Source organism: Ovis canadensis, chromosome 2 (assembly GCF_042477335.2).
Source record: "Ovis canadensis isolate MfBH-ARS-UI-01 breed Bighorn chromosome 2, ARS-UI_OviCan_v2, whole genome shotgun sequence".
NCBI classification, from domain to species: domain Eukaryota; kingdom Metazoa; phylum Chordata; class Mammalia; order Artiodactyla; family Bovidae; genus Ovis; species Ovis canadensis.
This window is the reverse complement of record NC_091246.1, coordinates 96,363,822-96,940,537: the sequence shown is the minus strand read 5'-3', so window position 1 is coordinate 96,940,537 and position 576,716 is coordinate 96,363,822. Positions and strand designations below refer to the sequence as shown.

Below are 576,716 nucleotides of genomic sequence, written 5' to 3'. Positions count from 1 at the left end.
CAATATACAGCCTTGACGTACTCCTTTTCCTATTTGGAACCAGTCTGTTGTTCCATGTCCAGTTCTAACTGCTGCTTCCTGACCTGCATATAGGTTTCTCAAGAGGCAGGTCAGGTGGTCTGGTATTCCCATCTCTCTAGATTTCTATTATTTCTGACACTTCAGTTTTGCCTCATGTGTGCTAAATCGCTTCAGGCTGACTCTCTCTGACCCCACTAACCATAGCTCACCAGGCTCCTCTGTCCATGGGATTCTCAGGCAAGAATACTAGAGGGGGTTGCAAGCCCTCCTCAACCCAGGGATCAAACCCACTTCTCTGTAAGTCTATGCGCATTGGCAGGCGGGTTCTGCGCCACTGGTGCTACCTATGAAGCCCGAAGTTTTGCCTCTAATGATACATTTCAGGATCACAAGCTCTGAGACTAGGCAGGGTTTAAAGTCAGGTGGTTATGACAACTACTATATCCATGTTCTACTGCTACAATTAAAATGTGCAGCAGCCACAAAACTTCAGGGCCATAAAACAATAAATGTTTTGTTCACATTCTCGAGGGCCAGCTGGGCATCACTCTAGTGATCTTGGCAGAGAGAATTTACATATCTGGGGTCAGCTGGTTATTGTCTGATATGGGTTGGCCTCAACTGGGGTGACTGGAACATTCCCCTCTAGCCCACATGTTACCCTCCCTCCTCCTGGGATCTCCAGGCTGACCTGGGCATGTTCACACGGCATTAGCAGCACAGTCACCAACACAGTTTTCAAGGCTCTGCTTCCATCATATCTGCTCATGTTCTACGGGCCAAAGCAAGTCACAAGACTACACCTGGAGTCAGGGCAAAGGATGGATGTAAAGAGACATGAAAAATCAAAGTCAAGGCATGCTGTTTACCACATCTAGGATTCTGTCTATCGAGAACGCCTGGGCAGGGCTGAAGCACTCACTGGCCTGGGCACTAGCAAAATGATGAATGAACTTAAAATGGGGACCAGGTCAGAAGAGAAAAACAAATATCATATATCAATGCCTATACGTAGAATCCAGAAAACAAACTGGTATAGATGATTTTATCTACAAAGCAGAAACCCAGACCTAAGAACAAACATATGGATACCAAGAGGGGACAGGGGGGATGAATTGGGAGAATGGGATTGACATATACACACTATTGATACTCTGTATAAAACAGATAAGTAATGAGAATCTGCTGTATAGCACAGGGAACTCTGCTCTGCGGTAACCTAAATAGGAAAGAAATTCAAAACGGAGGGTATATGTGTGGAGGTATAGCTGATTCACTTTGCTGTACAGTAAAAACTAACACAACACTGTAAAGCAGTTATACTCCAGTAAGATTTCATTTTCTTTTTAAATAAAAATAAAGATGAGGTAACTGTGAAAAAGAAAAGTGAGGACCAGGTCCTGAGTCCTCAACAAGAAAGACTGAAAGGTAGAAATGGCCCAGAGATGTATGAGGAGAAACAGGGATTCAAAATCCTATAATTGTATTTAGAAATTACAAGACATATTAAGCAAGATTGAGAATGACCAGAGTACGCACAGTAATTCCTGTCCCTATTTTGCCTGCAAAGGCAGTACCTGCTATGTTACAGAAAGTGAAAGCGAAAGTCGCTCGGTCGTGTCCAACTCTTTGTGACTGTATAGTCCATGGAATTCTCCAGGCCAGAATACTGGAGTGGGTAGCCTTTCCCTTCTCCAGGGGATCTTCCCAGTCCAGGAATCGAACCGGGATCTCCTGCATTGCACGTGGATTCTTTACCAGCTGAGCTACGAGGGAAGCCCCAGTGTTACAGAGGGCTGTGTAATTCACAGTGTTTCACATTGTTCATCTCAACTGATGCTATCAGTTGTCCCTGGGCAGTGCACGGCGGGCACTGCTACTCCATTTTAAATGCAGGGCTATCCTGCAGGACTGAAGAAGAAAAGTGAGGTGCCCAGTGGAACAAGGCTAGTGAGTGATCCAGCTGAGACTCAAACCCAAGTCTAGTTTTTTTTTTCCCAGTATATAATGAAAACTTTTGAAAAGTGAGCCTTGAAACAATAACATCAAAAACATCTTCCCCATAAGACTCTAGAATAAAGGCCAAAGAGTTCAGTGTCTCCTAGTTTAGAAAAGGATAAGCAAAATGGTGATGGCTATGGAGGCACTTACGCACTTACTTGCTTGTGAAGGCAGGGGTGATGCTGAAAGCTATTAAAAGTTAAAGGCAATCATGAGCCAGCACTTACACGTTTTCTGAGTAGTGACAAAAACTTAACACAATTCACATCAAAGTGGGGGAAATAAATGATTCCAAATGCTATTAGAAAAGGTAGAGGAGAGGAAATTCAACGGGAGAATCAGACTCAATCAGCCTTATGATGGGAAAAGATCACTTTGAAAAATGGGATAAAATAAAACCTAAAAATCATGAGTATAACACTTGTTAACAAGGAGGAAAATCAGAGATGACAAAACACAGGTACAAGAACTACAAGATTAAAAATAATGCAAAGGTTTAGATTATTACCAATCACAAAGAAGATTAAAAAAATGCAGTATAACAACTGAAGAAAAAGCAAAAGCCATTGATCATTTTTCTTCCAGAAATGAAAACACGTATACTTGAAGGATATCCTGCTGTCTTCAGATGCAGACAATACTGCAAATTTGTTGGAAGATAAACAGGAAGACTTGAGTCTGTCCTAAACTTAATGACAGAGTTCTGTAGGGGTTGTTTTTGTTTTTTTTTTTTTCCCTTAATAACTTGAAAACTTGCAGGGAAAAATTGGGGCTGATTTCATTTCTGTGACCTGATACTACACAGAAGTGTGGTTTCTGAGAAATGGCTGGGGGACTCATGTGAAGTGAAGTGAAGTGAAGTGGCTCAGTCGTGTCTGACTCTTTGCGACCCCGTGGACTGTAGCCTACCAGGCTCCTCCGTCCATGGGATTCTCCAGGCAAGAATACTGGAGCAGGTTGCCATTTCCTTCTCCAGGGGATCTTCCCGATCCAGGGATCGAACCCGGGTCTCCTGCATTGCGGGCAGACACTTTAACCTCTGAGCCACCAGGGAAGCATGAGGAGATGGGATATACTTCCAAAGAGTTACAAGAAGACACTGCTGAAGCTATGCATAAACAGATAAGCAATGAGACCCTGCTGTATAGCTCAGGGAACTCTGTTTAGTGCACTGTGCTAAATGGGAAGGGAAGTCAAAAAGGGAGGGGGGTTATGTATATGTATGCCTGATTCATTTTTCTGGACAGAAGAAAAAAAACAACATTGTAAAGCAGCTATACTCCAATAAAAAATAATTTTTTAAAAAAGGTACAAGAAGAAAACAACTCTCAGTTAATCATCAGGCCTTTGATGGCAGGGCCTGTGGAACACACCACACTGTGAGACAGAGCCTCGTGTACGAAACATGGTGAGTGTACTCTCAGAAATCTAGAATTAGAGACACAGCAAGGCTACCACTTGTTGAGAACAACAGATTATCTAGACTAACTCTTGAACTCCCAGGGAGCAATCTGAGGAGAAAAATAAACACAAAAGATTTTCATAGCCATTAACCCTCCCCTGGGTCAGCCCTCATTTCAGCAATGATTTCAACAAAGATAAAGAGACAGCGCTCAACAGATCATTCTTTTTAAATATCAAATATGTTAACAGGGGTGCGCTAGTGAAAAGAAACGACCTTGTGACAGATGGAACTACTAAGAGGCAATTCAGCTGAGATAAGCAAATAATGCTAAAGGTAAACCCAGGAAACTGGTTACACAGGTTAAGGGGAGAAAACTAAGAGTGCTTTGTGCTTAGTCGCTCAGTCATGCCTGACTCTTTGCATCCCCATGAACCAGGCTCCTCTGTCCATGGGGATTCTCCAGGCAAGAATACTGGAGCGGGGAGCCTATCCCTCCTCCAGGGGATCTCTCCAACCCAGGAATCGTACTGGGGTCTCCTGCATTGCAGGTGGATTCTTTACCAGCTGAGCTACCAAGGAAGCCCCTTAAGAGTGGTAGATAGCCTAGGAAAATGAACTTGGTGTTTGAATTGGCTACAAGCTCCATGTCAGTCTACCTTTATTTATCACAATGGTTCATAACTTCTTTGGGAGTCAAGGATTCCTTTGAGGGCATGATAAAAATTAAGTACCTCAGCCTGGAAACAAGTACCCTTTACACTGAGTCGAGAAGCTCACAGAGAGCCCACAGGGCATCAGTGCTTTAGAACATGGGACTTACTTTGTGTGAGTCCAGTCAGTCCAGGACTCAAGTCTGTCCCCACCACTCACTTTCAAAAAGTAACACTACCCTCTCTTCACTCTGAGTGTCCTCATCTGTCAAGCGGTGATAACAGCAGTACCTACCCCCACTCCAGGTTTACTGTAAGTAACTCACAAGGTGAAGCACCAGGAGCCTTTTGGTATTTTTGTTACATTTTCATTACTTTGAAAATATGGGGATACATGTTGCTGCATGTATGTTTTATTATATGTATTGCATTGGCAAAGTCAGTTGCTACTCTATGCAACTTCTCAGTAACTTTTAAGTTTAGAGTACAAGGCAGAAGAGGGGATTGCTCCTCTGGGGTCGGGTGCCACTTGGAATAATTGCTGGAATCTTCAGTTCTGATCTGGGCATCTCATCTTAAGAGGAAGGCCAGGTAGGGTGGTAAGGAAATGTGAAATCTGGAACAGGGAGACATATGAAAGAATTAATCATATTCAGCTCAGGAGGAAGAACTAAGGATATTTAGCCCAAAGAACAGAGGGTTTAGCCAAATTCAAATACTGAAAAATCTGTATTGTTGTGGAAGAAAAGGAATTATTCTGAATAATTCCAGGGGTCAAAATTTAGGCCAAGAGACAAAGAACTTTCAGGTGGTTAAAAGGAAGAATGCCTTAGCAATTAAAAGCTGATATTTTCTTATCAATGAAAGGTCAATCTATTCCTTTATTCAGTAAACATCTATTGAGCATGTACTGTGCACCAGAGACCATGCAAGGTACTGGGAATACAAAATGAGGAAGACACAGACCTTGTTTGGAGGGAGAAACCAAGAAAACATGTCATTGCAAGATAAACAGAGGCAATAGTATTGCCTCGAGGACAAGGCAGGTCCACTCCTCAGCCTGAAAGAAGGGGCCTGATGGAGATGGCACTAGAGCTGAGACATCATGGATGAAGAGGAACAAGCCAGGTGGCCAGGCATGCTGGCAGATGGCACAGACACAAGTGACGAAGACTACAGTGTGTCCAAGGAGTGCTGGGTGCGAGGACAAGGCAGAGTAGAGAGGGAGAAGAGAACTTCGATGTGATCCTTTGGACAAAGCCATTAAAGGATCGGAAGCACATACGTGACCTGGTCAGATCTGTGCTTTAGATGAAGACATGGTCATCACCAAAATGTTTGAGATGAGAGCTGGTGGTCCTATATTCCATACTTGTGATAGTTTCATATCTCCCCCGAGTAAGTGAAGAGCTTCATGATAGTTCAACATTTTTTAATGGGTTATTTCATCTTGTATAACACAAGAATGTCTCAAATAAGATACTTGTTAGGAGTGGGGAAGCAAGACTGGAAATCTAAAGAAAACCAAGAGACTGGGGTAAGAATCCAAGCAATGAGAGGGCCTGCGTTGGGTATGGGAGATGGAACTGGGGCACTCAAGGGCATTTCCAAAGTTCAGACTCTATGCAGTTTGGCCTTGAAACTATCACGGAATTCTACGACTGTAAAGGACATGGAGACCATCTCATGCAGCCCTTTCATTATAGAAAGTAAACCCCAGGAAGAGACAGTAGTTTCATGACCTCCCCAAATAACTAGCTGATGAAAGAGTTAAGGATAGGATACAGAATCCTGAAAAACACCACATTTCAACCTTGATCCAGTGGGTGACCTTTCATTCCACTGTACCACTTAAATTTTATTAAACCATTTTTTGCAGCAAATACACTTTTTTATGAAATACGGTTCCAAGACATAAGCTGTTTATCAAAAGGAAATGAGCATAGAATTTATATATTGCCATGTATCACAGATACCTTATGGAACAAAAAGGGTCTCCTATTTAAACCTTCCAAGGTGGAAGGAAGAGGCCAGGCTGATCCAAAGCCAGGTTCCATACTTGCCAACAGAGTGACATTGAGAAAGTTGCTTATCATCTGCAGTCTGGTTTCCTCATCTGTCCAGCACAGAAATAACACTTCAGGAGTTTTAGGCATACAAAGTGCCTTCATGGTACTGGGAGCTCAACACATGTTGAGAGTGAAAGTGAAAGTCGCTCAGTCGTGTTCGACTCTTTGTGACCCCACGGACTATACAGTCCATGGAATTCTCCAGGCCAGAATACTGGAGTGGGTAGCCTTTCCCTTCTCCAGGGGATCTTCCCAACCCAGGGATCAAACCCAGGTCTCCCATAGTGCAGGCAGATTCTTTACCAGCTGAGCCACAAGGGAAGCCCAAGAATACTGGAGTGGCTACACTATCCCTCCTCCAGCAGATCTTCACGACCCAGGAATCAAACTGGGGTCTCCTGCATTAAGGCAGATTCTTTACCAACCGAGCTTGGTATCAGGGAAGCCACATGTTAGGCAAGTCCTTTCTCTTTCTGTTCGCTTTCCTGTCCCCTCCCCATTAAAACCCACAAGGAGAAGTTACCCTCCATCTTCTCCAGCCTACCAGAGACAGTAAGAGGTTAGAATTTGTTCACCGGTGTCAGGCCAACTAACTGGTAATTCTTGGCCTTGTGTGAACTTGTACACATTATTTAATCTCTCTGAGATCACTTATAAAACTGTAATAATCCAAAGAAAACTATTCCTACCCTGTGGAGTTGTTGTGAGGATTAAAAGAAGTGAAAGTGTCAGTTGCTCAGTCATATCTGACTCTTTGCGACCCTATGGACTGTAGTTCCCCAGGCTCCTCTGTCCAAGGCATTTCCCAGGCAAGATACTGGAGTGGGCTGCCATTTCCATAAGTGAAATACATGAAAAGTATTTAGAGCTGTGCCTGACATATAGTAAACACTCAAGCAACTGCTGCGATTATGTTGATTTTACATGCAGAGAACCAGATTACACTGATTGCCATTTCCTTTGTTTCCTTAACCTCCTTGTTAATGATCTCCTCATTCGTGCACAACTTCATCTTTTCAAGAAAATAGCTGCAGGCATTTCTCCTCAGACATGGAAGAAACTGAAACGCTTTCTCCCAAAAGCCATGAAGTTAAACATGACCAGTGGATCCAAATGACCATCAGAAATGGAGTAGTGGAAACTCAGTATCACCAGTTCAAGCTACTGGACACCCATCCACTGATTTGTTCCCTGTCTTTAATTACAAGTCAATATCTCCCTATCACTCATCCTGCAGGCCAGAGGGACTCTGAAGCACTTCCTAGGGATTGTGTGCTATGATAAGCTCCTAGGAAGATAGCCAGGTGAGGGTTAGAATTGGCCTTTGAATCATCCTCAATGCCAAGCACAGTATAGTTACTCAAAACATCCACTGACAAACCAGGCATTCAGACTCCCTTCGTTAAGTGCTGGGACCTACAGGATTCATGCTAGGGACCACCTCACACTGCATTTGAGGACAATACTGAAGTAGGTGGCAGATGCATTGAGTAAGAGATTGGGCTCCAGAGTGAGAATATTTGAATCCTGGAGCCAGCATCTTTGTCAGTTCAGTTCAGTTCAGTCGCTCAGTCCTGTCTGACTCTTTGCAACCCCATGAATTGCAGCACGCCAGGCCTCCCTGTCCATCACCAACTCCCGGAGTTCACTCAGACTCACGTCCATCGAGTCTGTGATGCCATCCAGCCATCTCATCCTCGGTCGTCCCCTTCTCCTCCTGCCCCCAATCCCTCCCAGCATCAGAGTCTTTTCCAATGAGTCAACTCTTCACATGAAGTGGCCAAACTACTGGAGCTTCAGCTTTAGCATCATTCCTTCCAAAGAAATCTCAGGGTTGATCTCCTTCAGAATGGACTGGTTGGATCTCCTTGCAGTCCAAGGGACTCTCAAGAGTCTTCTCCAACACCACAGTTCAAAAGCATCAATTCTTCGGTGCTCAGCCTTCTTCACAGTCCAACTCTCACATCCATACATGACTACTGGAAAAATCATAGCCTTGACTAGACGGACCTTAGTCAGCAAAGTAATGTCTCTGCTTTTGAATATACTATCTAGGTTGGTCATAACTTTTCTTCCAAGGAGTAAGCATCTTTTAATTTCATGGCTGCAGTCACCATCTGCAGTGATTTTGGAGCCCAAAAAAATAAAGTCTGACACTGTTCCACTGTTTCCCCATCTATTTCCCATGAAGTGATAGGACTGGATGCCATGATCTTCGTTTTCTGAATGTTGAGCTTTAAGCCAACTTTTCGCTCTCTTCTTTCACTTTCATCAAGAGGCTTTTTAGCTCCTCTTCACTTTCTGCCATAAGGGTGGTGTCATCTGCATATCTGAGGTTATTGATATTTCTCCTGGCAATCTTGATTCCAGCTTGTGCTTCTTCCAGTCCAGCGTTTCTCATGATGTACTCTGCATAGCAGTTAAATAAGCAGGGTGACAATATACAGCCTTGACAGACAACTTTTCCTATTTGAAACCAGTCTGTTGTTCCTTGTCCAGTTCTAACTGTTGCTTCCTGACCTGCATACAGATTTCTCAAGAGGCAGGTCAGGTGGTCTGGTATTCCCATCTATCTCAGAATTTTCCACAGTTTATTGTGATCCACACAGTCAAAGGCTTTGGCATAGTCAAGAAAGCAGAAATAGATGTTTTTCCGGAACTCTCTTGCTTTTTCCACGATCCAGCGGATGTTGGCAATTTGATTTCTGGTTCACCTGCCTTTTCTAAAACCAGCTTGAACATCAGGAAGTTCATGGTTCACGTATTGCTGAAGCCTGGCTTGGAGAATTTTGAGCATTGCTTTACTAGCAGGTGAGATGAGTGCAATTGTGTGGTAGTTTGAGCATTCTTTGGCATTGCCTGTCTTTGGAATTGGAATGAAAACTGACCTTTTCCAGTCCTGTGGTCACTGCTGAGTTTTCCAAATTTGCTGGCATATTGAGTGCAGCACTTTCACAGCATCATCTTTCAGGATTTGAAATAGCTCAACTGGAATCCATCACCTCCACTAGCTTTGTTCGCAGTGATGGTTTCTAAGGCCCACTTGACTTCACATTCCAAGATGTCTGGCTCTAGATTATTAATCACATCATCATGATTATCTGGGTCGTGAAGGTCTTTTTTGTACAGTTCTTCCATGTATTCTTGCCACCTCTTCTTAATATCTTCTGCTTCCGTTAGGTCCATACCATTTCTGTCCTTTATCAAGCCCATCTTTGCGTGAAATATTCCCTTGGTATCTCTAATTTTCTTAAACAGATCTCTAGTCTTTCCCATTCTGTTGTTTTCCTCTATTTCTTTGCATTGATCGCTGAAGAAGACTTTCTTATCTCGTCTTGCTATTCTTTGGAACTCTGCATTCAGATGCTTATATCTTTCCTTTTCTCTTTTGCTTTTCACCTGTCTTCTTTTCACAGCTATTTGTAAGGCCTCCCCAGACAGCCGTTTTGCTTTTTTGCATTTCTTTTCCTTGGGGATGGTCTCGATCCCTGTCTCCTGTACAATGTCACAAACCTCAGTCCATAGTTCATCAGACACTCTATCTATCAGATCTAGGTCCTTAAATCTATTTCTCACTTCCACTGTATAATCATAAGGGATTTGATTTAGGTCATATCTGAATGGTCTAGCGGTTTTCCCTATTTTCTTCAATTTAAGTCTGAATTTGGTAATAAGGAGTTCATGATCTCAGCCACAGTCAGCTCCTGGTCTTGTTTTTGTTTGGTCTTGACTATATAGAGCTTCTCCATCTTTGGCTGTGAAGAATAGAATCAATCTGATTTCGGTGTTGACCATCTGGTGATATCCATCTGTAGAGTCTTCTCTTGTGTTATTGGAAGAGGGTGTTTGCTATCACTTAACCTCACTACATTTCAGTTTCTTCCCTATAAAATGGAGATCATGATAGATGAACCTAACCAGTAAGGTTCTCATGAGATAAACTGAGATAATGCTTATAAACAGTTTAGCACAAGCAAGGGTTCAATAAATGAGATGATGATTACTATTTCAGTTTAAAATACGACTAAGTGCTATTCAATGTTATACTGTTTATAATGCGCAAATAAGAATTCATAAAAGGAGAGGGCCATGTGACACTAGACAGAGTATTCATCATCACTAGCGAAGCTGTGTCTTGGTTCTGAGCCTAACCTTAGAGAAAGAATTGCTTTAGATCTGCAAAGGGCATTTCCTACGGGCAAACAGCCAGAAGGCTGTGGATGCCTGAATTCACAGAAGACACAGGAACAAATCAACTGCCTGAATCTGGAGTAACCGACTAAGGAGGCAGAAAAGGGAACATTTCTATGTCCCGTATGGAAGTGGCAGGTGATTTCAGAAAAGATGAGCTACCTGATCAAAAGTCATGCTCTGGGAGGTGAATGTAGATTTTAGAGGCAGAAAGACCTAGGTGTGAATCCTTAGACAAATTACCTAACATGTTTAAGCCTCACTAGTCTTATCTTTGCAAAGATAAGAAAGTCTTATCTTTCACCTTCCTTGTAGAATCAGGAGAAGAATCAAGTGAGTTATTAAAGTTAAAACAGTCATCTCAGCATCTGACTCTTAGCTAGTATGATTATCTGGTGATATTTCAAGAAAAACAAATACTAACAGGAGTGATATAAATTTATCTGGACAAATACCTAACTTTAGGTGAGTGAGAAAGAGCTTACTTTCCTTTAGTGTCCTACACCTCATTTTTCTGTAGGAAATTTAATACCTACAACAAATGTCAGATATTATCATTATCATGGCATAACAGATACAGAGCTATCATGATCTCATTTAATGCTCATACAACTCTGGGACAAGGATCATTTTATTTGTTCATTTTACAAAAAAACTTTTTAAAAAGAGGTTTAGACATTCAACCATGTGAAAACATACATTCTATACTCCCAATTTTCCCTACCTTTTCTGTGATTCAGGTGATTCCAAGTCTTATAACTAATGATTATATAAGTCTTGTAATTTAAAAACTCAAATAAAAAGAGGTTTAGAGAGATTAGCCACTTGTCCAGGCTCACCTACCGAAAGTGATGGAACCAAGATTTGGCCAGGGCAGTCTGGCTCCAAAGGCAGTGTGCTTTGTACACCTCTACGGAATGCTAGCAGACCTCCCTGAGACCTGAAGACTTGTTCCCCTTGACCCAGACCTTCCAAGACAGCATGGGCCTGCCACCTGCATTCAAGAAAGAAAAACAGCCCTACAGGGAAAAGTGGATATGACTAAGTACAGAGCTGGATCAAGTAGGCTCATGCAATTTTCATTTATTTTACTCTTTCTCTGTAATTTAATTCTCATTTTAATTCATAGCAAACAACCCCTTAGACTGAAGTATGCTGCAGATCTGGCCTCTGCTGTCAGAAGTGCTTTTTGGCACTATTGTTCTAAAACTGTAGAAACACAGAACACCTTCAAAAACCAGCATCCTTCTGAGACAGGTCTGGTCGTGCCGGATGACGTTAACTGCACAACCCAGACAAGCTCTATCAATGGCCATCTTGTCTGCGAAAAGAGCTTGCTCCCACAGGTCATGCTTAGAAACAATTTGCTTCTTCTCTAGGCCAAAATAATTGAAAATCAAAGTTGAGAATGTTACAGAAAATCTGAAGAGGATTCAGTGAAGAGTGAGAAGGAGATTAAAATATTAAGCTATTGGTTCTCAATTTTGTTTTTCTTGTCAAGTATCTCCACTCATTCTCCCCAGGTCTCCTATCATAACCAATCTAACCTTCTGGTCCCTAATTTCTCAAAGGGAGGACAAGAAGAGAGAGGGAGTGAGAAAGAGGTAAAAGGATAAGAGTGGGAACAGCAGGAAGGTGCAGGAAGAACGGGAAGGAGAATCAGGGAGTAGGGGCCTGCAGATTGGAGGTCTTCGTGAGGTCAAAGGAGAGATGCAGCTGGGATAACCAAGGGAACACGAAATAAAGGCCTCAGGATTTTATCAGAGGAACATCCATGTATACTGACAAGGCCTGGGAGAGTGAGTAGGTTTCAAGTGGGTTCAAGAGTAATTAGAAACAAAGAAGTGAAGAAATGTGGAGACGAAATCACCCACTCTGTTAGTAACTAGGCATTTCCCAAGAAATCCTGTCCAATCCCAGCAGGCACAAAGGACATCCTGTGCTCTAGGCTCTTCAGCTGTTTGCAACGGTGTCATGCAAGGGGAACGCAGATCCACACAGTACTGACCACAGTGAAGTGGGTATTTGTTTAGATGCTGGACTGAACGCCTTCAGAGCAGAGACTATCTTCTATTCAGGTTGCATGTAGCTGGTACCTGGGCTTCCCCGGTGGATTAGCAGTAAAGAAGTTGCCTGCAATGCAGGAGATGCGGGTTTGATCCCTGGGTTAGGGCGATCCCCTGGGGGAGGGCATGACAAGCCACTCCAGTAATCTTGCCTGGAGGATCCCATGGACTAAGGAGCCTGGCGGGCTACAGTCCATAGGGTCACAAAGAGCCAGACATGGCTAAAGTGACTGAGCATGCATGCTGCTGCTAAGGCACTTCAGCCGTGACCGACTCTGTGCAACCCCATAGACAGCATCCCATCAGGCTCCACCGTCCTGGGATTCTCCAGGCAAGAACACTGGAGTGGGTTGCCATTTCCTTCTCCAATGTATGAAAGTGAAAAGTGAAAGGGAAGTGGCTCAGTGTGTCTGACTCTTCACGACCCCATGGACTGCAGCCCACCAGGCTCCTCCGTCCATGGGACTTTCCAGGCAAGAGTAATGGAGTGGGGTGCCATTGCCTTCTCTGAGTGTGCATAGCTGGTGTCTAATAAATGTCTGCTGGAAAGGAAGGAAGAAAACTAGAAGGAAGGGAGGGAAAAGAAGGAAGAAAGACAAGCAAACAGACATACGGGAGGCAAGTCCTCTTCATCTCAATCAGGTGGAGTCAGATGGTAGTTCTGGTCTCAACTCAGTCATTTCATCCTTTCACATGCAGCACAGACTTGCCCTGACAATTTGGAAGAAAGACAAAACGCAGAGTGATTCACGTTGGACCTCTTCACTAGAAAGTTTAAAAAACACCAGAAGCCAAAATTGTGAATAACTAAAACTCAGCAGTGAATATTATGAACTTAATAAACCATAATCTCTACAATAATTGTTCTGAATGAGCTTTTAAGAATGGTTTAATGCCTTTTACACCCCCATATGGCCCATACTAAAGTATCCTCAACTCTTACATTGTGCCACTGAAAGATGAAAATATTCAGATGAATTAATAAAAAACAGAAACTGCAGTAGTTAAGAAACACCTTATATTTTAGCCAGGTTCTTTCTTTTTCAAACTACTTACCTTTGGTCTCCTTTGATCATACAGTATGACAAAGGTTGGTAGGACAAGTATTAATATATCGTCCCAGTCCATAAATGTGAAAACTGAGCAAAGGATCAGCACACAGGAGGTTCACGTCTGATCAAAACTGCAAACCTAGGGCTCTTGAGTCCATGCTCAGCTCTCTCCCTGCAGCAATACTTAGACTTAGGCCAGTGTAGACTGTTCTTTGGGTGTGTCATTTGAAGGAGAGAAACAAGTAAAAGACTTCTCAGTTTTTTACATATCAAACATATTCTTACATGCACTATCTTTATTTTATAAGGTTGGTTTTTGCTTCTGTCGTGCAGCTGTGGCCTTTAAACTTCTTTCAGCGGAAGTTTTTTTTTTTTACCCAAAATGTTGATAAGTGTCATGCCAAAGCTCTCTATACCAAACAAATAAAAGTCTGAGAGGATGGGGAGAACCCTCCTACACTGTTGGTGGGAATGTAAGTTGGTACAGCCACTGTAGAGAACGGTCTGCAGTTTCCTAAAAAACTAAAAACAGAGCCATCATATGATCCAGCAATCCCACTCCTGGGCATGTATCCGGACAAAACTAATTTGAAAACATACACACATGCCTATGTTCACAGCAACACTATTCGCAACAGCGAAGACATGGAAATAACTTAAATATCTATCTACAGATGAATGGATGAGGATGTGGTACACATATAAGATGGAATATTACTCAGCTGTAAAATGAATGGAATGATGTCATTCGCAGCAACACGGATGGACTGCAAGATTATCACACTAAGCAGAGCAAGTCAGAGAAAGACAAATATGATATCACTTTTATGTGGTTAAAAAAACTGATACAGACGAACTTATTTACCAAACAGAAATAGACTCACAGACATGGAAAACAAACTTATAGTGACCAAAGGCAAAAGGCAGAGTGCAGGGTAAATTAGGGATCTGGGTTTAACAGATACACACGACTATTACATAAACTTATATAACCAACAAGGACCTACTGTATAACATAAGGAATTATACTTAACATCTTATGTATTAAGGTCAGTGTGAATCCAGCCCCTGGGAGCTTGTAATCTGCATCTACTTCAGTTGTGTCCAGCTCTTTTGCAACCCCATGGACTGTAGCCCACCAGGGCTGCTCTGTCTGTGGGATTCTCCAGGCAAGAATACTGGAGTGGGTTGCCATGCCCTCCTCCAGGGGATCTTACCAACCCAGGGATTGAACCCATGTCTCTTATGCCTCTTGCATTGGCAGGTGGGTTAACATTTTATAGTAACCTGTAATAGAATCTGAAAGAAAAAAAATTATATATATATATATATAACACAAATCACTTTGCAGTATACCTGAAACAGTGTAATCAACTATACTTCAATTAAAAACTCATAAAATAGATCAAAGTAGAGCTGCACTGGTTGAAGCAGAGCTGAGAGAGCTGCTAGGTTTGGGGACAGGGGCCACTGGCCTTATTCTCAAAGCCAAACGTGAAAAGTATCAGGATGCCACTGACTGAAGACCCTATCACAGATCACGTCTGACTTAGTGTGGAGTGAGCAGGGCAAGCACTTCACAGTCCAACCGATTCTAATTTCAAGTCCTTCAGTTGCTCACTGCGTGCACTGGGGATATTATAAACATTTCTGCGCCTCAGTTGCTTGACCTGTGCAAGGGTGATCGAACACCTGCCAGGTGAGTCAGGCACAATCTGGAATCTTAGGACACCATGCTCAGCACCCAGTAGGTACTCAAGCAGCTTCCTTCCGAAGGCCCTTGCCAGACCTACATGCTTTTCTGATCAGAGACGTGTTCTTTTCTCCAAGGGTACGAATTCCATTTGTTTCCTGAAGTCCAGCTCATGCCTTTAGCACTGCTTGAGCTGCTCCCTCAAACATTTAGCATTTTCTATTCAGTTAGCACAGCACTGAGACTTTAAAAGCAGCTTGAAAATAAACTTGATTCCAAATATGATTTATAACATCCCAAGCAACAGCTCACTTACCCAAGAAAGCTCCATCAACTATTGACAGATGTACCCTCAGAGGAGAAGTAGCATGAGGATTAGAAATGGAGGGAAAAGTATGTTCCAACCCCTTAAGCCAATTATCCAAGGTGATTTTGAGCATTTAGTCTTTAGATATGCTTAATTTACTGTCCTTGCCTGCAAGCACAGAAAAGAGTGTAAAGAGCAGAAAAAAGCGTTAAGCAATTTAGGACTGCTTTTAAAAACAAAGAGAAAGAATAAGCATAGATGGGAAAAACACATAGGAGGCAGCATGTGGGTGTTGGACGCGTGTGGGCTTTATCCACGGAGCATCCCCAGCCCTCACCCACTTTGCCCTCTCATGGGAAAGCCAGCCACAGCCCCACCTGTCTTTGTTCAGTACAGAAATAATTGCACTTAACTGCCTCTGACCTAATAATTATAGCAGTGCCTGATTTTATTCTCAGCATGTTCACTGTGGTTGAACTTCCTCGGTTTTCAGTGCAAAGGCCTTACTAAGGATGCTAGCGTTATTTGCTTGAACATCAAGCCAGTGACAAGGTTATGTAAGGTTCTGTAAAAAAGCCAAGAGGCCAGTGTGAATCCAGCCCCTGGGGGCTTGTAATCTGCATCTGACATGCGCATAGTAGAAAACCTTGGCAAGATTAGGAGGCTTACAGGTGAGGGAAGAAAGAGAATGCATGAGGCCAGTAAATTTGAGGATGTTAAATGATTTCTCTTTAGTTTTCTCCGAAGGAGAAAAATAGAAGAGAGAGAGTTTTTTTACAAATCCAAATCCTAAAGTAAATGGTGACCAATCATACCTGCTTGCCTTGGTGGCTCAGTTGGTAAAGAATCCTCCTGCAATGCGGGAGAGCCGAGTTTGATCCCTGGGTAGGGACAATCCCCTGGAGAAGGAAAAGGCAACCCACTCCAGCGTTCTTGCCTGGAGAATTCCATGAACAAAGGAGCCTGCTGGGCTACAGTCCATTGGGTTGCAAAGAGTCAGACATGACTGAGCAACCAACACTTCAGGTTGAGTTTGCACGTGCTCTGTGTGTGTGTGTGTGTGTGTGTGTGTGTGTGTGTTCCCACATGCCCGCACACGTGTATGAACAGGCATGCACAAGTGCACTGCATGTATGCTATGGATGAACACGGGGAGATGGAAGCAAGGAATCCTGGGGGCATGGAAAACAGGCCTAACATACACACACATTTTTGCATGATGAATTAAACATTTCTATACTGAGAAAATAAACCCTGCCACAGGAGACCTGAAAAATTACTACTCTGACTTAACGCAATCTAGGGTTTAAAGTACAATTATACAATATTCTAAAATTACTTCCTTACACCTCATAACCTGGCAGAGTAATTATAGGCTAGATTCATTCATCTTTTTACACTTTTTACATTAAGAATTAAGAGATCCACTGTATTGCATTATTAAAATTATCTCATTATGAAATTGTGTATATAAGATATAGTAAGTTTTGACTTTTATAGCTTTTACTGTTAACTTTCAGATTTGTAAATCAACATCTGAGGACCAACTGGGTACCAAATATTGCACAAGTGCTTTGAAAGGCACCCCTCGTTAGATCAACCACCAGTTTCCTAACCAGGTCTTCTGGTTCTGACCTAGTAAGCATCCCATGGGCCACAACCTTGTCATCGAGTCTCTGAGGATCAGATGGAAACAGAGGGGCAGTGGCAGGCTCACTGGTGATGCACGATGGCCTGACGCTGGCCTGCTGCTAGAGGCATGTGGTGTTCTTTTGGGGCATCTCATCTCCCTAAATGTGAAACTGAACAGAAACAGAGGATCTTCAATCAACTCACAAAAATGTGCACGCTGCAACCTTTTGAAAAACAAAACCATCAGTGAATGTGTATCATAGGAGAAAGGATGAGCTTTTAATGACTAGTGATTTTAACAAAGCTGCAACTGCTTCAAATTTTGTGTTAGGGGAGAGGGGCAGTCTGGGGCCAGGGGAGTCCTCTTCGGGATTATCATCATTCTTAACATCCCTAAAGGTTTATTTTGTCAGGGGTGGAAATTTTTTATCTTTAAAAGAACACCTGAAATAACCAAAACTTATTCAGAGCCAAGGATGATAAGTAAAGTGAAGGGTCAAACTGGATAATGCCATTTACTATCAACATATAAGATAGCACTATGAAGTAGCTTATTACATTGAGTAACTTGTAAGCTGTTTATGAACACAATGGCGAAGGAGAATTCCAAAATATTTCAGGCAACTGTACACACACATTTAAAGGTTCCTCAGAATGTATAGATGTTTAAAACACAGACCAAATTTTAAAAACAAATTTCTCCCATTAAACAGATGCAGAAACTGATTTGCAAAATAGGCCGTTGGCCTGGACTACATGTGTGCCCACATGTCTGTGAGTGCACACGTGTGTGCCTGCACATGTGTGCATTTGAGTGGACATGTATGCTTGCCACCCACAAAGAGAAACTGCCTTCCTTCTGTTAGAGCTGCGAGTTACCCAGTCTGTTCATCTGGGCCCCTGAATCTTGGGTACAGTTGTCATGCTTCCCTAGGGAAGCATGTTTACAGCTACGCATACTGGGAAGGATGCTATTCCTGACTAAAAACACCACCAACAACAAATATACCTCAAGGAATTAAGTGACAACCTCAACTTTTTAATTAGAACTAACATAAACTTGGAGAAGGCAATGGCACCCCACACCAGTACTCTTGCCTGGAAAATCCCATGGACGGAGGAGCCTGGTGGGCTGCAGTCCATGGGGTCACAAAGAGTCCGACATGACTGAGCAACTTCACTTTCACTTTTCACTTTCATGCATTGGAGAAGGAAATGGCAACCCACTCCAGTGTTCTTGCCTGGAGAATCCCAGGGACGGGGGAGCCTGGTGGGCTGCCATCTATGGGGTCGCACAGAGTCGGACACGACTGGTGCGACTTAGCAGCAGCAGCAGCAGCAACATAAACTTTCTAAAACAGTGAAGTATGAACATACGTAAAAATCTATTTAAACTATTCATTCAATACAATCTTTCCAAACTTAATTTCCAAACAAACTTGCTGGATAAAAAGAGTATTTTTGAAGTTTTGAGGAAATGTAATAAACAAGGTGAAGCAGCCTCTAGTTTGTGTGGGAATACTTTTTGCAAGTTTTCCTCCCTTGGAAAAAAAATAAAAGCTAAAATACAAGAGCAGTGATCACAATTCAGATACTGATTTAACACAAAATATATTATGGGTTTTTCAAATTGTGAACTAATACTGTACTTGAGTCAGTAAATTTGTTTCTCAGAGATATGAGCTATCAATTCTGAAACTACTTTATCTTCCACTAGAGTTGAACAAAATAAGTGACTACATCGTAGATAATAAGGACCAAGTTTCTCATGTTCAGAAAAGACGTTACAAATAAGGAGAAAAGGAAGAAAATGATACCCTGGTGGCAATGAGCACACTCATTATTCACATTTTAGTTTCTAAAGGCCATTCTCTAATGAAGGAAACCAGAGGGTTTCTTTGAAGAAGTGGCAGATTCCAAAGCTGAGGCAGGAAAAATACTGAATGAGTCTGGAGCATCTTTTAATTCATAAAAGTAAACAAGTGGTCAAGAAAGGATGGGGAGGGGGATGTGGAAAGGACACAGGAGCCGACACAAAAGAGCTCACAATGGCCAAAATATGAAACAATTTGAGCAAGAAAATAATGACAGCATTGTATTATGACCCACAGAATAAAGTAATTTAATATACATGCATTTGTACTGATATAAATACCTGCTTGAATAAACAAGCAAATGAAAGAGAAAAAATAACTTTTTTTCAGATGAATTCCAATTCATAAATGGGGGGGGGGGTGCAGAATGAGGAAATAAAAAGTCACTCAAATTGCTGTAGGTCAGATCCACAGATGAATGCTAATACTAGCAGATGAAAGTATGAGGGCTATCCACCCAACAGGGTGGATGGGACAGAGAAAAGAACTTACTCTCTGATGGAGACATACCCCACAGGAAGAAAGGTGAGGACATTATTAACTGCCCAGAAGAAAAGGGTGGAAAGGATGATGCATTGTTGAATACCAGCTTCCTCTGCTTCAGAGAGAACCATGGCAGGAAGCTGAGACTGCATTAAGAACGGAAAGATTTAGATGTAGCTATCATCGCTGCCTGTGCCACAGAGATCTCGCTGAGGATACGAACGTGAAGAATAACCATGACACAGAGTCAGGTTAGCCATAATCCTTATTCTTGTACTTCCTGTATTGCTGTTTCTTGCTAGTAATTTTCACATCATTATACAGCAGCTTGAGAAAGCTACCCTACACTGGGACAGACTGTATTCTAAAATGTTGCTAACCTGTAAGTTCTAAGATGTCTTCTCTACCTCGATACAGGTAACTCATTAAGAATATACGTAGTTTGGATTTGAATGACTTGAATATACTTTAGTTCCACTTTTCGATTCGACCAAAAGAAGCCCAACAGGTCTCAAGGACTGCCTGTTTTAGAAGCTTGAGGTCAGGAAGATGAAACTCAATATCAAGAATTTGAAGCTAATAAACTTGTGTAGACGGAATGTAAAAAAGACAATGGGTAGCTTGACCAGAGCATAATTAGAATAGCACATATGAACTACAGTCTCTGGTTTTCAAAAATCTGAACTGTAATAAAACTTTTGATGTGCTATTTCAATTTTCAGTTGGGCTTCCCTCATAGCTCAGTCAGTAAAAAATCTGCCTGCAATGCAGGAAACCTGGGTTTGATTCCTGGGTCGGAAAGGTCCCCTGGAAAAGGAAATGGCAACCCACTCCAGTATTCTTGCCTAGAGAATCCCATGGACTGAGAAGCCTGGCAGGCTATAGTCCACAGGGTCGCAAGAGTCAGACACAACTAAGTGGCTACACCACAACCATATTTCAATTTTCAGGAGCAAAGAAATTTGTGTACAGAGAACCTAAAGTTTAAGACATATCTAAGTATCTTTTAAAAAGAAAGAAAAAATACTAGCATGCCTTCTTTATCACCCATATTCTAGTCAACTTATAGAAGAAAATATGTTAAGGAAAAAATATCTGCCTTTGGCCTGGAGGAACCCTCTCTTGCTGGACTAGTCCACACTTAGAAAATGAGTAATTACTGGTTGTCAAGCTGCATGTTCCTTCATTTCCTGGGAGAATGAAAGGTGGCAGGTATCTTCCCAGGTTCCTCTATGTCTGTTCCAGTTGTGATAACAACCATGCTTCACATTGTATAGAGCTTCTGCTTTATAAACTTGACTCACATACTGTACCCGATCTTCAAAAATCACCCTTAGAGATTGGTTCATATGTCAGGACTTATGAGGAACCTGCTCTGTGTCAGGCCCTAGGAAAGAAATGGCAAATAGGACAAATGATCTTTGCCTCCCACTTGAAGTCAAAATTATAGTGGGAAGGAAATACAACCAAAAAAAAAACCAGAGTAAACAAAGACCTTATGGTAAGTACAGAGTACCATATAAAGAGGAAAAACCAAGAATACTATCAGTTCAGTTCAGTTCAGTTCAGTTCAGTCGCTCAGTCGTGTCCGATTCTTTGCGACCCCATGAATTGCAGCACGCCAGGCCTCCCTGTCTATCACCAATTCCCAGAGTTCACCCAAACTCATGTCCATCATGTCGGTAAGAATACTATAAAGCAAAGCAAATAAGCAGACATGTACAGAGAGCCCTACTCTAGAGAGGGGATGAGTCAAGGCCCCTCTGAGGAGGTGCTGTTTGATGAGAAACAGACAACCCAGCAGAGGCTGGGGTAGCACCTCCCATTCAGAGAAGTCAGCAAGAATAAAGGTGGTGTGTGCAAGGGGGCCGTGTGGGGTGGACAAACAGCTTGGCATACTCTGGAAACTTTCAGAAGATAAATTCCTCTGAAAAAACTGGGAAGGAAGCAGATAGAGGTCTGAAATGAGGTCGCAGAGGGCAGATGGTGTTTAAAGCTGGGACTAACAGGCCATGGATGAAAGGTTTTAAATTCAATGAAGGGGTGATAACATTACTGTCACTTTACAGGTGAGTAAAACTAAGCTCAGAGACATCACATGCCTTCTCAGAATTCTTATAGCTGGCAAGCATCCAGTTCCATCCAGATCTTTCCTTTCCTTCCTCCTTTCCACAAACGTAATAAGTGCACGCTAGACGCCAAGCACATTGCTACTTGCCAGATAAGATGCAGTTTTAATCTCAATTAGATTAAGCCCAGAACTGGGAAATGGTCACTTGAAACAAACGCAAAACCATATGGTGGGCACTGTGTCCAGAGGTCTCTACAGAATATAGAGGGGACTTGAAGTAGGGGGAAGTCAGGTCTATGCGGGCGGGGCAGGGAGAGTCACAGAGTGAGCACTGACTCAGTCTCGAGGATGCAGGTTTATAAGGAAAATCGGGGTATGGGGGATCCGTCAAAAGAGATAGAGCCAAGATACAGAGAATGAAACAGTCAGATAGATGCTGGAAATAGCAAGTTGGAGGTGGGGTGCAGGGCTTGAGGATGGGGTCAAAAAAAGACAAATGGCCAAAGGCCAGACCATGAGCTCCTGACACAGCAAAGCAATAAATTTGGTCTTCATTCTCTAAGCAATAGAAATTGGTCAGCAGTCAAGTAGGCGAGCAACCTGATCTGATTCATTTCAGATAGATCACATTAACAGAACTACAGAGATGAACTACGGTGGTGGTAGGAGGGGCGGCAGTAATACTGAAAACAGGGAAACCAGTTAGAAGACCTGCAAAGTCTAGGCAGGAGGAAAGGGAGGAAGTGGAGTTGCAGAGATGAAAAAGACTAAATAGACAGGAAGAAGATGTAGAACTTTATGATGCTGAGTGTGTGGGGTGAGCAAGATAGGGGATTGAGGGTGAATTCCGGATTTTTAAGGCTTCCCTGGTGGCTCATACGGTAAAGATTCTGCCTGCAATGCAGGAGACCTGGGTTCTGTCCATGGGTTGGGAAGATCCCCTGAATGAGGGCATGGCAAACCACTCCAGTATCCTTGCCTGGAGAATCTCCATGGACAGAGGAACCTAACAGGCCACAGTCCATGGGGTTGCAAAGACTCGGACACAACTGAATGACTTTCATTCTGGGCTTTTATGACTTTCGACTCTGGGGTCAGTACTTCTGACATGGAAAGGCTTTCCACCTCATACCGAAGAATGTCTTTTATTTATTGCAAACAGTTTAACATATCCTTTCTGCCAGCTAAGAAAAACTCACCTGAGATTCATATTTTAAGTTAAAGAGAAAAACTACCTTTTTTCTGTTTTTTCTGTTTCTTTTATTGTTTAAAAGCCTGTTTTTATTTCTTCTTTACCTAAAATGATCATCATAACATCCTCCACTAAGATAAAGAACAAATCCCCTCATGGCTCTAGCTGGATGGACATCTAAACAGAAAAGGAAGGTTGGTTTTAATACACAGCATTTTTTACAATGTAACTTTCTATCATAGGAAAAAGATTAGCATTCTATTTAAGAAGACAGTTCTCTGAGATTCTCAGAAAAGGTGAAACAATAATTTCTTTTATGTTCAGACCTGTCTTGACATGCCCTACTACCACCATAAACACAGCACATTAGAAGCTCAATTTCTATTCTCAAATGCACAAGAAATAACTTCAGATTCAAGACTGACATTTGACTTGAAAGATATGATGTTAACATGTCATAGACAGTGCCTGGAAAAAAAAAACATTTTAAAAATATATTTAAAGACTTTTCAGAGTAATTTGGCTCTAGGGGACAAACGACAGTGATATTTAAATGTCAGTGATATTTAAACGTCAATGATATAAGTTTCGAGAGCTTATACAGGATAGTTTCCATGTACAACCTGTCCTCGTCATGCTCCTTTCCTCTGTACATCCCTTCTCTCTTGGCTGTTTTATTTTGTCATCCTTTTTCTTTTGGGGAGGTATAGAAAACTTTTAACCGTGCTTAACCATGCTTGCTACTGCCGCTGCTGACGCTAAGTCACTTCAGTCACGTCCGACTCTGTGCAACCCCATAGACGGCAGCCCACCAGGCTCCCCCGTCCCTGGGCTTCTCCAGGCAAGAACACTGGAGTGGGTTGCCATTTCCTTCTCCAGTGCATGAAAGTGAAAAGTGAAAGTGAAGTCGCTCAGTCGTGTCTGAACCTCTGCGACCCCATGGACTGCAGCCTTCCAGACTCCTCTGTCCATGGGATTTTCCAGGCAAGAGTACTGGAGTGGGATGCCATTGCCTTCTCCTAACCATGCTTAGGGGGAGAAATGAGCTGAGATTTCTATCTACTTAAAATTTTACATAGAACGTGCTATGTGTAGAGAACTAACAAAGAACTTTGAATTGTCTTGATTGAAAGCACCACTATTGAGGGTCATTTGGGAGAACTGTGCCAAGTACTTTAAAGATTCAAGGTATGTGACATTATCTCCATGGCAAAGATGAGAAAACTGAAGATCAGAGAAGCTAAGTAAGTCACTCAACCTCACAAAGTCAGTAAATGATGGAACCGGGATTCAAGCCCAGCTCTGTGACTTCAAAGATAAGGAAATGTGTGTGTGTGTGTGTGTGTGTGTGTGTGTTAGTCGCTCAGTCGTGTCCGACTTTTTGCGACCCCACGAACTGTAGCCCACCAGGCTCCTTTGTACACGAGATTCTCCAAGCAAGAATACTGGAGTGGGAAATGAGTAGCCAGTCTTAATCCAGTGAACCTCCCAACCCTACCCATTTTGTGAGAAATTTTACAAATGCCCTCTATATCATTTTTCTTCCCACAAGCACAAATGTTGAAAAAAAATTTGATTCATATGCATGTATCCTTAATTGGCTGTCCTGCTTATTTATTTCAGAATGCAAAGGCACATTCCACTTATTAAACCTTTGGGTGTTTTCAAAAATTGGCAAAGGAAATGAAGTAATGGCTATAACACGCTTCCTGCAAGAGCCAGCAATTAATGGAAAGGGCTCTCATAGCTGTAGTTAACTCAGCTGTAAACTCATATTCTTCCCATCTAACTCCAGAAGCAAATTTCTGAGAAAACAAATGAGTTAATTTGCTCTCTGAGCTAGAGTGGACCAAGGAGAGGCAATTCTCTGTCGAGCAAGTAATGTTTGAGTTTGTTAATGACAACCTTGAAGTAACCTAACATTATGGTCTCATATGACAAATTTCCGTTTTCTAAATCTAAATTGCATACCACTAAAAATCAATTGCTCAGAGGGAGGGAGGCTGTCAGCAGAAAGTATGAAGGTAGGAAAGAGATACTTCGCATGTTTTAAAAATAGATTTTGATATAATTTCATCATTTTCTAGAGATACAGGTTACTTGGATTAGATAAGCGGCTTCCCCAACTACACTTTCTACCTGTGCAGACTCCTTTTGTGTGAATCAAAGAAATTATAGGCTATTACAGGTGTTACAAGAATCTTGTATGTATCCTAGAAGTTACAGGACACTAACAGATGTTATACCAAATCACAGGATGGGCCAGGAGTGACAAGAGCTGAATTTAAATGGCAAGGAATACATCACCAGGGAAGTATTAATAGATGAAATCTGACCCAGTGGAAATGCTGCCAAGTCCAAGCTTGCTCTGCTTGCCTCACTACAGGCCAATAAATCTGAGAGACGAGGCGTTGAAGAAAGGAATACACAGACAAGATGGCAGACTAACGTCTCAAAATAACCAACTTATCAAGGTCTCGATGCCAGGCTCTTTCATAGAACAGAGCTGGAGAGGGTGAGGAAACAAAGTATTATAAAAAGGCCATTACTCTTGCAAATATCTCCTAGAACCACCAGCCATGGGCAGGGGATGTGTTAAGTTCTTCCTTCCTGCCCTCCACAGGTAGGCAGGGTCCTGAATAAAGGCACTTTACTTTAACGTTCAGGCAGAGGGGCAGGATTCTCTGAAGCAGACCATTAGGTATGACTATAATAACAAAAGTAACAGAAAGCAAGTCAAAGAAACAGTTTCACCATGGAGTCAGAATTGGCTTTTCCCTGCAACAGAAATACCAGACCTATATCTGGGGATCTCTCAGGGATGGACATTGTATTAGTTTCCCATTAAGGCAATCACAATTTATCACAGACTTAATGACCTAAACAATGAAAATATATCATTTCATAGCTTCTAAAGGTCAAAGGTCTAGATGGACTGGGCTGCATCCTCTCCTGAGGGTCTCACAGTACCAAAATCAATGTGTTGGTAGAGTTGCTCCTTAGTCAAAGTGCTGGGAAAGAGTCTGCTCCCAAGCACACTCACACTGGCCAAATTCAGTTTCTTGCAGTTGCAGGACTGAGGTTCCCATTTCTTTGCTGCTGTAATCCTGGGGACACAAGGAAGGGGGATAGCTTCTGCCCCTAACAGCTGCCCATATCCTTTCTCTAGCTCTCCATGTGGTCTCCTCCAGCAACAGCAGTAGTCCTCGTGATGCTTTAAATGGGTCAGATTTCTTCTTATGCCATCTCTTTCACTGACTCCAGCAAGTTTTCCAGAAAGTTATCTACTTTTCAAGCCTTGTTAGATTAGACTGAACCTGCCTGGACAATTGAGGATAACCTTCCTATCTTAAGATCTTAATTTGAACTACATCAACAAAGCCCCTTTTGCCATTTAATGTAGCATGGCAACCCACTCCACTGTTCTTACCTGGAGAATCCCGGGGATGGTGAAGCCTGGTGGGCTGCCGTCTATGGGGTCGCACAGGGTCGGACACGACTGAAGCGACTTAGCAGCAGTAGCAGCAGCAGCAACCCAGAGCAGTCCATCAGAGGGTAGGGTTCACAGGAGGACAGGGGCAAAATTCTGCCTTCCATCAGCATTACTGTTTCCTGGGGGACTCAGGCTCACAAAGGTTCTTGAAAGAATGTGGCTTCCAAAACCAGCAGGCTATCTTCCAAACTATGAGCACACACACACACAAAAAAAAAACCCCTATGCAGCAATGCCTCTTTCCTCAAAAGGTAACCAAATCAATTTGGTTTACACCCAACTGTTTTGAACCATTAAAGACAGAGAACTTCATAGTGCACTAGTCAACAGAAAACACATGCTATTTTTCAGACAAAGTCATCAAAAAACATTGACAGTAGGTTCAGTAATAATAATAGCTACTGTTTTGTGCCCAGCAGTAAACAGTTTTGGGCAGTGGTAAAATCCCCTTTCTCAGTCCTTTGATGGAATGGGATACAAGTGCTCCTTCTGGACAATGGATAAAAACATTTCAGTGCCAACAGGACTGTAATGAAATGTGCAGAGCCAACACATTAATCCTTGTTAATATTTCCTGTGTTCATGAAAGCTCTCCATACATGACTACGTAAACGAAACTTATGTGTGCAAAACGTGGAATGAGATTGCATGGTTCATTGCTGCCACAGAAGTGCAGAGCAGTGCAATCCCCAACTGTTGTCACAAATCTCAACTCTGCTTTGACATCACAGTCTGAAATTATAGTCTATCAGTGGACACAGCTCACTGGTCTCTGCACATTCATTTTCTTATGTAATAAAAATCATTTCCCAGCAAGAATACAATTTCATGAGAGTGGCTTCACAGTGAGAATCATCCAGCATGGTAGTTAAATGCCAGGAGGTTATAAAAATACAAATAAAGAAAGAATGTTTAAAATCCTTTGAGTTGATATTATAAGAACAAGGGTGTTTAATATCTCTGGACAATCAAAATAGTAACTTGATAGGTACAGGAGTTCTTTAATCCTAAGGGCATTTAATACTAATCTTAATGACAATGATTTGTACTTTAGACCTAGATCAATCCTGACAACAATAATTCTAATCATTCAGTTCAGTTCAGCCGCTCAGTCATTTCTGACTCTTTGCAACTCCATGGACTGCAGCATGCCAGGCCTGCCTGTCCATGACCAACTCCTGGAGTTTACACACACTCATGTCCATTGAGTCAGTGATGCCATCCAACCATCTCATCCTCTGTCATCCCCTTCTCCTCCTGTCCTCAATCCCTCCCAGTATCAGGGTCTTTTCCAATTAGTCAGCTCTTTACATCAGGTGGCCAAAGGATTGGAGTTTCAGCTTCAACATCAGTCCTACCAATGAACACTCAGGACTGATCTCCTCTAGGATGGACTGGTTGGATCTCCTTGCAGTCAAAGGGACTCTCAAGAATCTTCTCCAACAACACAACTCAAAAGCATCAATTCTTCGGCGCTCAGCTTTCTTTATAGTTCAACTCTCACATCCATACATGACCCCTGGAAAAACCATAGCCTTGACTAGAGGGACCTTAGCTGGCAAAGTAATGCCTCTCCCTTTTTAATATGCTGTCTAGGTTGGTCATAACTTTCCTTCCAAGGAGTAAGTGTCTCTAATTTCATGGCTACAATCACCATCTGCAGTGATTTTGGAGTCCAAAATATAAAGCCAGCCACTGTTTCCACTGTTTCTCCCCCATCTATTTGCCATGAAGTGACAGGACCAGATGCCACGATCTTCGTTTTCTGAATGTTGAGCTTTAAGCCAAATTTTTCACTCTTCTTTCACTGTCATCAACAGGTTCTTTAGGTCTTCACTTTCTGCCATAAGGGTGGTGTCATCTGCATATCTGAGGTGATTGAGATTTCTCCTGGCAATCTTGATTCCAGCTTGTATTTCTTCCAGTCCAGAGTTTCTCATGATGTACTCTGCATATAAGTTAAATAAGCAGGGTGACAATATACAGCCTTGATGTACTGCTTTTCCTATTTGGAACCAGTCTGTTGTTCCATCTCCAGTTCTAACTGTTGCTTCCTGACCTGCATCCAGATTTCTCAAGAGGCAGGTCAGGTGGTCTGGCATTCCCATCTCTTTCAGAATTTTCCACAGTTTCTTGTGATCCACACAGTCAAAGGCTTTGGCATAGTCAATAAAGCAGAAATAGATGTTTTTCTGGAACTCTCTTGCTTTTTCGATGATCCAGTGGGTGTTGGCAATTTGATCTCTGGTTCCTCTGCCTTTTCTAAAACCAGCTTAGACACCTGGAATTTCATGGTTCAAATATTGCTGAAGCCTGACTTGGAGAATTTTGAGCATTACTTTACTAGCATGTGAGATGAGTGCAATTGTGTGGTAGTTTGAGCATTCTTTGGCATTGCCTTTCTTTGGGATTGGGATGAAAACTGACCTTTTCCAGTCCTGTGGCCACTGCTGAGTTTTCCAAAGTTGCAGGTATATTGAGTGTAGCACTTTCACAGCATCATCTTTCAGGATTTGAAATAGCTCAACTGGAATTCCATCGCCTCCACTAGGTTTGTGATGCTTTCTAAGGCCCACTTGACTTCACATTCCAGGATGTCTGGCTCTAGATGAGTGATCACACCATCGTGATTATCTGGGTCGTGAAGATATTTTTTGTACAGTTCTTCTGTGTATTCTTGCCACCTCTTTTTCATATCTTCCGCTTCTGTTAGGTCCATACCATTTCTGTCTTTTATTGAAATGTCTTTGCATGAAATGTTCCCTTGGTAGCTCTCATTTTCCTGAAGAGATCTCTAGTCTTTTCTATTCTATTGTTTTCCTCTATTTCTTTGCATTGATCACCGAGGAAGGCTTTCTGATCTTTCCTTGCTATTTTTTGGAACTCTGCATTCAGGTGGGTATATCTTTCCTTTTCTCCTTGGCTTTTCGCTTCTCTTCTTTTCACAGCTATTTGTAGGGCCTCCTCAGACAATCATTTTGGTTTTGCATTTCTTTTTCTTGGGGATGGTCTTGATCCCTGTCTCCTGTACAATGTCATGAACTTCCGTCCATAGTTCATCAGGCACTCTATCAGATCTAGTCCCTTGAATCTATTTCTCACTTCCACTGTATAATCATAAAGGATTTGATTTAGGTCATACCTGAATGGTCTAGTTATTAACAAATATATTTATCCCCCTTTGGAAATGAATTCAAAGCATACTGAATTAAAACCAGTTGCAACTAAAAAACATCAAGTTGTGTGGTCTGAAGTTACTAGTTAACTTTGGTATAGACACTGCCTCTGACAATATTCCACCTTCCATTTAACTAAATTGTTAGAGAAGGGAAAATGGTAGTTATAATAAGCCATTCGGTACTTTTCATGCTTTCTATTGTGTTCCTTGTACTTTTGGAGACTAATACCCATTGAATTTTTAATGAATTTTGAACATCTGTAACTTTTATTACCAGTGGCTCAGAGGTAAAGGATCTGCCTGCAATGCAGGAGACCTGGGTTTGATCCCTGGGTTGGGAAGACCCCCTGTAGAAGGAAATGGCAACCCTTTCCAGTATTCTTGCCTGGGAAATCCCATGGAGAGAGGAGCCTGGTGGGCCATGGCCCAGGGGGTCACAAAGACATGACTTAACGACTAAATAACAACTTTCACTAACATCCTTCAGACCATTTCCCTGTGCTACTGCTGCTGCTGCTGCTGCTGCTAAGTCGCTTCAGTTGCATCCAACTCTGTGTGACCCCATAGACGGCAGCCCACCAGGCTCCCCGTCCCTGGGATTCTCCAGGCAAGAACACTGGAGTGGGTTGTCATTTCCTTCTCCAACCCATAAAAGTGAAAAGTGAAAGTAAAGACGCTCAGTCATGTCTGACTCTCAGCGACCCATAGACCACAGCCTACCAGGCTCCTCCATCCATGGGATTGTCCAGGCAAGAGTACTGGAGTGGGTTGCCATTGCCTTTTCCTGCTACACTGTTCCTTAAAAAAGAAATAATTGATTAGAAGATTTAGGAGATCAAATACTAACACAGCTTTCACACTGATCAAAATTAAGAAAAGAATAAAGATTTCATGATTTTTTCATCTGCCTACAGAGAGAAATATGAGACAAGCTTATTGACTAATAAACTTAGCTTTAAATAATAGATAAAGCATGTCATTTTCATATTAAAAAACCAAAGAGTTGTAATCACTTTAAATTTAAGGCACTTTACTATTTAAGTAAAAAATGAATTCAGTAAAATACAATCAAATTTTATATAAAATCTGCCAAATAGAAGCTCTTTACTGTGTGACCTTTAGCATCATTTGACAACCTCCAATAAAATCTTATTTTCACCTTCTGTTCTATACATTACTTCATGCATTATCAGCCCCAGAAAATTTTCAGTGACAATAATTTAATTGAAAGTGTCTTAATATAACCTATATTCAAATTCACTGAATGTCATGTATCATTTGTACAGCCTATTTCTTGACATTATTTTCAAAATATTGCTTGCATCCAATTCTTCTTGTCTGCAAATACTCAAATTCATACTACGGCTGTTATAGAAACAGCTAATTTACATATAGATTAAAAATTACCTTGAAGCCCATTTACACTCTGATGAGTTAAAGACAAAGTAACCCAAAGCTGATAGCTGGCTTCCATTAAATCCAAGTATTATGACACATTAGACTAGTCAAAATACAGGCTCCAGGTTCATGGCTTGGATCCTAAAATGCTGGATGGGATGATGGCAATGTAGCAGACATGGCCAAACTCAGATATTTTCTTCAATACTATGCAGATTCTGAGACACTATCCCTTAAATTGACTCACCTCTGCACTTACTCTTCATGCTTTATCCAATACGCATTAATGGTAGCTGTTTTAAGTCAAATCAGTTAGCAGGCCATTGGCAATCTAGCCAATTTTAATTAGACTTGAGGAAAGAATGTTCTTTCAAAATAACTACAAAGTTTGTAGTGTGACTAACTGCATAGTCTGATACTGCTGGTCTACTGGCCTGCCTGCTTTTCTATCTACTGGAAGCATTAGATGACTGCTGCCTACTATGACAGGTTTTCTACCACTTTCAGTAAGTAGATGCTTATTCATACTGGACATATCATTCTGTTGTGCCAGCCATGCCCAAGTTTTCTTTAAGTTCCCATACTCCTGGTCCTTATTTAAAGGGGAAGGGCTAAGTGACCAGCTTAGAACTCTATGAGCTATTGGACAAAAGATGGAGAGCTTTCTCTATGCCTGTTAACCTATTGGCCTCTCTGTTACCAATGGGATTCTCTCTCTTTCTCTCTTGAGAATTTAAACTCTTAGACACATAGATTATTGTCAGGAAAAGCTGAAAGACTATGTAGAGTTGAAATCAGAATTGGTATCAAAGAAAGCCTCATTAATAAGGAGTAGAGGGAGTTTACTGATGGTCCAGTGGCTAAAATGTTGCCTTCCAGTCCAGGGGGGTGTAGGTTTGACCCCTGGCCAGGGAGTTAAGATTCCACATGCCTCACCACCAAAAAAGCAGAACAGCGCAATACTGTAATAAGTGCAATAAAGCCTTTAAAAATGGTCCACATCAAAAAATATTAATAAAAAAAGAAAAGGAGTTGAGGCTATGGATCAGATGCTCATACCATCCAGTAGAGGAGAGAATGAAGGAGACTTGCAGAGAATGAGAGTTGAAAGAACTTACTGTACTGTAACAGAGACACAGTGAAGGAGACACAGACACAGAGTATGATTCAGAGAATGGCAGCGTCAGAGACAGAACTCCTGCGTTCCCACTGGCTTTCCACCTCCTGGCCCAGTGCCCATGAAAACTGGCCATACTTCCTACCATTAGTTTAGTGATACAGCCTTATATTTTCTCCATGTACATTTCTGCTTGAACTGATATGAGGAACTGTGCCTTTTAGGCAAACAAATGCTGATTACAAAATCACATTAAAAGATGCTTTCAAGCAGTAGATGGAACGAGCTTATATCTGGATTTAAGAGAAAGAAAGAAAACAAAATCTGTTTTGTAGAAAAAAGAACAATCCTTCTGATGTGGCAGGATTCTCTAACATCCAACATTATGTGCTTTTAAGAAACAAATGTACTGGGACTTCCCTAGTAGCCCAGTGGTAAAGAATCTGCCTCCCAGTTGTAGGGGACATGGGTTCAATCCCTGGTCTGGGAAGATCCCATACACCCTGGAACAACGAACCTGTGCACCACAACTACTGAAGCCCAGGCTCTAGAACTCACGCTCTGCAACAAGAGAAGACACCGCAGTGAGAAGCCTGCACACCACAAGCAGAGAGCAACCCCCTGACTGCTGCATCTAGAGACAGCCTGCACAAAGCAACGAAGACCCAGCACAGCCATACAGAAAGAAAAGGAACCTACGTCTGCTTTCTTTTCATGAGAAAGTATTATATTCCTAAAAGTTATCATCTCGGAGAATTTCTAAAGAACCCAGGGTAAAGTGACATGTTGGTATTTTGTCACTTTCCGTATTTGAAAGATGGAAAGGTCTTGCAGATGCATGACTATGAAGTCTGTTCTGTGCTCAGCATTTACCCTTTGGTATTTATTCAAGAGACTTAAGTCTCCTGCCTCTGTGCTCATCTTAATCCTTTTGCCGACCAAGTCTTTCCGGCCAACTCATTTGCTGATGATTCGGACACTCAACTGTCCCTCTGTCTCTAGTTCTTGTCTTCCTAAATTTTACCGCAGAGAGTATTTCTTCTTTTCCCCTTATAAACTAAGACATGCTTTCAGTTTCCTGAAATAGAGGCAACACTACAAAAGAAATTGCCGTGGATCTGGACTGCTTCCAGAGCCCAGCCAGTTAAACATCAACTAAAAAGAAAACCAGACAATGGCTCTTTTCCATCAGAATAACTTTGATCAAATGATTATACTACAAACACAGAGGTATTTATTGGAGGCTAAAATAGACCAAATCACAAAAGATGCAAGCAAAATAAATAAAGACATTTTTAAACAGAATGTTTAGCCAGCAATTCCACTCCATATATTTATTCAAAAGAAATAAAAACATATGTCCATACAATGACTCGCAGAAATGGTCGTGAAAGCTTTATCCATGATAGCCAAAAGCTGGAAACAACCCAGAATTCCATCCATAACTAAATATAGAAACCCACACAATACCACACATACCCACACAATAGATAATACTCAAGCAGTGAAAAGGAATGAAGTTCTGATCTGAGTAACAACAAATGAACATCAATATTATTATGCTGAAGAAAGAAGCCAGACACAAAAGAAAGTGTAAGATTCAGCCTGTATGAAATTCTAGGAAAGAAAAACTAATCTACAGGAACAGAAAGCAGACCAGTAGTTGACTGAGACAGGGGTAGTAGAGAGAGCTGACTACACGGAGGCATGAGGCAGCTTCTTGGAATAATGAGAAGGTCTTTATTGAGATGGCAGAACGCAGCTGTGTACATTTGCAAAAGGTCATTGAACTGAACACTTTCAAAACTGGTGCATTTTATTGCATATTAATTATACTGCAATAATGTTAATTTTAAAACAATAAGTTTATCATAAAGCTGAGCCCCTCCTAACCCTTATCATTATAGAGACATCACTGGCACTCAGAGAAATCACTATTTACCTAAATGTTCAAATTATTTTTTATTTAGTATTATTTAACATAGATTTTTCATGCAGCTACCTGAATTCACTTAGTCATCATTTAATAAATTCCAGTAATTTATTATACTCATATACCATAGTTAGTTGTATTAGGAAAACATTTCCCAATCTAAAATTGATCACTTTTACAGTTCTCAAGCAAGAAGGATAAAAGTGTGAGAGATCCTCAAGAGAGGGGGAAAAAGGCATAACTCGCTTGTTATTTTTCTTCTCTAATTTAAACTATTAAGCATTTCATAGGTGTACACACACTTTAGATACATTTTATTATTTACAACTTTTTGGGTGCTTAGTTATCTCTACTTGAAAGCCAATGACTCGTTTTCAACAAGTAAAAGAATGCCCTTGAGGCCCCATCAGCACATTCTCTCTACCAGATAAAAATCACTGATGTACATAATAGTGGAAGCAATCCCACATTCCATGACAAGAATCTCTTCCTGGCCTCCAGGAAACCTCCAAGAAACCATGATGGCTCAAAGATTCAATTCACCTATGGATGCCCAACCCCACCATCCACACCACCTAATAAATTAATGAATCCACCAGGACAAAATGGTGGCTCTCATGAAAGAAGCTCTTATTTGTGTCAAAGAGCTGCATTCTCCCAAAGGCAAAAGCTTTGGGTCCTTTCTATTCTGATGCAAACTTTCTGTCCTTCTCATGATCTCTCTTACAGCACAAGGATTTTTCTCTATATTTTATAAGTATGTTATTTGTCATCACCCCCAGGTAATTGTTTCAACTGATGTTAATAATTACTTTGCCAACAAAGGTCTGTCTAGTCAAAGCTATGGTAGTCACATATGGATGTGAGAGTTGGAAAGAAAGTTGGATGTGAGGGTTGGAAAGAAAGCTGAGCGCCAAAAAAGTGATGCTTTTGAACTGTGGTGGTGAAGACTCTTGAGAGTCCTTTGGACTACAAGGAGATCCAACCAGTCCATCCTAAAGGAGATCAGTCCTGAGTGTTGATTGGAAGGACTGATGCTGAAGCTGAAACTCCAATACTTTGGCTACCTGACATGAAGAACTGACTCACTGGAAAAGATCCTGATGCTGGGCAAGACTGAAGGCAGGAGGAGAAGGGGACAACAGAGGATGAGATGGTTGGATGGCATCACCGACTCAATGGACATAGGTTTGAGTGAACTCCAGGAGTTGGTGATGGACAGGGAGGCCTGGCATGCTGCTGTCCATGGGGTCGCAGAGTTGGACATAACTGAGTGACTGAACTGAACTGAAGTTAATAAAATACTTCAGGAACACAGTATAATTACTGAATTTTTGTAGCTGGAATAAAGAATTCCTGCAGACCACCCACAGCCAGGACACTTTTGGCTTCTGAATGGCTGAATTCACCAATGGGCCAAGGACTGGCAGTATCTGTCACTCACGCACCTCCTCAGGAGTTCAGATATGAAAAAGGTTCCTGCAGTGAAATAACACGGCTCTGTTTTATACAGTACCCAACAGTTTTTAATTGTCCTCAGTGAACATCCAACAATATCCATCTAACAACATCAGTGAGTGATGCTCCTTCAGGACAATGACTTCCCCTAAGATAGATTTTTTAAAAACCAGGGTGCATAAAATGCAAGGCCCAAGTATCTTCTGCCTTAATAGATCTGGCTAAAATAATGTGAAGAACTTAGCCTGGCCCTCAAGCTGTCCCATTATTATTTCTGAGATATAGAAGAAGTTCCTCAAAGAAGGACTCCAGAGAAGTCCTTCAAATGTGTTCCAAGTTAGGATAGTCGCCACTCAGGGCCCAGACTCTCCTTTTCCTGGTCCACTCCCCATCACCCATATCACATTTCCAGAGTCAGCCAGAAAGACCTGACCCCTTGCCTTAGCCATCCTGAGAACAGCACTGTCCACACAAATGATCATGTCTCTGGATATTCCCAGAGATTCCTATGAAAGAAGGCCAGAGTGCAGAAGAGACCACTGTCTTCCTCACTGGTGGTGCATGTGGTCGCTGAATTCTGAGGGCTCACTGTGCTCAGAATGTCATGAAGCGAGGTGACATTACTACCTTCATTCAGGGTGTTTCAAAACCAGTTCAAGGAGCCTGATCCTGGAAAGGTGCCATCTGATCACAAGATTCTCCTAACCCTTCCACCCACCACTACCCAGAGTGACGTCTGAATGGTGGCAGGAATGAGGGTTTCTGCATTTAGCAACAAATCCTCTTATACCAATGTGAATGTTAATAGGCACAGAATCAAGGGAGACCCCCGGACTGTTCTTCTCAGTGTCTGGCCCCTGAAGACCTGCAAATGATGTAGGAGATAGGTGGGCTCCAGGTTAGACATTTACAACTGGCCACCTGTTTGCATTTCACGGGACATGAAGAAGTGGGCTTCAGGCTGGATACTTTAAACTGTTAGCATTTCCTGAGACAAAAGATAGATGGACTCAAGTTAAGGCACTTACAATCAGCCTCCCGTTTGCCCTCTGAAATGGAACTAACAGCAGAAACAGGGTAATAGCCAGTGTTTGTCTCTTGTAAACACCTTAAGGCAATAGTCATGGCAATAGTCAAGGTAACAGTCATGGCAATAGTCAAGGTAACAGTCATGGCTAGAACAAAGATGGGCAAAACTCTGACTGAGTAAAGAATTAAGGCATCTCTGCTCCCAGTTTTTTGGGGACAAGGGAGATATTACACACGCATAGAAAGGCTCTCTGTGGGTCAACAGTCAAGGGATAACACGAGGCCACCATGAGTCCTGCTTCTCCCAGAAGCCTTCACTTCGAGATCCATCTTGGCTAAGGGGTATGTGTGCACCCAGAGGGTTCAAAGGTAGGTCAGGTGTGGAAAAAGAAGCCAGATAATTGGCCTAAAGGAAGACAAAGACCCGGAAGAACTGCCCTGTATAAGTGACTTAACCACCTCTTTACTGCGCTCGTCCTCACCAGAAGCACACCCCTTTCTTTCCGGGTGTGCATCTCTGCCTTGCTTCTGTCTTAACTAAACAAACCATTTCTCCATATGCTCTCCCACTTGTTGTTGTGCTACGTCTCTAATAATAAACTCTGTACCTGCATTCACAGTTTCTGCCTCTGTGTCAAACACATTTTTCACTGGGGGCAACTTTCCAGGGAAAATAGCTTCTAGCCTCTAGCCCTTGCTGCTCCGGTGATGAGGATTTCTGGGTCTCATCCAAGCTACCCAGGTCCAATTCCTGGGCAGGGAATGAAGATCTTGCTTCACACCGCTGCTCACTACTACCTCACTGAGATCACAAAGCACACCTGCATGCTTATCCATGATCTATATTCTTCCTCTAGATTTCAGTCCCCAAACGCTAAATCAATAATCTGAAGAGATGAACAGATTCTGAATTTTTAAACAAGAGTATGAGATGATTTTACATAGATCTAGTACTGAGAACCATTGCTAGGTAGGCTAAGGTAAACACTAGCACAAAAGCCTCTTGATGAAAGTGAAAGAGGAGAGTGAAAAAGTTGGCTTAAGGCTCAACATTAGGAAAACGAAGATCATGGCATCTGGTCCCATCACTTCATGGGAAATAGATGGGGAAACAGTGGAAACAGTGTCAGGCTTTATTTTGAGGGGCTCCAAAATCACTGCAGATGGTGACTAAAGCCATGAAATTAAAAGACACTTACTCCTTGGAAGAAAAGTTATGACCAACCTAGATAGTATATTCAAAAGCAGAGACATTATTTTGCCAACTAAGGTCCGTCTAGTCAAGGCTATGGTTTTTCCTGTGGTCATGTATGGATGTGCGAGTTGGACTGTTAAGAAGGCTGAGCGCTGAAGAATTGATGCTTTTGAACTGTGGTGTTGGAGAAGACTCGAGAGTCCCTTGGACTGCAAGGAGATCCAACCAGTCCATTCTGAAGGAGATCAACCCTGGGATTTCTTCGGAAGGAATGATGCTAAAGCTGAAACTCCAGTACTTTGGCCACCTCATGTGAAGAGTTGACTCACTGGAAAAGACTCTGATGCTGGGAGGGATTGGGGGCAGGAGGAAAAGGGGACGACAGAGGATGAGATGGCTGGATGGCATCACGGACTCGATGGACGCGAGTCTGAGTGAACTCCGGGAGTTGGTGATGGACAGGGAGGCCTGGAGTGCTGCAATTCATGGGGTCGCAAAGAGTCAGACACGACTGAGCGACTGAACTGCACTGAACTGATAAGCAAAATGTGGGTATTCTCATATATCCTGCAGGTCTTTCCTTAGAATAGATATGTGCCATAGCAGCAGTACTGACATTTATCTGAAATGTGGGTTGTCAAAGGATGCAGGGCCTACAATAATGGAGACCATGAGGAACACTGTCTAGACATCCAGTTTTCATGTGGATACTTGCACACATGTGAAAATGAAAGTGCTAAAAATTTCTGAAAGGATGAGAAGGACAACAGGTCTTTAATTTTTGCTTTTAAGGGGAAAATATAGAAATTTCAGGAAAAAATAAGATGTATGTTTAATCCTAATTTTAAAAGTACTCTATTGATATAAAGACATCGGTTTGTTCAGGAAGATAAAGAATATGTTTAATTTGCTTTGCTTTGCAGTTAGAATTGCCATATTTGAAACACTGAATTGAAGAGTACAATTCATGTAAAGAATAATTATCCATTTACTCATTGAAATTACCGTTAGATCATTTAGAAGTACCAGTATCTTATCTCCATCTCTTTCGGTTAATGAATAGCAGGCCAATATCTAAGAGACAAGAGAAGAAGAACTAGTATTTACCATCATTACTACCCACCAGTTCTTGTATTAAGCAGCATACAGGTCACATATGGGAAAAGAGTGTGAAAAGTATTTGTTTAAACACACAAGAAAAAGTTATGTTTTCAAAACTTAGCCTCCATGGCGTTAAGTGGGCTTCCTTGGCAGCTCAGACAGTAAAGAACCTGTCTGCAGTGCAGGAGACCCAGGTTCCTTCCCTGAGTCAGGAAGATCCCCTGGAGAAGGGAATGGCAACCCACTCCAGTGTTCCTGCCTGGAGACTTCCATGGACAGAGGAGCCTGGTGGGCTACAGTTCATAGCGTTGCAGAGTCAGACACACCTGAGTGATTAACACTTTCACTACTTTTCACGCTGTTAAGAGTTACAGAAACTATTCATGTTCTGAAAAGAAAATGTGAGAGGTGGAGACAGTCTACTGAATTCAACATTTGTCAACTGTAGCTTAATCTAACACAGTGGTTTAAAAACCAGATATGACTTCTGGCCCCCTTCCCTGGAGTTCCTGATTTTGAAGGTCTGAGGTGAGGCTAGAGTACTTTCATTTCTTAATTTCCAAGTGATACAGACGCACGATTGGAGAACAGCTGGTCTAAACAGTTTCATTTTCCAGCTGTGGCAGCTTCTGTACCCCTGTCCCAGTGTTGCGGGAGGTCTGTAATGGGCACACCGTCAGATGCAACCTGGACCTAAGCCCAAATGTCTTTCTGTTTCTGGAACTGTTTTTATCTGGTTTTGACAAGAAAGGGAAAGGATTTCTGGTTTCAAAAGTATATTTTGTGCATGTTAGAAATCTTGGAGGAAAACAAAAAGAAAACGATCTTGTAAAAACTGGAAGTACCTTTCCAAAACCGTCTTTAATGTGCACTGGAATCCACTCAAATGGCTTTGGGCTTTGAATCCAATTAAGTGCAGAGCCTGCTTTGCTCATATTTCTGCTGTTGAAACTTGGCTACAAAGATTAGCAAAATCATAAAAATTGCTGACAATCAAATTTGCCTTGTTTCTTCATTTTGTTTTGCACTTTTCCATGAAAGATGCACCCTGAATCTCAAATATATCTTTCCCCTGGGCTATCTGGTTAAAAAAAATTATCTTATTCAGCTGCAGTATCCCTTGAAGAAAGTGGCATCACAACCCACAATGAGTTCTACAGGATTCACCACCCTCAAGTATCAGCCCTTACACTTCTGGAGACGTAAAGATTCCCAATTAGTAATGCTGTTAGAAAGTTTCACGGTTTTCTAGTAAAAAGGCTATTACCAATTCACAAACAAAGAATTTCAATCCAAACTTTATGTCAGTGTATTGTTTCTTGCATCCTTTCTTTCTGGAAGGCAGCTGCTCTAAGAGAAAGATTCTTTGTCTTTCCTAAATCCTGCTCTCGTCTCTAGGTATTTTCAAGAGGGATTAGCACCATGACATCAGGAAGTAAAAGTGAGCCTTGGAGTGCACAACTCATTAGAGTCATAAAATAGGTGGGTCATGACTTCTCTTGTTGCATACATTTTATTTACACAATTAATCAACAAATAAACATAGCTGACCCTTAATATTCAAGGGATGTTATACTAATATTGGCGGCTGCTTTCATAAAGAAAAAAAGCTGTCACTTTGTGTTAGAGAATTGTAACAATTAATAGAAACAAAAGCTTCCCTTCCCCTCCAGGCAGTGTCCTTTTTTCATTTTTGTTTTTTCCTTTTTATTGGAGTATAGCTGATTCACAAAGTTGCGTTAGTTACAGGTGTACAGCAAAGTGATTCAGTTACACATATACTATATCCACTTTTTTAAAAAGAGTGTTTTCCCATATAGGCCATCAGAGTATTGAGTAGCATTCCCTGTGCTATACAGCATGTTCCTATTAGTTATCTATTTAATATATATCGGAGAAGGCAATGGCAGCCCACTCCAGTGCTCTTGCCTGGAAAATCCCACGGGCGGAGGAGCCTGGTGGGCTGCAGTCCATGGGGTCGCTAAGAGTCGGACACGACTGAGCGACTTCACTTTCACTTTTCACTTTCATGCATTGGAGAAGGAACTGGCAACCCACTCCAGTGTTCTTGCCTGGAGAATCCCAGGGACAGGGAGCCTGGTGGGCTGCCATCTATGGGGTCGCACAGAGTCGGACATGACTGAAGCGACTTAGCAGCAGCAGCAGCAGCAGCAGCAGCAGTGTATATATGTCAGTCCCAACCTCCCAATTTATCCCTACTTTTTCCTTATCCCCTGGTAACCATAAATTTGTTTTCTACATGTGTGACTCTACTTCTGTTCTGTAAATAAGTTCACTTGTATCCTTTTTCTTAGATTCCACATATAAGTGATATCATAAACGTGTCTTTCTGTGTCTGACTTATTCCACTCAGTATGACAATCTCTAGTCGCTGCAAATGGCATCACTTGCCTTTTTATGGCTGAGTAATATTCCATTGTATGTACATACCACATCTTCCTTATCCGTTCCTCTGCCGATGGACATTTAGGTTGCGTTTATATCCTGACTATTGTAAATAGTGGTGCAATGAAAATTGGGGTGCACGTGTCCCTTTTAATTATGGTTTTCTCCAGGTATATGCCCAGGAATGGGATTGCTGGACCATATGGTAGTTCTATTTTTAGATTTTTAAGGACCCTCCATATTGTTCTCCATAATGGCTATACCAATCTACATTCCCATCAACATTTTCTCCACACCCTCTCCAACATTTACTGTTTGTAGATTTTTTTATGATGTCCTCTGCAAACAGTAACAATTTCACTTCTTAACCAACTTGTATTCCTTTTATTTTTCCTTGCCAACTGCCATGGCTAGGGTTTCCAAAACTGTTGAATAATAGTGGTGAGAGTGGACATCTCATCTTATTCCTGATCTTTAGAGGAGATGTTTTCCATTTGTCACCATTAAGAATGATGTTTACTGTGGGTTTGTTATGACCTTTATTATGCTGAGGTAAGTTCCCTCTCTGCCCACTTTCTGGGGAGTTTTTATCATAAATGGGTGTTGAATTTTGTCAAAAACTTTTTATGCATCTATTGAGATTATATAGTTTTCATTCTTCAATTGGGCTTCCCTGATACCTCAGTTGGTAAAGAATCCTCCTGCAGGAGATCACTGGTTCAATTCCTGCGTCGGGAAGATCCCCTGGAGAAGGAATACGCTACCCACTCCAGTATTCTTCAGCTTCCCTGTGGCTCAGCTGGTAAAGAATCCACCTGTTGTGTTTTTTTTTTTTTAATTCTACAGTTTGTTGATGCAGCGTATCACACTGATTTTCAGATATTGAAAAATCCTTGTACCCCTGGGATAAATTCCACTAGATCATAGTTTATGGTCCTTTTTATGTATTGTTAGATTCGGTTTGCTAGTATTTTGTTGAGGATTTTTGTGTTCACGTTTATCAGTGATACTGGCCTGTAATTTTTTGTTGTTGTTGTGATAAACTCGTCTGGTTTTGGTATCAGGATGATGGTGGCCTCGTAGAATGAGTTTGACGGTGTTTCTTCCTCCACAGTTTTTTGAAAGAGTTTCCAAAGGATAGCTGCTAACTCTTCTCTAAATGTTTGATAGAATTCACCTGTGAAGCCATCTGGTCCTGGACTTCTGTTTGCTGGAGGAGTTTTAATCATGGTTTCAGTTTCATTACTTGTGTTTGGTCTGTTCCTATTTTCTATTTCTTCCTGGCTCAGTCTTGGAAGACTGCATCTTTATAAGAATTTGTCCATTTCTTCCAGGTTGTCCATTTTATTGGCATATAGTTGCTTGTAGTAGTCTCTTACGATCCTTGGAACAAAAGCTTGATTAAAACAAACACTTAATTTGAGGTGTCAGAGCCCAAGCAGAGTGAGGACAATCAGATGTGACTCAGGCTGGATTGTTGAAGCATGAGGAAGTTGATGGGGATACCATGGTTTGGGAGGGGGAGTGTTGAGGTGGATAACAGCAGCCCAGCTAGGGATGTCAAAGCCTGTGTTGGGTAAGATGGGTATCTTTGTGTGCCAGTGTAGCAACAATGTGAGATTGGTCACATATAGGATAACTGATCAGACAATATAGAAGGCTAATGGGAGCCAAGTTACTCACTGTTGAAGAAAGGAGTTACAAATATGTAATGGGGGAAAAAAAAACCTGGAATATACTTTGTGGTAGTGGATTGAAATTGGAGGTAGAGGTGAAAAGTCATGACTCTGATACAGATAAGGAAATGCAAATATACATATGAGGAAAGATAGCTAGAAAGGTAAATATTCCCTAACTCTGACCACTCAGAGGGCCTCAGAACAACACTTCACTCTCAATGAGAACAACTAGGTTGCAGAATTCAGCTTTTATGTATCTTTCTCTGTTAGTCCAGGGCTCCTTGGAGTAATAGGTGATCTCAGCATTGGGGCAATAAAAGTACATGAGCCACAGAAACTCACTGTTCCCAAAAGTAAGGAAGCACTCAAAGAATGACAGAGATATGAGAAGACAAAAGCCATTCTGAAGGGATTTTCAGTGACTAAATATGGGGAAATTTCAGCATCAAAATAAATAATTATAGTAGCGGATTATAACTCATTGAATTTAATCAAAACCTCTAAGTCCATACTAAATAAATTGATTGATTGATTTTAAGTGAGAAGAGAAATGGGAGAGTTAAATAGTTTTAAAGTAACTTTCCACAAAACACTTATTAATTTCAAAAGGGCAAAGAGTAACTTTACAGTGGAGAAGCTCTAGCACAGACTTAACCCAAATAATCAAAAAAATCAAGATTGCCGGGAAAAATATCAATAACCTCAGATAAGCAGATGACACCACCCTTATGGCAGAAAGTGAAGAGGAACTAAAAAGCCTCTTGATGAAAGTGAAACAGAGTGAAAAAGTTGGCGTAAAGCTCAACATTCAGAAAACGAAGATCATGGCATCTGGTCCCATCACTTCGTTGCATCCCTTGGACTGCAAGGAGATCCAACCAGTCCATTCTGAAGGAGATCAGCCCTGGGTGTTCTTTGGAAGGAATGATGCTAAAGCTGAAACTCCAGTACTTTGGCCACCTCGTGCGAAGAGTTGACTCATTGGAAAAGACCCTGATGCTGGGAGGGATTGGGGGCAGGAAGAGAAGGGGACAACAGAGGATGAGATGGCTGGATGGCATCACCAACTCAATGGACATGAGTTTGAGTGAACTCTGGGAGTTGGTGATGGACAGGGAGGCCTGGCGTGCTGCAATTCATGGGGTCGCAAAGAATCGGACTTGACTGAGCCACTGAACTGAACTGAACTGAATCAAAAAAGAAAAGAAAAGTCTCCCAGTTGTGTCCGACTCTTTGTGACTTCATGAACTGTACAGTTCATGGAATTCTCCAGGCCAGAATACTGGAGTGGATAGCCTTTCCCTTTTCCAGGGGATCTTCCCAACCCAGGGATCAAACCCAGGTCTCCTGCGCTACAGGCGGGTTCTTTACCAGCTGAGCCACAAAGTGAACATAAATAAAGAGGCAAACTGAAATCATGAGCCACCGACACAATGAGAACAATTCAAAATCATATCTGTAATATTCTGGAAAAAGATCAACTGGATTATAAACATGATGGAATATCAAACAAACCCAAACTGAGGAGTAGTCTATGAAGTAATCCTTAAAAACATCAAGGTCATTGTGCCAGACAGACCCTAAAATGAATATCAATAATCTCAGCTTCTTGGTGTTAATGTCTTTGTGCAATCCTATCTCTTGAGTTTGGGCAGAACCAAGAGGACACAGCAAAGGTTGATGGGATGTCCCTATCATGATTACATTACAGTATGTATAAGGCTCCATCACACCCACAGAGTCTCGGCTTCTGTCCTTGAAGGAGGATTCTCCCATGAAGTGGTCTTGTTGGAAAAAACCCACATGGTAAGAAACTGCAGAAGCTAATGTAGTCTTTGGCAACAAAACAGAAGTCCTGCAGCAGCAAGGAAATGAATCCTTCCAGCAATCTGAAGGAGTTATGAAGCAGACCTTTCTGCATTCAAGCCTCTGATGAGGCCACAGCACTGGCTAACATGTGAACTGCAGCCTGCTGAAACCCTGAAGCTAAGTCCTGTCTGGACTCCTGACTTCCAGAAACTGAGATAATAAATATGCACTGTTTAAAGCTGCTAAATTTATGTTATTTTTTTATATGCAGCACAGAAAACAGGGACAGTCATTAAAGTCAATAAAAGACTGAGAAACTCTTACAGACTAAAGGAGACCAAAGAAATATAAGAACGAAATGCAATGCAAGATTCTGAACTGGATCCTTCTGGGCATTACTGAGACAACTGTAAAGACTTGAAGGTGGTTTGCGAATCAGATGGTAGAAGTATATCAATGTTATTTTCCTAATTTTGATGAAGGTTTTACAGTTATTTAGGAGACCATCCTTGTTAGTAGAAATACTAATAATAAACAAACACATGGAGTATAAATATTTGAATACTTTGATTACTAAATACTCTGGACACTAAAGTATACAAAATATTTAAAGGTGATGATGGGGCATTAAATTGGCAACTTACAAATGGTTCAGGGGGACAAGTTACTTATATTCACAACCATTTTGTAAACTGAAGACTGTTAATGTATTTAAAAAAAAAAACTAAAAAACCTGTTCCTACCTACTCTTTTCTATCTCAACAAATACCATTTCTATTTTCCCAGGTGCTTGGGTCAAGAACAACATATATTGCCTGTTCTATTTCAATAGATTCCTAACTGTTCTTCCCCTTGCTCTATAACACCCTCTCATCCCCCACCACCACATCAATTCTATACACAGTAGCCAGAGTGATGTTTTAAAATTTAACTCAGATCCTATCAAGCCCCTGCTCAAAATCTCCAATGGCTGTGCTCGGCGTTCCTTTACACAAACTACACCTCCTCGTGAGCTGGCCCCTGCTCACCTCTCTAGCTCACCTCTAACCATTCTCCTTCATCATTCCATTTCAGTCCTTAACACCCTTCTTGCTGCTTCCTGAGTTCAAGTTTCTGCCCTTCCTATTCTGTCTGTTTAGGTTCCCCCAGGCAGCAACATGGCTTACTTCTTTCCATCAATACGGTTTCCATAAAATGCCACATCCTTAGAGAACTCTTCTTTGAGCATTATATTAAAACTGCGCCCTCTTCCCCCCCCCCTTTTTTTTTGGCTGGGAAAGACTGAGTGCAGGATGAGAAGAGGGAGACAGAGGATGGGTTGGATGGCATCATAGACTCAATGGACATGAGTTTCAGCAAACTCTGGGAGATAGTGAAAGACAGGGAAGCCTGGCATGCTGCAGTCCATGGGGTCACAAAGAGTCAGACACGACTTAGCGACTGAACAACAACTTTCCCACCATAATGTACAATTATCCCTCGCCCCACTTTATTTTTCTTAATGGTACTTACTACAGCATGCATGCTAAGTCGCTTCAGTCGTATCTGACTCTGTGAGATGCTATGGACTGTAGCCCGCCAGGCTCCTCTGTCCATGGACTTTTCCAGGCAAGAACACAGGAGTGGTTTGCCATTTCCTCCTCCAGGGGATCTTCCCAATCTGGGAATTGTACCCTGTCTCCTGTGTCTCCTGCACTGGAGGCAGATTCTTTACCACTGAGCCACCTGGGAAGTCCTGTGCACTACAAAATACTTAGCAGCAGTCCTGACTTCTACTCACTAGATGCCAATAGCACCCTCCCAGTTGTGACAACCAAAAATGTCTCCAGACATTGCCAAATGTCCCCAGGAGGGCAAAAGTCGCCCTTAATTGAGAGCAACTAATGGAACCCAAAATCACTGCAGACGGTGACTGCAGCCATGAAATTAAAAGACGCTTACTCCTTGCAAGAAAAGTTATGACCATTCGAGGTTTTTTGTATTTCCATACAAATTGGGAAATTATTTGTTCTAGTTCTCTGAAAAATACCGTTGGTAGCTTGACCCTGGAAGATGGGATGGGGAGGGAGGTGGGAGGGGGGTTCTGGATGGGGAACACATGTGCACCCATGGCTGATTCATGTCAATGTTTGGCAAAAACCACTACAATATTGTAAAATAATTAGCCCCCAATTAAGATAAATAAATTGATTTTAAAAAAGGAAAAATTATGACCAACCTAGACAGCATATTAAAAAGCAGAGATATTACTTTGCCGAAAAATGTCCACATAGTCAAGGCTATGGTTTTTCCAGTAGTCATGTATGGATGTGAGAGGTGGACTATAAAGAAAGCTAAGCACCAAAGAATTGATGCTTTTGAACTGTGGTGTTGGAGAAGACTCTTGAGAGTCCCTTGCACTGGAAGGAGATCCAACCAATCCATCCTAAAGGAGATCAGTCCTGGGTGTTCATTGGAAGGGCTGATGTTGAAGCTGAAACTCCAATCCTTTGGCCACCTGATGAGAAGAGCTGACTCATTTGAAAAGACCCTGATGCTAGGAAAGATTGAGGGCAGGAGGAGAAGGGGACAACAGAGGATGAGATGGTTGGATAGCATCAGCGACTCAATGGACATGAATTTGGGTAGACTCCGGGAGCTGCTGATGGACAGGGAGGCCTGGCATGCTGTAGTCCATGGGGTCGCAAAGAGTCAGACACGACTGAGTGACTGAACTGAACTGAACTGAACTGATGGAGCCCTGGATGGAACTCAGGAACAGAACCTGAGTCTTTTGTTTATCTGACTGCATTGGATCTTAGTTGCAGCACACAGGAATCTTCTGTTGCAGGGCACAGGCTCAGCAGTTGCACTTCGTGAGATTAGTTGCTCTGCGTCATGTCGGATCTTGGCTCCCTGAGAGATAGAACCCATTTCCCCTGCATTGCAAAGCAGATTTTCAACCACTGGACCACTAGAGAAGTCCTTGTATGTTCTCAGTTGCTCAGCGGTCTGTGACTCTGTGACTCCATGGACTGGAGCCTGCCAGGTTCTTCTGTCCATGGGATTTCCAAGCAAGAACACTAGAGCTGATTGCCATTGCCTTTTCCAGGGGACCTTCTTGACCCAGGAATTGAACCCTAGTTTCCTGCGTCTCATACACTGGCAAGAGGATTCTTTACCACTGCACCACCTGGGAAGTCTGGAGCTTAGGCACTAGTATTTTATAAAGGTTTTTTTCCTGTTTTTCATAAGCAACTAAGGCTGAGAACCACTGAGCCAGACTTTTCTTGCAGGGGAACAAATACCATATTTAAAAGAATCACTGTTAAAACCTGGGGCAGGGCTCAGAGCTCAGTCTACAGAGGTGGATGAAATCTCTTCAACTGTTGAAAAGCCTAGGCAACTAGGCTTGGTAGATCTTATTCACTCTCTCCAGTTGAATGTGTTTAACTGCATTTTTTAGCAGTCTTAGGATTTTATGCTATGGTTATATTAAGTTTGCAAGACAAGAAAAGGAACAGAAAAAAAGAACTGACAAATCGCAGAACTCCTGTTTTTTTTTTTTAACTTTTCTTTCATTAAAAAAAAAGAGGAAGTTTCTATTAGTTGGTTCCTTTTTCACTGTTTAAAAGCCTTCTATTAATATTATGCTGTCTTTTGAGATTGGCAGTTATCACCTGGGAACATTAGCAGTTAGAGGGAGGACCTTTGTGGAGGTCCTGCATATATCTGAAAACAGTACCATGCTTGCCTTTCCTAAATCCTATACAGAGTGGGCAGTAAAGAGTTACAGGTCAGCCTGCTGCCCTGCTCTGGAGTTCCCAGGCAGGCAAGCCTCTGCTTCTGCAAGCTCTTCTGAAAGAGAACCTAGAAGTATTCTAGAGCAGGGATCCCCAGCCTTTGAGACCTAATGCCTGATGATACAAGGTGGAGCTGATGTAATAATAATAGACATAAAGTACACAATAAATGTAATGCGCTTGAATCATCCCGAAAGCATCACCTCAACCCTAGTCTGTGGAAAAATTGTCCCTCCACAAAACCAGACCCTGGTGCCAAAAAGGTTGGGTACCACTGGTCTAGAGAAAGGTTTTTCTTGGCTTACTGGGCCTGATCTTCCCAAAAAGGTTTTACATCCATAAAACATCCCTCTGACTGTGCAAAGACTATGTACGCTCAGAGTACTCAGAGTGCACACACAGATGGTACCGAGAGGGCCTTTAGCATTAGTGATGCTTACTAATGGCTGAGCTGCAGCCACGTTGATATCTGTCCTACAATATCCAAACAATCCTCATTTTTGTTATAATGTCACTACGTCCTGTTGAAATAAATGTTAGATAATGAAGTGTGACTTCATAATGAGTGATAGGCGCACATTATTAGGCTCACTGGTGTTCAAACTGGTCATCAGCCCTGCTGGACTGCTTACACGAGAGCTCTCAGGTGGACACTTGTATATGAACAATACCTCCCTTCCTCTTCTGCTCTCGAAACCTACAACATACACCTTCATTCCGCCACTGCGAAGAGTTATCAGACGAACACTTAGATTGCCAGGATCTTCTTGGGACTCCCTTGCTTTTCAATGAAATAAAAACAAGCACAACAGAATAAGGAAGTGAATGCTGTGAGGTAGGAGCTGGCTGGCACGGAATGAGGGCAGCCCAGGGCACAGGGAGGTGTCCTGAGGCAAGCCAGGAGAGCAGAGATGCCAAGGGCCACTGCAAATGCCTGGTGTGCAGTCACACAAGAGTGCGGCAGGGGAGAGAAACTACGGAGAACGAAGAATGAGTGTGTTATGAAAGTCAGGGGACAAATTCAATCATAAGGATTTGGAGTCAATGGGGCAAAGCCCAAGTAATAAAATACTGGAGATAAGCAGTAAGTGAGTCATATTCACTAGTATGAGGAAATGGGTTTCCTTAAATGCCTCCTCTCACTCTTTCTGGAACCCAGCACCTCCGTTACTAAGAGAATTAAGTGGGGACCATTTGTAATATAACTCAACCCTGAAGAAAACACTCCGTTAGTACAATGAGCTGGAGATTACTCTTCATGGTCTAGAGAACTGGCGGTGTGTTAGATATTTCAATATCGCCCTGAAGCCTACAAGCGGTGTCACTCCTGTGTGCTTTACACAGCCTGCCATATAGCAGACGAACAAATCAACTTATCAAGGGCATGCATGCGCCTCTGCCACTTGAGACCCGATGCTCAGCACCGGCACAGCACGACCAACAACCACGAAATCTGTTTACACAACTCACGCCCTTCAAGCCCCAGGGAGAGGATTCTCCACATATCTGGCCCTCTGACTTCAAACCCAAAGGCAAATACATGTGAATTCTGTGAATTTTGTGGGTGGAAATCAGATACAAAAACCGATTTAGATGAGGGAACGTTTGAATGGCAGAAGCACTTAGGTAAGAGAAAAGGCAAATTAATTATCTTGTCAACTTCCTCTCAGATAAAGTGAACGCAATAGATTCCTGCATAATGAAATAGAGCTCCCCAAGTGTCATGCATCTATCTTTTTTTGCTTCTCTTCATGTTTCAATTCATAGTTCCAGAGAAAATTAAACATGGTTGCTTAAGAACATTTTGCAATATTGAATATTTTATAACAGCCTTAAATCTGTGTATATATAGGCTTAGATGTAATGAGGTTTAAGTACTAGCAATTATGTGGAAACTGAACATGAGAAGTGCAAAAACTTTTATGGTTATGAAAATACTTAAGATTTGGTCAAATTTATAAAAATTAAACTAAAATAATTCAAAACTTTAAATAATTTTATTTAAAATTTTTATATTACAGTTTGTTTTCTTTCAATTATATTGTAAAATTATGATAGTATTGTCAAATATTTAATAACTATTACTAGAAAGGTTTTTAAAAGTAAAATTTTAAAAATTGTCCATTTATTTTAACTTAAATTTTAGATGAAAATGTTTCTAAATTCTGTACACTTCAAATGAAGTTAACTGTGTTGGAGTGTTTGATCCTTTAGCATTAGTTTTCTATCACTCCTATAACAAAGTACCACAGTTCAGTGATTTAAAACAATACAGATTTATTATAGGCCAGAAATTCAACAATGGTGCTTTGATCCCTGGACTGGGAAGGTCCCACATGCCGCAGAACAACTAAGACCACGTGCCACACTGAGCCCACGTGCTCTAGAGCCCGCACGCCACAAGGGAGGCCGCAGCAATAAGAGGCCTGTACTTCTATGCAGAGTACATCATGAGAAACACTGGGCTGGAAGAAGCACAAGCTGGAATCAAGATTGCTGGGAGAAATATCAGTAACTTCAGACATGCAGATGACACCACCCTTATGGCAAAAAGTGAAGGGGAGCTGAAAAGCCTCTTGATGAAAGTGAAAGAGGAGAGTGAAAAAGTTGGCTTAAGGCTCAACATTCAGAAAACGAAGATCATGGCATCTGGTCCCATCACTTCATGGGAAATAGATGGGGAAACAGTGGCAACAGTGGCTGACTTTATTTTGGGGGGGGCTCCAGAATCACTGCAGATGGTGACTGCAGCCATGAAATTAAAAGACGCTTACTCCTTGGAAGAAAAGTTATGACCAACCCAGACAGCATATTCAAAAGCAGAGACATTACTTTGCCGACTAAGATCCGGCTAGTCAAGGCTATGGTTTTTCCTGTGGTCAAGTATGGGTGTGAGAGTTGGACTGTGAAGAAGGCTAAGCACTGAAGAATTGATGCTTTTGAACTGTGGTGTTGGAGAAGACTCTTGAGAGTCCCTTGGACTGCAAGGAGATCCAACCAGTCCATTCTGAAGGAGATCAGCCCTGGGATTTCTTTGGAAGGAATGATGCTAAAGCTGAAACTCCAGTACTTTGGCCACCTCATGCGAAGAGTTGACTCATTGGAAAAGACTCTGATGCTGGGAGGGATTGGGGGCAGGAGGAGAAGGGGAGGACAGAGGATGGGATGGCTGGATGGCATCACTGACTCGATGGACGTGAGTCTGAGTGAACTCTGGGAGATGGTGATGGGCAGGGAGGCCTGGCGTGCTGTGATTCATGGGGTCGCAAAGATACGGACACGACTGAGCGACTAAACTGAACTGAACTGAACTGAACACCGCAACTAGAGAGCACACCCTGCTCACCGCAACTGCAGGAAAGCCCGTGCGGCAGCAGAGGCCCAGGACACCCAAAACAAAACGCAGACTGACTCCTCACGGCACAGCTTTCCGCCATGAAAAAGGGTCCAAGGTGTAGACACGGAGATCTTAACGGCACAATTATCTTAACAGTCAGTGCAAATGAGTACAAGACTAGAATAGCAAGAGAATATATGATCATGAAACTCGAAAGGAAAACAGGTGAAGAGAAAACTGGAACTCTTGAAGGAGACACCTGCTTATACTTTTAAAAACTGAAAACAATGGGAGTGAACAGACATCTGTTGAGCGTGACACACTTAACAGCTGTGAAACTACAAATTTTTTTTATAATGGAGAGTTACTTACTGATCAAAACATTCCAAATAAGCAAGTGAATTATTCACATTAAATTCATAGCATGAAAAGGTCAGACAAAATTCCAACAACTTCATATTCTTAACTAAATGAAGACCAATTATCAATCCAAACAGTGAGACTACAGGGGAGTCCCCATTTGCACTTTTGCCTGGAATCTAACAATATCAGGGATAGGCTGGCTTCACCTTGAGACCAGACCACAGAGTCAGCTCCATACCTCTCCTCTCCTTCACCCATAGGTCTGGGGCCTCATCAGAATTGGATTTGAGGAACACAATACCTAGCGGAGAGAGCAAACAGTTTGAAAAGGAGCTGATAGGGAGAGAAAAATAGAGAGGATGCAATAGAGAGGGTATTGAGGATAATTCTGCTCTTAATACCAGAGGCTGTGTGGTCCCTAAGAGTCAGGAACAAGCTGAAGAGACCAGAGAATCCACACCCAAATCGATGCTACTCTGGTTCTGGGTTGGTTAAGAAATCTCACCCACTCAAACTCCTCTAGAATATTCTCTCTGATTCCACATAGGTGCCTAACCACTGAATGGCAAAGCCACTTTGTTTTAGACTGTACAACCTCCTGCTCCAAAACAAAGGGAGAAATGATGAGTTTATACTATAAATTTACTACTTTATTAAACATGGGGAAGAGCAAATCTAAGCAAAGAGCTGAGATGATGACTTAATCATCCTTGTCCACAGAATGGTGACCAATTCCTTGTCAAGGGATGAATGACAAAGTTAGCTCGCACTTCATATAGGATGGGTCTACTCAGTTACACTTTTAAACACAGTGTTTATTAATTCGGATAATTATATACTTGTAGTAAAAAATGAGCCATTCTCAGGCAAATCACTTACTACAAATTTTAAATAAGAATCATAAAAGGACAGTATAGCAAAAGTAGCTACATCTGCACTGAAACTCTAATCACCAGCTACTGTCTAATCAATGCCTAGAAAAGAACAGTTCATCTTTCATTTTCATCAACATTAAAAGAAGCAGATGAAGTGCCTATTCAAATCTTTAGACCATTTTCTATTCAGTTGTTTTCTTTTTGTTAAGTTGTGAAAACTCTTTATATAATCTGAATGCAAGGGCTTCCCAGGTATTAGTGGTAAAGAACCTGCCTGCCAAATCAGGAGACACAGGAGACCTGGGTTCTATCCCTGGATTGGGAGGATCCCCTGGAGTAGGAAATAACAATCCACCAGTATTCTTACCTGGCGAATGCCATGGACAGAGAAGCCTGGCAGGCCATGGTCAGTGGGGTCCCAGAGTTAGACACGATTAAAGTGATTTAGCAACATGCATTCTGAATACAAAGCCTTTATCAGATAAGCATTTTTGCAAGTATTTTTCTCTAAGTCTATGACTTATCTTTTTGTTTTCTTGATGCTCTATTTCAGAGAAACTCTGTAATTCTTATGAAGTCCAATCTAACAATTTTTTTCTTACACGGCTTTGAAGGGGTTTTTTATCCCCCAAAAATTTTTACTTAGCTTTGCGTATTAGCTCAGGTCAAAGCTAAGCAAACTGATCAAAAAGATTCTTATATTTACATCTAGCAATTTTATACTTTTAGGTTTTGATTTTAGGTCTCTGATCCATTTCAGATGGCAAATTAGCACATAAAAATATGTCCTCATCATCAGGCATTAGGAAAATGCTTATCAAAACCACAAAGAAATACTACTATACACTAAAATGAAGAAACAGAACAAAAAAGAACCCTGACCATACCAAATGCTGAAAAAGGAAGGGCTACTGAAATTCCCATATAGTGATGGTGAAAATGCAAAATGACATTACCACGTTGGAAAACATTTTGAAAGCAGCTACACTGACATGGTTTGCCTTGGAAACAAACAGAGATCATTCTGTTGTATTTGAATTGGATCCAAGTACAGCATTTTGGAATCTTTTGTTGACCATGATGGCTACTCCATTTCTTCTGAGGGATTCCTGCCCACAGTGGTAGATATAATGGTCATCTGAGTTAAATTCACCCATTCCAGTCCATTTTATTTCGCTGATTCCCAGAATGTCGATGTTGACTCTTGCAATCTCCGGTTTGAACACTTCCAATTAGCCTTGATTCATGGACCTAACATTGAAGATTGCTATGCAATAGTGCTCTTTACGGCATTGGACCAGTCACATCCACAACTGGGTATTGTTTTTGCTTTGGATCCATCCTTCGTTCTTTCTGGAGTTATTTCTCCACTGATCTCCTGTAGGATACTGGGCACCTACTGACCCGAGGAGTTCCTCTTTCAGTATCCTATCATTTGCTTTTCATACTGCTCATCGAAAAAGCAAGAGAGTTCCATAAAAACATCTATTTCTACTTTATTGACTATGCCAAAGCCTTTGACTCTGTAGATCACAATGAACTGGAAAATTCTGAAAGAGATGGGAATACCAGACCACTTGAACTGCCTCTTGGGAAACCTATATGCAGGTCAGGAAGCAACAGTTAGAACTGGACATGGAACAGACTGGTTCCAAATAGGAAAAGGAGTACGTCAAGGCTGTATATTGTCACCCTGCTTATTTAACTTATATGCAGAGTACATCATGAGAAATGCTTGGCTGGAGGAAGCACAAGCTGAAATCAAGATTGCCGGGAGAAATATCAATAACCTCAGATACGCAGATGACACCACCCTTATGGAAGAAAGTGAAAAGGAACTAAAAAGTCTCTTGATGAAAGTGAAAGAGGAGATTGAAAAAGTTGGTTTAAAGCTCAACATTCAGAAAACGAAGATCATGGCATTTGGTCCCATCACTTCATGGCAAATAGATGGGGAAACAGTGGAAACAGTGTCAGACTTTATTTTGGGGGGCTCCAAAATCACTGCAGATGGTCATTGCAGCCATGAAATTAAAAGACGCTTACTCATTAGGAGGAAAGTTATAACCAACCTAGACAGCATATTAAAAAGCAGAGACATTACTTTGTCAACAAAGGTTCATCTACTCAAGGCTATGCTTTTTCCAGTGGTCATGTATGGATGTGAGAGTTGGACTCTAAAGAAAGCTGAGTGCCAAAGAATTGATGATTTTGAACTGTGGTGTTGGAGAAGACTCTTGTGAGTCCCTTGGACTGCACGGAGATCCAACCAGTCCATTCTGAAGGAGATCAGTCCTGGCTGTTCATTGAAAGGACTGATGCTGAGGCTGATATTCCAATACTTTGGCCATCTCATGTGAAGAGGTGACTCATTGGAAAAGGCCATGATGCTGGGAGGGATCGGGGGCAGGAGGAGAAGGGGACGACAGAGGATGCGATGGCTAGATGGCATCACCGACTCAATGCACATGAGTTTGGGTGAACTCCGGGAGTTGGTGATAGACAGCAAGGCCTGGCATGCTGCGATTCATGGGGTCACAAAGAGTTGGACACGACTGAGTGACTGAACTGAACTGAACTGATACTGACATGGAATTTTCAGTTGGAAAAATCTTAGGAAAAAATGTATTTTATCCCCTCACCATCTCTCCACCCTGAGGAATTTTGAGATAAGGAAAATGCGGCTCAAGGAGGAACTTGTCTGTTTCCTCTTGGAACTTTCCCATGACAATCACCTTGGTATCATACCCATGACCTTAATTATCATCTGTCTAGTATGGGCAATTTTCTCCCTTTATTTCTTTCTATAGGTGGCTCAAATGGTAAAGAATCTGCCTGCAATGCGGGAGACCTGGGTTTAATTCCTGGGTCAAGAAGATCCACTGGAAGGGAATGGCAACCCACTCCACTATTTTTGCCAGGAGAATTCCATGGAGAGAGAAGTCTGGTGGGCTAGAGTCCATAGGGTCACAAGAGTTGGACATGACTGAGCAACTAACACACATTATAAAATTATACATATACATATATTCAGTTCAGTTCAGTCCAGTCGCTCAGTCGTGTCCAACTCTTTGCAACCCCATGAACCGCAGTACGCCAGGCCTCCCTGTCCATCACCAACTGCCGGAGTTTACCCAAACCTATGTCCATCGAGTCAGTGATGCCATCCAACCATCTCATCCTCTGTCATCCCCTTCTCCTCTTGCCCATAATCTTTCCCAGCATCCGGGTCTTTTCAAATGAGTCAGCTCGTCTCATCAGGTGACCAAAGTATTGGAGTTTCAGCTTCAACATCAGTCATTCCAAAGAACACCCAGGACTGATCTCCTTCAGAATGGACTGGTTGGATCTCCTTGCAGTCCAAGGGACTCTCAAGAGTCTTCTCCAACACCACAGTCAAAAGCATCAATTCTTCAGCACTCAGCTTTCCTTATAGACCAACTCTCACATCCATACATGACCACTGGAAAAACCATAGCCTTGACTAGACGAACCTTTGTTGACAAAGTAATGTCTCTGCTTCTTAACATGCTGCCTAGGTTGGTTATAAATTTCCTTCCAAGGAGCAAGTGTTTTTTAATTTCATGGTTGCAATCATCATCTGCTGTGATTTTGGAGCCCCCCAAAATAAAGTCAGCCACTGTTTCCACTGTTTCCCCATCTATTTGCCATGAAGTGATGGGACCAAATGTCATGATGTTAGCTTTCTGAATGTTGAGCTTTAAACCAACTTTTTCACTCTCCTCTTTTACTTTCATCAAGAGGCTCTTTAGTTCTTCTTCACTTTCTGCCATAAGGGTGGTGTCATCTGCATATCTGTGGTTATTGATATTTCTCCTGGCAATCTTGATTCCAGCTTGTGTTTCACCCAGCCCAGCCTTTTCTGATGTACTCTGTATAAGTTAAATAAGCAGGGTGACAATCTACAGCCTTGACATATCTTTTCCAATTTGACCAGTCTGTTGTTTCATATCCAGTTCTAACTGTTGCTTCCTGACATGCATACAGATTTCTCAAGAGGCAGGTCAGGTGGTCTGATATTCCCATCTCTTTCAGAATTTTCTACAAATTATTGTGACCTACACAGTCAAAGGCTTTGGCATAGTCAATAAAGTAGAAATAGATGTTTTTCTGGAACTCTCTTGCTTTTTGCATGATCCAGCAGATGTTGGCAATGTGATCTCTGATTCCTTTGCCTTTTCTAAAACCAGCTTGAACATCTGGAAGTTCACAGTTCATGTATTCCTGAAACCTGGTATGGAGAATTGTAGGGAACTAGGTTTAAAGAAGGTTGAGAAGTGCTTGCAAACGAGACTCTCAACCAGGGCTGGACATTCTTGCAAACGAGATGTTCTGCCCAGTGTAGGGAACTAGGTTTAAGGAAGGTTGAGAAGTGCTTGCAAACGAGACTGTCAACCAGGGCTGAGCATTCTTGCAAACGAGATGTTCAGCTAAAAATCCCGTTTGTTCCCATGGGAAAAGAACATTGCTTGCACACAAGGATGTTTCTCTGATTCCTCAAAAGGAACAGACCTTGGGACAAAACGGATTCTAAGTTGATAAAGGAAGTTCCCCAAAACAAAGTCTTAGCTGCAGTAAATAAGCCAAGGTAAAGGTTATCTCGCCCTGCGCCTGTGCACAGTATAGTCTCTGAATCGCAGTGCTTGGCAGCTTGCCCTGTAGGTTGTTGTGCAAGGGATATAAAATTAAGCAGCTGTAAGAAGCAAGGGTTAAAATATAAAGATTTAAACCACTCTGCAGTGTTGGTGTGTCATTCCGTCGCCGGCATCTGGCACCCAACGTGCGGCTCGACGGAACCGAAAGGGTAAACACCCCGGAGCAAAAGGCTGAAAGGGGGACTTTCGAGAAAAAGAGAAAAGAATAAAAATCCGAAAGGGTAAACACCCCGGAGCAAAAGGCTGAAAGGGGGACTTTCGAGAAAAAGAGAAAAGAATAAAAATCCGAAAGGGTAAACACCCCGGAGCAAAAGGCTGAAAGGGGGACTTTCGAGAAAAAGAGAAAAAATAAAAATAAAAATCCGAAAGGGAGAGCACCCCGGAGCAAAACGCTGAAAGGGGGACTTTCGAGAAAATAAGAAAAATAAGAGAAAAAGAACAGAAAAAAGAAAAAGAAAAAACTATGGGGAATTCCCCGTCTTTAAAGGCACAATATATGGAGCTGGTTAAGGGGCTCCTGCATTCTATAGGAATTAAAACGTCTACTCGCCACTTGAGTGAGTTGTTGTGTCTTATAGAGCAGCATTGTTATTGGTTTCAATATCAAACAGAAGTACAGCTGAATTTGAAGGAATGGAAAGTGGTGCAAAAAGAGTTAAGAAGGCAGCATCAAAAAGGAAATGTGATTCCTTTAAGGCTGTGGACTCTATGTAGCGCTATAACGCAGGCTTTAAAATTAATGGCTGCTAATAGTGAGGCCGTCTCATGTTATCTTGAGGAGGGGGCTTCACCTCGGCCTCCGCCCAAACCTCCGGATGATAGTACAGATTCATCCACTGAGCCAGATAGAGATGTGAGTTCTGGGGAGGATTCAGATTCTGTAGAGGCAATGACTGCTGCCTTTTGAAAGGTTTTATTAAATAAAAAATGAACTTCCAAGGCTGTTAACCCTTCTGCACCACTTTACGCATCCCTATTTCTAGTAGCTGCCGACAAGGCTGAGGTAGGGAGAGAGAGTCAATGGTTTTGGAAGTACGGGAAAAAGTATATTTTGGGAAATGCTTATTAATGACTCTCGTCCTTTAATGTCACTGATTATTGAAGGTATACAGTTTGAAAGATTAGTAGATACAGGAGCAGATGTTTCAGTTATTTCTCTCCAGCAGTGGCCTAATGACTGGAAAAAAGAAAAAATTCCTCTTGTTTTAACAGGCTTAGGATCAATAGCAGATGTGTGGAGAAGCACTCAACCTTTGTCATGCCAATTGTCTAATGGAAAGAAAGTATCTATTTCTTTTTACATTGTTAATATACCTATTAATATCTGGGGAAGAGATCTTTTATTTTCTTTAGGAACAACATTCACCATCTCGTGGGAAATCTTGTAGCCACTGCTCAGATTCCTCGAGCTCTCCCATTGAAATGGTTAACTGATATCCCTAAATGGGTTGAGCAGTGGCCGCTTCCAAAAGTGAAGCTCGAGGCTTTAGAACAATTAGTAAAAGAACAGCTTCAATCTGGCCATATTGAACCTTCTACATCTCCTTGGAATTCTCCTGTTTTTGTCATTAAGAAAAAATCTGGTAAATGGAGAATGTTGACTGATTTAAGGGCAGTTAACAAATGTATAGAACCTATGGGAGCTTTGCAATTAGGTCTCCCTTCTCCTGCTTTGATTCCACAGGATTGGTCTTTGATGGTTTTAGATTTGAAGGATTGTTTTTTTAATATTCTTTTGCAAATAAAAGATAAAAATAAATTTGCTTTTACTATTCCAGTGTATAATCATGGGCAGCCCGTAAAACGTTATCAATGGACAGTGTTGCCTCAAGGAATGATTAATAGCCCTACACTTTGTCAGGAGTTTGTTAATCGTGCTCTTATTACTGTGAGACAACAATTTTCTAATTGTCTTCTCTATCATTATATGGATGATCTTCTATTGGCAGCTCCTAGTAAAGAGGAACGAGATACATTTTTTATTCATGTAAAGAAAGCTTTAAGTGATTTTAATCTTCAAATTGCTCCTGAAAAAATTCGAACTGAATTTCCTATTTCATATTTAGGTGCTATTTTGGAACGACAAAGAATAAAACCTCAAAAGGTCCAAATTAGACGAGATAATTTGAAAACTCTTAATGATTTTCAGAAGCTTTTGGGTGATATTAACTGGTTACGTCCCATGTTAGGGATTCCTACACATCAATTGCGTCATTTATTTTCTACTTTAGAGGGTGATACTGCTCTTAACAGTCCTCGATCTCTTACTTCTCAAGCAAAAGAGGAATTACACTTTGTAGAGCAACGGTTGAATGAAGGGTTTCTTACTTATCTACAACAGGATCAACCTATATATTTCATAGTGTTCCATACTCCCTATTCTCCTACTGGAGTTATTGCTCAATCTGCAGGGTTGATTGAGTGGGTATTTTTACCCAATAACTATACAAAAAAGCTTACTACTTATACGGATAGAATTGCTTTCCTTATTTTGAAAGGTCGAGGCCGTATTACTCAGTTAATTGGAAGTGACCCTCAAACAATTATTACTCAACTTACTTCCACCCAAATTTCTAATTGCTTACAGTTTAATGAAAATTGGCAGATAGCTCTTGCATCTTATTCAGGGACTTTTTCTAATCAATATCCTCAATCTAAAATGATAGATTTCCTTCGACATACATCAATGGTTTGTAAATCTCCTATATCTAATATTCCAGTTGAAGGAAAAACTATTTTTACAGATGCCAATAAAAATACTGCTGGCTACTGGACTGATACTACTTCTAAAGTTGTTCCACATTCCTTTTCTTCTGTGCAGCCTGCTGAACTTTGGGCCATTTGTTTGGCATTACAGGATTTTTTTGATATTCCTATTAATATTGTTTCTGATTCTAAATATGCAGTCTTTTCATGTATTTATCTTCCTGAAGCCACTTTACCGGTAACTTTAAAAACTAATATTGATAAATTATTTTTTCAGGTTCAACAATTATTGATTAGGCGAACTAACCCTGTCTTTTTTACTCATATTCGAGCTCATTCTTCTCTCCCCGGACCGTTATCTCAAGGAAATAAAACTGTAAAATGGCAACATTTTACATTGGTTCCACCTCAATTACAAATAGATGGGCACCCTCAATTACAAGGAGATATATGGAAATTATGGGCAGTGTCAGGTGACCTTACTATATGGACGGAAAACTTTACTTTAAATATTAATGATCCTAAGGGGCCATTTCAAGTTCATTTGCATATTAATAAACCTTACTCTGCTATAGCATGTGTAAAATTTCCTTATTCTTTACTGTATGGGCAATGGATTTGGAATGAAATTCTGGGAGTTATATCATGTTCTGATTGTAACTTGACTCAATGTATAAATCGTTCCTGGTGGGAAAATGTTGAAAACAAGATGGTCCATTCCAGTAATTATTCTTTGGTCATTGTGAAAGCACAGACTGAACTTTGGTTGCCTGTTAATCTTACTCGACCTTGGTCGGACTCTTTTGCTGTCACTCATCTTGTGAATGCTGTACAAACTCTTCTCCATCGATCTCGAAGAATGCTTGGCATTGTCATCGCATCAATTCTCGCCGTGGCTTCAGTAACAGCAACAGCAACTGTAGCAGGTCTTGCTTTACATCAGGGCATACAGACTGCTGATTTTGTCAGGGAATGGCATAAAGATGCTCATTTATTGTGGCAACAACAGCATGATTTGGACGCTCAATTGGCTACTGATGTATTGAATTTACAACACACAGTTTCCTGGTTAGGAGATCAAGTGACTGTGTTAGCTACAAAGAGTGTGTTAAAATGTGATTAGAACTCATCTCACCTATGTGTAACCCCTGTTCCCTTTAATATGAGTGAGGGTTGGGAAAAGGTGAAAAGGTCTTTAGTGGGACACCAGAATTTAACTGCTGAAATTATGGAATTGGAACAAACTATATTATCAACTTTTAGTAAGACGCTGCCTGATATTCTTGGTTCTGATATACTGAAAAGTCTTCAAGAAGGATTAGACAACCTTAATCCTTTAGGGCATGTATCTACATTGTTAACAACATCCTTTGTGAATACTTTGTTAATTGTTGCTTTATGTTTTATTGCTTTTATAGTCTACCGGCGCTGGCGAAAAGGGAAACAATTGAAAGAAGAAGCTTTGCGTATTCAAGCGCTTATTCAGCATCTACAAGAAAAGAAAGGGGGAGATGTAGGGAACTAGGTTTAAAGAAGGTTGAGAAGTGCTTGCAAACGAGACTCTCAACCAGGGCTGAACATTCTTGCAAACGAGATGTTCTGCCCAGTGTAGGGAACTAGGTTTAAGGAAGATTGAGAAGTGCTTGCAAACGAGACTGTCAACCAGGGCTGAGCATTCTTGCAAACGAGATGTTCAGCTAAAAATCCTGTTTGTTCCCATGGGAACATTGCACACAAGGATGTTTCTCTGATTCCTCAAAAGGAACAGACCTTGGGACAAAACGGATTCTAAGTTGATAAGGAAGTTCCCCAAAACAAAGTCTTAGCTGCAGTAAATAAGCCAAGGTAAAGGTTATCTCGCCCTGCGCCTGCGCACTGTATAGTCTCTGAATCGTAGTGCTTGGCAGCTTGCCCTGTAGGTTGTTGTGCAAGGGATATAAAATTAAGCAGCTGTAAGAAGCAAGTGTTAAAAATATAAAGATTTAAACCACTCTGCAGTGTTGGTGTTTCATTCCGTCGCCGGCAAGAATTTTGAGCATTACTTTACTAGCGTGTGAGATGAGTGCAACTGTGCAGTAGTTTGAGCATTCTTTGGCATTGCCTTTCTTTGGGATTGGAATGAAAACTGACCTTTTCCAGTCCTGTGGCCACTGCTGAGTTTTCCAAATTTGTTGGCATATTGACTGCAACATTTTCACAGCATCCTCTTCCAGGATTTGAAATAGCTCAACTGGAATTCCATCACCTCCACTAGCTTTGTTCGTAGTGATGCTTTCTAAGGCCCACTTGACTTCACATTCCAGGATGTCTGGCTCTAGGTGAGTGATCATACCATTGCGATTATCAGGTCGTGAAGATCTTTCTTGTATAGTTCTTCTGTGTATTCTTGCCACCTCTTCTTAATATCTTCTGCTTCTGTTAGGTCCATACTATTTCTGTCTTTTATTGAGCCCATTTTGCATGAAATGTTCCCTTGGTATCTTTCATTTTCTTAAAGAGATCTCAAGTCTTTCCCATTCTGTTGCTTTCCTCTATTTCTTTGCACTGATAGTTGAGGAAGGCTTTCTTATCACTCCTTGCTATTCTTTGGAACTCTACATTCAGATGGGTCTATCTTTTCTTTTCTCCTTCGTTTTTCACTTCTCTTCTTTTCACATCTATTTGTAAGGCCTCCTCAGACAGCCATTTTGCTTTTTTGCATTTCTTTTTTTGTGGGATGGTGTTGATCCTTGTCTCTTGTACAATGTCATGAACCTCCGTCCATAGTTCATCAGGCACTCTGTCTATCAGATCTAGTCCCTTTAATCTATTTTGCACTTCCACAGTATAAACATAAGGGATTTGATTTAGGTCATACCTGAATGGTCTAGTAGTTCTCTCTACTTTTGTCAATTTAAGTCTGAATTTGGCAATAAGGAGTTCATGATCTGAGGCACAGTTAGCTCCCAGTCTTATTTTTGTTGACTGTTTAGAGCTTCTCCATCTTTGGCTGCAAAGAATAGAATCAATCTGATTTCAGTGTTGACCATCTGGTGATGTCCATGTGTAGAGTCTTCTCTTGTGTTGTCAGAAGAGGGTGTTTGCTATGACCAGTGCGTTTTCTTGGCAGAACTCTATTAGCCTTTGCCCTGCTTCATTCTGTACTTCAAGGCCAAATTTGCCTGTGACTCCAGGTGTTTCTTGACTTCCAACTTTTGCATTCCAGTCCCTTGTAATGAAAAAGACACCTTTTTTGGGTGTCAGTTCTAAAATGTCTCGTGGGTCTTCATAGAACCGTTCAATCTCAGTTTCTTTAGCATTACTGGTCGAGCATAGACTTGGATTACCATGATATTGAATAGTTTGCCTTGGAAACGAACAGAGATCATTTTGTGGTTTCCGAGATTCTGTCCAAGTACTGCATTTCAGACTCATTTGTTGACCATCATGGCTACTCCATTTCTTCTAAGGGATTCCTGCCCACAGTAGTAGATATAATGGTCATCTGAGTTGAATTCATTCATTCCAGTCCATTTTAGTTCTCTGATTCCTAGAATGTTGACGTTGACTCTTGCCATCTCCTGTTTGACCACTTCCAATTTGCCTTGATTCATGGACCTAACATTCCAGGTTCCTATGTAATATTGCTCTTTACAGCATCAGACCTTGCTTCTATCACCAGTCACATTCACAACTGGGTGTTGTTTTTGGTTTGGCTCCATCCCTTAATTCTTTCTGGAGTTATTTCTCCACTGATCTCCAGTGGCATACGGGGCACTTACTGACCTGCGGAGTTCCTCCTTCAGTGTCCTTTCTTTTTGCCTATCTTTTTGTCTTGTCTTTTGTCAGTTTTCATCCCAAGCCCTAAGAACGGCAGTGCCAAAGAATGCTCCAACTACTGCACAATTGCATTCATCTCACACGCTAGTAAAGTAATGCTCAACATTCTCCAAGCCAGGCTTCAACAATACATGAACTGTGAACTGCCAGATGTTCAGGTTGGTTTTAGAAAAGGCAGCAGAACCAGTGATCAAATTACCAACATTTGCTGAATCATTGAAAAAGCAAGAGAGTTCCAGAAAAACATCTATTTCTGCTTTATTGACTATGCCAAAACCTTTGACTGTGCGGATCACGATAATCTGTGGAAAATTCTGAAAGAGATGGGAATACCAGACCACCTGACCTGCCTCTTGAGAAACCTGTATGCAGGTCAGGAAGCAACAGTTAGAACTGGAATGGAACAACAGACTGGTTCCAAATAGGAAAAGAGTATATCAAGGCTGTATATGGTCACCCTGCTTATTTAACTTATTCACAGAGCACATCATGAGAAACACTGGGCTTGAGGAGGGCTCGAGGAAGCACAACTGGAATCAAGATTGCCGGGAGAAATATCAATAACCACAGATGCATAGATGACACCACCCTTATGGCAGAAAGTGAAGAAGAACTAAAGAGCCTCTTGATGAAAGCGAAAGAGGAGAGTGAAAAAGTTGGCTTAAAGCTCAACTTTCAGAAAACTAAGATCATGGCATCTGGTCACATCACTTCATGGCAAACAGATGGGGAAACAGTGGAAACAGGGGCTGACTTTATTTTGGGGGGCTCCAAAATCACTGCAGGTGGTGACTTCAGCCATGAAATTAAAAGATGCTTACTCCTTGGAAGGAAAGTTATGACCAACCTAGACAGCATATTAAAAAGCAGAGACATTATTTTGTCAACAAAGGTTCGTCTAGTCAAGGCTATGGTTTTTCCATTGGTCATGTATGGATGTGAGAGTTGGACTCTAAAGAAAGCTGAGCACCAAAGAATTGATGCTTTTGAACAGTGGTGTTGGAGAAGACTCTTGAAAGTCCCTTGGACTGCAAGGAGATCCAACCAGTCCATCCTAAAGGAGATCAGTCCTGGGTGTTCACTGGAAGGGCTGATCTTGAAGCTGAAACTCCAATCAACTGGCCACCTAATGAGAAAAACTGACTCATTTGAAAAGACCCTGATGCTGGGAAAGATCGAGGGCTGGAAGAGAAAGGAAAAAGAGAGGATGAGATGGTTGGATGGTATCACTGACTCAATGGTTGTGAGTTTGAGTAAACTCCGGGAGTTGGTGATGGACCAGAGAGGCCTGACATGCTGTAGTCCATGGGGTCGCAAGGAGTTGGACACGACTGAGAGACTGAACTGAACTTATATGAACTGAATTTCACTATAAATATTATTCTATGATTTGCTTTTTCAATCAAATTACATGTCTTGGAGAAATATATATATATACACATGAGTATATAAAATGATGCCTAAGGAGGAATATAATCTCTAGTACATCTTCCTCTCTCTCTCTCTCTCTCTCTCTCTCTCTCTCTTTCTCTCTCTCTCTCTCTCTCTCTATATATATATATATAAATTCATTCTTTATAAAAGTTGCAGAGTATATGAAAACATCGATGGGCCATAACTTATTTACTTATTCCCCTATTCACATGCATTTAGGCTTATTCTAATTTTTCATAATTAAAAAGTATACTTCAACTAACATACATACATCTTTGTTCATCTTTGCACAATATATATATATTTTTAGTATGGGTTCCTTGAAGTTCTTCTGCAAAGAGGTCAAGTGATTTTAATATTTTTATATGTACAGTTTTAATTTAATAACTTATACAAAGGCTGTAACAGTTTACATTCACATCAACAGTATAACAGCCTATTTTACTGCTTCTTTGTCCTTGCTGGTTATGAGCAATACTTTTCTTATTGAAGTAGAAGTGATTTATAATATATTAATTTCACGTGCGCAACATAGTGATTCAATATTTTTATAGATTATACTACATTTAAACTTATAAAATGTTGACTATATTTCCTGTGCTGTACAATATGTACTTATAGCTTATTTAATACACAGTAGTTTGTACCTCTTAACCCCCTGCCTGTATGCTGTCTCACCCTCCCCTCTCCCCACTGGTAACCACTAGTTAGTTCTCTATACCTGTGAATCTGTTTCTATTTTCTTATATTCATAAATTTGTTGTGTTATTTTCCATTCCCTATATAAGTGATAATATAAAATATTTATCTTTCTCTGTCTGACTTATTTCACCATGCATAATATCCTCCAAGTCAATCCATGTTGTTGCAAATTGCAAAATTTTCATTCTTTTTTACGACTGAGTAATTTCTACCGCATGTATAACTATCACTTCTTTAATCATTAGTCTGTTGCTGGACACAACTTTCTTCTCTATCTTGGCTATGGAGAATAACACTGTTATAAACACTATCTTTTTCAATTAGTGCTTTTGTTTTCTTCAGACATATACCCAGGAGAGGAATTGCTGGAACATGTCATAGTTCTATTTTTAGTTTTCTGAGGAACCTCCATACTGTCTTCTACAGTGGCTGTGGAATTTTATCTTGTAAATTATTTTCAACAGTGTATAAAGATTTCCTTTTCTCCACATCCTTGCCAACATTTTTTATTTACTGTCTTTTGGATGATACCATTCTGACAGGTGTTAGGTGATATCTCATTGTTGTTTTTATTTCTATTTCTCTGATGATTCACAACGTTGAGATTCTTTTCATGTGCCTAATGGCCATCTGTCTTTCTTTGGAGAAATGTCTATTCAGATCTTCTGCCCATTTTTTGATTAGTTTCTTTGTTTGAGAGTTTTTTCACTATTGAGTTGTATTGACTGTTAATGTATTTTGGACATAAGCCCCTATTGGTTATATCATTTGAAAATATTTCCTTCCATTCAGTAGGTTGTCTTTTCATTTTTTCAATGATTTCCTTTGCTGCGCAAAAGCTTTTAAATATAATTATGTCCCATTTGTTTATTTTTGCTCATATTTCTTTTGCCTGAGGAGATAGATCCAAAAAATGTTGCTACAATTTATGTCAGAATGTTCTGCCAATGTTCTCTTCTAGGAGACTTTTAATCACAAATTCATGATGATCTGTTTGTTACAAAACAGATTATTTCTTATTCAGTCTTGGCAGGCTGTATGTTTCTAGAAACTTGTCCAGTTCTTCTAGATTGTTCAATTTGTTGGCATGTAACTGTTCATAGCATTCTCTTTTCTGTAACTCGGTAGTATGGCTTGTTATTTCTCCCCTTTCATTTCTTATTTTATTTGAGTCCTCTCTCTTCTCTTCTTGGTGAGCCAGGCTAAAGGTTTATTTTTTTTAATCTTTTAAAAAAACAGCTCTTGGTTTCATTGATCTTTTCCATTGTTTTTCATATTTGCTTATTTCCTCTCTTCTGCTGACTTTGGGCATCATTTATTCTTCTAATTTTTTTATGTGGTAGGTCAGGCTGTTTATTTAAGATTTTTCTTGAAGAAGGGCTGTATTGCTGTAAACTTCCCTCTTAGACTGCTTTTGCCACAGCCCATAGATTTTGGAATGCCGTGTTTCCATTTTTCACTTAAGGTATATTATGATTTCCTCTTTAATTTCTTCATTGATCCATTGGCTTTTCAGTAGCATGTAATTTATCCTCCACACGTTTGTTCTTTTCTCATTTTTCTTTCTGTAACTGATTTCTAGTTTCATACCACTAGTTTCTAGTACTCAGAAAAAAATACTTGATATAATTTCTATCCTCTTAAATATGTTGAGAGGCCCACCACATTATCTCTCGTGGAAAACATTCTATATGCACTTGAAAAGAATGAATATTCTGCTGTTTGGGGATGGAATGCCCTGTAGATATCTATTAAGGCCCATTGATCTATTTTGCCTTTTAAAAGCACTGCTGCCTTTTTAATTTTCTGTCTAGATGATCTATCCATTGATGTAAATGGGGTGTTAAAGCCCCTAGTATTAGTGTATTATTGTCGATTTTTCCTTTTATGTCTGTTAGTATTTGCTTTATGTGTTTAGGTGCTCCTATGTTGGGTGCATATATGCTAACAGGTACATTATCCTCTTTTTGCATTGATCCCTTTATCGTTGTATAATGTCTCTGTCTTTGGTTTAAAGTCTTTCCTGTCTTACGTGAGTGTTGCTGCCCCCATTTTCTTGCTGTTTCTGTTTTCATTAATATCTTTTTCCATCCCCTCACTCTCAGTCTTTGTGTGTGCTCACAGTCTTAGCTCTGAAGTGAGTCTTTTTTAGACAGCACATAGGACTCTGTTTAATCCTTTTTAGGTGATACTTAATCACTGGATAATCTCAAAAAATCATTTTTAGGGAATTCCCTGGTGGTCCAGTGGTTAGAAGTTTGTGCTTTTAACTTCCAAGGATCCACGTTCAAGCCTGGTTGGGAAACTAAGATCATGCAAGTTGTGTGGCGAAGCCAGAAAAAGAATCATGTTTAAAAGAATTCTTCAGGTTAATATCTAGTTTAAAGATGTTTCCTGGGTGAGAGAATGAGGTGGTTAACATTATTCAGGAACAGTGGACTGGGTAGATAGGCACTGGGTGAATGCAGAGCTCCACACACTGGAAGAGATTCCAGTTGGATATACTAGTAGTTCCTGAAAGTCATCAAAGCAGACAACTGAAGACAAACTAGGGGAAACACTATCTGAGACAAGGTGGCAAAATACTGAAAGAGCTGAGCCCAATGTGGTGATGGCCAATTTGTGAGTAGGTAGTCCTAAGAACGGACAAGCAGTGAATTGGCAGCCACCATGAGGTGGGTGTGTACCCCGGAGGGGTTTAAGGCTACAAGCAGCCACTAGGATGGAAAGAAAGGGAAATGCATTTACACAAGTGCTCCTCAACCATTAATGTATATAGGAGTCACCTGGAAATCTTGCCAAAACGCAGGTTTTGATTCAGTGAGTCCAAGGGGGGTACTTTAAGATTTTACACTTCCCAACAAAATCCCAGCTGATGCTGACATGACTGGTCCCTGAACCGTTCTAAGTGTTAGTTGCTCAGTCCTGTCCAACTCTTGCGACTCCGTGGACTGCAGGTCCACCAGGTTCCTCTGTCTCTGGGATTCTCCAGGCAAGAGTACTAAAGTGAGTTGCTATTTCCTCTACCAGGGTATCTTCCAGACCCAAGGACAGAACTCATGTCTCTTGCATTACAGGTGGATTCCTTAGCATTTGAACCACTAGGGAAGCCCTGAACCGTTCTAGAAGGCTTGTATCACTAGGCACAGAGAAGCTCCACTTTTCCGATGTGACAAAACGGGTTAAGAATTTGAAGAGTAAAGTAACGCAGATGTCAGAGTATGTGGCAGCCACTTATGTCCCTCCTGGCTATATTCAAGATGGCTTTCTAAGATGAGGGGGGAGCTGATCCTGCCTCTGGGAATCAGGAGGCTTAGGTTATGCAAAGGGTAGGATTAGTGAGGCTGGGACATGAGCGAGAACTGGGCAGTGACATCCTGTTGATTTTGAATTTGCACAAAACAAAGCAATAAACTGCTACACAGTATCTGTGATCTCAGCATCTAGAAGCTCTTTCACATATCACGACTTCCATTAATAGGGCCCTTCACTATTTCTACGTTTCCCTCCAGCTATCCACATTTTGGTTTTTCATACCTCCATCAGAAGGTGGCCACAGAGGAAATAAAATGTACTGGAATGAAAACATGCTCATTTGTCTACTTGTACAGACAAGTGCTAGCTGCCAAAAGTAGACAGGAAAGAAATTGAATGTATTTTTATGGAGAAGATTTTCAAACATTTTTTCCTTGCAGCTCATTTGGGTAAACTAAGAGACCTAAGACCCACCTACAATTTGGGCTTCTTCTACTTTTCAACAGGAAAAGAACTCAGTTTTTGTTTGGGGGGAAGGGGGGAGTTTATAATTTAATATAAAAACAAAAAAAAGCAAAAACAATGAAGAGGGTACACAGTACCGAATTTTGTATCCTATAATAACCGGGATAGATCATGATTAAGTAGCTTTCAGCCACATACTGGTGGCACTAGTGGTAAAAAGTCCGCCTGTCAATTCAGGAGATGCAGATTTGATCCCTGGGTCGGGAAGATCCCCTGGAGAAGGAAATGACAACCCACTCCAGCACTCTCGCCTGGGAAATCCCATGGACAGAGGAGCCTGGTGGGCGACAGTCCACGGGGTCGCAAAGAGTTGGACATGACTGAGAGCGCACACACAGCATCATACAGGGAAGAGGAAAATCCACAGAGATGTGTATCATGTTCTTACGAAAACGATCACTTCACAGCCCACCAGGAGGAAGCCTGTGGCCCACAGGAGCCTATGGATCACACACTTCGAGGACCCCTGGTCCCCACACTTCAAGGACCCCTGGTCTGTAGTGGAGGCTTCAGAACTCTGAGGAGACTTGAGGCTCCTTGGAGGTTCCCTGCAGAGAAGTAGGTATGTCCAGCTTCCAACCTCATTTTAGAGCAAAGCATCTCCCCTTTCATCAGGCTAATGCACAACATCGTGCTTCAAAACACTTCCCAGGACTGGTGCAGTTTGAGAATCACTGACTCAGAGTTACATTTGTATATTTTCTCTGGGTTTGACTTATTCACGATATCCCATCACTTATAAATACAGAAATCCAGAGTTAACTATTTAAGTTTACATTGGGGATAGTCTCAAATTCCTTGATGAGATAAACTTCTGCAGCAAATTACTTGGATCAAAAACTAATACATTATCGCTGTGAGCTGTGTAATTGGGAATAAATACCCACTAATGAAGCATCTTGAAAGGGAAGAGCCTCAGGTATTCTGAGAAGTGAAGCACTGAAGTGTATCGCTCCTGGCTTTGATCATTATTTTTAAATACAGTTTCTTTGCTGTGCATCCATAAATCAGCATCCAGGAACCTGAACTGGTGCTATAATAAGAAGGAGATGCTACAGATAATGGGATTAAATGGAACACTATAGATAATGGCATAGACGTTCACATATTATCATTCACGGGGAGAGACCAATAACACACTGTGTAATACACTAGAGAAATGAGAATTATTGAATGTTTTCCAGACTTACATAATCAGCCACAATGTCAAACAAAGGACAGCTTCCAATGATAAAATGATCAAAGTACAGTCATAACAAAGGTGAACCTTGAAGGGCTTTTTCTCCCCTTTTCTCTGCAGTAGAACCGCCTGAATAGTCACTTTTGGCAGAAAGCTAGTGCTTAGGAGGCTCTCTTAAAGTATCATTTTCCAATTAGAACTTATCTCACAAAAGCCCTACCTCCCCACTAGCCTTCCGGTAGAACAGCTGATGCAGTCTCTGCTCCGCTGGCAACAAGAAGTGGGTTCTCACTCTCAGAATCAGCTGAGCCCTACTGAGATAACTTTTGGGGGTCTCTACTTGCTGATCATTTGTTTCAGGCCTAGCTCCTCTTCACTGTGAGTGTGAAGAGTAATGTACCCAATCAGTCTTCACCATTAAACACTCATTACCAACACAGGGCCTGGCACATGTCATTGAATCAGTATTAGTATTTGTTGAGAGAATGAATGTCCTTACCAGGAGAACATTTGACATATAAGGCCAAGCTCAAGGTCCCTAATAACCTCAGCTGCTTCTCCTTTCAGTCCTCTCTCATACACTTCTTTGGTTCATGTTATCTGTGTTTCCTCTCCAACCTCAAGTTTGTTTGAGGCAAGGACCGCTTTTTTGTGGTACATAAGGTTTAAAGTACCTAAGATGGTACTTGTATATTAATAGCATGATATGTATATGAACTTGATAGGTTTTTTTTAATTGGAGTATAACTGCTTTACGGTGTTGTGTTAGTTTCTGCTGTACAATGAAGTGAATCAGCTCTATGCATACATATATCCCCTCCTTCCTGGACCTCTCTTCCACCCCCCACCACATCCCATCCCTCTAGGTCATCACAGAGCCCTGAGATAGGCTTCCTGTGCTTTCCAGCAGCTTCCTGCTAGCTATCTTCAATAGATATTTATTAAATAAGCAAATGAGATTACTAGGTTTTCTAGGCTGTTCTGAAGACGTTTGACACATTATTTGATGATAAAACTACACTTAATTACGGAGTCCTGTGCAGAAACAGTTGTAGCTTCATTTTTATTCAGATAATAAGCATCTGTGTGTATTATCAGAGTGCTCAATTTATGGTATGAGGCTGTTTTGCTTCCCTGAACATAGACCACAGAAATCCCGAAAAATTAACTGCTACCCCAGAGCCAGTGCCTAACACAGGCATTTTTAATCCTTGAGGCTTTTGCAATAACTGAGAAACATTTTTTCAAATGTAGTAACACCAATATGCAGACATATTTATTGTCCATTCATGAAGCCATCCCTCAATATGATTACAATATGCCTCCCTGGATGTCATTAAAAACCAGGGTCTTATTTTTCTAGGATGAGTTAGCTGAGGTTCTGCATGAAAGAAGATAATGGGAAATATGATTTCTTGAGTCCCCTTTGGCCTTTTGCTTCTGTGCTACAACCTTGCAGTCCACTTCCAAAGTCAGGGTATGCTTCTTGCAAAACCACATCTTTGGAGTAACTTGTTTTGTTCTTAATACATGCTCCCAGGAGCTTAATAAATATTATTTCTGTAACTTGCTTAGTGGCAAAATAATGAGTCCTTGGGGTATGCTTAGCCTCAGCTTTGCTACTAGAGTAGACAGATTCAGACTGTTTTAATGGAAACTCAATTCAAGGGCAGAAATTAGTTCTAAGAACTATTAAAATTCAAATATTTGGTAACTGTATGTGCAGCATGTGTGTTCTAGAAAATGCTATCATTTTTAACAGATAAGTTTTACCTTGTCGATAAATTTCAAATATCAACTGACTATATTAGTAACTGAAATGCTCCCAAGTAAACAAAGAGTTCTCAAAGAAATCGTGACCTTGTACAGACAAGTATCCATGGAGGAACAATTTTAAAACCATCTCTCTCTTTATTTCCTCACGATATCTACAACAATGTGGGTGCATTGAAGTTGATGAATGGATAACGCTGCAACCTTTCCAGCCTCTCTTGCCTTTCATTTGTCCATATTTCAAGCTTCACAGATATAGGAGATTTTAAATGGCAACCCACTCCAGTACTCTTGCCTGGAAAATCCCATGGACAGAGGAGCCTGGTTGGCTATTGCCCATGGGGTCACAAAGAGTCAGACACAACTGAGCGACTTCACTTAAGCGACTCACTTATGGTTTACCTCATCATTGTCTGATTGCTTCCCATGGTTCCTCCCTCTCCTAGCAAATTTTGGTTTACTAGGTGGGAAAACCCACATCTTTGTATCCTGATATTTTAATCTCACATCATGTTACAGACTTTACTTCAAGTTGCTATAAAGTCATCAATTATCTTTTCAACAATTACCTTATAATCGATCATTTGAGTGCATCATCAATCATTTAACCATTCATCTCTTTTTGGACACTGGGTCATTTAAAAAGTGTTGCCATTTTGAATAATGGCTCAATGAACAATGCTCTAGGTGTAACTTTTTTTCTGTCAAATTATATTTCCTAGGGATACATCCCAGGAGTGTAATTACTTCAAAAGGTAATTGCTCAGAAGGGCAATTATTATTCATGCACAATCCTAATAAGTGAAAACGATTTTAAGTGGCCAATCTTCTTAACCCAATAAGATGTTTACATGTGGATTTAGAGATCACTTGGTGGTTCTAACTGCATGTAACTTTTTAACTAGCTAAGTGACTGCTTCAATCACCTATTTCACTGAGCTTTACGCTCCTTTATAGTGGACAAGACTGCACTGTGTGTGCCAGTTCTTCAGACTCAGATACCAATCAACACACTAGAAAAGTGAACTCACAAGTGTCCTCCTGTATGCAGTGAGCAGAGACCAACCTTGATGAACTGATGGGAAAGGAACAATGCATGTACATCGTATGCTGGAAGAGCCAGTGAAAGACCAGGGTCATCTAGCACCAGACAAGAGGACTAATGGGGAAAAAAAAGTTTACTGAAAGAACATATTTCAACACCCAGTACCCGGTGTCTGCTCAAATAAGGAGTCAGTTAACAGTCAATATTTGTAAAGGAGACGACGGCCCTGGTAGGGGCTAACCTTCTAGACTTTTCAATGGCTGGAAGCAAGTGGACTCAAGAAAGAACCCTTCAGTAAGATGCAGCTAGAATTCAGATTTTTGGCCCCAAAGTAAATAACAACTCAAGAATAAGTAAGAAAAAAATGAGAAAGTACCGGTGAGAACTTACATTTCACAAGTCTGAGGAAAACGAATATTAGAGAAGCCTTACAGAAAACCAATATTTATATCAACTCAAGGGCATTGTACTAGAAGGCAAGGCACTCTGGTCCTGGCCACTTCACCTGTTTTGGTGCTAGGTCTACGAGGTTCCATGTTAATCTTGAAATAAGAAGTGAGACTTCCCTGGCAGTCCAGTGGTTTAGAGCCTGCCTGCCAATGCCAGGGACACAGGTTCAATCCCTGGTCCAAGAAGACTGCCATGGGCCGACCAAGCACATGTGCCACAACTGCAGAAGCCCACGCTCTAGAGCCCCTGTTCCGCAGGAGAAGCCGCCGCAGATACGAAGCCGGTGCACTGCAACTAGGGAGAAGCCCCGACTCGAAGCAAACAGAGAAAGCCCACACACCGCAACAAAGACCCAGCACGGCCAAAAAGTAAACAAATAAATACTAAATTAATTAAAACTTTCTAAAATGTGGGGTACCTGGAAAACAGGAATAACTGAAGTTGGTGGCTTAGTCACTAAGTGGTGTCCTACTCTTTGCAACCCCACGGACTGTAGCCCACCAGGCTCCTCTGTCCCTGGAATTTCCCAGGCAAGAATACTGGAGTGGATTGCCATTTCCTGGTCCAGGGGATCTTCCCGAGCCAGAGATCAAATCTGCGTCTTCTGTTTGGCAAGCAAATTCTTTATAACTGAACCACCTGGAAAGCCCCATAATTTGAATATACTGGCAGTACGGTTCATTATGGAATATAATATAAAAATAAACATTCCTACCCTCCCCCAGCCAAACTTTCCTGAGGCCCTTACTATAGGGGACGGAATGGAATGGCAGTGAGAAAGGATAGACCTTGAGGAGACGGGAAGATAATCTGTGAGATCACCTGGAAAGTGAGACTTAAGATCTAGCCTGCTTCTGTACTGTCACCAGCCATCATAAAGTCAATAAAATCTCCCAAGACCATTCAAGCCTGACTGACCTCTGTCTTCTCTATGTTATCATGGGATTGTAAGCTCTTGCATTTTTCATACTAGTATTTACCATCTACAATATGATATACTTAGTATTTCAAAAATGATGACTCATCTCCCAAAGATACTGCAAATTCATGAATTCAGGTTTGCATATTTTATTATCTGACTGAATCAGATTTTACACAGTTAGACTCCTTGATTTCTCTAACAGTACTGCTTATCTTTGCATATATCAAAGAATCTTTCTCTATCAAAGACCATATGAGGTAGATCAAAAGAGAACTTGACTTCAAAATATCTAGAATGCAGAATGGCAACATCAGTGTTTGAAAACTCCACAGGAGGTGGCCAATACACACCTGTTATTAAAGGTATGATGCTATAATTTACAATACAAAATCAAATGCCTCAGGACTTCGCTGGCGATCCACTGGTTTAGAATCCACCTGCCAAGGCAGGGGACATGGATTCGATCCCTACTCAGGGAACTAAGATCCCGCACGCCGAGGGGCAACCAAGGCTGTGGGCCACAACGACTGAGCCCATGCACTGGAGCCCACGAGCCACAATTACTGAGCCCCCATGCTTCACCTACTGAAACCCACATACCTTGGAGCCTGTGCTCCGCAACAAGAGAAGCCTCCAGAATGAGAAGCCCACATATAGCAAGAGTCAGCAAGGCCAAAAATACAGTAAAAAAAAAAAAAAATCAAAAGCCTCCATTACCACTTACTATTTGGAAGGTCGAATTAAGAGCAGAACACTCTCTGTCGGTCTCTTCACAGAAACTACCAAGATTTGTATTTGCTTAAACTAGATCTCTTCAGTGGTTTTTCCTACTACCTTGGAAGAAATAAAATTGCTTAAAGACTACACTTCATACTTCTGCAGCACAGACAATACTTACATAGTAACCAAAACGTCTTCTATGCTGCCTGGATACTTACGAAGATCTGATTTCCCTGCTCCCCTTCATTTAATGGAGCTGTTATGACAACATCTAGACAGGCAATGTGAGCAGAAGGAATCCATGCCACTTGCAGGCCTGGCTTAAAAGAAAAAAAAAAAATCACCCCCTCAGGCATGATTCTCCTCTTTTTCCCCTTCATGAGCAAGCTAGAGGCCATGTGGTAAGGATGGCTGGGTACCAACTTTAAAAACCCTCTATTTCTGATTTACCATTTTAAGAAGCACTCACCAGGAGAACAGCCTGACCAGGAATGTCTGCACAGGATACTACAAGAGCAAAAAATAAAGTTCTATTCTACTGAGCCATTGAGATGTCCATGTTCTGGTTATAGAATTTAGCATTAACCTTCCTGGTTAGTACAACTTCTTTGTAGCCACCAGGTGAGAGAATAAAATATTAAATAAATGCACTTTGAGTTTGTTACATTTTTCATATTCCAGTAGTTGCTAATCCCACTTGACCTCATTTCAATGGATGACCAAGGGCTAAAGCCACTCCACCCAAGCCAAGCACCAAAATCACCTTTTGAAGATACAGCTTCAGAGATGTCACCCACTGAGATGTAGACTCAGTGGGTTTTCAGATGGAGCCCTGGAACTTAACATTGTTTATAAAGCTTCCCATGCAATTCTGACGTATAGCCACCAAGTTTGGAGGAACCACTGACTTGGAGCTTTAGCAAGAGGAAAAGGCACCACCAAGGACAATGCCTTCAATATAGAAAACATTACACGCTCAGTAAGAGCTTGTAGGATGGTAGATCTATTAACAGATTCAGGAGCAAGCCTCAGGCAAAACATGAGGGCGCCATTTTTTCACTGAAACAATAGCCTATCTCCTTTACTCCTTTTGGTCTCCAGGGCTCTGTGGTTCCTTTTTCCTGCCCATATCAAAATCTACTCTAAGGCCAAAAAAAATAAATAAATAAACCCTCATGTCACCTCTATACGCTAATGAATAAAACTAGTGTTTCTCAAATATCTATGACAAAGGACCCACTGAAGACCAGTACTTTCGTAAAATGCAATAAAAACAAATTACTAGAAAATGAAATTTAACAATCAAAGACGTACAAAATACAAATCCTATTTTTTTTTATTATTAGCTTTAAGAAACTTAAAATTACATTTCAAGTAATCGAATCAAGGCATACGTAATGCAGGAAAAGATAATCATCACAGGGTTCATCAGCACACTATGCTTTACCAAACACCAGCATACAGAAGCAAGATCTTTCATCTGCGGGCAGGTCCACTGCCATCGACAAAAGACATGAATGAAAGGAGGGCTGCCCTTGGCTCAGAGTGCCAGGCATTAGCTGGCTGGTCCAGGGTGTTTTCCAGGCCCCTCAGAGTCAGTATGTACACGTCCAGGCCTGTGCTCTGGATCAGAGAGTGGGCCAGGCCATGGACAGCATGCACTGTCCTGAGAGAAAAAAAGTCAGCAGCAGAAGCTTGACAGAATTTTCACACTCTGGTCACAGCAAGCTCCCAAGCCCTTCATCTGAAGCCATGTGGGTCCTGACTTGTACCTTTGCTTCCATTGAATTAGCTGTGATACTAAGACCATGGGGCTTACTTGTAGCTACTTGGGGCTTCCCTAGTAGCTCAGCTGGTGAAGAATCCGCCTGCAATGGAGAAGACCCTGGTTCAATTCCTGGGTCGGGAAGATCCGCTGGAGAAGGGATAGGCTACCCACTCAAGTCCTCTTGGGCATCCCTGATGGCTCAGCTGGTAAAGAATCTACCTGCAATGCAGGAGACCTGGGTTATATCCTGGGGTTGGGAAGACCCGCTGGAGAAGAGAATGGCTACCCACTCCAGTATTCTGGCCTGGAGAATTCCATGGACTGCATAGTCCATGGGTCGCAAAGAGCTGGACACAACTGAGCGACTTTCACTTTCACTAAGGCCTTATTGTCAAAATTCTACTCACCTGTGAAGGTACCAAAGGTTTGGAATGCGGACATTTTTTAAAATGTAAACTTAAGCCCAGATAAGCAATTCTGCTCGGTAGCAGATATATTTGCTATCATGTGGGGAGAAAAAGTAAACAGGGAACTAAGATTGATCTTACCAATAAGAAACAGAAACAAGACTTTAGAGTTAAATAAGTGGGTCATTTAGGAACCTACTGACAGATTCTTAATAAAGATTGTAAGATGTGCTCAACATTTGTAACTTTAATATGACAATTTTATGTGATGAGAAAAATCATGGACTTTGACTTACTGCTTATTAGCACAGTTCTAGAGTTATAACTCCAGCATTCTGTCTTTGAGACCTTTGCCTTCAATTAAACTGATGAGAGGGCTAGAAATAACACACAACTGTCCATTGCTCATGGAACTGCGGAACAGGAAAGGGGTGTCATCTCCTGCTGCTCCCCCCATCTGAGCACCCCTGTCAGAGTCTGGAAGCATCCTCTACTTCAGGACCCCATCTGCTCCCTGGTCCTCCCTAGGGCTTCCTTCCCTTCCCCACAACCTTCCCTCCCTGCAGTTTTACAAGCTATTTCCATGCCCGTTTTGGTTTCAGCTTGTAAAACTGTATCCTTGCCATTATGGAACCAAACTGGAAGAGCCTCTGGGTCACGGCTGGGTCCTGTGACCAGGAGACTCTTGTGAGTCTTTGGCTAGTCTCCACTAGGAAAGTGAAAACACCATGGGGACAATTATTCCACTGACTTCAGCTATAAATCCTATTTTGCCTGAGTTGCTGGAATGATGAGTATTCTGTGAAAATGCTGCTCTCTAGTGCAATGCAACTGCAAATAATGCATATCTATTTCTTATAATTCCATTCGACACAGACCCCCTAAGTTTCAACTGTAACAAAACAGAGGTGATATGGTGATTGAATCATACTAGACGTACAGGAAAGAGGAGGGAAATTTTAAGCACGAGGACACTATAGTGGAAGTAAGTTTTACTTAAATTGGGAGTCACAGATAAGAATGATATTACCAATCCATCAACAGGCAATTATTAGCAGCTTACAGTCCACTCAGGAATGAACTACGAAGACAGAGGAAGTATAAAGTATAGCCTCCAATTCTAAGGACTGAACTACGAAGACAGAGGAAGTATAAAGTATAGCCTCCAATTCTAAGGACTGGTTTGCAGTTTGGTTCAAGTGAAAAGGTATGAAATAAGAAAGAGCAGGTTTGAGAGCTGGAGAATGTGGTGCCTGAGTGCTAAGTCGTTTCAGTCATGTCCGACTCTTTGCAACTCCTCTGTCCGTGGGATTCTTCAGACAAGAACACTGGAGTGGGCTGCCATTCCCTCCTCCAGGAGATCTTCCTAGCCCAGGGATCGAACCCACACCTCTTATGACTCCTGCATAGGCACACGGGTTCTTCACCTCTAGTGCCACCTGTAGAATGGGGCACCAACTCTTACCCTGCCTGGTTCAATACAGCAGTCACTCACCACACTGAGCACCTGAAATGTAGTAGTCCAAACTGAGATGTGTTATAAGAATAAAATATAAATCAGACTTGTAAGACTTAGGAAAAAATTAAGCTATCTCATTAATAATCTTAATTACAGACAGAAATGAAAATATTTTGGAAATATTACATTGAATAAAATATATTATTGAAATTCATTTTAGTTATTTCCAGAAAGTATAAAATTACATATAGGGTCTGCGTTTCATTTCTAGTCGATAACATGGCTTTAAAAACTACTTCGGAGGAATGAGAACTTACAGAGAATGGAATAATCTGACACCCTTGGCAGAAATGGACCTGAAGGAGGCGTGCTGAATTTGAAGAGGCAGAGAGAGTAAAAGGAAAGTCAAGTCTGGGAAACGGATTTCTGGAGTGAAAGTTCAGAGAGAAGGGAGACAAGGTACAGGAGGAGAAGAACACGCAGTCTGGGAGAGATGACAGAGAAAGCCTGATGAGGATGGAGAAGGAGGAAGACAGAGGGGATACAAAGGGATTCAGTCTTTAAATCCAGGCAGAGGTTTTGTGTTCCTCAGAAACAAGGCAGCCCCTTGGAAGAGTTAGAGTAAAGAAGACTGTGGATGAAAACTGAAATTAAGGAAGAAAATTCCAACAGTGAGTCACTCAAACCTCTCATCATATTAGAAATTTCTCATATAATCATCAAATTCAGATTCCCAAACAATGCCACAAAACTATAAAAGCTCAGCCACAAAATTCAATTAAAAAAATAATAATAGCACATTCTCACACATCCACTTAATCTTGGCCTTTGTGCGGTGCTTAGTCACTCGGTCATGTCCGATTCATTGTGACCCCAAAAACAGTAGCCCACCAGGCTCCTCTTTCCATGGGATTCTCCAGGCAAGAATACTGGAGTGGATTGCCATTTCCTTCTCCAAACCTTGGCCTTTAGTCAAAGTTTCTTTGGTCATTTTCAAATGCAATCGCACAGAGGTGCTGTGATTTCTAACAAGGAGGAGAAAAAGAAAGTGGAAAGTGAAGTAAGCAGGGGGCGTGGAGAGTTTTCGGGTGATGCCATCTGAACTAAAAGGAGATGTCTTTTCTTAAAGCCCTCTGAAATGATAAGGTGCTCGTCGATAAACATCGATTCCTTCTAAATCATAAAGTTGGCCAGTTTGTCTTCCTCTATCTCACCCTTTACATCTTCTCCAGAAAGTGACTGTCACAAATATTTGGGTGAACAAGATGGTGAAATGTGGTCATAAAACAAGCTACTATTTCTAAACTCATCTTTGTCACATTGTAACACTCCACAAAACACCTTTCCCCGGGCTATGATTCACATTAATTGATCCCATCAGCACCATAGCTGTATCCTGAGTGACTTCACAACACCCTCTATTTCAGGAAAAGCCAATCAGGTTATGGGTTTGCTAGTAAGAAAAATTACCAGGGAGCAGTTTGTGGATGTAAAAGCAATGCAAATTCTAAAGAGAAGTAATCAGCAAATAACGAGCATCTTTTCACTTCTTAGTAGTGAACAGTCCAAGCTCCCAGAAGCAACACTTAACCTGTCATATTAAACGGTAATGGACAAGTACTAGAAATGTCTATGTCAGCTCTGAGAATCTGTCAGCATCCAAATGTCATTTGAAAGTTCAATTCTTCTAAGTATTCTTCAAGCTTCTTTCTGCAGTGCTCTTCTCCTACTAGGACAAAGCAGCCCTTCAATCCCAGAAGAATAATTTTGCTCTTGTTTTCAGGATTTGTTTACTGGTGCGTTTCAGAGGGCAAGCCAGCAGAAGGGGAAGTGTCCTAAGGAGTCTTTGATGTCTCATGATTTTCTACTGTGTCACTCCTGGTAGGGCTGCCCTCTGCCAAACTATTTGAGGAGCCCAGTAAATTTGAGGAGCTCATTGGGCAAGCTGCTGAGGAGACCCCAGCACTAACTGGGGCACAGGCTACACACCCGTCCCCTTTACCCCAGCAAGGAGCCCCTGCAAGTACCTGCTAAACCTTCACCATACATCACAGAGCGAGGAAAGTGGCAGAACAATCACAGTTACATCAGCAGCTCTTCTCTCTCAACAAGAATCAGCTGGCCTGGAGGGTGAGTTCTTTTGGGAAAGAGGTGACGGAATCTGAAGAACGCAAGAGGGCTTTGCTCTAGCAGACCGTCTCCAGAGGAAAGGGCTTCCCTGGTGGCTCAGACAGTAAAGAATCTGCCTGCAATGCAGGAGACCCAGGTTCAATCCCTGGGTCGGGAAGATCCCATAGAGAGGGTAACGGCCACACACTCCAATATTCTTGCCTGGAGAATCCCATGGACAGAGGAGCCTGGTGGGCTACAATCCATGGGATTGCAAAGAGTAGGACACAACTGAGCAACTAACACTTTCATTTTTAGGACGGGAAATAGACTTAATGAGTATGATTTACTCGAAGGGACCTTGGGGCCTCTTTTAAGGAAGCAGTTAAGGCTGAAATAGAGGTATCCTGCAAGATACAGATTCTGGCGAGCTGTGAGGGCTTGGTGCGCAGGAGGCAGGAGTTAAGGGCTGTCAAATAGGCAGTATCAGCCTCTCGCGTCCCACGCTTGGAGCAGCCAGCCAGCCTTAATCAGAGCCTGTTATCACAACCCTTTTCCAAAAAGTGATCCAGGCACCACTGCCTATGAAAAGGCATTTGCACTTGAGAAGAATTCCATCTGCCATACTCCCTTGAATTTAGGCTTAAAAATAAGTCACCTGTTTTCCTCTGTAGCTTGATTTAGCCAATGTTGCTTAGAGAAAGAAAGAAGGCAAAAAAAAAAAATTTTTTTAATAAATTAAAATTAAAATAAAAAAAAAGAAAGAAGGCAAAGTTTCAGAAGAGAGGAGGAAGAACAAGTTCACAGACTAATACTAAGGACATAATTATAAAACTAGTTGTCAACTTCTGGGTCCCTACACTTAAAATGTGCCACTTATTATGTGTTATTTCTAATCCTCATAACTCTTGCAGTGGGCATTAGTATCATTTCCCCTGCTTTTTTTTTTTTTCCTTTTGAGGAGACTGGTACTCAAAGAAGTTAGTGATTTTTCCTAAACCAAAGAACTTGTAAGTAACCAAGCCAAGGTCCTTTGATTCGCAAATCCCAAATTCACTCTTCTGAGCCATCTCCCAAAGCGGGAGATGGATATAAAGAAATGCCTTTATTTTTATATGTGACTTTCATTTATGAGAGGTGTCATGTTCTTCTATTTATAGAAGTGAAATAAAATCTTCCTTGAAAACAAACTATATCTCAAAAACTAACACTGATTTAAAGAAAAATATTGAGAGTAATAGTCCAGATATTTACGAGAGTACAGCAAATGACAACTATTAAGAGAGTCAAAGTGAAACAGCTTGAAATAAGTGATTTGTACTGACTTCTCCTCAAAGCTCAGGAAAAAGAGGTAGTACTCAAAGTTAGATGCAGGGAAACAACAAACTGGGCCTGTGGCTTCCTCTTCTGTGTTCTTCAAAACTCCCTCTACATTAATTGAGCACGCACAGGCCTTGGAGGGAGATTTCCGTTCTCAGAAAACTGAGACTGCAGTCAGTAAATTAAGAGGTGTCTATGCTACACTTCCAGGGAAGGCGATGGCACCCCACTCCAGTACTCTTGCCTGGAAAATCCTATGGACGGAGGAGCCTGGTGGGCTGCAGTCCATGGGGTCGCTAAGAGTTGGACATGACTGAGCGACTTCCCTTTCACTTTTCACTTTCATGCATTGGAGAAGGAAATAGCAACCCACTCCAGCGTTCTTGCCTGGAGAATCCCAGGGACGGGAAAGCCTGGTGGGCTGCCGTCTATGGGGTCGCACAGAGTCGGACACGACGAGAGCGACTTAGCAGCAGCAGTAGCATGCTGCACTTCATTCCCTTCAAGGTCAGGATCTGTGCTATCAACAGTGACAGTAAGCTAACACATAAGATCATGTTGTGCCAATGAACTAAGAGAAAGCTACGGAAGAAACCAAGGAGCCCATTTCCCTTCCCAGACATCTTACATAAACTTACTCAAGACAGACTCAAAATATGGGTGGTTCTTAAGCTGGCAGCAAGGCAGGGGAGACAAGACAAATGTTTGAGGGCAAGCGGTGTTTGTATGGGGCTTTCCAGGTAGTGCTAGTGGTAAAGAATCCACCTGCCAATGAAGGAGCCACAAGAGATGCATGTCCTATCCCTGGGTCAGGAAGATCCCCTGGAGGAGGAAATGGCTACCCACTCCAGTATTCTTGCCTGGAGAATCCTGTGGACAGAGGAACCTGGTGGGCTACAGCCCATGGGGTCACAAAGAATTGGAAGCGACTGAGCGTGCACACATAGTGTTTCTACAGAAATCCGGGGATGGCACTTTGCACAAATGTCCCCATTACATCTAAATGGTGACTCATCTCTACCCTCAGTGGCAGCTGATGGGCAGCAATATAAATTTCTAGAGTGACCTCGACTTTTTTTCCCCTACTGTTTTGATTTTTAGAGAAAACCCTATCAACGTCGAACCACCTCTGGCCAGTATCATCTGTTGACAGCATCAGCAGATGGCACTACTATAATTCCTGAATTCCAAGATGCACTTTTCCCACCAACACACACACGCTTCAGCACTGCTGACACTGAATGATACCTTCTACCCAACTGGTACATTCCATGTGGCCACTCTTTTTCCTTCTTCATTGCACCTCACACCTGATTTTCCCTTGCAATTGAGAAAACAGAATGTTCACATGGGTTCCCAGGAATTAGGGTCAGTCTTCATTTCAGAAGTGTGTCACCAAACAGAAACCTCTCTACATATTATTGGGTTTTAAAAAAATATTTATTTATTTGGCTGTGCCAAGTTGTAGTTGCAGCGCTTGAGATCTTCAGTCTTCAGAGCAGCATTTGGGATCTTTCAGTTGCCAGCATGCAAACTCTTAGTTGTGACATGTGGGATCTAGTTTCCTGACTAGGGATTGAACCCAGGCCCCATGCAATGACACTGTGGAGTCTTAGTCACTGGACCACCAGGAGAGCCCCATATTATTGGTTTTGAAGTCATTTCTTTTTTAAACTATGAAATATTAAGATATTTTGTTATGGAAAATTCATTTGAACAAAGTTGGTAGAAAGAAAAAAAAATGTAAATGATCAAAAGGAAGCTACTATGTCCCTAAGGTTAGAGTCACCTTACTATCAAGATAGAAAGTCTAGAGCAAGGAGAACCAGCTAATTCACAAATGGAAAATTTCAGTGTCCATTTATCTTTGTTTTTAATAATTCCATTTGTGTTCACACGTTAGATCACAAGGTTGTGATGTTATTCTTCATGCTGATTTCTCATGTAAATTACAAATACATCTCTCTGATGATGATTTACGGAGTAAGCTATTCATCTTCCCGACAGAGCTACCTACAAAGAAACAATTATTCTACCTCTGAGGTGGCATATCATGGAAGGAACGGTTTCCAGATGCTTTGATTTAAAAACGCTTCAAGAATATATGCAACGTAAAATTCCAAAGCAGGCAAAACTAATCCTGTTAGCAGTCAATGCAGAAGGTGAAGGGAGGGGGTTAGTGACAGAGAACAAGCTCACAAGTCCCTCCTGGGGTAGTGGAGGCTGGTAATATTCTTTTCCTTGACCTGGGCGGTGACTACACAGGTGTGTTTACTTTGTGATAATTCACTGACCTGTGCACCCATGAACTATGCATATTTCTGAATATATGTTACATTCTTCCTTTTAAAAAGAAGTTTACAAAATAAACTCAAAAGACACAGGACTTCCTATATTATTTTATTAACAACAACAATAAAAAAATGAGGGGGAGCAGGAATTGATTCTCCTTTCATGTAAACTGTACTAGTGGCTTTAACATTACATTGACTAGAGAGGGGTAAATATTGACCCTAGAACCATGAATCTTGATGTTCTTCCAAGTCATTCTCTGTTCTCTAGCATTATCCAAACAGAACACCACAGTATATAAATGACAATTTCTGGTCATTCTCAAAGAATATCACTAAGCCTGAAAATCGGAAATACTGATATTTCTATTCATGTGCAATAGTTTCTGTAAAATCATAGACATGCTGTCCTAACACACATAACTGGCCCTGGTAGGGCTGAGAAGACAGCCACAACTGGGAATGACTTTCCTCAGTAATCAGGTCCCAACAGGACAGAGCAGGGGCGTGGACGCTGGAGTCCTCTGTCTCAGCTTACCCTGGTTACTGGGGACCAGGAAAGGCTCGACCAGGGGGACCCTCTTCCTGGGCTCCCCACAGAACAGGGAGCACATGGCGAATGGGTGGGGCTTTGGGCACAGGTGATGAGAAAGGGATGGAGAGCAGAAAGACGCATGTCCCTGGGAACCAGGCAGCATGGGAGCACCGATGACATCTGTTGGAAATTCCAGCACCCATCAGCATGTGTGCGGGACACTGAACTGACTCAGGTGTTAAATTTGCTTGTACCACCACTGACTTTAGGTGATGTCTGTTAAAGACTCAAACATAGGCACACAGGCCCCTCTGGATCTCCCCACTGCCAGAGCAAGTACATTTATGTCAGCGGGTAAGGGCTATTATTCCCCAAAAAGGCTCTGTACTCCTGTCTGTTCCCCACATCTGCTGGGGACATGGAACAGTTCAGCCTTTCTCTCTCCCCTCTCCCTGCCCAACCGGGCCCTTGTCTCTTCCACCCCTTCTGCAGCACCAGCTGAGACCCATCATCTCCCTTACCCTAGATCACAACATAGAGCCTTCTGAAATAAGATAGGTGATCATCAGGAAAATACCAAAAACACAGTGAGGCACCACCTCACACCCATTAGGATGGCTACTACTCAAACAACACAAGGCAAAGCAGAAAATAAGACATGCTGGTGAAGATGTGGAGAAATTGAAAGCGCCGTGCTCTACATGTGGGAATATAAAATGATGCAGCCACTGTGGGAAACAGTATGGCATTCCCTCAAAAAGACTGAAAACAGAATTACGATACGATCCAGCAACTACACTTTTTGGTATTGAAAGCAAGGCCTCCAAGAGACATTTAGTACACCTATTCTCCTAAGGGGATTTTTGTAATCGCCAAAATGTTAAAGCAACCCAAGTGTCTGTCAATGGATAGATGGACAAACAAAATGTGATTTATACATACAAGGGAATATTACTCAGCCTTGAAAAGAAAGGCAGCTCTGATACGTGCAACAACATGCATGAACCTTGCACCCATTATGCTAAGTGAAACAAGTCAGTTAGAAAAAGACAAATACTGTATACTCCATTTATATGAGGTATATAGAGCAAACAGATTAGCAGGAACAATTCACACTTATATGTGCAATTAGTCTACAACATGGCAGGCAAGAACATACATTGAGAAGGTATCTTCAATAAATGATGTTGGAAAACTGGATAGCTACATGCAGATGAATCAGTATGGACTACTTTCTCATACCACGCACACAAATAAATTCAAACTGGATTAAAGATATAAATGTAAGACCCAAAACGATGAAACTTCTAGAGGAAAACACAGGCAGTACTCTCTTTGACATCATCTTAGTAATCTTGTTTGGAAATGTCTCCTCAAGCAAGAGAAACAAAAGCAAAATTTGGAAATATGTCCTCAGGCAAGGGAAACAAGAACAAAAATAAACAAATGAGACCACATCAAATTAAAAAGCTTTTGCACAGCAAAGGAAACTATTAGCAAAATGAAAAGGCCATTTACTGAAAGAAGACAGTAACATCTGCAAACAATATTTCTGATAAAGGGTAAGTATCCCAGATATACAAGGAAATCATACAATGCAACTTCAAAAACATAGAGAACCTGATTTTTAAATGGGCAGAGGATTTGAACAGACATTTTTCCAAAGATTAAAAAATAGCAAACAGGCACATGAAAAGATACTCACCATCACTAATCACTAAGGAAATGCAAATCAAACCTCAGTGAGATAACATCTCACTCCTGACAGAATGGCTATTATTAAAAAGACAAAAAATAACACATGTTGGCATGGATGTGGAGAAAAGGGAACCCTCCTGCACTATTAGTGAGAATATAAATTGGTGTAGACACTATGGAAAATGTATGGAGATTCCTCAAAAAAATTAAAGCTACCATATGATCCAGAAATTCCAGTCTTGGATATTTATCTAAAGAAAACAAAAACACTAATTAGAAAAGATATATGCACCCCAATGTTCACTGCATCATTATTTGCAATAGCCAAGATATGGAAGCAACCTATGTGTCTATCAACAGATGAACGGATAAGGAAGATATAGTACACATATACAATGGAATACTACTTGGCCATAAAAAAGAATGAAATCTTGCTATTTGCAACAACATGGATGGACCTAGAGGGTATTATGCTATGTGAAATAAGTCAGACCAAAAAAAGACAAATGCTGTATGATTTCAATTATATGCGGAATCTAAAAAAATAGAACAAATGAACAAACACAACAAAACAGAAAGTTAGAGATACAGAGAACAAACAGGTGGTTACCAGAGGGAAATAGGCGAGGATGATTAAGAGGTACAGACCGCCAGCTGCAAAATAAATGAGTCATGAGTATAAAATAAACCAAGTGTGGGGAATCACGTCAATAAATAATACCTTTGTGATATAGCATAACTAAACATTGCAGTTATCATTTTGAAATGTATGGGGAAAAAAATCACTATGTTGTGTAACAGTAATTAACATATTGTTGTAAGTCAAACATACTTCAAAAACAAACAGGGACTTCCCTGGTGGTCCATTTCTAAGACTCTAAGCTTTCATTGCAGGCGGCATGGGTTTGATCCCTGGTCAGGGAACTAAGATCCTGCATGCCTCATGCCACAGTGAATTTTTTTTTTTAATTAAAAAAGAAAAAACCTATAAACAAACTCAAAGGAAAAAGAGATGAGATTTGTAGATACAGAGGTAGGGCAGTGGGAGGAAGGGGAATTGGATGAAGGCAGTCAAAAGATACAAACTACCAGCTTATAAGATAAGTAAGTACTAGGGATATAATGTACAACATGATAAATTAACACTGCTATATGGACAGAGGAGCCTGACAGGGGATCGCAAAGAGTCAGACACAACTAAAGTGACTTAACATGTTACATATAAAAATTAAGAAAGTAAATCCTAGGAGTTCTTACCGCAAAGAAAATTTGTTTCTCCTTTTCCATTTCTTTAATTTTGTATCTAAATGAGATGATGGATGCTCCCTAAACTTACTGTGATAATCGTTTCATGATGTATGTAAATCACATCATTGCGCTGTACACGTTAAGCCTACACAGTGCTGTATATTAGCAATGCCTCAATAAAACTGGAAGAAAACGACTAATAGGAACAGACAGCAGAATGGTGGTTGCCAGGAGCCTGGGAAGGGAAGGGAAACTTGTGGGTTAATGGGCACAGTTTCAGCTTTGCAGGATGAAAAAGTTCTGGAGATGCGGGGCACAAGGACGTGGACATACTTAATACCACACTGGACACTGCACGGTTAAAATGGTAAGTTTATATTATGTGCATTTTACCACAATTAAAAGTAAAAATTTCCAAATATATAAAATACATAGGAAAGTGCAGAGACTAAAACAACCACTTGCCCAGACTGAAAGCTCCTCTCCCACCCTCTGCCTTCCTGTCCCCTCCATCTTCCAGAGCCAGGTATGTACCTGGGTCGTGCTTTATTCTCCTGCTTTTACTTTCCTTCTCTCCATCCCCAAACAATACGTATTATCCTAACATATCACAAAAATATATCTTGAGACAGGAAAAAAGCAAATTGCAATAACAACAACAAAAAATGCTACTAATTATTGCTGGGAGACAGCATGAGGAACCCCGCCTGTGGCAAAGGTCGTGAGGAAGGAGGCTCGGCATACGCAAGGGCGGGATCGAGCCTCAGGGGTCCCTCTGGAAATTCTCGAGCATCTACCCCCAAAACCAGAGTCTGCCTGCTTTACTGTGTTATGCTTTCCACCTACTCTTCTGACATTAACAGGGAGCTGTCCCCCTACCACCTTTTTCTGGAAAAAGTTAATTTAGAGCTTTTAGATGATAAGTCTCCTGGGCATAATAAGAGTGTTTCAATCCAAAAACCCCTCTGATGGCTTTCTAGCCTGCCTGCCGGACTCTTACAGCTGCCAATGTGACTGTTTGCGGCCTCCCGGCCTCGAGACACAGGAAGCTTAAAACATCCTAGGAATGTAGGGGCTTCCGAGGAGTCAAAATCATTAGAATAGGGCTGATTAAGGGTTTCATTTGTTGAGCCAATACTTGCTGCCAAATTTTTCATATCTTTTATTTGTAGATATAGTTGGCATGTAGAAAAAACAGGTAGTAGACCTGGTATTAGCAACATTAGATCTTTGAGTTAAGTACTTTCTTTGTTATAACCCACTGCACATTTGTTCTACAGGAATGTAACTTTATTTAGTATGTTGAGGGTGATGCAGATTAAAGAAAAGACACTTCAAGGGAAGAAGAGTTTTCTGGTTGATAGACATTTATCTAGGAAAAGAGCCATGAAAATGTTAACAGGCCCCCTGGCCAGAAGATGATGTAACCTGGGACCTTTTGTATATGGGAAGGTATGCAAGAGGAAAGCCTGGTCTCAGTAAGGGTTAGGACTGCTGCCCCTGCATAACTCTGCACATTCCATTGTTTCTTTATGTACAACTTGGGGTATATAAGCTGCTTTTGAAAATAAAGTTGTGGGTCTGGCACCAATGCTTGGCTCCCCCATGTCATTCATTCTTTTCTCCCTTTTCTGGCTGAATTCCCATCTGGAGCAAGGAGGCTCACTGTGTCTACTTATTTGCCCTGGCTTCTAAGACCCACGCTAGAGGGAGCCCAAGGAGGGGCACCCTCCGCTATTCAAGCAGGCGCTGGTGGCCTACGTAGACGGTGCAAGTTCCTTGTCTTGGAACTTTATTGGTTTTCCACGTAAACCAAGTTATTCAGCCTCTTTTCTCCACTAATTTTCCTACTACACTGTCCTTTCCTAATCTCTCTTTATATCTCTGAGTAAATAAGTCTTTCCTCGCCAACTCCGTCCCCGCTTCGAATTCCCTGGATCTACCGGGGCTGGACCCCAGCAAATTATCATTTCAATTTTAAAGGCATACAATCCCACAGAAGCTTCAAGCAGAAGTGAGTGTGTCCACATTTATAAGCTAGACTCCGCTAAAGCATACCGGTCTCAGATTGAACTTGCTAAAACACTGAAAACAATCTGCCTGCCGTTTTGGTGAGCAGTGACCTATACTTCAAAGTCCTAGTTTTGTTTTCACTCGATGCCCCTCTCGTTCAGCATGGCTAAGACCTTAGTCCTCCTCCCAGTTCAGGCATCACCTCCTGGCCTGACCAATACAGTCACAGTAAACACCTTCTCACAGATTCAGCAGCCAGCCCCACGATGCTCCTGCCTGTGCGTTTCCACCACAGATGCCCCAATTCCTGGCCCACTGCAGCCTGACAGGTGTGCCCCAGAGACTTAGGGGATTAACAGATAATTGTGCAAATACACGGTTTTATTTTTAGGCTCATGCTAAAACATAACCTTCTGCATCATGGAAATACATAAACAATTGAACTTTCAAAGAAAGAATCAAATAAAACACTGAAACAGAGACACAAAGCTGAGAATTTGAGTCTTTCTCATGTTAGGAAACTCCACAACAAAATTCCAATAAATGCCATTCTTTGAACTTAAGTTTCTGAAAGCTATATTATATATAATGAGAATTTTACATATAATTCCCTTCATACCTCTTTGCACTTCAAGCATAACATAAGTTATCTGGTCAGTATCAACATTATTTTACTTTTTATATTCACCCTCAAGTCAGCATCACTTGGGTCACCCACTTCTAATAGAAAATTTATTTCATTTCTGCATAGGTTAGATCTTCAGTTTTAATAGAGGCAATCATAATCAAGTAATCTGACCTAAAAGCAGAGTAGAAAGCCCAAAAGATGTGACATGGTTACATGGTTTTCTCTTTACTTTTCTGCATAAATGAAGTTAATTTTTCTTGAGCTAATCACTTCCCTTCTGAGGCTGAGTTTCTCACGGACATGATGAGGATAATAAAAACCACCTGACATGAAACTGGATGGACCAGAGGTAAACAGATCAGAGGTGAAACACGCGGTGCCTAGGACAGTGCCAGGCACCTCACTGTTAGGAACTAGGCTTAACAGAACTCTTTTTAAACTGTTTCATGAAGATCAAATGCAGGTTAAGGGGAAACACAAAGAAATCTGTTGATTTGTTTTTTGTTGGTTATATGTTTGTTCATTGGCTTGCTTCTGGTTTTGCTAATCTGATCAGTTGTTTCTCTGAATTAAACAAATCAATATACTGGTTTAACTATAAACAGGTCACAGCTGTTTATAATCAATCTATATTTCTGGATTACTACTGGGTGATTTTCTGGGAAGGAAAGATGAAGCTACATCCCCACATCACACTATACACATGGATAAACTGCAAACAAATCAAAGACTGTACATGAAACATAACTACAAGAAATGGAAAAATTTGACGATCTTGGAGAAAGGAAGGCAATTCCAAATATGACTCATAATTCAGAAGTCATAAAAAAAGATCAACTGATTCATTATATAAAAATACTAAACTAAAATTCCATGACAAACTCAAGACAATAAAACACTAGAAATTTGATTTCAACACATGCTACAAAGGGCTTCTCTCTATAATATATAGTAAATTGCTGGAAATAAAAAACACAGACCAACAATCCAATAGAAAAAATTGGCACGTACGAATGATCCTTAAATATATGAAAAGATTTCAACTGCAGTCACAGTAAAAGCAGTGCAAAAAAATACTACACTAAGTTACAATTTCCCACCTGTCAAATGTGCAAACATCCACAAGCTTGATTAAACATTTGGTTGGCAAAGTTGTGAAGAAATATGGACTCTTCGTGTACTATTGGAGGCAGTGAAAATCATTTAACACCAATGAACGTAAATTCAGTAACAACTATAATTATAAGTGCCTTTATACTAGCAAGTCTATTTCTAGGGGGTTGCCTTAAAGATTACCTACACACTTAGAAAATAACATATATTTATTACTGGTAATTCATAATAAAATTCTTTGTAATAGCAATAACCTGGAAGCAACTCACAAATCCATCTAAAGGGAACCAGTTCTCTAACTATGATTCAGCCACAAAGTGGAATATTCTATAGCCCAGAAAAAGAATGAAGAAGCCTTCTGTGTGTGTGTGTGTGTGTGTGTGTGTGTGTGTGTGTGTGGTGTGTATTAGTCACTCAGTCGTGTCCGACTCTTTGTGACCTCATGGACTGTAGCCCACCAGGCTCCTCTGTCCATGGAATTCTCCAGACAAGAATACTAGAGTGGGTTGCCATTCCCTTCTCCAAGGGATCTTCCTGACCCAGGGATCAAAGCCAGGTCTCCCACACAGTGGGCAGATTCTTCACTGTCTGAGTCACCAGGGAAGCCCAAGGAAGCTCTCTACACACTTACAAAGAAGGACGGCAGATGGCTGAATGAAAACAGTATAAAACTGGCCACAGAGTCGGAGACGTTTTAATCAAAGAAAGGAAGGCAAAATGAACAGATATTTACATTTGCTTGCATTAACATAAAGAGGTGCTAGACACAAAACTGGAAGAGAATAAAGTGGTTTCCTACCAAAGTAGGAAGAGCAGAGTGAATGAGGATGAAGGTGGGAACTAGATTTCCTAGCGTATTCATTTTAAGATCATTTTGATTTTTTAACAGATGACTGTGTTATCTATCCATAAAATTATACTTAAGATGTACTTACTGTTTACCTGCTAGGTAGAAAGCCTTGTGTTCAGTACTATAGTAACACTTTTAAACCAGCTACAATGATTAATATGAGCATCAGTGTGCTTGACACAGTGTCTGAGCTGGTTGATGGGGGTTGAGGGAGGAAGGGAACTCATGGTGTATAAGTCATACTGGAGTAAAATTTCCATCTTTGACTTGTACTTCTCTGCCTCAGGGCCCAGCATGAATATGACCTTAGAGGAGACAAGACACGCCTGGATAAAAAGATACCTATCAATGGTGTACAATAGAGCTAAATAAATACTAAAGGAAATATACTTCTAGATCAGAAGAGAGAAAAGTCCTACTGCTGAACTCATCCAGGAAGGCTTCAGAGAAGGTAAAACTTGAGCTCGGTCGTGGGTATCATATAAATTAAACCTTTTTCACAAAAAGTTCTTCCACAGGAAAAAAGTAAACTTTTTCTGTACAAATGCTTTTGTTTTTTCCCCCAGAACCGCCGTGATTATGCTGATTTTTCTGAATGGGGGTTGAGGCTAAGGGGATGTAACGGGAAGGCAGGAAGGAGATACTTCATCGTTTCTACTCAATTATCAAAAAGTGAATAATGTCACAAAATTAGGTTTTCCTGGTCATCTCAGTCCTTCCTTAAAATAAAAATAGTATACAGAAATCAGAGTCTGCACTGAAAAAAATTGAAAAAGTTATACTACTGTATTTTATTGCTTTCTCACTTAAAATTTCACATCACCTCGGGAAGTTTTTCTCTCTGTCAGCTTTCATAGACAGTTCCTCTGCATGGGTAGGCCAGAATCAGGAGAGGAACAGCAAGTTTCTGTTCCTGTCCTACACTTACAAAGAGATTTTGCTTTGTCAGTGCTTACACCAATGCAGGAGATGCGAGAGACATGGGTTTGATCTCTGGGTCAGGAAGATACTCTGGACAATCTACCCACTCTAGCATTCTTGCCTGTGAAACTCCATGGACAGGGGAGCAAAGAGTTGGGCAGGACTGAAGAGCAACTGAACACACACAATAGGGCTATAGCGATGGAAAGACGGAACTCACCCTGGGAGGAGTCATTGCTCTGATGCTCAGGATTGGAACTGCCCACCTAATACCTGAATGGCCTCCTTGGCACAGGGGGGGCCACCTTTGAACACTTCCTGTGATGGGAACTCACTACCACCATCATCTGGATGCAAGCTCTTACGATGAGATGGAAAATCTCTTATCTTCAAGCCCCTGGTTCTGATGCTAACCACAAATTTGCAGACAAGGCAAATTCATCTCACATGAGTTAAATTCATCACACTAGAAGAACTGCTCTATGGCTTTCGTTAGTTAATGGAGTCAGGATGCAGGAGTGGGAAGGGGAAAGAGAATGAATGTTTTTGCTGGTTTTGGATTCTTTTTTTGAAACACTTATTTATTTACTTGACAGTGCTGGGTCTTAGTTATGGCACGCAGGATCTTTAGTTGGAGGATGCACACTCTTACTTGCTGACCACGGATGGAACCCAGGCCCCCTGCATTGGAGGCTCAGTGTCTTAGCCACTGGACCACCAGGGAAGTCCCTGTTGTTGGGTTCTAAGCAAACATTGGTTACCTTTGCATTGAAAATAATTAGGTAACAGTGTTTAGATTAATTGCAAAATAGAAGCATACTATATTCAGTGTACCCTTTAATCCTCTAATGGACCAAATTCACCTGAAAAATAATGTTTTTCGGGAGTGCATATTAAACATATAAAATGACAAATAGAGTGCTAACTATCTTCTAAGCATGCACTCTGAAGTATCCGAGGAGCCCCTATCACTGTAGGACCCAGGTGCTCAAAGCAACAAAATTCAATGGTGACAAACAGGAGACAAGCCTACTTAGCTTCCACCAAAGTTATGGCCACCCAGAAATAAGGTGTTTGGAAAGCTTTTCCTGGAGAATAAGAATTATTTCAAATAAAGTGCTGTCACCTAAGTCAGTAATACCCCAAGCAAGTTTTATGGCTCTGTAAGGAAAGAATTAGCCTACTCATTTGGGAATTTAGTGGTGTTTGGAATGCAGAAAAGTGACAATGAGGTCGGAAATGGATTGGCTTTGGGGCTTGTTCTGCTTTATAAATAATAATGAAGCTTTTCCAACAAGAACTAACGTGAAATGAGAAAAAAAAAAAAAAAAGAAAATCTGTCCCTAGAGTATAAAATTACCTCATCACCCAATTTGCATTTCCCCACTCCAAGCACATTTTCTGTGAGTTCCACTTAGAGCGAGGAAGCTGCTGTATGATAATTAATTTTAACAAGCACTTGGCAGCCTGAGCTGGCCTGTAGATGAGCTGCCCTAGACCAACTATGAATTCCAAGTGCACTTTTTATGGTGTTTTTTCCACAATGACATTATTTAGGCATTTAAAAATCATCTGGACTGCAACTTTACTTTGTTCTTTTTTTCTTCTTCACTGGGGTTTTTTTCATGTACTTGAATACACAAGCAGTTTGTAAAAACTGTTAAGAAATGTAGGAGATAATTGGATCTTGCTGTAGCAAAACTAGAAGGGTATTAGGTATATGCTATTCACCAAAAGGGCCACTTGTTTTTCTTTTCTTTTTCCCCTGTGTTCAGAAAAGAAATGTGCACATCACCTGACTTATAATGTATAGTTCATTAGAGGAAAAATTGCTTTAGAATTAGATCCTTACGCCATTTCCCATGCAGCATTTTCATTCTTTTTTTAAAGCACTATTATAAAAGCAGGTGATAGTCTTGAGATGTGATGAACAATGTTTGAGCACTATTTCTCTTTTATGTTGCTGTACATGGAATATGGGCAAGCAAATAATGAGTCATTTCTGAGCAGGAAAATAAATCTAGAGAGAACTAATACTTGATTTCATACTAATAACCTACCTCTCATCTATCCATCGAGTTTATTGTTCTATACTAAATGATTTACGCATGTCTGTATGTTTATGTATGGAGAAGGGAACGGCACCCCACTCCAGTACTCTTGCCTGGAAAATCCCATGGACAGAGGAGCCTGGCAGGCTGTAGTCCATGGGGTCACTGAGGGTCGGACACGACTGAGCGACTTCACTTTCACTTTTGATTTTCATGCACTGGAGAAGGAAACGGCAACCCACTCCGGTGTTCTTGCCTGGAGAATCCCAGGGACGGCGGAGCCTGGTGGGCTGCCGTCTATGGGGCTGCACAGAGTCGGACACGACTGAAGTGACTTAGCAGCAGCAGCAGTATGTTTATAATTTATATGAAAAGTTGCAAAATCTTAATTACGGCAAAAAAAAAAAAAGACATTCTGTAATTTCCCAGGCAAGCTACTAAAAAGATGAGTATCTCTCTACATTTTTTAAGATGGAAAGCAATGACATGATAATTCATTCCTTTTTATGTTTTTAAAAACAGACTTACTGCCTGCGACTCAGTTACTTGCTCTCACAAAGAGTCCAAATTAACCTTCATGATAACAACTTGTCAAATTCTATTACTTTCATAAAGACAATTCTTTCTTATCTTTCATAACAAAAGTTTAAACTGATGATTAACACTACGGGTACAACTGCCAGTTAAAAATAACATGCCGAATTTATGAGAAAAGGAATTTCTCATCCTTTTCACTTAGTAGTGTATGAAATGTTTATCTAGAAATCTTGATGAAAGTGGCCTGTGTCACCTAACAATGCAATAACATTTCAAGTAAAGCTTTTCTTTATTAGGATCATCTGTACTATATTTGGAGCTAAGCAAAAATCTCCATAGTCAAATCTATGCACTGATTGGAGAAATTTGCTTAATTTATCCTCATTCCTGGTGGGAATTTTCTTAGGTTAAACTACATTAACCATTTACTGAGAAGGTAAGGCACCTCTCACCTGGGCAAGGCACTGAGCTTAGAGGCAAAGGGGCAGGCAAAGGTGAATCAGAGAAGCCCCCTGTTCTCAGAAATCTTAGTCTAGTGAGGAAATAAAACTTACATTCACCTGATGCTGATAATGCGGAAAGAGCTCACACCTCGTTGTCAGCACACAAAGGTGCAGAATGTTCTGTATATATTTGTTCTAACATGTCATTTAAGGCTAATGTTTCCTTATTGATTTTCTGTGTGCTGATCTATCTGTTGACGTAAATGGGGTGTTATAATCTGCGGCTATTATTGTGTTGCTATCCATTTCTCATCTGCTTTAAATATTTAAGTGCTCCCATGTTCAGTGTATAAAAATTGTAAAATATTACATCCTCTTCTTGGATTGAGCCCTTTATCATCATGTAATGTCAGCTTTGTCTCTTATTAGTATTTATTATAACTAATAAATTCAGTAAAGCTGCAGGATACTAAATCAATACATAAAATCTGCTGCATTTCTATACACCAATAACTATCATAAAGAGAATAAAGAAAACAATCCCATTTATAATTGCATTACAAAGAATAAAATATCTAGGAATAAATTTAACCAAAAAGGTGAAAAAACTGTATACTGAAAACTATAAGATAGTAATGAAGGAAATTCAAGACATAAATAAATATTCTGTGCTCATTAATCAGAATAGCCAATACTGTTCAATGTCCACGCTACCAAAGCAAGTTACAGATTCAATGTAATCCCCATCAAAATTCTAATGGCATTTTTCAAAGAAACAGGACAAATAATCTTAAAATGTGTGTGGAATCGCAAAAAAAGCCTGAATAGCCAAAGTAATTTGGATAAAGAAGAACGAACCTGGAGGTATCATGTTCTTTGATTTCAAACTATTCCAAAACTATAGTAATTAAAATAGTATGATATTGACCTAAAAACAGAGCAACTGAACAGAACAGAGAGCTCAGAAATAAATATACACATATATGGTCATTTAATTTACAACAAAGGAGCCAAGAAAACACAATGGGTAAAGAACAGTCTCTAATAAACGGTGTTGAGAAAACTGAAAAAGAATGAAACTTGACCACTATCCTATACCATACACAAAAATTAACTCAAAATGCATTAAAGACTTGATCACAGGAGCTGAAACCATAAAACTCCTACGAGACAACACAAGTGGTAAGCTCCTTGACACAAGTCTTGGTGATGATTTTTGTTTAATCAGAAAATGCAAAAGCAACAAAAGCAAAAATAAGTATGTGGAACCACATTATACTAAAAAGCCTTTGCATAGCAAAGGAAACCATGAACAGAAAAGGCAATCTAGTGAATGGAAGAAAATATTTGTAAATCATACATCTTAAAAGGGGCTAAAACATTCAAAAAATATAAAGAACTCATATAACTCAACAGCAAAAATAAAACCTGATTTTAAAAAATGGGCAGAAGATCTGAATAAACATTTTTTCAAATAATATATACAGATGGCCAACAGGTAGATGAAAGATGCTCAGAGTAATTAACCATTAGGAAATGCAAATCAAAACCACAGTGGGATACCACCTCACAACTGTTTTGAATGGCTGTTATCAAAAAGGACATGAAATAAATGTTGGTGAGGATATGGAGAAAATGTACCCTCCTATGCTATTGGTGGGAATGTTGACTGTTATAGCCACTATGGAAAACAGTATGGAGGTTCCTCAAAAAAACCAAAACAGAATCATCACATGATCCAATAATTCCACTTCTAGGTATTCATCCAAAGAAAATGAAAATACTAAAGGACATCTGCACTCCCATGTTCACTGCAATATTATTTACAATAGCCAAAATACGGAAATAACCTGTGTCCATCAGTGGATGAATGGACAAAGAAATTGTGGCTCTATACAATGAAATAATTTAACTATAAAAAAGAGGAAATCTTGCCATCTGCAACAACATGGGTGGACTTTGGGGCTTCCCTGGCAGCTCATCAGTAAAGAATCCGCCTGAAATGCAAGAGCCACAGGAGACGCAGGTTCAATCTCTGGGGCAGGAAGATCCCCTGGAGGAGGGCATGGCAACCCACTCCAGTATTCTTGCCTGGAGAATCCCATGGACAGAGGAGCCTAGCAGGCTACAGCCGATAGGGTCACAAAGAGTCAGACACAACTGAAGCAACCTAGCATGCACACACGCACGGATGGTCTTTGAGGGAGTCACACTAAATGAAATAAGACAGACAGAGCCGATTCATTGGAGAAGACCCTGATGCCGGGCAAGATTGAAGGCAGGAGGAGAAGGGGATGACAGAGGATGAGATGGTGGGATGGCATCACCAACTCAATGGACGTGGGTTTGGGTGGACTCTGGGAGGTGGTGATGGACAGGGAGGCCTGGCGTGTTGTGGTTCATGGGGTCACAAAGAGTCGGACACGACTGAGTGACTGAACAATAAGACAGAGACAAATACTGTATGATTTCTCTTACATGTGAAATGTGGGAAAAAACAAGTTCATGTAGATGCGGAGAAGAGATATGTGATTGCCAGAGGTAGTGAGTGGGGGAGGGTGGGAGAAATGCGTGAAGTGGATCAAAGGTTAAAAATAATTTAAATAAATACAGTGCATTACTAACAAACATCAGAAAACAGAGTACTATTACGTAGTAATCTGTTACCATCTCCTACAACAAATAAACAAGCACACAATTTGCGTGTGTGTTGCTATATAAACTGGAGAGATCTGTAAAAAGGATGATGTCATTATCCTTGCTCTAGCATCAAGTTCCACTTTTACAACCCAGGCAACCTACTCTTCTCCATACACACACAAAATTACCATCACTTAAGATGTCGTTGTCGTTGCTGTTCAGTCACTAAGTCCTGTCCGACTCTTTGCAACCCCATGGACTGCAGCACGCCACAAGGGAGTTGGCTCATCTCCCAGAGTTTGCTCAAATTCAGGTCCATTGAGTGGGTGACGCTACCTAACCATCTCATCACTTAAAATAGGTGTACTTTAACAACGAAAATGCATCTGTGTCAAACTAAATATTATATTGAAATATTTCACACATTTCCACATAAGGGACGGGAAGAATGACATTGAATTTACTCGCTTCTCTGTGGCATAGTCAGTGCACACATTAAGACTGGATGGTAGGACTTCTCTGATGGTCCAGTGGTTAAGAATTCACCTTCCAATGCAAGGGACTCAGGGACTTGGGTTTGATCCCTGGTCAGGGAACTAAGATCCCACATGTTACAGGGCAATTAAGAGATACGGCTTTGTCAACAGGTATAGGTTTTTCCAACAATATTTTCACAAAAAATCTATACCTGCTGACAAAGCCATAACATGCCGTGGGGCAATTAAACCCATGCACCACACTAGAGAATCTGATTGCCTCAACAAGAGAAAGCCCACCTGCCACAACAAAGACCCAGAACAGCCAGAATTTTAAAAATTAAAAAAAAAATGCTATAAAAATTTTTTTAAAAAAAGATTGGATGGCATACCATTGCTTTAGGAGATAGACTGAAAAAGAAATTATAATTTTTTTGGAAACATTGTTGGAAAAACCTATACCTGTTGACAGAACCATAATATTTTATTTAGTAACTTACTTAATAAGATCTAATAAATATAATGGAAAATTTACTTAAGTCTTTCTGGATCTTAAGAATTCTAAGCATTTTAATGGTCCTTCATTTCGGTTTGCTGATATTTACCAACATTCTGATTTATATTTATTTGTTGTTGTTTAGTTGCTCAGTCGTGTCCAACTCTTTGTGACCCCATGGACTGCAGCACGCTGGGCTTCCCTGTCCTTCACCATCTCCTGGAGCTTGCTCAAACTCATTTCCATTGAGTAGGGGATGCTATCCAACTCATTATCTCAAAATGACCTATTTTCTCAAAAATAATTCTCTACCATCTCATTCTTTGTCCAAATCTCTCCCTCTCTCTCTCTCTCTCTCTCTCTCTCTCTCTCTCTCTCTCTCTCTCTCTCTCTCTTCTTTTTGTCACACACACAGACACACAGCCCTATACGTAGGAACAGTCTATTTTGCAGGAACATAACTGGATTCTGTCTCTCTCACTCTGCCTCAAAGTGGTAATGCAGTTACGAGTTGCTCAAGATGGGAAGATGGTCTTCATGTTCACCTCAGCTTGTCTAAACTGCAGACTGGTTTCTCCCTGACTCTAGTCCCTATCACTCTTGCTTTAGAGTTTTTACCTTAGAAAGCTTGTCAAGGTAAATTCCTTATCTTCCCTACAGAGATGTGAAATTTTTAAAAGCCCCTTGCAAGTTTTACAACCCAGGGATGTCTTTCTTGAGGCCCTAGGATCATACCTTTGAAATATATGCATCAAGGGAGAGAGTAACCCCTCTCCAATCTCCATGAGAGAGAAGGAGCCTATCTCCAGGATGCAGACAGCCTTGCTCCAGGTTGTAAAGCTATCTCCTATTGTGAAGACAAAGACTGCCTATCCTTTTCAGTTCAGCTCAGTTCAGTAGTTCAGTCATGTCCAATTCTTTGCGACCCCATGGACTACAAAACGCCAGGCCTCCCTGTCTACCACCAACTCCAGGAGTCCACCCAAACTCACGTCCATTGAGTCAGTGATGTCATCCAACCATCTCACCCTCTGTCGTCCCCTTCTCCTCCTGCCCTCAATCTTTCCCAGCATCAGGGTCTTTTCCAATGAGTCAGCTCTTCACATCAGGTGACCAACGTATTAGAGTTTCAGCTTCAACATCAGTCCTTTCAATGAACATTCAGGACTGATTTCCTTTAGGATGGACTGGCTGGATCTCCTTGTAGTCTAAGGGACTCTCAAGAGTCTTCTCCACCACCTCAGTTCAAAAGCATCAATTCTTCGGTGCTCAGCTTTCTTTATAGTCCAACTCTCACAGCCATACATGACTACTGAAAAAACCATAGCCTTGACTGGACGAACCTTTGCTGACAAAGTGATGTCTCTGCTTTTTAATATGCTCTCTAGGTGGTCATAACTTTCCTTCCAAGGAGTAAGTGTCTTTTAATTTCATGGCTGCAATCACCATCTACGGTGATTTTGGAGCCAAAAAAAATAAAGTCTGACACTGTTGCCACTGCTTCTCCATCTATTTGCCATGAAGTGACGGGACCAGATGCCATGATCTTAGTTTTCTGAAAGTTGAGCTTTAAGCCAACTTTTTCACTCTCCTCTTTCGCTTTCATCAAGAGGCTCTTTAGTTCTTCTTCACTTTCTGCCATAAGGGTGGTATCATCTGTGTATTTGAGGTTATTGATATTTCTCCCACCAATCTTGATTCCAGTTTGTGCTTTATAAGCAGGCTGACAATACTCCTTGACATACTCCTTTCCCAATTTGGCACCAGTCTGTTGTTCCATGTCCAGTTCTAACTGTTGCTTCCTGACCTGCATACAGGTTTCTCAAGAGGCAGGTCAGGTGGTCTGGTATTCCCATCTCTTTCAGAATTTTCCACAGATTATTGTGATCCACACAGTCAAAGGCTTTGGCATAGTCAAGAAAGCAGAAATAGATGTTTTTCTGGAACTCTCTTGCTTTTTCAATGATCTATCAGATGTTGGCAATTTGATCTCTGGTTCCTCTGCCTTTTCTAAAACCAACTTGAACATCTGGAATTTCATGGTTCGTGTACTGCTGAAGCCTGTTTTGGAGAATTTTGAGCTTATCCTTTTGGCAATTAATAAATATAGATAACCTAAGATTCTCCCTCAGGGCTTAAAGATCTTAGCTCTCAAAAACTTTTCCAACTATTATTTCAGTGGAGTTTTCTGTCTCTCTTCCCTATCACAGTAGCTATAGAAAGTCCTCCTTGCCTGTTTAACTTTGGCCAGTTTGATGTTTCCTGGGACAGGGCCAAATTCATGATGCCAGGAAAAGATGCTTTTTTTGTGTTGTGGAATGATAAGACAATCTCTTTTTCCGATTCTTAGTCTGTAAAGCTCTTTCTGAAACCCTTTATCAAAAAACAAAAGCAAAAAAAAGTATGTTACACAACTTACCCAGGGTTACAAAGTGGTTGGTCCAGGATTCAAGCCTCAGTTGATTCAAGTCTAAAAGCTGATGCCTTTAAACCCTACACAGTGTTCCTGCAACCATCTCCAAAGGCTTCCCAGGGGGCTCAGTGGTAAAGAATCCACCTGCCAATGCAGGAGACTCAAGAAACATGGGTTCGATCCCTGGGTCAGAAGATCCCCCGGAAGAGAAAATGACAACCCACTGCAGTATTCTTGCCTGGAGAATCCCATGGACGGAGGAGCCTGGCAGGTCCACGGGGTAGCAAAGAGTCGGACACAACTGAGTGACTGAGCACACACGCAATCCTCTCAGTATTATTAAAACAAGACCATTATTTGCCCTAAAAATGTAGAGTATATATGACGAAGAGTTTGGCTTTTATATTAACAGTTGAGATTAACGGTACACAAGACACATTAATTCCTTCCTGCAGCTGACACCATGTGGCTGCAGTTAACAAGATTTCTTCCCACAGAACCAGAAGGTAAGGGCATTCCAGGGTGAGAAAACCGAACGGTTACAGAGCAGTGAACGCTGTATCAGAAAGCAAGGGGGAAAAGGCAAGAAGAAGGACGTCTTGCAAAGTCGACTGGAAGCAGATGAGGGAGAGCCTTGAGAGCCATTCTAAGGACTCTGGACACTATGGAAAACATAAGCAGCTACTGCAAGTTAAGGGACATGAAAGTAAAATGATTAGTACCTTCTTGTCTGGGGCTTATTTCCTTGTTTTGCTGCTTTAATTATTTATGTAAAAAAAAAAGAGAGATGAACATACAAAACGAGTATAACCGAATACTAGCAACAAATAATTTAAAATGTCATTTTTAGAAGAAATAATTTCAGTGGCAACCTAATTAAAACATAACTCGGGGGAGACTCCCAAAAGATGGAAAGTGTCTTTTCTGAGAAAACTATAAAATCTAATTAATGAGCACAAGAGAAGTTGTTAAGTAGAGAGACAGACCATGCTCATAAATGGAAAGATAAGAAGCTGATCTATAAATTCAATGCAAAACCGATAAAAATCTAAAAGGGTTATTTGTGGAAGTTCACAGGCCAGTTGGTCCTCATGTTCACAGAAGAAAAAGGGCCAAGTTGGTCAAGATGATTTTGAAGAAGAAGGAGATGTCAAAACTCCCCAGGTGTTAAAACATTTTAAAACTAAGTGACCTGAGAGAGGCAGATACAGAGAACAAACTAGTGGTTACCAGGAGGGAGAGTGAAGAGGGGAGGGGCAAGATAGGCATAGAGGATTATGAGGTGTAAGCCATGATGTACAAAATAAGCCACAAGCATACACTGTACAACACGGGGATGCAGCTAATAGTTTATAATAACTGTGATGATGTGATGAGCATGCTCAGTCGTGTCTGACTCTTTGCAACCCCATGTACTGTAGCTCGCCAGGCTCCTCTGTCCATGGAATTTTCCAGGCAAGAACACTGGAGCAGGTTGCCATTTCCTCCTCCAAGGGATCTACCGGGCCCAGGGAGTGTCTTGCACCTACTGCATTGGCAGGCAGATTCTTTACCACTGTGCCACCTGGGAAGCCCCTATAATGACTACGAATGAATTATAAGCTTTAAAAACTGTGAATCACTATATTGTACACCTGTAACTTATTTTATTTTAAGAAGAATACTATTGTTTAAAAAAAATTTTTCTTAAGTGACCCAAGATTGGTCCAGAGTCATCAGTTGTGCTTTTATATTTCTTTGTTGGGTTAAAGAAACGAAGAAGGGAGACAGAAAAGATGACATGGATGACAAAAAGAGGTGGTCTCCTTCACAGCTCCTCATCCACTTTTTTTTTTTTTAACTTTATTTTACTTTACAATACTGTATTGGTTTTGCCATACATTGACATGAATCCACCACGGGTGTACATGTGATCCCAAACATGAACCCCCCTCCCACCTCCCTCCCCACAACATCCCTCTGGGTCATCCTCGTGCACCAGCCCCAAGCATGCTGTATCCTGCATCGGACATAGACTGGTGATTCGATTCTTACATGACAGTATACATGTTTCAATGCCATTCTCCCAAATCATCCCACCCTCTCCCTCTCCCTCTGAGTCCAAAAGTCCACTATATACATCTGTGTCTTTTTTGCTGTCTTGCATACAGGGTCATCATTGCCATCTTTCTAAATTCCATATATATGTGTTAGTATACTGTATTGGTGTTTTTCTTTCTGGCTTACTTCACTCTGTATAATCAGCTCCAGTTTCATCCATCTCAACAGAACTGATTCAAATGAATTCTTTTTAACGGCTGAGTAATACTCCATTGTGTATATGTACCACAGCTTTCTTATCCATTCATCTGCTGATGGAGGGACCCTGATACTCAAACAGAGCAACCCTGACTCTTAAATAAAGACAAAAACTATTTTCAAAAGAAGCACTTACACCACAGGTGTCTGGTCTAAGGATAATGATAGTTGGAGTGAAATAGTTCAATCATCCACCTGGCATTTGCCAATCCAAACAAAGGAGTCAGAAGACGAAACTGTAAGTACTCTGCCCTAGGTCTCAAATAGCCTGGGACAAAGTTAAGAGGCAGAAGACACGCAGGAAATGAGGAACCTGCTTACAAAGCAACATTCTATTAAGTACAATAAAGTACGAATATAAACACAAAAGTGCTGAGAGTTGTGAGCAGAGGGGTAACCGTGGGCAGATGTGCTCAGGGAGGCGGGTCTGGAAAGCATAGGGTCAGTAAGGGAGTCACTGCCTTTTACCTGTCACTGTCAGTAAGGGAGCTTGCTGCCTGTCACCTGTTTCTGGTCCACTGTGACTCAGACATCCAGTAGGGCAGCACCAGACCCATCCCTGTGCACTGTTGATTGCACCTAAATTCCATCAAAGTAGGATAAACTTTTTAAGCTAAAACTTCATAATCTGTCTTCTGTAAGAAATTAATCAATGATCTTGTCTAGGAATTTAGAAAATGGGGGGCTTCCCTGGTGGTCCAGTGGTTAAGACTCCACACTCCAAATGCAGGGGGCATGGGTTCAATCCCTGGTCAGGGAACTAGGATCTCACATGCCGCACAGCATGCCAAGAACAGAAAAGGGTATGCCTGTCATCCTACTCTTTCTGCCCTTCTTGTTGCGGGTTACATGAGACTGTAGTGAACTGGGAGTTTTTCATCTGGAGCTTTAGATCATTCACAACTTGTTTTCAGATCACCAATATGGAAGGAACGGAGGTTAATATCTGGCCAATGGTGTGATTCCTCCCACTAGAAGCTTACTGACTTGCCTATAGAATGACGAGTCCTACGGAGGATCCAGAAAGAAATATATATTGGATCCTAATGATGTTCTCCTGCAGGGTCACTGCCTACATTGAGCATCATTAGAACTAGAGACTGTGAGCTCCAAACATGGACCCACTAGAGCTTTCTCAACCATGTATACACCACACTAACTCACAGAAATAACTTTGATACATCCAGGAATCAAGATTCCAACTGCAAGTACCTCATTTGGGGGTTGGCTCACGCCTATTCCCACCAAACAGTAAACTAAACTACATATTGTTAAGTCTGCAATGGTTAAGGCAGCCACATAAAATCTTTTTACTTGAAAGAAATTAAACTCACTGTGGTTTATTCAGCAATATTCCTCATCCATGTCCAACACTGGAGTGCCCGCACCAGTCACAGCTGAATCTAATTTGCTGTAATCTTGGTAAATGGGAGGCAGTCAACAAGTCCCCAGCTCCAGCCCAGAAGCAGCACATAACACATTTCTGAAATAAAGTAATAAAGAGAAGATGGGGAAAAGGTTCCCTGACCATAACTGACATTTGTGATATAGCAGGAAGGTCCCCTGGGTCCTGATTGCCTATTTATTGGAATTATAAATATTTACATTGTTGAAGAGATTGATGAGTCATTTGTTATTGCTTCTGTTACTGAGATTAGAGTCCCCATCTCTTAGGTGTGCTACTCTAAATTCTTAGCTTGCTTGATCCTGGGCAAGCCTCACAGAACCCTTTGAGAACTTACTCTGCTTGCTATTTTGCAGCTAAGGAAACTGAGGCAAGAAAGTGAAGTAGTGTTCAAAATCTAATAATTAGCCAAAGGCAGAGATAATACACCAGCTCTGATGCCAGAGCCCAAACTCTTAGCCAGGTGCTTCATGGCTTCCTTAGTTGCAAAGCCTTTTTGTATAATTGCTCATTAATTATATGTGGACTGCTGGTGCACTCACGCATTTCTAAATAAGATTTTAGGGCTATCATTCTGGTTGGAAATGAGGAATAGGGCTCTTGCTTGAAGATGTGTTTCAATAACAAAACCTACTTGCCCTTAAACAGTATAGTTATTAATATTTGGGGTGGTTTATTTGGGTTAACAGAACTTGGAGGGATTAAGGATTAAATACTCCCAAGCCACCCTTTCCAGCTGCTAATACGGATCACATTACCGGAGAAGGCATGGTAACCCACTGCAGTATTCTTGCCTGGAGAATACCATGGACAGAGGAGCCTGGCAGGCTATAGTCCATGGGGTCACAAAGAGTCGGACCCAACCTATCAACTAACACTTTTACTACATAGTTAACTCCATTTTCTCTTTGGTTTGCTGAAGAAATCAATGTGTGAGGATACCTGTCTTCCTATTTTACACGTTGGAGCATGCAAATACCAAAAACCACAATACTGTCACAACTGTTTTGTCCCTCCAACTGGATTTTTTGTTGTTCTGATTCACTGAAAGACATATAAGCTGCTGCTACTGCTGCTAAGTCGCTTCAGTCGTGTCCGACTCTGTGCGACCCCATAGACAGCAGCCCACCAGGCTCTGCCATCCCTGGGATTCTCCAGGCAAGAACGCTGGAGTGTTGCACAATACCTACAGAAATTGTTCAATGAGATGTGAGGGGGGGAAACTCACATTTACTAACTATAAAGCATCCTGCATACAGAGCCACTTTCATTATGTATCTTATTTCTCATGGCCATGCAGAATTTAGGCCTTGGTGTTTGATTATATCTCTCACAGGAAGCACAGTTGTTCTAGGGTTGATGTTGCACAAAGCCAGAAACAATTTCCATTGTCTCCAAGAGGAATTGGAGACAAGGAAAGTTACCTTGTCCTGAGGCAGAATGCTGAAGTAGGAAAAACTGCTCTTAGCACTGTATTCCTCTCTCAAGCACTTACTCTGAGTCCGAATCGTACTCTAAACTGCAAGTGTTGGTATTATCCCCCCTAGGTGTTATCTGAGAAAGACTGTCATCAACTCAGTATCAGCCTGGTATCCTCAGAACTCAGTGGGTGCTTAGAATTGCACAAAACTGACCTGAATCCGCTGGCTGGATGGTTTTGGGTAATCTGTCTGAACCTTAGTCAAATCCTCTGTAAAACAAGGATGACAATATCTATATCCTAAACATGTTAGGAGGATTGGGCGTTAATTCTTTATGTAGGCTGAGAAGCACACCACCAAAGACACAGTCGTAACTAGACAAATGATAGCTTTTCTGGTGTTTGATACAAGCATAAAACACAAAGGGGTCTGTTTCCGCAGAGAGTATAGGTGTGAGAGAATCATTTTGTGTATTTCTTCCTCTGAACGATAAAGATATTTATAAAGATTTAAAATGTTAGTGCTACTCATCTGCAGCAAATAACCTGAATATACACATGTGCAGACCAAAAGGCTGATTTAACTCGAGGTTTAAATAAAAAAAAAAATCTGACAACACATCAGAGAATAATAAAATATATTTTGAAAGGTTAGTAAAACCCCAACTCACTCACATTGTGCAACTGGCTAATAGGATCTTTAAAGATGTGAAAATCATGCCTGAGAAAATGCTTGTATGTACAGAAGACAAAGCTGCGGTGACTATATATTGTGGGAAAGGAAATTGCCTAAGGACACTTGGGGCGAAGTTACAGTACACTGAATTGTGTCATAAATAAAAGAAATCCACTCATTCATCAAGTATTTGTTGAACGCCCACTACCTGCCAAACACAAACAAAACAATTCACAGCCATCAATTCGACTTTACTTTCTGGGGGCCCGGCAGCCCACCCGGTAAACTATAAAATCTTCGCGGCTAACTCCTTACGCTAAGTTTACAAAGCCCGTCTTTGAGCAAGGGGATAGAGCAAGAAGGCCCCGCCCCTCCTCTCGCCGGCCTCGTGCGTTTACGTAATCGTATTTCGAAAACGCCAAGACGTACCTACGGTGTCCCACGAGGAGATGGTAGTGCTGCAACTTGTTCCGCCCTCGTGGAAGATGGCGCTTAATGCGTCAACCATCCCTGCTGCCCGGTTCCTTCCTTACGGGGGCGGGGCCCAGAAAGGACGGGTGTTTAGGAAGTGTGTGTTTTTGTTTTTCCCGCCCTTTCTCTCCTCCCTTTGCTCTCACTATATTCGCGGAGGGTGAACGAGCAAAGATGGGAAAAAATTTAACCAGGAGAAAAGCACGAGGCGAGAAATGACCGTGGCGTGAAGCCAGTTCGGGGACGCGACGCTCACGGGGGCGGGGCAGGGGGCGGGGCCAGAGCTGGGGGCGGGGCTGCAGTTGCGGTCCATTTGCCCGCGGCGGCGACGGCGAAGCAGCAGGCGGTGGCGAGTGGGTGAGTGAGAATTCGGCGTGTAGGTGGCTGTTTGGGCTTCGGTTGCTGGGATCGGACAAGGGCGGAGGCGGAGGCTCTCCCCAGGGCTCGGCTCCGCGGGTCTTCCCTTTCCCCCCTGACCGACAGCGGGCATCGGGTTTTCCAGCCCGGCGACTAGTGGAGTTGCCTGCATCCGGGCCCCGGACTTTCCGGCAGCGGCGGCGCAGAGATAGGGGCATAGGGTTTCGTCTCCTTTTCTGCTTTCCCGCCCGCAGTCCCCGAGCTGGCTCTTTCCCGGGGTCCTGGCGTGAGATCCGAAGAGATCGATCCGTCGGATCCCTGTGCCGCGCGAGCTCGAGGGGAAGGAGCCTCGGGCACCAAGAGGCCTGGCCCGGGGAAGGCCAGAGAGCTGGCGGCGCGCGGCTGCTCCAGACCGAGTCGGGGTCCGAGAGAGGATGAAGCGGGTTGGGGTGGGCTGGGATCAAACTACTGGCTTACAGAATTGTCTCGGTTTCGAGGTTTCTAAGGATTGCTGATGTCTTGGAATTTGGTGCAGCATTTCTAGACTGGGTTTTGCTCCTGTTCTGTGGTTCATGACCTGTTTACTTCTCTTCTCCGAGATTGCACAGACTTAAAGGAAGTGACCATTATGATTTGGGTGTCACTTGACTGATGGCATCGGTTGCAGAAAGAAGTGCCGTGATTACGCATCTGCTTTAACCACACAGGGTCTGACTGGCCCTGGTGATCTCCACCAGGCTTCTGTATTCAGGAGACTGGGAGGTCATGCACTTGCCCTAGAGAGGTGGCCCTTTCCGAAACAATGGGAGATTGTTAGGATTTAGTGAAAACAGTCTGACCGTGGCCAGTGGATAAATTCCGATTCAGACTGTTCTCATCTTGTGATCCAAAGCAAGGAGGGGTCAATCCATCTGGCATTTTAATTTGTACAAAGAGCTTGGAAAATACTGTTATATCTTACTGATGATCTGAGACGTTGGAAAAGTCACAGAAGCAGGAATATAATGTATGGGAAATTAATAGCCTGGAGTCAGAATACTTGAAATACGATGGTGTTATGTGACACAGATGGTATTGCCGGCACCTTGTCCGTCTAGGAAAGCCCTGAATCAGTTGGAAACTAACATCATGATGAATGTACTCTATGAAAGGAAAACAAGAGAAGTGATAGATTGTGCACTAGGCTAGCAGTAACCTGCCCCAGGAAACAATTACATAGGAGCTAAAGGGTTTTTTCCTCCCACCTTATAAAGTTAATAAAACAATGTCATTTTTTGTTGTTGTTTTTTTTCTGGCTCTGTTAGCAATCCAAATTAATTTTCAGAGAAAGAAAAAACCAAAGACTCCTGTTTTTCTGTTTTAATTAAGTAATTCTAAGGAGTAGTATGTTAGCCTGCCTATTTGAGAAACTGGAGCTGTGAGAGATGGGTGTGTGTGTGTGCACCCTCCATGGAATTTACCAGACTAGAATACTGGAGTGGGTTGCCATTTCTCCCTCCAGGGAGTCTTCCCAACCCAGGGATTGGACCCAAGTCTGTTGAGTCTCCTGCATTGCCAAACAGATTCTTTACCACCTCGCCATCTGGGAAGCCCTCTCTTAGGATTGTGAAGTCACTCAGTCATGTCTGACTTTTTGTGACCCCGTGGACTATAGCCTACTAGTCTCTTCCATCCATGGGATTTTCCTGGCAAGGGTATTGGAGTGGGTTGCCATTTCCTTCTCCAGAGGATCTTCCCGCCCCAGGGATCGAACCCAGGTCTCCCGCATTGCAGGCAGATGCTTTACAGTCTGAACGACCAGGGAAGCCCCCTCTTTTAGGATTGGGAGGTAATAAACAGAAAGCATGGTTATGAGAAATGTGGGCCTAATGATGGTTGAGTTCTTATTTACAACAGCAGTAAAGGCCAACCAACTTTCTAAATAGCAACCAGAGAAGAGACGACTGATTTTTAGCAGAGGTTTAAAAAAAGCAAAACTTTAAAACTACCCCTGTGCTAACAGTTTTAACATGTGGTAATTAAGCTTTATGTCTGTATGTGTTGAATTATTTTCAGCAAGTATATTGGGTATACCCTCATGAACCCTGTTCTTTGTTTACAGGAGTGTGGCAAGCCACTGTGTCACCCAGTTTGGATCCTGACTTACCTCAAAACTCTTGTTTCATAACTGTCTGGTGTAGCCAGCACTACATGTAAAAAGATATATGGATGAAAGACTGTTGATTTCAAGCCATTTCTGTATATATGAATTTTCTTTGCCAAAGATGATGACTTTAACTGTTAGCAAATTCATTTTACTGCTCTCTTAACTATACTTCTCTGTAACTCTAATTTCTTAAGTTATTTCTTCTAGTAAGATTTAAAGCTAAACAATTCGACATAATCTTCATCCTTTATTTTCTTTCTGATGTTACTAGCAGTAGGATTGAACGTACTTGCTGCTGCCGCTGCTGCTGCTAAGTCGCGTCAGTCGTGTCCGACTCTGTGCGACCCCATAGACGGCAGCCCACCAGGCTTCCCTGTCCCTGGGATTCTCCAGGCAAGAACACTGGAGTGGGTTGCCATTTCCTTCTCCAGTGCATGAAAGTGAAAAGTGAAAGTGAAGTCGCTCAGTCGTGTCCGACTCTTAGCGACCCCATGGACTCCAGCCCACTAGGCTCCTCTGTCCATGGGATTTTCCAGGCAAGAGTACTGGAGTGGGCTGCCATTGCCTTTTCCGTTGAACGTAGTTAGTGGCCTATAATAGAACAGTTTTCACAATTAGGTAAAAGGTTGTGCTATAATCTAACCAGATTTTGTTCCAGGGCTCAATTCCACTTAAGAAGTGTTTTTTATTTTCAATACAATGATGAAATGTTTGAATGGCAGTATTACCTTTATGATTATTCACCTTTTTTAATCCAAAAAGGAAGAACAAAAGAGCATGTTACAGTATCCTGGTATGGGTATGTGGTTACTTAATGCATCTCCTTGGCCTCTAAAGTTTGCTGTTATTAATTATCTTAGCATCATTACAGTTTCTATTCAAATTATATCCCTATATTCTGTCATGGTAAAGTATTTAAATCGTGTCTGTAACAGTGGATTTTTTTTTTTCCCCCGACTGAGTCATGTGTGCTGCAGGATCCTAGTTCCCTGACCAGGGATTGAACCCACGCTCCCGGCATTGGGAACGTGGCATCCTAACCCCTGGACCACCAGGGAAGTCCCAACAGTGAATATTTTAAGCAAGCTATACAACTTATACTGAGTGTAATCTCTAAAGTCTATTAAATTGAGACAGCACATTTAAAACTGTGAATATTCCCTAAATGAGTTTCTAAAATAAAAAATACACAAGGATTGTCTTTGTGTTAAACGATTTCTGCACATACTTACAGTTAGGCATTTTGCGAAACGCTGTATATCCATTTTGACATCATGATAAAAGTGCTCATACAACACTCTAAAATTAGAGTATTTTATTTTTTGCTTTTCATCAGTCTCTGAGCCCTCCTGACAAGGTGTCGATAAAGTTCTTTATTTTAAGTAAAATGGTTTACTTTGACATGACCTTAGTTATAGATCAAATGTTATTTCTAAAGCAATCATACAGGCAAAGATAGATGTATCATAGCTCACCTATTAACTACTATCCTTTACCATTATAATGAATAGAATCCACAATTTTAGACTTGCCTAAATGAAATTGGCACTGAATACGCATAGGTATTCAATTTTAATATCAGGCAGGAATGATTCATTTTGCATTCATACCTCATTGAATGTACAATTTTAGAGTGATTCATTGGAGTGGGTTAAGATGTCAAAATGGCACCCTGCTCCAGTACTCTTGCCAGGAGAAGCCCATGGATGGAGGAGCCTAGTGGTCTACAGTCCATGGGGTCGCTAAGAGTCGGACACGACTGAGCGACTTCACTTTCACTTTTCACTTTCATGCACTGGAGAAGGAAATGGCAACCCACTCCAGTGTTCTTGCTGGAGAATCCCAGGGACGAGGGCACCTGGTGGGCTGCCGTCTATGGGGTCACACAGTCGGACACGACTGAAGCGACTTAGCAGCAGCAGCAAGATGTCGAAGAGACCTGGATTCTTGTGTGGCTCAGTGACCTTGGGCAGTTCACTCTTCTCTATTTTCTCAGTAGATTGAAAGGGCCCATCCAACCATTTAGTCCTCTGCATGTTTTAAATAATTAAAGCTTTTTTACTTCAGCCATTTAGTGTAGAAGCTTCTTTGTAATGATAAAATGCCACACTGCTTTCTTGAATAGCATATTAAATATATTTCCTATTTCTTGAACAGCATATTAAATATACTTACCTCATTTTAAACACCTGTATTTGGCTTTAATACCCTTGATGCCCAAAGAGTATGTTGAGAATAATCCTGTGCATCCTGTTTCCTCATTTTCTCATATGGTTCCAGATTGTTGTGGTCTTATAATCTTTTGTCTTTCTTTTCTCTCCCCACCGCCACCTGCCCCCACCCCCCATCCCCCCCCTCCTTCTTAGCAGTTTTTAAGGTTTTCTACTGCCAGGTATGGACTGCCATAACAAAGTACCACAAACTGGGTGATGTAAAAATGTATCCTGTCTCAATTCTGAAAGCTAGAAGCCCAAAATAAGTGGTTGGCAGAGGCATGCTCCTCTAAATACTCCAGGGAAGAATCTCTCTTTGCCTCTGTTTAGCTTCTGGTAGTACCAGCACACATACCTTGGCCTGGAGCCACATACTCCAGTTTATCTTCATCTCCACACAGCCCTGTCTCTGTCTGCTTGCCTCCGCAGCTTTCTCTCCTTGTCAGGACACCAGCCATTGTGTTAGGACCATCCTGATCCAGTATCACCTCATCCTAGCTTCATTACACTTATTTCTAAATAAGATCTCAGGGGATTAGGACTTGCACATGTGTTTGGGGTGGGGAAGGGCACAGTTCGGCCCACAACAGGGGCCATGGTCTCTAGGTGAGCCCTCCCTTTCCCAGTTGGCTTCTCTTTAATTCCTATGGTTCAGGAACCAAATAGCCAATCACATTAGAATTGCAAATAGGCTGGCCATTTAGAAACAGTGAGGATCTATTCGATGAGCTTTAGTATATAATATTTCATATTAATGTTCAAAGGCTTTTTTAAGGTCATCAGTTTGGATTTCTAAGTGTGTATCCTGATTATAAGTGGTAATTTACTACTGTGTATCATGAAATTATCATCATATCAGCAAACACTTAATGTGCCCCTGCCATGCATAGTTGGAGACATGCTTTCACATCTTTTTGACTGGAGAGGAGAAAACCACATATGTCTAAATCATTTAAGATTTTTTTTTTACCTTAGAGTGCGCTTGTTTTTTTTTTTTTAATTTTTATTGAAGTATAGTTAGTTTACAGTGTTGTGTTTCTGTTGTACAGCACGTGCATATATCCACTCTTCATGTTATTTTCCCAGATAGGTCATTGCAGAGTATTGAGAAGAGTTTTCCATGTTATACAGCAGGTCTTTATTAGTTATCCATTTTAAACGGAGGCGTGTTGTATATATCAGTGGGCTTCCCAGGTGGCTCAAAGGTAAAGAATCTGCCTACCAACGCAGGAGATGTGAGTTTGATCCGTGGGTTGGGAAAATCCCCTGGAGGAGGAAATGGCAACCCGCTCCAGTATTCTTCCCTGGAGAATCCCATGGACAGAGGAGCCTGGCGGGCTGCAGTCCATGTGATCGCAAATAGACAGACTTGGCTGAGTGTGCGCACGCGTGTAGATATCAATACCAACAATTGCGTTTTTGATGGATGACTTTTAAAATCACTGAACTTGATTACTGGTTTTGTATGTCATTGTCCAGATACCCCTGGAGCTTGCAGATAATGTGACAAATGGGATGCAGTGATGTCGACCCTCTGTCCACCACCATCTCCAGCTGTTGCAAAGACAGAGATTGCTTTAAGTGGTGAATCCCCTTTATTAGCAGCGACCTTCGCTTACTGGGACAATATTCTTGGTCCCAGAGTAAGGCACATCTGGGCTCCAAAGACAGAACAGGTACTTCTCAGCGACGGAGAAATAACTTTTCTTGCCAACCATACCCTCAACGGAGAAATCCTTCGAAATGCAGAGAGTGGGGCAATAGACGTGAAGTTCTTTGTCTTATCTGAGAAAGGAGTAATTATTGTTTCGTTAATCTTCGACGGAAACTGGAATGGGGATAGAAGCACCTATGGACTATCGATTATACTTCCCCAGACAGAGCTGAGCTTCTACCTCCCACTTCACAGAGTGTGTGTGGATAGACTAACTCACATTATCCGGAAAGGGAGGATATGGATGCATAAGGTGAGTGGGTTTGGAACTTATTAAGCATGCTAACCTAGCCACTGACGGTTTACCTGCCAATACATTTATATCTGGCTTCCCAGGTGGCTCAGTGGTAAGAATCCGCCTGCCAACGCACGAGACTGGATTCAATCCCTGGATGGGGAGGATCTCCTGGAGAAGGAAATGGCAACCCACTCCAGTATTCCTGGCAAATTCCATGTTCAGAGGAGCCTCTCAGGCTACAGTCCATGAGGTCACAAAGAATCAGATGCAACTGAGTGGGCACGCATGCACATTTATATCTAATTTTTAGAAATTATATACAGTTAACTTCAAACAGGAGATGTTATTTGTTTCTACCATATTAGGTACAGATCCATCTAGGCTAGTGTTGGTGGTCTTTTAACCCTGGAAGGTAGAAGATGATGGCTGCACATTGTAAACAGAAAACCAAAGCTTAGAGAAATTAAGAAACAAGCTTCAGAGTCTGGATTTGTCTTGCGAAGTGTTTGACTCTGAAAGCTTATTTTTGCATTGCATGACCCTGTCTTTCACTTACTGTGTAGAGTGTAAGCAGTTTAGGACAATTGTTTCATAAGCCTTTGCCCATATAACCTTTGGTCCCTTTAAATTCTTTGCCAAGTTCCCAAATTTTTAAAATGAAGAAGTTGGACCAAATGGTATTCAGAAGATATTCCTTTCGATTTTGTGACTTGAGCTAGAGGAAATTATTGTTATCACTTAAATCCTATAGTTTAATAAATAGTGATATTTATATTTCCATAAACTGTCATTCTGGCACATGAGAAGAACAAATTTCATTCTTTCTGCTTTGCAGTTTAATACTAACATGGAAATCCACTAAAGCATTACTGATTATTGTAAGGCTTTTACCAGATAGTAGGGGAAAGTAATAATCTTTTAAAAGAAGAGTTTTTTTAAAAAAAAAAAATACTATGTTTGCAGGTATAGCTCCTTAATTCGCACGTTTATAAAAATCATTTAAAATCTAGCTCGATATTCCCTAGATTCATCTTGATCTTATCCAGTTTGAAAAGTACAAATCATTAGTTTCTTTTGTGAAATTTTGCAGATGTTACATTGACTGTCTTTCTGTCAAATTCTATTTTTAACTGCTGACCAAAAGGGTGTTACTTTATTTCATATTGTCTATGAAAGCATGGATTTGTTGGGTGCTTCCCACCCACCCCTCTTTTTTTTTTTTACCCTAAAGTGGAAAGTATTTTTCCCCATGAATTAAATTACCCAGGAAGATGTCTGCCATTTAACTGTATTGTGGAAAATAAACAAGTATCTAACAGTTATGGTTTATTAATTTTAATGAATTTCTCTCGCTCAGGAGAGGCAAGAAAATGTCCAGAAAATCGTCTTGGAAGGCACAGAGAGAATGGAAGATCAGGTAAGGCCCAGATTTCTCATCGCCGGACACGGCCAGATCCACCACTAAGGGCTGCGGAAAGCTAAGGGGTGCTTCTGTTAAACTGCCCAGCTGGCTCAGATGGCAAAGAGTCTGCCTGCAATGCAGGAGACCTGGGTTGAGAGGATTCCCTGCAGACATTATTAGTTTGACAGAGTGAGCCTGAATGCGAATAGAACCTTTATGGAGATAAATGGAATAAATTGGAAGAACATTTCCATATCTTAGACCTGAAGAGTTAAATAAATAAACGATAATAAGAACTGCATCTACAAATTAATATTTTGCTACCTTTTTTCCATTTGCATAGGATAAGTTTTGGACAAGTTGCACATAGTAAAAATTTTAAGTGCTATATATTATTTTTTTTAAGGTATTGCTTCTTAAGCATTTCCACAGAAGTAGTTATAGTGGGAGAGTGAGTACCCCTAAGATATCTGGGAGTACACACACAGGTCTAGGCATAATATTTCTTTGACGTCTCATTTGTATCTTTAAAACTCTTGCAAATTATTTTTTTTTTGGAGGATAATTGCTTTACAGTCTTGTGGCAGTCTCCGCTGAACAACATGAATCAGGCATAAGTTTACATATATATATATATATCCCATCCCCACCCCAGTGCATCCTTCTAGATTGTCACAGCACCAGGGTAGGCTCCCTGTGTTACACAGCAGCTTCCCACTACTTATCTATTTTACACATGATAGTGTATGTCTATATCAATGCTCCTTTCTCAACTTAAACCTCATGCAGTTTACACTTTATTCCGTGATATATCTGTTTGTTTTAACATTACAGTTTGCCACTAGTATTCCTTACCTTCTTACCATCCTGGCTTCTGGTGGTATCAAGTCTCCAAGAAAACATGCCATGTTTATCCCATGGCTTTGAACATCCTTAGGGAACAGGCACCAAACAGGGTTTGAGAAGCATGATTGCAAGGGTATGGCTTCCCTCATGGAAATTAATTACAAAGCATTTCAACCCAGGGCAGAGATTCTCTGAAGGGAGATCTCCCCACAGAGAAAGTGTTCTCTGCATTTACTCTCATCGCCTCTGGCCACCCTCATTGCTCCTCTGAAAACTCCAGTGTAAACAAGCCTTCTCTCTGGTTCTCTTTGGGATGCCTGAGACAAATAGTATTTTAAACAATAACTTTTTCTAGAAATTTGTCAGGATATAGGAACATAAACAAGGCAAATACAAAATGCTATAAAGTGATCTTTACAAAATTTATATGTTTGTACTTTTGTAAATAACATTTACAGAAGTCAGAAGGAGGCAGATATGGAGAAAGGTCTAAGACTTAACAAGAAAATATTTCCCTTTACTCACAGAAGCCCGGCTTTCCTTGCTAGGCAGTAAGAAGTGTGCCCAGGAACGGGGTGATTTTCACCAACCTCTAGATGTACCTTCTAGTTATGGAGGAACTAGTAGCGTTATGTCAACAGAATGAAATTTAGAACCCAGTAAAATTCTACGTTTGCTGGGAGTTTTTCAAACCAGAAATCTGTGCTTATAAAGGTGACAGCGATTGACGTTAAGGTTTATTTCTCTTTTAAGCCCTCTTCTTAAAAATGTTATCCTCCCCTTTCTGTGTCAGGAGGAAATTATACTTGGGCTTCCCTGGTGGCTCAGACAGTAAAGAATCCACCTGCAATACAAGAAAACTGGGTTCGATCCCAGGGTTGGGAAGACCCCTGGAGGAGGGCATAGCACCTCACTCCAAAATTCTTGCCTAGAGAATCCCCATGGACAGAGGAGCCTGGCAGGCTACAGTCCATGGGGTCACAGAGTGGGACATGACTGAGCGACTAACCACACACATACTTGAACAAACAGGAGGTTTTTAAAGGGGAACCGCTTTCCTGCTGAGAAATTCAAGACATTTTAGAGCCTCTTCTGTGTTCAGCCATCTAGTATTTGTTGTTGTTAAGCTTCAGTGAGGATCTCCATTTGCTTATAATGATAAATGTCTGAGATGCTGTGTATAAATAGTATATATGCCTACATCATGGGGTCGAAAAGAGTCGGACACAACTGAGCAACTGGACTGAACTGAAAGGGAAGGTGTGTGCTTAGTTGCTCAGTCGTGTCCCACTCTTTGCGACCCCATGGACTGTAGCCTGCCAGGCTCCTCTGTCCATGGGGATTCTCCAGGCAGGAATACTAGAGTGGGTTGCCTTGCTCTCCTACAGGAGATCTTCCCAACCCAGGGATCAAACCCAGGTCTCCCGCATTGCAGGCGAATTCTTTACCATCTGAACCACAAGGGAAGCCCAAGAAGACTAGAGTGGGTAGCCTACCCCTTCTCCAGGGCATCTTCCCAACCCAGGAATCCAGCCGGGGTCTCCTGCATTGCAGGTGGATTCTCTACCAGATCAACTACCAGGGAAGGCCCAAAGGGATGGTATTCTCCCATAATTATCCTTTCTGAAAATGAGTTGCCTGATAATTGAGTTCTTGCAAATCTCAGATCATGAGGTTGCGGTGACTTTATTTTGAGCAATAAATACTGTTTGACGATGATATATAGTCTAAAACAAGTTTAGTCATGCTAGTTTTAGTTGCTTGTAGCTGTCATATGGTAAAATTGTTTTACAAGTAAGCAAATTTAACACAACTTCAATCATTAGTCTTTTTTAATTGCATGTGTTGATTGTTGTAATTATAAACTGACATTTAAAAAATTAAAAAGCAAAAACAAACGAAGGTTTATATTCATGGGTTACTACAGGATCAAATTTTTTTTATAATAAAACATCCTGAGAGATACAAGGGGGCCTATGACTTAGGATACCATTTCCAGAGGCAGCATCACATTTAAATTCTAAAGCAACTTAACATGATATGGGGCTCTGAAAACTAGGTTAAGTCACTGAAAAAAAGGACTGGTCCTAGGAATGCAGAGTTTCTACTTCAAATAGGCATGTAAAGAGTTTGAGTTCAGTTCAGTCGCTCAGTCATGTCTGACTCTTTGCAACCCCGTGGACTGCAGCACGCCAAGCCTCCTTGTCCAGCACTAACTCCCAGAGCTTGCTCAGACTCATGTCCATTGAGTCGATGATGCCATCCAACCATCTCATCCTCTGTCATCCCCTTCTCCTCCTGCCTTCAATCTTTCCCAGCATCAGGATATTTTCCACTGAGTCAGTTCTTCACATCAGGGGGCCAAAGTATTGGAGTTTCAGCTTCAACATGAGTCCAGTGAATATTCAGGACTGATTTCCTTTAGGATGGACTGGTTGGATCTCCTTGTAGTCCAGCGGACTCTCAAGAGTCTTCTCCAGCACCACAGTTCAAAAGCATCAGTTCTTTGGCGCTCAGCTTTCTTTATAGTCTAATTCTCACATCCATACATGACTGCTGGAAAAACAATAGCTTTGACTAAACCGACCTTTGTCTGCAAAGTGATGTCTCTGCTTTTTAATATGTTGTCTAGGTTGGTCATAACTTTTCTTCCAAGGAGCAAGCATCTTTTAATTTCATGGCTGCAGTCACCATCTGCAGTGATTTGGAAGCCCAAGAAAATAAAGTCTGTCACTGTTTCCATTGTTTCCCTGTCTGTTTGCCATGAAGTAATGGGACCAGATGCCATGATCTTAGTTTTCTGAATGTTGAGTTTTAAGCCAACTTTTTCACTCTCCTCTTTCATCAAGAGGCTCTTTTGTTCTTCTTCGCTTTCTGCCATAAGGGTGGTGTTATCTGCATATCTGAAGTTACTGATATTTCCTCCAGCAATCTTGATTCAACCTTGTGCTTCATCTAGCCCATCCAGAGCATTATGTACTCTGCATATAAGTTAAATAAGCAGGGTGACAATATACAGCCTTGATGTACTCCTTTCCTGATTTGGAACCAGTCTGTTGTTCCATGTCCAGTTCTAACTGTTGCTTCTTGACCCACATACAAATCTCTCAGGAGGCAGGTCAGGTGGTCTGATATTCCCATCTCTTTAAGACTTTTCCACAGTTTGTTGTGGTCCAGAGTCAGAGGCTTTGGCATAGTCATTGAAGCAGAAATAGATGTTTTTCTGGAACTCTCTTGCTTTTTCTATGATCCAACAGATGGTGGCCATTTGATCTCTGGTTCCTCTGCCTTTTCTAAATCCACCTTGAACATCTGGAAGTTGACGGTTCATGTACTGTTGAAGCCTGGCTTGGAGAATGTTGAGCATTGCTTTGCTAGCGTGTGAGAGGCGTAATTGTGCAACAGTTTGAGCATTCTTTGGCATTGCGTTTCTTTGGGATTGGAATGAAAACTGACCTTTTCCAGTCCTGTGGCCACTGCTGAGTTTTCCAAAGTTGCTGGCATATCAAGTGCTGCACTTTCACAGCATCATCTTCTAGGATTTGAAATAGCCCAACTGGAATTTCATCACCTCTACTAGCTTTGTTCATAGTGATGCTTCCCTAAAACCCACTTAACTTAGAATTCCAGGATGTCTGGCTCTAGATTAGTGATCACACCATCATGATTATCTGGGTCATGAAGATCTTTTTTATACAGTTCTTCTGTGTATTCTTGCCACTTTTTCTCAATATCTTCTGCTTCTGTTAGGTCCATACCATTTCTGTCCTTTATTGAGTCCATCTTTGCGTGAAATGTTCCCGTGGTAGCTCTAATTTTCCTGAAGAGGTATCTAATCTTTCCCATTCTGTTGTTTTCCTCTGTTTCTTTGCATTGATCACTTAGGAAAGTCTTCTTATCTCTCCTTGCTATTCTTTGGAAGGCTGCATTCAAATAGGTATATCTTTCCTTTTCTCCATTGCCTTTAGCTCCTCTTCTTATCTCAGCTATTTGTAAGGCCTCGTCAGACAACCATTTTGCCTTTTTTGCATTTCTTTTTCTTGGGGATGGTCTTGATCACTGCCTCCTGTACAATGTCACGAACCTCCGTCCATAGTTCTTCAGGCACTCTGTCTATCAGATCTAATCCCTTGAATCTATTTGTCACTTCCCCTGTATAATCGTAAGGGATTTGATTTAGGTCATATCTGAATAGTCTAGTGGTTTTCCCTACTTTCTTCAATTTAATGTAAAGAGTTTAAATATAATCATTTCCTAAAATGTGAATGAGGGGATAAGTTTTGTTCTTAGATTGATCTTAATATGTGATTTTAAAAACATGTTTAGCTAAAAATTGATAGACATATGACAGTTTCATCTGCCTCTTTTAAAAGTTTGTGATTTTAGCATGGGCAAAACATTTTGGTACTTTGCCAACTAAGGTCCGTCTAATCAAGGCTATGGTTTTTCCTGTGGTCATGTATGGATGTGAGAGTTGAACTGTGAAGAAGGCTGAGTGCCGAAGAATTGATGCTTTTGAACTGTGGTGTTGGAGAAGACTCTCGAGAGTCCCCTGGACTGCAAGGAGACCCAGCCAGTCCATTCTGAAGGAGATCAACCCTGGTATTTCTTTGGAAGGAATTATGCTAAAGCTGAAACTCCAGTACTTTGGCCACCTCATGCGAAGAGTTGACTCATTGAAAAAGACTCTGATGCTGGGAGGGATTGGGGGCAGGAGGAGAAGGGGACGACAGAGGATGAGATGTCTGGATGGCATCGCGGACTCAATGGACGTGGGTCTGGGTGAACTCCGGGAGATGGTGATGGACAGGGAGGCCTGGCGTGCTGCGATTCATGGGGTCGCAAAGAGTCGGACACGACTGAGCAACTGAACTGAACTGAACTGAACTGAACAGTGGCCGTGAATGCATGCGGGAGCTACCCATGCTTGAAGCACTTCACACGCGTGGTGTTCTCTGTTGAGTTTTCAGCTTCCTTCTATAAACTGCAGATTTTAAAGTTACATTTTTGAGATGTAAGCCGTTGTAGTATTGCCTTGAAAGAACACTAAAGGAAACTTGTCTTCTTTATTGATTCTTAAAAATACATGCTATGACTTTGATTTGGGTAGATTATACCTTATTATGAATATAGAAATTGAGTATTGACTCAAGCTTTATTACTGAGATTTCTACTGAGAATTTTAAAGCCTTTTTACGCTTGTCTTTCCCCATTTTTAATATAAAATACATCGATCACCTTTGATTAGCAAGAGTTCACAAAATTGCAAAGGAGATTTTTTCTAAATTTGGTGTGGTGATTTAATTATTGCGTGTAAATGATAAACCAATGATTCCATTCTGACTAAAGAAAATTATTCCTGGAAGAATGAAAAGGAGTTTTAAATAGCATATAAATCGTTTAGAAATAGAAAGGTTTTGGAGTAGACACTGTTTTGAGGCTGTGTTTGAATGTGTGTGCTCAGTTGCTCAGTCATGTCCAATTCTTTGCGACCCCATGGACTGTAGCCCACCAAGCTCCTCTGTCCATGGAATTTTCCAGGCAGGAATACCAGAAGGGGTTGTTATTTCCTCCTCCAGTGTTTGAATAAGTTATCAAGTATTTCTGTTAAAGGGTGTTATTCTTTGCTTTTGGTTTTTGATTTGTTATTGCCAACTTCATCCTATATTTTGTGATTTTCTTCACCTCATTTTACTTTTTTGTGCAGGGTCAGAGTATTATTCCAATGCTTACTGGAGAAGTCATTCCTGTAATGGAATTGCTTTCATCTATGAAATCGCACAGTGTTCCTGAAGAAATCGATGTAAGTTCTCAGTTGTCATGTTAAATCGGAGCAATGGTACCGTTTATTAATTCCCCTAAGTTATATTACTATTATGTATATTAGTAATGTTCTAATTTCAGTAGTACAAATTTTTATCATACATATCATTCATATGAATTATGAGCCACTTTAACAAGCACATTTGAAATCCTGAATTTAATGGCCAAGCAGAGACCTTTTGGTTAGTAATAGCAGTTATGATTAATTTGTTTAGTTAAATTCTCCACTTTTGTATTTCCTGGAAGTAGGAGAATTTCAGACCTTAGAGAGTCAATCAGTGTTTAGTGCAGTACTTTTTGTAACAAAGTAGCGTACAGATCACTAGCTGCTAATGGAGGTTCCCTTCTCTTCACTAGTGTGATTTCCTTAATCACTCATTTGTTGAGGACATTAGGAATTACACACTATAGATGCGAAGAGAAATCTTCAGGCAGCTAGATTAGCAGCTTCCTGACTTTGTAATTAAGATTTGTCTCCTGATTGTAGCAGCTCAGAAGAGGAAGTAGTTCTTGTAAAAATGGTTGCTTAACCTGTCTCACCAGCTTTTGCGTCATTTATTCTGCAAGTTTATATTGGTGACACAGATTATTTTATGGGGATTTGTGATGCTCAGAAATGAGGGCAGTGTGTCATACTGAACCTAGACTTCAGGAAACTTATGTATTAAAATTGTTACTTCAGCGTTTTGTTAACAGCCAGAATATTCTCTTTTTTCCTTTTGGTGCATTTTAGATAGCTGATACAGTTCTCAATGATGATGATATTGGTGACAGTTGCCATGAAGGCTTTCTTCTCAAGTAAGAATTTTGTTTCTTTTCATAAAAGCTGGATGAAGCAGATGCAGATCTTATGCTCACCTGTGACAAGATTGGGAAGGAAGAAAATAAGAGAATGCCTAACTAGATTATTCTAGGGTCAGGATGCATGACTGAATTATTGCTTAGCTTTGTGTTGCTTCTTTACTTGTTACATACCTATGATATAGTTGATGTGACTCTTTTTAATATTCAAAGAAGCTGAGTTTCCCATAGTATTTAGATAAGAGTTCTTGGACCCTTGTCTGGTTCTGGTTTCTTGTTTTTCTTCTCATTAAAACTGAAACAAAGAACCCTTTCTAATTAAGTTGTGTTATAGATGGACGTATTTAGGCCTAGAAAAGAAAATTTTCATATTTGTACTGATCCTTTCCTTGTTACAGTAGATATTAGAATGTGAGCTCTAAAATCAGGCATCCTGGCTTACTGCTGTGTAACCTGAGCAAGCTACAGGAGCTCTCCATGCCTGCATTTCCTCATCTATAAAATGGGATAATATTACCTACTTCATAGGAGTGTTGTAAGATTGGGTGAGATGAGTCGTGTTAGGCATTTAAAACAGTGCATGGCACATATGGGCACATAATAATAGCAAATAGCTAACATTTTCTATGTATTTATTCTAAGAAAAATGATAATAACAATGATAATGGCCAGTGTTTATTGAGTGCCTCCACATTAGCCCCCTAAGTGCTCGGCCTACATTTATAATCTCATCTTCTACTTGTCTGTTTCTTTACAATTATAGATTATCATGAAATTTTGTTTTAAAAAATGAGGAATGAAAGGATAAAATATTATGTCTGCAGTCTTCTCCTTTAGGTTCATGATGGGGTCTTAAAGGTATATGTTTAACCTCAAAGCCTTTACATGGCTTGAATCAGAAACTCTTCAGTCCTGATTCTGCTCAGTGTCAGCCATCCATGAGGTTATTTTTAGCCCCATTTGACTTTAAACAAACCACTTTAACCTCTTTATACCTCAGTTTCTTCCACTATAAAACTGTGATATGTTACTAACTGCATTGTTTTAAGGTTCAGATAGAATCTGTGAAAGGCATGTGGTGGAAAATGCAGAGTACTATAGAAATAAAAGATGGCATTACAGTCAAAACTTTGGTGTTCATCATTTAAAGCTATTCAGAGTTTTTTGAAGTTCACTTGTCTTTTTTTTTCTTTTTTAGTTTGTGAAATTATTTTACAGTCAACATGTTTTTAATCTTTTTTTTTTTTTTTTTCAATTCACAGTGCTATCAGCTCACACTTGCAAACTTGTGGCTGCTCTGTTGTAGTAGGTAGCAGTGCAGAGAAAGTAAATAAGGTAATTTATTTTGTAATCCAGCAAATAATCTGATTTTTTAATGCTGCTAGCGTATGTAGATTGTAATTTAAAGGTTAGGTTGCAGTCAAGATGATCTTATAATATTAGGAAGCAGTGTAATCTGACCAAGTTACTGGGACACCCTATGGCCAAAATAAACTATCTGAATGGTTTTGATAATATTTTAAAATCAGATGTTTTTAAAAATATTTGTCTTCTATTTCCTGATGTTATCTTTAATGTATATGAAGATAGCCATGTTCTTTTGGTACTAATTTCAAGGAAATGGTATCTCATCATTCATCTTGATTTCATTACCTTGCTTTTCCCTCTAAATCTTTTCCTTTTAGGAACCTATTGCTAATAAGTGGTCATTGGAGGTTGTATGGCAACATTTGTGACCACCTCCTTTAGTGCTCTGTGAGTTAAAAAAGAATTCATGAACCTTTCCAAGCATTAGGTAGTAAACTAAGGGATTCTGTACTTTTCTTCACTGATCAATAATTAGAAAGAGATAAGTATATGTATCTTATCAATTTAAGCAAACCTAATTTTTCAGGTTTTACACAAGAAGTATGTTAGGAATGATTATTTGCTTGACAAATAATTTCATTATTTTTTTTTCTGTGATAAGCTTCCCTGTAGACTTATCCAACCCTTGATTTACCAAGATTATATTTCTGGTATAACCATTTATGACAGATTAACTTACCTGTTATTATATCTAGTGGCTTCTTATTATTTCTGCTGCCCAAAAAGGTAGCTTTCGGTTCATGTCCTACAAAGCTTTTAGGTTCCATAGGACCTTCCCAGTTGCTTCTTGGGGAGAAAAAGCCTCGATGGTTGGGGTTCTGTATTTTGCCAACATTTTTTCTTATCTACCATCCTCTTTTAGCTTAATAGTTTCTTTTTTATCTTTTTAATTTGAGGGAAAAAAGGTTGCCACCACTATTTTAAAAACCACTATTTTAACATAAAAATTCTGAATATAACCTGAATTCTGAGATAGTTACATGACTTTTTATTTTTTCCTAATAGATCTATGATCAAATCTCGTCAGAATGATAGGTTTCTAAACCCCAACCGAATAGATTGCTTATTTCAAATTAAGTTTGATAGAATTAATTCTATTCAAGGATTTAGAAACTCTTCTATACTCATTGTGATGAGATTTCACATATAGAACTTTTAAACAGAAGATATAATTCTGCCTAATTTAACTGCATTTAGGTTTCTCATCCAAATTATTACCAGGTGGATATATAATCAATAATTATATTAGGTCATTATTTCCTCATATAAGATTAGGAATAAGGTTTCCATGGTAAAATAAGTTTGAGAAAGTCTGCATATTGTATCAGTCACCTAGAGAGTCACAGTGTGTATTCAAATGGTAATGGTTGTGAGATACCATACAGTTAACTTTACTAACATTTTCCAAGCTTATTTGGCCACAGAATACTTAGATTAAGCAATAGCTGTTATAATCCCATAGACTATTCCAGGTTACTGAGATCAGTACTTATTTTTCAGAATAGGTTTTATTGAAAGTAACACCTGAAATTTCTATTCAGGTCTCTTTCCTAAGCAAACTAGTGGCCTTTTTATCCATATTTTAATGCTAAAATATTTTCATTTTACAGATAGTAAGAACATTATGCCTTTTTCTGACTCCAGCAGAGAGAAAATGCTCCAGATTGTGTGAAGCAGAATCATCATTTAAATACGAGTCAGGGCTCTTTGTACAAGGCCTACTAAAGGTACAGTTTCCATTTATCACAAGTGAAACCAACTTTTTTAAAATCATTTTTGAGATTCTTTATATGTTGAACATTAGCATTTAACGTGTCTCATGTTTGTATGGTAAGGAGCTTGACTTCCTTTTCACAGGTCTGAGGATGGAGTGTATATCTTATAAATTTATAGTTTGTATCAGTGAAACATCACAGAATAGCTTTCTTTGTGTTTCTGTTTGGTTTCCCACACCTGTCTGTTCTCAGGATTTTTTTTTTTTTTTTTGATATGTGCTTGAATCAGTTCACACAACTAAAATGGGAATATATCTTATTTACTGAACAGATTTGAATTTTTGTGTTACCATTTTATGTTTTATGTACCACATTCATTTACTGAAAAGAAAATGTTAAGCTGCTTCCTATGTTGAAAAAGTATATAGGATTTGACCAGTTTCTGTATATCAGTGTATATGTATATATAAGAAAAAATTTATTTTATATTTTTTCTTTATTTACTTGAGTCTGCTTTTCAAGGAGCAAAACGGATAAATATAAATTAACAATTATTTTCACTAATTATGGGGAATCCTTATTCGCTTTATTGAATCTATTACTGATGTTTCAATTGTCGTCAGAGATATGAAGAAGTAGATTTCCTAATGATTGTCTGAGTCTCTCAGAGTGATTGCTTTCTTGAGGATGTAGGCATAGTAAAATGAAAGAAAAAATACTAAAAACTGTTGCAAGTAAAAATTATATTCAGCTTTTACATTTTCAATAATATGCTTGCTCTGAGCTCAGAATAATATTGTTTAAATACAGAAACTACTTAAGAGAAACTCATTTTTTATTTGATATGTACAGATCTGAAAATTAGAACTTCTCCTATAAAGGCATAATGAGGTACTTAGTACTTTTATTTCCTCAGTGAGGTACTTAGTACTTTTATTTCCTCAGCATCATCTCACTTATTGTATAATTTTATCCCTTAAAGGGACCTATACCAAATGCATAGCAGAGAATTTGAAACTATAATTTAATAAAAACATGTTTGTTAAGAATTTTCCATGCAAGTTTAAATTGTATAGCCTTTTAGAGCATACTTTGATATTATAACAGTAGGTACTTGTTATATGGCAACTGACTACCCAACTGACTGTACCTGGAAAGTATACTTATTATAGGCTTCCCTGCTGGCTCAGAGGTTAAAGTGTCTACCTGCAATGCGGGAGACCCAGGTTCGATCCCTGGGTCGGGAAGATCCTCTGGAGAAGGAAATGGCAGCCCACTCCAATATTCTTGCCTGGAGAATCCCATGGATGGAGGAGCCTAGTAGGCTACAGTCCACAGGGTCGCGAAGAGTTGGACACAACTGAGCGACTTCACCTTCACTTCACTTTCATACTTACTATAAAAATGCATATTCAACTGATACTTAACAGAACATGTAAATAACCAAGAATATTAAAAGTCACTTGTAATCTCATAATCCATTGAATAACCCCTAGTAATATTTGGTATATATCTTTCTGGTCTTTTTCTTCTGTAATTTTTTTCATATCTTCCCCTTTCCCCAGCCCAGGAAATTAGATTATACTCTTCATGTTGTAAGCTCCTTTTTTCACAATATATTATGAACATCTTTCAGTATCAACACATAAACACTGGCAACTTAATTTTTAGCAGCTAAACAATAAATTACTTTCATTTATTTAAGATGAATGAATATTTATTTCTCTTTTTGGATGCTCAGGGTGTTTCTGGTGTTTTACTGTTTAATCCAATGCTGTAGCACACACGTCACTCAAACTTGACACACAAACATGATTCATTTTCTGGGATAAATTTCTAGAGCTGAGTTTGCTAAGTTAAAGCCAATTTTTTAAATTAAAAGATAATCTTCATATCTTTCGGTGTAAAAGACAGTTTTCTTTGCATTCTGACAGGATTCAACGGGAAGCTTTGTACTTCCCTTCCGGCAAGTCATGTATGCGCCCTACCCCACCACACACATAGACGTGGACGTCAATACCGTCAAGCAGATGCCACCCTGTCACGAGCACATTTATAATCAGCGTCGGTACATGCGATCAGAGCTGGCAGCGTTCTGGCGAGCCACTTCAGAGGAGGACGTAGCTCAGGACACCTTCATCTACACAGATGAGAGCTTTACTCCCGACTTGTACGTCACGCCCTGCTTTCTAATGTTGTCATTCAGCAGTATTAGGAAACTGTCTTTTATGAGTAGAAACAAACAATTCAGTGTTTAAAAGGGGAAGACATGTTAATTATGCTAGAAGGAATCTTTAGTGAATCAAGCATTGTTTTTCTTAAATGTCTGTTTTTCTTAGTATGATTGTGATTGCCATAAGTTAGATTAGTCCTTAAAAATAAGTACTTAAGTACTTAATTAACATATACATTGAGCCCCTAGTTACAAGGTGCTAAGGTTTGTTGTTGTTCAGTCGCCAATTCGTGTCCGACTCTTTGCCACCCCGTTGCAGCACACCAGGCCTCCCCTGTCCCTCACCATCTCCTGGAGTTCACCCAAGTTAATGTCCATTGAATCAGTGATGTTAAGGTTAATAGTGGCCAAGCAGACAGCCCCAGACGCAGGTCCTTCCAATGCTTATAGACTAGTGTGTAAAGGTCATTAAGAAGCTTATTTACTAACTAAACCAAAGAGGGAATGCTAAGTCTTTTTTTCCCCTTGATATATAAATATAAAATACAGCAAAACTGTGAAAATACATTAATAGAGCATTCTTTTATATTCTCTTGTATTGTATTATTCATTTCTTACCATAAGGTACGATCAGTAAATTAACAGAAAAAGTAATGACAATAAAATGTTGAATGTGGACCCAATTAAGAAAAAAAAGAAATCTGAACTGTAAAACATTTAAACAGTGTTCTGAAATCAGGAAAATAAATTATCGTATTCTCTCATGGTTCTCTGTACCCGGCATATAGAGTGTGCTCGGTAAATGCTGACTAGTAAATAATCCAGGTTTGAGTGGATAAGGCAGCAGTACAATTGGAGCAAGCAACCCTATCCTGTGTCTTACAGGAAAATTTTGAGCTGAGGCAACAGACTTGTGATGCATCAGTAGTCAGACAGCAGGTGTTGCCCGCAGGCATAGCAGAGGAACACCATGTCCTAGGAATCCCCAGCCTCATGTGTCTCTAGATACGGAAAGATGGCTTCATTAGGAACCAGCTTTTCCTGGCTGTCCATTTTTTCTGTTTTTTTGGTAGGTAGCTGGAGAGCTCTTTGGTGGAAACTTAGTGAACTTTATCTAAAGTTCTGGAATTTTTTTTTAGAGGCGATACATCTGTGGTTTTAATATGTCTTACTCATTTTAGCCAGTTACGTTGGCTTTGCTGATTTGACAAACTGTGATGAGCCACCTGTTCTTGTTTTGCTGATCATAACAAATAATGTCATGAACTTTTAAAATTTGTTTCCAGCTGTTAAGTAAATTTTCTAAACATAAAATTATCAGCAAATAATATTTTCAAACTCTAGATTGATGTATTATTAACTTTTATGTTTTATGGACATGTTTTACTTTTTAGTCTATGTTAAGCAATATTACTTATTTTTAAGATATTTTTAATTTTAGCTCTTTAAAAATAATTCCACTCACTGCCTAAACATGAAAAATCAGTCACTGAAAATACTCTTCTTATGACACTTTGCTTCATCTAATTCCCTTTTGACCAAGACAATCAAATTATAAAGCAGATATGTTCAGAACACTAGACTTAAATAGCTAAATTCTCTCTCCAAAGCCAGAAAGTAGGTGTTGTCAGTACCCACACTGGCCACCAGTTGAACAGCCAGTAATTGTGAAATGCTGATTTTTTTTTTTCCCCTTCTCTGAGTTTCCTTCTTCTGCAGTAGGGAACACCCATTCCCTAAAACTAGGAAGTTTTAGGTACTTTGCTATTCACATCTGCACACACATCTCTTGCCTTGCTACTTCGATCAGGTATATGATGATCCCTACTATTTTCTTTCTTTTCAGTTAAAAATTGCATACCTTAGTAAATGTTATGTTACCCCTCTGACTTGATTATAGCCTAGTATCCCAGTAAATCCCTTAGGAAAGTAGAAGGCAAGGAGAGGGAAGGAAGAAGAGAAAGATCAAAAGGGGTTGGGACCTGGGAAATAGACAGTCTTTTTAAAATGCCTACAATATCTTAAGTTGTATGGTAGATGAACATTATCTCAAGTGTGAATTAGAACTTAATTTCTGACTCTGCTCATTGCCGATGTAGCTAACATTTTCTTAGGTAGCTGATTCATGTTACTCACCAGATGATGGACTTGTGGATGCAAACCCAGTGGGTAAGACGTTGGAGATAATCATCTGTGTGTGTTCCTTATTCCCACTTGAATGTTTCCTAACATTCATCCTCTTGCTCTTTTTTTCTTCCAAGACTGCTTATTAGGAGTTATTAGTACATGAAGTTAACCTTTTGTTTTGGTTTTTGATAGTAGTGGCGTATATTTATTTTTGTTGCTGTTTTATGTTTTCGAGATGGCAGGAATTGGTAGTTGCATTTACCAATTGCCTAAGGCTCTCAATATTCTTTATAAGGTGAGGTATTAAAATACATTGATAGATACGTATGTACCTTTCCTGGGACTGCTTACACTATTAAAAAGAAAATAATTACATTATGGCTTGACAGACTCCAGTAATAGATAAATGTATCCTTGAGTTAAAATGAGTGTATTAATCTATTTTATTGTATTTCCAAAACTATTTATTGTAGTTTATTGTATTTATTTATGTAATTCTTATAAATATGTTTATAATCCCATTTTGAATAATTCAGTTTGGCTGGCGTGAGAGGTTGTGGAAAACAGCATTGTATAGCCATGTTAACATTTGGTCTGTTTCCTTCGTAGGAATATTTTTCAAGATGTCTTACATAGAGACACTCTTGTGAAAGCCTTCCTGGATCAGGTAAGTGTTAAACCTGAGATTGTCAGAGTGAACGATAGGATATGTGTTCTGTTTCAATCCCACAATGCCTGCAGAATTAGCTCCTTTTGTAGTTTTATCTCTGATTTTTCTAAAGTGTCAGAATTATTTTTCTGCTGAATTATTTGTAGAAAGTAGTTTGTATGTTAACAATTAAAGATGCAGTATCTCCCAGTTCAGATAATAACTTCTAAGCACTAACTTATAACCCAAGGATGTTTTCTTTTAGTGAAGGGAGGTTTTGTACAAATGTTGTGTATTTGCCTTAATTAAGCAAAAAATGTCTTTAAGACTTACTTAAATGATAGCATCCTTACTGTCTCATTTCTTTGTAAAAGATCTAGATTTTAAAGAAAATTTTAGATTATATGGGTCTTATTTCTTAAAATAGAGGGACTTTGTTATGATGTCACTCTAGGGATCAGGCCAGGAAACCGTTGTCATAGATGTAGCTTTGAAATAATATAATCCTGAGATTAACTAGAAATTTTGGATCCAGGTCTATGTGATCTGTGACATATTGCAAAGTTCAGGATAAGTCAGAGTCATGTGATTCCATGCTTCCCAAGCAGAAATAAAATTGTTCTACCACTACGCATGCACTCCCACCCCTCAAAATAGAAAAATATGAATATCTCAAAACCATAGTGTAAGCACAGCTCAACCTCTAGGAGCTCTAGTTTTAATTGCAGATGTGGGCAGAGAAAAGCTAAGTAACACAACCAGAAGTAACCTACATCATGATTTTTAATAACAAAATAAATATGATTGTAGTCTAAGGTAGAAGGACAATTTTGAGTCCATTCTTAAAGAGGAAGCAGAACTGTCAGACCGCTCCAGTATGCCCATCCCCTCCTGTCCACCAGGATGTATCCATCTGTGGAGACGATTAGGGAGAGCTGCTCAAACGTGGGCTACCTGCCAGGCACTATCAGCAGAAACATGCTGTGGATAAGCAGAACGGGAGCAAATTATTTATGAGCATGCTTCATTTTCCTGCAGGTCTTTCATTTGAAACCCGGTCTGTCTCTCAGGAGTACTTTCCTTGCACAGTTTCTGCTCGTCCTTCACAGAAAAGCCTTGACGCTAATAAAATATATAGAAGATGATACGTAAGTCAGACTCCTCCACGGAAGACAAACCTTCATTAATTGCTTTCATTTTGTCCCCTTTGGACCTCTTCTATCTTATAATTTCTCTTGTATCATTGTTTGTAGGCAGAAGGGGAAAAAGCCCTTTAAATCGCTTCGGAACCTGAAGATAGACCTTGATTTAACAGCAGAGGGCGATCTTAACATAATAATGGCTCTGGCTGAGAAAATCAAGCCAGGCCTCCACTCCTTTATCTTTGGAAGACCTTTCTATACCAGTGTCCAAGAACGGGATGTTCTAATGACGTTTTAAATGTGTAACCTGTTAAGAATGTTTCGTCACAGTCATAATTGCTGCTAACGTAGGTCGGTGATGTTGGGAAAGGTGACTCCCTCCTATCATGCTCTAGGGTTCTACTTAGCAACGGCAGTTAGTTACACTACAGTTGTCACAAAAAGTCTGTAAGGGGATGTCAGGTTACAATAAATGCACCTTTGCCTGGATGTGCTGTCTTTGGAGACAGACTTATTATGTTTACAATTATAATAAATAGTATTGCTGTCTTTTAAAGATGTAGGATATAAACTTGACCACAACTGCTGTTTTTTGAAACTTACGATTCATGGTTTACAAGTATCAAAGTGATATCTGAGTTAGCTTTCACAGGCATAAGACTAGTTGACTTTCCATCTCTTGACGTTCCTTGGTATGTGGGGTTACTGTAATACTTTTACAATCAGCTACTAACCAGAGCATTTAGATTCTTTCAGCTCCACGGAAGGAAGGTAGCTTGAATACAGATTAAGTTTTAGAAGGAAAATATTGATCAAGCATGCGTGTTGTTGAAGTCAGTTATAAGATCCTGCTTCGCAGACGCACTCCTCGGGATTCAGTCTGGGTAGAAGCGTCAGGCACTGTGTATAGTCCTGATGATGGTGAACCACGGTCAGGGTGTTTTTCTCTGTTTGTTTGTTGAGCTCTGTCACAGAAAATACAGAGAATTGGATTTTAATGTTTCCATAGTTATTGCCAACTTTTCCAGTTCCTTTTCATTATTTTTGAGCCAAACTGAAATGTGTACCTCCTGTGCCTTTTTTTCCCCTTGGAAAATATAATCACTTGGAAGAAGGTCAGATTTCCTTAGTCATTCACTTTTATCTTGTTTTCCTCTTGTATAGTCTTGCTCTGATTTAGTAATCATTATAACTCAGATTATTAAATGGAATAGAAAAATACTCACTAGCAAGATTCCTTTTCAAGAACGAGAATAATATCATCTTCCTTAAATTTCTGCCCATGTTTTTGGAGTTGTTGCCATGTCTCTTTGCCTTCATCATACAAGGACTAGCAGGAGAAACTCTACTGACCTGCTGTTTTTACTAGGTGCTACTTTGGCAGAACTAAGTGGTCAATTTCTTTGTTTCCTTCCTGTATTTGGACCATTGTGCTAGCTATAAAATACCCAATTAACCTAATTCTGTGCTGAAACAGTATTGACAAAACAATATATACAATCATAAAATACATTTTTTATTTAAAACTGTGAAAGTAACATAAAAGGGAAAGACATGTATAAGAAAGGGAGAAAAGTAGTAGAGCCCCTCCACCCTTGCCCACCGAATTTAACCAGAACCAACATAGGTCCTACCAGCCTTTCACATCACTAATAGGAAAAGCGTAGACATCTCAATTTTTAGACACACACTCAACCAGATGAGGGATGCTATGGCTCAGTCATGAAACAGTGTACAGATACCACCTTGTTGAACCCCATATTCAGTGCTATTTACTTGCTAGATTATTTAAGTGCTAATTATTTTCTTTTGCTCATTTATTGTACCGTTGTTTGGGATGCAAGTTGTACAGTGAAATAAGTTATTAAAGCATGTGTGCACATTGTTATATGTCTTTGCTCCTAGATGGAGAATTTTGAATAAAATGTCGGAAATTTTGTCTCTTTCAGTTATTTGCTCAGAAAAGCAGTGCTATGTTGAACGAGTGATTGGCTTCCTTCTTAGCTGACAATCATGGTGTGTCTAAACAACTTTTATTTTACCGATATTCTCTTTTGAAAGAAAATATATTTACAGGTTCTGTATGATACTGGAATCATATGTGGTTGGGTTTTTTTGTTCATTTGTTTATTTGGTTGGTTTTGCCTATTAATTCCCAAGAGCACATTCTGATTTTTTAATTTACATATTAAAATAGCAGATATAAGATAATGCTTGGGCAAATTCTTTTTTCTTAGTTACTATTATAATAATACAACCTAAGCTGAAGTTACTCCTTCCAGGTTACCAATATAGGTATACAATGTGAAAGTGTAAGAAATCTAAACCCTTCCATCTAGAAAACAAACAAGATTGACATTTTTACTCCAAGGAAAAAAAATTAATTCATAAATATAACAGTTGAGTTGAAAGGTTTCTCTAGAAGACAGCTGATTCATTACATTGCTAAATTCTCAAAGAGGAAACCTGAACTCCATATAATGCTGAAAATTAGGAATGAGACAGTTACCACTAGAATCTGTTTCTGTAATGTTGCAGGTCAAAGAGGAAGATAGTGAACATTACATTTCTATAGCACTGTTTTGGTATTGACATGGAATTGTACAAATTGATATTTCTTGTGTGATCTTCAGGGTACAGCTAAAAGTAACAAAAACATTTGTTACACCCCCATTTAACACACACTACCCACTAGACTTTCTGAATCCATCATCACAACAACACTATGAGGCAGGTATTAGTTCCATTTTACAGATGAGGAAGCTAGAGATTAAGTAAGTGTATATAATACACAGACCATGGTCACTCAGATGGTTAAACTGGATTTCATCTCAAGCAGTTATAGAAGTTGTCATGTGGCACAGCTCCATGAAACAGGTACTCAGTGCTGCTGAAATGGAGGGAGGGGAATGAAGCAAGTGTCGCATGCTCATCAGCACTCTGCAGTGCCCTGCCATGCTACTTGCAGAAGTTCCTTAACCTCTCTGAGGCTCATTTTTCAAATATTTGAAATGAAGGCACGATGATAACATCATGCTTGTTAAAGAGGATTTCATGAGACTGTGTAAGGTACTTAGCTCAGGACCTGATGAGTGGTTTTATACCTGCTTTTACCCAATCTGACAATCATTACCTTTTAATCAGAGTGTTTGGAGCTTTTGCATTTAATGTGATTGTTGATATATTTATGTTAAATATATCATCTTGCTGTTTCCATTTTTTCTTTGTTCTCTTTTTCTTCCTTTTCTGTTTTCTTTTGGATTATTTTTTATGATTGCATTTTATCTCTTTTGTTGGTTTATTAGTTACAACTCTGTTTTATTTCAGTGATTACTTCAGCGTTATAGTATGTCCATCTTTTACATACCTGTCTACATTCAAGTGATACACCACTTGACATATAGTTTAAGAAGCTCATAATGAAAAATGTTCATTTGTCTCTTCTTGGCTTTGTGCTGTTGTGGCCTCATGTTTTACTTCTGCATATAGTATAAGCTGCACACTTTGTTATTATTTTTGCTTAAACAGTCAATTATCTTTTGGAAAGAGTTAAATATAAATATTCTAAAGACCCCAATTAAAAGGCAGAGATTGTCTAGATTGGATAAAAAAACAAGATCCAACTATATGCTACCAACAAAAAGCATATGTTGAAAATAAAGGGCAAACAGATTAAAAAGGTAGAAAAAGATACACCATACTAACACTAATCAAAAGAAAGCAGGAGTGGCTATATTAATATAGACCAAGTAGGTTTCCCAGCAAAGAATATTACCAAAGATAAAGAATATTTCATAATGCCAAATAAAGGGTCAATTCAGCAAGAAGACACAAAAATCCTAAATACTTGTTTACATAACAGCTTCAAAATTCTTGAAGTAAAAACTGATAAAACTATAAGGAGAAATTAACAAATCTGTAATTATAATTGGAGATTTGAAAACTTCTTTCAATGTTAGAACAAGAAGACAAATTCTAGAGCTAGATTATGCATAGGCTCAATTTTAATGAACGACTTAACAGAAAAAAAAAATCTAAACAGTGAGGATATAGAAGACTTGAGCAAAAACTATCAGCCAGTTTGATGCATGTGACATAGAATGCAGCGATGCCCAACAATGGTAGAATACACATTCTTTCCAAGAGCACATGGGACGTGTACTAAGATGATCGTATTCTGGGCCATAAAGCAAGTCTCCATAACAATAAAAGGATTCAAGTCATGCAGAGTAAATGGAAATAAAAGTCAGTAACAGGTATCTGGGAAAACCTAAAATACTTGGAAAGTAAATAGCATTTTAAAGATTATAAATCTTACGTCTGTGGGACAAGAGGAAGTGAATTAGAGAGCAGCCAGGGAGGTATCAGAATGCTCTGGAATGATTTTTATGAAGATTGGAGCTGATCCTGCCTTTGATCTCCCCACTGCAACCCAGTCTTCACACTGACAACAGCATGATCCTTCTAAAATCAAATCTGATCATCACTTCTGTTTAATGGCTCTGCATCACTCCCAAATTTAAGGCCAGAATCTTGAGACACAGTTCCTGTTCCTCCCTATATCCTCACTTCTCAGTGTCTCACTTCTAATTTCCTGGTACATTCTTTTGCTGTGTCTGTTAACACCATTTCTTTGCTTCTCTTTCTCCACTGCTAAAGTCTGGACAAGATGCCTTTTTCATTTTTGTATCTGTGTCTAGCATGGTGTCAGGTCAAAGGGCATTGCTTCCAAATAAGTTAGTTCAGTGAATATGAGTTTATTAAACATCATTTTCTTTGTCCTCTCCAAAAAAAATTAGTTGCTGCAAAATAAGGAAATTACTTTCTTTATGTAATTGGAAGCATTCTTCCTCCAAGAAAGTCCAATTAAACTGAGCCTATGCACAGCCTAGCTCTAAAATTTCAAAGATCTTAATGCAGTGATTTTCAGTCCCTTTAAAGTAGTAAGACCCTGTCATTTTCTATTTCTGCATTTGTGTCTCACTACCTCATCTCTTGCTGAAACGTCTTTTTTACATTAGTACCTTGATAAATTGCTAAGCAGTTTTCATCAGACCCATTAGAACAATGGTGAGCATCCATTTGTGGAGCATGGACATTGAAGAAATCTGATCTAGTACTGAGAAAATCATTCCTGAGCTCAGCATTGGCTCAAACTGGCACCTTCTGGCATTTGCTTGTGGGTGGGGAGTGTGGAATGCTTTGAAAGCTAAATAGATTTGTCAAGTTTTTAAACTCCCTTATGGCCAAAGGAAAACAGCATTCATTGTTCAAAAACACCGTTGTTTGTTTTTTCTGCTTTTCTGGTTTTTGGGAATTGAATCTGCAAAAACCTTCACACCCAGCATTTTGCTTCATGCACCTCACTTATTTGGAGGAGGAACTGGCACCCCCTCCGGTATTCTTGCCTGGAGAATCCTATGGACAGAATAGCCTGGTGGGCTACAGTCCATGGGGTCGCAATGAGTCAGACGCAACTGAAGCAACTTAGCACGTCACTTACTACCTTTCTGGAGGATGTGAGTGGCATGGAAACTTTTTTATTGTGGCTACAACGTTCACTTCATGGGAAATAGATGGGGAAACAGTGGAAATAGTATCAAACTTTATTTTGGGGGGGCTCCAAAATCACCACAGATTTTCACCACAGATGGTGACTGCAGCCATGAAATTAAAAGACACTTACTCCTTGAAAGAAAAGTTATGACCAATCTTGAGAACATATTGAAAAGCAGAGACATTACTTTGCCAACAAAGGTCCATCTAGTCAAGGCTATGGTTTTTCCAGTGGTCATGTATGGATGTGAGAGTTAGACTGTGAAGAAAGCTGAGCACCGAAGAATTAATGCTTTTGAGCTGTGGTGTTGGAGAAGACTCTTGAGAGTCCCTTGGACTGCAAGGAAATCCAACCAGTCCATCCTAAAGGAGATAAGTCCTGGGATTTCTTAGGAGGGAATGATGCTGAAGCTGAAACTCCAGTACTTTGGCCACCTCATGCGAAGAGTTGACTCATTGGAAAAGAGTCTGATGCTAGGAGGGATTGGGGGCAGGAAGAGAAGGGGATGACAGAGGATGGGATGGCTGGATGGCATCACTGACTTGATGGACGTGAGTCTGAGTGAACTCCGGGAGTTGGTGATGGACAGGGAGGCCTGGCGTGCTACGATTCATGGAGTCGCAAAGAGTCAGACACGACTGAGCAACTGAACTAACTTACCAATTGAACTACAATGTTCAGAACAAATTGAAAATCCCCACTTTAGTGCTCATACAGAATTTTATAGGAAAAGACACTATATCTGTCATTGTAGGAAAAGAGCAGTTTTGATAGGAGTGTGGAATGAGACTTCAAATCTGTTTTTCTACTTCTTGGCTGTGTGAGCTTGGACAAGGTATTGAACTTATCTGTGGTATCTCAATATCCTCATCTATTCCACAGGAATAATAGAACTTACATCATAAAGTCATTAAAAAAATAGGTTGATACATGCAGAATACGTGAAAGGGTAACGGGCACAAGTAAGTGAACAAGATTCAGTTACCACTGTTGTCAATGGTATCGGTGTCATTATCAGCATCATTAAGCAACTGAATGTAGAGTTTCCACATCTGATTATTAAGCCACAGCCGTTCTGCAGCCATGATTCTAAAGGATACCACCTCAGTAGCAAGGTTGCTTTATTAGCGTGAATCCATCACAACCTGAGAGGTACTATCCAGAGGCTTCACCCTGTTTTTCAAATCTCTGCTCCAGCAGAGACGTCATCATCTAGGTGCTAGGACGTCATCATCGCTCACCCACACTAACTCAACAGACTCCCCTCTCTGGTCTTTTCACCTACTAGGCACCATGCCCCTCCACCACTCCAATCCATTTTCTCCACAGAAAGCAGAGCAATCTTTCTAATATCATCTCCTCTTCAACTTCACTCACTTACTTTAGGAAAAAAAAAAAAACCCTCAGTGACAACCTTTGACACAGTATAAAACCCACCGTCCTTGGGTGAAGCACAGGGACCTGCGGGATCCGACCCAGCAGACCTCTCCACTCTGCCCTCACCACTCATCCCCATGTAGAGATGGACTGTTTGTGTTTCCCCACCCACCTTGCTCTCATCACTGCTCTCACTGCCTGGGATACTCACTCCCTTCACCTGGCTGGACTTACTTGTCCATCAGGGTTTACCTGTGGCTGGTATCCTGCTCTTCCAGTCCCCTCCCTCAACTTTGGATTTAGAGCATCCAAACTTTAAGCTCCTTGAGGCAAGGACAATGCGTACTAGCTTATACCTAATTATCTAACACATAATATGTTTATCAAATATGTGTTGAATTAATTACCCTTCATTCAGAGTTCTTGGAGGTTTCCATACTCACAGGCCTAGCATAACACTTAACTCATTATAATCACAATTCTTCTAGGTTTGTCTCCATTAAACTGCAGCCTTCACCCTCGAGGCTGGATCCTTGTCTTATGCACCAGTGTGTCCCCATCTTCCAGTATAGTTCCTGCCATGAAACAGGAACTCAACAAGTTCCAAAAGAATGAATAGTATCCACATACCATTAATCTCAATTTTGAAGTTTCCCCAAATTCTGAAGCAATGGGATTTATGCCCCCCATTCCCACCTTGGGAGTTCTTGGATGTTATCCCAACAATACCACTGACAAATGTTTGTATGTACATATACTTTTCTGAGTGGTGGAGCCATAGCTTTTGTCAGATTCTCAGAGGAGTTTCTGATTCCCCCAAAGGTAAGAATCTAAGTCCTAAAGAGTTATATTTAAAAACCAGTTGTGAAATAAAATGTTGGCAAGGAATCAAAACTACTATGTAGATACTACCTCTCACCAGTTAGAATCGCTATCTTTAGAAAGTCTACAAATAACAAATGATGGAGAGAGTGTGGTGGAGAAGGAACTCTTCAGCACTTGGTGGGAATGTAAAGTGGTGCAGCCACAATGGAGAACAGTGTGGAAATTCCTTAAAAATCTAAAACTAGAGTTGACATATGGTCCTTCAATCCCACTACTGGCCATATATCTGGACAAAACTATAATTTAAAAAGTTATATGCAGCCCTATGTCCACAGCAGGGCTGTTCACAGTAGCCAAGACATAGAAGCAACCTAAATGTCCACCAACAGATGCATGGATAAGAAGATGTGGTGCTTATATTCAATGGAATACTGCTCTGCCATTTAAAAAAAAAAAGAATGACATAATGCCATTTCCAGCAACATGAATGGACCTAGAGCTTATCATACTAAGTGAAAAAGAGAGAGAAAGACAAGCACCTTACGATGTCACTTATTCGTGGGATCTTAAAATGCCACAAACAAACTTAACTACAAAAGAGAAATAGACTCACAGACACAGGTCAGACTTGAGGGTGCCAAGGGGGACAGATGGACCGAGAGTTTGGGATTAGCAGATGCAAACAATTATATATAGGATGGATAAACAACAAGGTCCTACTGTACAGCACAGGGAAATATATTCAATACCCTGTGATAAACCATGATGGAAAAGAACATGAAAAAGAATATATGTATCACTTTGCTATACAGCAGAAATTAACGCAACACTAAATCAATTATATTTCAATAAAATCTTTTTTTTAAAAAAAGGATATAAAAGCACACTCACTCACACAAAAAAATTGTTTGCAAGGTAGTTTGGTGAATCAGCCCATTTGGCCCCGAGGAGGTAGTGGGTGTGCGGCCCTACAGCCTCCAGTCATCTCCCTGCTGGACTGTGGAGGCGCCAACTGGCTGCAGAAGGTACTTTTTTCTCGGTGACCATTCTGAAAGCCTCCTCCAGCATACCTGCAGGAGCAGTCTATGAGACTCATTTGCAGGGCCTTCCTGGTTCTGGAAGCGTCAAGGATTTCAGTCCTGGGACTAGCACCACTGAGTGTGTTAAGTCAGCATTCAGGGAGGAGAGACTTTTCTGTTCAAAGCCGAGAACCTCCTTTGATCCACGTTGGCTAGACGTTTTTCCTGGCTTCCATCAATAGACTTGGCGTTTTTATTTTGTTTTGTTTTGTTTTTCTGGCCTAGACCCACACAAACAAGAGACTAGAGCTTCTCTAAAAAGCTAAGAAAAACCACATTTTAAAAATAACTTGAGCAAATGAATTCATTCTGGCAAAAGCAGTCCAACTACGTAAAATAAACTAGGGTTTCGCAATAGCAAGCCCTAAAAAACGTAAACAGCCCCAGGGTCCTCGTGAGCCAAGCCATTTACTGAACACAAAGTCCCTGACCTAAATTCTGCCAGAATAAAGAACACCTTATAAAACTAGGAGTTGATGGCCATCATGTGAAAAGATGATGGGGAACGAGGAGGAGGGGTGGGATCAACCCAAGAAAAATGAGAAAGTCTCCTGACGAGATTCTCAAAGTGCTAGCTTTCCGAGCCAAAAGCTAGGCTGATGAGGGACTAGGAGGCAGCTGTGGGTACAGGCTATGCCTCAGGCCCTTGCTCAGACCCCACCAGGCTTCCGCTTTCCCCAGGGAAAGTCAGCATCCACTCTCTCTCATGGAGTCACAGGGAGCTCCTGCAGGTTTTACCTCGTGTTTTCTTGACAGGATAATGGTTCCACTGAAATTATAATAACACACTTGGCCAAGGAAGCCCGTGCTGTTCTAGGAACTTCATACCCAGACTGAGTTTTCTGAGCATCATAGTAATGTATTCTTTCTAATGAGGCCCATACTGTTCTGATGAACTTCTGCACTGCTTCATCTCTATACCAGAACAATACTCGCTATAAATACTAAATATCACGATCATCATTTTATATTCAAATAGTCGCCCTTCCAAAAAAAATAGAGTACTCTCTTATCTCTTAGTAGTAGTGAGGGCCTTTCTAGACTGAGAACACTGCTAGAATCCACATCTCAGAACAGACAGAAGTTGGAGAAATTCAGAGAAAGTGCACAGGAATCATTTTTAAAGACAGGGCAATTTATAGAAAAGGGTTGAAGAGCTTGCTATTGTTTATAGTAAGCCTTAATACTATATTTCAGGCATACAAATAAGCCACATTTATGGAATAATGGTTATGTGCCATTTCCCATTTAACCCTCACAACAACCTCAGAAATTGAATACCCCCATGGTACACAGTACTCTCGCCTGGAGAATCCCATGGACTGAGGAGCCTGGTGGGCTGCAGTCCATGGGGTCACTAAGAGTCGGACACGACTGAGCACCTTCACTTTCACTTTTCACTTTCATGCACTGGAGAAGGAAATGGCAACCCACTCCAATGTTCTTGCCTAGAGAATCCCAGGGACGGGGGAGCCTGGTGGGCTGCCGTCTATGGGGTCGCACAGAGTCAGACACGACTGAAGTGACTTAGCAGCAGCAGCATGGTACACCACAAAGACACTGAAACTCAGGTGGAAAGATTGTCCAAACAGACATTTTTCACAAGTGTCTTGCTTTTCGATCTCTCTCTTTTCTCTTACCTAAAAGTTGGATAGTACTTTACCTTCACCTTGAGCAAGAGACATGGGTCGCTTAGAATGAACAAAATCAGTGTGAACTCTACCTCTTTCACTCTGTCACAGCGACCATCAGCATTCTGGAAAGTGGCTGCTCCACAGCCTGAGTTCTGCTGTAGGAGCCTCAGAAGCACAACCTCCCCCACCCCCATCCACCAAATCCAAGCACGTCACGTGAGCAAGACATTAGCCTTAGGGTTTTCGGCTGCTGAATCTGGGAGATCGTTTCTGCAGAAAACCGGTAAGACTTAGTCACCCAGCTGACTGGAACATGACCTGCCTCTATGGTCCACAACTTATTTCAGCCAACACTCTGTGCTGCCTTCCAGGTAGATGTCTTGTACCTTGCGTGAGCAGCAGAGGGAAAGGTCACTATCTCCAATGGCAGGAATTGAGATTCCCCAGGGTGCACTTAAGACTGATGGTCAGGGTTTCTTCTTGGTGGCTCAGTGGTAAAAACTCTGCTTACCAATGCAGGAGGCACGGGCTTGATCCCCTGGGCCAGGAGGATCCCACATGCAGTGGGACAACCAAGCGCATGCGCCACAGCTCTTGCGCCTGTGCACTAGCGCCCGGGAGCCGCGGCTCCTGAGTCCGCCGTGCCACAGCTTCCGAAGCCCGAATACTGTAGAGCCTGCGCTCCACAACGAGAGAAGCCGCCACATTGAGAGAAATCGCCGCAATGAGAAGCCCCTACTTGCCACAGCTAGAGAAAAACACCTGAGAGCAGTAATGAAGAGGCAGCACAGCCCAAGAAGTAATTTTTAAAAATAGACTGACAGATAAAGAGAAGGGAGGATGACCAGGGGACTTCTGTTGAAGATTTATTCAGAAGAGAAAAACGGTGACTGTTTAGATGTATTGTCTGCCACGCATGTTGAGTGAACACTTTGCATATATTTTCTCAAAGAACGCTCTACTTAAGGCAAATTTTCTTAATAGAGTTCCTGGCTTGGAATTGTCTCCTCTGCTTCAGGGTTTCTCTCTGGTTTAGTCTATTTTCTTGCAGAACTCAGGACAAAAACCTTCTCCTTTACTAATCAGCATGCAAGACGGTTTTCATTTCCAGTCCAGCAGGAACCCAAGGATTTTGGTTTGGATTCCTCTCAAATAAGAGCCTAAGATAAGGACTCCAGGACAGTGAGTTTATTTGGGAGGTGATTATAAGAAGCTGGAGTTAGAGAGCAGGCTGACTAAAAGGAAAAAGAGGAAAAGCCACTATGAGGATGAAGCATACCTACCATCCAAGGTCATTGTGAAGATAAGAGGCGCTAACAGAAGTGAAAATGCCCAACACAGCTCCTAGCACATACCAGGCACTCAATAAACATGAATCCTCTGCCCTCCGTCGCCTGAAAAATTCTGGAGCTGTACTAGACGCTGAAGCAAATCAACTCTAAAGTCCTTCCAGTTCTTCACTTGTGCTTTCTTTTGGGGTTTCTGGTGAAGACTCTGCCCCAACTTGAGTAGCAATGAGAAACCACTTCAAGTGAAAACCTGATTTAGCATCTGCTGAGACAAACAAAAAAGAACCCAGGAAAGCAAAAAAGCCATGGAAAAGGAATGGAAGTGTAATTCTATTTTTATAAAAAAGGAGATTTCTCCTTCTGGAATGCTGGGTGGAAATCTTGATGAGGGACCTAGCTGTCGTAAATCCTCTCTGGAACAAAGTAACAGAGGAAGGAAAGGAGAGAAAGAAAGGAGGAAGGGAAGAGAGAGGGATAATGGAAGGGAAGAGGCGAGAATAAATAAAAGAAAGAAGGAAGGGAATAATCCAACAGGGACTCTGCTGAGCAGACCAGAAGACATAGGGACAGTTTAAAATGACACTCCCCTGAAAACCTTTCAGAGAGCTGTGCTTCTTCAGAAAAGCATCATCAGGGCTGCTCAATGCCCAGGGCAAAGTCTTTTTCATATTACTGGACATGAAACAATATCACATTTGAAGTTGGCTGGAGGCCATTCAGAAATTCAATAATTATTCAACCCAAGGGGCTTTCCAAATGGTGATGTAGCTTCTTAGGAGGAAATTAATATTGAGCAGTATATCAAATCTAATTGGAATCTTGAGGAATGAGGGTCCTGAGTAGGTGAAACAGCTGGAGGCTAATGTAGAACAGAGTAAGTGATGTCCTCGCTTTTGTGTCTTGCCTTAATTATGATAGGAAAAGGAAAATCTTGTTTATTTTTTATGCTGGGAAGGCAGGGGTTGCTTGGGAGAAGTTCTTCCACAGCACCTTGAGTCTGACAGTAGTTTCTTTTGTTTCTTTGCACAGATATTCAAGGAGAACTGTATCTGCACAACTTCTTGGTTGGCCCTACAAGGTAGGCAGGGGTTCATGACTGACTTATTAGCCACCCAGTGGGTAGACACTGATCACAAATGTATGGTGGTATTTTCTCCTCTTGAAGAGAAAGTCTATTTGATACCCATGTTATGTTCCTATTTGGAAGAAGGAAGGAGATGTAAGCAAATTCGAAGCATCCATGACATACCAGCCTCTTCTCTATCTTCCTATGCCTTTCTGTATGAACTACTCTGAGAGCATGACTTCCCAAATCCATGAGCATACAATGGTCTGATTTTCCCACTTGAGAGAGGTGCTCAAGACTCACTCTTAAATTGATTTGGGGGAACTAGAATACCCAGTCCTTATTGCCTGGAGAATCCCAGGGACGGGGCAGCCTGGTGGGCTGCTGTCTATGGGGTCGCACAGAGTCGGACACGACTGAAGCAACTTAGCAGCAGCAGCAGCAAAGAAGACTACGTTAGTTGCTGGTCCTCCTGGTAACCGTCCCTCCTTGGATCATATCTAAGTTGACCCGTTTAATGGTGAGACAATTTCTCTCCGTTATTCAAGTGCTGAGGCCAACCACAAGTGTACCACATTCAGCTCGTGTCAGGCCCGAGCAAAAACATCAGGCTTATCTTCTGATGAGAAGAAGAGTCACCCATTAAAGATTCAAATTATATTAAAAACCCTAAATCTAGTCTAGTAGGGGAGAACTGGAAGAACATTGGGTCACTATGAAGAGTGCAAACAGATCTTAAAAACAGAAAGAAGGCTCACAGTCTCCTTTCAATAAACAGCTTAGGAAAGAATATTCATTCTATGCCTATAGAATTGAAGGCAGGTAATTATCCATTGTGATTCTAAATTGCAGGGTTTTTTTTTTGTTTTTTGTTTTTTTAGCTGCTGCTAGAACTTTGAACAGTATCATAGAGTCTCATTTTAGCAGAAATTACTATGGACATTCAGTTTCATTTTAAAAACAACATGGATAACATGGAGTTTTGTCCTGGCTTGAAATTGCTTGATATATATATATATATATATATATATATATATATATATATATATATACACACACACATACACACACACACCCACATATACACTTTTCTTTGAATTGCCATTATTTCAGTGCTTAGGGGGAACTATGTACACTTATTTCCAGAACCCAGAATTCACTAACATAAATGCTAGTATCATAGATCCCATAAAGCACTGAGACAATCCCTCCAAACTTGTGACCAGTCAGAATTTTGTAAACAAAATCCAAGTGGGTAAGCCCTTACTTTTGATTTGTTATGTAGACACTTAGGCTTGCAAATCATCATTGCTTGGGATCAAAGGAGAGACTCTGAGAACATCTACTGTTTGTTAGCAAGCCGCCTATAGTAATCAGGTTAGCACACAATAACTCAGCCAAAATGAACAGAATTTTCACCAAATCTCACCGCTCACCAAACTGAACTGGAGTAGCCCTTGAACTCTGAGCACTGCTCTCCAAGGCAACGTAAGTGTGAGCCTATGTTCATCAATGACAAGGCATACACGCTCTCTCCACTTTTACTCTGTTTCAATTTGACTGTTATGATGTTGCTATGGTGATACCCTTCTGACATTCCTTTGCTCTTTTGGTGCCCTCTCAGAGGAATCTGTAATGAAGAGGTCTGGCCACAGAATCTTTCTGGGACTTTTCCCATAACACCACTGAAGACCAGCATGACTTTCCTCTTCTAGGAAATGCATGTATAAAGCATGAACTGAAAATGATGAAAAGTAAGCTGCACTGACTGGTCAAGAAACATGAATGTTATTCATTCTGTATCGACCTCACCAGAAACATTCTCTTTTTGTTCCCAGTCCCAGGAGATGTCACCCCAAGGGACAGTGGGTCTTCTGGATTCAGTGTGGAGTGTAACACCCGCTGAGTGCTTGGACAGCTTACTCTCCTGGGGGAGGGGCTGTGTGAGGGTGGCGTGAGAATGACTGGAAGGAAGAGGACAGAGGTTTTAGAGCACTTACCTGTCAGCACTTAAAGTGACAGGTACTCTGCTAAGCATGTTACATGCAGCCCTACATTGAGTTCGTACAATTACGTGTGTCATTTACCTCATTTTATAAAATGAAGAAAGCTGATTCAGAGAGACTAGACACAGCTAAGCTCAGTCTTTCAGACTTCGAAGCCCATTCTCTTAATTACTATGAACCTTGTCTGTCTATACTTCATCTTTCAGATAATTCTGGCTTCTCTCTTTTCCCTAGAAGAGCTTGGAAGTGAGATTCATGAGTGGCCACATCCAAATTCCTCAGACTTATCCCATAGGAACCTGGGATGCGAAAGAGCCTAAAAGCTGACAACCTCCTCACCGGGGACTGATACACCCTGTGGCCTTTTCCGCTTATGTATCAGGATACACAGAACACTGATGGTCATGAGATCCAGATTCAGTGTCTCAATTTTAGTGGTTGTGTCGTCGTGGATGAATCACTTAATCCTTCCAGCCTTAGTTCCTTTATCTGTGAAGTGGAAGTGTTGAGAACCATACTTGTCCAAAGGTTGGCAGTGGCCAGTTGTTCTCATTGTCCATTTCTGCCCTCTTTTAGAAACTTTTGAGCCTCCTGTATTTGAGGCTGTGCCCTAAACTCAGATTTGTAGGTCGAGGATTGCCCTGCAAACAGTTAGCAGTTTCTGAACACAGTTTCCTCTACAAGATGTTCATTTTTCTCTACTGCTTGTTGCCTTTTGAGTTACAGCTTCAGACATTACTTTGGAAGCTTCTTGAGGTCATTTTTCTCCATTAAGAACTGTTAACAAAATCATTAAATCCCCCTGATCTCTAGCCTAGCTTTTGGGATCCCAGCCCTCATCCTCTAACTGTATGCATAGTCCCCATACCAACAAGATGAATCTTGGTTTCCGGAACACATCTAGCATTTTTCTCCTTTCGGGTATCCTTATTCCTGTGGCTCCTTCTGTCTGAAACAGCCTTTCCATCCGACTCCACCAATGTCCACCATCTTGAGTGCAGCCCAAATGCCACATCCTCCCTAAAGTTGCCTACAATCAGCTCCAACCAGAATTAATCTATCCCATCTCTATGTTCCACAAAAACATGCTGGCCTCTTCTACACTACACTGCATAGTCTTTGTGTGTGTGTGTGTTGCTGCTTATGTTTCTCTTATCGTTTTTACTAGATTGGAAGAATACTGAGGGCAAGATACAGGTTTGCCCATTGCCATGTGATAGGGGCAGTGGAGTGTGAGGGTTAAGGCCGTGGGCTTAAGTCATACTGTCCAGTCTAAAACCCACCTACATGGTGTTCTAGCTACATGACCTTAGGCAAGTTAATTCAACTTTCTAGTCTGTAGTGTCTTCACCTGTACCTACCACGTGGGGATCTTCTGAGAATTAAATGGGATACTTCATGTAAAGTACTTGGCGTGTGTGTGTGTGTGTTAGTCACTCAGTAGTGTCCAACTCTTTGCAACCCCATGGACTGCAGTCCACCAGGCTCCTCTGCCCATGGAATTCTCCAGGCAAGAATACTGGAGGGGTTGCCATGCCCTCCTCCAGGAGATCTTCCTGACCCAGGGATCGAATTCTCCTCTCTTTCGTCTCCTGCATTGGCTGGCAGGTTCTTTATCCACTGAGCCACCTGGGGAGCAACCCCCACCCCCATGCCCATTCAGCTTATCTAACACTAATTACCTCCCAAAGGCCACATCTTCAAATACTATCACGTTGGGGATTAGGGTTTCAATATGTGAATTGCAGCAGGGGAGGGGGCATGAAGTAGGGAATAAAAATTCAGTCCATAGCAAGTATCTACACATTTCCTATACTTTTACTGAGGTAGTCTAGGGACAGAGCAATAAACTGAACAGATAAAAATCCTTGTCTCATGGAGTTATACTCTAGTGGGAAGAGTAACTAGGCAGTGTGTAGATGAAATAACTGCTTCTCTAGGCCTCCACATGTTATCTCCCCAACGTGTGAATATGTTGCACTACAAAGGGGATTAGGTTGCAGATGGCATTAGCATGGCTAATCAGCTGACTTTAACATAAGGAGATAATCCTGGATTTTCTGGTTGGCTTCAATGTCATTTCCCCATAAATAGAAGAGAGAAGCAGAAAAGGCCAGAGTGATGCAATACGAGAAAGATTTGACCTACCCTTGCTGATTTTGAAGATGGAGAAGGGAGACTATGAGCCAAGGAATGTGAGTGGCCTCCAGAAGCTAGTAAAAACAAGGAAACTGATTTTCCCTATTGATTTAAAACAGGAATGCAGCCCTGATGACATCTTTATTTTAGCCCAGTGAAACTTGTGTAGGACATCTAAGCTCCAGAACCATAAGATAATAATTTTGTATCACTTTAAGCCACTAAGTTTTGGGTAATTTGTTATAGCATCCATAGAGAATGAATATAGGCCTTGCTGCTGCTGCTAAGTCGCTTCAGTCGTGTCCGACTCTGTGCGACCCCAGAGACGGCAGCCCACCAGGCTCCCCCATCCCTGGGATTCTCCAGGCAAGAACACTGGAGTGGGTTGCCATTTCCTTCTCCAATGCATGAAAGTGAAAAGTGAAAGTGAAGTCACTCATACAGGCATTAGACATGTGCTATTTTGTGCTAAGTTGCTTCAGTCATGTCCAACTCTTTGCGATCCCATGTACTGTAGCCTGCCAGGCTCCACTTTCCATGAAATTCTCCAGGCAAGAATACTGGAGTGGGTTGCCGTTCCCTTCTCATGGGATCTTTCTGGCCCATGGATTGAACCCAGGTCTCCTGCACTGTAGGCAAATTCTTTACTGTCTGAGCCACCAGGGAAGTTTTACAGGCCGTATATCTAATGTGGTGACCCAAGGACAAAAGAGCAGAAAAAGCCAAGGACTGTCTTGGAATGCAAGAATGGAAAAACCATACCCTTATCATCCTTCCTTCCCCTATGTTGTAACTATTAACAGATTTCAGGTCCTCCTGAGCAGTATAACTGTCTCCCCTCCTACCCCATCGGGAGAAGATATTTACCTTACTCCCCCCTCCCCCACCCAGTATATGTGCCTCATCCAAGCAGCAAACGACCTGCAAGACCCCATCCCTCTCCTTGTACCCTGCGTATACAAGTGGACTAAGGACCCCTGTTCAATGTCAGTTCTCCCTTGAGCTGGCCTGCTGTTCTAACAGTGTCTCCCACTCTGATAAACTTTATTTCCCTTTCATTCTGTCTTACTTCTGGAAATTCTTGTCCAACCTGCGCCCAGACCATGACATTTTTGGTGGCCCATATGGGGAACTTGGGGTCTCTTCCCCCACCTCCTCGCTTCTCCTTTCTCACCCTCCGTGAACAGGTAAGTGCTATGGAAGCCACTGAGGGAACCCTGGCCAGGGTTACCCTCTGGTGTGTTCCAAACACCGCACTGCTCACGGAGCCCCAGTAGTTGCTGCCCAAACAGGTGTGGGTCTCTCCTTTTTCTTCTTTCCTGAGGACTAGGCCAACCAATATTGTGTGGGCACGGGTCAAGCACTTAAAAACCATTAGGGCGCCTGCCACATGACGACTCCTGTGTGAGGATAAGGCAGACACAGAACGGGTCAGGCCACGAGGGCATCTGCCCCCAGCAAGACAACATCTGTGTACCGTGTCAGGCGCATAGTGGTTGAAGCAAAACAGAGATCATTGTCCCCTGGCCACTGCCTCCTGAATAGGATTGTAAGGCTGATTCCTCAGCCTTCTTCCCTGTCACTTTCACTTCTTTCCCTTTTGGTCCAGATTGATTTACAGGAGCTTAGGTGTTGCCTCTGAGCCATCTCAGAGAAGGCAATGGCACCCCACTCCAGTACTCATGCCTGGAAAATCCCATGGACGGAGGAGCCTGGTGGGCTGCAGTTCATGGGGTCTCTACGAGTCGGGCACTTTTCACTTTCATGCATTGGAGAAGGAAATGGTAACCCACTCCAGCGTTCTTGCCTTGAGAATCCCAGGGACGGGGGAGCCTGTGGGCTGCCGTCTCTGGGGTCGCACCGAGTCGGACACGACTGAAGCGACTTAGCAGCAGCAGCAGGTGTTGCCTCTGAGCCATCCCACGGGCGCCTTCTGCATTTCAGGGGATTGCCAAATGGTGACTCATCCGGTTGCTCCAGGTGAGAAATCTCTTTCCCTGCCTGGGTCGCATCGTGCCTTAGCCGCATGGTTCTCAGAAATCACCTCTCACTGTCAGATGTGGCTGTTGGGATGGTCGGCCATTTTTGTGCCATGAGTCGCACGGAGACATCACTGAGACAAAAAGGGACACCTTTTTGCCAGCCGGTGACTCTCAGTACCCCCTCATCCCGTGGCATATAGGCTAAGGATGGGTTCTGGTATGTCTCAGGAGCCTCTCTCAGACTCACCTCTTGGCTATGTTCTCAGAAATTGGACAATTTTGACCCTGCAAAAGGCCTGGCCTCAATACAAACTGGGGGACCCAAAAATGACTGCATGGCACACCAGCTTTTGCCAAAAGCAGGGAAAGGGCTCAGAATTTCCATATGTCAGTCCTTCATGGCCCTCAGTCAGTATCCGGGTTTCAGGGACTCATGCCACATGTGTCTTTCTGTTGCCCCCCCATCTCCTATCCCCCTCTGTCTCTCTCCTCAGACTTCCTAGATGACCCCTACTTGACCTTTCATATCCACATGAGCTCTAGCAAAGAATTCTGAGGTTCCTTTGGTTCAGGTCTTTCTCCTATTTTCAAAAGCCTGAGGGGTCAAAACTCTCCTAACATTCTAAAGAATTTCCTTCTAACTACTCCTGTTTCTCCGGGTGGAGAAAGACCAAGCTTTCCCCACTCCTGCAAATTCCCTTAACCCTTCAGATTCTTCTGATGGGACAAAGACCTCACTTCTCACCAGAGGGACAATCCAAGATTTTTATCAGCTGATCTGCCCCTGATATCAGAGTCAATTTGAGCACTATTTGCTCTATATTTTTTTTAGCGGTAAAACTATGACTACAGAAAAGAAAGATTACTTTTTGACACAGGATGGCCGTGATATTCTTTAGACTCCGGAGAAAACTGGTTAAAATGAAATTTTTTTTTTTCTTGGAAACTGCAAAACCGGTTTCTTTTGCATATGCAATTACAAACAACTAGCTCTTTAAAAGGCCTGCCTAGGGAAAAGCTGGAAGTTAACCCTTTCCATGTCCTTGACATACATGGTCTACTTTGCCTGAGACCTCAGCCTTGGGCAAATTAGAACTTCAAGCACAATAAAAAGAAAAAAGGGATGTGTCAAAAAGACATTTTAAATCTCAAGCAGAAAACTATGAGATCTCTGTCTCTCTGGATTTATGTATGTCTCAGTGTGTGTCTTTTCTTTTTTTAAATAATATTACTGAAGTTGTAAATGAGTTCTAATTTAATAGGCTTAAAGAAAAGTAAGCACTTACAAATCAGGCAATTCTAAATACAAGAGAAATTAACCTAAATAAATTTCAGATTCACGTGAACTGGGAAATTTTCAATATTATGTATCTAGTGTTGATGTTTGTTTGCTAATCTAATATACACATGTCTAAGCCTCTTGATGAAAGTGAAAGTGGAGAGTGAAAAAGTTGGCTTAAAGCTCAACATTCAGAAAACTAACATCATGGCGTCTGGTCCCATCACTTCATGGGAAATAGATGGGGAAACAGTGGCAACAGTGGCTGACTTTATTTTTGGGGGCTCCAAAATCACTGCCGATGGTGACTGCAGCCATGAAATTAAAAGACACTTACTCCTTGAAAGAAAAGTTATGACCAACCTAGATAGCATATTGAAGAACAGAGACATTACTTTGCCAACTAAGGTCCGTCTAGTCAAGGCTATGGTTTTTCCAGTGGTCATGTATGGATATGAAAGTTGGACCGTGAAGAAAGCTGAGCGCCAAAGAATTAATGCTTTTGAACTGTGGTGTTGGAGAAGACTCTTGAGAGTCCCTTGGACTGCAAGGAGATCCAACCAGTCCATTCTAAAGGAGATCAACCCTGGGATTTCTTTGGAAGGAATGATGCTGAAGCTGAAACTCCAGTACTTTGGCCACCTCATGCGAAGAGTTGACTCATTGGAAAAGACTCTGATGCTGGGAGGGATTGGGGGCAGGAGGAGAAAGGAACGACCGAGGATGAGATGGCTGGGTGGCATCACTGACTACATGGACATAAGTCTGAGTGAACTCTGGGAGTTGGTGATGGACAGGGAGGCCTGGCGTGCTGCAATTCATGGGGTCACAAAGAGTTGGACACAACTGAGCGACTGAACTGAACTGAAGCTTCATTAACATTAAGCATAATATTTTCATTGTGCCTAGGTTTCAGTTCAGTTCATTTGCTCAGTCCTGTCTGAGTCTTTGCGACCCCATAAACCGCAGCACGCCAGGCTGCCCTGTCCATCGCCAACTCCCGGAGTTCACTCAGACTCATGTCCATCAAGTCGGTGATGCCATCCAGCCATCTCATCCTCTGTCGTCCCCTTCTCCTCCTGCCCTCAATCTTTCCAGCATCAGGGTCTTTTCCAATGAGTCAGCTCTTCGCATCAGGCAGCCAAAGGATTGGAGTTTCAGCTTCAACATCAGCCTTTCCAATGAACATCCAGGACTGATCTCCTTTAGGATGGACTGGTTGGATCTCCTTGCAGTCCAAGGGACTCTCAAGAGTCTTCTCCAACACCACAGTTCAAAAGCATCAATTCTTCTGCACTCAGCTTTCTTTATAGTCCAACTCTCACATCCATACATGACCACTGGAAAAACCATAGCCTTGACTAGACAGACCTTTGTTGGCAAAGAAATGTCTCTGCTTTTGAATATGCTGTCTAGGTTGGTCATAACTTTCCTTCCAAGGAGTAAGTGTCTTTTAATTTCATGGCTGCAGTAACCATCGGCAGTGATTTTAGAGTCCAGAAAAATAAAGTCAGCCACTGTTGCCACTGTTTCCCCATCTATTGCCCATGAAGTGATGGGACCAGATGCCATGATGTTAGTTTTCTGAATGTTGAGCTTTAAGCCAACTTTTTCAGTCTCCTGTTTCACTGTCTTCTTTCATGTCCAAGGTAAGGAGCAGCGGCTGCACTTTGCTGGAGCAGTCGTGAAGAGATACCCCACATCCAAGGTAAGAGAAAACCAAGTAAGATGGTAAGCACTGAGAGAGGGCATCGGAGGGCAGACAGACTGAAACTATAATCACAGACCTCAGGCCAATCTGATCACATGGACCACAACCTTGTCTAACTCAAGGAAACTAAGCCATGCCGTGTGGGGCCACCCAAGATGACAGGTCATGGTGGAGAGCGCTGACACAATGTGGTCCACTGGAGAAGGGAATGGCAAGCCACTTCAGTATGGTTTACCACTTCAGTATTCTTGCCTTGGGAACCCCATGAACAGTATGAAAAGGCCTAGGTTTATTATAGTTAAATATTGTTATATACAAGTTTGTCAGCAAGGAAAGTACCTCAAATGAAGAAACTTCAAAAAAAAATGTAAATGAGATATGAGCTTTTAGACAAACTCTATTAAGAATAATTATAATTTAGAAATGTCTGTCTAAAACAGTCTCTCCAGATTTTGGTAACCTGAGTTTCTAGGGTTGTGCTAAACTAAGTGACAGAAGTTTATTGAATAGCTAGGTAATTTCCAAATAAAATAAGATTCTGAAACTTTCATTACTGAACACTAATTTCCTCTTATAGAGAAACTAGAGATTTTGGTCTATTAATGAATAATGTTTGATACCATCCTGAGATGTTCTCTAGAATTTTTTTTTAAAGAAGTTATCACTGATATTTATGTTCACCAATCTATAGAATATTAATATAAAGGTCATTTCTTGGTTGCTTAAGGAAAGTATGATGTGTGTTTTCAGTAAAGAAGGTTTGAGGAATGAAATTACATTTTATGAAGGAAAAAGGAAGTGGGTCTGACTTACAGGGGGCTGTTTCAGGATGGGAGAACAAAGTAATGGGTACAGAAAGTGATAAGAAGGTTTAATGGAAAGTGGACCCCATAGGGAAGAGTTTTATGCATAAATACAAGTTTTCTTGTGATGTTGAACTACCTTTGATAATGGATTTTAAGTTTCTTTACCTCTGAAGTGATCTGTTCTATGTTTCCCTTTGAAATCTTTTGTTAGCTTTGGCTAAGTGAATAACTATTGTTTCACAGTGACTTATATGATCCTATCTGACTGGGTGTTATAAACCCTTTTGATATTTATTGAAAACACTTCCTAAATCATTTGACTTCTAGCTAACTTTGGGATGTTCCACAGGGCCCCTGAAATATCCCAAAGAGAGATGTTAAACTATCTGAGTTCATTTGACATGTTAAATTACATGGGAAGTGTTGTTGGAGGAGTGATGAATCTTCTCAGGTTATATGGTTGATGTCACTTATACAGATATCCTAGAAATTACAAAAAAAAAACAACAAAAAACCCCTCACAGTGAGACTTTTGCTATCCTGGTGTCCTTCCAAACATGGCAACAGTCTACTCCTAAGTCAGGAAATTAAAAACGGGTGAACAATAGCTGCAAATCAAAGAGTAAGGGCTATGAGAAATCCAAGATGGCCACTTGGCTTTTCCCGGCTCCCTGACAAACCTCATTTTTATTTGATGGGCTAAAGCCTTCCCTGGCTACAGGGTTAATGCCCTCATAATGAAAAAAATCATGTTTCACTGAATATTAAGTTTTGTTAATTGTTAAACTGAGTTTCTAGTTTCATTAATTAAGGTTTAGTGTTTACTAAGACTCACTTCTGAGATAGTTCCTTGTTCTTATGTTATATCACTAAAAGATTTAACTAAGTTATTAAAAAGGACACTCTAAGTTTGTTTCTAAAGCTTATCTGAGTAACCAATCATCAGATGAAGATCAGATGCTCCGTGATGTACAATCTGGAGATTAACACCAGGCTATAGTCATTTAACAAATGAAGTCGGGTGACCTGGGGTATACTGGGCTCTACCTAATGAAAGTTCTTGACTTATAATTCTTACTTATGACCTTACTAATAACTGCTAGCTATAACTATATTATTTTCTATGTCACTTGTTTCAGAAGATTGTTTCTTACGTTACCAAATGTGTGCCTGAGCCTGTGATAAAATGCTGATGTGCAGTTCCATATGAGATCAATGATTGTAATAATGTAACTCTAGATACAGGAAGAAGCAACAAGAGGGAATATTTTCCTGGACCAAGAGGCTAGTAAAACAGGTACGGTCCAGAGACTTTAGCTACTCGCAAGGCCTGGTCCAACAACAGCACACTGAGTGGCCTGTCAATGGAATCTCCCCTAGATCTGGGAAGGAGCCTTCCCAGCACAGCAGGACACAGTGGCCATGAAATGCCCCAAAGCATGGTCAAATATGTGGCTTTGAAGGGACCCTGCTGACTGGAAGTTGGCACTTGCCAGCTGCCTCTACAAAGATTACATTATAACCACTGCAAGCTGCTGACCTTCAACGTCCCCTGAAAGGAGTTCACGATGGAGACCAGAAATAAGGCACTCTGTGCTCTGGGAAAAACCCAGAACCTGCCTTCAGATAGTCAGATGTTTTCAGGTAAAGATTTTATAAGCCCAAATTGCATCTTCTCATACCTAGAGAAACACTAATGACATGAACCAATGTCTGATCCTGGTTCTCCTGGCTAGGTCCTCAGAAGCTTTTCTACTTCTATTCATCTTTGGGCCACGTACTTTTAACTTTCTTGTTACGTTTGTTTCTTCTAGAATACAACAAATCTCTAAGTGATAGTATGACAAGAATATTCCCTGGCCAACACCCAGACATTGCTGAAACAAGCTGCCTTATCATTCCATGGATTCCCATCTCCCTCTGTAAATCGTAAATGCACCCTGGCAGAGAGCAGACAAAGGGAACCCAGAGCCTCACGATGACCCTGTATAGCCTGAAGAAGGCATAGTGGTCATCGCCCCTTTTCCTTTGAGACTGGGTTTCCAAATGTCTGAGAAGGGAAATAGGTAGATAGTTAGACACGAGCAGGGTATCCAAAAGGCAAAGAGAGGGAAGAATGTGGTGACCCAAGGGCGAGAGAGCAAATAAAACCAAGGAGCATCTTGGAATGCAGGAACAGAAAAACCATACCCTTATCATTCTTCCTTCCCCCGTGTTGTAACTATTAACAGATTTCAAGTCCTCCTGAGCAGTATAACCTTTCTCCTCTCCTACCCCATAGAAAGAAGATATTTACCTTACTCTCCCCCGCCCCCAACTCCCCCCAGTCTATGTGCCTCATCCAAGTAGCAAATGACCTGCAAGGCCCCCATCCCACTCCTTGTATCCTGGGTATACAAGTGGACTAAGGACCCCTGTTCAACACCAGTTCTCCCTTGAGCTGGCCCCTGTTCTAACAGTGTCTCCCACTCTAATAAACTTTATTTCCCTCTCATTCTGCCTCATGTCTGGAAATTCTTTTCCAACCTGCACCCGGACCACGACATGTAATGTATATCACATGGCAACAAATCCAATGGAGAACATTGGAGAGGGGGGTGGGAGTTGGTTGTAATTTTAAACACACTTGAAAGAGGAGGCTCCAGTGACCTTTGAGTAAGTGCTGAAGGAACTGAGGTAGTTAACCATAAAGAGTGTTCCTGGCAGAGGGCGCAGCAAGTGTCGAGGTAGAAGTTTACCTGGTATTCGGGGGAATCAAAGAGGGCAGTGTGGATGGAGCGGAATTTGTGATGGGGAAAGTAAGAGGAGACAAAGTCAGAGATAAAGGAAAGCTGATTTGTGTTGGGTTTGCTCTGAATAAGACAGGAAGGCCCAGGAGGATTTTTGAGTAGCAGAGTGACAAAATGCAACATACATTTTAAAGGAATGATGGTGACAGACTGACAGTAAAGCAGATGCAGGGTAGGCAGTAAGCAGAGGAACCAGTTCGTTCCAGGCTGCCTGTATCTGTGGCTGGACCACGGTGGTAACTGTGGAGGTGGCGGGCTGAGATCTGCTTCTGGATATCTCTTGAAGATAAAATCAGTGAGATTTTCAGATAGTGTAGAGGTGGAATAGAAAAGGAGAAAAGTCAAAGATGATTCCACAGGGCCTTACGCAACTGACAGGTTGGAGCAGCCCTTCCCAGAGATGGGGAAGACAGCAGTGTGAGTGAGTCTGATGGGGAGGGTCCAATCAGTGTGTGTGAACTTTGGGTATCTGAATCCTTCCCACTCCCCCATTCTTTGCATTTAGCTTACTTTTCCGAACAACCTAAGACACATATGCATAAGGAATAATAAATAGTCAGTGGGAAACAATATCTACTTCAATTTATGATGGGATTGGTTTTCTGTACAAAAAGGGTTTGGACAAAACCTGGATTGGAGAAGAGATGGAGCCCAAGATGCTCTACAGTGAATGCTTGCGTTGCCCCAAAACACAATTCATACGTTTGAATTACAACCCACAAGGTGATGGTGTTGAGGAGTGGGGCCTTTAGGAGATGATTAGGTCACAAGGTTCTCAAGGAAAGAATACTGAAGTGGTTTGCCATTCCCTTCTTCAGTGGACCACATTCTGTCAGACCTCTCCACCATGATCCGCACATCTTGGGTGACCCCACATGGCTGGCTTAATTTCATTGAGTTAGACAAGGCTGTGGTCTGTGTGATTAGATGGACTAGTTTTCTGTGAGTATGGTTTCAGTGTGTCTGCCCTCTGATATCCTCTCGCAACACCTACCGTCTTACTTGGGTTTCTCTTACCTTGGATGAAGGGTATCTCCTCACCGCTGCCCCTCCTGAGCTTGAATGTGGAGTAGCTCCTCTCGGCTCTCCTGCACCCGTGCAGCCACCGCTGCTTGGACCTCCCCCCCGCCCCACCCCATGAACAGTATGAAAAGGAAAAATGATAGGATACTGAAAGAGGAACTCCCCAGGTCAGTAGGTACCCAATATGCTACTGGAGATCAGTGGAGAAATAACTCCAGAAAGAATGAAGGGATGGAGCCAAAGCAAAAACAATACCCAGTTGTGGATGTGACTGGTGATAGAAGCAAGATTCGATGCTGTAAAGAGCAATATTGCATAGGAACCTGGAATGTTAGGTCCATGAATCAAGGCAAATTGGAAGTGGTCAAACAGGAGATGGCAAGAGTGAATGTCAACATTCTAGGAATCAGTGAACTAAAATGGACTGGAATGGGTGAATTTAACTCAGATGACCATTATATCTACTACTGCAAGCAGGAATCCCTCAGAAGAAATGGAGTAGCCATCATGGTCAACAAGAGTCCGAAATGCAGTACTTGGATGCAATCTCAAAAAATCTCTGTTCATTTCCGAAGCAAACCATTCAATATCACAGTAATCCAAGTCTATGCTCCAACCAGCAACACTGAAGAAGCTGAAGTTGAATGGTTCTATGAAGACCTACAAGACCTTTTAGAACTAACACCCAAAAAAGATGTCCTTTTCATTATAGGGGACTGGAATGTAAAAGTAGGAAGTCAAGAAACACCTGAAGTAACAGGCAAATTTGGCCTTGGAATACGGAATGAAGCAGGGCAAAGGCTAATAGAGTCTTGCCAAGTGAACGCACTGGTCATAGCAAACACTCTCTTCCAACAACACAAGAGAAGACTCTACACATGGACATCACCAGATGGTCAACACTGAAATCAGACTGATTATATTCTTTGCAGCCAAAGATGGAGAAGCTCTATACAGTCAGCCAAAACAAGACTGAGAGCTGACTGTGGCTCAGATCATGAACTCCGCATTACCAAATTCAGACTTAAACAGAAGAAAGTAGGGAAAACCACTAGACCATTCAGGTATGACCTAAATCAAACCCCTTATGATTATACCGTGGAAGTGAGAAATAGATTTAAGGGATTAGATCTGATAGAGTGCCTGATGAACTATGGACGGAGGTTCATGACATTGTACAGGAGACAGGGATCAAGACCATCCCCATGGAAAATGGCTGTCTGAGACAAACAGCTGTGAAAAGAGAAGTGAAAAGTAAAGAAGAAAAGGAAAGATAGACCCATCTGAATGCAGAGTTCCAAAGAATAGCAAGGAGAGATAAGAAAGCCTTCTTCAGCGATCAATGCAAATAAATAGAGGAAAACAACAGAATGGGAAAGACTAGAGATCTCTTCAAGAAAATTAGAGATACCAAGGGAATATTTCATGCAAAGATGGCCTTGATAAAGGACAGTAATGGTATGGACCTAACAGAAGCAGAAGATATTAAGAAGAGGTAGCAAGAATACATAGAAGAACTGTACAAAAAAGATCTTCATGACCCAGATAATCACGAAGGTATGATCACTCACCTAGAGCCAGACATCCTGGAATGTGAAGTCAAGTGGGCCTTAGGAAGCATCACTATGAACAAAGCTCGTGGAGGTGATGGAATTCCAGTTGAGCTATTTCAAATCCTGGAAGATGATGCTGCGAAAGTGCTGAACTCAATATGCCAACAAATTTGGAAAACTCAGCAGTGACCACAGGACTGGAAAAGGTCAGTTTTCATTCCAATCCCAAAGAAAAGGCAATGCCAAAGAATGCTCAAACTACCACACAATTGCACTCATCTCACACATTAGTAAAATAATGCTCAAAATTCTCCAAGCCAGGCTTCAGCTGTACATGAACCATGAACTTCCAGATGTTCAAGCTGGTTTTAGAAAAGGCAGAGGAACCAGAGATCAAATTGCCAGCACCCACTGGATCATCGAAAAAGCAAGAGGGTTCCAGAAAAACATCTATTTCTGTTTTATTGACTATGCCAAAGCCTTTGATTGTGTGGATCACAATAAACTGCGGAAAATTCTGAAAGAGATGGGAATACCAGACCACTTGACCTGCCTCTTGAGAAACCTATATGCAGGTCAGGAAGCAACAATTAGAATTGGACATGGAACAGACTGGTTCCAAATAGGAAAAGGAGTATGTCAAGGCTGTATATTGTCACCCCGCTTATTTAACTTCTATGCAGAGTACATCATGAGAAACGCTGGGCTGGAAGAAGCACAAGCTGGAATCAAGATAGCTGGGAGAAATATCAATAACCTCAGATATGCAGATGACACCACCCTTATGGCAGAAAGTGAAGAGGAACTAAAAAGCCTCTTGATGAAAGTGAAAGAGGACAGTGAAAAAGTTGGCTTAAAGCTCAGTTTTCAGAAAACGAAGATCATGGCGTCTGGTCCCATCACTTCATGGGAAATAGATGGGGAAACAGTGGAAACAGTGTCAGACTTTATTTTTGGGGCTCCAAAATCACTGCAGATGGTGACTGCAGCCATGAAATTCAGTTTAGTTCAGTTCAGTTCAGTCGCTCAGTCGTGTCCAACTCTTTACGACCCTATGAATCACAGCACTCCAGGCCTCCCTGTCCATCACTAACTCCTGGAGTTCACTCAGACTCACATCCATCGAGTCAATGATGCCATCCAGCCATCTCATCCTCGGTCGTCCCCTTCTCCTCCTGCCTCCAATCCTTCCCAGCATCGAAGTCTTCTCCAATGAGTCAACTCTTTGCATGAGGTGGACACAGTACTGGAGCTTCAGCTTTAGCATAATTCCTTCCAAAGAAATCCCAGGGTTGATCTCCTCGGCAAATTGTCTCTACTTTTGAATATGCTATCTAGGTTGGTCATAACTTTTCTTCCAAGGAGTAAGCGTCTTTTAATTTCATGGCTGCAACCACCATCTGCAGTGATTTTGGAGCCCTCAAAAATAAAGTCTGACACTGTTTCCACTGTTTCCCCATCTATTTCTCATGGAGAGATGGGACCAGACGCCATGATCTTCGTTTTCTGAATGTTGAGCTTTAAGCCAACTTTTTCATTCTCCTCTTTCACTTTCATCAAGAGGCTTTTTAGTTCCTCCTCTTCGCTTTCTGCCATAAGGGTGGTGTCATCTGCATATCTGAGGTTATTGATATTTCTTCCGGCAATCTTGATTCCAGCTTGTGTTTCTTCCAGCCCAGCGTTTCTCATGATGTACTCTGCATAGAAGTTAAATAAGCAGGGTGACAATATACAGCCTTGACATACTCCTTTTCCTATTTGGAACCAGTCTGTTGTTCCATGTCCAGTTCTAATTAAAAGACACTTATTCCTTGGAAGGAAAGTTATGACCAACCTTGATAGCATATTCAAAAGCAGAGACATTACTTTGCCAACAAAGGTCTGTCTAGTCAAGGCTATGGTTTTTCCAGTGGTCATGTATGGATGTGAGAGTTGGACTGTGAAGAAAGCTGAGCACCAAAGAATTGATGCTTTTGAACTGTGGTGTTGGAGAAGACTCTTGAGAGTCCCTTGGACTGCAAGGAGATCCAACCAGTCCATTCTGAAGGAGATCAGCCCTGGGATTTCTTTGGAAGGAATGATGCTGAAGCTGAAACTCCAGTACTTTGGCCACCTCATGTGAAGAGTTGACTCATTGGAAAAGACTCTGATGCTGGGAGGGATTGGGGGCAGAAGGAGAAGGGGACAACAGAGGATGAGATGGCTGGATGGCATCACTGACTTGATGGATGTGAGTCTGAGTGAACTCCGGGAGTTGGTGATGGACATGGAGGCCTGGTGTGCTGCGATTCATGGGGTTACAAAGAGTCGGACACAACTGAGTGACTGAACTGAACTGAACTAGGTCACAAGGGCAGGGACCCTTGTGAATAGAATTAGTGCCCTTATCAAAGAGGCCTGAGAGGACTTCCATGGTGGTTCAGTGGATAAGAATCTGCCTGCCAGTGTAGGAAACATAGGTTCAATTCCTAAGATTCCACATACCTCAGAGCATGCACCACAACTACTGAACCTGTGCTCTAGAGCCTAGGGGTTGCAACTGCTGAGCCCATGTGCCATAACTACTGAAGTCTGGAGCCTTAGGCCTGAGTTCTGCAACAAGAGAGACCACCAAATAAGAAGTCTGTGCACGATAACGAAAAGTAGCCCCCCACTTGCCACAACTAGAGAAAGCCTGTGTGCAGCAAAAACTAAATTATTTATGAAAACAACAACCAAAAACAGCAAAGAGGCCTGAGAAAGCTTCCTTGCCTCCTTCTGCCATGTGAGGACACAGAGAAAAGATGTCAGTGAGGAAATGGGCCATCATCAAACACCAAATCTGCCAGTGCGCTCCTCTTGGGCATCCCAGCCTCTAGAACTGTGAGAAGTCGTTTCTGTTTATCAGCCACCCAGTCTACAGTATTTCCTTTCAGTTGCCTGAATAGACTAAGAAACTGGACCAAGGAGGGCTTGGATTTAAAATGCTGGCCTTTCAGAGCAGATTCTGAAGTTTGCGCCATCCTCTTCCAGTCACCAGCTCACAGGCAGGGAAGCTGGATCAGGAAGATTCATCATACTGACCCCACTCACTGGTGAAAGTTAGCCAGGAAATAATGAAGGTTCCTCCCACCCCCACCAGCTTCACTGTTGCTCCCCATTGAAGGGGCCACTAAGGGGAGGAAGTGGGATGAGGCAAGGCTGAAACCCAAGCAGAGAGGCAGAGACAGTTCCATCAGTGCTTATTGATTAGAATCCAATGTTTTCTTTGCCCTACACATACTCTGCCCGTCTGTGCCCTGGAGCTTGAGCCCTTTGTTCGAGAGCAGAAGTTGGCTCTTGATGTTCTTCTTTAGTTTCTGAGACAGAAAAACTTATTTTTCCTCTCTTCTTGACAGAACAGAAAAACTCTGTAACGAGAATTCTAGGGCAGGCAACAGGCTTTTCCCAATTTGGGAAAAGGAGTGAAACAGAAGGACTAGGAAAGGTAAACTAGGGTAATTAAGAGACACTTTCACCCTAACTGTTCTGGATGGGGAAGAAGAGTTGATTGCCTTGAGGCCAAAGGACAAAAGGAGCTTTAAAGAAGTGAATGAGGGTTGAGACAGCTTAGAAATGAGATTGCATGAGTCAACAGTGACTCAAAACATTCTTAGTTGGATGGGTTTTAGTGTCTGACCATTTTTTCTTCTCGAGTTTGAGTTTTATATTCACAGTCTTCAATATCTTTGCATTGCCAAATGACACAAAATTCAGTGGAATCCTTTAATTCAGGGTTGATATCATTAGACCATGACTATTAAATATTTCTTATAGTATCAGACTTGATATTGCAAAGGATGAGTGTGGGTTTAGAGGTTCTCACTTGGTGGTTGTGGAAATAGCTTTTGGGGGAGAGATGTTTCTCTGTAGTCTAGTTTCTACTTAATATCTTTCCATACTTCTTTAAAGCGTGTACTGAGAATTATAAAATGTAATACCTAGTCATTTGGTATTCTTCGCAGTCAATGTGGACGAAGATGCTATTATACGAGGAATAAAAAGATATGGAAGACATTTTTTTTCTGCCTCAGGAGGCTTATATATCATGACTCCTACTATGAACAAAGAATACTTCTATGTTTAGTTTATCCTTTAGTACCACCCTTGCAGGTAGACGCTGCTCTTCCCAATTTACAGAGAATACTGAGGTTTAGAGGTCATAGACCAGTATCACACAAAGATAAAGGGGCAGGCTGTGGGTTGGGATTCAAGGTCCGTGCTCATTTCATTACTCTCAGCTTATTCTAGTGAATTTGCTAGAATCTCGAAGTAGTTTCCAATGATTACTGCTATTCTCTGTCCGGCAGTCCATAGCATTTTTCAAGTCAAAAAACCCTGGAGAAAGTAAGCAATTTCCCCCTCTCTAGGTGCTTTGGATGTGACCGTGGTGGATCCAGAACGCATCCTTTCTGATCTGATAGCTTCCTCCTCGCCCTGGCCAAAGGGTCAATGTTTTTCCCAGGAGGCTGGGAGCCCCGCTCAGACGGTCCATTCCCCACCTCTTTCCGGAGGGAAGATGACCCTAAGGCGACCTGACGTCCCTTCCCAAGGGAGCTGCCGTTCCGAAGGCGGCCGCCAGGGGGTCCCCGCTCCGCTCGCGCCCTCGCAAGGGAGCCGCGCTCCGGGTGCCGGTGGGGGCTGCTCTGGAGCGGCGGCGGCGGCGGCAGCTGGAGCCGGGTGCTCGCTCGCCCGCGCGCTTGCTGAGACCGCGCGCGCTGGCCTGGGAGCCCCTCACTGGATCCGCGAGCGTCGCCCCTCCTGCCCCGAGTTCACCGTCTTCCTCTCGCGCCGCCTGCAGCTGTCCCGGCGCGGGCAGCCGACAGGGCCCCGGGGCTGAAGGTAAAACCCCACGGTGAGTGAGAACTCGCTCCGAGCGCGGGGAGGTGGCGCAGCTCGCAGCCGCTCGCGCCGGGTCGCGCCCGGGCGGTTTAGAGGTGCGGGGCACACCTGGGGCGAGTGCAACAGGAGGGCGGGAGGCGGCGGACCCTGTTTCCCCGCCCGCCCTCCGCCTGCTTCCGGGGCTGGAATCGGCCTCAGACCCCTGCCCGCGTCTTGGCTTCTGGCAGCCTCCTCCCGCTCCCTTCCCGGGTTGGAACGAGAGTCCTCCCGGGCTCCGGGGCCTTGAATGTTAAAGGTCTATCAGTGAAATCGTTCTTCTCTTGGGGAGGAGGGGGCGGTACGACTCTGTCCCCGAATCCATCCCGAATCGCAGATGATTGCAGAGTGCATGCTGGACTGTGGGTGGCGGGAAGACAAACTTTTACCAAAGTGCGCCCGGGCAGGGGGACCACGTTTAGGGCGTCTTGGTATTGAAGGCGGAGGCTCGGCTCGGGACTGCTAAGGGGAACTCCGCTGCGTCGGCCGGGTCGCCCCGGGGACTGCTGCTGCTTCGCGGAGGGAGAGGGTGTGTAAAGGGCGTACAAATCCTTCGGAACCCCTGGGCCAACAACTGTCAAACATCTGGAATCCCAGCCCCTCCCTTTCCCTGCACTCAGGAAGGTGAAAGCCCTTCAACTTTCCTGATTGCTCCTCCCTGCCTTTGGACCCCTCTGGAAGGGTACAGGGCCGACCCCCGGGGCCTGGCAAGTAAGTACCAAACCGACACCCCAGACTTCTCAAGATCCCCCCCTTACCCACCTCCCTGACCCCTCCCAGACGACCGCCTCGCAGGGACCACGCGACAGAGCCGATGGAGATCCAGGCGAATGGCCTTTTGTTTCTCGGCGTTTCCCCTATTGTTCGCCTTTCTAACATCTGGCGGGGCTCTGGAGACAAGGAAGCCCCTCTCGTCCTCCTCCCCCGCCCCCCTACGCCAGCCTCCCGGCCAGCTTGCGCCCGGGAGCCCGCCTGGGGAAGGCGAGGAGCCCGACTCCTGTGGGGCCGCCCCTCCCGGGCCTTGCGGTGAGAGGGCGGAGGGAAAGTTGTGCTTTCCCCGCCTCCTCCGCTGCCTGTGGCCCCGGGCGCATTTCTCAGATCTTATCCCTAGCGCGCGGCGGAGCACAGATCCAGAAGGTGCCGCTCGCGGGAGAGAGTGGAAGCGAGGTGCTGCCCCAATCCCGGGTGCCCCTTTCCTGTGAGTTCCAGTGGATTCCAATCTCCGCTTAAAGGCGTGTGGTTGGCCCGTTGCCAGGCGGTGGGACGGGATCAGGGCAAGTCTGATAGGCAAACAGTTAAGTCCAAGGCTCTGAGACTAAGGCTCTGAGTTTCCAGGCGCCGAAGGGCAGGCGAGTCTAAGCAGGGCGTGTGTGCAGTGCTGTGCTCAGTTGTGTCCGACTCTTTTGCGACCCCGTGGACTGTAGTCCGCCAGGCTCCTCTGTCCATGGACTTTCCCAGGCAAGAACACTGGAATGGGTTGACATTTCCTTCTTCAGAGGATCTTCCCCATCCATGTCGGGAAGGGTCCCCTTCTGTAACTCGGGTCTTCTGAGTCTCCTGCATTGCAGGCGGATTCTGTATCGCCGAGCCACTCACGAATGGAGATGTAGAAATAACCTAGGAAGCCTCGAGACTTTGCTTAGAAATAGGAGTGAAGTGGCTCCCTCCAGAATGAACCTGGGGTCCTGACTTCTCACAGCGCTCCAGTTTAAAGCCCGGGAACCCTCTCAACATTTGGTAAGAGCAGACATGGAGGACTCAGCACTGACTGTGTAGACGTTTCCCAGTCCCTGCGAATCTGTGTCTGGGGACCGAATTCCCCCGTGAGCGCGCCAGTGAGATTATAACGACCCTATTATTACTCTGCCTTTCCTATCAAGTTGTGTGCTTACACGTGGTGCTTATTCTTAGTGACCGAGGATTATTAAAGACCTAGGACTTACACCTGAAACTAATATAATATTGTAAATCGACTATGCCTCGGAGGATAGGGGGAATAGAATTTGGGCAAAAACGTAGTAGCCACTCTCAGAGGGCAGGGTCCGCAGATGGTGCTCCCAGAGTTGCTTAGCTGGTGCTCCCAGAGTTGCTTAGCTGGTGCTCCCAGAGTTGCTTAGCTGGTGAGGGGAGACTGTTGGAATGTATACCTGCACATAGCCTTACATATACTAGTGTTAGCTTTTTCTGTCTGACATACAGTCAGTGCCTGTCCCAGGATGGCTTAGGGAGGCTCTTTTTTTTTTTTTTAATCCTTCACTTTTTGATCTGTGCCCCAAGCCAGGGGAGGGAGGAAGCTTCTGTATGGGACCTTGTGCCCACTGGAAGGTTTTAAGTAGACACTGTGCCTGTGTACAGCTACAGGAGTTTGCTTTACCAGAGTGGGAACTTTGGAGCTTCCATTTAATAAAGAAGAACAAAGGAGACTAAGTCGGCAGAGAGGACACACAGAACACATTCTCCAGTAATTTCTGGATGTTACCAGTGGGACCCACAGAAGAAAGAAAGCAAAATGTTAGAAGCACCAGAAGGCACTTTACAAATAGTACATTATGAAAATGATCCCCAAGGAAGGATTCCTTTGAAATTTAGCAGCAGCAACACTAGAAAAGCAAGAAGCGCCTGAGTTGCTGGAGAAGTATCTAAAAGCATCATTAACAAAGTGAAAGGGCAATGTCTGTCCCAGTCTACTCCAGTAAAGAAAACAGGGTAATTATAGTGAGAGATAAGCTTGTATGACTTCTTTAATTTTAGAATTAGAAGAAGACCCTCCCCAGCATTGAAAAAACAAAAAAATACAGAGGTGAAAATTAAAACAGAAGGGGGGGGGGGATATTATAAATAAGGCTCCATCGAACGATCTTATCCAATTGCTTACATGGATTTCTGGAGATAGGATAACTAGGTCTAAGGGGTTAATGTACTTTTTTTTAAATGACATTTAAGATTGCTATATTGTTCTGTAGGAAACTTGTGCCAGTTACCATTTCCCTATCAATACATGGGATTTTTTTCTTCTGTACCCTGCACCCCACTGATACTCTACGTTATCACTTTTTTAAAAAAATCTCTACCAGACTGATGAGAGGGCAGTATCTTATTACCTTCTTTTACATTTCTCTAATCACAAATGAGAATAAACATTTTTCATATTGTCTGTTAGTATTTCTTGTGATGTTACCAGTTTGTGTCCTTACCTATTTTTCAGTGAGAATATTCTCCTTTTTCTGACTAGTGGTGCTCTTAATAAAAGCATCCCATTGTGACTTCTGCCCCTGCTGGTACAATCAGACAAGCTTTATTGACTAGAAGTGCTGATTTTCTTTCCTTTTGCATTATTGCAAACATTTGACAAGACTGCAACCATCAGTTGCTAAAGTAACTGACATGGTCCCAGGAGAATCATTAAGGAGATCATGCAAAGGCATTATTAGAGAAATTCATGGAAAACATCAAATGTATACTTTCTGCTTTGTAGCTTGCATGTCCCAATTCCTTTATAGCTTGTAATGCTTTTTAAAAATTTACAACACTTACTGATGAGTTATTGTTACTCAGTGGATGATATGAACTTGTTTTATTGTCTGATCCTTCTACTGGTAACCAGTATACTGTGATCCACAACTAGTTCTTGTTCTTTTAAACGTTTCTTCTAACTTTTGAACTGAGTTTTATTTTAATACTTTCTCAGTACAGCTATGTTGGAGTTTAACTATTCAACTACGGATGAATCTTGAGTCTAAACCGTTTAGCAGCATGCTATGAAAACAATAGCAAGTAAAGGCCTTCCAAGAGTTGAACTGGATACTCTCTGTGATGCATTTGGGTAGTCACAATCTCTCTGTAAATTCTTGCTTGAAGGTAGATGATTCTGAAATGGAGTAGAAGGGAGAGAGAAAGGTAGAGAAAATTCATTTCAACTGGAAGGTGAATTAATACAGATGAAGGACCACACAAGGAAATTTAAGGAAATAATCTGCATAATCTAGGTACAAAATAACTTTCAAAAAGATAAAGTATATTAAAATGTCGTGTATGAGTAAGAAGATTAGTTTATTTAACAAGCAGAAAGTGGCCTTCTAGTTGGAAAGAATCCAGTGTGAAATTCTTTCATAGTCTAACCATAGGTATTTCATTTCAGGTACAAAACAAACCAAAAAAAAGACAGATATTAAACTTCTCTGCAGCATTTTCCATGCTTTTAAGTGTCAAAATCACATAATATGTATTGGGAATGAACAATGCTCTTTGTATTAGAATCATAAGCTCTTAAAGGTTGAATGAGACTTTAATGGTCATCTCATTCAACCATCTAATATCATTACGGATCTTCACTCTCTTACAGTAATAAAATACCAACCCGCAAACTTTCTATCATTTTAACCAAACCAGGCTGAGAAGCAAATGGGTCCAAAATTTCCATTTTCTTTTTTTTTTAAGAGTAGGGAGACAGGAAAGGTTTTAACTCTATGGGATCTTGTACAGGCTCTTGTAACGTGCTGAACTTTCCTAGAATAAACAAGCTTGGCAGCAAGAGAGCTAAGTCATTGAGGTGTTAGATTTTGCAGTATTCTCTGAGCCATGTCCTCTGGCCATTGGTTTGAGGAGTTCAAAAGCAACAAAGCTAAGCAAGTACAAAAGAGCAAAAGGGAAGAGGAACAGAGAATAACAGATGGGAGGGCAAGTCCTCCTCTAAAACTGTCTTCAGGACTTCCTAACAAGACTCTTGATCACCCAGGGGGTGGTAGGCATCACCTTGTTTAGAGAGGTGAATGTGGCCGATGCTGCAAGGCCAAACTTCAGAAAAAAATGACCATTACCCAAATCACCAATAATCCAGTCGAGGGGAGCCATGGGACGGCACAACAAGCCTTAAAAAGAAGATGAAGGAGGACGAGAAGGAAAACAAGATTCTGGGAGAAACAGGATTTTAATTCTTAGAATACATCGATACCTTATCTCCTCCTGAGTAGTGCTGTGAGTTTCTGAAAGAAGTAGAAGCATCTTCTGATTTCCACTCGGACAATCTCCCAGGCACAGTGACTGTGTTTCTTATCTTTGAGGAACCTGTCTATCCTGTTGAAATATCTCCTCAGTTCTAGGTTGCTCGGCTGGAAGACCGGAGCTCCTGAGGGTCTCCTGAGAGTCTCCTCTCTGGCTGAGAGAGGCTCTTCCCTCTCTCTTGCGTCTTCATTTTCCTCCTCCTCTTCTTCCAAGCATTGCTCCAGGTACTGCAGCTGGTGATCAAGTCCGATCTGGATTTGTCTCAGCTGTTTCCCTTCCCAAGTGGATTGGAAGGTGTCTTGAGTGAAGATGTGGAAGGCCTGTCTGGTCATTTCATAGAAGGCCTCCTTGATGTTCCTCATCAGAGGCTGGGTGTATGAGAGGATCTCTTGGGGCAACTCAAAAGCTTTTCTTTCTTGTAGACACTCTATAGGAAATGAATTGCTCATCCTGCTCAGAAGTCGCAGATTCTGCCAGGTGACTCTCCTCAGGTGAACATTCAGCGAGTTACAGTCCAGAGAGAGGATGCCAGTGATGAACAGACCCATGAGGCACGCCAGCCTCACATACTTTCGAATCCCATCAGGCTTGGTGATCATTTTTTCCCCCTCACCCATGGAGGTGAAAAATCCACAAGACTCAGAGGTTGACAATGAGGTTTTAGGTCTGAAGTATTCCTTCGTGTGCCTTTTATACACCTGGGTATCTTCAGTGGGGAGGAGTTTTTGCATTAATCATTTTATGATACTCAGCGTTTCAGCTTCTTTGCCTGTGAGGCTTTTTAGATTTGGGGTGACTACGCTGACTTTGGAAGTGCTGTCTTTTTTTTTTTTTTTTTTTGAGAAAAGTGAGCAGAGCATTATGATTGTGTTATCATCAATGGCTGGATGACCCATCCCAGTATGATACAATCCTCAGCACGAGACAGATGCAGACTGTTTCAGAAAGCCCCGAAAGCTATGATTCTATACACTTGCTCACCCAATGCTGTTACATAAGAGAGAGCGATCCTCTAAGAAAATATTTTTTTGTACCTGGCCCTATAACCAAACCTCTTTTCTCACGGAGTTAATCGTAGACGTTGACCAAATGACTGTGATTATTTGATTGCAAGGCCACTAGAACATAACATGGTTGAGGGTTTTTTCCAGTCTTGTTAAACTTCTATATTTGGATATTTTCTCTTTTATTTGAGTTTTTTGTGTCTCAAGAAAGATGAAAAACAGTGTGGATCATTGAGCATGGCACTTATCGCATAGAAGACTAGACCAGCTTAGTTTTGTATTGCCACTAGAAAATGTTGGAACTCTCCAACTGTCCTTTCCTGTAGTGAAACCTGAACCAGCACTTACCATCCCCACCTAGCATTTTGTATGCCTCTGATCTCTTTCTCAGAAATCCTCCAGGGGCTTGTATACTGGGGAATATTTTTCTGCCTCATTAACTTCTCTCTTATAGTATCTAAACTTTTAGATGTGGTTTAGCAGTATTTTAAAACTTTAGTTTTATTTTCTTGCTTGCTGAGAAGCTCTGTGTGCTGTAAAGATCTTTTGTTCTTATTTGTTTTTGAGGAGGTATGTGAGTAGGTGATCACCCACTTTAGCCAAACTAATTCACACCTGGACGAATATTCCTGGGTTAATGATGGCTATCCACCATGTATGATTTTCCCTTTCTTTTACCAGGTAAGCTTCTTCTGGTATGGTCAAAGAAAATGGATTTTTTCCCTCTAGGACCCTGAAATGGGATGCCATTAAAGAAGGCTAGTTTTAATTACCACCTTAAAAAATGCATTAATTTTTAATAAAGTCATTTGAGAATGGTGAGCAACCACAGTTCCTCAAGCATGGCAGCCTTTGACTGGAAATTTGGCTTAAAATGTTCATGTCTAAATTAATTGGCTGCACCAAGGACTAATTGTAGACAAGTGAGATTTGTTAAAATCCTGGCTTTTTGGACTGATTTATTTTGAGAAGAAAACCTACTACATATGTTACTTTATATGCTCTCTTTGTATAAACTCTGATTTTGCAGAGATATTTTGTGGGATGACTAACTTAGAAAAATAATCGGGAAAATGAGACCTTTTATATAGGATTATAAACTGACACAGACTTCTTGGAGAGCAAAATGGTGATATATATCAAAAGCCTTAAAAATGTACATGATCTTTGACTCAGAATTCTCCCTCTAGGAGTTTGTCTCTAAGAAATAATGATGGATGTCTCTAAGGACTTACCTGTCAGGAAGTTCATCACATCAAAAAACTGAAAACAATTAAAATGTTCAGCAGTAGGTACTTGGTTAAGTAAATCATCAGTAGAAAATGTCTGTGCAAGCAGTCAAAATTATGCTGTGGGATTATACTTGGTTACTTGGATGGGCAAGCTTTGCAACTTAAAAGCAAGTTTACATGGTAGTATATAGAGTCTGTTAAATATAAACACATGCATATATGTACAGAAAAAAAAATCCAGATATATGTATGCTGCAAACATTAAGAAAAATAAGTATGAACTATGCATTTATAAACTCTGTGTGTATGTATGCATAACAACAAATATATGTTTATAAAATGCCAATGTCTTTTGAAGGCCAGACCTCCTCCCATTCCTCACACTACTTCTTATTCCTAAAGCTGTTTGAATTGTCTCAGTCAGAACTGCTTGTTTCTCTTTGGGGCTTTTACAGTGCTTTGTCCTCCTTAATTTTGGCTTTTTAAAGTAAATAATTGTATGCGTGCTGAACTCCCAATTTTGTGTCCCTCTGGCTCTACTCACTCAGGGAACTTAGCATAGTTCCTGCTGCTTTGAGACAGTTTCATTGTACTAACCAAGCTAAGAGTTTGTTCAGTTGAACTGTGCTAGTAGGTTCTGCCAGTGGGTGATGGAGATGGCTGGCAATTTGGCTATTGTCCACCACCTTGAAGGTCCCTGTATTTTCTGTCAGGGACAGTTTTGTCATCTTATCCACCTTAACTCAAATTTCTTCCCTTTATTGTCATTCCACATTTTATCCTCATTTATTCAAAACCGTATTTTTAGCATCTGCTGCATGCCAGTCACTGGGCTAGCTCTTGAAGAAGGATGGGTAAGATAAGTCCATGATCTCAAGGAGTCCGTGGCTGAAGAAGCAAGCATGTTCTGAGTCTTTTGGGTACCGGAAGTCTTTATTATAGCATGCTCCTCATTCCTCATGTGCTGATGATGTTGACAATATTCACGACAAGAAAGGAAAGATGATTGACATGCATGTCGTCTACCTCTTCCACCATTAGAATTGCCTGATTTAACAAATAAAAGTACAGAAGACCCATGCAATATTTGGGATGTACCTGTACTAAAAATCCTTCATTATTTATCTAAAATTTAAATTTAACTGGGTGTCCTATATTTTATCTGGCAAGCCTATATTCCATGCCAGCCCCACTGACCTCTTAGAGCAGAAGTAAAGTGAAGTGGCTCAGTCATGTCCAACTCTTTGTGACCACATGGGCTGTAGCCTGCCAGGCTCCTCTGTCCATAGGATTTTCCAGGCAAGAATACTGGAGTGGGTTGCCATTTCCTTCTTCAGGGAATCTTCCTGACCCAGGGATTGAACCAGGGTCTCCCATGCTGCAGGCAATCTCTTTACCATCTAAGCCACCAGAGAAGCCCAACTTGGTCACGAAGGCCTCTGCAGGAAACTTTTCCTCTGCTAGCTGTCCACCTCATGCACAGGGGCATTCGATTGTGTTTCTCTACACTGGTTTTACTTGTGCACCCCTCCCTGACACCTGTGCACACTCTGAAGAGGGTACCTGCCATACAAAGACAAAATAGTACACACACACAGTCACACATACTTGTCATGATCAGAAGCATTATTGGATGATCAGTGTTGGTGATGCCTCTCTTCTGTAAAAGCAATGCCATCTGACTCCATCTCAAAGTACAAAGAGAAAGTCAGAAAGAACGATGGTGTAAGGAAATGTTTTTATTCCATGATTTGTGAGCCACAACTGCCCAGTCTGTCACTGTGGGCTACATGTTCGCATGCTAACATTGTTCCATAGGGCTTTCTAGTTTGGAGCTAGTGGTAAAGAACCCACCTGCCAAAGCAGAAGACATAAGAAATGCACATTTGATTCCTGGGTGGGGAAGATCCCCTGGAGGAGGGCATGGCAACCCACTCCAGTGTTCTTGGTTGGAGAATCTCATGGACAGAGGAACCTGGTGGACTGCACTCCATGGGGTCTCAAAGAGTTGGACAGATCTGAAGTGACTTAGCACGCATCATTCCATGATATCTGCTCTCATTTCTCTAGATCGGGGGAAAGGTGATTATCAGGGCTGTCCTGTTTTCAGGGGAACTGGGTGAATTTGACATGGGGATGACATGGTTACTGGTAATGGGTGAGACACAATTTGACAAAGTGAAGATGAGACACCTTGGTCTAGACGAGATAGCCATGACTCATTCACGGGCATTTGGCATCGTACGGTAAGATTGATAGCGCTCCAGGAAAAGGCAAGTTTTGAACCAGAGTGAGCCTAACATGTTGATCATACACGTTACGTTACTCAGTGCGTGTAAGTTTGTCATTGCGTTTGTGGGGTCACTAGGTGATTGAGCCCAGTAGGGAGCTCGAAGATGGGAAGCCTTGCTGTATCCATGCCTAGCACTGCTTTCCACGTGGCATGCAGACCATGGCTACCACAAAGTCATGTGGAACTGTTTTAGCCCAGACCAACCCTGACGCTGTGACGACTTGGTGTTTCCCCCATCTCCATTGCCTCCCACGCGGGGGGCCGCCTCTTGCCTAGTCCTTTCTTCCTTGTTCTTCTCTTGATGATGTACCTGATATAGAAACTTACAGTGACTCCACAAGTAATAGGTGGATGTGCTCATATGGTAAACATTTAAACACTTCAGATAAAGTGAAAGCTGGCTTGCCAGCTCCACTCCCCATCGTGTCTCTCTCCCCTGCAGCAACCACAGTTATCAGTGTGGTAGGTCCTTGCTTGATATCTTGTCTCCCCACCAAACACTAAGTTCTGTGAGCACACGTCCAACAGCTGGCTTGTCCGCGGCTCATTCTTGAATGCCTGCAGGGCCCACAGACACGCAGAGACACCTGGACCACTTCCTTGCAGATCTATAGCATGGGAGTAGGGAGACTTGCACTTGTGTTTTGAAAATTACCAGAACAGGATTATAAAGATTGTGATATGCCTTGAAATTTAAGCCTGGAACTTGTATCTCTGTGACTGTATATATGATATCATTTGGATATGATATGAGTTTTTAAATCTGTGTTATTATAAATCCTTAGTGAATATGAAGCTCAGGGTAAAATGGCTCACCAGACCTGGATCAGACAGGCTCAGTGCCTTTCGCAGCACCCTGCCCATACTAAGTACTCAGTAATTATTTGTTGGATGACCGAGGGAAGATAATGAAGCCGTGTCTCTCAGTGACAGGGAAGTTATTTGTTGGTTTTAGTTCTGGTGTAGAGACATGGAGCGGGCAAAGTCAGGTGCTGGGGAGTTTTGAGAAGTTCACAGAATGGTAGATGGCAGCTGAAGCGTTCATTCAGCATCCCCTCCTTCCATTGCTTTGTCTTTGGGATTCCCCAGGGCTGGTTAGGTCATGAACACCAACATACCTCCATGCAGGTAGTATCACATAGTTCTGTGTTATTTGGTTGACTCATACATCTTTGCCTCCAGGCAAGACATATCTCTTACTCAGTTTTGTAAGCATAGTACTTCTTCAATAAAGACATCGATGTTTGTTGAATAGAAGCCTGCCAGGTGATGTTTTTATGCTTCTTAAGTTTGGGTGTTAACTTGTGCTGAAGAAACTGCTAAGTGGTTCCAAAATCAGGACTTCCCCCTCCCCTGCATGTTGTCACATCTCTGTATCATGTGCGGTACATCACCCTTAGGGAGGCTGAGCAGACAGACTTCCCGCTGTCTCTTTTTCACAGCCCAAATGATGCATAGAGTAACTTCCTCCACAGGGCTACTTGGAGCTTTTAGAAAAGGATCCCTGATGAAAAGAGACTTCATCTGGTGAAATAAGTATGTACATAAATAAATATGCACCATTGGTAAAACCTACCCAGTTTGGGGTTCATCAGAACAGCTTCCATCCGAATCCTTGTTCTACTCTTGTTGCTCTTGGTTCATTTTAACACTAATGGGGCTTTCACTTTTGAGATGGTGGTAAGCATTTCAGATGAGAAGAGGTAACCTCCCAGAATAACCCTCTCTTTTACCCACTGAATAGATGTGGATTTCACCCCAGACCATATCCAAATGTGCCTGTAGTTTGGAAAATCAGCGAGAGTGGAGTGAGAGATAGACAGAGATGTCCTTTTGTCTTGGATAAAAATTTTGAAAGGAATTGCCATGGCAGAGAGAAGGGTAGTATCTTTTTAAAATTCCTGTCAGCTTGCATGTGGTCATAAGATTTCCTAACATTTATAAAGAACAAAGAAAGGCATTATTATGGAAAAATTTAAGTGGACTTTTCTTTGACAGAAAATTCACATGCTCCAAATTTTAGGCTTTTTTTTTTAGTATCTGAGCAATGCCTGGTTTTGGGGATGTTGTCTAGAATAATCTAGTAGAGCCATGGGGTGCCATGCTGAGGGGGCTCTTTTCTTCCTGACAACTCTCCTGCCTCTAGCTAACCTGTGAAGTACAGACTCTAAATCCTAGAATTTAGGGTTGGAAGGGCACTGAGAGACAGACTTGGGGTTAGAGGGATAAAGTGACTTGCCCAAGGTCACAGTGGTACTTGGGGGTAGAGTCAGAGAGGGCAGTTAATTCATTTAAGCCTAAAATCAAAGCCTCTCCTTCCTCTTTTTCCTCCTTTGTGATCTTCCAGCATATGCCCCTCATGAAACAAGCCAGATATGTATCCGTGAGTTCTTGGCAGATGTCAATGGGACTGAAAGTTGGCTTGGTTATTTCACTTCTGCCAGTTGGGGCTACAAGTGTTGGAGAATGTAGTATTGATAGTTTCCCAGGACTGCGGTAGTAAATTTCCATGAACAATGTGGCTTACAACAATATAAATTTATTCCTTAATAGTTCCAGAGTCTAGAAGTCCAAAATGAAAATGTCATTAGGGCCGTGTTCCCACCAAACCTTCAAGGGAAGACTCTTGCCTCTTCTCGCTTCTGGTTAGTGCTGGAAATCCTCGGTGTTCCTTGCCTTGTAGACATATCATTCCAGTCCCTGCTTCCATAGTCAGATGAAGTTGTCCATGTTTTCATGTGTCGTCATGTCTTCCAGACATTGCCTTTGGTATTCTTTGGTGACAATCTGCACAGTTACTAATTACAGTAAAGATACTGTTTACATAGTAGATAGTAAGTACCAACTCTTTATGTAAATTATCTTTAATTCTCATAGCCACTACACAATATATTAATCGATGTTATTCAGTTTGGTTGAGTTGCTCAGTTGTGTCTGACTCTGCAACCCCATGGACTGCAGCATGCCAGGCCTCCTTGTCCCTCACCAACTCCCAGAGCTTGCTCAAACTCATGTGCATCAAGTCAGTGATGCCATCCAACCATCTCATCCTCTGTTGTTACCTTCTCTTCCTGCCTTCAATCTTTCCCAGCATCAGGGTCTTTTGCAGTGAGTCAGTTCTTTGCATCAGGTGGCCAAAGTATGGGAATTTCAGCTTCAACATCAGTCCTTCCAATGAACACCCAGGACTGAGCTCCTTTAGGATGGATTGGTTGGATCTCCTTGCAGTCCACCGGACTCTCCAGAGTCTTCTCCAACACCAAAGTTCAAAAGCATCAATTCTTCGGTTCTTGGCTTTCCTTGTGGCTCAACTCTTACATCCATACATGACCACTGGAAAAACCATAGCTTTGACTATACGGACCTTTGTTGGCAAAGTAATGTCTCTGCTTTCTAATATGCTGTCTAGGTTGGTCATAGTTAATAGATGTTATTACCCTCAGTTTAAAGAGAAGGAAATGGAAACTTGGAAGTATTAGGTAACTTGCCTGATATCACGTATCTGGAAATCCACAGAATTAGGTTTCAAACCCAGGTCTATCTGAGCCCAAGTTGTATATTTGCAAGATGTAGAGGTTCTAAAGGTTTGGTATAAAATCCACTGTGTGTGTATTTCATTCCCAAAAGGATCTGAAGAAGCTTATAAGTATATTTATGGGTTTCTCAGGTAACTCAGTGGTAAAGAATCTGCCTGCCAATGCAGGAGATGTGTGTTCTGTCCCTGGGTTGGGAAGATCCCCTGGAGGAGGAGATGGCAACCTGCTCCAGTTTTCTTGCCTGGGAAATCCCATGGACACGGGAGCCTGGCATGCTACGGTCCATGGGGTCACAAAAGAGTCAGATGCAGCTGAGCCACTGAGCATACACACATACATATATATAACACAGGAGAATAAAAACAGTTCAAGAAATTAGAGTTGAGAGAAAACAAGAGCAAGAAAACAAGATGAAGACAGGTGCAGTCTGAACATAAGTGTGCTTGTCATAATGTCTAGTGTCGTTGTGGAAGAAAGATTGCAAATCTGTCTCTAGGCTTTCTAGAAGCAAGGCGGAACTATGCCTTGCTTCCCGAGTATCTCAGATGGTAAAGCATCTGCCTGCAATGCAGGAGACCCGAGTTTGAACCCTGGGTCAGGAAGATCCCCTGGAGAAGGAAATGACAACCCACTCCAGTATTCTTGCCTGGAGAATTTCTCGGACAGAGGAGTCTGGCAGGCTACAGTCAGTGAGGTTGCAAACAGTCAGACACGACTCAGTGACTAATACACACACACAGTAACCACGGTATCCAAGAGATAAAACAAACTAGCAGCAAAGCTGAATCCTCAGTAGAGGCAAAGCTCTTCTTTTTTTTTTGTATGTGGCCATATCACATGGCATGGGGGATCTTAGTTCCCTGACTAGGGATCAAACCCAGATCCCCTGCATTGGGAGCTCATAATCTTAACCACTAGACTACCACGGAAGTCCCAAAGCAAAGCTCTTCTTGGTGCTGAGTCCTGGGGGAAGTTTTTCCTGCAGTCTTTCTGAAAGAGAGTGCAGTAGGATTTTCAGGACAAAGACCCAGCAACTTCCTTACAGAAGTAACTGCCACCACCATCACCACCACATGTATTGCAAGGCTGAATTTTTTTTTTCAAAAATTAATAATTAATTTTGGCTGTGCTGGGTCTTCGTTGCTGTGTGTGGGCTTTCTTTAGTTGCAGCGAGCCAGGGCTACTCTGTAGTTGCGGTACTCTGGTTTCTCCTTGTCATGGCTTCTCTTGAACTGGAGCACAGACTCAGTAGTTGTGATGCATGGGCTTAGTTGCCCCATGGCATGTCGAATCTTCCTGGACCAGGGATCTAACCCATGTCCCCTGCATTCTCAGGTGGATTCTTAGCCACTGGACCACCAGGGAAGTCCCAAGGCTGAATCTTGTAACCTCCCTCGGTGCAGGTGGATGTTACATGGCCAGTGCAAAGTTTCTTGAAGCTTTCTGCAGCAGCTTGTTGAGTTTTCTCCTGTCGAGCTGTGAGACAGGGTTCATGAGTTCTGGATTGGGATAGCCTTTCTTCACCAGGGCTCCAAGTGTGGAAAAGTGTAGTCACATATGTTGGCATTCCCAGGACACTCAGTGTAGAGAAACTGCCCAGACATTTCCAGAGTCCCTGCCCAGATCCATTTCTGTGTTTCCTATTATACGTACAGAGGAACTTAGGGGAAAACTGTCTGTAGGCATGACTCTCTTCCATTTAGCCAAAGCTGGGAATACAGACTATTTTGTCATATTGATCCAGTGCCATCAGCAAAAGTGAAGTGTGTGTTGGACTTCTATGAAGTTGTGGGCTTGCTTTGCCATACTCGTCTAAGGGTGATAGTTCTGGATGTGGGAACTCAAGCAGGCAGCCTGTGGTTTGACTTGGCATCAAGGGGACTTTTTTCTCTTCTGAGAAGGCTTTTTTGTAACTTGGAGAGCTTAAAATTCAAAGTGAAGATAGCCTTGTGCCCCAAATGTTGTAGATAATTAAATGTTAAGACATCCTCTTGGAACTATTAATTTTGTAAACTCAAACATTTTTTATATAAGAACAGAACCCATACATTTAAGGCCTCAATGCTAAAACTTTATATTTCCAGGAATAGTGCACTTAAGGGAGCAGAAATTGGCGTTACCCTATAACCTTCCCCACTGGTAGATGGCAGTAATACTCACTGCTAAATGTGATAACACTGTTTCTCATGGAAGATCCATTGGACAATGAGGGCTAAAATGATCTGTTCCCTATAATTTCATCCATCCATCCATTTATTCTTCTTTGAGGATATGATGCCTGAAACAAGATAGTGTAAAAGATAAAGAGGTGAAGATTTGTGTCTTCATACAGTGTCCAGATTTTCAGACAGTAAAGAAGACAATTTCAGTAAATCTTTTATCCAAATTTCTGTTGATGGGTGGGGCTGTGTTCCCTCCCTGTTGTTTGCCCTGAGGCCAAACTATGGTGGAGATAATGAAGATAATGGTGACCTCCTTCAAAAGGTCCCATGCACACACCCTGTACTTAGTGCCCCAACCCATGCCTCTGCCAGAGACTCTTGGATTAAAGATTTACTGAACATGGCCCTGCCCATCAGAACAAGACCCAGTTTCCCCTTCAGTCAGTCTCTCCCATCAGGAAGCTTCCATAACCATCAGAGGGCAGAGAGAATGAAAACCATAATCACAGAAAGCTAAACAAACTGATCGCATGGATCAGCCTTATCTAACTCAATGAAACTATGAGCCGTGCTGTGTAGGGCCACCCAAGATGGACAGGTCATGGTGGAGAGTTCTGACAAAATGTGGTCCACTGGAGAAGGGAATGGCAAACCGCTTCAGTATTCTTGCCTTGAGAACCCCATGAACACTAAGAAAAGGCAAAGAGACAGGACACTGAAAGATGAACTCCCCAGGTCAGTAGGTGCCCAATATGCTACTGGAGATCAGTGGAGAAATAACTCCAGAAAGAATGAAGAGATGGAGCCAAAGCAAAACCAACACCCAATTGTGGATATGACTGGTAATGGAAGTAAACTCCAGTGCTGTAAAGAGCAATATTGCATAGGAACCTGGAATGTTAGGTCCATGAATCAAGGCAAATTAGAAGTGGACAAACAGGAAATGGTAAGAGTAAACGTGAACATTTGAGGAAGCAAGGAACTAAAATGGACAGGAATGGGTGAATTTAACTCAGATGACCATCATATCTACTACTGTGGACAAGAATCCCTTAGAAGAAATGGAGTAGCCTTCATAGTCAGCAAGAGTTTGAAATGTAGTACTTGGATGCAGTCTCAAAAATGACAGAATGATCTCTGTTCATTTCCAAGGCAACCATTCAGTATCACAGTAATCCAAGTCTATGCCCCAACCAGTAATGCTGAAGAAGCTGAAGTTGAATGGTTCTATGAAGACAAGACCTTCTAGAACTAACACCCAAAAAAGATGTCCGTTTCATTATAGAGGACTGGGATGCAAAAGTAGGAAGTCAAGAAACACCTGTAGTAACAGGCAAATTTGGCCTTCGAGTACAAAATGAAGCAGGTCAAAGTCTAACAGAGTTTTGCCAAGAGAACGCATTGGTTATAGCAAACACCCTCTTCCAGCAACACAAGAGAAGACTCTACACATGGACATCACCAGATGGTCAATACCAAAATCAGATTGATTATATTCTTTGCAGGTGAAGATGGAGAAGCTCTATACAGTCAGCAAAAATAAGACTGGGAGCTGACTGTGGCTCAGATCATGAATTCCTTATTGCCAAATTCAGACTTAAATTGAAGAAAGGGGAAAACACTAGATCATTCAGGTATGACCTAAATCAAATCCCTTACGATTATACAGTAGAAGTGAGGAATAGACTCAAGGGATTAGATCTGATAGACAGAGTGCCTGAAGAACTATGGACAGAGGTTTGTGACTTTGTACAGGAGGCAGTGATCAAGAACATCCCCAAGAAAAAGAAATGCAAAAGGCAAAAAGGCAAACTGGTTTTCTGAGGAGGCCTTACCAATAGCTGAGAAAAGAAGAGAAGCAAAAGGCAAAGGAGAAAAGGAAAGATATACCCATCTGAATGCAGAGTTCCAAAGAATAGGTGAGATAAGAAAGCCTTCCTCAGTGATCAATGCAAAGAAATAGAGGAAAACAATAGAATGGGAAAGACTTGAGATCTCTTCAAGAAAATTAGAGATACCAAGGGAATGTTTCATGCAAAGATGAGCACAATAAAGAACAGAAATGGTATGGACCTAACAGAAGCAGAAGAAATTAAGAAGAGGTGGCAAGAATACACAGTAAAACTATACAAAAAAAGAACTTCACGACCTAGATAACCACGATGGTGTGATCACTCACCTAGAGCCAGACATTCTGGAATTTGAAGTCAAGTGGGCCTTAGGAAGCATCACTATGAACAAAGCTAGTGGAGGTGATAGAATTCCAATTCAGCTATTTCAAATCCTAAAAGATGATGCTGTGAAAGTGCTGTACTCAATATGCCAGCAAATTTGGAAAACTCAGCAGTGGCCACAGGACTGGAAAAGGTCAGTTTTCTTTCCAATCCCAAAGAAAAGGTAATGCCAAAGAATGTTCAAAGTACTGCACAATTGCACTCATCTCACACACTAGCAAAGTAATGCTCACATTCTCCAAGCCAGACTTCAACAGTATGTGAACCATGAACTTTCAGATGTTCAAGCTGCATTTAGAAAAGGCAGAGAAACCAGAAATCAAATTGCCAACATCCTCTGGATCATCGAAAAAGCAAGAGAGTTCCAGAAAAACATCAACTTCTACTTTATTGACTATGCCAAAGCTTTTGACTGTGTGGATCACAACAAACTGTGAAAATTCTGAAAGAGATGGGAATGCCAGACCACCTGACCTGCCTCTTGAGAAATCTGTATGCACGTCAAGAAGCAACAGTTAGAACTGGGCATGGAACAACAGACTTGTTCCAAATCGGGAAATGAGTACATCAAGGCTGTATATTGTCACCCTGCTTATTTAACTTCCATGCAGAGTACATCATGAGAAATACTGGGTTGGATGAAGCACAAGCTGGAATCAAGATTGCTGGGAGAGATATCAATAACCTCAGATATGCAGATGATACCACCCTTATGGCAGAAAGTGAAGAGGAACTAAAGAGCCTCTTGATGAAAGTGAAAGAGGATTCTGAAAGAGTTGGCTTAAAGCTCAACATTCAGAAAACTAAGATCATGGCATCCGGTCCCATCACTTCATGGCAAACAGATGGGGAAACAATGGAAACAGTGACAGACTTTATTTTCTTGGGCTCCAAAATCATTGAAGATGGTGACTGCAGGCATGAAATTAAAAGACGCTTGCTCCTTGGAAGAAAAGCTATGACCAACCTAGATAGCATAAAAAGCAGAGACATTATTTTGCAGACAAAGGTCCATATAGTCAAAGCTATAGTTTTTCCAGTAGTCATGTATGGATGCTAGAGTTGGACTATAAAGAAAGCTGAGCACCAAAGAACTGATGCTTTTGAACTGTGGTGTTGGAGAATACTCTTGAGAGTCCCTTGGACTGCAAGGAGACCAAACCAGTCAATCCTAAAGGAAATTAGTCCTGAATATCCATTGGAAGGACTGATGCTGAAGTGGAAACTCTAATACTTGGGCCACCTGATGCAAAGTTCTGAGTCATTTGAAAAGACCCTGATACTGGGAAAGATTGAAGATAGTAGGAGAAGTGGATGATAGATGATGAGATGGTTGAATGGCATCACTGACTCAATGGACATAAGTTTGAGTAAGTTCTGGGAGTTGGTGATGGACAGGGAAGGCTGGCATGCTGTAGTCCATGGGATCGCAAAGAGTCGGACACAACTGAGGGACTGAACTGAACTGAACTGAAAGAATAGAGGGTGTTACAGGTGTTATGAAGGAAGTTAACAGGATAAGAGGATAATTGCAGAGGTGATGGCTGAATTGAGACTTGAAGGATGAGGAAAAATCTGCAGTGTTAAGATCTGGAGGGTAGGCATTTCAGGCAATGAGAACAGTAGGTTCAAAAACTGTTATGGGAAAGAGTTTGGAATATTCAAGAAACAAAGGAGATTGGTTGTGTTGGACTGAGGGAGTGGGGTAATTGGTTCTAGAATACGTTGGGGTTGGATAGGGCATGGTAGGCCGTGACAGATTTCCAATTTTATTCTAAGATTAGATACATGAAAGAATTTTAAGCAAGAGAGTGGCATCATGTGACTCGTGCTTTGAAGAGATCACTTTGGGGACCCCTTGCTGGGAGCTGTTTGGAGAAGGGGGAAGAATGGAAGCAGAGGGCCTAGGATGAGAGCAGATATTTCAGCAGGCTGGGTTAGAGTTATGGAGGCCTAGATAAAGGCGGAAGCATTGGCAATAGAGGGAATACGATGATTTGAGAAAAGCTGTTTATGATGTATTTGGGTTCAGGCTAACACCTGTGATCACCAAAGGCAGTGTTCCAGAAACACCGTCCATATCCATTTGATTATAAGGTCATTTTTTGATAGCCAGTAAGTAATCTCATTTGGCATTACATCTTTAACTGGATGGCCTTCAACTAGGATAGGTCCCTTATACTTCAGACAACAAAATAAATAATTTACTTCATTAGACCTGGGTTGAGATTGAAGCTTGAATTTCCCAGGTTTAGCTTGAGGCTTAAGTTTCTGAGTGTCCCCTGATACACAGAAATAATGCATACCCCTGTATGCTTCAGCCTTTGTAAAGAAAACCATGTGTCTCATGATCAATTTAAATCATGGATTGCTATCTATAGTCAAATCATAATGGAATATATAATCATATAGTTCTGAAGTTAAGAAAGAGATTGTAATCTGTTAATTACAAAATATAGATGAAAGCCTGTATATAGCCAACAACTCCAGTTTCTCCAGTTTGGTTTTTCTAAAAAGTCTCAGAAATGTCTAATTGTCAGAAGTGTCCGTCTATACTCTGACACAAACTATACTACCACGAAACACAGGTATTTGACAGGTTGGGTCAAGATGTTCTTGTCACTAAAGTCAAGCAATGACAAACTTTTCTTGTGTTACAGAAACATTTTTAAATGAAATGATTATTTTTCATTTCAGGATTTTCAGGAATGTTTTCCTTAAACTTTTGGCACTTCTGAGGGCTTACCTGGAGTAGAAGCCAGGCTGCAACCTTATCTTAGTTCCAGATTACCAGCTACTTTTAAAATAGTTGCTTTTTGGATTTTCGTCTGCACTAGGTCTCCATTGCTGCACAAAGGCTTTCTCTGGTTGCAGCAAGTGGGGTCTTCTCTCTAACGGCAGAGCTCGGGCTTCCCATTGCGCTGGCTTTTCTTGTTGCAGACCTTGGGTCCTAGGGTGCTTGGGGTTCAGTAGGTGAGGTGTGTGGGATGAGCAGTTATGATGCACAAGCTTCATTGCCACTTGGCATGTGGAAGCTTCCCAGACCAGGGATTGACCATGTGTCCCCTGCATTGCCAGGTTGCTTCTTAACTACTGGGCCACCAGGGAGGTTCCTAGGCTAGCTAACTTAATAAGGACATCCAAGAACATAGAATGGCTCAAACTTGATTGGAGGATTTCACACTCATATGTAGTTTGGAACTTGCAAGAAATCTATTTTTGTGGAAAGATAGTTTCAAATTCTACTTGAATGAGAAATACTCATGCGCTGTGGTGGCTTTTTTCCTCAAGAAGTGATCAGGCATCAGACATTTTCCATTTTGTGGTTCTGCTATCTCCCTTGTGGCTTCCAAGGTTTCCGAGCTTATCTTTATCAAGCTGGGGCAAATGGCAAGAGCTGGAGGGATGTGCATGGGAGTATTGTATGGGTGAGACTTGAAGGGGCACACATCACTTCCAGTCACATCCCATTGGCAGGGACTTAGTCACATAGTCAGAGCTAAGAGTGAGGGCTGCCAGGAAATTCAATCTGGCCATGTGCCCAGGAAGATGAGGGACTGCCTTGGTGAATAGCTAGCCCATCTCTGCCATGCTTCTGATCCATTTGGAGAAAGTCTAGCCATTGGGATATGTTGGCACTGGTTTGAGTTGGCTTGGAGATTGGGCTGGCATGAGGGGACACATTGTAGAGACCCAATAAAGTTTTTTTTTTTTTAATACACTTGAAGATAATTGAAGTTGTCACCCACAGGTAGCTTTCTAGTAAGGTTACTTATTTATTTTCTGAAGAGTAGAACAAGAGGTGTTGTTGAAATAGAGGATTCTTATTTTTTTTCCCCAAGGGCAATACAAATAAGAAGAGAAATGATTAATATGTGTCTTTTTTTTAAAGTATATTTTCCTTGCAAGAAATCTATTTTTGTGGAAAGATATTGTCATTTGCTTTTTTAAAACAACAACAAAAAAAACCAGAACCCATGGACCTTATTTCCCAGGGGGACCAACATGGAGAAGACAATCCTTCAGTGCCATCCACAGCTAATACCGCATTGTGTGTTAACCATTCATCAAGCATAGTAAGACCAGGTTTGCAAACATTATTTCACTTTAACACCAAAAGAATCTGGCAAGATCCCATTTTATAGTTTTGAGGAACCAAGGCTGCAAAAAGTTATATATTTGGCAAAGGCTGCACAAAACTAAGGTCTGCTTGATTTTCTGTTAAACTGTACTTAAGTGAAAATAAGTGTCTTGAGTATACCATGTTTTTCCTTCTTTCTTTTTTAAAATGGAGAAGAAAATCTGTCACCTAATAACTTCATAGCCATAACTTTTCAGAAGCCTGACTTCTCATAAAATAGGTTGAACGTACTTGGATCCTTTTTCCTGTCTGAACAGCAAGACGATTTCTCTCTCCCTGTAGTCAGTTTAGATGCTGGAAGCTGTTTATTCCAGCTTTGACTGGACATGGGGCCCCAGACATGGAGGACCAGACAGACATAGGGACCAGACAAATTCCAGGGTGTGGCTGAAATTCATTTCTGGCTTCTGTGGCAGAGGGAAGCAAAAGCACTGCTGGCTCTGTGAGAAGGGGCGAGAGTGGGGGCCTGCCAGGGCCTCTGCACCGGAGCATCTCAGGGCTACTCCAAGTGAGCTAGCTCAGGTCAGCTTGGGGGATCCTGATGCAGAGATGGGCTGTGTGTCAGACCAGAGCATCCTGCAGTTAGAAATGGGGCAATGTCAGCAGAGCATCTTCAGGTGCAGGAAGTACTCAGATCTGTCTTCCCTAAGTTGGTTTCATGAAACACTAATTTTGCAAGAAGTTCCATGAAAAAAGCTTTTTGTGATTCAAGAAATTTAGAAAACTTTATATGTTCAGTGTAGACTCATGGTGTGTATTAGCATATTATAAACCTCTGAAAGCTTACAGCAAGACACCTGTTAAGCTTGTTTAAACCATGATATGACAAGTTTATTGGACTATGTACTTTAAAATTATTTATTTATTTATTTTACTGGCGATTCTTAACCACTGGACCACCAGGGAAGTCCAACCATATATTTTTTTAAAAAAAAATCACACTTAGGAATATCCTGAGGAGCCGGTGTTTAGGGGAATGAGGAGTCAGAGCCTTTGTGAAAAACTGGTCTAAATGGGACATAAAATGCAACTTAAGACCCCCCCCATGCCACAACAAAGATCAAAGAACCCACATGCCACAGCTAAGACCCAGCCCAGCCAAATAAACAGTTATTTTTAAAATAAAACCCACTTAATTATCAATTATTAAAATTATCAATAAAAGTTTGATTAATAGTTAATTAAAATAATTTTATAAATAAAAGAAAACAACATTAGAAAATACATAAATCTAAGGCCCAAATATCAGTGCAACTTCATATCAGTGGAGGATTATGAAATTACTTTCTTATTAGGGTAACAGAGGCTGTGACAGTGATGGAATTATAACACCAGTGGGTTTTTGTGTTTTTTTTGGTTTTAAACAGAAGAGGGATATGAAAAGCCGACACCTTTTATATTGTAAAATGCCTTTTGCTCCTCTTCCTCTTGTTTTGTATTCTTCTCCATTTTCTTTTTCCAATACCACATAAGCTTCTTGCTGCCATCAAGTCACTTGAAATTGTCATGTTTATTCTTTTCAGAAGATATGTTGAAATTCCACTGAAAGGAAGATAAAGATATTAGTAAAGTATGTATTGTACAAAAGCCTCTTGATGAAAGTGAAAGTGGAGAGTGAAAAGTTGGCTTAAAGTACATATTGTACAAAAGCCACTTGATGAAAGTGAAAGTGGAGAGTGAAAAAGTTGGCTTAAAGCTCAACATTCAGAAAACTAAGATTATGGCATCTGGTCCCATCACTTCATGGCAAATAGATGGGGAAACAGTGGAAACAGTGTCAGACTTTATTTTGGGGGGCTCCAAAATCACTGCAGGTGGTGACTGCAGCCATGAAATTAAAAGACACTTACTCCTTGGAAGAAAAGTTATGACCAACCTAGATAGCATATGCAAAAGCAGAGACATTACTTTGCCAACAAAGGTCCATCTAGTCAAGGCTATGGTTTTTCCAGTGGTCATGTATGGATGTGAGAGTTGGACTGTGAAGAAAGCTGAGCACCGAAGAATTGATGCTTTTGCACTCTGGTGTTGGAGAAGACTCTTGAGAATCCCTTGGACTGCAAGGAGATCCAACCAGTCCATTCTGAAGGAGATCAGCCCTGGGATTTCTTTGGAAGGAATGATGCTAAAGCTGAAACTCCAGTACTTTGGCCACCTCATGTGAAGAGTTGACTCATTGGAAAAGACTCTGATGCTGGGAGGGATTGGGGGCAGGAGGAGAAGGGGAAGACAGAGGATGAGATGGCTGGATGGCATCACGGACTCAATGGACATGAGTCTGAGTGAACTCCGGGAGATGGTGATGGACAGGGAGGCCTGGCGTGCTGCGATTCATGGGGTCGCAAAGAGTCGGACACGACTGAGTGACTGAACTGAACTGAAGCCAATGACCACCCTTTTCTCTGCTTTCATGATGACAACCCATTTGCCAAAAGGAAAAATGTTTTAGTTTTCATGTGGCCATCTGCCCAAGTCTTTGATTTGACAAGTAAGAGAGGAAAGCAAAGAACATGAGTGTATTTGGTGAAATGTTATTTCCTGATCCTTTTTTTCTTTTTCTTTTTTTAAATATAGATGGCCTCGAGAACCACTGGTTTATTATTATTATTATTTAATTACTCAGCCATTAAAAGGAATGAAATTGGGTCATTGGTAGAGAGGAGTCTGTCATACAGAGTGAAGTAAGTCAGAAAGAGAAAAATATCATACTTATTTTTTCCCTTTAGTTTTAAGAGCCAAAGTCAAGGACAGTGGAAAGAGAAAAGCAACAAAAGACAGAACTAGAGATTGTGTCCAATCACATGCATTGCGTGTTGAATCAGTAGACAGGTTCTGGGTTTGCCGACAAGCGCCTGAGGGCTTCTGCAAGAGAAGAGCCTCTCCTGCACTGCCTCTCACAGCCTGAGGGCTCCAGAGTGAGGTTCCTGAGGGGAGCTGGAGAGAAGGGCAGACTCCCTGCAGAGCTGTTTCCATGGCATTGACAGGGACCAGAGGATTATCTAGTGCCTCATCCCCAAAGTGTTCCATGCAGTGTTATGTAAAAAATAAATGGATAAAACTCGTGGTTAAAACAAGTTAAAATTGTTTCCGGGCTTCTCAAGACCTCTGATTATGCCAGTGTGAACTGTGAGCATCCAAGGAGGGAGAGCGTGAATGCAGTTCTTTCCAGACTCCCTAGAAAGTGATACCTAGGGCCTAGTGTCTTGAGCAGCTCTTCGAGCAAAGCTGATTCAGGACCAAAACACCAGGCTAAGTCATTTCTTTGTTCTTGCCCTCTCCCAGGGGGTCCAGCTCCAGACACAGATGTTTGCAGGCAGCTGGTGGCTCAGATGGTAAAGAATCTGCCTACAGTATGGGAAACCTGGGTTTGATCCCTGGATTGGGAAGATGCCTGGGAGGAGGGCATGGCAACCTACTCCAGTATTCTTGCCTGGAGAAGTCCATGGACAGAGGAGCCTGGTGGGCTATAGCCCATGTGATTGCAAAGAGTCAGACCCTACTGAGCAACTAACACTTTGCCTTTCCAGCAGCCAAACGGGGGTCACTGATCAGGAGAGCATCCATCATTTGGAAAAGCCTGATGGGGTGTGGTAGGCCAAATAATGGCCCGCTAAGAACATCCACATTCTAATCTCTACAGCCAGTGAATATGTTACCTTACATGTGAAAGGGGCCTTTGCACATGTGGTTAAATTAAAGATAATGAGAAAGGGCATTATCCTGGATTATCAGGATGGGCCCAAGGTAATCACAGGAGGCTTTATAAGAAGAGGCTGAGAGCTGGCAGCCTCCATCACAACCTGCCACAGCAGAAATGACTGCTCCAGCCCTAAGGGGATGTGGCAGCACATTAGAGAGTCCACTAAATGATTAGGCTGTGATTCTGGTGCGGCTGGACAGCCAAGCTTTGGAGGAGGCTGATCACTATTTCTGGCCATGCTGAGATAGAAATCAGGGGCAAGGTAATCAGGAGGAAGAGACCAAAGCATGGGAGAGCTCTCATGATGCTAAACCAAGGTCTGGACCACTGGAGAGAGAGGGCTGGGCCCCTTCTAAACTAGAAACCCCCCTCCCAGAGCTGGCAGGGCCTGAATTGCCTCCACTAGCATTTTCATTTATGGTCACTTGCTAATTTGAGAGACACTGAAGGTCTTGTTACTTAGTCTTGTTTTGGCCTTGTAGGGCACTTGGACTCAGAATTGGAGCAGATGGAGAAAATGACAAAAACATGAAATAAAAAGTTGGTAGGTCTGACATTTTGTGGTCAGTTTTTCCTCTAGTAAAATATAGGTACCTTGTAAAGAAAAGATGAAATCTGTTCTACCCCCTGCACCCCCCCTGCCCCCAGCCTCCTCCCGTATCCCCCCTCCCCTCCTTTTTCCTTTTGATTCTTAGGCCCCACATAGACACATTTTGTCTCTCCTGTTTAGTCACCCCTAACTCTTTATTCTTAAACAATTGGATGCCTGGAGTCTGGCTCTTACTTCCTTGGATTAGGAAACAATGGGGTCAACACCTCTCATTCTCTGAAATAAGTGATCAGCTCACACCTAAATAAGTGATCAGCTCACACTTACGGCTTTGAGACCCACCCCTTTCCAAAAAAAAAAAAAAAAAAAGTCATCAGATCTCTGAGGGAGGCTGCTTAGAAACCAGCAGAGATGAGCAGGATAATAGAGGACTTTGTCACAAAGGGCTGTCAGCATGTTTTCCAGTTGCTGATCTTGATGCTTAGGCTTAAGTACAAGATTTTAAAAAACAATTTGTGTCTACCTCCTTGTGATGTTTTCTTTAGAAAGACTGAAGATGTTCTTACCTGTAATAAGAATTTAGTTTTTGCATTCCGGTAGACTGAGGGTTTCATGGCCACCAGACCAAGGCTTTTCATCTGGAGAACCAAGTCTGAGCCATTGGGACTGGTGGTCTGGAGATGCTGAGTTAGAGAAGAGTCTGAAGGAGCCTCCGTCTGATTGGCTGCTGGCTGCCCTGGCTGTGCATCTGGGGAGGTGTGTGTTTGGCCATCTCTGGACTAGAGTTTCCACCAACAGTGTCCTCAGTTGGCTGAAGAGTGGTTATTCTGCTTGTTTTTTTGTTTTTAATGATACTCAATAGTTACCTTTAATCTGGTGGGATGTACTCTAGTTTTTGAGTTATTCAGAGGTGAAATGCTGAATGTCGCGTGATGAGTTAAAGAGGCCATTGTCTAGACTTTGGGGAAAAAGTGGAGGACAGTTAAATTCCCACACAAGCATATTCTTGAATGAGAAAGAGACAGTGGAAGTAGAATATGTAAATATTCTTCTGTTTTGGTGTTGTGTAGGAGACACAGACCAGTAACTCCACTGAGACAGGTCTGGGTCCTATATGGCTAGACCTGCTGATAAAAAGGTTGATTGGGGTTTAAAGTGGAACATTCTCTCATTACCTCCTTTGACCTGATGGCAAGTAGCGAAGTATGAAAGGAGAAAGCCTGTGTATTACAACCCAATGCTTAGCAAAGGATGATGGGAAACCAGAGATCTGACTTGGGGAGGGATGGTGTGTGTTTGGAAGAGATGAGAGAGCTGAACTGGTGGCAGAAGAGTGGAAGACAAACAGGGTTAGATGCCGGACTTTGTCCTTTTGGTTGAGGGTGTGTTTTCCCTGAAAGAGCCTTAGGGACTAGAGGTAAAACTTTAATTGCAATTTTACAATTTTCTTTTGTCTGGCAACATCTCTTTTTATCAAAAAAAAAAAAAGGCTGTCCTAGAATAGTCAATTCTCTGACACTTTCCCATGCTGGAAGTACATTACTTTGCTCCACGTGGAGTCCTCTTTTCGTAATAGTGTCTTTTTAATAAAAACATCCTACTGCTGCAATTGGAGTTTTAAATGAGGACTCTTTTAAAGTGTCAGTAAGAGACTTTTACTGTCTTGTGTTCAGTAAGACACCTGTTTGCACTTTCTGTTACTTGGATTGCATAAAAAGGTAGCTGTGCAAAGGAACTTGGCTTTCCTTGCAAGATACCTTATAGGTAAAGAGTCACAATTTTGTTCACAGGGCAGGGAATTTGAGACACAGAATGGAAGAAACTAAAGACGGTGGACCAGACTCAATTAAAGTGAACTGGCAGCTCACTTCTGGACTTCTGGTACACTCACCGGGTGATTTTTCAATCATTGGAGGTTCTCCACAATACTGAGGTCAGGGCAATATGCCACAGCAATTTAGAACAAGATGAAGTTAAGTTAGGTGTAAGAAAGCAGAAATCCAACATGAGACTGTCTTAAAAGCTTGATTTCCAGTGAAAAATTCATCATGTTATAAATCATTTCAACAGCAAACTTAATGGCAAAATTAAAATCCTTTCCAAGCTAACAAGGTTCTGAAAGTTGCAAACAGTATTTCATAAAAACTGAAGCCTCCACGTTGAGATAGTTGAGTATTAGGCTACGGTTTTCCTGTACTGACACCAACACACACACAAAGAGCCAATCGTTTCCTGCTTCAGCTTGTCCCTCGGAAGGTGGGATGGTGGCCCAGGATGACTCATTTCCCTCACAGACCGGACGTCGCCTTTCTAACGAGAAATGGCATGAGTGGAAAGCAAATTTCTAAATATTAAAGTGTTTGTCCTAGGAAGCTGAGGATGTTTATTAATATTCACTTTGGATTAGATATGATTAATATTCCAGTTATTAAAGACAGATAAAGATGTCTTAACCTGACACATTTCCTTTCCATGTGTTTTCAGTGAGGACCTGAGTTTGTCTTGCCAGGACAATTAGAAGAGTAATTTGATGACATGATGACTTGCTTCATGAACCTAGAGGGTTCGTAGGCTGGCTTTCTTACTTGCCCCTTTAGAGAAGGATCTTAATTGATTGTTGAATTGTGAGGAGACAGGACTCCAGTCTTATCCCTTCATTTCTATGTGATTTCCGCTCCCCCCCCCCCCGCCCCATTTAGAAAAAATATCGGCCACATCACACAGCATGTGGGCTCTTAGTTTGCTGACCAGGAACCCCTGCATCGGAAAGCAGTCTTAACCCCTGGACTGCCATCCTTCCCCCCGGCCCCCCGCCGCCAATACCTAAAAGAAAGAAGTCATTAGTAACTCTGAGGTATAAAAATAAATGCATTTGCTCTCATAAGTTCTCCAGTAAAAAACATAAACTGTGAAACCCTAGTACATTATTCCAATTTTAATAAAAGGAGGAAAACAGACCCCAGAGGAATTTAGGAACTTGATTAGGGTAAGTTGGTCCAGCAGTTTAGACTTTAAATTCATGATTCTTTTCTAGTCTTGACTGATCACTTATGCCTATACAGAGAAATTTAGTCAACACGCGTCTTAAAAATCCTATTTTAAGACCTTGTTCTTTGGAATCAGAGGTTGCACGCTGGCAGTCCACAGGCCTATTTTGGTCCTCAGAGATGTTTTGTTTGTGCATAGAAAGCATTGATTTTTCTTTTTAGTTGTCAATCTGGAAAAAAAAAATACTCAGATTTCACATAAAATTTTGAATTTCCAGCTACTCTTAGAAAGTCAAAATACCCAGCATTTCTAGGTCTTTCTCCCCACATTATCCACTGCTGCTGGAGCGGAGTCCCTGGCCCTTTTTAAACGGTGCCTGTGTCCTGACACTTTGTGTCCTTGATCTACCCGATGGCTAAAAGCATTTGAGTATGAGACCCTGATTCTACAAATGACACTTTATTCTGTTGGCCTTGATGGAAAATTTTCTAGCATTGAGAATAAAGAATTTAAGCATATTAAGTAGTATTTGTATTCAAAGTGATTGGATACCAGAACAAAAATTTAGTGTCCTACTTAGGGTTTAAAAAAAGAACTTGAGTTTTTTGTCTTTAGCAAGAAGTGAATTCTCCTATCTTCCTACTTTCTCTTAAGTTTGTCCCAAGGTGCACTTGCAAATGGTTTCCCAAGACCATGGCCGAACCAGCCCTCCCCTCCCCAACGCACACATCACACACTTCTTCCAACAACTCTAATTAATGGTCTAGCAAAGCTCTTAAGATTCCCGAAGCTAATTAAACAGGGCTCACCCTTGTACCTCCCAGTAGGTTGGGGAGTAGCTTGGCAAATGCTGTGATTGATATGAAAAGTAGCAAGGTATTCTTAAGCACTTTTAGCAGTGTTGTTGCTCTATGAAGCACAAGCATTCAACACAGTGGCCTTTTATCCTCTGTGCTTTTGGAGTGTGAGAACACCGTGGAGGCTACATGCACCGCGGCTTGCTTGTGGGCTGAGAATCAAGACTGGGAGTAGAGGGCAGGCAGCAGGGGGGTGACTAGCGGGGAGAGGGGCCTGGCAGCTGTCATCTGAATAGCTTCTCCCCCTCCCATTAGCCTGTTGTCCTAAGCTCCATCCATTCATATTCATGGTTTCCAACCCTCTGCATGCTGCCAAGGCCAGTTTTCTTTGCATATTTTATTTCCTTGATCATCTTGGATTTTCATTTGAATTTACGAAGAATCATTGAACTGCTTCAGATAAAGGATGAGCTATGAGAAACTGGAGCTAGTTCATAGAGAATCTACTGGGAGAAATTTACTTAAATATAAGAATTGAAGGCCAAATCTATAGTATAATGCATTAACTTTATGTTCACTGACTTTTATTATTTCTATTTCCTCCTAGGGATTAATTTATTCCATATGTATTAGTAATTTATTCCATACGTATGATGAGAGAACAAATGAGGAAAACATTTTATATTCTACTTACAATAGTAATATTTATTTGGTATAAATGTTAAACTACAAAAAAATTATGAAAATACAAAGAAATTTAAAATCACTCTGCTGCTGCTGCTAAGTCACTTCAGTCGTGTCCGACTCTGTGCAACCCCATAGACGGCAGCCCACCAGGCTCCGCCGTCCCTAGGATTCTCCAGGCAAGAACACTGGAGTGGGTTGCCATTTCCTTCTCCAATGCATGAAAGTGAAAAGTCAAAGTGAAGTTGCTCAGTCGTGTCCGACTCTTCGAGACCCCAGGAACTGCAGCCTACCAGGCTCCTCTGTCCATGGGATTTTCCAGGCAAGAGTACTGGAGTGGGGTGCCATTGCCTTCTCCGAAAATCACTCTATCCTACTGTAATTAATATTAACTTTTGGGTTTATTTTCAGTCATATATGTATGTATATTAAGAAATTGAGATAATTCTAGACATGTTATTTCATTATCTGCTTGTTTATGTGTAATACTAAATCATACATATTTTTCACATCATATATTAAAGCTTTTAAAAAGTCTTTATAGAATTCCATTGTATGTGCCATGCAACTGTATGCTCCTAGGTTTTTGTCTCATCACAACAAAGATTTGGAGTGACAGACATTAAAGCCCCCTCAGCGTGTCACAGCTCTGGGGTCTTGGACAGACTGTGTTATAGCTCTCAGGTCTTGAACGGACCGTGTTACAGCTCTTAGACAAATCAGTGTTACAGCTCACTGTTACAGCTCTATTTTATTTAGAAGATAGCAGGAAAATCCATCTTCAAGGCGTGAGGGCACATGGATCCAAAGACACGGAGAGAAGAGCACCCCAGGGTGCGGGGGGTGGGGGGAGAGAGAGAGAGAGAGAGAGAGCCCTTTGGCTCCTCTTTTTATGTTTTTTCCTTCCCCCTGGGCCTGCCCTATGCAAATTGGTCTTGGTCAGGAGTGCTCTTCTACCTGAAGTCCCCACTCCGGTCCTCGGAACTTCCTTTGACCTTCCTCTCTTCTATTTTCACGGGCTTTTCCCTTCCTTGTCTTTCAGCCACCACCATTTTGGACGCCATTTTCCCTACTCTATCTACCTAACCTATGGCTATCCTATGATCTATTTTTAGAAAGATAGGTTTTTCCCAGATTTGACACTATTGACAAACAGTGACATTCAGAAGCTTTCACAGCCCAACTGTCTGCACATCTATAACTTTCTCCTCTGGAAAATTACCCAGAAGTGACTTGTGAGTCAGAGCATAGCTGGGCTAATTGTGACCTCCAGAAACGCTGTAGGAGTTGAACCTCCTCTTGGCATATTTTTTTCTAAAGATGAATTTATTTACTTATTTTTGACTGTGCTGGGTCTTTGTTCCTGCGGGCAGGTTTCTCTGGTTGCTGCCGGCACGGGCTACTCTCTAGCTGTGGTGTTCGGGCTTCTCACTGCCGTGGCTTTGCTTGCTGGAGAGCACCGGCTGCTCTAGGTGCCGGGCTCAATAGTAGTGGCCCGCAGCCTTCGTTGCCCCGAGGCACGTGGGATCTTCCCAGGCCAGGGATGGAACCGATGTCCCCTGCATTGGCAGGCAGATTCTTAACCACTCCTCATGGCATTCTTAACCACTCCTCATGGCATTCTATGAGAGTCCTAAATAGGGAGCTTTTCTCAGGATACCTTTTGGCTAAGCCACTCTGAATATTCTTTGACTGCTTTTACCTAGATATCTCTACCCCAAGAAGAAAAATAACCACTTAGGTTTCTCGGCTTACAGGAAGAGGAAAGTGGAATGCTGCCAACTATGAAAATGTTTGGAAAGAGTCTGGGCCATCTTAACCATCATCCTAATTAACATTTGCTTTATATCATGCATAGGAAGCCAACTCTTCTGTCAGAAAATATAAATGTCTGCTGGGAAACATGTATTTGCTCTGAGGAACCCTTGGGACCAAGAAAATAAAATGCTTAATAACAAACAGCATAATGAGGTCACAGGGGTGCTGAAAACATTAATTAAAGAATGATTTTAGAGTTCTCCAGAAGCTTACAGAGAGATGTGCTGTAGCCTCCCCAGGAGAAAGATTCGGTTCAGAATATGTGGATTCCTGTACTGACAGAAACTACGTCTGACTACCTGGGGTGACTTGATTAAATCAGAGCTAAATCTTAAAAGCACACCTAATTACAGCTTTTCCTATTGTAAATTCAATGTGCCATATATATTGGAATCCTATTATTCTATTGAGAAGATGAATCACAGCTCACCACACCCAACTGTTTGAACATTTAGGTTGTAGAACTAAAATTTTAAACATATCTGTAAAGGTTTAGAAGTAGATATTGTACTGACTTTAGATAGATAGATAGATATAGATATAGATATATGCACAATATCCTGATTTTGCAGCCAAAGAGCCATTAGAAGACAGGCCTGAACTGACCAATTGAATTAGAATTTGAGGCTCTGATCAGAAAAAAAAAAAGCCGTGTTATATAAATACATCAAATTTGGACAAGTGCTTCCTAGTATTGTCTAATGAAGCTTAAATTTTCAGTTGTCCTTCTGGTTTAATGAGGTTTCTAACTCCTAGCAAGAAAACCAGATTTTGCTATAGTAGCTTCCTTGGCAAATCTAACCTCTAATTGTCCGTGCAGTAAACTAATCCATGCAAAGACTGCATGACTTGACTGTACAAGCTGATGCTGATACGAAGCCCCAGTTGGAAGACTTATATTTTGTGAGCAAAGCAATGCAAGGTGTTTTTTTTTTTGCTCTTAGTGCTCCTTAATTACTTGGAAAACCTATAACCTGGTGTGAATGCTTAGTTGCTCAGTTGTGTCCGACTCTGTGACCCCACAGAGTAGCCCACCGGGCTCCTCTATCCATGGGATTCTCCAGGCAAGAATATTGGAACGAATAACCATTCCCTTCTCCAGGGGATCTTCCCAACCCAGAGATTGAATCTGGGTCTCCTACACTGCAAGCAGATGCTTTACCACTTGATCCACCAGGGAAGCCCATACCTGGTGTAGTGGGGATATAGAGCTATGACATGCCTTGAAAGAGAATCTATGTTCATTATAATAATGTGTTTCCAGCCTGATTGTTTTGTGAGAGATACTATTGTTCCATTGAGGTACCTGGAATTATAGTCCCTGTTCTCTGAGGACAGAAGGCCTCCCTTGAGAGAGAGGAGTTCTAGACTTTTCTTTTTTACTCTTTCAACATTACATTTCTAGAGTGAATGTCCAGGATTAATTTTTCCTAGTGGTTCTTTTGCCTGACTATCAAGCTGGATAAAGTATTTAATTCCCACAAAATTAATAATGGTAGGCCAGCAGTTGAGAAGTATGAACTTTGAACTCATTTAGACTTTTATATATTAACCAACTGTGATTTCCTTGAATTTCATTCATTCACCACATTCATGGACCCGTTCCCTTATTGACTCATAACTGAACTGAGTATCTGAGTTGAGTTTAGCAACACTTGGTGCTTGCTATAAGGATGGGCGCTCTTAGCTGATAGAGTGGACAGAAGAATTGCAATACTGTGTTCAGTGTTACTGTGGAAGTGTGCTCAATGTGTGCAGGCACACGTTGAAAGTAGCTGACACTGCCTGGGCTTAATTTATTTGAGCTTAGTTTACAACTGCTTTACCCTGGGCCTTGCTACTCCAGTTGTGGCCCCCAGACCAGCAGCATTCATATCACTCACAGTGTGTTAGAAACGTGGCGCCTCAGACCCCGTCCAGACCTACTGAATAGTATTTTACATTTTAACAAGATCTCCAGGAGCTCCTCCAGGACTTCTCTGGTGGCTCAGAGGTTCAAGCGTCTGCCTGGAATGCAGGAGACCCAGGTTCGATCCCTGGGTTGGGAAGATCCCCTGGAGAAGGAAATGGCAACCCACTCCAGTACTCTTGCCTGGAGAATCCCATGGAGGGAGGAGCCTGGTAGGCTACAGCCCATGGGGTCGCAAAGAGTCGAACACAACTGAGCAACTTCACTTTCACTTCCAGGAGCCAAATCTTGTCACATGCTTAAATTCGTATGTGGCTAGGGAAGGAGCACCTTTACAAACGTATGTTCTTAAAGGATTCAGCTGAGAGAGTCCACTCTTGATCAATTTTCAATGAGTGATGGAATAATTCAGTAGTGTAGCTCCCTTTCTTGTGTGTCTATGGCTTGCCAGTGTGACCATTAAGTGACTTAAATATACAGTCTTTCTTGTTTCTCTCTGGGGCTTCCCTGGTGGCTCAGATGGTAAAGAATCTGCCTGCAATGCAGGAGACCCAGATTCGATCCGTGGGTCAGGAAGATCCTCTGGAGAAGGGAATGGCTGCCCACTCCAGTATTCTTACCTGGAGAACTCCATGGACAGAGGAGCCTGACAGGCTATAATCCATAGGTTCACAAAGAGTCAGGCACGACTGAGCAACTAACACGAACACTCACTTCTCTCTACAATCCACGAGAAAGGAATACTTACCCCATTTTGCACATTAGTAAACAGATGTTCACTGAGGTCAAGAGATGTGTCCAAGGCCACACAGCAGGTAATAGCTGAGCCAGCAGGTAAACCCAGGACTGCTTGGCTCCAAAGGCTTGTTCCTTCCCACCATCACCCACACAGATTCCTTGGTACTATAGACACCTCCCTCAGAGTTTGCTTTACACTTAGCTTTTCCAATCTGTCAGTTCAGTTTCATTATAGAAATTTGGTATGCTTACCCAAACAGTTTAAAACTGGTGATAATAATCTTCTATCCCAAGTACAGTGAATAATTGATCTAAACTTGTTAGTCTGGTGCCTGGTGGCTTCTGGTTCCCAAAGGTAGTTTGGATCAGTGGTTGCTTATTTATGGGGCTAGAAAATAGATGAATCATTTCTCTGAAAATCATCTGGTAGACTCCACCTTGGAGATCATTTAGGTGGTGTTTGGGGCAAATTACCTGTCAGATACCTGGGCCTTAAGAGACTATTTGCTATGGGATACATTTTACTCAAAGAATGCTTATTGAATCAATTTTTAAAAGATTTTTTTTTAAATTCATAGGATCTATTTTTCTTTCCAGTTTGTTCTATTCAATTAAAAGAAAACTGGGACATTTATGATCATGGTAATAAGCGTGAGCATTATGAGGATGCAAGAAGAAAAGTTAACAATCTCTCTCCTAATTTTCTTTCCCATTTCCTTCCTCCCATTTCCTCTCTGGACTGGCCTGAGTTATTCCACATCTTTCTCCTTCCTCATGCAAATATGTACAGACAGATAAGTGCATATACCAGGTTTTCAGTTTTACATGAAAGTAGCCTACAATTCGGAGAAGGCAATGGCACCCCACTCTAGTACTCTTGCCTGGAAAATTCCATGGACGGAGGAGCCTAGTAGGCTGCAGTCCTGGGGTCGCTAAGAGTCGGACACGACTGAGCGACTTCACTTTGACTTTTCACTTTCATGCATTGGAGAAGGAAATGGCAACCCACTCCAGTGTTCTTGCCTGGAGAATCCCAGGGACGGGGGAGCCTGGTGGGCTGCTGTCCATGGGGTCGCACAGAGTCGGACACGATTGCAGCGACTTAGCAGCAGCAGCAGCAGCAGCAGCAGCCTACAATTTGACTTTGCTCTCATGGGCTTCTCTTCCTCTACTCTCTATCTCCTTTGCAAAGCTCTTTTTTTTTTTTTCCTTCCCTACAAGGATTCTCAATTTGAGCTGGGCCAGAGGTGGGCAAAGCAATGAGAAGGCTGTTTTCAGCTTAGGTATCTCAAGAGTTCAAGGACATATGCCTATAAAGGTGGTAATGCAAAATCAAAGGTACTTATAAAGTATAAAAATGCTTATCTTGATCTTTAAGGAATTACCTTTCTAAGCTGGCATAAAGAAAAAGAATGGTTGATCTCGAGATATGTCTTCCTCCCAAAAAAACTAAGTGGCTTGATGGACAGTGACTATTTTTAGAAAGAAAATATGTCTTATTCCAGCAGAATTATGTGGGGTCTAAAATGTCCTATAAGTGCTGTAAGAAAGGGGACCCCTTCCAGGGCCCGAAACCGGGCTTTTGTCTAACACTTGGAAATGAATTGTCCAAGGAGACACATGTGTTTTCAAAGCAAGAGATTTTATTGGGAAAGGGCACCCTGGTGGAGCGCAGTAGGGTAAGGGAACCCAGAACAGCTCTGCCACATGGCTTGCAGTCTTGGGTTTTATGGTGATGGAATTAGTTTCTGGGTTGTCCTTAGCCAATCATTCTGACTCAGAGTCCTTCCTGGTGGTGCACACCTTGTGCAGCCAAGACGGATGCCAGAGAGAAGGATTCTGGGAGGTGGTCAGACAGGTGGTGTCTCCTTTTGACCTTTCCGGAACTCTTCCGGTTGGTGGAGGCTTATTAGTTCCCTGTTCCTTACCAGGATCTCCTGTCGTAAAACAACTCATGCAAATGGTTACTATGGTGCCTGGCCAGGGTGGGCAGTTTCAGTCAGTGTGCTTCCCCTAACAAAAGGATGCTGCCATCGTTTTTCTGAGCCTGTTGCTGTGCTCTCTTGCACAGCTTCATCATTTGAGAAGAAAACATTCTTTTCCTTGATAAACAGCATAAATGCACTTCTATTTCCAGTTTTTCTAACTTTCTGGATTAGAGTTGGCACCAAATCTCTCAGCCTGAAGGCATCTGTTTTATATATTTGACAGCAGCAACAGCCTCAGATGAACAGTTATAAATAGTATATCTTAGTTTTAAAATTATGGACCACTTGTAAATCTTGTCCATACTGTATAATGATCTTATTCTTGTGATGAGATAATATACAGATATATATGAAGATTTTAGGAGTGTAAAGGACAAAGAATATTTGTTGCAGGTATTATTACTATAATTATCATTTTCCTCTGCCCAAGTATTCTTTATTATCTGAATGTAACAGGGGCTGACTATATGAAATACATTTTTCCTTATCTGATGTGGGGAGGTTCCCTTTCCAGGGCCTGTTCCCAGCTAGAGAAATCTGTGCTTTTACTTGCAACTCTGGTATCCTGCAAACAACCCCCCAACCCCCACCCCACCCACACACGCAGTTTGCATTTTTCTGCTGATTAGGGAAATCCATGCCTAGCCATCTCCAACATAAGCAGAGGTCTGTACCAGCAACATAGTCGCTCTCTCTTCCCATGGTGAGCGAAGTGTGGTGCTTTTGGAAAGTTTCAAGGTCAGAGTGGCTTGAGCTCAAGATAAGAGAGTTAACCCGCAACACACTTGGTTTTCATGTAAGTCCATTTTACTGCTTTTTAAAACAGAGTGAGAACTCAGGATTAGCAGCTGCTGGTGTAGGTCTAAGGTCCAAACCAAGGCTTTGCTGGGGCACCTGCTGCTTTCAGAACTGCCTGGGAGAGAGAGAATCCCCTACACAAAAGGCTTCTGTTTGATTTCTGTGCATAGCTGAGAAAGCTTAAATGAGAAGGGAAGAAAACCACAAGTGAAAGAGGAGGACAAAAAAAAAAAAAAAAAAAGAGGAGGACAGACCAGGAGCAGTAAAAGGGAATACTGTTGACAAAAGGCTGTGCCAGGGCAAAAAGATACATGTGAGTGTGAAACAGCAGAGGAAAACTGAAAACCTCGCCCAGAATGGCTGAAGAGAAAACCTGGTGGCAGCATCTAGATTTTTGAAAAGGAAGATGGGAATCAAAATTATCTAAACCCCCCACAAGACAGCTGAAACATCATCGTTTGCCTTTTAGTCTGGCAGGTTACCATTTTCTTTTTTTTTTCCAGAATAAGTAGGAATGATTGAGTCCCTGCTACGGGATGGTTGTAACCCTAGGCCAGTCCTTCTCCCAACCCTGGCATGAGATAAGCGGACACAGGCAGCCTGGAAATGTACATTCTGGAAGCCAGACTTCCCTCGGAGCGCTCATCATGATGGCATGCAGTTTTGTTGGGTATGCAAAGAGCACCCTGTGTGATTAGGTCAACACATGAACCCTCTGTAGGTGTGACATACCCTGCTATTGGCTGGGCTAAATGCTGAGCTGAGTTCGGTGGGATGGTTAGAGTTCTGAATCACCCTGCTCTCGTGGCTGTTACCGCAGCTGCCTCCCAGTAAGATCTACATTCTTACAGGAGGATTGTGTCTTTGTTCCACCTGATGCTTTCCTTCCTCTGCCTCCCATGTTTACAACATAATAGGAGACCAGTTGGTGACTGAGTTTGGGAGAGTCGTTTGCAGGCTTCCAGCCCCAGGGGCGACACAGAGCAGAGCGTAGGAGGGCAGGTGTGAGGGGAGAGACAGCAGACCAATAATCATCACCTGACTCAAGGGGAGCCAGTCTGCTACTAACAGACCTGTGGACTTGCCTGGTTTGAAAATAAATCTCTATCCCATCAGAGACAGGTTGTCACAATAGACTATTTTTTCTCAGAAATTTGATATTGGGAGTGAAGATTATCAGACAGCAGTGGAAACTGAAAGGGTATGCCTAAAAGCCCATAAGTAAACCAAGTTTGAGATGGCAGAAACATGACTGGGCAAAAACCATAATAAGGCAGGGAAAAGATGGATAGCATCGAGGTGTGAAAGATGCACACGGAGAACCTGTGGAAATAGCTGAGTTATTCATGGCAAGTGCAAGAGTGGAGATCTTCCAACTCGTGCTCAGAAGGGTCAAGCTGTCCCTAAGTAGCAACCTAGAGAGAGAGGGAACTTGCCAGATCATAAGAACTTAGGTACTCACGGTTCAGCAGACAGCATGAACTTCCTGTTCACATCAGTCCCCGCTTTCCTCTCAAGTCCCATGGGGGTGTTGTGGATGTGGGCCTGGGTGGGTGCTGTGCCCACAGGGGCCTGTTCCCAGCTCAGCAACACTGAGCTTAGGTACACTCCATCATCCCCAACCCCAACATCTTACAGGAGGACCCACCCATCCTCCCTTCCAGACAGTCCCATTATCTTTATTACCCTGGAGTGTAGACAGATTTTCTCTGGGCTGGAGTTGGAGTTGTTCCCTGTCTTTACTCTGCTGATCAGGAATCAAATGTGCCCTCTGGAGGGGGATACTGTCTCTCACTTCCTACTCTGTTTGTTAAAAGGAAACTTTCCTGAAAAGACAGTCTGGGAATCAGACTTGCAGAAACAACATGGAGAATTATCTCCCCACACTGAGGACGCTCGGGCTCCCTTGGCTCTCCTTCCAATTTAAACAGAGCAAGTCCTACGTATTTGTCTTATTGCTCTTACGTTCTTAAAAGCACCTCTTTTCCCTTTCACTCGCCTGGATGGCTTTCTGCTACTTAACTTTAAAGCTGCGGAATTGGCACAAAACTGTAAAACCTAGGCTGTGATCAGAATGTGGGGACTTGAAAGTTATAATCAAACATGAAACCCTGATACTTGGATGCCATGGTGTGTGCGAGCGTGTGTGCTTCGTTGCTTCCGCCATGTCCGACTTTTTGCAACTCTGTGGACCGCAGCTCACCAGGCTCCTCTGTCCAAGGGATTCTCTGGATAAGAATACTGGAGTGGGTTGCCATGCCCTCCTCCAGGAGATCTTCCCAACCCAGGGATCGAACCCATGTCTCTTTACATCTCCTGCCACGGCACTTGACCAATTATGCTTGGCCAAGTACCATTATACTTGGTTCAGTTATGCTTCTGTTCATCTGGGGCATGACTACCCAAGATATGGGAAATTATTTCTCTGCATTGCCTCCAGGATACTTAGTGAAGCATTGACTTGGAAACCAGAGTTCGGGGACCAGCATCTAAACTAGCCCTTGTCCCACTGTCCTCTCTTGTAACACTTGCTGTGTTATTCTTAGCACACAGCACAGTTTGTCCTTGTGTATTGTGTGTGTGTGTGTGTTTGATGACTTTTCCCTTACTGTAAGCTCCATTAAGAATTATTTCTGTTTTGTTCACCACAGCAAACCTAGCCTGACCTAGCCGGTGCTTAAGAAATATTGATTGGACAAATTAAATATAGGTTTTGGACTCTTATTGTAAAGAGGCTTGAATAACATCTCGAGGAGTTTGTATTTTTGTGGCTAACAATAGTTAATAACATAGAGTAAAGTGTTAGTCACTCTGTTGTTTCCAACTCCTTGTGACCGCATGGACTGTAGTCAGCCAGGCTCATCTGTCCATGGAGTTCTCCAGGCAAGAATACAGAAGTGGGTAGCCATTCCCTTCTCCAGGGGATTTCCCTGACCCAGGGATAGAACTCAGGTCTCCTGCGTTGCAGGCAGATTCTTTACCGTCTGAATCAGGAAAGTCCATCTACCGTAGAATTTTTACTGATTACTAAACTATCTTTCTTATTTTCTTGTACATGGGCTATCACCTAGCTGGAGGTCATAGATGTGCATATGCCTTGGGAAAACATCTTAGTGTGTGCACAAGCAGCATTCTGAACTTAGGCTGACCTGGCGTTCCAAGGTCCACACTATGTTTTTCCTTAGCTTAGAAGGTGATGGCACCCCAATCCAGTACTCTTGCCTGGAAAATCCCATGGACAGAGGAGCCTGGTAGGCTGCGGTCCATGGGATCGCGAAGAGTCGGACACGACTGAGTGACTTCCCTTTCACTTTTCACTTTCATGCATTGGAGAAGGAAGTGGCAACCCGCTCCAGTGTTCTTGCCTGGAGAATCCCAGGGACAGGGGAGTCTGATGGGCTGCCATCTATGGGGTCACACAGAGTCGGACACGACTGAAGTGACTTAGCAGCAGCAGCAGCAAGGAATGCTGACCCCAACTAATCAACCTGATGTACTTTCATTTGGGTTATGCCGTATTGCTCTATTTTGTTTTTATTCTTTTCCCATGGTGATTTTCTCATGGCTTAGCCAGAGCAATAGGCGGCTGACTATTAACCCCTGCAGATGCCAATGAGACATCCCACAGAAACTGTCCACCTGGCAATGGAAAATGCTGATCTGGAGCTTGGCCGAGTGGTCTGTTTAAAAACAGTGGTAGGGTCAATTTTCCAGGGTGGTTCATGTGTTGTTAAAGGCTGATTAAGTTTTCATGAACTGAGGTGTATGGTCCTTGTCATTGTATGTCTCAGAGTCCCAGGCTAGCCTCTCGCTAAGGTGTGGATGTAGTTTACTGGCTGGTCCCCTGATGAGCCCATTGCCTGGATGTGAGTGCCTGCAGACAAAGCCCCAGGTGTGTGGGATCCTGAGTTCTGAGAGAGTGAAAGGATGTGTTCGGAGGGGCCAGAGGGTTGCTTTGTGCAGGCATCAAGCCCACAGGGCAGGGACAGGGCTCAGGAGATGGGCAGGCCTGAAATGCAGCAAGAACAACCCTCCTGGAATTCCTGCAGGGGAGCCTTCGCGTGCACGTTAAGTTGCTTCAGTCAGTTCAGTTGCTCAGTCGTGTCCAACTCTTTGCAAACCCATGGACTGCAGCACACCAGGCTTTCCTGTCCATCACCAATTCATGTCCATTGAGTCGGCAATGCCATCCAACCATCTCATCCTCTGTTGTCCCCTTCTCCTACCTTCAGTTTTTCCCAGCATCAGAGTCTTCTAGTGAGTCAGTTCTTCTCATCAAGTGGTCAAAGTATTGGAATTTCAGCTTCAGCATCAGTCCTTCCAGTGAATATTCAGGACTGATTTCCTCTGGGATTGACTGGCTTGATCTCCTTGCAGTCCAAGGGACTCTCAAGAGTCTTCTCCAACACCACAGTTCAAGAGCATCAATTCTTCAGCACTCAGCTTTCTTTGTAGTCCAACTCTCACATCCATACATGACTACTGGAAAAATCATAGCTTTGACTAGATGGACCGTTGTCAGCAAAATAATGGTCTCTGCTTTTTAATTTGCTGTCTAGGTTGGTCATAGCTTTTCTTCCAAGGAGCAAGCATCTTTTAATTTCATGACTAGTCACCATGCAGTGATTTTGGAGCCCAAGAAAATAAAGCCTGTCACTATTTTCATTATTTCTCCATCTATTTGCCACAAAGTGATGGGACCAGATGCCATGATCTTCATTTTTGAAAGTTGAGTTTTAAGCCAACATTTTCACTCCCCTCTTTCACTTTCATCAAGAGGCTCTTTAGTTCCTCTTCACTTTCTGCCATAAGGATGCTGTCATCTGTGTATCTGAGGTTATTGATATTTCTCCTGGCAGTCTTTTGTTGTTTTTAAATATTTATTTATTTATTTGGCTGTGCCAGGAACCAGTTGTGGCATATGAACTCTTGGTTGCAGCATGCGAACCCTTGGTTGCAGCATACAAACTCTTGGTTGCAGCATGTGGGATCTAGCTCCCCAACCAGGGATTGAACTCAGGGCCTCTGCATTGGGAGCTCAGAATCCTAACCATTGGACCACCAGTGAAGTCCCTCTCCTGGCAGTCTTGATTCCAGCTTGTGCTTCATCCAGCCTGGCATTTCGCATGATGTACTCTGCATAGAAGTTAAATAAGCAGGGTGACAAGATACAGCCTTGACGTACTCCTTTCCCAACTTGGAGCCAGTCTGTTGTTCCATGTCCGGTTCTAACTGTCGTGTCCAACTCTTTGTGACTCTGTAGACTTTAGCCTGCCAGGCTCCTCTGTCCATGGGATTCTCCAGACTAGAATACTGGGTTGGGTTGCCATGCCCTCCTCCAGGGATCTTCCTGACTCAGGGATTGAACCCACATCTCTTATGTTTCCTGCATTAGCAGGCGGGTTCTTTATCACCAGTGCCATCTGGGAAGCCTTTAGGGTGGCGCTGTCACGTGGATGGGTTAGAGCAGGGGTCCCCAGGTTACAGCACTGGTCCGTGGCCTCTTAGGAACCAGACCACACAGCAGGAGGTGAGTGGCAGGCAAGTGAGCGAAGCTTCGTCTGTATTTAGTCTCTCCCCATGACTTGTATTACCACCCGAACTCAGGAGAACAAGCTGAGGGCTCCCACTGCTTCTGCATTACGGTGGTATAATTATTTCATTATATATCACAATGTAATAATAATAGAAATAAAGTACACAATAAATGTAATGTGCTTGAATCATCCCCAGACCATCCCCCCACTGCTTGTTGGTCCATGGGAAAATTGTCTTCTGTCTTCTGTGGAACTGGTCTCTGGTGCCGAAAAAAGGTGGGGACTCCTGGGTTAGAATGACTTCGAAATTGGAGGCTAACAGCAAATGGTTTTCAAGTTCTTTATGTTTTTTATTTAAAGTAAAAATAAGCTCACAATAATGGCCTTTACTCCGTTTTCTGCTTCCCACCCATCAGATTTGCACAGGGAGAAACGTGCACTTCCTATGGTTTCCTGCCCCACCCACGTTTTTGTTTTGTTCTGTGCTGGGTCTGATGTTGGTCCATTCTAACTGGAAGCGTGGAGGGCGCCTGCTCACCCCCCACCTGGTAGGCAGCAGGGGCCATGGGAAACCTGGGAGACCTTGTGCGATCCAGGGCTGCTGTGACAGCACTTGGCTCACCCCTTCCCCTTCTCTCCTCATTAACCTGAGTCTCTGAGGCGGAGCCCATATGAAGAACACCCAGTCACTTCTGTTTTCAACCTGTCCTTAGCACCAGATGATCTTGACAAGTTGCCCTTCTTCAGAAGAACATCCCTCATGAAATGCAGGTAGCAAGTCTCATTGAGGGCTCTCCTGCCCCACAAAGGCTTAGGGAGAACTTGACCTGAAACCCAGTTCCTGACACTGTGAGTTCAACATGACCCCTCATCCCTGCTCTGGCCCCCTTCTCTGCCCCCCTCAGCCCTGCTCTGGCCCCCTTCTCCTTTGCCCCCTCACCCCTGCTCCAGCTCCCTTCTCTGCCCCCCTCACCTCTGCTCTGGCCCCCTTCTCTGCCCCCTCACCCCTGCTCTGGCCCCCTTCTCCTCTGCCGCCCTCACCCCTGCTCCGGCCCCCTTCTCCTCTGCCCCCCTCACCCCTGGTCTGACCCCCTTCTCCTTCTCTGTCCCTGCTGCTGAGTCATGCAGCCTCCTCACTTTTATTCAAAATCCAACCTGGACTCTGAGTCTTGTCCTTGTTCCATTTCTACAAGAAATGCAGTGGAAATCAGCATTTTCCTGGGCCTCTAGTTTTATTAATGATTTAGTAAAACTAGAGGTGGCGGGCAGAGCAGGTGCCACTTCAGCCATAATCGGCCCTCTGCCATGCCCCCAGCACCTCTTCATGTCCCACCAGCCCTGGGTCCTGCCCCTCCTGCCCCTCATCTCCTGCTGTGCATGGGATGAGGCCTTTGTGACTTTCCAAGGCCCTTTGACCTCTTCTGCCCACACACATGCCAAGCATGTCAACGTGTGCCCACACCCCACATTAAATGTAGTTTCTGCTGCAAGAAATGAAAAGTGTTCTTATAATTTCGCTTTTGAGATTGACTGTAAGTAGCTCATTCAATTCATGATTGCTCTGATTTCCCAGGAGTTATTCATTCACCTGTTTTTAAAAAGTGAGACAATGTATTAATAATTTACCATATAGAGTAAAGTATCTTTGAATATTGGGCTTCCTGGGTGGTTCATTGGTAAAGAATCTACCTGCTAAAGATCCCCTGGAGGAGGAAATGGCAACCTGCTTCAGTATTCTTGCCTGGAAAATTCCATGGACAGAGGAGCCTGGCGGGCTGTAATCCATGGTGTCGCAAACAGTTGGATATGACTGAGTGAGCACATCTCTGAATATTAGATTTGAAAGTTATCAAGTCAGCATTATATATTTATAAACATTTACTTATACATTTGTTCATTTTAAACCTTAGAGTATTTAGGTACAGAAATGTAAGTCTTAGAATATTTAGCTACAATAGGCATTGTAGCTATGCTTTCCAGTGGATGAGATAGCTTTGGCAGGAGGCATGTCTACAAATAAGAACCTTTAGGAATAGAATCCAGTCCCAACCATGGCTCATCCCTTGCCAGGAGCAGCCCCATCAAGCCAATCCATTTATGCTTATGTCTTCTGGAATGATGATGAACACAATTATGTTTGTCTAATTGCGCATATTTTTGCAAAGCCTATGCATGCGTGCTAAGTCGCTTCAGTCATGTCCAACTCTTTGTGACCCTGTGAACCATAGCCCACCAGGCTCCTCTGTCCATGGGATTCTCCAGGCAAGAATACTGGAGTGGGTTGCCATGCCTTCCTCCAGGGGATCCCAACTAAGTTTTAAAATAGCCATGAAGTGCATTCCTCCTACAGGGATTTCATCAGGCACCTTAAGCAGCCTTTAGAGAATATTTCACTTGAGGGTGGGCTTGGTTTCAAGTGTGGAAGAGGAGACGATGGGCGTCCTGGCAGGGGCAGTAGCCTGGGCAGAGGTGTGGAGGCAGGGGCTGCAATGAGCTAAGTCTGACGGCCGTGGAAGCCACGCTGAACACTTGGGACCTTACTGCACAGGTCATGGGGAAGAAGTGACATTCCAGGAACTGGCTCAGTTAACAGACAGAGTCGCATAGAGTGAACACCCTTAATTCTTCTTTTCTCAGCCTCCTCCCCTCCATCTTTTTGGGCTTTTTTTCTTTTTTGTAAGGAGAAACTTTATTCAAAAGGATTATTGCAATTCGGGGAAGGGGCTTATTGCACTATTGGGAGGAGAGATCATTATGGAGAGTGCTCCATTTGTACGATCTGCAAGTTTTTGAAAGGTCAGGCAGAAAGGGCCTTTTTGTCATGGAAGGAGTCTGCAAGGCTAGAAAGAGAGATGAGCGGCTGGCTTGACTCGACAATTGACCAGGAAAAGTTTTCCTTGAGGTCAGTTGGAAAGGGACTCCTCCCCACCCCACCCCCATGCCAGGCTGCCTGCAGGATTTTAGCTCCCCAACCAGGGATGGAACCCATGCCCCTGTAATGGAAGTGTGGAGTACTAATCTCCGGACCACCAGGGAAGTTGCAGGAAGGGGCTTCTTGGTAGGAGCTCAAGCGTCTTTTAACATCACTGTTTTTATTAACAGGTAGAGATGAGTGCAGGTACCCAGTAAGCCCCAGAGGAGACTTGGTGTAAGCAGAACTGATGGAATAAGCACCAGACATTATTCGGAGTTTTCAGTGACCACTGGTGCTCCATGTACTTTATGTTTGGATTATTCAGTGTTTTTCCCATCCTTTAATGTTAGGTCTCTTCAGCCAAATGATAAGGTTGAACAGGGTGGAAATTACAGGGTGTGGATCACAGTGGGTGTTTAGTAGAAGCCGTCACTTCCATTTGTGCGGCAAGGTCTCCCAGAGGTGGCTCTTTTTTCCTTTCGTTTTATGGGTTTTTTCCCCCTGCATTTTGTTTATCATGCTTTTTCTTTGCTTGCATGTTTCATTTTTGTCTCCTTTCTTCCATCCATGGAGTTGATAGATTTTTTCCCCAGTGATTGTTTTTTTAGAAAAGTGGTAGCCTATGTTTCAAACTCAGATTTCTCATAAAACTCAGAATTCCCAGCTTTGTTTGAAAGTTGACACACAGGACCCTGGACAGTGTCCCCATGGCAAAAGTCCACGAGAAGTGCCTTCTGTAGAGAGTTATTCTCTCACCAGTTTACCCCAGGCCCCACTATGCTCTATGGTCTTTCCTACTCTGTGGAAGTATCAGCTATCCTTTCATTTGAGCTATTGCTTTCCTATATCTGCTGTTTACTCACGTGTATGACTTTGCCGGCCCCAGGAGGTGTTTAAATTTGTTACCATTTTTTAACTGGAAAATTAAGTGGACTTACATTTGTTATCATTACTGATATATTTTAATTCCTGTCTGCCAGAGTCTTTGGTGCTCTCTCTTTGTCCCACAAGATTGGTTTTTTCTCTCTTTTCTTGTCTTCTTTTGGGTTGATTGAGTGTTGTCTCACTCCACTTTTTTCTTCCTGTACCACTCTGAAAATTATACTGTTTTTTATCAGTCTAAAAAACTGATCGTGGTTAACGATCAGTTTTTTATACTTTAAAAACTTTAGTGGTTAACCTAGTAATTGTGACTTTAACTCACCGAATTCTAAGGTGATCAATATCTTTATTCTGAACAACACCCTTCCCTTTTCTGCCCTGCCCCCGCTTGTATGTTAGCGGTTTTATATATTTTAAGTCTATATATTTCTTTTCTTTTAGAATCTCATAAAGCATTACTTCTTTTATGCTTCTGTAGAGTCAATGCTCGTACTGATTTATCATTTTCAGAAAATATTCGCCATTTTCTGTCTTCTTCATTCTCTCTTATAGTTTGGGATCTTATATCTTTTATCTTCTTGTATCCTCTCAATTCCTTCTTCTAGCTCCTTTTATATGTCTTACATCTCTGATCAATTTCCTTGACTTGAACTATAGTCTTTAAATTTCCTTTAATGAATATCTGCCCAAGGTAATTTTTTTTTCTGATTTTATTTATCTTTTCGCCTCTCATCTGAGTGTTCTTTTTCCCTTCTCCTCCCTGCTTTTACTTTGGAAAGTATACATTACATTTCTTCTTCCCATCCCCACTCTTATTTCCCTTAAAGTTATAATTAAAATTATCATATGCATGCTTAGCTTTAAAAAACTTTTTAAAAAAGTTTGTTTGTTTATTGCACTGGGTCCTCGTTGCTGCATGCAGCCTTTCTCTAATTGCAGAGTGGAGGCCTCTCTCTGGCTGTGGTGTGTGGGCTCCTCGGGTTGCGGTGTGTGGGCCTTGCGTTGTGGTGGCTTCTCTTGTTGCGGAGCTTGGGCTTTAGGCTTCACGGGCTTCAGCAGTTGCTGCATGTGGGTTCAGTAATTGTGGTGCACAGGCTTAGTTGCCCTAAAGCACGTGGGATCTTCCTAAACCAGGGATAGAATCAATGTCCTCTGCATTGCAAGGCAGATTCTTAACCACTGGACCACCAGGGAAGCCCCTAAAATCTCTTTAGAAATTCTTCAAAATAGATATTCTACCAAACAACACAAGGACATTAAACTCCTTTAAGATAATCATATTATCGCTATCCAATATTTTAGTTCCGAGTCATTTAAAATGTCCCCCCTCCATTAATCTTAAAAAAATTTAGACATCATGGTTATCTACAGATTGACTATCGTCTCTATTATCGTCTTTGCTCATCACTGTTTATCTTACTTTTTTCTGTGTTTATTTTACTTTACATTGAAATATATTATTGTTATTTAATATTTTCTTTCAGGGAGCCTTGAATTGGGTATTCTTTTCTCTGTATAGATATGTCTATATTTTACTCCCATTTTTAAATACTCGTGTTTATCTTTGTGCCGGGTCTTCTTTGCTGCGTGGACTTCTCTCCAGTTGTGGAGAGTGAGGGCTGCTCTGGCTGCAGTGTGTGGGCTGCTCACTGTGGTGACTTCTCTTGTTGTGCAGCACAGGCTGTGGGGTGCGTGGGCTCAGTGGTTACGGCTCCCGGGCTCTAGAGCACAGGCTCAGTAGTTGTGGTACGTGGGCTTAGCAGCTCCACAGCATGTGGGATCTTCTTGGATCAGGTTTGAACTCATGTATTCTGCATTGATAGATTCTTTACCACTGAGCCACCAGGGAAGCCCTCAACCACGTTTCTGAGCAATAATTTAGTTAGATGTAGAATATTAGTTTGACACATTAATTTTTTTACCACCTGAGTATGTTATTCCATTATCTTCTTGCTTCTGCGTCACTGATGAAAATTCTGGTCCTGATCTAATTGCCATTATTAGGTTGGTAACCTCTTTTTTCTATCTGATTGCTTCGTGATTTTCTCTTTGGCTCTTGGGTGTGTGTTGTTCTTTTGAATCCTGCTTGGAACTTGTGATGATTGAAATAAACATCACAAGTAGCACTTTAATTCTGTCAAATTCTTAGTAATTGTCTTTTTAATGTTTCCTCGTCTACATCTTTCTCCTGGAACTCCAATTAAAAGTATATCTTATTTTGTCAACATGCTTTCCATGTCTTGTAACCTCTCTTTTACATTTTTCTATTTCCTTTTTTCTTTCTTTACTATATTATGAGTACTTTCTTTCCATCTTCCATGATACGGATTCTCTTTTTAGCTATATCTAATATTTAACGTAACACTGTATTTTTCATTTTAAAATTTCTACTTAGTTCTTTTTTCTTTCCAAAGCTGTCATTTCTTTTCTCATAGAGGCTTGTTCTTTTATTATAGTTTTTATTTCTTCTTTTATGTTAAAAATACCTTTAAACATACTTAGTTTATAGTTCCATCAAATTATTCTTTTTTTTTTTTTTTTTTTTGCTGTGCTGGGTCTTCATTGCTTTGGGCAAACTTTCACTAGTTGTGGTGAGCAAGGGGCTACTCTTGGTTGTGGTCCATCAGATTATTCTATTACCATCAGTTCTTGAGGTGCTAATTCTTCTGCTTCCTATGCATGTGGCCTCTCTGACTGGTTTGTTTCTTTGTCTGGTTTGTTCAGCAGGACTTGTTTGTTCTGAGATAGCCTTATATGAGTCTGGACTATGAAAATATTTCTCGGGGGCATTTTTGTCCTGGCTATATTTTTATGGTAATTTATCAGCTCTGGATTCTTGCACAGTTTAAACAGTGTAAATCTGGGTCACACACTTGTACATGTCACAGGCTTGATGTTTTATTTTTTCATGAGATATATATAATCTTTTCACCTTGAGACTAGGACAGAATATACTCTGAGTTACTAGGGAGTGGTAATAGTGTGTCTGGTCCTACACTCATGTGGAGGGAGGTTTTCAAGAATTTTGACTGTATGTAGTTATGTTGGTTCCAGTCCCCTATCTTGCTTGGGTCTAGGCTACATCACTTCTCCTCACCTGAACATTAACATCCCAGCCCTGGGCCCCCATGCAGCAGAATACAGATGCAGCCCTCCTCTGGGTAGTTTTGCAGCATTTGCTCTCATGCCTCCTGCTTTGGGCTTTCTCTCTTCATTTGTGGCCTGTATTTTTAAAAAGTTATATTTTATAGGTCTGTGAGGTATATTCTCAAGATGATCACATTGCTGCTGCTGCTGCTGCTGCTGCTAAGTCGCTTCAGTTGTGTCCGACTCTGTGCGACCCCATAGATGGCAGCCCACCAGGCTCCCCTGTCCCTGGGATTCTCCAGGCAAGAACACTGGAGTGGGTTGCCATTTCCTTCTCCAATGCATGAAAGTGAAGAGTGAAAGTGAGGTCGCTCAGTCGTGTGCGACTCTTCGTGACCCCATGGACTGCAGCCTACCAGGCTCCTCCATCCATGGGATTTTCCAGGCAAGAGTACTGGAGTGGGGTGCCATTGCCTTCTCTCATGATCACATTAGATTATATTTTTATGTATGTTTGGAACTGAAAGAAGACCTAGGTGATTTTTATATGATGTTTTAAAATATATTAATTTATTTATAAACCTTTTATTGGCTACCTATTATGGGCTTTTTCTTTAAAATTAGAGGATAATCGCTTTACAATGTTGTGTTGGTCTCTGCTGTACAACAATGGGAATCAGCCATAAGTATACATATGTCCCCTCCCTCTTGAACCTTCCTCCCACTACCTACCCCATCCCCCCACTCTAGGTTGTCGCAGAGTCCTGGGTCGACCTCCCTGTGCTCCACAGTAGCTTCCCATTAGCTATCTGTTTTACATAAGTTAATGTATATGTCTCGATATATGTCCCTCCCTCTTCTTCCCCTGGTGCTGGGGCACAGTACTAAACAAAACAGGGTCTTTGTCCCTATACAGTTTACATTCTCAAGAGGAAGACAAAACAAAGAATAAATAAAAGTATAATGTCAGAGGGGGCTATGAGGAAAGTCAAAGCAGGCTAATGAGAGAGGGACTGGGTCGGTAGGGTGTGCTACATTTAGGACAGCAGAGGAAGCCTCTGTGAGGAGGTGATGTTAGAGCCGAGGTTCACATGAAGTGATGCAGAGCCATGCTGACATCTGAGGTGTCAGTCTGGGTCCTCCAAGAAGCAGACACCAATGCAGGATTAGCCACACAAGAGATTTATTAAGGCAACGCCTGTGAACAAGACAAGTATCCAGTACAAAATGCAGGTGTGGGTCTCCTTTAGCAAAAATGACATATTACAAATTTCAAGTCAGGTACAGCAAAGCCTTCAGTCAAGTGCAGGGCCTTTCTGAGTGTTCTGCTCTGACTAGGAAGGGAAACAGGGAGGGAGCTGGTCAGAGCCTGGGAGAGCTGTCAGACTGTGACTTGAGTCTGAGCCCAGGTGAAGAGGAGAGGGGAGGGCAGAGGCTGAGGGGAAGCATCCTGGAATTCTGTGCTGCTCTAAGAGAGTTTGGAAATGTTGTTGAAAGGCCCTTGAGCCAAAGGCCCCTGTTAGGTGAATTTTTCATCTCCCAGGAATAGGCTTGTCTTGGTCCTCTTGCCCCGCCCAGTCACTGACCAGGAGTAGCTTATGGAGGGTGTGGCTTTATCACACATGCAGGGATGGATTTCAGAGCACGGTACCCATGATTCCCAGTCACTTATGGGTCTTTGTTGTGGCACTGGGGCTTTCTCTGGTTGCAGCGTGCAGGAGCTTTTCTAGTTGTGGAACGCAGGCTCTAGGGTGCCTGGGCTCAGTAGTTGCAGTGTGCAGGTTTAGTTGCCCTGTGGCATGTGGGGTCTCAGTTCCTTGACCAGGGATCAAACCTGCGTCCCCTGCATTGGAAGGCAGATTCTTAACCACTGGACCCACTAGGGAAGTCCCCGTATTCTTTAAGCATCACTCTGGCTGTGGTCTGGAAATAGATTGCAGAACAGAAGTGGAAGCAGGGTCACGAATTAGGTCCATTGTAACTCCCCAAGAAAGAGGGGCTGGCGGCTTGGCTGCGAGTAGTCACGGTGGAGGTGGTGAGAAGTGGGGGATGTGGTAATTTGAAGGTAAACTGTATAGTTTACTGACGGACTGGGTGAGCAGTTAGAGGAAAAGAGGAGAGTCAAGAATGATCTCTCTTTTCTGTCTTTTTTGTTTGTCTATATCAACTAGATAACTACAGTTGTTATTTGCTGAGATGGGAACACTGTGTGAGGAGCTTGTCTGGAGATTACAGAAATGAAAATCTATTGTAGACCTCTGCTGTGTTTTAGAAGTCTCATGTCATTTTGTAACTTGCTTTTTCATTTTTGTGGGCTTCTTTCCATTTCAATACGGATATATTGCCTCATTATATTTTGAGGGCTGCCCAGTATTTCTTGTCTGGATGAGTCTTTCTTGATTGAACTAGCTCCCTCAGGATGGACTTTTGGGTTATTTCCATTTTTTATTTTTTATTTTTGGTGTGATTGTAAACCATGATGCTTAAAAATGATATTCTTTATCCCTTGCCACATAACAAGACACCCCAAAACTTAGTGGCTTAAACACAACAATATGTAACATGTCTCCGTATCTCTGGGTCAGGAGTCAAGAGCACAGCCTAGCTGAGCTCTCCAGTTCAAAATCTCTCTCCAGGCTGAAACCAAGGTGCAGGCTGGGGATACTGTGTGGAGGATTCTGCTTCTGAGTTGACTCAGCGGTTATGGGCTGGATTCAGTTGCTGATGGACTGTTGGCCCGAGAGCCTTCATTCCTCACTGGCTGTTGACTCTCAGAGGGAGAACTCACAGTATGGCAGTTGACTTCATCAAAATGGACAGATGAGAGGGTGGAAGAATTTGTAAGCACGACAAAAATCACAGTCTTTAAAATTTCAGAAACGCACCCCATCCCTTTTGCTGTATTCTGTTCACTAGAAGTCAATCACTAGGTCCCTCACTCAGGCAGAGAGGATTACTCAAGTGCCATGGATACCTGAGGGCTTCCCAGGTAGCGCTAGTGGTAAAGAAGCTGCCTGCCAATGCAGGAGCATGAGATGCGGGTTCTATCCCTGGGTCAGGAAGATCCCCTGGAGGGGGGCAGGAGACTGAGATCACTGAAGGCCATCTTAGAGGTGTGCCTATCACTATAGCCTTGTATAGTTGTCTTTTGATAGGTTATTAAAGGTGGATTTGCTGAAGGAAAGCATTAGTCACTGAGTTGTGTCCGACTCTTTGCAACCCCATGGACTGTACTTGTTTGCTGGCTTGAGTGAGCTTTTTGCAGCCAGCTTTGGTGAGAGAGGTGAAAAAGCAATTCATGGGGAGGGTAGATCGGGCAGATGAGAAATAGGAAACACCACTTGAATCAGTTCTAAGTCCTCTGTCCTCAGGAGTTTCTGGTGGAGGAATGATGAGGTGTAGGTTTATTTCATCATTAGAAAGACTCTTTACTTAAAAGGACCCTCTTGTTTATTTGGATAGGGTTGGAGGAAATGATAATTGCTTTATCTCCTTCCCACACACTTTTGGTGGTTTTATAAAATTATCCACAAGTACATCCTAAACCTAGATTATTATCAAGACGAAGCAAGAGTGTTCCAGGTATATGGCTGCCCTCAGGTTGGGTGCCCCAGTGGAAAGCTTAGGCTCTCTCTGCAGCTTAGGTCCCTTCCTAAGGGAAAATGCACACCGAGGTCCCTTCCTCCTGTGAGCAAGGTGGAGAGGGCTGCAGAGCTGCAGAGCAGGGCAGAGTGCGCGACCCCTGATGGTGCTGAGGGAACATATTGATGGGGTTCCTGTTTGTGGATAGCTCCTTGGGTGGAGGAGGGACTGGAATTCCCCATGCTCTGTCCCGACTTTCCACTTTCAGGTCCCTGCGTGGCCCCCACGAGCCCCGAGGCCCTTCTTGAATGTAGATCAGTTTAGCGTGCTAGCTCTCAGGGCAGCAGCTCCGTCTCTGCTTGTGATGCTAGCTTGGAAAACTTCTTGAACTGGGCATCTCCAGGGCCAAGGCCAGGCCTCCTCAATGTCTGGGCCCTAGTGTGAGCCCGATGCTGCAGGAGCCAATCTGGAGCGGCTTCACTTGCCAGAGACACCGGCCCCCCCATCGGCAAAGCGCCCCACCCAGACCCTCCCCCATCAGCTCTCACCCAGGGGCCTGTGCAGGTCGTGCTCACATTTCACAAGATGATTCTGCTAGATGAGAAAAACATGTGCTTGAATCCGGACGGTGAGCCCAGCCGTGTGGATTGCACTCCCTGCAGAAATGAGAACTGAGTGCAATGACCTTTCAAACGGAAATAAATTAGGGCTCCTTGGCCATCCTTGCCCTGCTCTGTCAGGTTTTGTCTTTTTCTAGAAACCAAGCTGGGTTAGGGCAAATTAAGGGAGAGGAAATAAGGCCCAGCTCATTGCATAATCACCCTCAACTTCTAGGATGTGGGGCCAGCCATCTTGTGATTTCAAGTATAAATATTTGCAAACGGTTTCTGTCTTGATCAGTTATGTAAAAATCTGCATTTAAGATATGCTGATGGCTGTTAGATGTGTTTCCTCTTTTAATGGGGTCGTCTTCTTTCTATGGAACTTTGTTTTTCAGTTGTCATCTATATTAAAGCTTTTTTTTTTTTTTTAATTGACTGACAATTGGTGGGAGAAATGTTTGTGGTTATGCTTATCGGAGTTTTTATAGATTCCTATATCATTTTCTTCCAAAAGGAATCTGAGTCATTTAAACTGTTTAAACTCATGTAGTTGCTTTTGGCTTTTTTTTCTCCTTAAGAATAAAATGTAGTTTAAAGAAAACAAAATGCAGTTTAGATAGTATTAAACACCTGCTTTGGTCTCTTGAGTGGTAGGTGGTTGCTGTTTTTCTAGGAGTGGTGACTATGTTTCTGCTTTTCCTCTTTTTTCTTCGAACAAATAGAGGAAATCTCTAATGGAGGCTTTCTCAACAAGACATACTGATGAATGTAGAATCTTAAATGAAAAAGAAGTCAGTGGATGTGGCTTCTTGGCCTCTGTGCTTGGACCAAAAATAAAGCGAGCCCTCACCACAGGCGTTTGGCACAAGGCTGTTGTTTTCCACCAGTTTGCTTGAGCAGCACACTTCTCCAGGCAAAAATTCCCCAGCCTTTGGAGATTTTTCAGGGCCTCCCACCAACTTTGTTTCATTGTTTTTGAGAAAAGTGGTGTCACCCTCATTTGTCATTAAAGAATAGTGTGGGAAAAATAAATAAACCGACCCAAAGAATAAAACAGGAAAACAAAAACCACCCCCCCTAAATGAATGAAAAAATTTACACCCATCACCCTTTTGTGGAGTAGCTCTTTCCATGCAAGTTGGTTTAGAAACTACAAGAAGATTTTTTTTTTCTTTTGTTTTTTTTGGGGGGAGTGGGTGATTGTCTTCTATTTTTAACATTATTGGCAAGTCTGCCCATTGTGCTTACATAAGAAAATAAAAATTAAGATTTTGGTATTAAAACAGCACCTCTGGACTCAGGATGAGTTTTTCTGGCACTGCCCTGAGAGAGCTTGATTTCCTGTCATAAGATAGTAGGCATAAATGTCCAATCAACACAGGCTTTCTGGCTGGCTTCTCTGAAGAAGCCTCCCAAACTGGGCTATTGCCCTCCTGAAAGACTCCTCTGCCTAGTGGCAGGAGGGAGGTGTCAGAGCACCGGACTTGACCAGAAATTTCCTGCTGTTCCTCACTCCCAGGACTGGCCAAGGTGGGTCAGACTCTTGAAGAACCACTGCCTTACTGAGTGCCTACTGTGTGCCAGACCTGCTGTGGACCTCATCTCCTGTCTTATTCCATCACTTTTTTATATTTTTCTATAATTTGATCCTGTATAAGACGTCATTTAGGGGAAAAAAAGACTATGTTGCTTTAAAGAAAAAAAAATAACCACAGGGGAATTAAGGAAAAATTGTAATATATAATATACATGTATATATATATATATATGATTATACATAAAATATACGCATGTGTGTATATATATTGTTGTTTGTTGTTTAGTCACTAAGTCACGTCTGACTCTTTTGAGACCCCAGGGACTACAGCCTGCCAGGCTCCTCTGTCCATGGGATTTCCAAGCGAGAATACTGGAGTGGGTCGCCATTTCCTTCTCCAGGGGATCTTCCCAACCCAGGGATCACATCTGTGTCTTCTGCATTGTCAGGTGGATTTTTTACCTCTGAGCCACCAGGGAAGCCCCAATATGCATATATATAGATGGATAGATAGATTATATTATAGATTATGTAATATTTATATTATATAAATAGAAAAGGAATACGTGTGTATATATATATATATATATATGCATATATATATAGGCCTCCCAGGAGATATAAGAGACAAAGGTTCAATCCCTGGGTCAGGAAGATCCCCTGGAGAAGAAAATAGCAACACACTCCAGTATTCTCGCCTAGAGAATCCAATGGACAGCGGAGCCTGGTGGGCTAAAAGAGTCAGACGTAACTGAAGCAACTTAGCATACACGCACACTGCGAAGTTAGGAACAGTGACCTGTCTCCTGCACTGGCAAGTGGATTCTTTACTGCTGAGCCATCAGGGAAGCCCCAGTATATATGTATATAGCTTCAGTTGAAGTGTTGAGAGTTATACTGAGGTTGGGGGGCAGTTTTGAAGGGCAGCCAGGTATCACATTTGGGTAAACATTTAAGAGATTTGTGGCTTAGTGGAAAGAGCACTGGCACCAAGGTTCAGACTTTGTTTCAGCTCCAATCTGTCCCAGTGTGGGCCTCACCTCATTTTTCTGGGGATTAGGTGTGTGTGTTTCTGGTTTTGTGTTGAGTACATTCAGAGGATGAATTAAGTGATTTTCTCAGGCTCTTCCTGCTGTGAAACCCTCCCAACAATGATCTTGCTCCCAGGCCTGCCCAGCATATCCATAGTGCATGGATGATAGGATCTTGGCTTGAGGAGAATGGGTTTAAGTTGTTCAGGATGATACACGGAGACAGGTTAGGGGCCAGGATGCCTGCTGCCATGTCTCACTGTGAAGGGCTTTGAAGGGTGGATCTGGCAGAGGTGGAAGCTGGACATGGGCCCCAATGTCACAGAAGTAAAGTTTGCACTAAAGAAGGTGATGTGATATGTTTTCTTCTTATATACGTATATTTAAAAAAAAAAATCTCCAAGCTGATTTCCCTTCTCTATTCCCCATAATTTTTTCTTCGAGGTATATTTTTTTAAGCTTATTTTCTTCATTCATACATTTATTTAATATCTATTTGAGTGTCTTTTTGGTTTGGACACAATGCCAGAAGTTAGAGCTCTAACTGTAAAACAAAAATGAATAGACTTCATGCCCTCATGGAGCTCACAGCTTAATTAAAATCAAGAAATTATTTCAGTAATACTAGATGCCAGAATAGATGGAACTATATCAAAGTTTTGAGTGACTATAGGTTAGAAATCTAGCAAGTGGAACCAAAATGTCATAAATTTTTTAGCTAAGCAAAAATGTATAACTTCCCTAAAATATATATTATACATACTATTTATTTATATATGTGTACAAAGCCTTTCTGTTACACTTGATAAAGGCTTGAGAAAGAACAATGAGAAAACAGAGAAATTGGAAAGCATAAACTAAATGAAATGGGAGCACTGCTTATAAAATAGGAAAAGGGAAACAAACTTGATAAAAGACCATCAGGTAATCCAGTTGTTTTTTATTTTTTTCTTTTTCTTTCTTTCTTTCTTTAATTGGAGGCTAATTACTTTACAATATTGTAGTGGTTTTGCCATACATTGACATGATCCTGTTGTTTTTAAACATGGCTGCTTATTAGGATCATATCTGGTGCTTTGGAGAAAAACAATTCTGGGGCATTAAACTTATTTTTTAAACAAAATACAGAGGTTAGGGTTAGAGGCCTCTGTAGCATCATGCAAAGATGGATGCAAAGATCTACCGTGAGTTGTGAAACATTCTTTTAAGGCTGGGCATCCTTCCAAAGGAGCTGACTTTTCAATGAATGCTGGAAAATGAAAATGTGAATGCTGTTTAGATTGGCCTGGGGAACCGCAGCTCTAGTGGCTGCTGCTGATCTTTGCATGAAGTATCTCTGATTTCTGAAAAGGTTTCTTTTGTTGATCATCGTTTCCTCGTGATTCTGGGAGTGTGGCCCTCTCAGCTGGAGAAGGGACTGTTGTATCTGTGCAGCATTTGATTAGAAATGATCTAGATGTGCCATTCAGCCACACAGCTTCCTGTTCGTGCTGGGTCAGCACTGGTCCTCGTGCTGCGATGCAGGCTAGGGTGGGATCCCAGGGCTCCGGGGGGAGAGATGGGCCAGACGTGTGAGCACAGAGGTGCACCACAGTGTGAGGTTACTGCATGAGTGTGAGAGAGCTGGGTACAAGATGCAGGTGTCACTGGCAAAGATGGTAAGCCATTCTGTCTCTTTCCTTCCTCTTTTCTCTACCTCTTTCTCTTTCCTCTGCCTCTCTCTCTGTCCAACCAGAGGTTGAAGTTAACCCAGGGAGACACTTGAGGCTATGAGGCTGGGCAAGGGAGAGGCCTTATCTGGGTGACTCTGAGGCCTTCTCTTATCATGGTTTAGATTCCATGTTTAGATTCTATGGTCAGAAGGCTGGCTGTTCCCTGTTTCTGGACAGTAGCCACCTGCAACCTGGGACTGTCAAGCCTTGAGCTCACTGACTGTTGTGGAAGTTGTGGAATGTCTCGAGACACCTCACAGACGAAGGGCTCCTCCCTCTCTGCCTGTGGCGGCACAGTGACTGGGAGAGATGCTTCCCGTGATGGTCTCTGTTGTCTGAGCCAACCCTTAAGGAGACTATGCATGCCTGGTGTGGAGACACAGAGCTTCTGCAGATACGTAAGTTATGATGTCTTAAGCAGGACTATCCTTGGATTAATATACCAAAGCTCTGCTAGAAAACAGCCAAATTTACATAGGCAAGCTTCATCAAGAGGCTCTTTAGTTGTTCTTCACTTTTTGCCATAAGGGTGTGTCATCTGCATATCTGAGGTTATTGATATTTCTCCCGGCTATCTTGATTCCAGCTTGTGCTTCTTCCAGCTCAGCGTTTCTCATGATGTCCTCTGCATAGAAGTTAAATAAGCAGGGTGACAATGTACAGCCTTGACATACTCCTTTTCCTATTTCGAACCGCTCTGTTGTTCCATGTCCAGTGCTAACTGTTGCTTCCTGACTTGCATATAGGTTTCTTAAGAGGCAGGTCAGGTGGTCTGGTATTCCCATCTCTTTCAGAATTTTCCACAGTTTATTGTGATCCACACAGTCAAAGGCTTTGGCATAGTCGGTAAAGCAGAAATAGATGTTTTTCTGGAACTCTCTTGCTTTTTCCATGATCCAGGGATGTTGGCAATTTGATCTCTGGTTCCTCTGCCTTTTCTAAAACCAGCTTGAACATCTGGAGGTTCACAGTTCATGTATTGCTGAAACTAGCTTGGAGAATTCTGAGCATTACTTTACTAGCATGTGAGATGAGTGCAATTGTGTGGTAGTTTGAGCATTCTTTGGCATTGCCTTTCTTTGGGATTGGAACGAAGACTTACCTCTTCCAAGGCCCTCCTGAAACAAATAATGCCAGTCTTCTCTAAATGGTTTCTGAAAAATTGATAGAAACAACGACAGATCAGCCTTATTCTTTATAGAAGCCAGACTGGAGGACATAGCTCTAGGTCTGTTAGTGAAATTTGCTTGTTAAATCTAAACCGTAAGTTTACCCACCTTTTCCCAGGCAGTGCTGGAGACATGGGCTTCCTCCATTCAAAAAGCTGAAGCAGCAAATACACTCCCTGAGGGCAGGCACCTCTCTGGAGGCAGACTGAGCCCACTGAACATGCCCAGTTGATTCTCCTCATATTTACCAATGGCAGGAATCAATCCCTCCACTTCCCCTGGGGTAACATTAATAAAAGGACAGAGAAAGGCCAGTTGTTTCCTGAGGGAAAATTCTTCCTAATAAAACCCAGGAATGGGGACATGAAGGTGTCCTTTAGACTCCAAGATTTTACACCTTTTGAAGTTCAGGTTTTATGGAGAGGATGTTAAAGGACAGCCTGGTTATGCTTCGGACCCCTATCGCTCAGGAAGCCACTTGAAACTGGATGCTATGAGAAATCTGGGTTAATAAATATAACATTTGAAATCTGTCTCTCTTTACTCACACTGTCTCACTTATCTCCCAAACACGTGGTGATATTCAGTTCAGTTTAGTCACTCAGTCCTGTCTGACTCTCTGCAACCCCACTGTCTGCAGCACACCAGGCCTCCCTGTCCATCACCAACTCCCGGGGTTTACTCAAACTCATGTCCGTTGAGTCAGTGATACCATCCAACCATCTCATCCTCTGTTACCCCCTTCTCCTCTCGACTTCAGTCTTCCCCAACATTAGGGTCTTTTCAAATGAGTCAGGTCTTCACACCAGGGGGCCAAAGTTTTGGAGTTTCAGCTTCAGCATCAGTTCTTCCAATGAGTATTCAGGACTGATTTCCTTTAGGATGGATTGGTTGGATCTCCTTGCAGTCCAAGGGACTCTCAAGAGTCTTCTCCAACACCACAGTTCAAAAGCATCAATTCTTCGGCGCTCAGCTTTCTTTACAGTCCAACTCTCACATCCATACATGACCACTGGAAAAACCATAGCCTTGACTAGACGGACTTTGTTGGCAAAGTACTGTCTCTGCTTTTTAATATGCTTGTCTATGTTGGTCATAACTTTTCTTCCAAGGAGTAAGCGTCTTTTAATTTCATGGCTGCAGTGATTTTGATGATATTGGTGTTAGTACAAAGACATAGTGTGTAGTCCAGGGAAGTAACTAGTTAAGGGGCAGAGTCTGAACTGAAGCCTATGTCTTTCTGAAGGCAGAGCTCTGTCCGGTTTTCCAGGTGACCACATTGTTTACAATTCCTTGTTTGATTTGTTTTTATTTCAAGCCTCTCTTTTAGTTGTGGAAGTGTTCAAGAACATAGAGGATAACATCACGTAAATGATGGAGTGTTTACCTCTCAAGCAGCTTGGAGTTATGCTCCTGTCCATCTGTTTCACCTGTTGTTGTTCAGTCCCTCAGTCGTGTCTGACTCCTTAAGACCCTATGGACGACCGCACACCAGGCTTCCCTGTCCTTCACCATCTCCTGGAGTTTGCTCAAACTCATATCCATTGAGTTGCTGATGCAACCATCTCACCCTCTGTCACCCCCTTCTCCTCCTGCCCTTCATCTTTCCCAGCATCAAGATCTTTTCTAATGAGTCAGTTTCATCTACTTGAATTGAAAAGCTCGCTGGTGGATGTTTGTCTTTTGTCTCTTGAGAGTTTCTCGGGATGCAGCCTAAATCCTCCAGTGGGATCCCTGTATTTGATAAGAGGGTTAACTTCCTAATCAGTTGGGAAAGTTATTCTGTTATCAGCACACAGAGATCATAGCTGAGTTAAATCCTAATGTGTTATATTAAATGTAAGGCATTTAAAATTTTTAAATGAAAAATTTTATATTTCATTCCAAAAAAGTGTTTGGGAGATTGATGGGAGGGCGTGGGACATGTAATTTGTCCTGTTATGTCAAAATGCATGAAATAATATTGCACTAGGTTTTCTTACATGCAAAAATACTGGAACTGTTTCACAATATTAAGTGGGTTATAAATATTGGGGAATCTTGACTCATTGTCAAATCATTTAAATTAATATTATTTCCTTTTGTCTGAGAATTACAAGTCCATGCAAATGAAGCCAGAAGGAGGCATTTGATTTCTTACTTTCATCCTCCCATTGCTACCCCTTCCCCTTACTCATAAACACATAATATTAATCTAAGTGTTTGATAGTGAGTCAGTATTCCCCAATATTTATAACCCACTTAACTGAATCATTTTCCATTACTCATATCATTTCTTGGTGTTCTGCTGGAATTCGTATTTCCCTTTGTTACCGGTCACCGTGTCAACAGGGTTTCCCCGGTGGCCCAGCGGTAAAGAATCTGCCTGTAGCATAGGAGCCCGTGGATACAGTTCCTGGGTCAGGAAGATCCCCTGGAGGAGGGCATGGCAACCCACTCCAGTATTCTTGTCTGGGAAATCCCATGGACAGAAGAGCCTGGCAGGCTACAGTCCATAGGGTCACAAAGAGTTGAACATAACTGAAGCAGGCACGCACACACCCTGTCAATAACAATATAATGATTTTCCATGGAAGAAGTGCTTCCACATGAGCTATCGCTTTTGATTCTCACAGCAAAGCAATAATGAAAACCTTGAGAGGTAAGCACCATTATTTTTTAAGAAGACAGAACTGAGGCGCATAAAGGGTACCTTATTCAAAGATATAGCCATGAGAGTCATTGCCAGGTCCTGACTGCACACCGCAAAGGTTCAAGAAATATGTGTCCCTGGGGGTGGAGCAGAGCGCTAGGTCCCTGTTTCTCCCATCCTCTTCCATAACCCCTTAGATGACTCCAGAAGTTCCTCTGGTGTTTTTTTGTTGTTGTTGAACTACTTAACTGTTTAAGAGGCAGTCTTTTTCATTGTTTTTTAAATTTGGTAGCTTATTTATTCATTTCTTGTTGGCTGTGCTGGGTCTTTGTTACTGCGCATGGCTTTTCAATAGCTGCAGCGAGGGGGGGGGGGGGGGGGCGGGGCTGCTCTAGCTGTGCAAGAGCTTCTCATTGTGATGGCTTCTCTTGCTGCAGGGCAGGGGCTCTAGGTCTTCTTAATTAGGGTGAAGAGTTTTGGAGTCAGCTTGGCTACCTACTGTTCCCATGACCTGGGACAAGTTTTAATCTCACTGTGTCTGAAGTTTCTCTAAGTATAACCTGGGGATAGTAATACCCAATTCATAATTTCCTACTTAAATAAATAGTAAAATAAATGTTAGTTATTTGACTATTATATAATAAGATTGAGTAGAATTTTTAGCATTGTAATATTCTAATTGGCTGTTTGCTTTCTCAAGAATCTGACTTGCTATTAAAACTTGTATCAGGAGGGAGGCTCAAGAGGGAGGGGCCATTTATAGCTGATTCATGTTGTACAGCAGAAAGGAACACAACATTGTAAAGCAATTATACGCCAAAAAAAATTTTTTTAATGGTACGAGCTTTCAGTTATAAGATAAAGCATATAATATACAGCCTGATAAATATAATTGATGCAGCTGTGTGTTATATGTGAAAATTAAAAGAGTAAATATTGAGTTCTTACCACAATGAAATATATATATTTTTTTTATTTTGTATCTGAGGGGATGGATGTTCACTAAGCTTATTGTGGTAATTATTTCATAATGTATATAAGTCAAATCAGTACATCGCATACCTTAAACTTACACAGTGCTGTATGTCAATTATATCTCAATAAAATTGGAATAAAAAGACTTAGCATCATAATATGATTCAAAGGATGGTGATGATAGCAGCAACCATGTTACTCACTGCCTTCTGTGTTCCAAACATTTAACAAATATACCCTCTGGAATTCCCACAGCAACCTTACAGATGGCTGTGTTCTTAGCCCTGGGCTAGATTACCTCCAAATTTTGCCTACCATTGCTGTCAATTCTACCCATCCTTCCCCCCTGCCCCCACCAGCTTAAAATAGTACCCTTTTGAAAATTTAAAATGTGTTTTCCAATTTCCAGTCTTCTAGCCCATTGTGTGTTCTCTGCTGCCTTCAAAGGTCTCTTGCAGTGCTTCCAGACATCATACATAAATTCCCCTAGTGCCAGGGGTAAAAATTTTCCAGACCCTGAGACTCAAATTCACTTAGACTGGCTAAAACTAAGTAAGTCTGTTAATAGTTACAGAAACCAACTTCCTTGAATTTGAACATTTTTTCCTTTAAAGCAAGACTTTTCCAAGAAAGAATTGGCATATCCTGTCTCAAAGAGAAAGAAGGAAATGGTAATTGACAATGACCTTTATCCCAGTATCCGATGGAGTTTCTCACTGGCATCGTCCCAGCTGGTATACACCTGCACTTTGAAAAGTAAAAAAAAAACCATTTTTTACTTGCTGTAATTTTTTATTTCACCTGTTAAATTAGCTGTAGCTGCAATTACCACCTCATTCTCCATTTCTCTACAACCATCTGCCTAGGTATTGTGGTCCCAACAAATCATGATTTTTTTTTTTTTTAACTATAGGTGAAAGATTTGGGAATAGAGAGCAAGTGGATTGCTAACTTGGAGAGGTTTTTTTCTTTTAAAAATTATTAAAATAACTAGGTTGCATTTCATAAATATTAAATGTGTCAACTGCACATTTATCTTACAATAATTTTACTTTCATTGTTTATTTTTGGAACTACGATAAGAGTGGATCAACCCTGTGCAAGGTGGAACCAAAGATTTGCCATCTCCCTCATTACTGGGAATCTGAATCCGTCTCTGCTGGGCTCAGGAAGGCCTTTATTTAAGAGAACTTTATTCTGTTTAAGAAGAAATATTTTTAAGTCTGTCTTTTCTTCAGCACAGTGTGAATATATGGTAAATTGCATATCTGCAAGCCAAGCTGCTTCAGTCGTGTCCAACTCTTGTGACCTTATGGACTGTAGCCACCAGGCTCCTCTGTCCATGGGATTCTCCAGGCCAGGTTGCTTCTTTACCACTAGCACCACCTGGGAAGCCCATATGGTCAATTAAACCACACCAAGTAAGTCCCACACTGTCTATCCTTCTATTCTTTTCAGTCTTTCTTACCACTAAATGTCCTCTTCTGAATGGTGATGTTTCCGAGTCTGTGAAGTGGAGGATTCTTATGGTCTCTGCTATAAAACCTGTGCATTGACCTATCACTGCTGTTGCTGCCGCTGCAATATACAAGCTTGCATGCAATGTTTTTATCTTTGGAAGACTTACTCATATTCTTAATGCTAGACTGCCCACACTGGTGACTGAAATATGCAAATAAGCAATGAGGAAGCAACTTGAATGAACACTGAAGAGCTAGAAATTAATGGGGAGTGATGGTCGTGTGACAGACTTCTGTAGGGCTACCCCTGTTTGTGCGGACTTGATCTGTGTTCAGAAATAATCTGGGCATTTTAAAGCTCTGAAGTCATACATGCCTTTGAAGACGTGAATGAGGCAGCACTGTTTTTCCCAACTAGTCTAAAATGCAACAATATAGCGGCTCAAAGATAAGGAGATAGATTAGTTGGATCAAAAAAAAAAAAAAAAAAGGCAAGATTGCTTCTTAGGCAGGAATCTCTCCAATCTGGGGCTGTTTTGTGAGCAAAGATAGCACCTAATGACTAGGCAGGAGTAAAACATTCCATAAAGGTCGACAGAGTCACACTTTTAGGTACAATCTTTCAATTGGAGCCTGAGAAGGTCAGATGATGTAGAAATTATTTGTGCGTGCATCCATGTGCATGCGCACGCATACACACACATACATACATACATACGTTTCTCTAAAATAGAAACCTACTCTACTTTTATTCAATATTTGAGGTGTTAAAGGAGGGTTCCATGGACTATTCTAGCCCTAAAGAGAAAAAATATAGTGGAAACGTTAGAAATCAGATGAGTCATTCTTTAATGTCAAAGAGCTGCAATTTTAGGTAACTCATGGGAAACGAGCAGCCCCTTTGAGAGAGAAGATGGACACGTCTTGACTTCTCAGGAGAGGATGCCTCAGAACAGCCCAGCTGTTGGTAAAATCTGCCCTCCGTGTGCTGGCAGTGAACTTGCAGCTTCAGGTCAAATCCCCAAATGATGAAAGATAGGTGAAAAACTGGTTTGGTTTCATTTTTGTCGTTTCACTTTGATGCGAAGGGTTCTTCATTCACTGCCATTTATTCATTCATTCAGCAAACACTTAGTGAAGTTGGCTCCATTCCAGGCATCATCCTAGCTCCTGGGGGACCCCACAAAGAAGATGGTACAGAAATTCCCTCATGTGAGGTCCTTCTGGGGCTCCCATGTTCCTAAGTCCTTCCTATAGTGAATTGCCCTGCCAGCTGGTCCTGCCAGAAGGAGTGCTTCATCCTACAGAGAAGACAGGAAGCTTCCTTCCCCTGGCTAATGTCGCTGTGGTCCCTCTGCTTTCCGTCCTGCCCAGCCTCTGTACTACCAATTTCTAGAGCTGCTAAAGAGGATGCGTCTCTCAGGAGTGGATGGGAGAGTTGTTTCATTTCTCCCTTCTTCTTGGCGAAGACTCTGATTTTTCAACTACTAAGTTAGAAGACATCAAGAGGAAAAGAAAAAGAAGAACTTTCCTTGCCAGTGTTGCTTAGTTACCTCGACAACATTTTCTTACTGCCCAGCTGAATGCTCTCTGCATATTTTTATAGCACACATATTCTATTGCTCTATTGATCTATTTAGCAGAAAATATGGAGAACACATTGAGCTCCTGTCAATTCTGCCCTGTTTATTTGAATTTCCATTTTTCTCTTCATTGTCCTTTTCGTTCTTGACCTGAGTAATACTGTACAGGAATCCCATCATAATCCATGTGGGGGCATTTAACTTTGTAGCTAAAAAGGCAAAAGCCCAAGAACTGACCTTAAAATTCGACAACAAACTGTAGACTTTTCAAAGGCAGGGCCCGGATTTTAATTAGCTCTGTGTCCTAGAAAAGGTTTATTGGTGGCATGAGCTGTTGGCTTCAGATATGTATTAAGTACCAGCATTGTAGTAGGTGTTAGTCATAACATAGAATTTGCTATAGTTTTTAGCCAGGGGGCAAAACTGGTGACTTGATCTTTTCTTTCTGGAGACCAGACAAAGACAGAGGAAAATGACTGTGTTGTTGCTTCTGCCACATTGTGTAGCCGAAGCAGCTTTCCTGCGTGTGGTCGTGGGAGCAGTAGAGAAGCCACAGTCCATCTGGCATTTACGAGAAGGTATTCACAGGGAACCTCCTGGATCCAGGGGCTGAGCTGTCCAAGTCAAGCCAGATCAAAAGACCTGGTCATTGTTACCATCTGTCAAGGCAATTGTATTCAAAACACTGAGTCTCTCTTCATTCTTTTTCTCAAACAGACACACTCAGCTGAAAATGAGATTTGTTTTTTTAATTGGAGTCTAGTTGCTTTAAGCAAAATGGCCTTAAAAGCAAACAAACAAAAACCCAGTATGTTTAAATACATACAATGTCTGTAATGTGTTATGAAAATAGATGTGATTTCTCTTGGTGAAAAAATACTAGAAGTGTGATATTAAGATAAGGTATAGTTTATAATCGAAAGACAGAGTAAATTGAAGTTAAGAGTTCAGTGGGAAAAAAAAGAAAACTAGGTTTATGAAGCAAACTCTTGACCAAACAAAACATGGAAGTGTATTAGTTCTCCCCTTTCCCAGCTGACCCACCCAGTACTCTTTGAAGCATGTACTTCGGAGATTTTGTTAAAATGCAGGCGTAGATCTACTGGGTCTGGGGAGAGGCCTGAGAGTCTGCATTTCTAACAAGCCCTCTTAGTTAGATCAGACCTTGTTAGCTGAAGTGTCTGTCATCCATGGACTTAGAGATTTGACATTACCCGGGAACTTGCTAGAAACGTGAATTCTTAGGTGCCAGCCCAGACCTACTGGACCAGAAGCTGCATTTTAACAGGATCCCATGTTCACATTCAAGAGATGCTGCTCTAACTATTTCATAAGCCTACAGTGTCCATTGTGGGTAAGGATCCTGATGGGGCTCTGTGTTAAAAGTCAGATTGGATGGATTTCTTGGTGCCTTTTAATTTCAAAACTCTTTTGGGCACTTGCCTCAGTAGAGCATCTGATCCTCAGATAAAGACATGGACAGGTGCCTCTTTGTTTGTTCAGTGACATGATGAATTTGTTTTTATCTTTCTTGGAGTGCCCTTGTCTTTAAAGATGGGGGCCCACTGACCAGCCTATCCCTGTTCCAGAAAACTTTGGACAAAAAGGTTTAACTGGAGGATTTCCCTGGTAGTCCAGTGGCTAAGAGCCTGTGCTTCCAAATGTAGGGGGCCTGGGTTCGATCCCTAGTCAGGGAACTAGATCCCATGTGCCACAGCTAAGGATCTCACATGCCACAACTAAGACCTGGCACTGCCAAATAAATATTTTTTAAAAAAGTTTGACCGGAAGAGACATCCTCACATCTGAATGATGTCAGAATGATGAACATGTTTGAAACAACACTAGGAGGTCAGAGTTTCTTCATCTGTAAAATGGCAATAAGAATACCACCTGTTCTAGCTTCCTTTATAGTCATGTTGTAAGAAGCTGGGAAATCTGTATCTGAAGGGCCTTTGAAAATAGAGATGGTCATGAGATTTAAAAACAACTTTAGTAAGGAAAAAAGTCATATGTATTTCAGTATTAGAGAGGTCTGGATTCAAAATTTAACCTTTACCATCTACTAATTTTATGATCTCTGCAAAATTATTTCATGTGGTTGAGTCTCAATTTCTTTTTCTATAAGATGACCATAAAACCACCTATCATGCGGTGCGCGTGTGCTAGGTTGCTTCAGTCCTGTCCAGCTCTCTGTGACCTTATGGAGTGTAGCCCACCAGGCTTCTCTGTCCGTGGGAGTCTCCAGGAAAGAACACTGGAGTGGGTTGCCATGCCCTCCTTCAGGGGATCTTTCTGACCCAGGAATCGAACCGGTGTTTCTCATGTCTCCTGCATCGACTGGTGGGTTCTTTACCATTAGCACCACCCGGGAAGCCCCCTGTCATGGAGGTGAGGGTTAAAATGTAAATAATATATGTAAAAATCTGGTGCATAGTAGAGTTTAATCAATGGTAGCCAAGAGCAGCACATTAAATTACTTGGTTGAGAAATAATCCTCCAAAGATGATTTTTCCCTCAGTTAAGCCTATAACACTGGGGCAAGGGAAAAAAAAGAGGTTAAAGGTTTGAATGGGGCTTCCCTGGTGGCTCAGTGGTAAAGAATACACATGTAATGCAGGAGACCTGGATTCCATCCCTGAATTGGGAAGATCCCCTGGAGGAGAGCCTGGCTACCCACTCCAGTATTCTTGCCTGGAGAATCCCCATGGACAGAGGAGCCTGGCAGGCTACATCCACCGGGTAGCAAAGAGTCAAGACACAACTGAGAGGTTAATACGAAGGTTTACATAAACATTGATCTGGTTCAAGAGATTGACATCGTGAAGTTAGTTATGTGAGTATCAGTGGAAGAAAAATCCCCAACCTCTAACAAGGGTTTAATATTTATTTAAACCTTGGTGAGTACCATGCACTGAGGGCTTTGTGATATGGAGGATTTGCTGTGATTATTCTGTACATTAGCATGCTCTCAGAAGAGGCACCAGAGGGACGTGATGGTGTCCTCAACAGCCTGGTACAAAGGTAGTCTTCCACAGTGTCTGTGCACAGACACTCCAGGGCATGGGGAAACAGCCGAATTAATGACAACGAGGGTCATGTAAGGTGATGAGAGAAGATTGCTTTGCGGACCGTGGGAATGGATGGTCCCCTCATTATCAGAATAACAGAACAGCAAGTCTTATTTACTGGAGCCGTGAGGGGGTGGCTGTTGGGTTCTTGCTGCTTTACTGTCAGCAATTAAGCATTTGCAATACAGAAGGACTATTGTCTCTTTTGAGAGGAAATAAAAGCCCTCATCCTCCTCTCTCTATCTTCCCAACCTCTAGCTCCTGGTTTTATTTTGAAAATGCTCTTTGAAGGCCTTTGGTTTTCTTGTTTCTTTTCAGGCAGATTCACCCTTTGGGAAGGTTGTTTTTTTTTTCCAGACGAGATTGCCCCTTTCTTTCCCTAGAGTTTGCAGAGTTTTTGTGCTGATAACCTTCCTGGAGATGTTCTGAAGTGACCGGAAATGTGATTTCCCGGACAGCCAAAGGCAGGGTGCTACGTGACCCACTTTTCCACACAGGTCTCCTTGTGGGGAGTGTGTATACTCAAGGCCAAGTGATGAGGGAAAAAAACACCTCACTGATACACGGTCTGGCAGTGAAAAGCTAATAGGAAGAGGATGGGGTTTAGAGGGAGGAAGTAAGCAGACTGAGGCTTCAGCGAGTTGCCAGAGGAGGCCTTTAACTGAATAATCAACGCTTCTGAACCAAGACCAGAGTCTGTGAGAGGGAATTGGGGTATCTTAGATGGTTTGGGGTTCTGTTTTTGTTTTGCTTGAATAACTTAAGTTTGAATGCATCACCAAACCCTGTTTGAGTATGGCCTACCGGAACCCCTGCTTGGCAGGAAAATGGCAGATCAGTGGGATCGTGCCTCAAGTCCGTCTCAACAGACGCCGTGATGGGCTCCTCCGGCTCTGGCCACAGCTGTGCGCTAATTTTGCTAGGGCTTGATCCATGGGCAGATCAACGGTCTCCTCTCTGTTTTCAGGCCACAGGACACAGTCTTCACTTCCAGCCAGTCAGTACTTGTGTTTGTAGCAGAGTGTGTGCATGGAAGCACTAGGTGAGAGGCTTTATGAATGAACCAGTAGGAAAGACAGATTGAGGAGATCACTTTTTCGAATGTAAGACTATGTGGAAAGAGAATTTGCTGGGAGTCAAAAACTGAATCTCAATCCTAACCATGCCCCCACTCGATATGGGGCCTTGTTTACAACTACTTTTATCTCTTGGATACTGTGGTTACTTTGTGTGTGTGTTAGTCACTCAGTCGTGTCCGACTCTTTGCGGCCCCTCTTAGTCCGCCCATGAAATTCTCCAGGCAAGAATACTGGAGTGGGTTGCCATTTCCATCTTCAGGGGATCTTTCCAACCCAGGGTTCAAACCTGGGTCTCTTGTATTGCAGGCAGTTGCTTTACTGGCAACTAGGAAAGCAGGTCTTGGAGACCCAGGGATAATGATACCTACTACAAATCTACTACACCTGCTTGAAATCTACTCTAAACCACACCGAAATTTTGAAAGGGTGAAATGAGGTGCCGGAAGAGAACTTTGAAGATTTCAAAGCTGCAATGTCCAATATGACAACCACTAGCCACATATGGCTTTAGGGATTATTATTTAATCAAATCAATCAATTTTTAAAAACTAATTAAAATTAAATAAAATGAAAAATTTAGTTTCTGAGTCATACTAGCCACCTTTTTAGTGCTCAGGAGACACATGTGGCTAGTGGATACCATATTGGACAATAAATATATAGAACATCTGCATTATCACAGAAAGTTTTACGGGCAGCTCTGCCTCAAAGCACTATCTACGGTGTGATATTAAAGATGTGAAGGATGGCATGTTTAGGGGTGATAAATACTGTCACAGTTAGGGATTCTTAGAAACAACCCGCCCAAGTTGGCTGGAGTAAAATGAGATATTTATTCGACTAATTCAAGATCAATACATGTGTCCCAAGGGATCTCTTGAGAGTCCCTTGGACAGCAAGGAGATCAAACCGGTCAGTCCTAAAGAAAAACAGCCCTTTTCCTAAGGGAAATCGATCCCAAGGGTTGGAGATACAACCAGACTTCAAGAGGAATTGGAACCAGTTCCTGAAAGACTATCGAGAACAAAAAAAGTATGGCTGAGTGCCTTTGATGTTTACCTAAAACTGTTGCATTTTTAATACAAAATAAAAAGTTGAAAACAAAAAGAAGCTACTCTCCCCACTACCTCTCCCTTTTTCTCTTCTTGTTCTCTCCCTGTGGCCACTTGTGTTTTTGTCTCTTTTTCTCTGTCCATGGCATCTTCCTTCCTCTCCCCCTCCTTCACTCCTTTCTCTCCTTCTTTCTCTACCCCTTCCCTTCTCCTCTCTCCTCTCTCTGCAAATCCAGGTTTCTCAACTGTACTATCCATGGTCCAAAGAGGGCTCAATGGAATTCAATTCTTAAAACTTACTTTATTGCAGTGTCATTGATTTACAGTGCTGTGTTGGTTTCCAGGGTACAGCAAAGTGATTCAGTTATACATGTATATAATAGTTTGCATCTGCTACTCCCAAACCCCAATCCTCCCCCAACCCTCCTCCTTGGCAACCACCTGCTCTCTATGTCTGTGGGTCTGTTTCTGTTTTGTAAATAATTTCATTTATGTCATGTTTTAGATTCCACATATAAGTGCTATCGTATGGTATTTGTCTTTCTCTGCCTGACTTACTTCATTTAGTATGGTAATCTGCAGGTCCATCCATGTTGCTGCAGATGGCATTATTTAACTCTTCTTATGGCTGAGTAATATTCCATTGTGTATATATATAACTACATCTTCTTCATCCATTCATCTGTCAATGAAGATTTACATTGTTTCCACGTCTTAGGTCTTCAGTTCAGTTCAGTTGCTCAGTCATGTCTGATTCTTTGCAACCCCATGGACGGCAGAATGCCAGGCTTCCCTGTCCATCACCAAGTCCCGAAGCTTGCTCAAACTCATGCCCATCAAGTCGATGATGCCATCCAACTGTCTCATCTTCTGTCATCCCCTTCTCCTCCTGCCTTCAATCTTCCCCAGCATCAGGGTCTTTTCCAATGATTCAGTTCTTTGTGTTAGGTGGTGAAATATTGGAGTTTCAGTTTCAGCATCATCAGTCCTTCCAATGAATGTTCAGGACTGATTTCCTTTTGGATTGACTGGTTGGATCGCCTTGCAATCCAAGGGACTCTCAAGAGTCTTTTCCAGCATCACAGTTCAAAAACATCAATTCTTCGGCACTCAGCTTTCTTTATGGTCCAACTCTCACATCCGTACATGACTACTGGGAAAACCATAGGTTTGACTAGATGGACCTTTGTTGGTAAAGTAATGTCTCAGCTTTTTAATATGCTGTCTAGGTTGGTCATAGCTTTTCTTCCAAAGAGCAAGTGTCTTTTAATTTCATGTCTGCAAGTTACCATCTGCAGTGATTTTGGAGCCCAGGAAAATAAAGTGTCTCATTGTTTCCCCATCTATTTGCCATGAAGTGATGGGACCAGATGCCATGATCTTAGTTTTCTGAATGTTGACTTTTAAGCCAGCTTTTTCCCTCTCCTCTTTCACTTTCATCAAGAGGCTCTTAGTTCTTTGCTTTCTGCCGTAAGGGTGGTGTTATCTGGGTACCTGAGGTTATTGATATTTCTCTCAGCAATCTTGATTCAAGCTTGTGCTTCATCCAGCCCAGCATTTCACATGAAGTACTCTGCATATAAGTTAAATATGCAGGGTGACGATATACAGGCTTGAAATACTCCTTTCCAGATTTGGAACCAGTCTTTTGTTCTCCTGTCTTGGCTATTGTAAATAATGTCAAGCAGACACAGTTTTCATCACTTCTAAGGGATAATACGAAGGCTGGATCCTGATTCCAAGTTTCCAGGGAAATTTGCTCCAATCAGGTGTGTCCAAGAGGATGGGGGTCGTGTCCTCATGCTTACTCAAGGGTAGTGAAGAGTGGGGCAGATACTCTAAAAAGGACCGTATGGGGATGTTATTGACTATCACGTTCATCCTTAACACCTGGGAGCAGCCCATTGAAACTATGACCACTTAGCGAAAAATTGTCAGAGATTTGACTAAGGCTGTAAAGAAAAACGGTGTGATACCTTTTCACCTTGGGTTGTATGATTTGATCACCAATACAGATTCTCAAGGGTTTGGCTTGAGTTCTACATTATTATACCTGGATGTAAGTGGGCACAGTCAGAAGCAAGGTGGAAATCGGGTCTAAGACTTTGCTATTTCTTAAATACAGATGGAACACAACTGAGTCCCTTTTCCTCTCCTACCTTTAGGAAGAAACATGAAGCTCCCCTGGAAATCATTCAAGAGGAAGATGGAAAGGGCTATCTAAAAGAGACTGAGAGCTGCGGACCGCAAGACTGGGGCCAGAGGGCTGGCAGTGGAAACCCCTGTTGGGTTGCGCTCTCTCACTGAAAAGTCCCAGTGGCCTTTCTCCTTCCTGCCGAAGGAAGGGAGAGAAGGAGCAGACCATGTCCATAGCCTTGAAGCAGGTGTTCAACAAGGACAAGACCTTCCGGCCAAAGAGGAAATTTGAACCTGGCACGCAGAGGTTCGAACTCCACAAACGGGCTCAGGCCTCCCTCAACTCGGGCGTGGACCTGAAGGCAGCTGTGCAGCTGCCCAGCGGGGAGGACCAGAACGACTGGGTGGCGGTGCACGTGGTGGACTTCTTCAATCGCATCAACCTCATCTACGGCACCATCTGTGAGTTCTGCACCGAACGGACCTGCCCTGTGATGTCAGGGGGCCCCAAGTACGAATACCGGTGGCAGGATGACCTCAAGTACAAGAAGCCGACTGCCCTGCCGGCCCCCCAGTACATGAACCTTCTCATGGACTGGATCGAGGTCCAGATCAACAATGAAGACATCTTTCCAACGTGTGTGGGTAAGTCCGTGATCAGCTGCCTGGTTATTTTGTCACGTCCCACCCAAGCTTGGAAAGTTGGCAGAGGCTTCTTCTGAAGCGGCCTGCCTTTGAATGCTGGATAGCATCCATGTCACTGTTTCCCTAAATCCCATCATTCACGTACCTGCAGGGTTTTTTTTTTTTTTTCCATATCTAAGGACCTTATGAAAAAAAAAAGTGTGTGGACCACTTATAATTATTCTGTGGTCCTCAGTAGTGGGGAACACTAGCTTGACGAAAAGTTAAATTTGATCTTATTGACTTCCTTAGGATTAGACTCCAAACCCACCCAGAGTTCCTAGTGAGATTTTTAATTTGGAGCTAATTAACTGGTTAGTTACACTAACTCTAGGGCAGTGATTGGTAGTCATCTCTCAGGATGAGAAATCCCAATGTGGAAATCCATGGATTTGTTTGGGAGTTGAACAAACAGGTAGTTGGCCTTTTGGAGAAACAAGATCCTGGCATTCTCTTCTTCCCTGATCATAGGTATTAATTCCTGGCTGTTCTATTAACTCTGGACCATGATGGAGTGACTAGACCAACCCAGACACTTGGAATGTAAATGCTTTCGTCTCCTTTGTACTAAAAACCATGAAACTCTTCAAGGGGAAGGACCAGACCTTTTCCATGTCTTTCATTTCTTTATGCTGCTGATCATTGGATCTGCCTACCTGGCAGGATGAATTTACAATTCAGTTTTAGGGCCTTTGGGTCAATAGAGATGAACACTCTCCTCCTTGCCTTGTTGTATCTCTGATGCCCAGGATGGTGCCCTGGAACCTTTTAGGCATTGAGGAACTATTTGTAGAATGATTGAAAAAATACATATGCTGCTGCAAAATATTATTGAAAAGATCTGAGAAGGTTGGGGTATTAAAAAAAAAAAAAAAAACAGAAAAAGCATTTGAAACACATTGCTGAAATCACCTTTATAGGCGGCATGTGTCCCCATGTGGCATATGGGAAGTTGAGGTGGGGTGTGTGGAAGTAATTGCTCATATAAAAATAAAACATATATAACTTGGCTAGAGTAGTATATCCATCTTGAAATATTCAGCACACAAACCAGTTTGCTCAGATTCTTCTTGTTGCCTTGCCTTGCCTGATCTCCTCTTGTACTTTCTCTCTGCTGGCTCTTGTAGGGCAAGAGGTGGGATGCATGATAACACAGTCCCCCTTGGTCGACTCGCTAGCATAGGAGGAAGAAGGCAGGTTTCAGAAACTCCGCTGGCTGTATAACTGGTGCCTTGAAGGAGTAGAAATTTCCCTGGCTCACGTCTTGCATTTTCATTGACTGTTGGAGGCTTCTTTTGGAGCTGGGAGGAATTTGTCTTTTCCGAAAGCATTACAAGCCACTGCCAAGGCTCTGTGCAGAACATGTGATAGCAATAAAGATAAATAAATCTGGGCAAGGATCCCTCCTTGTTGTCCTCCCCCTTCTGTTTCTGTTCTTTGATGCTTTGAACTCTGGGCATTTCTGTTCTCTCTGGCAACTGTGGTTACCACACAAAGTTGCTGACCAGAAATAATACCACAGAACCTGGTGTGTTACTTAAGGGCGAGGAAGCTTCTGGCGGTCTCCTTGGAAAATAGGACATCATAGGTGATTTTAGACTTCAGAGGAAATCAGTGGATGCTGCTGGATCTCTCAGAGTAATTGACTTTGCTTTCTTTTTCTAAATGGTTTCCTTAGCCATTCACTATGCTTGGGGCAGGAGAAGGCAATGGCAACCCACTCCAGTACTCTTGCCTGGAGAATCCCATGGATGGAGGAGCTTGGTAGGCTACGGTCCATGGGGTCACTAAGGGTCGGACACGACTGAGCGACTTCACTTTCACTTTTCACTTTCATGCACTGGAGAAGGCAATGGCACGCCACTCCAGTACTCTTGCCTAGAGAATCCCAGGGACAGAGGAGCCTGTTGGGCTGCCGTCTATGGGGTCACACAGAGTAGGACAAGACTGACGTGACTTAGCAGCAACAGCATGCTTGGGGCATGCTCACTTGATCAGAATCCACTGTTTCAGCTCTTCCCAATATGGACTTCACAGTATAAAAGTGTTCTGAGAGATCTTAATAGGTGCGTATGTTTTGTCTTTTTTTTTCCCATGGAAAAATAAGTTTGGGAAATGCTGAGTGAAACTGATTTCTTTACTGAAGGACTTTATATTAATGTGCATTAAATCTCCAGGAAATCTCTTGCAAAATCTGTATGCAGGTCAGGAAGCAACAGTTAGAACTGGACATGGAAAAACAGACTGGTTCCAAATAGGAAAAGGAATACGTCAAGGCTGAATATTGTTACCCTGCATATTTAACTTCTATGCAGAGTACATCATGAGAAATGCTGGGCTGGGTGAAGCACAAGCTGGAATCAAGATTGCCAGGAGAAATATCAATAACCTCAGATATGCAATTGACACCACCCTTATGACAGAAAGTGAAGAAGAACTAAAGAGCCTCTTGATGAAAGTGAAAGAGGAGAGTGAAAAAGTTGGCTTAAAGCTCAACATTCAGAAAATGAAGATCATGGCATCTGGTCCCATCATTTCATGGCAAATAGATGGTGAAACAGTCGAAACAGTGACAGACTTTATTTTGGGGGGCTCCAAAATCACTGTAGATGGTAACTGCAGCCATGAAATTAAAAGATGATTACTCCTTGGAAGGAAAGTTATGACCAACCTAGAGAACACATTAAAAAGCAGAGACATTACTTTGCCAACAAAGGTCCATCTAGTCAAGGCTATGGTTTTTCCAGTAGTCATGTATAGAAGGCACTGGCTTCCCACTCCAGTACTCTTGCCTGAAAAATCCCATGGATGGAGGAGCCTGGTAGGCTGCTGTCTATGGGGTGGCAGAGAGTCGGACATGACTGATGCAACTTAGCAGCAGCAGCAGCAGCAGCAGCATGTGTGAATGTGAGAGGTGGATTATAAAGAAAGCTGAGAGCTGAAGAATTGATGCTTTTGAACTGTGATGTTGGAGAAGACTCTTGAGAGTCCCTTGGACTGCAAAGAAATCAAACCAGTCAATCCTAAAGGAAATCAGTCCTGAATATTCATTGGAAGGACTGATGCTGAACCTGAAACTCCAATACTTTGGCCACCTGATGTGAAGAACTGACTCATTTGGAAAGACCCTGATGCTGGGAAAGATTGAAGGCAGGAGGAGAAGGGGATGACAGAGGATGAGATAGTTGGATGGCATTACCAACTCAACAGACATGAGTTTGAGTAAACTCCGGGAGTTGGTGATGGACAGGGAGGCCAGGTGCTGTGGTCCACGGGGTTGCAAAAAGTCGGACACGACTGAGCGACTGAACTGAACTCAAATCTCCAAGAAAAGTATATGGTAGTATGTAGGGGCTTCCCTGGTGGCTCAGATGGTAAAAGAATCTGCCTGCTAATGTAGGACATGTGGGTTTGATCCCTGGGTCAGGAAAATCCCCTGGAGAAGGGAATGGCTACCACTCCAGGATTCTTGCCCGGAGAATTCCATGGACAGAGGAGCCTGGCAGGCTACAGTCCGTGGGGTTGCAAAGAGTTGGACACCACTGAGCGACTAACACTTTCACTTTCAGTATATCCTAGTTTGAACCTGGTACCTTCTTTCTTAATGGAATACTGTTAGCATCTTTCGAGAAATGTTCATCTGTATACATTAGAGTTGGCAAACTTTTGTATGTATCAGAATTACTCAGGTCTTCTTTTCAAAATTTAAATTCCTTGGTTTTCTCCCTCAACAACTAAATCAGAATCTCTTAGGTGAGGCCTAAGTATCTGTACTTTTAGTAAGCTCCTCCCATTCTTCTTGTTTATACTGCCCAGAATACTTTCCGTCCCTTCCGCAGGAATAGTTTGTTTCTTATCTCTCTGGTTTTATCCATGTCATTCTCTCCTTTGAAATCCCCTAACATGTCTGTCTAGTGAATTCTCATTCCTTTGTACCATCTCCTCTGTGAAGACTGTCATCTTTCAGAATGTAAACCCCTTAAAGTTATGGAGTATGTCTTATTCAGTTGACTATTTGAGCACCAAGTCCCGTCCTGGTGCTTTGCAAGTTGTTGGATGGATAGATGGATAGAAAAATAATCCTTATAAAGTTCCAGCATGTGTATGGTATGGTGCTGGTGATCAAAGTAAGCAAATGTCTCTAAAACCCATTATCACCATTCCTGGGTATTTCCTGCACCTTGCCTTCCATGGGGTTTAATTTTCTCTGTTTAACTTTTCCAAGATTAAAACATTTGTTGTTCAGTCGCTAAGTTGTGTCTGACTCTTTCCAACGCCATAGACTGCAGCACACCAGGCTCCTTTGTCCTTAAGTATCTCCCTGAGTTTGCTCAAAGTCCTGTTCATTGAGTTGATAATGCCATCCAACCATCTCATCCTCTGTCACCCCTTTCTCCTTCCCTTTATCTTTTCCAGCACCAGGGTCTTTCCCAATGAGTTGACTCTTTGCATCTGGGATTTCTGCTTTGGCCCAGCTGCTTTATTCTTTCTGGATCTATTAGTATTATTAATTGCCCTTCCCTCTTCCCCAGTAGCATATTGGACGCCTTCTGGCCTGGGAAGCTCATCTTCTGGTGTGATTTATTTTTGCCTTTTCGAACTGCTCATGGGGTTCTTGCAGCAAGAATACTGGCATGGTTTGCCATTCTCTCTTCCAGTGGACCACATTTTGTCAGAACTCTCTACCATGACCTGTCCATCTTGGGGGGCCCTGCATGGCATGGCTCATAGCTTTATTAAGTTATACAAGCCCCTTTGCCATGAGACAAGGCTGTGATCCATGAAGAGGGTTAAATGATAGGGTGAATAAAAACCATCACCATCCACCACCACCCTGATGGTCTTCATTAGTATCCTGCTCACCTCTGCTGTTTGCTCTCAGATAACACTGTTGCTGTATTTGCAAAAACTTGTCTTTTTGGAGCCACTTTCTCTATGAGAATTCATTTCCTCTGCTTCTTCCTCCCCCTGATTCTAGCCTACTTTCCTTCTTTTTGATCTTGATGCTGCCATGAGTCATTATCATGAAAATGATCAAGATGTCTGTCAGGATAAAGTGAAAGAGGAATTTCCAGCCAACAGCAGACCCTGGGCGGATGAGAAATTTGGGAGTTCTGCTTAGCATTATGGCTTTGAATCCCGGGCATATTTCTTGTCTTCTTGTCTGGGAATTGGGAGGAGTTCAAACTTCCCCTCCTCCCCACTGTGATTCGAGGAACCAGAACGGGAAAAATACAGACAGATGTGAAGGCTTCAGCCTCAGTTAGGTATTAAAGGATATAAACAGCTGTTGATCTCTACCGCTGAAAGAAAAACTCTCATCTGTTTCTGTATCCTGATTTAACTAGGATACCCGGGCTATTTCAGAAGTCAAGCCTTCTTGGTTGGGAGAATACCAAACAGATGTGGCTCCCCTGCGAACCAGAGTCTCCTCCACTCTCTCTTCATCCTCCCCAGTTTCCTTTGTTAAAAAGCCAACAGATGTTCCTGCAAAAGCTCCTAAAACAGCAGTAATTTCAGAAGCAAGGGCCACCTCCTCTTTGATTGTATCTCTTTTTAAACCACTTTTAGAGGTAATGAAAGAAAAATAGAAAGCCACAGCCACCCACTTTTTAAATTCCATTGCCTGGCTAATCACAATAATTTTTCTGTTCTAGCCCCCAGCTTCCCTGTTTTTCTGTTATATAATGGAACTTAAATCTCAGATCTGACACTTAAGAAAAAAAGGGAGTTGAAAACTTAGCACTACTCCAACTCATGTTTTTAAAATGTCTTTGAGCAGGAGGAATAAGAACATTTAAAAAATAATGACATCATCTCACGTGCCTTTACAGTTTTAGAATAAATGGGTGTCAGAGAAGGAAAGAGCAAGGAAAGGGAGGGAACATGCATATATTGGGTTTGCTAAGCATCAAGCTCTAGACCTGGCACATTAATCTTTCTTGATTCTTATAATAACCGAATGAATTAAATATGCCACTTTACCAGTGAGGAAGCTGACATTGAAATGAGCCAAGGGGCTTTCCTAAGGTTGTACAGTTAATCAGTCATTTAGAAGTTAGGGTTTGAGCTCAAAAGTGTCTGGCCAAAAATCTCTGCTCTTGTCACCCGTTACCATTTATATTATAACATGAATTGTTATTCTGCAGATTTCCTTCACATGGTGAAAGACTTCTCAGTCATGGTTTTAGAAGGTTACCTAGGAGGGAAAATTTTTTCAGAAAACCTGATTTTGGGTATGCTGCTGCTAAGTCACTTCAGCCGTGTCCGACTCTGTGCGACCCCATAGACGGCAGCCCACCAGGCTCCCCCGTCCCTGGGATTCTCCAGGCAAGAACACTGGAGTGGGTTGCCATCTCCTTCTCCAATTTTGGGTATAAGTTTTAAAGAAATGCTTCTGGGTTTTTTGTTTCTTTCTGCTTTATTTTGTTTTGTTTTTGTTTGCCCCTGCTTTCAAAAATCACCCCTAAAATGCCTGAGCAGTATGTCAGACACTGTATCTGTTCCCATGTCACAAGACTGAGCAGAGGGTGACAGCCTTCGGAAGATGCTTCATGGGCCGTGACTACTGTTACAGCATTTGGTCATTCACTCGCTCGGTAAATGTTTGTGGAACGCCTGTTCAGAAGCGGGTCCTATTTTAGGCACCAAGAAGGAGCGAAGCAGACAGTTCGTGTCCTTGAGCAGTTTCCATAATGCCTAGCATGTCGAGTTGCTCCAAATTAATCTGCACATTCTTCCAAAATGAGTACTTTGCTCAGTGGACAAGTGCATTGTGGAATTGGCTGCCTCCCTCTGGCAGCCTCTCTCATGAGACTACAGCTGAGTCTCATCCTCTCTGAAAATACTGTGGCAGGAAACATAAGGCTATGAAAATATCCGTAGGGGTGAACTTTTCAAACATGGGATGTTGGGGAACTGAGTTTAGAACTAGCCTTTAAATTTTAACTTTTATTTTCTATTGTCTCCCTCATGGTTTTTAAATTTTTATATAAATCGAGATAATGCTGGTAAGACAGCGTATATGTCATCAAAATATACTTACAGTATGGCAGGACTAGCACTGGGCTTGTAGACAGAGACCAGCTCTGCTGTTATAAAATGCTACAGTGATTATAGTAAACACTATGCCCTGTGTGCTATCGGTAAACATGTAACCTCTGAGCTTACATTACTCTGTGTGAAGATTCCCATTACACAGGGCTGTTGCAAAGAATGAAGCAGTGTGAATGAAAACTCCCACTGCAGAGCCATAAGCCCCCAGGATAAGTGCTAAGTGCTAAGTCACTTCAGTTGCATCCGACTGTGTGTGACCCTGTGGACTGTAGCCCTCCAGGCTCCTCTGTCCATGGGGATTCTCCAGGCGAGAATACTGGAGTGGGTTGCCATGCCCTCCTCCAGAAGATCTTCCCAACCCAGGGATCGAACCTGCATCTTTTAAGTCTCCTACATTAGCAGTCAGGTTCTTCACCACTAGCGCTGCCTAGGCCCTCAAGCTGCTGCTGCTGCTGCTAAGTCGCTTCAGTCATGTCCCACTCTGTGCGACCCCAGAGACGGCAGCCCACCAGGCTCCCCCGTCCTTGGGATGCTCCAGGCAAGAACACTGGAGTGGATTGCCATTTCCTTCTCCAATGCATGAAAGTGAAGAGGTGCTAAAATACAAATGTATGTCAGCTGCCTCTCTCTGCATATGTTTCTACATAACTGTCAACCAAAACTCTTGGAGCCCACTTGATGATTTCTGATCAAGTGATTTTAGCCCCAGATAAAAGCAAAACGCACTGTAAGAGACTCAACATGATTTTTTAAAAATTAGCTGTCCTTTTTCTTGGATTGCTCTGTGATGTGGGGGTCATGTGAAAGTGTTAGTTGCTCAGTGGTATCCGACTCTTTGTGATCCCATGGGACTGTAGCCCACCAGGCTTCTCTGTCCAAGGAATTATCCAGGCAAAAATAATGGAGTGGGTAGCAATTCCCTTCTCCAGAGGATCTTCCTGACCCAGGGATCGAACCCAGGTCTCTGGCATTGCGGGCAAATTCTTTACCATCTGCGCCACTAGGGAAGCCTGATGTGGTGGGGGGCGGGGGGTGGCGCTCATAAATATCCTCAAGGGCTTTGGGAAATTTCCACGTTTCTTTAGGAGTCTGACTGACTCCTGTTAGGGCTGAGCACTTACCTCTTTAAAGAGAAAGCTACTGGAAAGGAGCATCTTTCTTGGTTTTTAAAAGACTGAGTATTGGGGACTTCTTGGAGGTCCAGTGGTTGAGAATCTGCCTGCCAATGTAGGGGACATGGGTTCAATCCCTGGTCCAGGAAGATTCCACGTGGTGAAGGGCAGCTGAACCCATGCACTGCAACTACTGAAGCTGGTTCACCTAAGAGTCTGTGCTTGGCAACAGAGAAGCCACCAGAACACCTCAACTAGAGAGTAGCCCCCACTCGCTGCAACTAGAAGAAAGCCTGTGCACAGCAACAAAGACCCAGTGCAGCCAAAAAAATAAATCAAAAAAAGAAAAAAGACGGAGTACAGAACCTGCGGGTGCTCATTTCAACCCAGCAGACCTCAGCAGAGACTGGGTGTAGGTTAGCTGGGGAAGGGGGGAGATAGCCAACTAGTCACGTCTGGGACAAGCCATTCGCTAAAATCAGTGTTGGGTGAGCTGCCCTGGGTTTGATCTCTCAAGAGGAAGGGAAAAGGGTTTTCAGCACCAAGAATGGAGCCTCCAAGCTAGGCTTGTGAACTGGCAAGTTGTTCCTAAGGCTCTGGAAACATGTTTTGCCTTTGGGATCTGAAAAACTATTTGGCAGGGCACCCCTGGTGACTCAGATGGTAAAGAATCTGCCTGCAATGCAGGAGACCCGGGTTCGATCACTGGGTTGGAAAGATCCCCTGGAGAAGGAAATGGCAGTCCACTCCAGGTTTCTTGCCTGGAGAATTCCACGAACAGAGGAGCCTGGCGGGCTACAGTCCATGCGGTCGCAAAGAGTCGGGCACGACTGAGCGACTAACACACACAAACTGTTTGGTGCCCTAAGAATTTACTCACTGGGAATGCATCATAACAAAGCTGCAATTTTCTGAACACTTTACCTGCATCATGTAATTTAATCTGTAAAATGACCCCATAAGGCAGGTAGCATGAGGTCCATGTCGATGAAAAAGATTAAATCACTTGCCCGGGGTCGCATGGACAGACCTAGAATTCAAACCCAAAGCAGCTCAGCTCTATAGCCCATGCTCTCAGATAATCCAGCATCTTGTGTCTGTGGTGTTCTCACCCCAGGAACAGCATCACTCTTGTTTTAGCCTTCCCTGTGTCATCACATGTTAAATCCTCTCTAGGAAGTGTCCTGACGTAAGTCCACATTTACAGAGAAGGATGAGAATCAGAAAGGGCCCTGCATCCGATGCAGATCATACTGGGTCCTTACTGATGGTAACTCTTAAAGTTCTGCTCCTGGTGAGAACTTGCCTTCTCTAGATTTTGACCTCCCCTAGTTTATTAAGTCATCTATTCATCCAGTCATCTGTTCATGGAAACCACACAGAGACAGCTGAATCCACTCTTCCTCACCCCCACTGGCTGTGGGCGAATGGATGGTCTTTTGTGGATGCACCCAGTTCCCTGCTCCCACTTGTTACGGCAAGTGGACTCTGTCACGGCTGTGACTCTGTGGCTGAGTTCTTGAGAACAATGGTAAATAACCACCCCCACTCGACAAACCCCAAGAGATACCTCTGGAAAATGGTGAGGTCCACCAGTGTGCTAAGAAGCAGTCGGGGGGGAAAGGAGTAGAGAGGGGAGCCCAGAGGGCCTAGCGGTTGCCCTGTAAGTTAATGCTAATTACCTGCTGTCCTCATCTGCACTGAGTTTCCTCTTACCCGTGCTGTGTAATTTTAATGAGCCATATCTCAAATGACAAGTCATTACATCTCAGCATCAGCTGGGACGGGCTCCGGGCTATGTGATACTCAGTGGAAAACAAAGATGAAAAATAAAGGCTGCAATTGGGGTGGTGGTATCTGCTGCTTTTAGGGGCTTCCCTAGTGCCTCAGAGGTAAAGAATCTGCCTGCCACTGCAGAAGACGTGGGTCCAATCCCTGGGTTGGGAAGATCCCCTAGAAAAGGAAATGGCAACCCATGCCAGTATTCTTGCCTGGGAAATCTCATGGACAGAAGGAGCCTGGAGGGCTACGGTCCATGGGGTCACAAAGGAGTTGACTATGATTTAGTGCCTAAACAACAACAGTAACCAGCTGCTTTTACTTGTTTGTGGTTGTAGACATGACATCCCCCCTTAGTCAATGAAGACTGACTTGCAGAGGTCAGTGCTGCTTGGAGACACAGATCCACTCAGCACCAAGCTGTTTTTTGTTTTCTTTTTTTTAATTTAAATTTATTTATTTGGCTGTACTGTGTCTTCGTTGTGGCATGCAGGATCGTTAGTTGCAGCATGCAAACTCCTAGTTGCAGTATGTGGGATCTACATCCAGGGATCCAACCAGGGATCGAACTCGGGTCCCCTGCATTAGGAGCACGGAGTCTTAGGCACTGGACCACCAGGGAAGTCCCAGCACCAAGCCTTAAGGGATGTGGAAATGTATCTGGAGATGCAATGGGATGGGAAAAAAAACCAGCTAACCAGAACTCTAACCCAGAACAAAGATAGAGTTGGAAGGAGCAGTTGTATAAGCCGTGTGAAGTGAGGACGAGATCCTCATAGCTTACTGGATTACCACTGATGAGCCAGCTGAGTGCTAACGAGCACAGGTTTTTGTTTATCTGAGCTGTACATACCTATCAGCAGGGCCCTGACACCAGAATCTTTCTCTCTGTGCCCTCCTCACAGGTCTCCGCCTCCCCGCTAGATGAAGAAGGTATCCTTACTCTGTCTTTTTGAAGGGAGCCCGAGTTACTGTCCTGCCCTAGATCTCATATGTGGAGAGTGAGTCTCAAGCATTTCCTTCAAAAGACCTTTGTAGGTTTCAGGACATGTAGTGTCTATTACATAATAGAGAGAAGAAGCAGAAGGCGATGGCATCCCACTCCAGTACTCTTGTCTGGAAAATCCCATGGACGGAGGAGCCTGGTAGGCTGCAGTCCATGGGGTCGCGAAGAGTCGGACACAACTTTCACTTTTCACTTTCATGCATTGGAGAAGGAAATGGCAACCCACTCCAGTGTTCTTGCCTGGAGAATCCCAGGGATGGGGGAGCCTGGTGGGCTGCCATCTATGGGGTCGCACAGAGTCGGACACAACTGTAGCAACTTAGCAGCAGTAGCAGTATCTATTAAGGCGTCTGCATGTAAGAACTTTCTGGTGTTTCATCTTTAAAAACTCATGCTAAATTTATATTCTAAAGGCTAATTCTATCCTTGTTTTCCTTGTCACAAGTCATGTCTTTCTCTTAAGTCTTCTGGTAAAGTGGATGCTCTGGGAAGATGAGCCAGTTTGGGAAGGTGGGGGTGGTGGCAAAAAGGAACAAAAGCATTAATCTCTGTTAGATCTGAGTTTTAATCCCACTTATCAACTTTTATTAGAAAAATTTCACTCTCTGAGCTTGTTTGCTCATAATTGCATATAAAAGTGTCTACTTCATAGGAGTGTTGAGATTATTCAATGACATGCTGCCTGTAAAACACTTAGCACAGTGTAGAGACATCGACTGGGCAGGCTTTCAGTGTTTCTCAATATCACATAGTATCAGTGTGAAGAGTTAGACTTCTCAGGTGAATTCAGGTAGGAAAAGAGAGAAAGTAAAATGAATCAGTAATTCTCTCATTTGGCTGTGGAGTTGAGCCCACATTTTCATCTTCTGCTGTATCTTGTGGATCCTTTGGAAGAAAAGGTAAGCGTCTGTGGAATTTTAGCTTGGCATTGATAGCCAGAATGGGTTGCGCCCCAGAGGAACTTGAGAAGATGTTCACGTGAATAGCATGTGAGGCCTCACAAAGCCAACCCTGCCTTTTTGTTTCTGCTTCATGCCGCTGCACCCAGCTTTACAGGAAGTAAAGCTACATGTGTCTGCTTGAAGTAGACACATGGTGAACTAATCGCTACTATCTCAGTGTAAATTGACTCATGCCATAGAGTTCATATCACAGAATAGGAAATTCCTGAAAATTGTGAGACAGTTGCATTTTTGACACTTGGCTGATATTTTCATTTCTCAGAGAGCATTTAGCATTTTAAGAAAGCTTGGCAAAGAATCCTTTTAGTGTGTGAATACACATTCTTCAAATTAAGCCCTAGGTTTTCAGTGTTTCTACATTGTCTGGCCCAGGATACCAGGACTCGAGGGCAGTGATGAATTAAGGGAGCAGCTCTAGCCAATAGTCAAGTGTTCGTTCTGTTGCCTATGTCTGGGATTCACCCTACAGTAGCTGGCTCCTGTCTGGCTTTTGGGCTGGCTGAAGTGAGGAGGCCTAATGCCTGTGTGGCACCACAGTGAAACCTCAGCATCTGAGAACCACCAAGAATTACTTGCTGGGTAATTTCTTGTGGGTAATTTCCTTCAACGTCACTGAATTGCCTAGCCCAGCCAGGGAATCCTCCTATGGCCTCCAGGAGTGGAGTGAAGAAACCTGTTGAATATTGGGGATTTACCTGTTCCACCATCCCAAAATGGGGAAGGAAAAGCCTGTAGTGTTGGAGAAGACTCTTGACAGTCCCTTGGACTGCAAGGAGATCCAACCAGTCCATCCTAAAGGAGATCAGTCCTGGGTGTTCATTGGAAGGACTGATGTTGAAGCTGAAACTCCAATCCTTTGGCCACCTGATGCGAAGAGCTGACTCATTTGAAAAGACCCTGATGCTGGGAAAGATTGAGGGCAGGAGGAGAAGGGGACGAGAGGATGAGATAGCTGGATGTCATCACCAACTCAATGGACATGGGTTTGGGTGGACTCCTGGAGTTGGTGATGGACAGAGAGGCCTGGCGTGCTGTGGTTCATGGGGTCGCAAAGAGTCAGACATAACTGAGCGACTGAACTGAACTGAGGGCATCTGTCTTTCTGTGTCTTTGAATTGTGAGCAAATATGTTAAATATATGTACTAAGTCCCCTAGGAAATGATCTGTGAACAGTAATTGTCATAACACATAGGTTGTATTATGATGGCTTTATTTTGTTTTCCAAAAACAGTAAGGTTTCATCATCAGTCCAGGTTCAAATCTGTTCCTCTCATGGGCTTTGTGACCTTGGCAAGCCCTGACTATCTCTGAGCCTTTCTCCTCATCTGGAAAGTAGGGGTATTAAAGGGTATTAATAAGTATACCCACTTCATAAGCTTATGAGAATTCAGTGTCAGACTGCATATAAGGCTCTTAGTGAGTTCCTGGTAGAGAACCAAGTGCTGAATACATCTGGGCTTTATTTCTTTTCATGGTGGTATAAAAAGGAAAGACCAGTGATTTATTGTAGTTTGTAATGCTTGATTATGTAAGAGAATTTCTCCTGCAGTATTTGATGTACATTTCTTTTCCAACAGAAAAAAAAATTGAGAGAAGCTATTGATCGTTATATAATTACAATAGTTATCTTGGAAAAAGAGTAATTTTTCACATCCATTAGAATACCGGTTAAATAATCCAGACATGAATACTTTGCTGAAATCAGTAGATTCCATTTTTTGGTCAGGTAGTAATTCCAAAGTTTAAAGTACAGAAATAATAATATTAGTTGACATTTATTACCTGTTCTGGGCTCAACAGCATGCAAGGTTCTTTATGTGTTTGTTTGTTTGTTTGTTTTCCTTTTGGCCTCCCTGCATGACTTGGGAGATCTTAGTTTCCTGACCAGGGATTGCACCTCAGGCTTGTACAGTGAAATCCCTGAGTCCTAACCATTGGACCACCAGGGAATTTCCTGTGTGTATTTTTTTTTTCCCCTCTATCCTCAAAGCAGCCCCAGTTGACATTATCCTTATCCCTATTCTCAAATGAAGAAACTGAGATGAGTTCTTTCCCTAAAGTGTGGGGAGAGTTGAAATGTCAAACTAGGGTGGTAAAGCACTCAGGTAATCACAAGGACTGTAAGCTCCTACACCCTAGGATTGGACAGAACAAGCAAGGGGAGGGGATGGCTAATACCTGGGAGCCAGGGCTGCTCAGCGTTGGGAGCATTGCCCTTTCTGTAGAATGGGACCAATGAGAGGATGCCGCCCTGCTGGAGGCTGAGGAGAACGCGGGAGAAATGTGGGCTCCTGTGTCCCTCCTCCAGTCCCCTGCCGGGGCTGCCCATGATCTTGGGTAAAGGGGTCTGGGAAACATGTGTAGGGAATGTATCTGTGAGCAAATAAGCAAAAGACTGGCATATAGAGGAAACAGATATATAACAAACATGAGATAGTGATGAGTTCTATAAAGACAGAGTTGGCAAAGGAAATTGGGATGCTGTAAGATTTCAGTATAGGGCTTCCTTGGTGGCTCAGATGATTAAAAAAAATCTGCCTGCAATACAGGAGACCTGGGTTCAATCCCTGGGTCGGGAAGATCCCTTGGAGAAGGGCATGGCTACCAGTATACCACTCCAGTATTCTTGCCTGGAGAATTCCATGAATTGGAAGAGCCTGGCAGGGTATAGTCCATAGATAATATAGATGTATAATAGAACAGTGGCCTCAAACTTTTTAGGTCTTGGAACTCCTTCAGACTCCTAAAAATTATTGAGAGTCCTAAAATTCTTTCATTTTTAACAAGCATCGATTGTTATCATATTAGAAATTAAAACAAAATTTTTAGGCATTTTTATTAACTCTTTGAAAAATAACAATAACAAATGCATCACATATTAATGTAAATAACATTTTAAAGAAAAATAGCTGCATTACCCAAACCCCCCCCCCAAAAAAAAATTAGTTAGAAGAGTGGCATTGTTTAACTTTTTGCAAATCTCTTTAATGTCTGATTTCATAGAAAACAACTGGACTCTCTTATCTGCTTCTGCATTCCAATCTATAGTTCAAGTCCAGCTCTGCAGGGATATGTAGTTGGAAAGGGGAGAACTTTGTGTACCTGTAAAAGGAACCCCGGGGATCCACACAACCCTTTGAGAGCCGCTGCTATAGATAAAGCAACGAGGAAGCCAGTCCTTTGCACCCCGTAGACACTTGATGATTTTGGTTGAATGAACATAAATTAAGATTACATTGAGGGTTTCACAGTGTCTCTTGTGATAAATAGTGACATTGGTGACGTGGCGATAGTATAAACCAGTTAGACAAGATTCTTAGGGGCCATTGATCTGCACAACACGTGCTTTGTGGTATTTACCCAGCAATCCTGATGACCTTAGGGTTCAGAGTCATGCAGGTTCCCTGTCACAGACTTTAGTAAGACCACCAAAAGAAAGATGCTAATTAGTCTAGTCTCTGAAAAAAATACACACTCTCTCCATACAAAATAGATAACTAACAAGGACCCACTGTATAGCACGGGCACTCTACTCAATACTCTGTAATGACCCATATGGGAACAGAATCCAAAAAAGAGTGGATATATGTGTATGTATAACTGAATCACCTTGCCGTACACCTAAAACTAGCACGACACTGTATATCAACTATACTCCAATAAAAATTAAAAAAATACGCCCTCTGGTTTCCTTAACACTATGTCCACACTAGCACAATGAGCTAGTTCAGAGGAGATTAGTTCACTGGTGGTGCTAGGTGTGTCCACGTTGTTGTGGTTTTATAGTTGCCAGGTTGTGTTAGACTCTTTTGAGACCCCCATGGACTGCAGCCCACCAGATTCCTCCATGGGAGTTCCTAGGCCAGAATGCTGGAGTGGGTTGCCATCTTCTTCTCCAGGGGATCTTCCTGACCCAGGGATTGAACCCATGTCTCCTGTATAGCAGGTGGATCATTTACCCCTGAGCCACCGAGGAGCCCCTGGTGTGTACAGAGGAAGTATTTATTAATTTTTTATGGCTGTGTCTTCTTTGCTGTGCGGGGGCTTTCTCTCGTTGCAGAGAATGGGGGCTGCTCTGGCTTCCTCACAGGGGCTTCTCACTGCAGTGACTTGTCTTGCTGTGAAGCACAGGCTCTAGGGTGCGTGGGCTTCGGTAGTTATGGTGTGTGGGGTCTAGAGCTGGGTTCAGTCGTTGTGGCACACAGGCATAGTTGCTCCTCTGTATGTGGGATCTTCCTGAACCAGGGATCAAACCAATGTCCCCTGCATTGCAAGGGGGACTCTTAACCACTTTAAATGGAATTTTTATGATATAATTACAACAATGTGCTATACAATACAGAGTGGTAAATCACCACCAGTGACACACCTTGAAAATTTTATACAACAGTATTCAACTTTCTATCTGGGTGAGAAAAGTTATGAGTTTTTTCTCACCATCAACTAATATTCATTCTTGTAGAATGCTGACATTAGCCAAGATCTAAGTAATACAGTAAAGTAGCTGTTATGAAAAACAAATCAAATGAATGATTTAGACACTTAATTGCTCTTTTGGGTTATCTGTGATCCTGCTCTTTCTATGGGCATAGATCATTGAATTCAGCATTAATTGAAAGCCATGACAAGGGGCGTTATGATGGAGATGACCATTGATCAGCTTTAGATGAGCTTGACCACATTTCTTCAACCCCCAATAGGCAGATTTGAGTAACCCTTTGTGGACCAACTAGTTTTCAAGTGGGCTATATACAACATTTTACGCCAAATGAAATGTACTTTTAGTGCTGGTATCAGAGGCAAATCTCATACTTCTTTTCCTAGCAGATTACATTGTATCTTGCTTTGATGTTATACAGTTGATGTAATAATGATGTCTGCCATATACAGAGTGTCTATAGTAGGTTAGGTGGGGTTTCCTGATGGCTCAGCAGGTAAAGAATCTGCCTGCATTGCAGGAGACACAGGAGACATGAGTTCGATCCCTGGGTTGGGAAGATCCCCTGGAGAAGGAAATGGCAACCCACTCCATTATTCTTGCCTGTGAAATACCATGGACAGAGGAACCTGGCTAGCTTCAGTCCATGGGGTTGCAGAGTTGGACACAACAGAGCGACTAAGCACATGGTAGGTGAGGTGCTTTATAACCACTTTACTAAGCTGTTTTTGGCCTCTTTTCGGCCCAGGTTACGTGGCTTATAAAGGCCTGTAACAATTCTCTCTCACTGTAATGTGATTTTCCCTACACCAGGGGCAAGATACGTAGTCTAGGCATGTGCGTGCATGTCTTGCGTAAACACAAAGACAGAGAGGTATTCAAATACTGAATGAGAGAGGAGAAAAACGAAAGGATAAATTGGAAGAAGGAAAAAGTTTGGCTTCTCCGTGACACCAAAGCATGAGACCTTTGCAGAGGAAATCCTGCCTGGATGAAATAAGATATTTCAAGTCAGGGCTTTGTTCCTTTCTCACTGTGTCTTAGATATGTGGATTTGACTCATGGTCTGCTGAGAGTAGGGAGAGTGGCTAGTGGGATAAACCCTCCCATTAATAGGGTGAGACACATGAGGTGGCTCAATAATTTTCATGTATATGATAAGGCCTGATTGTGTGTGTGTGTGTGTGTGTGTGTGTCTTTTCAAGGTAAAAATATCACTGGTTAGGAAGAAAAGGAAGAAAAAATAAAAGAATATGAGGATATGCCAGCTAGCTACCTATAGTGCCCTATGGCTCCCCATCGGGGAAATGAGCAGACTAACATAATTGAGTTTTTAACCTTTCCCTGCAGTATGCAAAGTCCCTCTGATTCTTTTTACTGCCTTCCCTTTTGACTCCTTGGTCTGTTAACCCTATTTCTCTGCTATGAACCCTATTTCTCATAACACCAGGAGACCTAGGTCATAATATTGCTGTGAGGACTTAATAAGATGCTACATGGGGCTTGGCAGGTCAAAAATATTTGATATCTATCAGCTCACCTGATTACTAACAGTATTGTCAGTACGTATTTCTGAGTTGTACTTGCTACGTTTTTCTCCAGTGTGAGAAGCTGCACATAGCAGTGGTGGAGGCTTCTAGAAATTAGGACCCTTGAGGCCCATGAGGCCTTGACAGGCAGAGGCAGGTTTCTGGACACGCTGCCCAGGCTGGACTTTTCAGCCATGGCCTCAGTGCCGCCCCTCAGACAGTGAACACCTTGGGGCCCAGGAAATATTTTTTCAGCCCTAAAACATTTTGACTCTTGCAGTGGCCGTGGAGTCTGGCTGCTGCTGTCAGTCTGTGGCGGCTCGTGGGGCTGCCTGGGCTCAGTGTGACTTCAGGTGCCACAGGCATCCATTGCAGCTCCTCTCGGCCATGCTATCCCGCAGCTGGCCTTTGAGGAAGGCCCGGCGGGCACTGTCAGCTCAGGGGAAAGACAGCCAGACTCGGGGCTCAAGATTTTCAGGTAAAATGGTGTTGCTTTTTCCAGGACAGTTTGAAAAGGGGATGCTATCAAAGTGAACCTTTTAGATGACCCAATTAAATAGAGCCATGAAGGTTGGCTCCTTGAAACAGCTGTGCTTCAGAGTTAAGTTTGGGGTTATAATTAAACAACTGTTTAGCTAATTGGTTTGTTTATGGCTGTGCTGGCTCTTCGTTGCTCTGCGGGCTTTTCTCTGGTAGCCGGGAGTGGAGGCCGCTCTCTAGTTGAGACGCTTGGGCTTCCCGTTGCGGTGGCTTCTCTTTCTTTTTTTTTTTTTTGACACTGGAAACATGCATTTTTTAAAATATAAATTCATTTTTATATTTATTTTCATGTTTAATTTATTTATGTTTTTTAATATACATTTCTTTAATTGGAGGCTAATTACTTTAGAATATTGCGGTGGCTTCTCTCGTTGCGGAGCACAGGCTCTAGGGCTCCCGGGCTCTAGAGCGCAGGCTCAGCAGTTGTGGGGCACAGGCTTCGTTAATCCGCAGCACACGGGATCCTCCTGGATGAGTAATCCGTGTCCCCTGCATTGGCAGCCTGCTGAGCCACCAGGGAAGCCCCCCACAACTATTTATGAAGCACCTGCTTGTTCAAACTATTGTATTAGGGGGTGGTCTGCTGGTCGGCCTGGTCCTTGTGCACCCCTCCCCCAGGGGTCTCCCTCAGAGTGTTCTGTGCCCACAGCTGGAGCATTTAACTCTGTCCTTAGGCTCAAACCCACCAGGAGTCTCTGACCGTCTTCTCAGGTTTTAGTAACAAGGTGGATTCTCCCAGTATTACTTACGGGCCAAGAGATTCCAAGACTGGGAAGTGGATTCCTGCCTAGGGCTCTACCTGGTACCCAGTCACTGTACGCTGGTGCTCCACCTTGGCTGCCTGGTTGGGCCGTATTAGAGTCATGCTGATGGTGTTCAGACCAGTGACAGGGTTCCCACTATTTGATCAGCCCCTACCATGCAGACCATTGGCAACCCCTAATTCCTCTTCCAGTCCCCCTCTCACCCCAGCACTCTCCATCCTCCCGGGCTCCCTGGGTTGCCTCCTACTGAGTTTGCCCCAAACACCTGCCTCATCCCCGTGGGTCTATCAGGGGTCCTTGGCTCCTCCCACTGAAGCGGGCCTCCTCCCACCAACTCAGCAGCATGAGTTCTGGAGCCGTAAGCTCAGCCCAGGAGGCTTTCAGCTGCAGGTGAAGGCTCCCAGACTCCGGCACAAACGGGGCTCTGAATCAAGTGCCCGTCTAGCCACTAATGCCCTGACCCTTCTGCTTGGACTTTTTCTAAGGTTAGTGCTCTGCTCCTTTGCTCAAGCAGTGGTGGTTTAGTCGCTAAGTTGTGTCCGACTCTTGCGACCCCAGGGACTGTAGCCTGCCAGGCTCCTTTGTCCATGGGATTCTACAGACAAGCATGCTGGAGTGGGTTGCCATAAGCAGTGTCGAAAGACTGGGAGACTAAGAGTAGCCCCTTCCTTAAAAGAATTCTCAGTGCCCTTGGCTATGTGCACTATTACTGCTGTCTGTGGATGTGGCTTCTAAAAGGTAAGCTGGCTTGCATCACAATGTCTTAACAGTGTTGCTACTAAATAAGAAAAAGGATAATGCCAGTTGGTATACTTTATTTCTTATCAAGGGCCCCTATTCATCTGGTCCAGCAGGCTCTCTCCTTAATTTAAGAGATAGCAATGTGGCTTCTGGGCTTCCCTGGTGGCTCAGGCTGTAAAGTATCCACCTGCAATGCAGGAGACCTGAGTTCAATCTCTGGGTTGGGAAGATCCCATGGAGAGGGGAATGGCAACCCACTCCAGTATTCTTGCCTGGAAAATTCCATGGACAGAGGAGCCTGGCAGGCTACAATCCACAGGGTCGTAAAGAGTTGGACATGAATGACTGACTAAGCATGCACACAGTGTGGCTTCTGTTAGTTCATAGCTTCTAGATGTGTTTTCATTTCCAGTAGGATTTAGCAAAGTCATTATCCCATGCTTTAAGAAGGCGCCAGACCAAAAACACCTCAATACTTTTCTTAAATGACATGATGAGAGAAGAAAGTCTTCTTTTTTCCTTGAAGAGAAGAGGTTTCAAATATAAGATAGGCTGATGCGTCCCTAAGAATGAGTCTCAGTTCTGTTGCATAGCTCACTGCTTACAAATAATGAGTGTAACAAATGTGAGATGCATCGGTGAATTTCGAAAGAAGGGCTCTGGTGACGTTATGCAATTTGTAGTGGTCAAAGGGAGATGCTTATCAGAGATGAGCCTACTCATTTTTTTTTTAATGTCCATCAAATGGATCATATTCATCATTCATCAGTGATCAGTAAATATAAAAAATCAGGTCTCATATTAATTAATAAATTTGATAAGAGTTTTGGCCCCTAAAGGTAACAGGTCACTTGTCCCCTTACTGGTGGTGAGGACTTAAAACTCACCAGAAAGGACTAAAGTCAACATATTTCATATTTAATTATGTAATAACCCCAAATGAAGTCAGATTTTTGAGTAGCAAAACAATTTTATTTTTTCCTATAGCAGTCTTTGGTCTTCTAAGAGGTCTTAATGCCAAGAAGGTCAATATTATTTAGTCTATTCTTCTCATAGCAGATGGTCATTTTCTTAAAAACCATAAATCAGATCATGTTTATTCTCTGCTTTAAAAACCCCAATATCTCCCCACTGAAACCACAAGAGAGTCTTAAACCCTTGCCTGGGCCTGTTGCCCACTTGGTGAGCAAGCCCCTGGCCACCTCCTCTTGCCTCATTTCCCCTGCCTCCTGGCCTCCAGCCATCCTAGCCTTCTCTGTGCTTCTCAAACAGCCCCCTTCCTGCTAGTTGTTCCCCCTAGTCCTACCTCCAAGCCTTTGCACTTTCTTTGTCTGGAACCCTCCACCCTAGATTTTTGTACAGCTGTCTCCTTCCTATTATTCAGATCTCTGCTTAAATTTCCCCCTCCTTGGCAAAGACTTTTCTAATCATTCAATATAATATGACATAGGTCCCTTTGGTTTGTCTTTATCAGACCATCCCATCCAATTTTCTTAATATTATTTTCATCCTGAAATCATTTGTCTTTTTCATTTATTCATTTATATTGGTTAACAGGAATAAGAGAATAATTCCTCACTAATAATCGAATGGTACATTGAAAACCATCATGCTAAATCTGAAACATTACCTTTTTCTAAGGACACAGTTTCCTGAATGAATTTGTATAAGTCAACATGCTTCTACTTACTATGTGTCCAGTACAATAGTAACTTCAGGAGGCCAATCAGACAGCCAGGAAATAAATGTTTACTGAATATTCCCATGACAACATGCTAGTGTGCTGAACACTGGGATACAGTGGCCAGCAAAACAAGCATGACCTTCTCCTTGAGGAACTGAAATCAAATAGCGGAGGGAGAGAAATGTTACAAAGGATGAAAACTCCCTGAGTGCAGGAATGGCTCCCTTCGGATGCTGCAATCCTGGTGTCTACGGCAGTGCCTGGCACAAGCAGGGGGTTCTTGATGAACAAACAGTGAAATTAATCATTATAAGTGTGAAGTTTGGCTGAGGGAAATACTCTGGACTCCAGCCAGATATACAAAATACAAATACTCTCAAACATACACACAACACCGGTGGGGGCGGAGGGGGGGGAGGTGTTTCAGGTGAGACTGGACGGATGAGTAGGACTCACAAGGTGGAAAGGGCAAGTAGGGAGATGGTGTGGGTAGAAGGAGAGAGCAGCATATACAAAGGGTCTGAGGTGAGAGAAGTCCGGCATCTCTGGAGAACGAAAAGAAGGCAGTTGTGAGGGCTGCCTAGCGAGTGAGGCAGGAGTGACACCTGATGAGTTCACAGGGGTACCAGGGTCCTGGAGACCTTGCAAGAAATCAGGGAGGTCCTGAGAACTCTGAGTCTCATTCCACTTTTGTAAATAGCCTCTGAAGGCAGCTGAGTGATATGGTAAGACTCGAATGTTCAAAGTGGTGCTCTGGCCACAGACCAGGGAGGGGCAGAATGGATGCAGAGGGACCAGCTCAGAGCCCATTGCAGTGGACCAGATAAGAGATGGCGAGACCTTAAACACAAGTGTGGAATTATGAATTCCAGAGGTTTAAGAGCGAGACTAGGTGATGGAATCTATGAGGGTGAAGCAGGAAGCAGCAGAGGGAAACTCCTAGGTTTCTGGCTTGAGCAACTAAATAGAGCCATTTACTGAGCTGAGAATATTGGATGAGGAGGTTGTTTGTTTTTCTGTAATATTTATTTATTCGGCTGCACTGGGTCTTAGTTACGGCATATCGGATCTTCACTGCATCGTGGGAGATCTTTCACTGAGGCATGAGGACCTAGCAGCTCCTAGTTGTCATGTAGGATCCTGTTCTTCAGAGATGGAATCCCTGTCCCCCCAACTGCAAGGCAGATCCTTAACCAGTGGACCACCAGGGAAGTCCCTTGGCTGAGGAGATTTGAGGGGCTGGGAAGTTTGGCTCAGTTGATTTTGAGGTGCCTCTGAGACCTCCAAATAGGAATACGGACTGGGCAAGTGTGTATACAGGTCTGGGACTCAGGAAAGAGGTGAAACAGGTTGAGCCATAGGTGTGGCTGAGACCACTTTGGGAGGGAGTCTTAAAGGACAAAGATCTAGGGCACAGCCCTGAGGGACCCCACACTAGTGGGGCATGTGGATAAAGGCGTGCGAGGAGAAGTCAGCCTTACGAGGGGAATCGGGAGAGAGTGGTGTTACTGGAGCAGAGGGAAGAGAGGGCTGCAAAGAGCAGGGTGTTGAAAGGCCAAGTGAGTGGAGCGCAGGAAAGATAGGCACTTGGTAGGCCAGTGTGGTGAGTGAAAGTGAAAGTCACTCAGTCGTGTCCGACTCTTTGTGACCCCATGGACTATACAGTCCATGGAATTCTCCAGGCCAAAATGCTGGAGTGGGTAGCCTTTCGCTTCTCCAGGGGATCTTCCCAACCCAGGGATTGAACCCTGGTCTCCCACCTTGCAGGCTGAGCTATGAGAGATGAGAGGCGCAGGCAACAGTCCGGAGGAGGCAGAAAGCCTTTTGAGGCAGCTCTGTCCTCCCGGAGACATTGACCCACATCAGTGCCTGGTAGAGTGCAGCCCGCCCCCTGAGTCCTAGTTCCCAAAGCAGAGAAGGTTGGCATCGATGAGAAATTTAATCAGCATATCCAAGAAAGAAATAGAAAATTTTATTGGAGTCAAGTTGGAGATTATAACTCAGGAACAGCTTCTCAGAAAGTCCTGAAGACTCTTCTGCCTGTTAGAGGTCAAAACACAGTTAGTTATATATAGGTTTTTAAGATAGAGGTGGGTTTTTTTTAGTTGCTCAGTTGTGTCTGAGCAACTAAATTTAAGCTTTGTGGTCCCATGGACTGTAGACTGCCAGGCTCCTCTGTCCATGGGATAAATACTGGAATGGGTTGCTAGTTACTCCTCCAAGGGATCTTCCCAACCCAAGGATCAAACTTGCATCTCCTGCATTGGCAGGTGGATTCTTTACCTTTGAGCCACCAGGGAAGCCCACTTGAGCCACAGGGCTGTGCTTTAAATGACATAAATAGTTTGCACAATCCAGATCTATGTGTACAAAGCGGGTAGTGAGTCATGGGTCATTACAAGATTATAGAAGAAGGTTATCACCTAACGTGTTATCTTGGTGGTGGAAGGAGAATGTTCTGTGTGGCTGAGCAGGTATTTCTACCTGGGGAGGTCTGGTTCATGCGTAATACAGAAATACATTAAAGGGGAGAGGGATGGCCAGAGGGTAGAGAAACATCTTTATGTTTACATTTTCCTTGACTTGCCTTAGCAAGGAATTTTTATCTCATCATCCTTGTGCAGAAGGAGAAGGAGCGAGCAGACAAGAGGCTGCCGTGCATCTTCAGAGAGAGTGGACCAGTAACGTGGCCTTGACATGCCAGTTCCATGGCCTTCCGCTCATGATGCTGGACCACATTTCCTGTCCTTGTTTCCTTCCATCCAGTTGCCTGCCTTAGCTGACGCTCATTCAGGTGGTTTTCTTTTGTGTTCAACCAAAAGAGCCTTTGGAGAAGGCAATGGCACCCCACTCCAGTACTCTTGCCTGGAAAATCCCATGGGCGGAGGAGCCTGGTAGGCTGCAGTCCATGGGGTTGCTAAAAGTCAGACACGACTGAGCAATTTCACTTTCACTTCTCACTTTCATGCATTGGAGAAGGAAATGGCAACCCACTCCAGTGTTCTTGCCTGGAGAATCCCAGGGACGGGGGAGCCTGGTGGGCTGCCGTCTCTGGGGTTGCAGAGTCGGACACGACTGAAGTGACTTAGCAGCAGCAGCAGCAGGAGCAGCAGCAGCAGCAGCAAAAGAGGCTTGGGTAAGCCACGAACTCTTTGACTCAGAGAAAAGGCTGCTTGACCTCTGCAGGCTGCATTAGAGGTCACCCTTGGCAGTGATTCAGTAGCTTAGCAGGTTTATGGTTGCAGGACAGCCTGCAGCTCCTAAACTACAAATTAAGAATCCCATGCACCTTCAGTATGCACGGAACAGCCTCATTCTCTCCTGTAAATCACAGGAATTCTAAAGTCCTTGACAATTCATAGTGCAACCTCCGTTAGTTGTTCTGCTTCCAGGAATTTTTTTCAGACTTGATTAACTGGAAGGGCGGAGATGGGGCTTTACAGGCTCATTTTTGTTATCCTTGGCTGTGTGATGAAGTGAGAGGAATAATTCTCTTTTTTAAAGCAGAAGGCCTGAGGTTGGTTTTTCTGACAGACTTTTTGCATCCCCATTCCAGATTCAATGGAGACTTTAAAAATGGTTCACGTATAAGAAATCTTTAAAGAACAATAAAAAATAAGTAAAAGCTATACCAACATGATAATACTATATAGAACTTTCCAGTTCTATATTCTAATACATCATGATTATTATAATATTATTACGATTATTCTAATATATCATGAAACAATAATCCAATTACTACTATCTCTACCTGGAGAAGGGAATGGCAGTCCACGCCAGTATTCTTGCCTGGAGAATCCCACAGACAGAGGAGCCTGGCAGGCTCCAGTCCATGGGATCAAAAAGAGTTGGACCCGAGAGAAGCGACAAACACACTTATCTCTACGGGGGGAAAAAATCAATTCACAGAAAGAAAGAAATCTTATAGAATGGCTAGAGAAGGAAGACTCCTATCTAGCTGAATGATTAAAATCAGTTTTACAGAAATGACTGGGAGTAAAACACTGCTTTTTTTGGTGACCTTTTTATGAATAGACTACCTTCCTCCCTTTAATTAATTTCTCTCTTAGCTGTGCCAGTCCCAGCATTATTTTTCCGAAAATGGCAGCTGATTGCCTGATGGCTTTTGCTTTTGTGAAGCATATTACCTAATGGATGTTGGACTGCTCTTAATGTTACCTTTTTTTTTTTTCCCCAGGCTAGGGCTCATTTATTCCAGTGCTAAAAAGTTGATTTAGCTCAGCTTTAAACTGCCCTGCGCTGTGATACCTAAAGACTCAATTCATCTATTCTGTGTGTGCGACACATAAGCCTGGTACCCTACTTGGAAGAATTTTTTGCATGTTTTGGGTCTCTGGGTACATGGAGCTGTGTTTATCTCATGTTGATCAGCTGTGTACAGTTTTTAATGGGAAAAGCATGACTTTACTGACCTTTTATGAGCAAATAAATTGACTTCAGGCTGCTTGGTGTCATTTGGAAAAGAATGTTTTTTTTCTCTTCCTCTGGGGCTGCCTCTAGAGTTTTTGCATTTCAAAATCACTGTATTCCCAGCTTCACACCTCCCCAGTCACCTCCACCAACCCCACAACTTTAAAAGCAGGCCTGAGAGAAGATGGAGGTGGAAAGGGGAGACCCAGGGCGTGTGAGGCTGTCAGTCACTTGTGCTGTGTAATACTTTGGTTCGCAAGGAAGATTTACATCAAATAGTCCTCATGTTCTCCCCATGCTCCTGTTGCCTCTTGAGGTCAAGCTCTGCTTCCAAAGGGAGGTCTTGTTTTTCTAGAAAGTTCTTTCCTCCTTATAGGATTGGACTTCTTTGGAATTCTGTGAAGACTGAAAAAGGAGCAACCAGGAAGATTAATCTGTTCCCTTCCCTGTCTCCATTTTCTTTCTGGAATCTCCCTTCAAATACAGTGGTTTAATCACTTAGATCTCTAAGGAGATCAGGAGCCTGATTTAACATCGAAAATAAAACCACATATCTCTCGTTAAGTGAGGGAAATAATGTTGTTTGTTTGACTTTTGATTCTTTGGATGTAATTCCTGGCATTTGTTTATTTTTTCATTGTAGGGTGATCCAGCATCTCCTCTTCTGGGAATACAATGTCCTTTCCAGGGTGGAAAAATCATTCTAAAAAATGAAGACTTCTCTCTTTAAAAAAAAATGTTGAGCTTCCCCCTCCTCCTGGAAGTCAGTTTTTCTAGCCATGCACAAAATCCCAGCCACTTACAAGTGGAGAAACCTGTTGAAAGAATGGCTGCTGAATTAGCAGTGGCCAAATTCTTGGGGCTTAAGAGTCTCAGAGGAAATCTGATCTTTGGGATTTTTTTTTTTTTTTTTTTTTGACCTGGCAGGCAGGACTACAGCTTAACAAACTGTGGAATAGAATCCATGTGATTAATGTTCTGAAGAGGGGGATGGTTCAGAAAGTTAACATTATCGTGGCAAGAACCAGGAGTTATTATGTCCACTTTCACACAAAATACTTAAAAACAGCTACTGCAGAACCCCTCTCTTAATGGGCAAAATAAGTGGTCCAGTGAGCTTTTCTGTTTCCTAATGACCTCTTGTAGGAATTTTCCATCTCCTTTGAATTCCATCTCCTTTGAATTCCACCTGGACCCACTTGGCTTTTATCTTGGCTTCAACCTTTTAGCTGTTTGAACTACAGAAGATACTGTGTGATGTTATTTTTCTATTATTTACTTACTCTTGGTTGCCCTGGGTCTTCATCACTGGGGCTTTCTCTGGTTGAGATACACGGGCTTCTCGTTAAGGTGGCTTCTCTCATTGTAGAGCACAGATTCCAGGCACACAGACTTCAGTAGTTGCATGGGCTTAGTTGCCCCGAGGCATGTGGGATCTTCCTGGACCAGGGACCGCACCTCTGTCCCCTGCATTGGCAGGCAGATTCCTATCCACTGTACCACCAGGGAAGTCCTGGTGTGGTAATGTTGTTGATACAGACGCACTGGTTTTCTTTGGCTTCAGACCTTTTTATATTTTTCAAACCAACCAACCGACCAACCAACCAAAGGCATGACACCTTAAATGAAATGAGGTAAAATCAGATCTGCACTGGCTGCGGTGGTAGGGAGAAGGCACAGAGCCAACCCCACTCCTCCAAGATGAAGTAGCTGCCCTCACTCGTGAAGCAGAACCTTGAAGCTTCAAAAAACACAGCTTGAAATGCTCCCTAAACATTTGTCACCTGTCATTTCCCCGGAGGTCTGCTTTCCTTCTTGTTGTTTGCAAGTCAGGAGGGAGTCACAGAAAGTAGTCACAGGCCAAATGAGGCTGTCTGAGGAGAGAAGAGGCTGGGGGGCTCAGATCCAGCTTCTCAGGGTCTTGTGGTCTCAGCACGTTCACCACATCTTGTGATCTACCTGGAGGAGGGGGTGTCTGGCTGAAGATGAGGATGGTGCGAACCAGGGAGCAAGGCTGTCTCCCCACATCCAGGAAGGTTGATCAGCTGAGCTAGATACAGCAGATGGCCCGCCTGGCCTCCCACGGGATGGGGATGAGGGGCTGATACGCCCAACTTTAGGTCTAAAAGAGAGTGGCATTCAGAACTCAGGTCACTCGTTCAGACAACAGAGCAGGTGTAGACCAAATCCTAAAGCATGACAGAGAACGACCTAGGAAGCTTGGATTTTTGAAGTACATTTCTAATGTTTCATGTTGTTAACATCTTAAAGATTTGTTAAATGTTGAAAGTCTTATTACTATTTTCAGATCCTTTCAATAAACAGACTTGTTTAAACAAAAGACAAAAACCAACTGCCACAGAAAACTGAGATAATGGATCCTGTCCTGTCTTCCAAGAGTATTTTTTATGATTATTTTCATTGTTTTAAGATGTATTTTTTTCTCATACTAGATCCCATCCTGAATTGCTCTGAGCGGGCTTAAAATTCTAGAAAACAAGAGTTTCCCCCCCTTATTTTCCATTCGTATGATTTCAGAGACCAGGTTTCAGCTGATGTCTGCAGTGACCAGAATGACTGCTGGTCATATCACCTCTTCCCAGGGGATATTTCCAAAGATCACACATCTCATCGCAGGCCCGTGCAGTTCATTGATTTATTGACCATTGTCTCGAACTGGGCTTTCCAAGTGGTTCCTTTTAGATCATTTTTCTGAAGTCGTAAATTCAACCAAGACCTGTTAGTTGAGGTCAGTGTAGCAGAGGTGTTCCCTGGGTGGATGCAAGGCACACAGGGTGTTCCTTTGTTCACATTTCCCTTTGTGCCCTGGGATCCAAAGTGTCTCCTGAAGGCTTCTGGTGTCACCCACAGGTTAAACCATTTTGAATTTCTTAAACTTCTGAAGTGTGCATGAATCAGCAACACATATTTGAGTGTGAATGAAATATCAGTGGAATGTCGTGTCAATTTTCCTTTAATTTTATCTGAGTGCAGTCCTGTTCTATCACGTGGTGGGAAACCCAGCCTTAGGCATTCTTGAGGTTTGCTGTCTCTCCTTAGAATTTGACGGAGTTTCCATGATTTGACTCAGTGCCCAAACCAGCCTAGCCAGTCCTTTATCTATACTGGCTACCACTGAGATGCCTGTTCCAACCCATGTGGTGCCTCAAGGGTGTTGCGCTTATATCAGTCTTGGGGCACAGGAATCCTTGGCAGGGTCCAGAGCTCTGGCACCTCCCATCCAGTCATTTTAGATATGCCCTGAAGCCATCACCTTTGATAGGTTATCATTTCCTTTGGCAATAAGTTGTATCAATAAATCATCTTGAGAGCTTTCTGTTCAGGCTTTGGGACTACAGTAAATTGAACATTTTTACTTTATCTTTTGCCTCTGCCACCCTTTCACTTCCTCGCATGGACCAAACCCATCTATTTTTGGCCAACTCCTACTCACCCTCTGGGTCTCAGCTGCAGTATCACTGGCCATGTTAGAGGGTTCCACATGGGCACCTTCTCTGCCTGCCCATTCATTCTTCTGTAATCTTGTATCCCAAGTATGATTTGCTTTGATATCAGGTGGAAAACTGTTAAAAATTCAGCATCTTACTCCCCATCCCATATCAGATTGCTGGAACAGAATCTTCATTTTCACGACATTCCGCATGGCTCGTGGGCATGTCAAAAGGTGAGAGGCACAGACCTCCTGGATCACGAGCTCCTTGATCACAAGGAAATTGTCTTTTCATCACCACGTCCCCCTTCAGGGTGCCTACTCCATGGCAGCCCCTCAATAAAGAGCTGCTGAAGGCATGGATAGCTCTTAAGAAGGACAGAGATCAAGGATTCAGTTTGTGGCAGCTGCTATAAAAGCATGGATTGTACCTAAAGTGTGACGTGGAGCTACTGAGCTGGACTAAGCTGGAGATGGAGGTGGTTGGGTCATGACTTGGTGGAGCCAGCTGGGTGACCAGGCCCACAGATGTAATAGCCAGCTTAATAGGCCAGGTGGGCTAGGTTGGAGAGCCCACTTGGGGGAGTCTGATGCAGGTGGGAGAACAAAGACTGGTTTCCCTGGTGGCTTAGTCAGAAAATACTCTGCCTGCAATGTGGGAGACCTGGGTTCAGTCCCTGGATGGGAAGGAGCTCCTAGAAGGAAATGGCAGCCCACTCCGGTATTCTTGCCTGGAGAATTCCATGGCCAGAGGAGCCTGGTGGGCTACAGCCCATGGGGTCACAGAGAGTTGGACACGACTGAGTGACTCACTTTTTTTTCTTAATGAGCAGAACAGTAGGTGGCGCAGCTTCTGTGAGTGTTCCTGAAGAGCATGATGGGAAATAGGTTTGGACAGGTAGACTGAAATTCCGGCAGCATTCATTTCCCACCCAATGCTGAAACATAGAGTCTCAACTAGATCAAAGACAAAGCAAAAAATATGAACAGAATCTTTATTGTTCTTTGCTTTCCTTTTACAAATTTGAACTTGAGGGTAGGGGGATAAGAGCCAACAGATGGATTCGATTAGTCTCTCAACTTAGTTAGAAAAGCTGAGATTTTAGTAGTGACTTTTACACACCTAATAATGGCAAAGACATGACCCCCAGACTGACATAAAGGCACCATTTGGGGAACTAGGGCCGAGAGGCAGCTGCCTATGAATGGATCGTGCTTGGCTGTGTAGACACCGCTCTTCAGATCAGTCACCCTGAGGGAATGTCTGACGTTGGCCACCTGGGAATTGTCTGGCAGGTGACATGTTTGCTCTGACTGGCATTTTCTTTTTCCCTAGGAGATAACTCAGGTGCTCTCTGGGGCCTCTGGGGCATTGGTTCCTTATCAGTTACTGAGCTTTCTCCTTTTTGGGGACATAAATTCTGTGATGGCTTACTTGCTAAGTCATGTCTGACTCTTGTGACCCCATGGACTATAGCCCGCCAGGCTCCTCTGTCCAAGGGATTTTCCAGACAAGTGGGTTGCCATTTCCTTCTCCAGGAGATCTTCTGGACCCAAGAATTGAACCTGGGTCTCCTGCATTGTAGGTGGATTCTTGACAGACTGACATACAAGGGAAAACCCCAAAACTATGTGGATTATACCAAAGAGGCTTAGCATTGGATCCAGGGTAGAGGAAAAAGAAGAGAAATAGCAATGTCTCAGGGCTGCAACAAGGGACCTTGAACTCCACCACAGATGGGCAAGAAGTCAAGCCCTGGATGCTGTCTGCTCCCTGCCCTGGAATGCCCAGATTTGCTTTGAGGAGAGCATGTAGCACCCATTCTGTCCTTGCCTGTTGCAAACTTGGATGCCTTCTGCTGAAACTGTCACCTGGGATAATCCCACATGCGCTTGCAAATTCCATCTTGCCTACACAGGCATGGGATTCTGCAAAAAAAAATCAAGAGTCCCTGCCCACTCCCCTCCACCTCTCTGAGCTTACAATGAACTTGAAGAGCTGGCTTCCAGAGCACCCGTGGGGGAGGGGGCGGTTGAAGCCAGTCTTCCCTTCTAGGTGTGGGAGGCTACAGAAGAAGAAATAGTACAGGTGGGGAAGAGAGTCTTGGGGATCCCAGAGCAATTCATTTCCCCCTTGAATTCTAAGTTGGGAGCAGAAAGTGTCATGTATTATTCTGAGATCAGAATTCAGCTGAGCCTGGATTTCTTTTGAAGCAGTAGCAGCTGCTGCCTAGACATGAACTAGAGGTCCGTGACAGACAGGGGCATTGATGTTCTCAAGTCAGCTTCACAAACCCCCCGGAGGAGTGGAATTATATGTTCCACTGAGAGATTTGTTTCACAACAGACTGGTCATCTGCCTGAATCTCTGCACACAAGCTTTGCCAGTGTATGTGGTATCTCGGCCATGAGGGTTTGAAAAGCTGTATTTCTCCCCAAGATTCCTTCCCACCTGTCAATATGCACAAACCTTTCCAAGCAAAAATGAAAATGAAACAAAAAACAACAGCAACAAAGCGTAGGGCCCTTCTTTCCTTCCTACGTGATGCTTGTAACTGAGGAAAATGGGTTTGAGTTTGGCTGCAGTGCAGGAGACCTGGGTTCGTGCACCGTGGTCAGGAAGATCCCCTGGAGGAGGGCATGGTTACCCACTCCAGTATTCTTGCCTGGAGAGTTCCATGACAGAGGAGCCTGGTGGGCTACAGTCCAAGGGGTTTCGAAGAGTTGGACTGAACGTAGCTCACTTCTTCACTGTAGCTAGCATTATTTATATCAAGTTAGATAGATGATGAGTGTGGGCTCTGGTGTCCACACAATCTAGATTGGAATCCCAGTCCTGCCACTTATAGGCAAGTTACTTAACCTTACTGAGTTGCTGTGTCCTTGTAGATCAAACGAGGGTAATAATGGCACTTACCCTCTAAAGTTAACTGAGAGGATGAAATGAGACTTTAAGGAGTTAGCACGGTCCTTTGCTACAGTGAGCACTGTGTAAATATCAGACTTTTTAAAAATGTTCAAAAAGTAACAGATCAACCCTTTCCTCCTGCTGGATGCATCTATCATCTGCCATCTAATGGACAAGTCAGGGTCCCGTGTCTTCCTTACTCATGCTGTGCCTTTCCTGGTCCCACATATTGAGCTTTCTGTGGTTTGACTGATGAGATGGTAAGATGTATGCTTGGAATCCATTAAGTTTGAGACTACCTTGCGGGGAGAGGACGCTGAGGAAAGAGAAATGAAGTGAGGAGAGGACTGATGAAAAAGCCCGCAGGCTTTCTGATGGACATATTGAACTTTATCTTCTACCCACCCAGGTTTATAAAACCCACTGTATGAGGACTTCAGGTTATAAATATGGGTCTGACTCCATTCTGGAATCCAGAAAAGGTCTGAAAACCACATGTGTTTTCATCTGGCAGGAGGCTATTTATATTCTTTATTTATTTAACTTAGTATGAACATTCTTATGTTTCACTGAGAAGATATTAATGTGTTTGATTCCAGAATGCTGTTCCTGGGCCTGCTGGGGAGGGGGGTGTTTTGTACTGTGTTACCATTCTAAATTCCGGTAACTCTTGACCTCTAAAACCAAATCTGTCTCCAGTGACTTTGAATAGGACATTTTTTTAAACAACAACAAAACTAACCTGAAGTAGATTAAGCCAACAAACAATAAATTTGAGGTGGTGAGGGGGAAATTTGTTTCAAGGCTTTTAAGCAGAAGCTCGGACTTCCCTGGTGGCTCAGATGGTATGCAATGTGGGAGACGCAGGTTCGATCCCTGGGTTGGGAAGAACCCCTGGAGAAGGAAATGGCAACCCACTCCAGTATTCTTGCCTGGAGAATGCCCATGGACAGAGGAGCCTGGCGGGCCACAGTTCATGGGGTTGCAAAGAGTAGGACACGACTGAACTGCTTTCACTACTATTAGAAGCTCAGGGAAGCTGTAGTGAGAAGGGACTAAAAGCAGGCCTGGGAGGCCCCAGATGCCCTCTCCCAAGTTCTGGTTCTTATGGGCATGAACATGGGTGGTTGTCATGGGTGCACTGGTTATAACCCTGGAGGCCCAGTCTGTGGCAAGTGGTAGGAACTTCATATGTATACATCAGTTCACAGATTGGCTTTCCAGTCTGATACAGTCCTTGCTTGGTGGCCAGCACAAAGTGTACCTTTATACTCAGCCCATCAGCAGAATTTGACTTTGTAGGTTTCCGTAGATGGCTTTCCAAGGCTCTGCTCTGCTCCGAGGCTTCTGAGACACAGTCTTGGATCCCAAAGCAGTTTGTGACTAATCCCTTGGTGGTTCCTTCTATAGGTTTGGCAATGGCAAAAATCATTCATCTTTTGATCTTACCTAGAGTTGTGGGATTTGATTCGCATAAGAATCTATGAAAAATGAAGCAACATGGGAGAAGGATGGAATAAAGGACCCACTCAGGACTTAACATGTTCCTGTGTATTTTTCTGGACCTTCAGTTTAAGCTCAGCCCACATTAGTTCTCTTTCCCTGTCCCTCACACCCTAGAACCTGGCTTTACTTAGTCATGATTGTTTGGGATGAATCTCTAAATCAGTCTAACATTTTTCTTCTAAATGCGTTGTCTTTAGTCTTAGTGTCTTTTTTTTTTTAATATTTGTTTGCTTTCTTACTTATTTGGCTGCTCCAGGTCTCAGTTGCAGCACTCAAGGTCTTTGATCATCGTTGCAGTATGTGAAATCTTTAGTTGAGGCATGAGGGATTTAGTTCACTGACCAGGGTTCAAACCCAGGCCCCCTGCATTAGGAGTAGGGAGTCTTAGCCACTGGGCTACCAGGGAAGTTCCAGTCTTAGAGTCTCTAATAAGCCACAGCAACCTCTCTAAATGTTCTTTTCTTATTTTCCTTCTCTTATCTAATAGGACCTTCATACCTAGGCTCAGAGAATTCAAGAGGCTGAGTCGCTATGGGTGGGATCACGTATCAGGAAGCTGGAGCTTAGAAACACATGCACAGTGTCCACAGACATTCACCCTGTGTCAGCGCAGTGATTGAAGCATATAGACTCTGGAACCAGCCTTCTAGATTCATGTCCTAGTTTTATCACTTACTAGCTGTAGGACCTTCGGAGAATTCCTTCATTTCTATGGGTCCTCCTTTCTTCACCTATAAGGAAGGAATCCTGGTATCTACTGTATGTATTTGTTGTAAGGATTAAACGAGCTAATATATACAAAGACACTTCGAAAGTAGTTAGGATGTTATAAATTCTACATTAATATCTGATATTTTCCTTTTATAAGCACAGAGTCTGAGTTAGATTCTTATTCATTCAATAAACAAATATGTATCTTGTGTCTACCATGTGAAGGCATCATGTTTGAGCTGGTGAACAATTCGTATACCTTCTAGTCTTATGGTAAAGACAGACATTAAATAAGATCTTACACACGTGATGAGTATTATTATGACCCAAGTGTTATGCTTTCTAAAAGGATGAATGGAAATCAGGTAATAATAAATCAAACTTTATTGTCTTTTCTCTTTGAATCTGCATACTAAATACTTCATATATTTTGCAAAGATCAGGGCATAAATAGAGATGAGAGTGTCCTTAAGCAATAGTCAGACCAATTGTTGCTTGCTTGGAACATGAAGTGATTTCAGTTTTGGATAAACTGAAAAAAAAGTTATCACCCTTACTAGCTTATGCATGGGAGCTAAATTTATCTACAGAACAGGTGAAATTGTTGTATTTGTTTGTGATAATAGTAACAACCAGATCTGTCATGCATAGCAGTTCAACCTTCACCTTTGATTCTCACAGCTATGATGTAAAGTCAGTAGGGTAGGATTTGTGCCCAATTTACAGATGAGGAGGCTGCCCAAAACAGTGAAATGACTGATCCCCCCAGTTACAGGCAGGGCTGGTGCCTGACGCATGTTAGCTCTGGTAATACTTGTTGGATTGGAAGGCATCCAGACATTCTGACTTCCTGTGTAGTAGTCTCGCTGGTTCTTTACACAGAACACAAGCAAAACCTCAACCATGTAGTATTTTCAGATTTCGTGCTTATTACATGTTATTAGGCTTATTTATATTCTTCTTTGCAGATGGTAATTGAACAGCGCTGTTTTCTTGACCCTATCAACACCCAAGAGCTATATATATACACCTCTATTATTTTTTCTATCTAGGGATTCAAGACTTAGAAAACTAGTTTTCAAGGCACATTGTTTAAAATTTTGTAAGTATGTTTAATATTTTTAAAAATCATGTACAATGTTTCTTCACAAATTGTTTCTGTAGCTGCAATTTACAGGCAAAGTAGAATTAGTGGTATACATGCTTCAACCTGTTCTAGAATTACTTCTTCCAGATCCAATCTTTTCAAAGCCATTAATATTCATTAGAGGCTGATCTCACAAGGACTGTCATACAAAAAGCTGAAGAAATGCATCACTCCCCTTGATTTTTTTTTTTTTGGCAAAATATAAAAGTATGCATTGCAAAAGCCTGAAAATGGAGAGATAAAAATCTGTCTTCAGCTGTGTTGTTTGGATATGATGCCTTGGTTCTATTCTAGCAATATCCTTAAGTTCTCAGGGTGCCTAGTTGTAACCTGGGTCAGACTACACTAGCAGAATTAGAGAAATGACACCAAGATAGGCATGCACCATATTTCACACTCACCAAATGCCTCTGTTGTAAAAGGCTCCTCTGTAAGTAATTGGTAGAGCTGGGCTGAATTTACTTTATGTGTGAAATGGCGGGCACTTGATTCATTTTAATGTAGAGAAGATTAAATGAATGAACTCAGGAAATGCTGGGTAATGAAAGCTAAGTGTAAATTGCTCAGCCAGCCATCTCTTTGGAGAGTAGGCTCAGCCCTTGATTTGTCAGCAATAGAATATTTAGTCCCCACCATTTTCCATTTGTAGGGGCTTCTCCCATAGCTCAGCGGTAAAGAATCTGCCTGCTAATGCAGGAGACACAGGAGACAGGGGTTCAATCCCTGGGTCGGGAAGATCCTCTGGGGGAGGTCCTGGCAACCCACTCCAGTATTCTTGCTTGGAGAATCCCATGAACAGAGGAGCCTGGCAGGCTACAGTCCATGGGGTTGCAAAGAATTAGCCACAACTAAGCATCTAATACACACACAAAGGGTTTTAAGCAGAGATGTGATGTAATCTCCCTTGCCTTTTTAAAAGAACCACTCCAGCTGCTGTCGGGGGAAGAGCGTGTTTTGAGAGGAGCAGTGTGTGTGAGCAAAAAGCTTTCTTTGCATGGTTCCTGCCTCTCTCAACTAGTCCTTTGCAAGCTGAACTCCTCACTTGTGAAATGGAGCTGAGAATACCTCTAGTCCCTGTGAGGGGAGGGTTACCCCTGTGTATGATAAAGGCCTCCCAGGATAGATGAGACTATTATTGTTGTCAAGCTCTGGGTCAACTGTGTATGTTGTTCACATTCCTATTTTCTCACACCAGGGGGTCAGTGCAAAGAGCGCAGGAGATCATATATGCGCAGTACTGGCTGGAGCTCAGTACACATTCACCCTGCACCATCTCTTTACTATTGGAGTCCAAAATACTGGCTTCTTTCTCCTTGGGGACCATGAGCAGGAGTTTAGAGGCTTAGGGGTGTTTTGTAAACTCCCAAGGAAACGAGCTGTTGGTTCCTGGAGCCTGGAGTAGAAGGCTCTGAACAGACGAGCTGCAATCACTCACTCAAACCTTATATTTCATTTCCAAGAGGGTCTCTCTCTCCCTCCCTTCACCCCTCCTTCCCTGCTTCCCTCCTTCATTTCCTGCTTTTGTGTTTCAAAAGTAAGATATCCTGATACTAATAACTTAAGTAATACCAGTGTCTAAAGTCCCACTAAAATTGTTGTTCACTCTCCACCCCACCCCAGTCCTAAACTCCAGATGTAACTAAAGATAACAATTCAATGTATATATTTCTTTAGTTTTCCCTTGCCTATTAAATCATAAACACGGTTATAGATCTATGGTGGTGTTTGTCTTTTGTTTTGCAAAAATAAAAGAGACTCCACAGTTTCCACAAAGCCCTCCAAATTATATTAAAGTGTTTTAAAATGCATTTTCTAGGTAGAATAGCTATAGTTTTATCAGATTGTCAAAGGAGTCTGGCGCCCTACCCCAACCCCAAATTTTAAGCATTAGTTGTCTCAGCTGCCTAAAATCCCCAAACATGGAATTTATGAGTTTATGTGCACAGTCGTGTCTGACTGTTTGTGAGCCCATGGACTGTACCCACCAGGCTCCTCTATCCATGAGATTCTCCAGGCAAGAATACTGGAGTGGGTTGTCAGGCCCTCCTCCAGGGGATCTTCCCGACCCAGGGATTGAACCCGTGTCTCCTATGTCTCCTGCATTGCAGGCAGATTCTTTACCCTCTGAGCCACCCAAACTTGGGACTTAAACCAGATGTTCTCTGAGGCCCCTCTATTATTGCCATTTCACTAAATTTGCTCCTATTCAAGTCCAAGAAAAGCTTTTTTCTCTAATATGCCACTTACTGAATTCCTTTTATTAACTGATCCTTCAGTTCAGTTTAGTCGCTCAGTCGTGTCCGACTCTTTGTGACCCCATGAATCACAGCACGCCAGGCCTCTCTGTCCATCACCAACTCCCAGAGTTCACTCAGACTCACGTCCATCAAGTCAGTGATGCCATCCAGCCATCTCACCCTCTGTCGTCCCCTTCTCCTCCTGCCCCCAATCCCTCCCAGCATCAGAGTCTTTTCCAGTGAGTCAACTCTTCGCATGGGGTGGCCAAAGTACCGATCCTTAACCATACCTAAAGTAAGTCTTGAGATCTTTCAGGATCATGAAGGGAAATCTTAATGCTTAGTAGAAATTCCTGATTATTTTTCTGTGAGTGAAAGTGAAAGTCACTCAGTTGTGCCCTACTCTTTGTAGCGTCATGGACTATTCAGTCCATGGAATTCTCCAGGCCAGAATACTGGAGTGGGTAGCCATTCCCTTCTCCAGGGATCTTCCCAACCCAGGGATCAAACCCAGGTCTCCCACATTGCAGGCAGATTTTTTACCAGCTGAGCCACAAGGGAAGCCTAAGAATACCGGAGCGGGTAGCCTATCCCTTCTCCAGCGGACCTTCCCAACCCGGGGATTGCACTGGGGTCTCCTGCATTCCGGGTGGCTTCTTTACCAACTGAGCTATCAGAGAAGCCTCTATGAGTATAGTTTATTAAAGTTAATTATTCATAATCCAATAGTACTTGTATATTCTACATAATAGTTTTATCAATCAGAATAGTGTATTCAAAATACAGTTTTTTCATATAATAAGAGGATTAAAACATATTGCAAGCCCAAATATCAACCAAGTTTAAATATAGATAACTCAGTGGTGACAGTATATGAAAACTAAATCTAATCCTATATTTGCATCATGAGTTAGCTAAATAAGTGCATTAAACCAGAGATTAAAGTCTATGTGAGTGATAGAATCCACTCATCTTGCGATTTAGAACCACATGTGATGAAATTGTATTTTTTTCAGCAAGGCAGCACTTCAGTAAAGCAGACACACATCTGTTTGGTTGTCCCCAGAGGATGCAGTGGTTTTCAGATCTAAAGCCAAATCCATTTGAATCAGCCAAGACCGTTTCCATTTTTCCAAGTGAAAAATGAGGTACTTTCTTAACACAGTTAGCTGATGGTGCTCGGCTAGCATCTTGGGTCAATTATTGGAAACTTCAGACTGACATAAAATGTACATGCCCACCTCATTTATTTTTTTCATGATCCATCCAAAGCTGGTCGTATATAAAGCTATATTTATCAATGGGATGGAATACTTTTAGAGAAAAGTCATGGATGGAAAAATTCAGAGACCACAGGACTGGACTTCCCTGGTGGTACAGTAGATAAGAAACTGCCTGCCAATGCAGGGGACAAGGGTTCAATCTCTGGGCTGGGAAGATCCCACGTGCTGTGGGGCAACTAAGCCCGTGAGTCCAAACTACTGAGCTCGCACACCTTGGAGCCCATGCTCCACAACAAGAGACGCCACCACCAAGAGAAGCCTATGCATTGAAACTAGGGAGTGACCCCTGCTCACCACAACTGGAGAGATCCCACATGCAACAAAAAAGACACAGCACAGCCAAAAGTAAATGAATAAATAAAATTAAAAACAAAACAACAACAAACAGAGACCACAGAACCGAGTCCTAATTTTAAACATTTATTTTATAATTTGAAATTATTTTAGGTTTACAGATAAGTTGCAAACATAGTAAGTAGCATTTCCATGTTGCCATTCATCCAGCTTCTCCTAACGCTGACATATTACATAACCTTAGAGCAGTTTTTTCAAACCGAGCAAGTTGATGTTGCTGAAGTCATAATTTTTAATAGTTTTTCCAAAAGCAAACGGTAAAATTTCACTTTTTGCCTACGTTTGAGAAGGAATTGGTATTTTGTCTGTACAGATTGTACACACACATAAAGCAGTCTTATAAAAATGCCTTCATTCTAAAGGACTTAAAAAACCAAATGAGAGGGCTGTTCAGTCAAGATCTCTTGCAAGTTCTTTTCTCATTTTGGTTGAGGATTTTTAAATTTCTGAACAACAGTTCCTACAAACAGCTGCTTGGAAGGCCTACATGCATTTGACTTATTGAGGAGGGAAAAAGAAAACTTGTGACCAAGTCATCTCATGTTTATGTTGCTGATTTAAGTAGTGAGGCAGCACTTTGAAAATCACACCATGTGTAGCTGGCTCTTTGTCACCAAATCCAAGGCCATAGGGAGTATAACCTCAGTAGCTGGAGCCAAGAAAAACTACCCTTGGTTCAAGACTCGGGCGTTTTAATCCCCATGTTAGTTTTGCTGGGACAGGAGGTGGGTCTTGGCTCATGTGAGGATTCCTCAGGGTCATCCCACTGCCCAGACCTAGATGAATGGAGGCCACGAGGCCAGTTTTGGAGTGGACCCTCAGCAGCTGCAAACATCTGTAACAATCTGGTGTTAAGATGAATGAGCCCCATGGGCTCCCAGCCACTTGCATCCACCAAGATTTTGTAGCTTTAGACAGATGTTTCTGCTCTGAACACTGGGAAGTGAACGAACAGTTTCACTGCCTGCTGCCAGGGATGAAGCTTATTGCCAGCCACACTCTGAGGTCCTCTGAAGCCATTAAGTGGTACCTGTAGAAGCTGGCCTCTATTGACAAGAGAAGGCTGGCATCTGATGCTTTGAAAAGCCAAGCCTTCCCTTGGGAAGCAGCAGCAAGAGAGTTGGTATGTATTTCTCCATCAGAACCCGATCCAGACTTATAGAGTAAGGGAGGGTGCAGAGATGTCACAGTGTACTCTGTAGCTCCCCAGCTAAATGAAAGCTTGACTTTAGCAACACGTGGGTCAGTTCGGAAAATACATCTCAGCCTCCAGCATTGGCCTTCTGTTCATTGAGACACCTCAAAGAAACCAAAGCTCTTTGGAAGACTGTTCTAAAATCACTTCAGCGGCTTGCCAAAGTTTGGATTTGTTAGGGGGCACCCCCTCTCCTCTCTGTGCCAAGCCTGCTTCTCCTGCAGGGTTCTCCAGCTCACAGTTTAGCCAAGATCTTCCTCCCAGCTGCTCAGAAACCTCGACAAATTCTTGATGCCTCCTTTTCTTTGCTCCTGGTTTCACTCTATCGTCAAATCCTGTTTGTACCTTCTGATGCATATTGGGTTTCTTTATTTCCTTTCATTGCCATTTCTAGAATCATTTCTCAACTGGAATACTGCAGTGCCCTCCAATTTTAAGTCTCCCACTTCACTCCAATTTTGATGTTAGAGAAGACTTTGGAGAGTCCCTTGGATTGCAAGGAAATCAAAGCCATCAATCCTAAAGGAAGTCAACCCTAATATTCTTTGGGAGGACTGATTGGAGTTGAAACTCCAATGTTTTGACCATGTGATGTGAAGAGCTGACTCAATGGAAAAGACCCTCATGCTGGGAAAGTTTGAAGGCAAAAGAAGAAGAGGGTAGCAGAGGATGAGATGGTAAGATGGCATCACTGACTCAGTGGACATAAATTTAAGCTAATTCTGGGAGACAGTAGAGGACAGAGGAGCCTGGTGTGCTGGAGTTCCTGGGGTCTTAAAGAATCAGACACGACTTAGAAGCTGAACAGCAAACTTCACTCTTGCCATCTCTCAAATCCATTCTTTTCAAGTGTAAGCTTTTAAAACAAGTCAAGCCATGTACATAACTGGGTCATTCATTAGTGGGTATAACTAGTGCTTCAATCCAGATGTAACTTTATTCTTTCTCTCCGACTGCCCCTTTTAAAAAAGGCATTCAGTGTAGTGATCCTCCCATTGTTCCCTGACAAAATCCTTTCTGTCTCTCTTAGGTGATAACAATTTTACATCAGTTTAGAACAAAAAATGTCCCAATTCTGTAATGAGAATGAGCTCAAGATAAGCATAACATTCAAAGATAAGACTCTTGCCCCTAGCTGTGCCCTCACCTCTCTGGCTAAGATTTGGGCTGTTTGGCTCAGAGGAGTGGATCAATAGAGATACGGCAGGATTCTACCCATGGTTCAGGATTTCCTTCTTTTCTCACTGTTGTTGTTGTTCAGGCTCTAAGTCTTGTCTGACTTTTTGTGACCCCATGGACTGTAGCACACCAGGCTTCTCTGTCCATCACCAACTCTGGGAGCTTGCTCAAACTCATGTCCATCAAGTCAGTGACACCATCCAGCCATCTCATCCTCTGTCATCCCCTTCTCCTCCTGCCTTCAATCTTTCCCAACATCAGGGTCTTTTCCAGTGAGTCAGTTCTTTGCATCAGGTGGCCAAAGTATTGGAGCTTCAACTTCAGCATCAGTCCTTCCAATTAATATTCTGGGTTTATTTTCTTTAGGATTAACTGGTTTGATCTCCCACTACTGACTGCTATGTCAAAGCATGAGAGCGCAGGAGATGGGATAGCTATGTTGGCACTTATGTGGCTGTAGGCTCTTGCTATTTGGCTCTACAAATGGATAAAACTAGCTCTTTAAAGTGAAGTCTTTCACAGGAGAAACCACCTGAATGGATGGTCCTTCTTGGTCCACTCATGGTTGTCAACTGAAAGAAAAATGCACAGCCTAAGAGCTGCAGGTTTCAGTTTTATTCGGAGATCTTACTGAGGACTGTAGTCCCAGAAACAGCCCCTCTGTAGCTTCTGAGAGTGGGCTCCAAAGAGGTAGTCTGAAGCCAGCATATGTAACATTTTTGATAGGGAATGCGTGCAGTCAAGCATGCATCTCATTTAAAGTTACTGCTAGTCACAAGTAATAGGTATCTCAATGAATGATTGAGTTCTTTTCTGTGTATGGAAAGATGCAAGGGTTTGGGTTGATTTAGACTATTCATCTATTTATTTACTTGGCTGCACTGCGTCTTAGTGGCAGCATGTGGGATCCTTGCCCCAGCAGCCCTGTGTTCTCTAGGATTCTGAGTTAGTTACTGGACAGGAATAGGTGTGCTGCTCCTGTTTGGTTGTATTCTATTGTTTTTATTTATTTTTCATCAAAAGGGAGGATTTTAAAGCAAAGCCAACCTTTTTCATAATCTTTACTCCATACCACCCTGCCACATACTGTTTGAATGGTTTCATTTCACTTTGTTAGATTGCATTAAAAAAACACAGATGATAAATTATGTAGTCCCAACAAGCAGCCTTTTACCCCTTAATTAATAAGACTGTATCTTCTAGAGCAGTTTTAGGCTCACAAAAAATTAAACAGATTAATACAGAGTGTTCTGGTCTGCCCCTTTCCCCACCCCTCACAATTTCTCCAGTTGTTAATATTCGGCATTAGTGTGGTACGTTTGTTATAACTGATGAACCAAAACTGTTCTGTTATTGGGACCTCCCAGGTGGTCCAGTAGTTGAGACTCTGTGCCCCCAATGCAGGGGGCCTGAGTTTTGATCCCTGGTCAGGAAACTAGATCCCACATGCTACCACTAAGAGTGGTAGAAAACCTGGAATAGCCAAATAATTTTAACGAAAATTTTAAAATTAAATAAATAATTTTAAAAATTGATTCATTATTGTTCATGAAAGTCCATAGTTTACGCCGGGGTTCACTGTGTTATAGTTCTGTGGTTTTTGACGAGTGCGTGATGCTATGTGTCTAGCATTACTGTAGCAAGGAGAGTAGTTTCACTGCCCTGGAACTCCCCTGTACTCTGGCTTTTACCCTTCTTTTCCTTCCTTACTGACTTAACAGTTGTCACACATCAAGAGTGAGCAAGACCCCTCCTGTGGGTTCATTTAATTCAACTGGCATTGCTTCAAACTTTTAAAAGACTCTGTCAGATCTTCAGGGTGATGAGCAAGGAAATCCACACAGACCATTGAAAAGTCTAAAAATAGGTATACTGTGTATTCTCAGAATGGCTTTTCCTGTTCCCCTAGGCTCCCCTGCCCTTTCAAGGCCTCACCCCAGCTTCCGGTCTCCACATTGTAATCCCTTAAAGTTAGTTCAAATCTGCAAGCACTTTGCTAGAAAAATTAAGAGAGCACTGATTCACCGCTTAAATGCTCTTTCCTAGAAAGCCTGAACCTTCTCTGGACCAAGAAAGAGCTGAATTTCTCTGGTGCAACAGCAGCCCTCCAAGCTGGAGGCTTTCTTTAAAATAAGCTATTATGGGTTTTGTTTTTCTCCTGGCTCTAAATTAGTGATGCTCATCTTAGAAAATTTGAAAACATTTGTGTGTTATTTATAGATATGCCTACCAAGGAGCCATGGAGGTGCAAAGCTGGGGTCACAGTGCTAACCCCCGAGTCGTCAAATTGCCTGTGCTTATTTCCAGAAAGATCCAATATATGCATTTACCACAAGAACAAATGTGCTCTTAGAAAAAGAATTTCCAGAAATTCAAGGCAGAAATCTTTCCTGAGCAATAGCCTAGCCAGGTGCCTCTAACCCCTTTCTTTCTGCCTTTTTTTTTTTTTTAACGTGGACCATTTTTAAAGTCAGTATTGAATTTGTTACAGTATTGTTTCTGTTTACGTTTTGGCTCTTTGGTCACAAGGCATGTGGAATCTTGGGCTTTCCAGGTGGTGCTAGTGGTAAAGAATCCACCTGCTGATGCAGGAGACGCAAGAAGACACGAGTTCAATCCCTGGGTTGAGGAGATCCGCAGGAGGAGGGCATGGCAACCCACTCCAGTATTCTTGCCTGGGAAATCCCACGGACAGAGGAGCCTGGTGGGCTACAGTCCATGGGGTCACAAAGAGTTGGACACGAAGGAGCAACTGAGCACATGCATGTGGGATTTTAGCTCCCAGACCAGGGATCAAACCCACACCCCCTGCATTAGAAGGCAGAGTTTTAACTGCTGGGTGACTTGAATTTGCCAGTTTCCAGTATTCCTGTCATGTCATTTTTACCAAGCTGTATTTATTACGTTTGCACTATACTGCCTGTACATTTAGGGATGAATGACTCCCATTGGAATAAAGGTAAGGCCTTGTTGGAAGCTGACATCCTTACTTCCCTAAATGTCTTGGGGTAGAAGTGTTTGTTCACTTTGAAATCAAATGACAAAATGAAGAAGCGCATGTGCCAGACCCTGACAACCCCTAATAACTGGCTGCTGACTTCTTGTTCTTGGGCAGATTTCCTTTATGATTAAATTTTGCAAAAAATTATGTTTCTTTTGTTGTGGTAAAATAACATTAAATTTACCATTTTCACTACTTACGCATATAAAACAGTGCATTCACTGTGTTGTGCTTTCACAGAGTGGTTCAACCATCACCACTGTCCATTTCCAGAACTTTTAATCGCCCGAAACATAAACTCTGTTAATCCATTAAACACTGACTTTCCATTCCTCCCTGCTCTCAGCCACTGGCTACTTCTCCTATTCTACTTTCTGTCTCTATGAAGTGACCAATTCTAGGTACCTCATATGGGCTTCCCAGGCAGCTCAGTGGTGAAGAATTCACCAGCCAAGGCAGGAGGTGCAGGTTTGATCCCTGGATTGGGAAGATTCCCCTGAAGAAAGACATGGCAACTCACTCCAGTATTCTTGCCTGGAATGTCCCATGGATAGAGAAGCCTGGTGGGCTACAGTCCAAGGGGTCGCAAAAAGTCGGACATGACCGAGCACGTGTGTGGGCATCTGGTATGCAAGTATCTGTTCAAGTCCTTGCTTTCAATCCTTTGGAATTGCTGGACCATGTCATAATTCTGTCTGACTTTGGAGCACTACCAAACTCTTCCACAGTGCCTGCACCATGTTCTATTTCCACTAGCGGTGCACAAGGGTTCCAGTTTCCCTCCATCCTCACCAGTACTTGTCAACCCCTTGTTTGTGATGATAGCCTCTTAATGGGTGTGATGGTATCCTAATGGACATCTCATCATGGTTATGATCAACCTTTTAAAGCTCATCTTTCTGTGTGGTTGTGACCATCTCTGAACTGGTGTCATATAATTTATCCGCTGACTCCAGCTTTGCAGTCAAACAGCTTTGGGCATAAGCTCCATGAAGAAAGGAATTTTAGGCGGTTTCGTTTTGCAAACAAAATTGGGCTCTATTCTAGAGCCCCAATCTCTAGAATAGCATGTAATAAGAGCTTAATATTATCTGTTGAATGGATGAATTCTACCTCCATCACTTACTATCTAGGTGACCTGACTGAAGTCAATAACTGGAATCTCTGTTCCCTCAACGATAATGTGGGAAGAAAGATAGTGCCCTCTGCTAGGGCTATGTGAGGGTTAAGTGCAGCAATGCCCAGAGCACACTTGCACATTGCCTGGCACATAGTAGGCACTCTGCAAATAGTAGTAGAAACTTGTTATGATTATGCAGGGGGCTTCATATGTAGACCAGTGCTAAGCACTCTTTGCAGCATGATGGTGAGTTTGGAGAGGCAACTATGGTGCCCTGAGCTCAGAGATCTGGATAGCTTTCATGCTAAGCCAGGGCTTTACAGCAGGAAGGAAGGGGAGTGCTTGCAAAAATCCATTAAGCCCAGAGCTCCCCAGAGCAAATGTGTCACCTGGCAATGATGCCGGTGGGGTCAGACAGAGGGAGAAGAACCGGGAGGTATCCTGTCTGTGGGCCCATCCAGCAGGACGGTAAGCCAGAGCAAGCACAGTGAGGTTACAGCGGAGCACTCAGTGGGGATTAATGACCAGTGATTGATGGTGGGTCTTGTAGCTACAGCTCCCACATTCTTTCAAGATGCATAATAACACACTGGGAAGTACAGCTTCATGCAACCAAATGCTAATGGAATCCTAACGTCCCAGGTCCACGAGGAAGTACACTGAAAGAGGGGAAAGCTGGGTATTTCCCCTTTTGCTCAGGTGTTGACAGAAAATGCATCTCTTATCTGGGTGTAAAATGTAGATTCCTGGGAATTCAGGCAGGCTTTCTGCCTCCTGTTTATTCTGTTCCGTGTCTAATGAATGGATGCTGGGTAGTATCAGCAGATTTCTCTTAGGAAGAGGGTAACTTTTGCCTGACCCCTCCTCCACCCTCAGTGTAGTTTGTCTGTCTTATCAACTTCAAGCCTGCTAGGATGTTTCAAAGGTGGTGCAAGTATTAACGCCAGCGGCTGAGTCACCTCTGTATTATTCTGAACAGCTCTCACGGGGAAGGTGGTCACCAGGTCCTACTCTGTGCATACCACATTCTCTCAGAAGCTCAGACCCAAGCCTGCTGTGTAAACCCTAACCAGAGATGGCCTGGATGCCCTGGGGCCCTGGTGAACTGTTAGAGTTTCAGGCCCCACGCTCAGTGCCCAGAAACAGCCTCTAGAGTATATGTACAGCTGGGTCCCTTTGCTGTCCACCTGAAATTCTCACAACATTGTTAACTGGCTATACTCCAATACAAAATAAAAAGTTTTTTTTTTTGTTTTTGTTTTTTGTTTTGTTTTTTTTTTTTTGTTTTTAAAAAAGAAAGCAAGAAAGAAAGAGCTTGTAGACATTGGGAGGCCTGTGAGGATTCAGCAATGATACCAACCAGGGTAGGTACGACCAGGGCTTGGAGCCGTGGAGCCAGAGATAGCTACAACTGGTTGTCAAAGAATATAGAGCCCATGTTTCAAAATCAGAGCCAAAAAATGAGAGAAAAGACGAGGAAAGAAATTGAGAGCAAGCAATATTGGGAGCAAATAAACATCCCCCAAATCCCAGTGTCTTGAGTCCCTGAGGCCTTTCCCCACATTCCCGTTGCCAGGTCAGTTCCTGGGCCAGGCACTTGAGCACTTCTGGTTTCATGCTCTGTGAGGGAGGGGAAAGTGACCTGGAGAGGCAGGAAGTCTGCCAAGGGGGAGAGCTGGCCCAGGAGGAGCAGGTTTCCTCAGCTCCTCCACCCCAGCACTTCTCCAAGAGGAGGGAAAGGCGGGCGGAACACCAGCCTTCCCGCCCTCCAGGAGCTCAGAGCTCTCCAGGCCTCCCGGGCCCTGGCTTGGCCCGCGTCCAGGGACCACTGGAATTCCGGCGAGCAGGGAGTGTGAGAGTCACTCCACACCTCTCAGGGAGTTGTTTCCTCTTCCTTTGATGGACGACTCAGACCCTCTCTATAACCAAACAAAACCCATCATTATAAACCTGTGGTAACACTTCTGTAAACAGTAGCTTGAGCTGAAAAGACCAGCTCCTGAATCGTGAGAAATGGCAGCAGCCCTCTGCCTTCTCTGGGCAGGGTTCCCGGATGCTCTAGGCTGTTTTCTCAACTCGGATGGTGAAATGCCAGGCACTTAGTCTTTCCCCAGTCTGCCAGACGACACAAAGCACGGGCCAGGCAGTAAGTGTGTTGGAGAACCGTTGAGATAACGTGGGTGTACTTGTCTTCTCAGACCTGGACCACTCTTTCATTTTTCCCTTCTCCCCATGCCTGCGTATTTGTGATTTCCTGAAGGTTAAATAATTGAAAGTGACTGATTTTCCTCTGAATGTATAGTAACTACATTCTACCTTTTTTTTTCCCCTCCTTTATTTGTTGTCAAACCAGAAAGAGCACTCCCCTCTTCTAAAAGTTACTTCATTCTAAAATCCAGAGACATAACTTGACATTTTAAAGGCAGATGTATGGCTGGGTAAAGTCTTTTTTTTTCTTTTTTTCACTGTAGCTAGTTTTGTTTTCTTTTCCCGTCCTTCCTTTTCTCCCTCCCTCCCTATCTACCTTTCTTTCTTTTTGATTAGTTCAGGCTCTTTCTTACCCTCTTGATTGTCACTAAGCCCAGATACCAGATCTTTATGTTTTTCTTCCAGACTATTCTCCTAATTTGTTCTCCTCTAGAGAAAATTAATGTTTGACGAGAAGTTCAGGGAATCAACTAAGCATGTTCTTTGGACCAAAACTGCTTTAAATAGCATGAGCGATACAGAGTGCCTTGGCTGGGGGTGCGGAGGGGGGTGGGGGGTATGCCGCAGGGGTCGTCCTCTTTTCACAATGGCTTATCGCACAGTTGCGAACTGTCAGCTGACTCTGGGCCGACTAAAGCCAGCAGGCTTCTGGAAGCTACGCCTGACCGTCCTAAATTTTCCTGGTTTGTCAGACTGCAGCTCAGCATTTTGCCTCTCTCACTGCCTGGGAGGCCCATGAGGCCAAGTGAATGCTGACGGTGTCCACATTCCAAAGAGCCTGCTGGAAAGGTGAAAATGAAGGCTAACCACTCAATGTTTTATCATGACAACAACCAATACTCTGCTTCATAGCAGATTTAATTGATTGTCTCTTTGGACTTTCTATATTTAAACCTGAAATTCATTTGCTGATTCACTCATTCATTCCTTTAATAGACATTTATTGTGTTCCTACTGTATGCCAGGCAATGGAATAAAGGACAGTGTAGTCCCAGATAGAGGCAGTCCAGAAGAGCTATATCTTCAATATCATCTTCCTTACCATCATTATCAGTATTCACTCATGAAAAAGAAGGTACAACACCTACTGTCTGGCAAGTTCTTATGTGGGAAGAAAGATGGGCAGAGTCCACACTCTCATGGAACTCAAAGTTTAATGTTGGAAACACACCAGTGCAAAATAATTATGAAAAGTGAACAGTCCATTCCCTTTTCCAGGGGATCTTCCTGACCCAGTAATCTAACCCAGGTCTCCTGCATTGCAGGCTGATTCTTTACCATCTGAGTCACCAGGGAAGCCTACAATAGAAGAAGTATATAATATCGATTTGATCTACCAAAATGTCAACATCATATGATTCAACATAATACTGTTTATTGATTGTTGCCCATATATCAAGCATAGGAAGATATACTTTATAAGCATGAACATTAATGTTCAAAAGAAACCTGCAAAGTAGGTTTTATTATATCCAATAGATATTTTATTATATCCAATAGATCCAACGAGATACTGACCCCAGAGGTCAGATGATTTTCTCTCAGTCACAAATGCTAAGCAAGAGAAGTCTGTCTGATTCTAGTTTTTGTGTTCTTTTCTTTATGGTACAGAAATATCTATACATCGTGTACCGGGCCATTGGAGGGGTTGGTATAATGCCCATCTGTTACGTGGAATAATGGATGGAATAAAGTTTAGCAATCATTGTGGTTGTTGTGTTTCAAAATCTATCAGATATGAGATAGAGTGCTAAATTCACCACGTGTTTTTAACTTTTGGCTTACCAGTGTGTTTTTCTTTCCTTGCTTTGATGTTCCTTTAATGGTTTTAATTCCTCATTATCGTGTTAGGAGGATTTAGCGTTTGGCAGCAAGATGGTCTCTGTCTGGCACTGTGGATGCGAGTAGAGCAATGCGCTGACAGAGGCACAGGAGATGACCGATGAGACGGAAAGGTGCGGAATAAGAGCGGGCCAGGGGATATCTACCTTTGGAGGTGGCTGTAATGCCTGTGACCCTTCTCAGATCATTCATCCCTATTCACCACCCCAGATGAGAGGGTATCTGCCCATGTGATTCCCGTCCCTCCTTGACACAGGGGATTGGAGCTGGAAGGACACCTGACCTGTGCCAGGTTCACCAATAGGCTGGCCTGTGTGACTTGTGTGCCACCCAAAAGGAGAGCTGGGCCAGCTAGAGCTCTCTCTCATGACTTCATGCTCTTAAAAGATAAACTGAGGTACTAGAAATTGGAAGAGTTTCTTTGACCAAAAATCATTCTAGTCAGACCATGCGAAGCTGAAAATGGCTAAAAGCACTCCCCCAGAAGGAGCCGGGGTTGGGGGGGGGGGGGAAGAAGAGGCATAATCAAAGCAAGGTAGTGCTTTGATTGGCTCTAGCTTGCTGGTCACCTTATTTGGGAAAGCTTGTTGGCTCTTTGTGGCTGTTCGTCCTTAGGTTTTGATTTCTTTACCTTAAGGCATTTCAGGATCAGGTTTTGGTTTGCTTACATAGGCTACTGAGTCGTTATAGCCGCCTCAGTCCAATGGCCCCTTGTTTAATGAATTTAATAGCACTGAGGAAAGCCGTTAGTCAGAGTCCTTGAGTTGAAAACTCAGGGGGGTCAGCCTGAGGTGGCCATTTGGGGCTTATGTGCATGTCAAATGAAGCTAGCGTCAAGTCTCACAGGAGTCTAGAAAGAAAACGACTCCAGGGATACAGTGAGACCGAGAAGTAAGACCACATGGCCCATGAGAGACGGCACCCTGCCCCCGCCCTTCAGTTACTGGCACAGGTCCGTCCCTGAGCTTCATCACCCTCCTTTGGGCACCATGCTGTGACAGAGTAAATTCTTCACTGACTTAAGTAGCTTGGGTAGGTTTCTGTCCCTTGTAACAGACAGGTCAAAAATACAAGTTCTCAGGGACTTCTCTGGCGGTCCACTGGCTAAGACTCTATGGTTCCCATGCAGGGGACACAGTTTTGATCCCTGGTTGGGAACTAAAATCCCACATGCCATGGGGTATGGCCAAAACAAACAACAGCAGCAACAACAAACAGAAAGAGAACCTCCAGAAGTTCTCAAAGCAGGTGAAATAATTTGTTCCACAGCTAAAGGAGACAGAGGACCTCCATGAAGTCTGACTCCTAGGTCTGATACATCTGCCCTGTCTCCGGAAGGCTAAACTAGATATTCCATGTTATTCTATCCTTAAAGAAACACTGAAAGAGGGAATAGAAAGTGTATAAGAAGAACTGCCCCCTTTAAGTATGTTTAATGTGCCGCCAGAAGAACCATCGTTAAGCTCACACCACTGGCCCTCCCTTTCCATGGACTTTTGCAAACTCAGGCTCCATGCCAGATCCTGGGTAGATGAAGCTGAATAACACAGCACCCATTCTTGCAGTGTTCAAGATGCCATGGAGAGGACAGCAAGCAGATACTGTATGATTACAGTGTGGGGCTACTATAGCAGAGACATAAAGAGTTTCCTCTGAAAAGGGAATAACTAATTTCACATGAGGATTTTGGAGAAGGTTCATCTAGGAGGTGAATTTTGAACTGAGTCTTGAAAGATGAGTAACTATTTGGCATTGGCAGGAGGAGGGTAGGCAGGCATTCTGGGCTGTGGGAACAGAATGTGCAAAGTCAGGGAGTGGAAAAATGGTCTGTTGAGTTCGTGGAACTAGGAGAAGTCTGTATAGTTGGGAAAATGAATGTTTTGGGTGAACAGCAGGAATAAGGTTAGGTTGGGGGGAGATTTTGGATATCTGTGTCTGTAACGGACAATGTAATTCAGTGGTCCCCAACCTTTTTGGTACCAGGGACCAGCTTCATGGAAGGTAGTTTTTCCATAGACTGGCGGCACGAGGGGTTGGGGTTGGTTTGGGGATGATTCAAGCACGTTATATTTGGTGTGCACTTTATTTCTATTATTATTACATCAGCTTCATCTCAGATCATCAGGCATTAGATACTGGAGGCTGGGGACGCTTGATGTAATTCATAGTTATTATAAGTGTTAGTCATTTATTCAGAGCTTCCCTGGTGGCGCTAGTGGTGAAGAATCTGCCTGCCAGTGCGGGAGGCATGAGAGACTCAGGTTCAATCCTTGGGTCAGGAAGATCCCCTGGAGGAGGAAGTGGCAACCCACTCCAGTATTCTTACCTGGAGAATCCCATGGGCGGAGGAGCCTGGAGGGCTACAGTCCATGGAGCTGCGAAGAGTTGGACACGACTGAGCAACTGAGCAAACACATCACACATTCATTTATTTTCTACCAGAGACAAAGTCAGTCATTTATATGTATTATTCTCATTTAGTTAAAAGCCAAGGAAATGTGTTGTGGACAATGTCCAACCACTGTAAAGTTTTTAAGGCTCATTTTTGGAAGTGAGGATTCAAGGCAGTTTGGAAGAGGTGCTGATGTGAGGGAATATGAAGAACCAGAAAGGGGGGCAGGAGGTAGCTGCAGTTGTCCAGGTGAGAAATAAATACCTGATCCAAGATGGTGGCTGTGGGATCCAGAGGAGCAGCTGAGCCTGAGCTCAAATGGGGTGAATTTTTTAATGGAGGCAAAATTTTTTAAATATGTGGGAAGAATTGATGCTTTTGAATTGTGATGCTGGAGAAGACTCCTGAGTGTCCCTTAGAATGCAAGATCAAACCAGTCAATCCTAAAGGAAATCAACCCTGAATACTCACTGGAAGAACTGATGCTAAAGCTGAAGCTCCAATACTTTGGCCACCTGATATGAAGAGCCGACTCATTGGAAAAGACCCTGATGCTGGGAAAAATTGAGGGCAGGAAAAGAAAGGGGCAGCAGAGGATGAGATGGTTAGATAGCATCACCAACTCAATGGACATGAATTTGAGCAAACTCCAGGAGATAGTGAAAGACAGGGAAACCTAGTGTGCTGCAATCCGTGGGGTATCAAAGAGCTGGACATGACTTAGCAACTAAACAACAATCAGTTCAGTTCAGTTCAGAAAATGAAAAAGAACCTGGAGCTAGATTTGCAAGTTTTCATCTTTAGAGGTGGAGTCAGTAGTGATAGCACTAATCAAGATAGATGATATAGGAGCAGGAATGGGCAAGAGGGCATGATGTCATCTAGGGACATATTCAATTTCAGATCCTGATACGAGATCAAAATCAAGGTGAAGACCTGTGGGCGGATGAGGACATCTGAGGCTTGGGAAAGGGATTAGGATGGAACAGATATACAGATTTGAGTTTCTATCACTCTGTTCTTCTGACTGGTGGAAGAGTTCAGACAGTTCTCGAGACTTGTAGTAATGGGAGGGTCTCCAGGCCACATCAGTCAAGGTACCAATGCATATCCAATACTCTGAAACAGCCATTGAGTGACTTGCCTCCCTCAGCCATCTCCCTAGAGCTTTAAACCTACTTTCCATCACTTTCATCCTACTTTCTACTCCTTTGTGGGCAACCGGTGTGGGTGAGCTGGGGGTGGGAGGTGCTCTAACCCCAAATTCATAATGGTCTGAATTGCATTTCTATCTACCATTTTGTGTTGTGTGACACTGTCCCTTGTCCTGCCTTCTCTTATATGTCATAGCCTAGTAGCATTTTCAGATGAGTTCTCCCTGCTCCCTCTGATTAATTCAGAGCCCTGCTGGGGTTTGGGAATAAGCACCTGCCCCTTTTGCTGAAGACCCTTTTGGAAGTGCTCTGAATTAGTCTCTTGGGTTTATGAACGGAAATTGGGGAAGAATAGAAATTTCACCCATAACAGAAGTACATCTCCTGTGGGCTTGGCTTCTTCACAACTTTCTAAGCATAACTAAGGATGAATTCTTTGACTCACCTTGAGAACACAACATTTTAGGTATTTGAGTCTGTCTCCCCTTCTCCCCAAATTTAGACTGATTCCTAAGAAAGTGCCATTTGCGGATAGAAAATAGTCGAATATCAGCAATTTCCATATGGTTCAAGCTACTAGGGTCAAGGTATGGGGATGGTGAAGTGAAAATATGAGAACTTTTATGTGCTTTTAGAGTCATTTGCCCCAACAGTCACAGATGTCTCTTTTCCTTAATTTAGATCGCAATGATTCTAAAAGCCATCGAATTATTTGGTGACATGTAATGATTTATTTGTAGAAAGGCTTGGCTGTGAGTATTTTGGCTTCAGAGATGGCTTCTGCCTCTCAGACATGCTGAGCTTCCTCGTTCACCCGAACCCATGGGGAGGTGAGGCCCACATGTGCCCTTGCGCCCAGCTCGTCTAGTCTCCATCATGGCTTCCAAATTGGACCATGTGGTGGCCTTGATTTAACATAGTAAAGAATATTCCTGCAATGCAAGACACTCAGGCTTGATCCCCGAGTCAGGAAGATCTCCTGGAGAAGGAAATGGCAACCCACTCCAGTGTTCTTGCCTGGAGAACCCCAGGGACAGGGGAGCCTGGTGGGCTGCCGTCTATGGGGTCGCACAGAGTCGGACACGCCTGAAACGACTTAGCAGCAGCAGCACGAAGAGGGGATGAAAGAGCTAGCATTTGTTGTGCACAACAGCTGTGTACTAGAGTCTGTCCTAAATGCTTTATGTGGGCTATTTTCTTTAATTCTGGGCAACAGCCTTGAGAAGTAGGAATTACTATCTTTGTTCATACTATCCAGGAGCGAAAAAAGTGAGGTTCTAAGAACTTAGATACCATGTGTGATAGTCACTCAGACATGTCCAACTCTTTGTGACCCCATGGACTGTAGCCTCCCAGGCTCCTCTGTCTGTGGGATTCTCCAGGCAAGAATACTAGAGTGGGTTGCCATTTCCTTCTCCAGGAGGTCTTCCTGACTCAGGGATCAAGCCTGAGTCTCTTGCATTGCAGGAAGATTCTTTACTATCTTAGCCACCAGGGAAGCCCAAGAACTTAGATAACTTGCCCCAGATTACCTAGGACTTGGTTCTGTTGTTAGTTCTTGTTTTGAGCTATTAAATTCTCCAGTGCAAACTTTACCTCCCCAAGGAGAGAAAGCAATAGGTGAGGTGATGATCTGATCCCTCTGCCCATATTAGTGGGGAGGATATACATTGTAGGAGACACTTCATGTCCCTGTCTCATTGTATGACTTTGGATCCTGTTTCTCAACAATGAATTGAAGATAACACATCAACTCCTCCCAGGGATGCTGTGTGATTAAATATAAAATTGCTTTAGTTTATGGTCAGATAACCCAGAGGGTAATCTTCAAGTCAAGAGGAGGGATGCCATAAAATTTATCTTTGGATCACCTATCAAAAAAAGGCAGAGGTTAGTAAGCAATAGAGGAATCGCCTAAAGCAGGAGTTCTCATCTGGGAGTGATTCTGAACCCCAGGGGACAGTTAGCAGTGTCTAGTCACATCTGGGAAACTGTTCCTGGCATTTAGTGTATGGATTCTACGAAGCGCCCTATACAATGCACACAACAGCTTATTGCTACAATTATCCAGCCCTAAATGTGAATGGTGCTGAGTTCGAGAAACTCTGGTATAAAATACACCTTCTGGGAAAAATATCTCATCTGCTCTAAAAGAGCAAGTTAATCTTATTAAGTGTCATGTGTTTTGGAAGTCCTTACCTGCTCAGAGAGAATTACTGTCAATTATAAATTATAAAATATCTGGTCATAAAAACAATTCTCAGGAGGGACTTCTATTATTACTATTATTGTTATTATTATTTTCTTCTGAGGGTTCTATGAACTTTTTAAAAAGTGTATTTTAATAAGAAAAAGATTGTGGTCAAATGTCACAAACTTAACACTCATCAGAGTAAGGAGGGGAGGTAATACTCAGAATTAATGAAAATTTCAAAATATTCAGGCTTTATTAGTTTATTCCTTGGTAAGGAGATCCAGCCAGTCTATTCTAAAGGAGATCAGCCCTGGGTGTTCTTTGGAAGGAATGATGCTAAAGCTGAAACTCCAGTACTTTGGCCACCTCACGCGAAGAGTTGTCTCATTGGAAAAAACTCTGATGCTGGGAGGGATTGAGGGCAGGAGGAGAAGGGGACGGCCGAGGATGAGATGGCTGGAGGGCATCACAGACTCAATGGACGTGAGTCTGAGTGAACTCCGGGAGTTGGTGATGGACAGGGAGGCCTGGCGTGCTGCGATTCATGGGGTCACAAAGAGTCAGACACGGCTGAGCGACTGAACTGACCTGAACTGAATGTATTGCTTTACATAATAATCAGTGAAAACCTTATTGACTTTCATTTATTTGATTATTGCTTTCTATGTATATATTGCATCTAACTGTGCCATGGTTCAATGGAAGAAAAGCCTTGAGTGATATATTGTTAATATATCAATCTTTACCTCCTTTTTTGTGGCGAGGGGAACTGGGTAATTCTATCAAACTCGTAATCACAGTGTCTCATCCTAGGCCTCAGTTCAGTTCAGTCGCTCAGTCATGTCTGACTCTTTGTGACCCCATGGACTGAAGCATGCCAGGCTTCCATCAACAACTGTCAGAGCTTGCCCAAACTCATGTCCATTGAGTTGGTGATGCCATCCAACTGTCTCATCTTCTGTTGTCCCCTTTTCCTCCTGCCTTCAATCTTTCCCAGCTTCAGGGTCTTTTCCAGTGGGTCAGTTCTTTGCCTCAGGTGGCTAGAGTATTGGAGTTTCAGCTTCAGCATCAGTCCTTCCAATGAATATTCAGGACTGATTTCCTTTTGGATTGACTGGTTTGATCTCCTTGCAGCTCAAGAGACTCTCAAAAGTCTTCTCCAACACCACAGTTCAAAAGCATCGATTTTTGATGCTCAGCTTTTTAGTCCAACTCTCACATCCATATGTGACTATTGGAAAAGCCATAGCTTTGACTAGATGGACCTTTGTCAGCAAAATAAAGTCTCTGCTATTTAACATGCTGTCTAGGTTGGTTATAGCTTTTCTTCCAAGGAGCAAGTGTCTTTTAATTTCATGGCTGCAGTCACCGTCCGCAGTGATTTTGGAGCCCAAGAAAATAAAGTCTGTCACTGTTTCCATTGTTTCCCCATCTATTTGCCATGAAGTGATGGGACTGGATGCCATGATCTTAGTTTTTTTAATATTGAGGTTTGTTTTCTTTTTCATCTTTGGGTGTTTTCCTTTGACGTGTCTTTTTTTTTTTTTTCAATTTATGTATCTTTTACTGAAGGATAATTGCTTTACAGAATTTTGCTGTTTTCTCTCAAACCTCAATAGGAATCAGCCATAGGTATACATATATCCCCTCCTGTTTGAATCTCCCTCCCATCTCCCTCCCCATCCCACCCTCTAGGTTGATACAGAGCCCCTGTTTGAGTTTCCTGAGCCATACAGCAAATTCCCGTTGGCTATCTATTTTACATATGGTAATGTAAGTTTCCATGTTACTATTTACATACATCTCACCCTCTTCTCCTTGTGTGAATGTTGAGTTTTAAACCAGCTTTTTCACTCTCCTCTTTCACTTTCATCAAGAGGCTCCCCAGTTTCTCTTCACTTTCTGCCCTAAGGGTGGTGTCATCTGCATATCTGAATTTATTGATATTTCTCCTGGCAATCTTGATTCTAGCGTGTGCTTCATCCAGCCCAGGGTTTATTTTCACTTTGGAAAGACTATGAAATTGAAGAGGTCAGGGACTATGTCTTGAACAGAGGAAAAGAAATCTATCTCTAAGCTGGAAAATGTGAAAAAAATTACTCTCTCGTATTTGATGATATTCTTACTTCAGTTGAATAGGTGGCGTTGAGTAGGATGTTATGGAAAGTGCTCGGGGAGATACTGAAGTGTTTGGGGATCCTCAGAACCCAGCTATATATTCTTGAGAATCAGAGGAAATGAATGCACCAGGCATTCTGCACATTTTTAAGACCATTTGTAACTGATGTAGGCTTATTATAAATTTCATTTTTTATAAATTTAGTAAATTTATTATAAATGTAGTATATTTATTATAAAGTTAGTAAATTCTATTTATTATAAATTTACTGCATAATAAATTTGGTAAGTTAATGAACTTACTTAAATAACAGGACTATGGAAATTCCAGCTATTGAGTAAGCAGGCTTGAGTACCAGGATAGTTAAACGGAGAAATGGTTAAGTGGGATTCTTTGTGTTTACCTGTTGGCTGTGGCTGTTTGCTCTTCTGTGCTGAGAAAATTCTGGGACTCTGGCCTAGGTGGAAATGAGCACTGTGGTCAGTTGGTGCTGTTTGCTTTGGAAGTGTCGTGGGAGCCTGGTGACATGTGAGGCATGTCTTTGACAGCCAGCCTTGATTTATGTGTTTAACAGTTAATCATAATCTCTCAGAGCCCTGAGTGTAAAAGTTCTCTGAATTAGATCCTGTGATAAAAAATTCAGAGAGTTATCTCTGCCCTACCGTTTGTCTATTACGACTGTCTTGTACATTTAATTTTGTGGTTGAAGTCAAGGGTGCAGATCTAATTTCATTCATTTTTAGGCTAATTAACACTCTAGATGCTACGGTGATCAAACTTCTGTCTGGAAAATATCTGCAACAGAGCAAGTTTTTAGATCATAGAAATTTAAAGATACATATCATTTCCATGTGCCCTCAGTGTCCATACCTCAGTGTTCATACAATGACTTTTCTGTAGTGTTACCCAACAAAAATTTTGGACAACCATGCATGTATTATGCAAAGCATTTCTAAAGCCTGTGTAGATCCTGTATCCCTTCCCATATCCTTCACTTAATCATCCAGGGAGTTTTAGGAGACTCTGATTATTTGTTCCATGGATATAAAAGAAAATTAAATCGTTTTGTATATTAATTTGACATAAAGAGCTCTTATTGGCTCACTGCTTTAGACCCATTATGCAATGCTTATTTTTGTGAGTGTGAAGAACCCTCAAATTTAAAACAGCTCACTACACATAAAAGTTCACAATGTGTGGGCTGGCAGGCAACTTGGAATGACTCCTTTTTGGAGGGTCCTACACCTCCCAGTGGAAGAAATCATATCAGGCATTTTTCTTTAACACCCCCTCACCCTTCTTCCTGCATTCCTTTCTTCCCCAACTTCCTTCTATTTTGAACCATTCTTAGACGTCCTTATTATGAGACTCTCTTGTAGATATCATTGTGCTGTGACAAAGGCCTTTTCTACTTCACAAAGAAAGTTTGTTTGGATTGGACCCAAAATAGTAATTCTTTATAAGTTGCCCAATGAGATGACAATAGTACCTTACCAAGTATCGGGAGATTGCCTTCTAATCTTCCCTCTATCTGGCAGTTTGGTCTTGCACAAGTCATTAAAAATCTCTCCTCCTTCTTTCCCTACTATGTGAAGTGAATAGAGCAGATGGCCGCTACTTCTCCTCATGCCTTACCATTCTAAGATGATGATAAGTGAGTCTTAGGGCACTTAGCATGCTAACATTAATATCTTATTAAAATCAGATTTGCTGAATTTCATGGAGACACTATGCTAGTTAAGAGGAAGGCTGGACTTAGAAGAGGGGTGATGCCCTCCTTATCACAGAATGGATTAAATGCTGCCATGTTCAATGCAGAAGGAGCTAAGTTTGGTGGCAGATAGACAAGGAGACATATGGGAAACCATCCATGAAGTAGAAAGGATACCTGAGTAGAAAGGTAGAAAAAACAAGATAGCTGTCAGTTAGGGCATCACCGACTCAAGGGACATGAATCTGAGCAAGCTCCGGGAGATGGTGAAGGACAGGGAAGACTGGCAGGTTGCAGTCCATGGGGCTGCAAAGAGTCGGGCACAACTGAGTGACTGAACAACAAGGGCCCTTTAGTTGCAAGCAACAGAGGCTGACTCTGGTGACTTCCCTGGTGGTACAGTGGCTAAGACTCTGCACTTCCAATGTGAGGGCCTGGGTTTGATCCCTGGTCAGGGAAATAGATGCCACAGGCTGCACAATCATTCAATCAAGAGAAACTGACTTTGACAAACCAGAGCAGGAAAAAGGATTTATTAGAAAACAAGAGACCTTAGTGTCAAATGATGATTCTGTAGGTGTGTTGGTTGGGGTGGGTAGGGATGGAGTGGGGGGCATGACAGATCGACAGACTCACCAGAACCCCAATAACTGAGGGGAGAGCAGTTCTCCCAGGGAGAAAAGCTAGGGAAAGAGGAGGAGAGAAAGGAATGCTGATTCTCAAAAATAGTATAAGAAAGATAAACATTTCTAGAACAAATAAAAAAAGAGAGAATTGCACACTTCAACCAGCTATCAGCGATACATCGGTTTGAATCAAGGGAAAACATGATTCACTATTTTGGAGAAGAAAAAAAAAAAAAAATAGGGAGAGTATACCAGGAAATGAAAATGAAATAAATCTAACCTTAAGCCTTTTTGGGCCCCTCCCCCCAACCTTGGGTACCCAGGCACCAGTCCTCAAAGAACTCCCAGTTCTACAATGCAGTGAGATGAATCCTTCATTTATTGATTGCTCACTGGCTGCCAAGCTTCTTGATGAGAGGTTTAAAGGCATAGCTCCTTTAATTCTCTACATGCTCTTTAAAGAATTGCAGGTTATTGCAATACACTCACATTATTTTGCCTTCTCTCTCAGAGTATCAGTGAAGTGTACATACTCTGGCACCAGAATGCCTGCTTTGAAGCCTAGCTCTGCCACTTACAATCTACATAACTTTAGGCAATTTCCTCATCTGTGAAATGGGTGTAAGTGTCGGTGCACGTGAAGATTAGTGACATGTTACACATAAAGTACTTCATTCAGTGCCTGATACATTAAAAAACCCTAAAAAATGTTTATCATCATCATCATTATTATATGGGGATATCATGAAGAAAGAAATCATGTAAGAAAATTAGACATTAAAATAGTTATTTTAAAGAAAAAATTTCCATTTCATATGAATATACCCTATAATTAAACTCAGTGCCAAATTGTGATTTCCTTATCTTGAATTATAATAGTCATCATTTATTGAGCAACTATATGTGCAAAGCACTGTGTTATTTACTATATGCATTTATGTTTAAGACACAGTACCGCCTACAAAGATTCAGTTATGCATGATAAGTAAATTCCAGACAACACAGGCCCTATAGTTAACAACATGGTATTGGATACTTAAAATTTTGCTAAGAAGGTAGATATTAAGCCAAGTGATCTTACCACAAAGGAAAAAAATTTAAAGTGAAAAAATAAATTTTTAGAAGTGATGGATAAATTTATGGCCTTAATTATAGTGATAGTTTTGTAGTATAGTCATAATATATTTATCTCCAAACTCATCAAGTATTAAACATTAAATATGTAAGAAAATCCTCCAAGTGCTCTTTGAAGCTAGTCCTATTGTTACCTGCATTGTGTAGATGCCCCTAAGACGAGTAAGTGGACCAGCCTAAAGTTAGGAAGCAGGCAAGGCAGAGCCGTGTTCAGCTTTGCCCAGTTTGCCTAAAAGGCCTGGACTCCTTTTCCGTGTCTGTGTTACCTGCCTTAGCAAATAGAAGAGGAGAAAGAAGACAGAGTAAGACAAAAGGGGAGGATCCGCTCCACCCTTGGGTATCTCTGGTTATTAACTAGTTCACTGAGCTGTTGTAATGTTTAGGAAATCGACTCAGGTTCGCTTTCTACTGAAGCCCACCATCAATTATTAAGGACAGCCACGCACAGTCTGTGCGCAGGAGCGGGCTGGCTGCCATTCTGGAGTGGGAATGGCTCTGGGGCAGACCAATCAGCCAGTGGCCTTTCTGTGCTGAGCTTCCACGAAATGACATCCTGACTTACTAATTCCACAGATGACCTTTTTCCCCAAAACCAAGTTCAGATTTCAAGTCTAAAATTTCCTAAGCCAGGATAAAAATAGGATTGTCTCTTGTGGGTTGCCCCTGTTTATCAGCAGTGAATGGAATGCTCAATGATTGTTTATATTTTTAGTCTAGGGAAGCCACTGACTCTTAATCACCCCAAGTGTCAAAGCATGGCCCCCAAAACATGAAACGTGAAACTTAAGGTGACGTGACTCTTTCCCCTTTATTTATTTATACTGTTTTTCCTTTAAAAGAATGTTTACTTTTATAATTTTTTTTAAAAAATCCATTTGTTAAGAAAAATGCCTGATATGCTAGTTCAGTTCAGTTCGGTCGCTCAGTCATGTCTGACTCTTTGCAACCCCATGGACTGCAGCAGGCCAGGCCTCCCTATCCATCACCAACTCCCAGAGTTTACTGAAACTCATATCCACTGATATGCTGAGGGTTAATCTAAAGTTCATCACTTTTCTGCCACCTGTACCATTCCTTATAAAGGATTCTATTGGAGGTGCTGGAAATAGAAATGTGACTGTTCTGAATCTAAATAACCAAGAGAAAGAAAACCCCCTCACAGGAGATGAAGCCTGGGATGTCACGCTTCCTTTCCTTGTCATCATCCCCACCTCCCTTTTGTGGCCTTTGAACCTTTTCATTGAGACGCTTTCTGGCCAGAGTTTATTCAGTGGCTGGTACAGCTTGGAGGTATTGGCCTTTACAGTCCACTTGGGGCCACTTCTGTTGATCGTTGCGTCTCTTGGAACTCTAGGCCTCTGCCTCTGTTTTCTTTTCCTTTCATAAGTCATTGAAGTCCAGAGTGTCGGCAGTGACCTTTGGAGATGTTTTTACAGCTTCCAGAGACTTCCTGACATGTTTTATTAGCTCTTGGTGGTAGCTCATAAAGTGAGTCTCAGCAGAGCTGTGCCCTGTGAGAGATGAGAGCCACTTCCAAAACGACCCGCGCCAGCATGGCCAGGAGGAGGCTTGACCACAGGATATTGGGTACCACCCTCTGTCCAGTTCAGCAGGGCAGAAGTGATTACTTCTCGAAGAAAAAGAGGTCATCCCTTTAGGAAATACAGGGACCAACTTATTCTGCAAGAGGCTCTAGTATGGGAGCCCCCTTGCATGGAAAACAGAGACATCATTGCTTTGGGGATTGAGCTATTCCAAAAGGCTTTTGTGTTCTAGTTTCATAGCGGTAAGCCATAAACCAGAGCTGGTGAGCTCTCTTTTTTGTTTTTAATTTTAATTGGAGGATAATTGCTTTACCATGTTGCATTAGTTTCTGCTGTAGGACAAACTGAGTCAGCCATAAGTATACATGTATCCCCTACCTCTTGAGCCTCCCTCCCACCCCGCCCCCTCAGCCCACCCATCTAGGTCATCCCAGAGCATGAGCTGAGCTCCCTGTGTTATACAGCAACTTCCCATCAGCTATGTTACGGTTGTGTGTCTGTGTCAGTGCTAATCTCCAGATCGTCCCACCCTCTTTCCCTCCATGTGTATCTCTATTCCTGTCCTGCTGATAGGTTCATCTGTACCATTCTTCTAGATTCCAACTTCCTTTCAAGAGGAAAGAAAGAAGAGAAAGCAACCCTCTTTTCAGATTTGTAAGTGTAGAGCAAGATCTCCACTCTCTGTTTTCTCCTACCTGGAGAGGTGGTTTAGCAAAGTGACCTGGGGTTTAGGCTCTGGATTTCCATGGACATAAACCTAGATAGCATATTCAAAAGCAGAGACACTACTTTGCCTGCAAAGGTCCATCTAGTCAAGGCTATGGTTTTTCCAGTGGTCATGTATAGGTGTGAGAGTTGGACTGTGAAGAAGGCTGAGCACTGAAGAATTGATGCTTTTGAACTGTGGTGTTGGAGAAGACTCTTGAGAGCCCCTTGGACTGCAAGAGATCCAACCAGCCCATTCTAAAGGAGATCAGTCCTGGGTGTTCTTTGGAAGGAATGATGCTAAAGCTGAAACTCCAATACTTTGGCCACCTCATGGGAAGAGTTGACTCATTGGAAAAGACTCTGATGCTGGGAGGGATTGGGGGCAGGAGGAGAAGGGAATGACAGAGGATGAGATGGCTGGATGGCATCACCAACTCGATGGACAAGAGTTTGGGTGAACTCCGGGAGTTGGTGATGGACAGGGAGGCCTGGCGTGCTGCGATTCATGAGGTCACAAAGAGTCGGACACAACTGAGCGACTGAACTGGACTGAAACTCCAAGTCTTCCTCTGCCACTGAGCTAGCTAAATGGGTGATTGTGGGCCAGAGACCACTTAAGGCTTAGTTTCCTCACAGAGAAAGTGGAGGTCATAATTGTAGAGTTTTCACGAGGGGTAAAATGTGGCAGTGCCGATCAAGTGCTTAGCGCTGTGCTTGACAGGTGAGCACTCAAAGAGTGTTAGCTATGAAACTATTTTATTAAATTCTTTGGAGAGCTCTGTATGAGCTGTTGATGGAACGATGTTTGTGTGTCTCCCCCAGTCTGGGTCCATCAGTTTGCACAACCTCTTGGGATGTGATTGACAATGGATATCATTTATATAGGATTTGTTGTGACTGGGATCCTGGAGTCATGCAACATAGCAGCCCTCCTTCTCACCTTCCACTTCTTTCTCTCTCTCTCTCTCACACACACACACACACACACAAACATGTATACACACATCTCTGCATGTTTTAGAGTCACATAGCCTACATTTGTTTTGGGGAAATAATTCACTCCTAAGCAGGCATAACAGAAAAAAGCAAGGAGACAATTCAAAGATGTTTGGCAGGGATTTATTTGCATTTTGTGACAAACTAGGCAGAGGACTGCGGCTTCAGATCATTGGTAACCATCAAGTACCGAGGATCTGAATAAAGTGAACTTCGGTCAGAATCAAAAGCAAGGCTAAGGCTAAGTCACTTCAGTTGTGTCCGACTCTGTGCGACCCCATGGACGGCAGCCCACCAGGCTCCCCTGTCCCTGGGATTCTCCAGGCAAGAACACTGGAGTGGGTTGTCATTTCCTTCTCCAATGCATGAAAGTGAAAAGTGAAAGTGAAGTCGCTCAGTCATGTTCCACCCTCAGCAATCCCATGGACTGCAGCCTTCCAGGCTCCTCCGTCCATGGGATTTTCCAGGCAAGAGTACTGGAGCGGGGTGCCATTGGCTTCTCTAATCAAAAGCAAGAGAAGCTAAGAAAGAAAAATGGGACATAAAAGCTGGGAACAATTAGTGAGGCAGCCCTTCTTCCTTCTTTTTATCTCAAGCAAGTCTTTATCTCAAGTCTTTTTATCTCACATCCTGCAAAATCTGTGATGGCTGGCAAAGCCATAAGAAGAGAAAGCCAAGGAAGGAGGACGGCTTTGAGTCCCTTCCGTGTGACGGCTGCTTCGGTTGGTAATGATCACAGTGATGTTTATCCTTGTTTTACAGATTAAAACAAACTGGTCTTGCAAGTGACACCGAAATCACACAGCTAGCAAGGGGCAGAGCTTAGAACTGATATTTGTCGTTATGAAACTCTGGTGCCTCCACTGCCCCAGAGCTTCCCAAATGTCTTTGCCAGTATCATTGCTCCTGTGACAAAAGGAGAATGAGGAAAACAAAGATGTCACATCCAATGCCTCATACTTACTCCTAAATGTATTCTTTGCAAAGGACTGTCCTTTATTCTGAGATTCTGCCTTTCCTGCTTATTTCCTTTTTGGTGTTAAAAACGCCTTTTCTGGGACTTCTCTGGTGGTCCAGTGGTTAAGAATGCAACCTGCCTAATCACATGGGTTGGATCCCTCGACTGGGAAGATGCCACATGTCACGGAACAACTTAGCCGGTGCACTGCAGCAAGAGAAGCCACTGCAATGAGAAGACCTCGCACTGTGACTGGAGAGCAGCCCCTCCTCGCTGCAACAAGAGAAAGCTCGAGTGCAGCCATGAAGACCCAGCATAGCCAAAAATAAATACATAAGTAATCAATTTTTGTAAAAATGCCTTTTTTGAAATTATTGCATTGGCGAAGCTTTTTATTTATTCTTTCTTTTTAATGATGTATTTATGGCTGCGCTGTCTTCGTTGATGCACGCATCTCTCGTTTTTGGCAAGCGGGTGCTATTCTTCGTTGTGATGCACGGGCATCACAGGTGGTGGCTCCGCTTGCTGTGGATCACGGGCCCTAGAGTGCTTGGCCTCAGCGGTTGTGGCACACGGCCTCAGCTGCCTCATGGCATGTGGGATCTTCCCAGACCAGGGACCGAACCCGTGTCCCCTGCATTGGCAGGCATTCTTAACCACTGGACCACCAGAGAAGTCCTGGTGAGGCTTTTTAAATTGCCTTGTTGATAAAATAAAGGAGACCATTGATGTGGATTCCCCTTGCCTAGTTTTTAAAATTTTGCTGGATTTTTGAAACCCAGAAGTTTCGCTACACTAATTTGCTCCCTTAAGGTAAAACATGAAAGTGTTTTAAACACCTCTGTTTGCACCCTGTGATATTCCTTATAGTCTGTGGGTCATTAAGCCATATGTGGTTCTGGCCTATATAGTTCATCAAGCTGTGATGATGTTCAAGGATTGCCTGCTCCAGATATGATAAGGGAATATTTCCTGTGGTTCAGATTCTACCAAAAATGGTTTCTATTAAGAATTCTTTGGGAAACATTGAAATTTCCGATTTTGGAGTCCAGCCCTGAGAGATTGATCGGTAGTGCTGGCCAGGCCCCAAATTTGGGTTTTTAGCAGCCTTTGAGAGGATGCTAACTCTGCTCATCTGGGAATAATACTTTCAGGAACTCTCATAGAAAGACACTGGATCATATGAAATTATCTCTTCTCTGCACTGAGAATTCTTTGTTCTTTCCATCGAGATATGGCATCATGTCAAGCTCAATTCTGTGAGTTATAGGAGATTTCTACATTCATTTCTGATTACAGTATTGGAGAAGAACCATCTGATTTGCTTCAAGCACTTCCTTCCAAAATCAATTTAAGTAAAATTAATCTTTTTTTTTTTTTTAAAAGAGACTCATTTCCTAAATTTGAAATCACTTTTATGCCTAACTAAACATATGATATGTCCAAGTCAAATCCTGGGCCCAGTGGAAATTCTCCATCCTGTATGTGACATCCGTCACTTACCATGGAACTGAGCTTTAAATTCCGCTTCTCTACAGATTTTTCTTCCATGCAAATCAGCTGAGAAACTTTTTTTTTTTTTTTAATTACACTCAGAGAGGATACTTAGTATAAACTTACTTTTATTAAAACGCTTTAATTTATTGTTTCCAAATGTTTTTCTGCCATCCCTGTTTTCATATGAACAGCCTACTTCCAATAATAACGTAGTTCGTTACATGAAGGGATTACTGGCCCAGGAGAGATGAGTCAGATGAGCTGGGGCTCGATTGTAGCTAAAAAAGCACTGCCCCCTTCCCCAGGAGAAGTCATTAGCACTCCCCACCATACCCCAGCATATATGTATTCAAATACGCTTTCTTGAGAGCACGTGTCCTGTCAAGAGTTGAAAAAGATCACTGTTAAAGAACCGGCTGAGATGAGAGCAGATCGCAGCAGTGGCTCTGAATAGAACACGCTCAACCGCTTGTCTTGCTGTGAACTGAGCACGTGTCCTCAGAGCTCTCTTCCTCCCAGTTCAGACCTCTTCTAGGAAAGAAGCCGGTGTGAATCCAGGGTGAGTCTCTGCCGCCCTGCTTCTTTGTTTTCCACAAAGGGGAGCCTTCAACTACTCATGCCTCAGAACTCCTCCTGGACTCCCTTTGACACCTTTATCTTAACCCTGGTGCAGTGCTTGCCCTCAGTTCTGTATGGTGTATCATGCCCTGAACCATATTATACTCCTACTGCAGTCTTCTTGCCTGGAGAATTCCATGGACAAAGGAGCCCGGCGGCCTACAGTCCATGGGGTCGCAGAGTCGGACTCGACCTAGAGACTAAACAACGACAGTTTCAGGATCCAGCAGTGACTCCAGGCGTCACAGTCAGACTGTCCTGAGTTTAAAGCCCCTCTTTACCACCTACTGTGGGAACTTGGGCATAAGACATTATCCTGCAACTCAATTTTAGCATCTGTAAGTGGGAATAATAATTATTCTACATAGTGTTCATGTGACTTAGATAATGCTTGTGAAATATCACAGTGTCTGGCACATAAATAGTACCAGTGGTTAAATTATTTGAAATATTATTTAGAGAAGGGATACACTTTTCTCTTCCACTTCCACTGCAAATAACAACCTTGATTTTTTTCCTTAATGGGTGCTTAGAGTGAAGGGTCATGAAAAGTTCTGAGACCACATCCAGGTGTAAGGGGGAAAGACTGTAGAGACCAGATAGCCACGTCTGCCTCATTCAAACAGTGGAGTGAGGAGAGATGCCATGTTATTTCCTTTTCCAGTACTCTACTGGAGGGCTTCCCAGGTAGCTCAGTGGTAAAGAATCCACCTGCCAGTGCAGGAGACACAAGTTCAATCCCTAGGTCAGGAAGATCCCCTGGAGAAGGAAATGCAAGCCACTCCAGTATTCTTGCCTGGGAAATCCCACGGACAGAGGAGCCTGGTGGGCTACAGTCTATGGGGTCACAAAGAGCTGGACAAGACTTAGTGATTGAACAGCAACAGCTCTGCTAGAAGGACCTTAAGGGTGATAATGCATTCAAGTCCTTAAAGTATTGATGTCTCCTGTGTACCAAGCACTGCAGTGTCCATTGTGTGTATATTAACAAGTGAACGCAGACATGCCCTAGGAGGCTTCAGACTAGTGGAGGAACAAGATAAAAACAAGTAAACCAGAAAATCAAGGTAAAAAACAACCAGAGTGCTGGGAAGAAAACCTTCAGATCCTAGCTACAGAGAATGAAAGGCGGAAACAGAACTCTTTACTGCAGAGTGGTCAGAGGAAGTATCTGAGAAGGCGTTATGAAAAAAGAGGGATGGGACATGTGTTCCAGGCAGCAGGAGCAGGACCAGAAGTAGAAAAGATCTTGACACTGTCAAGGAATTGCCAAGATGCTTGATGGAGTATAATCAGGATGTAAAGCGAACAAGTTGAGGTGGGAGAGGTAGGCAGGAGCTGATCACATAGAGCGCTGGTTCTCAAACTCCAGTTGCCCAGAGAGCTTGTTAAAACTCTGATTTCAGGGCTCCACCCCCAGAGTTTCTGATCCAGTGGGTCTGGAGTGGCCCCCGGGAATGAGCATTTCTGAAAGGTTCCAGGTGCCGATGCTGCTGGCCTGGGGACCACTCTTTGAGAACCCCTCCTATAAGGCTTCTTCAGGCCATGGTAAGGGTTTTGAATTTTATTTGAAGCTATCAAAGGGTGTCAAGAATCTTAGGCTTTAATTATTATTTTTTAAAAAATTACTCAGACCATTGTTTGGAGGATTAATTAGAAATTGTCAAAAATGGATATGATGAGGCCATGGAGACAGTTATTCATAGGGGTTAGGCAAGGGCAGTGTCAGCCGAGAGGGGAGGAAGCGCTCAAGATCTGTCTAGGGGGACTTCCCTGGGGGCCCAGTGGTTGAGACTTCACCTTCCAGTGCAGGGGCTGTGAGTTTGATCCCTGGTCAGGGAGGTAAGATCCCGCATGCCTCACAGCCAAAAAACCAACACATGAAATGGAAGCAGTATTGTTACAGACTCAATAAAGACTTAAAAATGATTCCTGTCAAAAAAAAAAGATAAGAGATTAAAAGGATCTATGTAGAGGTGGCAGCAGATGGGTGAGGGAAGGAGAAGTGGTGAGTGCTGCTTGGGTTTCTGGCCAGCCAAGACATTTGCTGAAATGGGTAAGATTGAGGCAGGAGCGTGTTTGGAAGGAGAGGAAAGGAGCTCATTGGACATGCTTTAGACATGTTAAATTTGGAAAAGAACGTCCCCAAAGGCTCAGAACCTAGCATGTGCAGATGCTCTGGTGCTTGAACGAAAAGTACTAAAGGTAACAGCCTTCTGATCAGTGCTAAAATGAAAACTCTCTGGGTGCCTGGGGACCCAGCCCACTCCTCAGACTTCCCTATGCATGAACCCGGAGTGCTCGGCAATAAATTGCTCCTGCACTGTAGGAGCAGCATCCCCTGAAAGTCACTGTGAACTAGATCAGGTAACTTTGTAAACTAGATTCGTTTTGGGGTAGCTGAAGATTAGCACTGTATCCAATCGAAGTGGAAGCTTCCAGTCTACCCAAGATTTGCCTTAACACAGGGTTTCTTTGGCAACTATTGACATTTGAGTTGGATCATTTTTTGCTGGGGCAGTGTAGGGGGTTTATCAGCATCTCTGGCCTCCCTGAGTGATGACAACCCCAAATCCCTCCAGACATTGCCAGATGTCCTGTGAGGTGAAAAATCACCTCCAGTTGAGAAGCACTGCCCTTAGAGGGCATATCTTCAACATATTAGCCGCGTTGTGGCACCTGTTGCCACAGGACAAACTGTGTTCCCCATTTCCCCATTGCTAAGTCGCTTCAGTTGTGTCCAGCTCTTTGTGACCCCTCGGAACTATAACCCCCCGGCTCCTCTGTCCATGGAGGTTTTCAGGCAAGAACACTGGAGTGGGTTGCCATGCCCTCCTCCAGGGGATCTTCCTGGCCCAGGGATCGAACCTGTGTCTCTTACATCTCCTGCCTTGGCAGGTGGTGGTTTTCTGTTTTGTTTTGTTTTCGCCACCAGTGCCTCCTGGGAAGCCCGTATTCCCTACTGACTATACCTTTTTCTATCCCAGCCTCTCAGAACTCACTTTCAAGGTGACTTTCAGTCAGTCTGAAATGTTAATATGGTCATTGATTAAGCAGATGCTATAATCATCTTCTGGAGAATGATCTGAGGCTTAAAGTGTTCCTGTTAATGTTGTTGATGGGCGGCCTGTAGGAGGAAGAATGGGAGAGTCTGATGAAAATTATGATAATGATAAATCTAATGGTAATAGCTGCTGCTAACATATATGTGCCATAGACATAGATCTAAATACTTCAAAAATATTAACTCATTTAATCCTCACAGCAGCATTGACTTTGGTAGCATTGTTATCATTCCCATTATACAGATGAGGAAACTGTGGTGTAGAGACTTAGCCAAGATCACACAATAGTTAAGTAACAGCTGGATTCAGATCCAGGAACTCTAACCACCCGCCCCTCCCCCCACCCCCATGTCCAACCTCATAACTTTACTGTTTTTCCGAAGGATGGTGAGGGGGAGGACTCTGATGGGAGAGAATATGGTGGGTGTAAAAAGCTCTGCCTGCTAAGATGCATCACCTTTAATCTTCGGAATTAATTATATGTCTAAATTTATAATATCTTTTCAGTAGAAAATTCCCACAAGTTGAAGATATTTGAGAAATTTTGATTTCCACTCATGATAAATCATTGTAAGTAATAAATAAATCAAAAACAATCATTGATTTATTCATCCATTTACCCCCTCTCATTCTGTTTAAAGGAGGCATCTAACGTCAGTGTTCTCAGCAAGCACACTTTTAGGCCACCAATTTCATTCAGTCACAGGGATTCATTTTCACAGACTTGTAACTCTATTTTTGGTACCCAGAAGCAACCCTGCCACTTTCTGTTGCTATTTCCAAGTTGCGTAGAGAAGCCAATGAAAACACTTCCATCACTGTGGCAACTGCAGGCAGCTGTGAAATTACAGGTGTGCCTAGTTTTTGTGATTTAGGAGGGTGGAACGCTCATCCTCTTTCCCCAAACTCCTCCAGGAGCGGATCAGTTGCAGAGGGAACCGTGCTTAGATGAAGGATGGACGACGAGACACGACGAGCTGATTCATTCGATGCTGCCTTGGCCCCTGGGGAGATAAGCTCATGACATTTCCCTTCAAAACATGTTCGGAAATGCAGTTCCTGTAGCTAATGAAATATCGGTGAAACTCAGGCTAACTGGGCCTTCAGGGCTGTCAAGAATGTGATGACAGTTGATACAGGGTTATGCCTGACCCCATCTGTGCTACACTGATAGAGTCTGAAATTCCGTGGGAAAGAGCTTCCATCTGGTGAATTTCTCCAAGGAGAGAAGTTTCTTGCAGTGATGCATCTTATGATCAAAAAAAAAAAAAAAAAATTCATGCTGTTCTTGTGAAAATAGAAAATTGCCATCAGCATAATAGTTGCTTCAGCCTGCTCTTGTGTTCATTTTGATGAGCTTTGGTTCCAGATCCAGTCCATTCAGTTCTGGTGGTGAAGGGACATTTCCTTGGGCTTTGTTAAGCGGATCCTCTCAGAGGCGTCACTAATGTTGATAATAATACTAAAAATGGCCAAGAAGTGTCAGGTACTTGCTTGCTAAGTCACTTCAGTCGTGCCCAATTCTTTGCACCCCATGGAACGTGTAGCCTGCTAGGCTCCTCTGTCCATGGGATTCTCTAGGCAAGAATACTGGAGTGGGTTGCATGCCCTCCTCCGGGGGATCTTCCCCACCCAGGGATCAAATCCAAGTCTCTTAGGTCTCCTTCATTGGCAGGCAGGTTCTTTACCACTAGCGCCATGTAGGAAGCCCTGTCGGGTACTTAGTTACTGTGTTATCACTTTATATGGATAATTCAATGCCTCAGTCCCATGAGATGGGAACAGTCACTGTCCCCTGAATTATGGTTGAGAAAAATACAGGCTTAAAGTGAGAAGTCACCTGCCCCAGATCACAAAAGAGGCAGCAGTAGACCCAGGACTTGAACTTTGAGTACATTCTTGGAGCCCCAGCGCCTGCTCTGTGCTGCCTGCCACACACGACCATCACATGCCTAAGGAAATGCAGCAGCTGGATGGACTGTCCATGTCTGTCTTGGGCCCATCTATACATCAGTTAGGTGTCTGGCGCTTGCAAGGTTGAAAACCTTTCTAGGCCCAGAGGCACCTTCCCTAAATGATTGACACCAGAGGCATCCAAACCTCAAGATGCCCTGGGGCTTATCCTGACAGCTGCCGCTGCAAACTGTTTACAGAACAAGTAGATGCTTGAGGCACAGGCCTGGCCAGCCAGAGCTTGAGCTTACTTAGAGCTCTCAGCAGACAATGAACCAGAAGCGCATCTCCTCTGCCAGAACCCATTATGGCCATCAATATTGGCATCTGTCTTTGCACGCTGAGTAGGAGTCAGGTTCCTGGACCGATCCTGCAGAAAGGACCTTCACAGCCTCCCAAGGGTTTGTCAACATCAGGAAACGAAGTCTCCCAACAGCTCTCCCTGCCAAGAAACATAGAGAACAGATCAAAGTAGAGCTGCCTGATTTGGCAGGGAGGGGATGGACGAAGGAGAGGGCGGCTGAGCCAGAAAGAACCCTATTTCTCAGCCTGTCACCACTGCACACCCCTTTGCAGCCCCTCAGATACTATTGTAACACCTGCAGGATACAGTTTCAAAACCACAGTCAGTCCCATCCTACCTCCTTGATCTTATTAACTCCATACTGACACTGTCTCACAGAGCCTAGCACAGAGCCTGGCACACTGGAAGTGGTGAATACATTTTTTATTGAGTTAACATGAATCAGGGGAAAAAATGTCATTGTTCTTTTGAATCTTCTACTTTGCTTTTAAAAAAGTCAGGGGAGTGTGGTAAATCCTATGGAGGAAACTCAACTAGAAAACACCTTTAGGGAAATATATTGTGCAGACTCTCATTTTCTCCCTTTTCCTCGTCTTTGTGTCCTGCTCTCTGCCCTGCCATGAGTCTCCTCAACAGTAATTAAATTGTCTTGAAAATGAAAGTATAATTCTCTCGGTTGTGTCCAACTCTACAACGCTATCGACTATAGCTTGCCAGGCTCCTTTGTCCATGGAATTCTCCAGACAAGAATACTGGAGTGGATTGCCATTCCCTTCTCCAGGGGATCTTCCCAACCCAGGGATCAAACCCAGGTCTCCCGTATTGCAGGCAGATTCTTCAGCATCTGAGCCACCAGGGAAGCCCCCAGACTCTCTTGGCTTGATGCTTATTTCTAGGGTGAGGTGCCTGTCTTTGTTCTTAGCAGTCTACAGATCCTCATCCTGCTTGCTCTTGACAAGGGCTGCCTGATCAACCTTCATGTCTTGTGAGATGTGATCTCACAGAGGAGCTGGAAGCAGGGGCTGCTGGCTGAGAACCAGGCTCAGCCTCTCTCCTTCACCCTAGTGAAGGAACAGGCTGTATCACGAAGGAACACACCCAGGAACAGGCTGTGTCCTGTGGCCAGGATGCACCTCTGCTTCAGATGCTACCGCCAGGCAGGGCAGTGTGGGGACTGCACTAGGGGGATCTTGGCAAGCCTGGGGCAAGCTACCGTCCACACGCAGATGTGCCAGGGAAATGCTGGAGGAAGGTGTTGATGGAGAGAGCGTGGCTGTGAGTGAGTTCCTGTCCTAAAGCGCATTGGCCTTCACTGTTTTTTCCTACGGAAGAATGCAGAACAGTTGTCTCAGTGGGAGTGATTTTATTGCCAAGTGACCAGGTTTTGTTTTTTGTTTTTTTTTTTTCATCAGTCCAGTGAGGTGTGAGCAGCTAGTTGCCAAGATGAATGGACTGAGATCACTTGGGTTGTAGAGCTCTGAAAGAACAGGATCTCCCAGTTCCTTTCCTGGAACTAACCCTGAGTGCCGGCATGTCAGCTGCTGGTCCATGTCTTAGCTCAGGCAGGGTGTCAACATCCATGACAAATGATACGGCTTTCTATCTTTATAGGTTTTTAAAAAGTTAGTGAAATTAGACTTAGTCTCTTTTCCACTTCTAACCAGCTCTGTGGTTTTGGCCAAGTCACTGATTTCTAATATTTGGGCTTCCCTGGTAGCTTAGCTGGTAAAGAATCTGTTGGCAATGCGGAAGACCCGGTTTGACTCCTGGGTCTGGAAGATCCCCTGGAGAAGGGATAGGCCACCCACTCCAGTATTCTTGGGCTTCCCTGGTGGCTCAGACAGTAAAGAATCTGTCTGCAATGCGGGAGACTGGGGTTCGAGCTCTGAGTTGGGAAGGTCACCTGGAGGAGGGCATGGCAACCCATTCCAGTATTCTTGCTTAGGGAATCCCCATGGACAGAAGAGCCTGGCGGGCTGCAGCTCATGGGTCACAAAGAGTCAGACAGGACTGAGAGACTAAGCACAGAACAGCACATAGACTTCAGAAATGAAAAGCAAAACAGAACATAATGTCTGGGATGGTAGCTCTTCCAGAGCAGTGTTTTGGAAATTTGAGTGTTCTTATTTTGGAAACAGACTTGGGCTTCTGTGGGTGGTCCTGCCACCCACCAGCTGAGTTTCTATTTTCTCATCTGGGAAGTGGGAATAATTATTCCCTGCTTGCAGGCAAGTCAAAATTTAATTGAACATTTTCAATATTCCCTGAAGTTTCTATTATATAGGAAAGGGTTCTGTGGCCAATTAGGTTTAGGAAGCCCCCGGTGGCTCAGAGGTTAAAGCGTCTGCATCCCCTGGAGAAGGAAAGGGCAACCCACTCCACTACTCTTGCCTGGAGAATCCCATGGAGGGAGGAGCCTGGTAGGCTACTAGTCCATGGCATCGCAAAGAGTCGGACACAACTGAGCGACTTCACTTTCACTTTCACTTTAAATTAAAAATAGCAAGTTTCTTTAGTGTTGAATTTCTCAGAGCCTTTATAATGTTTATATACATCAGAAAATTTCCTGTAAAGGAATGGAGTGAACGTTTTCTTTAACTCTGGCACCCTTTAAATTATTTTAAGGAACATCTAACTATATGAGGACAAACTTTAGGGCACACTGGATAATATATGTAAATTTAAGCTCAGGCCAGTATATGGTAAAAAGTATGAGTAATTGTAACCATTTATTGGACGCCCACTATGTTTGGGGTAGAGTAGGTAACACTAGTGGTAAAGAACCCGACTGCCAAAGCAGGAGATGTAAGAGACCCTAGTTTGATCCCTGGGTCAGGAAGATCCCCTGGAGGAGGAAATGGCAACCCACTCCAGTATTCTTGCCTGGAGAATCCCATGGACTGAGGAGCCTGGCAGGCTACAGCCCGTATGGTTTCAAAGAGTCAGACACAACTGAAGCAACTTAGCACAGGATAAGTAACAAATCAAGAAAGCAATCTGCCAGCATATGAGCAAGAGATGTATTTATGCACCTATTTCCCAGATACTCTATTTTTTTAAGCACGCTGCTGCTGCTAAGTCGCTTCAGTCGTGTCTGACTCTGTGCGACCCCATAGACGGCAGCCCATCAGGCTCCCCGACCCTGGGATTCTCCAGGCCAAGAACACTGGAGTGGGTTGCCATTTCCTTCTCCAATGTATGAAAATGAAAAATGAAAGTGAAGTCGCTCAGTCGAGCCCGACTCTTAGCAACCCCTTGGACTGCAGCCCACCAGGCTCCTCCGTCCATGGGATTCTCCAGGCAAGAGTACTGGAGTGGGGTGCCATTATACTCTTAAAAAAATATACACTTCTGGATATGGTGGGTCTTTTCTGCTGCACACAGGCTTTGTCTCACTGCGGTGGATGGGCTTCTCTTGTTGTTTGGGCTTGAGTAGTTGTGGCACACAGACAACCCCAGATACTCATTAAACGTACCAGCTAGTATACTAGCTCTATCCTGATTAAAAAGGAAACTAATCAACTTCCACGGTGAGGTGTCCTTCTACACCACACCCACATATAAACAACCTGCTCACCCTCCTGGACTTGACTGGAGGCTCCATGGCCTGTCCTGTCCACCCCTTTGAAAGGCTATCTCACTTCTCTCATGCAATCACTGTTGTTTGTCTAATGACTTGGAATCACTGGAGCCCGAGTTTGAATCCCCAAACCTCCACTTACTGCCCCTGTGACCCTAGATACATTATCTGTGTTGCAGTTTCTCCAACTGTAAAACTTGGACTCCACCCACCTCATAAAGATCAACATGAGATGGAGAGATGAAATGAGAAAGCTTAGGCACCAGGCTCTGTAGTGAAAGCACCAGCGTATATGAATTTCTTTCATCCTTACGGAGTCCTGTGGGGGAGGTTCTCCAATTACCTCCAGGGCACCACGTGCTCACATGCGGGTGGATATGAATGTGGGCCAGCTGGGTTCTGGATCCAGGCTCTTGCTGCTTCTCCTTCCTGTGCTTTCCTGTAAAGGACCTGAGTGGTGCCTGACACATGGTGGGTGAAACTGATGCACTTTCTTCTCCCTCCACATGCGTTTCATCTGCTCAACTGTTACCTCTTATCATATTAATCAATGTATTCTCCCCTCCCCCTGGACCTTGCATAATAAAGTTTTACTCATTTAATAGTATGCTTAACACGTAAAGACCACGGGGCACCAAGTTCTGGAAGTTCATGATATTATCATGGAGCTCTGAATAGGATTGGGGGGTGGGTAAAGTGGGGGTCACTGGTCATGTCAAATCCCTGGGGAACTGCAGGAAGCACCCTATTTCTGCCAGTTCTGCCCTGAAGTGAATAACATTATAAGTGGGCCCTGAATATGGTGCCTGCATTCAGGATTTGAGCCACTGGGGAAAATAAAGTTGCCATTAATTGAAATGAGAGGACTGTTTTCAGAGATTTCTGGGATTCCATTATTTCTGTGGACAATAGGAAGGTGTTGGTCCACAGAAATATCTCCCAGCAATAAAGAAAATTTTTGTTGGAAAAAAAAAAAAAGTGACCCCTGATATCCCTTCATTTCTTTTGGCTCTCTGGAGAACCACAGATCACTACAGGTTCGCACATGTCAGGTTCGTATTATGTCCTGGGAGGACAGGGTCCAGGGAATTCTTGATCTTGTCTTTTCTCAGCTCAGGTAGGAGCCGAGGAGCTCTGTGTGTGAATCAACTTGAAGGAATTCTTAATGGGCCAGGTTCCTCTGTCCATGGGACTTGGACAGAGGAGGGTGGGGGACTTGGGGAATCGCTGGCCTTGATCTTCTGAACAATATGCAGGCTTTCCAGCTTCCAGGTGCAAAGAGTGAATCAGGGCCCTGGGAATAGCATTTGAGTCTGTGCCATGTGTTACGGGGAGCCTGGGAATTTAAGCAGAGACGCCATTGTAGATAGAGAATTGCTTTGCTATCTTTTCGCTTATTTGGCTGCATTGGGTCTTAGTTGCAGCATGCAGAATGTTTCACTGCAGCACTCGGAGTCTCCAGTTTGGCTCATGCACTCCAGAGTGCAAGGACTCAGCAGTTGTGGCCCACAGTCTTAGCTGCCCCACAGCATGTGGGATCTTCCCTGACTAGAGATCGAACCTGCATCCCCTCCATTGCAAAGCAGATTCTTAATCACTGGACCACCAGGAAAGTCCCTTGATTTGCTGTCTTAAGCAGTGGGTATCCCAACCACATAGCTAGGTAATTTCGAGCCCCTTAACTTTTCTGGCTTATTTTATTCATCACATTTTAAGGCAGGCCAGGCATTGATGTGGTATTAATACAAAGTGGGAGCAGTAATAACAAATAAGAACATTTAGAGTGCCAGTCACTCCACCAAACTATCAGGTTGCCCAATTAACCTATGAAAAAGTTGAGGTTCAGAAAGATGAAGTCATGCCATCAGTGGGGCTGGAACAAAGGGCATCAAAACTATGAACCCAAGGCTTTCTGACCCCAAGGCTTCAGACTTGAGAACACCCATTCCTATCAGGTTATGTCCAACCCTCGCCAGTTTCACATGATCTTTTCATGGACCTGGAACATTCTGGGGCCGTAGCTAAAAGGCAAACATCTTTAATTCCATCACAAACCAGGCAGTGCCACGAGGGGCCCATCCTGGGTTCTGCTGCTTGAAACAGCTGTTCTGCCCCGACGCCAGCTGTCTGCATCCAGCTCAGTTTGCAGAGGCACTTGGTAGGATGTCAAGGAACCCATCTCATGCCAGGATGTGCAGAGAATGAGGCAGCTTCCCAGTCACTCAGCAGGGACAGACTTAGAGTCCCAGGCCTCTGAGGAAGAGGTGTCAGCCTGTTAGCAGTCTTCAGATCAGTGTGGGTTGGGGAAGCAACCCTAAGAGGAGACAGCCATCTATTTCACTGGGAAATAGCATCTCAGAACAATAGAATGTTACATCTGGAAAGGAACTTGATGGATGGATAGATGCGAGAAGAGGTCTCTCATTCCTTCCACTAGCCCAGTGGCGCCTCCGCCCCTGCCTTGAGGAGTCTGAGACACTCTGATCTCAGCTACACCTTGTGGATATTCACTGAGGAGCCTGAAACCTACACAAGTTCATCAGGCTTCTCCAAAGTTCACCCTGATTGATTGTGACCCTAGTGAGAGGTTGTGTCCTGGCTTCCCAGGTGATTTCTGGGTTTATAACGTTGACATCGGCTCCACCTCTTCCCAAGCCCAGGTTGAACTGAGCTTCCTGAAGGCAGAGGGGGAAGCCCCAGACATCTCTGCTGGTTGACCTCATTCAAGCTGTTGCAGCTCTTCCCTGTGATTTTCATTTATTTATTTTTAAGTTTTATTTGTCTTACTCATCCATTTCTCTTCATGGCTGTACACAGGCATTCTCTAGTTCCGGTGAGCAGGGGCTCCTCTCTCGTTGCGGTGCTCGGCTTCTTACTGCGGTGGCTTTTCTGGTTGAGAAGCGTGGGGCCCAGCGCATGCGCGTGGACTCAGGAGTTGCGGCACACAGGCTTAGTTGCCCCAGAGCATGTGGAATCTTCCTGGACTAGGCATCGAACCTGTGTCGCCTGCCTTAGCAGGCGGATTTTTAACCACGGCACCACCAGGGAAGTCCCTCTCTGTGATTTTTTAACCAGTCTCACAAAGAGTTAGGAACTTTGAGAGAAAGGATCATTAAAAAGCAAGAAGAGCTTAAGGACCTTGGACTGAAAGCAAGAATAAGAGTGATTTAACTATTCTGGGGGTACTGGGTTGCTTAGAAGACCACCTCCACTCCTCTAGATATTTTGCCCAGAGTCAGCCTTAATAAGAGGGTAGTTTAGCAGAGTGCTTACCCAGGAAAGTCCTCAGGGAGTTCAGCACACAGAATACAAAGATCCCATGTGCTAAGACTGAGGTGACCCAGAGGGAGGAAACAGAATGTCCGTGATTGAGCAAGTGTCTGCACTGAAGTTGCACTCCTGGTGCTGAAGCTGGCCCCCAGAGTACGTGGAGGGTGAGGATCTGGACAAGGCAGAGCAGGTGACCCAGCTTTTCCCAGGAGGGTGTGCGTGGGCTCAGTTGAATTAGCACATCAGGAGTTTCACTGGGGTTAATGTTTTAACTGAGTGTCAATATACTTAATGTCATTTTGTTTGAACATTCCATGACACAATAAAACCGTTTTTAATGAGCGTGGTTTGTTTGGGTTTGGTTTTGAATGAAGGAAGGGCAGTAGGAATTACCAGGGTGAACTCGTGCTGTGGTGAAGACTTCAGATTTTAAAAACCGAATATAATACGTGTAGGCCAGAGAAATCCAGACTTTATGTCATGGGAATTTTGTGACACTTTTAGTCCTCACAGTCATTTCGTGGTCGAGAATCTATTTCACTTTGTTGTTGCTGTTAAGGTTTGTAGCTTTTTGACTGTGTTGGGTCTTAGTTGCGGCATTCAGGCTCTCTAGCCGTGGCACATGGTCTTAGTTGCTCTGTGGCATGTGGGATCTTAGTTTCCCTACCAGGGATCAAACCCGAATCTCCTGCATCACAAGGAGGATTCTTAACCACTGGACCAGCAGGGAAGTCCTTTCTTCACTTCTTGGTGAGTTCTGTGCTGTGGAATTTTTGTGACCTGGGAGATCAACTGCTGGTGGGTTTTATTCAGAACCTATCTAGGACTGGATGGCTTCGAATCAGGTCACATTTGGTTCCTTCTCCTGATGAGGAGTAAAGGTCTTCAGCCAGCCTGCCTGGACTCACTGCCCAGCTCCTTCACCTCTTTGTGGTATGACTGTGGACAGGGAACTTAATCTTCCTTATCTGTGAAATGGGCATGGTGGTGGCGCCTTCCTTGTGGGGTAGTTTGTGAGATGATGCAGTAGCTCTGGACCAGAGTAAACACTTAGCTGGTATCGTTGTCACTGTTAACACCAGCGCTGACATCCCACAGCTGGCCCTCTCTTACACTGTGGTTGCTGTGGTCACAGGATCTCAGATTTGGACAACCCAGCGATTCCCAAAAGCTGCATTAAAATCTCCAAAGGTACTTTTAAAAATTAGCTAGTCCTGAGATCCCTGCGAGACCCAGAGAGTCAGAAAGGGGACTGGGAATCTGTCCTGTTAACAAATGCAGGTGACTGTCATATGCAGCCAGTGGTGGAAACCACCTTCTCTTACCTGGGTCCTGTCTCTAACACTAGCAAGTGGCCTCTGCTTGAACATCTCCCTGCGTGGGGAACTCACCACCACCCTGGACCATGAATCCCACTTTCAGACATCTCTGACAATACAACGGTTTGTCCTCCCATTGATCTAAAGAAGGAAGGGACTGCCTCCAGCCACAGAAAGAGACAGCGTAAAGTGGTGGAAAGAGAACAGACTTTGAAGTCAGAAAGAAATTCTTGAATTCTTCTCCCACACCTGTAAGCTTTGTGGCCCAGGGTGAGTCGTTTGCTGTTTTCTTCCCCCTTTCATTTTCCAAATGACAGGTTTTCAGTATTTGAATATGATGTTTCCAGTTTTTTTCTGGCCTCCAGACATGATTAAGACCTCAGTTTCCCTTATCACTTTATGATCAGGCTTCGTTCCTGCCCAGTCATATAATCCCCAAAGAGGAATATGGTTCTCTGGGTGTGGTTCTGGGTCAGGGAGTGAATTAGGGTTGGCAGGTGCTGAAAGGGGCTGGAATTTATTTCCAATAGTTCTTTCCCAATATATGTTTTGATATATGTTTTGTTGTTGTTCAGTAGCTCAGTTGTGTCTGACTCTGCGACCCCATGGACTGCAGCACATCAGGCTTACCTGTCCTTCAGTATCTCCCAGAGTTTGCTCAAAATCATGTCCATTGAGTCGGTGATGCCATCCAACCATCTCATCCTCTGTCACCCCATTCTTCTCCTGCCCTCAGTCTTTGCCAGCATCAGGGTCTTTTCCAATGAGTCAGTTCTTTGCATCAGGTGGCTAAAGAATTGGAGCTTCAGCTTCAGCATTAGTCCTTCCAGTGAATATTCAGGGTTGATTTCATACTGTACCACCAGGGAAATCTAGAATGAATTACTTTTGCTATCTTCTCTCTCTCTCCTCTGCCTCCTTCAATCATGTATCTCAGGATATTTTGTTTATCAGTCAATCCTGGCTTACTTCAAATTTTAGAAACTCTGGAAAATGACCTGATAGTTTTCTATTTATATGAAAATAGACTTTTCAATATAAATATTAAATACAATTTGAGGAGATGCTTCTTTCCCAGTATGAGTGAGAAGCTAGTAGAAAGATGCATGAGAGGTCTGCCAGGTGTGAAGAGTTAAATAGGTATTAATTTTCACTGCAGCCTTATGGCCTTGGATGCGTCAAGGTTAAACATGGGCTTACAGCATTTCCCTGGGGAATCTTCCCATAGAACAATGGTTTTCAGACTGTGACTCAAGGGCTATTGCCTCGGAACGGGAGAAGGGGAACTCAAGCAGGCACAGCTCCACCTCTACATTCTATCGTCATTTGTTCACTTAATCACTCAACAAATACTCACTGAAAACCCCCATATTCTTTTTTTCCTTTTCTTTTTTGACTTCTTATTTTATATTGGAGTATAGCCAATTAACAGTGCTGTGGTAGCTTCAGGTGAACAGTGAAGGGACTCAGCCACGTATATACATGTATCCATTCTCCCCTGAATTCTCCCACCCAGGCTGCCACATAACATGGAGCAGAGTTCCCTGTGCTATTCAGTAGGTCCTTGCTGGTTATCCGCTTTAAATATAGCAGAGTGTACATGTCCATCCCAAACTCCCTAACTATCCCTACCCCCTTTCATCCCCACTGGCAACCATAAGTTCGAGAGAACCCCCGTTTTCTGGCATGTGTTTGATGCCAGGGATATAACTGTGAACAGGAAGTGATATTCCTTGACATTTCAAAATTTTCATTCTAATGGGAGACCAAAAAAGGGACAATTACAAGACAATGGTAAGTGTAATCCTGGGAAAAGTACAGGGTATTATAATTTGCCTAACTAGGACTAAGGGTGAGGAGAACAACCCAAAGAAAGTGATAACTTACTTGAGTCTTGAATAACAGATGAGAGTTAGCTGCACAAAAAGGGGAAGCTGAGAAGGAGGATTTCCATCTATGAACTCTACAATCTGTGCCAATGCCCAGAAGTGAGGGAATGGAGCTTAGCTCTGGCTGCTGCTGCTGCTGCTAAGCCGCTTCAGTCGTGTCCAACCCTGTGCGACCCCATAGACGGCAGCCCACCAGGCTCCCTCGTCCCTGGGATTCTCCAGGCAAGAACACTGGAGTGGGTTGCCATTTCCTTCTCCAATGCATGAAAGTGAAAAGTGAAAGGGAAGTCGCTCAGTTTGTGTCCGACCCTCAGCGACCCCATGGACTGCAGCCCACCAGGCTCCTCCGTCCATGGGGTTTTCCAGGCAAGAGTACTGGAGTGGGGTGCCATTGCCTTCTCTGTTAGCTCTGGAGGGCTGGGTATTAGATGCAAGTTGGGAGGATCCAGAGGTAATAATGGAGACATGCAGACTTATAAAACCAGAGAGTGTCTTGCCTGCCATGTTAAATAGCTCTGATTTTACCTTGTAGCAGTTTTTTGCTTGCTTTAGTTGCTAAGTTGTATATGATTCTTCTATCTTGAAGCAGTTGAAGCAGTAGGAAGCTGTTGTAGAGTTTTGTGTGGAAAGAAGACATCCTGGTTAGATTGTGTTTGAGGAAGATCCTCCATCTGCCTGGTGGAGACTGGAGCAATCCAAGAGTAGAGGAAGGAAACCCCACTAAGGGAGGGCCACAGCAAGCCAGGCAGGAGGTGTTGGCAGCGGGAGCCAGGGAAGTGGCAGTCGGGCTGGAGAGAAGTTTATAGGTTAGAAACTGTTTGGACACGATTTGGTATTTTGTGTACATGTGTGTGGGTGTGGGGTGTGTGTGTTGTCTCTCTGCGTTTTTAAAAATTTTAACTATAGTCATTGTTGATAACTATATCAATATACAATCTTGTATTAGTTTCAGATGTACAGCTTCAACTTCTTTTCCATGATAGGATGTTAGAAGATATTGAATATAGATCCCAGTGCTATACAGTAAATCCTTGTTGTGTATCTATTACATACGTAGTGGTGTGTATCTGACAATCCCATATTCCTAATTTATCCCTCCCCTACTTTCTCCCCTTTGGTAACTATAAGTTTGTTTTCTGCGTCTGTGAGTCTCTTCCTGTTTCGTAAAGTTGATTTGTGTTATTGTTTAGATTCCATGTATAAATGATATCATACAGTGTTTGCCTCTCTCTGTCTGGCTTCCTTCACTTCGTGTGATCATCTCCAGGTCCATCCATGTTGCGGCTGCATTATTTCATTCATTTTTAATGGCTGAATAGTATTCCATTATATGTGTGTGTGTGTGTGTGCATGTGTGTGTACATGCTTAGTCTCTCCATTGTTTCCAACTCTTTGCAACCCCATGGACTGTGGCCACCAGGCTCCTCTGTCCATGGAATTTTCTAGGCAAGAATACTGGAGTGGGTAGCCATTCTTTTCTCCAGGGGATCTTCCTGACCTGTGTCTTGAATTGAACCTGTATCTCCTGCATTGGCAGGCAGGTTCTTTACCACTGTGCCACCTGGGAAGCCAATAGATGGATAGATAGACAGATATAGACCAGACAAGACTGGGTATTCATTGCCCTGCATGTAATGGAAGAAAGATTCTGCTGGTGAATAAAGAGAGGTTGTATTTTGAAAACATAAGTCATTTTCAGTTTCTGACTGGGGCTCGTGATCAAAGTACTGGTGCTTCTGTCTAACTGTCCAGTTCTAATGAGGCTTATTAATGTCATGTTACAGTTCACTCTCTCGTTCGGGCCATTTGACTTTCGGCAGGTCTGAGCTTGTAAGAAATGGTCTCTGATGGCTTTCATTGCCAGTCCATAGTGAACACACGCCTCTCTGAGGTCCTCTTGGGTCTATCTTGGTCTACATCCTCCTCTACACAGACAAAGCGGGCGGAGCCACCAGCCAGTGTAGAGGTGGGGATGTGGATAAAGAAGATCCTCCAGCAACAGAGAAGTGGTGCTGCGGGAGGGGCGGGGCGGGTGACAGGCAGGCACCTGTGGTTGGCTGAAACAGCACTTCCTCTGCCCGGCAAATGGCACGTCTGAAAGAATTAACAATCTGTTTAGAACATATGATCACTTGCTCTTCTATTTTCCTTTCTCTGTTCCAGCCACTATGATAATAGGTACTAGAGTAACTCAGGGTAGGAGTGCGGGGAGGCTGAGACCAGGCAGAGGGAGTCGGGGAAGAGAGTAGTAGCCAGTTTATTTCTAACCGTTTGCAGCTGTCAGCTTGTTTGGGGCCTTTTTTTCTTTGTCTTTTTCTCAGGCAGAGGAACAAAGTCTTGCTACACGGGACTGTTTTCCTTGGCACAGTGTACAGACACTTTCTTGAGGAACGCACTGAGATAACACAAACCATCTGCTTAGAGGAGTTGGCCTTCCAGACTTGAGTTTTCGTCAGCAAGATCAGGAGGCCTCTTCAGATAAATATATATAATTCTGCAGGAGGCAGGAGAATGTGGAGGGAATGGGCAGGAGAATAGAGTATCAGGGGGGAGTTTTTCAGAAATTGGTCTATGTTGTTAGGGTTGCTTTTCTTTCTTCCTTCCTTTTTTTTCTCCTTGTGATCCAATCGCGTTTTATTTTGCAAGTATTTTGGAAATGGTATGTTCTCAGCCACGCTGCCAGAGGCTTGTTTTCTTTTCCCACGTGTGTGGGATGTTGTTTTTATCCATGAGCTATTGAGAATGAGTAGTTTTTATGACTTGGAGAGGGATTTTCACATGTGCACTCCTGGTCCTGGCCCCCAAAGACCCAAAGGAACAGCACAGATGCTCTCAACAGGATAGACAGTGTGCGGGAGCAAGGGCGGCGGTTCTGGTCGTTGTTCCTGACATGCGGGGCTTCCCTGTGGCTCAGTGGTCAAGAACCTGCCTGCAGGAGACATGGGTTCAGTTCAAGACATGGGTCAAGAAGATCCCCTGGAGAAGGAAATGGCAACCCACTCCAGTATTGCTGCCTGGGAAATCCCGTGGAGAGAGGAGCTTGGCGGGCTACAGTCCATGGGGTCGCAAAAGAGTCCGACAGGATTTAGCAACTAAACAACTGACAGGCCACGGCGCGTGCTGGTCTAAGCCGTTTCGGTCATGTCTGCTCTGTGACCCCATGAACTGTAACCCCCAGGCTCCCCTGTTCATGGGATTTCCCAGGCAAGAATTCTGGAGTGGGTTGCCATTTCCATCTCCAGGGGATCTTCCCGACCCAGGGATCCAACCCGGGTCTCTTAAGTCTCCTGCATTGAAAGGCAAATTTCTTTACTAACAAGTGCCACCTAGGAAGCCACTGGGGTCCCCCAAGGATTGGCCAACGCATTAGGCTCCATCCTGGTTCATGTGGAAGCTCCTCAGACGGTTCGCACGGTGTTTCCATGGATCACCTCGGGTCCGGATCTGCTTTCCAGGTAGAGCTAGTCCTTTGGAGAATAGGGAGCTCTATCCGTGCGGAGTCATGTGCCTCCCCCACCCTGGACTTTGACGAGGAAGAGCCACCCTCACAGCGTAGTAACATCAGTGGCCTTTTGCCAAGTGCCTCTGAGAGCCTGCTGGCCCTGTGCTTCCTGTTTCATCCTCACAATCTCACAAAATACTAGGTGCGATTATCCTCATTCCACAGATAAGGAAACCAAGCCTGTTAGGAGTTACCAAACTCACCTTTGGGCAAGTGGCAGGGAAGTTCCACAGCTGGATTCTGAAACCAGAGATTGACGCCAGAGCCAGACGCTTAACCAGAACCGTCAACCATGAATGACAAATGCCTCTGGGGAAGTAAGAGCCAATACGCCCTTTTCCACCTTCATTTTTTAACAAACGTGGCTCCTTCGACTCTGCCAGTTGGGTTGGCATGAGATGAAACAAACCTTAAGAATCCCATCCACTTTCCCAGCAGAGTGGAAAGAGCCTAACAGGCTCTGGAGTCAGACAGACTTGCATTCAGACCCCTTTTCATCACAGACTAGCTCTCAACCTCAAGCCAGTCAGTCCTCATGCCTTTCTGAGCTCTGGTTCTGGTGTAAGCAGATGGCGCAAGAGCTCAACCCTCAAGCCAGCAGCCGGCAAGGATGTATCACACACCCACCTGCTCCGGGCTCCACACTGGGCACAGGGGATCCATCTGTGACCAGCTCCTCCGGGAGCCTACAGTCTGGAGGGGGTCTCAGACACGAGTCAGGATGCATGCACCTCCTTAGTGTCTGGGAACCATGCTCAGATAGTTGGACAGCATCACTGACTCAATGGACATGAGTTTGAGCAAGCTCTGGGAGATGGTGATGGACAGGGAAGCCTGGCGTGCTGCAGTCCGCGGGGTCGCAAAGAGTCGGACACAACTGAGCTACTGAACAACAGTGTCAGTGCTCAGGAGTGTGTCAGGAGCAGATGGAAGATGCCAGGGAACCTGAGTCTGGGGATGAGAGAACCTGAGTCTGGGGCTGAACTCTAAAGAAGGGAGTGGCATTAACAACAGGCTGGGATATCTGCCAGCTGCTTGTGGAACTTGGGATGTGCGGGGACATTCTCTCGTGTCCCTTTGAACCCTGATTCTCCAACCCTCCACTGCCCAGCTTCAACCAAGCGCTGTCACACACCAGGGGTCTCAGCTCCAAGCATTTGGCTTTCTCTCCAGAAGAAAAGAAAGGAAAAACCATGAAAGCTAGAATGGGTAGCATCTAGCTCAGAAATTGCTGCCTGGGTCTTGTCTGACTCTGGGACTGTAGTCTCCCCTCTGTGGCCCTATCATAGCATCTCTGCATTCCCTGAGGGACTCTCTCCTTTTGCAGCTTCCATAATAGGATAAAAGAAAAAGGACACAAGTCATTTAAACAACTTGCCTTTTTTTGGCCCCAGAGGTGCCTGAAGAGGATGGATTGAATGGGGCATTTGGTGGCTTAGCTAAAGGGAGGGGGTGGGGGGATGAGGAAGGAAGAAACTGGATTAAAGTTCAGAAATTACTGGAATTTTTATTCAGTTTTGTTTGGGAGAAAGGAGATTTACTGAGTCAGAGATAAAAGGCAAATCCAAGTAGAGCCCCAGAGAAATTACTGTATTCCATGCTCAATTTAGCTCTCAAGCTCAGCGTGGCTTGGAGATCAGAAGGTCTGTGGTTAGACACATTCATAAACTTAGTAGGGCTCCGTCAGATGCTGGGTCCCGGCCAAGTACCAGGTCCCCACCAGCATCAGAAGCAGAATGTGAGGCTGCCTAGTCAGACTTTCAAGAGGGGCTCCCAGCCCGGCGGGCTCACCGCACCCTCTGCCTTCATGCCAACTCTCTGGCCGGCCTCCTCCTTGGCCTGATCACTCAGCAAACTCTTGTCTTGCTTTGAGTCTAGTTGTTGAGCAAATTCTTGCTGGAACCACATGTGAGTGATTGGTTTGGGATTCTGATTTCCACCCAGGCATCTTGCCTGGGCCCACTCTGGAATCCAAGCTCAGCCTGGTTCTGTGTTGCTGCTGCTGCTGCTAAGTCGCTTCAGTCAAGTCTGACTCTGTGCAACCCCATAGACGGCAGCCCATCAGGCGCCTCTGTCCCTAGGATTCTCCAGGCAAGAACAGTGGAGTGGGTTGCCATTTCCTCCTCCAATGCATGAAAGTGAAAAGTGAAAGTGAAGTCGCTCAGTCATGTCTGACTCGTAGCGACCCCATGGACTGCAGCCTACCAGACTCCTCTGTCCATGGGATTTTCCAGGCAAGAGTACTGGAGTGGGGTGCCATCGCCTCTCTGGGTTCTGTGTTGCTGCTGCTACTGCTAAGTCGCTTCAGTCATGTCCAACTGTGCGACCCCATACACGGCAGCCCGCCAGGCTCCCCCATCCCTGGGATTCTCTAGGCAAGAACACTGGAGTGGGTTGCCATGTCCTTCTCCAATGCATGAAAGTGAAAAGTGAAAGTGAAGTCGCTCAGTCGTGTCCGACTCTTCGCGACCCCATGGATTGCAGCCTACCAGGCTCCTCTGTCCATGGGATTTTCCAGGCAAGAGTACTGGAGTGGGGTGCCATTGTCTTCTCCAATGGGGTTCTGTGGGGTTCTGTGTTAGGCTCACTAATTCTGTTTGCAGAGGCCAAGCCACACCATTTGCCCTGAGGCCATCCTTGTCCTTCCCTAGACAGCTAGATGTCTATCACCTTTTTGCAGAACTCACCTGAACGCATCTCGTTTCTAGCCAGCTTCTAGGAATCTGACATTTCCCAGCTTGAATCTGAGACTCAGGGGAGGAGCTGAGATTAGTCCTAAATGAATCATTTAGGGACCTATAGGTCAAAGGTTGTTTTCTATGATCCATGTGTACCTGCCCAAGATTATTGTCAGAAGATTTGTCTGGGTTATTATAAGACTAGTCAAACTTTAACTCCAAACCTATGTAGTCTATTCCGGTTGAGACTGCTGGTTAATATTGTCTGGTATTAACTTTCTAATTGAGTACAGTGACTGAAATTTAACTATCACTCCCCTCCCCTGAAACAACTATATGGAAAGGTAAAGAAGGGAGGTTTTCATGATGAAAGGAGGCATTTCAGAGTTTTTCTTCCCACCCGCTAGGCTAGATCAAAATGTTCTTCATCTCAGAGCCCTCCTCCCTAGAAGACCATTGTGCAGCCTTCCACGACAGGACCCGATCAGGTCTCTGGGAGAAAGCTGTCATTTCTGCTGTAGGCTTTTTTCCTCCCCGAAATAGGAGATGATGGATTCACATCTTGACTAGATAAGACCACTGCTGTCTTATGGCTCAGTTTTGATTGATGAGTATTCCCTATCTAGCCCTGTGCGAGGTGCTTTAAATCATAGAATCAAAGTATAAGACAGCCCGTTTGTTCAGGGAACTTACAGTAATACAAGATATAAATATGAGAAATATGTAGAAAATAATGCAAGGCTGAATATAATCCAGGGCTTAATCAAGTGCCTACCACTCTAGTTCTTTGCAAAATGATGCATTGATACCAAGACTGCCCTCCTGAAAATACACGTGCTTGAAGAATTTAATCCAAAAGTATGTTACAAAGACTGTTTGGTCCATGCAATACTAAAACTTAACAGTTCACGAGAGGGCTTCCTGTCTGCAGAGTATTAGCAAAGGCTTTTACGTGTGTGGATTTAATCCTCACAACCACCACCTGAGCTACAGATAGTATTCACATCCCTGTTTCTTTCACAATGGGGAAACTGTGGGTTAGACATACTGAGTTGTTTGGATGTCGCTGTCTTGTTCCTGGATAATAGAGCCGGAAATGAAACCTAGGATGTCTGATTACAGACTTTTAAACCAGTTGCTATTATAGGTAAAAGGAAGTTCCAGAGTTAAATAGGGCTTTTGACTACAGGCATTCTCAGATCCTTTACTATGGTTAGGTATATTGCAAACTTTCACAAAAAGCATTTTTAATAAATGTAAGGTCAAGTATAGCTTCTAACCAAGGATCTCCCAGAATTAATCTTTTTTAAGACAGACCTTGGGAAACACGAAAGTGGAGGGTCCCCAGTATCTTATGTACTAAAAAGAGCTGAAGGAAGAAAAGGAGGCGGTTGGCTACAGTGCTGAGTGAGTCAGTGGTGCCCCCTGGAACACGCAGGCTGCCCGCTGCCCAGAGCTTCGCACGGCCTCCTCAGCTTCCAGCTGCTGTGGCAACAAGCCCAGTGTCCATGTGAGATGGTTCATTAGCCTTTCATTCTTCCTGCTGCCAGCTTGCATTCATTTAAGACAAGCAAACATTTTCTGAGCTTCTACAACCCAGGTACCGAGCTAAGTGAAGTGAAGTGAAGTCGCTCAGTCGTGTCCGACTTTTTGCGACCCTGTGGACTGTAGCCTACCAGGCTCCTCCGTCCATGGGATTTTCCAAGCAAGAGTACTGGAGTGGGTTGCCATTTCCTTCTCCAGGGGATCTTCCCAACCCAGGGATCAAACCCAGGTCTCCCGCATTGTAGGCAGACGCTTTACTGTCTGAGCCATTAGGGAAGTCAAGTGGAGGTCAAAAAATGATCATCTCAACAGTGAGGCTCCCTACACCATGGAGCTGTAGTAGCCATCTGCCAAAGAAAGAGCCTGAGTCTCGTTCAGAGCCAGACCACTCCTCTACCTCCTGGGCCAGGCAAACACTTTCACTGAGCTAAGCCACAGTTACATTAAACAGACAAACACAACCCTGAAATATCACTGCCCAGGGTTTCACTGGGAATACATCACAACGCACATACACATATCAAGACTCTCAGAGTTCAGTTTTGTGTGGCTGTTTCATGGGAATTGGGGTTTCCTGGTGGCTCAGCAGTAAAGAGTCTGCCTGCAATGCAGGAGACGCGGGTTTGATCCCCAGGTTGGGAAGATCCCCTGGCGAAGGAAATGGCAACCCACTCTAGTATTTTTGCTTGGGAAATCTCATGGACAGAGGAACCTGGTGGGCTACAATCTATGGGGTCGCAAGAGAGTCAGACATGACTTAGCAGCTAAAAAACAAAAAGACAAACTGGCACAGCTGAAACCTCCCACCCCCTGCCATGTTTCCTAGCAGCTGGTGACAGGAAAGATAAGTGCACCTGAAAAGATTCAGGCTACTCGGGAAGGAAGGGCTTGGGAGCTGGAGGTGTGTGCAGAACCCCAGAGCAACAACTCTAGATTTCAGGGTGCTGGGTCCTCATAGACAATCCTGGATCCAAAGCCCCCCATTCTTTGCTGGCTCTGTGACCTGGGGCAGCCACTTAATTTTCCAAGTCAGTTTCCTCACTTGTGAGATGATAACAATATCAGTACCTGGACTTGTTAAGTGTTAGTCGCTCCGTGGTGTCCAACTCTTTGCGACCTCATGGACTGTAGCCTGCCCGGCTCCTCTGTCCATGGAATTCTCCAGGCAAGAATACTGGAGTGGTTTGCCATTTCCTTCTCCAGGGGATCTTCCTGAACCAGGGATCGAACCTGCATCTCCTGCATTGCACAGACTCCTTATGGTCTGAGCCACCAGGAAAGCCCAAGACTTCAGTGCACAGTAAATGTTAGCTTTTACTCTCAGTCCCAGATCCATGGTCTAAGGCACTGGCCGAGGAAACACATCTCTCTCAGGGCAGCAGAGTATTGGCTGACCTTGGAGCTGTGGCTTCAGAGGGTGTGGACTTTTTTCATCCTTCTCTCCTCACCCCTTTCCTTTTTAAAAAATTATATTTCTGCACCACCAAAAAGTAACCTTGAGATACCTCTTTACATTTAGCCTTTAAGCTGTGCTTTTATCCTTGGCAGAGAGTCACATGCCAGACATAATCAGGTCTGTTAGATTTTATTTATTTATTTGGTTGCATGGGTCTTTGTTGCGACATGCAGGATCTTCATTGTGGCACACAGAATCTCTAGTTGTGGCTCATGGGCTTAGTTGCTCCGAGGCATGTGGGATCTTTCCAGACCGGAGATTGAATCTGCATTCCCCTGTATTGCAAGGTGGATTCCTAACCACTGGTCCCACTCGGCAAGTCCTAGATTAGTTATATTTTAGAATCAGACTGACTTGGTCCAAATCCCAGCCCTGCCACTGTTTACCTTAATGGCCTGGAGCAAGTTCATCTGTGTTTGGTGTTATTCACTGGTGATGCAGGACTAGTAAACCCTACATCACAGACTGGTTGCCAAGGCAACCCATGTCAACTCCTGATATTGTCTCAGTGTTGTTAAAGGACTCCCCTTCTGATGGGAATATTCTTGAATGAGGATGAAGGGAGATTCCATCATCTCCAGGTCTCAGGCCTCTTTGAAGGCTCCAGAGCCTCCCCAAGCCTGGCAGCAGTGGTCTTCACCAGCCCCTTTTCATCAGAGGAAACCATCCATCAGCTCTGGGAGGGGCTGCCCTCCACCTTGTCCCAGCTTGGCTTCACCCCACCTCTAAATACCAGCATCTGTTGCCCAGACAGTCAGCTGCCAAGCTGTGCCCCAGTCTCTCCCCGTGGTTCATTTGATATGTTGCCATTTTGTTCTAGAAAAAAAAAGCCAGTATCATTGCCGGGTAATGGGGCAGCAGACCCTGCCTCTGCCAGCTGCCAGCTGTGTTTCATCTCTCATCCCAGTCCAGGGGTCCCAGGCGATCCAGTTACTGATATCTCTCACCAGGCAGCTGCGATTAGGACCCAGCAGAGGCACGGACAGCAAAACTCCAGGCTTCCTGGGGACCAGGGACATGCCCTGAGCACTGCTCTGCCATTCTGCTGAAAGGCAGGTGGTCATGTCTACCTTTTCCTGATAAGGGCTCCCTTATAACAACAGCTAGATGGCCCAGATTTTACAAAGCAGAGAGATTCGGGGGGTGGTGCTTGTCATTCCCATTTAGCAAGCTCTTACCATGTGCTAGGCACTGTAGGAGGATTTTAGACATGTTGACACTCTCCTGGCCATTTAAGAAAGGCTCTATTTTCTGGGTATCGCTTCTAATCCTTACAACAGTTGGTATTTTCACCCTACCTATGGAACAACTGAAGCTCAGAGAGGTTAAATAACTTGCCTGTAGTCGTACAGCTGGAAAAGGAGCAATATAGGAATTTAAAGGCTATCTGACTTTGGAATCTATGATGTCACTACCCAAGGACTATGTAAACAACGAGAGCTTAAGCAGTGTTTGAGATGGAGAAAGAAAGTGGGCTTGGGGTGCTGCTCTCTGTTGCTCTGATCACGCTGGGAGTGGTCATCAGACAGGAAACCTGCATGATTCCTCTGACCACCCACCCAGTCTGTGTTATGAACAACAACCCCCAACTCTCACCTTCCTCAAGGAGGGGAGGTGACAGCAACTGTCAGGCAACGTTTCCATGAAGTTTTGTTGCATTTTCACACCCCAGAAACAGTGGATCTTGGGAAAAGTTTAGATCAGAATTTGCAAACTGGCAGTTTTCAGGACAAGTTATCCCTGGAATGATGTTTCGTCTTGACCTGTGGTATATTTTTTTCAACTTCAGGTTAATTGCTATCATTTTACTATGATGATGATGATTATTGTCCCCTTTGGCTGCAAGGCATGTGGGATGACCAAGGAAGGAATCTGCAGCCCCTGCAGTGGAAGCTCAGAATCTTAACCCCTGGATTGCCAGGAAAGTCTCGATATCATTTTTAAAAACAGAAAACCAGATAATTCACATAGAACCCCAGATTTCTGAATCATCTTGAAGAACCAGAAGATCTAGCAGCCCCAGGCCTCTGTCCCACATGGCCACCACCAGCTGAGCTGTGCCTTGACTGCTTCCTTTGATGAGAAGGGGCTTTCGGATTTCTGCAGCCCCCACCCCTCCCTGATACTCTGTGTCTGGAGTGCCAGTCTCCCTGGAGCATCGCCCTCCTCCTACCAGTTTTCCTATATTAAAGATAAGAGGAAAAAGAACTTTCTTGGGCTCTATGAAGTGGGAAAAGTAAAAAAGAATGCATGTTTCAAACTAAAAATCATTAATTCTGCATGTCTGTGTGTACCAAAAAAGATACCAGCAAAGAAGGAAACCTGACCCTCTTCCATCATTTTTTCAGTCTTTTTCCTGGTTGTTGGCGTTTGAATTTAACACCATTTTGGCCACCTTTTCAGGCTGTGTCCAGGGCAGTTGCCCACACAGAGTGTATCTGCAGGCTGGCCCTGGAGACTGGTCCTGGCCTGGTCTCCAGCCTGAAGCATGTGCTCGGGGCCCGCCAGAGCATCCCCATCATGGTTTTCTTCCCTTTTCCCTTCTCTAGGTGTTCCCTTCCCAAAGAACTTCCTGCAGATCTGCAAGAAGATCCTCTGCCGCCTCTTTCGGGTCTTCGTCCACGTCTACATCCACCACTTCGACCGGGTCATTGTGATGGGTGCCGAGGCCCACGTCAACACCTGCTACAAACACTTCTATTACTTCGTCACGGAGATGAACCTCATAGACCGCAAGGAGCTGGAGCCCTTGGTAAGTGTCCCCGTGTAGTGGCCACACCCAGGTCACCCCGGGAGGTTGACCATTTGTCACAGAACACTGCCATGCCCCTGCACTGATGGCCGGCTGCCGACTGGAAGATTGCAGAATTGGGCAGGATTTAGGGGTCAGGTAAAGGTCAGGATATGCCAAGACATGCATAGCTTTCAGGGGCTGAGATTGTCATGGTTTGGGCCAGAGGGAGTAGCTTTTTTCAAAAAACAAACAAACAAACAACTTTTTCCTTTTGAATATTTATTTGGCTACGTCTGGTTTTAGTTGCAGCATGCAGGCTTAGTTGCCCATGGATATAGAATCTTAGTTCCCTGACCAGGGATCGAACCCTCATCCCATGCATTAGAAGGTGTATTCTTAACCAGTGGACCACCAGGGAAATCCCAGGAGTAGCTTTAATTCTCACCTATTTACTTAACCCCATAAATGGGCATTTTGAGTTCTGTGTCATCTGCTACGGTGGTTTCCAAAGAAGGTAATAAACATTTCTTCAGTCGGTGAATAAATATTTAGCACCTACTGGGTGGCAGCTGCGAGACACAAAGTTAAATTAAGCTGTCTTTGAGTAGCTTTTATTCCAGGGAGAAAGAGAGGTGAGCCCAAGATGAGAATACAGTGTCACGGGGACTTGGCTTTTCATACTGAACCTCTTGCAATGCAGTTTTAATGGAATATGTGAGAATTCAGAACACTTGGTTAAAAATACTTTACTCTTATTGTTTAGGTGAATGAGGAGTTCTTTTATTTTCTTTATAAGCTATCTTTACAGCTGGACTCAAACTGTGCTTTAGAAGTCAAGGGCCCCTAAAAAATCCTGCATCTTTTGTAACATGTATCATACTATGGATACCCTCATCACAGCTATCTTTAACAGCTCTATTGAGTGCTGTCTTCGCCAGTATAATTACAGTACTTTATGGAAAAATCATGTTTTTTCTCTAAAACCATTTAAAGTGGCCGTTTTGGTAAACATGACTGACAGAGTAACTAACTTTGATCCAAGTCCACTTGAACAATGGCCAGAGTGCAGGGGCCAGAACAGTCTTTTGCTAGCCTGTCTTCCTATTTCTTCATGTACATTTTTTTCATTTTTTTTCTCAAAGATTGATTGTTTGATGGATCTAATTTTTTGGCTGTGCTGGATCTTCATGGCTGCACTCGGGTTTTCTCTAGCTATGACAAGTGGGGGCTACTGCCTAATTCTGGTGCATGGGCTTCTCACGTTGCAGACTACAGGCTCTAGGCTTGCAAGCTTCAGTGGCTGTGGCCTATGGGCTCATTAGTTGCAGCTCCCGGACTTTAGAGCATGGACCCAGTTGCTCCCCAGCATGTGAGATCTTCCTGGAGCAGGGATTGAACCCATGTCCCCTGCTTTAGCAGGTGGATTCTTAACCATTGGCCCACCAGGGAAGTCTCACATGTTCTTAAAATATAGGTTATAATTTATGTCTGGTGAGGCCAACAGATCAAGAGATGATGCCATTAAAAAAATAGTTTGTTTTACTCACAGATCCCCAAAGAAGGGGGCACACCATGGCATGAGAGCCACACGGAAGGACAGAGGTTGGACAGGGAAGAGGGAAAACATGGCGCCTTCGTTGTGGTTTCCCGGGGAAGGACTGGGCGAGGCAGGGTAACAAGGCTAAACATGGACTGATTTGAATCATTTCAGAAGGTTCTGGGGCAAAGGGGCTGCCCCAAGCTGTTCACTTGGCCCTAGGGTGATGAGAGAAAAGGAATTTTAGCCCTAAGTGTGAGCAGCCCTAGAGGAGGTGGTTTGGGGAGTGGGCCCTGGATTGGTTAGTGTGTATTGACTGGTGAGTAAACAGCTCAAGGATGAGTTGGTTACTATCTCTAGAAATTGGTGAGTCCTGATCAGGGCCATCCCTCCACTTTTAGCAAGGCCCCGGATATTAAAGAATGAAAATACAAAAACCAGAAGACATGTTTAATGCATGTTTAGAGTTCCTGTATCTGGCAAAGAAGACACTGGGGAATGAACAGATGTTTTATACATCACTTTTAGAGTTTCTCAACTTGAAATCTATTATTAATATTATGCTTTGGAATACATGGCAGAAAGCATATTTTCTGTGCCTCACTCGAGTTCTGGAACAGAGCAAGACTTGCTGTGTCTTGTGTTATATCACTGGCTAAAGCATTCACTTTCTTCATTTTCTTTCACAACCACTTTCTAGAAAGCTCTTGGCAGGAACTAAATTGTCTCCGAATTCAGCTGGACATGTGGTGTGGAAAGAAGCTAAAACATATCGTGATGGAGTTTTGCTCATTTGTAGAAAGGCTATTTTGAGTAAACATAAAAGGTTGTGCAAATAGCAAAGGGAGTTAAAAGCCTGGAAGGAACTGATAAAGCTAGTTTCAGGAAATGTCTAGGACAGAATGGACAGGGGTGAATGAAGAGACTAGGGCAAGCACTGTCATCTCCAAAACATAGGTCTGCTTCCAGGGAGTTTGGCTCACTTTTGTTCAGTTGATATGCTCAGGTGGAGGGGGACACCTTCCCTAAAGGTGCTCTTAGAGGAAGAGATTCTTCCCAACACCCATGTTTGGGTTTCTCTGAGCCAAAGGAGCAGAAACACCATTTGGAGAGAGGAGAATGTTAATTTCTTCTTTACGTATGGAAATATGAAGGTCATGGTAAGACAGAGTTGAGTGTAAGCTAATAAGTAGAGGGAATTACACCTGATAGTTCAGTGGTTAGGACTCGGTGATTTCACTGCCAGGGCCCAGGTTCATTTCCTGCTCAAGTGCTAGGAACCCTCATTGCCAGGTCTGGTGAAGATTTCAACAATAGGCCACCCAACGTGCTGTTTTTGAACTCAGCCTCATTCAGTTCAGTACAGTCACTCAGTTGTGTCTCTTTGTGATCGCATGGACTGCAGCAAGCCTGGCTTCCCTGTCCTTCACCAACTCCAGGAGCTTGCTCAAACTCATGTCCATTGAGTCAGTGATGCCACCCAACCATCTCATCTTCTGTCATCCCCTTCTCCTCCTGCCTTCAATCTTTATCAGTATCAGGGTCTTTTCCAGTGAGTCAGTTCTTCACATCAGGTGGCCAAAGTATTGGAGTTTTAGTTTAAGCATCAGTCCTTCCAATGAATATTTAAGACTGATTTTCTTTAGGATGGACTGGTTGGATCTCCTTGCAGTCCAAGGGACTCTCAAGAGTCCTCTCCAACACCACAGTTCAAAAGCATCAGTTCTTGAATGCTCAGCTTTCTTTATAGTCCAACTCTCACATCCATACATGACTGCTAGAAAAACCATAGCTTTGACTAGACGTACCTTTGTCGGCAAAGTAATCTCTCTGCTTTTTAATATGCTGTCTAGGTTGGTCATAGCTTTTCTTCCAAGGAGCAAGCATCTTTTAATTTCATGGCTGCAGTCACCATCGCAGTGATTTTGGAGCCCAAGAAAATAAAGTCTGACACTGTTTCCATTGTTTCCCCATCTATTTGCCATCAAGTGATGGGATCGAATGCCATGATCTTAGTTTCTGAATGTTGAGTTTTAAGCCAGCTTTTTCACTTCCTCTTTCAGTTTCTTCAAGAGGCTCTTTAGTTCCTGTTTGCTTTCTGCCATAAGGGTGGTATCATCTGCATATCTGAGGTTATTGATATTTCTCCTGGCAATCTCGATTCCAGCTTGTGCTTCTTCCAGCCCAGTGTTTCTCATGATATACTCTGCATATAAGTTAAATAAGCAGGGTGACAATATACAACCTTGACGTACTCCTTTCCCAATTTGGAACCAGTCCATTGTTCCATGTTCAGTTATAACTATGACTTCTTGACGTGCATACAGATTTCTCAGGAGGCAGGTCAGGTGGTCTGATATTCCCATCTCTTTAAGAATTTTCCACAGTTTGTTGTGATCCACACAGTTAAAGGCTTTGGCATAGTCAGTAAAGCAAAAGTAGATTTTTTCTGAGATTTTTGATCTCTGGTTCCTCTGCCTTTTCTAAATCCACCTTGAACATCTGGTAGTTCTCAGTTCATGTACGGAAGCCTGGCTTGGAGAATTTTGAGCATTACTTTGCTGGTGTGTGAGATGAGTGCAATTGTGTGGTAGTTTGAGCATTCTTTGACATTGCCTTTCTTTGGGATTGGAATGAAAACTGACCTTTTCCAGTCCTGTAGCCACTGCTGGTTTTCCAAATTTGCTGGCATATTGAGTGCAGCACTTTCACAGCATCATCTTTTAGGATTTAAAATAGCTCAACTGGAATTCCACTCCCTCCACGAGCTTTGTTCATAGTGATGCTTCCTAAGGCCCATTTGACTTCTCATTCCAGGATGTCTGGCTCTAGGTGAATGATCACTCCATCATGGTTATCTGAGTCATGAAGATCTTTTTTGTATAGTTCTTCTGTGTATTCTTGACACCTATTTTTAGTATCTTCTGCTTCTGTTAGGTCCATACCATTTCTGTTCTTTATTGTGCCCATCTTTGCATGCAATGTTCACTTGGTATCTCTAAGTTTCTTGAAGAGGTCTCTAGTCTTTCCCATTCTACTGTTTCATTAACAGTGCCCAAAGTCTCTGAACGACCTGTCTTACTAGTCTCTTACGGTCTGGGAAAATATTCCCTCATAGTGTGTCTTCCCATATCTAGAGTTACACTAGTACAATCATTGATCTCTTATAGAACTATATATCATCATTGTATCAGAGGTTCAGTTACACATATGGTAATGCAAGAAACAACAATTTTGTAAAGCAGCCAATATAAAAAACAAGTTAGCAGATGAGTGAGGTCATAAGGAAAAATATAAGTCAGGAACTTTGCTGCCCAGAAATAAAGCAAACCAAAAAAAAAAAAAAAAAGCCAAGTAGAGAAAGCTTTCCTTTGCATCAGAACACTCTCAGTTACAGCAGACCCTTGAACAACATGAGTTCAAACTGCATATAAAGTCCACTTATACGCAGGCTTTCCTGGTGGCTCAGATGTTAAAGAATCTGTTTGCAGAGTAGGAGACCTGGGTTCGATCCCGGGCTGGGTAGATCCCCTGGAGAAGGGACTGGCAACCCACTCCAGTATTCTTGCCTGGAGAATTCCATGGACAGGGGATTTGCATTTACAGTCCCTGGAGTTGCAAAGAGTTGGACTAACTAACCTGATATACTGTATTACTGCACCATCCAAGGTTGGTTGAATCTGTGGATGCAGACCCATAGATACAGAGGAAACTTGGTCATGGAGGGCCCAACTTTACACGAGACTCAGATTTTCAACAGCACAAAGGGTCGAGGCCCCTTACCCTCACCTTGTTCAAGGGTCAACTGTATTTTCTACAACTGAAGAAGGGCCCCAGGGATTTGAACACCTAACAGTGCCAGGTGCTTGAAATCTGAGTCACAGAAAGGCCTGGGACAACCCAGTGTTCTAGAGAAGAGCCTCTTTGGGGGATGGGGAACAAAGAGTGGTTGTGAGCAAGAAGGAACATCAGTTTTCTTCCCAGAAGTTTATAGGTCTTTAAATTCTGCTTGAAACAGTAGCCTTCTAACCTGTTTTGTTAATTTTAATTACAGGGAGATTAATTGCAATGCTTGTACATATTGATAACAAGTGCTTTTAATGCTTAACTGTCTGAAATTAGGTATTCATTTCCCACAAACCAAAACCTATAAAGTAACAGAAAATGATATTGAGGGTGTTTCTAAAGACAGTCTATATATTTTCAGTCTGGGTACTTAGCACAGGTCAGTATCTATTAAGAATACTGCACTGTGGATTGTTAGTACTGAAATGAGCACTTTCAATAATTGACAGTGCTTAAACAATGAAATTCCGATTTTACTGTTGCCAGTTATTAATTTACTATTAATTATTAATTTTATTATTTAATATGTTGACATTAAAATCAGTCATATTATATCAGAAGAACACATTTTATTTCATTTGTATGTATCAGTTACACTAGATATGCAAAGCAAATTACCCAGATGTTCTCATTGTATAAAAAAGATAAGTTTTTGAGAATTGACAAATGCAGTCTAAAAAATATAATGAATCTCACTCATTTTTTGGCCTTTGAAGGATTATGAAGGAGTCAGGCATTTGGCTTCCTGTTCTAGTACATTCTTTAGAATCGAATGCAGCTAGAGGCCAGAAGGGCAGCTCTTGTCCAGCCAGTTTCCTTTTGAATATCAGCAGTCTCAGAGTTCCCACACCTCCAGTGGGACTTTCCTAATGTCATGCCTTGGGATTCCACAATGTAGAACACTTAAACCCCACCTCGTGTTTCTTTCTGCCATGTTTCCGCCACTCACAGCCACACTCCTCTGCACCCAGAGCCCACTGTGTTGCTTTTGTCTGCTGTGGGCCAACTACCCCGCACGGGTTATGTTGAGGGCCCAGCATCCCACAATGGTAGGAGGTTCAGTCTCAGACTGTTTAAAGACGAGGTTCAGACTCTCTGGGTTCAAGCCCTGAACTATTCATTCACCAACTTGCAATCTTGAGCAAGGCTTTTCAAAGCCTCATTCTACTCATTTGAAAAATAGGTATAATATTAATAGAATTGCTGATTCAGATGGTAAGGAATCTGCCTGCAACGTGGGAGACCCCAGTTTGATCCCTGGGTTGAGAAGATGCCCTGGAGGAGGAAATGGCAACCCATTCCAGTATTCCTGCCTGGAAAATTCCATGGATGGAGGAGCCTGGCGGGCTACAGTCCTTGTGGTCAAAAAGAGTTGGACACGACTGAGCGACTACACTTTCACTTTCACAATTTAAAGAGGTTAGGTGCTTAAGAAACTTGATAGGTGCTTAAGAAATATTGGCTGTTGAATGAGATAATGAATGTACAGCACAGTAAGTCACTGAGTCGTGTCTGACTCTGCGACCCCGTGGACTGTAGCCCACCAGGCTCCTCCCTCCATGGGATTCTCCAGGCAAGCGTACTGGAGTGGGGTGCCATTGCCTTCTCCAGGGGATCTTCCTGATCCAGGGATCAAACCCGGGTCTCCTGCATTCCAGGCAGACGCTTTACCTCTGAGCCACCAGGGAAACCAGGGACCGGCATATAGTAAGCAGAGTTACCCTAATTCTGCCTTCCCCAGCTCACATGGCCTTTTGCCATCCTGGGGATTGCCTTGGTGGCCTTGTAACAGATATAGTTCATTGTATTTGTATCAATGCCTTCCGTGGGTTGCCAGCTCTTTGAGTTGATGTTGTTGATGTTGCCAAGTACATAATAGATGTTTAATGTGGCTTTTTTTTTCCTCTTTCTTTTTTATTTTTAAAATTATGATAGTACAGTAACACATTTACAGGCGACTTGGAAAATACAGAACAAGGTTACATTTGGTTCCACTAAATATTACAATTGTTTTTTTAAGTAGATAAATTAAGATTTTTAGTTGGAGTTTTAATATCAAACTCTTGAAAATTAATAAAATGAATATACAGTGAAGTAAAAGGATATAGTAGACCTAAAAAGCACCATGAACCACTTCAACATAATTAAGATTTATACAATTTTCACACAACAATAGGGTACAAATTCTACTCAAGTTCCCATAGGCTGTAAACTAGGACACACTGGAACATATCCAGGTACATAAAACAAGGTGCAAAAATTCCATAGTCTAGTGGTATTGAAAAGCAGAGACATCACTTTGCCAACAAAGGTCCATAGTGTCAAAGCTATGGTTTTTCCGGTAGTCAGGTCCAGATACGAGAGGTGGACCGTAAAGAGGTCTAAGTGCCAAAGAATTGATGCTTTCGAACTGTGGTCCTGGAGAAGACCCGAGAGACCCTTGGACAGCAAGGAGAGCAAACCAGTCTGTCCTAAAGGAAATCAACCCTGAATATTCATTGAAAGGATTGTTGCCGAAGCTCCAACACTTTGGTCACCTGATGCCAAGGGCCAACACATTAGAAAAGACCCTGATGCTGAGAAAGATTGAGGGGAAGAGAAGAAAGGAGCGACAGAGGATGAGATGGTTGGATAGCATCATTGACTCACTGGACATGAGTTTGAGCAAACTCTGGGAGACAGTGAAGGACAGTGAAGCTGGTATGCCGCTGTTCATAAGGTTGCAAAGATACAGACAAAACTTAGTGATTGAACAACAACAAAAACAGAAGTATTGGAATCATACAGAGTCTGTTTGTTTGCTTATCACTGTGGAATTATTAATAGTTAGAAATCAATATCGAAAGATAGTTGAAAATAACCCATTTATTTTCAAGTGACATTTTCCAAGAGAGATCTTTGACTTAGCCACTGAAGATGCTTAATGTGATTTTGAATCGGGAAGAGTCCTTGGAGGATGAGACACCTCAGTTCAAAGGGGTTACACACCATCCTTCCTTCTCTGGTGGCACCCTCATCTCAGAACATGCCTGCAGACCTCCACTTATCCGCTGTTGGACATAAAGCTTCATCCTGCCAAGTTAGTAGTTGAGATCAAAAGCAAAATGAAGTGTAGAGCAGTGGAGAGATGCAAATCCTTAGTATCAGGTCTGCTAGAGAATGATGGAACCCCGACTCCCAGTCAGTTCTCTGATCTAGACCCCAATTATAGGTCCTGGGAGGATGTCAAATGCTCTCGCACTGTGTGTCCTGGTGGGCCAGGTCTATGGTGATGCAGTCTCCTGGGTTTATCACAAGAAATCCCATGTCCTGGGAAAACCCTCCATCCCTGGTGAGGGGGGACAGTAGACCACTCTGTCAGGCCTCCGAGTGGGAATACAATTGGGGTTCAGAAGCAGGGACGAGGTCACCCTGGCAGCCCAGTGAGGAAGGCCAGCACGTCTTTCTGTGCACAGGGTCTGCCTCACAGCTCCCGTTGGGACCCGCCGGTCAGCAGCAGCCTGGGAACCAGGGACACTTGGGGTTTCATTCAGTCTCCAGCAGGGAGGGGCACTGAGAGACGTGATAAATGATTCTGTTCTCCTGTAAAGGCAACAGCTGAAGATGATTGGAACTCGAGCAAGTTCACAGTCAAGGAAACGAGCCCAAATGATGCTGGTAATTAGCAAATGGGCCAGGCCCTGATTGAATAAGCAGGCTGCTGGCTGGCCTGGCTGCCTGGGAGTCAGCTGACAGAATGGCGCTAATCAGGCGCAGTCATTAGCCAGCACCGGGAGCAACAGTGTTTTGTTAGCTTTTCACTAAAGACAAAAGCAGACTCGGAGAGGGCTGTTAGCCATGCAGAAGCTGGTGAATAAAGAACAGAGGAGGGAGGAGGAGGAGAGAGGTTGGCGAGGCAGGCAGGAAAGACAGGAGGGTTCTTGTTCATCCTGATGACCTGCTCACCCCTGGGTGACCTTGGTCCAGCACTTTCACCATCTCTCTCCAGGGCTCCATTGCCTTATTTCTAACAATGATTATACCGTCACCTACCTTGTAGAGGTGCTGCCGTGAAACCAAGTGTCAGCACAGGGCTGTTCTGTTACTTTATAGCAAAGCTTCCCAGGTGAGGCTAGTGGTAAAGAATCTGCCTGCCAATGCAGGAGACACAAGAGATGCATTGATCCCTGGGTCAGGAAGATCCCCTGGAGGTGGAAATGACAACCCACTCCAGTATTCTTGCCTGGGAAATCCCATGGACAGAAGAGCCTTGAGGGCTACAGTCCATGGGGCTGCGAAGAGTCAGACACGACTGAGAGCCTGAGAACACTTGGGCCATGAGTCTGCGTGCGCTTCAGTTGTGTCTGACTCTGTGCAACCTTATGAACAACAGCCTGCCAGGCTCCTCTGTCCATGGGCCTTAGGAGCTTTTACATTAAGTTGGTGTTTCTCAATAGGAGTCCACACACAGCTGCATCAGAATTTCCTGGAGGTGATATTTTAAAAGGTACTTACCCAAGCCTCACCCCCAGATGCACCAAATCAGAATTATTGAGGTTAGTGCCCAGGACCAAGCACCCTAGGTCTCCACTGCAAACTTTTTAAAAATAGATAGCCATGTATTTATTTGGCTATGCTGGACCTTAGTTGCTGCACATGGGATATTTAGTCGCAGCATGCAAAGTCTTAGCTGAAGTATGTGGGATCTAGTTCCCTGAGCAAGGATCAAACCCGGGTCTCCTGTACTGGGAGCTCAAGGGTCTTAGCCACTGAGACCCCAAGGACGTTCCTCCCTCTCAAATACAATGTGCATATGAATCAACAGGGCATCTCACCACAGTGCAGATTCTGATTCTGTGCCCCTGATGAATGCTCGGTTCATTTTGCCCTCAGGTAATCCCAGCGCTTCTCTGAGGGGGGCAAGACTCTAGACGACAATTACCCTCAAATAGGGAAATTCTCTTGTTAGCACATCATCTCTTCTCCTCAAGGACAGGAGTGGCTAGCTCAGTGAGGTGGGAAAGTCAAGCCAAGAAGAAAAATCTAAGGATCAGTTTTGGCCAAGAATATTCCTCAGGATGTCAATCCCAAGAACTGATCAGTGAAAAACGGATTTTCTTTTCTTGATCAAATGAGTTTACAAAATGCTGTATCACCCTCACCCTTTGAAGACTCAAGATTTACAGAGCAAAGACCTTGAGAAGTCATCCAGTGGAGAAACTGGTTCGGTTTTCTGTAGCACCATTCCCACTCCCAATTTAATTGCATTTGGCTGCTGAAATCTTTTTTTTCCTAGTGTTTATTTATTTGGCTGCATCAGGTCTTAGTTGGAGCACTGAGGGTCTTCACTGTGTGTCACACGGGATCTTTCGTTGTGGCGCACAGGACTCTCTAGTCGTGGTGTGCTCCGGGGCGCTAGGGCTCAGGAGTTGTGGCACGTGGGTTCAGTTGCTCCACGGCTTGTGCAGTCTTAGTTCCCAGACCAGGGACTGAACCCATGTCCCTTGCATTGCAAGGCAGATTCTTAACCACTGGACCACCAGGGAAGTCCTAGAAATTTTTTGTTATTACTCATCAACATCTCATGGAGATCGTGACCCAAGGAACAAACTGGGGGCAACACTGTTCCTTTGGGATGTGTTTCTCGATTTTGAGTGTTCCCTCCTTGCCTCCACCCTGGCCCCAAGCCCACCCCCACCACTGCTGATGGGGTGAGGAAGAAAGAAGACAGAGAGGGAGATGGGAAGTAAATAAAAGTCCTCATACAGGAGGGCCTCAGGGGAAAAAAGTAACTCAGCTTCATCCACTCTCACTCCTCAACCCTCCCACGTCACTGTGTGACACCCCATCATTCAGTTGTCACTATGTGCATGGCACACACGCATTTTCAAGGAATAAATAATAGCTCCATTTTTTGAGTTCCAGATGTTTCGTTACACTCTTTACATGTGTTATTTCATCTGCTTCCTATACTTGTTATCTTTAGTTCAAACAGGCGTGGTGGGCAATTTCTCGACATCCAACCCATGTCCCTCTCCATCCCTCTTTACTCTCCTTACTACCATCTTATCACCCCCAAGCTTCCCCAACTTTCCCAGTTTGTAGGCAGTGACTCTTGGCTAACGATTGAGGTTCATGCACCAAGTGATTTTAGGCTTCAGCCACCAAAACTGCTGCTTGAAAAATGGGTGCTTTAGGACCAGATGGAAGAACAGCAGTTTGCAGACCAAAGACTTGGAAAGCCTTGTCTCATACAGATCCAGCACGGCTCATCTCAGCCCAGACATGCAATGACCTTGTGTTCCCCTAAGAGGTGGCCAGGGCATGCCCATGCACGCCAGGGGGACACTTGGTGAGTGCAGTAGCCAAGGTCGGCCTGAAATGGCAAGGTCAGGTCAGGACTGTGAAAAGAAGCAGAGCCTCTCACATGCACCAGAGCCACTACCTCAAATAGCTAGCAAGGAAGAGCCATTGTGAGGCTTCTGAAAGGACCTTTTGTTTGGCAGCATCTTCTGTGCAAAGGCCTGAGGGTTGCTTCTTGTCAGGCTGGTTCTCTCACTTCCAGCCAAATGGTCCCAGCATGGACACAGGCATTGGAGAAGAAAGAGCCTCAGCCGGCGAGTCTGGCCGTTTGGCCTTGACAAGCATGCTTCCACTATGATGTTGCGGTATTCGTTGTCTGATGCTGAGCAAGGCATTTAACGTCTCTGGGGCTGTCGTCCGTATGTGAACGAGATCATACCAAGAGTCCTACCCCCCCCCCCCGCCCCCGCCCCACCAGCCTGACTTACGGAGAGTATCATCTTTGACACAGTGTGTCCCCAGCCTTATTGTCTCTGGTCCAAAGTGACCTTTCCTTTTTGCTTAATGAAATCTTCATGGATTAAGACTTCCCTGGTGGCTCAGATGGTAAAGTGTCTGCCTGCAATGCCGGAGACCCGGACCCAATCCTCGGATCGGGAAGATCCCCTGGAGAAGGAAATGGCAACCCACTCCAGGACTCTTGCCTGGAAAATTCCATGGACGGAGGAGCCTGGTAGGCTACAGTCCATGGGGTCGCAAAGAGTCAGACACGACTGAGTGACTTCACTTTCTTTCTTTCATGAATTAAAGCCCAGCATGCCAGCAGAGCAGGTATACCTGGCATGGAGAGTAGCTAGAGTTTTGCATTTGTGGGACTTTATCAGTTTAGATGGAATGTGTGTGTCTGTGTGTCCAGCATGGCATCAGCTGGGGGTAGTTGTTCAGGGCAACCCAAATGCCCACAGCTGAGTGGAAGAGCCTGCCAGAGACCATTTTAGGAGCTTTGGCAGACATGTTCTAAAGTGTCAATTTGAAAAATAGCACAGGAATGTGGGATTATTTTCGATGAACTGCATTGTGCCGAGTTAGTGGGCTCAATGGGGCAAAATCTGCCACATGTTTTTGTCAGTCCCATTTATTTATCCTTTGCTGATGTCCAGTAAGCTTTTGCTTCTGGTTTGTGGGATGGAAAATGGTTGGTTTGGGTTTTTTTGTTTTGTTTTTGTCTTTTAACTGAGTCGGAGTGAAATATGGTTTGCTTTATTTCAGGGCCTATAATATAATCAGTTAGAGTTGAACACAATGCCCATGGAAAATCTCAGCACATAATATTAAGTAATAAAATCAAAATTCAAAACTGTAGTGGAAAATCACTCTAATCATATGTATATCTACTAGGGTGTCAAGTAGAGTCATCTAATCATAGATGAGAAAGGAAATATGGCAAATACATGCCTATTGAACTTTTCAAGTTTTCTATCACAAACATGTATCACTTTTATAATAAGCAGAAAAATCAAACATTATGCTTTAGAAAGCCTGACCAACAAAGACCAAAGCTGAACATAACAAGTAGGCTGTGTACCCAAAGGCCAAGGGCTCTGAGTGAGCTCTCTCTGCCTCTGGTCATGCCCTCTGCACCCCCTTCTCAGACATGCGGTGATGGAGACATTCAGAGAGGCAAGGTGGTCTGCAGGTGACAGTGATGCTGAGAGGAGTGGCCAGTGGTGGTGCGTGCCCTTTCTGGATGCACTTGGAGGGGGGTGTGCACAGTCACGTGGACTAAACAGTTTCCCAAGACATGGGGTGGTCCCTCCTGGAGTGGGGAATTCAGCCATCTTTGTGAACACTGAGGTGATGTCTTTATAGTGCGTGCGTGCTTAGTCACTTCAGTCTTGTCCGACTCTTTGTGACCCCATGGACTATAGCCCACCAGGCTCCTCTGTCCATGGGATTCTCCAGGCAAGAATGCTTGAGTTGTTTGCCATGCCCTCCTCCAGGGGATCTTCTCAACCCAGGAATCATACCCGGGCTCCTGTGTTGGCAGGCAGGTTCTTTACCACTGGTGCCACCTGGGAAGCCCCATGTTTACAGTAGGCATACACTTGTCACGTTAAAGCCCCTTTTCTAAGTGAGAAGATCTAAAGCACATGATGAAATCTACAGATCACCCACATGTAACGTGTTCAGCCCTGCAGGGACAGGCTTTATCTGGGCACCTCACTGCAGAGGGTACCATGCATGACTGATGGTTTTGATTGGAATTTCTCCCATCCAAATTCCTCTGCTTAACTAGATCTAAGAGGTTTTTGTTTCTAAGTTCAAATTTCAAAAGAGATTTGTTGCAAAGAGATTAATCCATACTTGTGGAGTGGTCTATACATAGATTAGTAAATGTAAGCATAAGTGTATGTATTTACAATAACTACAAATAAATTTTAGCTGAAACTATGTTGTGGATCTAGAGTTAATTCCAATCCTTTCTTACTAAGGCATTAGCAAAACTCAAGACCGGAAGTGACTATCCTCGTCTCAATCAGCTTCTTGTTTTGTCTTTTGTGCACATTTTTCTTCTCAGAGGGGACCCTTTTCTTTTCCTGTCTCTCAGTTCAGTTCAGTTCACTCAGTCGTGTCCGACTCTTTGTGACCCCATGGACTGCAGCATGCCAAACATCCCTGTCCATCACCAACTCCCGTAATTCACTCAAACTCATGTCCATTGAGTTGGTGATGCCATCCAACCATCTCATCCTCTGTCGTCCCCTTCTCCTCCTGCCTTCAATCTTTCCCAGCATCAGAGTCTTTTCCAGTGAGTCAGTTCTTCGCATCAGGTGGCCAAAGTATTAGAGTTTCAGGTTGAACATCAGTCCTTCCAATGAACAGTCAGTACTGATTTCCTTTAGGATGGACTGGTTGGATCTCCTTGCAGTCCAAGGGACTCTCAAGAGTCTTCTCCAACACCACAGTTCAAAAGCAATTCTTCACCACTTAGCTTTCTTTATAGTCCAACTCTCACATCCATACATGACTACTGGAAAAACCATAGCCTTGACTAGACAGATGTTTGTCGGTAATGTCTCTGCTTTTTAATATACTGTCTAGGTTGGTCATAACTTTCCTTCCAAGGAGTAAGCGTCTTTTAATTTCATGGCTGCAGTCACCATCTGCAGTGATTTAGGAGCCCAAGAAAATGAAGTCTGCCACTGTTTCCACTGTTTCTCCATCTATTTACCATAAATTACTCTCTATCTATGTTGCCATCTATTACTCCATCTATTTGAAGTAATGGGACCAGATGCCATGATCTTAGTTTTCTGAATGTTGAACTTTAAGCCAACTTTTTCATCTCCTCTTCTCACTTTCATCAAGAGGCTCTTTAGTTCCTCTTCACTTTCTGCCATAAGGGTGGTGTCATCTGCACATCTGAGGTTATTGATATTTCTCCCGGCAATCTTGATTCCAGCTTGTGCTTCATCCAGCCCTGCCTTTCTCATGATGTACTCTGCATATAAATTAAATAAGCAGGGTGACAATATACAGCCTTGATGTACTCCTTTTCCTATTTGGAACCAGTCTGTTGTTCCATGTTCAGTTCTACCTGTTGCTTCCTGACCTGCATACAGATTTCTCAAGAGGCCAGTCAGGTGGTCTGGTATTCCCATCACTTTCAGAATTTTCCACAGTTCATTGTGATCCACATAGTCAAAGGCTTGTCCGACTGCACCCCCTTCTCAGACATGCGGTGGCATAGTCAATAAAGCGGAAATAGATGTTTTTCTGAAACTATCTTGCTTTTTCGATGATCCAGGACCCATGTTTCATCCTTGATCACACCATCTGTATCTCTGGATTGATCATTCCTTTGTAAGTGGGTTGATATTCTAATCATTCAACAACTAACTGCCTGCTTTAAATTTTTAAAGTACAGAATCTTGAAGCATCAGCATATATTAAGAACTCATATTATTTCTGTTCTATTTGCTACTACATACTTCTGTTTAATTCATATGTCAGATCATCTTCTAGTTTGGCAGGTACACCCAATACAGGCAGCTGAAGAATACCGAGACCTCCCAGCCACACGCTGCCTTCTTTCTTTACCTTTGCTGAGTGGGAATAGTTTATAGATGGCTTCTGATTTTAACTGGAAGACAGTCATTTCTGATGCACATGCATGCTCAGTTGTCTGACTCTTTGTGACCCCATGAACTATAGCCTGCCAGGTTCAACTGTGCATGGGATTTCCCAGGCAAGAATACTCGAGTGGGTTGCCATTTCCTTCTCCAGGGAATCTTCCTGACCCAGGGATTAAACCCACATCTCCTGCATTGGTGGAACCTTTACTACTGCACCACCTGGAAAGCCCATCATTTCTAGACCATGCAGTAGGTATTTATTACCTTCTGACCATGTACTAGAAATTGGGGTCACTGCTTTTTAAGGAATTCACTGGAAGTCTTCCTCCTGCCTTGCCATTATTTTGACATCCTCCAAATTATTTCTCCCAGAATCTACTAGTTCTAAGAGATGTCAGAGGTATTATGTGAAAAGGGGGGTTCCATGGTCCAATAACTATGGGAAACTGAATTAATAAAACTATTCTGGTTTCATTAATACCCTAATATGGATCCTAATTCCCCAAGCAAGATATAGAACATATAGATACATGTGACCAGGGAATTCTTTCTCTCCAGAGTACTTTGTGGATCTAAGGCTTTGAAATACCCTTTGGGAAATTCTAACTATACAGTATTACAAAGCCAGTCCTCTTCTGGCTGCTGAAGGTCTGTTAATAAGCATTTATTGAAAACCTACTATATGTCAGAGACTGTGCTGAGTGCCAGAAAGACAGTCAAAGACACGTCTCCATTCTTTAAGGAGCTCATGGTTTTAAAGAATCATATCTTTCAACCCACATTAATTAGAATTGCGCTGTCCAATACACTAGCCACTGGCCACTTGTGGCTATATACATTTAAATTAATTAAAATTAAATAAAAATTAAAATTAGTTTCTTAATCTCACTAGCCACATTTCAAGTGCCCAGAAGCCACATATATGTCTAGTGGGTATTGTGTTGGATAGTGAGCATCTCCATCATCATGGAACGTTCTTTTGGACACTACTAACTAAGAGAGTCTAGCCTCAAGCATTACTTCCTACAATATTAATACCCTGTCTAATCGCCAGTGGATGCCAGATGTGTTCAAAACTGTCCCCATGCTGCCTCAATGAGGCATTGCCGTTTAGCTCTTTGAACATATACTATGGTCTGCTTCTCTTTGCTGGACACTTCTCCCCCAGCTTGCAGACGAAGAATGGATAGAACTCAAAACCATCTGCTCACTGTTTCTCTCTAGGTCTCATGTCAGAATCTCCATCTCAGAGAGCTGCTTATTTCCTCAGGAAGGCTCATAAATTACAAATTGGTTACAAATAGTAATTATACTTTACTGTGTCTGCATTTTTGGAAATCGCTGCAGAATATCAGTCACAGCAGAAATTAATTCATCTTCATGAGCATTTGTATGAAAGTGTGTGAATAGTCACTGTGGCTTGATGCCCATATATTCAATATAAGTCTGCCAAATTTTTGTCTGCTATGTGTGGTCTAGACTAGTTCAAATTTCCCAGCAGACAAGAGTAGATTCTTTGTCAAATGAATTAGCTTGGGATTTGAATGCAAGAAGGTTTTACTTATTGAACTATAACAATATATCTTCTCTCACCACTCACCTGTCTGACCACAATAAGAGCATGAGGATAAGGTTATAGATAGTTCTTATCCTAGGGACTTGTGTGGTCCCTGTGTGGTCCTCGGGACATCTCCCACCTTGAATTAATTTATTTTTTGCCCTCACCCTGTGGCTTGTGGGATCTTAGTTCCCCTACCAGGGATGGAAACTGGACCCCCTTCAGTATAAGCTCAGAATCCTAACCACTGGATTGCCAGGGAAGTCCCTACCATGAGGTAATTTTGTAGATAAAGGTCAGCTATCCAGGCCATCAACAAGGCCAGTTAAGACAGAATGTCATACTGGAACAGGGTAGTAATCACTATGAATTTCATGAGATTCCTATGATGTTGTGAGTCTGAGTGTAACTGGACAGTAATTTAGAATAAATGCATACTGGTAGGTCTGGATGAAGAGAGATGCAGATGGCTCCCAAAGGGAACTTCCTAGAATTCCTTGAATGAGCCATGCCCGCTCAGCTCCAGGCCATAAGTACATGGGAGTCCCTCAGCTCCACATCTGTGTCCTGCTCATCCTGCAAGTCTGCCTCAGAGAAGAGGTCTCTTCACTCTTCATCATGTTAGGCCCCGCCAGCTGCTCCCAGAGCTCCCTGACCCCAAAGAGGGTAACCATACGAAAGCCACAGCATCTCCAAGGACTAGTGTCAGAAGTGACCGGCCACCCTCCCACCACTTTCATTCGTCAGCAGCGAGTCACCAAGTCCGGCCAACTCTGAAGTGGAAGAGAACTAAGCTTTCTCTCTCTCTCGAAAAGAGGAGGAGCTAAGAATTTTTAGACATTTTTTTAGACCACGACAGAGACCAACATTTTTTTAACTGGTGATGTTTGTCTCTGGCCCCTGTATTTGCTTCCCTTTCTTCTCTTACTTGCCACACCCTGAGCTCAGCTCTGCCATCTCCCCAACATGCTCCTTCCTGCAGAAATCACCTGCCTTGGTGAAAACTCCCCTTACCTCAGTTTGGTCACTTCCTTCTCGCCTTGCTGGCCAAGTTCTTTGAAGAAGGCCATCTAGCCAATTGTCTTACTTTCTCACTTCCCTTTCACTTCGTTCCAGAACCAGCTCTTTTCTCTGGAAGTGGTACCCGGAAGGCCTGTGCACTTACTTTTGAAACAAAGAAGAAACATGAATAGTATAATTCACTAGTAATTCATGCTATGGATAATTCTTACAAACATTGTGCTGAGCAAAAGCAATCAGATATAGAAAGTTCATACGGTTTGATCCCACCTATATCAAATTCTAGAACAGTCTATACTAATCCACTGTGTCAGAAAGCAGATCAGTGGTTGCCTGGGCCAAGGGTAGGGGTAGGGATTGACTGCAAAGGAGTAAAGAGGGAATTTTCTCAGACGTGATAGAAATATTATATATCTCAATTGTGGTGGTTACCTGGGAGCATATATCCATCAAAACTCGTCAAACTGTGCCTTTATTTATTTTTTAATGTTTTCATTTATGCATCTATTTTTGCCTGTGCTGGGTCTTCGCTTCTGCTTGGGCCTTTCTCTAGTTGTGGGCAGCAGGGGCTACTCCGGTTGCAGTGTATGAGCTTCTCATTGCAGTGGCTTCTCTCGCTGCAGAGTACAGGCTCTAGAGCGCTTGGGCTTCAGTAGTTGCCGCATGCAGGCTCAGTGGTTATGGCACACGTGCTTTAGAGCACTGGCTCAATAGTTGTGGCACACGGGCTTGGTTGCCCTGCAGCATGTGGGATCTTCCCAGATCAGGGAGGGAACCCATGTCTCCTGCACAGATTTTTTTACAACTGAATCACCAGGGAAGCCCAAACTGTGCATTTAAATAGAAGCATTTTGTTAAAAAGCAAGTATACCTCAATCAACTTTATTTTAAAGTAAGCTTTGTAAATGTATCCAACATATTTTTTTAGTTTTTTTATTTTATATTGGATTAGAGTTGATTAATAATTTGTGATAATCCCAGGTGTTCAGCAAAGTGATTCAGTTATACATATACACGGATCCTTTTTCAAATTCTTTTCCCATTTAGGCTGTTACATAATATTGAGCAAAGTTCCCTGTGCTATATACAGTAGGTTCTTGGGCATCCAACCCATTTAAAAAGCAACTTCAGTATTTACGAAAGCAATGTTTTGACAAGCCTTTGCTGAAACTTTTGTCTTTCTGCTGCCTAGGTGGCTAGAGACAAACTGAAAGGAAAAGTAGCAGCTTATCTCTAAAAGTCAATTAGAATATCTGTATTTTCAGTTGGTTGTAATAGAAGTAATTCATGAGACTGGAGACTCCCCTTCCCCTCTGGCAGTGAGTTATGAATGAATGTAAACCATTCTATCCTACAACACTGGGGGAGATTTTGGAAAGCATCTCAGTTCTCAGGTCCCACCCCAGACGTATTAAATCAGAATCTCTAAGGGTAGGGCCTAAGCAAAGTAAAGCTCTCCAGATGGCTCCTGGTGACATCATGTTTGAGCGCCAGGGAGATGAAATACGGTGCTTCTCAAACTTTTTTCTGCACAAGAACATCTGGGAAGCTCGTGGAGAATGTAAATGCATGGATTCTACTCCTGGAGATTCTAGTTGAATAATTCTGGAGTGGGGCTCATGAATTTGCACTTGCAGTGAGCTCCCTGGTAGTGCTGATGTAAGTGGTCCAGGCCCCACACTTTGAAACTAAACTAATTATCCTTTCCCAAATTTCTGGGCAGAATTGGAGTTCAACAGAATACCTGGGCTGAAAAGTGGCTCCTTCATCTTGATATTTTTAGATGGTGAAAGTGAAAGTGAAGTCGCTCAGTTGTATCTGACTCTTTGCGACCCCATGGACTGTAGCCTGCCAGGCTCCTCCACCCGTGGAATTTTCCAGGCAAGAGTACTGGAGTGGGTTGCCATTTCCTTCTCCAGTTTTTAGATGGTATCCAGCCCTAATAGCGATATTTTTGTTTGCTTAATTCTGGCTTCTTTATCTCACCCCATCACTTCCCCAAGAATCAACCCAATACCCAGGACCACATCTAGACCATAATGGCATTTTTCTCTCCCATACTGACAACAGTCATCACCATATCTTAGAAGCCCATCCCCTCATACTTCACCTCTGCAGCCTGGCACCTCCCTGTGTTAGAGCCCCCATCACACAAGCCTTAGAGCTGCTAGGGTCCTGAGCTCCAGGTACATGGCTGGGTGCTGGGGATATAGCAACAGTTTGGTCTTAGTCCTTGACACGAACCTTCTTATTCTTGTAGAGATATGAATGGTCTTAATTTTTCCCACTGTCAAAGGAGAGGGCTTAGCCAAGATCAGGGGTCCTTAGCAACAGCTTCTGAGAACATGCTAGGTGAAGCCAGAGCCCAGTTCTGGGACCTCACCTCCTCTTCAGCCAAAGCTGCCACATTGCTCTCGTTCATGGCTTTGGTATAAGACTGCATTCAAAGAAATGGTTTCTGCTGCTAAAATAAGTTGTTAAATCCACTGGATTAGGGAAGGCTTAGCTTTCCTTCCAGTTCTGACAGCTTGTGGATCCAGAATGGCATAGATTATCACTGCCTTTCCTTCTTCTTCATATCTTTCTAATAGTATAATGATTTCAAACAGAGATTTATGATAGTGATTTGTGTCTATGTCTTATGCAAGTCCGTGGGGCTTGCAAAGAGTTGGACATGACTTGGCAACTGAACAACAACTTATGAAAGTATTTCAGCTTAGAAGAATGCTGTAAATGGCCTGTAATAACTATATACTTTTAAAATTTGGTATGTTCAGCTTCCGAGAATATAATAACAGGGAAATATTTTGAGTAAAGGTGCTGTAGGAAATATATTTATGTATTACTTCATTTAATCTGCACACAGACCTGAGATAAATACTGTTTTCATCTCCACTTGAGAGAGAAAGGATGTCAGACAGGGAGGTGAAACAGCTTGTCCAGGGTCACACAGATCTGTGGAGGCAGGGCTTGAACACGTGCAGTCTGACTCCCAACCACAGACACAGCCTCTCCTGAGGAAATCCATGTGAGGTGGACTTTGCTGAAAGACTTACTAACTCAAATGGGTTCTGAGGATCTACAGCAGGTGAAAGATTCCCAAGCTTCATCTACGCATGTGTCGTGCTATGTTGCTGCAGTCGTGTCCAACTCTTTGCGACCCTGTGGACAGCAGCCTGCCAGGCTCCTCTGTCCATGGGATCCTTCAGGCAAGAATACTGGAGTGGGTTGCCATTTCTTCCTCCAGGGGATCTTCCCAACCCAGGGATTGAACCCAATTCTCTATGCCTCCTGCATTGCAAGTGGGTTCTTTACCACTAGTGCCACCCTAGATTTGAATGAGTATCTATAGATGACCTTAACTCAGACCCTACAGAGGTCAGGCAGGTAGCAAATATGAGTTAGTAAGCAGGTAGTGGAAAAAAGCAAGTTTTGGGAGCAGTAGCCTTGCAATGCAAGCTAATGGTTTCCTGAAGGGAGGAGGGAGCCTGGGTCTTCAAATCAAAGGTAACTGGAGCCCCAACATTTTATGTGAACTTGCCAGGATTTTAAATGGTGGCAACTGATTAGAACAGTTCTTGTCTTTTATTTGATGTATTTTTGTGTCGACAGACCTATTTCTAGGGGTGCCGTTTGCCTAGGGCCCACTGTGTTTCACTCCTGCCTTATGTAGAGCCTGCGGTGGGCAGGAGGGGGCCGATCGCAACCTGCAATGCATCTACAGTGTCTGTCCTTACAGCATTTTTAGAGCTTCCAAGGTGGTAAGGCACAGTGGTACAGAATCTGCCTATCAATGCAGGAGATGCAGGTTTGATCTCTGGGTCGGGAAGATCCCCTGGAGGAGAGGATGGCAACCCACTCCGGTATCTTGCCTGGAGAATCCCATGACAGAGGAGCCTGGAGAACTACAGTCCACAGGGCGGCAAAGAGTCAGACACGACTGTGCAACTGAGCATGGACTTATCTCGAAAACCCAGTGCCTCCAAGCATAGGAAGCAAAACATCAGTCTGTGTGTGTATGTCGCATGTGTGTGTGTGTGTGTGTGTTGGGAGGGTGCGTACAGGGTTTGTCTGAAGCAGACAAGACAGTGGGTGTTTGACCGAGTCAGTGTCAGCGTGCCTCTGAGCTCCGTCGCCACGGCTGCTCTGCCATGACTGCATTGCTGCAGGCACCGAGGACACAGAGCCCATCTGTTCCTTTGTTGCTGGCTTCACTCGACAACGACTAGTGTCATCTCCAGTTGTCATTTAGCTGGTTGACTCCATCGCGGCCAGGCCCTGGCCATGAGCAGCTGTTGTTATTGGGTTATATATGCTCATTCCAAACAGTAGAACCTTCAGAAACCTCACCGTGCACCCGCTCTGCTCGGGAACTGGCACAAAGTCCCCCAGCACTCCCAGCACACACTCAAGGGACTTTATCGTATTCATCTTTGAAAAACATTGGCACATGGACAGAAGTCAACTACGATGTTTGCCCACATCTAACATGGGCTGGTTTTAGTTTTATGACCTAGTGATTGAAGAGGAAGTCTTTTTATTAAGGTTGGCACTCTTCTCAAATCTCAATTCCACTTTTAGGATAAGGTTTCTGTTGTGGTTTGCCTTTTTTTTTTTTTTTTTTTGGTGCTCCCTCTTTCCCAGGCAGTCACAACAACTTCTGTACAGACAGACTATAGCCCACCAGGCTCCTCTATCCATGGAATTTTCCAGGCAAGAATACTGGAGGGGGTTGCCATGCCCTCCTCCAATAGATGCTACAGAGGAATCCTAATAGGTGTTCACTGGGTGTGGTTTTTTACCCTTTGCTGTAATTGGTGAAAGATGTTAGAGTTCTAAGAGGTTTCCAGACATAGTTAGCACTTACTTTGATTTCTGTTGCTGTGCAAAGGTGCTTGGTATTTTGCACTGACAGACTGAGATTATTCTATATAGAGGGACTCTTGTAAACACTGTAATTTACAATGTTGATGGTAGTAACAGAGGGAATATAATTAATTGGACATAATTTGTTTTCTCTTTTTAATTTATCTTTTATTGAAGTATAGATGATTTACATTGTTGTGTTAGTTTCTGGTATACAGCAAGATGATTCAGTTATTTATATATTTATATATATTCTTTTCTACCACCAGGGAAAATATAATTCCCTGTGCTATACAGTAGGACCTTGTTCTTTATCGATTTTATATATAGTGATTTGGTTCTGCCAATCACCAACTCCTAATTTACCCCTCCCTCTCTTTTCTCTTTGGGAACGGTAGTTTTCTTTTCTATCTTGGTGAGTCTGTTTCTGTTCCATAAGTAGGTTCCTCTGTGTCATGTTCTAGATCCCACATATAGGTGATATCATATGGTGTTTGCCTCTCTCTGTCTGGCTTACTTCACTTAGTGTGATCATCTCTAGGTCCATCCATGTTGCTGCGCATGGCGTTACTTCATTCATTTTTATGGCTGAGTAATATTCCATTATATATGTGCCACAGCTTCTTTATTCATTTATCTGCTGATGAACACTTAGTTTGCTTCCATGTCTTCACAGTTGTAAATAGTGCTGCTGTGAACACTAGGGTACCTATATCCGTTCAAATTATAGTTTTCTCCATGTATATGCCCCAAGAGTTGGGTTGCTAGCAACCTTTCTTTTGGTTGCACTGGGTCTTCATTCCTGCATGCAGGCTTCCCCAGTCGCTGTTCATAGGCTTCTCACTGTGGTGGTTCCTCTTGTCGCAGGGCGCAGGCTCTAGGGCACTCAGGCTTCAGTAGGTATGGTGTGCAGGCTCAGTAGTTTCGGCTCATGGGCTTAGTTGTTATGCAGCATGTGGGATCTGCCCAGACCAGGGATCGAACTCGTGTCCCCTGCATTGGCCTGTGGATTCTTATCCACTGTACCAACAAGGAAGTCCTGTTTTTTTGGGGGGGGGAACCATTATATTTTTTTCCATGGTGGCTGCAACAATTTATATTCCCACCAACAATGCAGAAGGCTTCCCTTTTCTCCATACCTTCTCCAGCATTTGTTACTTGTAGACTTTTTAATGATGGCCATTATGACTGGTAGAAAGTGGCACCTCTAGTTGTTTTGATTTGCCTTTTTCTAATAAATATTCATGATCATCTTTTGACATGAATGTTTTCCTGAAAGCACACACATATGCATAAGTGCACACGTGCACACGTGCCCAAGCACCTACACAAACACACACTGATGGTCATTTTTTTTTTTTTTCCTGAAAAAGCTTCAGCTCTTTCAAAAGCCCTTCCCTGGAATTTTTATTTTCCATTTTCCTAGTGGTGTGTGTGTTAGTCACTCAGTTGTGTCTGATTCTCTGTGACTCCATGGACTATATAGCCCACCAGGCTCCTCTGTCCATGGAATTCTCTAGGTGGGAATACTGCTGTGGGTTGCCTTTCCCTTCTCCAGGGGATCTTCTCAACTCAGGAATCAAACCTGGGTCTCCAGCAGAGCAGGCAGATTCTTTACCAACTGAGCCACCAGGGAAGCCCTATATGGAACTATAAATAAAAGTCTTCCTCAAAGCTTTTGAAATTGTTTGGTCTTTTGTTGTTATTATTCAGTTGGTTTTACTTTAAATTATGGTGTGTTGTTGTTTTAGTCGCTCAGTCATATCCAACTCTTTGCAACTCCATGGACCGCCAGTCTCCTCTGTCCATGGGATTATCCCAGAAAGAATACTGGAGTGGGTTGCCATTTCCTCTTCCAGAGGATCTTTTTGACCCAGGGACTGAGCCTGACTCTCCTGTTTAGCAGGCAGATTCTTTACTGCTGAGCCACCAGCTGCTGCTGCTGCTAAGTCGCTTCAGTCGTGTCCAACTCTGTGCGACCCCATAGATGGCAGCCCACCAGGCTCCTCCAGCCCTGGGATCCTCCCGGCAAGAATACTGGAGTGGGTTGCCATTTCCTTCTCCAGCTGAGCCACCAGGGAAGCCCTCAAATTATGTTAAAATACAGATAACATAAAGGTAACCATTGTAACCGTCTTCAAGTGTACAGTTCATGGGCTTTAAGTCACCCACATTGTTCTGCAACCATCACCATCACCCATCTCCAGAACTCTTCACTGTGACAGGTATGGTTTTAAATTTTGTTTCACATGTGAGCCAGGTCTTTAGAATGTGCAATAGAGGTCAAAAAGGAGAACAAAAAGTATGCAAAGGAAGATGGTATCTCCTTTCATTTCTCCTTAGCTGAAGGAGTGTGGCCACCACCTTTTAATACCTTGGGTGATTTCCCTCTTATACTGAGAACAATGACCTCTGTTGCTGAAAAGTTCTAGAATTGCGCCTTCATAATAAAAGATTAAAGAACAAGTGAAGAAGGAGCCCTAATGAGTAAAAATTACTTTAGTCCTATAAAGTATATTCTCTTTATGTAAAATGCATCTTGTTTTCATGGTTCATTAATTGGGAATCCAAGAATAAGAAAAAAGTCTTTGCCTCTTCTTGTACTCTTGTTGTTCAGTTGCTCTGTAATGTCCGACTCTTTGCAACCCATGGACTGCAGCGTGCCAGGCCTCCCTTCTTCCCTATCTCCTGGAGTTTGCTCAAACTCATGTCCATTGAGTTCATGATGCCATGCAACCATCTCATCCTCTGTCGTCCCCATTCTCCTCCTGCCCTCAACCTTTCCCAGCATCAGGCTCTTTCCCAATGAGTTGGCTCTTCACGTCAGGTGGCCAAAGTATTGGAGCTTCAGCATCAGTCCTTCCAGTGAATAATCAGAGTTGATTTATTTTAGGATTGACTGGTTTGATCTCCCTGCTGTCCAAGGGACTCTCAAGAGTCTTCTCCAGCACTACAATTCGAAAGCATCAATTCTTTGATGCTCACCCTTCCTTATGGTCGAACTCTTACATCCATATACAACTACTGCAAAAACCATAGCATTGACTATAGGGATGTTTGTCGGGAAAGTGATGTCCTCTTAAAGTCATCGAAGTTTAGCTATCAGGGAGGCAGGAACATACAGAGTTTACTCCGTTTTTATTTCACATGTGTTTTCTTCCTCATGTAGCATTACTGTTTTTCAAGATAGAGATATTGAATTTTTTATAGCTAGGTTTAATTTTGGAAAGGGGACCATTTATAATCACGTGGACTTTATTTTTTTTTTCCTCTTTTATTTTATTTTATTATTTTTTTTCAGTTTCTCTTATTTTTTTATTTTTTATTTTTTTTATTTTTTTATTTTTTAAATTTTAATATCTTTAATTCTTACATGCGTTCCCAAACATGAACCATAGAGTCCCACTGCTGTAGGTACCAATAGGGTGCAGAACAGTGCCAGCAAACTCTTTCTGAAAAGATCCAGATATTGAGTGTTTTGACTTGTTGGGATGTAAACCGTCTCCATCACTACTACTCAACATGGGAAAGCAACTTGAGATGACACGTAAACAAAAGGTGTGACTGGGTTCCAATCTCACCTTTATTGACTGGGGATTGAAATTTAAATCTCATATGTTTATGCATCAGGAAATATTCTTCTTTTGATTTTTTTCAACTGTTTCAAAACCATTCTTAGCTTATGTGCTGTGTGCTGTGCTAAGTTGCTTCAGGTGTGTCTGACTCTTTGCAGCTGTCTGAACTGTAGCCCACCAGGCTCCTCTGTCCTTGGGACTGTCCAGTCAAGAATACTGGAATGGGTTGCCATGCCCTCCTCCAGGGGATCTTCCTGACCCAGAGGTCAAACCTATCTCTTATACTCCTGCATTGGCAGGCAGGTTCTTTACCACTAACGCCACCTGGAAACAAAATAGGTGGGCTTCAATTTGGGCCAAGGGCTGCAAAAATAGGATTTCAAGGGCTGTGGACAAGATGCAGATCACAGTTCAAATTCTTGCTCTGTCAGGTGTTAACCATATAACCTTGGGCACTCTGCCAGGTATTAACCATGTAATCCATGTAACCTTCCTCAAATTCAGTTCTCCATAGGAGAAGCACCATGACCCCCACCCTCATACAGATGAAAGTAACAAAGTGGGAATGGTGATCAGGCCCTAAACTCTGGGAAGGCTACTTTTCTTTTTTTGGGAGCTTGAGAACACGTTTCAACTGGTGGTAAATTCCTAGCAATGGGGCTTATTTTATTAAAATGAAAATTCAGTTTGTTTCATGTTTATTTACCCAACATAATACTTTGTGTCCACCGAAAGAATGAGATTGCTAAGAAACTACAAACTTCCTCCATTACAGGCCAACTGAGGAAGAAAAGTCTCTACGTTTTCACCAGACACACGATAGAGGTCTTATTACGTGATGACAAGCTGTGTCCTGTGCTGAATTCAGCCAGGCTGACCCTCTTCTATGGAGTCCTTTGTTTTCTCCTGGGGAGGTAAATTCTTCCTCCAGGCACCCATGCCCTTGAAGTTCAGGTCACACCCAGAATGACAAATCCTGCTTCTTCAGGAATTTCTGAATGTCATCAAGAGCTAGAGCCATTAAACTTCTCTCATTTCACAGGATGAATAAAAGTCTGAGTCTGCAGCCTGACCTGCACTGGGAGTGCTTTCCCTCTGTACCTTTCCCTCTCCACCCCGTCCACATGAAAAGGCCAGTGACAGGAGCAAATGGGGGAGAATTCCTTACCTGCCCTCCCATATACAGTCCCCAAAAGGCTGGGCAGCGCAACAGGTGGGTACCGGGCCACACTAAAATCTGTTCCATCCCTCGGAGGGCATGTGTGAATTCAGTGTCCCTCAGTTCAGTTCAGCTCAGTTGCTCAGTCATGTCTGACTCTTTGTGACCCCCTGGTCGGCAGCACACCAGGCTTCCCTGTCCATCACCAACTCCTGGAGCTTGCTCAAACTCACGTCCATTAAGTCAGTGATGCCATCCAACCATCTCATCCTCTGTCATCCCCTTCTCCTCCTGCCTTCAATCTTTCCCAGTATCAGAGTCTTTTCCAATGAGTCAGTTCTTTGTATCAGGTGGCCAGAGTATTGGAACTTCAGCTTCATCATCAGTCCTTCCAATGAATATTCAGGACTGATTTCCTTTGGGATTGACTAGCTTGATCTCCTTGCAGTCCAAGGGACTCTCAAGAGTCTCCTCCAACACCACAGTTCAAAAGCATCAATTTTTCAGTGCTCAGCTTTCTTTATGGTCTGACTCTCACATCCATACATGACTACTGGAAAAATCATAACTTTGACTAGACCAATATTTGTCAGGAAAGTAATGTCTCTGCTTTTCAATATGCTGTCTAGGTTGGTCATAGCTTTTCTTCCAAGGAGCAAGCGTCTTTTAATTTCATGGCTGCAGTCACCATCTGCAATGATTTTGGAGCCCCCCAAAATAAAGTCTGTCAATGTTTCCCCATCTGTTTGCCATGGAGTGATGAGATTGGATGCCATGATCTTAGTTTTTTGAATGTTAAGTTTTAAGCCAACTTTTTCACAATCCTCTTTCACTTTCATCAAGAGGCTCTTTAGTTCTTCACTTTCTGCCATAAGGGTGGTGTCATCTGGGTATCTGAGATTATTGATATTTCTCTCTGCAATCTTGATTCCAGCTTGTGCTTCATCCAGCCTGGTATTTTGCATGATGTACTCTGCATATAAGTTAAATAAGCAGGGTAACAATATACAGGCTTGATGTACTCCTTTTCCTATTTGGAACCAGTCTATTGTTCCGTGTCTGGTTCTAACTATTACTTCCTGACCTGCCTACAGATTTCTCAGGATGCAGGTAAGGTGGTCTGGTATTTCCATCTCTTTCAGAATTCTTCACAGTTTGTTGTGATTCACACAGTCAAAGGCTTTGGTGTAGTCAATAAAGCAGAAGTAGATGTTTTTCTGGAACTCCCAGTCACCCTCAGCTCATCTCAAAACAAGGGGCTTAAGAAGCATCTGCTGTAAACGAATCCAGTTGTGCTGACCCACACAGGATGTGGGAGGCAGGGAGGCAGAGCCCTTGTAGCTGTGTGGACCTCATCCTGGGCTGTGGAGGAGGTGGGGCAGGCAGAGATGGGAAGGAAGACAGGGGAGCAGCCGACCGCCAGACAGACTGAGACTGTGCCTTGTTGGGTTATAGGTAGGATCGCTTTGAGCAGAAATTAAGCTGGATCCATGCACTGTCAGGGGGCTTTCCGGGTGGCGTTAGTGGTAAAGAACTCCCCTGCCAATGCAGGAGATGTTAAGAGATGCGGGTTCAATCCCTATATCAAGAAGAAGATCCTCTAGAGAGAGGACATGGCGACCCGCACCAGCATTCTTGCCTGGAGAAGCCCTTGGGCAGAGGCTCCTGGCAGGCTATGGTCCATGGGGTCACAAAGAACAGGCCACAGCTGAAGCGACTTAGCATGCACGCATGCTCCGTCATGGTCGAGTGCTAAGTGACAGTGCCGCAGCCAGAAGGACGGGAGAGGGGAGGGCGTGTCAGCAGATCTGCAGAGTGAGTCAGAATGGTAAAGAGCATGGGGGCCTACAGGGGTCTGCTGGAAAGGTCTTGAGAAATGCAGTGATGATGAAACTTTTTGTTTCTGTTTTTAAATTTTCCTGCCTTTGTTTCAGAGGAGTTGAGTTCAAACTATCTCCTATTGCAAGAGCCTTTTTAAACAAAAAAAATCTATTTATTTGACTTCGATGGGTCTTAATTGCGTCACGTGGGATTTTTCTTGAAGCATGCCTACTCTCTAGTGGTGCACAGGCTCCGGAGTATGTACGAGGGCTTCAGTATCTGCAGCCTCACGAGCTTAGTTACTCAGCAGCATGTGGGATCTTAGTTTCCTGATCAGGGAATCCAACCTGCGCCCCCTGCACTGCCAGGTGGATTCTTAGACCAGCAGGGAAGTCCTGAAGACCAAGCATTTTTGATTAATGCTCTTTCTTTCATGATACGCGATGAGGCAGCCAGCCATGCCTCTGTAACCCATCTCCTGTGGTTAAAGGAGAGAGCTTCAAAAATGTGCAGCTCTGCCCTTGGAAGAACTAGTGTAAATCAAGAGACTGGATGTGTTTACGTAAAGTGGCTTACTTTTAATGTTTGCAGGATTAGGGGACAGAACAGCAGTTTGATTCTCGTACGAGTATGAATAAATATTCTCTGTGGGTGGCAGGTCTGTGTGTTTATCTGTGCACACAGATGTATGCGTGTGCTTGGGGTCGTGCATATACGTGCCCATATTCACACACACACCCAGGGGGACCGCCCTGTTTGCTAGTGATGTCGACTGCTGTTTAGGAACAGAACGAATCAAATTAATGTTGTTCTTCCCTGTGTAGGAAGGTCTGGCCTGCCGTGTTTCTATTTTTATTTCTTTTGGCGTATTCTTACTTTCTTTTCTTATTTGCCATCCACATTCTGAAAAGAATGCAGAAAGAGCATTTTAAATTCTTGTGTGATGGTTGGCTCACGTGTATACCTAAAGTTGGGAGAATTTTTTAGGTGTCTGTAGTCTGGCTGACTTCAGACTTGAGGATGCTAGCAAGGAAAGTCCGCAGCCTCCCCACCCCACCCCACTGGGGGCGCCCTTCATGACCTGGTTCCCAACCCCCGCCCCTCCGTGGCCACCGTCTCAAAGACTCAGTAGAAAGCACATACAGATATGAGTGAAGATCTGTTCAGAACAGTGCTTTGCGCTAAGGTGGACTAGTTAGGAAGACAGATTTTCAAGTTTCAACCCTGGCTCCCATAATGAACCATGTGACTTCTACCAAGGTACATAACCTGTAACCAGCTCTGCCATCTGTAAAATAAGGATAAAATCACTCACCCCAGAAGACTGCTATAAGGACTGAATGGAGTAATGAGTTCAAAGCATTGAGCACAATATGGCTCAAAGAGAGAAGGGCCGGAAGTGTGGACACGACTCTTCAGCAACACAATACACTTTTGTTGATTAATTAAGGCTCAGAGACTACTGCTTATCGTGCTCATGCCATATTTTGTGATCTGGCGCCGCTTCATTCATTCATGCATTGTCGAGTTATTAAAATCTATAAAGCCTTGTTCTAAAAATCATTTAAGGTGACTGGTGTCGGTTTCCCCCTGGTATTCTTTCTTCATCTTTACAGACACAGTGACAGTAAGAATACAGTGGAATCTCACTCAAAAGAATGAGTTAATGCCATTTGTAGCAACATGGATGGACCTAGAGAGTGACATACTGAGTGAAATAAGATAGAAAGAAGTATCATATGACGTCGCTTATGTGTGGAATCTAAAAAGAAACGATGCAGATGAACTTACAAAACAGAAAGACACTCACAGACTTAGAGAACAAACTTATGGTTGCTGGTAGGAAGGGATAGTTAGGAAGTTTGGGATAGACATGTACACACCGCTATATTTAAAATGAATAACCAACAAGGACGTACTGTATACCACACAGAAGTCTTGCTCAATGATATGTGACAGCCTGGATGGGAGGGGAGTCTGGAGGAGAATGAACTGATGTATGGCTGAGTCCCTTTGCTGTTCACTTAACACTGTCACCACATTTTTAATAGGTTATTCAGTTCAGTTCAGTCACTCAGTCGTGTCCGACCCTGTGACCCCATGAATCACAGCACGCCAGGCCTCCCTGTCAATCACCATCCCCCGGAGTTCACTCAAACTCACGTCCATCAAGTTGGTGATGCCATCCAGCCATCTTATCCTCTGTCATCCCCTTCTCCTCCTGCCCCCAATCCCTCCCAGCATCAGAGTCTTTTCTAATGAGTCAACTCTTCGCATGAGGTGGCCAAAGTACTGGAGTTGCAGCTTTAGCATCATTCCTTCCAAAGAAATCCCAGGGCTGATCTCCTTCAGAATGGACTGGTTGGATCTCCTTGCAGTCCACGGGACTCTCAAGAGTCTTCTCCAACACCGCAGTTCAAAAGCATCAATTCTTCGGCGCTCAGCCTTCTTCATAGTCCAACTCTCACATCCATACATGACCACTGGAAAAACCATAGCCTTGACTAGATGGACCTTTGTTGGCAAAGAAATGTCTCTGCTTTTCAATATGCTATCTAGGTTGGTCATAACTTTTCTTCCAAGGAGTAAGCATCTTTTAATTTCATGGCTGCAGTCCTATCTGCAGTGATTTTGGGGCCCCCCAAAATAAAGTCTGACACTGTTTCCACTGTTTCCCCATCTATTTCCCATGAAGTGATGGGACCAGATGCCATGATCTTAGTTTTCTGAATGTTGAGCTTTAAGCCAACTTTTTCACTCTCCTCTTTCACTTTCATCAAGAGGCTTTTGAGTTCCTCTTCACTTTCTGCCATAAGGGTGGTGTCATCTGCATATCTGAGGTTATTGATATTTCTCCCGGCAATCTTGATTCCAGCTTGTGCTTCTTCCAGCCCAGCCTTTTTCATGATGTACTCTGCATATAAGTTAAATAAGCAGGGTAACAATATACAGCTTTGACATACTCCTTTTCCTATTTGGAACCAGTCTGTTGTTCCATGTCCAGCTCTAACTGTTGCTTCCTGACCTGCATACAGATTTCTCAAGAGGCAGGTTAGGTGGTCTGGTATTTCCATCTCTCTCAGAATTTTCCACAGTTTATTGTGATCCACACAGTCAAAGGCTTTGGCATAGTCAACAAATACCCCTATACAAAATAAAAAGTTCAAAGAATTTAAAAAAAGAAAAAAAAAGCTTTTAAGAAGTGTTCAGGCCCGGAGCTTGAGTCTGGCCCAAGGCACCTCTTTACACTGTGGTAAGTTTGTCCTAAAGGACAGAAACTTCTGGCCCGGAAACCCCGCCCACAGGACCACTGGGAGGCGGTGCATCCTCAGGGCCTCAAGGCCCTCAGCCCAGAAGAAAGGGCGCTTAGCCCAGGGGGCGGGGCCACAGAGACTCGGGGGGGGGGGGGGGGAGGGGGCTTCCAGGGCTCGGACCTCCTGCGGACCCAGATCGGAACCGCTCTGAGTGGGCCAGTTCACCCGGGAGACCCAGTAGGTCGCACTGGCGAGCGCACTGAGAGGCCCTGTTGCAGCGAAGGCCGAGTCTCAGTGGTTCGGTCCTGCACCTTGGGTGGAACAGAGGCTTCTTACGGAGCGTCCCCGGAACTGTCAAGGTCACTGTCATTTCCTGCCGTACATGCTATTTGGATTCTAGAAACCGAGAGGAGAAACCCTCTGGCAGGGAGGGCCGGGTGGCTCTGGGCCTGAGCTGCGCAGCCGCCCTGTGTCTGCAGGTGGGGGGAGCCCCCGCCCTCCTTTCCACCTTCTGAAGACCAGCTGACCCTACAGGGACAGGCCAGAGAGTGGCTGGGGATGTTTTGTATTTTCTCGTTTGCTTTTATTTTCTCCTCCTCTCTCTCGTTCCAAGGATTTCACTGCAGCCTGATATTTTCCTGAGTTCCCCCTTGAAATGAAACACTGCCCTTCTGAGCTGAGGGAGTACTGTCTGAGTGGTGGCTGCCAGAGCACCTTGTTAGAAGCCGGCTCTGGGGCCCGCCCAATCCTCCTTCTCTCTTCCCTCACTCTGGAGTCCTGTTCCCTTTCCCTAAAAGCTCTGTCTCCCATCTGGAGACACTTAGGCAGGGCTTGAAGGAAGAACAGGTGACTGACTCAGGAAATGGGGCTCTCCTTGTAGAAACAAACAGAAGCAAGGTGCGTGCCAGGCTGGAGAGAGGAGGGGGGCAGGCCCTGAAATTCTGCAGTCACTTGAACTTGGTGAGACTATCTGGTAGGGGATGAAGAGAAATCAGTTCAGTTCAGGTGCTCAGTCATGTCCAACTCTTTGCAGCCCTCATGGACTGCAGCATGCCAGGCTTCCCTGTCCATCACCAACTCCTGGAGCTTATTCAAACTCATGTCCATCGAGTTGGTGATGCCATCCAACCATCTCATCCTCTGTCATCCCCTTCTCCCAGTTTCAATCTTTCCCAGCATCAGGGTCTTTTCCAATGAGTCAGTTCTAAGCATCAGGTGGCCAGAGTATTGGAGTTTCAGCTTCAGCATCAATCCTCCCAACGAACACTCAGGACTGATCTCCTTTAGGATGGACTGGTTGGATCTCCTTGCAGTCCAGGGGACTCCTAAGAGTTTTCTCCAACACCACGGTTGAAAAGCAGCAATTCTTTGGCACTGAGCTTTCTTTATGGTCCAACTCTCACATTCATATATGACCACTGGAAAAACCATAGCTTTGACTATACGGACCTTTATTGGTATTGGTCATAGCTTTTCTTCCAGGGAGCAAATGTCTTTTAATTTTATGACTGTGGTCACCATCTGCAGTGATTTTGGAGCCCAAGAAAATAAAGTCTCTCACTGTTTCCATTGTTTCTCCATCTATTTGCCATGAAGTGATGGTAGTGGATGCCATGATCTTAGTTTTCTGAATGTTGAGCTTTAAGCCAGCTTTTTCACTCTCCTCTTTCACTTTCATCAAGAGGCTCTTTAGTTCTTCACTTTCTGCCATAAGGGTGGTGTCATTTGCGTATCTGAGGTCATTGATATTTCTCCCTGCAATCTTGATTCCAGCTTGTGCTTCATCCAGCCTGGCATTTTGTATGATGCACTTTGTCTATAAGTTAAATAAGCAGGGTGACTATATACAGGCTTGACGTACTCCTTTCCCAATTTGGAACCAGTCTGTTGTTCCATGACCAGTTCTAACTGTTGCTTCTTGACCTGCATACAGAGTTCTCAAGAGGCAGGTAAGGTGGTCTGGTATTCCCATCTCTTTAAAAATTTTTCATAGTTTGTTGTGATCCACACAGTCAAAGGCTTTGGTGTAGTCAATAAAGCAGTAGATGTTTTTCTAGAACTCTCAAGCTTTTTCAATGATCCAACAGATGTTGGCAATTTGATCTCTGGTTCCTCTGCCTTTTCTAAATCCAGCTTGAACATCTGGAAGTTCACGGTTCGTGTACTGTTGAAGCCTGGCTTGGAGAATTTTGAGCATTACTTTGCTAGTGTGTGAGATGAAAAATGGAAAGTGAAAATTGAAAACGTTAGTCACTGGATTGTGTTGGACTCCTTGTGACCCCATGTACTGTAGCCCACCAGGCTCCTCCATCCGTGGGATTCTTCAGGCAAGAATCCTGGAGTGGGTTGCCATGTCCTCCTCCAGGAGATCTTTCTGACCCAGAGATTGAACTCGGGTCTCCTGGATTGCAGGCGAATTCTTTACCACTGAACCACCAGGGAAGTCTACCCCTGTAGTTGTTTTGACACTAGTGTGGCACCCTTCTCACAGCATCATAATGCTATGAGTCCTCATTGAACCCTTGTCCCTACCTACACTCAGAAGTCACCCCATGTTACCCCATGTTGCCCCATGCGTTTTAGCTGACAATCACAGCATCCTTGCTGATGCCGGCTAACTTTCCCTTTGCTTCTTATCCTCTCTGCTTCTCCAGGAAAACTGCCAGTTCCAAAGGGACTTGCTTTGCTCCCAGTGGGTTAGATACTGATATGAGGAAATAGCAAAATACCTGCTTGACCTCCAGTGTAGAAACATTGCTGGAGGGAAATGGGTGTTGACAGGATCTGAGGACCCTGAGGGGCAGGTGGATCAGGGATGATTCTGGTAAAGTCCTAGCCCAGGCATCAGCAAGCAGCACGTTGTCTGGAATGGATGGGGGTGCATAGGGGTGGGGTGGGGGGGCATGGTTAGCAGACCCTTGAGAAATGAAATTTTTGAGATGGTCACCATTTTCAACCCACACACTTGTTAAGGAAGGGAAAAATAGCCAACAGCAAAGAAAGAAAGGGATAATATGGATACAACTTGGAGGTTTTGAAGTCTTTAAGAAATGGCATCTGTAGGGTGGAGGGCCCACAGAAAGTCGTCTTTCCGACCTGGCTACTGCCCCCACCCAGGGTGGAGAGGGGCGCTAACTGCTGTCAGGAATGAAACAGTCTTCTCACTCATAGTGTTTTACTCACATCCTGGCCCCCAAGTCTGTCCAGAAATGTGGTCTCTGTATTTCACGCTGCAGTTCACCCCCACTCTCCGAAGTCTGTCTTTATCTGCGAGGAGACTGATGACAGGTGAGGCATGGCCGTGCTCCAGGTTAAGGGGCTTCGAGGAAGTGGGTCCTGAGGCTGTACCACTGATTGGACTCAAGGAAGCATTTTAGAACAGGAGCGCTTCCCCACCCCCACCCCGGGCCCTTTGGGGTGGAGTCACCGTTTCTCGACTATAACCTCGAATATTGCCTTTAACGTGTTGGTGAAGCTCCGTTATCAGAGAAGGAAAGAGCCGTGTGCGTGTGTGCACGCGCGTGTGTGCACGCGCGTGCCTGCGCTCTGTGAGCTGAGAAGTCATTGACTTCTGCCTTAGTGCCGCATCTGACGCTATTCTGTGTGCTTCAAGCTACCTCATCGTAGTGGTGGCTGGTGTAGGGAAGGGCCCGCTTACACAAAGGGCTTTTTCACCAAGCTTTGGGCACAGTCTTCTCATTCTTAGCACACTGCTACGCCTTCCACACCCACCTTTCTTTCATCTCTTTGTGTCCTGTTCTTTCTCAATCATGACTTTATTTCCAATACTTCTTCCTCCCCTTTTCTCCTTGTTTCTCAGAATTAGCAGAAAACTGGTGAATTGAAAACAAGAAATTGGCTTTAAAATGCTGTTGCTGTAGGACTTCTAAAGCAAACATATGTTTTATTGTTTTTCAGTTGCTCAATTGTGTTCAACTCTTTGTGACCCCATGAATTGCAGCACTCCAGGCTTCCCTGCCCTCCACTATCTCCTGGAGTTTGCTCAAACTCTTGTCTACTGAGTCAGTGATGCGATCCAACCATCTCATCCTCTGTCATCCCCTTCTCCTCCTGTCCTCAATCTTTCCCAGCATTTTTCCAATGAGTTGACTCTTCACATCAGGTGGCCAAAGTATTGGAGCTTCAGCTTCAGCATCAGTCCTTCCAATGAATATTCAGTGTTGATTTCCTTTAGGATGGACTGCTTTGATCTCCTTGCTGTAAAAGGGACCCTCAAGAGTCTTCCCCAGCACCACAGTTCAAAAGCATCAATTCTTCGACTCTCAGCCTTCTTTATGGTCCAACACATGTTAAAACACTAGAAAAACAAAGAACCTCACTCCTTTTCTTTTATTTCCCCTCCCAGTGGAGTAATAGAAACAGGATTTGTTTGTTTAATTATTTTTGTTTCTGAGTCAAACACATCTGGACTCAAACCTTTATCCTTCCCACTTGCTAGCTATGGGAACTTGGGCAAGTTACTTCAATCCTCTGAGCCTCTGTTTCCTCATCTGTAAATTAGAAAAAGCATTGCCTACTTCACAGAGTTTTAAACAAGAAGTAAATTCCATGGACAGAGGAGCCTAGTGGGAGACAAGTCCATGAGGTTCCAAGGAGTCAGACATGCGCTCATAATAAACATAAGTGCACACCCCCATAGTAAGGTATCCAGTTTGTATCTCTTTCCAGCTCTCATTTTACAGGGACTTTAAGACCTAATAATTGTTCCTCTTCATTGGATTTTAGTCTAATTAACGAGCATTTTTAAAGCACCTAGTATGTGCCAGGTCTTGTGCACCAGGATCCAAACAGGAATAAGGCATGGTTCATCTCTTCAAGAACAATGTCTTGCCAGAACCGGGAAATAATAAACTATCATAGAACAACGTGAGAGATGCTCTGGGCACGAAGGGAAACCAAAAGAGGAGCACCTGAGACTTCATGGGGATGAGATGGGAAGGGTGTCCTTGAGGAGGAACAGTGATCAAGAGCCTTGACGGAGGCTGGAGTTGGGAGGAAGGTGCTTTAGGAAGAGAAGAGCAAAGGAAAACATATATATATATATGGGCATTGCCCTGGATTTCACAGTAGAGAAGGGGAGCTGGAGAGCGACGGCCAGGTGGCTGGGGAGTCCAGACCAACGTTAAATGCTGTAGCTGGGAACTGCTGTGAATGCTGAGTGAGACCTTTAGGTTTTAGGTTAGATGGAGAGTCAACAATGCTAGAGGAATTTTACATGAAGCATGCTGAGGTGACTCTGAGAAATCCTTGTTTGCACAAATTGCCTCTCTGAGATCAACTCGGAGCGGAGTCCACAGGTCAGGAGTTCTGGTGCTGCCATTATCAGCTTTCAGCAAGTCACTTCCTCCCTCTCAAGTTCTCGTCACATCTCTGGAATAAAGATGATGAACAGCAGTCTGTGATTCTGTGATTTTTATCACTGTTTTTTGGAACTTGCTTTTAGAATTCCTAATATTGACTTATTCATATGGCTATGGTAGCATGATGACTGACACTTAGCAAATACCACATTTCTTTATTCCATGTGAAAATTCAGTTCCTGATGGTGTGTAGGGTGTAGTAAACATCAGTCAGTTGGTTTCTTCATAGTCTCGGTCAGGTAAGAAATCATCTGTGTGACCTGGAATAAATCATTTTACTTCTTTGGACCATTTATTCCCTCCGTGGCCAGTTCTAAAAATGGCTACACTGAGAGATAAGAATAAGCGTTGATTCCTAGAATTTATGCAAATTTGTTCCATGTATATTAAAAAAAAAATCTTTCAAAGGCTGGCAAAGATCTCTAATTTTAAAATGTGTAGATCAGAACAGAAATGGTAGAGTATCTTGGGCAAAAGATATGCTGGTTTCATCTATCACCACCTTTCCTCACAAAGACTAGGCAACATCATTTTAACTTTGTTTCTAGAACTAAATATAATTTCAATTTGGAGATTTTGCCCACTTCTCTTTTTATTTTTTAAATGACTAGAGCTTGTTTTTAGGAAAATTTCATTTGTATTAAAAAAAATCTAGAAAATATATAAAAGGCAAATACCAAAAACAGAAAACATATATTATTTCATTCACCCAGAGGTGAACTTATTCTGCTGGACTCATAATTTATATTTTTTCCTAAAATAATTGGATCAAACCATATAGACTGTTGGCCTTCCCAGGTGGCACTAGTGATGATGAACCCCCTGCCAATGTGGGAGATGTAAGGAGGCACAGGTTTAATCTCTGGGTGGGGAAGATCATCTGGAGGAGGGCATGGTAACCCACTCCCGTATTCTTGCTTGGAGAACCCCTTGGACAGAGGAGCCTGGCAGGCTACAGTCCATGGGGTTGCAAAGAGTCAGACACAGCTGAGCAACTAACACTTTCACTTTACAACTTTATAACTATATATATATAATCACAACATAAATACACACACACACATACACACAAACACACCTTTCTGTTAAGAGTTCTTCCATTCACCTTCAATTGTTTAACATAGCCTATATAGTATTGGAAACTGGAATTTGGTTCTTAATTATTAGTTGGAACCATTCCCCTTCCTTTGTCTTCCAAGTGCCTAAATCAGAATATTTTGATGGTTGGATCTTGAAGGATGTCAAAGTTTGCCAGGCATAGAAGGGCAGAAGGCATTTCTTAGATAGAAGAAACAGCTGGTGAGAAGCTACTAGAAGCCTTATAGAATGGGCTGTTGGAGACCGGGGGAAGATTCTAGTTTGCCTGGCAGGTGTGGTGAGTGGGCGGGGCTTCAATTGGAGGTAGGAAGGGTTGGTGGCTGGGGCTAGGAAGAGCTTTGTTTGCCAGGCTGTAGAGTGTGAAATTTGTTCTGCTGAGAGTAGGGAATGGGGTTCTTTAGAGAATCAATTACTGCCTTATGTAAGCAGTGGCACGGAAGGAGCACAACCAAATCCTGACCTTTTTCTTAAGAATTTGTTGCTTAGTCACTCAATCGTGTACGACTCTTTGCAACCCCATGGACTGTAGCCTGCCAGGCTCCTCCGTCAATGGGATTCTCGAGGCAAGAATACTGGAGTGTGGATTTTATAAAATCCAGGTGCTTGAAAAGTCTTTGTATACAAGCCAAATACAGACTTTAGGAACATTTCTCAGAAAATTCGCACCACCTTTGCAGAAACCTCTTAAGCACTTGTTCTTTGCAAACGGGCATGCTCTCGCTTCAGTTGTGTCTTTCTGCGATGCCATGGACTTTAGCCCACCAGGCTCCTCTGTCCATGAGATTCTTCAGGCAAGAATACTGGAGTGGGTTGCCATGCCCTCCTCCAGATTGGAGTTCTATAGTGGACTTAATATGACATGGTGGGTTCAGGTAACTCCTGCAATAGCAAATTCATCCTCAAAGAGCAAACTGCATAGTTGTTGTTCAGGCCTCTTTCCCTGTAAGAAAGAATGTGTTTGGCTCTGCTGGATGCCTGCAGGAGGGCTCTGATGGAGAGGAAACCCATGGAACCCAATGTTAGCTGGGGGTTTTTTAGTTTGAGGTTTTTTTCCTCAGAACCACATTTTTTTAAGCCGGCCCATTGGTGCCACCCAGTGGGGAATCACTAGAATACAGTAGTGGAAGCCTGTAGGCTTTAAATTATTTATTTATTTATTTATTTATTTATTTATTTATTTATTTTAATTGGAGGATAATTACTTTCCAATATTGTGACGGTTTTTTCCATACATCAACATGAATCGACCACCTCCCTCCCCACCCTATCCCTCCAGGTTGTCAGAGAGCACAGGCTTTGGGTGCCCTGCTTGATACACACATCAAACTTGCACTGGTTACCTATTTTACATATGGTAATGTACATGTTTCAATGCTATTCTCTCAAGTCATCCCATCCTCTCCTTCTCCCACTGAGTCCTTTATGTCTCTGTCTCCTTTGCTGCCCTGCACATAGGATCATTGGTACCATCTTTCTAGATTCCATACATTATGTGTTAATATATGGTATTTGTCTTTCTCTTTCTGACTCACTTCACTCTGTATGATAAGCTCTAGGTTCATCCACCTCATTAGAACTGAACCAAATGCATTCATTTTTATAGCTGAGTCATATTCCCTTGTGTATATGTACCACAATTTCCTTATCCATTCAGCTTATAGGCTTTTGAAGGGTGGATCCAACTGAGCCTCACGTTTCAGATCTAGTTCAACCATTCATTCCCTGTAAGAATGTTAAGAAGTTTCCTCATAAACAGTCTTTCTCTTGTGTGTGAGGCTGCATGGCGTGGTGAGGAAAGCACTGGTTCTGGCTTTTCACAGACTCACTCTACCTTTGCTGAAGTTCCATATCCTCTCAAACTTTTCAAAAGCTTTCCATATTTCTAGTGTCCATAATTGTGGCCTAAGTTTTGAGTATTTAGTGACATAAATGTTTTAGTATTTAGCCACTGTACTTGAAATTCAAGGTGGCATCGGTCTAGGTAAAGAAAAAAGTATCTCCTTGGCATTTTGAACAGCCAGGAATGATTGCAACCACCTGTAATTAATATATTTTAATTAATAAGTCACTGGCATCCAAATGCATAGTCATAAGACTGTTTCAGAGACTTTAAACCATGATCACACGGTGTAGTGGAAAGAGCCGGCTTTTGCACCCAGATAGACCTGAGTTTAAATCTCACTTCTGCCACTTTCTGTGTGACTTTGATAAGTCAGTCTCCATTTCTGTGCCAGTTTCCTGATCAGGCCAATGGGGATGGCAAATCTTCCTTCACAGAATCAGAGTTAGGGTTATACGAAGTGATGCCTGTGGAGCCATGAGGGAAACCGAGCCTGGCAGACAGCAGGCCTTCACTTGAGGGGAGTAACCGTTCCCACTGAGGCTCTTGACGGAAATAACCATTCCCATTGAGGCTCTGCAGTTTACCTTTAACCTTACCCGTTCACCCTGAGCACATCACTTCTGCTGGGAGGCCTGGATTTCTCTTCGGTCAAAGTTTTACCCAGAGACAATGATATAACCACCCAAATCATCTTTTCTTTCTGTAACACTGACCAGTTGCAAATAATTACAAGAATTAGTTATAAAACCAAAATTGTCTTGATGCCATGATCTCTCCTTTACTTCATCTGTCTCTTTCTTTCACACATAGATACATACACACACACACGTACTTTGCATTCCTACCTCATTTTCTCTGTCTTAAAAAGTTAACCAAAAACACAAGAACCTTTGGAAGCTTAACAGAGGAGCAGCAAATCCCTTTTAAGGTTGTCATCATCTCCATCCCCCGCACCAAGTGCCTGGGTCCTTGTTCACACCTTGTTGTGTGGTTCCCTGTCTCCTCAGTCCTGTGCCCCCATTCTACCCCAGCCCCTCTGCTCCAGCCACAGAAGCACCTTTGCAGGCTCCACTTCAGCCGGGCTTCCTTCCAACAAGCATACTCAGTCACTCAGTCGTGTCTGACTCTTTGTGTGAACGTGTACTGAGTCCATGCATATCAATACTTTCAAGCTTCCCACTCACCTCAAGTAGGCATCACTGTTCCATCTCACAGATGAGGACACTGTGGGCCCATTCACTGCTGGATTAGACAAACCTTTCTCCATCGTCACTTGCCAGGCATTGGGAAAACAGCAGACAGCAGGCGCAGCCCCATTCTCCATGGATCTTATAAGATCTTACAAGGGATGAATCCAGGAAGCAGGCATGTAACAGATAATAGACTATTCCAATTGTGAAGAAGGGTGCCATGAAACGAGGAGGTTTGGGAAGGTAACCCTAGAAAAGGTCCACTTGAGCTAAAACCCAAAGGCGCAGGGACGTCACATTCGGAGGTGGCAAAGACAGACCATGTACTGTCTGTGGGCATCACTGAGCAGTGCCCAACTCTTTGCAAACCCATGGACTGCAGCCCACCAGACTCCTCTGTCCATGGGATTTCCCAGGCAAGAATACTGGAGTGGGTTGCCATTTCCTTCTCCAGGGATCTTCCCAACGAAGGGATGGAACCCGAGACTCCTGCACTGGAAGGCAGCTTCTTTACCACTGAGCCATCAGGGAAGCCCAGTGAGGACAGAGTGAGAGTCTAAACGTGGGTGGATTGGGTTCTACTGTGCATCATCCCCTCCTCTAAAGAGTTACATTTATATCATTGTATTTTATATCTTTTTCCCCCTGATAAACTGTATACCTCCTTGAGAAGAGTGACCTCATCTCCCACGTACCTGGCCCTTAGTACAAGTACTGAGCATAACTAAATGGCCACTTAATTTTTCAGTATATGTATCTTGAAGTAATTGCCTTATTTAGTATTATGAGTGCAAAAGTATTTACCTAGATCTGCTCTGTTGTACTAAGTTATTTCTTTAACCAACACACTGCTATGGTTTTCTATAGAGTTTCTAAGCAACTGGCATGCCTGTTTGCAAGGTCCTCTTAGGGATCAAACCTCGGTCTCCTGCATTGCAGGCAGATTATTTACCATCTGAGCCACCAGGGAAGACCTGTTTCCTCAGATGTTTCCTGTGGGGAAGAGAGTGTTGGCTGGAGGGTGATCTAGGGTCAGAGTGCACAAGAGAGGTGGCAGCTGCATCAGCTCTACAGCAGGTGGAACTTGGAAGCAGCTCATTCGACTATTTAAAATAACATGAAACGTGTCCTAAATGCCACAAGGTACAAGGCGCCTTCCCAGCCTGCAATCCAAGCCATTCTTGGGGATGAAAGAAGAGCTGTTGCCCTGTGCCAGACACGTGGCTAGATATGAGGGGTTCAGTGAGGATTTCTTCTTCCTGACACTTTGGAGCTCACAGTTGAGTAGAGCAGACAGACATGCTTGCTGTCCACACGTGCACGCACACACACGATGTACAAACCGGCTTCTTGCGCCCATGACTCCAGGTGGGCAAAGGCAGGAGTTGTGGCAAATCCCCAGTGGGTGGGGCGGGAAGCCTTCCCAGGCAGGTCAGAGCCATCTTGCTGGAATTGGGAACATGAATGGCAATTAGTCGAGTAAGGAGGACAGGGCCTCGTAGGAGCAGGCCACGGGCAAGAGTCTCGCCTGTGCAGAGGCCCCGAGAAAGAGAACCGATGGCACATTTGAGATCTGTAAATGCCCGCAAGAACCAGGCAGCTGATGAGGGTGGTGAAAGGCGAGCTAGATATGGTTGCCTGTCAGACACACTGGGCTATTCCTCGTTTCTATTAAGAAATGTGCTTCCTCCCACTTTTCTTGACTTGTATGCACTGAAGCTAGCTTTTGCTCTTCTACCTTTGATCGAATCTTAGGGAAAGAGAAATTGTGTTCTCTAAGAAAAATCCAATTAACCATATCAATCAGTAAGTGATACTTAAGACTCCTGATGGGCAGACAGCTGGGAGTGGTGGAGACTGGGGCAAACTGGAGAGAGTATTTTCCATCTACAGAGGACAGCCATTCTTGACTCCAGCTATCCAGTGGCTCTAGATCTTGCAGTTTTTCCTGAAACACAGTGCAACCTGGATTTTTGGCAAGTTGGCTAAGTTTTTTAAACATTGCTCTGATATATTTAAAAAAAAAAAAAAAAGGAAGAAACAAAAAGCCCAGCCAACAGGCACACATCTGTATGCTGAACCTTATTCCAGGGCCATGGTTGTACTCTCCTGTTTAAAGGCTCCAGAGGTTGCGAGGGCATTTTCAGAATCCTTTAACAAGTCATTGCTCTGCCTATAGTTACTCCTAACCATCCTTCTCCCCCTGCCTTCCAGAAAGAGATGACGAGCAGGATGTGTCACTAACGGCCCCATCTTACCCTCCGGAAGAAAGAGGAAAGCTGTTTTCCTCCTGGCGGCCCAGGTGGGCAGGAGGGAGACTTCCCAGGCTGGAGAGGCGCGCCTACTGCCAGGAACAGGCCCAGCTGGAGACCAGCGGTGACTCCGGAGAGTGGTTCCCTGCTCACCTCATGTGCTCTCAACCCTCTGAGTGCTGCTAGCGTGACCTGTGGACCCGCCAGGAGGGAAGGACCACCCCTCGCCCATCCTGGAGAAAGGATGCCCCTGCACTTAACACGCACAGCGCAGTTGTGCAGTTCTGCCTGTGACCTGACACCTAAGCTTTGCTGAAATTCAGGTTTTGCGCCCAAGGTCCTTATTCTACTTACTTACCTGTCTCCTCAGCCAGCTGCCTTTTCTGTAACGTGTGTTCTAAGTACCCAGTGAATTTTGGAACTCTGGATGTTCAACCAGTTTTTCCCTAACAAGTCTTCTTGTGCCGTCTTGGCAGACTTTGGCCCTTGATGCTGTGGTCTCGGCTGGGAGGTGTGACGCCCGCCGGCTCACAGCATCCCCGCAATTTCTCCCCATAAGCAGTTTCACCAGGGACCATTCCACGGGGCGGTTTGTCTCTGCCCCAAACAGGGTCTGCACTCTTTCACTGCAGGGAGGAGACTGGTCTCTAGCCTAAGGCTGGCTAGTTACCAGTTCACCCTGAACAGAGTATCTTTAAAAAAAAAAAAAAGAAAAACCACGCCATTCCTTGTCTCTTCCGGTCAAGATTTTTTTTTTCCTGTTTCTCCGAAGAGAGAAATAAAGGAAGTTATAAATGACCAAGAATGATCAGCAGAAGCACTGAGCCAGATTAGTGCAGTGTTTGTTCGTTATTAAAGGGTGTGGTGCCTGTCTCAACGTAATACTGAGTTTTCAGTTGGGGGGAAGAAAAGTACAATGGGTAATTTGATGCCTGTAGCTCAGACACCCAGCCCATTGACTTGTTGTCTTCCCAACCGGCCCTCTGAGCTTCTAGATCCAGTCGTTGTTTTCTTCCTGTTCCTCCGCACCCCCACCTCCTCCGCCTGCATTTGACATTACAAAACAAAGTTAATTTCTGCCCGGGTGATGCTCCTGCCATGGTTGCCAAGGTAACAGGCAAGCTGGAGCCGTCTTCCTTCCATCCTTGCCAATGTGTGGATCCCAGCAGACAGACTCACTCTGTGCTGCAGCCTGCCTTTTGAAAGCTACCTGACTTTTCGCTGAAGTAATGTTGCCTTCACTGATTCATTAGCAAAACTGTGGTGGTCCCAAGAGTCTGTAACTAGGGGGTGATGATACTTCTGGTGATCATTTGAATTTGACAAAATAGCAGTTGGTGGAGGGAAGTAGATGAGAATGTATTAGTGAATTTTAATGTAATACTGATTAAAGAATAACTTAACAACTCTGACTTTGTCTCATTACATGTGACATGTGAAAGCCATCTGGGGCTGCCACAAGAGCCTGGAAAGGCATGAAATCTTTTTTTGGTCCAAACTAAGAAAGGACTGACTCTCTGGGGACTGTGGCATTCTTTGTTGACCTAACCCAGCAAACCAACCCTTGCTTTGTATTTTGTCAAATGCCGTCTCATGGAATTCAAATGCTGCTACCTCTCTTCATATTGTGTTCTGATCAAGAACAAACATACCATTTTTTGGTTTGGTTTTGTTTGCTTCCTAAGTAACTTTGAGAGGACAAGATAGAGATTTTTTCAGCATCATTTCTGGTTTAAAGGATCCAGAGAACAGACAAATGAGCCGGTCTTCCTGACCTATGCGCTATGCAGTAAGTGCCACATGGGAGTGTTGAGCAGTGGGAAGGAGAAATGATAGCATGGAGCCCAGGTCCTGGAAGGAACCCTGAAGTTTGGCACCATGGAAAACCACAGGAGGTTTGCTTGAAAAAGCTGACATTTCAATTAATGCCTAATCAAGTAGGATGATGGACTCTGAAGACTTTTGTTATGAATTCTTTTGAAGTTTATTTTCTATTAACTGTGCATATGAAATTTCCACTCAATTAAAAAAAAATCTGAATTTTTTTTTAACTTCTTGGAACAATTTCCTCATGGTTATATTGTTCACTACACTTCTAGGAAAAGTGCTGGCAAGACACTCTTATTTTTTAATTATAAATGGTTCCTATTCCCACAGAACTTTGTTTGGCAAATTGTGAAGAAAATCACTACAGGCAATTTTTTATGTCTTTGGCTTGACTACATCCTGAGAACTTCTCCTGGCAAATGCAGATCTGAGCTCCTGTGGCCCTTCAGGCATCTTCTGCTTTCTGGATCTGCAGTTGACACCTGGCTTCTTCCTTCTGACCTGGCTGGCTCCCCTTATTTCCCACTATTATTTTAAAGTTAAGTAATACATGCATCTATGATTTTTTTTTTTTTTGAGAAATGTCAAAGTGGGAACTTCAAAAGGAAAAGATTACAGTGACATCCATATACCCACAGTTGTCAATCTCTTTAGTTAATGGATTAGAGTCCTTTTTTTATGTATGTTTGGGGTCTGTGTGTGTGTGTGTGTGTGTGCGCACGCATGTGCAAGTATGTGGGTCTTTCATGGCGCCGACATTATTAAAGAGTTCAAGCTGCTTTGAACTCTAGAATGTCCCACAATCTGGAATTTTTTTTCTGATTGTTTCCTCATTATTAGATTCTGTTAAACATTTTTAGCCAGAACACTACGTAAGTGGTGTTGTTTCTTTCCTTCTGCATCACACCAGGAAGCATGTAATGTTCTGTTGTCTCTTTTTATGATAAATACTAAGCTTGATCAGTGGGGGAGATGTCATCTGGCTGATGCATTCATTATTAAGTTCCATAATTCATCATAAACCTCTGAAATTTAATATTCATATGTTTTATAGAGTGTGAGACTGCTTTCCTTTCTTAATGTTCCAAAGAGGTCGAGAAGTTCCAAAAGATTACAGCCATTGCAGTTAGATGTTGTCGCAGTGACAAAGAATTCATCTCTTCCTGTGTCACAGGGGGAAGGAGAAGCTAAAAGTTTCCTTCTGCAGGCAATGCAGTATGCTGGATAGTGAGAATTTGTTGTGGTCCCTGGAGCCGTAGTTAAAATATATATATATATATATCTTTTTTCTGTGAATCCTCATTGACCTCCCATTCAGACTGATGGTTTATTTTAGAGAGCACGTATTTTCATGAAAGGTGATTGCCCAAGAGTGCAAAAACTGATTTAGGTGGGGAGGAAATCTTAGATATTACACTGAGTCATGGCCCTCCCAAGGAGCCGCAGTATGTGCACAGATATAAAGTATGTGTTTAGTATTAAAATTTCATGGGGATGGGGAATGATTAGGAATAGAATGTCTAAAAGGGCTCTTTAGGCAGATGGTAGTGAAAAAAATAGATTGAGAAATACTCATCTGGGGTCAGTTTCTGCTTCTGAAACTGTTCATTCTCTTCCTGGGGTGTTTGCTCATTTCTGAGGGCCAGGATAAGAGGAAGTGACTTTGAGGGGTTTTTTTTTTTTTAGCTATTCCTTCTACAGCCTTCCAAACCATATCAGTTTGGAAGGTTTTTGGTAGGTTTTTCCAGGTGAAAAACCCATTCTCCTCTCAACGGTCTTCAGGCACAGAAACCCTGCAGCATCCTCTGGTGTAACCCCCAGATCATATTCCATGTGAAACCTTTCCATTCCACTGGAGTTAACTATTATATTGTCTCTGAGTTCCAGCTCACCTTTTCTAGTGTCCCACATTAACAAATATCCAAAAACTTTTAAAAGTAAAACATAAGTAAAAACATACTAAATGAGAGCTTTGTTTGCACATCCACTAATTATTTGAAGACTCTTACCAGTTGTCCTTCAGCCTTCCTCGTTTATCATCTCCCATTGGCTGAATTCTCTTGGAAGTCATGTTGTGCCATTGCTAACATTTCTATACTTCAATCTGAAGCCTTCCCAAAGCTGTCTATGCCACTGTGCGTTATAGATATAACCAGCAGAGAACATGTAAGAAATCCCTGCGTGCTTTCTCCATACTGTACTGTGTCTTCGCTAACGCCTGATTTGATTTTATACATTTATAAATTTTCTATTATATTTGCTCATACTAAATCCTTATTTATATTCTGCAACACCACTTTGTCCGATCTTCTTGAATGTCCTACTGTTAGCATTCTTTGTAAGATTACACTGAGTTGCTTTAATTCCCTTTTTCACTGGCGAAGCATTGGGGGACATGGATAATTTCTCTCATCATTTGTGGTGATTATGTCATTCTGGTCATTGCTGGAAGCATCGCTTCCTATGGTCTCTACCCTTATGTCACTTCCACATCCCATGAGTCTCATACTGTGAATAAAAGAAATATCATAGGAAAAGTACAAGAAATGCATCCAAAATCACTGAAAGGAGTCTGATGTGTCACTTGGATAATACTGTTGTCCTTTGGTCTTTTTACTTCTTAATAAAATAGGTGATTCTTGATGAAATAGGTGATTCTCTCCTAGAATTAGCCAAACAAAGCATGTTTGGGAAATAATGGTTTTCTTCCTCTACTTTAAAAACATATCAACAAAAATATTTTTATAACAAGCTATTCCCTCTGGGAGTTATTAATTCTGGACAAGACTTTTTCAAAGAATAAATGAGGATTTCTGTAACTGTTAGAGGGAAGAGTCCATTTCTAATCTGACAATTATGCTGTTTTACTAGCTTTGAGTGTTCTAATTTCGAAGTTTTTCAGTATCTTTTCTAATTGCATCAAGAAAAAAGATTTAGCATAATTTTAGTTCCATTTGTGATTAAGGGTTTGGTTATAAGAACAAACTAACAATAAAAAAAACAATTAAAATGGAAAATAAAACTAAAGGATATTTATGAAATCAGTTCTTTGTGAGTTTAAGAATTCAAATGTCACAAATAAAAGACACACAGCTGTCATCTATTTTGTCTTTTTTATGTGTTTGACTTATTTCTTTAACAAATATATTCTTCATCTTGCAATGATCTTGGAACAGATAAATGAAAAGCAAGGTTAATTTTACAAAAAACTAATTCAGAATTTATTTTAGAACCCATGTACATATTTGCATTTTAGCAGGAGTTCATTTGTTCTATGAAAAGTTTTCCCAGGAGGGTGTCATATGTATTGTGTAGCTTCTCAACAGATTAATGCTGTACTGCTTTTTTCTTGCAGTAGAATTCAGTATTAAGTTTGGTCATGACCTGGAATACAAAGATAAGAAGTCTATATTGTAGAAAAAGCTCATCAGTCAGAGTAAATAAACCTGATGTAGAATCTCAGGCTGACCCCTACCTTATTTGTGTGACACTGGGTAGTATATCTGTCCCTCAGAATTCTAAACTACAACTGGACTTATAGATTTGTTCCTATGTAGCTTAGAATTTGGGGCAATAATAATATAAGATTAAACGTCCATTATGTCCATCACAAATCCAATGGACATGAACTTGGGCGAACTCCAGGAGATGGTGAAGGACCAGGAGGCCTGGCGTGCTGCAGTCCCTGGGGTCACAAAGAATCAGATGTGACTTAGCGACTGAACAACAACAACAAGATTAAAATATAAACATATTTAGAGAAGCAGAAATGTATAAATTCTGTATGTGCTGTGTGCTGTACTTGGTTGTGTCCGACTCTTTGTGACCCCATGGACTGCAGCCCACCAGGCTCCTCTGTCCATGGGGATTCTCCAGGCAAGTATACTGAAGTGGATTGCCATGCCCTCCTCCAGGGGATCTTCCCAACCCAGGGATCAAACCCAGGTCTCCTGCATTGCAGGTGGATTCTTTACCTGCTGAGCTACCAGGGAAGCCATAAATTTTGTATACTTATATATTATTAGTACATTTATATATTATTAGTACATTTGCAGTCACTATGTAATAATTGTACACGACTCCAGTAACAGCCCCTGTTCGTAATAGCAACAATAGAATACTATGTCTGACATAAGCTGTTTGGGACGAGGTGATTTCTAGACACAGCAGAGAGGAATGAGACTTCTGAAATGCAGTCACACATATGAAGTCTTTCTCTGCTTCTCGGGTTCGCTGTCTGAAATGTGTACCACGATGTGACCAAGAGGCAGGCTGCAGACTGGATTTGCCCTGCAGGCATGATTTGTTGAATCTACATAGATTGTTGTTGTTGTTGTTGTTTAGCTAGCTGCCAACATTTAAAATTTGGAAAACTTGATCCGAAAATTAGAATTTCTGGCTTCTCCCACTAAATCAGAAGATCTGGCAACACTAGGCTTTTGCTTTCTTATGGCCAGAATTGGCTGAGAAGTGGCTGACCCGTTTAGACTGCCACCTGCACCACTCCCTGTTGCTGCCCAGACGTGGCTGCTTGTCAGTTACCATCGTCTTGTGACACTGGGATGCTTCACTCACGTATATTTCCTGCCACTCCCCGAAGGCATTTCAGGTCACAGCCCCTGCTCCGCTGTGTCTAAAGGGACCACTGAGGAAACCACTATTTTAATTTTCAAATGTATCCCCATACACATTGAATACTTGCTGCATTATTAGATTCTCTCTAGAAACCTATACTGTATTAATAATAAATGGAAAACTGTCTTAAAGACAATAAATGCAAACCAGATGGCTTTAGTCTTTCCACCCAACAACAGCAAAAATTGATACTCCCATAAGAAGCTTACTTCCCAAGGAAGCTAAGCTGATCATTAAATCTATCCACTCTTTCAATATCCTAAATTCTTAAATTTCAACTCTGCTTCCAAGCAGACTTCATTGCTACATTAACCAAAATGATAAAGAACTGTCATTGGGAGGTAATTGTAGTGTCATCTGTAACAATTACATATTTTATCTGACTTTTCTTCTAGTTCATTATTAAGTAGATATTAACAGAACACATTATTTTTAATGGAAACCTCTTGTTCTAATGCAGCATTCATCAACTAACTGGGTTCCATGAAGACAAAAAACAAACAAAAATTCCCAGTACTTAATAAATTAAAATCTAAATGAGGAAATCTAATTAATGTAATTAAGCTTTGATTGAGCTTGTAAAATGTATTACTGCATACTAAATTAAGTTGAATATCTACTCCAGAGGAAACTGTATCATATAATTGAGACATGACTTCACCTATAACCAAATCAGCAGAGAAGACTAAGCATTTTCAAGAAATAAATAGAACATAAAATTCTGTAAAGCAATTATCCTTCAATTTAAAAATTTTAAGAAAGAAATATATAGAACATAGAGGGGAAAGGTATCAAAAGAATCCTATGTTTATTAACCCAGAGATAGTATTATGGGGCTTCTCAGGTGGCACAGTGGAGAAAGCAATGGCACCCCACTCCAGTACTCTTGCCTGGAAAATCCCATGGACAGAGGAGCCTGGTAGGCTGCAGTCCATGGGGTCTCTAAGAGGCAGACACAACTGAGCAACTTCACTTTGACTTTTCACTTTCATTCGTTGGAGAAGGAAATGGCAACCCACTCCAGTGTTCTTGCCTGGAGAATCCCAGGGATGGGGGAGCCTGGTGGGCTGCCATCTATGGGATCACACAGAGTCAGACATGGCTGAAGTGACTTAGCAGCAGCAGCAGCAGCAGCAGCAGCAGCAGCAGCAGCAGCAGCAGGTGGCACAGTGGTAGAGTCTGCCTGCGATGCAGGAGACATGGGTTCAGTCTCTGGGTCAGGAAAATCCTCTGGAGGAGGAAATGGCAACTCACTCCACTATGCTTGCCTGGGAAATCCCATGGACAGAGAAACCTGACGGGCTGCAGTCCATGGGGTGGGAAAGAGTTGGACACAACTTAGTGACTGAGCACACAATATCATGGGTAACTGTTTCTCCATAGCCATGCATATAATATCTCAACAATGATGTGTTTAATATCGCTAAGAACTACATGCTTCAAGAGATAGTGGAGGACAGAGAGCCTGGTGGGCTGCAGTCCATGGGGTTACAAAGAGTCAGACACTACTTAATGGCCAAACAACAACACGCTGACTTCCATAAGAGGCAGCAACATTTAGAAAAGTCATATATTGTGAGTTGTTTATTTATCTGAAGCCTAATTATTTCACTTGGGCTTGTCTTAATCAGAAGTATAATCACATGAAGGTACAAGGGAGACATCTTGTCCACACAAAGTCTGTGGTTAAGGCAAAAACCTTGGTAAAAATGCGAGGTCATTTAGACAGGATGAAGTTTGGTGGGAGAAGTTAACATTGGCTGGACATGAGGGACCCCTGCCTGGTCTGTGGATGAGAACAGAGTTCTTTCTTGCTCAAAATCTCAGATTAAAAGCCTCGGCTCCCTCTGTTTCTTGCTGGCCTCACACATGCTGGGCACACTCACACTTAGAGCCTCCACACTGACCATCCCCCTGCCTGGATGATCTGCCCCAGACAGCCTCATGTCTAACTCCTTCCCCCTCAAGTCCTTGCTTGAATGTCACCTTCTCATTGATCTCTGCCGGTCACATCTACCCAGAGCCCCCTTCCTCTGCTCTAATTTTCTTTTCCCCATATAATCTGCGTGACATAATTTATTTATCCAGGGATTGAACCTGCATCTCCTGTATCTCTTGCATTGCAGATGGATTCTTTACCACTTGAGCCATCAGGGAAGCCCTTTTTTATATAACTTATTTGTTAGGTTTATTGTGTATTCTCTGTCTCCTCCAGCTAAATATAAATTCCATGCCTTCAGGGATGTCTATTTTGTTTACTGAGTGTCTGACACAAAGGAGAGACTCATTAGACCTTTGATGAATGATTGGATGGATGAATGAATTCACATGGCAGACAAGTGCCTAGTTAAGATCTGCTATCAGAGAGAGATTAATTAAAAGCAAGGTATAATAATGATAACATTAAGTTGATGATGCTAACACCAAAAGTATATATTTAAGTGTCTAAGCACACCCTAAGCCTTTTAGGTGAATAATCTCAGTTAAACAACCCCATGAGGTTGGTTATCTACGTTTATCCCCGTTTTAAAGTCAAAGTTACCTAAGAAATCTGCCTGAGATTACAAGCAAGAAAGTGATGTCACACAGGCATCTCTAGAGGCCCCACTCTGAATCATAGAGGTCACCCCCACCCACAAGGCATCAGGCTCTCCTCATATTGTCTTCTCTGCAGATCCCGGGTCTGCGGAGTTTTGCAGTTCAGCCTTCAGTTTCTTTCCTGGTCATTTGTCAATGTGATTGCAGTAGTGAGTCTGACAAGTCCGTCTGAGGTCAGAAACTATTTCCAGTCACGAATGGAAACTATTTCCATTCATTCACAATGACAAAGTAGACCCTTAGTCAGAGATCAGGTCAGACAACAGATCTAACAGGGACACCAGAAGGTCAGAATATAGTCCACAGAGTGTTGAGGGGTGTGAGGCCAAGACTGGAGGCCAAAATGAGAGTCCCTGAGTAGGCAGGAGACACAAATCCAGAAGGAATCGCCCAGTGTGGGGTAGGGTGTTCCTGTGATCCATTGAAATGGTACATAAGAAACTTCGAGAACTTCCCTGGTGGTCCAGTGGTTAAGAATCTGCTGGGACATGGGGTTGACTCCATATAGGGGACATGGGTTCGATCCCTGGTCTGGGAAGATCCCAAATGTCGAGGAGCCGCTAAGCCCAAGTGCTACAACTATCGAGCCTGTGCTCTAGAGCCTGGGAGCCGCTACTACTGAGCCCACGCGAGGCAGCTACTGAAGCCCAGGCGCTCCAGAGCCTGTGCTCCACAACAAGAGGAGTCGCTGCGTTACGAAGCTCAAGCACCGCAAGTAGCCCCTGCTCGCTGCAACCAGAGAAAGCCTGCACACAGCAATGGGGACCCAGCACAGCCAAAAAAGGAAAGAGAAGGAAACTTCCAGGTTTTGCTCCCAGCTGTGAAATGGGGCGGTGGGGAGAAAGCATGCATGTCATTCATCCTTAGAGGAAAACAAGCAGACTTTTTTAAGAATTAATAAACAGAAACACCCAAAGCAGAAGATGAACTTAGACATTAAGAAATTTGAGAACCTATCACAGTTAATTTTTGCTAATTTTTCTTCTCTGTGAAAAACATTAATTCATCAGCCACAATATAAAATATGTGGTTACATTAGAAATATGTAACCAAGAGGCTAGAACAAAGAGTGGCTGGGGGACTTAGGTATGCGTGTGTTCCCTGGGCTAATTTAGAAATGCATAGGAAACAGAGAAGCAACGTTCATTCCATCCACTTGACTTCTGCCGTTTCCTCTGAGGCACCATAAATGTTTACCAGTTTCTGGTTCTAGCCAGAGATCTCTAACGTGTCAGGATATAAGGCTGCCCTGTGCTTCCCCAGTGGTTCAGTGGTAAAGAATCTGCCTGTACTGCAGGAGATTCAGATTCAACCTCTGGGTCAGGAAGATCCCCTGGAGAAGGAAACGGCAAGCCAGTCCAGTTTTTTTGCCAGAGAATCCCAGGGACAGAGGAGCTTGGCGGGCTACAGTCCATGGAATCACAAAGAGTCAGACACGGCTGAGCACTCACTCAATGCTGGCCTGTGTTTGAAGGCCGGATGCTGTGATGAATGACTTTCACCCTCCTGTTCCTAGGGCTCCATGGATATTATCCATGAAATGATTCAACTACCAAACACAGAAGAAGCATTTGTCATGAGAGGAGTGGATAGGGGGAGTATTTTTTTTAATAGTAAATCATTAGATTCAGCAACTACTAAACCACGGAAATTAAAGAAAAGTCACCCAAAAGGCGAGCCTCATTTCACACTTCCAGGAAGAATTTTTAACACATTTCCAACCTTAGCATGAGCTTCCTGAGATTGTGAGGATAACACCCGTGTTAAGTATAAGAGGGCATTAACTGGACATTAACTACTAGAGTTCAAGCACAGCTGATCCATGAACGTGGAATGGAGAAAGAAGATACTTCCCATGGAAAGCTTGCCAAAACAGACCAGGTAGCCGGGTGAGCAGAAAAGAAAAAAGTTTTTATTCGGAAAAACTGGAAAAGAAACTGAACCCTTTCCTTTACCATTTGTAGAAAGATGGTCCTCAAGGGTAGACTTTGAAATAAAAATTTATTAATCTATTTATTTATTGGGCTGTGCCAGGCCCTAATTGTGGCATGTGGGATCTAGCCCCCTGACCAGGGATTGAACCCAGGTTCTCTGCATTGAGAGTACAGAGTTTAGCCACTGGACCAGGCAAGTCCAGGCAGACTTAATTTAACGAGATTGTGGAAAGATGAAATAGCAGGTAAGATTCAACAATTCAGTTCAATCTTCGGGGAAAGAGTCCCCCAAGCTCTTATGAGAAAATGAACCTCAGAGCCACAGAGGTCCCTCTGCCTCCGCTGGCACAGCCTCTGCCCGTCCCCAGGCTCCCCTTCCTCGTGTCTGACACTCTACAAAAGCTAGGCAACGACTCTCCCTGCCTCCAGATCCCCTCTCCCCTCCCACTTCTCACAAGCTGAAGCCAGGCTGCTTTCTCTAAACCCCAGATCTGTGCCCCTCTCCCCATCCCCCAGACCACCTTGCCTGAGAGCCCACCCCCACAGCAGGACCCAGACTCTCTTTAGTCAGCCCCCGAGACAGGCTTCTCGCAGGCTTCTCGTGAGTTAGAAAGAAAGCCCAACAACCCTCGCACTCATCCTCAGGTGTTTGGATGTCGTGGCCTAGAAAGTTTAAAATTAAACAACGGAGAGTGATCTATGGATGATGTCATTGCCGTCTCCCCTCACCTTTATTTCATAGAAGAAAGGACATTTCAACAGCAAAAGAATAGAAAGAACAGATCTCGGAATACAAGCCCGTCCTCTGGGTTTCCCTAAAGTAGTGAAAGCGTCTACGCCTGCAGTCACACGCCGACTGATGACTTTGGGATGTCAGGCAGGTGACATAGCCATGTGTTGTTTTTGTGAGTTGCTTTGGTGCTGGTGGTGGCGGGTTTTCCTGCCAAGTCCTGACCACCTAGAGACACTTGATTGCTTGGGCAGCACAACTCCTCAATGTCTGGTCACTCGCCCTGTGATCCTGCTTGCCTGACCATCTGTAAGAAGGAGGGCAGGGAGCCTGCGCTCCTGGACAGCCTACGGGAACAAGCACACAGCCTACTCCAGTAGCTGCCACCGCCTCTGAGTGACCTGAAGACAGAATTGCTGTGTCCACCCCTAGAGGTGAGAGACCATCCTCCCTTCCTTCCTTTCTCTGCCACTAGTCCAATCCTGATCTGTGGACTGAGAACTAGAACCCTCAAGCCTCTTTGGCTTAGGAGCCTCCTCTGCCACCCACCCCGACTCCTAGGTGGTCTCAGGTAGGAGGTAGGCAGCACCAAAGATAGTCTGCATGCTAGCCAACGTCTGAGTCTGGAAGAGTGAAAGGGAAAGTCACTGAGTTGTGTCCAACTCTTTGCGACCCCATGGACTGTAGCCCACCAGGTTCCTCTGTCCATGGGATTCTTCAGGCAAGAATACGGCAGTGGGTTGCCATTCTCTTCTCCAGGGGATCTTCCCAACCCAGGGATCGAACCCAGGTGTCCCTCATTGCAGGCATATTCTTTACCAGCTGAGCCACCAGAGAAGCCCAGGAATACCGGAGTGGGTAGTTATCCCTTCTCCAGTGGATCTTCCTGACCCAGGAATCAAACCAGGGTCTCCTTCACTGCAGGCAGATTCTGTACCAGTTGAGCTACCAGGGAAGCTTACACCATAGATTTAAGTGTAAGAGCAAAGACACCAGAATGAATGAAACTTAGAGGCCCCTAAACATACACTGAAGTTAAATGTCATTTCTTATTTAAATTAGTTTATGCCTACTCAAAAAAAACAACATTTAACTTCAATGTGTGTTTAGAGGCCTCTAAGTTTCATTCATTCTGGTGTCTTTGGACTTCGGCTTGTGTGTGTGTCCTTTTAGAAGATGAGAATGTGGATCATCACTTTGAGTTGAATGAGAAGACATGAGCTGGGAGAGAAAGGCATTAGAGCAGGATTTGGGGCAAGGGTGATCATTGAGAAGAAAGAATGAGACCACACTGTTCAGAAGTTCTGAATGTTTCCGAGTCCACTAAATTAGAAAGTGACTGCATTGTTACCTCCCCCTTTATCTTCCTGAAAATTCCCATCCCAAAGCCTTAGGGAGGGTCACTCACAATAGGATCTGTGCCAGGGCTGGGTGGAGAGAGCCATGTGGCCCAGGGTGGGGTGTCAGAGCTCAGGTGTCTCAGCTGAATGAGAAGGGTCTCCAAGTAGGAAAAGGAATGGTCAGTGCAGAATGTTGGAACAGAATCAGGGTCAGGAGGGTGGGAAAGGGGTGGCCTGGCTCAGGTTACTGGAGCCCAGGTGGAATAAGGCAGGCATCTGTGTAGGAAGGCTGCCTCCCATGAGGCCCATGGGGTGAGGAGGTCATTTATCTGAGAGGGCAGGCTGGTAGAGGGTGTCAGAGCCTAAGGGGGTTGCAAAGAGCATTTCTGCAGGGAGAGAGAGGCAGCAGCAATGGAAGGCTGGTTTTACAGTATGGTAGGGACAGGGGTGGTTAATCAAACAAGTAAATATACTCCATTAAGCATAATGGAAGTGAGGTTTCTCACCATCAAAGAAGGGGGTTACAAATACGTAAACTGGTTGGCCTAAAATCAAAGGTAACTATTTGAACCCATGTTTTTGATATAGATACCTATAGAAATAAACCTAAATGTAAATATGTGTGTGTATATATACATATATGGGGCTTCCTAGGTGTCACTTGGAGAAGGCGGTGGCAACCCACTCCATTGTTCTTGACTGGAGACTTGGGTTTGATCCCTGGGCTGGGAAGATCCCCTGGAGGAGGGCACAGTATTCTTACCATTCCAGTATTCTTGCCAGAAGAATCCCATGGACAGAGGAGCCTGGCAGGCCTGCAGTCCATAGGGTCGCAAAGAGTTGGACACGACTGAAGTGACTCAGCATGCACACACATACTTGTCCTGCCCTCTCACTGAACTGGGTATCCGGCTCCCAGCTCACTGAAAGCCAGCTGATAGGTGAGCTAGTCTTGCTGACATACGAGTGTCTGAGGTTACCTCTTTTCACTCCAGTAGGGCCTTTTGGACCTGTAATGCAGTCCGAAGGGTGGCAAAGAGTCAGATACAACCGAAGTGACTTAGCACATGCACGTGCGTATACACACACACACACACACACGCACACACGCACACACGCATGCATATATTACACACAGAGGTGTGCTGTTGCACCACACACTGCATTCCTGTCTCTGTCCACTAACAGGACCTGACGTCAGTGGTGTTCTGATTCAATGAACCCATCTAGAATGTGGATATTATTCTCTGCTAGAAGGAACCAGGAATTCTTAGAGGTAATGGTTGCTTTCTTAGCTGGGGCTGGGAAAATCCAAGATGAGTGTGGAACAGTGAATATCAAGAGCCTGGAAAATGTTCACAAGCTTTAAGGTAGAAATTCTTTTTTTTAGGAAACTATCCTAAATGAAATCACTATAAATGCTGAAAAAACTTTAGCCATAAATATGCTCATTACTTTATTGTGTGTAATAAGCAAAACTGGAAACCTAACTAAGAGTAAGGTAAATGACCCAAAATAGTAATGAATATTCACTGAATTGGATGTTATACAGACATTAAAATTAAGTGTATGAGAATGCTTATATTATAATGTTAAATTATAAATGGAGCATCTGAATTCAGCATAAGTAAAGCATCTCACCAAGGTCTGGCTCTTCCTTGCAACTTTCTAGAACCCCTTCTGCTACATCTCATGTACCCAAGTGTATATCGATGCCTTGAGATGTGGTTGGATTCTTGCTGTTTCAATATCTTGACTTTTCTGCTCTCAAAAACCATCTACCCTCCTAGGTTTACACCATTTAGCCATACAACTCTCTACCACCCCACCCACCACTGTCATCTTTTTGTCATTCTCTACACCTGCCCTCTGACTTCCCCGGTGGCTCAGACTGTAAAGTGTCTGCCTACAGTGTGGGAGACCTGGGTTTGATCCCTGGGTCGGGAAGATCTCCTGGAGAAGGAAATGGCAACCCACTCCAGTATTGTTGCCTGGAAAATCCCATGGACGGAGGAACCTGGTAGGCTACAGTCTATGGGGTCACAAAGAGTCAGACACGACTGAGCGACATTTATTTATACACCTGCCCTCTGGGCCTCCTGGGTGACTCAGTGGTAAGGAACCCACCTGCCAGTGCAAGAGATGTGGGTTCAATCCCTGGGTTGGAAAGATCCCCTGGAGGAGGAAATGGCAACCTAGGCCAGGATTCTTGCCTGGGAACTCCCATGGATAGAGGAGCCTGTCGGGATACAGTCCATGGGGTCGCAAAAGAGTCAGCTTAGCAACTAAACAACAACACTCCCCCTCATTCATGGAAAACCAGGGCACTAATTTCCCACAATTCCTCTCAATGCCAAGTCTTACATGTCCTAGGGAGCATCTCTGGACACACAGACAGGGCATCGTGGTCTCTCATTTTACTTAATTTACATCCCAGAGCTAGTGTTGTTCTTCCCTTCTAATCCAATTTAGTGATCTGATGATGCCAGGCCCTTTGGAGCTCATTATTACACAGTACTGATCAGCTTTGAAATGTTAAACTTCCAGACTCCACCATAAAGCAGTTTTTCTGCTCTTTGCTTAGCAACTTCAATGTTCTTATCCCTCTGTCCTAATGCATCCATCCTGTTATTCTGAATCTTTGGATAGCTAGTAATTAGCAACCTCCTAAGACTTAGGTTAAGTGGCAGTTTTTGAAGAGCAACCTCATTAAACATCCTCAGCCTGGCCAGATCCCATGCAATCTTCCTCTTCTATTAAGCTGTGAATGAAAGATCTGGTTTTTAACTCAAGGTTTGAACATCAACAAATAGTTCTGTTTTACTACAAGAGTCGCCATGTTAGTAAAATGCTCTTACTTCAATGTTTCTATTTATCTAGAAGCTAATAAAACACTTTAGCTTAAGAAAAAGTAAAATAAAAGAATGTAAATAAAAAGGATTTGGACTTAGGAGAAAAAGAAAAAAAGCTCGGATACTCAAAATGATACACGAAGCACATGTTGGCAATCAAGGTTCTCACTTAACCCAGAAGGCCCTATAAATTCTTGCTGCTGCTGCTAAGTCACTTCAGTCGTGTCCGACTGTGTGCGACCCCAGAGACGGCATCCCACCAGGCTCCCCGTCCCTGGGATTCTCTAGGCAAGAACACTGGAGTGGGTTGCCATTTCCTTCTCCAATGCATGAAAGTGAAATGTGAAAGTGAAGTCGCTCAGTCATGTCCGACTCTTAGCGATCCCACGGACTGCAGCCCACCAGGCTCCTCCATCCACGGGATTTTCCAGGCAAGAGTACTGGAGTGGGGTGCCATTGCCTTCTCCAATAAATTCTTGACAGTCCCACAAAGAGAGGAAAGAGATTACATTCTGTTCAAAAGAACTTTCCTGTATTTTGAAAGATCTTAGTTCTTTGAAAATGAATAATCCTGAAGTGGTAACTGCTGTTTAGTTTGAGAAAGCCTGTTAAAGAGAACCTCAGTTCTCTGACTGTTCTTATAAAGCTCAGTTCATTGTTCCTGGGTTTTCAAAATTGCAGTGATATAACCAATCATTTGTTTTATTTGATGTTGTGTGTAAGCTTGCTATTCAGATTTAAGGAAAATAATATTCAAATTAATATTTTAAGCAAGGTGTGAGGCTTCTGTTCATGGACTGCAACAACTAATGCGTGCCTTGTGGAACTATCTGCATTTAATAGATTCTCTCAAAGATTAGGGTGACTCAGCTGACGTTCTTTAAAATATAACTGCTTTGGGTCATTTTACAAGATTGTCTCATTTCTTAATGTTTGCGTGTCTTTTACTTCATTACTTGTTCTATTTATATTTCCTTGTTTGCTGTGCCTCTTAAAAAGCTGTGTATATGAAAATCTCACCAGTGCTAATCCTTTTAGGCATGAAGAAAAATTATCTGTAGAGAAAGTAAATAAATTCTTTATGAAGTAAATAAATTCAGGAAATACATTCAACCCAGGAAATGACTCGATTATCTACCTGATGTGATATATAATTCACTCATTTTCCAGAGGATCAAATTCAGGGTTGGAAAGACGATTTGCTCATGATCACATATGTAGGAAGAGGTGGAGTGATGACCCAGATATATTCCTCCTTTGTCCTGGCCCATGTTCCTGGGGGAGAAGACACAGCAGACATGATCAAGAAACAAAAACAAAGTAAAAGCACAGATTAGAAAGTATATCTAATCACATCTTTGGTATTAGCAATGGATCCTCCTTAGGGCATACTTCAAAGACTTAAAATATAGTTTAATAGGTAAAACATAAATATACACTTTTTAAAAAAGAGAAGCCTCTACTCTAATTGAGTAATAAAATATTGGAAAGGGTAACTGTGGCCTAAAATGATGATATCCAGTGAGGACAAATTCACTGTTTCCATAATCTTGTCCCAAGAACCCAGAGTTTATCTGGTATTAATTTGCTAGAGCTGCCGTAATGAAGTCCCACAAACTGAGCTGCTTAGACAAGAGATTTGTTGAGATATGTTTTCATGAAACAATGAGAATGATTGGTCCTTGGATTTTAAAGAACCATTAATATCATTGATGGTAAGAAGAGACAAGACCTTTCTGGTTTGTGAAGCGTTTACAATACTGTATGTTCTTTTGAACCCACAGTTCTTGGGTCTAGATGTCTGAGACCAAGCTGTTAGTAGGGTTGGTCCCTTCTGTCTCCTGGCTCTTGGTGGTTTCCTGGCAGTCTTTGGTGTTCCTTGATTTTTGCTGCATCATCCCCGTCTCTGCCTTCATCTTCACATGGCATTCTCCGTGTGTGTGGATGTCTGTGTCTGTGTTCATCTCTGCCTTTTAAAAATTCTCTATTATTATTATTTTGGGGTCGTGCCAGTGGCGTGCAGCATCTTAGTCTCCTGACCTGGTATTAAGCCTGTGTCCCCAGCAATGGAAGCCCAGAGTCCTAAGCACTGGGTTACCAGAAAACTACCACCATTCCCCACCCCACCCCTTTAAAAAATTAGTAAATAACAGTACCAATCATGTATTAGGGACCCACACTTCTTTAGTATGACTTTATCTTAACTAGTTACCTGACAGCGCTTTACTCTCGTCTCTTTTCCACCTCCCTTGCACCCACGGAAAAATGGGCTGGAGGGCTTAAAGAAAGAGTGCTATACACAGAACCATTTTCCTTTGGTTCACCAAGACTGAACCTGACCATCTTTTCCTTTAGGATAATTCCTCTCTGCTTCCCCTCACTCTCTTAAACAATTTAGACTCCTAACGAATTCACTCTTTTCTTCCTCAGATATGCCCAGTTGAGATCACACTGGCTGAACCTCATTTGTGAGCCTTCATTATACTGAAAAAACTTTCAAGCCTTTTTAAACTCATGCCCCCTTTCTCCTGACTCTTGTGTCTTTTTAGGTGCGGATATTCGCTAGAGCTGAGAGGCTATTCATCAATAATAATTAGAATTGAGGGAGGGGACGTTAGTTGATCCTTTAGTATGAAGAGCAATATTGGTGGTATTGTCCATTTGATTTCTTGCCATTATTGCTTATTAATTGAGTTATTATAAGAGAAATATATGTTAATATTATTTAAGCCTAAATACTCTTCTGACTGATAATTTTCTCAGTCTGTATGTGAGGTAAAAGATGGGTTTCATTTTTAAAAGTGTTTTTAACAAAACAAATATATTTCATAAATAACATAGGTCTTAAAATCCCCCCAAAAAATGTTTCAAAAAAACTCCCTCCTAAAGAGTTATAGTTAAGATAGCCCAAGAACCAGAGTTAGCAGGGCATTAGGATTGAATCTTGGCATCTTATTAGTTTTTTTTAACAGATGTTGTATGGTTATTCAAAAGAACATACAGTATTATAAAAGCTCTGAAAACCAAAAAGGTCTGTTGTCTTACTATCAACAATATTAATGATTCTTTAAAATCCAGGGACGAGTGATTTATATTATTTCATGAGAGCATACCTCTTGTTATTCAAAGAAAATCTTATAATGGGTTATTTTTTTAAAAAAAGATCCCCAAAACCATCACCTGACCTAAGGTAAGGTCATGAGGCTGAGTCACAAAGTGTTTGGAAATTCTTCTCCAGCATTCTGACCTCCATCTGGCAGTGACATCATCTTGTCCTCGCTAGTTACAGGACCTGCTGGGCAACAGAAGGGAAACTCCGAGACACAGTAGATCACTGGATAAATCACGCTGTTTCCCAATGAATTTTATATTGTTTATTTTTTTATCTGGGGTTTTCACCCCAGAGATTAGTGGTATAGATCCCCCTTATGAAGGTGAGTAATCATTTCAAATTTTCACTCAAATAGCAGATAAGAAACTTGACCCGTTATCCTAGAAAACTGGTCCATGGCAATTTTTTAAACATTTAATTGAAGTATAATTGATTTACAATGTTGTGTTAATTTCTGCTCAACAGCCAAGTGACTCAGTTATGCACATATATTCTTTTTCATATTCTTTTCCATTAAGTTTATCATAGGATATTGAAGACTGTTCCCTGTGCTATACAGGGGGAGCTTGTTGTTTTTCATCCTGTATATAATAGCTCGCATCTGCTAATCTGAAACCCCCAGTCCTTCCCTCTCCACCCTCTCCCCCTTGGCAACCATAAATTTGTTCTCTGTCTGTTTCATAGATGTGCTCATTTGTGTCAGATTTTAGAGTCCACATACAAGCGATATCATATGGTATTTGTCTTATTCCTTCTGACTTACTTCACTTAGTATTAGAATCTCTAGGTTCATCCATGTTGCTGCAAATGGCATTATATCATCCTTTTTTATGGCTACTTGGTATTTCATTGTGTATGTGTATATACACACCACATCTTCTTTATCCATCTCTCAAAGCACATTTAGGCTGTTGCCATGTCTTGGCTATTGTAAGCAGTGCTGCTATGAGCATAGGGTTCATGTATCTTTCTGAATTAAAAGTTTCATCTTGGTATATGCCCAGGAGTGGGATTGCTGGATCATATGGCAACTCTGTTTTTAGTCTTTTGAAGAACTTCCATTTCTGTTCTCCATGGTGGCTGTATCAATTTACATTCCCACCAATAGTATAGGACGGCCCTCTTTTCTCCACATCCTCTCCAACAGTCCATGGCAATTTTCTCTAGGGTGATATAAAGTGCACTGTTAGAAATATGACCTCTGGTCATGCTTTTTTTCAGAGCATGAGATGACGCCCATACCTGAGCAGCCAGTGCCTGAACATCCCATGGCTGAACATCCCATGACTGAACAGCCCATGGCTGAACATCCCATGGCTGAACATCCCATGACTGAACATCCCATGGCTGAACATCCCATGACTGAACAGCCCATGGCTGAACATCCCATGGCTGAACATCCCCATACAATGGAAGAAGAAAATAAGGAGCATACTCCTGAGAAAACTGGCGATTCTTATAAAGATGTAAAACAGTGTAAGTTTTCCAAGTTAATGGCAATACATATGCAAAAGTGGATTAGACTGATTTGATTTATAAGCTCTAAAATTTCTATAATCATTTTATTTCCTATTTAATTTTAATTTACCTTGTAGATGTCTTCGTATATGTAATGGAATTCTTATTTTCTTCAACTTTTTCCATGAGATATTATGAAGTTTAATAAGATTTGGTAACTGTCTATAATTAATATAGGATTTATCCTAGCAGTGTGGTTATTTATTCACATTAGTAACAATTGAACTAATTCTGTGGTGAGATAAGCAAAATTTATTTGGAGATGTGTGTCAGTTTCCTAGAGCTTCTTGAAATAAAGTACCACGAACTAGGGGACTCAAAGCAAAAGAAATTTATTCTCTCACAGTTCTCACAGAAGCCAGAGATTCAGAACCAAGGTTTTGGTCACACCATCCTCTCTTCAAGCCTCTAGGGCAGTGGTCCCGAAATGTTTTGGCACTAGGGACCAGTTTCATGGAAGACAATGTTTCCATGGATGGTGTGGTGGAGGGATGGTTTCTGAAAGGTTCAAGCACATTACGTTTATTATGCCTCCTCTGATCTGATAGGAGGCAGGGCTCAGGCAGTAATGTGAGCCATGGGGAGCAGCTGCAAATACAGATGAAGCTGTGCTCACCTGCCACTCATGTCCTGCTGTGAAGCCCAATTCCTAACAAGCCACAGACGTGGCCCAGACTCTAGAAGACTACCTTCCCTTGCACCTCCCAGCTTCTTGCAGCCCCAGGAACTCCAGGAACTCCTTGGCAGCAGAACTCCAGTCTGCCTCTGTCTTCACAAGTTAGTCCTGTGTCTCCATGTCCAAATTTCCCTCTTCTCAATAAGGACACTGTTTTTGTTTAGGAGCTCACCTACTCCCATGTGACTTCATCTTAACTAGTTAAATTGTCAACGACTCAATTTTCAAATTAGGTCACATTCTGCAGTGCTGAAGGTGAAGACTTCAACATAGCTTTTTGGGGAAAACAAAATTCAACCCATAACAAGATGACTTTGAGATGTTTGGAAGATCTGCTAAACTTCAATTTATTCACCTTTCTTCATACAAGCGTTCCATGTCCTTATAAGGTCCACCATTCTAAAATATGAAAAGTTCATAAAAAACCTCTTGATTAAATCTAACTGTACTGGAATTTTTAATAATATTAGCCAAAAAAAAAAAAGAGAGAGAGAAATGCAGTGAAGATATACATATATACACAAATTCAAGTACTTTGAAAACTATAAGTAGTACATAAGTTGTATTTCTATTCTTTCTTTGATGAATCACTATCCTCTTTTGTAGGTAAAAAGACTCCCTGATGCTCAGAGAGGTCAATTGCCAGGTTTCATAGCGACAAAGAAGCAGTGTCAGGAGTGGTGTCCAATCTATCCAACACAGGCTACCTCTACTATGCATCGACTGCAAACTGATGCAGTTGTTTCCTTTTCAGGATGTTTCTCTATTTTTAATTCCCAGAGATTAAATAAACCAAGAGCCTGATGATTACTTTGATTAAAAAATCTTTCTTACACACACACACACACACACACACACACACTCATAACATAAATGGGACTATACTAAAAAATTGTATTATGACATGCTTTTTCTCATTGAAGAACTCTGGAGCTTTTTTCATGTATACCTCATTATTTTTAATGGATATATAGTACTCTATGAAATGATTTTCCATAATTAATCCACTGTCTTGTTAAAGAATTAGATTATATGCAGTTTTTTTCTCTTGTACATTGTTCTCATGCACACTTGAGGGTATCTCTCTTTGGATAGATACCAAGTACTGAAATTTCTGAATCAAGGATGAATCTTTAAAATATTGATAAGTAACACCAAACTGTGCTCTAAAACACATCTATCAAGAATGCTCCACAATGTCACGTATGCTGAATAATGTTAATCGTGTTTTGTGAATAAGTGAGAATTTTCATTACTGTTTTAATTTGCACTCTGATTACTTGTGAAGCTGAGAATGTTTCTTTATATTTATTGGGCATTTTTATTTCTACTTTTGTGATTAACCTGTTCATATCCTTGGCCCATTTTTTCTATTAGATTGTATTTTTATTTATTTGTAAGGGCTCTTTTTTATATTTAGTATATTCGATCTTTTCTCTATGGTAAAAGTAACAAGTATTTTCTCCCAGACTGTCACTCACCTTTAAACCTGTTTACATATTCTAATCACAGAGAAAATTTAAAATTTTATAAGATCAATTCTGATTAATCAATTTCTTTACAGCGTCTTCACACTGTATTTTGTTTAGGTAGGCCTTAACCAATCCAAGATATTAAATTAGTTTCCAATTTTTTGAATAACTTCATATTTTTATTAAAACTCTTAGGTCTTAAATTCAATTATTTTTGTATATGGTGTAAAATAGTCATAAAACTTTACATTTTTTGAGGAGGATTGCCAGTTGTCTAACACTAATTCCCTACTGATATAAAACTCACATTTAATATAATCTAAATTCCATTTGAAATTGGGTCAGTTGTTATTAATACCTTTTCATTGTTTCTTTGATCTGCCTTTCCCTGCAAAGATCCACAATGTTTTAGTTTTTATACTCTGATAACTCATAGCATTAAATATTGACCTATGATTTTCTTCTATTTCTCCATAGATCTACCTCAGAAATTTTTCAAAATTAATGACTCTGTGTGTGTGTGTGTGTGTGTGTGTGTGTCTGTGTCTGTGTCTGTGTGTTGGGGGAAATGGATATATATGTATATACTAAACACACATACACATTCATGCGTGTAAATTTTTCTTTCATTTCATGAGATTTTGGAAAGAGGAGATCTGTGTATGTATGTTCAGTTTGGCATCTTGATCCATCTCACTTTGACTCTGACTGAATAGATACATCCGTTAGTTTTAAATTACAACCAGCCTTACTGACAGCTCTTTAAGAGCGGGATTCATTATGTGCATATGTAAATGTGAATCCATTTGGGAGGCTGTGATTGTTATTGAAATATGTGCTATTTAAGCTGAACTATTACAGTCTAGCAGAAGGTTCAAGGGCAAGTGAATGCTTCTTACCTGGCTAAAATCTAACAATGTTAATACAAACAGTAATGATATTACACATCTGCAAACCTCCTTCACACCCATTATGCACTTGTATATGTTTTTTGTCATTTCCTTAATAGTTTCTTTTCAGAAAGAACCATTTAGCATAAGGATACTAGTTTGGTTTTTTCCCCCATGAATTTTATTTTTGACCCTTGCTCCACTTGTTATTTTGTAGCTGAAGAATGTCTCAAATACTTTATTATTCTTTTTTTAGAATTAATGTATATGTTTTAGGGAAAAATTCAGGTGAGAAAAAAATGTAAAAGGAACAAGAAGTGACTTACCTAGCTGCTGAAAAGTTTTGATCTTACGTTTTCAGATGTCTTCACAACACAAAATCCAAATGGCACACAGTCTGAAATATCCGTGAGAGCAACAACTGATCTGAATTTTTCTATGAGAAACTGTAAGTACTGAAAGGCAGCACTGCAAATAGGAAAAACACTTAAAGCAAGATTTCAAACTAGCGCTGCAGACTATTGGGTAGGATAGAGGTCTTCAGTTCAGTTCAGTCACTCAGTTGTGTCCGACTCTTTCCGACCCCATGAATCGCAGCACGCCAGGCCTCCCTGTCCATCACCAACTCCTGGAGTTCACACAGACTCACGTCCATCGAGTCGGTGATGCCACCCAGCCATCTGTCGTCCTCTTCTCCTTCTGCCCTCAATCCCTCCCAGCATTAGAGTCTTTTCCAATGAGTCAACTCTTCGCATGAGGTGGCCAGAGTACTGGAATTTCAGCTTTAGCATCATTCCTTCCAAAGAAATCCCAGGGCTGATCTCCTTCAGAATGGACTGGCTGGACTCCTTGTAGTCCAAGGGACTCTCAAGAGTCTTCTCCAACACCACAGTTCAAAAGCATCAATTCTTCGGCGTTCAGCCTTCTTCACAGTCCAACTCTCACATCCATACATGACCGCAGGAAAACCTTAGCCTTCACTAGACGGACCTTTGTTGGCAAAGTAATGTCTCGGCTTTTGAATATGCTATCTAGGTTGGTCATAACTTTTCTTCCAAGGAGTAAGCATCTTTTAATTTCATGGCTGCAATCACCATCTGCAGTGATTTTGGAGCCCCCCAAAATAAAGTCTGACACTGTTTCCACTGTTTCCCCATCTATTTCCCATGAAGTGATGGGACCAGATGCCATGATCTTAGTTTTCTGAATGTTGAGCTTTAAGCCAACTTTTTCACTCTCCTCTTTCACTTTCATCAAGAGGCTTTTGAGTTCCTCTTCACTTTCTGCCATAAGGGTGGTGTCATTTGCATATCTGAGGTTATTGATATTTCTCCCGGCAATCTTGATTCCAGCTTGTGCTTCTTCCAGCCCAGTGTTTCTCATGATGTATTCTGCATACAAGTTAAATAAGCAGGGTGACAATATACAGCCTTGATGTACTCCTTTTCCTATTTGGAACCAGTCTATTGTTCCATGTCCAATTCTAACTGTTGCTTTCTGACCTGCGTATAGGTTTCTCAAGAGGCAGGTCAGGTGGTCTGGTATTCCCATCTCTTTCAGAATTTTCTACAGTTTATTGTGATCCACACAGTCAAAGGCTTTGGCATAGTCAATAAAGCAGAAATAGATGTTTTTCTGGAACTCTCTTGCTTTTTCCGTGATCCAGCGGATGTTGGCAATTTGATCCCTAGTTCCTCTGCCTTTACTAAAACCAGCTTGAACATCTGGAAGTTCATGGTTTCACGTATTGCTGAAGCCTCGCTTGGGGAATTTTGAGCATTACTTTACTAGCATGTGAGATGAGTGCAATTGTGCAATAGTTTGAGCATTCTTTGGCATTGCCTTTCTTTGGGATTGGAATGAAAATTGACCTTTTCCAGTCCTGTGGCCACTGCTGAGTTTTCCAAATTTGCTAGCATATTGAGTGCAGCACTTTCACAGCATCATCCTTCAGGATTTGAAATAGCTCAACTGGAATTCCATCACTTCCACTAGCTTTGTTCATAGTGATGCTTTCTAAGGCCCACTTGACTTGACATTCCAGGATGTCTGGCTCTAGCTGAGTGACCACACCATCGTGATTATCTGGGTCATGAAGATCTTTTTTGTACAGTTCTTCTGTGTATTCTTGCCATCTCTTCTTTAATATTTTCTGCTTCTGTTAGGTCCATACCATTTCTGTCCTTTATCGAGCCCATCTTTGCATGAAATGTTCCCTTGGTATCTCTAATTTTCTTGAAGAGATCTCTAGTCTTTCCCATTCTGTTCTTCTCCTCTGTTTCTTTGCACTGATCGCTGAGGAAGGCTTTCTTATCTCTTCTTGCTATTCTTTGGAACTCTGCATTCAGATGCTTATATCTTTCCTTTTCTCCTTTGCTTTTCACTTCTCTTCTTTTCACAGCTATTTGTAAGTCCTCAGACAGCCATTTTGCTTTTCTGCATTTCTTTTCCATGTGGGTGGTCTTGATCCCTCTCTCCTGTGCAATGTCACGAACCTCCATCCTTAGTTCATCAGGCACTCTATCTATCAGATCTAGTCCCTTAAATCTATTTCTCAGTTCCACTGTATAATCATAAGGGATTTGATTTAGGTCATATCTGAATGGTGTAGTGGTTTTCCCTACTTTCTTCTATTTAAGTCTGAATTTGGCAATAAGGAGTTCATGATCTGAGCCACAGTCAGCTCCTGGTCTTGTTTTTGCTGACTGTATAGAGCTTCTCCATCTTTGGCTGCAACGAATATAATCAATCTGATTTCGATGTTGACCATCTGGTGATGTCCATGTGTAGAGTCTTCTCTTGTGTTGTTGGAAGAGGGTGTTTGCTATGACCAGTGTGTTCTCTTGAGAAAACTCTATTAGCCTTTGCCCTGCTTCATTCCGTATTCCAAGGCCATATTTGCCTGTTACTCCAGGTGTTTCTTGACTTCCTACTTTTGTATTCCAGTCCTCTATAATGAAAAGGACATCTTTTTGGGCTGTTAGTTCCAAAAGGTCTTGTAGGTCTTCATAGAACTGTTCGACTTCAGCTTCTTCAGTGTTCCTGGTTGGGGCATAGACTTGGATTACTGTGATACTGAATGGCTTGCCTTGCCGTGGAAATGAACAGAGATCATTCTGTTGTTTTTGAGATTGCATCCAAGTACTGCATTTTGGACTCTTTTGTTGACCATGATGGCTACTCCATTTCTTCTGAGGGATCCCTTCCCGCAGTAGTAGATGTAATGGTCATCTGAGTTAAATTCACCCATTCCAGTCCATTTTAGTTTGCTGATTCCTAGAATGTCAACGTTCACTCTTGTCATCTATTTGACCACTTCCAATTTGCCTTGATTCATGGACCTGACACTCTGGGTTCCTATGCAATATTGCTCTTTACAGCATCAGAGACCTTGCTTCTATCACCAGTCACATCCACAACTGGGTATTGTTTTTGCTTTGGCTCCATCCTTCATTCTTTCTGGAGTTATTTCTCCACTGATCTCCAGTAGCATATTGGGCATCTCCTGACCTGGGGAGTTCCTCTTTCAGTATCCTATCATTTTGCCTTTTCATACTGTTCATGGGGTTCTCAAGGCAAGAATACTGAAGTGGTTTGCCATTCCCTTCTCCAGTGGACCACATTCTGTCAGACCTCTCCACCATGACCCGCCCGTCTTGGGTTGCCCCACAGGCATGGCTTATTTTCATTGAGTTAGACAAAGCTGTGGTCCTACTGTGATTAGATTGACTAGTTTTCTGTGATTATGGTTTCAGTGTGTCTGCCCTCTGATGCCCTCTTGCAACACCTACCATCTTACGTGGGTTTCTCAGTGGAGCTAATATCATCAGGGAGTCTTAATTCGTAAAATAAGGAGACTCCACCATAGCCATTGCACTGGTAAATTCAGAAGGCAAAAATATTTTTACATTTCTTAGCCTCATATTTTTGGTTTGAGTGGAAAGAAAAAGAAAACAACTAAATTTAGGACTCCAGAAGATTGTTTTTTTCTTAAACCACGTTTTTACTTTTCTATTTTGTGCTTTCAGCTCCAAATATTATTTCTTTTTGCATCTTTCTACCAAGTATAACTACTGATAGAGGAAATGAGGAAATGTTGTCAGCATGTCACTTTGGAGGCCATTACAAGTCTCTAAAGTATATATACTACATCCTTCACCTTAAAGCATCAATAGCTCATATGTATGAAACCCAAGAAGACAAGGAAAAGAGGATGAAAGTAAATAGGGCAAGAGAGAATGTTTCTGACTATGACAATATTTAATATTAGGAAAATTCAGACTCAGCAATGCCTAATAATTAATAAAACTTCTTGACAATAATGGAACATTTTGAGCAATTCCAAAACTTGACACATAAATATGACATAGGGACATTTCGAGGGCACACGTTAATTTAGACAGATCTCTGATGGCTATTTTGTTTGCATACAGCAGACAACATCTTCAACTGTTTCTTCAACAGGCCAGGTACCTAAAATTCCCTTCGGGTGATGGATTATCAATGACCACAGCACCCATGGAAGAGTTTTCAAAACCCTATCTTATCTTCCCAAAATTCAAGTCCCCAGAGGATTGTCAAAGTTGGATTGGGATAAGAAATTTTTGCCATTTTCACTGGGGCTCTAACAGAGACTTGTTGAGTGGTGGGGACATTCTGGAGGAGCAAGCTCCCCAAGGGGATGGTAATCTCCAGAATAATTTTGGCTAATTATTCTTCTAGTTCCTAAAATGATGAGGACAAGCAGTAGTGAGGCAATCCAGACATGTTTCTCTCAAATCAAGTGGGGGTTGCAAAGCAGCATTTAAGGATTACATCCCAGTCATTCCAGCCCTGCCTGAGTCCATGTCAACTGTGGTAATGGATTATTTTTTTCCATCCTTTCTTTTCAACATGTTACCTATAATAATGTTGTCTGTAGGCTCAGTAGAAATCTTCCTAGAGTGGGATTGCCTATAATTCATATGGCACTTCATCCATTCCTGTCTGAAGCAAAGTTAACTGAAATTGCCAACTTCATAGGGAGAAAAATAAATGGTCCTCCAGTCACAAAGTGAAAAGTAAAAGTGAAAGTCACTCAGTCATGTCTGACTCTTTGTGACCCCATGGACTGTATAGTCCATGGAATTCTCCATGCCAGAATACTGGAGTGGGTAGCCTTTCCCTTCTCCAGGGCATCTTCCTGACCCAGGAATCGAACCGGAGTCTCCTGCATTGCAGGCAGATTCTTTACCAGCTGAGCTACCAGGGAAGCCCTCCAGTCACAATTTCTCCCAAATTAACTCTTACATACCTCCAGATGGACGCGTTATAGACTGAGATATAGCCTAAATTAGGCCTGCAAATCCTTGAGCTGTAACCCCAAATTTTAATCACCCAAACTGATTTGCGCGGTTAACACCATATGTTTCCAGCTTACCAGGACACGCTTGCTACCTCCCTCTTTCATGTCATCACACTGAACCAGCAACCAAGTTGTCCTAGGTTGATAATATTACTTCAAAGCCTGGAAAACCACGTGAAGCCAGTGTACCTCACCCAGTAGAGCGTCCTCAGTGCCAAAGGAAGCGTGTATCCCCACACTCCCAGTTCCTCCTCTCTTACAAATTATAGGCATATCAACCCCACCTCAGGCAACCTCTTACTGTACAGACATCATTCTTCAGTGGCTTCTTCTTTCCCCTCCTTTACGGTATCTCAGGAAAATGTCAGCAGCGTTCTCTTTGGTTTTGTTGTTGTTGTTATTGTTTTTCTCTCTCCTTTCCTTTGTTCTATTTTTTAGCTTAAAAAATACCTAAATACAAATGTTGAGTCAATATTTTTATATACCGATAATCCATTATCCCTTTTCCTAGATAAACTCTTCAATGAAACAACTACGACGGCACCTCCTGAAGAAGTCAGCCATGAAGAAAGTAAAGAACCTTTTGGAGAAACTACTAACAGTATTAAACTTACAACATTGTAGTCAGACCTGGAGCATGTCATTATATGACTTAAAAATTTAACTTTCATTACTCTATTTCATAAATTGATAACATACTTAAAGAATTCATACTACTACAATTTAAAATCACTCTAAAATCTTTTAAATGGTAAAAATCTAGGATAGGAAATGAACTCTTTTCAAAATACAACCTGATTGTAGTAAAATGTATTAGTTATATTTATATTAAATATATATTTATATAAAATATCATGTGTGTATAAATATACATTTATATAAATATATTTAATACATTTTAATATAATTTTTTAAAATTAGAGTAATAATTTTAACAATCACATACTTGATAAATAAACTTAACTCTGCTTAGAGTTGATTTTTAGCATTTCCTAAGAATATTAGTGGAGAGTTTAGAGCTAGAGTTTACAAAATCAAAATTATCATTTTACTTTTCTGACAGTACTGTTTCTTATAACATACTTGTGAAATCATAACAACTCAGGATGGCTTTTCTCTAAGGTCTTGAAAGAGGAGTGGTCTAACTGAAGACAGTGAACTGACATTACCTGAAACCCTATATTCTCCAGTTCATACAATCCAAGTATATTTCTCATGACTCTTTTAATATGGTTATTCACTTTCTTGAATAAACATATTAGAGTAATATTTTGAAATAGAAATCTTATCATCCTGGTATGCCCCTTCTTAAACACCACCAGTAACTTACTGCTAGGTTTGGGGTCATATTCTAACTTCTTAACCAGGCATTCGAGTGTGAAGTGATCTGACCATTGAAGAACTTGCCAGTCTCATTTCTGGTCGCATTCCCCACCTATATTCTCCACACCAGACTGCCTGAACCTGCTCATAACAGCTGCGTTTGCTCACCGTGGAAGGACCTCTCTCTCACATAGTTTATCTGGCAAACAATTCCTAGTCCTGTGAGCCTTTATGAGAGCATGGCCTCCCTCGTGAAGTGTTTCCGGCTTTTGAAAGTGAATTAGATCCTTCCGTGCATACCACCTGTGCGTTGCTAGGAAAGCCCTCATTCTCCTGCCGTGTGATGAACAGTGATTCTTGTCTGTCTGCCTCTCAAAGTAAGAGTGTGTTCCTTAAACATAAGACCTGTATCTTGTTCATTTCTGTAACTTTAAATGCCACCCACAGGGTCTGCCACATGGCAGGAACTCAAGGTGTAACTGTTACATGACTAGACTAACATAAAAAAATGAACATTCTATCAGAATTTTGCTAAAGTCAAATTACCTTATTTTGTTATCCTGTTCTATTTTGTTTTTTTAAACAGAAGGAACCCAGAGTCCAAATGAGCCTGCATTTTGGACAATGTTAGCTAAAGGTAAACTCATAGTAGTTAGGTAGCTGGGAAAATGTTTTGGTTTACTAAAGCCTTCTGTAAGAAAGCCGAGATCAGTGTAAAGTTTTCTAATCCTAAGAATTAACATGTCAGCATCTTGCCGCCATCATCACGTGTAATAGCAAATGCAACACAGACCCAGAAAGTTGATGGAGTGTCACACATTTTCAGATCCTCTCACCAAAAGTTTCGCTCTCCTACAAATGTTACAATCTAGCCGTTTAATTCATTTATGATTGAAAATGTTAAATAAGGCTCTTGCTCAATAGTATCCCTCTTTGTATTTGGGGCAGTATGTGTATAAGCACATGGGGATGCATGCGTGAATGCAAAGTATATATCAAAATATTTGCATGCACAGAAGTAATGTGTGAATCATAATTGTACCTGCATTCATGTATAAATCACACACATAGCACTTGTGTATATGCATGTATACACATAACATGTATATTATCAATAAGCGCATACATGCATAAATATAATTCATGTATCACACACATACATGCATGCATTACGTGAATTATATGCCATGTTTGTGGATCCTCATTTGAGGATTCTGTATTTGTGAATTTACCTACATTTAAAATTTCTTTGGAACTCTCCACATCAATACTTGCAGAACTTTCACAGTCATTGATGGACACACACAGAGTAGCAAAATATATTTAATTGTGTGAAGCTCTTGTTCCCAGCTGAAGTATAACAAAGGCCTTCTTTTTTCAGCTCTCATGCTGTAAACAAAATATCTTTTTTGTGGTCTGTTTAGTGTAAGGTGTTTTGCATTTTTGTGCTTTCTGCTGGCAATTTTGCTATTTTAAATGCCCTCCAAGTATAGGATTACAATGCGGTTTGGTTCCTAAACAGGAGAAGGCTGTTATGTACCTCAGGAAGAAAAATGTGTGTATTATATAAGCTTCATACAGGTGTGAGTTATAATGCTATTGATTGTGAGCTCAATGTTAATGAGTCAGACTGTAGCCCACCAGGCTCCTCTGTCCATGGGATTTCCCAGGCAAGAATACTGGAGTGGGTTTCCATTCCCTTCTCCAGAAGATCTTCCCAACCCAGGGATGAAATCTGGGTCTCCCTCATTGCAGGTGGATTCTTTACCTCTTGAGCCACCAGGGAAGTATAATCAATCAGCCATCTATACTAAATAAAGTGTCTCTAAACAGAAACATACATAAAACAAGCCTACTGGGTCAAAAACAAGCTTATATGACCAGAGGCTCATAAGAACCTAACCCTGTATTTCCCTTAGGAATGATGATGGTTCAGTATCCATGTAATTCAGTGCTTACATGATTTAACTACCACGACTACCATGAAAAATGAGAATGAACTGTATATAGTATCCACACACATCTACACACACAATAATTTTAGTAAGTGAATTTTGTTTACCATAACACCAATTTATTGTTTTAACAGCTATAAATGCAACCACCAGTGAGGACAACCAACGAGATCAATTTTTTCACCCAATTCCAAGTAAGAGCAACATACTTCAATTAAATGGATACATAAATACTCACACACATTTTAGTGTCTACATGGTGATACTGTTTTCCTCAGTAGGGTGTGGTATATGTAAGAGAGTAGTATGGTGACTGACATTATATTGAGGTCATTTACAGTTTTAGGAAAGGTATGGTTTCTAAACAGTGTTCTCCATGACCATATTGCAGATATCCTGTTGTGTAACTTCTATTCCTGGAAGTAAATAGAAACAGTAAACTCAATGGAGTTGTAGGCAAAATGAACAATACATGGGATGCATTTTTTTTTAATTGACAGACTTTTTTCGAGCAGTTCTAGGCTACAGAAAAATTGAGTAGAAAGTAAAGATGTTCTCATATATTCCACCCACTTAGTTTTCCTTGTTATTAACATCTTCCATTGGTGTGGTGCATTTTTTTTTAATAACTGATGAGCCAATATTGATACATTGTTATTAACTAAGCTTCACAGTTTACATTAGAGTTCATTCTTTGAGTTGTACAATTCTACAGGTTTTCACAAATATCTTGTGTCCACCATTACAACCATACAGAGTAGCTTCATTGCCCTAAAAATTTTCTGTGATCTACTTAGCCATCTTTCCCTTCTCCAGCCCTGATCTTTCTGTTGTCTCTATGGTTTTGCCTGTTCCAGAAGGTCAAATAGTTGGAAACATACATGTGTTCTTTTCAGAGTGGCTTCTCTGGCTTAGTACTCTGCATTTAGGTTCCTTCCGTGTCTTTTAATGACTTGATAGTTTACTACTTTTCATCGCTGAATAATATTCCAGTATATGGATGTACTGGTATGTTTATCCACTCACCTATTGCAGGACATCTTGACTGTTTCTAAGTTTGGGCAATAATGAATAAAGCTGCTATAAACATTCATGTGTAGGTTTTTGTGTGGTCATAACTTTTGAGCTCATTCACGTAAATACCAAGGATTGTGACTGCTGAATCATGGGGTAAGACTGTGTTCAGATTTGTAAGAAACTGCCAAACTGCCTTCCAAAGTAGCTGTACCATTTTGCATTCCCACCACCAACAAACGAGAGAATTCCTGCTGCCGGATGTAGTTTTCATTAATGGATTGATTTTGTTTATATGAATAAAAGAACTCCTGACTTTGATGGAAATTTTCATAATAAGGCATCATATTAATTTTCCCCAAACCTCTGTCCTATGTAAATACAATGAAAAAGAAATAGCATCTGGTAATATATGTAGGGCCTCCCACCTTAATTCTGTGCTGGGTTATTTGACACTTAATGCCACTTGCCTTTCAGTGAGTCAAGAAAATGGTGTCAGTCTTCTTTCTTTAGGAAAGTGATAACCAGTAATGACAATGTTCTAGAAATATTTTGTCTTTTCAAGTAATGAAAGTGAGCATGATCGATTTCCTATTGCGTGTTGAGCACCTGCCACACTTTACATATGTTATTGTGTCAATCCTCACAACAATTCCATGAAAGCTGGTATTATCTCCATTTTACAGATGAGGAAACTGTGGCTTAGAGGGGGGGGAAAACCTGTCCCAACTTGTAATTAGCTTTTCTATAATTTCCAATGGTTAGGAATTTCAAACCCTTCTGTAGTTTTGACCATCACCTTGATAAACAAATGTACTATAAGCACACCTCTTTACAAAAGCCCTTTTAATTCAGGAGCACAGCCCATTTTGATATAATTTATTTCCAAAATAATCTGCCTCAAAGTCAAGATATCAGTCATTCACAACTGTATACATTTCTCTCCCCTTGGCCTAGGATTGCACATGGACAATTTTAATTTTTTTAGTATAAGAGAGTACACACGTGGGAATTTGTCATTGCTTATCACCAAAACATCACTACCTGAAGAAAAACATGAAAAATCATTGGAACTTTTGGGTGAAAAGATGTTGGAGGAGAAGGGACAAATAGCAAAATGATCATTTAAAGTCACTATTACATGCCTATTAAGTCAGACATATATTTAGGAAGATATAAAATTTGGCAGTAAATATATATATTTATTCTTCGGTAAAAAGACTTTTGATGTTTCTGGATCCAGACATGATTTTAATCATATATTTTAGAAAGTTAGCTAAGTTTCCATTTCTTTAATATCAAATACATTAGATTTGATCACAGTAATAAAAAGACAAATTCAGTTCTTAAGCCTTGTGGAGGAAGCACTGTAGTACATCATCCTTTTAACTTAAAAGAAAAATCAACTCCTGCCAACAGGAGAAATGCATATTTCTCTCCTGAAGGACTAATCCCATGTGCGTACTTTCATCACATTTTTAACAGTAATCTCTTCCGAGTCTTGGATTGGTTTTTAATTATACAAGGAGGAAGGCTGATACATGTTTTAACATCTGGTCACCTGGATTTGATACCAGATTTTGCCACTTACTAGCTATGTGCCGAGGGCAAATCCATAAACAACTGTGATCCTGGAAAATGGAGTGAGGGTCAGCTCCTCCAAGATTGCTGTGAAGTGGAAAGGTTAAAAAAAAAAGTTGAGAGTCTTTGTCCATAGGAAGTGGCCTATAGCCTTCTCCTTGGCATTGCACGAATGTAGAGGGGAGAGTGCAGTGAAGACTCTGGGTGGCAAAGGCTTCTCTCCAGTTGCACTGTGATCCTTATTCCGCCAGAAAAATTTGCTGAACACAGTTACTCTTTCCCACTGCATTTTCTTTCTTTCCTCTCAGACTCCGATGTGAACGCTACATGGGAAGACAACACGGCAAGAGCACAGGAAGCCAAGTTAAAATTAATGCTGGGCATCTCACTGATGACCCTCTTCCTTTTTGTCGTCCTGTTGGCAATCTGTAGTGCCATGCTGTACAAAATGAAGATGATGAAGTAAGTCTGCAGACCTCCGGAGCCTTTAAAACACAGAAGAGGACACTCCCCCTCTCCTTTCCTCCGTAGAGGGCTGGGCAAACACGACTCCCAAGTTTATAAGGTATTCAGTTTGGCTCCCTTGCCTCTATTTGGAGAGGACCATGGAGCTGTCTCTCAGGGAGTATCCCACTTGAACTTGTCCTCATTTTAAATAATCATCTAGAGAGAGAAACAACCCTAGTCAATTGGGAAGGTGATAAGAAGCTAATGCATACTTTTTCCATAGCCTTGAGACAAAAGGGGTTATGAACTCTGTTCTAAATAGCACATCTGTGTAGGGTCTAACATTTTTCATTTATCTATGTGTAATAATAAATAGACAATATATTGGACGGAATTCATATATTATTTTAAGATGCTTTTCTAAGTCAAGCTGCAAACGCACCCAAAAACAGTTCTTGATGTGTGTTTCTGTTTTCAGATATAAACAAGCATGTCAGACTGGTGAATACTCCGTCAACCCAGAGCTGGCCACCCTGTCTTACTTTCATCCATCAGAAGGTGTATCAGACACATCATTTTCCAAGAGTGCGGAGAGCAGCACATTTTGGGGCACCACTTCCTCAGAATTAAAGAAATCAGACACAAGGTCAAAATCTAGGACGACAGACATGACTTCCACAGCCTCAGAGGAGAATGAGGAGTCAGACATAATTCAGAGTGAGGAGCCCAGCGAAGAACCCACAGATGATTAGACAACTGTAATATTTTTGTCATAAAAAATACCTTTGTGATGTTCATTTGTAATTTGGAAACTCTGGTGAGACCAAATTTTCTGGTGTCTTCAAAGGAGGGCATATTAAATAAAATTCTCTCAGCTATAAAAACTATTTAAAACTATATTCCAAAAAATATAAGGAAATAAGGTGTGAAAAGTTCATCAAGTAAAAAATGATCCTGTAAGGTGACTTATGCAAAATATTCATTCTAGGCTGGCTCTTTTTAAAATACGAGTATTTCATTTTTTCACCTTACCTGTGGGCATTTTAGGGAATTTCGGGGCAACCACTACTATGCCCCTCTCCACCCCCAAAGCAAAAAAACAAAACAACAACAAAAAACACACACCCATTGCTGTTTACTGGCAAAACAGGTGTGCCGTATCAAGAGACAAAACTAGTATTAGAGACTCCTGGCATTCTTCAATTGTTTCAAAGACATCAGGGTGCAGTAAGATTTAGGGAAAAATTTTTTTTCCATTTTTAAAGTATCCATAACCATTTGAGATATCATTGTTTTCCAGAAGAGAAAGGAAGGAGGGATTCCAGCATCTAATTTTCTAGAGGGGGATTTATGGGTCTTGAATATTTTAGGGCTAGAGGCCCCTTCCTTCTCTCTCCCCACCAAGCACCCATGCTTGGTATGTGGTATTGGGGTTGGGGGAAGCATTTCAAAGACTAATTTATGTAATCAGTGACTTATGAAACTATCCTAGGAGTATTTCAGTTTACAGAGAAGACCAATGGAATCGGGATACTGTTTCCCTTTTAGGAGTGTTTCAACTGGAAGGATTTTAGAGACATGTAATCAGATCCTTTGTGGATATGTGTGGATGATGGGGAGGGAAGGAACTGGGGCGGTGTCATTGTCCTAAATTCTCACCTACTCTATGCACTTTGACACATTATATCACACAGAATTCTACCACCCTATGCAAGACAAGGTCATTTGACAGACCAAGAAATGAGAACTTGGGTAAATTGGATACTTTGCCTAAGAGAGAGGCAAAGTTTAGATGCGCTTTGACACTGAGGTTCTCTCCCTGATCTATGTTAACAGTCAAACTTGTAACAAAAGTCAAAGGGTGTTTAGAAGCAAGGTAGGCATGCACAAGGCGGGAGATTCCTTAACCCAAATGTTCTTTCAGCTCTTGGGAGATTGTTTTCCCTAATGTAGGTTGGGTCTCTATGACCCTCCTTCCCTGTAGAAGATAGACGCACACACACACTACACTCACCTGCCGCTACCCTACCATCCATTCTCAGAATCATCCTTCTCTCCCCATTTTCTCCCCTGACATCAGCTCCAGCCTGCCCATTGGCTGGAAAAGCTACGAAGCGCCGCCTCCGAGTAGCCGCAGACCATATAAGGCTGTACTCGGGCGGGAGAAGTAGCAGTAGGCTGGGGGTTCCCTTTTTCCCGGTACTGTCACCGCAACAGTGCAGGCGGGTTTACGGAGCCAGGTGAGGTGGACCTCGAGCAGTAGTCCATGCTACGCTCCGTGGGTTACTTTCGCCGTTTTCCGTGCCCTTTTTACAGTCCCAGGGGTCGGTGCCAGCGTTTGTACTGCCAGTTCAGGCACCAGGAAATGCAGTGGGAATTGAGTGAGGCAGGTGGTTGCAGCAGCTTGGAGGTGCTCGGGCTGCAGAGGAGACACGGTGAATTCATGGGTGAGAAAGGGCTCATGGGAAGAAGGTCAGGTGGGTTTGGGGAAGGGTTGGCTACCAATTGTTCCCACCTTCTCCCTCCACCAATCCTTGGAAGAACCCGGGAGGTTTCTTGATTGGAAATAGGTGTAAGGGTTACTTTTGTCTTCAGTACTAAAGTACTGCAGCTTGAGAAAGTGAATCAATATAGCATTGCTGCTGCTGCTGCCAAGTCACTTCAGTCGTGTCCGACTCTGTGTGACCCCATAGACGGCAGCCCACCAGGCTCTACCGTCCCTGGGATTCTCCAGGCAAGAACACTGGAGTGGGCTGCCATTTCCTTCTCCAACGCATGAAAGTGAAAAGTGAAAGTGAAGTCACTCAGTTGTGTCCGACCCTTAGAGACCCCATGGACTGCAGCCTTCCAGGCTCCTCTGTCCATGGGATTTTTCAGGCACATCACTATGGCTAAAATAGTATGGTTAAATTTACTATGGTAAAGAATCGCAGGTTGCCTGCAATCCAGGAGACCTGGATTCCATCCCTGGGTCGGGGAAGATCCCTGAGAGAAGGGAATGGCAACCCACTCCAGTATTCTTACCTGGGAAATTCCATGGATACAGGAGTCTGGTGTGTTACAGTTCATGGGGTTGCAAAGAGTCTTAACACGACTGAGTGAATTTCACTTTTCATGGCTAAAATGCCCCCTCCTCCCACGCCAAAATTGGTTTCTCATCCTCCGTTGACATGTGGATACCTTTGTAGGTATCATTTTTAAATGCAGTCAAGGTACTGGGGCAGTGGGCCTGAAGAATGCCTAATAGTCCTTACTGGTGTCACTTTCTTCTCCCCTCTCCCCTAGTCTAGATGTCAGGAGAGGGTCACATAGCCCAGACTGATGTGTGTGTGTGTTGGGAGGGGGCGTGTCTTCTCATTTGCCCCCTGCTGACCCTCCAAGCCACTATTAAACCTGGAATTCCTAAACAGGTTGTCTAGACCTCTGATCTGTTTGTTTCCTCTTAAAGGACATAATAATACCAGTTCCTTTTAAACTTGTTTCTCCCCCTATTCTGAAACACCCTTGAGTTTCCCTTCTCTGATGCTCTTAACCTGCCTCTTCCCCAGCCGCCCAAAAGGGCTGTTTACCACTATGTAGCTACTTAAGGGCAATTCCTATAGAGCGGCTGTTCTGGGAAACAAGGACTTTGCCTTAGGACGAGGAACCAAGTTAGAATCTCCATGGGTAAAATTTCCCAGCATCGCACTCTAGGATCAGGAGAATTAAGAACTAGTCCTCAATCCCTCTTACTTGTCCCTCCCACCTAAAGTATGTTGGAGATCCAGATATACCGAGTACTGAGGGTGCCATGGAGATCCTGTTTGAGGGTGTCTTCCTGAGAGCCTTTTGGGTAGCCCTACAGTTCCTGAAACCGGGAGGGGGGGACATCCAGGGACATCTGGGAAGATGGTAGACTGGGCTGGCCAACGAGAGAGAAACTGCTCACCTTGGGCGCCCAGCCCCTACGAGGGTGGCCCCGCCCACTGCTGCGGCTACGGGGCGGGGCCAAGGCCACGTGGCAGGGAGGCGGGGCGAGGAGCGGGTGGGCAGATGTGTAGTTAGTTTCCTGCTCCTCGTACGCGGGATCCTGGTTTGCTGGTCGCAAGGTGCAAGGGCACAGTATCGTGTGGTTTTATCCTCGCTCTCTGCCACCCGTACCCGCTGTGGACTTAAGGAGTTTCCTGAGTTCGGGTAAAAGGTGGTGGGTGGGGTGGAACCCGGCTTGTGGCACGGTGTAGTTACAAATCAAAAGAAACTCTTCAGTCGCCTCTAGCTTGAGCAAAGGTTGTAAGTCCGCCTCCGACTTCAAAATTTGCCCTCCAAGTCTAGCTTCTGGTGAGCAAGATCATTTTAAACTTCTGACATGGAGGGAAATAATATTCTCTCCCCCCTCCCACCCAGTCCCCATAGCACCCCAACGCGCTGCTTAAACATCCTTTCCTGAATCATGGCAACCAAATAAAACCCAGCTTATGCCAAAATGCAGTTCTGGCTGGTTACCCAGAGTTTACTTCCCCTTCCAAGTTTCTTTCAAGAAAAATTAGAACCAGTTACATTTGATTCGTAGGTTAATTCTCATGCTTATGCCTGCTCTTTGCCTTTTTCCTTCTCCATCAAAATGCCCCACACCTTTGTCACACACTTGGCTTTGGCTTTCAATAGAGTTAATTTCTTAATAGAGAATGAACGGTAAAGTGAAGGGCTAGTGAGCCAAAGGAAAGCGCATTGTGTAAAGAGGAAGCACGTGTATGTTATCAAAAGGTGTAAGTTATCTAAAATAAATTAAGAAGTTTGAAAAGTATAATTTGGACGATATCTCATATCTGAAATCTCTTGTTTTCGAGAGGGGAGAAGTGTGTAAATTATGCTGTAATTGACATTGGAAAGTGTATCTTGGAAAGAGGGAAGAGATGGTAATTTCCTTATTTAAAAAGTCAGGAAGGACCTGCCAGGTATTGTGAAGGGCCATGGCTGGCAGCCTTATCTCTTGGCACTGTTCTGGGTTTCCTCAGGAGTATGGATCCAGCTGCTTTCGAGTTTTACTTGTTAATTTTTTTTTTTAATGGTTGGTTGTGGAATAGTGTGTGTGTTTGAGGCATTCTGTAGAACAGAAGGGACCTCAGGACCTTTGTGAGAATGTTGAGAACCACTGAATTAAAAGAAGACTCATGCTTTAAAGAAACTTTCTTTTATGACAGTGGAGATGTATTGGTGAGAGACTATGTACAGATCCGTATAAGCAGCATTCAGCTCTTTGAACTGTTGCCAAATTGTCACTGCCTAGTAAATAATAAGGTGAATAGTATATATCCAAACCGTGCCACATTTGACACAGTTTAATATGTATAGGCATGACCTGTCACACAGATATGTAGCTATGCTGGTAATAAGATGTGAATATTTTAATCAGTCATAGGAATGAGCTAGACATTTGAAAGACTTAGATATTCATTGTCCTTCTCATTCCAAGAACTGACCTGTTCATCAGCAGTTCCCTGTGTTTAAGGCTGGGTTTGGGAAACTTACTGTCCTTGTGATAGGAAGCTTTTTGTCCAGGATATTTTGGGGTCTGCACTTCATCTTGAGTGATGCTTAAAGATAAACTTATCTCCCATTAACAACTCTAGGCATGACTATGGAACAATTGGAAAGAATCAACAAAGAAATCAAATCAGTCAAGACTGAAGTTGAAGAAAAGCAGAAGATGCTCCCTAGGTTTACTTTAGCACTTGAAGAGCTATCGCAAAGCCCCATGGCCTCCTTGAGTGACACAAATGTGAAAGAAGGTTTTCCTGAAAACAGCCTGCTCCCACAAGAAAAGTGGAATGAACCATCCAAAAACAAAGAGAGTCAGCCTACAAAGTACCTGATGGACCACACATGTCCAGCAACTGACCTTGAATATGATCCCTTGCTCAATTACTCTGTAGCACTGCTTGGAGCATCTAAAGGAAGGCAGGGTGAGACCGACAGTCAGCCCTTCTGGAAAAAATCTGTGGGTAAAAATTGCCGCAAGACCCTGGAGAGTCAAAGACCTTATGTTTCACCCATAAGAATTAAAATAAATCTTCAAGATTCTGATGAAGATGACCTTGTAATGGATGTGCCTCCAATCATTCCTGTTTCTAGGAAATCTAAACGCTTTCGAGGCTTTAAATATCAGAATATGGAGGAAAGGATACAGGTAGTGCCTCTGGAGGAAAGAAATCTTCAGATCAGTGGCATAGAAGAGGAAAAAATAGGTGAAACCCAACTAACCACATACAGAGAAGATGACAGTAACAAGCTAGAACCATCAAGATCACTCATGAAAACCTCACTAGATACTAAAACTAAGATAAACATGTGCGGTGTTCAAAACCACATTTCTAAGATGGGAAGCTTTGGTGGTGAGAAGATGCATGTCTGCATTTCAGGAGAAAATATGTCTTATGCCCCTTCCAGGGACAAAGAAATCCAGACAGGAAGTCATAGTGAAAGGTATCCAAAGAGGACAAGACATGTAAAAACAACTGATGATACTCAAAAAGAAGAGACTGAATGGCTGTCTTCACCAGGCCAGCTCCAGTTCTCCTATGCAGACGATCACCTGAAAGGCAAAGTTCTGACAGCACCAGACGATAGTCAAGACTTGACTATTTTTGATGACGGCAGGTTAGTTGAATTTGGTTTAGATAAGGAATATACTGGTGATGACACTCCCTCTGATTCTGATGACACTATGAAGGAGTGTCTTCAAATTTTCAGTGAGTTCACACAAACCCAAGGTCATGAGAGAGAGACTGCCAAACAGGTTGGTCACTTTTATTTTTTTAATCCTTTTCCTAAATCTAAAAGCGTTTCCCTTAAATACATATTCTCTGTATTCTAAACTTTATAAAATGTATTTACCATCTATTATATATTTCTAATATTATAATTAAGATACTATAATAAAATAAATAAAATTTTAATTTAAATAACATTTATTTATTAAAATAAAAATAATGAAATATATTTATAATATAATAATTAATAATGTGTTAGAATGACAAGGCTAAACCTTGGTAAGTGGCCAGCCATTACATCTTGCAAGCTTGACAGTTTCCAGAAGCCATGGTACTATGTACAGTAACTGATAGCTGATTTGTCAAATTAAAGGAATCTTTTATAGGAATATCTGTGCATGTCAAAATAAGCTATTTTTTGTGAATTATTTTTAAATAATTTGCCCAGTGTTTTGGATTTCTGTGGCTCTTCAGGAAACACGATAAATTTGCTTTTACTACACTGAAATTGGATAACTCTTATCGTTTTCCCACTAGGCTTCAGGAAAACTAATGAAATTAGATATGCTGTATTACCAAAACATTTCTGGACCAAAAAGGAGAATTGCACACACTGCCAAGGTTGATGTGAACCATTTTGTTTCTCTTTCTGTCCCACATCCCTCCCTCCCTCCCTCTGGCTTTCTGCAGCGCTTAATATAAAGTTACATTGTCATTGCAAGCTCAAGTATATTCTAGTACTTGTTATCTTTTGTCCACTAGGGGGCACAAGCGGGCAGTCAATACATTGCCTATGTGTAAGAGTTTTTCAAAACCTTCATTTTTTCCCATTATCTAACATTTTCATTAAAAGCAGGTATATTTTTTTGTATAACCTTTGAACTATGAATTAATATGGTCAATCCTCATTATTTTCAGATTCTGTTTTTGCAGATTCATCTATTCAGTAAAATGAATTTGTATCTTTAAAATCTATACTCATGCTTTTGTGGTCCTCTGTAGACACACACAGTGGCAAAAAAAAAAAAAAGTTGAATTCCCTGACATACACATTCCCAGCTAAGACTAAACACTGCAACACGGCCTTCTTGTCCAGTGGTCATACTGTTAATCTTATCTGAGTCTATTTAGTGCCATGTTTTCTACATTTTTGTGTGCTTTGTTGGTGATTTTGTTATTTAAAATGGTCTCCAGGTGGAGTCCTGTCTACTGTTCCTTGGAGCAAGAAGGTTGCACTGTGCCTGACAGAGAAAATGTGTGTTAAAACAACTTTGTTCAGGCATGAGTTATTAGTGCTATTGACCACAAATTCAGTATTAATCAGCAGTCTACTAAATGAAGTATTTTTAAACAGAAACACACACATCACAGGGTTATGTATTGACTTATGTGACTGTTGTGAGATGTCTGCCGCTAGGAGCAGTATTCTCTAACCCCTTGTTTGCGAGACTCTTAACAAACGTAACTAGAGTGAGTAAGGGGACTTGACTGTTTTCAAAAGTAATTTGAACCTCTTATAAATTTATATTATAAATGTTTAAATTCTTTTATGAGATGTAAAAATGTTATTTAATGCAAACTTTATTTCTCTGCACTCATCTCTGTATTACTTGTACTTGGTATATACTCACAGTAGAATCTTCTGCGTGTCATAAAAAGAAGTTATGCTTCCAAGTCACAGATAACAGCTTGAATTCCAGTTCTTCTCAAAAGAGTTGAATGTCCTTGAACAAATATTTAATTTCTTTGTGTTTCATTTCCCATGTCCATGAACTGGAGATAGTGAATGCTTGCCTAGTCCAGAGCCAGATACTATCGATATTTACTAAACTAGTTTCACTCCCCTTCTGTCTTATGAAAAAAGTCTTGCTGGAGGCTAATCTTGTTTCCTGTTCATTGCAAATATTACATTGTGATATTTATAGTTTTCATTTTACTGTGCTATATAGTATCTCTCCAGATTCTTATATTTAAATGATTGTTGGTTTCATCAGTGACTTTTTTAAAAAATAAATTCTTACACATGGAAGTAACTGGACAAAAGAAGATAAATTTATCGTTTAAAAAATATTTTGCCATTTTGCCTTCTAGAAGGGTTGTAACAGTTTACAGTCCTACAGTGCTCAGAGTTCCCTCCCCACTAACCTTATAGAAAGTGGATATTATTTTTTTTTTAACCTGTAAATCTGAGTGAAATTTTGTTTCCTTATTTTGTATAACATTTCTTTGATTACTAGTGAAGCTGAACATTCTGTGATATGTTCCCGTCTAGTAATGAACGTTGCTGTGGAGGAGTCTGAGGCTACTTTGCTATTACTCCTGGTGTGGGTCACCTGATGCGTTTGCCTGGCTATTTAGAGGATTCTTTTCTTAACTTTGAATTCCGGTAACTTGAGTAGAATGTCTTATTAACACTTCAACCTGCAGACCAAGTGTCTTTTTCTTATAAGATTTTATTTTCTTTCTTATGTCAAGAAAAATTTCTTAGATGCTTAAATAGTTGCTCAGTTTTGTTATTTCAATTTATTTCGGGGTATACTCCAGTTATTTGTGTATTAGAGCACATATAGTGTTATTCACGCATGTTCCCTTAGTCATGTCTGACTCTTTGCAACCCCAGGGCTCTGTCCAGGCTCCTCTGTCCATGGCATTCTTCAGGCAAGAACACTGGAGTGGGTTGCCATTCCCTTCTCCAGGAGACCTTCCTGACCCAAGGATCGAATCGAACCTGGGTCTCCTGCATTGGCAGACTGGGTTCTTAACCACTGAGCCACCTGGGAGGCCCATGTAGTATCATAAATGTAGGCATTTCCAAAGAGCTTTTGTGTGAAGAGGAACTTGAAATTATCCATCTTATCAATTTTTAAAATCAGTTTTCTTTGTATTATGTTGATGTTTATAGGTATCAACCTGAAAACAGATCACTAGTCTTTTCAAGGGACTAATCTTGTTGCTAATTAGTCACACTGGGGATCTTTCAGACCCAACAACAAGTAGCGCAGACAATGACTGCCGTTAAGGATGGGCAGGCTTTTGATCCTGCCACTTCAGAACAGAAGAAAAATACCTTGGTATGTCCAGCCTCTCAGAGCCAGAGGAAAGCCTTAGGAGGTATGAGAAAATCTTTTCTTAGCCAATTATTTAATAGATGAAATTTTACTTTATTTTAAAAAACATTTTCTTGGGGAGGGAGGTGGGAGGGGGGTTCATGTTTGGGAACGCATGTAAGAATTAAAGATTTTAAAATTTAAAAAATAAAAAAAATAAAAAAAATAAACTACTCTAAAGCTTAAAAAAATAAAATAAAAAACATTTTCTATAAAGTCTATATATTACCAATTATATCATCTAAAGCTTTACATGAAATAGTATGATTAGCATGATGTTTATATGCTAGGCAATAAATAGTCATATTTTGCATGCCTTCTTACATGAAGCAAGTTGCTTTATAAATTAAATTTGCTCTTCTAGGTTATCCTGGAGTTGGTCATTTGGAGTCCTTTTGTGTTCGCATTTTTTTTTTCCTTCAAGGGAAGAATATATATTAATATCTCAAGCCTATAAGCAAAACATCGTGAAATTCTGAGTTGATTAAAATAAACTCAAATCATCTGAGACTAATGCCATTAAAATATACATTTTCCTTTTTCTCTCATTCATTTTGAACTTCTTAGAAAATTCATGTACATCAAGCAGCCTTCATGAGGATGTAGTTCCTTCAAAGGAAAATCCAATTGCAAAGCCAAACAGATCACACATTCCTGTGAAAATTATTGCCTCTTTTCCTGTTAAGGTACTATAAATTCAGTCTGAGGACCAGAACTTTCTCTCTAAAACAGTCTTATCCTGCCCACATATTGATCCCCTTAGAGAGTGGCTGTATTCTTCTCTCTTGAAAAATCTCTAATTCAGATAAATGCCAAACTTCTCCTGAGAGAAATTTCAACCTTTTTGGGTGACCTTTAAATAGTTACTTATGCCCGTTTGTCACTTTCAGTTAATTTGGCTATCCTGGCAGGCTGCATTCCATGGAATTGCTGAGTCGTACATGACTGAGCAGCTGAATGTGCACACGTGCATCCTTGGAAATGTTAGGCGTATATTTTTCAGACCTGTGTGCGTGCTCAGTGGCTCAGTCATGTCTGACTCTCTGTGACACTATAGACCGTAGCCCTTCAGGATCCTCTGTCCATGGGATTTCCCAGGCAAGAATACCAGAGTGGGTTGCCATTTCATGCTCCAGGGGATCCTCCCAACCCAGGGATCAAACCCCCCAAGTCTCCTGCATTGGCAGGTGGATTCTTTACCACGGAACCACCTGGGAAGCATCTTACATCTATAGCTATGATTAAGCCATCTCAGATTTTTTTCAGAGCAGAGATGGACATTGGAATATGCCTTTCAAGGCACATGAAGTGAGGGGTGTATATGTGTAAGTATGTGAGTGAGATACTGGGGTATGTGACAGAGAAAGACAGACCTTCAGAAAATAATGCCCACACGTAATAAGATAGTATAGCCTTACATCTTTAGTCATTTTTCCCTTACTTGTGGCAGTGATTTTTTTTTCCTTTTACCAAGTATTCCTTGTCAGGAAACTGTCAGTTTTAAGGCTTTCCCCATCCCTAAAAGTGAGGTAGATTAACTCACCCTCGAATTCCCACAGTCTCTTGAAGTCCTTCAGAAGGAATGCTCACCTTGTTTCTGGCTGGGATCATTGAATTTTTGTTTATTTATTTTTGGCTGGGCTGGGGCTTTGTTGCTGCACGAGCTCTTCGCTAGTTGCGGTGAGCAGGGGCTTCTCTCTAGCTGCGCTGGGCAGGCTTCTCACTGCCGTGGTTCCTCTTATTGCAGAACGTGGGCTCTAGGTGTGCGGGCTTCAGGAGTTGTGGCCTGTGGGCTCCAGAACGTGGGCTTAACAGTTGTGGTGCCTAGGCGTAGTTGCCCCACAGCACGTGGGACCTTCCTGGATCAGGGATCGAACCCATGTCTCTTGCATTGCACGTGTGTGCTTTACCACTGAGCCACCAGGGAAGCCCCTAGTTGTGGTCATTTTAATATTGAATATGCATGGATCTTTCATAAATTTTAAGTCCAAACACATTTTCTCAATGCCATGGTAACTGAAAGGCATTAGAATATATATTTGTTTTAAGAATGATGAACTACCCACCTTCCTACAGGCTGATCTGAGGACCTCATCTGGATGTGGAAGCAGCAGAGGGGTTAGATGGGTAATCAGATCAGCCTTAATAATGGTGGACACACCTGAGACTCTCACGTTGTTAATCAGCTCTGCTCAGTCATGCCTGACCCTGTGCGACCCCATGGACTGTAGCCTGTCAGACTCCTCTGTCCACACGATTTCGCAGGCAAAAATACCAGAGTGGGTTACCATTCTCCATAATCGGCTCTACTCCATTACAAAATAAAAAGTTTAAATAAAAATGCTGGACATATAGGCAGCCCTCTCACTTCCTCTTTTGTGAGTATAGATAATTTATACCTTGCCTTTATTCTACTTTTAATGAATTTAAAACTTGAAATAATTTTTAAATTTAATTTTGACATAAAGCTCACCTAAGATAGCTTTACCCCTGGACACATGGTTGGAATGTTAAACAGAAAACACACGTATTCTTTTTTCCTCTAATCAGTAATTTTAGATTTATAAGGATGGTGAAATACAAGGTGGCTCATCAGAAGCAGGCTTTAGGAGCATCAGAATCCGCATTCAAAGTTCCTGATGAAGTAAGACAATGTTATGTCAACCTCTTTTTTGAGAAGTATTTGAAAGTTTATAAACAGAGGATGGGCATTTAAGACGGTCAGTACTACATAATATATCTGAAAACACACACTCTCTCTCTCAGTAATGATTGCACTGAATGAGGGACTCATGGGGGCACAATTACCAAAGAAATTTACTAAGTTTATCTCCACTGCTTTTTTGAAGCCAGGCTGTGGGCCTGGGTTTTCCTTCTGTCTTGAATGGCTTCTCTGATCTTGTGTGCGTGCTAAGTCACTTCAGTTACGTCTGACCCCTTGCAATCCCATGGACTGTAGCCCACCAGACTTCTCTGTCCATGGGCTTCCCCAGGCAAGACTGGAGTGTGTTGCCATTTCCTCCGCCAGGGGCCCTTCCCAACCCAGGGATTGAACCCGCGTCCCTTAAGTCTCCTGCATTGCAGGCAGGTTCTTTACCACTAGTGCCACCTGAGAGAGCTGTAAAAAGTACTCTGGTAACTTTTATTGATAAAAGCTGTCTTCATCCTATGAATTTCTATCTAGGCCAGTAGTATATGAATCTGAGTTGGGTCTCCCGACTTTATATGCTGTCTGGTGAGCCACAGTCTTCACCACTCCCTATTACATACACCTGCTGTGCTCATTCATCAGCCATGCCTGGCTTCTTGCAGCATCTGTGTTTGTAGTTCAGTCAGTTCATTTCAGTTGCTCAGTCATGTCTGACTCTTTGTGACCCCATGAACTGCAGCACACCAGAGTTCCCTGTCCATCACCAACTCCTGGAGTTTACTCAAACTCGTGTCCATAAGAGTCGGTGATGTCATCCAACCATCTCATTCTCTGTCGCTCCCTTCTCCTCCTACACTCAATCTTTCCCAGCATCAGGGTCTTTTCCAATGAGTCAGTTCTTTTTACATCAGGTGGCCAAAGTATTGGAGTTTCAGGTTCAGCATCAGTCCTTCCAATGAATATTCAGGACTGATTTCCTTTGGGATTAACTGGCTTGATTTCCTTGCAGTCCAAGGGACTGTCAAGAGTCTTCTCCAACACCGCAGTTCAAAAGCATCAATTCTTCAGCGCTCAGCTTTCTTTATGGTTCAGCTCTCACATCCATACATGACTACTGGAGAAACCATAGCTTTGACTTTATGGACCTTTGTCAGTAAAGTAATGTCTCTGCTTTTTAATATACTGTCTAGGTTGGTCAAAGCTTTTCTTCCATGGAGCACGTGTCTTTTAATTTCATGACTGCAGTCACCATCTGCAGTGATTTTAGAGCCCAAGAAGATAGTCTGTCACTGTTTCCATTGTTTCTCCATCTATTTGCCATGAAGTAATGGGACCAGATGCCATGATCTTTGTTTTTTGAATGTTGAGTTTTAAGCCAGCTTTTTCACTCTCTTCTTTTACTTTCATCAAAAGGCTTTTTAGTTCCTCTTCACTTTCTGCCACAAGGATGGTGTCATCTGCATATCTGAGGTTATTGACATTTCTCCCATCAGTCTTGATTCCAGCTTGTGCTTCATCCAGCCCGGCATTTCACATGATGTCCTCTGCATAGAAGTTAAATAAACAGGGTGACAATATACAGCCTTGATGTACTTCTTTCCTGATTTGGAGCCAATCTGTTAATTCCATGTCCATTTCTATCTGTTGCTTCTTGTCCTGCATACAGATTTCTCAGGAGGAAGGTCAGGCTGTCTGACATTCCCATCTCTTGAAGAATTTTATAGTTTGTTGTAATCCACACAAAGGCTTTGGTGTAATCAATAAAGCAGATTTTTTTTTTTCTGGAATTCTCTGTAGTTGCTACTCAAATTTTTTTTTTTTTAACCAGATTGAAACCTTTCAAATCAGTGGCAATAGCTATAGTTGCTACCCCATGCACTTTTTAAAAATCCAGTGTGGAGAGGTGAGGGCTGTGGCTTACTAGATAGAGTCGTTGTTGATCAGTGGCTCATTCGCATCTGACTCTCTTGTTACCCACGGACTGTAGCCCACCAGGCTCCTCTGCCCATAGGATTTCCCAGGCAAGAATACTGGAGTGGGTTGCCTTTTCCTTCTTGAGGGCATCTTCCAGACCAAGGGAGTGAACCCACGTCTCCTGCTTGGCAGGCGGATTCTTTACCACTGAGCCACGGGGAAGCCCGTTCTAGATAGAGTGAGTCCCATCTAAAGGCAAGCAGACACTTCTCAGCTCCATCTGATTACTGCAGTTTGGAAATTCAAGTTCAGAATTTACAGATTTCTCATCTTTCAATACTTTCTATTTTAAAATCTCTGTTTAAAACACTGTTAAACACATGTCTGAGCACTAGACTTGGGCTTTGTGCTGCCCTTCTGAGGCAAATTCAGATGACTCTGGAGGTTATTTTTAGTTATTTATTTTAATTAAATTTTCTTTTAAATTGGGGGATAGTTACTTTACAATATTGTGATGGTTTCTGCCATACACCAACATGAATCAGCTATAGGTATACATATGCCCCCTCCCTCTAGACACCATGTGTGGGCTTCCCTGGTGGCCCAGTGGTAAAGAATATGCCTGCAAATGCAGGAGACATGAGTTCAGTCCCTAATCCAGAAAGATCCCGCGTGCCTTACAGCAACTAAGCCTGTGCCACAGCTACCGAACCTGTGCTCTAGAGCCTGAGCTCTGCAACGAGAGAAGCCGCCAAAATGAGAGCATAGCCCCTGCTTGCTGCAGCTAAGGAGCAGCAGTCATGCAGCAGCAAAGACTCAGCGCAACTGGAAGACAAATGGAAAAGAAGGTAATGTTAAAACGCACCATGGCTGAGTGCACGAAGAGGCAGATTTCAGATCAATACGGGAAAGAACTTTATAGCTGATAGTGAAGTGAAAGTCGCTCAGCCATGTCCGACTCTTTGTGACCCCACTGACTATACAGTCCATGGAATTCTCCAGGCCAGAATACTGGAGTTGGTAGCCGTTCCCATCTCCAGGGGATCTTCCCAACCCAGGGATCTAATCCAAGTCTCCTGCATTGCAGACAGATTCTTTACCAGCTGAGCCACCAGGGAAGCCCGCTTTACGTATTCTGGATACAGATCTCTTTGATAAACATTAGCAAAAGTTCTGTCTGTGAGTTTTCTTCTCACTTTCTTGATGTTATCAGTTGCAGCACAAAGCTTTTCACCATGATGTATTCTAATTTATTTTTCTTGTGGTCTTAGTATCCTTTAGAAGATAACTAAGTCACAAAGTTATTTTTTTTCTAAGAGGCTGAGAGTTATAGTTTTATACTTAAGTGTATGATTGTTTAGAATTGATTTTTGCATAATGTGTGAGGTAGAGGTCCAACTTCACTCTTTTGAATGTGGATATCCAGTTTCATAGCATCACTTATCCCAAAGATTGTTTTTTCCCTCAATTAATTTTTTTATTTCTTCTGTTGAAACGCAGTGTAACTGACCATAAATTTTTTCTATGATTCCATTCCATTGATCTCTATTTCTGTTCATGCTAGTACTGAAGGCAATGGCACCCCACTCCAGTACTCTTGCCTGGAAAATCCCATGGACAGAGGAGCCTGGTGGGCTGCAGTCCATGAGGTCGCTAAGAGTCGGACACGACTGAGCGACTTCACTTTCACTTTTCACTTTCATGCCTTGGAGAAGGAAATGGCAACCCACTCCAGTGTTCTTGCCTGGAGAATCCCAGGGACGGGGGAGCCTAGTGGGCTGCCGTCTATGGAGTCGCACAGAGTTGGACACAACTGAAGCGACTTAGCAGCAGCAGCAGCAGCAGCATACAGTTTTAATTACTGAAGCTTTGTAGTAAGTATTGAAATTGAAAGTGTGAGGTCTTTAAATTTGTTGTTCTCTTTCAGCACCATTTTGGTCCCTGGCCTATCCATGTAACTTTTAGGATCAGCTTATATTTCTCAAAAATATTGAGTTAGGATTTTGATAGAGGTTGTTTTGAATCAGTGGATCAATTTGTGGAGTATTACCATTTAACAATATTCAGTCTTAGAACCATGAACGTGAAATGCCTTTACATTTATTTAGATCTTCTTTAATTCCTTTCAACAGTTTTTTGTATTTTTTCAGAGTACAAGTCTTGAAGTGCCTTTGTTAAGTTGATTCCTATGTGTTTTAATCTTTTTTAAAGTTACTCATGTTAGGAGGGAAAGCTTTCCATTTTTCTTAAGTACAATAGTAACTGTTGGGTTTTTGTACATGCCCTTTCTCAATTTCATTTAAATTTTCTAATATATCGGCATATAGTTGCTTATAGTATTCCTTTATGACTCTCTCTATTTCTGCAAGTTCTATAGTGATGTCTTCTTTCATTATTGATTTTAATAATTTGAGTCTTCTCATTTTTGGTCAGTCTAGCTAAACTTGTATCAATTTGGTTGATCTTTTCAAAGAATTCAACTTTTAGTTTTGTTGATTGTCTCTATTTTTAGTTATTTTTTAAAGTTTATTTTTAATTGAATGATAGTTGCTTGTAATATTGTATTGGTTTCTGCCGTACATCAACTTGAATCAATAGGTATACATATGTCCCCTGTCTATCGAACCTCCCTCCTTTCTCCCTCTCCTTTAATTCTTTATTTTACTTCCACTCTGGTGTTTATTATTTGACTCCTTTTGCTTTCTTTGGGTTTAGTTTCCCATTAAAATTCTAGTTTCTTAAGGTGGAAGGCAAAGTAACTGATTGGAAATCTTTTACTATAGCGCTTTACAGTATTGTTTTTACTCTAAGCATTATTTTAGGCGCATCCTGTAAGTTGCATGTTGTGTTTCCATTTTCATTCATCTTAAAGAATTGTTTCCTTTTATTTCTTCTTTCATCTGTTTGTTATTTAGGAATATGTAATTTAATTTCCACTTATTTATGAATTTCTTAAATATTCTGCTGTCTATAGTATAGTACCATTGGGGTCAGAGAACATTCTTTGTATGGTATTAGTCCTTTCAAATTTACTGAGGATTGCTTTATGACTTAACTGCTCTATGAAAATGTTTTATGATCTGCGCTAGAAAATATTCTATGTGTACTTGAAAAGTATATGCATTTTCTTAGAAGTCGATGTATTTTCTTGCTGTGTGAAGTATTCCATAGATGTCTATGAGGTATAATCACTTCATAGTTGAAGCGTTGCACTTTTTCTTGGTTTAATGACTTGTATCTTTTATTGAAAGTGTGGTATTGAAGTCTCCAATTGATTGTTGAATTACTGTTTACTCGGTTCTGTCAGTTTTGCTTTGTGCATTTTGGTGTAAGATGTGTGCTTGTTTATAATCATTTTGTCTTCCTAATGGATTGACCCTCCTACCATTATAAAATATATTTCTTTGTCTCTAGTAACAGCTTCTGTTTTAAAGATTAGATTGTCTGATGTTGGTATAGCTGCTCCAAATATCTTTGAATTAATGCTTACAGAGTATCTCAATTTGCTTCCTTTTGCTTTCAACCTCTTTGGTCTTTGAGTTTAGTGTGTGTCTTGTAGACAGCATATAGTTGACTCATATTTTTCCCCAATTCTTCCAAATGTAAATGGAGTGTTTAATCTATTTACATTTAATTCAGTGACTAATAACTAATAGGATTTTACTGTGTGATTTTTCTTTTTATTTCTGCTACAATTGTTGCTTTCTTTTGTGTTAAATATTTTCTAGTTTACTGTTTAATTGCCCAGGTCATCTCTTTGATTATATCTTTTGAATTGTGTTCTTACTGTTTATAGTGAGGATTACAGTTACCATTTTAATTTGTGACAATCTAGTTCAAATTAAAACTAACTGAATTTCAGTAGTATTCAGAAAATTGCTCTTGTAAATCTCTCTTTCTGTCATTCCTTTTTAAACACTACTGTCATATAAATTGCATCATATATTATAAACCTATAGTTCAGTTTTATAATTCTTGCTTTATTTTATCATCGCTTAGAGATTATAAAAACATATTTATTCTTTGGTATATTTTCCTGTGGAATTACATTTACCAGTGTTCTTCATTTATTCGTGTGGATTCAAATTACCTTTTACTGTCCTTTTCAGACTTAAAGAATCCCTTTAGCATTTCTTGCAAGATAGGTCTGCTAGTGACAGATTCCATCAGAGTTTATCTGTGCGTGCTAATTCACTTCAGTTTTGTGCAGTTCTTTGTGACCCTGTGGGCTGTAGCCCACCAGGCTCCTCTGTCCATGGGATTCTCCAGGAAAGAATACTCAAGTGGATTGCCTTGCCCTCCTTCAGGGGATCTTCTCGACCCAGGGATCGAGCCCACGTCTCTTACATGTCCTGCATTGGCAGGTGGCTTCTTTACCACTAGTGACCTCTGGGTTTATCTGGGAATGTCTTAATTTCCTCTTCATTGTAAAGCAGAGTTTAGCTGGATATAGAATTCTTGGTTAATTCTTGGTTAATTCTTAGTTTTTTTCTTTCAACACTTAGAGGTGTCATTTCACTGTTTTCATGGTTTCTGATGAGAAGTCAGCTTTTATCTTATTAAGGATTCTTTAAACACGATGCCATTTTTCTGTTAATACTTTCAAGATTTTCTTTTTGTCTTTGGCTTTGATCAGTTTGACTGTGGCATGTCTAGGTGTAACTCTCTGTAAATAAATTCTGCTTGCAGTTTGTTGAGCATCATGGATGTATGGATGAATATTTTATGTAATATTCAGGAAGTTTAAGACAATTCTTTCTTTAGTATTTTCTGCTCCTTTCTCTTTCTGTGCAACTCACATTATGTGTATATAGGTCTCTTTGATGGTGTCCCACAGACATCTGACATGCTGTTGATTTTTCTTGGTTCTTTTTTCTTATCCACAAACTGAATAATCTATTGATTTGTCTTTAGGGTCACTGTTTATTCTGCTAGCTTATGTCTGTAGCTGAATCCCTACAGTGACTTGTTTGTGTAATTCTTGCACCTTTTAACACCAGAACTTTGATTATTTTTCTATTTCTCTTTATTGGTACTACCTATTTGATGAAACATAATTTTCACTTTCTTTTAATTCTCTAGATATTGTTCCATTAATTTTTAAACATATTTACAATAGCTGATTTAAAGTATGTGTCTTTTGTTCCTCAGTCATCCAGTTGTGTCCAGTTCTTTGTGACCCCATGGACCATAGCACGCCAGTCCTCCCTGTCCCTCACCATATCCCAGAATTTGCCCAAATTCATGTCCATTGCATTGGTGATGCCATCCAACCATCTCATCTTCTGATGCCCTTTTCTCCTTCTGCCCTCAATCTTTCCCACCATCAGGGACTTTTCCACTGAGTTGCCTGTTAGCATCAGGTTGAAAGGTTGTGGTTGAATCATGCAAAGATGCTGGGATTCTTGGCCTCCGGAGGAGAAGAATTCAATCTGGGGCCAGAGACGAGGCTTGATTGCTCAGAGCTTTTGTGTAATAAAGTTTTATTAAAGTGTAAAGGAGATAGAGAAAGCTTCTGACATAGGCATCAGAAGGGGGCAGATGCCCCCCTGCTAGTCTTCAGCTGGATGTTATATAGTCACTAGCAGTCTGTTAATGAAAGGAATGTCTTAAAACTCAGAATGGCACCAGGCCCCTCACCTGTAAGGTGCATTTTGGGATAATCTTGGCACCAAATGGTTCATCCTGGGCCATAAAATGATTAACTTTGAATCTTGTAGAAGGACAGATGACCATACAAATAGTTTTGTTTACATAGATTAGGACAACAATATCTGAGTATAACATACTGGTTTGTCAAGTAGGTTCTGAGCCAAGAGGTAGAACCAACTTGAAGACAGAGTTTGGGGTAAATGTATAGCACATTAGCATAGCTTAAGACAAACATTTCCATAAGAGAAATGCATTGGTTATCTCTAGGTTTGAGAATAGTTAACTTCAGGTGAAACCAGGTGTCATTATGGCAACACAGTATTTTAAGAGAAACCTCCTTTTAAATTTGTATAGAGAAGGAGAAAATATTGCTAGTTTCTTTCCTCCTGCTGCTTAAGAGAGATAAAAATGTCTGACACTTGCAGGCTATTTCCTCCGTTTGGAGACCCCTGGCCTTCCTGCCTGTTACCCTCTCAAGGTGACTACAATACTGGAGTTTCAGCTTCAGCATCAGTCCTTCCAATGAATGTTCAGGGTTGATTTCCTTTAAGATTGACTGGTTTGATCTCCTCACTGTCCAAGGGACTCATAGGAGTCTTCTCCAGCACCGCAGTTTGAAGGCATCAGTTCTTTGGTGTTCTGCCTTCTTTACAGTCCAGCTCTCATAACCATATGTGACCACGGGGAAGACCATAGCCTTTATCATACAGACCTTTGTCAGCAGAGCAATGTCTCTGCTTTTCAACACAGTGTCTATAGGTTTGTCATAGCTTTCCTGCCAAGAAGCAATCATCTTCTGATTTCATGCCCACAGTCACCATTCACAGTGATCTGAAAGCCCAGGAGAGGAAATCTGTCACTACTTCCACCTTTTCCCCTTCTATTTGCCATGAACTGATGGGGCTGAATGCCATGATCTTAGTTTTTTTTAATATTCGGTTTTCAGCCAGCTCTTTCACTCTCCTCCTTCACCCTCATCAAGAGGCTCTTCAGTTCCTCTTCACTTTCTGCCATTAGAGTGGTATCATCTGCATATTTGAAGTTGTTGATGTTTCTCCTAGCAATCTTGATTCCAGCTTGTAACTCATGATGTGCTCAGCGTATAGGTTAAATAAACAGAGTGACAACAGACAGTACCATCGTACTTCTTTCTTAATCCTGAACCAATCAGTTGTTCCATACAGGGTTCTAACTCTTGCTAATTGATCTACATACAAGTTTCTCAGAAGACGGGTAAGATGGTCTGATATTCCCATCTCTGTAAGAGCTTTCCACGGTTTGTTATGATCCACACAGTCAAAGGCTTTATCATAGTCGGTGAAACAGAGGTAGACGTTTTTCTGGAACTCCCTAGCTTTCTATGTGATCCAGTGAATGTTGACAATTTGATCTCTGGTTCCTCTGCCTTTTCTAAACCCTGCTTGGATGTCTGGGAATTCTTGGTTTGCATAATGCAGAAGCCTAACATGCAAGATTTTAAGCATGAGGAGATGAGTGGAATTGTCCACTGATTTGAACATTCTTTAGTACTGCCCTTCTTGGAAATTGGGATGAGGATTGACCTTTTCCTGTGGCCAGAGTTTCAGTCCTGTGGCCACTTCTGGGTCTTCCAGATTTCCTGACATATTGAGTGTAACACTTCGATAGCATTATCTCTTAGGGTTTTGAATAGCTCTACTGAAATTCCTTTGCATCCACCTGCTTTGTGGACAGTGGAGCTTCCTAAGGCCCACCTCACTTCACACTCCAGAATGTCTGGCTCTGGGTGACTGACCATACCATTCGGTTATCCGGTTCATTAAGATTTTTTTCGTACAGTTCTGTGTATTCTTTCCATCTCTTCTTGATCTCTTCAGTTTCTACTAGGTCTCTACTGTTTCTGTCCTTTATTGTTTTTTTCTTTAAAAGACCAAAAGTCTGTGTCTGTTAAGTCCAAAATTTGGGCTTTCTGAAGAACATTTTCTCTTGGCTGCTTTTTTTTCCTGTTTGTGATAGATTTTCCTGCTTCTTTACATGTCCCATGACTTTCTGTAGAAAACTATTCAGTTAAATAATGTATTGAAATAAATCTAACAGCAGATAGATCTTTATTTTTTGCTAGGTTTTTGTTAATTTTTTTCTTGTTGCTTCTTACTTGTTTACTGTTTTTTTCTGATATAATCTTGTAGATTCTATATTCTTTCCAGTGTATGGATACTAAGTTCTCTGGTGGCATTTAAAAAATTCTTTTAGTTTTAATCTGGGCTTCCCTGATAGCTCAGTTGGTAAAGAATCTGCCTGCAGCGCAGTAGACCCCAGTTCGATTCCTGGGTCAGGAAGATCCGCTGGAGAAGGATAGGCTACCCACTCCAGTATTCTGGCCTGGAGAATTCCGTGGACTGTGTAGTCCATGGGGTCACAAAGAGTCAGACACGACTGAGTGACTTTCACTTCGCTTTTAATTTCAGGAGTCACCCTGTATCAACACAATTTAGTTATCAGCCAGTGACTTAAAATGCCTAGGGGATCTTTGTGAGAAGGCATACCTTCAGACTCGTTGTTGTTTATAAGACGGTCTTAGCTTTTACTTCCATTTCGTGCAGGGTTTCAAGGCCAGCTGTTAATGAGTTAATGGGAACTTCTCTTTTCCAAATCTTTCTTGGGTCACCTTTTATGCCCTAGAAATACGTCAGAGCTTTTCAAAGTCTCTTGTGGTCCTCTGGTTTCCCCAAGATTTCCTTTTAAATTTCTAGTCAGGTTCTTGTTTACCCAGCTGAAATCATAGCCTCAGGTAGCTGCCCTGTTGCCACCCAGGTGCTACTGATTTGAGAATACTCCAGGGGGTTGTTGTTGCCGTCCGTTCACTCAGTTGTGTCCGATTCTTTGTGACCCTTTGGACTGCAGCACGCCAGGCTTCCTTGTCCTTCACTATCTCTCTGTTCAAACTCGCAACCATTCAGCTGATGATGCCATCCACCCGTCTCACCCTCTGTCGCCCCGTTCTCCTCTTGCCCTCAGTCTTTCCCAGCATCAGGGTCTTTTCCAGTGAGTCAGCTTGTTGCATCACGTGGCCAAAGAATTGAAGCTTCTGCTTCGGCAAGTCATTCCAGTGAATATTCAGGGTTGATTTCCCTTAGGATTAACGGGTTTGATCTCCATGCAGTCCAAGGGACTTTCAAGAGTCTCCTCTAACACCACAGTTCAAAAGTATCAATTCTTCGACTCTCAGCATTTTTTATGGTCCAGCTCTCACATTTGTACATGAAAAACCATAGTTTTGACCGTACGGACCTTTGTTGACAAAGTGATGTCTCTGCCTTTTAAAAGGCTGTCTTGATTGGCCATAGCTTTTCTTCCAGGGAGCAAGTGTCTTTTAATTTCATGACTGCAGTCACCATCTGCAGTGATTTTGGAGCCCAAGAAAATAAAGTCTTTCACTGTTTTCATTGTTTCCCTATCTATTTGCTGTGAAGTGATGGAACTGGATGCCATGATCTTAATTTTTTGAGTGCTGAGTTTTAAGCTAGCTTTTTCACTCTCCTCTTTCACTTTCATCAAGAGACTCTTTAGTTCCTCTTCACTTTCTGCCATACGGGTGGTGTCATTTGCATATCTGAGGTTATTGATATTTCTCCTAGCAATCTAAATTCTAGTTTGAACTTCATCCAGTCCAGCACTTTGCATGATGTACTCTGCACATAAGTTAAATAACCAGGGTGACAATATATATACTCCTTTGCCAATTTTGAACCATGTTGTTCCATGTCTGGTTCTAACTATTGCTTCTTGACTTGCATACAGGTTTTTCAGGAGGCAGGTACATTGGTCTGATATTCTCATCTCTTTCAGAATTTTCCAGTCTGTTGCGATCCAGACAGTCAAATGCTTTAGCATAGTCAGTGAAGTGAAGTAGATGCTTTTCTGGAACTCCCTTGGTTTTTCTATGACCCAACAGACGCTGGCAATTTGATATCTAGTTCCTCTGCCTTTTCTGAATCTGGAGGTTCTTGGTTCGTGTACTGTTGATGTCTAGCTTGAAGGATTTTGAGCATTATTACCTTGTTAGCATGTAAAGTCGTAGAAGGCGATGGCACCCCACTCCAGTACTCTTGCCTGGAAAATCCCATGGATGGAGGAGCCTGGTAGGCTGCAATCCATGAGGTCGCTAACAGTCGGACATGACTGAGCAACTTCACTTTCACTTTTCACTTTCATGCATTGGAGAAGGAAATGGCAACCCACTCCAGTATTCTTGCCTGGAGAATCCCAGGGACCGGGGAGCCTGGTGGGAGGCCGTCTCTGGGGTCGCACAGAGTCGGAGACGACTGAAGCGACTTAGCAGCAGCAGCAGCAGCATATGAAGTGACTGCAATTGTGTGTAGTTTGAACATTGAACTCGGGAGGGATAGGTTTTTTTTATTTTTCCTCTAATAAGCTGAGTTCTGTGTCAAATCAAATACTGACTGCCCTCTGAGAATAGAGATTTTTCCAGAGAGCTGGTTGTTCATACAAAATATTGACTGTGCTCTAGGGATGATGTTTTAATGTAGCTCTGAAAGAGGCTTGTCCTTTCTGTTGGCTACCAGGCTCCTATTATTTATTTATTTATTTATTTTGCAGCTATGATGCTACTAAGCTGGGGGAGAGAAGGGGGTGGGAACAGCCTGAAGCTAAAATGGTGGAGACCACACTGTCTTACTGAGGTTCAAAGTTTCTCTTAGACAATTTTTAGGGTTTTTTTTTTTTGGCTTTGGTTAATTTTCAGAGTTTTGAAATGGTTGGATTAGTTATTTCACCAGTATTTTTTATTGTTTTTGTGGGAATGTTCTTGTCTTGCCATTGCAAAAGTCTGTCAACCTCTGGGATTCTGTGTATGTTAAAGAATAATGTCGAAGAGAAACCAAAAAGAGCCTCTCTAAGAGAAACGTTACCCCTTTTCTTCCAGCTTTGTCTTTTTCAGCATCTCTGTCCTATCTTTAGGTCCTCTCTCCAAACCCCCACAGTGGTCTCTCTGTGATGATTTACTGTAGTGAGGAGAGTCTTTTCTTGGGCACCTGGGCACACGTAGATTCAATTTGCAGCTCAGCAGTAGTAGGCAAGACAGTGACTTTTCTTGAGCCTCCATTTCCTCATATAAATTGGTGATCCTCATAGAATCACAATGAAGATTAAGTGAGAAAACATTTAACAAATGTATACCAAACCTGTAATACTAGGTACACAATAAATTATTAATAAAATATACAAGTTATTACTGTTTACTTGGTTCTTTCATTTTATCCCTTCTTATTGACCTGTCACATTGAGTTGTGGTATAAAAATAGTAATTAAGGGGTTTAGGAAAGTAACTAATAGAAGAAAGATAATGAAAAGAGGACCATGCCTTTCCTTTGCTGTGTGATCTTAAGCAAGTTATTTAGTCACTTTGAGCCTTAGTTTCCTCACGTTTGAAATGAGAATACTATAACAGTATGTGTCCCTGTTACAGTAGATTCTCTGTTCATTGAGAATCAAATGAGTTCATGACATTGAGGCTTGAGGAAGCTTTGCACCACGCACACTCTACAAAAATACAGTGGTCTTTAATTTATGAAGATAAGTGCCTGGCTCTCGGATTAGCTTCATGGGATTAAGTTTAGTATTTTTTCTTCTCAGAAAATATAAACACAAAAATGTAAAATAAGCTATCTTTATTTGTGGCACCATTTCCCTCCATCCCTTGAGTCAGGTAAGTATTTTGTCATATTTATCCATCTGTTGCAGATGACATTTATTCTTCATAGAGTTTGGATTTAATATTTTCATTTAATTATTCACTTTGTGATTTAGGCTAAAATAGAAGAAAAAGTCATTGATGAACACTATAGCAGTCAAAATATGTATGTGAACATGGCAATAAATACTCTTAAGAAGCTGAGAGACCAAGGTAATTTCTTTTCAATTAAATAGTAAGATAAACACTTGTGATTAACACCTAACACTGAACGTGTCTTCTTCATTAGCAGGGTTATTTTTAGATATTCAAAAAAGTGTATGTTTTAAATATTCTCTGGAGTAAAATGTGCAGGTGGCATTTTTTGTTGTTGAAAATAACCAGTTAGATTTGAAATTAGACATGTAAATATAACCTCACTGATGAGATTATCACTGATATATTTATATTTGATTTCTGAATATAAAAATAACTCACTTCCATGCGGAACAGTAGTTCTCAACTTTTAAAAAGCATTATTGTCCCCCTACTAAACATATTTTTTCTACCTCCCCCAGTACAATTAAATACTGAGTGATAATATTTTGTCAGTCGAGTTGGGTTTTTGAGAGCCACATACCATTGTGATATCTAAGATTTTTCTCATTCCTCAAGAGCCAATTTTACTCCTTTGGAAACAGTATGATACCCATTGAGAATACATGGCAATGAGTTCAAATAATACAGAAAAACATCTTTTTTAAAACAAAACAAAACAAAGACAGCTGTCTTCCAGATCTCTCATACCGACCCTTCTTTCCATGACTACAGAGATGTGTATAATATTAATGATTACACTCATTTTATGTATAATATGTCTCAATTTTCTTACTTAGGTATCATAAAAGTCTTTAGTCAGTTAATCTGCAATCCATGTTCATATTTAGATCTATATCATGCTTTTTATTGACTGCATGAACTCTATATTGTATAGAACTTATATTGTTAATATTCCATTATACGGAATCTCTAATATAGATCAACCAAACACTTTTGGATATTTAGATTGCTCACATTTTTTGAGTATAAACTCTGTGATAAATATATGTGCACTTATTTAAACCTGAGCTGGTGCTAGCAGAAAAGGTCTGTCTGCATGTTTAAAATTGGTGAATATTGTTAACCACCCCAGAAAGGGTTTGCCCATTTAATTTCCCTACCAGTAATGAAGTACATGGTTTTCCTTTCACTTTGCCAAACTTTCTCATCTATCCTGTTTCAAAGTGTGAAGATATAGTAAAAAGGAAAAAACAGTTATCTTAATATTTTTAATTACTATGAAGTTGAAGACCCTTATTTCTCTTTTTATAAATTTGCTCTTTGCATCCTTCTGCCCCCACTTCCGCTTTTTAAATTGTCCTGTTCCTTTGGGACAGCCTTTTGCATATTCTCTTTTAATTTGCTGCAGATATTTTCCTCAATTTGTCACTTGTGTGTCAGCCTTATTTATAAAGTTTTTTTTTATAATATAGAAGTTATTTTCAAAACGTAGTCAATCCCTTCTGGCTTCTAGGTTTTGTGTCATGCTTTGAAAGGCTATTCCATTCTCACGAATATAAAAACTGTTCATCAGTGACCATTTCTTTATGGCATTTTTTTTAATGTATAATACTTTAAGTAGACATAAATGGATGTATTAAAATACAAGATCTCTTAGATTAATATTTTCGTGGCATTCTAGCTTTTCTCCCTTTTTCTCATGGTAAATATAGCACATAGAAATAGAACATGCAGGTCTAAATACATAATGTAAATATTCCCAGTGAAAATAGAGATGGTTTGCAAGCTGTTACAGTTGTCTTAAATGATGATGTAAAACCCATTCCCTTATATGGAATCTATAATACAGATCAACCAACAGATTTGGTTACTCAAATGGCTCAAATTTAAACATACTCTATCCAGGAGTCAAAATGTATTCATTTTAGCAGATGTGATACCCTGACCTTTTTAGTAGTTGAGTAGATTTAACTTTTTCCCAGTTTGGAATTGATTCTGAAGATGGTTGTTCTCAAGGGTTGGTGGATGTTTTAAAATAAAATGAAATATCTTACTACCCTAGAGACATTTTTATGTTCTGTGTGTTTTTATGCAGTAAACAAAAGTAATTCATCATCTCAGGAGAAAAGTTCTTGTGTGTTTTAGATATGTCTGGAAGCAGTAACGATAATAAGACAACTGGATTGAAAAGGAATGAAACAAAAAATGGTAAGCGTACTGTGATAACGATATGCCTTTGTAATTGTGACCTTAAAGGGAAAGTAAATTTTTATTGCCAAATTCAGACTTAAATTGAAGAAAGTAAGGAAAACCACTAGACCATTCAGGTATGACCTAAATCAAATCTCTTATGATTATACAGTGGAAGTGAGAAATAGATTTAAGGGACTAGATCAGATAGATAGAGTGCCTGATGTACTATGGACGGAGGTTTGTGACATCGTACAGGAGACAGGGATCAAGATCATCCCAATGGAAAGGAAATGCAAAAAAGCAAAATGGCTGTCTGAGGAGGCCTTACAAATAGCTGTGAAAAGAAGAGAAGTGAAAAGCAAAGGAGAAAAGGAAAGATATAAGCATCTGAATGCAGAGTTCCAAAGAATAGCAAGAAGAGATAAGAAAGCCTTCCTCAGCAATCAATGCAAAGAAATAGAGGAAAAGAACAGAATGGGAAAGACTAGAGATCTCTTCAAAGAAAATTAGAGATACCAAGGGAACATTTCATGCAAAGATGAGCTCGATAAAGGACAGAAATGGTATGGACGTAACAGAAGCAGAAGATATTAAGAAGAGGTGGCAAGAACACACAGAAGAACTATACAAAAAAGATCTTCACGACCCAGATAATCATGATGGTGTGATCACTCATCTAGAGCCAGACATCCTGGAATGTGAAGTCAAGTGGGCCTTAGAAAGCATCACTACGAACAAAGCTAGTGGAGGTGATGGAATTCCAGTTGAGCTATTTCAAATCCTGAAAGATGATGCTGTGAAAGTGCTGTATTCAATATGCCAGCAAATTTGGAAAACTCAGCAGTGGCCACAGGACTGGAAAAGGTCAGTTTTCATTCCAATCCCAAAGAAAGGCAATGCCAAAGAATGCTCAAACTACCGCACAATTGCACTCATCTCACATGCTAGTAAAGTAATGCTCAAAATTCTCCAAGCCAGGCTTCAGCAGTATGTGAACCGTGAACTTCCAGATGTTCAAGCTGGTTTTAGAAAAGGCAGAGGAACCAGAGATCAAACTGCCAACATCTGCTGGATCATCAAAAAAGCAAGAGAGTTTCAGAAAAACATCTATTTCTGCTTTATTGACTATGTTAAAGCCTTTGACTGTGTGGATCACAATAAACTGTGGAAAATTCTGAAAGAGATGGAATACCAGACCACCTGACCTGCCTCTTAAGAAACCTATATGCAGGTCAGAAAGCAACAGTTAGAACTGGACATGGAACAACAGAATGGTTCCAAATAGGAAAAGGAGTACGTCAAGGCTGTATATATATTGTCACCCTGCTTATTTAACTTATATGAAGAGTACATCTTGAGAAACGCTGGGCTGGAAGAAGCACAAGCTGGAATCAAGATTGCTGGGAGAAATATCAATAACCTCAGATATGCAGATGACACTACCCTTATGGCAGAAAGTGAAGAGGAACTCAAAAGCCTCTTGATGAAAGTGAAAATGGAGAGTGAAAAATTTGGCTTAAAGCTCAACATTCAGAAAATGAAGATCATGGCATCTGGTCCCATCACTTCATGGGAAATAGATGGGGAAACAGTGGAAACAGTGTCAGACTTTATTTTTGGGGCTCCAAAATCACTGCAGATGGTGATTGCAGCCATGAAATTAAAAGACGCTTACTCCTTGGAAGAAAAGTTATGACCAACCTAAATAGCATATTCAAAAGCAGAGACGTTACTTTGCCAACAAAGGTCCGTCTAGGCAAGGCTGTGGTTTTTCCAGTGGTCATGTATGGATGTGAGAGTTGGACTGTGAAGAAGGCAGAGTGCCAAAGAATTGATGCTTTTGAACTGTGGTGTTGGAGAAGACTCTTGAGAGTCCCTTGGACTGCAAGGAGATCCAACCAGTCCATTCTGAAGATCAGCCCTGGGATTTCTTTGGAAGGAATGATGCTAAAGCTGCAACTCCAGTACTTTGGCCACCTCATGTGAAGAGTTGACTCATTGGAAAAGACTCTGATGCTGGGCGGAATTTGGGGGCAGGAGGAGAAGGGGACGACTGAGGATGAGATGGTTGGATGGCATCACTGACTCGATGGATGTGAGTCTGAGTGAACTCCGGGAGTTGGTGATGAACAGGGAGGCCTGGCGTGCTGCGATTCATGGGGTCGCAAAGAGTCGGACACGACTGAGCGACTGAAGTGAACTGAAATTTGGTTTACTACAGCTTTTAAATTGTTATGAAGGATCCACTGCATACTTTGTACGTGTATATCCTTTATAAAAATTAGTGTAAATTGGGGGTGAATAAGTGGAGTTTTAAATAATATTTGAGTTGAATTCTCAACTTTTTTTTTTGTAGTTAATGTATGTCTAGTCAGTAAGTAGTGCTGCTTAAATTTTCAAATTCTACCTGCATTGGAATACCTGGGAATCTTCCTAAAAATGCAGATTCCAATCAGTGGGTCTGAATACAGCCTCAAAATCTGAATTTATAACAAGAAAGAAGGTAGAGAAAATATTTGAATTTGATTGTGTTTTTATTAAAACCAGATGGCTGTGCTTCTCGTTAGAAAAAGTCTCCAATGTAAGGATTGAAACAATGTTGGTGCTTTTAGAATCTCCCAGTCCTTCTCATAACAAAAGGATTTTTCCTTTTACAAAAGAGTTTGCTGAAGAGTGTCTTGTAAATTCTGCCTGAGTTTTTAGAAATAAAGTAACCTTGAGAGTTCATTAGAGTGAGGGCATCTGGTACTGGGTTACTGATGTTGGAAAGAGATTCTTTTTGAACCTGAACTCTTTTGCCCTAGTGATAATTTCCCCCATCATCTCCTACTTATAAGCTTTTGTACTATTCTTATCTGAGTAAATATTAAGGATATGTTAAGCAAGATTTCAAACCAGAAAACCTTGTTTTGTCAACTGTGCTGTGTGACTTGGTCCTGTGTCATTATTTTTCTGAACCTCATTTAACTCATCTGTAAAAATGAAGTCAGTTCACTTGCCATTCTGGGTTAATATAAAGTTTATTTTTATTTATTTAGATTTCACATTTTTTTATTTTTAAAACTTCTTTTTTTTTTTTTTTCCATTTTTTGGCTGTGCCTCATGGCAGGCATGCAGGATCCTCGTTTTCCTTACCAGGGACTGAATCCACACCCACTGTACTGAGAGTGCAGAGTCTTAAGCACTGGGCCAGCCAAGGAACTCTCTAATGTAAAATTTAAATCAATGTCCTTAGAGTGGTTTTTGGTGTGTTTAATATGCACCAGCTACTACTGATGTAATTCTTACTTTCCCGTCTGTTGCTCAAAGCTTAGGACATCACGTGGTCCAGGGGACAGTATTGATTTGTTGTTGTTAAAGGGTACATATCATCTTACTTAACGTGAATCAGAATTCTGCTATTTCATATCCAAAAGGGTTGATAGACTCTAACCTTACCGTCTCTTAAACAAAGGAAAAAATGCCATTTAAATTGTATTGAATGGCTTTTCTTTTTCTCTTAGGACTCACAGGAATTATGCTCTACAGACATCTTAAAGACTACCTTCTAACTGAAGAACAGTTACGTGAAAATAACTACCCCCAGCCCAACCCTGAAAAACCAGGAAGTATTCTTTTAACCCCAGGCATGACAAAAACTCGTGTAAATGATCGTAAGTATACAGATCTGAACATGACCCTTTCTGTGTACTGAGACTGGAGCCGTAAGAGTCCCAATGTTCCGATATTTTCCAGTGGACACGAGAGTTGCGGCCAGCGTCATTAAACTGCAGGGGAAAGCATGGCTGCCTTCCATTTGAGTTTCCTTCCTGTTTCATTTTGTTCCTAGTCTGTAAGTGCTTTATGTACCTAGTCAATTTTACGAAATCTTCTTAGTAACCATTTCAGGCATGTACTGCTACCACCTCCCTTTATACCAGTGAGGAAACTAAGGGTTAGGGAGGTCAAATTATTTACCAGCGGTTACTCAGAAAGTAAGTGGTAGAACCAGGATTTGAACCTAAGGAGTCTGACTCTGAAGCTCCTGCTTCATACGCACCCCTGTACACATGTAGGCAGTGCTGTGTTTTGTACACTTCATACCCTTTCACTAGGAATTCTTATAAAAAGACTTATAATTACTCTTATTATTTTATATTTTTTCCAAATACTGGGCATAGTTAGTTAATATATTTGTACCTATTTCCTCCCCTTGCAAAAAAGAGATAGCAAGGGAGTATTTAATATTAACACAACTGTCAAATCTTAGGTCCATCAGAGTTTGAAATGCACTTATATAAATATTTTTCATTGGTTAGAAGATATTTATCTTCATGTTTTACATCTTTGGAACTTCTGTCTTGGGATTATTTTCACCATTTGTTTTGCCTTTTCTTTAAATCCTCTCATTGGCAGGCAGTACACTTAATAGTTAAGAACCTGGACTCTGAAGGAGGAAGTTGGGCAGATCTGGGCCGGGATGTTGGCTCAGTCACAAGTGACCCTCCCAGCCTCTACTGAGATGATGGTCGCTACCCCCATCAGGTTCTTATGAGAGTCAGTTAAAACTGTGCGGCTGAACTGCTTGGCACAGTGCTTGCTTCATAATCTCATAAAAGGCTCTCAAATAAGAGTTGTCACCATCATCATCACCATCAGAACCAGCCTGAGGGTTATTAATAAAAACAAGTATTCATAAATGGGTTAGGGACTTCCGTGCTGGTCCAGTGCAGGGTGTTCGGGTTCGATCCCTGGTTGGGGATCTAAGGTCCCACATGTCACATGGACATGAGCAAAAAATATAAAACAGAAATGGGTCTAGTGAAAAAGCCCAGATATACTCTCAGTGACTTAATAAACAAACAGATCTCTGTGTCTAAAAGGAAGGCACGGGTCCTAATTCAGGAGTTACTAGGTCCTAGTGAAAGTGAAATTCGCTCAGTCATGGCCAGCTCTTTGCGACCTCTTGGACTGTAGCCCCATGGAATTCCCCAGGCAGGAATACTGGAGTAGGAAGCCATTCCCTTCTCCAACTATGTGCTAGAGTAGATGACAGTTCAAGTTGGTGACAGTCAGATTGTGGTGCTGACACCACAGCTGCCTGGTGGAGGGTTGCCTCTGGAGTCAGTCAGGAGGAGGCCTGTTTCGAGCCACGTCATTCCTGATGCAGGAGATGGCTCGCCTGTGAGCACTCCTTCACACAGCCCTGTCCCTTTTCCTGGTACCTCGTGATCACACTGAGTCTGTTCTCGAGCCAGGATCAGGAATGCAGAGGCAAGGCCCTGCACTCAGGTCCTCGTTTTTCCTGCCATCTCTTCAGGAATAATTCTCCTGTTTCAGCTTCTAGGAAGACGTGCTGTCAATGTGGGAAGGTCTATGGTGTGACTTCTACAGGCAGGCACAGCAGGACAGAGGGATGTCACTACCGCTTTGGCCGAGTGTTGAGTCATAAAGGTGAGTATCTGGTGGTTCTGTTTCATTTATTTGACAAGCTGAGCTGGTGCCAAATCAGTAGAAAGGTGGGATATTCAGTTCAATGTGTATTTGTTAAATACAACCTGATAGAGAGAAGCTGTTGATTATGAAGTTTCCATTACAAACACCCACTTCTGACCTTCACTTCTTAACTTAGCTGGAGCTCGCTGGCTCAAGAGGCATGTCTGTGACGACTCTTCTGCCTTTTTAGGACCTCCGTTCAAGCAGCTGGGGCTTCCCAGGTGGCGCTAGCGGTAAAGAATCCTAGTGCCAATGAAGGATACATAAGCGACTTGGGTTCCGTCCCTGGGTTGGGAAGATCCCCTGGAGGAGGGGAAATGACAACCCACTCCAGTATTCTTGCTTGGAGAGTCCCAGGGACAGAGGAGCCTGGTAGGCTACAGTCCACGGGTCACAAAGAGTCACAACTGAGCGTACATAATATCAGGCAGTTACCTGCTGACTTTACCTGCTTCTCACAGGCCAGCATTAATTTCTTTGCTAACAGCTTTGATTCCTTGCCCCTACCCCGCCCTGAGAATGAACAAACACTTGATTCCCCGTCCTGGCCCCCATTTTCCCCTGCAGCACAGTAAACTCCCAACAGCCCCCTCAGATGGTGATTTTTCCCTACTTAAACCAAAAAACCTGGGCACTGCCATCATCTCCCCCGGCACACTCTTTCTTTTAACATTTTTACGTATTTACTCATTCGTCTGTTTAGAATGCAAGGGTTTTTCTTTGGCTGTGCCACATGGCTTGTGGGATCTTCGTTCTCTGAGCAGGGATTAAACCCTGGGGCCACAGCAAAAGCGCTGAGTCCTAACCACTGGGCCACCAGGGAATCCCCTGGTGAGCCCTCTCATCTCAGAGTGGCCGCATCCCACTTTCTCTACCTCTGAAGCGTCTCTTCTGCCCCTCTGCTGCCCCTGCCAGAGCCACACCACCCTCACTTCCATCCTCAGCTGCTGCGGCGTCCTTCTAGGCTCACTGCATCTGCTCTGCCTTTTCCCGTCTTCACCGCCCCTCCCCAGTCTATTTCTCACCCAACAACCCGAGAATGCTTTTTACATCACAGTTCTGTTTACCCTATGCCTCTGCTTTCATGAACATTCTTCAGTGACTGTGTCAACCCTGCCAGATTTGACCTCTAACTCCCGCCAAATCTGTACCCTTTCCATGGGTATCTTCATGCCACACTGGCCACCTCGAAAGGTGCCTTCTAACCTGCTGTCTCCTGTCCCTTTCACACAGCTGGTTTCCTCTCATCCATTGTTGTTGATCAGTCACTAAGTCATGTCCGAATCTTTGCGACCCCATGGACAGCAGCACACCAGGCTTTCCTGTCCTTTACTATCTCCTGGAGTTTGTTAAAACTCACGTCCGTTGAGTTGGTGATGCCCTCCAACCATCTCATCCTCTGTTGCCCCATCTCCTCCTGCCCTCAGTCTTTCCCAGCATCAGTTTTTTTTCCCCCGCATCAGTTTTTTTCCCCCAAGTGGGTCAGCTCTTTGCATCAGGTGGCCAAAGTATTGGAGCTTCAGCTTCAGCACCAGACCTTCCAATGAATATTCAGGGTTGACTTCCTTTAGGGTTGACTGGTTTGATCTCCTTGCTGTCCAGGGGACTCTCAAATGTCTTCTCCAGCACCACAAATCTCATTCCTTAGGTCTCTGCTTAAGTATGATCTCCTCAAGGTTCTTTCCCAACCCCATGATCTAAAATAGGCCCTCCCTCCTAAATGGGAAGGAAATAAAAAAGAGAGGATATATGTATACATATAACTGATTCACTTTGCTGTACAGAAGATGTACTGGCCCAACATTGTAAAGCAACTGTCCTCTAATATAAAGTTAAAAATAAATCGGTTGTCCCTCTTCTATCACAACATGCTGTCAGTGGCTTTGGTAGCACATGACTGCATTTTGTAATGATTTAGTAATTTATCTGCTGTGCCTGAAAGACTGCAAGGTTTTGGAGGGTCCATCCCTCTTTTTTTCTCCCCATCATCAGGCTGTCACTTAGCTTGGTACCTAATACATACAGACCGTAGGTAGCTATTGGATAGATGGTGAACAGATGAATCATTTATGTAGATACAGACACGAGTAGAAATGCTATTATCATAATAAGTGGTGTGAATAAAATAAAGTAGGGCAGAGGAAGTAGAGAGGAACAGTGGATATGACTGGATTACAGAAGAAATATAAGAATAAATAATATAGTAAAGATTCCCAGCTGGCTTAGTGGTAAAGAATCCACCTGCCAACGTAGGAGATGAGGGTTCGATCCCTGGGTTGGGCAGATGCCCTGGAGAAAGAAATGGAAACCCATTCTAGTGTTCTTGTCTGGGAAATCCCATGGACAGAGGAGCGTGGCAGGTTACAGTGGGTTTGCAAGAGTCGGACATGACTTAGCAACTGACCAACAACAAAGTAAAGATTAAATATCAAAGTAAAGATTAAGTCAACTTAGATTTGACCTGAGTGTTTGGGATTAGCTTTAGAGAGTAGGGGGGACTGTAGATTCCAAAAGGGAGGAAAAAGAGGAAGACACTGCCTGAGAATAAGAGTAGCAGGCTGCAACTGGGTGGGATCACTGGAGCAAACGACACCGTGAACAGGAGGGGTCTTTGGAGCTAATGGACCTGAGATCTGGGTCTGTTTTATCACTTACTTCCTCTGAGACCTCGGGCAGGTTTCTGAAGCGCTCTGGGCTCGTTTCCACATTCGTAGAAAGAGCTTTGCGTGGCAGTTTAGTGAGCTGACGTGCCCATGTCCTGGCTTACAAGCCATGCTCTGTTAACACTGGTTCTTGGCTCGCTCTCTCTCATCTCAGGAGAAGGTAAGATAAAGCTGTGAGATGTCAAAATTGGATAAGTAAGCCAGAAGTGCCAGCATGAGAAATCTGCATTTGATCAGTAATGGACAAATGAAGCATTTGAGGAAAGTAATGTAATGAGAATGTGCCTGAAGAAGCACATTTAATCTAACCGCATTTTATAGAAAAGCTGGTGCAGAAATCACTGTAGGCGGAGGGGGTTATAGGGAACAGTTGGGAGAACATTTCCTTGGGCCAGAGGGAAGAAGGGCTTGGGGTGGATAAGGGCATAGGTGATAAAGAAGATTGGAGAGAGAGAAAAGAGAGAGGGATGGAGGCTTGGCATTGTTGCTGTGAAGGTGTGCCAAGGGTCTGGCCGAAGGGGTGGAAGAAGAGGATGCTGGGATTTTGGAGGTCCTGCAGGGGCTGGAAGCAGCATCTGTGTTATGGTCTCAGGCCGTGTAACGGGGTGATACTTCTTGGGTCAGATCAACAGATACAGAAAGGGGGAGGCTGGTGGTTGGAGCCACCACAGGGCTCCAGCAAAGAGAGGAAGAGAGGAGAATTTAGAGAGGATGGCTGAGGGAGAGTTAAGCAGGGTCAAGAAGGGACACGAGGCGAGGAGCTGAAGATCAGGACAGATGATAGGGAAGCGAAGGGAATAACGGGAAGGAGGGATTCAGGACATGCGCAGTTATAACTCACCTTCAGAATCCAACCCCTGGCAACTTCCCTGTTGGCCCAGTGGTAAACAATCTGCCTTACAATGCAGAGGACTGGGGTTTCATCCTGCTCAGAGACCTAAGCCCAGGCACCCCAGCTACTGAGCCCGTGTGCCACAACTAGAGAGTCCACGCACCCTGTGGAAAAGATCCCGCGTAATGCATCAACGGTCCCGCAAGCCACAGCTAAGACCCAGTGCAGCCAAAAAAAAACAACAACAACAAAAAGCAACCCCAGAGAATTCTGCTTCCAGGAGTCAGTTTTTCCTATTTGTTACACAATAGCTAGAAAAGTAACTATACAAAGTAACTATACAGAGTTTTGGACCTTACATCAGATCACTTGCATGGTAAAGTCTTAACCGTCTTTGAGGGTAAGATGCTCTGGGAGCTAGCCACTCTGCCTTGTCAAGCTTGTTCATTTGATTTTTCTTTTTGTGTGGTTTGCAGTCCTTGGTGGCTTAGAAAGGCAGTACAGCTGTTGCAAAGGTGTTCTTGGATCCCCCGGGTGTCAGGTCACCAAGGTACGGCTTATTGCCCAGAATTCTGTTTGTGTCAGAACCAGAGTTGCTGTCTGCTGCACAGACCTAGAGGATTGATGAACATTTGGTCTAATTAATTCACTGATTTTTCAGTTGGTGGAATTTTTATGAGCTTAATTCCTTTTGCCAAAATATATGGTAACTTATTTGGCAATGTTTGTTTCAGCATCATGTTCATAACCAAAAAGAAAACCTAGGGGGCTTTGTGAAGACGTTGGTCAAGTTCCCAGCCCTCGACGGAAATCCCCGTGTATTTGCTGTGAGCTGTGAAGTGGTACGTTGGTTGTGTGTTTTACCTCATGTATATGTGTGTAAGGAACTTTCCCAGGCTTTCTCTCTCAGTCCCACATAGCTCTGCAATGCTGTTCACATATTTTGGGTGAAGCAACTGTAGCTGAAAAAGTGTTAAGTGACTTGGGCAGGTCCCAGCACTTAGGGCTAGCTTCCCCAGTGGCTCAGATGGTAAAGCATGTGCTGGTTGTGCGGGAGACCTGGGTTTGATCCCTGGGTCGGAAAGATACCCTGGAGAAGGCAATGGCAACCCACGCTGGTACCCTTGCCTGGAAAATCCCATGGACAGAGGAGCCTGGCAGGCTACAGTCCATGGCGTCACAAAGTCAGACTCAGCTGAGCGACTTCACTTTCACTTTCTGCACTTAGTGATGGAGCCAGGAGTTGGCCGATGATCCTTTTTCTATTACCTATTGATTCTTTTTATACATCACCACTGTTTGCTCTACTCATTACATTGCTGAGATTACATGGGTGGAAAGTGTTATTAATACTGCTGTTATCCCCCAAACCATTATAAAAGTTTTAATTTTTAACAAACTATTGTTTATGGAGACAGTAAAATATTTATAGGGGTTTATCTTCTTTTATATGAGAATCGGTACTGAATAGTAGGGGGAAAGCAGAACTTGGAATCATGAGACCTGGGAAGCCCCACGGCTTAGAGGCAAGTCTCCTGGATGCTCTGCTCTGTCAATTACGTGGTTAATGACAACCCCCAGGGACGGTGAGAATCACATATACTGATATATGACAGAGTGCGTTGTATGTGTCAAACATCATGTGAACAGTCATCTTTAACAAAACATTAAATCTTTATTCCTTGTGGCATATTTGGAAAGCAGATTTGTGGACTGTAATTATAGAAGAGCAACATACAGTTTCAAACTTAGATTTTTAATTGGAGACAGTTAGAGCTGCTTCTGGCTTAGAAATCAAATTCCACTACTATGTTGTCCTCTCTGGTGCCATGTTTATGTAACCATAGTTTGGATTTTATTTTTTTCCCATTCAATGAAGTTTATAACTGTGTTGTCCAGTATGATATCCACTAGCAAACAAACACGTTGATGTAGCGAACAGAGTAGCCGTTCCCAGAGGGAAAGCAGGGAAGGGCAAAATGGGTAAAGGGGGCCAACTGTACGGCGAAGGGTGAAAACAACATTTTCGGTGGTGAAGGGTACTGTAGTGTATATAGAAGTCAAAGTATAACGTTGTATACATGAAATTTACATAATGTTATAAAACAATGTAAACTTCAGTAAGAAATTTAATTAAGTTGAAAATTCAGTTCTTCAGTCATACTAGCCATATTTCAGATACTCAGTAGCCCCTTGTGGCCAGCAGCTACCCTATTGGGCAGGACAGAAATAAAACATTTCATCTTCACAGAGGTCTGTATTGGATAGCATTGATCTCTAATGAAAATGCTGGTAAAGCCTAAGCCATGAAAATGAAATTATTTTATTAGCAGAAATATCACTAACATTGAGGGAAAAAACTAAAGCTTGGAACATCTTTGATACGACTGTCAGATCCACTCACTGGCTTTTGTTGGCAAAACTGAATGACAGGATTAAATTGTATATTCTAGTTAGAAATATGCCTTTATTATATCTAAGATGTTAAAGCAGGTTTACTCAATGTGGTGTATAAATTTAATATCTCTGCCTTTATAGTGCTATACAGCCAAAGGTTTGGAACTTACTCGAGTAACAGTGGTGGATCCCAGCCTCCAGGTGGTCTATGATACATTTGTGAAACCAGATGAAGAGGTCATTGACTATAACACTAGGTATGCATTATACAAGGGGTTTGTTTTTCAAATTATAGAACATTCAACATGTAGTTTAAGTTTTAGCCTAGGTACCTTTATTGGAGTCAACTTTAGAGCATGAGTTACACTATTTTATTTATTCAAAATTATTCATGTTCTGTTGAATACCTTGCTAGAATTATGCAGGCGCTGTATTAGGCCCTGGGTAACTCTTTAAATGAGAGATATGGGCCCATACCCTCATGGTGTCTACATGTTGGAGTAGTAGGTAGGAGGCTAGAGAGATAGGCAAAAATATTGAATAAAGCATTCATTCATTCATTCATTCATTCAACCACTAATAGGTTTCTTCTGAAAATATGCTATGCTCTTCCCATTAGATGAAAATGTCTGTAATCCTGTAGACATATTGTTGAGTATACACAGCTTTTATACAGCATGCAGAACACTGGTTCAGTGAAACTTCTATTTTATTAGTTATTATTATTAAAGTATGGCATGTTTCTGATCCAAACTGAGTGGTAACTTGAGATAGTATAAGATATGCCTTTAATTTTTAAAAACCTCATATAAAATACCCAATAATATCATTGATTAATTGAGCTGAATTTCCTAAAGGCATATAAGCCATATGATATAACACATATATGTATTTAAATATAAAATAGAAGACACTGATCTTATTCTAGAATGAAAATTTAGAAGTGTTAATTACCGATATGATTGTATTTATTCAGTTTTCTTTAAATAATGAATTTTTCAATGGTACTCAAGTATGTCTTGTATGTGTGTGTGTACCCACTCCAGTATTCTTGGGCTTTCCTGGTGGCTCAGACGGTAAAGAATCCACCTGCAATGCAGGAAACCTGGGTCGATCTCTGGGTTGGGAAGATCCCCTGCAGGAGGGCATGGCAACCCACTCCAGTATTCCTGACTGGACAATCCCATGGACAGAGGAGCCTGGTGGGCTATACTCATGGGGTCGCAAAGAGTCAGACACAACTGAGCAACTACGCACAGCACAACACAGCATTTGTGTGTACACGTTTGTACATGTATGTATAAATAAATGCACACGTATGTATACATGTATGTGAACAAATATGACTTTTACACATATACACATAGATTCTTTACTGCTGAGCCTCAGGAAGTCCACATATATATTTTACACACTCAATGGCACCCCACTCCAGTACTCTTGCCTGGAAAATCCCATGGATGGAGGAGCCTGGTGGGCTGCAGTCCATGGGGTTGCAAAGAGTTGGACACGACTGAGCGACTTCTTTCACTTTTCACTTTCCTGCACTGAAGGAAATGGCACCCCACTCCAGTGTTCTTGCCTGGAGAATCCCAGGGACGGGGGAGCCTGGTGGGCTGCCGTCTCTGGGGTTGCACAAGGTCGGACACGACTGAAGCGACTCAGCAGCAGCAGCAGCAGCAGCAGCAACAGCCTAGTATATAGTTTATAGCACATACATTACACAATTTGTGTGTGTGTCCGTAATTTTGCAGCACAACAGGCAAAATGGGAGTGAATTAAGCGTTGTGATAAGCCTTGAGAATAATTACAGAGAATTCTGCTAACAAGGACTTTTTAGCAAATTCCCTCACATTCATAAAAATGTTTGTATACATAAAAACTCAATAAAAGTTCCTGTTATCAGAAAATGCATTTTGTTACTAATCTCTCTTCTGACCTCATTTGATGTTTTTTTCCTACTCATTTTGGCCGTATCCTAATAGCCCCATCTATTTTATTCTTTTTTTAAACTTTATTGAGTTATAATTGGCAAAAAAAAGTACTATATTAATTGTACTCTTATTGGTTCTTGTTCGTCCGTGGGTTTAATGTACTCTTTTCTAGCTCCTTTTTGGAACAAGTCAGGAAATGTTTTGGTAATTACTGATAGTCACAGCAGCAAAATGAGAATTGAAGGGCTTGCATTAAAAACAAAAGAACTTTCAAATCTTAAAAGGTCAAAAGGATTCAATGGATGACATTCTTTAAGAACTGCTTTAAAACAGATCCAAGTACTCTATCCATGATCATTTCCTCTTAATCCAAATATTTGACTATGAGTCACATTCCTTAATTAAGCCAGATGATGGAGCCAGCTGTCTTTTTTTCCTTATAGGAGACAATAATATTAACATATAGCTTAAGTTGAAAATACCTTTGCAGTATTTTTCTTTTCTCCTAATCTGCACTAAGGCACAGCAATAGCCATGTTTCTGAACACTTATTTATAAGTATGTGCTTCATGAAAACCACTAGGATAATCAGGTTTATGCATGTATTTTTATGCATACATTTTCACTAGATTCTCCTAAGCCACTGAAAAGTGAAAGTGAAGTCGCTCAGTTGTGTCCGACTCTTTCAGACTCCTCAGTCCATGGAATTTTTCAGGCAAGAGTACTGGAGTGGGTTGCCATTTCCTTCTCCAGGGGATCTTCCCGACCCAGGGATTGAACCCGGGTCTCCCGTGTTGCAGGCAGATGCTTTACCATCTGTGCCACCAGGGAAGCAATACACACAGTAGTAGTGTATATGTCAATGCCAGTCTCTCAGTTCATCCTAAGCCATTAAGATTGGTAATTAATCCTACTTTACAGATGAGAAAACTGAAACCAGAAGGTTAAGTAACTTGTTGAAAGTCAAATATAATAAGTAAATGGCAGAAACAGCACAGTTCAAACTTAAGTTGTCTAGACTCTGCTTAGGGCTCCATTTACTTTTCCACGCCCCCCATGTTTCATCTTTAGCTTTGTCTTAATGTGAGATAGGCTAACTTTACTAAATTGTAATTGACAAGACTCAGATTATACAAAGATGTGAGTTCACAAAGGAGCTTTATCAACTTGTAATAATGTCTCCTCCAGCCTTACATGATTGATCCAAAGTATAAACTTTGCCAAGTTATACCAATATGACCTAATAAAGGGGTAGTTGACAGTCATACAATAAGATCTTTGTTCTGACCATCAAATGTTTGTCTTATTGAGTCAGTAATGTAGTCTAACTGTAACTGATGACATCTACTGAGCTGCACTTTTTACTTACATGCATTGTGCATCTTTTCAGGGCAGGTTTTCTGGTGTGGTTGAAGATGACTTGAAGAACACAAAGACCTCAGTCCGTGATGTGCAAGCCATCTTATTGAACCTCTTCAGTGCTGACACTATACTAATTGGACACAGCTTTGAACACAGTCTCTATGCACTTAAGGTAAAGAGTTACAGGCTCATCTTCTTACAAAACTCGTGTTAGCCTGGTAGTCATTATTGTGTCATCACTGATGCTTGTTTTCCCTTTTTTGACAAGACAAGGAAGACAAGAATCACTGTCTGCGCTAATGACACTGTCCAACGATGGTAAACCAAAAGCAGTGTAAGATAGCCCAAGTCATTTGGCTAATCAAGATCAGAAAGTCCATCATCAACTGTGATAAAGCCAAAATCATTGTTTGTTTTGACATGATCTTTGATTATCTTTAATGTCCAAATAGATAAGACTGAGTTGATTAAACAAGTTGTTATAGTCACATCCTGGAAAATACTTTTTCATGTTAAGTCAGGTACGCCTTATAGGTAGGCTTAACATCAAAGATATGCTCATTTTATTTGGCATGATAGACCTGAAGATCTCTCCTTTAATATACTCTGGATTAAAATGGCCTGTTTTTTCACTCCATGTTCTAGAGTTCGCACTCTATGGCTCATGCCAGCCACCTGTTTTTGCAAATATTTTTATTGGAATGGAACTGTCACACCCATTCATTGGTGTATTTTCTGTTGTGCTTTCGCACTGCAAGGGCATTGTTGAGTAGTCATGACAGAGGCGGTGAGGGCTGCACGCCTAAGCTGTCTATAATTTGGGACTTGAAGAAAGAGTTTGGTGGCGTTCCCTGGTCTAGAACAGTGCCCTGCAATACAACTTTCCATTATTTTAACTACCCAAGATGGTGGACATCAGTTCAGTTCAGTTCAGTCGCTCAGTTGTGTCCGACTCTTTGCGACCCCATGAACTGCAGCACGCCAGGCCTCCCTGTCCATCACCAACTCCCAGAGTTCACTCAGACTCACGTCCATCGAGTCAGTGATGCCATCCAGCCATCTCATCAGCTGTGTCCAATTCTTTGCAACCTATGGACTGTAGCCCTCCAGGCTCCTCTGTCCATGGGATTCTCCAGGCAAGAATACTGGAGTGGGTTGCCATGTCCTCCTTCAGGGGATATTGGACATCACAGATATCAAATGTCTGATTGAGCAAATGATTTTTTCAGTTTCTTAATTTCAATAGTTGTGCATGGTTCGTGGCTACCACATTGCACAGTGAAGCTCTGGGACATTGGGGACCTTGACTATTTGTTTCAGCTACCCCTAGGACTTAACCTTCATGCAGAGAAGGGTTAGTTCTTCTTTAGTGCAAGAATATAAGTAAGCTTCTTTAATTCTCCTGAGTGAACGTCCCCCTCTTTCTCTGCAAAGCTGCCACTGTAGTATAGTTGTTTCCCACAGCACTGCTGTGTGCACATGACGGAGGAGACGGAATGTCCTTCCACCAGACCCCACCCAAGTGTGTGCAGAGAGATGTGGGGATGTAAGCTTTCTGTTGGAAAGGTCTTCACAGACATGTCCCTCTGTCGCTTCAGAGACAGCACCTCTCAAACAGTTTCTCACCGTGACTTTCCTGCTTCCCATTTTCTAGGAACTGTGATTTCATCTGCCTCCAAGACCAGAGAATTTCAAACCATCATGTTTCTTTATTCCTTGTAATCAGTCTGTTTCTTCCTTCCAGATTACTCATAGATGTCTCTTTCTTTTAGTTTCCACAGCCACCTTATATTTTTGCTCCATCCTTTGCAGCCAGGTACAGTGTCTAAGAGGTGACTGATACATTAAGTGAGAATCTATACAGTGTTTCTGGACAGGGCATCATAGGTGTTAAACATTAAATTTCCAGCCTTTTTCTTCTCGATCAGTCTTTAAATGACTCTTGTCCTGAGGCTAACCTTCATTCACTCCTGTTTAAATTACAGCTCTTCTAATGAGGAATGCAAACGGTATCTGACTGTCTAGACTCTGTGACCTGTTCCCCCTCCCCCATATCCATCCTACTGTAAGATTTACTCCCTTCTTCCAAGCGAAAGCACAGGGCATTTGAACCTAGATGAGACTAATCCTTTTCCATGCTCCCTCCCCAGAGAGAGACAAATAAACCACTGAAATGGGACTTGCACTGGAGTGAGGTGTGCCCCCCTCAGTTGAGTCCCAAGGTGAGAGGAGCCTGACTGGCCCCTGGCTGCCGCCACCCAGCCAGTAATTATTGGAACCCCTCTGACCTCATGCTGCCTCCTAGTGGGATCTCTTGGTAGGAAAGTACACTCGGCAGTCAGGCTCTGAGATTGGATTTCTTTCTAATGTACTAACTTGGCTGAGGCAACGTTAACCTCTCCAAGCCTCAGTTTCTCTGGCTGTAAAAAGGGGACAATGAAATACCGACCGTGCTGGGTTAGTCTGCAGTTTGTAGGGAGATAAGCCAGGTAAAGTGCTTAGTGGCTGAGCTGGTATAACTGCTCACGTTCCTTGGTTTTGTAGTGTTGTTTCTGCTGCTACAGTTCCTCTTGCTACATCAGTTTTCTTATTCTTTGGGAAGAATCTCTAAAAAGGTTCTCTCTTTCATTTGACAGTTAATTCATACTTCAGTTGTGGACACGACAGTTCTGTTCCCTCATCCGCTAGGCTTGCCTCACAGAAGATCCCTGAAGGGTTTAGTGGCTGACTACCTGCAGAGAGTCATTCAGGATGAAGGTAAGAGCTTGCTTGTTCATGATAAATATCAAGCTCCTGAGTCTGACGGGGGTGAATACATCATGAGGTTCATGGTAAAGGTCCCCGGTTTGAAATACTTCCCTGTGGGTTTTCTCCTAGGGCAGAGAATCCCAAAGTGTCTGTTTAAGTAAAATGTGCTCCTTGCCCACTACCTGGCATAGTCCTGGATGTTCCACAGGCATCAAAACAGCAGTTGGGGCAGACTGGTGACCTTGGAATTCATACATGAAACTTTTGTTGGTGCAGAGATCTAATTCCATCCTAAATGTTGCTGTGTACCTCTTTTCATATGTGATTTTCATTAAACCTAATGAGAACCTAGAATTGATTGGGTCCGAGGTATCTCAGTGGCGCTAGTAGTAAAGAACCTGCCTGCCAGTGCGGGAGACGTAAGAGTTGTGAGCTCCATCCCTGGGTTGGGAAGATCCCCTGGGGGAGGGCATGGCAACCCACTCCAGTATTCTTGCCTGGAGAGTCCCATGGACAGAGGAGCCTGGCGGGCTGCAGTCCACAGGGTCACAGAGAGTCAGACACGACTGAAGTGACTGAGCAAGCACGCAGATTCTCTCACCCCAGGTAAATAGTGAGCTTTTTGTAAAAGGAAGTATAGCTCAGGTTCAACAGATTCATCATGCATGCACTTGCTTTGTAATGGATTGGTAGATCTTGCTCTCAGAATTTTTTTTACTTTTGGTATTTTTGAGGTAAAGGCCCAACATTAAACAGGCTCATCAAATGCAACAGGTACAGCCACCAGCTCCCCTGCTAGTGGCATTACCATAAGCATGAGGCACGTGTCTGACTTGGAATGGAGGTTAGTTATTCTGTACACTTCATGCAGACCCATATAGGCCCCTCTATTGCACAAGATAGAAAAGAAAGTTAATTTTGAATGTTAAAATGTTATAATGCTATTGTTTCTACAGATGCTTCTCTGATCGTGTCATTTATTGTACAAGAATTCAGATTTTATCTTGTGGTATTTATTCTTTCATTCTATGTCTATTAGACACTAACCAATACCATCTTACACAGGATCTTTATATTATCTGCTTTAAAATATTCATATCTCAAATACCCCGAAAATGCTATTATAAAATTCATAATGTGTTCTGCTGAAAACAACCTGGGACCATGGGCACAAAAATATTTCATCTTACAACAAAAAATGCCCTATCTAAAGCAAAGTTAAAGAAAACCACAGTTCTCTCAGAATAATGCAAGGAAACAAAAAATAATACACCACTTTACAAGTGTAGCCCATGATTTTCCTCAGTCTCAGACATCACTTATTATTTTCAAAAGAACTGTAGGCTTGGTATCTTGGGTAGATTTCATCTGCTTTTTAAACCCATGTCATCTCATATCTAAGGTCGCTCTTTGTCTAGAGAGGTGTATTTTTTCTGGCATCTCTATTTCTGGCTTCTTGTCAGATCTGTCATTCACTGGTGCTCGTCACTTTCTTCTTGCATATCCCTGGAAAAGAGGTTCATGGAGAAGGTACTGATGTGCTCTGCCATCATAGGAACGTAGTGACCACGTGACTGAGGACAGACTATACAGAAAAAGGGAGATGTTTGTTCATCTGCTGCTGCTGCAGCTAAGTCGCTTCAGTCGTGTCCGACTGTGCGACCCCACAGACGGCAGCCCACCAGGCTCCGCCATCCCTGGAATTCTCCAGGCAAGAACACTGGAGTGGGTTGCCATTACATCTGTGTAAAACATTTCTAAAGCAACCAGTGGTGGTTCTAGGTGTGAAATAGTGATATACTGATAAGTGGTCAGTGTTGATTCTGTTATAAACCCAAGACCATTTTGAGACCATCCGTGGGCAACCTTACAGGGAGTTGTCTATGTCTAACATTTTATTTTTTGTCCTGTTCTGTTTAGAGGTCACAGTTCCAGTGAAAATGCAACCGCCTTCATGGAACTGGTCCTCTGGAAGGTAACAGACGACCTGAAAGGAAAGAAGTAACCACCTGGCCCAAGCAGATCTTAAACCTCTGCACCGCTTCCCTGACTCCTTGGCCTCCACTGCTGGCAGGAGCGTTTCATCTATAATAACATGAGGTTTCCCTTTCATAGAAGAGGAGAAAGAGAAGCACTCTCGAGGTTTATGCATTACATTTTAAAGGCTGGATTTCCACAGCAGTTTCTAAAGTTGTGTCTGGGGAGGGGTGGGGAAGGAATTAGGTTGTTTGGATTTTGACTTATCGTCATAGGCCATGTGCAGATGTCCATGGAAGATGCTTTAAAGTGGAAGCAATGCATCCAGGACTTCCACAAAGTTCATTTCTCAGATTACTTAAAATTTCTTTTCCTCTTTAAATACCTGGAACCATTATACTGCTAGGAGTCTGAAACATCTCTTTCTAACAAAATCATAACAGTTTTCTTTAGATTGCCTATATAGAAATAGATGTAGAGATTTTCTTCACAAAATATATGGACGCGAATGTAAACTTTTCAGTGTACTGTTAACATAATACAGTTTGGTCACTGGGCTATTGTGTAAGGTGTTTTCATCCTAACTGGTGTACTCTTGCTTGATTTTGATTCCTGTCAACCACTCATTGATCTTTTTTTTTTTAAGGCAGTATCCTGTGGATCTTCTGGTACACTGAAATCTAATCTATATTCCCAATACTGGAATTACCTAGTTCCTCAAAGGCGTCAGTTCTTCCCTTCTTAATTGCTTTTTGATGATATGCAAACTGGCCTGTGGAAATGACACAAATTCATTCAGTTTGACTGCTGACCTTTGAGTAAGTATGAATCTTTCGATTAATTCGGTTAACATGCTACAAAGCTACAAAGGTTTCTTTGTCACCAGCATGGATGAATCACAGAGATGTCAGTCGGATGGCCGCTGTGCCAGAAGTGAATTCGTGGCCTTCTGACAGTTGATTATAATGTGTGTCAACCCATAGCACACCTTAGGCTTACTGCTTCAGTATTTTGAATTTACAAGTAAATCTTAGTATCACTGAATTCCTTTTTCTTGATGCTGCCCTTTCGTAGTCATTTCTTTTACTGGCCGTGAAGTAAATTTGTAATGATGTAAATTTATTTTAAATATATATAATCAAGAAGGTCAAGCTGTTAGAGAGGGTAGCTGTTATTGTGTATTCCAAAGCCACATGCAAAATTTGAAGACATTATCTACATTTTTCAGAGATACATTCATCCCTGTTCTTGTTTGGTTCCATGTACATACAAACCAAGAGCTGTCAGGAGTATCTTCACAACATTTGGGTAAAAAGGAACTGTTACATATTTGGACCTACTTTCAGTGGCTCTTCATTCCAGCCCCTGCTCTGCTGAAGGATAAATGGTGCGGCAGCAGTGTTACTTTTGCCTGTCCTGCTGTGGATGAAGAGCTTTCAGACAAATGCAGTTTCCTGGTCACTGTTTCTGCTGCATGAAGTTGAGCAGATGGCAGAAATACGGAACATTACACAGTACGTAAAACACTGCAACACAGTTAAAAGAGATTCCAGTTTTAAGCCCTCAATTCATACTGGTACCCGAGGTACAGGAAAACAGAATATTTCTGGGAGATGTTTCTAATCTTGTGATACATCTGGTTGAATATACTCACCAACTGCTGTCTGCATATTGCCAACACATTAGAGGATGATAAAGTGTTTTCTTGAAAGTATAATAGAGATGGTTGGTAATACTTACGAGACACATTCCTAGACAAAAAGTGGGTAGGCAAGACATTTATTCACTTACTGTATGATCTCAGTATAGCATGTGCCTACAATATAAATGGTAAACTCACAACTGATCAAAACTAGAACTTTTTACAATGTGCAAGACAGGTGGGGATGTTAATCTGCTATGATACATGTCACATGTCTCCCAAATATAACGACAAGCTTCCTGTTTTAATTTCTTAACAAACACATTGATGTTATCCGAGAAACTAAAACCTATTAGCTTATCAAATTAACACTTCCTAACATTCTTAGGCTTCTAAGGAATGCGATTTAAGTCGGTTTTTCAGTGTCTACATTTAGGACTGATTTGTTGGCTCTGGAAACACATGAAAAAGTTATCAAATTAACAAAGGAATCAGGATGGCTTCTACAGGTGAGGGGGAATATTTAGAGATAGAAAAAGCTCTTTACATCACTTAGGTTAACATTTAAGAGACCTAAATCCATATTCTGTTAGCACTCATACCTTTCCCCTACTTTTTCTCACCTGTACCAACAGGTTTACTAATAGTATTTTCTTCTACACAGTGAAACATCTTAGAGCATCCAATATATAGGTAAATATTTTAAAAAAATACCTAGGACAATAATGAGTTATGAACTACAGTGGTTGTACTCACACCTTCCCATAAAGTCCATGTTTTTAGAAAAATATATTATTGTATATGAAACCACAAACAGGCATTCTGATTCCAGCACATTCTTACTCAAAATAGTATATACAGTCCTAGTCAGAGGGTGCTACAGATTCACACATGGGTCTTACAGTCAAAGTCCCAGGCAAGCGACAATCTATATACATGTCCATTTTCTGTCACCTCTCTTGGCAGAGGCTTGCTTGCTGAGCATCAAGGTATGAAGGGTCTCTCACGCCGGTGAAGGGGAAACAGAATATACAGATGAAAGTGGTTGGTCCTAGGCCGCTTCTTCTGCAGAACAGTCGATTCCCGCGTAGGTGAACTTCTCATAAAGTGTGGTGTTCACATAGGTCTAGGAGAACAAGAGTGGTTTAGAGACACAGGCTGGCTCAGTCCTGCCTCCGCTGGGAGCAGTTACGGTCATACCCCGGTTTCCTTAGCTTGTCTCAGCTCAAATACAGATGCTGTGAGCTCAGTCGTGTCTGACTCTTTGTGACTCCGTGCACTGTAGCCCACCAGGCTCCTCTGACCATGAGATTTTCCAGGCAAGAATAGTGGAGTGGGTTGCCATTTCCTACTTTAGGGGAGTTTTCCTCACCCAGGGATGGAATCCCCACTCAGGGACTGAACCTGCCTCTCCTGCACCTCCTGTCTTATTGGCAGGTGGATTCTTTAGCACCACCGGCTGCTGCTAAGTCACTTCAGTTGTGTCCAACTTTGTGCGACCCTATGGACTGCTGCCCATCCGGCTCCTCTGTCCATGGGATGGTCCAGGCAAGAATACTGGAGTGGGTTGCCATGCCCTCCTCCACAAGCCCCCAAATACTGGCAGGGATATTTCTCTATCCTCATTCCCTCTGTTGTACTTAACCACTTTCTTCCTGAAAAGCATCCCTTGACCTCTGCAAGGAAGATTGCTTCCTCTCACTTTTCCAGCCTCCCGGCTTCTCTGTCCCATGGTCTCTCACTGGTCCCTTCTGACATGCACCACAGCCTCCCAGACCCCTTCCTCTGTCTGCTGCTCATCTTCACATCTCCTGCTGTGAGATCTCACCCACATCTCTGGTTTCATCACCAACTGGGTTTTGATGACTTCCAGCATCTTCCATGACTTCCAAATTCCCTAACCTAGGTTTACCTTTTGGATCTCAGATCTATCTACTGCAAGTTTTTACAGAATTCCTGACCCTCCCCGTAGTAACCTGAAGACTGCATTCTTGTCGCTCTCCCGTTTGTCCATGGGCAAGTCACTCTCTCCTTTCTAAGTATGCTCCTTCGTCTACAGCATGAAAGGGTCAGGCTGTATGACAGATTTAAGATCCCGTCCAGCTCAGACAAGCCAGTTCTGTACGTTGCTCTACAGTGTCTGACTATATCCTATATAGGAATCTGGTTTCCTCCAAAAGTGTAACTTTCTCAAAGTTGAGTCCACATCTTTTATGGCCCTGTAGCACCTCAGGTTGGTTCAAAAGAACCTGCTGACCTGTATCCACTATTAACCACAATGGACACAGGAGGAATTCCAGTGAAAGAACCCCTGCCTTGAGTTCCATGCTCACCTTTCGTTCTTCTAACATTCTGTTTAAGGACACCAGGATCTGGGCAAATGAGGGCCTTTCATAAGGCTTCTCCCGCCAGCACTGTCTCATGAGATCATACCTTTGAAAACAGAGTGAGAGTGTTTAGTCTCCCACCGTGCTTTAGTCCTGGGCACAGCCAGGTGCAGGGTTGGGAATAAAAGAGAATGTAGCCACACAATGCATGGTCATCTCACTTAGCCAGCAGAAGACAGACGTACTACAGCTGGGAAGGTTCTAGGAGGCCTCCCACCTCCCCAACCACGTCTCATCTCTTCTCCCAGTGGATCTAGGGCCCACTTTGGGTGCCATTCCCAAGAGATCTTGGTCTCAGCTATCCTGATCATCTGGGAAGAACTGAGTTGTGTGTCTAGGGTAAGCTTTCCCTCAGAATATTACATCTCTCAAAATATCAGTGTTTCATTTCTAAAAACTGGCTCTGTGCACAAATAAATTTGCAAAACGCTACCTATCGTGCCTCCCTCTTAGTGACTGACTTTGTGAAATCTTGAAGTCATTCTATTAAAAACCAACAACCTTTTAAACCAGGTTTAACATAGAAGCTTCCCAAACATAACTGATCACAGAACTCTTTCCCCTTGTGTTATATATTTATGTCTCACACATTCCACAAACACAGTTTACAAAGTGCTAGTCTAAGGTCTTTCTCCAGTGTGGCCAGAACTACCTGTATTGTTAAAACATGGATTCCTGGGACCCACTCCAGATTTAGAGAGTCATCATGTCTGAGAGCGGGGCTCAAGGTTTCACATGCCTAACAGGGTGGTTCCTCACTGGGAACCACAGTGCACAGAAGGCTCTCAGCTATCAGCCTGGGGTGGTAGAAATTCTAGAAGAGTTTCTACTTTAACAGAAGTTTCATAAGTGAGTTAAAGCAGTGAAAACATCACTCCTTAAAGGTGGGATTCAGGGACTTGGTCCAGTGATGGCTTGAGTACATTCAGGTTTTCCCAGGATGGTCTAGGTTTATATTTCTTGTACCACAGCATAATAGCACCCTCATCCACTCTTAAAAGTGGCTTGGTTTGGACAATAAATTCCTTGTTCAGCCTAGAGCCTTGCATTCTTCATATTATGTCATTTAGGCAGCAACGACCTCAGCTGGTTCTGGGAATGGCAGCATCACTAGAGAATCATTCTTTCCAGGAATAAGAATATTTATTCCTGGAAAATAAGGCTTGTAGAAGCAAGATTTTATAAAGAACAGTTTATCTTCTTTAGTGTAACTGCTCTGACATTTCTACCCTCAAAGTTCCATACATTTATTCATGGATAATTTCATGTATTCATAAATTATTCATACAAATCTTTTCTGTATTTGTTGCCCTTTCTCATTTCAACTTTAAGATTCAGCCAAGAATCACCACCTTAAATTCCTCCTGAATTTCTATGCCTGGAAAACTCTCTATTTCCTGCCCATTGCCTAACAGTCTTAGTTTCAAGGTTCTGAAATCTTGAACTCAAAAATCTTGTTTGAGTTTTCTGAGGGAAATGCCCCCCTACACGCATAACACAGACTCTTGTTTCTGACTGTTTTGGATGTGTGTGTGTACACATACATACGTATTTGTATGCATCAGATAGCTGCTTCATTACAGTCAGTTCAGGAAACATACAGAGAGGACTTAGGATAGAATGGCCCTGGGGGGAGGCCTGACTTACACCTCGTCGTCACAGTTTAGCGGCTTCTCCAGTCTGTAGCCCTGGGGCAGCTTCTCGTAGAGTTCTGCACACGTCATCCCACAGTAAGGGGTGCCACCTGGAAGATAGGAAATGGTGCACCCTGAGCCCCCCTTGGATGCAGAAGGCACTGTCTCCTGCCCTGGGGCTCTACAGCCAAGGGACTGGGAGGAAGAGGGGGGTGAGTCAAGCGACGATAAGCACCCAGAGTCGTCATCCCCTGGCGCAAACCCACCGCACGTCACAGCTAGACTTGGCTACAGACAGCGCTCCCGTGCGGCTGCTGCTTCCTTACGGCGCCTTGCTCGTCCCCAAGTCTGTCTACTACACACAGCGTGTCTCTTGACATGGTACCAATGTACCAATGACATGGATCTTTTCCCCAATTGGAAATCTGTATTTACATAATGCAATTCCTGTTTTATCTACCATAGTTACTGTCCCAATGGTAACTATAAAAGCAATATATGTTTATTGTGGAAAGTACAAAAAATGATGAAAAAACGCCTTTGAAAAAATCCTGTGTAGTCTTTCCAGTTTTTTTATGTGTGATATTTATAAAACTGGAATTATGGCAAATGTGAAATTTTTCTGCTTTTTGGCATGTACATTTTCACATGGTATTAAATGGCTTTTGACATATATCCAGACAAAAGTATAATTCAAAAAGATACATGCATCCCTTTGTTCATAGCAGCACTGTTTACAATAGCCAAGTCATAGGAACAATCTAAATGTCCATGAATGGATAAAAGAAGACGTGGTACACACACACACACACACATATACACACAGAGGAATATTACTCAGCCATCAAAAAGAATGAAATAATGCCATTTGTGACACTATGGATGGACTTAGAGATTATCATACTAAGTGAAAGAAGTCAAAAAGAGAAAGACAATTGCCGTATTACTTACATGCAATCTAAAATATGACAAATGAACTTATCTACAAAACAGAAGCAGACTCATAGAGGACCGACTTGTGATTGCCAAGGGGGAAAAGTGGCAGAGAAGAAACGGAAACTCGGAATTAGCAGAAACAAACTATTACATATAGGATGGATAAACCACAAGGTTCTGCTGTATAGCACTGGGAACTATGTTTCATATCTTGTGACAAACCATAATGGAAATGAATATGGAAAATTATATGCACACATACATAAAACTGAGTCACCTTTGTATAGCAGAAATTAACTAAATCAACTATACTTTAATAACATTTAAAAATAAATGGCCTTTGAAAATGTGACTTTTCATAGCAACACAATATACTGTCTTAAAGTTGCAGAAGAAAACGTATGACAGCTTTATGACATCTGTGCACACGTGGAGACAACTTAGAATGAAGTTCTTGGCCACCAGGTCATCAGTGTTAAATGTGACATTAGACACTGGGCTTTCATAAAGAGAGCCATGGGGATAAACACACTCATGCAGGAAACCTGCAAGGTTCTTTTCCCAAGTGGCATCTGTCGGCACCGAACGCAAGTGTTACCCATGAAACTAGATGGTGAGGAGCACGGGGGGGCCCCGCTCCCTTTGCCCATGCTTCACCTGGTAGGTGGACAAGGATACTCACCTAAGCTAACAATCTCCCATAGTAACACGCCATAGGACCATCTGCAGAAGGGATGAAAGAGAAAACTAATCAGCACACGCGTTGGCCAGTCAACGTTCTGCCCCCAGAGCTGGGGCGACTGACTCTAGGTAGGTCAGAAGAGGGAAAGTCCCATGTCTTTTTCCTAGGATTGGGTCTTGCACAGAGCGCGCGTCTATCTCCCCTTTGGCCAATGGAAGGATTGTAACAGGGGAACACTGTTAACACTGGCAGAGCCCCCACTTGCTCTAGGTAGAGGATGCAGGCTGACACTACAGAAAGCAAGGGGTTCTAGGCCAGATAGATTTGCATCAGATCTCATCTCTGCCACCGGGTACTCATGTGACATGGGACAAATGAATAGAACTGCTGAGGCCTCTGACTGTATTCTTCCAAAAGTGAGGACACCCATCTCTGCCTCATGCAGAGATGACATGAGATAACATAAAGGCACACAGTGAGAACACAGTCATTGCCTGACCTCTCCCCATCCCCAGGCATAACAGCTCTCCCCCCAACCCCCCACCCCCCGAATAAATCAACTCAACCCTCTGGGCCTGTTCTTCCTCCTGAAAATAGGGAATGTGGGCAAGAGGGCTCAGGTCTCAATCGCAAACCGTCCTCCCCTGCCACCAGCCTGAGACTCGTCACACAGGCTGCAGGCGGAGATGGGCCCCACCGACTGCCTTCTGTGGGCTTCCCAGGTGGCACTAGTGGTAAAGAACCTGCCTGCCAGTGCAGGAGACATAGGAGTTGTGAGTTCAATCCCTGGGTCGGGAAGATCCCCTGGAGCAGGGCATGGCAATCCACTCCAGTACTCTTGCCTAGAGAATTCCATGGACAGAGCAGCCTGGCGGGCTGTAGCCCGTCGGGTTGCACAGAGTCGGACACGACTGAAGTGACTTAGCATGTGTGACTGTCTTCTGTCCCTGCCACCTCCGACCCCCAGCAGCTACTCTGGGCCACCTCCTCAGATCTAGGTCCTTGTGCCGAAGTCAGTCTGGGCAATGGAGTCACAGGAAGACCAGGATGCCTTTGACTCCTCAGGAAATAAAGAGTTAACCACTTGAAGTCACTCCCCGACATGCAGAAATAAACCCAAAGCCTGCCGTCGGGAAATCATTTCCTCTGTGGCTTCGTTCATTCTGTTAATTTATTTCCTGGGCTTAGTGATTAGCTTTATTCCACAGAGGGATGCAATATTCCTGGTTCTCTTCAAAACTTTTGTCAAATGGATATTTTTCTGGGTAAAAACAAACAAACAAACAAACAAACAACCCCTCAGCAGTGAGAGGCTTACTCACACGTCACTGTTGGTCGTATACACGCTGTAATTTAGTGACTCGATCGCCATCCAGCGCACGGGGAGTCTTCCCTGGAGAATACAATGAAAGAGGCTGCTTAGGCTCAACAGGGGCCCCTTCCCAAGGCTTGCTGGTGGCCTGAAGCTGGGGGGAGCTCACCCCAGTTCTCAGGGAGGTCCCCAGACAGAAGGCATGGCAGAGTCAGGGGAAATTTTTGCATGTCCCACCCACAAGTCTGCTTTTAAGTTCAAAGCCCCGCAAATTATGTAAGCCCCACTTACCTCAAGGGGTCACTACCACAGCTTCATGTAAAGAAAAATAATGTGTGTGTGTATGTGTGTCCTTTCAGTGGTCATGCAATTATTCACTTCGTGGCTGTCAGAGGTTTGAAAAGAGAGATGGGCATAGGAACCGAGGATTAGGCTATAATGTGGGAAAGGCTGAGGTGGTGGGAGGAGACCAAATGCCTGGAGGAGAGGCTGGAAGGGTTTCCAGGGGAGGGGACACACGAGTTCAGTTCTAGAAGATGTGTAGGTACCCCCAGGTGGATGGGGAAGGAAAGAGCATTTCAGACCAAAGGGCAGAGGGTGGATGTGGGTCAGCGAGGAGGTGGTGACTTCTACCAGTGCAGACCAGGGAAGTCCCTCACGTCTACATGCTGTGTTCTCTTCAACATCTGCTCCCTTCTATGTCCTCGCCTCCATCCCCCACCTGGCACTCTCTCTTCTCCTTCACACTAGGGGATGGGAAGAGTTGTCTGCATTTCCTGTTTGGTCCTTGCTCTCATTTACTCCCGCTTGCTGGCCTCTGACCCCGTATTTCCTAGTTATTCATTTCCATGCGCCCTTTTCCATTCTTTGTGTGACTGCTTTGATCTGTCCACCTCTGTCTGTCCCTGCTGCCGTCATCTTGGTTCAGGCCACCACCATCTCCACCTGCCTGCTGACAACCACCTCTCCGCCCATCTCCCCGCCTCTGGTTCCACTCCCTAATGACCTGTTCTCCGTACCACAATCACTCTAAATGGCAAACCCAAACATGTGGTTCCTGTCCTTAAAATTCTGTAATATCACTCTTGTTACAACATCCCCATTCCTTAGCTGAATCCCCAAAAGCTGGCATCCAGAGCTTTCAAGACCTTATCCCCACTTCCTCCTGCAGCCTTGAGTTTTAACTCTTCCTCTTTTTTGCATCACCCTCTAGCCATATTCTTATTTCCCCAAAGTTCCGTGCTTTCCTCTGCCTCTCAGCTCTTATATATACACTGCATCCACCAGGTCCTGCACTTCATTCTCACGTCTCCAGGATCTATGTCACATTTACTGGAAAGCTTCACTGTGCTTCCTCTGAGCGCCGGAGGGACCTGCACTTTCCTCCTGCTCAGCCTTATCCACCGTTACAATTGTTTGTTATGTGTCTCTGAGCTCTTTGAGGGAGAACACTCTGTCTTAATATTATCCCCAAGCCCAGCACAAGCGTGAAACATTGTAGTAATGAATAAATCCACGCTGAGGGGATCAATAGATTAATCAATGGTAGTAAAACCCCAAATCACTTAAGTACATCATTTTGCAACACTTCCAGTACTAGAATCGCCCTGGGAGGAAGTAAAAAACTAATGCAGGATGCCCTCTCCACAATAACTGAATCAAAATATCTAAGTGGTAGGACTTAGCATCTGTCTTTTAAAAAGTTTCCCAGAGAATCTAGGTGCAATAGGAATCGAGAATCTCTGACTTCCATAGTAAGCCAGAGAAAGTAGCCACTCTGCCCTCTGTTGGTAGTGTGCTACATTGCGCCCTCCTTGCTGGGAGCTTGCTTCTCTCCAATCCCTTCTCTTTTCTTCCCCTACCTTCACCATGTCCTTTCCCCGCCCAGACACCATGCTGCTACTGAACGCTTTGCCCTTCCACTGGGAGATACACTAAAGCCCTAACGAGTGCTCCACCCCTCTAAGCATTTCCCTAACTCCATAAGATACAGAAATCCCTGACCTTTATGAAATGTCAAGCAAACCAACCTTAGCCTCGGGGTACTGAGGCAAGTAACCAAATTAAACGGGTAGGATTATGGGGCTAAACTGTGCTAACCTCTCCTCCTCATCCCCACAGGGGTTCCCAGGAGGCACTAGTAGTAACGAACCCACCTGCCAGTGCAGGAGCCATAAGAGACAGGGGTTCAACCCCTGGGTCGGGAAGATCCCCTGGAGGAGGAAATGGCCACTCACTCCAGCTTTCTTGCCTGGAAAACCCCATGGACAGAGGAGCCTGGCGGGCCACAATCCATACGATCACAAAGAGTTAGACACGGCTAAAGTGACTTAGCATGCATGTGGCCCTCCCTCCTCACGGCATCCCATCCCCAAAGTGCCAGAGTGAAGGAAGGCGAGAGATGCTGCGGTGGAAATAAGAGGCTCCCACGTGGCCCAGGAGGAATGCGGAGAGCTGGAGCATATGGGTGAGTGGTGTGTCCTGCCTCTGTAAGACCAGCCCAGCCACTCACCAGAGAAAGGTCTGCTTTGAGAGGGGCGAATCTGAAAAGTTTAGGGAAAAAACGGTTGCCTGGCAACCAACCTTCAGGGAGTCACTGGAGACTTCCTGAGGTGCTGATGTCAATAAGTATCAAGGACCAGGGGCATGGTACTCTCTAAGAACCAAAGGAGGCCCACTTCAAACCCTCATCAAAAAAAGGGAGTGGAAAGTTCCAAAATGATTAAGTTCACTGTGATCATAACTATGGAAAAGACTGTATGCTTGTGGAAGGAAAAGAGTAAAAATAAAATAAATTGTGTCAAGGTTGTGAACTGTGGATCATTTCCTCTTGAAAGCATTCTTGAATATTGTTTTTGTGTTATCTTGTCAGTAATTGAAATAAGTATATTTAAAAGAAAGGAAACCTGAGCTTGAGGATAAATGCAGAAGCCTGAGCCTTGCTAGGAGGCAATTTGATATCTACAAAAGTAAAAAGACTCTCTGTATGTATATGTTACAAGAACTGGAGTCATCCCAAGAAAGCTGAGCCCGGGTAATGCTGGGAGAGCCATGCCATCAGAGAGACCTACCCAACACGTGCAAAGACTATAGGATGCGTCAGCCCCAACACCCTGCACTGCCCAACTGCAGGGAAAGCAGAGGGTGGTGGCATGTTGAAAGCCCAGCACTAATGTCCAGGGATGTGGCATTTCCAGCTTTATGATTCCAGGTGGACAACAAGAGCAGAGTGAGGCTCCCCTGGGATCTTTTATTTGAAGGTAAAATTTGGCTACCTGGGAGGCTAGGTATCATTCGGTGAAAGTGGATTTGGTGGGGGCTTGACGAACGAGCAAGCTATGGTTTTTTCAGTGGTCATGTATGGATGTGAGAGTTGGACTATAAAGAAAGCTGAGGGCCTAAGAATTGATGTTTTTGAACTGTGGTGTTGGAGAAGACTCTTGAGAGTCCCTTGGACTGCAAGGAGATCCAACCAGTTCATCCTAACGGAATCAGTCCTGAATATTGATTGGAAGGACTGATGCTGAAGCTGAAACTCCAATACTTTGGCCACTTGCTGCAAAGAAGTGACTCATTGGAAAAGACCCTGATGCTGGGAAAGATTGAAGGCAGGAAGAGAAGGGGACGACAGAGGGTGAGATGATTGGATGGCATCACCGACTCAAAGGACATGAATTTGAGTAAACTATGGGAGCTGGTGATGGACAGGGAGGCCTGGTGTGCTGCCATCCATGGGGTTGCAAAGAGTCGGACACGACAGAGCGACTGAACTGACGAATGAGCAGAGAACATTCAGAAAAGAGGGAACTCTTATACGAGCATTTACAACTTACGAGTTTCTTTCTAGAGCATCCTTGTGACTTAGGAAACCTTGTTGATTCACTTCCTTAATGTTTTAGAAAGTAGGTTAAACGTCCCCCCCTCCATGTTTGCTGTGTAAAAGGGGACTGTGGGAGCTCCCCAGAAGATTCTGAACGAGACCAGACTTGGAGGTCTGTGCTGGATACGGACCCCAGCCCCTCCAGCACGAGGCTTGCATGTTCAACAACTTCACCACATGTGACAGAGCCTTCTTCACTTGTAAATGCAGACCCTCTAGACATTTTAGGTATCAAAACTGAGAAAGAAAGTTTGCTGGGCTGAGGCATTATGAAATGGCAGAAAAGGCCAGAGGCCTCCGTCAGCACAGAAGGATGGAATTCTAAGAGAAGCAACCTCAGGAGAGGGAGGGGTGCCCCCGAAAGGGTCTCATCAACGTCTGAACTTACCATCGTCTTTTTCACATACACTTCTTGACCTCGGGATAATCCAAAATCTGCTATCTTGGCTACGTAGTTTTCACCAACTAAAATGTTCCTGGCAGCTAGGTCCCTGTGAATAAACTGAAATTTAAAAAAAAAAGGTCATGTATTTTCAGCATCATATTTGCTTTTTCACTTCATTTTGTTTGCACAAAGAACAGGAGCTTTGGGAAATCTAGAGGATAGTATGAAAAAGTGTTTTTAAAAAGCTACCAGAATCCAGTTCCCTTCTAGTTCCTCTTCTAAATGCTCAGCCAAATGACCCACAGGTCTTTGGAGGAGCATTTCAGGAAGAAGCACCAGGTCATGCACTATTCCAATTACCATGAAAGGCCTCTGCTATGTGTGCTGTGTGGAGTTACTTGAAGCTAATATGAGTGAAAGCACCTCACCCAAATACATATGAAGAGATTCACTAGATAAACATACCATTAGCATGGAGCATGAACTTCTATATAAAGAGATAGAATATTAACAAACAGAATACAATTAGGGAGAGTTTGAGAAGGAATTAAGGAAGAGAGGTGAACTGGGAAAAAAAAATCTAAACTCTGATATCAGAGAGAAGTTTGGAAGAAAGATGCTCAAAGCAAGGTTCGCAGAACAAACCTGTTTTTGGCTCAGGTAGTCCATACCCCGGGCCACATCTGCTGCGAAATGGAGAAGCTGCTGGGAGGAGAGCGTGGAGGCAGTGCTGTTGGCGATGGCAAACGCGGGGTCCGTCTCTAGCACTCGGCTCTTTCGCAGGAAGTCCAGGAGGTTGCCATGGGGCGCATACTCAATGGCCAGGTACAGGTAGCCTGTGGGGCGAGGGAGGAAGCCTCACTTTATCAGTAGCCCTAAACCTCGGTGGTATCTCTGAGATGTGCTTTGGTCCTCGGGGACTGCTTACAAAATTCCATTTTATCTTAAAATAACACATCTAGTGGTACCAATACAGGTAATGCTGGGGACAGGAGGAAAACAAGTGACATCATTCCTGCAAAAGGGGGCCATGCCTGCCCTTAGGGTTCCCCTCTCCACTCCTACCAAACAGCAGGCTTCCTGAATGCTTCACCTACTGGGTAACACCAGTAGAATGAAATCAAAACACCTGGTTCCAGATGACCTAGGATAGCTAGTCCACATCACCCTTTATTTTTTATTCTATATTGACTGAGAACCTAATATGAGCCAGACATGTTATTCCAGTATGAATCCAGCTTCTCCTGAGGTTATTTTTTTTTTTAAACAAACAAACAAGTGATTAAATACCCAAAGCAGAAGGACCCACACTAGGTAACTTTCTCTCTCCTGACCTCTGCTCCTTCCTAAAATCCAGACTAAGTTGTTAGATTGCTGAGTGCATCACTGGTCAGCAAAATCTAGTGCCGGGGATTGCAATTTTGCTGACAGAAGCCAGAAATGTCAACCTTTTAGGAAAAAAAATAAAATTTTTCCTAGAGCAAAGCATGGTTCATTGTCTTAGTTTTATTCCAAATAGTTTCCTCCCTTTTCTTTTTTATAATGAGATGTAATCTGCTTTGATAGCAATTATTCATCTTTGGAGCCAAAATGAAAGTATAGTGCTCTAAGTGAATTATTTGGTATATACTTTTTATGTCAAATGAATCTAAACTTCAAAGATATTCTAAGAAAGTGAAATTCTCAAAAAAAAAAAAAAAAGCAAGCTTCTAGCACTGAATCCTGTTGTACTATAAGGAAAGATATACCTCAATTCTGGTATGAAGGTATTTTCTCACTTTACTGAACAATACAACTTAAAAAATCAACCAATTATGTGACAATAGAGCAAACTTTTAAAAGACATATAGTCTGTCACTATAAGTGTTTTTTTGGAACATTCATTCACTGCTGCCCCATGCTGATTATTGTTCTCAGGAAATAGCTCAAAACTAAGTGTCATTACTTCATTCTGACATTATCTGGCTCTTAGAATTACACCCTTATTGGATCACAGAATGATATATTGTTTGAAGTACCAGTATTTTTAGTTTAATAAATTGAGGAAAAGGAAGTAGTCTCTTTTCCCTTGTTGGTATTTGTGCTGCAAAGTCAACAAGAGGTTGTAAAGTTTGCAAATAATTACCATGTGGAGCTTTTGCGTTGGAGTAAATTTTTCCATGGGAAATTAAGAGTAAGCATGGATTTAGAGCTGCAAACCCAGGTAGCATGCAGAGGTAAACCCATAGATTTCTTATTACCTACTCATTCACAGCTAACTCGACACATTACAATAGGAAATACTCAATAAACATTTGAATTAATACTATAATTTGAACTTAAGAGTATGTGTGACATAGGATAGTTGTAAAGAAAGCTTCAGTGTAATTGTACAGGGGATTGTTTTGGATAAAAACAAAGTACTATTAGATATAGGCTTACTATTATTTTTTTAACCTAAGTATCACCAGTCCTTTCACATTACAGTAGATTATTGGCATTCACAGATTTAACATTTGGAGTATTGGCTTCTTGGGTTTGGGGGGAAAATGAAAAGTCAACTAAGAAGAACCAACGTACTTCACTTTCCTGGTGCAGAGTGCAGCCTCCATCCACCTAGTCGTGACTGAGAAAACCTCTGGATTAGCAAAGATGGGAGCATGTAGGAGCTGTGGGTATCTTTGGGCATTACTAATTGAGCTGTATCAGAAGCCAAAAGACTCTCCCTTGGGACTCACCTTCAAAAACATTCCACATCTCAGCACAGTCTATTCACGGGGCCAGACATTCAGACTGAAATTGCAGCTTAAAAAGTAGGTAACCCACTCCAGTGTTCTTGCCTGGAGAATCCCAGGGATGGAGGAGCCCAATGGGCTGCCATCTGTGGGGTTGCACAGAGTCGGACATGACTGAAGCGACTTAGCAGTAGCAGCAGCAGCAATCTTAGATGACTTATCTTTCCTAACTTCAATATGGAATGTGCCTAATTTTCTTTCTTATTTAAAAAAAAAATCTGGCAGGAGAAACAGGAAAAGAGCATCTTACCACGATGTTCACACGCTCCCAAGAGATTGATGATGTTTGGGTGGTGTCCAAGTTTACAAAGAACTTCCAGTTCTCCAGCAAAGTCCCTGTGGTCATCTTTGGAAGCGTATTCTGGGAAGAAAGTCAAGAGTCGTGACCGCTTTCTGTGATGCCTCGTCAGAAACAACTGTACCCCCTGATCCCCATCACCTTCAACTACACTCAGCTGTCATTGGGTCTGGAAAATGTTAGAGAAATCAAAGAGATGGCTCTAGCACAGGGGCTTGGCTGTCCACATTTTGGGCCAATGCTTCTTATGGTTGGGGGCTGTCCTGTGGCAAGGAGGATGTTTAGCTACTCCCCTGACCTGACCTACTAGTTACCAGTAGCACAACCAAAAATGTACGCAGATCACCAAGTGTCCCCCCTGGAAGCCAAATCACCTCTGTTTGAGAATCACTGCTGAAGCCCTCAAATATCCAGAGAAATGGTCTGGTTGAGATGGAGCTGCGTCCATTCTCAGACCCCAGCTTTCCAGAGACAAATACGCCAAGGAATAACACCAAAATTTTAGTGAAACATTGCCAGTAGTGAACATACCTTACTTTATTATAATAATTTTACTTTGCTTTTTACATAAACCAGAATAGAACACTGTGCTCAGTTGTGTTCAACTGTTTGGGACGCCATGGACTATAGCCCACCAGGCTTCTCTGTCCATGGGATTTTCCAGGCATGAATACTGGAGTGCGTTGCCATGTCCTTCCCCAGGGGATCTTGCTGATGAAGGGATCAAACCTAGGTCTCCTGCACTTCAGGTGGATTCTTTACCAACTGAGTCACCAGGGAAGCCCACATAAGACTTGCTGAAAAAACTCAAATCTCAATGGCATTTTTATAGAAGTCGCTTCGTAGTCAGGAAACAGTTGCGTTTCTTTCTGTTCCTGTCATTCCGTCTCTCCATTAGCACTTTGATCAGAGACAGAACCACCAATCAGGCTGAAGAGAAAACTCTTTGGCTGATGTGCAACTGGTTGGTCAGCCTTGAGTTGGTGACAGTATGCTATGATTGCTTTTTGAAGAAATAACATTGGGGGAAAGAGTGAGAGAGAGCTGGTAGCCATGTGCATGCCTGACCATGCTTGAAAATTATGGGAAGGTTTCATATGGGCTAAGGGGACCCATGAGGCTGACAGGTAACAATTCCAAGTCTAGTACCTGTTTATACCACAGGAGCCTAAGGGTCAGCCTCAGGAACATTTTAGAAGCAAAGCTCCTTGTAACAGGTTGTTGCTTCACATCAGTAAGTGCCCTCTTTGCATGCATGACTTTCCCTGCAAAACTTTCTGCCCTGGTGCGCTGTTAAGTTATTCTACCTCTTTACATGGACAGGAGATGGACAATCAGCTCAGGTAAGATCCCAATCAGCATAAAAACGGATGCTACAAAGTTCTACACTCTCTCTCCTCTCACCATTTTTACTGCTTCCTAAAACTGCTGTGACTAAAGTCGGAAAAGGAAAAGGAATTTCTGGATTCTAGTAGGGTTTGTTTGGGTGTGTGTCTCTGTGTGTGTTTTGAAACATTACTGTCTCTAAGCGTAAATAATACTGTGTTTATTTTGTTTTGTTCATTTCCTGACATGTGTTTTCTAGCAATGCAGAAAGCAGTGATGGCTTAATAAGATTTAGGGTTAATTGTCATCTTAGGCTTAATATTGCAGTCAAGAAGAAGGAAAACCCATCAGCAGCCTTAGCAAGTCCTTATTATGGAGCTGCCCAATAAAAGTGGCAATTATATTGCCGGCTCTAATATATCACTTGCCAAGCCTGTGTGCTGTAAAAACAACAGTGCAGCTTCACAGTCAAGTCATCTGTAAACTGCCATTTCACACGCAACAGAAGACAGCTAGTATTTCCAGGGGACATGTCAATCTGCTTTCTCAGAAGATCGTATTCAATGAGGGGGCCCTAAGCAGTCTTGAACACAACTGGGAAAGATCTAGTTTTGTGACTATAGATCAATGGTTTCTACGCTTGAGTGTATAGAAGGCCGCTGAGCAAGTTTAGGGACCCCAATTTTTCCCTGCATCACCCCAGAAATTTGAATAGATTAGAACCTTGAGGAGGAAAAATTCAAGTAGATGCATTTCTAACTATTTCCAGGAATGCTAATGTAGATAATGCAGGAAGATAGTGATTTCCCAAATGTGGTCTCCAAATTCTGAGACTCAGCATCCCATGGGAACTAATTAGAAATGCAAGCCCTCTGGCCCTGGGCCAGATTTGCTTAATCAGAAACCATAGGGTGGAGCTGAAGAGTCTGTTTTTTAACAAGTCTCCCAGGTGATTTGGACGGTGATCAATGTTGAGAACCACTGCATTAAGAGAAACAGTAATGCTTCCCGAAAGTCAGCAGGGTGGGACAGAGAGTCTGTGTTCTCACATCCCAGTGAATCCAGACAGTGGCGTCTAAACAGCTCATGCCTTCAAGTTTACATCCTGACCCTCAAAGGAAATATCCCCTTCAGCTTCACAGAACAACTCCATCTAACATCATGCCAAGTTTTTGTTTAAAAAAATATGAGACCTTAGAGGAAAGATTCAACAGGAAGTCAAGCTGTCCCCCCACCCTAGTAAAATGCTGACTTGATCGGGGCATGCACTGACCTTTCATTCTCTTGATGGCAGCATCCATCCGTAACCCATCCTTCTTGATGCGAGCCTTAAGAACCTGGCCAAAATTACCCTCCCCAATCACATCTTGAAATTTGATGTCATTCCAGTCAAGCACTGGATAAATGGTAGGATCTGGGTTGTTTTTGGCCTTCCTGTTCAGGGCAAGAGTTCCTGAGTTGAACTGCACAGCTGGTTCTTCCCTCTACAAAAATAATGGGTTTGTGTCAGGATTTTTCATAATTTTCAAGGTACATAATACCTTCTGGTTTATGCCCACACTAAGTGAAAAAAAGAAACAGTATACCCAATTCTAGAATTAAGATGGAAATAGGGTTCCTTTAGTAGGCCCACTTGGATGAAGCGGCAGTCAGTAGAGCTGCATGGGCCTGATCCTAGGCCTCAGGAGGAAAGCATGCTACAATCGACTAGTCATGTCTGCAGGGATGAGGGCGAGGAGGATAATAGCATGTCTGTCATGACACACACTTGAGTTACTCACACTTGAGTGTCTGCCCTGCTGTGAAATGAGCAGCTATTCAGTTCTGGTTTGGAAAAGAGCTCAGAGATCTATCTGGAGAAGTCACAGGACATGCCTCTGTGAGGGCTTTTTCCCTAGCTTCATCTTGGTCTCCTTGGCTCTTACTCACTCTCTCCCACTTGTCTTAAAGCTCAGAATCTCTCAAGCCCAAGACAGTGTCTCCTTTTCTCCTGAGTTTTGGTGGCTGCTGGCAGTACCAGGACAAAGCGTCCGTACCATGATGAGCTCCAGCACTGTCCACCCCCCTGCTGGACCTTCCTGTCTAGTGACAGCCTGAAGGGCATCTCAGGGACTCGTATCAGGAAGATTTACCTCATTCGGAATATGTGACTGTATTCAGTGCTTCATATATAGAATCAGTACAGTTGGGTACAGATTAATTTTACAGAGCTCAAAATCACAGAGAAATGTTCAGGCTATACTGTCTCAAGGATTCAAATGGGGTGCCTGTCGGTAAAGTATGATTTTGTAAACCTTTGCAACTGGTCAAAATCACTAAATGAAAGAAAAAAGTAGTGCTGAGTGCCATGAACTCTGACTGCAGACTGAAGGGTACACAGGGATGGCGATCCACACGTAGATATAATTCATATATATATGGGGGATACTATTAGAAGTACAAAATGGAAGCTGGAAATTTAAAAAAAAAAGTGAAGAAAACTGATCAGTTTTAGTATCAATATTCATGACTTATCACTCTGAGGTACGGTTCCCCTCATGCCCTTCATTACAGTAATGGTCAGCTGTTTATACTGCAAGATTACTCTCACTGGTGACTTATCACTAGGATGACTCTCTTCTCTTTTTGATGGGGCAGTATCCTGCTTTAGGCATAGTTTTCTGCATAATTATTAAGAGTAACCTTTTCACTCTCAGAATTGTTCTGAATTGGACAAGAACTTACATAGTCATGCTAGTTATCTCCCATTTCATAATGGAAGACAAAGAAAAGATGAAACTTGCCTAAGGGAAATACTTCCTTTACAAGTAAACTTTCTGACCCATATCTTTAAAATATTGCTTGGGAGATGAGACACTACCACATTTTGGAAGGCTTGGGCCATTCTCCTTTGGACGTTTGCCCTCTTCAGCTGCAGCATGATCAGAAAGGCCAACAGCACCGTCAAGCAGGTCATTCCCGCTGAGCCGAGGATGGCGATAAGCAGCATCTTCCTGCCTCCGAGGTCTGCTGGTGCTGAGCAGAACGCAGGAGAAGCAGCAGGTTAGTCTAGATGGAGAGACAGGCCACGACCATTTGCAGGAGAAGTCACAGTTACACTGAGAACATCATGGCAGCCTGAGTCCTGCCACCTAATTGCTATGTGACCTAGTGCTACTCATTTATTGTCTGGAACTCACTGGAGACAAATCTGACTGACAGGGCTGTTAAAAGTTCAAAGGAATGTGCAAAAGGGCTTTTTACAAGTCAACATGCTAATCACCAAACCTGCTAAGTGCCAAAGAATTGATGCTTTTGAACTGTGGTGTTGGAGAAGACTCTTGAGAGTCCCTTGGACTGCAAGGAGATCCAACCAGTCAATCCTAAAGGAAATCAGTCCCGAATAGTCATTGGAAGGACTGATGCTGAAGCTGAAACTCCAATACTTTGGTCACCAGATGTGAAGAAGTGACTCATTTGAAAAGTCCCTGATGCTGGGAAAGATTGAGGACAGGAGGAGAAGGGGACGACAGAGGATGAGATGGTTGGATGGCATCACCGACTCGCTGGATGTAAGTTTGACCAAGCTCCAGGGGTTGGTGATGGACAGGGAGGCCTGGCATGCTGCAGTCCACAGAGTCACAAAGAGTTTGACACGACTGAGTGACTGAACTGAACTGATGCTAATCAATAATTGTTGCCCTTTGTTCAACTTTCACTTCCAAGTACAGGCCCAAGCAGATGAATATTATCTCATAATAGTGAGACTGACTAACTATATCTATCACTTTGGGAAAGTGACTAAACCTCCCTGAACAATTTCCCCACCTAGAAAATCTTGCAAGCTCTATGACGCTAAGAGCACAGAATCTGTAAGATATTTTGATTTGGGTTTTTCTTGTTTTAAAGAGCTGAAAATAATCTGAGGATACCTACCAAGTAGGGAGAAGTATGGGAGAAGCAAAGAAGGAAGGAAAGAAGAGAGAAAAGAGAAAAACTATTGAATTTAGGGCTCAGTCAAAATGGACTATTGAAGACTATGGTTTAACTCTTCTACTTCTTTCCCTTGCTTAAATTAAAACACAACTAAATTCAATGTATTTTTATGAAAGGCAGCATGTAGAGCATGACCTCATCCAACAATTATTCTTTTGATTAGCTATCTTTCCTACTACCTCCATGCATGTGTGCATAAAGAGATGTCTGAAATGGGATGGTGAGGGGTTTTTAGTTTTGTTACATCTTGTTTTTAAATTTTTCTCTTTGTATTTTATTTGTAGCTTGGATTTAGGGCCTGCATGTGTTCTATGAAAACACAAGTAATTATGGAAATGATGCATTTTTAAGATTGTCATCTGAAAACTACGATTCTCTGTAATTTACAGACTCAACATTCCTTGGATATTTCAAACATATTCCAAAGAATCAGCACTGAAAACAGAGCATGTTGGATTTTATTTCTTAAGCCCTAGGTAGCCCTCAAAAGAACCAAGAAGTTTTTAGTGCTATGATACTTTCTGTAAAAATAGGTTGGTCTGAATTATAAATTTGCAAAAATCACCATTTCCCTCTCAAGTTCCTCTAGCTACATTCCCTTGAACAAGCTGTGGTGCAGAGGGTGAGGAAATGCAATTTCAGACTAACCTCAAAGGGAAGTCTCCCAGAAGCTTCAACCCTTCCCACGCGGGGTGTCCTTGTTCACTAATTACATTCAACAGGTTTTACCAGCCACAAACACTGGAGAGGATTAAGAGGTACAGCCCTCCAGTTATGAAATAAAGAAGCCACAGGGATATAATATACAGCATATAGAATATGGCTAATAATACTGTAATAACTTTGTTTAGAGACAGATAATTACTAGCCTTACTGTGGTGATCATAATATATGCAAATGTCAAATCACTACATAGTGCACTCAAAACTAAGATAATATTGCACAACAACTGTATTTCAATTAAAAAAACTCACAAACACTGGCCCTCTTGTGCTTGGCACTGAAGGATCTCTGTCTCAAAGAGCTTATTCTCTCTGAGGTAGGGGTTAGTGATGGACATAGAGCCATCATAACCTGGATCTAAAAAGTAAAAGAAAACTCAGAATAGCATATTGTCACCCAAGTTAAAAGAAGAGTTCATTTTGAGAAAGAATGGAGTGTGGTTCCTGGAGCCTTCCACTGAACCACTGCACAGGCCTTCCTCCACTAAGCTGGGTCCTTAGTCTTCTTTTTCCACAGAATCACATTCAGATTCCTCAGACCCTCAACTGCTAGATGGGGACTGCTGATGGGCTAAGTTCCTTTAAGGCTTAATAGAAAATGGATCAACAGGGTATCCCTCCAAGGGGCATTTTCATCTTAAGGACCTCTTTAGAGATGGTGATGCCTATTAAGGACAAGCCTATTGTATCACAAGATGTGAATATGGAGTAAATATCTTAAAACAGTGGGGCTTTTCTGATACTCCCCAGAAATAATAATATGTAAATACCTGTCTACTCTACCAACCTTGAGATTCAGAAAGAGTCATCAGTTCATGAGAAGAGGTTGGATTGCTTGAGCCTATATTGTTCTCTGCAAAGATGTCCACCTGGTAAACTGTTTGGGGCTCAAGGCCCTTGAGTTGATACTGGGTGATGGTGGCATTCTTGATCTTCACGTCAATGTGCTGGTCTTCATTCTTGCCCTGAACCTTGTAACGGATGATAATAGCAGAAATAGAATAGCCATCCAGGATTGTCCAAGAGATCACGGCCGAAGAGTCTGTGATGTTGGAAATCTTGATGTTTTCTGGTTGAGGAGGGACAACTAGAAATTAAAAAAACAAAAACATATATCCTTAAGATGCATTACCATCTCTTTGACTATTTATTATGCTTTTGAGAGAGAGTGAATGTCGGCCTATGAACCGTGAATGGCTACTAAGTGTTATCTCTGATGGTAACTCCAATCAGTTCGTGGTGGACTCAACATAGACTTGACAACATGGCCACATATGGGGAACTTGGCAACACATGCAAATCACATATCTGCCATCCTTACACTGAATTAAGACCTCGGAAATTCTGTTACTCCATAAACTGCTATTTTACTGTTCTTGATGCTGAGGAAAACAAAGATTATGAGAGCTGACATTTATATAGGCCCTTTCATATTGTAACTCATTGACTCCACATAACAATCTTACTGTTAGTATTGAGGCCTGGAAACATTAAGTGACTTGGCCACGGTCACACAGCTTTTATGAAATAGATTCAAGTAGAAGAAATAAGGATTCCTATTAGTTTGCAGTTGGCCACCAGCCCATAGGAACTATCTTTGTCAAGCACTTGTTAGAAAATACGTTAAGCACTTAGTAGACATATACAAAAAGCAAGATGAAGCGTGTGCATGCATCTGCACACTTACAGGTATACTTATTGTATTAAAATTATACAACATTGAATGGAAAGACATACAACAAACATAATCTTGGTTTAACAAACAGAGTTTTGGTTGTCTCTGGGGAGACAGGGAGAAAATTAGAGTAGGGGTGATGATCAAAGAGGATTTTGATATATCTGTATTGGGGAATTACTTTCACAAAAGAGGCTGAAAGCAAAGATGGCAAGATGCTAACAGTTGTTAATTCTGGGTTGTAGAAATGTAGATTTTTATGTATTATTCTCTGTACTGGCCTATAACTTCTGTCACAGAATTTTTTAAAGATGAAGGAGACATGCCTAAACACTGACAAAATGGTTGAGACTTTCACATGTTATGATACAAGAAGAGACGGGTCGGAGAAACCCAGAGCCAGTCTGTACACCTGTTACTGGGGAAGTGGAGGCTCAGCTACAGAAGAGAAACTCAGACTCTGGCAGTTGGCAAGAGACCACAGGGTCCCAGTGTTAGTGATAGTTGGTGTGACCCAGAAACATCTGGTCTTTCCAAGGACTCTGAAATGCACAGACAGTTCTGTGGCAGCGAATCAAATAGAACTCTCTGGTTCCTGATGAGAAAGCTTTCAAGACTACAAAGGAACCCTAGAAGTTCCAACTAATTTTTAATGGACAATCTGAAATTGAGAAGAGCCCGAAGAACAGTTTGAAAGAAAAGTTGTTTTATTACTCTCAAATATATACCGTAATGCTAAGGATTATCTGTTTTGCAGATTTTCAAGCAAAGTTCCTTGTCTTTTAAGATTAGGAGAGATCTATCTGTAATGAATCACCATCTGCTTAGTAAATAACTCCACTGAAAGGAAAGGTAGGGATCCCTAGTGGTCCAAAGGTTAAGAATCCTCATGCCAATGCAGGGGACATGGGTTCAATCCCTGGTCTGGGAAGATGCCACATGCCGTGGAGCAACTAGGCCTGTGTGCCACAACTACTGTCCACATGCCGCAACCGCTGAAGCCGGCGAGCCCTGAGAGACCTTGCTCTGCCACAAGAGAAGCCATCACAATGAGAAGCTCACACCCTGCAACTAGAGGGTAGCCCCTGCTCAGTGAGTCTAGACAAAGCCTGTGCACAGCCACGAAGACCCCGGAGAACCGAAAATAAAAAAACTCTTTTAAATACAGGAAAGGTAAATCGCAGGACAGGTCTGCCTGAATTATTGTTAGTCCAAACATATGGAGCATTCATAAATATTGTGGGTCACTAAAATGATTTGAGGTGTTGGGGAGAGGGCACTCATTGGCCTCTACTTACAACTAACTACCTGTCATGGTTTCTAAGAAGCAGACTTGAAGTGATGGGAGCTTAATCTAATTGGCGGCCACCAAGCATCATTCAGGCAAGCCTGGGGCAGCGTAAGTTACTTACTGTCGCTAAGCGTCCAAGCGATGAGATCTTCACTCCATTCCCCCTGGGCCTTGGTGTTGACTCTGGCTCGGACTATGTACTGCTCCCTGGGGTGTAAGTTGTTAAGCAGCACTGAAGTCAAGTTGCCTGGCACTTTAATATTCTGCTGATCACTATTCATTTGCACAGATCTCCTCTCGACTTCAACATAAAAGTCATCTTCTGAGCTTGGGAATATTGGTTGCCAGGTCAAATTTAGAGTGGTCTGACTTTTTGGAAGGAGACTGAGACCTCTTGGAGGAGGAAGACCTAGGAGAAACCAGAAGGATCATTGTTTTATATGAAGTGAAGCTAACAACAGCCCCCAAGGACAACCTTGGCTTCTAGAATAATATACAAGCTAGCAAAGAAACAGCCACTAGCAGTCATGAAATACTTTTTCCCCCTACCAAAATAGCAAAGCTTTAAAATATTAGTGTGTAGTTTGAGTAACTGTAAGACAAAATACAACCCCTCTGAAGGACAACTTGGGAATATTTTTCAAGAGCCTTAGAAATGGTCATATACTTTGTATAATCTGACTACCAGGGATTTATCCTGAAGAAATAACTCAAAGGAAGCAAAAAGGCTAGGGACATGAAGATGTCCCTTACAACATTATTTATAACAAACAATCATAAGAAACCTAAGTGCTCAAAGTAGGGAAATGCTTTAATAAATTTTGATATAGCCACCCAAGGGATTAAAGTATTATTGTGAGAAGTACAGAAGCCTCTCCAAAACTTGTAACACATGAGAAATACTCTAATTTCCACTTGGGAAAAGTCATGTCTACAAAGAGGAAGGAAACTGAAAAAATTGGAAACACTGGATTTGCCAAAGTTGTGGGGTTGCAGGTGAGCATTCAGTGTCTCTGTTCCCATTTTGAGCAAAATGTTTTAAAGCAATTTCAGGGTTACATCCCCTTAGCAGGGACAATTTCACATGTGATAACACAGCGATGGCAGGGCCAGCCTCTGATCACATCAAGGTTTGGCTCTGACCACAGGCTGTGTGGCCATAATTACCCGCAAGAACCTGAGTCACCAGAGAGGTAACTGAATGGAAACAACGTGAGTTGTGAAATCAAAGAGGCAGAAGCATGCCCCTTTAGTTCTGTGACCTTTGGAAAATTTATGTAGCATGAAATAAAAACACTCACCTTCCAAATTCAAGAGGAGGAATGAGATAATGGAGATGAAAATGCTTGGAAGGTGTTTGGGTTCCATCAACATTTTCTCCCTCCCTTCCTTCCTATCTTATCTTGTATCAATGGACAGAGAAGGAATCTGCAAGTTTTCAACTAGTAACAGCACACTGATATTTTAAACTCCAGATATAAAGTATTTTCAAAACACAGAATAGGGATCCTCTCCTCATGCATTTTCAGTGGGGACATTACTGCCCCTAACGGGGCAAAAATTGGTCCTCGGGGTATAAGAAAATTTTAGATAATTACAATGGTTTACGAAGGACCACAATATATAAACAGATTTATGGTATTAAAATTCATGGCAGAAGAGACATTAAAACAAAACAGAGATGGTATCTTAAGGACAAAACTATCTAAGAAGCTCTTTAGAGGGTTATAATTAAAAATAAAAATAATATAAAGAAGTGGAAACAAACAAATGTATATATAACAATCACTTTGCTGTACACCTGAACTAACACAACATTGTAAACCAACTATACTCCAATACAATGAAAAAGTAAAAACAAAAAATAAAGTAAGAAGGCTGAGAAACTTGGTCAGAGGTGACAGGAAGTGTCTATTTCCACTCCTCAGGAGAGGGTCTCTCACTAACAGCTTTGACCACCCATAGACGAGGGAGAACCAGCAATCAGGTATGCCACCTGCTTGGCACTACGCTACAGGTCTCGTTGGTCTTTTCTCCATAACCTTTGCAAATTGCAAGAGGTGACGTCACCTCCTTTTGCTCTTCTCTAAAGTTCCAAAATAAGCCACCTGGAATGAGCAGGCAGGCTTATAACGACACAACAGACGGAAAGAGGGCTGATGGTGTACAGCAAACCTGGAAACCTTCTGAGCCTGTGCCTTGTACAGAAGAGCAGCCCCATAAATGGTCATTTCCTCTTTCCCCTCCCTTTGAGAGCATGGCTTACCCTTCACCCCTCCCTACCTGCCCTCTTTCTGCCGTGTGTTCAGAGTGTGTCCTGTCCCCTCCCCTCCTGGCCTTCCCGGCCTTTGCCCTCAGTCAATACACTTATAAATAGTGCAACTGCCAAATGAATTTAAAAACAAACATCAGCAAAATTCAAATGATGGGAAAAGATGAACCTTCAAGAATTCCCTTCCCACCCACCCCTGAGAACTACTTTGAAATATTCCAAGAGACCTCTGAATACATCCTGGCTGGAACATATTCTGAGCGCTGAAGACAGCACACTGTGGATCTGTTAAGTGTTTTATGTTCTGTTCCATAAATACTTTCCATCTGAGTCAGATTATGCCCTTCCCCTTTTGATTCATCAGCACTGGCCTAGGAGAGAATAAGCTACCATTTGCTTTGTAGCAGCAACCTGATGGCATTTCAGGGGCCTCTTGCATCACAGTCATGGAGGTTCCTTTTATCCTCTAAGTCATATAGTTTCCAGGGTTATTTTCTTTTTTAAGATTTTTTTTTTTTTAATGTGGGCCATTTTTAAAGTCTTTATTGAATTTGTTGCAATCTTGCTTCTGTTTTATGTTTTGGTTTCTTGACTGCAAGGCAAGTGGGATCTTACCTCCCTGACCAGAGATAGAACACGTACCCCCCTGCACTGGAAGGCAAAGTCTTAAGCATTGGACTGCCAGGGAAGTCCCCGCCAGTGTTATTTTTGGTGTTACTACCTGGTGGGTTCCCAGGAAGCCATTGCTTACTTGTCCAATGCTTCTACAAGCATCAGAGTAGTTCCTGAGTTTCATTTGGTTCATTAAAGATGCTGCTGGTCAGATGAACACTAGGTGGGGGGTGTGGAAGGAAGAGTGTGTGAGGAATGCACAACCTTTGCAGAAGAGCTTGATGCTTTTCCTAGTTTCTCACTAAAGCATCCGATATCCTTCTGCCTTTAGTAAATGGACGAAAACTAGGAAAACTCATCAGTCGGGAAAGGATTTGGTGTCTTTGGGCTCCAGGTTAAAAAAATAGTAATAATAACTGGAGAAACAGAAAGGGATCAAGTCTGAAGATCTAGTATGATGATGAAGAATCTGATACATCACCATAGCCAAGTTATTAACCACTCTGGGACTCTACTTTTCAATCTATAAAATGGGAAAGATGACAATTCTAAGAATTAAATAAACGTGAACCTGAAACTGTAAAGCACTGACCAAGAGATAGTAACAGAATGGTTATACACAAGGCGCACTACAACACTAAAGAGGACTTTAAAAGGACTCACTCAGACATTTCAGAGGAGGGGACCTGGGTAGCAGAAAGCTGGAGTTCAGGTTAGCATCAAGGAAATTTCACAAATTCAAAGGCTCCTCAGTTTACACAATAGAAGACTGATAGCTATTGACTGACACTGATCCATCAAGAAATAGTGCTACACTTGGAATGTGTAAGCTTAAGACCAGAGCATCATACATCACTGGGGAACTTATTAGAAATGCGGATTCTTGAGCACCGTTCCCACTCCAAACCTTCTGAATCTGAAACCCTGGAACCGAGGCCCAGAAATTTGTTTTAATAAGCTGGGCAGATGATTCTGAGGGAAAATAATGTTTGAGAACCACTGATTTAGAAACATAGAGGTAGAGACTTCCCTGGAGGTCCAGTGGTTAGGACTCTGCACTTCCACTGTGGGAGGCATGGGTTCGATCCCTAGTCCAGGAATAAGGGGATCCAAGATCCTGCATGCCATGCCATGAGAAACAGGGTGGTATATATCATATGGCTCAAGGGGATAAAGGAAATAGGATGGGGAAGTGGAGGGATAGAGCACAGGACTGCTGTTCTTAGGTAAAAGCCTTTCAATCTATTCAACGTTTTCACCATGCGCATGAATGACTTTGAAAAACTAGAAATTACTTTATAAACACACTGGGATTTGTGGAGTATGTATGCAGCAAGAGCCTGGCCTGGGCCCTTAGCATGGAAACAGGAAGCTGGTGGAAAAACTCAGGAGCCAAGACTGAGCACTGTTGCTACAAAGTAAATCCCAAGTCCTCAGGGATGTCCCTGCCTTCCTGAAGGCTCATCTGCTTCCTTCTCTGTCCCTGTGGATCACTCCAGCCCCCTCCCCCAGGGAGACAGACCAGGAGAGCAGCCCAAATAAAGGGCTGGCTTGGCTCCAAGTCTGAAGCCTTCCTGTCACTTTCCCACCCATTCAAAAGCAAACCCCTTCCACCACCCTCCCCACCCACCCGCTCACCCACCACCACCCTTCCTGGTCTTCCTTCCTCTTTCCCCTTCCTCCCCCACCCGCCCAGCTCCTGAGTAAATGCCTGTTTGCTTCAGCTGACCGATGGAAGCTGTTGTGAATCTCCTCACAGGGCCAGGATGGCCTTCTCCGCCCTCTCCACGCCGGACCAGCTGCACGCAGAGCTCGTACTCCGTCCGAGGCTCCAAATAGTTGAGGGTAACAATCTCATTTGTCACTGAGAAGAGGGAAAGTCCAGGAAACTTAAGTTGGCAATCTTACATTCTTTAAACTGGAATGCTGTTATTGTGATGGGAACTAATGTTTGGTTTTTAAAAATACAATGGCTGAGTAGAACAGAGGGGAGATTCTATCTTCAGGGTCTCAGTGTTCCTACTATAAAGAAAACAAGGCTTTTTCGTGTAAGTATCTCTGTGCCACTCATACATTTCTGCTCTAGTGTTTCTGTATTTTCATTTGTAGAGTAAAATCAGGCACATCTTCAACTATAGGGAATACCAGTCAGATTTAGGGGAAAAACTCAATTAGAATAATATAAAATAACTGCTTTCAAATGCAAACAGTGATTCCAATCAAGCTATCAAGAGAAAAGACTCTTTGAGGGTTTGCTTACACTAATCAGACAACAAATTTGTAATAGTCATATCATAATAAATAAAGGGTTCTGAAGTATTTGAAAATTCCTCCCAGAAACAAATGACATATGCTTCTTTTCTTCTGAGCTATTTGCATGAATATTGCAAAGGTAGATTCCTGCCTTACCACGTAATAAAGTCAGTAAGGAAAAACACTGGGCTGTGTGTAAGGGTTTTTAGAAAACCTCTTTGTGGATGTCCATAAAGAGAGGATGGATTATCAATATCCTATTTTTTTAAAGCTGCTCTTTCAAAAGACCTAGCCATTGTCAATAGAAACAACAATCCAGCAAATCAGACTGATGCTCATGGGATTCTGAATTTTGGATGAGTGTTCAAAAGAATGTGAAGAGCTCCGTAATACCACCATGACTTTATTTAACGTACTCAGGTCAGCTAGTATTTTTAAGCTCCAAACCTTCGTTTTCTTCTTTTTTGGTAACTTCCTTGATTATATGCGCTTAGTCGCTCAGTTGTGTCCGACTCTTTGCGACCCTTTGGACTGTAGCCTGTCAGGCTCCTCTGTCCATGGGATTTCCCAGGCAAGAATACTGGAGTGAGTTGCCATTTCCATCTCCAGAGGATCTTCCAGACCCAGGGATGGAACTAGTGTCTCCAGTGTCTCCTTCATTGCAGTCATGGGTAGAGGGCCCTTAGGAATTCATGGGCATAGTGAGACTAGAGTATTGATGGAGGTGTGTATGTTCCCTACAAGTGTGACTGTGGTATGTCTCATGATAAGATGGCACAATTTAAGCAGCTGGGTCAATAGATGGTGCTCAGGTTTAAAAAAAAAAAGAAAAGTGCTATTACATCATCATGCAACAAGCAGGACTCTAATTTGTGTTTCAAAGTAAATTTAACTTTAAATAAATTTAACTGTTCTCATGAACGTTTGACATTTTATTACATTTGAGGCTTTTGCTTTCAAAAAGGTGGGGATGGGCCTGTACCCCCACCTCCCCCTACCCCAGTTCAGTCAGCCACAGCCCAAATTCCTTCCCAAATTTCTGTGAGTTAGGAAACTACAGACAGGGAAAACTCAAATAAGAAAAACAAACAAACAAACATGTTTCAGTAGCAACAGCTGACTCATTGGAAAAGACCCTGATGGTGGGAAAGATTGAAGGCAGAAGAAGAAGAGGGTTGACAGAAGATGAGACGGTTGGATGGCATCACTGATTCAGTGGACATGAACTTGAGCAAACGCTGGGAGATGGTGGGGGACAGGGAAGCCTGGTGTGCTGCAGTCCATGGGGTCGTGAAGAGCTGGACACAGCTTGGTGACTGAACAGCTGCAGTAGCAGCAATCACCCCTCAGATGTAAGCAGATTAAGTCTCTGCCTTTCCAGTGGGCCCTGGACGTCCCTGTTACTGTAGTCATGGTATAAACATGTATCTTTTGCCATGACCAAGCAAGACAGAGTAAAAATGGGACTGGAGAGCCAGAGAGACCTGGACAGGGAGTATTGATGAAGATAGTAGCTCCTGACACAGGCTGGTCTGTGTCCCATTTTATACCGTACCTTTCGGAAAGGTAGACCCAGAACTCAGAGGAGCTATCACCCCACCACTCTCTCCTGAATACTCCAAAGCAGAATCCACTGCCACAGCCCCTACCTTGGGGTTGAGGGTTGAGACTGAGAGAGAGGATTTCTACATTTGGGGACAAATTTTTTTTCCTGGTGTCCCATCTCTCGCTGGAGCATTTCCTTGCCAAATCTTACCTTGAATATGCCGCCAAGCCTCATAGTGATTAACAGGTTTGTACAGAAGCTTCTTGGATTTGATTGGTCCATCTCCAAAGTAAGGCTCAGAGCTGATGTTGATGACAGCAAAGTTGTGTCCAGTGTCGATCACATTGGGGGCATTCAAGGGCTTTGGAAGAACTAAATAAAATGGCAAGAATCAGATCAGTCCTTACACTTTGGGTTTTTACCGCTGTTTTGAGATGGGGTAGTGGATGAGTGCCTTTACATTCCTAACAAAGCCGTCTTCAAGTTCTCTGATCAGATTCAATGCACTTACCTGCTCTGTGATCTCCTGGCTTTGCTCTCACCCCTCCAACCTACCATCCACAGAGTGCTTTCTTAAAGAATGAGCACTCCTCTGATCAAGAGTTTTCCATGTGTTCCCATTACATTTCAAATAAAATCTGAAATTCATACCATGACCTGCCAGGCCTTGCACAATAGCACCCCTGCCGCCTCTTTAGCTCCCTCATCCTCTCATCCAATACTCTCCACTCCCAGTGGCCTTTCAGTTCATCCACCTAACAATGCACCAGGCTCCTTTCTGTCTCGTATTCTTGGCTGGTACTCTTCTCCTGCAAGCAATGCGCCAGACCTCCCACGATTCCGCAGTTATCATTTACTCATCATTCAACTCTCAGCTCTGCTGTGACTTCCTCACAGTGTCTATCCCTGAACCTTGGTTAGACTCACATGCCACACACTTCCACAGATCTTCTCCTTCACTGCAATTTTCAGAATTCATTATTCTTTGTGTGATTATTTAATATCAATCATCCTACTAGACCACCAGGCTCTCTCTGTCTGTCTGTCTCTCTCTGCTTAGAGCAACATAAATTTATTATCTTATAGTTCTGGAGGTCAGAAATCAGAGGTCTCTGGGGGTCAGTAGTTGGTCTCACTGGGCTAAGATCAAGGTGTTAAAAGGGCTGTGTTCCTTTCTAGAGGCTGTAGGGGATAATTTGTTTTCTTCTTTTCAGCTTCTTAAAAAAACACCTGTATTCCTTGACTCATGGTCCGTTTGTCCATCTTCAAAGACAACAAACTCATGTCTCTCTGACCTTTCTTCTGTTGTGATCTCTCTTTCTGACAGTCTTTAAAAACTCCTGTGATTAGAATGGGTCCAACTAGATAATCAGGCGGCTCAAATGGTAAAGAATCTGCCTGTAATGCAGGAGACCCGGGTTTGATTGCTGGGTCAGGAAGATCCCCCGGAGAAGGGAATGGCTACCCACTCTTGTATTCTTGTCTAGAGAATCCCATGGACAGAGAAGTCTGGCGGGCTACAGTCCATGAGGTCACGAAGAGTCGGTCATGACTAAGGATCTGAACACACCTATATAATCCAGAATAATCTCCCCACCTCAAAGACCATGTATTCTCAATGGGACTGAAAGAGTACGCCCAACAAGGTAAAAATTGGTTCTTGATGAAAGAAAACATTCTTGGATATTTCGATGGTTTTTAGCCCCATAAGGGGCATGGTAAGTAAACAGATGTACAGCACGTTCACCACGTGAAGCAACTTCTGGTTTGAAAGGAAAGGATGTCTTGTCGGGCTGTCAGCATCCTGTTTACTCAGTTATAGAAGTAGCTCAACTCACTCAGCTTGCTTTGAGTCTTACTGAACTCCCATGAGTTAGGTCCACCAGACTCCTGGGGCATGGAGAACACGTATGGGAATGGGGTAGCCGAGAAAGGAGACAGACTGTGAATCTGTCTCTTCTGCTCATGCACAAACTCCATGGTGTCACTGGACTTCACTTATGAAATTCAAAGATAGAATTTCAAGTTGAAGACAGCAGAAACTTAAACCAAGTATAGGGCCCTGTGTGGACAGGTCATAAGCCTATAAAGCCAGCCCTGCACATCACCCTTGCTGTATGAGGGGAGCATTGCAGTATTTGGAGATGGGAGTCTTTAAAGAGGCAATTCAGTTACAGTGAGGGCTACAGTCATTGCTAATCCCATATGACGGCTGTCCTCATTAGCGTATTACTCAGTTATGTCCGACTCTTTGTGAACTCATGTACTATAGCCAGTCAGGCTTCTCTGTCCATGGAATTCTCCAAGCAAGAATACTGGAGTGGGTAGCCACACCCTTCTCCAGGGGATCTTCCCGACCCAGGGATCGAATCCTGGTCTCCTGAGTTGCTGGCGGATTCTTTACCATCTGAGCTACCAGGGAGGCCCTCATAAGAAGATAAAATTACCACACACACACACACACACACACACACACACACACACACACACAGCGGGAAGACCCTGAGAAGATACAGGGAGAATATAGCTATCTACAAACCAAGAAGCAAAGGCTCAGAAGAAAGTAACCTTGCTAACAGCTTGATCTCAGATCAACATAAGATTACGCTGATCACGCAGCCTCCAGAACATTGAGAAAATTAATTTCTGTTGTTTAAGCCACTCAGTCTAGAGAACTTTGCTACTGCAGCCCTAGAAACCTATTACATATGAATATAACACAATCTACTTATTCTTTCTAATGCTGATGGATATTTGGACTATTAGGAATAAAACTCCTCAGAACATTCTTGAAGATTGTTTAACAAATGTACTCATTTCTTTTGAGCATAAACTTAGCTGTAGAATGTCATCACAGGGTAGGTATATACTTAGCTTTAGTATATATTGCCAATTTTCTAAAGTAGTTGTTCTAATTTTTACTCTGGGAGGAAAGTCTAGTATAGTCAACCTTCTAAATGCAGGTTCTGCATCTGCAGATTCAACCAAGGGCAGATCAATATTCAGAAAGAAAAAAAAAACTCCAGAAAGTTCTAAAAGGCAAAACTTGAAAATTTCCATGTGCCAGCAATTATTTACAAAATATTTATATTATAGTTACAATGATTTACACAGCATTTACATTGCATTAGGTGTTACAATAATCCCCCTTGTCTGCAGGGGATACTTTCCAAGATCCCAGTGGATGCCTGAAACTGCAGACAATTTACCAAATTCTATATACACCATTTATTTCTCCCATACACACATACCAGAGGTAAAGTTTAACTTATAAATTAGGCAGAGTAAGGGAATATTCAAATTGCTAGCATCACATTGTTAAATACAAAAAAAGTTTCTTGAACATGAGCATTTTGATACCATGACAGAGGAAATGATAATGTAGATGTCTACTAGGTGACTAATGAGTGGGATACATGGGATGAAGGGAAAACCCATATCCCAGGATAGAGTGGAACAGTGTGAGATTTCATCATGCTACTCAGAACAGTACACAATTTAAAAATTACATATTATTTCTGGAATTTTCCATTTAGTGTTTTGAGCTTCAGTTGACCATGGGTAACTGAAACTGTGGAAAGTGAAACCACAGATGGGGTGGGGGGTGGCTATTGCTTAAGTAATCTAGAGATGATTTAAAGTATACAGGAGGATGTGCATAGGTTGTACGCAAATACTACACCATTTTATAAAAGGGACTTGAGCATCTGTGGAGTTTGGTATCCAAAGAGGTCCTAGAATCAATCCCCTACAAACACTGAAGGAGATCTGTATCTCTGTATCTTTTTAAAATATTATCACTAAAGACACTGCTCAATTTACCTACTTGCAATTTTCCATTTTGTGGATACCAGTCAATACGACAGTGAAGAGGCATCAGTGACTTAGAACAAGAGATATTTCAATGGACTGATGTTGTGTGCTGTGCCTTATTTAAAAAATAAAAATTAGAATCAGTGACTCTTCTGAACCTTAGCAACATGGTTTGTTTTTTTACTTATTTACTTTCCATGGACAGCAAATATTCCAAAAATAACATAATTTGTCTTGTCTGCATATCATTTCCTTTCTTCCAAGAACAAGTATGATGTAAGAAATTATTTTGATTGTGTTGATGTTTTACTGAATAAAATAGATCCAGGCTTTTCCAGTAATCAAAAAAAAAATTAAAGATTCTGAGGTTGTTTCTGTGGGTTCTCAGGGCAGAGAATCTAACTCTGTGAGGCTCTATATATGTTACTATTGTTACTGACCTTTTTTTAAAACAAGATTATGTTCTGGGTATTTACTTTCATTGACAGAGATTACCTCTAGGATCACCCAAAGATTCCTAATCAAGTAGTGAAATAGGTTACATACACATCAACTTCCATTATCTTGCTTCCTTATCTGTAACAGGAGAGACTGAGAAAGCAAAATGATCTAGAAATGATGATGCAGGGTTGGACCAGGTTCCACACTGAGATTGGCTGTTCACAAGATGGGCTACCTTAGGCAAGTCACCTAAACCTCTGAACCTAGTTCTGGACTGATCAGGATGGGATAACAATACTATTGTGTCTGGTCTTCATAAAAATGAAGTAAGATAGGACTTCCCTGGTGGTCCTGTGCCTAAGACTCTGCACTCCCAAATCAAGAGGCCTGGGATCAATCCTTGGTCAGGGAACTAGATCTCACACGCCACAACTAAAGATCCTGCCTGCCGCAACTAAGACCTGGCAAAGCCACATAAATAAATACAATGAATATTTTAAAAATATTAAGATGAATGAAGCATTTAGTCCAATGCCTTTCTAGAATACATACCACAGAGTTATTAGGTGCTTTTGTCTAAATATATTCAAAAGGAACTTTCAAATTTAAAATTTGTATTACCTCTCTGTACAACAAGCGAACTTGGATTTATTTCCACTCTATTCCTTCCCCTCAAGCCTTAAATGTACGCAAATCCACTTGGAATAATTCCAAATTTTGAAATACTATTTCATATTAGGAAGAATAGTCAGAACTCTGAATATATGAGAAAATAATCCATGTTCACTGTATAGCAAAGTCTGGGCTTCATATTAAGTGAGTAGTCTGCAAATTAAGATTCTCTAACTTCTCTGTAGTGAATCAGAAGTCAAGACAATGATGAAGTTAAACTTTCTACAAAAATAAAATCACTGTCAGACTTGTGCCAGATGCAATTCCACTACTTAACAATCTCACGATCACCCTGAGTAGTAGATAAGCTAAGCTTTATTTACAAATAGAGAAAGGTTCAGACAGATCACCCAGGGCCAGACATCCTAGAATGTGAAGTCAAGTGAGCCTTGAAAGCATCACTATGAACAAAGCTAGTGGAGGTGATGGAATTCCAGTCGAGTTCTTTCAAATCCTAAAAGATGATGCTGTGAAAGTGCTGCACTCAATATGCCAGCAAATTTGGAAAACTCAGCAGTGGCCACAGGACTGGAAAAGGTCAGTTTTCATTCCAATCCCAAAGAAAGGCAATGCCAAAGAATGCTCAAACTGCCGCACAATAGTCCTCATCTCACATGCTAGTAAAGTAATGCTTAAAATTCTCCAAGCCAGGCTTCAGCAGTACATGAACCGTGAACTTCCAGATGTTCAAGCTGGATTTAGAAAAGGCAGTGGAACCAGAGATCAAACTGCCAACATCTGTTGGATCATCGAAAAAGCAAGAGAGTTCCAGAACAACATCTACTTCTGCTTTATTGACTATGCCAAAGCCTTCGACTGTGTGGGTCACAACAAACTGTGGAAAATTCTAAAAGAGATGGGAATACCAGACCACCTGACCTGCCTCCTGAGAAATCTGTATACAGGTCAAGAAGCAACAGTCAGAACTGGACATGGAACAACAGACTGGTTCCAAATCGGGAAGGAGTACATCAAGGCTGTATATTGTCACCCTACTTATTTAACTTATATGCAGAGTACATCTGGAGAAGGCAATGGCAACCCACTCCAGTACTCTTGCCTGGAAAATACCATGGACAGAGGAGCCTGGTGGGCTGCCGTCTATAGGGTCGCACAGAGTTGGACACGACTGAAGCGACTTAGCCGCAGCAGCAGAGTACATCATGAGAAATGCTGGACTGGATGAAGCTGGAATCAAGATTGCCAGGAGAAATTTCGATAACCTCAGATACGCAGATGACACCACACTTATAGCAGAAAGTAAAGAACTAAAGAGCCCCTTGATGAAAGTGAAAAAGAAGAGTGAAAAAGTTGGCTTAAAACTCAACATTCAGAAAACTAAGATCATGGCATCTGGTCCCATCACTTCATGGGGAAACAGTGGAAACACTGGCAGACTTTATTTTGGGGGGGCTCCAAAATCACTGCAGCTGGTAACTGCAGCTATGAAATTAAAAGATGCTTACTCCTTGGAAGAAAAGTTATGACCAACCTAGACAGGATATTAAAAAGCAGAGACATCACTTTGCTAACAAAGGCCCAAATAGCTATGGTTTTCCCAGTGGTCATGGATGGATGGGAGAATTGGACTATAAAGAAAGTTGAGCGCCAAAGAACTGATACTTTTGAACTGTGGTGTTGGAGAAAACTCTTGAGAGTCCCTTGGGCTGCAAGGAGATCCAACCAGTCCATCCTAAAGGGAAGCAGTCCTGAATGTTCTTTGGAAGGACTGATGCTGAAGCTGAAACTCTTAACACTTTGACCACCTGATGCGAAGAGCTGACTCATTTGAAAAGACCCTGATGCTGGGAAAGATTGCGGGTGGGAGGAGAAGGGGACAAGAGAGGATGAGATGGTTGGATGGCATCATCGCCTCAATGGACATGAGTTTGAGTAACCTTCGGGAGTTGGTGATGGACAGGGAGGCCTGGCCTGCTGCAGTCCACGGGGTCGCAAAGAGTTGGACACAACTGAGCAACTGAACTGAACTGAACAGAGAGGTCAAATTAATTTGCTCAAAGCCACACCCAAGTTTACTAGCTGTCAGCCATAAAAATCAAACCCAGGGCTATAGAATTCCAAAGATCATAAACTTAATCCCTCCTTTCCATTTCAATGCACATAATTTTTTTGCTTAAGCCTTAGAATCCTGGAGGATTCCAAAAGGCATTTTAAGTGGTCAGAGGCATTTCTATCTAAAGGCAGCACCCAGCAATACATAAATGCAGAACCATCAAGGATACAATCTCTTCCCCTGGAAAATGGAGCATACCTTTAACAGAAATGTTGAAAGGCTTTTCCACCATCCCAGCCACTGTGTTCACACTGCAAACCCAGACTCCTGAGTCAGGGGGCAGGATCCGGTTGATGGTGAAGGAAGCCACGGAGAGATGACCCGTGTGGTTAAAGTCTTTTGGCTGAAAAGGTCAAATACAAAAAATAAAAAAGAAGCTTCTACAGAGGTATAAACACAAGGTTCATAACACTGACCCCATCTCATTGTTAAATAAGAAGTTTTCTAGGAGAGATTAAGAAGATCAGTCCAATGCTTGTATAAGCATTGGCTTATTTCCAAAGCTATTGTAGTAACCCTGCAAGTTTATGTTGGATTGACGCCCTCGCAGATCCTGCTGTTGTAGTTGTGTGTTTGGGAGTATGGGATAAACACTTCCAAGCAAAAAGTCTAATTCCTTCTAAACTGCTTCTGGTAACATTTGTTTCTTTCTGGTCCAATGCAGTGATGGCTGGGTGAAAAGACAAAATGGCTTCTGAAGTGTTTGAGAGGCTGCTGAGTATGGTATTATGGAAAAAGTCAAGGCTCTGAAAACACATGGGCCGGAGCTCACATCCCAGCTCTGCCAATTCTGGCCAATTGCTTGGGCTTCCCTGGTGGCTCAGACAGTAAAAAATCTGCCCGCAGTGCAGGACCTGTAGTGCAGGTTCGATTCCAGGCTTAGGACAATCCCCTGGAGAAGGGAATGGCAACCTACTCTAGCATTCTTACCTGGAGAATTTCATGCACAGAGGAGCCTGGTGGGCTACCATCCATGGGGTCACAAACAGCTGGACACAACTGAGTGATTCTCACTTTCTTTAGTTATTTAACTTCACCCAACCAGTTTCCACTTCTGCAAAATAACTAACTAATGTTAAGTGAGACGTGTGTAGTGTGGTCAGCTCTCACTAGAAGGTAGCTGTGATTAGGATAGGCCAACAAGATTTTGGAAGCTGTCAATTAGCTCCTACTACACCTAGTGGATTGTTAAAGGGGAGTCAGGAACATCTGATGTGTGACTATTCTGCATATTCTGCCCCTAAGACATCACTTGGATCTACCTCCTGGTCAAGCTGATTCCTGGTCATCTTTGAGAGAAAAAAAATAACTAGTTCAAAGTCTTTAGACAACAAAATAAATCAATTTCCTGCAGACCACTTGTGACACACAGAAATTTGAGGTGGTACTTGTCTCTGGTGCATTTGGCATTGTTGAAAGAGGAAAGGGAAACATGTGGGAAAGTAGCTTAGTCCTTATTTCTTTCAAGCAAAGAAAAACGATGTGGTAGCACCCTAACCAGTGGTAAGTGCCAGAAATGAATACCCAGTCTTGTCTGAGATGTGATACACACACACATATACATATACATGATAGAATACTACTCAGCCATAAAACAGAATAAAATGATGCCATTTGCAGCAACATGGATGGACTTATTATCATACCAAGTGAAGCAAATCAGACAGGAAAAGAAAAATATCATATGATATCAGTTATATGTGAAATCTAAAATGTGACACAAATGAACTTATTTACAGAACAGAAACAGACTCACAGACATAGGAAACATACATGGTTTAGAAAACAAACATGGTTACCACAAGGGAGAGGGGAAGTGGGGGATAAATTAGGAGTTCGTGATTGGCAGGTACAAACCACTACATAAAAAAAAGGATTTAGTGTATAAGAGAGGGAACTATATTCAATATCTTGTAATAACTTTTATTGGAAAATAATCTTGAAAAATATAACTGAATTACTTTGCTATATACCTGAAAATAACAACACTGTAAATCAACTATGCTTCAACTTTTAAAAAAGCTATAATTTGTTCTACCAAAGGAAAAAAGAAAGACAGAGAGAGAATAACTCTTACACGGAGCACTGTCCCATCTGGCTTCACCAGGGTCATTTCTTCATTAGCAGGTCGGGGCCAGCCAGATGCTTTGCAAATGGGGTTAAATTTACCACTGTTCACTTCTATATGTTCTGGCAAATCCTCTATCTTTGGAGTCATCCTTGGCACACCTGAATGAAGGAAACAACACTGTGAAACCTGATCTTTAACACAGCAGAAGCAGAAAACATGGAAGTAGTTACCATCTAGCAAGTCATGTACTGGGCAAGAAATCTGGCAAGTATTTTATTGTTTTATCATTACACAATAAATTTTTGAGGGTAGTTGCTCTCAATTCCCATTAAAATGGTTACCAGAACCAGAATTCACACTCTTTGCCACAATGATGTACTTTCTCAGGGTCCTAGGGGATACGGTCTCAGTGCTGAAATGGTCATCATCATCACATCTCTGCAGATCTTACTGTCCAGTCCCTCTCTTGCTTTTTAAGGGAATTTATTTTTACAAAAACAATAACAAAAGCCAGTTCTTCTTCCACTCTGCAAGCCCCCGATTCTCTGATCAACAATGTGATCATTAGTTTTGATATCTGAGAGATGTCTCATTGATTGGGAAGACTGCAACTGGCTGATGATTAATTATATTCACATTTACATCCAAGAAGTGAAGTGGAATAAAATTCCCCTAATCAATTTCCCATCAGTAGCCAAATAAAAAGTACTGCTGCCAACATAGAAAGGAAAACAAATGCCTCTGATATCAAGAAAGGCATCGGGATTCCTTACTTAACGTCCACAGAGTAGAGAATGAATAATCCTGAAATTTAACAATTTTATTCTGAACTGTGGGGTCTTAGAGAGTTTTGGACCACATGTAGGACACAATTGAAAGTGGTCCAACACTAAGTAATGTAGGAGATGGACATGCACTTAAAACATTGGAAAAGTGGCTGTGTTCTTTCCAGAAAAAAAAGAACAGCAGTCATTTACAAGCTGCTCCATAGCAGTGGTGAGAGGAGGTGAGGGTCAAGGTAAATGCATCAATATTGATATTTTATATTGATATCCTATCTCTCAAGCCTAGAATGAAACAAGTGAAGTGTATGGAGCAGGAAAGGAAAAGGTCTAATAGCCACAAAGGTATTCTTTGATATATCTGCAGACCTGGGGAGACTGTAATGAGAAACTTTGCCAAACTGTTTAGCACACTTAGGTACTGGTGTTGGAATTGTTCGAAGTGCTCTAACACTTTCAATCCATGCCTTTCCTTCTCTGTCCCCTTGAAGTTTTCTGCGATTAGATGGAGGTTGGAGGTACAGGTAGAGGGTGAGGGGAAAGGGGGCTGCCCCTTGAAAACCCAGAATCTGGGTCTAAGTTTGAGAGTCTCACGGTTTTTTTTTTTTTTGCAACACCGGCCTTAGTACAGAAAGAAGTGGAACAGAAAAGACAAATCATTAAGCTTGTCTGTTGCCCACTTGCAGTCCATCCTCTGACAGCCCCATAGCCTTTCCTCCCCTCTCTACACCCTCCCAGATTCCTACCCTGTAGCAAAGTCCAAATGCTGGGGTAGAAGGGAAAGTATAAAGCTGACAAGCTAAGGCCTTTGAGAAAACAGTTGGTATTTCTCTCCATACTTGTTCTGATATTTAAAACTCACAGAGAAAAGACTATAAATGTCTTACTGCTCTGAGTGCAGATTTCACTGGACATATGTTATTTATATTTGTTTGACTGGAAAAGTAATATATGTTTATTATTTTTAAATTTTAAAAATATGCTTCTTTTGATTTTAAAGAGTATATTCTAGGACAGGGGTTAGCAGACTTTCCTTAAAGGACTAAATAATAAATATTTTCAACTTGGCAGGCCATATGTTCTGGGTGGTAACTACTCAACCCTGTTGTAAGAGCAGCCTCACATGATCTATGGTAAACAAAGGGGCATGGCTGTGTTCAAACAAGATTTTTAAATGAGAACAGATGGTAGGGCAATAAAAAGAAATAAGAAACATACTGATATGTGCTACAATATATATATAAACCTCAAAAACAGTATGGTAAATGAAGAAAGCCAGCCAAAAAAAAGTATAATTCTTTCACTGCTGTGCATATCCAGGGGAAAGTCTGATCCTAGAAAAGACTGTCAAAGAGGTTGACAGAGATCTTCAGTGGCTGGTTATCACTCAAGTGCACGAGGTTCATTCTTTATGGGAAAGGGCAGTGTGAGAGTCCATAAAGAAGGTTCAGATAGCTGTCCTTTAGAACAGAGGATCTGTTCTTCCCTACTTCTGCTTGGAAACAGAAGGAGTTTAAGACTCTTGGGCTAGGGGGGCAAGAATTATGCCAGCAAAGCTGGGTTCAGATGTGCTGAACTCGGCCCTGATTACAGTGTTACCTTGCTTTACCTTCTTTTTCACACTGGAGCCCTTGGCGTCCTGGAGAGCAGAGGCATCCTTGGAACCGATCGCATTTCTCCCCATTGGTGCAACTGCACCTAAGCTTACAGTCTGGTCCATAATAACCAGGCTGGCATGCTGTCAACAAAGACATCAACAACTAGTGTTAATATGGGGGAAGGGTGAAAACTCAGTCTGTAAGTGGCTAGTTCTATTTTTCTCTCCAAGCTATCAACCTTACTGGTTATAAAAAGTAGTAAGTGATATATCTGTATTACCAAGCGATTAAAGGTTAGAGAAATTCTGATTCCAGGCAAGTTGAAAAAGCACTTACCAGGCCACCTGAAAGCATTGAAGAGTGATGGGGTGGGAGGGAGAATGGGAAGGACCAGGAAGGTTCTGAGGGGAATTAAAACTTGGAATATGGGAACGGTGTGCTCCCCAGCTTTTAGTCTCATGTTGGCACAGCTGACACTATGTGGGGATGTTAGAACTCCAGAGAAAACCTGAAGTCCTACTGGTAGAGGAGTCTTAGAGGACAGAGTCAAGGGTAACTGCAGCCACTTAGAATTGAGAGGGAAAATCTAGAAAGGAAGAACCAGAGGGAGGGAGTCCCAAATTTTTGGCTGCTCCCTGAACCACACATCTTAAGTGCAGGCTCAACACAGCCCATCTAAAGGTAAAAGGAATGAACTGAGTCTGAGCTGATGCCTGGGAGTCAGAGTTTACAGTTTGAGTCGTCCCAAATTGATTGCCTTATAGGACATAAGAAAACAAAATAAACACTCCTCAGAGGAATATACTGCACTCCAGAGTCTCCTCACTGTAACTTTCAGAATGTTTAGAATACAATCAACACAAGAAGAAATGAAATAGTGCCATGTAGTCCATCTCCCAGCAGTACCAGATATGGAAAAAACCTGACTTTGGGGAGCAATTACTGAAACATCTTTGAGCTCTGGCTAACTCACCACATTAGCATTTGTTAGGGAGGGTCTAGCATATCTGGCTACAGATTCATGTTAAGTCGGGCTCCCTATTTGGCTCAGTGGTAAAGAATCCGCCTGCAGTGCAGAAGATGCAGGAGACGTGGGTTCTATCCCTGGGTCAGGAAGATCCCCTGGAGGAGGAAATGGCAACCCACTCCAGTATTCTTGCCTGGAGAATCCCATGGACAGAGAAGCCTGGTGGGTTACAGTCCACAGGGTCTCGAAGAGTTGGACATGACTGAGCACGCATGCATTCACATTAAGTTACCGTGTGATAGTCTATATGAAAAGCTTATTGGAAAGTAGATGAGAAACGTATACCTCTGAGCTTCTTTGAGTAGGTGAAGCTAGTATCGCTTGAGCAAGGGCCACAGAAGATAAGATCTTAACTTCCTTGATTTTCAAATCCCAAATCTTATCTGTATCTGACATAAAGTACTGATATTTATGATGTAGTGAAAAAGAAATAAATCTATGCCTTTCCAGCCCAAAATGTGGTCTGAAATGCAACAGCATCATCTGGGAGCTTGTTAGAAATGCAGAAGCTCAGTCTTCCGTCCAGACCTATAGATCAGAATCTGTGGTCTAAAAAGATCCCCAGGTGATATGTATCAGCAGCACTTTCTACGTGTTCCAGAGTCTTAATACAAAAGCATAATTAACTTCAGATGAAAGTATCTTTGATGCAAAACCCTATAGCTCAGCAAAGACAGTTGACTGAGTAGTCCAGGTATGTCCTACACACCGATGTCTGGGAAGCTGGGTCTCCTTGGTATACCTGCTAGAACCTTGTCTCTTCAGGGTGTGACTGGCCCATACCTTCATTGCACTGCAGACCCTTCCAGCCTGTGGCACAGGAACACCCATAGGGGTCTGGGAGACAGAACACGAAGGACTTGCATCCCTCTGGTTCACTACACCTTTCTTTACAAGTTCTGCCAAATGTGTGCGGTTCACACGCTATGGGAGAGAAAAAGATAATTCAGAGGCAAATACCCAACCCTTTGAAAGGCATGATTCTTCTTTTCAAGGGTCTCTCCTAGACCACTGAACATGGAAGACAGTCCAGTCTGAGCCATGGAATAGTCAGGGTAAAGAACCCTTATGGTCCACCTTACAGATAATGAAACTGCCTTTTGGACAGGACATAGGAGCCACTACTCCCAGTTATGCAGGCCGTGCATTGCACAAACTGACGGAATGGTGTTCACATCAATGACGTCACAGATTTGTACACCTGTTACAACTTTCCCCTGGTGGCTCAGCTGGTAAAGAATTCACCTGTAATGTGGGAGACCTGGGTTCAATCCCTGGGTTGAGAAGATCCCCTGGAGAAGGGAACAGCTACCCACTCCAGTATTCTGGCCTGGAAAATCCCATGGACTCTATAGTCCATGGGGTCGCGAAGAGTTGGACACGATTGAGTGACTTTCACAACTTTCCAGCGGTTGACAATAATGAGCCTTCAGGAAAGGGCACCTTTTTTGAATTCACACAAAGGTACCATATCGCGTCACAGAGGCCATTTAGCTTCCATCCCCAACTGTGTCCAGATCTAAAATTTGGATTCAGCAATGATGGATTTTAAATCCAAAGGTACTCATCAAGCACTCTTGACTTACCCTTCTCACACGTTCTCCCCATAAACCCAGGAGGGCAAATGCATTCCCCAGTATCTTCATGGCAAATCCCATTGTTCATACAAGCAGTGCAGATGCGGTTACATTCAGGTCCCCACTTCTGAGCTTCACATCCTTTGGTTAAGGAAAACAAAACTCTGGTGAGTGGAGCACATTCATTCCTCAAAGCTCTGCTGAGCACCTGCGACATGTTAGTCACATGAGTGAACACTGGTGAATGAAGATAAATAAAATGCAACCTTTGCTCTCAAAAAGCTAAGAGTCCAATGCGGGAAACAGACATGTAATGGAACATGATAAAGACAAAGATAGACGTACCCAATTATTTTTTTAACTTTTCATTTTATATTGGAGTATAGCTGATCAACAATGTTGTGCTAATTCCAGGTGGTCAGCAAAGGGACTCAGCCACACTTATACATGTACCCATTCTCTCTTAAACTCCTCTCCCACACAGGCTGCCACATAACGCTGAGCAGTATTCCTTGTGCTATATATATAGTAGATCCTTGTTGGTTATTCATTTTAAATATAGCAGTGTGAGAACTATCTAATCTGTATTAGGGTTGGAATATGGCATAAAGGAAGGCTTCCTAGAGGAGGTGGTATGTGAGTTGAATCTGTAAGACCTCCTAAGTGACAAAGAAGATAATGCTGGAGAGTGTGTTCTGGGCAAAGGCTAGATTGGGAGGAAAACATGGTATGTTTGAGGAGCTGCAGGTACAGTTAGAGACAAGAGTAGTGGTTTTCAAAGGGTGATCCATGATGAGTAGCATCTCCATTATCTGGGAATCTGTTAGAAATGCAAACCCCAGACTCCTGTCTATGACTTACTGGATGAGAAACTCTGGAGGTAGCTTAGTACCCTATGCTTCACAGGTGTTTTAGATAATTCTGAGGCATGCCAAATTTGGGAACATCCAGTTTAAAGAATGTGGAGAAAAACCTAAATGGGCAAAGAATCTGAAAAAGAATAGATATATGTATATGTATAACTGAATCACTTTACTCTACATAGGAAATAACACAACATTGTAAATCAGCCATACTTCAATATTAAATAAAAATTTTTTTAAGATGAAGAATGTGGAGAAGGGAAACAAGCTAAAAGGGGAAGCAGGAGCTAGTAGCACTCAAATATTTTTCGGGTAGAAAACACAGAAGAAATGAAGCAAGATTCAAAACCGAAAGCACAACAATGGTAAAAGGCTTCCTAGATTCATATTTCCTGGCTCCTCCACTTCAGTGCCTGGTGATTTGAGATTGTTAATTAGACCCAAAGACACCTTCTAATATAAGGAAAACTCAGGGGGAGTGGGGTGGGGTGACCTTTTGTGGTCAGGAATTTAGTTTAATCTTTCTTCTGAAAGGAACTAATGTCTTTGTCCCTGAATATGAGTCTCACAGTGGTGAACTTGGACCTGTGCCAATGGCTTATAATATTTTTGGCAAGAACTCCTGGTTATCAGTATTTTCTCTAAAATAATCAGTAAGACTGTCAACACAGACCCAGTCTGACAGGCAACCACCTAACAGATAAAGCTACAAAATGTCTCAAAGCTAATGTTTACATGCCTTCATGTATAAAGGGGAAAATCCTACACAATCAGTGATTTCTTGAAAGCCAGACCCCAGATTATCTTTAGACGCTGAAAACTAATGATGACAGAATCCCGGGATAAAAGTGGGTCTCCTGTTACATTAACCTATGTACCAATCTGTAGACCTGTCACAGTTTCACTCTTAATCCTGGGAAAGAGAAAAGGATTAAGCTTGAGGAAATAAATAGGGTGATCTCTCAGGGATGAAGGCAGGAAAAGAGTTCCTTGATAAGCAACAAGTATGCAGTTCGTTGTCATTTAGTCACTCAGCCGTGTCCGACTCTTGTGACCCCATGGACTGTAGTCTGTCAGGCTCCTCTGTTCATGGGATTTCCCAGGCAAGCATACTGGAGTGGGGTGCCATTTCCTTCTCCAAGTATGCAGTTAGGCCTCTGTGATTTTCTTCAAAATATAAAAAGTATTGTGTTCTAGAAAACTACAGATCCATGGCATCCAAAGAGAAATCTTACGATCTTAATGTTTTCAAAAAATCTTAAAAAAAAAAAACTATATCGGAGTATAGTTGCTTTACAGTGTTGTATTAGTTTCCACTGTACAACAAAGTGAGTCTGCTATACTGTCACGGAGAGAATTTATGCTGAAAAGAAACCCTGTAAATATAACCAGTTTGATTTTTAATATTCAGTCTTTATGACAGAATATCACCCTTATGGCAGAAAGTGAAGAACTAAAGAGCCTCTTGATGAAAGTGAAAGAGGAGAGTGAAAAAGTTGGTTTTAAGCTCAACATTCAGAAAACAAAGATCCAGTCCTGTCAATTCATGGCAAATAGATAGAGAAACAGTGGAAACAGTGACAGATTTTATTTTGGGGGGCTCCAAAATCACTGCAGATGGTGACTGCAGCCATGAAATTAAAAGACACTTGCTCCTTGGAAGAAAAGTTATGACCAACCTAGACAGCATATTAAAAAGCAGAGACATTACTTTGCTAACAAAGGTCCATCTAGTCAAGGCTATGGTTTTTCCAGTAGTCATGTATGAATGTGAGAGTTGGACTATAAAGAAAGCTAAGTACCAGAGAATTGATGCTTTTGAACTGTGGTGTTGGAGAAGACTCTTGAGAGTCCCTTGGACTGCAAGGAGATCCAACCAGACCATCCTAAAGGAAATCAGTCCTGAATGTTCATTGGAAGGACTGATGCTGAAGCTGAAACTCCAATACTTTGGCCACCTGATGTGAAGAGCTGACTCATTTAAAAAGACCCTGATGCTGGGAAAGATTGAAGTCAAGCGGAGAAGGGGATGACAGAGGATGAGATGGTTGAATGGCATCACCAACTCAATGAACATGAGTTTGAGCAAACTCCAGGAGTTGGTAATGGACAGGGAGGCCTGGCGTGCTGCAGTCTATGGGGTCACAAAGAGTTGGACACGACTGAGCAACTGAACTGAACTGATTCCTAGGGTTCAAATTTACCTGAAAAGATATACTAATTATGAGAAATGGACAAATGCCTTCAACTGTACCTCATTTCTTAGTAAACGTAAAAGAGGTCAAGCAGGGAAAGTGTTCATCATTCATTCGTGTCAGACTCTTTGAGATTCCAAGGACTATAGTTCGCCAGGTTCCTCTGTCCACGGAATTCTCCAGGCAAGAATTCTGGAGTGAGGTGCCATTTCCTTCTCCAGGGGATCTTCCCAACCCAGGGGCTGAACCTGGGTCTCCTACATTGCAGGCAGATTCTTTATTGTCTGAGCCACCAGGGAAGCCCCAAGTAGGGAAAAGTAATTTTAAATGGGATGGTTGTGACCCAGCTCAAACTTTGTTAGAATGATTTTAGATATTAGCAGTGCTTTTCCAACAGTTTTACCAAAATGAGAGCAAAAGAAAATAAATGTGCTTCTGACAGCCTAAAAAGGAGACAAATTGGAGATCAAAATGTGTTCGAAGTCTTTTATCTTCAAAGTTCAAGAGAATTTTAAATTCTAAACTATGCTAAGTCTTATTTGCTCTGATGTTAAAGAAAAAAAAGTTTTAAACCTTTTACTATGTATCAACATCTGATGTTTCTGATATTGTTAGGAAATTTGCCAATTTTTATCCCTGACTCTGAGCATGGAACATGGTGCTATATCACATTGGAGAGACCATATTTTTATTTTTTTAAATTTTTTTAGGTTATGAAAGTATGGTAACACATTTACCATATAGTAGTTCCACTATATATCACAATCATTTAAGTAGATAAATTTTTAGTCGGAGTTTCAATATCAAGCTGGAGAGACCATCTTAATGAAGTGAATGCAAATTGTGTCCTTGCCATTCAGATTCTCAAAGAAAGGAGATGAATGAAAGGGGATTTTACTTGCCCAAACTAGATGAACCACACTTTTCACAGGTCTATTGTCATGCTGCAATGCCTGTTTATCTATTTATGTATGTACCTGCTCTGCTTGAGAATTACCTGAGGGACAGTCATTCAGCTTATTATCTTTGTATTCTCAACACCAACATAATGTCTGGCAGAGACTTATAATCCACACAGATTTGTTGAATGAATGAATGCATGAATATAATGCAAAGCAAAACAAGTGCTCTTCATGAATTAGGGGTGCTAATCATTGGAGAAATGACAGAGGATCCCTGTCCGAATACTTAGACCTGAAGGCCTGAACATTTCATATCATGAATACCTAACACAACTGGGGAAAATTCAGGGCAAATTTTTTGCTTTCTATAGACCAATTTTTGATAAAAAAGACTGGTGATAGTTACTCTCTACCTTGATAGCTATAATAGGGGGGAAACATTTTCACTAGTTGTAATACTTGCATTTTTCAAACCTGAAAACAGAAAACACATTTGGGAGTTAAATGATCTCAAAAGTGTGTGATTTATGGGGGACTTAGTGTTTAACTAGATATTAGACTAACCCAGAAGGCCTAACTCTTCTCCCAGTAGCAGACACCTTTTCGGGGGACTGTCCATCTCAGAGGGGTTCCCATTGTGTCTGAGGAAACTGCTGCTAGTCACGTGTGAGGTCCTAGAGCCCTCGCTGTGATATGTGGCTCCACCCCCACCTATAACTCCTTGGTCTAGGCAGGTAGACACCTGACAAATGTCAGACCAATCTGACTCTTCATCCTGAGAGTTCAACATTTAGAAGTAAGTGAAACATCACTGAAGCTAAGTTAGGGTAATGGTAGCATCCTAGAGAGAAAGTCCACCCTCCCACACTGCAGTGCTGAGCTGAAGATCTTCCCTGGAAGATATTTTCTAGAACTTGCTTGTCAGCCTTTAAATCAGTTTTTAAGAGTCTTTAGTATACTTCCAAGTAATCCCAGTTTTTGCTTAAGTATCCAGAGTCAGTTTTGGTTACTCACAACTCAAAATTGTAACAGCTACACCGTCACTTACTCCGGACTATGAGCCTGGTGAAGGCTGAGGTGAAGAGGTTTCCTCCTATGTACCTGGCCGAGTACACGCCAGCATCCTGGGGCTGAGCGTGAGGCAGATGCACTTCCAGAATGTCAGGGACTTCGTGCCGGGGCACCGAGTGGATGAAGGAACCTGTAAGGGAGGAGAGTGAAGAACCATGGGTCACCCTCAAACACTCCTGTTCCCTTGTCTGGCCCCTCCACTTGATCAGCTTTCCCTGACCTGACATAGAAAACGTGCTCAAGCATATTAGATGTGGGAAAAGAATGAAAAGGTTGCTATTGAATGCTCTCCCAAAACTCAAGAAAAGGATGGTGCTGGAGCAGATAGGTCCACCTATCTATGAGGTCCACCACTGAACACATGAGGATGAGAGTAGCCTAACATTCTTATCTTCTTCAGGGAGAGGTAACTAGGCAAACCTGGGGAAAATGTCAGGTAACCTTGCCAACTAATCAATTAAGAGACACCTAGAATTACTACTCCCACCTGTAAGTCTCAGCCATCCACAGAACCCAGACTAGGCCCCATCAATATCTCAGCTGCATGAGACAACTGCCACCAGACGGTCCCAAACTGTAGTTGGACACAGACAGATTTGCATTGCACAGTTAGACCCCCATAATCACCACCAATTGGCATTCCAGGTTCACTGCCCTTTCCCTTAGCCTTGCAATCAAACAGGGTCACATGGCAGAATTTGAGACCCCAAATATTACATCATGATGGAATTTTGTTAAACATTCATAGTTCATGTTGTATATTCCCATAACATCTTATGGAAAAGATGAACTTTTTGGCTAACCCAATACACTGTAGGTGCATTCACATATGTATATAAATCTCCATTTTAATTTATTTAAGTAACCAAACATGTTACCTAAGACAGCTTCTATCATAGAATTTGGGCTTCCCTGGTAGCTCAGACAGTAAAGAATCTGCCTTCAGTGCAGGAGAACAGGGTTCAATCCCTGGGTCAGGAAGATCCCCTGGAGAAGGGAATAGCTACTCACTCCAGTATTCTTGCCTACAGAATTCCGCAGACAGAGGAGCCTCATGGGCTATAGTCCATGGGATAGCAAAGAGTCGGACAGGACTGAGCAACTAACATTTTCACTTAGCAGCCTGACTTCAGACATCTGCCCCCAAGACTGGAATGAGATAATGACCCAATATTGCTTGGCTGTCTGATGTCTTACACAACAATGCAAGAATGAAACAAAACACATGGACTCACCATTTTTGTAAATCACTGCATCTTCTTCTTTAATCAATACCTTTTTGAAAGATATGTTCACATTATCTCCCCTGTCCACAGTCATAGTTAAAGTAGCTGGTAGAAAGGAAGCTGTTAAAAGAGAGAGAGAGAAAAAAAAAAAAAAACAAATGAGAAAATGAGGTTACATAGCTTCTCCAGGAACAACTGAAACTTGAATCAGAGGATGAGATCCGGGACTTGGCAGGAATCAGGGATTTTCATGTTAACTTAGAGAGCTACCCTGTGAAGACACATGATGCCTCTGAACCATGCTCAAAAGCACCTGGGCTTTAGGTTCATCTGCTTGCTTTCCTTAGTACTTGCCAACCAGGCATGGCACTCTGCAAGATTCCCACAGAGATGCTGTGGGGCAGATGGCGATGAATGTGGACCCAGAGGGAGAGAGGTGTAGATCAAAGAGCGCTGTGAGCACTGGAATTAGACAGTCCTGGGCTTAAGGTCACCCTCTGCCAATTTCTGAACCTCTTTGACCCAGTTACTTCACCTCTGAACACCTCAGCTTCCTCATCTGTAATTTGGAAGTAAAAGTGTTTACCTTAAACAGTTGTTAGGAACATTAAAGGGCTTCCAAGGTGGCGTGGTGGTCAAGTCTGCCTGCCAGTGCAGGAGATGTGGGCTCAATCCCTGGGTTGGGAAGATCCTCTGGAGGAGGAAATGGCTACCCACTCCAGTATTCTAGTCTGGAAAATTCCATGAACAGAGGAGCCTGGAGGGCTACAGTTCATGGGGTTGCAAAAGAGTCAGACACGACGAAGAGACTAAACAACGACTAAGCAACAACAAACACGAACATTAAATGATGTATGTGAAAGCTCTGGGTGCCTAGAAGAGGTCAGGATCTTTCCCAGATATAAACGAAGGCCACGCTGCTGTGCTGATGTGTGCAGTGTGGCCATGAGAGGTGGGGAAGGCAGACAGGGGGCCCCAGGGGCCACTTTCCAGGGCTCCCTGTTGCCTGGCTAGAAGCTTCATTTCGCAATCTAACCCAAGTGGCTCTTACTCTCTGCGACATGCCCTTCGGCTCCTGTGAGAATTTTTCGTGACCATTTCATGCTGTTGTTCCTTTCTCTGTGGTTTGTTTATATTTTCTGCTTCTTTGTGTGAAGATTGTTTAGCTAACCGTGGGACTTCTCACTCAGCATTGTATTCTGAAAGGGAACCGAGATCCCCCCTTCGGCTCAACTCCAGCGTGGTTGTTCTTTCTGCCCATTCTGTGGTTCTTTATTATTTCAGACTTTGTGCCTTTTAAGCTCCCTGTTTTGTGAGGATCTGAACACAGTCACACGGCAGTGTTCTCCCGCCGCCCAGCCTGCCACCTCCTGCCTTCATGGCTCTAGGCTGACTGCTCTTTGCTGAGGACTAATGGGGGGCATCCACAAGCCAGCCTTGCAACTGGGCTTCTTGATGACACCAGAATCCGGCTCAAACTTTACACATAGTCAGATAATCGTGTGACTTGACCGGATCATGAAAACAATAAGCTCCTATGAACCAGGCATTGTTCTAAGAAACTTGCACAAATTTAATTTTCATAATATCTCCAGGAGATAGGTACTGCAATTATCTTAATTTTACAAATGAGGAAATCAAGGTCCAGAGAGGTTAAAAATTCTCTTCACGATTACACAGCAAGTTCACGGGACAGCCAGGATTTGAAGCAGGCAGTTCGGTTCCAGAGGTCTCTCCTAAGACCTTTGTTTTAAATAAAGTAAAAAGAAAGAAGTATTTATTTATTCTTTATCTTTTGATCACATTGCATGGCATGTGGGATCTTAGTTCCTTGACCAGGGATCGAACCTGCACCCCCTGCGTTAGCAATGTGGAGTCTTAACCACTGAACTCCAAGGAAGTGCCCAACATTCTATTTTTAAAATGAGATTACTGAGGCCTATGTTAGAAGATGACTTGCTCGAGACCATTTGGATTGGTTAATTAATTCACAGATCTTACCCAAGAATATAATTCACTTATTCCTTGAGGAGTGGAGAAAAAACTACGAGGTAGTAAAATGACATTATAACTCTCAGTGTTTATTTATCATTAAATTGAAGGAGACAACTGAAACTTAGCTCAATTATTTTTCATCTATGGGAAATATCTTTCATTTTATGTCCATTATTATTTTGAGTAATCACCTGACAGCCCTATGAAGACAAGACATCCACGTCTATCATGTGGGTGGTGGAGTTAAGGGTGACTAAGCCCCTTCTTGAAGGCCTCCTGACCATGAGTAAGTGTGAAAGTTGAGACACACACTTAAGATCGCCAGTCTTGTTCCAGACATAAGCCCTCCAGAATCATCTTCCCTAGGCCCATGTCCTTACTTCTCACTTCCAGCCATTCTGAACTGTGCTCAGTGCTATAAACAGACCACGTGATCACTCACGTCCACTTTCTCTCTTCTCTTCCCTTTCCCTGTGTCTCACCAAGTCCTACTTAATCAGCAGTCTCCATTGAGACATCACTTTTTCCAGGGGTCTTCCAGAATCAGTTCAGTCACTCAGTTGTGTCTGACTCTTTGCAACCCCATGAACCGCAGAATGCCAGGCCTCCCTGTCCATCACCAACTCCCGGAGTCTACCCAAACCCATGTCCATTGAGTCGGTGATGCCATATAACCATCTCATCCTCTGTCATCCCCTTCTCCTGCCCTCAATCTTTCCCAGCATCAGGGTCTTTTCAAATGAGTCAGCTCTTCGCATCAGGTGGCCAAAGTATTGGAGTTTCAGCTTCAACATCAGTCTTTTCAATGAACCCCCAGGACTGATCTCCTTTAGGATGGACTGGTTGGATCTCCTTGCAGTCCAAGGGACTCTCAAGAGTCTTCTCCAACACCACAGTTCAACAGCATCAATTCTTCAGTGCTCAGCTTTCTTTATAGTCCAACTCTCACATCCAGGAATCCAGGTTAACTGCCCTAGGACTGTCTTCCCGCATGCTCTGCCCTTCCCAATTACAGCTCCACGCAAAGTGTATCTCTCCTACTGGACTGGGCGTTCCAGGAGGGCAGGCTCATGGCGGTTTTGGAAGGCAGCACAGGGTGGTGGTTAGGGCCTTGATTCTGGGATCTGGCCCAAGTACACCTTCCCAGGTCCAATACAGGGAACCAGGTATGTAAATGCTTCTAAGTTACAATAGTTATAATGCTTATCTATTAATAGGAAATCATAATTGTCCTCATCAGATATGCATTTGCTAATGACTCAATTACACAGCAATGTGTATAAAAAGTTGCTAGGGAGATGTCAGGCACATAGTAAGTATTTAAGAAATGTTAACATCAATGCACCTCCCATGCGTGGCACAAATAGAGGCTTAAGGATACTTGTGGAAAGAATACATGAAAGAATCTGATTTCTAATTTTTCTATTTTCTTTATATTTTTAACATGCTCATTTGAGTTACTCAGATACAAATGGCAAATCTGTCAACTTCATAAATCATGTTTGGGAAATTACATGTTCTTAAAGCTATTTCTCAAATGAAAATAGGAAGAAAAATAACATAGCTGTCCTCTGATAGAACACTCTGAAACAGATCTTTGGATGTGAAAGTGTTTCAAACTTCATTTATACTTCCCTACCCCCAAATGCAATTTTCAGGGAGGTTTGAACAAACTGCTTTTGACTTTTTCAGATGATGCCATTGATAGAACAAACAAACAAAAAAATCCTTCCGCTATTTGGCCATTTGGACTATGCGAGCCAATTTAAGCCATGTTTTGCCACATCTCAAATGGATTTTCCACTTCCTCCCCAGATACACGAGTCAGCAGCAAGTAGGAATATAGTGGTGTTTATCCTATCCTGCTGTGTCCCTAGGCAGGCGCTCCTGAGTTCCCAAGAAGTTTTAGTAGTGAATTAATAGTGTCATGAAGACATAGTGTTGGAGGTTTTCTCGACTCACCATAAAAGATGTCACTTTCTTTGCACCATATTTCAGCCATTGGATGGTCAAAGAAAATCAGTTCAACAGCCTGATATGATGTTATTCAAATACAGCAGGGAACGTACTGCCTATTTTTCTATTTTGTCTAAACCTCCACAATTATGTCGACAGCTGATATTAAAATTTTCCATAATTGAAAGGGAAAACTAACAGTTCCACTAAATTATTGCTCATTACAAGGCACTAAATAATGATAATTATTGAACATCTAGTGTAAGCCAGATAATGCTGGCGGTTTCATTTGATCCTCAAACGTATGTGGTAAAGTCTCTCTCTCCATTTATTTTTTAAATGAGCAAACTACGATTTCAGTTAAGTAACTTGCAACTTAAGTAGGTTGCAGAGCTGGGCTCAAACCCGTGTCTGGCTGACCTTCACCCCCATCTCTCTGTGCTCTAGGTTGCTTTTTGGGGTTTCCATTAGAGTTGTTGTACTTTACAAAACAAGTGCTCAGAATGGGGGAGGTAGTTGTTAACCTTAAGTGAGAGTGATATGGAAAGGGTAGCACAATACAGGCTCTGAAGCCAGACCGCCTGGCATCAAATCCCTTTCCCACCATTTACAAACGGCTATTGTTATTTTTATGTAAATTGTTCTGCAATATCTCACTTTACACGGGCTTTCAGGAACATAGTGACTGTGTAAATCAAATCTTACACTCATGGGAGCTGGCTTCTTGCATGCACCAGCTTATTATTTAAAACCTAAGACACTTTTGAAGATATACCCATTTCACAGATGATTAAAAATGAGACCAATCAAAGTTGAGTAACTCGCTAAGGTCATACAACTGGTAAGTAGTAGAAAAATAATTAAACTCAGGAGAATGTGAGTCTAAAAAACCACCTTCTCTCCACTGTTCGTCACTATCTATGCCCGCCTTAGCCTCATTTACCTGAATTTAAACTATCCTTACCAGTGCTGACCTGGACTCTCACTTTGGAGGGATCATTATAATTGTTTTTAGACTCCCAATGTTTTGGTTTAATATGCTGTATGGTTTCCTATTTATACATTTCCAAGACAGCCCAGAAAAGGCATTTCTCACTTCATTCCTGTGAGGCCATTGGAGCACAAATCTCAGATCATCTTTGTTCAGAATGTGGACATATCTGCAGAAGGACATAACTCTTAATACAAGTCAAATCCCAGATGCCACATTTGAAAAATAACAGAGTTGACTTCAGCCATGATAGCTTTGGCACACCTCACATCCCTTTGTTCACCTCTCTTCCCTCACTGGAGAGCCACATTCCTGGGAATTTCTGTTGTGCATTTTTCCCACTCGCCTGGTGTCACTTAAAGGTGAATGTTAGGGTTTTGCTAAGAAAGCCTTTTCCCTCATTTTTGATGAATAATGGTTTTATCACTTTGATCGTAAAATCTTGCTGCTTTAGGTCAGAACAGAGTCATTAAATGATGTTTACAATAACATCTCCTCCAACTGCCATGAGTTTGATGGACTGGCCCAAAGTTGCAACTTGTACCCACTTCTATTTTTCTTTGGTTGCCCCACTTCCATCACATCACTGCCTTGTGAGGCATAGCAAGGAGTAATAGTCCTTTTTTATATAATTAAATTTATTTATTTTCAATTGAAGGATAATTGCTCTACAGCATTGTGGATGGTTTCTGTCAAACATCAACGTGGATCAGCCATAAAAAGGCTCTCGACATCCTCTGTCTCAACTGCTAAAATTAAACCACAATCTAACAAGAATGGCAGCCTATAAAAAGGGTCCCAAGTCTTCATCCCTCCTTGTATCCAAACTCTTGGCTGTTTAACTGTGCAGTGCCCCCCACATCTGGACTTTAGCTCGACTCTTTGACTTGCTTTGGGTAATAAAATGAGACAGAAGTGAGGGCGTACAGTACTGAGGCTAGGTTTCAAGAAACCCTGTATGTTTCCACTTGTTGTCTTGTACCCCTGCCGTCTCCATGAGAATATACCTAGGTTAGCTTGCTAACTGGTTAACAGTCAACTGGAACAGAGCCAAGGAGGCCCAAGCAATGCCAGCCTAATAAACCTACAGCCAGCCAACGTCCATACACTTGAGAAAGCCACCCAATCAAGACCAGCAGAGCCATCACATCAAGCCAGCTACTTAGACACACAACCTTGGACTGTTGTTATAGTACGCCACTGTGATTTCAGCTGTGTGTTACACATAATTACTGTGTCAATAGGTAACTAATACAGCAAGTAACTAAACTGAGTTGGCAGTGGACAGCTGTCTTCATTGCTGTGAATCATATTATATACACGTAACATGTCCAGGTCTCCACCAGGACCATGGAGTCCTCAGTAGAACATGTGATATATATGTTCATTTCATTTCACGAACTAGGCACAATGTCTAGTGAAAGGGTTATATATGAGGGAGCTGGACTGGATTATCTCTTATCACTAATGCTCTGTACACTAGAGATAGTAACTCTTGGAAAGAGGCAGACAAGGTCTTCAAACTCCACACTCAGGTGGCTCATGCCCAGCCTGAGTGAGCAGCTGCCAAGACAAGAGGCAAGTGTGTGTCTCAGTAGACCTCATCTGCTCACAACTAAGAGGCATGTTACCTTGTTGGCGCATCTTCATGGTCCGTATCCTTATTGCCTGTCCTCGAACTCGCCCTTCACAGAAATAAGCACCATTGATTTTACTAGCCTTTTCTCTCTTCCAAACAACTTTTTTAGCCCATTCTCTGGTCGCATCTTGAGTCACTTCCAGTGGATCCTGGTGCTGGTTCATTAAGGCTTCAAAGTCCCTTCCGATGGTGATGGGCTCATGGGGGCGCCATCCAGAGGCAATGCAAGTGAGGGATGTCTCAGCATCAGACACAAGAGGTAGGGAATTGATCAGGATCAGGTCCATAGCACTGTCCACTGTTGCTGAAAGGAAGGAGGGAACATAATGTATAAGGAAGGTTATTAACATGGCCCCACAGGATAAGGTGGTTTCGCAAAGATTTGTCTGAGAATAACTGTGAACAGTCTTTCTAAAATGCTACTCTGACCATGTGCTTATCTTCCATTGGACGAAATCTGAAACTCTTTACCACGGCATCAAGACTCTTTGTCACCTAGACTCTGCTAACCACTCTTACCCCACTGCACTGTAATGGACTGTTACTCATTCTCCGTTCCCAAAACAAGCTGTGCACAAGGTATCTTTACTGCTACAGTGCCTAAGACATATTTAAGTATTCAGTAAGTGTTGAGACAAATTCATGATAATGGCTTTATTATTTTTATTATGAACTATCATTAATAATTACTATTTATGATAATTAAGTATTAATCAATTAGTGATAATGTGGTTCTATCCCAATAATTGGGGTTTTCCAGGTGGTGCTAGTGGTGAAGAACTTGCTTGCCAATGCAGGAGACGTAAAAGACAAGGTTAAATCCTTGAGAAAACCAGTGGGAAGATACACTGGAGGAGGGCATGGCAACCCACTCCAGTTTTCTTGCCTGGAGGATCCCATGGACAGAGGAGCCTGGAGGGCTACAGTCCAAGGGGTTGCAAAGAGTCAGACATGACTGAAGAGACTTAGCACACATCCCAATATAAAGTATTCTAAAGAAATATGTCAACCACATACACCATATTCTAACTTCATAGACTCTCATCATTAGCAAGGTATTGTCCAATTCCATAATAAATTCTACAAGGTGAAGGAGGAATGGAGTGAATTTTGCATTTTCTCCTGAGCCTCATCTTTGACAAATGTAGACAGTGTATTAAGAAGCAGAGATACCGCTTTGCCAACAAAGGTCTGTATAGTCAAAGCTATGGTTTTTCCAGCAGTCATGTATGGATGTGGGTTGGACCATAAAGAAGGCTGAGTGTCAAAGAATCGATGCTTTTAAACTGTGGTTTTGGAGAAGACTCTTGAGAGTCCCTTGGACTGCAAGGAGATCCAACCAGTCCATCCTAAAGGAGATCAGTCCTATCTATTTATTGGAAGTTAAAGCTGAAACTCCAATATTTTGGCCACTTGATGTAAAGAGCCAACTCATTAGAAAAGACCCTGATGCTGGGAAAGATTGAAAGCAGGAGGAGAAGGAGATGGCAGAGGACAAGATGGTTGGATGGCATCACTGACTCGATGGACATGAGTTTGAGCAAGCTCCAAGAGATGGAAGGACAGGGAAGCCAGGCGTGCTGCAGTCCATGCGGTCACAAAGAGTCAGACATCTATAACACAAATGAAGCTATCTCTGAAATAGAAACAGACTCACAGATATAGAGAACAGATCTGTGGTTGCCAATGGGGAGAGGGGTAGGGGAGGGATGAAGTGGGACACTGCGGTTAGCAGATGCAAACTAACACATATAGGATGGTTAAAAAACAAGGTCTTATGGTATAGCACAGGGAACTATATTCAATATTTCATGATAAACCATAATGGAAAAGAAATGAAAAACAACATATAGATGTATAACTGAATCATTTTGCTATACAGCAAAAATTAACAGAATGCTGTAAATCAACCATGTTTCAATAATTTTTTAAAAAAAAATGAAAGTGCTCTTCTGAGTCTAAATTGACTCCTTGCCCATATTTAAAACACTGTTTTGAAAAAAAGAAAAAAGACCCTTTTGATAACTACTGAGCTCATGGGGGTGGGGAAGCAGATGTTATGTTTTTACAAAATACCATAGAAAGGTGGTCAATCATTGCTGAGGATTTGGAGTGGCTATTCATCTACCTACTCATGCCAAGCTCTGCACCTGCCATGAAGTCCTCATAATTTTCAACGGCATTTGCTAATGTTTGATATATGCAGTGATGTTTTAAGGATGATCCTACTAGGAGATACATTTTAATCTGACTCACTAGGAAGAATTTCGAAGTCAAGTTTTAACGTAAGTAGGAGTTGGTGCTGTAATTTTTTTATTGTCAGGTTAACTCAACACACTGAGGGTAGAAAACTTGACCTGAATGGATTGTCCAAGCCTGACCCTCAAGCATCCATCTTGCTTCTAGCCTCGTTGGTTTAAGATTTCGAGAGAGAGAACAGAGGTTAGGATAAGAAAAGTGTCACAAGAAAGGAAGAGCTAAGAAACCTAGCAGGGGAATTGCAGCTTCCAAAGTAACACCAGAGAACAGCTGGCCTTCTACACGCACACACAGCCCTGCCTCCCAGCAAGTGCCACCTCTTCTCCCACACTCACTCATTCCAGATACGCTCCCAGAGAGAGTCCTCAGGAGGAAAGAAACACAGTAATTCTTTCAGCTCCAATGAGATCCTGGCTGATTTCTAGGGCCAGGTGAATGCTTTGCCAAAACCATGGGCTCTGCTCTGAACTCACCAAACTGGGTCAGCACTGGCCATGGTTTAGTTAATGACTTTAGGAAATAATAGAAAAGGCAGCTGATTTGAAAAGACAAGCACACTGCACCTGCAAATAGTTTCTAGGTATGCGTCTAGTTTCTTTTTCCTTTTGCTCCTCCCGGCTCTCTCCCATTACTTTCAGAAAGGGAAAGAAAGGGAAATTGTATACACTGAGAGTCTGGATTTGACTACACGTTGCTACCCTTCTTCAGCATGTCAGTTACTGGAAGCTCTCTTCCACCTGTGAGTTCTCTGTCCTTTGTACTGCCATTTACCATAAAATAGCAGAAGAATTTTGTATATGAGCTTTAGATATGGGAAGAAGTACTTAGCAGGTTGCTGGAATGAATTTTAAAAATCATTCTGTCTTTCTTAAAATATGAACCTGTATTTTTTCTTGTTTGTATAGATCTAGAGAATTTCAGGAAGATGATTCATGAAGCTAAAAACAAGGGTGACCAATTGGGGAAAATGAGGTTACTGGGGGACAATGATGCAAAGAAAAATTTTCACTGTCCACTTAATGTAGACTGATTTTGAACCATTTGAACATTACCTACATGCCAAAAAATAAACCTAAAAATGTAAATGTTTTTTCTTGTCCCTAAAAATGGTGCATCTGAAAGGGAATCAAGAACCAGAGAAATATATATGTCTGTCATCATTTATGCCTACACACAGCCAAATCTTTTTGGATTACATCCAAATAATGCATTTTCTTTCTCTCTCAACTTTGGACTGGTGAGAGGAAATGTGATGTCATTCTATAGTGCTGGAAAAAAAATTGATTAAAATAAAATTTAAGTAAAGGGAGGAGGAGAGTGGCCAAACTTCACTTTCAAAGAGAAAAGAGAAGCAGAGGCCCCACTGCCACAAGTACAGCTGTAGCCTGCGGTCTCTTGAAAGGGTTCTGCCACTAGCCCCATGAAAGGTATGACTGCCACTGCATGGCTGGTGCCATCAAGAATCTACTACCATGGTACTTTCCTGAGAATAACTGCCAAGAGACAGAGCCCCCCTGGGCTCACACGGATGTTCGTCCCCACGCCAACAGCTTTTCTTCTACTACAAAACTATCCTCTCCAAGTCCGGTTGGAGACTGGCTTTGGGTGGTTTCACCACAATCACAGCCTGAAGTCGTCTGATCAAATTCATTAATTAGTTTAACTTACTCTACTAACATCAAGGCTAAGAGACTTCCCTGGTGGTCCAGTGGCTAAGACTCTGTGCTGCCAATGCAGGGTGCCCAAGTTTGATCCCTGGTCAGGGAGCCAGATGCCACATGCTGCCAAAAAAAAGATTCCTCATTCTCATTCTGAAACAACAAAGATTGAAGATCCCTCATGCTACAACTGAGACCTGGCACAGCCAAAATAAAAACAAATAATTTAAAGACAAACAAAAAAACTCAAGGCTAAGAGTCTGCTGTAAGTAAGGTGTGTATGGAATTTCATACATCTTACATGTTTTAGGGACTGATACTATTTTCCCTCAGCAAAGATTTCACAAATACTTTTCATACTTGCATAAAAGGGTGTCATGTTTGTAAGGAAATACTTGCTGCTATAACTGGGTGCCTGCTGAGTTAACGAATATTGTTCATCATGGTTGAAGCCCAGCAGTATCCTAAAATGTTGTTCTGCTCATTATATGTTCTGTGTGCTTTACTGAACGCCTCTAACCTTCTGCAGTAAAATTTTCTCACTAAATTTCATTGTGGTAAACACAAAATGCTGCTTAAATTTTGTTTTTGCATTTAGATTTTCTTGTATTCAGTATTGCTTTTGCAAAAGTAAAATAGAATCACTTAAGGACAAGTAAAAATAAGAGAAATCCCTTAAGAAAGAACTTAGAAAATGGACCAGGTGTGGCTGACAGAGAACAAAAATAAAATGGATCTAGGCAGTCAATGGCATCCCACTCCAGTACTCTTGCCTGGAAAATCCCATGGACGGAGGAGCCTGGTGGGCTACAGTCCATGGGGTCGCTAAGAGTCAGACACGACTGAGCGACTTCACTGTCACTTTTCACGTTCGTGCATTGGAGAAGGGAATGGCAACCCACTCCAGTGTTCTTGCCTGGAGAATCCCAGGGACAGGGAGCCTGGTGGGCTGCCGTGTATGGGGTCACACAGAGTCGGACACAACTGAAGCGACTTAGCAGCAGCAGCAGGCAGTCAAAACATAACTGGTTTTCATAAGTCTTTCTTAGGAAACCCACAAAATAAAACCTAGAAGGACTTCTGATGCTGCTAAGGTCCTCCCTAGAAAAGCCCCTAATGAGAAGCTTGGATGAGAGCAAACCATCTAAAACTTGTGGCTGGACTGCAAGGACTGTCCAGCTCACTTACTAGTCACCCAACTGTAGCTTTTCAAGTGTTTCTGGTTTGCAAAGCTTGCGAACAACAAAGCTGCCCTTTTGCTTCAGGATAACCTTGATTCTTTTCTGAGATTGATTTCTAATTTAGGATGATACTTTGAATAATGACCCGCTATCTAAGACACGGAAAATATCTTTCTTTAAAAACATTCATAGAAAGGATTGTGGATTTAAATCTACACCCATATTGAGAACTATATTGAATTAGAATGAGCGACAAAGTCATGCTTTTCAAATTGTATTTCAAGGAGTTGTTATTTCTCATTTTCTAAGGAAGGTGTTCCAGAACGTTCTGAGAGGGGTGGAGGTGAAATCAAGAGAGTGCATTCCAGGCACGCCCACGTATGTATAGGCTCACTGATCAGCTCAACTTTTGTCTGTTTTACATTTGAGCTCCACATAAGTTTTCATTTGGGAAAAAAAGAACTTTCTTAAATAAAATGTATAAAACCTCAAAGGTCATCACATTACAGATGAAGAAAATGAAAGGTTAAACATGAATATCAATGAAAATACATTTCCCCGCCTCACAAGGTGCTGACTCCAATTAGTCTGCTGTCTCACATACAAGTTCATCACAGCAGAGTCAACTGTTGATTAATGCAGTTCCCGTGTCTTTGAAGCACTTGCCAGCTAAGAGCAAAAGAACATTAAATTATTGCATAGGGAGGCTATTCCCTTGTGCTTCTTTTTACCTCAGAATTGTGGTTTTGGGTGGAGTCTCACTAACATGTGTTTGGAATAGGATACCATGTCTTCAGAACAACTGTCTATATGATTTCTTGGAAGTGTGGTATTGACTGTGCTTCAATTTTTTCCGGAGTCTCCTTGGTTGCCTCACCTTTGTAACTCCTTCCAAGCAGCAGATATATTAAAATTCTAAATATTTAAAATGGCAAGGAGCACTAACTTAGCCAAAGTATTTTTGAAATCGGGCAATTGGCAGTGAATGAAAAGATCTTGGCCCAAAGTTCAAGGCCCTGGCAATGAACCAAAGAAGCAAAGAGAACCTCAGGACTATCCAGGATTAGTTGGTGGAATTGTTTGGATTTTAGTTTAGGTATTTTTTAGGGTGTTCAGAAAAGGATACTTTTCTTCAGCTTTAAAAAAACACTCTAAGTTAGTTATACATTTATTCATCCATTTACTAATTTACTGAGTACTTCCCAAGTGCTAAGGTACTGCACTTGACCCTAGAGACACAATAATTACTAAAACAGATCTGATCTTAACTCCTATGTAAATAGACAAATGTGGAAGACAGACATGGCAAACCAATCACATAAATAAATGTAACACTGGAACCATGACAGGTACCATGAGAGAGAATTATATTATTATACTATGGGATAGCATAATAGTGAACTTAGTCAAACTTGGCTGATGTGGAGGAATGGTTTATAAATCAGCTAAGGCTCCCTGGGGAAGTGAAATTTGGCCTGATGGAGAGTTGGAATTATCAGGACAAAGCAAAAAGAATGCAAGAAACCAGTCAGGAAAGTTTTCCCCCAAAGGGAAAACACTCAGCAGGATTCTGAAGAATGGATACATATTCAATAGGACTCACCACTAGAATATCCTTTCTTAAATCTATCCTAAGTGAAAGTTTTAGTGGCTCAGTCATGTTCAACTCTTTGCAACCCTGTGGACTGTAGCCCACCAAACTTCTCTGTCCATGGGATTCTTCAGGCAAGAATACTGTAGTGGGTTGCCATTCCCTTCTCCAGGGTATCTTCCTGACCCAAGCATCAAACCCAAGTCTCCTGCATTGCAGGCAGATTCTTTGCCATCTGAGCCACCAGGGAAGCCCTAAAGAAGACATTAATTTCTTTATCCTGAATTCCAAGAACTTCTGGCACCATTTCTATGTGGCAACTCTATGTTAACGTATTTTTAGCATATTCTCTGCCTTTTTGTGTCTCCTGAAGAAATCCAGTTCCCAGGCATGTTTCCAATACATTAATCTTTTTTCTTTGTTTCCAGTATCCTTTCATGTATGTAGTAAATCTGAGCAATAACTTCATCCTCATGGCTCCTTCCAAGAAGATACTGGGCAATTAATGAGGAGATACCAAAATGCACAAGGCTGGACATGACCAAAGGAAGTTGCTAGCTTTTTAATTGCATAGTTGGGAGTTAGACAAGGACATCCTTGATATGACTAGCTGTGTCTAACAACAAACTGTTTTCACTCAGGAGTTTTGCCAAAAGGCATGACGGTTTCCCACCCTTGCCTCCCAGATAGTGGATCCTCGTCTGCCTGCTGGAGGAAATGGCATCTCTCCCCACCTGTGAACACCAGGAATTTTCCATTCAGGATAAATATCACAAGTTCTAGTTAGAACATTAGAATTTGCACCAGTCAGTTTGCAAGCAAGTCTTCATTTTATACAGGGAATAGACAGAGCATCCACACAGTGAAACCTCACAAAACACATACTTACATGCAAATTCCATGCTGAAAGGTGGGGCTGGAGGAGGCATGGCACCATCAAACCCAGGATTGTTTAAACTGGGAAAGACTTTAGAGATTGCCTGGTGCAAGCCTTGCCTGTTATAAAGGGTAAACTGAGACCCTTGGGAAAGAGACAGATTGGTAGTCATTCAAAGGCTAATAATAGCAAAGCCAGCCCTCAAGTGTGAATTTCTCTCCAGGGCCCTTTCTGCATCCTAGGGTAGTGGGGTAAAAGGACAAATCTTTAATGTGAGGGAATTTGGAATATTTACGAATTTGACAGGATGGTACCTGAAGAATTGAGAAACTTAGTAGAAACTGGGCCAGGGGAGGAAAGACAACCACAATGCTGGGAAGGGCACAGGACAGAGAGTGGGAATTACCAGAATAAGGTTTGCCCCCTGCACAACTTCCCCCAAAACTTACAGTGCTGCTTTATACTCTTTTCTATTATTTCACCCTGAGGGAGGGATGCTCTGTAATTGAATCATATTTATCCACTGCCAGAAAATTTATCTGGCGTGAGAGGAATACACCTTTGTAGCCAGGACACCTTTTCTTTCTGGGTTCTTCCTCTGCTTCAATCACCTGCCAAGTTCCCTTCTTCCCTTCTGCTGCCAAAAGGTGTCCATAAACATGCAAACCCACTCCCACAACCAACTATTTCTATCGTCCAAGACAGAATTCAACAAAATCTTTAACTCCGAAGTGTCGTGTTCTCCAGGTTCCAATAAAGAAAGCAATTTGGGTTGATTTGATTGCACAGTAAAGAGAATAATCAAGAATAGCTTAAAGTGATGACCCACTGAGAACTATCAGAAGAGCAAAGCAAAGAAATGAGTCTATAATGGAAGAAGTTCAGAATCATGACCATTTCTAAGAAGAGACAAGGAAAGAGGGCTAGCAGGCTTCAGATGATAACATGTTGGGAAGAAATCAAACTTTGTTTATTACAGACCATGTAGCAGATACTGTGCCAGGTGCCTTACAAACTTTGTGCACTTGAATTCATGAAGGAGGGCATTTACATTCCATTCTATAGGTTTAAAAAAAAAGCCTCAGATGTTCTGTAACATGCCCAGTGACACAGAAGTAGAAAGATAGAATCTGAACCCATATCTAAGTTGCATTATCAGTCATGATGCTTCACTCTAACCACCATGAGAAAAGTCTATTTTGCCTATTGTCCACCATTGTATCTCTAACAATTAGCACAGTACCCTGATATAAACAAGCTATTCAATAAGTACTGATTAAGGACTAAATGGATAAATAAATGAATAAGTGGGGCTGGCTTTTGGTGAGTGAATTTATTCAATGAGAATTTACTTAATAAGTACTATGAGCTGGGCTTTCAGTGGGTGAAGAAAAGAACAAAATATGGTTTCTGCCTTTAAGAAGCTTACAGTCTGGTCATCCAAAGTCACTACTATATGCAAATCCATAAAGGAAAACACTAAGAGATTTCAATATAGAAAATGTCAAAAACTTATATAAAATTATCAGCCAACTACAGTAGATTGAAAAATAATGGTCATAATAATTTCTATTTCTTTCTATTGAGAAGTAAAGTCTAACTTCTCTACCCTTTGACTCTAGGCTTGGCCATGAGACTAGGCTTGGTCAGTGAAACATTAGCAAATGTGACAGACACAAACAGAGGCTTTCAATCTGCTTTTCCCCTAGGCTTGCTGCTTCCTACTTCTCTATGGGATCCTGAGACCACCATGAGGTAAAGTTCAGACTAATCTACTGGAGGGTGAAAGACCAAGTGAAAAAGTCAATAAATAAATCAGTAACAATTCACAGAGGAAGAAACATAAATTGCCAACTCTAGGGAACAAATGGTCACAGTATTTTACATTTCCTTGGAAATTCATTTATGGGAGGGACGTGCTTGCAATATCTATAGAGTTACATGAAAGCTAACCCTAATTCATCACTTATTATATGTCACTTATTCCATGCGTGTAACGTGTAATACTGGAAAAGGAAATGGCAACTCCAGTACTCTTGCCTGGCAAGACAGAAGACCCTGGCGGGCTAAAGTCCATGGGGTCACAAAGAGTAGCACATGACTCAGTGACCAAACAACACCAACAATATGTAATAACTTAATCCTCATAGAATCTTATAGAATATGTACTATGATTATCTTTATTTTACAGAAAAGGAGACTAAGACAAAAAGAAGTTAAATATATATCATTGTCACACAGGTAATCGATGGTAGAGCGGAGATTCAAATTTAGGCAGACTGATTTTAAAACTCACTCTTTTAACATTTAAATTATAGTCATATTACACCACTTGATATCAAAAATCTATCTCCTAACAATTCAGTGAAGAAGGTTGTTTTTTTCAATGATAGTGTTGGAACAACTGGACATCCATATGCAGCAAAGCCCTAAACTAAAACCTCCTACATTATATAAAAATTAAATGAAAGTGGAAAGATATAAAACTTTTGGGATATGAAAGAAAAAGCTTCATGATGTTGGGGCTAGGAGGTGAGCTGTTAGCTAGGACACCAAAAGTGTGAACTATGAAGAAAAAATGGATAAATCTGACTTAATCAACATTTCAAACTTTGATCTGTGAAAGACACTATAAATATCAAAATACAAACTACAGACTGGGAGAAAATATCTGCAAATCACATATATGACAAACAACTTACACCCAAAATATATTTTAAAATGCTCAAAACTTAAGAGCAAAACAACTGCTATCAAAACAATTCAATATTTTTAATGCGCAAAAGATCTGAGACACTTCACCACAGAAGATATGTGGATGGCAAATAAGTACCCAGAAAGATAGTCAGTATCACTGTCTACTAGGGAAATGCTAAACAAAACAATGTGAGATACCACTACGCACCTATTAGAAAGGCTAAAAAAATAAAGAAACCCCAAACAAACAAACAAATCCTGATAGTACCAAGTGCTAGCTAGAATGCGTAGCAACTGTAACAATCACTGCTTGTGGTATGGAAAATGGATGGTTCAGTCACTGTGGAAAATGGCTTGATCATTTTTCATAAAGTTAAGTATACATTTACTACATCACCCAGCAATCCCACTACTACATATTTACCCTACAGAAAACTGATGTTCATACAGTGAATGTTTATGAAGTGAAGTGAAGTGAAAGCCACTCAGTTGTGTCTGACACTTTGCGACCCCATGGAATTCTCCAGGCCAGACTACTGGAGTGGGTAGCCTTTCCCTTCTGCAGGGGATCTTCCCAACCCAGGGATCATACCCAGGTCTCCCACATTGCAGGTGGATTCTTTACCAGCTGAGCCACAAGGGAAGTCCTAGCAGCTCCATTTATTCATAATCACCCCAAACTGAGAAACCCAAATGTCCTCCAACAGACAAAAGCATGAACAGCTGTGGTACATCCAAACAATGAAAATAAAACTCAGTAATAAAAAGGGATAAACTATTAATATTTGCAACAACGTGGCATTATGCTGAGCAATAGAGACCAACATAAGAAGGTCACACACTGTATGGATGCATTTACATAACCTTCTGGGACAGGTGAGCTTATAAAGATACAGAGCAGATGAGTGATTGCCAGGGATTAGGAGTGGGATAGTTATGACCACAAAGAGGTGGCACAGAAACTCTTTCAGGGGGTGATGGAATTGCTCTCTCTGTATTCTAATGTGCCGGCAGTTGGAGGAACCTATATATGCATTAAAATTCACAAAGCTGGAGTTTTCCTGGTAGTCCAGTGGCTAAGATGTTGCGCTCCCAGTGCAGGGGGCCCTGGTTCAAATCCTGGTCAGAGAACTGGATTTCACATGCCACAGCTAAGAGTGTGCATGTGCTTAGACGCTCAGTCGTGTCCAACTCTTTGCAACCCCATGGACTGGATGTAGCCCACCAGGCTCCTCTGTCCAGGGGGATTCTCCAGGCAAGAATGCTGGAGTGGGTTGCCATGCCCTCTTCCAGGGGATCTTCTCAACCTAGGGATCAAACCCAGGTTTCCTGAATTGCAGGCAGATTCTTTACCTTCTGAGCTACAAGGGAAGAGTTTACCTACCACAACTAAAAAGATCGGGAGTGCCACAACTAAGACCTGGGGCAGCCAAACAAATAAATATTAAAAAAAATACTCATAAAGCTGTACACACATCAAAATTAACTTTTTAATTTTTAATATTAATTTTAAAATTATGATAAACCTTCTTAATTACCAGAACAAGTATGTAGATAGGCGATATTTCCTGCAGTCCCAACTGGAAACACAGATTATACACAAGAACATGGGTAAATAAATGATGATTCATTCATTTGATTGAAGACTATAAGTTTGCATGGAATTATATCCTTGATTTATTAAGTGAAGAAAACAAGATGCAGAACATTTTTGCACAAATATTGAGAAAATCCTAGAAATCATACACCAAGCTGGTAACAGTGGTACTTCTGACTGATGAAATTGCCAGGCTTAGGGATCAGGGGTGGGGTGAGGAGGAAAGCAGATGTCCACTTATTGTTTTACATATTTAGCATTGCATTTCTTTTGTCATTTTAAAGATTTTTATTTAGAACAGAAACACATATAACTAACCAATCCAATGGCAGTGTTCTACTTAATTCCTGACACACTGTCTCCTTCCTTAGACAGTGAGCTCACAGAAGAAAAGAACTCTGTTTTGTCTCTCTCCAGTTCCTAGCACCAAGCACTGTGTTTGACAGAATGTGTGTGTATTTTTAATATATTTCAGTTGAATTTGAAGAATTCGATAGTAATTAAAAGTAGTACATCTTTTTTTTTCTTTTTGGAATTTTAAGGCCAAGAATGCTCCTTTGATTAAGTTTTGCTATAAATTTTCTTGAAAAGATCTTTGTTTACTGAGTTTTTAAAAATTAGTTTTTATTAGAGTATAATTTATTTACAGTGTTGTGTTGGCTTCAAATGTATAGAAGAGTGAAGCATATACATATATTTATATATGATTATATATACATATACATGTATAAACACATATATTTATACATATATAATGATATATACATGTATGGTGGTGGTTTAGTCAACTAAGTCGTGTCCAACTCCTGTGACCCCATGGCTATAGCCTGCCAGGCTCCTCTGTCCACAGGATCCCCCAGGCAAGAATACTTTAGTGGGTTGCCATTTCCTTCTCCAGGGGATCTTTCTGACCCAGGAATTGAACCTGGGTCTCCTGCATTGCAGGCAAATTCTTTACCAACTGAGTTATCTAGACGCTTCTGTATACAAACATGTTATACATATATGTATATCAACTTTGGATTCTTTTCCCATTTAAGTCATTAAAGAATATTGAGTCAAGTTCTCTGTGTTATACTGTAGGTTCTTATTAGCTATTTATTTTACATATAGTCAAAGTGGTACATCTTAAACCCAGGTGAAAAAATAAATAAATAAACCCAGGTGACAATTTTGTGAATTGCTAATTGCAGGGCACCATCAACAAGATAGTGGAGTTGTTAAGACTTTTGGTCTTGAAGTTCTGTCTCATTTCCATCATCTGTAAAATGCGAAAATAACATCTAAATCATTGACTTTTGTGTACAGGATTATTAGTATTAGCATAGCACGAAGCCAGTGTGTTCAAGTGAATCTGTATGAAACTATAATAGTCTGTGTTAGCCTCGGGGGAAGGGATTTTTTTTTTTTTTAAGTCATCTTGGAGCTAAGGTACCCACAGAAGGAAGAACCGCTAGTGGCTTTGTGTCCTGCTGTGTGAACACCCTCCTGCACACTTCAAACCCACATGAGCAGGAAACAGGCCGATCATGAGCTAAGGAAGATTCCCTGTGTTTCCTTCCAAAATCCTTTGATTCTTGTCTCCTTTCTTACAGGAATGACCTTAAGAGGAAACGAAATCTCAGTCCATGCAAATGACTCTGGAAAAGCAGTTCCACAATCAGCTTGCTGGTGTGGAAGGAGCCCTGGAGAGATCAGGTGCTACTCAGGGATGGACGCAAACTGTTGCTCCATGGGCATCTGCCAGCTGACCCTCAGGAAGACCACTGACCTACCCAAAAGCCTCCCTATTGTGTCCCTGGACCAGAAAACCCTCCCTGACATTTTCCCCTTCATCTTTAAAAGTGAGCATGTGAAAGTGAATGTACAGTCCATTAAAAGTACAGTTTCTATATTTTGTTTCACTTTAGAGCAGGACAGTAGCTCTGCATTCTGAAGTATCAGCCCCCATGGGCTCACTGATGGGGTCACAACCTTAACTCAGTAGTTTAAGAGGGCTCTGGGGCCCTTTGGCCTCATTTCATTTAGTTTAGAAATTCCTTTATTACAGTTCTCGAATTTACTGTCCTTTGGACATTACCTGAGTTATTCCTGAGATTGGAAGTCTCCTATTTGGGAATCAGCTTGTGTGGTCATATTCCCTCTTCTCCATTAAAAAAAAAAAAAAAAAAACATCCTGCATACTTCCAAACTATAGATGCATTTGTCAGGCAGAATTCCAAATATAAAATGTATGTCTGTTTTTCCCTTCTTAGACTGCAAGCCTGAACATCTCAAGAGGTACTAATCTATGTGCCTTTGTTAAGAGGGGCTTCCTGACAACCCTGAGTATCACAGTCAGTGTCATCTCCTTGGGCCTCTGCCAGGCCCTACATTTATGCCAGCAACACTGACATCTTTCCAAACCTGTTGGGAGCTCTTCCCAAGGAATCACCCTTGGACTCTTTGCATGAGCCTTCCTTTGATGATTCTTTTTTTCCCACGTCACCTGCAAAACACTTGCTTAGGCTCCAAGGCTTGACCTAGGCTCTCACACACCCTGGTGAACCTTCCAGATGGCCCAGGGCAGGGACTGTGTCCCAGGGACTGCACAGGTAAGGTACCGAGTAGGTGTGGTGATGTGATGGGCCCTGATCCTACATACAGCAGCTGCCTGGGAGTTTATCACTCAGGAAAACAGCTCCTCCTTTTTCTTCCCAAGAAGACAATCTAAGATCTACTTAGACTTTTCTGGCAGCAAGGAGACAGAGCCTGTTACTTGAGGGAAAGCAGTTCAAAAACATGAAAGCCAAGAGGCAAATTCATCACGTGTTTGAGTTGGATACCCTGGATATGGGCTGGATCCATTTCCATGTCAAATTTAACATAGAATGTAAAGTATCACAGGGTCTCAATTTCTAAGGCCAGGCCAGGCCAGGCTTTGGTTTTTGTGCCCTTCACCAGCTGCTCTCCAACTCCCTCCGCTCAGCTCTGGGGTCATGGGGGCCACCCATGTCCTATTGGGTTCAGCCACTAGGAGCCCCAGAAGAAGACAGGAGGGTAGAAGGGGAGGACGGCCCCTCCCCACTGAGCCACCTACAGACTGCAGCTCGGTGGGGAGTCTTCTTTGGACACTGGTCAATCTAGGTCCAAGAGCCAGGCCTTCCCCTGTGCCTTCAGGCCTACACTGGTTTCAAGCACCACTCACGTTTCAGTCATTCCCTTTATGTAAATGAAATTTTGTGCCGATGTCTGAGAACTAAATCGGGTGAACAACGCTTCGTGTGTCTTGGTGGGAGACAGGATTCCAGCTTGGTACCTACATCTTGACTCTTGAAGCAGACACTTGGGCACCTCCCTAGCACTGCTATTTCTTGAGGGGGCACAGTTTCCAGTTCACTGCTATCAAGTATTTGCTAGCTGTTTCTCAACTGCAGTGAGTCAATTATGTACAGACAATTCCTAAAATGATTAGTTGTAACATAAGAACTATAGTTTATTAACTACTTACCACCTTTCAGATACTTTAAATCCATTGTGTTACTTCATTTTCACAATGACGATGACTTAGTCATTCTGTGATATCTGTGATATCTCATATCACAGATGAGGAAACTCACTTAGACAAAACAACAGTGATGACTAAATGAGATCTTAAATGTAAAACATCCGGGACAGTGTTAGAACTCACGACTTCCTTTCCCTTCCTTTTCCCTAGGTTAGCACGGTAGGTCCCTCATGTGTACTCTTTGGCTGCATATCCACTTGCCTTACTACCTTAGTAGAAAAATCTAAGTCTACACATCTTAAATAGCAGTGTTCTGTTGAATCTAATTTCCCATTCATCCTCTTTGCCAAAACTCAGCAAGTGGCCATGGCCTCAGCCAGAGATTATAGCCTGACCCATGCTACGGAAGACTCCATTTCCGTTTTCACAGGGATCTCACCAACTCCTAGGGCTTCGGTTATCATCTGTTCCAAACCTAGATCTCTAGTTCCAACCTCTTACCCACTACTAAACCTCTTCCCCGTATTATAATAAGGCCTCCTGCTCATCTATGTAGGCATCTCAACTGTGATACATCTAGAATGAACTCAGCATCTTCTCCTCTTTTCACCTTCTCTCTCTCCTTATCTCTTAAACCTCTACCTTTCTAATCACAGATGCTTGAAAACTCTGAGTGATTGTCAACAACTATCTCCCCCTCACTGTTTGTATCCAATCACCATACTCTGCCCGTCCTAGTTCTGTCTTATCTCTCACATTCAACTCCTTTTCACGCCTTCATTGTCACTCACTTGAACTCCTGCACAATCTTAGTGCCTTTGTCTCTTTAGCCCCAAACGCTCCACAGGCTTTCCTTTCCTGGCCATTGATGACATCATTTTTTTTTCCACTGAGGATGCCCTTCCCCACAAACGTTTATCTGTTCAGGTCCAGTCTCTTCCAAGATTCAGCTCAAATCTCAGTGGTACTAGGAATTTGTCTTTTATTATGCTGCACAATTCAAAAAGTAAAGCTCAAATTTACAGACTGTGGCAGCTGAAGATTCAAACCTACTATGCCTGTTTCTTGAATTGAAGAAAACAAAGGAATTTAAGATATAGCAAACATGAGGTGATATTTAATTAACAACATCCTGAAATCGAAAGGTATATCTTAACCATGAAGTCAGATATCAGCTTTAAAATGACATCTGACTAGCACCTTTGAGGTAGCCTTGCTCAGCTTCCCCCTAAAGCCATGGGGAAAAAAGCGAAGAACTGCAAATACAGAGCTAACCAAGATAGTCAGTCTACCTATTGGCAGCATCCAGTAATCACAAAGGCCAATGAATTGGACTGAAAAAATGGATTTTCAATACTAAAATATTTTTAATGTCAAAAATTCCTCTTAAAATTAAAAATATATGCTGTAAAAAGTAACTTGGATCTTCAATTCCATATTAAAGTAGTCAAGACTTAGAAGGGAACAGGAAGGAGGGGGGAAAGTTAATATGTGTTAAGTTCTTTGCTGATACACTAAAGTTCAAAATATGGTTTCACTATTTATTATTATAAACAGAGAGGCATAGGTTAAAGAGTGTTTTTTGAAAAACATAAGGGTAACCACTAACAAAATAAGAAACAGGATGTATACAACAAAAATGACTGGAGAAGATAAATGCAAACAAAATGTAGGCCAAGTAAGCAAGACAGGAAAAAATAAGACTAAAAGGAAATAGCAGGAAAAAGTGTTTACATTAGAAAAGAAATCAAAGAGTAAAATAGTATGTCAGAAGTTAAGATTAAATATATTATTTGTGATTGAAAGATAAATGCCTAAAATTACCTGCAGAGGGGCCTCTCTGGTGGTCCAGTGGTTAAGAATTGGCCTTGCAATGCAGCGGACACAGGTTCAATGCCTGGTCCGGGAAGATCCCACACGCCTCAGGGCAACAAGCTCAAGTGTCACAGCTACTAAGCCCGTGCTCTAGTGTCCTCGAGCTGCAAGTACTGAGCCCACGCACGGTGACAAAGCCCGTGTGCCTAGAGCCCGTGCTGTGGAACAAGAGAACCTACTGCAATGAGAAGCCCATGTACCACAATTAGAGAGGAGTCCAGCTCACTGCATCTAGAGAACAACAGACCCAGCACAGCCAAAAATAAAATTTAAAAAAAAATTTTTAATAAAAAGCAGTGGTTTTTACATTAAAAAAAAACTTAAAAAAATTAAAAAGTCACCTACAGAATGACAGATATTCACAGAAAAAAATAAAACCTTCAAAGATAATGCTTAAAATCTTGAAAACAAAAATATCAGCAATAGCTTGTCAAGAAATGAAAAAAAGAATGATGAAAGAGAAGAAAACAAAGATTACAAATACTAGTTTTGGACAAGTGGAGTTCAAGACAGAAGGCATGGGATGGGACAAAATCTATCATGTATCTTTATAGAAAGTAAATTCCATAGTGAAAGAATAGTGGTTATGTATCATAGTGCTCTAAATCATATAGAATCAAGTAAAGAAAATACAACTGGTAAAAGCAAGAACGTGAAGAAATCACAATAGTTCTGGGGAGATAATAGTATCCCACCTCTCTCAAATTTTGACTGATAAAGTTGACTAAAAATCAAAATACCATTTAGTAATAATTAGACATATATGTAATTACAGATGTGTCCTTCAGGTGCCGTGCTGCGCCGAGTCGTGTCTGGCTCTGCGACTCCATAGAACGCAGCCTGTCAGGTGCCTCTGTCCATGGGACTCTCTGGGCAAGAACGCTAGAGTGGATTTCTGTGCCCTCCACCAGGGGGGTCTTCCCGACTCAGGAACTGAACCCGTATCTCCAACACTGCAGGCAGGTTCTTTACCCATGGTGCCACCTGGGAAGCCCGAAATCACCTGTACTGTTTTATATTTTTGTAGATCTTTTAGACCAAGCAGTTTGAGTTGAACCTGCTTAACTTAACCTTGGCATGGCTCAGAGGTGATATTCAAAATATTTGCAACCTGGGCCAGCGGACACTGATTCAAGCACCAGAAAAGGTTCTGAGAGACGCTGATGGGCCAGACACGAACCCTTTAGTTGCCGCATTGTTAGGAGGTCTAGAGGTCTTGAAGGAGGGATCTAGACAACCAGGCAGCAGGTCAAGGGGAAATTAGGAAGCTCAAGCAGCAGCTAGTAAACAAATAGCACAGTTAGTCCACTGTCCTAACAGTAAAACAAAGCAGTGCAACACAGTAAGCTATCAGCCCTGCTGTAACACATGCTATCCCAGACACACTCAGCTCAGTTAAGTTCAACAGAGGGAAACTGCCTTTGCAGGAATCCCCAATCACAACAAAACAGTCCCACACCACACACAATAAATCAAGTGTAACAGCATATCATTGAACAAAAAAAGAGAGAAACTAATTCCCTAAAAATCTTCCTTCTTTGCTTAGTCACTAAGTCATGTCCACCTCTTTGAGGCCCCACGGACTGCAGCCCATCAGGCTCCTCTGTCCGTAGAATTTTCCAGAGAAGAATACTAGAGTGGGTTGCCATTTCCTCCTCCAGGGGGTCTTTTTGGACCAAGAATCGAACCCGCATACCCTGTGTCTCCTGCATTGCACGCAGCTTCTTTGCCTGATGAGCCATCTTAGAGTCTTCTAAATAATTATTAATTCTCAAAAAAATCATAACTAAAGAGATATGATTTGTAGAAAATAAAAATAATCCAACTTTCAAAACTGCTACAGCAAGTCCAACGATTAATTTGGAAGACAAATTTATAGTTTTAAAAGCTTTTCTTGTTAAATGAGTACTTTAAAAAATCAAGAACTGAAGTCAGGAAACATTTGTAAAAAGGACTAATAAGACTTAAGAAATTCAGGGAGAAAGAAAAAATAAAACTAAATAAGAATATTAATCAACTTAAAAACAGAAAAATGAAAATTCCAGCAGCTGATCTGTGGTGTGGGTAAAATTTACAAGAGCAGGCAGCTAAAGGACTTAGACTGGCTTGTCTAATACTTGTGGCAGGGTGGTTTGCATTGCCGTAGTACAAAGCCCATCATTGTCTCAACCCAGGAGTCAAGTGCAGTTTACTCCCAAGTGCATTATCTGTCTGCATGTCTCTGTGATTGTGTCTGTCTCTATGCAGGAAAATTGTTGCCATTTTTATTTTTAATTGAAGTAAATCGCTGAGCTACATGCCAGGGTTGACACCAAGTTTGACAGAGACCACAAGTGCAGAAGTGAGCCAGGGTGTGCTATGCTTTAAATCAAAATCAAAGCCAGAGCTCAGTGTAGGAGGTAACCATGGGAATGTAAGTGCACTGGGAATTCCAGGGGAAACCTGGGGGAGGGCATTTGGATTCCTCAGGGAGAGATATGAAATCCAGTCTTATCTAGAAAATGTTAATGTTGGCTACCTCTGGATGGTGGTTACATTGTACACAGTAAATTAAAAGATAAACATTTTAAAAATTGAATTTTTTGAAAGGAAAGCCAGTGACTTGGGCTCTACACATTAAGCCTTGGATTACAGTGGTGTCTTTCATCATAGTTAGGTGTCAGAACTGTCTTCCATGCTTCCAGGTGCCCTGTGCGGGGGCTCTATCTATCTCAGGAACAGCTCACAGTGCAGTGGAAGGCTGGGAAGCTTAGCATGGCTGAGCAACAGAGTGATGCAATGCGTGGTCAGAGGCTAGAGGATCAAGCCACCTTGGGTGTGAATCCCAGATCTGCCAAGTACTACTTATGAAATACAGGACAACAATCAAAGCACGTGGCCTTCTGTGTCTCAGGTTGGTCATCTGTAAAACGGAGGTGATGATACCTCTGAGCCATTCACTGAGGATGGAAAAAAGTACACACTATAAAAAATCTCTTGTGAATTTCATGAATAATGTGTGTGGGAAATAGAGCAGCCAATAAACGGTGATGATTTATGATTCTCTGAAGTTGTGAGACTAATGGAAAAAAAATGGGGTTTGCTCTGCTACAAAGTAGTCACAGCTATACTTTCCTGTGGTGACAACCTTGCCTGCAGAGCTGACCACAGGAAAAAGCTAACGTTTTTAGTATCATTTTCATCTTATGTCCAGAGGAAATAAGGTCCAGAGAGTGAGCTAATGAAGACTAGCCAGCACAATAATGGTGAAGTAGGACAAGGGTCCTTTTTGAAATTTATTTCATGTCCCTTTTGTCCCTTTTTCCATGTCATAATACCTCAGAGAAGCAACACAAACATGGTCAAGAGATGAACTCGTGTGTGTGTGCGTGTGCGTGCGCTAAGTCACTTCAGTTGTGTCTGACTCTTTGCGACCATACCTGCCAGGCTCCTCTGTCCATGGAATTCTCCAGGCAAGAATAGTCGAGTGGGTTGCCATGACCTCCTCCAGGGGATCTTCCCGACCCAGGGATAGAACCCATGTCTCTTACATCTCCTGCATTGGCAGGCAGGTTCTTTACCACTAACGCCACCCGGGAAGCCCAGAGATGAGCTCAGTTAGCCTAATTTGTTTCTGGAAAGTTGGAACCTGGTTCCATCCAAGTACTGGCATTCTGGGCTGCATTGCTAAAGCTTCCATCCTCTTGAATTTGTTAGCTCTTCAAATGGACTTGACTTCTAGTAGGGGCCATAAAATTTCAATCTATGGTTTCTTTAATGACGAAATCTGACTCCATCAAAGAATGACACACACTTATGGTCTAAAGTCATCCCTGGAAAACAGGATAGATATACCATGTGTTCTACAAACTGAAGTCAAAAATCCCTGGATTCAGAATTTTAAAATGGGACTAATCTACCAAAGCCCTGGGTTTCAAATAGAATTTTTGATTCTCTTCATTTTGGCTCCTAAAGGAATTGAAAATTATGTTAAATTGATTTAGTTCTTAGATTGTAGAATGTAGACATGTATTTAAAGGAAGACAGAATGTTTGCTCTATTGTACATACTTGAAATTAAAATTTCATTGCTGAGGCCAGTGTAGTAAATTGCAAACTTTTAACGCTTGAAAGGGAGCAACATTCCAATGGTCAACTAAGAAGGAAATCAGCCACACATTCAAGTTTCCCCAAGCACCTGTCCAACGTCAGGTTTATAGGCAGTAAATCTCAGAATAAATGACATGATGCTAACTCTCTAATTCAAGTATACATAATATTAATATCCATACAGTAACACTTCATCCACCTAAAACTCTGCACTCTGGCAAACAAACTTCACTATAACACTGACAAAAATCAGTGGTATAAAGATCATGACTTAAGACACAGCCCCTTCACTCCTAGAAGAGTCTCTCAAACCTCTAGTCAACACCTTACCAACCTCTACATACAGGTCTGAGTTTCTGGTTTCCAGTCTACAGCAAGTAGAAAAAACAAACCAACTTTCCACAGCTCATACTTCATTCACTTTCAAAAACTACTTTGAACCACTACCTGCTTCGCCAATAATTCTTCATACAGGATACCCGTCCATCACTCCCAGCTCGGGGTCTTTGCCAGAGCAAATCCTACAACTATGTCAATGGTTCTCTAACGTGGTTTTGTTTAAGCTAAGACAGAATTTTAACAAATGTAATATCATATAGAAGATAATACATGAAATAAAGAATTACTCTGGGTGAAGTTGGGGGGCTGCTGTCTATGGGGTCGCACAGAGTCAGACACAACTGAAGCGACTTAGCAGCAGCAGCAGGGTAGGGCCCAGGGACTGACAGGCAGAGTCCACATCCTCACCATCTCTGGCAGCCACACAGCACCTCCTTGGAACACCCAGAGTCCTATAACACAGGTGTGAAAGCCACTGGCTTACAGCCTGGTAGGAGATTTGTAGAAAATTAGGCATACTCACGTAACGAGTTTGCATACAAATACTAAAGAGCATCCATAAACTGAGGACATGGGTTCTCGAGTTTGGACATGTCACATGGCCACTAGCATAACAGAAGAAGCCACGGTGCAAGATTGTAGAGGGCAGTGGTGGGCTGCAGCCCTCACCTCATTCAGTCTCAGTTGACTGTGGCTCCCAAGGTTGATAAGGACAATGGTGGTGAAGCAGCTAAAGACAGAGCTGGAAGTCACACCTTGTTGAATGTGTCCCTGACATCAGGCATTCTTGGACATTTCCAATTATTTTGCGACCCTCAAGACAAGTCAGATGCAACTTAGTGACTAAACAACAACGACAAAAGCGAGCCATGACTCTTCTTTATTAGCAAATAATAGCTAACAAAGAGTGTGTATATGACACTCTAAACCCTTTTCTGATACTTAAACCCTCATCCCTCACACCTCCTTGAATCCTCACTCCATCCCTCAGGGTTAAGTCCAAGTGAGGAGAGGAGGTCCAGGGATAAGAGGAACCTATTTGTTTCACACATTACTTGATTGTAATGTGGCAGCGTCAGAAGGCTTGGATGAGCTGGGTGGCTTCACTTTCCATGGGGTCTCTTCTGCCTTATGTTCAATGACCCTGTGGTTGAGATCTTTATTTTTCTCTTCCAATTCCCATGACAGAAGGGAGCTTGCACAACTGGGTTTATGTTTAAAGATGATAATTAACAGATGTTAAAACCAAACAATCAAACCTGTCTCTCTCTGTGTGTATATACAAATGCACATAGACACATACATATACATACACAGAGAGATCAAGAGGTGATATATGTCTTATATCATTAAGAAGTATGTCTATTTAACTCTGGTGGCTGGATTTTTTAAATGTTTTCCTGTGTATCCAAATTTTTCCATAGGAACATGAATTATTTTTCTGATCAGAAAAATATATATTTTGAAGGAAGCTAAACCAAATGCCATAATTTGGAATAACTACACAGAACTCTATTCTGTATAGTAGTTTTTCATTCTCAGACTTTAAAAATCAACTGAATATTGTGAAAGAAACATTTCTCATTGTCTTTCTTGGCCTTATTTCAATAAGCCATCTGCATGTTCCAATAAAAATGTTTCTGGAATCCCTCTTCTGTAATAACTTGGCATTAATTAATATCTTTATGATTATGAACATTTTATGCACTCAGAATAGATATTAGTCTTGATAAATATGGGTCTTTTTACATTTATCTTTATCCTGTTAGGTGGTAACAATTTAATATTATAATAAGAATCAAAGAGTATCTCTAAAACCACAAAAATAATATATTTAGTGATCCTTTTAGTCCATTCAGATTATAAATTACTTTAAAATATATCTCCTCATTATGAAATCCTTTTTCAAGCACCAGATCAAGCCTGTCTAAACATAATGAGAAGGGAGAAATGGTTAAAAAAGAACATTGTCAGTCTTGTTAACATTTTGATTTACATCATTTCTTTTTTCCCAGAACATATATAAGGAGAAACTGCAGAAACCAATATACATAATTATTCCTTTGGTAAAAACCAAATACAATTTCATATCCTTAATTTTTACTTAGTCTTATCATAACATTTTTCTTTACAGTGTCACATTTCTAACTAAAAAGCTATAGTGAGTGAGAGTGAATATTTAACCAACTCCAGCCACGGAATTGTATTCTCATTTTTTTTTTCAGTCTTTGCTAATTTGATATAGAAAACTAGTATCTTTATTTTGATTCACTGTAATTTAGAGAGTGGACTTTCTCACATGTTTATTAGCCATCTGTATTTCCTCCTTGTGTGAATTATTTGTTCCTCTCTTTTTTCTACTGATGTTTTGATTTTGTTTATCAGTTTCAATGAGCTTATTTTATGGAAATACTTTAATCTCTTATATGCCATACTTGTTGCAAACATTTTCCTTTTGTTCTTTCCCTTTTAATTATGCTTATTGTTGGACTAACAGATTACATATTCATGTGCCTAAAGGTATTGATTTTGTGGTTTCTCCCATTGTTTTTAAACTTAAAAAGGCCCTTTCCACATAATAAGTCAATAAATATTCACTTCCATCTTCTTTTGATGGCTTGACTTTTTTTAACCCATTTGCTCTTTAATCCATTTGGAATTTACTTTGGTATATAATAACAGATGGGATTTTTTTAAACAAGGCTTTTTTTCCAAACTAATTTTCCCAGAACTATTATTCCTTTTCCTACTGATTTGTGTCCTTTATAAGATGTTAAAATTTTATATAAATTCAGATTTTGTTCTGGCCAATCCAGTCTGTTGATTTATGTGTTCATATTCTTGGACTGTACCCCACTGTTATTACACTATGATGCTCTGCCTTAAGATCTAATAGAGCTATTTCAAAGACATTACTCTCCTTTTTTACCCCTAGAACTTTCTCAACTATAGCTTCTGCTCATTCTTCATGATAAAATTCATAATTATTGGGACTTCCCTGGCAGTCCAGTGGTGAAGACTCCATGTTCCCAATACAGGGGCATGAGTTCAATCCCTGGCCATAGGGCATGGCCAAAAAAAAAAAAATCATAATTATTTTGTTAATTTTTTAAACAGTATTTTTTCCCCTAATGCTACTTTGTATTTATTGTAGGTATCATTTACAGGCATTTTCACAAATAGTTCTATATAGTCCTCAAACTCAGGGTGGGCCAGTATATGCTGACTCCATTTTTTTCCAATTTTTATTTAACTATAGTTAATTTAAGATGTTGTTCTAGTTTCTGCTGTACAGCAAAGTGAATCAGTTATAGCTGCTCTTGTAAAGATTCTAGAAAGCAACATCTTTTGATGAGAATTGTTAGGAAGAAATGTTTAGAATTGAATGCGATGAAAATTACAAAATCTTGCTGAGAAATATATAAGAAAATTATAGTAATTAAAATTATATATCTGTTTTGTAGAAGAAAATATGACAAAAATGTAACTTTCCCCCAAATCAGATTAGCAAAAACCTATTCATTTATTGAATATCTACTGTGGTTAGGGCCTGGACTTGGCTCTTTAAAAACTGCAGAAACCTCTATACAATTTTGAATGTCAATATTGCAGTAAAACTGGGGAAAAAAAAGATTTATATCAACCTGAAAAAAACATATGTCTACCATGACTTATCTGTCAGGAAGGAATGAACAGTAGAGGCAGTGATGGGAAGTGGTAACTCACCTGGGACCTTGTACTTTATCCCTTATGCCAAAATATGGAGGAAATATTTTACTGGACAAATACTTGAATAATCCCCATGGAGTAAGGAATGGAGGGAAGAGAAAATCCCTGAAAGCCAGACTTAAGGAATAATACAGGATCTCTGCTAAGATTCCAGAGAAGGGGCTGGATCCCCAGGCTGGCTGTTGTATTGCAGAGTGATGTATGCAAAGTGGAATTGCCTGGAAGAGTAGAGGATGTGGGAGGCAGGGAGGAGAAACAAGGAGGCTTGGAGCTGGAGAGGAATTTAGCCAGAGGAAAGGGGAGCTGTCGACTCATGAATTTATTATTTTACACACTAGACAACACAGATCATCTTCTCCTTTGACCCAGTGAAAGCGCTCTGTTACTTGCTGATGCTACAGAGTTGGATCATTTTACCTTGTTTGGCATCTCAGAGTGCTGAGTCTTGCTTCTAGTTGGATGTGGGTGAGAAGAGGCCTGCTGCAAGCCATCCAGTCACATCTGGGCTACAAAGTGCACAGAAATAGTGCTACCCACAAGCCCTAATCTGACTGATTTGGCTGCACCCAGCCACATGCTTCCATCTCTACTGCCTGCTGTCAGAAATGCCCTCTTGGTGCTCCATGATGACCTACTGGGATAGAGGGTAGGCAGTGGCGGGAGGGAGACTCAAAAGGGAGGGGATAAATGTATACATGTAGCTGATTCACTTTGTTGTACAGCAGAAACTACCACAACATTATAAAGCAATTATACTCCAATAAAACAATTCAAAAAATAAAATTTGCTCATCTCAAAAAAAAAAAAAAAAGAAGAAAGAAATGCCCTCTTGCATTTAAAAGTCTGATTCCAGCCAAAGGACCCTGATTGCCCCAGATGGAATCCATTACTCTCTCTCCTGTGCTTCCCCTGTACGTCTATGGAAACTTTACTGCAGTTTGAGTAATTTATGCATTCGTGTATGAACAGTCTATCCTCATTATTAGTTGGGCTTCCCAGGTGGCTCAGTGTAAAGAATCTGCCTGCCAATTCAGGAGATCCAAGAGACATGGCTTCAATCCCTGGGCGGGAAAGATCCCCTGGAAGAGGAAATGGCAACCCACTCCAGTATTCTGAAGAATCTCGTGGACAGAGGAGTCTGGTGGGCTACAGTCCATGGGTTGTAAAGAGTTGGATATGACCAAGTATGCAGCATGCATCATTAATGGATTCTGTTTTTATGAACTTGCCTATAATTTATTTACAACCTCAAAATTGATACTCATGTTGCCTTCCCAGTCACCTGAACATACATGCAGAGCAGGGAAAACCCTGAGCCATCAGACACATCTGTTCCCGACCGAGGTGAAACAAGGCATTGTTCTACTGGGCTCTCAAACAGAAAACCAGGGTCCTCTGGATGGTTTATTCGGTGCCACTTTTTCACATTTTTGCGCTTTTTGTTGGCAAAAACAAAACACACAAATGCAAAACTGGGTCATGCATTGATCAGGTCACAAAAATGTTTGGACTTGGCAGAAATCTAACTCAGTTTTGGTGGTTTACAGAATACAGCTACCATGAGTAAGAAGAACCTACTGTACATCCATCTGCAACTTACATCCCAACAGCAACCTTCATAGCAACACAGACTTTGTTCCATTCATCTTTATACTTGCTGGCCCAGTGTTAAGCACAGAGTAAGAGCTCAAATAATACTAAAGACTAGAATGGATTAGGAAGGAAAGAGATAGGACAAAGTGGGATGGAATAGAACAGAGTAACATTTACACAATATCTTGGAGACAGACTGCTCCTAGGAGTAATAGCTAGTGGCATAGGGAGACAGAAGAAATAATGATAGCTAATATTTATTGAGCATTTTTTATGAACATGCACTTGGCTAAGCATTTGACCTACCTATATCATATAATCCTCACAACTCTTTGGTGTGGTAATACTATTATCCCCATTCTACAGGAAGGTGAAATGACTTGCCTATGGTCACATAGCTATCCCACTACTGCACAGTCTAGATTCATGTGGCATATAATACCACCTGGCAAGGTGAAAGGTGGGCTTGGTGGGGGGTCCTAAACCATGAGTTTCATCAGGAAGTGGCCTTGAAGAGAGGAAGATAGCCTCTAGCAGAAGTTGGCTTGAGTCACTGACTCTCCCCAGACTTAATGGGAAGACAGTGATGCAATGCACAATTTTCCCCCAAATGGCCAAAAAAAAAAAAAAATTGTTTGATTCCAGAAGGAGCTGGCAGAATTCATGTATTACTCACATTGGAATCACACTCTGCTGACGGCTTGTGTACTCTAGAGCCAGTCAGGGGTCAGGGCTGTGTCCAAGACTGCTGTGAAATTACTATAGGCCTCGGAATACAGCTGAGCTTCTGCAGCTGTTGTGTGTTTCTGGCTCCAGTTCCACACCTCCTGGCAGATGGTTTGTGTGAAAATCTCTGCCGATTCTGGGTGTGAGAGAGACACTGCGGGGGAGGGGAGTGTGGTGCGGAGGCTGGGAGAACCGGGCAGCACCAAGCCAGCCCAAGCTGCCAGAGGCCATATAATCACTTAGAAGACAAAGAGAGGACTTTATAAATGAGCGGTTTGGAGGATTTTCAGAAGGTCACTCCTTTGAGCCCTTCTGCTGGTGGGAAATGGCCGATGCTGAGCCAGTTTATCAAGTCAACCCAAAACCTTCCATAGCCATTCTGGTGGCAAAGACCCCAAATATCCTCCATTATGCATGGATAGTGATGGGTAGGTGGATAAAATCAGTGGCAATCTTAGTATTTACTTAGTGTTTTCTAAGTTTAAGTGCTGTTCTTAATGGTTTACATGAACAAATTCATTTATTTCCCCCTCTCCAAGCCCCAAAAGGTGCTATTATGATGCTTGTTTTTCAGATGAAAACAACTAACTTGCACCACAGTGCAAGGCTAATAGTAGCTGTAGTAGATCGAATTGTTGACCCCCAAACTTCAGCTCCCTTTTGCATCATTCCCTTGCTTTGGCCACACCATGGGCAGAACGTAGTTCCCAGACCTTTACTTAGGGAATGACAGTGTGCTAGTTCACAGCCTAAGCCTTGAGAAGACTCACTTGTTGATTTGTTTCTACTTAGTGCTCTTGTGTTTCTAACATCACCATTAGAACAACACCCCCCGGGCTGATCCAAGAAGGATGAGATGCGTGTGAGCAGGTCACCCAGACAACCGGCACACCTGCAGCAAGAGGCAGAGCTGCAGCAGCTGCAGCGATCTGAAGCAGAACCTCAGAGCTGTACTCAGCACACATCAAGTGAACCACAAATCACACAAAGACATGTGAGAAATGATAAATGTTGGTTTAGTCACTGGGTTTTGGGAATAGTTTGTTACACAGCGATAGCTAACCAATTCAATGGTAAAACTGGAATGCAAGCCCAGGCAGTCTGACCAAACAATAGATCTAATTTATATTGCTTTCCACACTCTCTGCTAAAGTGAAGAAACGGCCTCTAATGAGCTGAGTAAGCTTGTGCAAAGTGCTAAACTCCAGGGGCCTCAGTATCTGTAAAATGAGCAGGTTCAATCAAACCAGTATTACTTAAGGTATCAAACATTAGCTCCACATTACACTCAAAAAAAAAAAAAAAAAGTGGGGAGGAATTCAACAATTCTCCTGGAATTAGTATTGTGTGAAAAAACAATTCAATAACCCTGGATTAGATAATCTTTTGAGTCTTTGTCAGTTCTAATGTTCCTCATTCCAGGTAGTGGTGTGTGGCTCCCCTGTGTACCTCCATTACCAAACATTTTTGAAATTAAAATAATTATCTAATTCAGGCAGTTTGGGACAACATCCATGGGAAGGGGAGAATACCTGTGATGGAAGAGGTTTTCTCTATTTCCTTCAAACATTGGCATATCCTCCTAGCACCCTGAGCCAACAATGGCAGAGGGGACCTCACCCCTTCTCCTACTAGATCACCCTAGAATCAAGTTTACAGAAAAGCACACAGAAACAGGAAGCTGCCATGACATGGGACATCTCCCAGAGAGGAATCTATGCTTGCTTACTCCATTTCCTCACCTCCCTCTTACTCTTCAAACCAGGTCCTGCCCATCCACCAGAAATGCTTAGCAGCAATACCCAACTGCCAAGTTCTCCAGTCTCTCTCGTAATCCTAGCTCCTGCCTTTGTACATTTTGATTTAGATGAGAAACTCCCTCCTCCTTTGGCTTGTCGCCTTCAGCTTCCTCTTCCTCCACCCACACCACCCCTTGACATAGGTGTTCCCGAAACAAACTCTTTCTCTTTTTGGCAATGTCATCCCCTCACAGGGCTTCATCCCATATCCTGACAACTCCCATAACTGACTCTGACCCTGCCCACTCAGCGAACCTCAAGCCAAGTTACCTTCTCCCCAGTCTACCTCCCCAGCTTTGGTCTTTGTACCCTACAGGGTAGCCACATAGAACCATGGCACAAACATTTGTTAAACTTTTTATCCCTCATTTTTCACACTTCTTCCTTGGCCTAGAACACCTTTCTTCCTCACTTCCACTCCGGATTTTCCACAAGGCACAATCCTGCTCATTCTTCTCAAACATCACCCTCTTGGTGAGACCCATGTTTTCTTCCAGAATGACCCCCTCCAGCCTCGATACTCCCAATGTGCACTGTCTGCCTCTAACAGAGCAGAGCTTCTCACCTGCCAGACTAAAAGCCACCTGAAGTCAGATCCCTATCTTAACCACGTTTGTAACCTGAATGCCCAGCAGATTCCCCACACACAGAAAGGGTTCACTAAATGTTAGCTTGAATGAACGCATATAACTGACCTACTTGTTCCTCCACTTTGGCCACTGCCCACTACTTTGCATCCTGACTGTTGGGCCTTTTTTGAGGAATGCTCAGGGTACCCAAGGGGTAAACTAGGTCTTAACTGTAATTTATTAATAAATGTCCCCTTTCCAGGTTTCCTGAGAGGAGCAAGATTAGAGTCCAAGTCAGTCCTCTGAGACAGGTTGATCACCAAGAGACTCCATTCTGCTTAATCCATTAGTATTATTTATGTGCCCAAATTACTTTTCCACTTTTAATTTGAACACATACATAGAGTTCTAAAAAAGTATTGGTTCCCTCATTCTTTTAGAGCAGTGTCTCTCAAACTGCATTAATTTAGACAGTATTTTCATGATTTTTGCTGAGTCTACATGAGACTTGTATGATAATTATTCTATTAACCATTCTTTTTAAGTTAACTCATCTTTTTTTCTTAGCTTCATATAATGCCAAAATACTCATGAAATTACATGATTGTTATTATATATACACACATATGGACTTCCCAGGTGGCTCAGTGGTAAAGAATCTACCTGCCAAGCAGGAGACTTGGGTTCAACCTGGGTCAGGAAGATCTCCTGGAGAAGGAAATGGCAACCAACTCCAGTATTCTTGCCTAAGAAATTCCATGGACAGAAGAAGCTACAGTCCATAGAGTCACAAAGCATCACACACAACTTAGCAACTACACAACTATACATACATATGTCTATATACACATATTAACTTCATAATTAAAAATGCCCTTTTTAAATTGCATCACATAAAATCATCTTTCAGGCCAGCAATAGTGTATATAGGACACTTGGGGAAGCACTAGGTCAGAACACTGAATCCAATGCAAAACAATTATTAAAGCATTTCTCTTCCAGCCAGGATACTATATTTGGTGCTGAGAATGTTAATGTGTCATTCAGCCCATAACCTAGTGGGAAAACCATCAAGTAAACTGTAAATTGTAATTTAATATTCTAAGTTCTATGTCCGGGACAAACGTAAGGGTGCCTGTATCCAACACCTCTTGGACACCAATGCAAATCCTCCCCATTCCTACTTTAGCTCCAAATGCTTCTGCAATCACTTCTGAGCAGGCCTCCATCAGCTTTGAGCAGACAGAACCTCAAAGTAGCTCACTCAGAGCCTGTGGGAGGATATCACACTTCCTCCCCTGGGACTTTCTATGGCACAACAGCGCAGGACCCCAGTAACTTATCAGCTTCATGTATCTACATGAGCCTTAGACAAAGGGAAGGAAAGCAAAGTATGAAGGCCCAGAGCTACATTTCATGAGGCTCCTTAGAAGTTGTGGAGCACCAGGCGTTTGGGGCTTCTCTGGGGGCTCAGACGGTAAAGAATCCACCTGCAATGCAGGAGACCCAGGTTCAATCCCGTGGTCAGGAAGATGCCCTGGAGGAGGGCATGGCTACCCACTCCAGTATTCTTGCCTGAAGAATTCCATGGACAGAGAAGCCTGGTGGACTACACACAGCCCACAGGGTCGCAAAGTGTCAGACTCGACTGAGCAACTAACATTTCACTTCACCAGGCTTTTGAAGCAGTGGCCGACATGATAGTACATGCTTGTATACTTCCACTCCCGTAGCCCCTCATTCTTGCTCCCTAGGATCACTTCCCAAATAATTTACCAGTAATGAGCCTAGTCTGAAGTGAGGCACACTGCACTGGGAACTGACAATGCCACATAAGATTTTCAAGAACTAGGAATTCATAGATTTGGGATAAATGAGGTGGGAACAATCTAGAGCAAAGCATCCTAGAGCCACTTTTCAGTTAGGACCTGAGAAAAGAGGAAACTGGGGGCTGGCAGGAGAAAAAATGGGGAGCACCATCTTGCCAGCTGGTAGGGCCATGGGAAGGAAGTCCCCACCTGACACTCCAGATTTTTAGCCAGAGCCCAAGAACACACAGCTCTAAGGATTTCTCCCCTTGTTCTGAGACAAGGCCAGGCTTAGGACAAAAGGAGGCTACCTCAAGGAAAGGTGGGGAGCTCCATCTGGCATAGAATGAATTACCTACCCTCTTGGATAGAGATGCGCTTTGAAAAGATGGACATTAAGTGACATAAGTGCCTCTAGCTTTGTTTATAAGTGAAAAATAACATCAGATTTTTACTGAGTGCTCATTATATACCCACACCATACAGTGTCCACTTAAAGTAGTATATTTTAAAATCTTCCCCCTGAACTATGTGAAGTTATCACAATAAACTCTGGAAAATTCTGAAAAAGATGGGAATACCAGACCACTTGACCTGCCTCTTGAGAAATCTGTATGCAGGTCAGGAAGCAACAGCTAGAACTGGACATGGGACAACAGACTGGTTCCAAATAGGAACCTAAAGGAGTACGTGAAGGCTGTATATTGTCACCCTGATTATTTAACTTACATGCAGAGAACATCATGAGAAACACTGGACTGGATGAAGCACGAGCTGGAATCAAGATTGCAGATTGCAGGGAAAGATATCAATAACCTCAGATATGCAGATGACATCACCCTTATGGCAGAAAGTGAAGAAGAACTAAAGAGCCTCTTGATGAAAGGGAAAGAAGAGAGTGAAAAAGTTGGCTTAAAGCTCAACATTCAGAAAACTAAGATCACGGCATCCAGTCCCATCACTTCATGGCAAATAGAAGGAGAAACAGTGGCTGACTTTATTCTTCTGGGCTCCAAAATCACTGCAGATGGTGACTGCAGAAATTAAAAGACGCTTACTCCTTGGAAGAAAAGTTATGACCAACCTAGACAGCATATTAAAAAGCAGAGATATTACTTTGCCAACAAAGGTCCATCTAGTTAAGGCTATGGTTTTTCCAATAGTCACATATGGATGTGAGAGTTGGACTGTGAAGAAAGCTGAGCGCCAAAGAATTGATGCTTTTGAACTGTGGTGGTTAGAGAAGACTCTTGAGAGTCTCTTGGACTGCAAGGAGATCCAACCAGTTCATCCTAAAGGGAATCAGTCCTGAATATTCATTGGAAGGACTGATACTAAAGCTGAAACTCCAAAACTTTGGCCACCTGATGTGAAGAGCTGACTCGTTTGAAAAGACCCTGATGCTGAGAAAGATTGAAGGTGGGAGGAGAAGGGGATGACAGAGGATGAGATGATTGGATGGTATCACCAACTCAAAGGACATGAGTTTGGGTAAACTCCAGGAGTTGGTGATAGATAGGTAGGCCTGGTGTGCTGCAGTCCATGGGGTCACAAAGAGTCGGACATGACTGAGCGACTGAACTGATACTGATACTGAATAAGTGGCGCTAGGGGTAAAGAACCCACCCATCAAAGCAGGAGACGCAAGAGACATGGGTTTGATCCATGGGTCGGGAAGATCCCCTGGAGGAGGAAATGGCAACTCACTCCAGTATTCTTGCCTAGGAAGCCCTGTGGACAGAGGAGCCTGGCAGACTACAGTCCATGGGGTCACAAAGAGTTGGACATGACTGACCACATAGCACGTGAATAAGCACTGTTATCAGTACTGTTATGAGTCTCATTTTCTGTGAACCAGCTTGAGGTGACCATGAAACACTAGTTGGAAGACAGTACAGTGAAGTGTTTTAAAAAGCCCAGAATTTGGGTTCAGGTCATTCTGAATTTAACTCTTGCCTCCATCAATCCTACTGAGATCACGTGGTCACTCAGGACTACTCATTTTCAAGAGACAGAGAACAACTCAAAATAGCACAAGAAAAGAAAGGCGGCTGGCTCACATAACTGGGAGGGGCTGGGATAGGCCTCTGAGCTAGAGCTCAGATCGTTCCAGAGTGCCTGTCTGGGCTGTGTTCTGTTACTGCCCTCATTCTGTTCTACCAAAGACTAGTTTCCTTGAAGCACCCACGGAAGCTGATGGCTCCAAGTGAACAGTGTCCTCACTGAAGAAAGAGAACATCTTGCTCAAAAATTCCCAGAGGACAGTCCATGTGACCCTATTGGGTCATATGTCCTCCATCTGAACCAACTACTGATCAGATAGTACATGGATCAGTGATTGGCAGTCCCATCACTGGAGGGAATGCTTGGTGGCTTTTGAAAAACAGGAATGTTGGGCAGTCCCAGATAATGAATGTCCACAATATTTTAACCTTAGTGAAGTCACTAATATTTTGTGAGCCTCAGTTTCACCATCTATATTAAACAAACAAATAATAATACCAATTGTCTGAGATTATTGTAAGATATTAAAAGTCATATTAAACACTTGGCACATGATGACATTCAGCCTATGGTAGTCATTTTTGTTATTCCTAGGACTGTTGTTGTTTTACTGATGTTTTTTGACAAGGGGATGGGAATTCGAGGCCCATCTCAGATTCCCAGATGTCTAAAGGACTTCTGTCCCTGGGGTGGAGTCCCCTTTGGCTCTGGAGCCAGACGCCTTGCACAACCCAGGCTCCATGTGCCAAGGTTAAGCTGGTTCACCATCTGACGGCCGCGGAGCAGCGAGTGCCTCCCCGGCCCCAGCAATGTCAATACTGCCTTCCTGACTCCGCCTATTGTATCTGGAGGAAAGTGGCCGGGCATTGTCTTCTAGTGCTCCCCCCAGGAAGCATGATATCACCCTCTAACAAAAGCGGGAAAGCTGACAGATCTGCTGAGATGGGTGTGCCCGCTGCACACACCTCACTGGTCAAGCCCTGGGCAGGGGGCTGTGACCAGCAGGGAACAAACAGCAGCCGCCCACGTGCCCCTCTGCTGGCTGCCCGATGGGCTCCCGTGGCTCATCTTTAGGTTTTTTTCTCCCTCTGTCTGTTAAGTGTGTGCCTACCATGCTAGACATGGCACCTCGAGGCAGTGGGAACGCACTGCCTCTAATCAGCAGCTGTGTTAAAAAGGGTCAGGACTCTGCCCGTCTGGCAGGTTCATGTCACCACACCTGTCCCTGTGGCCTTTGGGAAGGAACAAGGGAGAAGGGTGATCAGAGTCCTGGAGTGACAAAAGGTGGCAACGGGGGAGGGATGTAGAGGAAAGCAGGCAAGTCTTGATCTAAAGAAGCATTCTGCGCATGTGATGAGAATTAAGGAACAGTCTGACTAGACTGGTGGGAATTGGGTTATCAGTTTAAAATTCCAGAACTGAGGGAGGCAACTTTAGACGTTCCCCTTCCTGAAGGCTGGGAGTGATGCCAGCTGATCCTCCGACATCCCTTCCAGCTCGGACTCAGCTGTGCTGTCAGTGCAGCTGGCTCTCTGTGAAACAACACACCTGCAGTCTGGTGCCCCCAGGCCACGCCCAGATGCTGTCACCCTGCTGCCCCCATCGTATTATTCCCTTCTTTAAACTCTCTCCTTCTTAGCCACAGCAACGCCAATTCTTTGAAATTCCAGGAAAGGAATCTGTCTGGGTTTGCCTCTCCTGCCAGCTCCTTGACTGCTTCTTCGTGGAACCCTAGGCTATCTCCTCCTCCTCTTCTCTTCACTTAAATCTCAGTATGTGTCCATGTCCAGGACCTTACTTACTATACACAAAGATTCCTATGTCTCAGTCCCTTGCCCAGTTCTCTTCTGAGTTTCAGACCCAGAGAGCCCAGTTTTGCTAAATATCCACCATTAACATGGAAACTCAAAATCAACCCGTGCAAAATAATTGTTTGTTTCTTGCCAGCTTGTCATCAACCAGGTTCCTTCTGTCATGTTTCCCAGCACAGTGAATGGCAGCACCATCACCCAAACCAGAAGCCTGGAGCAACGTTTACTCACCACCTTCTCTTCCCACAACCTCCAAAAAATAACCAATCACCAGTCCCTACAGTTTCACCGCCTAGACACTTCCAATTCCCCTCTTCATCCAGGCCTTCCTGCCTGGAGAATTGGAAAGCCAAACTGGTCCAGGCCTAAGTCTCTGCCATGTCAATACATGCTCCACACTCTTACCAGAGTGAATTTTCCAAGACATAAATCAGATACAATAGAGCAAACACCATACTAAATTTCCACACGTACAGAAAAAAGGTACAGATGACTTAATATGGCCAGTGAGGCCCTTCCTGATCTGAACTCAACCTTAATTCACCACCCCCTCCTACATTCTAGCCTTACTCAACTTCCCTGAGCTTGCCCTGCTGTTTCACACCCTGTGCTCCTTCTGATGGGAAATTCTTTCTTCCCTTTTCCTTTTTATCTACTTTGTTTTAAAATCATTTGGCCACGAATAACTCATAACTACATCAGCCATAATTTTGGGCAATATTCATTATTATTTAGGAGTTCTGGGAAAGTGAGGAAAATCTAACCTACAGATTTTCAATATTAAATTATATTCATATAAATTTAGCAATTAATGAAGTTAGCATTATATGTTTTTAGTCACTGATGTTTAATTTGGATTTTAGAATTGGACTTTTAAATTACTGAATCCAATAAGTATTTTTACAGCTCTTAAAAAGCTAGACTTTTATATACCCCTGATGCTGGGGAAGATTGAGGGCAAGAGGAGAAGGGGGTGACAGTGGATGAGATGGTTGGATGGCATCACCGACTCAATGGACATGAGTATGGGCAAACTTCAGGAGATAGTGAAGGACAGGGAAGCCTGGCATGCTGCAGTTCATGCGGTTGCAAAGAGTCAGATACGACTTAACAACTGAACAACAACAATAATTATATTATTTATCATAGCATCTTATAATTTATTCTCCTTTATTTATCTTTCCTACCAAAAAGTGAGTTTAGCAAGGGGAAAAAAATGATTCATCCTTTTTTTGCATTCCTGGTATCCAATACAATACTTGGTACAAAGCAAGTCCTCAGTGTGTCTTCACTGACTGAAATGATAGTTGAGTGAATGAATGAATATGGGCAGGCAATAACCCAATAAATATCTATTAAATAAAAACTATGCATATCTTTTAAGTAACATTCAGCAATCATACAATACATAGTATTAGGTAAAGCTCTTGCTAAACCCACTTTCAAACCCACTATACCTTTCATGTTTCACACCTGAGAGAAGAAAGGGATTTTCTTTTGGCCTTATTTACATGAAATATTTAACATAAGCCAACGTTTTAAGATATGAGTGATTACTACTTTCAATACATATATGAAATTGATTATTACTATTATTATTATTTCAATGTTTAAAAACTCTTCATATAACAACAAACGTTTTCTCTCTTTTTTTCAGGTCTGCTGTGGCATACCAAAAGTTTCTTACTGTGGCATATTAAACTCCAAGCACTACAGAGAATAGTAAAGAAATAATACCCTTTTTCAAGATGTTAAAGGTTAACTGGGCTAAATCCATGTGCCCAGAGTTCAAAGACACAGCCTGTGTGGTAAGGGAACTCAGAATTAGAACTTCATGAAGAATTGGCCTAGGCAAATTGAGTTGAATTTTGTTTGCAGAGCAAGCATGGAGGATGTCTTTTCCAAATGGATAGAACAGCATGAACAAGAGCCAAGAGGAAAATATACATCAATTGTGGAGAAGGACATGGCTGAAGTGGAGCAACCATGAATGGGATAGGTGAGAGAAAGCACTGGAAAGTAGGCCCAGTGTTCTGGCTTCGTACTGGGAGAGCAGTATGAAATTTGAGGAACCAGCTAATATTGAAGGCTTTTAGAAGGAGACTGCTTCTATGAGTAGTAAGTGACCCCTCTCCACCTGGAAAAGATTAGACTGGTCTTAAACAAGCACAGTGGTCCTCAGAGCAACAGTTCTCTTTCAATTATACTAGCTTCACTTGCTAAGAGAGTTCTTACTGGCCGACTAATGCATATGCATTATCACACTTGATGTTTATAATGACTCTAGGGGTCAAAAGTATTCTCAACTGTAAAAGATGAGAAAACTGTGTATTAGAGCAGTCAAATAACTGGTCCATGGTCACTCAATTTGAGCTTAACTCCAGGTGTGTAAGAGAGTCCCTGTTGGCTCAGTAGTAAATAAACTGCCTGATAATGCAGGAGACCTGGGCTCCATCTCTGGGTTGGGAAGATCCCCTGGAGAAGGAAACGGCAACCCACCACAGTGTTCTTGCCTGGGAAATCTCATGGACAGAGGAGCCTGGTGGGCTATAGTCCATGCGGTCACAAAAGAGTTGGACATGACTTAGTGACTAAACAACAACAACCAAGTGTGTAACCTCACAATCCATACTCCAGATTCCTTCTCCTGCCTTCTTGATGAGCTCCACCTCAGTCTCAGAGCAGTGGCTTCAAGAAGTCATCACAGCCCAAGGGCATGTGCTTTTTTTTCTCCTAAGCCAAGTTGATCGAGTTACAATTCAGTGTAAAGTGAGAGTAGCTGGGCCCACATTCAGAAAACACACCCTGTTTGATTTCAGTGAGCAAAGATCTTGGTGGCTCTTTGGAACCTTTACCTACCTCCTAAGTCATCAATCAGAAGCCACAGATAGTGAAACGAAAAGGATCCTCTTTCCACATTCCTAAAATCTATCCATCACCCAACCTGATCCCTCCTCAGAGTGGGAACTCACTCCTCAGGGGGATGGTGATCCGGCTTTTAGAAAGTTTCTGTCAATAAAGTCAAACTCTATCTTTTGTGCAGCTCCCTCAATCCCTGCATCCCAGACCTGGAGAAATACAGCACTGATCTATGTGTCATCTAAATGGAAACCCATAAAAATACTGCTCCTTCATCTCTTCTCTCCTGACTAAATGTGCTCATATGACCAAGTGTTTAAAGCACTTATCCTTCTGCTTGATTACTGTTTGCTGTCAAATTTCTTAATGTCACCAGTGTTTAATGGGTCCACTTTGAGCAGTAGATTGAAGCAATTGCCATCTCTAAGTCAGACCTTATATTTTTACTAAGCAAATAGTTACAGCTATGTATTACCATTTTAGCAAGTAAAGCACGTGTTGGCTCCTGTAAATTTTGTGTATCACCAAAACTTAGATGTCACCCATAGAACTCTCAACACACCAGATCTGACACTGAACATAATCTATTTATTGAACCCCAATGCATAACTTGACGTTTATCTATTTTGAAGTGGTATCTTCTGGCTGTGTTTCAGCCTAGACAAATCTATTTGAACCCTGATTCGGTGCTCTAACCAACAAACCATCTATAGGGAATAAATTGGTGACACAATCACACACATTTTTTTAGGAATAAAGTTCCAGGAGATGAATTAATGTCAGAAAAACCTGGAGCTCACCCATCTGAATCCCTGGAGGATATATAGCATAGTCTTCTGAGATGAACTGGACAAGTCCCTCTCTCCAGGAGAGATGTTTTAAAAGAACCAAACTCTCAAAGGAAGTTCTCCCAGGGTAGGACTGAAAGGGAGAGGCTGAGACCTCCCAAAGACAGTGTTTAGGAGAGAATCTGGGGAGAGGGCAAAGAGCCTCCCTCTGAGAATAATTCCTAGGTGTGCCTCTGATCCTAGCTTCCACACCTCTACCCTTGATTACTCAGGCTTGCTACTAGCCTTCTAAGACCAACCCTAATCAGGAGGTTCCATCTGTGACCATCTCCCTGATCTTAGAACTGAATCTCCTCCGCCACTCCAGACAAGATACTCACTATCTCTGAACCCAGTTTGTTACTCAAAATGTCAAATGAGATAGGAAAGAGGCAAGAAGACAGGCTATAGAGACTTTCCATTGGATCATGTTGATCACAGAGGACATATTATGATAAAGCACAGAGAGTGATTTGTTTCATTGGTTTTCTTTCTATACAATGCTTTACAGAGAGTAGCCTGGTTTGGTGAGAATGGGACAGAAGGGGAAATCTAGTATATTTCTGAGAACTTGTTTGTAAGCTGGTACTGGCCATGATCCTCCATTGGGAGGGAAATCTACCAGAATCTAGGTGGATTTGATAGAAGTCTTCTAAAAGTTACATACATCCTCTTATGCATTAGCATCTACCACCCAGAGTCACCTTCACTGAGGCAAATGTGACATTCTGTTAGTTGCTTCTGTTCAGAAGTAGGGAATGAGGAACAACTCACTGAACTAGAGAGAGAAGTCTGTAAGTCATGAGCCTCTCACTCCATTACTGTAGTTCACCAGTGGAGTTTGGTTTGAAGAATGGGATCCCATGCCTGTAGACATAATTATACTGGATTCTTGCTGTTGCAACTCTTAAGCCTTCAGTGTTCATATTCATGGAGGCTTAGATGGAAAATGTAAGTTAGGATTTAGCACAGCAGATCTACTCCAGAAACCCACGTTACTGGTGTTAACCTTCATTTTCAACAAGAGCATGAAACCCCTCTCCTTGAGTCTCAGCCTGCTGAAGTTAGCACTGTACTTTCAAGAAAACTAAGGTTTAGACACAGAGTAACTGTTTTGCCACATAACTTTTTTGCATGTGTGTGTTTGTTTAAAAGTACTTTAAAACAAAACTGGGGTATAGTTGCTTTACAATGTTGTGTTAGTTTCTGCTTTGTTTGATTTTATGACAGCTTTTCTAAGCCTATATTGCAAAGTGCCATAACATAGTCACTATGGGGGGAAAAGAATTAAAACAGAGAGTGTGTCTTTGTGTGTGTGTGTGTGTGTGTGTGTGTGTGTGTGTGTGTATAGTAGTTAACCTAAAGAAGTATTTCAGAGCCACTATATACCCCTGGTCTTTGCATTACTATAATCCCTGATAAAGAAGCAGTTCCAGATTTCAAGGTCAGTGATAGATGTCACACAGAAAAAAAAGCAAATCGAGAATGAAATTATGACAATTATTTGGCTTAAACATGCATATTGTTGGAGAAATCAACATTATTTCCATATGAATATAAACAATTTCTACATAAATACTGAAACTATCTCAGATAATCTTTCATTTCCCAGCAGTTTGTGTTACTCAGTCTTAAAATATTACTATATCCTCAATATATTGATTACTGACAACAAACTCAAGAGCTATAAACAAACTACTTTCCATGCAATTCTGTTATATTATTGGATTAATTTCTGAATAGTTAATAATATTGGAAACATATGAAAAATATAAAATAGTATAGCAGTTAGTAAAATTTGATCCAAGTATACCTAATATAACATAGTCCACATCATTAAGTTCAGTAAATTTTCCCAAATTCATTTCCTATATCAATTCTATTTTCATTATAATAATTCTAACGCTTTCAAACCGAAGGGGAGAGATTGATGGCCATTACATTGTGATCTTTATCTCATGATTTGATACCACTTTCATAGGTGTCCCACAGGGTAAGTGAAGTACGAGCCACGCCGCCATCCAGAGAATCTGAGCAACAAACACCTTAAATCTATACTCAGGCCAACCATTCCTTAAACCCACAATAGGTTTCAATACACTCCTGATGCCAGTGATCTGGGTAATTGCCTAAACTTTCATTTCACTGGGCCAGTGAAGACTTTACAAATCACTATATGCCAAATAGTTTTTGAAATAAAACACAAATTAGCTAACCCTTATCTCCCTGACCCCAGCTATAGCAAAAAAAAAAAAAAAAAAAACCCAAAAGCCTAGCATTTGACCACTTTGAATAAAATAGGATGCAAATACGAAAACTTTATAGAAAAGCAATTTTGTTCTCATTTTTAAAATGACACTCTATAGTGCCTTAAGTGGGTCCCCATCATTCTCAGCATAAATTTGACTTTTTTTTCAGTGACTGAAGATTTTCTCTGAAACAGGTAAAGCCAAGTTTCTTCTTTTTTTTTTTGTATAGAATAAGGAAACAAGCTAGAATGAGGAGCAGTAAAATAATGTCCCACAGTAAATATGTCTCTTCAAATAAAGTGACCTGGTCAGTCCCCACAGCATCTGTGGTGACACAGGGGGCAATAATCCAGAAGAGAAACTAGAAAGATCAGTTCACACAACAAGGACTTTCTAGGTGAATCCTTCCATATACTGAATGGAGACTCACAGAGAAACAGTCCGTGTCACAGCTGCCCCTTGTTAACCAGCAATAGGCGTTGGTGAGAGAGCCCAGAGTCACTAACTGTTAAAAAAAATTTTTTTTTTTAAAATAATAAAGCCAAACCTTACCAGAAAGGAGCAAGCTGACTCCGCAGAGAACTAAGCCGGCTAAAGAATCCATGCTTCCCCAAATCTCTCCATCCAGTTTCCGCGGACATGCATGAGGTCCCAAGGATCCTTTCAAACACCCAGAGGTTTGTGACTTTCCATTCGCCTGTCCTACTAGGTCTTGTTTACAAGTCAGAAGCAAGAAGGAACAGTACAGAAGCGGGCAGTCACAGTCTCATTTCTGTCTGAGCACAGGGAGTTTTAAGTTCCTTTTTCCTGTTTCCTTTGTAGATTAGGATGGGAAAGGCTGTATCTTAAAGGCGTTTGGTATCAGCAGGGCTGGGGGCATGGTAAGCCCTGTCCATCTTGCAATTCATCAAAACACTTATCTATGGCTGCTGCTGCTGCTGCTGCTGCAGGGGTAGAGGAATTTTAGTTGGAAGTGTGGGTCCTGGTCAGCACTTTCAAAAACAATAGGGGTATCCTCTCTGAGGCGGGAAACTGAGAATAACAAGCCCTCCACCTATGTATGGTATGTGCTGATGACTGGCCCCTCTCAGCCCTCTAACAGCTCTCACGGGTCTACTTGGGAGCCCTGATAGAAGGGGCTTTTGGGTGTGGGGAGCAGTTTTGGCTTTTGTTTTCTTGTTTTAACCCCACGTGGTTTGAATGGGGAAAAGACGTTTTCGTGATGAGAGAACACAATCCCCCGCCCAAAACAATTAATGTGTGTTAATTAACAATGAGGTCAACGCTCAATGTGGCCACAGAGACCAGAGTCCAAAATTGTTAGCCTGTTTTCTTTTACACAGATGGCTTCTTTTTTGGCCAAGAGCCCGAAGATATCTATGCTACTGGCATTAATTTTTTTATTAACAACTCATCTAGAGATGATCTAATTTCTTAAAGAACTGGCAGAGAAGGATTTCAGTAATAACTAGGAGGGATTTCATGGTTACTGGCCAACTTACTTTCAGAAGCAAATTATATTCAAGATTTTTAAAATAACCTGTGTAAAAACCAAATAGTGTAAGTTTTAGGTGGGGATAAAAATATTATTTATAAGAGCAGAGAGAGTACACAAACCAAAAAGAAAATAACCACTGGGGTAACCATATCTACAACAAGATCAGAGACCCTAAATTTATGCAGATGACAATATCACGAAAATACGAATTCTGAATTTAGCACGGAGAGCCCATACCTTAGTCATCACCCTGCCTTTATGCCCTAGGAAAGAGGTCTCTGCTCTTTTTCCTACTCACCACAGGAAACGGCAGATGCTGCTAGTCTTGCCGGATTTCTGTCTTGGGTTTTATCACCTCAGTGATGATCTTGAGAATCGATTGATGTTTCCAGGCAGCTAGAGAAGCTCAGGCTGTGTTTTCAATAGACCTGGGTTCAAACACTGGCTCAGCCACATGTAACCTGAGACAAATTACTGAAACTTTGAGTCTCAGCTTCAGTAGCTATAAAATAGCAATAATATCTCCATCAAGGGGAATTTTTGAGAGGATTAAATGAGGTTTGAAAATACACAGAAACATCCAGCACTGTGTCTAATTCATAGGAGACTTTTGTTAATTGTGTTAACATATTTCATTTCCTTTCGTCTTTCCATTCCGTCTCTAAAAGCTTCCTCCAGAAGTCTAGTCTCTACTTCTCTGAGATGGCTTCAAGTCTGGCATCCTAACGAAGCATTCTAGGAGTCAGGGGTTCTGGGTACTAGTCCCAGGTCTGCCATGATCTGCCTGTGAGGCCTTGGACCATTCACCTCCCCATCTCTAGGCCTCGGTTTCCTCAACTATGCAAGTGAAGCATTTAGACTGGATATGACTAATTCCCCTTCTGATGGTAACATCTCATAGTCTCAGTGACTAAATTATCCCTCTCAGCATCTCCATGCTGATTCCTAGGTCCTTTCATCTGGGCAGTTCAAAGAAGATGCTAACTGTGTATCTTTGTCACTGTGAAAACCTAAGGGGTGGGAGGGTCACAAAAGTGATTTAAGCACATGGTATCTGAGACTTTGTGAGGCCCCCTGGCCCCAAGCCATATGGAGCAGCGGTGGAAGGAAGGCCTTGGAAACAAACAAATCCCAGCGCACCTTCCTCCCAGGCACAGCTTCCCCTGTTTGTGCTTGATGGGCACACACGGAAGCTGTCATCGCTCTTGCTCCTTCCTGTTTGCTGGTTCTTGAGGGCTGAAGGTGTTGCTACCTTGTGTCCTTACCTGGGCTGCCTGTCTCTGATCAGCTTCATCCGTCCCCATCATCTAGAATGATCTCCTCTTACCTAGGGCTGTCAGTCATGTTCTTTCCTCCATTATCTAGAATGGGTGACTCATTTTCACTCTTCTCTCTGTAATCCAGAAATGTTGCTCAGTTTATTTTTTCATTATCCAAAAGAACTATGTAGTTTAATTTCATCTTCCAGGATCCAGAAATATTATTGCATGTAATCATTTTCCCTGTTGTCCAGAATATTGATTCCATATAATAAGCAAGCTGGGTTTCTTGAGTCTATGATTATACAGCTAGTTAAAATGTGAAGCAACTTTTCTCTGGGATGTCTGAACCTTTGGTGTGTAAATTCCAGGTGTAAAGTGAAGATAACTTGTGAACAAAAGTTCGCAGACATGCTGTGACCCAGTTTTCTGCCTTACAGGTATTAGAACACGGTGAACCAATTGAGGAACAACAGTATGAGCTTCACCACCAAGTGTGGGGCCAATAGGTCAGCAAAGCTGATTGGCAACAGGTTGGGAAGTTGCAAAACTGGATGGCATGCCAGAATTTCCAAGGGAAGGGAGAGGCCATTTCCATGTCTGGACAGGACTTTCCCCAATACATAACGTATTAAGGAAATACCACATACTTGGACATGGCCACAACCCTTCTCTTGAATGCTGGCTGTGGCCATCATCAGGGTATCTCCATACCCTGAGGAGCCTTGCTGGGGACCAGCTGGGTCAGCTTTCTATCCTTCAGCAGTTCCACCCACCCAGAAACATTGAAACGCTCTTCCCATTCTGGCCTAATTAATACCTAGTTATCTTCTGGGTCTCAGTTTCAGAAAGGTCTTCCCTGACCTGTTCAATCTGAATCAGGTCTCCCCTGTTATTCCTTCCCACCATCCTCTCCTTTGTTTTCACAGTACTAATCACCACTGGTAATCATATACTTGTGTCTTCTTCTTTTTGATGTCTCTTTTCCCCTCAGCTGACAGATACCTTCATGAGGCAGGAAACATATCTAATTGATTCACCACTGAATTCCTAGATCTGAGCACAGTGCCTGGTAAGTCATAGTAGGTCTTGAATAAATACTTAACGAACTAACACATGAATCAAAAGACTCCCATCATTGTTTATATACTCATACCTTGAAAAGTCTTTGGAGTCAGGCAAACCTAGATCGCAAATTTAACTCATATCTCTGAACCTCAGATTCCTCAGCTTTAAAATGGAAGTAAATAATGTCTAATTCATGAGATAACATAGTATCTGGCACAAGTACATATTTAATAAGGGCTTTCTATAGGTTTCTTCTCCATCCACAACCACCACACCACCCCTGGACTGCAATATAGAGTTACTGGCAATGAGGAAGCAAGCTCCAACTAAGGCTAAGTAACCTGCGCATCTGTGGGTAGCAGAGGGAGTATTAGAAGTACTTCCAAAGGGAGTATTAGAATCCTGGTCTCTTGGTTTCCAATTTTTCTCAAAGTTTCATATATGGCTCTCTTTTTCACAGCTCATCTGTAGACCACAATGTGCAAAAAAGTAGATAAAGAGAAATGTAGTCAACATCACAAACACCAACCCAGGTATTTAGGAAAGAAGTCAGGCCTTAGGAAAGAATTTGAAACTTGACAGGTAATGGAAAAGTTTGATGACACTGATAAATGCAGACATTTAAAATTTTTATTTATTTATTTTTGGCTGTTGTGGGTCTTCCTTGTCATGCGGGCTTTTCTCTAGTTGTGGAGAGCAATGGCTCCTTTCTAGTTGCGGTGCCCTGCCTCCTCATTCAGAGAAGGCAATGGCACCCCACTCCAGTACTCTTGCCTGGAAAAATCCCATGGACGGAGGAGCCTGGCGGGCTGCAGTCCATGCAGTCGCTAAGAGTCAGACACGACTGAGCAACTTCACTTTCACTTTTCACTTTCATACATTGGAGAAGGAAATGGCAACCCACTCCAGTGTTCTTGCCTGGAGAATCCCAGGGATGGGGGAGTCTGGTGGGCTGCCGTCTGTGGGGTTGCACAGAGTTGGACACGACTGAAGCGACTTAGCAGCAGCAGCAGCAGCAGCCTCCTCATTGGGGTGGCTTTTCTTATTGCAGAGCACAGGCTCTAGGGAAGCCGGGCTTCAGCACTTGCGGCTCCTGCACTCTAGAACACAGGGTCAGTAGTTGTGGTGCGTGGACTTAGTTGCTCCACAGCATGTGCGATCTTCCCAGATCAGGGATCAAACCAATGTCTCCTGCATTGGCAGGCAGATTCTTTACCACTGAGCCACCAGGGAATCCCAAATGTGGACATTTATCACTGTGCTTCCAAAATAGCAGGAAGTAATATCAGAATCTGTGGGCACCCCACTGCCATGCTCTAGGGAAGGGAAAGGGCCTTCCTCACTAGTCAAGCTGGCTATGTGTGAGTTTTCCAGACACCATTATAGCAGAACAAGAGAGAAAACCAAACCAATACACAAGCAAAATAAGCAAAGAAATGAGGCACTTAGCTAATGTTTCATTTTTCCATCTCTCCTTTTTGTACTTAATATGTGAAAAAACATCTACAGAAAACAGTAAAAGTCTTTGAGATGGATTAACAAAAGTAGCAATGGATAAATTAAAAATGTGATGAGGTATGGGAAATAACTTACACAATGTTCCTACTGTGTTAGTACTGCATGTCTAGAGGCCACTATCACAAATATGTAGCAAAAGTCTTAGATGCATATTCTCTGGCCCAAAATGTCCACTTTTACAATATAATGCAAGCCCAAAGCAAATTTGTGCCCCAAAATTTATGTCTGAAGTATTGTTGATAATAATAAAAATCTGAGGCTTCCTTGGTGGTCTAGTGGTTAAGAAACTGCACGCCAATGCAGGGGACATGGGTTCGATCTTTGGTCCGGGAAGATTCCACATTCTGCGAAACAACTGTGTACCACAACTACTGAGCCTGCGCTCTAGAGCCCATGCTCTGCAACAAGAGAAGCCACCACAATGAGAAGCCTGCACACAACTAGACAATATCCTACACTCAATAGAGAAAGTCCATATACAGTAATGAAGACCCAGTGCAGCCACAAATAAACTGTTAAAAATATCAAAACATGGAAATATTCTAAGCAGCCAAAAAATGGATTTTTTAATATAAATTATGGTAAGCAGTGAAATACCAGGCAAATGTCAAAATGTTGTGATGGAAGCATACTGACATGGAAAGAGTAAAGGATGCTTATGGGATATTATGGGCTTCCCTGATGGCTCAGCTGGTGAAGAATCTGCCTGCAATGCGGGAGACCTGGGTTTGATTCCTGGTTTTGATCCCTGGGTTGAGAAGGTCCCCTAGAGAAGGGAAAGGCTACCCACTCTAGTACCCTGGCCTGGAGAATTCCATGGACTGTATAGTCCATGGGGTTGCAGAGAGTGGGACACAACTGAGCAACTTTCACTTTCACTTTCATGGTGTATTTGGGAGAAAAAACAGATCAGACAGCATGACATTTACACACATGCACACACTCTCTATACATGTATATTTATCTATCATACATACATATACATATAACACAGAAAATGTTATAAGTTACTATTTCTGGATTATTGAAAAACCGATCTTTATTTTCTTTATAATTTTCTATACTTTCAGCTTTAAAAAACTAATGAATCTATATGCACAAATGAATATAATTGGGGGAAAATCCTTGAGATAGTTGACCCAGGGCAGTAGGATGTCCCTTAAAACATCCACTGGCAAATATGCAACAGAATGCAGGTGAACTTCAGCCTGTGGCAGGTGAGCAAACAGAGTGGACTGTCAGCTTCCCGCAGTGCAGCCCTGGCATTCTGCCTTTTGCAGGGCTGGGGGCACTGAAGCACCACAGCCATCACGTCTGGCTTCTCAAGGACTTTTGTGAACTCTCTTTGTGAACCCACTGTACCTAGCAGTGGCTAGCAGAAAAGGAACGGTCATCCACAATTAAGTCTTGGTCTTCAGCCCAGACACCACAGTTAAAGTGGCAACACCCACTTTGGTCTGGAGCAGAGTTGATGTCCATGGAAAATACCTGACCCTCTCTGAACCCCACTTACTCTAAATCTTTTTTTTTTTTAGCATCTAAATGGCAAGCGCTGTGCTAACTGTTGTAGGAAGAGACACAGATATAGACGATGTGGTCTCTGCTTTTGAAGCTCACAATTACATAATCCCAGCATAGTGACAATGCCTCAAAACAGGAAAAGTTAAGTAAAAATTAGACATTGTGTAGTTAAATACTGAAGGGTGGTACTGGCAGTAAAAGTTGTCATAGTCTGTTTGGGATCCTTTACCCCTCAAGGCACTAATTCTCATGCCTTTTTTTCTTCTCCTGATATTTCCTTGGCACATATGGCATCTTTCTAGATAGACTACAAGCCCCATAGGCAGGGCCTCAGCTCTTTTAATGTGCGCTTGAAAAGAATATGTATTCTACTGGTGGCTGGAGTGTTCCAAAAACTACACTTAGGTCCAGTTGGTTCATAATGTTGTTTAGCTCCTCTCCATCCCCACTCATTGATTTTCTACCTGTTACACTAGTTTCTAAAAGCAGAGGGTTAAAGGTTCCAACTATAATTATGGATTTGTATTCATGCTTTCAATTCCATCAATTTTTCTTCATATATTTTAAAGGTTGTTAGTTTCATTCATATTTAAGATTGTTATGTGTCTTTGTAAATTGACTCATTTATCTTTCATTAATATCTATCTTTATCTCTGATAATATTTCTTGTTGTGAAGTCTTTAATATTGTGGTAACTTTTGAAATTATCACAGTAGACTTATTCTCTAGTCTTCACAGTTACTTATTTACCCATGGCCCTACCCCAAAACTGCCATCTATGGGGTTGCACAGAGTTGGACATGACTGAAGCAACTTAGCAGGAGCTACCCCAAAAGGGCCATATAGAAAAAGGAAATCTTGAATTATGTACTGAAACCTGAAGTGTTTACCAGGTGAACCATGACAATGGCAGGCAGGAGGGAAAAACAGGCATTTCTGACAAACGGACCAGTAGCCTGAGCCCAAACATGATGATATGAAACAGTATACCATGTTGTTGTTGTTGTTCAGTTGCCAAGTTGTGTCCAACTCTGTGCGACCCCATGGACTATAGCACACCAGGTTTCCCTGTCTTTCACTATCTTCTGGAGTTTGCTCAGACTCATGTCATTGAGTCAATGATGCCATCCAATTATCTCATCCTCTGTTGCCCCCTTCTCCTCTTGCCCTCAATCCTTCCCAGCATCAGAGTCTTTTCCAATGAGTCAACTCTTCACATCAGGTGGCTCAAGTATTAGAGCGTCAGCTTCAGCATCAGTCCTTCCAATGAATATTCAGGCTTGTTTTCCTTTAGGATTAACTGCTTTGATCTCCTTGATATCCAAGGGACTCTCAAGAGTCTTTTCCAGCACCACATTTCAAAAGGATCAATTCTTCAATGCTCACCCTTCTTTATGGTCCAACACTCACATCCATATATGACTAATGGAAAAACCATTGCTTTGATCATACAGGTCTTTGTTGGCAAATTGTGTCTCTGTTTCTTAATATGCTGTCTAAGTTTGTCTTAGCTTTTCTTAAAAGGAGCAAGTGTCTTTTAATTTCATGGCTGCAGTCACCATCTGCAGTGATTTTGGAGCCCAAGAAAATAAAGTCTGTCACTGTTTCCATTTTTTCCCCATCTATTTGCCATGAAGTGACGGGACCAGTTGCCATGATCTTAATTTTTTGAATGTTGAGTTTTAAGTCAGGTTTTTTTACTCTCCTCTTTCACTTTCATCAAAAGGCTCTTTATTCATACTCTGCTTTCTGCCATAAGGGTGGTGTCATCTGCATATTTGAGGTTGCTGATATTTCTCCCTGAAATCATGATTCCAGCTTGAGCTTCATCCACCTGGGCATCTCACATGATATACTCTGCATATAAGTTAAATAAGCAGGGTGACAATATATACCCTTGACATACTCCTTTCCCAATTTGGAACCAGTCCATTGTTCTAAGTCCGGTCCTAACCGTTGCTTCTTGACCTGTGTACAGGTTTCTCATGAGGCAGGTAATGCGACATGGTATTCCCATCTCTTTAAGAAGATTTTACACAGTTTGTTGTGATCCACACAGTCAAAGGCTTCAGCGTAGTCAATGAAGCAGAAGTAGACGTTTTTCTGGAATTCTCTCTCTTTTTTTTTTTATGATCCAACTTATGTTGGCAATTTGATCTCTGGTTCTTCTGCCTTTTCTAAATCTAGCTTGTACATCTGGAAGTTCTTGGTTCACATACTGTTGAAGCCTAGCTTGAAGGATTTTGAGCATTACCTTGCTAGCATGTGAAATGAGCACAATTGTATGGTAGTTTGAACATTCTTTGGCATTGCCTTTCTCACTGTGTTATGGTAAATGTAATGAGCAAGGCTGAAATAAGTGTGAGAAAGGGCATAGCCTGAGACAATGAGCATTAAGCAAACTGGGTCCAGGTTTAAAATATCCTAGTAAGGTCTATAACAATGGGAAAGAAAAGATTTTAAATCAAAGAATATCATGATTAAGTGACATTTTCATTTTAGGAGGATCACTCTGAGACCAATAGACATGTTACATTTGTAGAGATTAAAGTCAGGAAAACTCATGATAGATGACTATTGTAATATGTTATTTAAAGATTCTAAGTCTTAATTAAGGCTATAATCACTTCAGAGGTAGAAAGAATGACAAGTGTTACAGTGATATAAATATTAATTTTAATGACTGGGGTTCACACAGAGGGAGGATAAATCCAAGGTTGCTGCTTTGTATGATGAATGGATATGGTAGAACTCACTATGAAAGGGCCACAGGGCATGAAGCTCTTCTGTGGGGAAATACAAAAAATTCAATATGAAATTTTATTATAGATACATTGGCTTGGATTGGGCATGGGATCAGTTCAGTTCAGTCGCTCAGTCATGTCCGACTCTTTGCGACCCCATGAATCGCAGCACGCCAGGCCTCCCTGTCCACCATCACCAACTCCCGGAGTTTACCCAAACTCATGTGCATCGAGTTGGTGATGCCACCCAGCCATCTCATCCTCTGTCGTCCCCTTCTCCTCCTGCCCCCAATCCCTCGATAGCCAAGTCCAAATAGATGCTTAGTTTGCTGTGAGTGGATACAATAGTATGAAACTTATGAGAGGAATCTGAGTATTGCCCTGGGGACTGAAGAGCTAACCTGGCATGCAGAGCAGCCTGGACCATAAGGAGTCGATGGAGGAAGAAGAATGAGTAGAGGAGTGTTAAAGACATGACTACTAGAGGCAGGAAGAGGGCTCTTTGCAATGACTCTAACAGAGTATTGTCACTCTGGTTTACAATTCTCGTTTCCCTTCTAGGCTATGAATTCTTCAGCAGCAAGGATCAGGTCTTAGTCATCCTTGTATATCCAATATTTAGCACAGGGCTTCACTCACAGATAACTAAATGAAATTTTGGTAAATGAATACAGAAGGGCCTACATTTTAGAGAACAACTTGACCATTCAAAACAAAACCATTGCAAATGTCCTTAGATGGTTGATAGTAAATTGGTTGATAGTTACCAAATTGTCTCTGATTCAGTCCAGATATACACTATAGAAGCCAGCTTTGAAGGAGCTGGTAGAAAAGCAAGAAGTACAGGGCTTCAGAACCGCCAACTTAAGAATTACATAGATCCCACACAACTGGCTATTTTACCCTGGCTAACTCAGTTCTTTGAAGTTTAGTTTCCTCATATGTTAAATGGATGAAGGTAGAAGGGCACTCTCTTTTGAAATAACATTTAATTTGTGTAAAGCATCCAGCATAATGGCTGAAAATGATGACAGCTCTTATCATAATCATCAGATATAATTCACACTTTTTACAGGTTTCAAAACAACCACCATCCCTTGTGACAACTATAGAGAAAACTGAATTGACTTTGCTGCTGCTGCTGCTGCTAAATCACTTCAGTCATGTCCAACTCTGTGCAACCCCATAGACGGCAGCCCACGAGGCTCTGCCATCCCTGGGATTCTCCAGGCAAGAACACTGGAGTGGGTTGCCATTTCCTTCTCCAGTGCATGAAATAAATCTACCATGCTTCCTTGTAGAAAACTGTCTGCCCATCTTTTTCTTATACTATGAATAATGCATACGTATCTCCAGCAGCTACTTTTACAAAGATTTATAGAGTTGAAACATGAAATTTACAAAGCCTTTCAACTCTATTTAGGAGACATTCCAGTTTGGAGAACTTTATATTTTGATATCTTAGAAAATCAAATAAAGGTAGTTTAACTAGTTTCTACATAAGCAGAAGTTTATTCAATTCTGTGCTATTAGCACTGATGGGTGAAGTGTCCAAGAGAAGGTTTCTGAAGAGGCTGTTTTTTGCACATAATATTTATAATGACAACATGTATGTGTCCATACATGAAACTGAATTTATCCCCCACCAGGTCAGTCAGGAATATAGGCATCTCACTGTAAAATAACTAAACGGTAATTCTTTGACTTCTAAAACTGCCTGCAAATCTGCTAGAGGTTCAGGCCCAAATCTCCGCTTTTGCCCCCTTGAGGGTTATAGTAAGGGTTATGAGATGGTGGGGTTATGAGATACTCTCTTGTGCCTAGCATTGGCCCCATGAGGGGCTCTGCATGTTGTGACTCATGGCTACTCATCAGCTCTGTATTGTGAACTCTTGGCGTGGCCTGCACTGCCCTGCAGGAGCCATCCTGCCAACCTCTCCAGCTTTATCGGAGCCTCCCCTTGGCCTCTGCACTTGGTACAATGGCCTCCTCACTGTTCCCGGAACATTCTAAACTCATAGCCCGGTAAGCCATTCCCCCCAGGGGCCTTTATAATAAAATTTCCCTTTGTCTTTAAAGCGTTCTCTTAACCACTTCAGTGAAGTGGCAAAGAGATGGAGAAAGAGAACAAATTAACCTTAGATTGTGTATCTTCTCTTCAGCCACACCCATCCACTGAGATAGCAATCATGGTCCTTCTTGTTAGATACAGAAACAAACAAAAAAATTGTAAAGAGGAATTTAACAAAACAACTCAAAATAGAAACCATTTTTTTCAGTAAGAGTTTTTTTCTCTTGAATTTGGCAAAATATTCTATAAAAGGCAGACACAGAGTCTGTCTGTGCTATAAACTTCTTGACACTGGAAAGTCCATATTTGTTTTTTTTTTTTTTTTCAAATCAAGAGTTTTTATTGTCTCTTTAAAGGATCACAACTGAGCCCACAGAACCATCTGCTATCTTGTTGTTTCTGCAGCAGGATCACTGAGATCTTATTCATCAGCCTGCTGAACTGTTCCTTTTTCAGATATATAGATACCATCCAAAAATTTTCTGATATCCTTGTTTTTAACTGTGGTGGCTTGCTGAATCAAAGCAGCTGAATTTGACACAAGTTCAATGTCATTTCC

The 576,716-nt window shown here is 42.4% G+C and overlaps 6 protein-coding genes and 1 pseudogene across 9 annotated transcripts; 4 read left to right on the top strand and 3 right to left on the bottom strand.

Annotated features, from left to right (window-relative positions):
• The first annotated feature begins 109,813 nt into the window (after positions 1-109,813).
• Positions 109,814-136,404, top strand: C9orf72 (C9orf72-SMCR8 complex subunit). The gene is made up of 11 exons (XM_069574163.1): positions 109,814-110,110; positions 115,949-116,436; positions 117,779-117,838; positions 124,377-124,472; positions 125,226-125,290; positions 126,556-126,628; positions 128,272-128,388; positions 130,311-130,546; positions 133,286-133,343; positions 134,364-134,473; positions 134,579-136,404. Exons 2-11 carry the CDS (start codon positions 115,993-115,995, stop codon positions 134,763-134,765), a joined length of 1,446 nt encoding a protein of 481 aa, XP_069430264.1. The 5' UTR covers positions 109,814-110,110; positions 115,949-115,992; the 3' UTR covers positions 134,766-136,404.
• Positions 136,405-167,173: 30,769 nt separating this feature from the next.
• Positions 167,174-417,860, top strand: MOB3B (MOB kinase activator 3B). Of its 3 annotated transcripts, XR_011253948.1 has the most exons (10): positions 167,192-167,455; positions 241,122-241,737; positions 336,726-336,928; positions 401,978-402,232; positions 405,674-405,760; positions 411,168-411,227; positions 412,566-412,616; positions 414,069-414,128; positions 416,838-416,991; positions 417,455-417,860. XR_011253948.1 is itself a non-coding variant. In XM_069574159.1 (4 exons), exons 2-4 carry the CDS (start codon positions 241,320-241,322, stop codon positions 381,718-381,720), a joined length of 651 nt encoding a protein of 216 aa, XP_069430260.1. In that variant the 5' UTR covers positions 167,174-167,455; positions 241,122-241,319; the 3' UTR covers positions 381,721-383,140. The 3 variants fall into 3 exon arrangements, 2 of the variants coding, with proteins under 2 accessions (XP_069430260.1, XP_069430261.1); XM_069574159.1 differs by lacking the exons at positions 401,978-402,232; positions 405,674-405,760; positions 411,168-411,227; ... (2 more) ...; positions 416,838-416,991; positions 417,455-417,860 and adding an exon at positions 381,691-383,140 and having other exon boundaries at positions 167,174-167,455; XM_069574160.1 differs by lacking the exons at positions 401,978-402,232; positions 405,674-405,760; positions 411,168-411,227; ... (2 more) ...; positions 416,838-416,991; positions 417,455-417,860 and adding an exon at positions 381,691-383,140 and having other exon boundaries at positions 167,220-167,442.
• On the bottom strand, positions 172,431-173,078 carry IFNK (interferon kappa). Its single transcript, XM_069574161.1, has one exon. It carries the CDS (start codon positions 173,076-173,078, stop codon positions 172,431-172,433), a length of 648 nt encoding a protein of 215 aa, XP_069430262.1.
• EQTN (equatorin) lies at positions 401,984-418,094 on the top strand. The gene is made up of 7 exons (XM_069574158.1): positions 401,984-402,232; positions 405,674-405,760; positions 411,168-411,227; positions 412,566-412,616; positions 414,069-414,128; positions 416,838-416,991; positions 417,455-418,094. Exons 1-7 carry the CDS (start codon positions 401,986-401,988, stop codon positions 417,726-417,728), a joined length of 933 nt encoding a protein of 310 aa, XP_069430259.1. The 5' UTR covers positions 401,984-401,985; the 3' UTR covers positions 417,729-418,094.
• A 4,493-nt stretch (positions 418,095-422,587) lies between these two features.
• LOC138432395 (uncharacterized) lies at positions 422,588-465,178 on the top strand. Its single transcript, XM_069573738.1, has 11 exons — positions 422,588-423,751; positions 442,857-442,953; positions 444,925-444,987; positions 448,476-448,625; positions 450,292-450,405; positions 454,677-454,784; positions 456,481-456,596; positions 459,664-459,807; positions 462,272-462,392; positions 464,304-464,525; positions 465,007-465,178. Exons 1-6 carry the CDS (start codon positions 422,588-422,590, stop codon positions 454,688-454,690), a joined length of 1,602 nt encoding a protein of 533 aa, XP_069429839.1. The 3' UTR covers positions 454,691-454,784; positions 456,481-456,596; positions 459,664-459,807; positions 462,272-462,392; positions 464,304-464,525; positions 465,007-465,178.
• Positions 465,179-466,123: 945 nt separating this feature from the next.
• Positions 466,124-565,626, bottom strand: TEK (TEK receptor tyrosine kinase). Of its 2 annotated transcripts, none has more exons than XM_069574156.1 (23): positions 565,031-565,626; positions 522,848-523,159; positions 516,284-516,394; positions 515,026-515,178; positions 510,027-510,158; positions 509,224-509,364; positions 507,425-507,553; positions 505,040-505,191; positions 503,161-503,305; positions 496,173-496,334; positions 493,893-494,027; positions 489,401-489,688; positions 487,101-487,400; positions 484,477-484,631; positions 482,890-483,100; positions 480,243-480,353; positions 477,864-478,054; positions 477,222-477,335; positions 472,964-473,034; positions 471,642-471,682; positions 470,037-470,133; positions 468,336-468,435; positions 466,124-467,128 (listed from the first exon to the last, which is right to left on the bottom strand). In XM_069574156.1, the coding sequence occupies exons 1-23, from the start codon at positions 565,080-565,082 to the stop codon at positions 467,054-467,056; spliced, it is 3,378 nt and encodes a 1,125-aa protein (XP_069430257.1). In that variant the 5' UTR covers positions 565,083-565,626; the 3' UTR covers positions 466,124-467,053. The 2 variants fall into 2 exon arrangements, with proteins under 2 accessions (XP_069430257.1, XP_069430258.1); XM_069574157.1 differs by having other exon boundaries at positions 484,480-484,631.
• A 10,836-nt stretch (positions 565,627-576,462) lies between these two features.
• The window catches only part of LOC138432692 (large ribosomal subunit protein uL6 pseudogene), a 3,624-nt pseudogene continuing 3,370 nt past the window's right edge, over positions 576,463-576,716 (bottom strand).

Bases quoted from the DNA above. Each gene is read 5' to 3' on its own strand.
- C9orf72 (XM_069574163.1), top strand. From the start codon at position 115,993: ATGTCGACCCTCTGTCCACCACCATCTCCAGCTGTTGCAAAGACAGAG. The intron at 125,291-126,555 runs GTAAGAATTTTG...TTCAATTCACAG, and splicing joins CATGAAGGCTTTCTTCTCAA to TGCTATCAGCTCACACTTGC. The intron at 126,629-128,271 runs GTAATTTATTTT...TTCATTTTACAG, and splicing joins GTGCAGAGAAAGTAAATAAG to ATAGTAAGAACATTATGCCT.
- IFNK (XM_069574161.1), bottom strand. From the start codon at position 173,078: ATGATCACCAAGCCTGATGGGATTCGAAAGTATGTGAGGCTGGCGTGC.
- MOB3B (XM_069574159.1), top strand. From the start codon at position 241,320: ATGTCCATAGCCTTGAAGCAGGTGTTCAACAAGGACAAGACCTTCCGG. The intron at 241,738-336,725 runs GTAAGTCCGTGA...TCCCTTCTCTAG, and splicing joins CATCTTTCCAACGTGTGTGG to GTGTTCCCTTCCCAAAGAAC. The intron at 336,929-381,690 runs GTAAGTGTCCCC...CCTGCCTTCCAG, and splicing joins GCAAGGAGCTGGAGCCCTTG to AAAGAGATGACGAGCAGGAT.
- EQTN (XM_069574158.1), top strand. From the start codon at position 401,986: ATGACGCCCATACCTGAGCAGCCAGTGCCTGAACATCCCATGGCTGAA. The intron at 412,617-414,068 runs GTAAACTCATAG...TTGTTTTAACAG, and splicing joins TTGGACAATGTTAGCTAAAG to CTATAAATGCAACCACCAGT. The intron at 414,129-416,837 runs GTAAGAGCAACA...CTTTCCTCTCAG, and splicing joins ATTTTTTCACCCAATTCCAA to ACTCCGATGTGAACGCTACA.
- LOC138432395 (XM_069573738.1), top strand. From the start codon at position 422,588: ATGACTATGGAACAATTGGAAAGAATCAACAAAGAAATCAAATCAGTC. The intron at 423,752-442,856 runs GTTGGTCACTTT...TTTGTGATTTAG, and splicing joins AGAGAGAGACTGCCAAACAG to GCTAAAATAGAAGAAAAAGT. The intron at 444,988-448,475 runs GTAAGCGTACTG...TTTTTCTCTTAG, and splicing joins AAGGAATGAAACAAAAAATG to GACTCACAGGAATTATGCTC.
- TEK (XM_069574156.1), bottom strand. From the start codon at position 565,082: ATGGATTCTTTAGCCGGCTTAGTTCTCTGCGGAGTCAGCTTGCTCCTT. The intron at 510,159-515,025 runs GTAAGTGACGGT...CCTTAACCAAAG, and splicing joins CACCAGGCTCATAGTCCGGA to GATGTGAAGCTCAGAAGTGG. The intron at 496,335-503,160 runs GTATGCTCCATT...CATTTTATTTAG, and splicing joins TTTCAACATTTCTGTTAAAG to TTCTTCCAAAGCCCTTGAAT.